This window comes from Schistocerca piceifrons, chromosome 3 (genome assembly GCF_021461385.2).
Source record: "Schistocerca piceifrons isolate TAMUIC-IGC-003096 chromosome 3, iqSchPice1.1, whole genome shotgun sequence".
Lineage (NCBI taxonomy): Eukaryota > Metazoa > Arthropoda > Insecta > Orthoptera > Acrididae > Schistocerca > Schistocerca piceifrons.
Genome location: NC_060140.1, coordinates 863,224,703 through 863,801,418, shown reverse-complemented (window position 1 = coordinate 863,801,418; position 576,716 = coordinate 863,224,703). Strand labels below are relative to the sequence as shown.

The 576,716-nt window shown below is 42.7% G+C and overlaps 2 protein-coding genes and 1 non-coding gene across 3 annotated transcripts; 2 read left to right on the top strand and 1 right to left on the bottom strand.

Moving 5' to 3' along the window:
- Positions 1-111,964: 111,964 nt before the first annotated feature.
- LOC124789467 (BMP and activin membrane-bound inhibitor homolog) lies at positions 111,965-372,924 on the top strand. Its single transcript, XM_047256835.1, has 4 exons — positions 111,965-112,141; positions 287,935-288,088; positions 343,157-343,320; positions 370,525-372,924. The coding sequence occupies exons 1-4, from the start codon at positions 112,051-112,053 to the stop codon at positions 371,013-371,015; spliced, it is 900 nt and encodes a 299-aa protein (XP_047112791.1). The 5' UTR covers positions 111,965-112,050; the 3' UTR covers positions 371,016-372,924.
- Trnai-uau lies at positions 272,497-272,571 on the bottom strand. Its single transcript has one exon. It is a non-coding gene; the product is annotated as a tRNA-Ile (tRNA).
- A 126,304-nt stretch (positions 372,925-499,228) lies between the features above and the next one.
- On the top strand, positions 499,229-554,942 carry LOC124787702 (ADP-ribosylation factor 1). Its single transcript, XM_047254535.1, has 5 exons — positions 499,229-499,376; positions 499,776-499,946; positions 504,714-504,823; positions 534,262-534,387; positions 553,292-554,942. The coding sequence occupies exons 2-5, from the start codon at positions 499,799-499,801 to the stop codon at positions 553,454-553,456; spliced, it is 549 nt and encodes a 182-aa protein (XP_047110491.1). The 5' UTR covers positions 499,229-499,376; positions 499,776-499,798; the 3' UTR covers positions 553,457-554,942.
- The last annotated feature ends 21,774 nt before the right edge of the window (positions 554,943-576,716 follow it).

Below are 576,716 nucleotides of genomic sequence, written 5' to 3'. Positions count from 1 at the left end.
ATTATATACTAGTTCCCTTTTTAATCTCTGTTTAACATTTATCTTCTGTGTCGGTTTTATTACTCGCCGACGCAGACGTTTTCAGAAATAAATAATAAAAAAAATACATAATTTTATACAATGACACAATATGATACATCTAATTCTCTAATTACTACATAATATATTGTTTTTGTTTCTCTAGACGTTACAATGCCCCCTGGCAGCAATTGACTAACGTTGGAAATGTTCGGCAATATGCTGCCACTAACGTCTGTTTGGTTATTGTCTGTTACCTTGGTTGGATCATTCACTTTACACTTCTTAGTTCTTTTACACTGTAGGTTTAATTACACTTTCTATACTGTTCTTTCACTTTGCGAGGTGACCGTCAACCTAGTCCCAGGGTCATTACATTTATTTGGCTCCCCCATTCGGGCTACGTGCGATCAGAAAACCTGGGAAAACTGCGCCGGAGCCATGGTCATCTCGTCTGGTTTGTTTTAATACCCAGTTTGATCACAAAAAGTTCAGATTCTATCCAATGTTCACATATAACAAAGGCTATTTGTGAGAGCATGTTAAACCTTTAGTCTCTTTGTTACCCATATAATATTTGTGTTTTGGATTGTAATGAAAGTCACTTGTTACACATTTTTACAGTAGTATCATGAATCGTCCTTGCATCTACTCGCGACAATTGGTTTAAAATGTCCGGCATTCGTGCGAGTATACTTCATTAACATGACGAAAACATATTATTTCTATATATCACTGAACCAATGAATACTTTGAGTCTGTATTGAATAACTCAAGGAAAAAAAAACAAATGTTTGTCACGTCATTTCGTGTCCACTAAACCCTATTCATGTTAGTGCATTAAACACATATTTGATAGTTCATTTGAATGACAACAATGCTGTACGGAGCTGGCGGCGCGAAGCAATTGTTGAGTAGCGTCGTCTGGAACGCCGCGTGCCGACGGCCGCTGGGTTCGACGACTGGCTCTCAGTAACAGCGACGTCTTGCTGACGTGGCGCCCAAGCAGTCGCGAACCGCGGCGAACCATTCGGCGATGTCGGCGAGTGGCAGTGGTTTACCGCGACCGGCTGGCTGGCGTCACGGCACTCATCTCGGCTTCTCCGCATGGCTCCCCGTTGTAGCGCATGAAACAAACATTCCACAACGGTGTACTGTCTTTAAGGACACAGATTACTAGCTGTGGAAGAAGATGCAACTTGTTAAAAGCGTTTATTGTTCAGTAAGCCGTCGCTTCACTCGTATGCACAGGATGGTTTGGCGTGATAACAGGTTTCTTGTGGCATTGTGACACTGGTATTCAAGGTTCGTCACACGCACATTGTACTACACATCTTCACTCACTCCACGGTTGGTACACTGCCAGAGCGTCTTTCAACACGTGAAAATGTTTCGTAACACACATACTAAATGTCCCCGTCGAGCGATGTTCGTTTAACTCGACTCCGAACGGATCAATAACTACTGTTTTTATACACTGTCTATTGTTCGTTGAGCACTGCACTAGGACAGTCTGTCACTCAACACTAGACTTATCGACGTATATATTGGTGCAGATACAACAGTCATTTTCTGTCCCTGCTACACACAATATTCCGTCCTTTCCTCCATTGTTTATGCACACAGTTTATTTTTTAATACCTTTTAACTGTTCTTCGCATACTCACTCTCATCTACATGGCGTCTATTTGTTTTTACCTTATCACAACACACTTTTCATATTGTTACTAAGCGTATATAGCCCTTTTGTAAAATTTTTTAATTTTCTTATCAGTGTAGCTTGTCTGGTTATCACCCATCTATCAAACAGATTTTACCATGTGCATGACAGCTTGACTTGGGCATATTGATCAATAAATACTTCATTTAGCACTAGCATTATTTTTAATGATTTTTCCTATATGACTACAGTGTAGGTTCCACATTGGTTGACTTAATTCGCGTATCGCGTAATGAATATTCAAGGGCGTATACCAAGTACACAGGCTTCAATTGAAGCATTGTTATATACAAAGCGGATTTTCCACGGAACGGGCTTGTTTTTTGATTAGCTTATGCTCCAGTGTCGTTCTCATATGACTACTGGCAGCAAACATCATATAATTGTTGTTCCTCAGTATCCATATTGCTCGGACGTTGACTACGCAACTTAACCATATTCATAAATTGCTTACTAAACCACAAAGTCTGGCAGTTTTGCCCCTTGCACACAAAATACGTTAATTTATCTACACTAACTGCACACTAAAAATTACTATCTACCATCAACTTTGTCCTGTCACAAACACTAACATCAAACTACGCACAATATGCACACCACTAGCGAAATGAGATCACTTCACTGGAGCTCGACTTCTACAAACAGGACAACTACACTGTAGTCTTACCTTTAGTTTATCTTATCTCGGGGTTCGGCTGCCCCCGGATTACGTAGTCGTTACAGCTTCTCAGTACTATCAGGATCGTCTTCTCAGACTCGTTTGCAGTAGTACGTTTTGTCATGAAAGAGTGTTTACACATTCATTAATACATAGCATTGATCATGATATACATACATACATTTATCACTAAATACATATATATATCTACACATACATAACAATCAACACTGAAAGAAAAATACATAAAATTTTATATTTGTGGCCACTGCAAATTCGGGCCCCGCGTTTTTGGGCGACAGTTTCACGTACAACTCTCTCGCGGATTGTAAAATTGTTGCTCTTTGGTTTATTTATTCTCTTTGTAACAACACATTTACGAAAAGAGTTACGTGAAATACTTTTAGCAATGCTGTGCTTTGCTTTTCTTTATCATCATTACCTTTTAGCGGAATAAAATGTATATATGGAAGTCTTATTGTTCTGTATCTGGCCTACAATTTAAGGAACGATTTTTCGTAACTGCAACTCATGCTAAGAATCAATATATCTTCCCTACTTCATAGTGATTAAAAGTTGAAATTACTTTGTTATGAACACTGATGTTACAGTTCGTGTGATCGTTCAAAAACACAAGTTCGCAGTGGATTTTATTTCTCGTTAAAATGCTATTTCATACCACGACTAGCCCAAGAACATGAGACTCTCATTAAAAAATACGTTGTCACTATAAAGTTTGCCAGATCAGAACGGAGCACAGCAAGATTCCTATCAGATTCTGAAGGTACATTAAATTATTTGCACTGTAAATTATATCCTATCAGCAGCCCGCGTCAATCTGCAACACATCATAAAATCTGCTGATCTTCACTGCCAGTCTGGGAGCTAAAAGAAATAATATTATTTTACTATTTTTTACCGCTTCCTTGCGGTATGCTCGACTATATTGTAAGTCGTTTAAATACGCCGCGGCAGCGGCTCTTCGTTCTCCACGCAGCTCAGCACCACAGATAATATTTATATAACTGAAAAATGTCTCAACAGGATGGGATAATATGCAAGCAAGCTTAACAATAAATAATACAAGTTTTCATTTAAACAACTCTATTAAAACCTTTAAATATCTCAGTGATTACAGACCTTTGTGAATTCACACGTAATGGCGTACATTGCTTAGTCTCGACAAAAGAATGCTACATTGGCGTTCTCTACGACAACAACAGGAGATCTTACTCGCACAACTTCCAAATTAAGACGACAAAGACATTCATATTCAACACGTATTATATACTAGTTCCCTTTTTAATCTCTGTTTAACATTTATCTTCTGTGTCGGTTTTATTACTCGCCGACGCAGACGTTTTCAGAAATAAATAATAAAAAAATACATAATTTTATACAATGACACAATATGATACATCTAATTCTCTAATTACTACATAATATATTGTTTTTGTTTCTCTAGACGTTACAGTAAAAAGACGAGGGCTAGTAGAAATCCTTGGGTAACAGAAGAAATATTGAATTTAATTGATGAAAGGAGAAAATATAAAAATGCAGTAAGTGAAACAGGCAAAAAGGAATACAAACGTCTCAAAAATGAGATCGACAGGAAGTGCAAAATGGCTACGCAGGGATGGCTAGAGGACAAATGTAAGGATGTAGAGGCCTATCTCACTAGGGGTAAGATAGATACCGCCTACAGGAAAATTAAAGAGACCTTTGGAGATAAGAGAACGACTTGTATGAATATCAAGAGCTCAGATGGAAACCCAGTTCTAAGCAAAGAAGGGAAAGCAGAAAGGTGGAAGGAGTATATAGAAGGTCTATACAAGAGCGATGTACTTGAGGACAATATAATGGAAATGGAAGAGCGTGTAGATGAAGATGAAATGGGAGATACGATACTGCGTGAAGGGTTTGACAGAGCACTGAAAGACCTGAGTCGAAACAAGGCCCCCGGAGTAGACAATTTTCCATTGGGACTACTGACGGCCGTGGGAGAGCCAGTCCTGACAAAACTCTACCATCTGGTGAGCAAGATGTATGAAACAGGCGAAATACCCTCAGACTTCAAGAAGAATATAATAATTACAATCCCAAAGAAAGCAGGTGTTGACAGATGTGAAAATTACCGAACTATCAGCTTAATAAGTCACAGCTGCAAAATACTAACACGAATTCTTTACAGACGAATGGAAAAACTAGTAGAAGCCAACCTCGGGGAAGATCAGTTTGGATTCCGTAGAAACACTGGAACACGTGAGGCAATACTGACCTTACGACTTATCTTAGAAGAAAGATTAAGGAAAGGCAAACCTACGTTTCTAGCATTTGTAGACTTAGAGAAAGCTTTTGACAATGTTGACTGGAATTCTCTCTTTCAAATTCTAAAGGTGGCAGGGGTAAAATACAGGGAGCGAAAGGCTATTTACAATTTGTACAGAAACCAGATGGCAGTTATAAGAGTCGAGGGACATGAAAGGGAAGCAGTGGTTGGGAAGGGAGTAAGACAGGGTTGTAGCCTCTCCCCGATGTGTTCAATCTGTATATTGAGCAAGCAGTAAAGGAAACAAAAGAAAAATTCGGAGTAGGTATTAAAATTCATGGAGAAGAAATAAAAACTTTGAGGTTCGCCGATGACATTGTAATTCTGTCAGAGACAGCAAAGGACTTGGAAGAGCAGTTGAATGGAATGGACAGTGTCTTGAAAGGAGGATATAAGATGAACATCAACAAAAGCAAAACAAGGATAATGGAATGTAGTCTAATTAAGTCGGGTGATGCTGAGGGAATTAGATTAGGAAATGAGGCACTTAAAGTAGTAAAGGAGTTTTGCTATTTGGGGAGCAAAATAACTGATGATGGTCGAAGTAGAGAGGATATAAAATGTAGGCTGGCAATGGCAAGGAAAGCGTTTCTGAAGAAGAGAAATTTGTTAACATCCAGTATTGATTTAAGTGTCAGGAAGTCATTTCTGAAAGTATTCGTATGGAGTGTAGCCATATATGGAAGTGAAACATGGACGATAAATAGTTTGGACAAGAAGAGAATAGAAGCTTTCGAAATGTGGTGCTACAGAAGAATGCTGAAGATTAGATGGGTAGATCACATAACTAATGAGGAAGTATTGAATAGGATTGGGGAGAAGAGAAGTTTGTGGCACAACTTGACCAGAAGAAGGGATCGGTTGGTAGGACATGTTCTGAGGCATCAAGGGATCGCCAATTTAGTATTGGAGGGCAGCGTGGAGGGAAAAAATCGTAGAGGGAGACCAAGAGATGAATACACTAAGCAGATTCAGAAGGATGTAGGTTGCAGTAGGTACTGGGAGATGAAAAAGCTTGCACAGGATAGAGTAGCATGGAGAGCTGCATCAAACCAGTCTCAGGACTGAAGACCACAACAACAACAACCATCTCTGTAATAATGTGCTGGGCCTACACTTTATGAAAGCTTTTATTTCAATACCAACATGGACACCCTGTAGAGAAATTCGTCTACGTCCCTGTCGGTTTCTAGCAGGTTAGCAACTGGATCGAAAATTTCCCGACACCTAGGACCAGCACGTTATCGTGAACGGAGAGTCGTCTATCAATTGGGGACGTGCAATGGAAGTATCCGTTAGGACAGTGCGGTGAAATTTGGCGTTAATGGGCCACGATAGCAGACGACCTACGTGAGTGCCTTTGCTAACACCGCGACTTCGCCTGCAGCGCCTCTCCGGGCTCCTTGGCCATTGGACAGCTGACGACTGGAAAACCGTGACCTGGTCAGATGAGTTGCATTTTCAGTCCGTAAGAGCTCATGGTGGGATTCGAGTGTTGCAGAAACCCCACGAAGCCGTGAACTCAAGTTGCCAACAAGGCAATGTGAAAGTTGGTGGTGGCTCTAGTATGTTTTTGCCCATGTTTACAAGCATCATTGACTAGAAATAGTTACGTTCGGCTACTTGTAGACCATTTGGAGTCATTCATGGACTTCATGTTCCCAAACAACAATGGAATTTCTAAGGATAACAGGTGTTTATCATTGGTTCGACGAACATTCTGGACAGTTCCAGCGAATTTTTTGGTCTACATCTACATCTACATCTACATTTATACTACGCAAGCCACCCAACGGTGTGTGGCGGAGGGCACTTTACGTGCCACTGTTATTACCTCCCTTTCCTGTTCCAGTTGCATATGGTTCGTGGGAAGAACGACTGCCGGAAAGCCTCCGTGCACGCTCGAATCTCTCTAATGTTACAATCGTGATCTCCTCGGGAGGTATAAGTAGGGGGAAGCAATATATTCGATACCTCATCCAGAAACGCACCCTCTCGAAACCTGGACAGCAAGCTACACCGTGATGCAGACCGCCTCTCTTGCAGAATGTGCCACTTGAGTTTGCTATACATCTCCGTAACGCTATCACGCTTACCAAATAACTCTGTGACAAAACGTGGCGCTCTTCTTTGGATCTTCTCTATCTCCTCTGTGAACCCGACCTGGTACAGATCCCACACTGATGAGCAATACTCAAGTATAGGTCGAACGAATGTTTTGGAAGCCACCTCCTTTGTTGATGGACTACATTTTTTAAGGACCCTCTCAATGAATCTCAACCTGGCACCCGCCTTACCAACAATTAATTTTATATGATCATTCCACTTCAAATCGTTCCGTACACATACTCCCAGATATTTTTCAGAAGTAACTGCTACCAGTGTTTGTTCCGCTATCATATAATCGTACAATAAAGGATCCTTCTTTCTATGTATTCGCAATACATTACATTTGTCTATGTTAAGGGTCAGTTTCCACTCCCCGCACCAAGTGCCTATCCGCTGCAGATCTTCCTGCATTTCGCTGCAATTTCCCTGTATATTACAGCATCATCCGCGAAAAGCCGCATGGAACTTCCGACACTACCTACTAGGTCATTTATATATATTGTGAAAAGCAATGGTCCCATAAGACTCCCCTGTGGCACGCCAGAGGTTACTTTTATCGTCTGTAGACGTCTCTCCATTGAGAACATCATTCTGATTTCTGTTTGCTAAAAACTCTTCAATCCAGCCACACAGCTGGTCTGATATTCCGTAGGCTCTTACTTTCAATGGTCATCAGTCCCCTAGAACTTAGAACTACTTAAACCTAACTAACCTAAGGACGTCACACAACACCCAGCCATCACGAGGCAGAGAAAATCCCTGACCCCGCCGGGAATCGAACCCGGGAACCCGGGCATCAGGCAACAGTGCGGAACTGTATAGAACACCTTCCGGAAGTCAAGGGAAATGGCATCTACCTGGGAGCCTGTATCTAATATTTTCTGGTCTCATGAACAAATAAAGCGAGTTGGGTCTCACACGATCGCTGTTTCCGGAATTCAGATTGCCCGACATGAATCCCATCGAACATTTATGGGACATAATTGAGAGGTCAGTTGGTGCACAAAACCATGCACCAGCAACACTTTCGCAATGACGTCTACAAAGGCAGCATGACGCAATATTTCTGCAGGGGGAGAAAAAATGGTTCAAATGGCTCTGAGCACTATGGGACTTAACATCTGTGGTCATCAGTCCCCTATAACTTAGAACTAATTAAAACTAACTAACCTAAGGACATCACACACATCCATGCCCGAGGCAGGATTCGAACCTGCGACCGTAGCAGTCGCGCGGATCCGGACTGATCGCCTAGAACCGCTAGACCACCGCGGCCGGCTCTGCAGGGGGAGTTTTAACGACTTGAACCACGTCGAGTTGCTGCAATATGCTGGGCAAAAGACGGTCCGACACAGTTTTAGGAGGCATCCAATCACTTTTATCACCTCATCATAAGTTAAGGACATGATTTCGAATGTATTCCTTTCCAAGTTTTTGTTGTTGATTGGGATAATTACATTGTAACTAAGGCCAGTATTACACTATCAAATTTCTTTTTCAAAGATTTGATCAAAGATGTGATCAAATATCCGTCAAATATATTTGACAAAGATCTTTGACATGGCGCTAAAAAGGGTATTACATTTTCATCAAATTTTTCGTCAAAGTTCAAGATTGCTGACAACAACAACTTGTTATTAACCACAGCAGTTGCTTGTACCACAACTGGATTGTGTGGACATGTTAAAGAGATGCGGGGGAAAAAAAGGAAAAGTACCTGGTGGAAGCCGTGGGTTTTACGACTAGACGATAAAAGCATTCAACAAAACTTGTTACGTGAGCTTATAGTGGAGGACGTCAAGTCGTGCATCAGTTACTTACGAATGAATGAGCATACATTTCAGTATGTGCTCAGTGAAGTGTTTATTCATATCACAAAGCACAATACTTACTTAAGAACTGCTATACCTGCAGAAGACAGGCTCACTGTAACACTCCGATTCCTTGCTACAGGAGAGAGTTAGGTTAGGTTAGGTTAGGTTTGGTTAGGTTAGGTCAGGTCAGGTCAGGTTTTCAGTTTTCTTAATCTATTTTTCTATTCAGGGTGCCTCACGTTGTAAAGTGCCTCATCAGCTACATACATCTCTATTAATTTTGTAGTTGTCGGTACAAAAAATGGCTCTGAGCACTATGGGACTTAACATCTGAGGTCATCAGTCCCGTAGAACTTGGAACTACTTAAACCGAACTAACCTAAGGACATCACACACATCCATGCCCGAGGCAGGATTCGAACCTGCGACCGTAGCGGTCGCGCGGTTCCAGACTGGAGCGCCTAGAACCGCTCGGTCACCTCGACCGGCAGATGTCGGTACATACCAACTGTATTTACCGGCAATGTTTATAAAAAACACTACAGACGGCAGAACGCTGCGCGATGCTAGCGCTCCACGCGGCAACATGTCACATTGAACTGAACAGAAGACAAGCGACTTCTTTGATCAAATCTACAGCGAGGCCCTAGATCTGATCAAATATTGGACGACATTTGACAAAGTTCCCTATTACACCATCAAGTATCTTTGACAAAGATTTTTGACAAAGAAATTTGATAGTGTAATACTGGCCTAAGGGATACATGGCTTAGGCCGATATTCCACTATCAAATTTCTTTGTCAAATGTCTTTGTCAAAGATATTTGATGGTGTAATAGGAAATTTGTCAAATTTCGTCCAATATTTGATCAAATCTAGGGCCTCGCTGTAGATTTGATCAAAGAAATCGCTTGTATTCTGTTCACTGCAATGTGACATTTTACCATCCTGTCGTCTGTAGTGTTTTTATAAACATTGCCGATAAATACAATTGATATGTGCCGACAACTACAAAATTAATAGAGATGTATGAAGCTGATGAGGCGCTTTACAACGTGAGGCAACCTCAATACAAAAATAGATTAAGAAGATTGGAGACCTGACTTGACCTGACCTGACCTAACCTAACCTAATCTAACATAACCCTCTCCTGTAACAAAGAATCGGAGTGTTACAGTGAGCTTGTCTTCCGAAGATGTAGCAGTTCTTAAGTGAATATTGTGCTTTGTGATATGAGGATACACTTCACTGAGCACATACAGAAATGTATGCTCATCCATTCTTAATTAATTGATGTATGACTTGACGTCTTCCACTGTAAGCTCACGTAACAAGTTTTGTTGAATGCTTTTATCGTGTCGTCGTAAAACCCACGGCTTCACCCAGATTAGATTAGTTTTTCGTTCCATAGATCCGTGCTGAGGAGATCCTCGTGGATGTGGAACATGTCATTTTTTTTAAGCTGATACAACAATACTAATAGTATGAATAAATACATCATTTGTTTCTATTAAAAATTTCGTCAATGGAGTAGAAGGAGTTGGCCACTAGTAAGTCTTTCAGGCTCCTTTTAAACTGATTTTTATTTGTAACTAGATTTTTTATGTTTGCTGGCAAATTATTGAAGATGAGTGTTCCTGAGTAGTGGACCCCTTTTTTAACTAATGTAAGTGCTTTTAAGTCCTTGTGCAGATCTGTTTTGTTCCTGGTATTGTATGTATGAACTAAGTTGTTTGTTGGAAAAAGAGATATATTATTTAGGACAAATTTCATTAAAGAGTAAATATACTGAGAGGCAGTAGTTAGTATACCCAGTTCTTTGAAGAGGTTTCTGCAGGAGGTCCGTGAATTTACTCCACAAATAATACGTATTACACGCTTATGGACTCTGAAAACTTTTGTTTGACTTGAAGATTTACCCCAAAATATTATACCATATGACATTATGGAATGAAAGTAGGCAAAGCATGCGAGATTTTTCATTTTTATGTTGCCTATGTCTGCTAACACTCGAATTGCAAATACGGATTTGTTAAGGCATTTCTGCAGTTCTGTGGTGTGCTTCTCCAAACTGAATTTATTATCAAGTTGTAATCCCAGGAATTTAAGACTGTCAACCTCATATGTATGGCTCCTTTTTTTTTCCCCCACTTCTTTTCCGCATGTGCACACAATGCAATTGCGGTACGTGCAACTGCTGCGGTTAATAACAAGTTGTTGTCGGCTATCTTGAACTTTGACGAAAAATTTGATGACAGTGTAATACCCCTTCTAGCGCTACGTCAAAGATCTTTGTCAAATATATTTGACGGAATATTTGATCACATCTTTGATCAAATCTTTGACAAAGAAATTTGATTGTGTAATACCGGCCTTACCTACGGAAAGCCGTAGGGCCTTGCCGATCACGTGGTGCAGGGCTTCTTGCGACGCGCAGTTTAATTGGCGGCGGCTGGCGATGCTGCGTTCCCCCTGGTGGCTGGAGCCATTAGACAGCCTGCCTGCCGCCCATTATCGCTAAGAGCGGTCAGATGGGGCCGTGTGTGCGTGGTGCCTCCCTCCACCGCGCCAGCACTCTGCCGGTGGTCCCGCGGTCCGCGCTGTGCTCACAGCGGTTCGCGCTCCTGTAATCAGGCGCCTCCCGCGCGGCGACGTAAAGTAAACACCGGCCGATGGCCGTGGGAGGCGGAGAGGCTGCTCGCCTCACGTAATAAGCCGTCCAGAGCCCGCGGTCCCCCGTCGGTACAGGTTTATTAGGCCTGCGCGCTCTGTGTTTACAACGTAATTCCCCGCTGTCATGCATAGCAGACCGCCTCTTCTCCAGACACCACCAGTTTCCACAGAGACCGGCGTCGTAGGACGGTCTCTTGGCGCCTATACTCCCACGGTCACCTCACCTCACAATCCCGAGTGCTGACTGGCGAACGTTTTCCACTGCACCACTCGATCTGAAAGCTGACCAGCGTGGGTCCCGAAAACGTCGGCCGTGCGAACTCCAACTTGCGCTTTTCTTACGTAACATCCTGGAAGCCATCAATCAAGACAGTCAAGTATAAAAAATTTTATTTGTGGGCCATCGACAACTGTTCTACAACATCAAAATTCCTGGCAGATTAAAACTGTGTGCCGGACCGAGACTCGAACTCGGGACCTTTGCCTTTCGCGGGCAAGTGCTCTACCAACTGAGCTACCCAAGCACGACTCACGCCCCGTCCTCACAGCTTCACTTCTGCCAGTACCTCGTCTCCTACCATCCAAACTTCACAGAAGCTCTCCTGCGAACCCTGAAAGAAAGGATATTGCGGAGACATGGCTTTGCCACAGCCTGGGAAGAGGACGGGGCGTGAGACGTGCTTGGGTAGATCAGTTGGTAGAGCACTTGCCTGCGAAAGGCAAAGGTCCCGAGTTCCAGTCTCGGGCCGGCACACAGTTTTAATCTGCCAGGAAATTTCATATCAGCGCACACTCTGCTGCAGAGTGAAAATCTCATTCTGTTCTACAACATGTTCAAGGTAAACAAATCCACCACAGTTGTAAAATAATTTATTGACCAAAGTCTTGCGTAATAGAAGTCGCTATACACTACCATGGTTTCGTAGTCTTAGCCCCATCACCAGGTGTGTCTGAAATCAAACGCTGATACAACGCGTCTTCGTGACCTGTGCGGCTACAGCAAACTAGGTAGATGCACCATTTCTTGGCTTCTGAAAAGCGCTTGATTCAGGAAATTAAGGAAACTACGATCGTATGGGATATCGCACGAAATCTGTTACTGGATTGAGAATTTCTTCATAGGGAGGATGCGGGATGTTGTCTTGGGTGGACAGTCATTGGCAGATGCAGAAGGAACTTCATCCGTGCCCCAGGTAAGGCTGTTGAGACACTTGCTATGTTATATATTAATGACCAAACAGACAATATTACTATAGTTCGATTAAAACTACTTAATAGTTGACACTTCAGGCGATGGAGCTGGTTTCTTCAAATCAGAGCGGTCAACGTCACTCCTGAATGGTTCACCGTTCCCAAACTCCCACAACAGTTCACATCAAATTCCTTGTCCGGCATTCCTTCTTGGTGTGTTTGGGTCCCGAGTCATGGGCCTGGCACGTTAATTCCGTACTTCATCGCACACGATAACCACACCAGAAACAACACACACACACACACACACACACACACACACACACACACACACACGTGAGCGCCCGCGCGCGTGACGATGCTAATAAAATACACATTTTGAATACACAGCTCTAAGCATACACTAATGCACACCTGCACTCAAGACGCGAATTAGCGTCACATGTACAGCTTTCACAATCACAAAGATTGGCTTAGATTAGATAAGCTTGAAATTACAATGAAATGAATACAGAGGTTGATACAAGTCAACGGGGACATTAGAAAATGTGTGCCCCGACCGGGACTCGAACCCGGTACCTCCTGCTTGCATGGCAGACGCTCTATCCACCTTTTTTTGTTGTTGTCATTTTGTTCTACTTTGTTCGTTGTATATGTTCAGGGCGGACGTGTCATGACACCCGTTCAGGTTGTTCGTTGACCGTGCACTCAGTTTTTTTATTACAGAGGGTAGCTAACCCTCTGACCGAGCACGCAGAGGATAGTGCGACTGCAGGGACTTATTCTAGCACTCCTCCCATGAGACCCACATTCGCAACTTATTGTCCCGCACTATATTCATAGTGCCCCTGCCCATTATACTCCTCACTCGCGGCTTTACTGCCGATTCACGTAAGAGTTCGGGCACTGTTTGTGCATCTGCACAGAAGATGGTCAAATGGCCGGTGAAAAAAATGGTTCAAATGGCTCTGGGCACTATGGGACTTAACATCTGTGGTCATCAGTCCCCTAGAACTTAGAACTACTTAAACCTAACTAACCTAAGGACATCACACACATCCATGCCCGAGGCAGGATTCGAACCTGCGACCGTAGCAGTCGCCCGGTTCCGGACTGAGCGCCTAGAACCGCTAGACCACCGCGGCCGGCAATGGCCGGTGGGCCTTAACTATATATACAGCGTGGTCAATTGATAGTGACCGGGCCAAATATCTCACGAAATAAGCATCAAACGAAAAAACTACAAAGAACAAAACTCGTCTAGCTTGAAGGGGGAAACCAGATGGCGCTATGGTTGGCCCACTAGATGGCGCTGCCATAGGTCAAACGGATATCAACTGCATTTTTTTTTTTAAATAGGAACCCCCATATTTAATTACATATTCGTGTAGTACATAAAGAAATATGAATGTTTTAGTTGGACCACTTTTTTCGCATTGTGATAGATGGCTCTGTAATAGTCACAAACGTATAAGTACGTGGTATCACGTAACATTCTGCCAGTGCGGACGATATTTGCTTCGTGATACATTATCCGTGTTAAAATGGACCGTTTACCAATTGCGGAAAAGGTCGATATCGTGTTGATGTATGGCTATTGTTATCAAAATGCCCAACGGGCGTGTGCTGTGTTGCTGCTCGGTATCCTGGACATCATCCAAGTCTCCGGACCGTTTGCCGGATAGTTATTTAAGGAAACAGGAAGTGTTCAGCCGCATGTGAAACGTCAACCACGACCTACAACAAATGATGATGCCCAACTAGGTGTTTTAGCTGCTGTCGCGGCTAATCCGCACATCAGTAGCAGACAAATTACGCTAGAATCGGGAATCTCAAAAACTTCGGTGTTGAGAATGCTACATCAACATCGATAGCACCCGTACCATATTTCTATGCACCAGGAATTGTATGGCGACGACTTTGAACGTCGTGTACAGTTCTGGCACTGTGCACAAGAGAAATTACAGGACGATGACAGATTTTTTTACACGCGTTCTATTTAGCAACGAAGCATCATTCACCAACAGCATTAACGTAAACCGGCATAATATGCACTATTGGGCAACGGAAAATCCACGATGGCTGCGACAAGTGGAACATCAGCGACCTTGGCGGGTTAATGTATGGTGCGGCATTATGAGAAGAAGGATAATTGGCCCCCATTTTATCGATGGCAATCTAAATGGTGCTATGTATGCTGATTTCCTACGTAATATTCTAACGATGTTACTACAAGATGTTTCACTGCATGACAGAATGGCGATGTACTTCCAACGTGAAGGATGACCGGCACATACCTCGCGTGCGGTTGAAACGGTATTGAACAGCATATTTCATGACAGCTGGATTGGTCGTCGAAGCATCATACCATGGCCCGCACGTTCACCGGATCTGACGTCCACGGATTTCTTTCTGTGGGGAAAGTTGAAGGATATTTGCTATCGTGATCCACCGACAACGCCTGACAACATGCGTCAGCGCATTGTCATTGCATGTGCGAACATTATGGAAGGCGAACTACTTACTGTTGAGAGGAATGTCGTTACACGTATTGCCAAATGACTGAGGTTGATGGACATTATTTTGCGCATTTATTGCATTAATGTGGTATTTACAGGTAATCACGCTGTAACAGCATGCGTTATCAGAAATGATAAGTTCACAAAGGCACATGTATCACATTGGAACAACTGAAATAAAATGTTCAAACGTACCTACGTTCTGTATTTTAATTTAAAAAACCTAGCTGTTTCCAACTGTTTGTTTAAAATTGTGAGCCATATGTTCGTGACTATTACAGCGCCATCTACCACAAAGCGAGAAAAGTGGTCCAACTAAAACATTCATATTTCTTTACATACTACACGAATATGTAATAAAAAATGGGGGTTCCTATTTAAAAAAAAGGCAGTTGATATCCATTTGAGCTATGGCAGCGCCATTTAGCGGGCCAACATCATAGCGCCATCTGGTTTCCCCCTTCAAGCTAGACAATTTTCGTTCCTTGTAGTTTTTTCGTTTGACGTTTATTTCGTGAGATATTTGGCTTGGTCACGATCAATGGACCACCCTGTATATATACTGCCGGCATGGTAGCTCAGCGTGTTCGGTCAGAGGGTTAGCTGCCATCTGTAATAAAAAAAAATAAAAATAAAAAATAAAATAAAATAAAAAAAATAACAACAAAATAAAAACTGGTTCAGCGGCTCAACACTGAACTTGAAGGAGTGTCATGGTACATCCGCACCGAACAAATGCAACGAACAAAATCGTAAAAAATTGAGAACAATAAAAAAATGATGGATAGAGCTTCTGCCACGTAAGCAGGAGATCCCGGGTTCGAGTCCCAGTTGGGGCACACATTTTCAACTGCCCCTGTTGACTTATATCAGCGGCTATATGCAGCTAAGGGTATTCATTTCATTGTAATTTCATGCTAACGAACTGCATGGTCACCGATGGTATCTGTTCTTTCGGACATGTCCGAAAGAACAGATACCATCTTCATATATACTCGTATTTAGATAAGCTTCACACAACAGTGCGTGAAGACGAATTTTTGAAGCTGCAATTCACCGTTGCAACTGGATCGACAGTCATATATGTAACTACATTGTTGTCACTTGGTTGTGCCATAGTGTAGAGGTTAGCGTGCAGACCTCATAGATGGAAAGTTGTAAGTTAGAATCTCGAGAAATGCACCATTTTTTTTTAATTTTTAAATCTAATCAAAAGAATTTGATTCTTATTTTTATTCAGTTAGTCGGTTAAAACGTAATCTTTTATTTCTAAATCTTTGCTGCTCCAATTTGCATCATCATATTGACTTTGCTCTTATTTAGCTTCCTATTACTCTTTTTTTGGAATCTGTTGGTGTCGAATATAATCTGCAACCAAGTGCCAACGAGGACTGTTCATTGTTTGGTAACATGGCCGCTCGTGTAGCCAGCGTGAGAATAGTTTCAGGTAACCAACGACAACGATAAATTATCGTTTGCTTTTAGCGTGAGAACTCATTTTTTTCTGTCTGGACTATAGTCTTTGAGGTTAGCTTGAATCGCTGTGAACAAAGCGATAGAGATTTTAGCTCTGCCACATATTGTTGACCGCAGTTTTCTCGGATTCACTGCACATCCTGGTACAGTGTCCTGGTGACTAGGACATGGGTTTAAATTTAGGGCTACAAAACGCGTCGTCTGCCGCACTTCAGTCATTGGTCACTGAAAAACAGCTGTCGAGAGAGCATCTCGCATTTCCGAGACACATCGCGCCGGTCACTTGCTCCGCATTACCCATTTACAGCATTAGTGAAGTGACCTGCCGTGTTTGCGTGTCACCTATAATTGAGCGGTAACCAGCAGCTCATCTGGCAACACTGTAGCTTGGCAAGTGACAGAAGGGATCTGTCAAGTAAGTTTAATCGGACTATAATAACCACTATTCTCTGATGAAGCTGTTATCTATGGGGTGGTCCGAAACAGCCTGAAAAGCTTGTAAAGCTGTTGCAGGCTAGATTGTGCTGCATAATTATTGTTAAAAAATTCGGTACGTTGTGCCGTTTCTAAATATTAGAATTGAAGTCAGCCAACCAGACCATTGTCGTGCAAATTCAAGCGGCCCACCAGGGACGATGCCATCAAACAGGTGCTCTTCTGTTGATTTCCTAACAGCTAACAACAGAGCAATTTGAAAATTGCCAAGCCAAAGACTGAGCAATCTTGTGCGCTATCATCTACGCTATGAGAACAACTTGCAATAACTGTATCTGTCAGGCCACTTGAATTTGCGCACACGACTTCCTGAGTGTCTAACTTCAACGCTAATTAACTTTGAAACGGCACAACGTTTCGAATTTCTTCTTAACAATTATTTCTCAGCACAACCTACCCCGCAACATCCTTCAAAGCTTTTCAGGAAGTTTCTGATCACACTCTATAGCGAAGTAATGCTTCAAAAAAGAAAAAAGAAAAAACAGAACTTACACAGTATTCAGTCAAGTTTTGATATGATTTGATTTCCAAGTGGCACTAACATTGCAACTACCTTTAAATATTCATTAATGTAAAATTGTGTTCTATGCGAAACAAAACAAATCAACATAGTATCCTAGAACTACGATATTGCCGCGAGCTTTGGTGGTACATACAGTGTGGCGTCACTGGCTGGTGCGCTGTGGGTCTTCAGTTCAAACACGATCATCAGCAGTTATTTATGATATAGCTTTTCTCGTTTCTGGAAGGTTTTCCAAATTTTTTATGTTTGTAATGTTTGTATATTCTAGAATATTCGGTGGTTGTGTTAATAGCAGCACTCTTATTCCAGAAGTTCAAGATGCGGAGCAGCCATTGTTTCGTGTGGACATGCTGCAGGCTTTCCCATAGCTGGAAAAACTGTTGTATTGTCGCCTTGGTGGCTTTGGTCAGCTTGTGTGACGTTTCTCTGTGGAACTGTCGTGTCAGGCGTTTGTTTCCGTGAAACTGTTGTATTTTTCGCCTTACCAGACTTTGTATTTTCCGACTGCTTACGCTACAACCGGTCTTATTGCGCAACACGAAAATACACTCGCTGGGACAATGGTGGGTTCTTTTGGTTTGCTTCATAAGGAGATTGAGCGGAACTATAAAATGTGAAATATTAGTCCACTTTATTACAATATAGATATGCAAATTTATTTATCTCCGATTAGTCCATTTCCCCAGTAATGTTCTGAGTATTTACAACTGTCTCTGAATATTGAAGTATTTCACAAGCACTACAGCGACTAAAATTCATGTTTGTCATTGACGTCTTTTTTTGAACGAAATTAGAATTCTATTAATACCGTCAGCTGCGCACGGGTGTTGATATAGATCAACGGGGACAGGTGAAAATGTGTGCCCGGACGGGGACTCGAACCCAGGATCTCCTGCTTACATGGCAGACGCTCTATCCATCTTTTCTTTTTTTTTTTTATTTTGTTCGTTGTTGATCGTTGTGTTTGGTCGTTGCGGACGTCACATTACATCCGTTCTAGTTCGTTTGCTGATCCTTCCACTCAGTTTTTTTATTACAGAGGCCAACCAGCGCTCTGACCGCACACGCTGAGCTACCGTGCCGGCTGCTTTTTTTTTTATACTACTTAAGCCTAACTAACCTAATGAAATCGCACACATCCATGCCCGAGGCAGGATTCGAACCTGCGACCGTAGCGGTCGCGCGGTTCCAGACTGTAGCGCCTAGAACCGCTCGGCCACTTCGGCCGGCATCCCTCTGAGCCACCGACGGCACAAATGATAGCACGACTGCAGGGACTATCTCGCGCACGCCTCCCGCGAGACTCACATTCTCACCTTGTAGGTCCACACACTACATTCGTATTTTCGCACCCCAACATACTCATTACTTGTGAAAGACATTCTTCCAAGTCCCGTAAGAGTTCGGGGAATATGTGTGCATCCGCACAGAAGAAGAAGGTCATGGCCAGTATCGCCAGAACTATATACCTATATGGATATGTCCGAAAGAACAGACACCATATCCATATAAGTATCCTTTTTTTGAAGTTTTCTTGAATATATTACGGAAAATCTGAAGATTTTCTACCATCATAACTCCTAAATTATACTCTATATCCGGTACTTCCATAATAGTTTCGCAGTAGTGTAGAGAGGCACACGCAGAAAATAATTACACCAAATACCTGTCTTGCGATTGTAGGTTCTTCAGTGCATGAGAAGAAATAACTTGTTTTCCATTGTAAGAGGCGAGTAAGCCTTATTTCAGCGTATTTCTGACGTCAGTCGTCATCTTATATACCAACAGTAATCAGCAAGAGCTTTGCAGAGTAAATGAATATGATTCCTACCTGTAGGGCACCACCTATGAAGCAAGACCAGCTTGCTCTGTGATCTCCCTCGTTCTAATGTAAAGAACAAAACAAGTAAACGAATTACATCAATGAGTCTCTCAGAATGCAGTGTACTGTTACCCAGTATACTTGCAATGTTGAGTTACGTTTACTTCAGTGTTTGACTCCAAGTCTGTCCGTGTGCAAAATTGTGCATTTCGCTGGTGTTTCGCGATGGGACCTAATCCTAAATATGAATGACATTACAGAACAAATATGAACTACATCTACGACAAAAAGGAATGGCCAGAAGACTTTCTTGTGAGTATAATAGCCCTAACCCCAAAGACTAATAATCCCAAAAGGGTGAAGACCACAGTACAATCAGACTAATATCGCAAGCAGCAAAAGTAGTTCTTCGAATTCTGAATAGGAGGCTTTATGGAACGCTGGAAGGAACACGTGGTGAAGAACAACATGGTTTCATAAGGAGAAATGGAACACGTGATGCCCTTGGACCTCTAAGAACCGCCAGCGAAAGATACATAGAAAAGGTCAAAGAAGTGTATGCTGTCTTCATATACCTCGAAAAGGCCTTTGATATAGTGCAGTGGAATAAGCCGTTTGATATCTTGAAAAAGAAGGGAGGAAAGTGGAAGGAGAGAGATTGATCGCAAATCTACCTGAACCAAAAAGCTCGGGTCCGAATAGATAATGGGAACTCTGAAGACACCTCTTCCAAGAGATGTTAGACAGGGCTGTTGTCTCTCACCGATCCTAATTAACATCTGCCTGGGCCGGCCGGTGTGGCCGAGCGGTTCTAGGCACTTCAGTCTGGAACCGCGCGACCGCTATGGTAGCAGGTTCGAATCCTGCCTCTGGCATGGACGTGTTTGATGTCCTTAGGTTAGTTTGGTTTAAGTAGTTCTAAGTTGTAGGGGAGCGATGACCTTAGATGTTAAGTGCCATAGTGCTCAGAGCCATTTCAACCATTTGAACATCTAGTAAGTACTGGAAAGCTGTTTGCATGGGACAAAAGGCGTCAGGATAGGTGGGCGGAAAATTGAATGTATAAGATTTGCAGATGGCATGGCGATCCTCGCAGAAAACCAAACGACGCTGACTCAAAGCTAAATCACCTGAATGAAGCCTGTGAAGCATATGGTATGGAAATTAGTAAAAATAAAATCAAAAGCATGGCCATAGGCCTAAAGAAAATATCAGTGAAAATTAAGTTGCGGTCAGAAATCATAGAACAGGTAAGACCCTCCAAGTATTTGGAAAGTTGGATTAAAGAAGACATGGATTGCCAACAAGACATCAAAGTGAGATTGGCATACGGAGAAAATAATTACACCAAATACGTCTCTTGCGATTGTAGGTTCCTTAGTGCATGAGAGGAAATAACTTGTTTTCCATTGTAAGAGGTGAGTAAGCCTTATTTCAGCGTATTTCTGACGCTGGCACTCATCTTATATCCTAACAGTAATCAGTTGTTTAAACAAGGAATTAAGGAAGCTACTGGTTAAGTACTTAATATGGAGCGTGGCCTTGTATGGAGCAGAAACGTGGACTTTGAGGAAGCAGGATGAGAATTGAAGATTGTGAAATGTGGATATGACGTAGAATGGAGAAGATCAGCTGCACTGATAAAGGCAGAAATGAAGAAGTAATGAGGAGAGTTAGAGAAGAACGGAGGATGCTGATGACAGTGAAGAACAGGAAACTAAACTGGATAGGGCACAATCTAAAAAGAGGTTGCCTTCTTCTAGAGGCAATTTAAGGTTTAGTTCCGGGAAAGAGAGGGAAGGGGAGAAGAAAGTTCCAGATGCTAGATGATGTCAGCAGGCCACAAGGAGGGTCATGAAGAATGAAGGGGAACGCAGAAGACCGAGAAACATGGAAGGCTATGCAGTCAAAACCTGCCGCAAGGCAGACAGCCAAATGATGATGATTCCAGAGAGGTTTGGGAATCCTATTCTTAATTTAAAGCGTGGTTACGTTCTGTTGAAAATGACAAGAGCCTACGGTACTTACTGCAAGTGCAAAATTAATACGAAATTAGCACACATTATAAAGCATATTAAAACACAGAAATACAATTTGTCTACTGGTTTAACTTCCCTTCTATTGTATTTAAAGCTAGATGTGACAAATGAAACAAATCCGCATATTTTTACAGCAGAGCACGGCATAATCTTTCTCACAGTTGATTTTAAAGGAAAAATTGTATTTTGCTGTTTAAAAAATATATAGTTTCTATCTATCTGAATTTCTGTTAGAGTATTGTTCGAAATTCAAAGTAAATCGGTATCCTATATTTATCCAAAAGTGTGTTGGAGAAATGTGTACAAAATTGAAGTAGATACAAAAAGTACTTTTAAGATTTTTGGTAACTATGTTTCCCCTTTACACATTACATATTTATTTACACGTTATGTATATTACAAAACTATGGAGCCTATTTTTGGTCAGAATGTTCGTTAGAGTATCACGTAAAATTTTTAGCAAATCTGTGAAGTATGTTTCGAGATTTTTGGTAAGAATATGTTCATTTTACAAATTACATATATCTTCATAAATTATTTATGTTGAAAATAAATAAGTAGTAGGGTAACAGGGGTGGGAGCACACCTTTGATATCAAACTGATACACAATTTAATTAAAATATGACAGCTGATTGATTTCTGACCTTAACATATTTCTGCTAAGTGGTTTTTTATTTAACCTCTCCCCCTCCCTACAATGAACTGCTCTGCTAAGTTGTTTATGATCCCCTGAGGCTTGATTTATGATCCCCTGTGGATAATCCAATGTTCTAAAAAACCTGCCTACCCTCCCCCTCCCCTCCCCTTCCCCTTCTCCTTCCTCCTCCACCACCTCTCTACAAAATCCGCAACCACTCTCCCCTCTCCATCACTGACACAAGCACACTTTTGATGTCAAAGTAATTGACTAATTACTTAAAACTATCATTTAATTAACTACTCCCCCTCGGAGAAATCCCCCAGCCCTCCTTTCCCACACTTCACTCCCACTGCCCTCCCCCCTCTGAATATTGGCAATACAAGGACTCAATCTGTACTGAAGAGAAAGGACCTCTTGATACGAAATTTAAGACAATGTCAGGTACAGAGCAAAGGATATACAGTTTATTTGTGAAGTTGAATTTTCATGTGTTTAATCTCTTTATTTGGCGGCTGGAGATCACATACAGCAACTGTTAAGTCCTAATTACGTAAGTACACTGCTGCAGATTGGAGAACCTTCATGTGTGTGCGTGCTCACTTTGACATGCAGGGATCAACTGAGCTAGTGCACAATGCCGCCACCAGTGGATGTCAGACACCAACCCCACCACTCACCGACCGGCCCCTCCCTCCCCACCTCTCCTAGAAAAAATTTGTGAGAAAAGACTCAGTCTGTGATGGAGAGGAATGATCTCATGATACGAAATTCAAATGAAAGTCAATAATATATTGATGCATATTTTTTATTTAATCAGTGTCTTAGGTAGAGCTCGTGTCTATACCCCTTCCTCGTTCCCTTGACGCAATAATTGTAAGCACCAAGAAAGGGAATGAAGTGTGGTATAGTAGCCGCCTTTTGGGATCTCCCCCACGTGTATCTGTCGTCCGGGCTCTGCCCCATTAGTCAAAAACCACCCAATATCCTAATTACACCACTCAATATTTAATATTACCGACCATGGACCGGATACTGGAAGCCTTTGGTCTCACGACCCCAAAAAAAGCATCACGTTGTGGCAACTGTTTGATATCGATACCTCAGAAATTCCTGTCTAAACACATTTTCTCTCTCTCTCTCTCTCTGGTGGCTACTTTGTGCCTAGTAAGTGTCTATCGTGTATCACACTAACCCCTCTTTTGTCCTGAACCAAGTAGTGGATACCTGTTAAATCACCAGCCGTGCATGTCTTAGAAATATTCCCTCACTCTATCAGATTGATCGACTAATTAGTTAAATACGAGGTGCGGCAATAAAGTAATGAGACTGATGTGAAACAAAATGTTGCTTACCGTTTTAGTCAAGTTTAGTGTTGTCTCCTTTAAATTGTTCCCTTCTGATTGCACACACTTTTTCCAGCGCTTCTGCCATTGATGGTAACATTTCTGGAACTCATCTTCTGTAATATCCTCCAAGACCCTCATCACAGATTTTTGGACATCTTGTGTTGTTTGAAAATGGTGTCCCCTGACCGCCCATTTGACTCTTGGAAATAGAAAAAAAGTCTCACGGAGCGATATCTGGCGAATAAGGTGGCTGTGGTAGTACTGATTTGTTTTGAGATTAAAAATTGGTGTACTGACAGAACAGTATGGGATGGCGCATTATCGTGATGCAGAATCCAATTATCAGCAATGTTGGCACAGACACGAAGAACTCTTTTATGAAGTGTTTCTAAAATTTTTTTGTAGTAATATTGGCTAATTGTTTGTCCAGAAGGCACCCACTCTTTATGAACAATTCCCTTGGAACCAAAAAAGCACACAACCATGCGTTTCACTTTTGACTTTGACATGCGAGCTTTTTTTGGTCTGGGTGATCCCTTTGAGCACCATTTGTTTTGTCTCCGGATCGTACTGAAAAAACCAGCTTTCATCACCAGTGATAACACGGCTCAACAATTCTGGATTGATTTCTTTTGCTCTAACAGATCGGCTGCCACATTTTTCTTTTTTCTCGGTGCTGTGGCGTGAGATTTTTGGGGACTATTTTTGCACAAATCTTTCTCATACCAAGACCTTCAGTTATTTTTAGACGAACCGTTTCTTGATTGATGTTCAGTTCTTCTGCAATCATTTTCACAGATAATCTTCGATAAGATCGTATGAGTTCACGCACCCTGGCCAAGTTGACATCTGTCCGTGAGGTTGATGGTTATCCACTGAGGTCTTCATCTTCAACATTCGTTCTGCCTTCGCTAACCATTTTATGTGAACGAAAAACTTGAGCTCTTGACGTAGTTTAACGCAAAAAGAAATGGCATACCATTGAGCAATATTATGCAGTTCCATTTCCGTGACGAGAGACACAAACACATTGTAGGGAAGCAGCCTACTCACGCTGTATAAAATTCACATCAGTCTTTCCATTGTGTGCCAGCCAGTCCGCTGTAACTAGCTCTGACGTCATAAATGTTGCGCAATACTTTAAAAATCAAGCAAATAACCTGAAACGGTTCTAGCATGTCAGGAGTAATACTAAATTAATATGTGTTGAATATCAGTTCGATAACTTTAACCATTTTCGAAATTTGGACGTTTTTCTGTAAAAATCATTGGCGCAACAGAAAAGAGGTAGAGATTTAAAAATTTATATTTAGATTCCTTTTCCATAATAATTTAATAGAAACAGAACTTTGGATCTCACAAATTAAGATTTTCGTTGAAATTCATAATTTTCTGGTTTTTGTCTTAAAATTAAGGAAGCAAGATAGATTAAGTAGGCTAATAAATAAGGCTAGGATGTTTATATTTAAGTAGAATGGAGATCCGCTATAACCATAAAGATGTGAGAAGTTTCATTTGAATAACTATAAAACTATAGCGATAGCGTATCTCCAAAGGGCAAGTTCAGAGCTCGTCTACTGCGTGTAGTATAATTAAATTAATTCTCTCGCCCAAAATATTTAACTTAGCCATGTCAAACTTTTATTATGATTATTTACCTGTGTGTTGAATGCGCATTTCAATTGAGAGCTTCATCGGCCATCAGCAAAATAAGCTATGATTTATTCAATAACTTAATGTGGTGCATTACTAGCCCAGCGGTTAGTCGGGAGAGCCGATTTGATCAGGCGTTCCCTTATCCGTCCGCACCGCGGCTTTATATGTAAGAACGCTGCGCGAGGAAGCAAGGCCCCAGTTCTCTCCAGACGCTGAATAGCACACCATCTGTGTCGGGAGTCGCGTCGCGTCGATATCATTGCTATAAACAGCCCCGGATGCCGTAATAAGTTACTCGGGATACGCGTAACCATGAAATCATTTTCGAGAGAAGTGTTAATTCTGGGATGACCTTAACTACCTATGTTCAGTTTGCGTATGTCGTATTTTCACGTGCCGCCGCGGGACAAACATTCTACCATTATTTAGCGTGGCGTTTGATGAACCTGATCATCAAATTATGGCGAGCATTCATTTAAACATTTAATTTGGACAGTTATAGTTGCATCAGCGCATTAGACTCTGAATTTCTCTGTTAGTTAGATTGTGTGGATTCTTTTTTTTTTATCTGTGACTTCCAGAATATACTGAACTATTTTTAGAAAATCGTTTTTGATTATGAATCCCAGACAATCTCCTAATTTCTCAGAGCTATAAGCTGTAGCTATAAGTGTATTTCTCAGATGAAGCGGGCACTAGGAATTCTAAGTACAGGCTTCACGTTTTGCTAATCACTTTCTGGTTGCCAATATTGTAGTTAGAGAGCCAGTGTTGAGAACGGCAAAACAACAGCATAAATAATAGGAACACTTATATAACAATTAATTCTAACCGCCGCCCCACATTCAAACATTTATACAACAGTAAATCTTCTAACAGCCGCCCCACAACATGTTAATTTATTACAGTACGACTCAGCAGTTGCATCGATGTGCCACTTGGACTAGAAGCAACTTATAGACCAAGGTCAAAGATATTGTGCCTGCAGGGTTGCCACATCTTGCAAAGAAAATCGGTCTCATTACTTTATTTTCGCACCTTGTATACCTTCTGTGTGGAACAGTTTCTCCTTGCATCCTATTGGTGTATACTAGGACTGGTATATCTGGCAGGATTTTATCCCATAGCAACTTGGTTTCCAAACCCTACTGGATTTTATTTTTTTTGCTTGTCTCCTATTGGTGGATACTGGCACAGTTACATCGTTAAGGAGAAAATCCATTATGTTGGAAGTAGCTGAGAACGTCAAATTTCAGCTCAGTTGCATGCTATGTCCTTGAACAATCCACAGATACTGTTGGACTGATGTGCGTGCTTGCAGTATCACCAGTGGTAACAATAAACTGACCAACTGGGAATTTGACATCTCAATAGCAAGTGGTGCTGTATGAAATGATGGTTGGAATTTGAAATTTCGCTGTGAATTTATACCGACACAGTTGTGGAATTCCCGACCACTATAGGTCTGCTGAGTGTCTCTTATAAAGCGCTGTGGAATTCGTAAGTTCGTTCTCTCAGCCTACTGCAGCATAGGATGGTAACAACTCCAAATACCACTACAAGACAGACTCCAGTGCAATGTATTGAGAAGCTCTAAACCACAATCCTAATAGTTGTCACTGCTAGACGCCCGAGATCGCGAAAAACACTCGTACATACGGCCCACTAACATTCCAAGTGTCCACACGCAAATGCCTAGTGCCAGCGCCAATCCTTGGATGCCAGAGAAAACTGTCGCAGTGACTGCAGATGCAGTCATCCACACGCCTGTCTGCCAGAGTGCCCCACCCTGGCCATGGGGGCATCTGTCGATGAGTGGAGTGGTAGGAATTCGGATATTATCAATACATCCAGCCCCAACACGTTGCAGTGATGGACATTGACTCGCTCAGTTTTTCAGGGAAAATGCATGGAACACAAGCAATCGCGCAGACAGCCAAAAGCATACTGAATAATAGTTCATTAATCAGCTATCCAGAGGGCTCTATGACGACCGGCCCGCGGATGTGGGCAAGAACTGTCCACCCAGAAGGTCAGAAATTTTCTTTGTAACCGACACTAGCGACAACATTAAGCTGGAAATGTCAATTAATTCTGGTCGGCAGCTACCAACATCATGCAATCTGATGGCCGACGGTCATCCTAGGAAACTAGTCACATATTTATCGTCGTCATTAAAATTAAATATTACGACTTCAGCTATAATCTGGTGACATTGGACAATGAGTGAGGCATCAGATATATCTCCTCCGGATGGCTCTGGATCTGGGACGAATCTCACGTTGAAATATCAATATCTATAGCCTGCTTATGACTGGATATAATATTTCATCTTTCATCCTCCTTATGGCTATAGATAAGTTGGAATCACCATTTTTCACGTCAGATCCATACCTCCCTTACGACTAGTCAGTCATTTTCTTTGCATGTGTCGGGACACTGATCACTGGAACTTTACACCCCAACACGTACTTTATAAGCCTGCTGTTCACAGCGAGTCTATTACACATACTCTACTAAGTATAATACTGCGCTAATAACTACCTGCTGGTGGCACAGAGCGAAAATCCGCGATGGATGGACATGATCCATCTGTTTCTCTTGCGAGTGGTACCAGCGTGTCTTAGGAGGAGACACGTAATCGCCTTACAAGCGACCACCTATTAAAAACACGATTGCAACGACTATGTTAATGTCACTCTGCATCAAAAGCAGTTTTGGTTCTACAGGCACAGACACAAATCTCGCTGATGATATCCATGTTCCCCCCTCCCCCCCCCCCCCCCCCCAGAAACAATGGACCTTGCCGTTGGTGTTGAGGCTTGCGTGCCTCAGCGATACAGATAGCTGTACCGTAGGTGCAACCACAACGGAGGGGTATCTATTGAGAGGTCAGACAAAACGTGTGGTTCCTGAAGAGGGGCAGCAGCCTTTTCAGTAGTTGCAAGGGCAACAGTCTGGATGATTGACTGATCTGGCCTTGTAACAGTAACCAAAACGGCCTTGCTGTGCTGGTACTGCGAGCGGCTGAAAGCAAGGGGAAACTACAGCCTTAATTTTTCCCGAGGGCATGCAGCTTTACTGTATGATTAAATGATGATGGCGTCCTCTTGGGTAAAATATTCCGGAGGTAAAATAGTCCCCATTCGGGTCTCCGGGCGGGGACTACTCAAGAGGACGTCGTTATCAGGAGAAAGAAAACTGGCGTTCTGCGGATCGGAGCGTGGAATGTCAGATCCCTTAATCGGGCAGGTAGGTTAGAAAATTTAAAAAGGGAAATGGATAGGTTAAAGTTAGATATAGTGGGAATTAGTGAAGTTCGGTGGCAGGAGGAACAAGACTTTTGGTCAGGTGAATACAGGGTTATGAATACAATATCAAATAGGGGTAATGCAGGAGTCGGTTTAATAACGAATAAAAAAATAGGAGTGCGGGTAAGCTACTACAAACAGCATAGTGAAAGCATTATTGTGACCAAGATAGATACGAAGCACCCGCATACCACAGTAGTACAATCTTATATGCCAACTAGCTCCGCAGATGACGAAGAGATTGACGACATGCATGATGAGATAAAATAAATTATTCAGATAGTGGAGGGAGACGAAAATTTAATAGTCATGGGCGACTGGAATTCGTCAGTGGGGAAAGGGAGAGAAGGAAACGTAGTAGGTGAATGTGGATTGGCGGTAAGAAATGAAAGAGGAAGCCGCCTGGTAGAATTTTGCACAGAGCACAACTTAATCATAGCTAACACTTGGTTCAAGAATCATAAAAAAAGGTTGTATACATGGTAGAAGCCTGAAGATACTGACAGGTTTCAGAGAGATTATCTAATGGTAAGACAGAGATTTAGGAACCAGGTTTTAAATTGTAAGAAAATTCCAGGGGCAGATGTGGACTCTGATCACAATCTATTGATTATGAACTGTAGATTAAAACTGAAGAAACTGCAAAAAGGTGTGAATTTAAGGAGATGGGACCTTGATAAACTGACTGAACCATAGGTTGTACAGAGTTTCAGGGAGAGCATAAGGGAACGATTGACAGGAATGGGGGAATGAAATACAGTAGAAGAAGAATGGGTAGCTCTGAGGGATGAAGAAGTAAAGGCAGCAGAGGATCAAGTAGGGGTAGTAGAAATCCTTGGGTAACAGAAGAAATATTGAATTTAATTGATGAAAGGAGAAAATATAAAAATGCAGTAAATGAAGCACAAACGTTTCAAAAATGGATACAAACGTCTCAAAAATGAGATCGACAGGAATTGCAAAATGGCTAAGCAGGGATTGCTAGAGGACAAATGTAAGGATGTAGAGGCTTATCTCACTAGGGGTAAGATAGATAGTGCCTACAGGAAAATTAAAGAGACCTTTGGAGAAAAGAGAACCACTTGTATGAATATCAGGAGCTCAGATGGAAATCCAGTTCTAAGCAAAGAAGGGTAAGCAGAAAGGTGGAAGGAGTATATAGAGGGTCTGTACAAGGGCAATGTACTTGTGCACAGTATTATAGAAATGGAAGAGGAGGTAGATGAAGATGAAATGGGAGATATGATACTGCGTGCTAAGTTTGACAGAGCACTGAAGGACCTAAGTCGAAACAAGGCCCCAGGAGTAGACATCATTTCATTAGAACTACTGACGGCCTTGGGAGAGCCAGTCCTGACAAAACTCTACCATCTGGTGAGCAAGATGTATGAGACAGGCGACATACCCTCTGACTTCAAGAAGAATATAATAATTCCAATCCCAAAGAAAGCAGGTGCTGACAGATGTGAAAATTACCGAACAATCAGTTTAATAAGTCACGGATGCAAAATACTAACGCGTATTCTCTACAGACTAATGGAAAAACTGGTGGAAGCTGACCTCGGGGAAGATCAGTTTGGATTCCGTAGAAATATTGGTCCACGTGAGGCAATACTGACCCTACGACTTATCTTACAATCTAAATTAAGGAAAGGCAAACCTACGTTACTAGCATTTGTAGTTTTAGAGAAAGTTTTCGACAATGTTGACTGGAATACTCTCTTTCAGATTCTGAAGGTGGCAGGGGTAAAACACAGGGAGCGAAAGGCTATATACAATTTGTACAGAAACCAGATGGCAGTTATAAGAGTCGATGGGCACGAAAGGGAAGCAGTGGTTGGAAAGGGCGTGAGACAGGGTTGTAGCCTATCCCCGATGTTATTCAATCTGTATATTGAGCAGACAGTGAAGGAAACAAAAGAAAAATTCGGAGTAGGTATTAAAATCCACGGAGAAGAAATAAAAACTTTGAGGTTCGCCGATGAAATTGTAATTCTGTCAGAGACAGCAAAGGACTTGGAAGAGCAGTTGAACGGAATGGACAGTGTCATGAAAGGAGGGTTTAAGATGAACATCAACAAAAGAAAAACGAGGATAATGGAATGTAGTCGACTTAAGTCGGGTGATGCTGAGGGAATTAGATTAGGAAATGAGACACTTAAAGCAGTAAAGGAGTTTTGCTATTTGGGGAGCCAGTCCTGACAAAACTCTACCATCTGGTGAGCAAGATGTATGAGACAGGCGAAATACCCTCTGATTTCAAGAAGAATATACAGAATGTCGATGGTCGAAGCAGAGAGGATATCAAATGTAGACTGGCAATGGCAAGGAAATTGCTTCTGAAGAAGAGAAATTTGTTAACATCGAGTATAGATTTAAGTGTCAGGAAGTCGTTTCTGAAAGTATTTGTATGGTGCGTAGCCATGTATGGAACTGAAACAAGGACGATAACTAGTTTGGACAAGAAGAGAATAGAAGCTTTCGAAATGTGGTGCTACAGAAGAGTGCTGAAGATTATATGGGTAGATCATATAACTAATGAGGTATTGAATAGGATTGGGTAGACGAGAAGTTTGTGGCACAACTTGACTAGGGGAAGGGATCGGTTGGTAGGACATGTTCTGAGGCATCAAGGGATCACCAATTTAGTATTGGAGGGCAGCGTGGAGGGTAAAAATCGTAGAGGGAGACCAAGAGATGAATACACAAAACAGATTCAGAAGGATGTAGGTTGCAATAAGTATTGGGAGATGAAGAAGCTTGCACAGGATAGAGTAGCATGGAGAGCTGTATCATACCAGTCTCAGGACTGAAGACCACAACAACAACGAGATCCATGTTAAAAACAAAACATGCTTAATAAATCAAGATATGGTATTGCTTCCGAATGAAGCGGTCTTCCACACAAATACCGCAACATTGAATGTAAATGGTTATAACGGGGTGTGGATTAACATACTGAAAGAGCCGCTGCACATCGCCAGCATCGTATACTCGTAATATAGTCACCCTTCACACTGAACGTAGGAAGTGATTCGGCTAAGGAATGTTGTATTAAGCTAGTATTTACAACTCCCTCAGAAACTGCTAGATATTTCCCACGCTAGCAAACAGTATTTGGAGCATTTTCTGTCTCGATACTATGTAGGCAATGCTAGAGTGGTCCTGCAATATATCCACAAAGTTATAGGGAAAGGATAATGATGGTTGACTGAAAATTATCACATAGAATAGATGGTGTGCTATGAGAGCAGTCACTTAAAAATGCAACATTTGACTGTGGTCTATGTAAAAATGTACTAAATGTACCTAATCCTAAGAGTAGTACACTGACTTTTCAGAACGATATCGTTACACTTTCTGGTGGAATTGGATGCTATGGAGAGGTCTTTTAATGATCCAAACTCTCCCTCATCATTTTGTACCATCCAACAGAGAAAAAACTATAAATTATAAAAAAAGTCGTTAACGTTACTCTGTAGACAACTAAGATATTACCATGTCCCTCTCTTCTGATATATCATGAAAGAAATTCAATCTGCCTGCTGACAGCGATCATACGTCGCGATCCTGTTAAATGTACAAGTATTGGTCCATTGGAGCAAGTGACAAACCAGAATAATATTTTGTCGCCTGTACTATAGGAGGACCAAATGACATAGACTATCAGTCACAAGAGTGGGTTCCTGTGTTCTTTCATAAGCAGTTTGCTGTATTGTCTTTCCTCTGTATACAGGGTGTTACAAAAAGGTACGGCCAAACTTTCAGGAAACATTCCTCACACACAAAGAAAGAAAATATGTTATGTGGACATGTGTCCGGAAACGCTTACTTTCCACGTTAGAGCTCATTTTATTACTTCTCTTCAAATCATGGAATGGAAACACACAGCAACAGAACGTACCAGCGTGACTTCAAACGCTTTGTTACAGGAAATGTTCAAACTGTCCTAGTTAGCGAGGATACATGCATCCACCCTCCGTCGCATGGAATCCCTGATGCGCTGAGGCAGCCCTGGAGAATGGCGTATTGTATCAGAGCCGTCCACAATACGAGCACGAAGAGTCTCTACATTTGGTACCGGGGTTTCGTAGACAAGAGCTTTCAAATGCCCCCATAAATGAAAGTCAAGAGGGTTGAGGTCAGGAGAGCGTGGAGGCCATGGAATTGGTCCGCCTCTACCAATCCGTCGGTCACCGAATCTGTTGTTGAGAACACTTCGACTGAAATGTGCAGGAGCTCCATTGTGCATGAACCACATGTTGTCTCGTACTCGTAAAAGCACATGTTCTAGCAGCACAGGTAGAGTATTCCGAATGAAATCATGATAACGTGCTCCATTGAGCGTAGGTGGAAGAACATGGGGCCCAATCAAGACATCACCAACAATGCCTGCCCAAACGTTCACAGAAAATCTGTGTTGATGACGTGATTGCACAATGGCGTGCGGATTCTCATCAGCCCACACATGCTGATTGTGAAAATTTACAATTTGATCACGTTGGAATGAAACCTCATCCGTAAAGAGAACATTTGCACTGAAATGAGGATTGACACATTGTTGGATGAACCATTCGCAGAAGTGTACCCGTGGAGGCCAATCAACTGCTGATAGTTCCTGCACACGCTGTACATGGTACGGAAACAACTGGTTCTCCCGTAGCACTCTCCATACAGTGACGTGGTCAACGTTACCTTGTACAGCAGCAACTTCTCTGACGCTGACATTAGGGTTATCCTCAACTGCACGAAGAATTGCCTCGTCCATTGCAGGTGTCCTCGTCGTTCTAGGTCATCCCCAGTCGCGAGTCATAGGCTGGAATGCTCCGTGATCCCTAAGACGCCGATCAATTGCTTCGAACGTCTTCCTGTCGGGACACCTTCGTTCTGGAAGTCTGTATCGATACAAACGTAAAACGCCACGGCTATTGCCTCGTGCTAATCCATACATCAAATGGTCATCTGCCAACTCCGCATTTGTAAACATTGCACTGACTGCAAAACCACGTTCGTGATGAACACTAGCCTGTTGATGCTACGTACTGATGCTACGTACTGATGTGCCTGATGCTAGTACTGTAGAGCAATGAGTCGCATGTCAATACAAGCACCGAAGTCAACATTACCTTCCTTCAATTGGGCCAACTGGCAGTGAATCGAGGAAGTACAGTACATACTGAAGAAACTCTAACATGGAAATTAAGCGTTTCCGGACACATGTCCACATAACATCTTTTCTTTATTTGTGTGTGAGGATTGTGTCCTGAAAGTTTGGCTGTACCTTTTTGTAACACCCTGTATAATCCAAACGGTGTGTGACTACAGCTTCGTACATGTCATTCATTTTGTATTTCCGTCATGACTGTGCTAATCCAAAATTAACAGATTTTGATCCATTGGTTCTCATAGAAAGCTGGACTAAGCTTGGTGTAAACTCTGCTGCTACCACAACAATACAGCATGGTTGAAGAAAAGAAGGATCCATGTTTCTGATTGACAATGAAGTGGAGGTTATTGCAACATATGGAAAACAGAAGAGTTTGTGGCATTGTGGACTCTTCCAAACAACTGTCCAAAGGAGTTGATTTCTACATTTAATGTAATCTTCCACAGTGATGGGGTAGCAGATGTCTCTGTGTTCCGTTTTTCGAAGAGTTGAGCATTGATTCCTGATATGCGAAGGTCAGAAGAACGCGAAATCCCGAAGATTGGCTAAAATTTACAGACGCGCGAAATTTGGCACGGACTTCAATGCGAGAGGCCTTTAATAGGTTCCACAACGAAACATTGTCTCGAAATTTGGTAGAAAATCCGAAGAAATTCTGGTCGTATGTAAAGTACACAAGCGGCAAGACGCAGTCAATACCTTCGCTGCGCAGTGCCGATGGTACTGTTACCGACGACTGTGCCGCTAAAGCGGAGTTATTGAACGCAGTTTTCCGAAATTCCTTCACCAGGGAAGACGAATGGAATACTCCAGAACTTGAAACACGAACAGTTGCTACCATGAGTTTCTTAGAAGTAGATACCTTAGGGGTTGCGAAGTAACTCAAATCACTTGACGGGCAAGTCTTCAGGTCCAGATTGTATACCGATTAGGTTCCTTTCAGATTACGCTGATACAATAGCTCCCTACTTAGCAATCATATACAACCGCTCCCTCACCGATAGATCAGTACCTACAGATTGGAAAATTGCGCAGGTCGCACCAGTGTTTAAGAAGGGTAGTAGGAGTAATCCCTCGAACTACAGACCTATATCATTGACGTCGGTTTGCAGTAGGGTTTTGGAGCATATACTGTATTCAAACATTATGAATCACCTCGAAGGAAACGATCTATCGATACGTAATCAGCATGGTTTCAGAAAACATCGTTCTTGTGCAACGCAGCTAGCTCTTTATTCGCACGAAGTAGTGGCAGCTATCGACAGGGGATCTCAAGTTGATTCCATATTTCTAGATTTCCGGAAAGCTTTTGACACCGTTCCTCACAAGCGACTTCTAATCAAGCTGCGGGCCTATGGGGTATCGTCTCAGTTGTGCGACTGGATTCGTGATTTTCTGTCAGGAAGGTCGCAGTTCGTAGTAATAGACGGCAAATCATCGAGTAAAACTGAAGTGATATCAGGTGTTCCCCAGGGAAGCGTCCTGGGACCTCTGCTGTTCTTGATCTATATAAATGACCTGGGTGACAATCTGAGCAGTTCTCTTAGATTGTTCGCAGATGATGCTGTAGTTTACCTTCTAGTAAGGTCATCCGAAGACCAGTATCAGTTGCAAAGCGATTTAGAAAAGATTGCTGTATGATGTGGCAGGTGGCAGTTGACGCTAAATAACGAAAAGTGTGAGGTGATCCACATGAGTTCCAAAAGAAATCCGTTGGAATTCGATTACTCGATAAATAGTACAATTCTCAATGCTATCAATTCAACTAAGTACCTGGGTGTTAAAATTACGAACAACTTCAGTTGGAAAGACCACATAGATAATATTGTGGGGAAGGCGAGCCAAAGGTTGCGTTTCATTGGCAGGACACTTAGAAGATGCAACAAGTCCACTAAAGAGACAGCTTACACTACACTTGTTCGCCCTCTGTTAGAATATTGCTGCGCGGTGTGGGATCCTTACCAGGTGGGATTGACGGAGGACATCGAAAGGGTGCAAAAAAGGGCAGCTCGTTTTGCATTATCACGTAATAGGGGAGAGAGTGTGGCAGATATGATACGCGAGTTGGGATGGAAGCCATTAAAGCAAAGACGTTTTTCGTCGAAGCGAGATCTATTTACGAAATTTCAGTCACCAACTTTCTTTTCCGAATAGGAAATAGCCATCAGCAGAGAGGATGGTGCAGAAACTAAGTTCCTTAGCTGATGCAGTTTATAAATTCGATAAGATTTTATTACGATTTGCAATCTATGTAATGTAGACAGTAAGCAGTCTCATACTGTGGGAAAATGTTGGAGATTCAAAGCTCTAGCACTCAACTCTATTTGGAAATGAGGTACCCCTTCATTGATCCTACAGACTATGACGCTAAGCAAAACTCTAGATGGCCCTCTCTATGCATCTCGTAACTGTTCCCCTGTGTTTAACCAACCCTCCCTGCAACACTGTCTCCAATTTAATTTGAAGCTGACCATAAGTAGGAGCGTACTACACCCACCACATTCGATGTCACATTAAGAACTTGTACTGACCAGTGCAAGAGAAATAGACCAGTTTTCTCATTCCAATACTATAACTGCCATATTGTGAAGACTGTTCCATACCAGTTATACTCATATCACCCATCTAAATATGCAGGATCTGTCTAGATCCATACTTGCAGAGGTGTTCAGCACTCGTATTGGTGAATAGTAGATAGAAACTGATACATTCGAGAGTGTTTTTGTTATGTAATAGACGATTAAGAGGGAGAAGAAACGTTTGAGTTATGCATGATAGAGCTCCAGATGAAAGGAGTTTGAAACATACTATGTACATCATTTGCACTATTTCTGTAGAATTCTTGTGGTGCCTGAACTCCATAAAAAAAAGGATCCTGGGAAGAGAGAAATGATCATAGAACATAAACACACACGCCGAGAATGGTGTTTGAAATTTAGCTTAACACGCAATGCTGCACGAACTCCATGAACAGAACACATTCTCTTCCACACACACACACACACACACACACACACACGCACACACACACACACACACACACACACACACAAACACACACAATGTTTGTCAAGCAATGCAGTATCTCACAAATCCTTGTCACTAACTTATACTCATTGCAGTTACGAAAGTCCAAGATGCGAGAAATTGAGTAATTGGCATACATCTTTGTTCATCTAGAGGAGGGTGTTTAAATAGGTTTTCCATCGATGAACATGATCCATCACACATGTGTTGGAAGTCCTCTGCTGACTGTGGCTTGGAGAGAATAGATGTTAACAATTGCATGTAGATAGCGCTCTAAGTCACACACAGAATACACAGTTGTATATGTGTTAGTCGCAAGTTATACCACGCAACTGATGCACCACAAGAGAACAACGGGAAAAAAACTGGTTAAATGCATGTTAACTGATCTACTTCAACATCTTGTTCTCTCTAGCACGCGTAATCTGTCTACCATTAAAGCATACCTTGTTACAATCTCTCTCAACTGATAACTCCATCTACTTTCTGTCATCCTTTAATGCAGATACATGTCAATTTAGAGGCAGATAGTTCTCTTCCTGGAAAACATCAAAGACACCAGTCAACTTGGATGTGTCCCTATTACCTCAATAGATGAAGAGCAGAATGTTGTTCAGAACCATGCAGCAACTGTTTTGTATGGTATTTGTCCTCTGACACTGCATATTTGTGATTGATGAAGAGTACCGAGAAGCACATTGTAAATTCTGTTTGTTAGGGTTTAAAACACCTCAACAGTCTTGCACACGGTCAAACGCACAATCCATTTGGCACTTGTGAACTGCACTTCTGCAAGCTGGTAATAGAACACTCTTTAGCTAAGGACACTTTATAAAAATCTATCTTCCGTCGGTTTTCGTAATTTTTTCTATTTTATGTCGCTTCTGCCCATGCAATCATGAGATTTCTTCTTGCCACGTATTCTAAAATTGCTTTTAAATGTAGTACAGTTGTCAAAACCTAGCGCAAATCCACTATTTTTCTATATGTTTGTGTGTGCCTGTATTGGTTTCACGTGGGGTCCCTGTGGCACAGCGTAGGTTTGAGATAGGATCAGGATAGAGCGCATAGGTGGATCAACCAATCATTACATCAGGGATAGGGGTGCAGGGTGAGTCCACGATTCATTATGGCTGTGGATAGGGTTCTGAGGTGGATCCAGCATGCGTTATGGTCAAGATATGGTTCGATGGTGGATCTACCATACACTATGGCTGTGGATAGGATTCGGAGGTGGATCTACCATCGAACGATATCCTGACCATAACACTTGGCGGATTCACCCTCGACCGTTATCCCTGACATAATGCATGGTGGATCCAGCTATGAGCTCTGTCCTGATCCTATCCTGAATGTACCTTGTGCCATGGGGCACCCATGTGACACCAATACAAGTGCACACACATACGCAGAAAAATACCACAGTTGCACTAGGTGCAAACTGTACTACACTTACACATTTAGAATACATGGCGAGAAGTGTTATCGTGATCGCATCTGGGAAAGTGACATAAAATCGATAGAATTACAAAAATTGACAGAAAATATGTATAAATTGAGGGAAAGTACGCTAAAGTGTGGGAAAATTGAGGGGGAATAAGAAATTATTTGCGCCTTTTCTGCTTGGTGCAGGAAAATTTTTGTACATGTGAACGAATATGGGACACCAAGAGGAATAGGAGAAAAAGTTGACATGGAAGCACTGGGAGCCAGAGAATCTCATTTTTCGTTTTTGGATGACCACTAAATGTAGAGGAATAAATTTATATATATTGAATCACAAGCCCAATTGCGACCCCAAAGTTATCGACAGCTACCTTGTCGATATTTGTAAACTGTCCTTGGCTAAAGAGCGTTGTTGTACCAGCTGGGGGAGTGTAGTACACAACTATCAAATGGACTGTGAATTTGACTCTGCCGTAGACTTTAGGCGTTTTAAACCCTAACAAACAGAATTTATAATGTGCTTCTTGGTTCTCTTGACCAATCACAATTATCAGTTTTTTCCGTTGTTCTCTTTGGGTGCATCAGTTGTGTGGTATAACTTGCATTCGACTCATATGTAACTGCGTGCGACTTAGAGTGCTCTCTAACTGCAATCATTAACAGCTAACCTCTCCATTCCACAGTCACAGAGGACTTCCAATACATGTTTGATGAATCATGTCCATCAATGGAGAAACCTATTTAAACACCCTCCTCTAGATGAACAAAGCTGTATGCGAAGTTCTTTATTTCTCTGCCACATCTTTGATGTAAATCGAGTTTCAGTTTCGTAACTGCAGTGATTGTAAGATAGGGACAGATGTTTGTGAATCACCACAACACCCAAATGTGTCAGACTTGTGTGTACTGTACAGTAATAAGGAGTGCTAAACACCTCAGCATGTACACATCTACGGGGATTGTGTATAATTTGACAGGTGACTTTAGTATGACTGGTACAGAATCGCTCTCTCATGCCGCCGCTAGATATTTCTCCAGTATATATTGTTACCTCAATAAACTTACAATAGAACGCTGCCTCGACGAAAAAAAAAGTGTATTTCCCTGGTTCCCGGCTCGTCCATGTTAACATTTTCTCGGATTTCTCTTGCTGTCGCATACTTGTTCCCATGTACAAGAATTGTTCTGTGTCATCCAGAAGACACACAAGAACTTCCTCAATATCCCCCCATTTCGGTGTATTTTCCCTCAATTTATATGCATTTTCCGTCATTTTTCGTAATTTTATCGATTTTATGTCACTTCCCGTTCATGTTCTAAAATTGCTTTTAAATGTAGTACAGCTGCCAACATCTAGCGCAAATGCACTATTTTCTGATCGGGTGGGACAGTATAGCACTGTACTCGATTGCATCCAGCCGCCTCCACCCACATATTTTGCTCTGTTTTCTATATGTCTGTGTATGTGCATGTGTCGTGGACAGCTGCCAGGACCCGCGGTAGACCCGAGTGTGGATTCGCTGAGCGTTATATCCAGAGCGACGTTGGGATGGAGATTCACAATATGCCATTGTTTGAGATGGAGAAAGAATGTTGGTGGAGGGGCAACATCTTCTGAGGGCGAATAGCATCGAAACAGCGATCACGTACATGACTGCAGTATGATGAATCAATCGAAACGGAACACAGAGTCACCAGCTATCCCATCACTGTGACAGATGAGTTTAAATATAGAGGTCATCAATTACCTTCAGACAGTAGTTTAGAAAGGCTCCACAACACCGCAAAACTCCTCCCGTTTCCTTCTGTTGTTACTGTCTTTTATATAAAACCATCCACTGTGTGTGTGTGTGTGTGTGTGTGTGTGTGTGTGTGTGTGTGCTGTGGTAGCAGCAGCAACAACATGATTTACACCATACGACGAGTAGTTTCTGTGAGAGGCAATGGATCAGAACGTGTTAATGTCAGTTTAGAACCTGACACAGACCTCGAACTCGTGGCAGTAAAAACAAAATATATAGCAATGTACAAAGCATGTTACAGCAGAAAAAAACAATGTGTCAAACAGCGACACAGGGAACCTCTCTTGCAACTGACAAAACAGTGTGTGGGATACGCTCATCCTCCTACAGTATGGGCGTTGATACTTTACACTGGTCTGTGCAAGCTACTTCTATCACTGGCCATCTGCTCCAATGGATCAGTACCTGTATATTTAATAGAATCACCACATACCCTCGATGCCAGCATGCAGACGGTATTTGTTTTCGATGTATGGGAAGAGAGAGATGTGGTAAAAATCTTGTTGAGTTCTCTATCGGATGAAGTTAGCAGAGCTTTTATAGTTCGTAATTTTTCTCTGTTGGGCTGTACAGAATGACGAGGATAGAATTTTGGGGTGATAGATGTGAGTGGACCCTGAGGGACGAGGATCTGCTTCGGACTGCAGTACCTGTATGTAGTTTTAAGACGCACCAGAATGCAGTAGCAAAATCCCCGTCCTCCTTCCAGTTCCCACACTGTCTTTTATACTGCCTTGTGTTGCAGGAGCAGACTTAGTTTGGTGCTGACGTTACACATCGTGCATAGTTGGCGGAGCTATGACAACAGTTCCCGTTTCCATCGAAGGGTCAAAACACGGTCCAGTCGCACTAACTCAGGTCACTGTTTCTACAAGAGTTGCTGAAGGTGGTACATATAGCTCTCTCCAACTTCTGCCCAGTTCCGACTTAAATTGGAATGATCACATGTGCAAAGATGCAGGGTTCAACGCAGAGCCTGGGGGGCAGTTGAAAGATGCATACGGACTATCTAAAATTTTACTGTAGCGGATAGATTCGAAGAAGGTGACTCGTTTTGACGTATGGGAGTTCCAGAAATATGATTCACCAGTGGCTGTAATCATTAAAAGACTTCTCCATAGGATCAAATGCAAGTATGTGGTTGAATGGAAAGACTTGACTCCAATTCACAGACGGCGTTTCTACCAGAAAGCATAGCAGTAGAGATTTAAAAAGCTAATGTACATTTCTTACGACCTCCATTAGCACTCCATCTATTGTTTGTGATCCTTCTCAATCAACCATTGCCTGTATTATATATAGGCTATATATATAGATATGTCGAAGAACCTCTAGCATGGCATTGAAACAGAATGCCCTACAAATACTGGAGAAATATCTAGCGGTGGCATGAGGGAGCTGCAAATACCGCCTTCATACCGCATTCCTTAGCCGAATCACTTTCAGAATTCGGTGATTTTATTGCAATGGCTGTAGAAAGCAAGCAAGCAAGCAGTTAGGGGCAGATACAGTAACGCCTTGGAGAGTGACCTCGGTCTGCTGCATCGGGCCAGTGTGTGTGCAGGGGCAGAGAGTATATACGGTCCATGGGCTTATGTTATCTGTCTTTGCGGTATATGTACAAGAGTCTGGTGATCGATAGCTATAAGCAGGATTCAGAAGTGGCGATTTTGTATGGCGCAGGATCCGACTTGTATGTGTCCTACATCGGTATGGTACATGGAGATCGATTTCATGCTGAAATATTCAAGCTTCCATCATCAGAGGCAGAGCAGTGTAATTGAGGAAGTACCCTTATGTATTTGACCATCTGTAGACCACTTTTGCAGTGTTTAACAGTCAATGCAATATGGCGACCTGTACAAAATAGTTTTGCTGTTGGAAGCCTCATCTGCAGAAAAAAATGGCGGACAGTACTCCCACACCAGCAGCAGCAGCAGTGTGGCAGGTAAATTCAATAAAGAACCAATCAGAATGCTCCATTCATTCACAAGACATCCTTTGTGCTGGGGCATAGGAGTCTATACAGACTGATTCGAATGAGATGGGGTGGGGGGGGGGGGAGGAGGCAAGGTATCTATGGAAAGTTATAAGAGTAAGGTGATGAAATCTTTGTTCAAGTCTTCAAACACAAGTTGGCGCAGACCATCCATCTATGGCGTGATGCTGTCCCTCATCTGCCATTGTCGCATTAGGACATCTCCAGACCAGTAGCTGTAGGACACCGAAAATTCCAGCCCCGCAACACACACATCTTGTGCCTATGCGTCAGCCACAATGGGTAGGTAAACACATGTGTGTGCTCTTACGCATCTAGCATGTGGGATGAGCTGTCCCGTTAGGAAGTTTGCATCCTGTCTTATTCTGGGAAGCATTACAACAGATTTCTATAGTGTGTCCAGCGGGAGAGTTGGCTGCTCAACGAATTATAACTGTATACCAGAATATAGTTGCGTCTTTGACCTGCTGGCTGCAGGTGGCAGCAGCGTGAGAGCAGTGGTTTGCACCAAGGCGTTAGTCTCTCTGGCAGTGGCTCACGTTCAGAAGGCCCTGCAAAGTGCGTGTGTGGAGTCGGTGGCATCAGCGTCAGGTTGCAGGATGCGTTTTTTATTAGCTATCTTTTGTTTAAATTACCCTATGTGATCAAAAGTATCCAGACACCTGGGTTAAAATGACTTACAAGTTCGTGGTGCCCTCCATTGGTAATGCTGGAATTCAGTATGGTGTTGTACCACCCTTGGCCTTGATGACAGCTTCCACTCACCCAGGCCTACGTTCAATCAGGTGCTGGAAGGTTTCTTGGGGAATGATAGCCCATTCTTCATGGAGTGCTGCACTCAGGAGAGGTATCGATGTCTGTCGCTGAGGTCTGGATGAAGTTGGCGTTCCAAAACATTCCAAAGATGTTTTATAGGATTCAGTTCAGGACTCTGTGTAGACCAGCCCATTACAGGGATGTTATTGTCGTCTAACCACTCTGCCAGAGGCTGTGCATTATAAACAGGTGCCCGATTATGTTGTAAACTGCAATCGCCATCCCCAAATTGCTCTTCAACAGTGGGTAGCGAGAAGGTGCTTAAAACATCAATGTAGGCCTGTGCTGTGATAGTGCCATGCAAAATAACAAGGGGTGCAAGACCCCTCAATTAAAAACACCACCACACCATAACACCACCGCCTCTGAATTTTACCGTTGGCACTACACATGCTGGCACATGATGTTCACTGGGGATTCGCAATACCCATACCCTGCCATTGGATCGAAACTACGTGTACTGTGATGCGTCACTCCACACAAAGTTTTTCCATTGTTCAATCGTCCAATGTTTATGCTCTTTATACCAAGCGAGGCATTGTTTGGGATTTACCAGCATGATGTATGGCTTATGAGCAGCTGCTCGTTCATGAAATCCACGTTTTCTCACCCCCCGCCTAACTGTCATAGTACTTGCACTGGAGCCTGATGCAGTTTGGAATTCCTGTGTGATGGTCTGGATAGATGTCTGCCTACTACACATTACAACCCTCTTCAACTGTCGGCAGTCTCTGTCAGTCAACAGACGAGGTTGACCTGTATGCTTTCGAACTGTATGTGTCCTTCACGTTTCCACTTCACGATCGCATCGGAAACAGTAGTGCTAGGGATGTTTAGGAGTGTGGACATCTCACATACAGCCGTATGTCACAAGTGACACCCAATCAGCTGACCACGTTCAAAATTCGTGTGTTCTGCGAAGTGCCCCATACTGCTCTCTCACGATGTCTAATGACTACTGAGGTTGCTGATATGGAGTACCTGGGAGTAAGTGGCAGCACAATGCACCTAATATGAAAAACGTATGTTTTGGGGACGTCCGGATACTTTTGATCACATAGTGTATATTCCATCGATTTTCCCCTCCCCTTCCCAATATGATGCTGGGAATTACAAAAACTACCTTGCACATGTGAAGGACATCGATCTAACTAATCTGCATAAATTTTTTATCTCAGTTTGATGTTAGCGATACAATAGCTATGGGGAGGGGTTGGGTGGGTGAGTTGGAGCAGAACAGCATTTTAATTGCAGCACACTAGCTTAACTTGCATAATCTTTTATGTAAATTGCGGTACAATAGTTTAAGGGGGTGGGGGTGGGTGACAAAGAAGAGTGAGGCAGAAATGGCGTTCAAAAGCGTGTGAAATTCGAAATGTGTACCAGAAAATGATGGGAGGACATAACTACTCACTTAATTTGATACCAAAGATTGTACAATAGTTTAAGGGGATGGGGGAGACATGGAAAACCACGTAACAGAACAATAGATTAAGTGCCCACAAAGGGCCAAACAATAGGTTAAGTCACCCAGAGTTCAGTGCCAAACATTAGGTTATGCAACATGTTTGCCCCATGTAATTACTTCTTACAAGACCTACATCTTTCCAAACAGCAGAGAACGATGAACAAGAGAAATCCATCCCCACAAACTGAATTTTTTATAAATAAACAATATAACCTAGAATTTCCTGATATGAGAACCTTATTCTCCACCACAGAGCCACCAATTTCCATATATTCCATACACCGCCTTGAATCCCATAAATTGTTTAAATAAACAATATTACACACATTGTCTAAATATTTTGAACAGTATTCCATACACTGCAATCGATTTCCTGGCAAATTCTTTAACTAAATAAATATACTATATTTCATACACTGCCATAAATAATTAAGTAATATTCTATACATTGTCTATATTGTTTAAACAATATTCCATAAACTGCAATCGAATTCCCTCCAAATGACCAATCAACTGAGTCTTTTCCCACCAATTTCAAGGAGGGAGGGTGGGAGGGAATGGGGTGTACCAGAAGGGGAGGGGTTAATTACTTGATCAATTTAATTATGTAGTCAATCAAATTGATAAGACTGAGAGGGGCTAGTCCAATAACTCAGACTTGAAAGTGTTCCTGTAGCAGCGATGGGGAGGGTATGGGTTGGAGATTTCCTGAGTGGATGGAGGGGGACGTGGGGGAATAATAGGATAGGTACTGTCAATCAAAAGGAAGGATCCCTTTACAGAACAATCAAAGGAGATCAATAGGTTAATGACCTGTCAATCAAAAGAAAACAACAGGTTTGCCTGTGAGTGCATCCCTGCACCTGATGTAGGCAACCTGTACTAAAAAAATGCACCAGCTCTCTCTTTGTCCCCCTACTAGTATCCTCATCCCTCCACTTTTTTGTCATAATTTCATCAGTTTTACATATTTGCCATCAATTTTCGTAATTTTATCATGTTTTCCACAGTGTCAACGAATTTTACTCAATTATTTGAGGTACAAGCCACAGCTGTTGAAGAATTGTCATATCAAGAAAATGTCTCGTCACATCATTTTCGTTCTGCTATTAGCTAATGACATTGCAGCATGGTCCTCAATTTCTGTATCACTGCCGAACTATCCCCTCCTTAAGTTGCAAGGGTCATATACATGTGGAAATATCTCAGACCCTGTTACACCATCTACATCACATGACACAAATACTGTCTCTTAGTGTAGGAAATAGCCATCCGCAGAGAGTGTGGTGTAGAAACTGAGTTCCTTAGCTGATACAGTTTATAAATTCGATAAGATTTTATTACGAATTGCCATCTCCATCTATGTGGATATAGCCACAAAGCATTGATGCATTCGTAGGATAAAGTTGGAGATCCAAAACCTTAGCACTCTACCATCTATTTCAAAACGAGCTACCCTTTCATTGAACCTATCAGCTTAGAACCCAGACCAAAACTCTAGATGGCCTCTCTCTATGCATCGTGTAACTCTTACTCCATCTTTAACCAACCCTCCCGGCGACAGTCTCCAGTTTAATTTGAAACTGACCAGAAGAGGAAGGGTACTACAACATTCGATGTCTTGTGGTGAACAAACATAACGAGCTGAGTTCCACATGTCGCAAACTTGTACTAACTGAAGCTAGTGATATAGACTACTATTCTCATTCCAGTACTCTAAGTGCCATTCTGCAAAGATGGTTCTGTACCAGTATTACCAAAGTCACCTGACAAATTATACACACTGCCCCTAGATGTGTACATGCTGAAGTGTTTAGCACTCCTTATTGCTGTATAGTACACACAAGCCAGACACATATGAGTGTTGTGGTGACTTAACTGGCGATTAAGGTGAAGAAATACCTGAATTACGCATACTGGAGCTCCAGACGGGAGTTTGAAACATTATGTGTAATTCACTTCGGCTGTCAATTCTGTAGATTTGTTGTAGTGGCTGGACTCCATATCAAGAAGATGCTGGGAAGAGATCTATGATCATAGAACATAAACACAAATGCATAGCAGCGGTGTTCGATGTGTGGAATTACAGGCCAAGCTACACTAACTCCGTGAACAGAACACAGTCTCTTCCAAACACACACCCATTTGTTAAACAAATGTATACACTGGGATTGTAGTACTGCTTAAAGTTCTGTCGCTAGCTTACAATCACTGCAATTACAAAACTGAAACTCGATTTATGTCAAAGATGTGGCAGAGACATGAAGAATTTTGGCAGACACCTTTGTTCATCTAGAGGAGGGTCTTTAAACAGGTTTTCCATTGATGGACAAGATTCATCACACATGTGCTGGAAGTCCTCTGTGACTGTGGAATGAAGAGGTTAGATCTTAACGATTGCATGTAGATAGCGTTCAAAGTCGCACACAGTTGTAGAGGAGTCGATTGCAAGTTATACCACGAAACTCATGCACCCAAAGAGAAGAACGGAAAAAACTGATTAAATGCATGATAACCGACCTGCCTCAACATCTCAATCTTTCTAGTATGAATCATCAGTCTACCATTAAATGATACCTCGTTAAAACCTCTGTCAACCGATAACTCCATTTACTTTCTATCGCCCTTTCTATCACCCTTTCTATCCATGTCAACTTAGAGGCAGATGGTTCTCTTCTAGAAAAGCATCAAAGACAGCAGTCAGTTTGGATGTATCCCTATTACCTCAAAAGATATACAGCATAATATTCACAACCATGCAGCAATTGTTCTGTAAGATATTTGTCAGCTGACAGCTCATAATTTTGATTGGTGAAGAGTACCACGAAGCACATTGTAAATTCTGTTCGTTAGGATTTAAAACACCTAAAGTCTTGCACAGGGTCAAACACACACTCCATTTGATAGTTGTGTACTGTTATAACAATGCTCTTTAGCTAAGGACACTTTATAATAGTCTATAAGATGGTTGCCGATAACTTTGGGGTCGCAACTGGGCTTGTGATCCAACACATAAATTTATTACTCTTCATTTGGTGGTCATCCACGTTAAACAGACTGTCAGCCATATTATTGTTGTCGACGAAAAATGAGATTCGCAAGTTCCCAGTGCTTCCATATCAATTTTTTCTCCTATTCCTTTTGCTGTCTCACATTCGTTACCAAGTATAAAGATTTTCCTGCACCAAGCAGAAGACGTGCAAATAATCCCGTAATTCCTTACAGGGCAAGAAGCAATGTCATGACTGCATGGGCAGAAGCGACATAAAATAGATAAAATTGCCAAAACTGACTGAAGATATGTATAAATTGAGGTCATTTACGTTGAAATTCTGGGAAATTGAGGGGAAATGAGGGAGTAGTTGCATGTATTCTGCATGGTACAAGAAAAATCTTGTACATGGGAATGAGTATGTGATAGCAGGAGGAATACGAGAAAAAGTTGACATGGAAACACTGGGAACCAGGGAAAAGTCATTTTTGTTCACAGCAGTAAGACGGTTGGAACAGAATGTTAAAAGTGGATGACCTCCAAATGTAGAGTGATAAATTTATACGAGGATTGGTGATGTATTGCTAGAGAAGGCCGAAATGCACGCGTTAAACTCACGCAGGCTGGCGTGAGGTCTGAAACAGGATACGGAATGAATGCTATAAAGAAAAGTACGTAGCTGCTGGAATACTTAACTTTAATCCATCATTTGTATACATCGCTCTTGATGATACATGCTTCATGAAATATATAACGGTTAATGGCGCCTTGCTAGGTCGTAGCAATGGCTTAGCTGAAGGCTATGCTAACTATCGTCTCGGCAAATGAGAGCGTAATTCTCAGTGAACCTTTCCTAGCAATGTCGGCTGTACAACTGGGGCGAGTGCTAGTAAGTCTCTCTAGACCTGCCGTGTGGCGGCGCTCGGTCTCCAATTATTGACAGTGGCGACACGCGGGTCCGGCGTATACTAATGGACCGCGGCCGATTTAAAGGCTACCACCTAGCAAGTGTGGTGTCTGGCGGTGACACCACAAGTGGAACTTTAATAGAGCCAACAGTTTATTTACAGCTCATACAAAATAGATACGTGTTTCAAAGTTTTACTGACCTTCAAAGTAGTCACCAGCATTGTGTATAACCTGTTGCCAGCGATGTGGAAGTCGTAGGATACTCTTAGCAGTGCCAGTTGTGTTGACAGTTCGAGTCGCACGGTCTACTGCCCAACGAATTTGAAGCAGTTCTGAAGCGAATGCCGTGAAGTGTTTTCTTCAGTTTAGAATGGAGTTGAACTCACGAGGGCTTAAGTCAGGGAGTGTAGTAGGTGGTATAGCACTTAGCAGCCCCATCAGTCACCAAATCAGTTACAGCTTGCACTGTACGTGCTTGAACATTGTCCTGCAAAATGACCGTCAGGTCCTGCAGAAAGTGTTCATCACAGAAGGTATATTGAACTAATGGATCAATCAATCTGAGAGAGTGAGGGAGTATTTATAAGGCATCCACAGCTGGTGATTTACAAGGTATCCACTACTTTTTTCAGAACAAAAGCGGGGTTATTATGACACACTGAAAGGTCTTTGTTGGATTCCTTTCATGTTGATTTCTTAAATCTGTTATCATTTACGGCATAAATTCCTCTTCTAAATTTACTGTGGCGTTTCTGACTATCTGGGAGGAGACTGAGTAGTGGAACATGTTACTTTTACACATAAACAAGAACGATCTGTCACACTACTACACTTTAAAACACAGTATATATGTAATTCATGTCACACAGTCTCATACGGAACCTACATCAGCTTTCTTTTATATACTGTATATGATAAGATACTGTCATTCCCCTTCCCTTCTGTGTGAGAGGATGAATGAGCAAATGTATTTCTAGTTGCATGCTGGATGGTAGCAGACAAGCCTGTCTGCTAGAGAACAGTAGGACCAACGTCGGAACAGGTAGCTACGCTTTCTAAAAGCAAAGAGGTTTCTATCCTTAGTATGGTCCTGTCCGTCCCTTGTCAAGTTGGTATAGGAAGCTGCCCCTCTGGCCACTTCCGTTTGTATTTGTGAGCCACCCTCAGAAAGGGACCACGTCAGTCTGTCTGCGGCGAGCGTCTGAAGTGGTAAGATCTCCGGCTAAGCGCGTGTCTGCTAAGTCCGTAGGACAATGGATTTCTTAAGTTCAGCCTAACTGAAAATTTAATCACCTTTATTTCAGGTTTAGCTCTAAAATATCTAATGTTATCTTAAATTGCAGCGCAGTGTAATTCGAGTGTGAAGTTCAGAATATATTCCGGTAGTTGCTTTGTCACTACTTTGTGAGTAAAGTGGAACCACGTGTTGATCAGTAACTCTAACTAAGATCATCAATCTTAAATGCGAATGTGCGTGAGATTATAACGTCTCGTCTTGACAATATTTTTCAATATAGCAACTTTTCTTTATGTTCAACCCACGTGGGGTGTACTTTGTGAGACCAGTACCATGTGCTCATACAATGGTTTGACCCATCAGGTTAATAGTAAGACGATAGTAACCAGTTCGAGGTTTTTCTTTTGTAAATTGCTTTTCGATCTAATTTATTTTAATTATCAAAATTATTGTGCAGTTACACTCTTTGTGTAAACCAAGTTGACCACGTGAAGCATGTGGTGTAATCATCAAAGTAGCCCTCAGCTACTCTTTTCGGGAAGATTTCACAGGGAGTTAGTATGAATTTAGTATACCAGTGTGTGGTAATTACATTACGGACAGGATTGTGCTACGAACGTAACTTCTTTGGGTGAAAATTGAATCGGTTGGTTGTGGTTAATTTCCTCTTGCATATGTTTCAACGTTCTTTGTGTGTTATTTTATGAATGCAGTGTTGTATGCAGTCTCCCAATCTTGGTTCCATATTTGATGTGTTCCGTAAGATTACAATCTCACATTTTCACAATCCTAAATAAGGCACCAGCTTAGTTATGAATCGAGTTTAATATGCTGAAATTTCAATGATCAATGTTAAAATAAATTTCCAAAATGTAAACTGATTTATTTCTTCTTATTTAAATTCTCTTTTTTTATATACATATCACCAGTTCTCGTATAACTATTAAAAAATTATAATTAATGTTAGTCTGGTTGGGAATTTGGTAAGCTAAACTGGATACCTGGTGAAACAGTTGCTCAGTAATGCAAGGTTAACTTCCCCAGACAGCTCACAGCTTTTAACCCGCTTTTATTGTCTATCAGCACCGCTTTCATACCAAATTTAAGCAACAACGTTACAACACGATAGACACTTACTTGGCAGGAAGTAGCCACTCTACAGAGAGAGAGAGAGAGAGAGAGAGAGAGAGAGAGAGAGAGAGAAAATGTGTTTAGACGAGAATTTCTCAGGTATCAATATCAAAGAGTTGCCACCATCTGGTGCTTTGTTTGGGGTCGTGAGACGAAAGGAGGCCAATATCCAGCCCATGGTCGGTAATACTAAATATTGAGATGTTTAATTAGGATATTGGGTGGTTTCTAACTAATTGGGTGCCGCCTGGACGACAGACGTAAGTGCGAGAGATCCCCATAGGCTTAGTATACTAAACTTCATTCCATTCCTTGGTGCCAACAGTTATTGCGTCAAGGGAACGAGGAGGGGGTGTAGACACGAGCTCTACCTAAGTGGCGGTGCCTCGTCTCCTGGAAACTGATTAAATAAAAAATACTCATCAATATGTTATTGACTCTGATTCGAATTTTGTGTCGTGATATCCTTCCTCTCCACCACAGACGTTTTCCCACCAATGTTTTCTAGGAGGGATGGGGAGGGAGGTGGCGATCAGTGAGTGGTGGGGGGGATAGGTGTCTGACATCCTCTGGTGACGGCATTGTGCACTATATCTGTTGATCCCTGCATGTCAAAGTGAGCATACACATATGAAAGGTTTGCAAGAAGACAGTACCAATAATCTGCAGCAGTGAACTTACATAATTAGGACTTACAGTTGCTGGATATGAGCTCAAGCCGCCAAATAAAGCGATTAAACACCTGAAAATTGAACTTTACAAATAAACTGTATACCCTCTGCTATGTGACTGACATTGACTTAAATTTCGTGTCATGAGGTTCTTCCTTTCCAGCACAGATTGAGTCCTTCTATTGCCAATTTCCAGAGGGGAGAGGGCATGGGGAGTGGAGTGTGGGAAAGGAGGGCTGAGGGATTTCCCAGAGGGGGAGGAGTTAATTATTGGGTCGCTTTAGGTAATTAATCAATTAATTTGATATCAAAAGGGTGCTTGTCTCAGTGAGGGGGAGGGGAGAGTGGTTGTGGATTTTGCAGAGGGGTGCTGGAGGAGGAAGGGGAAGGGGAGTGGGAGTGGGAGGGTAGGCAGGTTTCTTAGAAGGATGGATTATCCACAGGAGATCATAAATTAACCCTCAGGGTATCATAAATCACTTATCAGTGCAGAAGGTTGAAAAGAGCGGAAGGGGGAGAGGTTCTATGGAAAAACACTTAGCAGACAATATGTTAAGGTCAGAAATCAATCAGCTGTAATATTTTAATTAATTTGCATAATCAAAAGTGTGTTCCAATCCCTGTTACCCTACTACTTATTTATTTTCAACATAAATAATATATGAAGATTTATGTCATATATAAAATGACCACATAGTTACCAAAAAACTCGAAACATACTTCACAGATTTGCTTAAAATTTTACATGATACTCTAACGAACATTCAGACCGAAAATAGGCTCCATATTTTTGTAATACATATAATGTCTAAATAAATACGTAATATGTAAAGGGGAAATATTGTTACCAAAAATCTTAAAAGTACTTCTTGTATCTACTTCAATTTTTTACACATTTCTCCAACACACTTTTGGATAAATAAAGGATACCGATTTACTTTAAATTTCAAACTATAGTCTAACAGAAACTCAGATAGACATAAACTGTATACTTTTTAAACTGCAAAATACAGTTTTTCCTTTAAAATCGTCTTTGAGAAAGATAATGCTGTGATCTGCTGTAAAAATGAGCGGATTTGTTTCATTTGTCGCAGGTAGTTTTAACTACGATAGCAGTGGAGTTAGACCAGTAGACAAATTGTGTTTCTGTGATTTAATATGCTTTTACAATGTATGCTAATTTTTTATTAATTTTCCACTTGCAGTAAGTACAGTAGCTCTTTAGTGGCCTTTTTTAACAGAACGTAACCAGCCTTTAAATTAAGAATTGGATTACCAAATCTCTCTGTAATGTTGTTCATATTTAGGATTAGGTCCCATCGCGAAACCTCCAGTGAAATGCACCATCCTGCACACGGACTCACTTGAAATCTAACATCCGCAGCTCATGGTCGTGCGGTGGCGTTCTCGCTTCCCGCGCCCGGGTTCCCGGGTTCGATTCCTGGCGGGGTCAGGGATTTTATCTGCCTTGTGATGACTGGGTGTTGTGTGATGTCCTTAGGTTTAAATATTTCTAAGTTCTAGGGGACTGATGACCATAGATGTTTAGTCCCATAGTGCTCAGAGCCATTTTTTGAAATCAAACACTGAAGTGAACGTAACTCAACATTGCAAGCATACTGTGTAACAGTACACTGCATTCTGCGGGACTCATTGTTGTAACTTGTTTATTTGTTTTGTTCCTTAGGTTAGAACGAGGGAGTTCACAGAGCAAGCTGCTCTTGCTTCATATGTGGTGCGTTACAGTTAGGAATCATGTTCAATTACTCAGCAAAGCTCTTACTGAATAGTGTTGCTATATAAGATCTGTGCTAGCTTCAGAAATACGCTGAAATAAGGCTTACTCATCTCTTACATTGGAAAACAGGTTATTTCCTCACACGCTTTAAAGAATCCACAATCGCAAGAGAGGTATTTGGTGAAATTATTTTCTCCGTATGCCTCTCTACACTACTGCGAAAGTATTATGGAAGTACCGAACATAGAGTATAATTTGGGAGTTATGGCAGTGGAAAATCTTCAGATTTTTCGTAATATGTCCAAGCAGACCCCAAAAAAGTCGCGAATCCCAAACATGAACTTTAGTCGCTGTTGTGCTTGTCAGATACTCCACATTTCGCGACTTTTCCCTCAAACTGACAATACTGTGCGAGACAGCAATGAATATTTTGTGTTTTGTGCTCAAGTGTTTGCGTCCCATCTATCAAAGCTGAGAATATCACGTGGTTTGGAATCAGCTGAAATGAACTGATCACTTTCTAGGCTGCAGCAGGTAGCTTAAAAGTATATTTCACGTGTGACCTCTTCATGTATTGTCGCATGCGAGAGCTGCTGTTTGAACTATTTCATTTTGGCACTTGAAGAGTTGTTGTTTGAATCATTATATAACCATTATGTGCACACTTTTGGATTGTGTGTGTCAACTAAGTCAATAGATGGATTCCAGGATAATATTATATTTAGAAGAAACTAGCTGATCTCGGCCACACGTTGCCGTGGCTCAGTCTGGTTAATTGAAAAAAAAAAAGAAAAGAAAAGAGAACGCACACATTCTTAATATGTACGGGATTTGGATATAAGTCCCGAACTCCTTCTCCCCCCTGCCTCTGACCATCTTTTCCACCCTCTCTCTTTGTCCATCGCCTCTTTTACCCTCTCTCTGTCCACCATCTCTTATGTCCCCTTTCTGTCCATCTTACCCTCCCCCTATCTATCTCCTCCTGCCCCCTCTCTCATTTTCCATCTCCTTTCTTCCCTCTATGTACATTTCCTCCAATCCATCTGTGTTATCTCCTTTTCCTCCCTCCTTCACTCACCTTGAGCCTTGTTAATTGTTGTTGCAAATTCAGAATCTGTAGAAGTAGTTTTTCTAACAGAAGTATTCTAAGCGTAAACCGAAAAGCCAATAAAACTTTCGTGTTTTCTATGAAAACCGTCGGTGAGGAAGAAAACAAAGTAACACATTGTTTATGTTTAAAAATGTTTATGTTTAAAAATGTGTATGAGAAAGAAAATATATGGGGGAAACAATATGTCTAATGGTTTTACTGCCCTACTATCTTAGTTAAAACTACCTGCGACAAATGAAACAAATCTGCAGATTTTTAGAGCTCAGAATTGTCTTTCTCACAGTCGATTTTAAAGGGAAAAACTCTTCTTTTTTGTTTAAAAAATATGTTGTTTGTCTATCTGTGTTTGATATTGTTGTTTGAAATTCTATATAAGCTTTGTAGGAATGTTAGGAATGTAACCTGGAAAATGTTATTGGGGTTGAAGCTGACAATGCACAGGAATAAACAATGGTGTGTACGAGAGGCTGAAATGAGATTTAAACCTGTCACACCTGATTATGATGCGTTGTTGTTCGTTCGTTGCAGTTAGCAATCTCTCATGCAACACAAGAGACACTGCCAAGAAATATCGCCTTTTTGGTTCGAGAAATCTGCAACTGCTTTTCGCATTCTTCTAAGCGACAAGCCCTGTAGAGGCACATTTATAAATGTGAAATGAAGGGGAGGAACATTTGAAAATTCCAGCTGTGTGTGAAACGCGATGGCCATTGAGCTGGTTGTTACTAGAATATTATCACAGTGAGAAGAAATGAAAGTTCGTTTTCAGATTGTCAGATCTAAAGAAAACTGTTACACAGCAGAAATGCTGTACAGCATGTATTGCGATCCTGTGAATAAGTTAGATTTGTGTTATTTAAAACCAAAAGTACAGGAAGTGCAAAAGACAACCAAGGCTTTTGAAAATGAGAACGTTCACCTTACAAAATTACTTCAGGATTTGATAAACCTCACCTAGTCCATGAGTAGGAGAATTATAATGCCTACAGCGAAAGTAGATTTTCTGTCAAGTTATACTGATTCATATGTAGATCCTAAACCATATATGGCGTATGAATCTGAGATAATTATTTTAGAAGTTAAACTCGGTCATGAAACTGAAAATGTCGTTCATAAACGGTGCATAGATTTCAGAACGAAACTCCCTACGGTAATAAGAAATAGGCTTCTTAATAACATTCACATCGTGAAAACAATTAACATATACTCTGTAAACGAAGTCCTCAAGTCCGTTAAAGAACTCGTTACTGAAATAGCTCGTCGTAATTGAATCCGTCATTAGTCAGTGGTGGGGATATCAGTTTCAAAAATGGCGCAATGCGAATACCACAGTAGATTTTTGGGTTGAAGTAAGTGCTTATGAAGAATCCGCAGGCATGAATTCCTTTGAAAAGTTATGGTATCTCATAACTAAAGGTAAATGCAAAAGAGGAGAGGACTTTCAGACAGCCTGCTCCTGACAATGGAGCAACCGGAGCTAGTCAGTCATCTTCAAGAATGAAGGAATACGGAAGTGAGGATGATGACTTAATGTAAAGGTAAGTTTTTAGAAACACTTTATTTTAGGTTGTATCTGATTATCATAATCTATTTCGTTTAAATATAACAATAAATTTTAAGCGAAATTTGATTTTTTATTTATTTCTATTCATGTTTTAAATTTGGGGTACTTTGATTAAAACCGATGACTTTTTAAATGGCTTTTGAGAACTTTCAGTATCACTGAGTTGGCAACACTGATCACGCTCCTTTATTGCGAAGGAAGGGCAGATTTCGCAGGCGACAGTTGTAAGCAATCGAGTTGCACAAAAGATATATCTACAAATTTCGCACGAGAGCTTGTGTGAAATTTGTAAAATAGGAGACGAGGTACTGGCGGAAGTAAAGCTGTGAGGACGGGTCGTGCTTGGGTAGCTCTGTTGGTAGAGCACTTGCCCGCGAAACGCAAAGGTGTCGAGTTCGAGTTTCGGTCCGGCACACAGTTTTAAGCTGCCAGAAAGTTTCAATATATTAATAGTTTGCAGATGATGATAAAATTATTATCGAAGATTTCCGTCGAATGATAGCGTATCTTCGCTGAAGATGCGCGTGATTCCATAAGAAATCAGTAGATAAATCGGTATAGTAATTCTTAGTGAGTTGCACCCATTGGCGGGCTCCAATGTTGTTTGAATAGTTATAAAGGCTACCGTGAACTGTTATACGATATATTTTAAGTTGGAAATGCAATAAAACAATGGCAAAAGTCAGTGTGAAAGTGGAACTGAACTACTAATTCAAGCGTGGTTGGGTACAGCCTTTTTTAGAAAGCGTGTTACCACTTCAATAAATGGTATAACAGTTAATGAACTGTCCCTCTTTGAAAGCAACCTTTTTTCACTTAAAGCCGAAGAACTTTAATATTCATAAAGAAAATAGAACAGCTTTAGTTTTCGACAACAATCAGATTTCGTACGAAGTGTTTTCTTCAATTAACCATGCCTTACCCATGTCTCATCGCCGCAAACAAAACTGTTTCAATTAAGAATCAGCAACATACAGCAAGAGAGAGGTTACGTCTTCCACGAATCCTGTTTTAACACTAAATTTCTCACTCACGAGGTTCAGTCAATGACCTGTTATTCTAGGGCTGTTAGCACACCGAGACAACAGCTTTTCCAAAATCTCATACTCCTTAATTTTTCTAAAACATAACTTCCTACTAAGAGCAAAATAACCTTCTGCGTGGTAATAAAAGCGTCATTTTGAAAAGTGAAATCAAACTCTTCAGTCATGACATCCTAAGAGTCTTGGCCAGACGAAGTACAGAAACAGCCTGTCGATGAGTAGGTGATGCAAGGTATCCCTCAAAGCATACAGAGTCGTTGTATAGTTGAGGCTCCGAGAACCATAAGCGCCTAAAGCACACTGTCATCGATTTTGAAATTTTAGCATGTGTGCATGCTCGTGACATCTGTTGACCTCACGGCGAATCAGCTTTATCGATGTCACTACCACTCCATGCATGAGAACATTCACGAAAAGCGGTCTCACCGATTTCTTGGATATTGCTTTCCATATGAGCCCAAAGCATAAAGCATAATTTTGCTGATCTACGCTGCTCATTGTTTTAGTATAGCGATGAAAACATACGTAATAATAATACTTCGTAATCGGAGGTGTATCGAGAGTTTTATCTGAACCTCATGCTATAGAATACTCTTAATGAAAAAGAGGATGACGAAGACTATTTTTGGAAAAGGTCATAATTGTGTGCATGGTGCATTTAGTATCTATTCTGATTCTATTTCACGTTAATTCTAAACCTTACACCTGTCAAACGACGCTATTGTCACTAGCTCACTTATGAATATTTTGTGAATTAACGTTAATAGTCAATATAATCTTAAATATTACTATTTCGTAACATAAAGTTCGTAAATTATTTTTTCATAGGAAGTATATGATGTTGAGACTTCGTTGTAAAACAGTTCAGACCTATTAGCCTGGCGTTTTGGGTATAAATTTCATTTTCACAGAAATTTATTTTTCTCAAAACTTTGTTTCTGTTCTTTGGGTCTTTATGATTCTCAGTGCCTCAATGCATATTGTACATCAATGACATAGTGAACAGTTTTAGTTTCAAACTCAGTCTTTTTGTAGCGTTTATCCCGACTGGGTCAGACTGTAGGTCATTCGAATCATCGAAAAACCAGATAATCCGGGAATTCAAAAAAAATTAGGATGTCGTGGGCCAAATGCAACAAACGAGCACGTTATACCAATTTTCAATTAAACACAAAAATTATATATTATTTTCACATACATTTAGGCGAGAAAAGTAACACAATGATTTCTATACACTGGAATAGTACATCATTTTTTTTTTCAGCCAGATCCGTGTACAGTTTGTGGACAGCACGATCACGCAGGGGTTTCATTAGCTTTAGTCTGGCCTAAGTCGTGTCCGCCAGGCTTTGCAGATAAAACATAATTTGCTGCATTGCTGTTTCTATATGGGTCATGTCTTCAAATTGAATGCAATCTTCGTCGGATAATCCGTCATCAGTATCGCCTCCGTCTACAGATGGATAAAAGGCGATAATTTCTTACCAAAAACCAGTATTTGGAAATAAAAGTCTACAGTTTCTTTCCGGTAATTTCAACACCAAATTCGGTAACTCTTTTTCTCCAATTCTCATTTATCCAACCTATAGAGTGTCTACATTTTGCTAATGTACATTAACACCGTCTTCCTCTTTGATAAAATATGACAGTCGCAGCAAACGGGGGCAATACGGTACTGCACAACTTAATGTTAACTTGTTAACTGACATTTTGCTAGAACCGTTTATGCCAGTTGGCCGAATTTAAATTTAATCATAGTCGTCGTCGATAGTCGTTTCACATACTGAACAGTTACTGTACTTAAGAAAGAAAAAAATAGCGATCCGATCATGAGTAACAAAGGCCGCATAAACGAGATTCCACATAAATCTTCAGAAAATTATAACAAAACAGTTTCGAGCCTAGTGGCGGAAGGATCGGCGTATCCTGGAATTGGGGTTTTAACTGGGATAGTAATTTTACAGTTATTTGAGTCTGAACTTATAGGCATCGACTTGGGAATGTGATCTTTCCTGTCAGTGAAGAAACAACCAGCCTACAAGGGAGTTCCCACGACAGACGTTTCCAGATCCAACGGGTTAGTTGGTTATTTTGAAGTCAGGACCTGATGGATTGGTTTTCACTAATATGCTTAAAGTGAGCTGTCAAAAAGACTCACAATGCCTACAGCAAGTTGTGGTCTGCGTTAGCTAGCTCTCCCCCAGGAAACTTTTTCGTGACGTCGGATATTTTTCTCGCGCCATTTTTTTAAATGATAATGCGAAAAGACCTGGTTGGAGGTAGTCCTATTCCGAGATGGCGATGATCAGTGGGGATGCACACGTTTGAGACAAGAGCCAATCATTCAGTTCCTGAAGCTTAATTGGCTGAAAGGTCTGCATGTTGAAACAGTTATGGTAGTGGCTCAGAGCTAGTCAGATCTAGGGGATCACTAGAAAGGCCCCCAGGGCGTAGGAGATCCGTCACTGGCTTTAAGGGGCGAAGGCAGTTTTTAAAAGTGTCGCATTTTAATATTTTTTTGTGGGATCTAAAACTTAAAAAACCTCTCTCACACCGGCCTGATTTAGCTTCACTGTTCAGGATAGTAAAAACATGCGTATGTTAAGGGAATTTTCATTCACAAAGCAGGCTTATCACATTCACACAGTTCAATACTGTTCTATCCTGATTAAATTGAGCTTAACTTAAATTCCATAAGGCAGTGAAGCAATTTCGAAGTCTCGGTGGGACGAAAATTGTCAGTCGATCTCCTGAAAACATTTGTAATAATTATTAACTTTCGATGATCACATGGGGAAGACCGGAGATCTGCTGGTAAGACCGCGTTAGTCCATTTATTTGAAATAATAAACTGGATATCTTGAGCATACAAAACGGCAGGTTCGTCCAGTGTAAATCAGACGTTCCCCACTGATCCCGTGCAACACAGCGTAGTAAGCAGACACTGTCAATAATAATCAGTTAAATAATACGCGAACACACTTACTTTAGTTTAGTTCATGTATTAAATTTCTTCTCATACAGAATCTCATCAAGATGGCGACCAGCTCAACAATACATACATATACATATCCTCCTCCTTTCACGGCTAATCGGCAAGATCTCCTTCATTCTTTTTTAAGAGAAAACATAGATAACAGAGAAGCTATTCCATGGAGTAAATGGACGCTCCAAGAAATAATAGGGCTTGAAACTACTTTGCATTGATAATCATCGTATATTAAAGTTTAGGAATCGGTAAGATAAGAAGAGATATTTCGAGATATGTACTGAGTTATATAATTTATAAAATTTCTGAAAATATCGCGGAGAGACCGCTGCAAGAGACATTACAGCATATATCAAGTCTGGAGTTCGTGATCGTCATTGATGAATAAGATGTCCTGTTTCCTTGAAACACTTAAAAGAATTCGCGAGTCTGTTCCTGTGGGCGAATGTTGCAATGGTCGTTTACGATTTTACAGGCGAATGTTGCAGCATAGTGCGGGCGCAAGTGATTGGACGGAACCGGTTTCGTAACAAGTAGTAGAGCTATTAACTGGCTGGAGATGGTGTTTAATGAAGAAGACGGCTTGGCGACGGTTAATTAAGCAAATAAACGGCATGTATGTCCGTGGAAACTCGAAGTGTTTTGATTTTGATATAGTTCCCGGCTTATGTAACTGAGAACTGTTTCCCTTTGTGTTGTTCCGAAGATCTCAACTGAAGTTGCAAAGAACCAGTTGGATGCTAATTACCCACTGTTAGTAGCGTACATTGTGTAGCCTATTTGTAGGATCTGGATTCATTTTGAGTGCAATTAGATACTACAGTACTTTTATCGTTGCTGTTGGAGTGTGACAATTGTAACACCATCATGTAGATCAAAACGAGGTTGGCGACCCTTTTTAACGCATTTTTACGAGGATAACAGTAACAGAAAACATACGCACACAAAATCAGTTTTAAATTTTGACTAGAATAGTGTTTAACTTTGACCCAGTAATAAAAGAATGAAACTATTTTAATTTAATAGTTGAGTCACAAAATGTTAGGCCTATTTGCCATGCCGAAAATTTGGCCTCCAATGCTAACTTGGAAAGTAGGTTAATTACACAGTTATATTTACATTAGATAATACTATTAGCTGTTTGTTGTGGTAATTTTATAAGTATAGCACGTTGTGCCGGTCTGCAACTCATCGCGTCATCTTTACGATGACTATAATCCGATTAAAATTACTTGATAGTTGATGTCTCTCACTTGCCGCTAAGTTTTACCACATCGGCTGCGGGCTACCGCTCTGTTTTAGGCGAGTCCCTTCATAATCGCTGTTAATGTGTAACGCGAAGCAATGCCGGAAATGGACGCCGCGAGGTATGACGGAAATGGGAGATCCTCTGTCGACAGCTAATTTGAAGCTACCAATGATCGAACTGCGACAGACCACGCGTATAGCAGCCCTGAATTTAATCTCATGTCCTGAGCAAACCACAATGTTGTGATGTGCAGTGTATCCGAGAAAACGGGGTCGACAATCTGCAGAGATTAAAACTAACTCCTAAGAGCAAACTCAAGGCAGAAAAAATTCAGTTTCAGCGCTAAATGAAAGCTGTAACTTCTCTACCTGAAACTATCCTCACACTGGCTACACGAGCTGCGTTACCAGCCGATGATTAGTCGACTTTGACACTTGTCTGCAGATTATAGGCGACACTGGTCGACTCCAAACGAAAAAAGAATAATAAGAAGGAAAGAACAAATAAAAAAGTCGATACAGTGATGAAACTCACGCAGCAAAGAATTATAGATAAGCAAAATTCCATTTAGTCCAATTATCTGAATAAAAATAACAAAGTCATTCGATTAGACATAGAAATAAAAAAATTGTTACACTTGACGAGATTCGAAACTACGACCTTCCTCACACCAGGTTTATATGCTAAATAAGTTTGTTCATTTTGTATACCATAGGGATATTTCTTGGTGTGTACGTATATTTCAAATTCCTCCAAATGCACTACAAATATAGCACAAAATCCCAAAAGGTCCAATCATGAATATTTTGGAGGAATTTGAAATACAAATACACACCAAGGATTATCCGTACGATATACTAAACGCACAAACTGATTTCAAGCACACGCATTTTTAAAAAATTGAAACTTTATATGGGGACAACAGATAATCAAAACACCAGAGATTATAAACACATCAACAACAGTTTCATAGATACACGACCCACAGCAACATAAATGCCTCTGTGTAAACAACTAGCTCTCAAACTTGAATTTCTACAGCTGTCAGATAATAATTAAAGTATTATAATATAAGTGCAACAGCAAAGCATTGAACAAGTTTAAAGCGTTACTGAAAAAAAATTCGATCCGACAACTACAGACAGCAATAACAGTTTATTCAAAGTTAACGTGTGTCCATTTTCAACTTCAGAACGTGAATACAGCTCCAAACGTAAAAACGCTTTATAAATTATATACTACGTGAATTATAAATGAATGCTATCGTTTGCAGATGTGCTGATGAAACCAATAAAGTCGAAATAAGGTTATACACTAAAATAAAATATCAAGCAGCAAATTACCTACCAGTTCTCTGAATCTAGAGAACATTCAGAGCTGTACTTTATAGAAATGTTTCTGGACGTATAAAAGTCAAAAATCTGCTAATAATTTAATTATATTGCTGCTACTTTCGACAGTATGTCATCGTCTGGGAGACCTGCACAAAGAACATAACAGGAGTATACAATTGCACGAGAGAGAAAGGCGTAATTATATAATAAGATAAACAGTTATATCACTAAGAACTTCATTTCAAAAAAAAAAAAAAAATAAAGTGGTGTACACTACAATTAAAGTGTCAGATATCGATATTACACTACGAAAGAGTATGGCCCTGTAAACCAAGCACCGTATACTACAGAACCATGGTGCTATATGTCACTAACAGCTACTTTTCACAATGAGTCACAATATACCTTGAGTGTAACACGATCTCATAAAGTCCAGAATACAACTGAATTAAGGCTCCATTTTCAGTCTATTTATATGCTGGACAAGTGTATATCGAACTGCCAGTGTACTTCACAAGTAGTATTAAAATCTGTACATTCACGACGCACCTTTCTGTTGCCATTATTATGTACAATTTAGACTGACACGGTATCAGAATAGAAACTAGATTATTATAACATGTAATTTAATTATGAGATAAAAACAGATAAAGTGTACTATGAAAACGGTGCAATAAAATTTAAATACTTTGTAGGCTACATAAACTGCTAGCCATATTTCTTGTAAAAGACAATTCCCAAAAACTGTACAAGTTGCGACGTTGTTACGAGTAAAGACACTTATCTAGGACGTACAATCAACGATCACAAACAAATTGTTGACAGGCTATCGATTTCAGCCTATAACGACCAGTTCATGTCTGGTTAAAAGGTAATAAATCTTATATATTATCCTCATATAATTAAGTCAAATCATTATTTTATATAACAGAGTTTAGAAAATTCTGCTGTAAATATCTGAACGCATTACATTTTAGTTTTTACAAGCTAAAGAGGCTTTTGAGTTTATGACATACTGCTTTTAACAGAGTACTTTGTTTTACCCAGTAATAATCTATTATAATAATTGTGTAATAATGCAGTTTCTGGTTTGATGTACATGAAAATTGTGCATTATTCTGACAACAAAAAAACGGGTCTTGTCTCTTCTTCTTGAAGTTCCATGCTCTCATTATTTATTATGTCCAGGTCTACCAGACGATAGCACGCTGCCGAAACATCTGCAGCATAATTAAAATCTTACCAGTTTTGTGGTGATTATGCATCAAAATGTTTTTTGTAGAAGCTCTAGGGGATTAGTTGTAGAAGATTTGATGATAATTATTTATTTGAATATAAAAGAAAACACTTCATGCAAAACGGTTCATTTGATTTTAAGTTAAAATGATCAGCGTTCTACGTCAGTATAAAGTGATTTAGACAAGATAACTCTATGGTGCAAAAGCGGCAATTGAGTCGAAATAAAGAAAAGTGTGAGGTCATCCACACGAGTATAAAAAGGAATCTGCTAAGTTTGGGTTAAACGATAATCACACAAATCTAAAGGCTGTAACGTCAACTAAATACTTAGAGATTAGAATTACGAATTAGCTTAAATTGGAACGATCATATAGGTAATGTTGTGGGGAAAACAAACCAAAGACTGCGATTTACTGACTTAGAATATGGAACGGGTGTACTAAAGAGACTGCTTACACTACTCTTGTCTATCCCCTTCTGGAGTACTGCTGTGCGGTGTGAGTTCCGCATCAGATAAGATTGACGAAGGACATTAAAAAGTTTAAAGACATGATTTTGTGAATCGGAGTGGCAGTCATCGAAGAAAGGTGTTTTTCGCTGCGGCAGAACCTTCTCATTAGATTACAATCATCAACTTTCTCCTCAGAGTGTGAAAATATTTTGTTGGCGCCATCCACATAGGGAAAAATGATTATCATAATCAAATACACTACTGGCTATTAAAATTGCTATACCAAGAAGAATGCAGATGATAAACGGGTGTTCACTGGACAAATATATTATACTAGAACTGACATGTGATTACATTTTCACGCAATTTGGGTGCATACACTCTGAGAAATCAGTACCCAGGACAACCACCTTTGTCCGTAATAACGGCCTTGATACGCCTGGGCATTGAGTCAAAAAGAGCTTGGATGGCGTGTACAGGTACGGCTGCCCATGCAGCTTCAACACGATACCACAGTTCATCAAGAGTAGTGACTGGCGTATTGTGACGAGCCAGTTGTTCGGCCACCATTGTCCAGACGCTTTCAATTGGTGAGAAATCTGGAGAATGTGCTGGCCAGGGCAGCAGTCTAACATTTTCTGTATCCAGAAAGGCCCGTACAGGACCTGCAACATGCAGTCGTGCATTATCCTGCTGAAACGTAGGGTTTCGCAGGGATCGAATGAAGGGTAGAGCCACGGGTCGTAACACATTTGAAATGTAACGTCCACTGTTCAGAGTGCCGTCAATGCGAACAAGAGGTGACCGAGACGTGTAATCAATGGCATCCCATACCATCTTGCCGGATGATACGCCAGTATGGCGATGACGAATACACGCTTCCAATTTGCGTTCACCGCGATGTCGCCAAACACGGATGCGACCATCATGATGCTGTAAACAGAACCTGGATTCGTCCGAAAAAATGACGTTTTGCCATTCGTGCACCCAGATTCGTCGTTGAGTACACCATCGCAGGCGCTCCTGTCTGTGATGCAGTGTCAAGGGTAACCGCAGCCATGGTCTCCGAGCTGATAGTCCATGCTGCTGCAAACGTCGTCGAACTGTTCATGCAGATGGTTGTTGTTTTGCAAATGTCCCTATCTGTTGACTCAGGGATCGAGACGTGGCTGCACGATCCGTTACAGCCATGCGGATAAGATGCCTGTCATCTCGACTGCTAGTGATGCGTCGTTCCGTATTACCCTCCTGAACCCACCGATTCCATATTCTGCTAACAGTCATTGGATCTCGACCAACGCGAGCAGCAATGTCGCGATACTACAAACCACAATCGCGATAGGCTACAATCCGACCTTTATCAAAGTCGGAAACGTGATGGTAAGCGTTTCTCCTCCTTACACGAGGCATCACAACAACGTTTCACCAGGCAACGCTGGTCAACTGCTGTTTGTGTATGAGAAATCGGTTGGAAACTTTCCTCATGTCAGCACGTTGTAGGTGTCGTCACCGGCGCCAACGTTGCGTGAATGCTCATAAAAGCTAATCATTTGCATATCACAGCATCTTCTTCCTGTCGGTTAAATTTCGCGTCTGTAGCACGTCATCTTCGTGGTGTAGCAATTTTAATGGCCTGTAGTGTAAATCAGAGAAAGCCCCTTCTACCCGCGCGCTATTCGAGAGTGGTACGGTAGAGAAATGGCTTAAAGGTTCGATGAACTCTCTGACAGGCACTTAATTGTGAATTGTAGAGTGATCACGTAGATGTAGAGGAACCTAACTAGAATGAAGTTAGAGGAACCTAACTAGAGTGAAGTAATGCCCGCCAGTTGTCCATCCAAGTTACAGAGTACTACCACAACTTCTTCTTTTTTGTCGAAAATACAACCTAATTGGCTTGTAAAAGCAGTGCTAGCGTAGCGCAATAGTCGGAGCCATGTCCCCGGTTAATACGGGCGAGAGTGGGGTAGGATTTCCGCTACTGGCGAGTCCTTAGCGCAGGGTAATGTGTCGCGTGGCCGCCGGCTGCTGCAGGCAGCGGCTGGAATGCCGACCTGTGGCTGGCTCGCCGTTGTTTTTTGCGTCCCCGGTCCCTGTAGGGAGCGAGGCAGCCAGAGTGATTTCCCGTGTAAAGCCCGGGCAGCCCCAGGGGGCGGAGGAGAGGCCGCTGTTTGTTTTAGGCCGGCCGCCGCGGTGACTTCTTTTTGTTCGGCGCAGCCCGGCTGCCTCACGTGGCCACCAATCACGCGCGGGTCTTGAGGGGGTGAGGGGGGAGAAGCTTCGGCTGGTAATTAGGGTCCGCTGCTTCCCCTCCCGCCCCCTCGCCCCGCTTCCAGGCCACCACAGTCACGCATCGAGAACTTCGGTAACAGGACCGTATGTGTGTGTGTGTGTGTGTGTGTGTGTTCGTAAAACATCTTTATTGGAGACGGCTAAGTTACATTACAACTCGGCTTATCCCTCAGAAATTATTTACCTCCGCTCCTCGCGCACCGTCCCATTACTTATCTCGCCCATCCACACAAATTGTCCCGCGTCCGTCCGTCTCGGCCGCTGCTTATAATGCAGCAACCTCTCCCGCTTCCTCCGCCGATTCCGTGTACTCCACGAAATCGTGTCTCGTATCGTCCACTCTGGTAGTGTAGGCCTCGGAGAGGTATAAATAGGACCAAAATCCTTACCTTACTTTACACAAGGCAGCAAAGCCGAGGATAAAGACAGGCAGAATAAACCGATTAGAAACTGGAGTGAAATGGTACGTACGGGGGCTGTCAAGTAAGTATAAAAACCACTCCGTCTTCAGGCCAGAGTGGCCTACCGGGACCATCCGACCGCCGTGTCATCCCCAGTGTAGGATGCGGATAGGAGGGGTGTGGGGTCAGCACACCGCTCTGCCGGTCGTTATGATGGTATTCTTGACCGAATCCGCTACTATTCGGTCGAGTAGCTCCTCAATTGGCATCACGAGGCTGAGTGCACCCAGAAAAATGGCAACAGCGCATGGTGGCCTGAATGGTCACCCATCCAAGTGCCGACCACGCCCGACAGCGCTGAACATCAGTGATCGCACGGAACCGGTGTATCCACTGCGGCAAGGCCGTTACCAAGCAAGTATAAGCCTCCTCTTATAAAATCAATCTTTATTCAGATACAACTGTTTGACACTATTCACTTTCAAAATGGTTCAAATGGCTCTGAGCACTATGGGACTCAACATCTGTGGTCATAAGTCCCCTAGAACTTAGAACTACTTAAACCTAACTAACCTGAGGACATCACACACATCCATGCCCGAGGCAGGATTCGAACCTGCGACCGTAGCAGTCGCGCGTTTCCTGACTGAGCGCCTAGAACCGCTAGACCACCGCGGCCGGCTATTCACGTTCAAAGTTGTTTCCTTCAGCTTCTACACACCTCTCCCAATGCTACTGTTACTTCTGGAAGCATCGCTGGGAAGCCTCTTTCGGGTACGGTGCGCAGCTGCTCCGTCGAATTCTGCGTAATGTCTTCCCTGTTCTGAAATCTGGTCCCTTTCATAGTGGTTCTCAGTTTGGGGAAAAGTCAGAAATCACTCGGTGCTAGGTCAGGGGAATAGACAGGCTAAAAAACCACACCCGTGTTGTGTTTGGCCAAGAAACACTGAATTAATTGAGATCGATGAGATCCTTCACGATGGCAGCTCATGATCTTTCAGTAGTACTCCTTGTTGATATTAGTACCATCTGGGGAGTACAAGTGATGGACCACGCCATTGAATCCAGCACGACTTCCATATTGCTGCGGACTCGTCCCGCTTTTTTGCGTCTCGGTGATAATGGATGCTTCCGTTGGCTGGAACTTTGTTTCTGGATCGTACCCATAAACCCAGGACTAATCACCAGTGATGACTGTGTTAGGAAAGCTGGGATTACTGTCCACAGTGTCCAGCATGTTCTCTGCGATATCCGAACGAAATTGGTTCCGCTCTGTTGTTAACAACTTTGGCACAAATTTTGCTGAAATCTTCCTGATGTCCAAATGTTCCTTTAAAATTGAATGGAGGGATCCAATATTAATTTTAATGTCGGCTGCAAGTTCTCTGATCGTGATTCATCTTGCCTGCATCACCAGGCGCATCAAGTGATCAATAACAACCTCATTTGCGGATGTTGACGGCCTACCAGAATAGCTTCACTGTTCACTGATGAGCGGCCATCTTTGAAATTGTTGTACCACTCCATTATCTGTGTGATACCCATTGCTTCTACTTGTCGAATCAAGTGATCAATAACAACCTCATTTGCGGATGTTGACGGCCTACCAGAATAGCTTCACTCTTCACTGATGAGCGGCCATCTTTGAAATTGTTGTACCACTCCATTATCTGTGTGATACCCATTGCTTCTACTTGTCGAATCTTGCGGATTTTTACAACTTGAGGATCGCCAGCCTTAAAACAAAATTTGATGCAATTCCTATGTTCCACTTTTTCTGTGATTTTGCTCGCAACACGAAATCCTATGACTACCGTTAACTCGTGTTCACTTATCAACGTTAGCCAGCGATTGGTTGTTTCTGCAGACATGAAAAATTCAGACATGCGCACTACATGTGCCTACAAAGATAGCGATGGTAGGCAATTAAAATCTCGTAACACCATTTTGTTAAATTTTACAGGAGAAGCAATGACGGTTTCCTAACCCTGGAGAAATAAACTGAAAGTGATGAAGATGTGACAAGTGATGACGATGGAGAAACGTACTTCTTCGGTAACAGCAGAGGGATATCTTCGAAGGAGAAAACAGAAGCCGCTAATGAATGTAAGAACAAGGCAACTCAACATTGTCTTGCAGCTTCCTGGACTGCAACAGATTCTGAAAAGTCTCTGAGAAAATTTGTTGTTTTTGAGATATTGTACTCAAATACAGAAATAGTTTTTTGGAAAATGGCTCTGAGCACTATGGGACTTAACAGCTGTGGTCATCAGTCCCCTAGAACTTAGAACTACTTAAACCTAACTAACCTAAGGACATCACACACATCCATGCCCGAGGCAGGATTCGAACCTGCGACCGTAGCAGACGCACGGTTCCGGACTGCGCGCCTAGAACCGCGAGACCACCGCGGCCGACCAGTTTTTTGGAAAACGAAAAACTCCAGCCTTTTGTTGTCCGTAATTGATATGGAAAACAAGAGATCTGTGTAAACAGCGTGGTGGTCCGATATGGTTGGAGAATTGTAGGACAGTCTTCGTGAAATGCACGCAACTTGGAAGCAATTAAAATTTTATCAGGGCCTCCGAAGAATACTTGAGATTCTTGATTTCTAAAGTAAAAATTTGGCAAAATTTCTCTCTTGACAGAATTACGGGCTGGAATAATCATTCTAAGGCCGAAACGATATGTAGTCAACTCAAAGCTGATTCCAAATACAATCTGTCATAAATGAAATGTGTTTTTCCATGCAGTTATATTGTCAATGTGTAATACTAGATCCCTGATGAAAATCTGTGACTGAGTAGAGAGATAACTATGTGCTGTTATTTTAGTAATGCATAAAATAAAAATAAACTGCAAATTTTTTGTGTTTTAGTTTTCAAAGTGTTTTAAATTCTGCGTTGTTTAAAAAATCCAAATTTCCATAAAGTCTATTTCCAAGAAGTGTAATGAACGACAGGAATTCATGAAAATATACATTCAACAAAATAGTGGTTTCATATATATATATATATATATATATATATATATATATATATATATATATATATATATATCGCGTGTGACGAGGGCCTCCCGTCGGGGGGACCGCTCGCCTGGTGCCACTTGGGCGACTTGCGCGTCGATGGGCATGAAATGATGATGATTAGGACAACTCAACACCCAGTCCCTGTGCGAAGAAAATCTTCGACCCAACCGGGAAACGAACCCAGGCCCTTAGGATTGACACTCGGTTGCGCTGACCACCTAGCTACCGGGGGCGGAAGTACATAAAGATAAAAAAGGCGATCTGAGAATCCCCCCACGCCCTCTTAGTAATTATATACCTGTCAACATCCACAGTAGCTACTGGTTAAAAAATGTATAAAGTGATACAAATAATGTTGCTTGAGTGTAACTTAACAGTAGAAGCCTAACTGAAAAATTCAAGCACTTTCAGATCTCTCTTTGGTGACGGAGATACTGGTTACTAGAATTACGAGATTTTCACAGACAAATGGAGTTAGGAGGTTTTCATAGCCTACGATCGACAGAGGGAGCGCGCTCCCCGATGTCATTATTGCTTTCAACAATAGCAAGTACGGTCGGTTATTTTTTGAATTGCCCTCGTAGTTTGTTGGGTCCCGTTAGTTGTTACAGATTTTGTGATCTGTAATTTACATCATGTGACGCTATTGCGTATGGTGCTAGCACATTACTGGGCAACGAATGTGACACCTGTTTCTCAAAAAAAGTTGAATAAGACCGGTAAAGTTTTCAGCACACTGTGAGCCCATAATGAAAACCTGGAACACGTGTCGAAAGGACTGTAGATAATGTTCAGTACACAATACGGCCACACAATAACCAAACCGAAGACGAATGTAATGGGGAATATTAGAAAGGACAATAACGATTTGACTACCTCTACATCCATGCTCCTCAAGCCACCGTATGTTGTGTGGCGGAGGGTACTTTTTATACCGCTGCCACTTTCATCTTATTCTGTTCCATTGCGAATGGTTCGCGGAAAGAGCCATTGGAGGTAAGTCTTCGTGTGAGCTAGAATCTCTCTAATTCTGTCTTCATACTCTTTTTGCGAGATGTACGTGGGGGGAAGCAATATACTCGTTGACATTTTTTTGGAGCATACTCTCTCAGAACTTCAACAGTGATACAAAACGCCTCTACTCCAGCGTCTGCCAGCGGAAGCAAGGAAGATTAGAGTTCAACATCCCATTGACAATCAATCCCTGCACCAACCATCGATCCTTTGCACGACTTACTGTATTTCGTTGCAATTTATAGCGTTGCCACTTTTCTGTACACAGCATAATCCGCGAAAATCTTTATGGAACCTCCGACGTTATTCACTGTACCATATATACAAGGTGGTCTATTGATAGTGACCGGGCCAAATATCTCACGAAATAAGCATCAAACGAAATAACTACAAAGAACGAAACTCGTCCAACTTGAAGGGGAAACCAGATGGCGCTAGGGCTGGCCCGCTAGATGGCGCTTCCATAGGTCAAACGGAAATTAACTGCGTTTTTTTTAATTAGGAACCTCCATTTTTTATTACATATACGTGTAGTGCGTAAAGAAATTTGAATGTTTTAGCTGGACCACTTTTTTCGCTTTGTGATAGATGGCGCTGTAATAGCCACAAACGTTTAAGTACGTGGTATCACGTAACATTCTGCCAGTGCCGACGGTATTTGCTTCGTGATACATTACCCGTGTTAAAATGGACCGTTTACCAATTGCAGAGAAGGTCGATATCGTGTTGATGTATGGCTATTGTAATCAAAACGCCCAACGGGCGTGTGCTATGTGTGCTGCTCGGTATCCTGGACGACGTCATCCAAGCGTCCGGACCGTTTGCCGGATAGTTATTTAAGGAAACAGGAAGTGTTCAGCCACATGTGAAAAGTCAACTGCGACCTACAACAAATGATGATGCCCAAGTAGGTATTTTAGCTGCTGTCGCGGCTAGTCCGCACATCAGTAGCAGACAAATTGCGCGAGAATCGGGAATCTCAAAAACGTCGGTGTTGAGAATGCTACATCAACATCGATTGCACCCGTACCATATTTCTATGCACCAGGAATTGCATGGCGACTTTGAACGTCGTGTACAGTTCTGCCACTGGGCACAAGAGAAATTACGGGACGATGACACATTTTTTTTAGCGACGAAGCGTCATTCACCAACAGCGGTAACGTAAACCGGCATAATATGCACTATTGGGCAACGGAAAATCCACGATGGCTGCGACAGGTGGAACATCAGCGATCTTGGCGGGTTAATGTACGGTGCGGCATTATGGGAGGAAGGATAATTGGCCCCCATTTTATCGATGGCAATCTAAATGGTGCAATGTATACTAATTTCCTGCGTAATGTTCTACCGATGTTACTACAAGATGTTTCACTGCATGACAGAATGACGATGTACTTCCAACATGATGGATGTCCGGCACATAGCTCGCATGCGGTTGAAGCGGTATGGAATAGCATATTTCATGACAGGTAGATTGGTCCGCACGTTCACCGGATCTGACGTCCCCGGATTTCTTTCTGTGGGGAAGGATATTTGCTATCGTGATCCACCGACAACGCCTGACAACGTGCGTCAGCGCATTGTCAATTCATGTGCGAACATTGCGGAAGGCGAACTACTCGCTGTTGAGAGGTATGTCGTTACACGTATTGCCAAATGCATTGAGGTTGACGGACACCATTTTGAGCATTTATTGCATTAATGTGGTATTTACAGGTAATCACGCTGTAACAGCATGCGTTCTCAGAAATGATAAGTTCACAAAGGTACATGTATCACATTGGAACAACCGAAATAAAATGTTCAAACGTACCTACGTTCTGCATTTTTATTTAAAAAACCTACCTGTTACCAACTGTTCGTCTAAAATTGTGAGCCGTTTGTTTGTGACTATTACAGCGCCATCTATCACAAAGCGAAAACAGTGGTCCAACTAAAACATTCATATTTCTTTGTGTGCTACACGAATGTGTATTAAATTTTTTTAAAAAAAACGCAGTTGATATCCGTTTGACCTATGGCAGTGGCATCTAGCGGGCCAACCATAGCGCCATCTGGTTTCCCCCTTCAAGCTAGACAAGTTTCGTTCTTTGTAGTTTTTTCGTTTGCCGCTTATTTCGTGAGATATTTGGCCCGGTCACGATCAATGGACCACCCTGTATACATGTATACTGTGAAAAGTAATGGTGCTATAATATTCGCTTGGGATACGCTACAAGTTATTTTCGCATCTGAAGATTATTCTCCGTAGAGAATTACATACTGTGTTCTATTCGCAAGAATCTCTTCAGTCCCATTACGCAGTTTTTCTGATATTCCTTACACTCGTATTTCGTTCGTTAAGTGACAGTGCGATACTCTATCGAAAGAAGCAAGAATAGCTTTTAACGTCCTGTCGACATCTATGTCATTAGAGACAGAGTTGTACTGAACGCCTTCTGGAACTTAAGGAACACGCCATCGACCTGGGCGCCGGTATCTACTATTAATATCAAAATTGGTAACGACACACTAGTGGACGAAGGAATATTGGTTCTATGTAGACACGAAGACTACACATGAAAACTGTAGCAAGTAAGTAAGACTGACACAGGCGAAGGAAGATTTCTTCAGTAAATGAGCTCTCCTTGTATCGCGTATTGATATGGAACTGGAGAAGATCTTCCTGAAAGTGTACGTCTGAAGTAAAATTTTGTATTGAAGTGAAACGTGGGCCATCGTAGATTTTGAGAAGAAGAAGCTGGGCGCTTTTGAAATAGTGGTGTTACGAAATAAAGTCAAAGTACTAAATGATAGAAAAATAGATGAGGGAAGAAGTCCACTGGTGACCCTCAACATAAGAAGGGATAAGTTTTGGGATATCTGCTACGACATCCAGGAATAGCTGACCTCGCGCTGGAAGGAACAGTAGAGGGGAAGTAGTATGAGCAGATAAAGACTAGAATATTTAATGCCGGTTAAAGAGTATCTTGTGTGTAGTAGTTACATGAGGATAAAAGATTGGCATAACAGAGAATAAACTAGTGTGGAGAGCTGAATCAAATAAGTCTTCTGCCTGAAGACTACAACAACAAACCTCTGGGCTGAGCCTGTCGTGGAGGCCATATCAACGGAAATTTTTTGACATAAAGTGGTCCACCGCTAAACGCTTTCGTAAATAAAATACACTGTTGTTTCTACTAAATACGACGTAAATTAATCGTCAGAGCAAGTGTGTTTGTGATTCCCTTCTCTGTGTTGCCATAGACGACACGTAACTCTCGCCACTTGTAATGGAGTAGCAGAATGTGTAGCGGACCTAGATGCATCTTGAAGCATCAAAGCAGAACGTAGAAATCTTAAAAATCCCCATCAACCTGGCATCTTAAAGTGGTGTTCTCGTCCCAGCACAGAGGTAGCACGTAGATCGTTTGTCCGCTGCAAGGCTGTAATGGAACTACATCTATATCTACATCAACCTCAGCAAGCCACGTAACGGCGTGTGGCAGCAGTACTTCTGGTACCACTAACTGATCCCCCCTTCCCCGTTCCACTCGAGAATGGAGTGCGGGAAGAAAGATCTTCAGTAAGCCTCTGTATTGGCTCAAATTTCTCGAGTTTTCACGTCGTAGTCACTTCGTGAGTTGGATATGGAAGGAAATATGTAGCCCGCCTCTGCTGGCAAAGTGTTCTCTCGAAATTTCAAGACTAAACCTCTCCGTGAAGCACAACGCCTCTCTTGTAACATCTGCCAACGGAATTTGTTGCCCATCTCTGTAACGCTGTAGAGCCCGACTAAAGGAGTCTGTGACGAAACGCGCCACTCTTCGTTGGATTTTTTTTTCTCTCTCTCTCTATCTACTGTCAGTTCTACCTCTATCAATTCTACCTGGTAAGGATCGCATAGTGATTAACAGTACTCAAAAATCGGTCGAACAACAAGCACCGTGTAAGCCACTTTTTGTATCCCGCCAGGGAGGCGGCGCTTGGGCAAGGAACAGGAACAGGAAAAGGTACTAATCTGTCGGTACTGCAAATACGGTTTAAGCCCCTTTACTAGCGGATAACATATGCAAACATATTACATAACTTGCAAGGTGGTGGCGAGTGTCCTGGCTCGCTGCACCTGATGAAATGGGGCAGAATCTGTCGCGATGCTCGTAGAGCTCTCCAGTTGTCGTCGGTGTCTGTCGTAGTGCCAACCTAAGCAGTGGCATCGTAGCTATCGATACCACACCACTTCCTTCGTGAATGACGTTCATTTCCTTAAGATTCTTCTTATGAATCTCAATTTGATGTCTGCTTTTTTCCCCCGGTAGCTGAGTGGTCAGCGCGACAGACTGTCAATCCTAAGGGCCCGGGTTCGATTCCCGGCTGGGTCGGAGATTTTCTCCGCTCAGGGACTGGGTGTTGTGTTGTCCTAATCATCATCATTTCATCCCCATCGACGCGCAAGTCGCCGAAGTGGCGTCAAATCGAAAGACCTGCACCAGGCGAGCGGTCTACTCGACGGGAGGCCCTCGTCACACGCCACCACCACCACCACCATCTGTTTTATGTGGTCATTCCACTTACGGTAGCTCTGGATAGTTACTCCTAGATATTTTACGGCAGATACTGTTTCCAGCAGTTTGTCATCAATAGTGTAGTTGCACTTTTCCTGTGTATGCTCTACGTGTTACATTTATTCACGTTCAGGGTCAACTGCCAGCGCCTGCACCATTCGTGAGTCCGCTGCAGGTCATTCTGAAAATCGATACTGTCTTCGGGAGTTGCTACTTTCCTACAGATAACCGCCGTTCTATCCGTAAGGAAGTCTTAAATCCAGTCGTAAATTTGGTCCGATACTCGATAATCTCATACTCATACTTGTTTTCAATAAACGGCCGTCAAATATCTTCCTGAAGTCAAGGAACACAGCCGTTGTCTACAGCGCTATGGATAACATGGAAGAACAGAGCACGCTGAGTTTTGGAAGATCTCTGTTTGCGGAATCCATGTTGATTTTTATAGACAAAATTTTAGTTCCCCAAAAAGTCTTTATTATTGAGCGTATATCTCAATATCTGCCCTTTCGGCGGTCGTACGACGATTGAAAGCAGGCGTGTTGCGATCTGCCATGTTGAAGCAGTTTCGGAAGATCGAATTCGGTATTTCGGCCTTCTCTCTCTGTTACCTTACGTTTCAGTGCCTGCACAGTCACTGAGTGCATGAACAGAGCATTTTGAACCGCTTACTGATTTTACGTAAGGCTTTTACGCTTCTTAACAGTGTTTGTACTCAGATCGGTTGATAAAATTTTACTTTCAAACTAATTGAACGCTTTTGTCATTGCTCTCCTTACGCTCATTTTCGCTTCGTTCACCTTTTGTTTGTCAGCTAGGTTTTGATTTCTCTAGAATCTATGATGAAGCTCTCTTTGTTTACGTAGCAGTTTTCTAACACGGCTATTAAACAATCTCTCAAGGTCTTGCTCGAACATATTGGTCTCAGGCGTATTGAAAGATGCTTTTGAATTTTTCCCATTTGTGCTCCACATCTTCATCCTCATCACTGAATTTTATGCTGAACTCAAGCAAAAATATCTTCCTGCCTTTCTTAACATTATTTTTAAAATCCGTTGTCATCGTTGCTATCACAGCCTTATGATCACTGATATCTTTCTCTACATTAACCGAGTCGATAAGTTCAGAATTGTTTGTGTTGCCAGAAGGTCTAAGACGTTACGTTCACGAGTTGGTTCTCTAACTACACGATGGAAAAAAATTGCAACACCAAAAAATAATTAATGTAGAGTAGTGAAATTTCGGGAATACATTTGCCTACGTAACATATGTAAGTGATTAACACGGCAAGATCACAGGTTAACATAAGCGCGAGATAATGACCTCATTGCTGACGGGACGTTAAACACTAAATCTTCTCCTCCTCCGCCGCAGTCTCTCACGTGTTGTGCGGAAATACAAAACGAGCTGCTCTTCTTTGAACTTTTTCGATGTCCTCCGTCAGTCCAATCTCATGCAGATTCCACACCGCACAGCAATACTCCAAAAGAGGGCAGACAAGCGTATTGTAGGCAGTCTCTTTAGCAGATCTGCTGCATTTTGTAAGTGTTATGCCAGTAGGTCACAATCTTTTCTTTCCCCACATCGTTATCTATGTGATCGTTCCAGTTTAAGTTACTCGTAATATTAATCCCTAAGAGTCTGAGTGTACAGCCTTTAGATTTGCGTGATTTATCATGTAACTCAAATTTAGCAGATTTGCTTTAGTGCTCATATGGATGATTTCTTACTTTTCCTGATTTAGAGTCAATTGCCGGTTTTCGCACCGTACAGATATCGTATCTAAATCATTCTACAGTTCGTTAGGCTCGTCCTATCTACATCTACAAGGATACTCTGCAAACTATATTCAAGTGCCTGGCAGAGGGTTCATCGAACCACCTTTACAATTCTGTATTATTCCAATCTCGTATAGCGCGCGGAAGGAATGAACACATGTATCTTTTCGTACGAGCTCTGATTTCCTTTATTTTATCGTGGTGATCGTTCCTGCCTATGAAGGTCGGTGTCAACAAAATATTTTCGCATTCGAAGGAGAAAGTTGATGATTGAAATTTCGTGAGAAGATTCCGTCGCATCGAAAAACGCCTTTCTTTTAATGATTTCCAGCCCAAATCCTGTATCATTTCTGTGACACTCTCTCCCATATTTCGCGATAATACAAAACGTGCAGCCTTTCTTTGAACTTTTTCGATGTACTCCGTCAGTCCTATCTGGTAAGGACCCCACACTGCGCACCAGTATTCTAAGAGGACGGACAAGCGTAGTGTAGGCAGTCTCCTCAGTAGGTCTGTTACATTTTCTAAGTGTCCTGCCAATAAAACGCAGCCTTTGGTTAGCCTTCCCCACAACATTTTCTATGTGTTTCTCCCAATTTAAGTTGTTTGTAATTGTAATACCTAGGTATTTAGTTGAATTTACGGCTCTTAGATTAGACTGATTTATCGAGTAACCGAAGTTTAACGAGTTGCTTTTTGTACTCATGTGGATAACCTCACACTTTTCGTTATTTAGGGTCAACTGCCACTTTTCGCACCATTCAGATATCTTTTCTAAATCGTTTTGCAGTTTGTTTTGATCTTCTGATGACTTCATTAGTCGATAAACGACAGCGTCATCTACAAACAACCGAAGGCGGCTGCTCAGATTGTCTTCAAAATCGTTTATATAGATAATGAACAGCAAAGGGCCTATAAAACTACCTTGGGGAACGCCACAATTCACTTCTGTTTTACTCGATGACTTTCCGTCAGTTACTAGGAACTGTGAACTCTCTGACGGGAAATCACAAATCCAGTCACGTAACAGACGATATTCTATAAGCACGTAATTTCACTACGAGCCGTTTGTGTGGTACAGTGCCAAAAGCCTTCCGGAAATCCAGAAATACGGTATCTATCTGAAATCCCTTGACATTACATGATGGTAAATGACAGCACCATCTGCAGACAATCCAAGAGGGTTGCTGAGATTGTCCCCTAAATCGTTTGTGTAGATCACTTACAACATATGGCTTACAAGACTTCCTTGGGAAACGCTAGACATCACTTCTGTTTTACTCAATGACTTTTCGTCAGTTATTACGAACAGTGAGTTTTCTGATAGGAAATCGCAAATCCAATCACAGGACTGAGACGATACGCCACATGCAAACAATTTAATTAGAAGTCGCTTGTGAGGCACAGTGTCAAAAGCTTTCTGGAAATCTAAAAAAAAATTGAATCAATTTGACATCCGCTATAGATAGCACTCATTACTTCGTGAAAATAAGGACCTAGTTATGTTTCATAAGAACAATATTTTCTGAATCCGTATGGCTATTTGTCAATAAATCGTTTTTTTTCGAGGTGATTCATAACGTTCGAGCACAGTATACGTTCCAAAATCCTACTGCTAATCGATGCTAGTGATAAGGATGTCTAATTCATTGACACCACTGACGTCGCAAATGTCGATGGTTTGGGGTTAGTGGAATGTACGCTGCAGGCCGTCTGACTCGAAACTGTCGTTAAAATAACCGACTGAGTTCGTTGTGCCAGTGTTGCGCAAAATTGCTGCTCAAGTTGCTGCTGCAATGGCAGGTTAGCACTTCTCGTGACCAACTTCATGTGCAAGTCTTTCTGGAATATCGCAGAAGAAACATCTAGCTTCTCGTAGCCCTAATACACGACTTCGTTCGAACTCAATGAGGTGTTTTAACGGCGTCTTTGTCTCAAAGGTAAGCTCAAGACCGCTAAGGCGTGTATTTAAAGCAAACCTAGTTTGCATCTTCGTAGGGGCGCTACTAGTGCCACTCTTATGCGAAATTTCAATAGGCATCGTGTTTCAGATGTAAAAACACTCCTGTCAACTTTCGTGTATGTCGCACAACTCATTCTTGGTGTTGGGAATCTTTTTCCGACAGAGTATCCACTCGAAGTAATTTTCGGACAAGACATTCAAAATAATGTCATACGAACCCCTCCTTATCTATGGCACCTATTTTGATAGCACGCCTCCTCCATCCATACCTGGCATGATGAAGTCACCTTTCCCGCTCCCCCACCACCCACCCCATTACAACAGGGCAGCCAGGAAAATTATTGACGAGATTCCGCAATTTCTCTCTGAAACGGTCTACCACTACACTACAGCTCCTGACCCAGGTGGTCTGTAAGAGCGTCTGATTGCCAGTTTTTAACGACTTTTAATGCTTCTCTTCGCGCAGATTAATTCATGAACTGCAATTGTAAGTCCAGAAGTTTACTGGGATGCCATCGGGCTTTTATTCTTCATATACCATCAGACAAAACGGAAAACTGATCGTAGATTTGGTATGGTAGGGGTATGCTAACAAAAGTTCCATATTGAGATACTAACCACCCTCATTACTCACAAATAATAATTCTTCTACGTTGTTAAACACATCAGAAAATGTGATAGATGTTTCGCAAATCAAATTACACTTCCTAAGGTCAAGTCTGTTCTGTTATGCTCGCAGAGATGCAGTAGTGGACGTTCACTGAAATCCAAACGTTCTTAATGTTCAGCCCCTGTACTTGCTACTTTGTTGTTCAGCTCTTCCAGAATGACTGAAGACTGTCTAGCGTGAACCACATAGTTAGGCCTTCAATGTAAAGTGAAGACGCAAAAAGTGATTCTACTCTTTCTCGCTCAAATATTCCTCAAAAATTGACACTAAAATGGAGCTTGACTATGTGGTGATAGCTTAGTATAGAGAGGTACTCGCCTTTTATAATAAAAAAAAATCAATTTGGTTTTAGTGATAATACATGACTGAAAATGAGAGTTTTGGCATGATAGCCAGCGTGTATGCCCATCTTTTATCACTGTAGCCAATCTAATTACAAGCCTATTCTAATGATAGATTCACTCACAGTACCATCCGTTGTTCGTGCTTCACTCCACTGTCTGATGTCATCCACATTATACTGCATCTTCACGCTAGATAAGATATGAAGCGTGGGACTAAAGCTTATGGCTCCAAGAGCCAAAAATATTACAGGTAACTAATACGAAAAATTAGCATTTTAGATTAATTTTTCAACTGAAAGTCTCTAATGCAGCAGTTAAGACTTATTATTTAAACTGTTTGCAATTGTATTATACTTATTAACATCACTACGAAGTAGTACATTTAAAAAAAAAAAAGAACAAAAAGTTGAGGTTAATGTGTGTGCAAATATCATTACCTTAGTTTTAAAAAAGAGATATTGTAACGATAAGCAACTGGTAGCAGTATAATTATTATAATAATATAATTATGGTATATATTATATTAGTATTATAAGTATTATTTTGCCCACCCAAACGTGTCAAGCTTAGACTTTACAATTATGTTCAATTGTAGAGTTATTTAATATTCAATCAGTTATATCGGTGGGTAACTGATATGTCGATGTTTGCAATAATAAATCTGTTGTTATAGTCACCACTTGTTCCTGTTAAAGATAGATAACTCCTAATTTCATTAATATACCGGGTGATCAAAAAGTCAGTATAAATTTGAAAACTGAATAAATCACGGAATAATGTAGATAGAGAGGTACAAATTGACACACATGCTTGGAATGACATGGGGTTTTATTAGAACCGAAAAAATACAAAAGTTCATAAAATGTCCGACAGATGGCGCTTCAACTGATCAGAATAGCAATAATTAGCATAACAAAGTAAGACAAAGCAAAGATGATGTTCTTTACAGGAAATGCTCAATATGTCCACCATCATTCCTCAACAATAGCTGTAGTCGAGGAATTATGTTGTGAACAGCACTGTAAAGCATGTCCGGAGTTATGGTGAGGCACTGGCGTCGGATGTTGTCTTTCAGCATCCCTAGAGACGTCGGTCGATCACGATACACTTGCGACTTCAGATAGCCCCAAAGCCAATAATCGCACTGACTGAGGTCTGGGGGCCTGGGAGGCCAAGCATGACGAAAGTGGCGGGTGGGCACACGATCTTCACCGAAAGCCGCGCCCAAGAGATCTTTCACGCGTCTAGCAATATGGGGTGGAGCGCTATCCTGCATAAACATCGTACGTTCCCGCAGGTGTTTATCAGCCAGGCTGGGGATGATGCGATTCTGTAACATATCGGCGTACCTCTCACCCGTCACGGTAGCCGTTACAAAACCAGAATCACGCATTTCCTCGAAGAAAAAAGGCCCGATAACGGTAGATGTGGCAAATTCAACCCTTACCGTGACTTTCTCGTCGTGCAATGGAGTTTCCACGACAGTTCTAATGTTTTCGGTAGCCCAAATTCTGCAGTTGTGAGCGTTGACAGACCCTCGGAGCGTGAAATGAGCTTCGTCGGTCCACAACACGTTACTCAACCAATCGTCATCTTCCGCCATCTTTTGGAACGCCCACACTGCAAATACCCTCCGCTTCACTAAATCGTCGGGTAACATTTCATGATTCCGATGGATTTTGTACGGATAGCATCGGAGGGTACGCCTAAGTGCCAACCAAACAGTAGTGTATGGAATGCCGGTGCGACGTGCGACTGCACGAGCGCTGACTTCCCCGTGCATAGACGAACCCCGCTACAGTCTCCATTTCTTCCTGAACTGTCTCAGCAGCATTACGCCTTGTGCTCGGTCGGCCACTACGTGGTCTATCGTCCAAACAACCCGTGGCTTCGAACTTCGAAATCATTCTCGCCACAGCTGCATTTGTCAATGGACCTTTACCCGTTCGAATCCCCTTTCTATGGCGATAGGATCGTAACGCTAAACCAGCACATTCCCCATTCTGATATTACAGCTTCACTAAAAGCGCCTTTTCAGGTAACGTCAACATGCTGCGACTGCTGGCGAACTGATTCTCTCTCTCATTACAGCTCCTTTTATACATGATTGTCATACGCAGTCACTGACGTTTTGCTGTGCAGCGCCATCTGTCGGACATTTTGTGAACTTTTTTTTTTTTGTTCTAATAAAACCCCATGTCATTCCAAGCATGTGTGTCAATTTTTACCTCTCTATCTGCATTATTCCGTGGTTTGTTAAGTTTTCAAATTTATACTGACTTTTTGATTACCCGGTATCTATGTGCGTGGTCTGGTACCATATTTTCATGCTTGATTCCACCATCCCTATTAATTATCATTTCAGTAAGATGTTTCCGTTTGTGTGACATTTTCATTTACTTAAAATTAATTTCCATGATCATACGCAGATTTCCCTTCTCTATAGGTTAGCAGAGATTGGACTATAGCATCTGGGAGTATACTAAACAGCAGAACCAACATCCCACAATCTTCCTTGGCTAAAGAACATGTTTTTAACCTAACCTCCACAAGTTCCATTCGTAGACTAAGGATATATAAAATCGCAAGTATAGGAGTGAACAAGGTTATCGATAACCACTTACCTACAGAGTGGTCCAAAAGTCCGGAAACTCCCTCATGAAATTCAAATGGAGTGGCAAACAAGGAAACAGAGTCCCTACACACGAGGAACGGGTAGGGGGAAACTTTATGGGCTATGCCACCAACATGGCGGCCATCTTGAAAGCCGCCATCTTGGATCCACTCCAAAATTTCAATTGGGAATGTGATCATGTGATATATCAAACAGATAGAGAATTTCACCAGAAAAACAATGCCGTTGTTATTTTAAACATAGCTTTATTCATTCTCGGGTTATAGCCAGTTCCATGTGGCAGCGGTGGGACACTCGGCAGCATGTGTGTTATGTGCCGAAGAGACAATACGCCGATGTTACACAGTCCTGAGAGACCACTAACAGTGATAGGAATGGCTCGATATGTTGTCCATTATGTTGGATTGTTAATGCTATCCTCCGAACCCAGTCCTGATGAACTTTGACCAACACATCTGGCTGAATTTGACCACACGCATCAACAATGCGCTACTTTAGATGATGAAAATCCCGTATTTGCACAGAATAAACCAGTGCTTTGACATGACCCCAAAGATAAAAATCCAAAGGAGTCAAATCTGATGAACGTGGTGGCCACTCCACAACACCCCTACGACCAATCCACTTCTGAGGAAACTGCACATCCAGGTATGCTTGCAATTGTGCCAATAATATGGTGGGGCTTCATCATGCTCGAAGAATTCCGGAAATGTCCAGTCCTCCGTTAACAACGAGGGAAACGCTTCTTCATCCAATAAACTCAGATAACCGTTGGCTGTTAACGTACCATCAACAAAAAAAAGTCCAACGACTTTGGTACCCCGCACACCACACCAGTTCATCACTTTTTGTGAGTCGACCGTTTTGGAAGCATCAATCCAGTGCGGATTTGTGTCGGACCAGTATCTGTGATTCTGCTTGTTCACTTCACCATTGATAAAGAAGTTGGCTTCATCACTGAACAGCACCTGATAGCGGAAACGTGGGTTTATCTGCAGCTGCTGTGTCACCCGTTCTGCGAACTGTACCTGACGGTCTGGGTCATCCTCGTTCAGGTGTTGGAGCAGCTGCATTTTGTACGGGTGCCATTTGTGCTGCGATAAAATTCGCAGTATGGAGGTACGGCTAACCCCACGTTCTTGTGATAGGCGACGAGTACTCTGTGCGGACTCTTGCTAAATGATGCCAACACGCTCACTGTTGTTGCTTCATCGGTGGCAGATTTTGGTCTTCAGCCTTAGGTTTATCTGCGACAGAACCTGTTGCTCGGAATTTGGCCAAAAGCTTGGCAACTGCGCTGTGAGTGATGGGCTGCCTGGTTGGGTGACGACTGTTGAAAGCCTCAGCAATGACCCTGTGCTTCTTTCTCCTGATATCAAGATGATTTCAATGCGCTCTTCATGTGTTAAGGACATTTTGTAACCTGTAAATAAGGAAACAATGATTAAAACTTTAGCATGAGTAAATGATATCTAACAGTTAAACACATGTAACATGTTAGGCATGGGATAGTCACTTTGCACCGTTTCAGACTCCATTTTATGACTTCTCAGTACGTAATACTCACGCTGCCGAGCGTCCCACTGCTGCCGCAAGTAATTGGCTATAACCCGAGAATGAATAAAGCTATGTTTAAAATAACAACGGCTTTGTATTTCTGGTGAAATTCTCTATCTGTTTGATAAATCACATGACCACATTCGCATTTGAAACTTTGGAGTTGAATCCAAGATGGCCGCCATGTTCGTGGCACAGCCTATAAAGTTTCTCCCTTCCCGTTCATCGTGTGTAGGGGCTTTGTTTCCTTGTTTGCAACTCCATTTGGATTTTATCATATTGTTTCTGGACTTTTGGACCACCCTGTATTTTATAATATCCCCTGACATGCTTCTACTAAAATCTTTTACATCTTCCTCGGCTAAAGAACATGGTTTCAAGCTACCTAGTGATGGTAGTGCTTCGTAAGTTCACAGCCTATGGTGGCAGTCAGTCTCAAGTTGGGTTGCAGTGACAGCCTGCGCATCGATGCATGTTGCGATAGTGTTCCTACCTACAATAGGGTGGTGGACTCAGATTTCTTATTGCAATTCCTAAGTATGACGGGTGTTAAATCATGGAAGTATTCATCATATAGTGGAATCTATTTTCGTTACAGTTCACATTAGCATGACCTAGGTTAAGCTTTATGGAGCATATGTACAGTTTTATCTGTCGCAAACAGTACAGTGAGACGAAGCGGGGATTACGAAGCGGTGTGCTTCTCTAAGGAACCGCCAGAAAAATTTGCCTGTCAGTCAAAGATTCCTGCTTGGGACCGTAATTATCGAGAAAATTGCAGATACATCGGGGCTCTACAGTATCTATCGCTTTACTGTGCAAGGACGCAGTGTGTCAAGCTTCGATATAAGCGCCATTTTACTACAAATAAACCACTGGATTACCTTCTGAGTAGGTGTTTTGCGGTGAGGAGTAAGGGCATGTGTAGAAAGTATATGTATGTTGCGTATAGTAATATGCAAACGCTGGATGTAGTTAATGGGACTGTCTATAAGATGAAGGTAGAATTGTCGGTAGAATGTAGTGAAAGGAACGATGATTTACACAGACATTGGATGTAAATAAATGTGACATATTGCGCATACATAGGAGAAGAAACCTAGTACTGTTCTGTCACACTACTGCTGGAAACAGTAAGTACCGTAAAACACCTAAGAGTAAGTATCTGGAGCGACCTAAAGTGGAATGATCACATAAAACGAAAGCGGATGTCGGGCTGAGAGAAATCTTAAAGCTATGTAATTCATCCATGAAAGAAGTTGCTTACAAAAGTATGCTACTGATAAAATCGCATTAAATGACTGTCTGTCGCTGACCTGCGAAGCAGCCGCGTCAATGCAGTGGATAGTGTCGGAAGCTCCCTGAGGCTGGTACACCCCCGTTCGAAAAACACAGCGTGTTTCTAAAAAAAACATTATGGGTAAATTTGAAGAAACTGCATTCAACGAAAGCTGGGGTGTCATGCCACAACCATCGTATGTCTGACTTACGAATAATATAAAAGAGTTAAGGGCACATACAGAGGCATACAGACAATTAGTTTTTTACTCGATCAGTCCGTGCGTAGAACAGGAATGAGTGTCGATATTGCTGTACACGAAAACCTGCAAAGAATCGACGATTGGCACAGAGACTGGATGTAAATAAATATAATGTACTGCAGATACATAGGAGAAGAAATCCTGTACTGTACGCTTACGCTATTGGAGCAAGCCGTATCAATTATTTAAAGGAAACGTAACCCACCCACGAAAGAAGCGAAGAAGCGGTTTTTTCTTGCCAGTTTTATTTGTCGGCCTGGGACCCTTACCACGTTGAATTAATAGAAGATCCAACCGTTTTGTTGGCGTGATTCCTGTTGTAGATGCTACAAGAGAGACAGTTTATTTTCTTCCCGCTGTCATATCAATGCACATTGGTGGAGTCTAGAGAGCTTTCTGTCGAATGGAGCGATACCGTTGCATTGTGATCGGATTGAGAGAGACTCTCTGAAAATATTAGCTGCACGAAACACTTAAAATGCATAGAATACCATTTGTAACGCATAGATGAGAAACCAACCCGGGAACTCTATATGTGGATGTTCGTCCTGTGTGTGTACCAAGTAAATCCCATCCACATGACACCTAAAGGCTCTAAACTACAATGCAATTCCGTCTTTCTAAAGAAGTTTAAATAATGGGTCTGTTTCTAAAACAACTACCGCCACACAGACGTGCACAGTTCATGTGGGAGAAGACATACGCTAACCCAGCTGAGATCTACATCAAAGTCATTCCATTCTCCAGTTTTTCTGCTCTTTCTTCCATAGAATCCCATTTACTGCAGTGATGAGAAATCATTAATCTTTTCTTATGCAGATGCAATTCCTAGGTTCAGATAATATTAAGTAGAATGAAAGGTCTAGACTAATTTGGAACCACTCTATCGAACGAGTATGTAACATTCTATTTTAAAAACATTTTTCTCGTAGGAGTGGGTTACAAACCAATACTTTCTTTCAACACTGAGTGTCGCATGAAAGATGTGGTTAGCAATATTTGTTTGGGTTGTCTCCAGCTACAAAATGGCGAAAACGAAATTTCAAATAGGTTTGTTTATAAATAACTCATCTGCCACCAGTCTCGATTTTCTTTATTTTATTTTTCGCACGAAGTGTTTTGTTTATATAAAATGTTTTCAGTGTTTAAAAGTGTACAACAAGTTGTGTGTGATGTTTAGTGTGTGTGAGACTCTGCAAAAATTGACCATAATGAAACGTAAAGTCAACGAAATGAAGCAGACTCTCATAGAAATGGCATAACAAACACAAAAAATGCACTTGAAAATGGGAATCATTTCCCGAAACGCGTCGTGCGAAAAATAAAATAAAGAAAATCGTGACTGGTAGCAGATGGGTTATAAACAAACCTATTGTTTTCATAGTCAAATGGTTCAAATGGCTCTGAGCACTATGGGACGCAACTGCTGTGGTCATAAGTCCCCTAGAACGTAGAACTACTTAAACCTAACTAACCTAAGGACATCACACACATCCATGCCCGAGGCAGGATTCGAACCTGCGACCGTAGCGGTCGGGCGGTTCCAGATTGTAGCGCCTTTAACCGCACGGCCACTCCGGCCGGCTTTTCACAGTCGCAGGCTTTCAGAACCATTTATAACGGATCAAATCAGAAATTGCAAATATCTTAATATCTAATGAAATGCCAGAGAAAGTGCACCAAAACTGTTAGGAAGAACGGCCTGTATCTCTGACTACTACAGTAGTGACAGTATCGTAGGACTGAAATGGAGAGAGCCATCTGTAATAGTTGGAAAGTCGGTTACTATAGTGAAGTGCAACTTTTTGATTAGGGCAGATGGGTTGGATGTTCAGGTTTGTCACTGTGAAACACAATTTCAAAGCAAACATATTATTTCTCCTGTAGAAAAAAGAAATGGTGACAGTGAGAGGAATCCTGGAAGGCACAGGAAAGTATTTCAAGAAAATATAAAAAAATCCATGTATGTGAGGGCCTTTAGGAGATTACTAGAGTGTGTTTAAGACAACCTACATGCAGTGTACGCAGCAGTTGCTCCGTGCACACGCCTTCATTTCTACTGAGCGCTAAGTGCATAGAGAAGTGGTAACCTACTGACCGATGAATCTACTGTCTATTCGCTCTCTACCCACTGCTGCCTAGCATGGTGGAGGGGCTTTATTTCAAGCATGGCCGATGTTGGCGAGGCATGCAAGCAGCTGTTGGCTGATTCTGCGCGTCCTCCGTAGATGCGAATTGACGACCGACCTGAACACAGCACGCCGGGGTTCGGTGGCATTGGCAAGCAGTGCAGTGACTGCCGACCCTGCACCAGCTACATTTTTTTTTATTTACATTCAAGTGTGTACGAACTGCCATTCCAGTCGTATCCCACTGGTCCTGATAGCAGAATTTATTTGAACTATGGATGTTAGTGTAGTTTATCGATGTCTTGTATGTCTTTTTAAAGTACATACATACCTGCAGAAATGTACCCATGTGGAATGTTTTAAATTCCCTACCATTTTTTAGACGCACGCTGTAATATCATGGAGTCAGATTCCACTTGGGTGGCTTGGTCGTGATGTCATAATGCGCAAGTCATTTGTTGGATCGTACATTACGCTAATTAAAGAAAGAGCCTCCAAGTTTTGACATTGACATTAGTGTATCGACCATTGTTTGTAATTTTCTAATAATGCAAGGACAAGTTCCTTACAGTGAAACATCCTTCATAAATGGATTTGGCACATAGCAGGACAGTTTTGCACTGTGTTAATTGTTAAACAAGAAAACATCTATATGTAGCACGAGTGTATTTGTTTTTATAATACACTATGGTAACATTATATAATAATATATAATACATATTCTGAGAATATTTCATAGGTATGACCAGCGACTGCAAGAGTGGTTAGTTGATTACAGAAAGAACATGGGAAAATAGGTATGAACACCAAACAGCTCACCAAGGTGCACAATGAGAGCAAGTAGCTATCAGTAGAATGATGAAACTGTACAACTAGCTCCTGAGAGGAGTGACTACTTTACAAATGGAGATTCATATTCAAGATTGACATTTTATACCATATTGATGATTAACTGTTTATTTTTTTAAGCAAATGGTTGAAATGGCACCAGAACTTTACTGACAAGCCTACTCTGCGCCAGCAGTTGGGATGGGCTTGTATGAACCTGTAGACTGTAGTCGTCCTCATATTTTTTTGTTTACCTTAAATAAATGCATATGTCTCCCATTCAGATCCTATCCCAATGGTGTTGGTAGCAGCACAAGTGTGGGAGATTGCTTAAAAGTTGGATATTAGTGTACTTTTGCGATGTCTTGTATGTGTTTTTTAAAGTACAAACATGCCTGTAGAAATATTCCTATGTAATTTTTTCATTTCCTGCCATTTTTTACAAGTCCACAGTACTATTGTGGTGACAGAATCCCCTTGGACTGATGGTGATGTCATAGAGTATAAGCAATTTATTGGGTCATAAATCACACTAATTAAATTAACGGTGACATTTTTAGATAGGCATCAAAGTTTTGATAGTAACATCATAATGTGTTGACCATGGTTTGACGCACTTCATAATGCATGGACAAGTTCCTTAGAGTGAAACATCTTATATAAATAGACCTTGTATGTAGCAAGAGTTTAGTTTTCTGAACTGTTAAACATGAAACTATGAGGTATCAGTGTAATTTGTATGCAGGAAGTGTGTATCTGTTTAAATAACGTGCTATGGTAATTGTTAAACATTAAAAGTTTCGTATTTACAACAATCTATGTGTGTTTTTGGACGACGATCTTTTAAAAAGTTTTAAGTGAGTATTTGAAATAATGAGAGCAAATTTCAAGGTTTGAACAAAAATTGTAAGAAATTGCTCCAAAGCTGTAACAAATATCCCCAAAACAGTAAACAGCAGTGGAAGGTGATCACACGTTGAATTTCTTGCAAACAATGCTGTCGGGCAGAACAGTTCGCTGCTGATGCTACATGGTGATGTTGATCGACCACTATACAGTGCATGAATGCCAAGTCCATCTCATGATGGCTACCATATACAGATGAGTGGTGGGAGATAAGCCACAACCATTTTGAAGAGGTATGTGAAATGTCTTACGTGGCCATGATCTTATTTATGAGCTAAAAATTGTTGTAATTTAGCCAGTAGAATTACAGCCCATCTTTCAATTGGCCTAGAGGAATGGGGGAGGGGAAGGGAGATGTTGGCCCTTTTTTGGGTCATAAATTAGAGCCAAAAATATAAGGTGAAAATCATCTGGTCATAAATTAGACTTGCATAAACATAAGTTAAGAGCACAAGTCCATGGTCCGTTTACAAAAATATAGGATATATTGAAATATATATTGAGATAATCAGCAACCAGTTGCACAAAAGAAATTTAATTTCTTAACCGGTTTTGGACACTTAGCACCCTTCTTCAGAAGGTTATACACATCACATTATTTGCGCCTGTGAACAGCATCTTATTGTTGACACTCGCAGATAATGCGACAGGTATACCTTCTGAGGAAGGAAACCAAGTGCCCAAAATAGGTTAAGAAATTAAATTTCTTTTTTGCAGCTAGTTTCTGATTATTTCGATATACACTACTGGCCATTAAAATTGCTACACCAAGAAAAAAATGCAGATGATAAACGGGTATTCATTGGACAGATATATTATACTAGAACTGACATGTGATTACATTTTCACGCAATTTGGGTGCATAGATCCTGAGAAATCAGTACCCAAAACAACCACCTCTGGCCGTAGTAACGGCATTGATACGCCTGGGCATTGAGTCTAACAGAGCTTGGATGGCGTGTACAAGTACAACTGCCCATGCAGCCTCAACACGATACCACAGTCCCTCAAGTGCATGAGGACAACACTAACACCCAGTCATCTCGAGGGAGGTGAAAATCCCTGACCCCGCTGGGAAACGAACCCGGGACCCGTGCTCAGGAAGCGAGAACGTGACCACGAGACCACGAGCTGCTTACCTGAGTACCTGCAAGTACATCATTAAGCTAATGGGCGAATTATGAAATGAAAAGGACAGTGGAAATGAAAATGAAATGGTGGTACAACACGTTGCGGGATTTTATTGATATGGCTATCGTCAAGGTGAGTGAATGTCCAGCGAAATCAGTGTAGAAAATAGAATGAGTCTGAACTAGCGTAGAGTTGTTGTCGTTGTGGGGCTTGTGGAGACGTCAACGCATTCGCCAGCAATAAGAGCATTGAATTATTACGCATCAACTGTTGTCTACTACCCGTTCCGTAAGCTAAAAGGATGTTGGACCCGAAGAATAGTGATGAGAACAGGTTTGTACAGTTTTTCAGAGTACTTCAAAAACCGAACAATCTATGGTTTGTCAGTGGCTTTCCTGTGAAGGTACATGCACTGAAAATACTGTAAAAACTTTTTGTCGAAATACTTGTTCTTATGTTAATTTGACAAGTACTTGATTATATCTATCTTAAGAAAATAATTCTAACAAAGATTTTGTTGCTGCTAAATAAAGGGTTAAATAAAGTCAGCATGTTCCGCTGATTGAAATATGGTCGTTTAATTTCTCTATACTCATGTTAAAAAAAAAAAATACTGCACCACAGTTTACGGCTCATCCTAACCAAACACGAGGCAGTGCAATAACATGAGGCAGTGTAAAGCAAGTAGACTTTGTTAAATAGCCGATAGCGATGAAAGTTTACTGTTCTCACGATTTTCGAGTGAATCGAAGCAATCATGAACACGTGGTGTTGGAAACTTTCAAAATTGTATCTGGAGTGGAAAGTACAGCGATAAATTTTTCAAGTCCTTAATTGTTGGGTGCGTACAGCCCTCGTAAATCTGTGTTTCGTGTGCCGTTTTACGTTCGTCTTCAAAGAGTTAATTTACTGATTCCTCTATTTTTCCTAAGAGGGCCACCTTTGAGCACGGAGCTTTAGAAAGCCAGGCGCGCAGAGGAACGTATCAATTGAGACGTCCTAATGTCGACCGCGAGTGGATCGGATGATGAGAGGTTACGGAAATCGACGTTAACTAATGGCTTCATCGAGTAATTTAACGTTGCTTATTTCCGGACCGTTTCACCCGTAGTCGCCGCAGCAGTAGTTAGAGAGCCGTACTGAATCTTTCAAATCCCTGTTCGACTAGCTGTCGTAAATTATCTCATGTTCAGAGACTCCTCGAGTTGTTCTCTTGGGCTGTAACCGTTCGGATACGACAGATATTGGAGACTGAAATGCCAGCAATGAGCTGTGTATGGATTGCTAGCCGGCACCGCTCTTTCACAGATGGCCGCCGGATTTCCCGCTGTTGTGGGCAGCGCGTGGCGGCAGAAGCTGAACCGCTGTCACTGTGCGGGTGGCGGTGACGTAGTGTGGTGGGGGAGACGACAGCAACAGGTGGCCGCCGCCGATCCAGCACAGAGGCCTCGCTGCCACCTTCGCGTCTCGGAGGGCATCTGCAGTTCACGCATCTTCTACCGAGGGCTTCGTGGGAGGGGGAGGCGCTGCTGCCAATGCCAAGCTGACATCTGCGATACCACTCTCCAATCCCCACCCCCTCTCACTTCCGTTCGCGAATGGCGAGTGAGAAGAGCAATTGTCGGTAAACCCCTACATCAGCTCTAATTTATCAGATTGTATTGCTGTGGTCATTTCACGAGGTGTATATGGGAGAAAGTAATATGAGTCGACTAGTGTGACAATTATCGCACAATCAGCTTAACGGCTCTTGCATCCAAGTTGCTGACGAGAATAACATACAGAAGACTGGAAAAGAAAATTCAGTATCTGTTAGATGACGACCAATATTGCTCTAGGAAAGTTAAAAGACACCAGACAGGCAATTCTCACGTTGCTGTTGATAGTGGAAGCAAGCCTGAAGAAAAATCAACACACGGTCATAGGATCTGTCAATCTGGAAGAAGTATTCGACAGTGCAAAGTGGTGCAAGACGTTCAAAATTCTGAGAGAAATAGAGTAAGCTGTAGGAAAAGACGAGTGATATACAATATGCAGAAGAACCTAGAGGGAACAATAAAACTGGAAGATCGAGAACAGAGTGCTCACATTAAAAATGGTGTAAGAGAGGGATGTAGTTCTTCCATCCTACTGTTCAATCTATACATCGAAGAGGCAATGAAGGAAATTAATGAAAAATTCAAGAGTGGGATTAAAATTCAAGGTGAAAGGAGATCAGTGATAAGAATCGCTGATGGCATTGCCATCTTCAGTGAAAGTGAAGAAGAATTTCAGGATCTGTCGAATGGAATGGTTCAAATGGCTCTGAGCACTATGGGACTTAACATCTGAGGTCATCAATCCCCTAGACTTAGAACTACTTAAACCTAACTAACCTAAGGACATCATACACATCCATGTCCGAGGCAGGATTCGAATCTGCGACCGTAGCAGCAGCGCGGTTCCAGACTGAAGCGTCTAGAACCGCTCGGTCACGGCGGCCGGCTGCGGCGTTAAGACACTGCACACCAAACGACAAGCTTCTGCTCATGCAATGACGTTTCGTGGAAGTTACACGGATTATCCACTGCCCGGAACCCGAGATTCAGTGAGTTGACGTAACCTCTCTGGTGAAACCAGGCTCCATCAGACGTAAAGAGCAGATCCGTGTCCAAGCCATTCATTGTTATCTCTGTGAATAGCCACTCACAAAACTGGAGGCGCTGAGGAACATCTGATGGTTTTAATGCATGAACGACAGACACTCGGTAGGCACACATGTGCAGGTCCAGGTGGAGTACAGGGTGATTCAAAAAGAATACCACAACTTTAGGAATTTAAAACTCTGCAACGGCAAAAGGCAGAGCTAAGCACTATCTGTCGGCGAATTAAGGGAGCTATAAAGTTTCATTTAGTTGTACATTTGTTCGCTTGAGGCGCTGTTGACTAGGCGTCAGCGTCAGTTGATGCTAAGATGGCGACCGCTCAACAGAAAGCTTTTCGTGTTATTGAGTACGGCAGAAGTGAATCGACGACAGTTGTTCAGCGTGCATTTCGAACGAAGTATGGTGTTAAACCTCCTGATAGGTGGTGTATTAAACGTTGGTATAAACAGTTTACAGAGAATGGGTGTTTGTGCAAAGGGAAAAGTTCTGGACGGCCGAGAACGAGTGATGAAAATGTAGCACGCATCCAGCAAGCATTTGTTCGCAGCCCAGGAAAATCGACTCGCAGAGCTAGCAGAGAGCTGCAAATTCCACAATCAACTGTATGGAGAGTCCTACGAAAAAGGTTAGTTATGAAACCTTATCGTCTGAAATTGGTTCAAGCACTGTCTGCAGCTAATAAGATTAAAAGAATCGATTTCTGTGATTTTATCCTTGCTCAAATGGGGCACTGAGAATCCGCGGGAAACAACTCAGTATGAACGTGACTCGCCTAAGGTGAACGTTTTCTGTGCCATTTCAGCCAATAAAGTTTTTGGTCCCTTTTTCTTCGAAAGTGCTACTGTAACTGGACTACAGTATCTGGAGATGTTAGAGAATTGGCTGTTCCCTCAGCTCGAACAAGAAGCACAACAATTCATATTTCAGCAGGATGGAGCGCCACCACATTGGCACTTATCTGTCAGTAACTACCTGAACGTCAACTACCCGAGGCGATGGATCGGCCGCCAGGCATCCCGTGACAGAGCACTTCATCGCTGGCCTCCACGAAGCCCTGATCTTATCCCCTGCGAATTTTTCTTATGGGGGTATGTTAAGGATATGGTGTTTCGGCCACCTCTCCCAGCCACCATTGATGATTTGAAACGAGAAATAACAGCAGCTATCCAAACTGTTACGCCTGATATGCTACCGAGAGTGTGGAACGAGTTGGAGTATCGGGTTGATATTGCTCGAGTGTCTGGAGGGGGCCATATTGAACATCTCTGAACTTGTTTCTGAGTGAAAAAAAAAACTTTTTAAATACTCTTTGTAATGATGTATAACAGAAGGTTATATTATGTTTCTTTCATTAAATACACATTTTTAAAGTTGTGGTATTCTTTTTGAATCACCCTGTATTTGTCTGCATGATCGATGTGACATGTAGGTCTCTTGCGACAGGCGTCGGGTTGATTTGGCTGAAGCATTTTCTGGTGAACTACAGCCACATTTTGTGGTGTGCGGGCACGTTTTGGAATGTTTCTTTGACTTGCTCAAAACAGATCCTGTCTGACGCCATGCTCGGACGAAGCGTAACAGCAAACAACTGATCATAAAGTTTTCGCGATTTTGTTGTCTCGTAACTTTCCACAATGTATACCTGCTGCTCCACTGTGAATACCATCGTCCCCAATGCGCTGCTCCACCCACATGGACACAGTTCAGCACTACGCTCTGAACCGGTGTGACAGGTCACGTGACAGGCGTACATGTGGTGTGGTGTGAGCGTCACGGGGTGTGGTTCAAAGCATACATTCACTTTCAACCATATCCACTCGTCCGGGATACTTTTATGTGGCCAGGCTGTAACATTCCCAGAAAATGGAGAAATAAAAATAAATTGTATAATCCTCAGTATACCCCATCTTCCTCGAGAACGCTTAACTTGAGATTCAGTAAAATCGCAGGCAACTGTTGTTAGAAATGTAGGAGCAGATTGTTTTTATTAACAGAGATTTTTCTCAATACAGAGGTTTCTTTACTTATAACAATACCTGAGAAATTTTAACATGTTGACACACATTTCCCAGCATGAGATTTTCACTCTGCAGCGCTGATATAAAACTTCCTGACACATTAAAACTGTGTGCCGGACCGAGACTCGAACTCGGGACCTTTGCCTTTCGCGGGCAAGCACTTGCCAAGGGCAAAGATCCCGAGTTCGAGTCTCGGGCCGGCACACAGTTTTAATGTGCCAGGAAGTTTCAACACACATATTGAACACTGACTCTTCAAGAGTTCCTCCATGCATGCTCACTTCTCATACGCAGCTGTACATCTTGGAGCCAAGTAATAGTTACATGTCGTCCTCTTTTCCTTCTTTCTTCAGTTTTCCATCGTGTAAGATGTGGAATACCAATTTCCTGCATTCTTTCCACACAACCATACAACTGCAATTTTCTTCTATCCAACACACCACATATCTTTTCTTTCACGTCTATTGTGTTTATCACTTCATTCTTTCTTACGTTGTCTTTCCTTAAAGTTCTTAACGATCTTCTCCAAAAGTCCATCTTTGATAATTTCAGTTTATTAATACGAGGGTAAGTCAATTATTATCTGCAATTCAGGTATATTTTTGTTTATTTTGGTAGTACTGTCGATTTACGTTCATGGCGCATGCTTTGTTGATTTGTTGTTATATCTTCGCAATTTTCAAGCTGATAGTTTAGTTTCGTTATCCCTGCCGTGCTCTTAATCATGGCTACTCCGCTGTCTATTTGCACCAAAGAAGAGCAACGTTCAGTGATCCATTTTTTTGTGGTCGGAAGGCGTATCAGGGGTCGAAATTCATCGAAGACTTTCGGTACAGTACGGGAACAGCGTTTTGCCACAACGGAGTGTCAAATGGATTGAAAAATTCCGAAATGGTCGCACAAGCGTTACGCACGATGAAGGAACCGGACGACCGTTTACCGCCACAAATGAAGAAACCATCAAGCGTTTACGTCAAATGATTCTCTGAGACATACGATTAAGTAATGGCAAAGTAGCACATCGTCTGCAAATTAGTCACGGTCTACGACATCATCCACAACAGATTTGGGTTTCATAAAGTTTGTGCTACATGGATCCCAAAACAACTCACACAGTTGCATAAATAGACGCGCTTGGCCATCTGCAAAAAGCATTTGGATCGCTATGGTATCGAAGGGGACAACTTCTTATACAAGATCGTTGATGGTGACGAAACAAGGATCCGTCATTACGAGCCGGAGAGTAAACGGCAGAGTATGGAATGGAAAAATCCAAATTCGTCGCGCAAGAAAAAGTTCAAGACCCAATCGTCCGCAGGAAAACTGATGCTTACGGGTTTTTGGGACGCACAGGGTCCAGTACTGGAACGTTATGGGGAAAGGGGCACAACAATAAACAGTGTACGTTACAGTGAGATGCTTACTGCCAGGCTGAAGCCTGCAATTCGAAGCAAATCCCGAGGATTGCTGTCAAAAGGTGTTCTGTTGCACGACAGGCCGGCCAGTGTGGCCGAGCGGTTCTACGCACTTCAGTCTGGAACCGCGCGTCCACTACGGTCGCAGGTTCGAATCCTACCTCGGGCATGGATGTGTGTGATGTCCTTAGGTTGGTTAGGTTTAAGTAGTTTTACGTTCTGGGGAACTGATGACCTCAGATGTTAAGTCCCATAGTGATCAGGGCCATTTTTTGTTGCACGACAATGCCCGTCTGCATACTGCTGCCCACACTGCTGAAACGCTCCAGAAACTCAAATTTGAAGTACTGGATCATCCCCCATATAGTCCCGATCATGACCCTTTTATCACTTGTTTGGTCCATTCAAATAGGCATTAAGGAGCCGTCGATTCGCCTCGGACGAAGCAGTGAAAGAAGCGGTGCATTTCTGGCTTGCAGCTCAACCGAAAACCTTCTTTTATGAGGGCATCAGGAAGCTTGTACAACGATAGATCAAGTGCATCGAAACGCAAGGAGACTATTTCAAAAATGATGTTCTTGTAAGTTTCCTATTTGATTACAATAAAATTTTATAACTACTTTGCGGACAATTGACTTACCCTCGTACATTTCTGTTTAGTTGCAATAGATATTCTCTTGTTCTCAGGTTTGTCGGCAACATTTATAGTTCTCCATTTCCCCCCATCTTCTGCAAGGTTCTTCAGTTCCGAGCGTGTTGTCAGTTTGGGATCTTGTTTCATCTGTCTGATGCACGTCTTGGTCTTTCTAATGCATACTCCTCAGGTATTTTGCTTCTATTAATTTCACACTGAATGATCATTGTCTGTACAGGAGTCCAACCATTCAATTCCTTTGCTCATTTACAGTCCTCTTCATTGACTATTCTCTCCGTCTATGAAATCACTTGGACTGCTCTCCGACGCCATGCCTCAGAATCCTCACGTTTCTTCGATTCTGGCTTCCTTTCTGTCCATGTCTTCATCTTCTTCTTGAATGCTGTTTTAGCTTGATAAATTCCTACTGTCAAGCTAGACAATGTTTCTGGGTGCATTACATATTCCCACCTATCGGTAGTACTGTGGAACATTATCGTTTTGATAGTCGAGGCGTTATGGTGTTGGATGCATACCACTGCATGGGCATGCTGACTTCCAAATCTTTGAACAGGGTACACTCTCCGGTCACACTGTACTCTTTCCCCATGTGCGTATTTTCAGGGGTTCATTGGCCCCATCTTCATCTTTATGGATGACAGTGCTCGATCTCATCGAAAGCGTAGGTGGAGGAGTTCTCGAAACAAGAGGTCCTCGGCACGAATCCACCAGGCGGACTTGTGTCGAGGTCCGGTGAGACGGCCAGTCTGTAGATGGTTTTTTTGGCGGTTTTCCATCTGCCTCGGCGAATGTGGGCTGGTTGCCCTTATTCCGCCTCAGCTACACTACGTCGGCGATTGTTGCGCAAACAAGTTCTCCACGTACGCGTACACCACCATTACTCTATCTCGCAAACATAGGGGTTACACTCGTATGGCGTGAGACGTTCTCTGGGGGGTCCACCGGGGGACGAACCGCACATTGATCCTGGGTTCCGTGTGGAGTGGCGGAGGGGTGAAGTGGACTGCGGTAGTCGTCGTGGGGTTGTGGACCACTGCGGCTGCGGCAGGGACGGAGCCTCTCCGTCGCTTCTAGGTCCGCTGTTAAAATACAACATACAACTACTTTTGTCCTTAAGTTTTGTAAATTATTGTATGTATTTCTGAAAATATCTTGTTCATGACTTCTTTGACGTTTTGGAGACTATTTGCTGAGTCGGCTAACACTGCTGCTAAGCATTTTTTTCCCCCTTCAGCATGTGTCCTTACATTCGTTTATTGCATCCTCATTGTATACAGTGAAGAGAAATGGGGAAGGCTGCAACCTTGTCGAGCACATCTACTTACTTTTACAGATTTTGCATCACTGTCTTCTATTTTGGCAACTGCTGTCTGATTCTACGAGGGTAATCCCAAAAGTAAGGTCTCCTATTTTTTTGTAAGTACATAGACCTGTTTATTTCTATGATGGTTTCATCAGTTTACAGCTTGAATATTTAGCTATTTTTCGACATAATCACCATTTCTGTCAGATGCATTTTTGTAGACGATGTGGCAGTTTTTGTATGCCCATGTTGTACCAGCTCGCCGCCATGCTGTTCAGAAAGTTATGAACCTCTTCTTTCACCTCGTCGTCGGAGCTGAATCGCTAGGGCTACAATTAACGCTGACAGGTACTGTGAGACTGAAGACATTCAAACGGGCAATTCAGAACCGGAGAAGAGGAATGTTGAGCAAGGGCGTGCACATTCTCCATGACAACGCTCGGCAAACCATTGCTCTTCTGCAAAAGTTTCAGTGGAACATAATCACCCACCCACCCACCCTATAGTCCTGACTTGGCGCCCAGTGACTGTCACCTGTTCCCTAGGTTAAAACAACATTTGGCCGGAAAGCGATTTAGCTCCGACGACGAGGTGAAAGAAAAGATTCATAACTTTCTGAAGAGCATGGCGGCGACTGGTATGACATGAGCATACAAAAACTGCCACAGCGTCTACAAAAATGCATCGACAGAAATGGCGATTATGTCGAAAAATAGCTATACGTTCAAGCTGTAAATGATGTAAACCATTGTAGAAATAAACAGGTCTATGTACTTATAAAAAAAATAGGAGACCTTACTTTTGGGATTACCCTCGTAGTAAAGCGGCTGGATTGTTTTTTTGCCTCAGTGATCCAGCTTAATACACATTAAAATTTGCATCATTTAGGCGAATTTATACTGCCGAAAGACTTTTCTAAATCAATAAAGCCTGCAAAACAGTGGGTCATCAATTCTCAGCATTTTTTAAATACAGTATTCTAAGTTAATTTTTGCTTATCTAGTACCTTTGTCTCTCCTGAGACCAAACCGATCTTCAGCGAGGTTTTTATTGTCGAAGGCAGAATCCCGTGCTGGAGGCCTGCCGCGGTGCGCCGTTTAGACGTATCAGGACGGTTAACCGGCGGAAACCGAGCCGCTTCGCCCTGGGACTGCGACGCCTGGCCGCTACGCTGCAGAGCGCTGGCGGCTGCTGGGCAGCACAGCCCGCTGCAGTGGGTGGGTGGGTGGTGGGACCGTAATTAAGCCGTTGGCCGGGCATCGGCCGTATCTCTCCGTCCGGCTGGCGATTAACAAACAGGGGGGCGGCCTGTCCGGCGGGGCTCCTCTCCCGGTCGATTGCTCCTCCGGTAGCGCAAAAAACTCGCCGCGGAAGGCGTCCGTCTCCCAGAGACCGTTGTTGCGCAATGGACGGTTACTACGCGTCACCACTCTTCAGCCCCGGCCACCGTTTTCAGGTCGTGCAGTTTCCACATTACACACTCGCATTATCAGGACCACCACTTAGATGAAGGGACTCAGGTCGTTCATTGTAAACTAGGTCTGCATTGTGTATAAAAAATAGAAGTTCCCATAGTGTTACAGTGGACGCAGATTGCAACAATACAACAAGGGCCGGCTCCAGGCTGGGTCAAAGTCACCTGACTATGGAATGAAACTGAATGAGAGTTGTAGTAGCATCTCTGTACCTTTCACGCTCCGAGGAAGACATCGTCACAGAAACACTAAAATGTGGTACACTGAAGAGTCAAAGAAACTGGTATAGACAATGCGTATTCAAATATAGATATACGTAAAGAGGCAGAAGACGGCGCTGTGGTCGGCAACTCCTATATAAGACAACAAGTGTCTGGCGCAGTTGTTAGATCGGTTACTGTTGCTACAATGGCAGGTTATCGAGTTTTAAGTGAGTTTGAGCACGGTGTTATAGTCGGTGCACAAGGAATGGGACACGACATTTCCGAAGTAGCAATGAAGTGAGGAGTTTCCCGTACGCCCATTTCATGAGTGTACCGTGAATATCAGGAATCCGGTAAAATATCAAATCTCCTACATCGCTGCAGCCGGAAAAAGATCCTTCAAGAACGAGACCAACGACGACTGAAGAGAATCATTCAACGAGACGGAAGTGCAACTCTTCCGCAAATTACTGCAGATTTCAGTGCTGGGCCGTCAACAAGTGTCAGCGTACGAACCATTAAATGATACATCACCGTTATGGACCTGCGAAGCCGAAGGCCCACTCGTGAACCCTTGATGAGTGCACGACATAAACCTTTAGGCCTCACCTGGGCCCGTGAACGCCGACATTGCACTGTTCATGACTGGAAACATGTTGCCTTATCGCACGAGTCTCGTTTCAAATTGTATGGGTGTGGAGACAACCTCATGAATCCATGGACCCTGCATGTCAGCAACAGACTGTTCAAGCTGGTAGAGGTTCTGTAATGGTGCGGGGGCGTGTGCAGTTGGATTGATATGGGACTCTGATACGTCTACATACGACTCTGACAAGTGACACGTACGTAAGAATTGTGTCTGATCGCCTGCAGTGGTGTGGCGCGTGTGCAGTTGGAGTGATATGGGACCCCTGATACGTCTACATACGATTCTGACAGGTGACACGTATGTAAAAATCCTGTCTGATCACCTGCATCCATTCATGCCCATTATGATTTCCAACGGACTTGGGCAATTCCAGCAGGACAATGCGACACGCCACACATCCAGAATTGCTACAGAGTGGATCCAGGAGCTCCCTTCTGCGTTTAAACACGTCCTCTGGCAACCAAACTCCCCAGACATGCACTTTATTGAGCATACCTGGGATGCCTTACAACGTGCTCTTCAGAAGAGATCTCCACCCCTCGTACTTTTGCTTATTTATGGACAACCCTGCAGGATTCATGGTGTCAGTTCCCTCGGGCACTGCTTCAGATATTAGTCGAGTGCATGCCATATCGTGTTGCGGCACTTCTGCGTGTTCGCAGGAGCCCTACATGATATTAGGCAGGTGTACCAGTTTCTTTGGGCCCTCAGAGTATAATAGTACCAAAAAGTAAATGATAAAGAATATTTCTGATATAATGTGGTGTACTGGGTATCTCTCCTAAGAGTCGTCAGGTGCTTTTTTTCTAATGTTTCGGCAGATGTTCGCAATTTCGTTTCTGCGTTGTGTACGTGGTCAGCCTAACCAAACCAATTACTACTGGTCACGTCTTCCATCATGCGACGCCCAGTAAAAAAAAAAAAAAAAAAAAAAAAAAAAAAAAAGAAGTCGTCAGTTTGTTTCCCATTAAAAATCCCAAATAAGTCCCGTTCGATATTTGTTTCATCGACACGTATTAACGGGGACTGTAAAATACGAAGAGCAAATAACAATCCAGCGAACACTACGGACGGCGAACTACTCGCTGTTGAGAGGAATGTCGTTACACGTATTGCCAAATGCACTGAGGTTGTCGGACATCATTTTGAGCATTTATTGCATTAATGTGGTAATTGCAGGTAATCACGCTGTAACAGCATGCGTTCTCAGAAATGATAAGTTCACAAAGGTACATGTATCACATTGGAACAACCGAAATAAAATGTTCAAACGTACCTACGTTTTGTATTTTAATTTAAAAAACCCACCTGTTACCAACTTGGCGGTAGCAGTGAGCGCGGGCCAGGGCAGTAATCTCGCTGCTGTAATACTGGTTATTCTTCGAGGTTTATTGTCGCTGTTAATATGTGTCGATAAAACAAATATCGTACTAGGAACATCACACTACGCTAACCTGGAACCACTCTATAGAATATACACGTAAAACTCCGTTTTTAAAATGCATGCTCCCACTATTATTTACTGATCGTTTTACGAGATGGTCATTTTACATCTGGCATTTCGTGGGGAGCCAATATTTTTCTTAATTTACGGCCAATTTTGAGCTTGATGCCCTAAAACTCCAAGATGCTACTCCAGGCGGGTGTAAAATGAATGTGCGCAAGGGAAAATAATGAACGCTAAAATGAAGATTTGGCCCTGTCTGACTACTCCCTGAAGCAGATCTTAGGATCTCTTAATGATGATATCTCCTCCTTCTTGCTCTCTAACATATAAATTACAACACAAACATAAATTGGTGGTTAAGGGAGCTAGTAACTATAAAATGATAAATGCTGTTTCTGGTTATACATTTATTGTAGATTAAAACCCATTTATATTGCAACTATTTATTCATCAATGTCCAGTGGACATAAATAGATACAAATGAATTTCCTTACCAGTACGATTGATCAATTGTCCAAATCTGCCCCTTTTTTCGGCTACGCGATCTAATATAAATAACGCGAGACGACTGACATCATCTATGTACCAAACACTAGAAGACACTACCTTCAAAGATGATCTGCAGTGGTGTACAACCTCAGTGGAAATAAAATTTACGTGATCACAGCTGTTTAACTTTATAGCCCTAATAAGCCGAAGCAATTAGCAATATCACCGAATGTACTGCGTCCGGTGCATCGGAGTGGAGGTTCTCGTACGCGTCTAAGACGAAGGAAGAACTCCAGCCACAAAATATATAAAAAAAACCTCATTCAAACACTAGGATGTCACAAGACGGTCCTTTGACTAGTATAATCTAATACTGTCTCTTCCTCTCTGTGTACTACTGACAAGAAAAGCCAACTCCGAGCCACAAGGACGGAGTTCAGATAACGTCTCAACGTGAGTATAGGCAGAAGAAGTGCTCTCAATCACTGAACGCTGCATACTCAACGATGACTCCCAACCTGCTTCAAAATGGTTCAAATGGCTCTGAGCACTATGGGACTTAACATCTGTGGTCATCAGTCCCCTAGAACTTAGAACTACATAACCTAACTAACCTAAGGACATCACTCACATCCATGCCCGAGGCAGGTTTCGAACCTGCAACCGTAGCGGTCACGCGGTTCCAGACTGAAGCGCCTAGAACCGCACGGTCACACCGGCCGGCCTCACAACCTAGAGGCGAAGTCCAGAATCGTATAAGTTCACAACATTACAGTGCCTAACAGCTCTAACTATAAAATCTCGTGAGAGTAAAGACAGTAAATCCGTCTGTACCAACAAAGCTGATACTGAGCGACCGTCAAACCCGGGCGCTCAAAACGGGAGACTTCTTGTCTCCACCGCTGGCTTCCCAGGAAAGCTTGGCTCCCCTCCTTCGTAACTCAGAAGTCGAACCATATTCCTGAAACCATGGAATTTTCTCCCTCTCTACAGATTCTTCCGAACGCCGACCAACCATATTTTAGTCCTTTGTCGTCCAGCGCGGAAAGTTTGCGAGGAAATACCTGTACTCATACAATGGGACGCTTCTCAGAGTAAAAATCCTCGGAAATTGTAACCTCCACCTCACTTATCGACCTCAATGACAGTAAAAATTAAACCACGTGTACCTAATGGAAATTTGGGAAAAGCAATCGTCACCGAAGTTAATCTGTTGGTAAAGAGGGAGGAAAGGGTTACATCTAAATGAAAGGAAAAATGCAAATGAAACTGGTGGAAATTGATTTTGAAAAAGGGTAAAGTTAATAAAGAAAGTAAATGTGCGGTCGTTACGTTAACAATTAACTGGCGTTAATTAGATATTTGAGATTTGGGGAAAATTACGGTCGCCAGTCCTATGGACAACTACTAAAATAACTGAAAAAGAAAGGTTATTGCACATTTAATTAGCACTAAAAGCGTGGCAGCTGAAGGTTAAGACGTGTTGTGTGGAAACTGAATGTTTGTCAGAAGTAATAAATTTCGCTACCATACAGTTCTAAAACTTTACGTGCTTTCAGTCTTCCTTGTTGGTTGATTGAAGGTTTGAAGTCGTCGATCGAGGAGGAGGCGACAATCTCTTATGTCGGCCGTAGCTGTTGCGTCTTCTTCTCGACACGGTCACCAGGCGAAACGGGCTCTTGATGTGTGCCAACTAATGTTTCCCGTCCGCGACACCATGCCAGAATCTATCATTGCAAGTCGAGCGGAATTACATGCTGCCTGACCCCGGAAGCGCAGTAACTCGCGGGAGCGTCACTCAACACACCTGCTCCACCACCGTACTCCGGCCAGACTCCCTCTCTGCCCGCGCTCCACGCGGCAGAGTTAACACTACCAAAGATCCTAAACACTTTGGTTCTCCACACGACCTATCGATGTAATCGTTCGATAGCATAGTTTTCCCTAGGCAAGAGCCAGCGTAAAAATACAAATAGTATTTGCGAAACAAACCAATTATACATCGACAAAAATGCACACACACATATATATATATATATATATATATATATATATATATATATATATATATATATATATAGTAAAACAATTACAATATATAAAGACACAAAAATGTCATATCTTCAGGTAACAAAATAAGGAAAAAATTTATAATACAATAGATGGAAATAGGAGGATATGCATTTCCGGCGTTACAAAATAACCCAGCCTGCGATTTCCGAGGTAACGCTTCCTCGTTCCTCTTTGCTTCGTCCAAGATTTCCAGAGTTTACGAAGTATTATCCAGTTATCAAATTGTTCAAATGGCTCTGAGCACTATGGGACTTAACATCTGAGGTCATCAGTCCCCTAGAACTTAGAACAACTTAAACCTAACTAACCTAAGGACATCACACACATCCATGCCCGAGGCAGGATTTCGAACCTGCGACCATAGCAACCTCTGCTAGTAAAGGCAATCTTTCTTCACGCCGTTTTGATAATAAAGACACTCCGTCACATGCAATGAGCGTTAACAATTATTTACAACGTGTACATGACAATGTCAGCCTTCCTTAAATATTCATACATACGATATACAACCTACCAAATGATACCTAATTCCGGTTGTAAATCACGGTAAAGTATGTAGATGAGTGCTTGTAAGGTGACACTGGAGTTGAAGTCCGATGACGTCTCAGACGTGCTCGATTGGAGACAGGCCTGGTGATTGAACAGGCCAAGGCATGTCGACACTCTGCCAGCAGTACGGGGGGCGAGCATTATCCTATTGGAAAACACCCCCTGGACTGGTGTTAATTACTGGCACCACGACAGGTAGAATCACCAGACACGTCCAGTTTTGCTGTCAGGTTGCGTGGAATGATTACGAGAGTACTTCTGCTGTCATATGAAATTGCACCACAGACCACAGCTCGAGGTGTTGGTTGCTGGACCTCAACTGGCTTCCTTCTAATCAACAAATGGTTCAAATGGCTCTGAGCACTATGCGACTTAACTTCTGAGGTCATCAGTCGCCCGGTTCCAGACTGTAGCGTCTAGAACCGCACGGCCACTCCGGCCGGCTCTAATCAACACATGGCCATCACTGACACCGGGACAGAAGCAGCTTTCATCAGAAAACACAACAGACCTCTGCCTTGCCCTGCAAATGAGCTGCCGGCCGCTGTGACCGAGCGGTTATAGGCGCTTCAGTCTGCTCGTGGTCTTGCAGTAGCGATCTCGCTTCCCGCGCACGGAGTCCCGGGATCGATCCCGGCGCGGTCAGGGATTTTCCCTGCTTCGACATGACTGGGTGTTCTTGTGTCGTTATCATCATTCATCCCCATTACGGTCGGAGGAAGGCATTGGCAAACCACCTCCGCTAGGACCATGCCGCCGGCCGAAGTGGCCGTGCGGTTAAAGGCGCTGCAGTCTGGAACCGCAAGACCGCTACGGTCGCAGGTTCGAATCCTGCCTCGGGCATGGATGTTTGTGATGTCCTTAGGTTAGTTAGGTTTAACTAGTTCTAAGTTCTAGGGGACTAATGACCTCAGCAAATGGGTCCCATAGTGCTCAGAGCCATTTGAACCATTTTTTAGGACCATGCCTAGTCGGCGATGCGGGTCTCCCGCATCGTCCGCTACGCTCCTCTGAGTATGGGACCATCTCTTTATCTTATATTAATATTCCGCAGCAGTCAGCGAAGATAACGGATGTAGCATTATGGCGCTTAACTAATATTTTATCAGGGATCTCGTGTTATAATATGTGTCCTTTCAGACCAGCAGCCTATATCTTCTAAATATCGAAGTCTGATGTTTCCTTAGAAACTCTAATTTGTGATACCGCAGCTCAAACATGTAGTAAGAATAATTATGTCATTTTATGAATAAGCCTACCTTTAAATTCGCTTAAGATCGAAAATCAATTATAGCTACAACAGTCACTGAAGAGGAGGGCCATTGCTCTTTATTTTTGATGTTCGAATTGCGGTTGTTGCATCTGGACATTGTTCGTCACTGCACTATAGACCCAAGTCATATTTACGGAAATGCGTATAAACTCATTGACCTGTCCTTTAAGATATTTCGGCTCCCAGTCAACGCAATCACGGACGATGACATTGCGTGTTCGAAGAACCAGCTTCCGCAGTGCTGGCCAACTTAAGAAAAACATCGGCCGAGCAAAGGTGTTCTGCATATCGCTAGTCTAATGGAGAACTGGAACGTTTGGCAGCTATGTGACCGCAGATTTGTTTCCTGGAGTAATTCAGAATAACCGTGCTAAATTCATTCGATATTTTCTGGTCATTTTGATTAACTATTATGAATGATTCTCATTTAAGAGATGTTATAATGATAGCAAATTTATGCTGTGAATCTTGGTCAGGCAGAAGCTGCAGCTAATTTCGTCATTTACGTTGTGAATTATCTGCCTTAGCCATCACTGGGACAACCAGGGAGCAATATCTGCTGCAGCTGTTTTCTATCTTAGCGGCAAAGTGTTCGCCCTTCAGAGGGAAGATTGCATTAGTTTTTGGTTCTAATCACGCTGGTGACGAGATTTTTACCTCTTCTTTGAAAGAACTACTACCAAGCGGATCGATAATCAGTAAATAAATCTCAAAAAAACTTCCTCCTCATAAGAGAAGTTTTGTCGCTACCTGAAATCTTTATCTTGTAGATCTAAAGGTGAAGAATTTCTGTACTGCACACGTGCCAGTGCCTGCATCTTGAGCTTCTGTCAACTGTATTGACTTAATTGTGCCGCTGAATGACTTGCTAACTGCATTTCCCTATGTATCTACTCCACTGTTGCATTTCCATACTTTCCGTTAACGCTTCTCCAGCATGGCTGTGGAGTGAACAGAGACACAGACCGTGTCGAGGCTCAAATTGCGTAATATCTTGCTAATCGGTGACTATTTTGGGTACTTGTATTATAAAAAAAAGCTTTTTTCGTAATGTTACCGTGGTGAGTTATAGTTAATTTGTGTTAGTACAGTGCATACTAAACAACATTTTTATTGGTTTATTCAACACAACAGATTGATATAAAAGATAAATTAAGCAGCAACAATGTAGTCCCCCAGAGGTCAAATAACCGTCTCAGAATGCTCAGATAGATTTCGACTTCATGCCTTTAGACAGTATGTTGGTATCACTGAATCTCCTTGCATGTTAAGTTGTGTAACAGACAGCAAAGCTGTGCATTTGAGCATAACGAAAAAGCGAGAGAACTCGCGAATTGCTGGCCGGAGTGGCCGAGCGGTTCTAGACGCTACAGTCTGGAGCCGCGCGACCGCTACGGTCGCAGGTTCGAATCCTGCCTCGGGCATGGATGTGTGTGATGTCCGTAGGTTAGTTAGGTTTAAGTAGTTCTAAGTTCTCGGGGCCTGATGACCTCAGCAGTTAAGTCCCATAGTGCTCAGAGCCATTTGAACCAACTCGCGAATTCTGTCACCGACTATACAAACTAAGTATCAAATGCAGACCGGACGGAGATGCAGGCTAAAAGTGCGTGGTACAAAAATTGGCAATTAACTATTGACACAAATGTATGTAATATGGTGCGCTTAAGTAGACCGAAGTATCTAGGGTTAAAGCTGCGCAATAGTGCTGTGGTATTCCAGCCAGACATAATCGGTTCGAGCCCCGGTAACGGAAGCAATTTTCATTTTTCATCAGCAACATACACTAAAAAGAGCACGTAGTGACAGAGAACGCAAAATCGTAAACTTCGGCGGCCGACGGATGAATATCTGGCGCTGCAGCGCAATTTCACCTCGCAACTGCCAAGAATAGTAAACAGGGAACATGTCGATACGAGGTCATAAAGTCTTTACGAATTTCATTCCGTATGCTCAGTTGAACAGTAACTATGCCTCGCAGACAGGCGCGTGATTTATGCACGCAGTTGTCAGCATTTGAGAGAGGACGTGCAGTTGGGCTCAAAAAAGCGGACTGGAGTAATCGCCGAATTACTCGACATTTGATTCGAAACGAAGCCACTATTCGACGATGTTGGGAGGAATGGGTGAACCATGGCCGAACACAGCGTCAAGAACGATGCGGGCTACCTAGAGAGACAATACAACGTGAGAGCCAAGCGGCCGTCAGAAAGGCACTCAGAGGCCCGTATTCATCACTATCATCGATACGACGTGCCACTGGTGCTCCAGTGATCTCATGGACCGTTAATAGGCGGCTCTCAGAATCGGGGCTGAGCTCACGGCGCCCTTGCGACGATTACCATTGACCTTTGTTCACCAATAAGCCCGTTTGCAGTCGTATAGGGCGTACACGGCCTGGAATTTCATTGGTGGGTGTTGAATTGTCTTCAGTGCTGAGCCCCGACGAGCAGCGAAGATGTGTATGGAGACGCCACAGACAGCAGTTGGATACCAGCCCGACTGTCTCCCACCATACTGACCGACAACCAGCAGTGGTGGTCTGGGATGCCATTTCATTTCGTATCAGGAACCGTTTGGTTGTCATCCGCGGCGTCCTTACAGCAACGAGGTAAGTCCACGATATTCTATGCCCCGTATTGTTGCCCTTCACGGGAAGCCATCCTGCTCTTACACTTCAGAAAGATAATGTCAGCGCGCACATGAGGAGAGTTGCTACCTTTTGTCTTCGTGCTTGCCAAACCCTATCTTGGCAAGTAAGGTAGCCGGATCTCTCCCCCAATTGAGCACTTTTAGGCAGGGGACTCCAACCAGCTCGGGATTTTGACAATCTAACGGGCCAATTGGACAGAATATTCCACGACACCCAACAACTCTATCATTCAATGCCAGACCGAATAACTGGTTGCATAAGGGTCAGGGACGGACCAATCCGTTACTGACTTGTTCAATTTATGAAGCTGTTTCTCTTGAATAAAGCATCCAATTTTTCTGAAATTGTAATCATGATTGTATGGGCACATCACTTCTACCGATTTCGTCCCATTCGGATAACTCTTACGTGGCGCGTCGGTTTTTTTGTCTTAGAATGTATGTCTGAACAAAGGAAAGAGAGGGGGTGGCGTAAAGTTTCTTATCACCAAATTGTGCTTCAGTGTGCTAGATTTAACCCTAGAATTCGTAACCAGCATCCGTTGGAGGAAGGGCACATGATGTTCGATGATCCGTTCATGAAATGGGGACATTAAACTTGGTGACTCCACTTTGGTGTGTTCAAAAGGACGGGCGACGGGCGGGGATCCAGGATTTAGTTCAGGGGGGGGGGGGGGGGTGTTTGGGGTGGAGGATTCACAGTTGGTTACTACCTCCCCCTCCCGTTCAAATATAACTTGCCACCACCCGACCTTGTAACAAGGCAGACATACCTAAGATCAGAACAATAGTAAAATAACAGTAATACATACAAAATTTTTACACAGTCCAATCTAGCCACTGTCACGAATGACGATGATGAGGATGAAATGATGAGGACAACACAAACACCCAGTCCTCGGGCAGCGAAAATCCCCAACGCGGCCGGGAATCGAACCCGGGACTCCGTGATCCAGAGGCAGCAACGCTAGACACTAAACCACGAGAGTCGCGGAGGGGCGATACCGAATGATTAATGTTATTTCGTATTTGTGTTCTCGGCCTTTACATTTTAAGAGTTTTCCTCTCTTTGAAGTCTCATAATTACTGGCTTTTTTTTACAGTCTGTTTACTGCGTTGACTTCTGAATAGTCCCATTTACAAAGTTTAATAACTTATATTATAGTCGCAAGTTCGTATTAGCTTGATCAGGCGGAAATATTGTATCTAGATTACGTCAAAATTTCGTAAGCGCTGTTACGTCGCTCAACTCAGGGTTTAACTTGTGTATCAAGGACTCTCTCATTTTATAGTCGTTATCTAAAATCTTTAAAACACATTTCAGTACTGACATCTTCCTTTTTCCTGAGCTGTAGTCAGTGTGTAAAAGTTGTTGTGGCAGGTCGGTTTCATGTGGATCATCATCAGACTGTTAAACTGTTATATCTTGTAGCGCGATGTCGTCAGAGATTACAATAAAAAGAACAGAGCACGTGCATAAAAAGTTCTCGGTTTACTTGTCGAGTCAAATTTGAATAAAATGCCGAGCTTTCGATGACTACCTCCGTCATCTTCGTCAGGGATGACGGAGGTAGTCATCGAAAGCTCGGGATTTTATCCAAACTGGACGCGGCAAGTAAACCGAGAACTTTTTATGCAAGGACTCCGTCGCGAAAGACTTCGTAGTCAACAGAGCACGTGTTACTCATTCTGTGGAAGTTAAAACAAGATCTTTGGTTTTTGATAATGAAGTCTGAATTTCTGTGTAATAAATTACTTGGAGGAAAATGTATAAAGTAATTTCGACGCGTCACCTTATCACCTCATTCCCGATCCTACTACTTCACCTTGACTACAGTAAGCACTTCCAATTTGGTGCAGGTTGCAGCAGTTACGCAGAGATGAAAGGCTTTTGCACAGGATAGACTAGCGCATCAAACCAGTCTTTGTGCTGAAGACGACAACAACGATCAATCAGTGCCCATGAGGCTTACGTTACGTTGCAAATTTGTAAACAACACGTTCCTGGCTTGTGCGAGTCTTTTTTGCGTTTATCATGTTGACTGAATAAAAACAGACGCTATGCGGCAACAAAAACGAAATGATAGGTCTTCTAAATGAAACACGTTAGGTTGAAATTGAAATTTTATTTTGTTGGTAATTATTCATTTACAATTGTGCCTTTATTTGCTAAGTTCGTAGCATGTCAAATACTTGCACTCATCTTCAGCGGATACAAAAAAAGATTAATCATGTATAATCCCTTTACGGCATCTTCTCATACTTTTTTTATGATCCTGGATAGACGGGAATGTAAACCGTAAGTTTATTAATCCTAAGAGGCTCGTGTGTCAGAGACCGACACAAGAGAGTCTATACTTTGTTTTGTATTACCTGAAGATAGAGCGTAGCCCCCCGAAACGCGAAGTGATTGATGAAGAAACAGCGGAGTGGCGGGTTTACGGCGTTTTATTCTCCATCGGCAAAAAACAGAAGGGACTCCCAAAGGGAGCCGAGTGCTCCAGGCGGTCGCCGGGACGCCCGGTGGGTCCCGGTCTCTAGAGCGCATGCGCGGCCGAGTGCTGTGGTGGGGGGCGAAACGCCGGCCGCAGCTGGAGCACGCGGCTGCATGAGCTCAGTCTGTTGTCGGCTGTGGGCATGAGCGGTCGCGCCGTGGAGAGACGCCCCGAGTGACACGCGAGACCGTGCGACGTGTTGAGTGGCGAAGCGACGCCGCCATGGGGGGCGTGCTCGGACGACGACGGCGCCTCTCGCTGATCCTGGCCACACACTTGCCGCTGCTGCTGTGCGCCGCCGCCTCCAACAGTGGTGAGTAGTCCCATCCTTTAACACGGCGTTGTTGTTAGTTCACGAAAAACGCCTTCTCACATAACGAGGCGAATGTACTCGTTGTGGCCATGGAAATGCATGTTATGAGGCTGTGAACCTGCTAAATGGCTCACCCAATCACAGGAAACATTGTTGGCAAATGTGTTTGGAAGCAAGATTTCTGCAGTGGATAGTTATTAACATTCAACTGATACGAAATACTCTGCTAGTACCAATCACACCACTGTTCATCTTAGGTTTTATTTCAATACATGACAGCTCGTTGCGAGCATTTTCTTTTGTCTTAATTTATCAAGGCGGACACACAGCGTCTTTGTTGTTTTCTACAGACATAGACACAGCTTAATACGAACTAAAAGTATGCAAACAAGTTGATGTGATAGACCGATGTCGTCCAGTGTCGTACAATTATTGGTCGTAGGTTGTGTTCCAAAAATGAACAGCACAGAGACAGAAGTGATGACACTTTCTGCAGGACCCGACAATGATTTTTCAGGACAATGCTCGAGCACGTACAGTGCAAGCTGTTACTGATTTGTTTGACTGATGGGGCTGCTAAGTGCTATATCACTCCCCTGACTTAAGCCCTCATAAGTTCAACTCGATTTATAAACCGAAGGAAACACTTCACGGTATTCGCTTCAGAACTGCTACAAATTTGTCGGGCAACAGATCGCGCCGCTCGAACTGTCAACACAACTGGCACTGCTAAGAGTATCCTACGACTTCCACATCGCCGGCAACGAGTTATACACGAGCTGATGACTACTTTTAAGGTCAGTAAAACTCCGAAACACGTAGCTTTTTTGTACGAGCTGTAAATAAATAGTTGCCACTATTAAAGTTCCAACCCTCGTATTTCCTTTTTTGTGGATCGTAACGGCTCGTTAGTAATTCTTTGTTTGAAACTCTTCAAGATTAGAGTTTCTGATACACACAAAACTTTTAATTTCACTGGCCTGATAGTAATAAATATTGTTTTTTGGTGCATACAGGCTTCTTATTACAAAGATCCGATTCCATTACGAAGTTTGTGCACCACCATCACACAAGAAGTACTCTAAGCAAGGGAAACTCTAGCATTGATCGTGTAATTTTAAAACCTTTTCTTTTTTTTATTATTGGATATCGATTTCAATCAGAGTGATCACCTTCAGTGCAGCACATAATCGAGCACAATATATCTTCAAATATGGGTATTTATCGTGAAGAACATGTCAACTAGCGGGTAAGATTCAAACTAAATCTTAAATCTCACTTGGTAGTTGGCAGGTTTTTCACGATGGATACCCATGTTCGAGCTTATATTTTGTGCATGATTATACGATTCCACTGGAGTTAGTGTTGCACTGAGGATGATTGCTCTATGATTGAAATTGATATGTAATAATAATAATGAAACGGTTTTAGAATTATACGACCAATGCTGGAGTTTCCCTTGTTTACAATCTCATTTCAAAGATCTTATTGCAACAACGCTCGGTTTATTGTGATTTCTACGTGTTTTGCAGTTATGGGTTTACCCATCCTCTGGCATTCCTTGTTCTTATTGAACTCTGTGGTTGCTTATAGGTGCAGTATATAATAGGCCGAGATAAATATTTTTGCAGGATTCACCCACGTAGCTTTCTGTCATTGTCACCAAGATACTTCTCGGACAAGATAGTATAGACATCAGAACGGATGTCATTATAATGACATTACCTATTGAGATTTGTAATGGAGATAATGCGTTTTATAGTCCAGTATCTGCAGAGTACAATCGAGACATCATGCCCGCGAACGAACTCACTTTGATGATGTTTTCCTTGGCCTCAGGAAGACATTTAATTCAATTACGCTCTGCAACTCAGTGAAAGAAATACAAGCTCACCGAGTATCAGGCCAGATTTGTGACTAGATGTAGGACTTCCTTGCAGTTACACATCGCCCTTAACGGGACAAAATAGACGGATGTAAACGTAATTTCAGGAGTAAAATAAGAAAGCATGCTAGGACCATTCATATTCACAATAAGATCTAAATCATCTAGTGGATAACATCGAAAACTCCATGAGGCTGTTCGCAGATGATCTGGTCGTCTATAGGAAGGTAGCAATGCGAGAAGATTAGAGAATCGCATGAAGACCAGGAGAAGATTGATTATTATTGCAGGGAGTGGCTGTAACGTATTCCACTACACCGGTGGCGACAAATCACTGTAAACAGTCACTATCGTAAATTACCTGTGAGTGACCATCAGGAGCGACCGGTATTGGAATGATCACACAAAATAAATTGCAGAAATAGCAGATTCCAGGCTGAAGTTCGATGGAAGCTTCTATGGAAATGTAATTCATCCACGAAAGAAGTTACACTCCTGGAAATGGAAAAAAGAACACATTGACACCGGTGTGTCAGACCCACCACACTTGCTCCGGACACTGCGAGAGGGCTGTACAAGCAATGATCACACGCACGGCACAGCGGACACACCAGGAACCGCGGTGTTGGCCGTCGAATGGCGCTAGCTGCGCAGCATTTGTGCACCGCCGCCGTCAGTGTCAGCCAGTTTGCCGTGGCATACGGAGCTCCATCGCAGTCTTTCACACTGGTAGCATGCCGCGACAGCGTGGACGTGAACCGTATGTGCAGTTGACGGACTTTGAGCGAGGGCGTATAGTGGGCATGCGGGAGGCCGGGTGGACGTACCGCCGAATTGCTCAACACGTGGGGCGTGAGGTCTCCACAGTACATCGATGTTGTCGCCAGTGGTCGGCGGAAGGTGCACGTGCCCGTCGACCTGGGACCGGACCGCAGCGACGCACGGATGCACGCCAAGACCGTAGGATCCTACGCAGTGCCGTAGGGGACCGCACCGCCACTTCCCAGCAAATTAGGGACACTGTTGCTCCTGGGGTATCGGCGAGGACCATTCGCAACCGTCTCCATGAAGCTGGGCTACGGTCCCGCACACCGTTAGGCCGTCTTCCGCTCACGCCCCAACATCGTGCAGCCCGCCTCCAGTGGTGTCGCGACAGGTGTGAATGGAGGGACGAATGGAGACGTGTCGTCTTCAGCGATGAGAGTCGCTCCTGCCTTGGTGCCAATGATGGTCGTATGCGTGTTTGGCGCCGTGCAGGTGAGCGCCACAACCAGGACTGCATACGACCGAGGCACACAGGGCCAACACCCGGCATCATGGTGTGGGGAGCGATCTCCTACACTGGCCGTACACCACTGGTGATCGTCGAGGGGACACTGAATAGTGCACGGTACATCCAAACCGTCATCGAACCCATCGTTCTACCATTCCTAGACCGGCAAGGGAACTTGCTGTTCCAACAGGACAATGCACGTCCGCATGTATCCCGTGCCAGCCAACGTGCTCTAGAAGGTGTAAGTCAACTACCCTGGCCAGCAAGATCTCCGGATCTGTCCCCCATTGAGCATGTTTGGGACTGGATGAAGCGTCGTCTCACGCGGTCTGCACGTCCAGCACGAACGCTGGTCCAACTGAGGCGCCAGGTGGAAATGGCATGGCAAGCCGTTCCACAGGACTACATCCAGCATCTCTACGATCGTCTCCATGGGAGAATAGCAGCCTGCATTGCTGGGAAAGGTGGATATACACTGTACTAGTGCCGACATTGTGCATGCTCTGTTGCCTGTGTCTATGTGCCTGTGGTTCTGTCAGTGTGATCATGTGATGTATCTGACCCCAGGAATGTGTCAATAAAGTTTCCCCTTCCTGGGACAATGAATTCACGGTGTTCTTATTTCAATTTCCAGGAGTGTATTTACGGAACACTTGTTCGACGGTTCTCGAGTATTGCTCATCGGTCTGGGATTCTTTCTCAGTTGGTTTAATAGACGACATAAACAAAGGGCGGCGCCTTTCGCCACGGAATCATTTAGACGGGGCAAGAGCATTACAAAGTTACTCAACAAACTCCTAAGGCAGACGCTTCAAGAGACGCGTTGTGCATCACAGAGAGCTTTACTATCAGGAAATTCCGAGACAGCACGTCCCGGGAAGCCTCGGGGAACGTTTTACTTTCTCCCATATACGTCTCGGAAGATAACCATACGGAAAGGATTGGAGAAATTAGAACTCATCCAGAGATTTACCATTCTTCCCACACGCCAGTCGCGAGTGGTACAGGGAAGGGGAGAAGCGGTAGTGGACCAGAGGTACCCTCCACCACACACCATAAGGTGCCTTGCACAGTCTACAACTTGTTGAACCGCTAGAGGAAATAACAAACGCGCAGAGCGATCTGTGAACTACATTTCTGTGGAGCGCATAGAAATTTGTGTTCGCCGGAAAATCAAACAGCAGGTGGCTCGGGCTGAGCAGCTGCGAGCCACGGACCCAGTTGCGAACAGCGAGCTCGCGAATAGCTAACAACCCGTTCGGCTGACAAATGTTCTCGTACCTTTAGAGGTACAACACCAGTTTGGTGGGAATGGAGTCAGCGCCGCACAGCTGAGAAATCGTCTTGGCGTTCGCCTTAATTAACATACAACTCTTCAGGAAATATGTCTCGCTACTATGAGACTTCGTTTGTCATTTATGATATGTTGACTTCTGACAGAATACGGAATATAGGTAAAAATGGTTTTGTCGTCTCTACTTTCTTAAATGTTCTCTAAAAAAATGAAAATGCTTCATATAGTTTTTGTTGCCTGTCTGAGACCCAAGATACTGGCGCCTCGAGATCTAAATCTCGTAACAGGTTTCAGAGTATTACGGAACTGTCATTGCCGTATGAGGAAGATGAAAATTTGAAAATTAACACTAAAGTGTTGTTATATTTTAGAGTAATTAAGTACAGGGTGTTTGACTAGCACAGGTAAAAAACAAAGCTGCCAGTAGAGGATAACCAAACAAGGTAACAACAATCGTAACAAACGTAGGTCCGGAGACCAACCCCATCACGACGTATACGCAGGAGTACAATCATGACAGTGTAATAACACCGATGATTTCTAAGTGTACGTTTATTTCGAAACACCAAAAAGAGGTCTAAATTACAAAGTGATAAACTGCTCTCATATGATTTTATCATCATTTAGAGTATCTAAGTACTAGTGAACAGCGTTTTGACAAATTACCGGTCTTGGCTCGCCAATACTTTAGCGTGCCAGATCCACCGATTTGAGTCCGTTGGTCTTTTGTGTGGGGGCATTTAAACGCTGTGGTGTATTACAGCCCTGTTGATAATGTTTATGAACTCCAGGAACGCAATGTGGATGGTTGTCATTACGTTTGGAACACTCCTCGAATTTTTGAATATGGGCATCAACGAGGGAGACAAGATGTGACTTGCCGTCAGAGGAACAGGGCCATGTTGAACCCTCTTGTAATGTGTTTGTTCTCAAGTGCATATTTGCAGTTTGAATCCTCGGGGACTCTGTTATAATGTGTCAATAAAATTCTTCTGGACTGTTGATAGCACTGGCAATTGACCAGCGTTTTAGCCAGTATTGCATGTGGTGTTCCTCAGGGTTTTGTGCTGAGCTGACTTGTAAGGTGTTCATGTACTTGGTGGTAATACGTCGTATCAGGGAAGCCATTTGTTTCCGCACCCATGTTGTTAGAATTATTTCCTTATTTAATTGTCCCCTGTTCTCGCGTTTGGTTTAGAATCAAACACTCCGTATAAAGGAGAAAGAAGCAGATGAAATATCAATAACAAACCCATACACTAGTGTGAAATTGCGACTTGACATACCCCGTAAAGCAGCCATATTACCAGGAAATGTCAGCGGATATTTTCCAATCGTGTTTGGGAAATAAGTCTACTCTTCGCACAACTTGTTTCATATTAGTAACTCTTTATTTATACTTGAAGATGGTTTCGTTGATGAAGCAGGTTGAACAGATGGCAGCGTGCGCTCTCGTATTGTTGCGAAGTGTTTTTGTTTCTCCCGGCCAAACCGGTTTTCTGGCATTTAGGGCTCATTCTCTGTGGATGCATTCGCGTGTACCTCGGAGACTTCTATTGTGGAGCAGTTTTCTAAAACAATGCCCCAACAGCGACGAGTCTCGTGAATGGAATGTCGAATCTAGTATCTTCAACGAACAAGACGCCCACAGGTTTCTAATTAAAGTGGGTAACATTACCAGCCTACGCGCGGATTACTATCAAGCCACCGAAATTGGTAGTGGCAGTACTCATGCTGTTTCAAGCGTACTCCGCGGTGGTTCCTTCCGAATACGCTAAAGTACTGTGAAAGCGCTTTGCCTGTAAACGACCATTGCGTTGTCGGACCTTGCGCCACAACGAGTGCAAAGATCACCTGACAGACCAGAGATTTTTGTCGAAAGGAATAAGCTCACACCCACGGTGAGAACCTCGTTCTATATTTGACGAGATCAGGCCGTCTGCAAGGCGCACGTGTATTTCGTAGTATCTAATTGCGTGTTTCTGTCCCATATGTCTGTCTTCAGTAAACAAATAGTCCCAGCATTCGTCTGGAAGTACACAACTTAAGAGATTGAAATGGACTGATAACGTTTGCGTGAGCTGAAAATTTAAATAAAATCTTTGACATGAAATTGCGTGACATTGACAATGAATTACTCTATCGCTTGGAAGTCAGTTCTATTAAAAAAAAAAAAAAGTCAGAACATTTAACAGATTCAGAGCAATCCTCAGTAGCATACAAGTTAATAAGTTATACTTTCGAATTAGTTTTAAATGTACGAAAATAATGCCTTGGAACAATGTCATTACACGAGAAACACAAAATATTACAACCAATTTTAATAGTCACAATGAAAATCCATCGTGTATTTTAGAACTTGCGCACCAGGCCAGATTTTTTTTCTCAGATACGTAATTAATAGCTCAATTAGTGAAGGAATCTCAGGATGAATATCAGTAATCGGTTTCCAGGTAATTAAACGGTACTTCTGGCCTTTTTCATCCTGAGATTTCTTCACGCTTAATTGTATTTGAGAGATACGCAAGCTTTGCAGGATGGCATAATTTTGCTGAGACATTGGATGTGATTTACAAAAACACAGGTCCAACGTGTGGAGGCACAATATGTGTCAGTTATCTCAAAACAGTTCAGAAAATATTTTCAGAATTTTAGTAGTGCCACACAGTCGCAGGCACGGTACAATACGTTTTTCAATATGCACCAGGTTTAGGATTCTCTATATTACCAAGAATGAAGTCCTCAGATTAGAAAGATCATAAAATAGGGATGTACTTTCAGCTTAATCTGTATATCGAAGGACCAATGACGGAAATATAACAATTCAGGAGTGGGAGTAACATTCCCAGTGAAAGGATATCAGTGATAAAATATGCTGATGATATTGCTACCCTCAGTGGAAACGAGGAAGAGTTGTAGCATCTGTTCAATGGAATGACCAGTCTAATGAGAATACACTATGAATTGAGAGTAAAAGACAAGTACTGGAGCGTCTGAGATGTGGTATTATAGAAGGATGCTGGAAATTAGACAGACTGATTAGATAGGAAATTAGGAGAGGGACATGTGGAAAATGTTGACAAGAAGAAGATGGGCCAGGGTGGTAAGATATGTGTTAAGACATGAAGGAAAGATTTCCATGGTACTGAAGGGGGCTGTAAAGGGTAAAACTGTTGGGGAGGACACACACGGAGACATATTCAACAAATAATTGAGGTTGCTGGGCGCATGTGTTACTCTGAGATTAAGAGGCTGCACAGGGAAGGAATCTATAGCTGTATGCACCAGACCGTTCAGTAGACTCACGAAAACAAAGAAGGGTTTGTCAAACAAGCGAGGAGACTTACCAACAAGGTTGGTCAAATTTATCATCACTTTTAAAGCAGATGTCACGCTGTACGAAATGTTTTGAGACTAATTACCGGGTGATCAAAAAGTCAGTATAAATTTGAAAACTTAATAAACCACGGAATAATGTAGATAGAGAGGTAAAAATTGACACACATGCTTGGAATGACAAACAAAAAAAAAACAAAAAAAAACAAAGTATTGCTAGACGCGTGAAAGATCTCTTGCGCGCGTCGTTTCGTGATGATCGTGTGCTCAGCCGCCACTTTCGTCATGCTTGGCCTCCCAGGTCCCCAGACCTCAGTCCGTGGGATTATTGGCTTTGGGGTTACCTGAAGTCCTAAGTGTATCGTGATCGACCGACATTTCTAGGGATGCTGAAAGACAACTGTTGGGTTGGCAGAAGAGCCAACACCGTGTTACTAGAGGAGGCCGAAATGCACGCGTTTTAGCTCACACAGGCTGGCGTGAGGAGGGAAGAACTATACTGACGTGAGGTCTGGAACATGACAAGGAATGAGAATTCAGAAAGCGGGCGAAATAAGTTTGATACTTAACTTTAATCCATTAATGATAAACATCGCTCTTGACGGTACATGATTCACAATATTATCTGTTCAGGTTATAGTAACTGAATATGGCGCCTTGCTAGGTCGTAGCAAATGACGTAGCTGAAGGCTAAGCTAAACTCTCGTCTCGGCTGATGAGAACGGATGTAGACAGTGAACCATCGCTAGCAAAGTCGGCTGTACAACTGGGGCGAGTGCTAGTGAGTCTCTCTAGACTAGACCTGCCGTGTGGCACCGCTCGGTCTGCAATCACTGATAGTGGTGACACGCGGGTCCGACGTATACTAACGGACCGCGGCCGATTTAAAGGCTACCACCTAGCAAGTGTGGTGTCTGGCGGTGACACCACAACAACATCCGACGCCAATGCCTCACCATAACTCCGGACATGCTTTACAGTGCTGTTCACAACATTATTCCTCGACTACGGCTATTGTTGAGGAATTATGGTGGACATATTGAGCATTTCCTGTAAAGAACATCATCTTTGCTTTGTCTTACTTTGTTATGCTAATTATTGCTATTCTGATCAGATGAAGCGCCATCTGTCGGACATTTTTGAACGTTTGTATTTTTTTAGTCTAATAAAACCCCATGTCATTCCAAGCATGTGTGTCAATTTGTACCTCTCTATCTACATTATTCCGTGATTTATTCAGTTTTCAAATTTATACTGACTTTTTGATCACCCGGTATATTGAGGCTAAAGTTTTTCTGTCCGTGTTTGCTTACAAATAGAATGTTTTGAGAGCAAAATACAGTCCTGAAAATAGAAACAGAAATGGTGTTTTGCACAAGGTGGACCTTCTCCAAAAACAAAACCGTTTTGACACTGGTGGGAATGACTACCAACGCAGACAAAGCGTTTCTTGAATTGACTTTAGCACTGTGTGCAAAGAAGAAAAACAAAACAATACGCTGGGCCAGCTTGTGATTGAAATCGAGAGATATACACAACCATGAAAATCTGCTAAAGGAAATATTACATTCAGAACCTAATGATTGCATCAATTTTCTCCGAATGCACAGCCAAACTCTTAATGACTTGTTAGAATTACTTTTCACTCACACCGAAAAAGAAGGCACACTTCAGCGGAAATCTGCTATCCCTTACGTGATCCTCTGCTCAAAGGTCATTAACCACGACGTGGAAACACGTGGGACCCCAGACCTCAATCCCCTAGACTTTGTTATGGGGACACTTGAAGGAATTAGTCTACGCCGTGGCAATCAGCGATGTGCGGACATTACAGTGTCGCGTTTTCAGTGCTATCCAGCAGGAACGACGACGACCAGACGTACCTGAAAGGGTGCATCATTCCTTACGCCGTGGGGGACGGAAGGGTGCAAAAAAAAAGAAAAAAAAGGGCTCTGAGCACTATGGGACTTAACTTCTGAGGTCATCAGTCCTCTAGAACTTAGAAATACTTAAGCCTAACTAACCTAAGGACATCACACACATCCATGCCCGGGGCAGGATTCGTACCTGCGACCGTAGCGGTCGCGCGGTTCCAGACTGCAGCGCCTAGGACCGCTCGGCCACTCCGACTGGCGGAAGTGTGCACTGTCATGAATGGACACCACATTGAACTCCTCCTGCAAACACGTGTTTATCGCTGAAAGTATGCATTCCGAGACCCATCTTTAATAAACTCATTTTTCTTGTTTCGATGAGTACTACCACCTTTCAAAGTATTCTGCCTTTTTTTTAGAACATCCTGTATACATCGTCCGTGGAAGAACCGGGTATTTTCGATTTTTATTTTTCATTTCATCGCTCTCTCGCTTTTATGTTGTGCGCAAAATATTGATTTTCTTTCTAACGTCTTTCTGCATAATATACGACTGTTAGAAATGCAACACTTCCGCCATTTTGGTAATTACTAGTGCTCTTTTATTTTTATCGTTGATCACGAAACAGAGATAAATCATAACTTTTTTTTGTGAAATCTTATGGGACTTAACTGCTAAGGTCATCAGTCCCTAAGCTTACACACTACTTAACCTAAATTATTAAATTATCATAAGGACAAACACACACATCCATGCCCGAGGGAGGACTCGAACCTCTGCCAGGACCAGCCGCACAGTCCAAAATCGTAACTCTTTCTCGCTAAATATGCGCAGCGGAACATTAACACAAACAATGTCCACCTTGTCAAATCTTGCGTCAATCAGAACTTCTCTCGAACACGTCAAACGCGGTTTATGTTTGACAAACACGCAAAAAAAAAAAAAAAAAAAAAAAGACGCCTACTGCCAAATAATTTGACAAACTGGTGAACTTTGACAGACTGTGTACTCTTTTACAAGGGCGTTAGAATTTCGGGACCCCTTGTCTCTCCAATATGCGCTCGAGCTTTTAGGGCTCCTTACTTGTGTACCCTCTCCTCTACCCCAGCCAAGTGCAGTGCAACGGCCCGCTAGACGTGAGTGGGAACTGACTCATTATCCGGCGCGGAGCGGCGCCACGTCTCGCGGCAGAACAAAAGAATGGCGCCGGAAGTTGTCCGCGGCGCAGTGGCGCCTCGGATGTGCGTGGCCGGAAGTCGGACCACCTGCTGCTGGCCGGCGCCGGCCAATCGCCAGCACACATCTCTGGCGCCCGCCCCTGACCCCTCATTATGTCTGGCTAGAACAAGAATAATGAGGCAACGTGGGAAGTCTACCACCCTCTGGGTTAGTCAGGTGTGCATAGAACGACATTTTGTTTCTGTTATATTGGCTACAGATACGCTTCCTTTCTCTTAATTAATTCCAAAGACAAGGTAAAAGGCCTATAATAACCGATTCACCAATTAATGTGTTAGACACGGTTGTTGTCCGTCCTCTGTCTTCTCCATCCGGTACTTGAGGATACTGGTGTAGTTGGGGAAAGCAAAATTTCAATCAGGTATTCATATGTAACAATATAAAGCCGGTTAGCACCTTATTTTGGTGATGAGGAAAAACGTGATAGTAACAATGGATGTGTGGAAAAGAAAGTGGGAAGTTCAATGACGTTAGGAGCGTAATAGAAAACAGTGGGAGGAGTGAAAAGGACATTAGTGGAACGTGAGTTCCTGCCTGGTTTGGAGTAAGGATTTACCACTAAGAAGCAAACCAAGTGTTATAGCGAGTATATTGCACAGCAAACGCTGGTAAACAGGATACAGGCTTGCGAGATGTAATTTAAAGCCGCGCGGGATTAGCCGAGCGGTCTCAGGCACTGCAGTCATGGACTGTGCTGCTGGCCCCGGCGGAGGTTCGAGTTCTCCCTCTGGCATGGCTGTGTGTGTTTGTCCTTAGGATAATTTAGGTTAAGTAGTGTGTAAACTTAGAACTACTTAAACCTAACTGACCTAAGGACAACACACACATCCATGCCCGAGGCAGGATTCGAACCTGCGTCGTAGCGGTCGCGCGGCTCCAGACTGTAGTGCCTAGAAACGCTTGGCCACAGCGGCCGGCTAGGATCGTTTTCTCTGAAGTTTAGGTAGATATTCGAAGTTTCGTTTTTGCAATGTGTAGCTGGACTCAGCCCAAACAAATACTATTCATCACGTCTCTCATGCGACACCAGACGGAAGCATCAGTTTTTTTTTTCCATTACGAACAAAATGGTTTTTAAAGCAGAATTTTACATTGTCATTAGTCTAGTGTGATATTCGTTTTGTCGATATTTATTAACAGGGACATTAAAACGAATGTGTTGTGACTTGGCAAGACAGCCAAGCCACTATGACGGGAAGCCGAAAGGCACGCGTTAAAGCTCACGCAGGATGGCGTGAGGCCTGGAACAGGACAATATCTTGAGACTAGCAAAAAAGGTACGTAGCTTCTGGAATACTTAACTTTAATCCATAATTGGTGAACATCGGTCTGACGGTACATGCATCACAATATAAATAGCAATTGATAATGGCGCCTTGCTAGGTCGTAGCAAATGACGTAGCTGAAGGCTATGCTAACTATCGTCTCGGCAAATGAGAGCGTAATTTGTCAGTGAACCATCTCTAGCAATGTCGGCTGTACAACTGGGGCGAGTGCTAGGACGTCTCTCTAGACCTGCCGTGTGGCGGCGCTCGGTCTGCAATCACTGACAGAGGCGACACGCGGGTCCGACGTATACTAACGGACCGCAGCCGATTTAAAGGCTACCACCTAGCAAGTGTGGTGTCTGACGGTGACACCACAGAATGAATAACCAACGACTCTCGCTTCGCCGTGGTCTGCACTACTGCAACCGTAATGCAGCACCACTGCTCAATCGCTGTTGGAGAACTGGTTATTCTCCGTGTTTTACCGTCCATGTTAACACATATCTATGAAACGAATATCGCACTATACTAAGTTGGGACCGCTCTATACATCGGGCACGTAAAATGCAGCTTTAAAATTATTTTTATTGTTACAGGAAACAAATTGACGCTTTCTGTCGACACGGAGTGTCGCATGAAGGCGTGATGAACCTTATTTATTTGGGAAGATTCCACCTCAACACAGCGGAAACGAAATTGGGGTCTGCTGAAACATCAGGGAAAACGTGCTTGACAGCTCTCAGGAAGGAAACCTAGGATACTCAGCACGTCCCTGCACATTACGTGGTGCGGGATATTTGGTCCCAGTGCCAGCGATTTTCTGTCCTGTTGCGTTCGCGTGTTGAGTGAGGGAAAAGTGACAGCCTACAGACAGACAGGCGGATCACCATCGACAGTCTCGTATGCCCCCACTTCAAAAATGGTTCAAATGGCTCTGAGCACTATGGGACTTAACTTCTAACGACATCAGTCCCCTAGAACTTAGAACTACTTAAACCTAACTAACCTAAGGACATCACACACATCCATGCCCGAGGCAGCATTCGAACCTGCGACCGTAGCCGTCGTGCGGTTCCAGACTAACGCGCCTAGAACCGCTCGGCCAACTCGGCCGGCGCCCCCACTTCATGAGACACTGCGGAGAGGTTTGACATTAATCCAGGACATTGGTACAAGGTCTGTTGGTCAGGAACTTTACGCCATCACCTCTCCTACTCGTTGCCGTCCAAATAGTGGCAGTGTAAATTGCATCCGCCACCAGGATTCGAACCGGCTTAGCTCCGAGTGCTACCGCACAGGCCTGTGGTGACGGCTAGCCACACACCGTACTGTAGCTCGTGGAGTGAAGACGCAGAAGAGAGTCAGTCTCAGAACAAACCGCGTCTCGATTCCGGCTGATAATGACCAATCTAGAGTATTATGACTGTAGAGTGTAGGTATCGCGTGCGTAGATCATTTGTCGATTGGACTCACGATTATAGCCGTGTGACATGTGCGCCGCGTAACTACACGGGAACAAACGCGTGACGATAGCAGCGGGGCCGCATGTGGAGAGAACTGTTTGTTGTTCGGGGCCGTCATAAAAACAAACAGACGCGGAGAGGATCCTCTGGGGCAGCGTTCAGCTGTGGCCCGGCCGCCCGCAGGTGGCTGGCGCAGAGTGCGTGGCGTCTGATTTACAGACCAGGTCGGCCGGCGGTATGCGACCGCCTGCTAGATGCCCGGACAGATATCGCGGCCGCCGAAAACAATTCACTCGCCCGGCCCGCTACACGGCCAGCGCCCTAGCCGACGGCCACGAGCCCCGCCCACCCTTTGCGAATTTGATAGCAGTTACTTAACTCCTACGTCGTGCTGTGTTGTTAGCTCTTCCCTTCACTTACGCCACTGACCCAGTTCCTCCACTCCCCAACAGTGCAACAGGACGCAACAGTTGGGCGGGAACAAGACAGAGATATGCGATTGTGGAACATTGAAAGCGCGGTACTACCCGATCACGCTGTTACTGCACTTGGCCTTTATCGGAACTGGTGATGACGTTACAGTAAACAGGTCTAGTAGAGACTACAAAAAAAAAAAAAAACGCGCCATGCTGTCAAAGTTTTCAGGTCAGCCACCGAGCGAGGTGGCGCAGTGGTAGCACACTGGACTCGCATTCGGGAGGACGACGGTTCAATCCCGCGTCCGGCCATCCCGATTTATATTTTCCGTGATTTCCCTAAATCGCTACAGGTAAATGCCGGGATGGTTCCCTTGAAAGGCCACTGTCGACTTCCTCCCCCTTCCTTCCCGAATACCGAGTGAGGTGGCGCAGTGGTTAGACACTGGACTCGCATTCGGGAGGACGACGGTTCAATCCCGCGTCCGGCCATCCTGATTTAGGTTTTCCGTGGTTTCCCTAAATCGCTCCAGGCAAATGCCGGGATGGTTCCTTTCAAAGGGCACGGCCGACTTCCTTCCCCGTCGTTCCCTAATCCGATGGGACCGATGACCTCGCTGTCTGGTCTCCTTCCCCCAAAAACCACCAACACCTTCCCTAATCCGATAGGACCGATAATCTTGCTGTTTGGTCCCCACCTCCAAATCAATCAGTCAATCAAAATAGGATTTTCCGGTGCTCATATCTCGGGTTCTGTTGGTGATATAAAGGTAAGGTCAAGTGTTGTGGGTGTCCACCAGAGGGATCGTCTTAGTATCACTACGCTACAGTACAGGATAAAAGTATGAATATTACCCACTCCCTCCCGCTTAGACAAATGGATCAAGTCGGCTGGTTCTTTGAGTTTGATGTAGTCTACGGTGGGCTTGATGGGGCCATTAATTCATTGGCAGTTCCTCGAAAAACGCCATAAGAGTTTTCTAACTAAATTTTCACGTTACCGGCAAACCAAAACCAAGCTGAGGATCCCAAGACGGATATGCACAGCAAAGGGCTGAAATTTTTACGATATATTCGTAAGATCCAGATAGATTTTCTTGATATATTTATCCTTTTCCGTGATTCAGAGGGTCAAAGTTAACCTACTTCCACAAGCGAAATTCGGAATGAGGCGATATCTTAATAATAAACAACCACAGCAAATTGCTCAAATCTTAACGCTACGTTCTCTAGGCATTTTTGTAGAAGAACCATCTCCTCGTTTTCAAAAATGTTTATCCATTATCGAGAAACAACCCAAAAACTTGTTTTTTGCATACCAAAACCCATTCGCAGATTCCGAGACGACTGTGCGCAGCAAGTGGCTGTAATTTATACGAAGTAGCTCTAATATCCCGATCTTGAAAAAAACTTCAAAAATTTCTTCATATCTTTACCCGTTTACGAGATACAGAAGTTTGAAGTTACTCTACCTGTACACGTAAAATACGCACATAATATCCGGAGTGAGGCGAAAGAGTAATTTATAAAGTGACATAGCACAGAGAAATATGATGTAAAGTGTCCCCGTTGTCATCTAGGGACCACATGATGTAGTACAAAGCACATCCGAAATTTTATTACACGTAAAATTCGGTCTGAGGTGCAGAATTACTTTTACCTTACTTCTGTTTCACAAAAGTAAACTATCTGAAGTTTACTGACCAATACATTTCTTTTCATGTAAGTCACATGCCATGCTGCAGCAAGGAAAAGAAGGGAATCAGCGGAGAAATCCTCCTACAGGAGCACAAAAAACGTGAATATGTTCCTCTTTATTTAAAAGACTCTCACTGAAGAGTGGGATAGCAGTAGCCTCATTCTGCCTTCCTCAGCAACTTTAAAAAGTTTCCCCAAAAATTTGCCTTGCGGACAAATTCACGCTTTTTCAAGCTGAGAGAGAATAAGACCGTAGCAATGGCAAAGAGATGGAAAATAATAAATAGTGGAAGGTAGTAGACAGCAGTTGTGCTATAGGAAGAGCAAAGGAGACAACGGTAGTGTGAGAGGAAGATAGAAACACAGTGGCTGTAGAACATAGTTGACAGAGACGGAACAGTGGTGGGGTGAAGGTGACTGCCCGGGGGGGGGGGGGGGGGGGGGGGGAAGGAATGAAAAGAAAGAGAAAGTGGCAGTAGAAGAGAACCACTGAAATGTGAGATAGCAAAAGGGAGGCAGTGATAGTAAAGGGGGGATACTGCAGTAGTACGGCAGAACGAAGGGGACTGTGGCTGTGACGTAGGAGACAATGACAGAGAGACACAAAGAGATATTGGCAATGGGTTGGTTGAACGAGTGACTGAGAAAGGGCAACTGTAAGTGGATGGGTGTGAGCGACTTAGATCGATGAACTAGTGGGTATGAGCTTGTGGGAGTTTGAAGTAAGTTGCTAGTTTAAAAGAGCCCGAACATCTTCTCATGCCAGAAGTTTTGGGATGATTTTTAAAGGTGCTGAGGAAGACAGAATGAGACGGCTGGTATCCCACTTTTCAGTCAGAGTCTTTTAAAGAAACAGGAACACATTCCCAGTTTTTGTGCTCCGACAGTAGCATGTTTTCGCTGGTAGGCCTAACGTTGTGGTCGGCAAGTAGAACTTCCAAATAGTCACGCATAGAGACCTGATATTGTTTGTTTATGCTAACTCCGATCAAATAATCGAATCAGTCACAGCTATCAGATGTCTGGCTTTATCCATCTGGACAGTTTTAAGTTGGAGCAAACATCTAAACATACGTGGCAATCAGTCAATTAGAATGGAACTAACTGAGCTTTGCTCCACTTAAAACTACTTTAGTCTTTCCTTCTCTGCAGTATAATGTGTAAATCGAACAAGCAGCCGTCCGAAATGGCCGAACGGTTCTAGACGCTACAGTCTGGAACCGCGCGACCGCTACGGTCGCTGGTTCGAATCCTGCCTCAGGTATGGATGTGTGTGATGTCCTTAGCTTAGTTAGGTTTAAGTAGGTCTAAGTTCTAGGGGACTGATGATCTCAGACGTTAAGTCCCATAGTGCTCAGAGACATTTGAACCATTTTTTCGAACAAGCAATGAAATATACTGTTGTATCACCAATTAGCGTCAAACACAAATCTGGCATAAAGAGAATCCGGTACCACCGAAAGTAGTTGCTGTTATTGATGTCGCTTGCTTACGAGCAGCAATTATAAAGCCTCGGCACAGGGCCTAGAGCCGCTCGGCCACAGCGGCCGGCACCACAAGAGGTATAAACGGTCTTAGGCCTCATTTCGTTATATGATTAGCCTATTACTTAAAAGCTCTTTACGTCGAGCAGGACTCACTAAAGCTACCCACTGACGAAGACACAAAGGCGCCGAAGCATATTTGGGTGTTTATAAACAACAGTTGTTTGTATAAAAGGCGGACCTGAAATTCAGTAAATTTTTTCTACAAACACGGCTGCTGTTAAAGCTTCAACAACAAAGTTCTGGATAACGTTTATGAAGACATTAGGGGATCACTTTCATCGTACTAGAGACATCCGTCGAGGGCAAAAAAGTTGGAGGAAAAAACTGTTATTGGAACATGTGCAACAGGTAGTTTAGGAAGTTGGGTGTAAGTACAAGAGAAGTAGATGATACGGAAACTGAACAAAGGCGGGGCAGAGTTTGTCTGCAAGACGGAATTATATCGAGGTCAGGGGCACTATGGGCAGCGGAGAGAGGGAATATCACAAAGTGACAGAAGAAAAGGTTATTACGCGAGATGAAGATGAAATGGGAGATATGATACTGCGTGAAGAGTTTGACAGAGCACTGAAAGACGTAAGTCGAAACAAGGCCCCGGGAGTAGACAACATTCCATTAGAACTACTGACAGCCTTGGAAGAGCCAGTCCTGACAAAACTCTACCACCTGGTGAGCAAGATGTATGAGACAGGCGAAATACCCTCAGACTTCAAGAAGAATATAATAATTACAATCCCAAAGAAAGCAGGTGTTGACAGATGTGAAAATTACCGAACTATCAGTTTAATAAGTCACAGCTGCAAAATACTATCACGAATTCTTTGCAGACGAATGCAAAAACTGGTAGAAGCCGACCTCGGAGAAGATCAGTTTGGATTCCGTAGAAATGTTGGAACACGTGAGGCAATACTGACGCTACGACTTATCTCAGAAGAAAGATTAAGGAAAGGCAAACCTACGTTTCTAGCATTTGTAGACTTAGAGAAAACTTTTGACAATGTTGATTGGTATACTCTCTTTCAAATTCTGAAGGTGGGAGGGGTAAAATACAGGGAGCGAAAGGCTATTTACAATTTGTACAGAAAGCAGATGGCAGTTATAAGAGTCGAGGGACATGTAAGGGAAGCAGCGGTTGGTAAGGGAGTGAGACAGGGTTGTAGCCTCTCCCCGATGCTATTCAATCTGTATATTGAGCAAGCAGTAACAAAAGAACAGTTCGGAGTACGTATTAAATTCCATGGAGAAGAAATAAAAACTTTGAGGTTCGCCGATGACATTGTAAGTCTGTGAGAGACAGCAAAGGACTCGGAAGAGCAGTTGAACGGAATGGACAGTGTCTTGAAAGGAGGGAATAAGATGAAGATCAACAAAAGAAAAACAAGGATAATGGAATGTAGTCGAATGCTGAGGGAATTAGATTAGGAAATGAGACACTTAAAGTAGTAAAGGAGTTTTGCTATTTGGGGAGCAAAATAACTGATGATGGTCGAAGTAGAGAGGATATAAAATGTAGACTGGCAATGGCAAGGAAAGCATTTCTGAAGAAGAGGAATTTGTTAACATCGAGCATAGATTTAAGTGTCAGCAAGTCGTTTCTGAAAGTATTTGTATGGAGTGTAGCCATGTATGGAAATGAAACATGGACGATAAATAGTTTGGACAAGAAGAGAATAGAAGCTTTCGAAATGTGGTGCTACAGAAGAATGCTGAAGATTAGATGGGTAGATCACATAACTAATGAGGAGGTATTGAATAGAATTGGGGAGGAGAGGAGTTTGTGGCACAACTTGACTAGAAGAAGGAATTGGTTGGTAGGACATGTTCTGAGGCATCAAGGGATCACCAATTTAGTGCTGGAGGGCAGCGTGGAGGGTAAAAATTGTAGAGAGACACCAAGAGATGAATACACTTAACAGATTCAGAAGGATGTAGGTTGCAGTAGGTACTGGGAGATGAAGAAGCTTGCACAGGATAGAGTAGCATGGAGAGCTGCATCAAACCAGTCTCAGGACTGAAGACCACAACAACAACAACAACAACAACATAGGCGAGGAACAAGATCGGTATAAGAACGTGGTCCACAGATGGCGGTAAGTAAAAGGAGGATCTGCTGTATGATGTGCGCACAGTGAGACACGGTTTGCGGGCGCCCACCCAACAGCCAGTGGATGCCTGCCGGCTGTCTTCGGCGCCCCCGACCTGGCCACGGCGGGGCGGGCGCCCGCGTCTTCTGCCCTCGTCCGTCATTACCGTCCCTCGCCGACATTCCGGCGCAGCAGGCTGTGTTTAGCGCCCCCATTCCCCCATTTCATTTGCGGCGGTCGCAATTACTGCGCGATTAGCGCGGGCCCGCATCCCCTCCTAATAACAGACGCCCGCGCCGCGGCGCCTTCACAGCCCTTTGTGCGACTGCCGGAGGCGACCCGTAATGCCGACGTCTTTCTCTCTGGGCGCCCCTCCGGATGGTACTTTACGAGGACAAATGTGTCCTGCGCGGTAGAAATCGGTCGGTTTCACAACGGAACATTTCGCCGGCAAACTACGTACCCCACGGCATAACGCTGGAGACCATCCTTATCGTATTTTAAGCACATCGACATCTAAAACCCACAACCTACCTTATTGTGTGTAGCGGAGGGTCTTTGTGCTAGACTGCCACTTCCACTCATTTACGGTCGCTAATGGTAGACGACAAGTACAATTGCTGGTAACCCTCGGTGTAAGCTCGAATCTCGAAGAGGAAACACTATAATAACTGACTGTTCTACACTACTGGCCAATTTCTACACCAAGAAGAAATGCAGTTGATAAACGGGTATTCGTTGTACAAATATATTATACTAGAACTGACATGTGATTACATTTTCACGTAAATGGTTCAAATGGCTCTGAGCACTATGGGACTTACCTTCTGAGTTCATCAGTCCCCCAGAACTTAGAACTACTTAAAACTAACTAACCTAAGTACATCATACACACCCATCCCCGAGGCAGGATTCGAACCTGCGACCGTAGCGGTCGCGCGGTTCCAGACTGTAGCGTCTAGACACATTTTCACGTAATTTGGGTGCATAGATCCTGGGAAATCAGTACCCAGAACAACCACCTCTGACCGTAATAAGCGCCTTGATACGCCTGGGCATGGAGTCAAACAGAGCTTGGATGGCGTGTACAGGTACAGCTGCCCATGCAGCTTCAACACGATATCACAGTTCATGAAGAGCAGTGACTGGCTTATTGTGACGAGACAGTTGCTCGGCCACCATTGACCAGACGTTTTCAAATGGTGAGAGATCTCGAGAATGTGCTGGCCAGGGCAGCAGTCGAACATTTTCTGTATCTAGAAAGGCCCGTACAGGACCTGCAATAGGCGGTCGTGCATTATCCTACTGAAATGTAGGGTTTCGCAGGGATCGAATGACGGGTAGAGCCACGGGTCGTAACACATCTGAAATGTAACGTCCACTGTTCAGAGTGCCGTCAATGCGAACAAGAGGTGACCGAGACGTGTAACCAATGGCACCCATACCATCACGCCGGGTGATACGCCAGTTTGGCGATGACGAATACACGCTTCCAATGTGCGTTCACCGCGATGTCGCCAAATACGGATGCGACCATCATGATGCTGTAAACAGAACCTGGATTCATCCGAAAAAATGACGTTTTTCCATTCGTGCACCCAGGTTCGTCGTTGAGTACACCATCGCAGGCGCTCCTGTCTGTGATGCAGCGTCAAGGGTAACCGCAGCCATGGTCTCCGAGCTGATAGTCCATGCTGCTGGAAACGTCGTCGAACTGTTAGTACAGAAGGTTGTTGTCTTGCAATCGTCCCCATCTGTTTACTCAGGGATCGAGACGTGGCTGCACGATCCGTTACAGCCATGCGGATAAGATGCTTGTCATCTCGACTGCTAGTGATACGAGGCCGTTGGGATCCAGCACGGCGTTCCGTATTACCCTCCTGAACCCACCGATTCCATATTCTGCTAACAGTCATTGGATCTCGACCAACGCGAGCAGCAATGTGGCGACACGATAAACCACAATCGCTATACGCTACAATCCGACCTTTATCAAAGTCGGAAACGTGATGGTACGCATTTCTCCTCCTTACACGAGGCATTACAACAACGTTTCACCAGGCAACGCCGGTCAACTACTGTTTGTTTATGAGAAATCGGTCGGAAACTTTCCTCATGTCAGGACGTTGTAGGTGTCGCCACCGGCGCCAACCTTGTGTGAATGCTCTGAAAAGCTAATCATTTGCATATCATAGCGTCTTCTTCCTGTCGGTTAAATTTCCCGTCTGTAGCAAGTCATCTTCGTGGTGCAAAAAATGGCTCTGAGCACTATGGGACTCAACTTCTGTGGTCATTAGTCCCCTAGAACTTAGAACTAGTTAAACCTAACTAACCTAAGGACATGACACACATCCATGCCCGAGGCAGGATTCGAACCTGCGGCCGTAGCGGTCACGCAGTTCCAGACTGCAGCGCCTAGAACCGCACGGCCACTTTGGCCGGATTCGTGGTGCAGTAATTTTAATGGCCAGTAGTGTACGTAGGGAATTCAATAAGTAATGCAACACATTTTTTTCTGTACCAATTTCAGTTGAAATAATGCGGGATTTGTTGTGTGACATAGTGGAATATTCCCGCTTCAGCCCCTATAGTTTTATGAGTTCCGCTTGCCGCCGGGGCTATACGTAGCATTCAAAATAGCATATGTAACGGATGTGTGAGGGGCTGTCATTGAGTTTCTTTTGGCGGAAAACCTGAGCACCGCAGATATTCGTAAGCGCTTGTAGAATGTCTACGGAGAACAAAAGCTCGGTGGGTCGCTGGGTGAGGCGTCTATCACCGCAACAAGGTCGCGCAATCCTGTCCGATCTCTCACGTACGCTCAGGAAATTGAAGAAATGACTTCAGCGTGTTCGTCGGCACAGAATGCAAACGAACTTCTCTTTCTTCATGACAACGCAAGGCCTTTAAAAAAGGCTGTGCATCCAAGAGGAGTTCACAAAACTTCATTGGACTGTTCTTCCTCGCCCACCCTATAGCCCGGATCTTGCACTTTCTGACTTCCATCTGTTTTGCCCAATAAAGGATGCACCCTTCGCGAAGCAGTACGCGCATGATGGAGAGTTATTGATGCAGCAAGACGTTGGCCTCGGCGTCGACCAGCAGAGTGGTACGAGGCCCTCCCAGTAATGTGGCGCAAGGTCATAACATTAAACGGAGTTATGTTGAAAAATCGGGTTTTGCAGCCAAAGATTGGGGAATAATATGGTCTACTGGAGTGTTAAATACAACGAACCAGCTATCAGAGAAAAAATGTAGCATTACTTATTGAACATACTCCCTCCGGAGTTTAACAGTGGACCACACTGTGATGCAGAACGTATCTCTTGTAGAATCTGCCACTAGAGTTGGCTGAGAGTCTCTGTGACACCTTCTCTCTTACTAAATGAATCTGTGGTGGAAAGTGCAGCTCTTCTTTGGACCTTCATTAATTCCGGCAAGACTTGCAGACTGACGACCAGTACCCAAGCAACTGTCAAACTATGGATTTGTATGTTTGTCTTGCATATGCCTTTCTTAAGAGTAGTTTTATGTGGTCGTTCTACTTTATAATCCTCTGTTTCCGACGTGACTGCTTCCACTTACTGTTCAGTAGGCGTTTACTTACACATTAACAGCATTTCTGTCTATTTGTGCACAGTGCATTTATTTATATTCAGAGACCACTGTCAGTCCCTGCGTCAAGCATCGACCCTCTGCAGGTCTTCCTTTATTTCGCTACAATTTGCTAGCGCTGTGTACACGACAGCATTGTCAGGGAACAGCCTCGTGGACCTTCCGACGTTATGCAATGTTGACACATAACGTAAAAAATAATGGTCCTGTAACACTTCTTTGGGGTACGCCAGAAGTTAGTTTTATGTCTAAAGATTCCTCTCCGTTTACAAGAAAGTTGAATACGTCGTCATAAATGAGAATTTTTTGCCAGAGTGTAATTCGAACCCGAGTTCTGTGCTCTTCGCGAGCAGACCTCGTAATCATTAAGTTATATGAACACGCCTCCAGACCTGACTTTCTTTCATGTTCCCACCAATGATTTCCCAAACCTACTGCTACCACCTGCATTTCTTCCACACGGTATGTGTGAATAGCGTCACTTAGCGAACAGATTTCATTTCTCTCGACAAACTCGTTACGTTAAGGGGTCTGACCGGTTTTCGCTCATATCTTTTCATGATATTGCATCTTTATTAACGTCATACCTCATCGAGCTTCAACGCTTTTAATTCAGCTGCTAGTAATTCGGAACTCATATTTGGAAAGTTCAGTATCATTGTTTGAGTTCGGCTTGCCGATGTGCTACGATAGCGTAATGGTAAAGGCGACTCTTCGCGAAAACCAGAAAATCCCAGTTCGAGTCCCAGTGTGGCACAGATTTCCAATTGCCACTACATGCGCATTACTTTCCTGGCTCTACATATCGAAACGATTTGCATTGCATCACCAGAAAATTAGAAAAAATGGTGTCTTCCTCTTCAACCGCTTCTACTATCTGAACACATTCTAAAATATCTAACATATTATAAGTATAGGAATATGGAATCCACATCTTCACCTGCTTCTACCATCGGCAGTAAATATTGTGTAAAAAAAGGCAAGCTGCGTTTCACAAGCTTAGTAATCTAAACATGTGCTGATAAACAGGCAAGTATGAAACTTCCCACAAACGAAGGGGGCAACGCGCCTTGTATTTTACACTAATAGTCTGGAAACATAAAGAGATCACACAAGACCGTTACGTACTCTCCCTCATTATTGTGAAACACGAGAGCAGACGTGAAATTATGAAGACGGCTACCCCGCGATAGGAATTGGCCTTCGTTTTCAGTTCAACTGCACAGTCATTGCTGCTGGTCGGGAGCATCTGGGCTCCGTATTTGATTCTGTAACAAGACGGAGTAATTCTCAATGATGACTAAGCGAAAATGTGCATAACACTCGCTCACTTTGAGATGCATAAGAAAACATACGCGGCGACAGCAAGCAGCTGGTAACGAGCATTTGTGCTCCTGAATGAGAATGACCTGTTTTAGAGAATAGTATAGCAATTTTTAAATTATAGGAACAGCTGACAAATTTGTGTCTTTAGGACAACTGAAAGTAACAAGCGGATGCACCCTTAATGCAACAGAGAACAGGAAAAACAGCGTGGTGTTCATTTGGGAAACTGAATGCTGTACTGAGAAGAAAATTCCAGTTTGCCGTACATGAGAAGTCTAGAACCAGTGCATACAGCCAGAACTAACGAAAGAAAGTGAAACGTGGACCTAAGGTGCTGAAACAGTTCAAAAATTGGAGGGTTGCCCAATAATGAAAGGAAAGATGCATTTTGGGTCAAACAAGTATGCAAAGAAAAACGAAGACAAGACACGAGTTGGAGGACGTGATGGAAGCTGTTAAACGTAATGCCCTTTCCATCTGGGTAACTGCTGTCTGCAAGGCAGTGCGAGGAGCGGTTTATGATCACGGGACATGTAATCAGCAGTCTCCAGTCCCTGCAGCCGTTACTGCTAGTAGACGATCCCTGGGCATGCCGCTGCTTCTTTATTCAAGCAGCTCCTTCTTTTGCCTCAAGAAGCTGTGTGGACCGCGTTCCAGACTTCCTACCTCAGTAAAATCCGAGGGAGTAACGGGAATCGAAAGCGGATCCTTCCGCACCGAATACAGCGCCGCTAACCATTCGGCTGCGGAGTCGGTCGAGAATACCTGTTATGAAACTGAAGTGGAGATGGGCTGGACGTATAACGAGACGAAATGATGTGAGGTATACGGAGATTCTGTGTTGGATTCCTCGGGCGATGAAAAAGACCTCGAGTACGATCCAATGGAAGATGGACAGACGACAGAAACAAGCAGAACCAACTTGGATACCAAATGCTGGAGATTATAACGTACGGATAAATCTGGGACAGAACTTAATTCAACAGTGAATGGAAAATCGATGATTATCAAAATAAAAGAAGTCTCGAGTGAAAAATTTTGCCTCAAAACATTATCTGTTGCGAATTTTCATCTTAATTACTAGCTGATGGCGTTTTTTTGGAACCCAGAGAGAAAGAGTGAGAGAGGAGTGGACGGAATAGGGGAGGAAGAGAGAGAGAGAGAGGGGGGGGGGTCATTTGATAGAACAAGGGACAGTAAGGAAATCAAACCACAGACTAAGTAATAAAGTACTCGAATATCGGATGTAGCGATGCATCCAACACGAGTACAAAGGTCGTGTTTGGAGCAGGTGCTTAAAAAAGTTTGTGCCTGGTGTTACTAAAATTAACATGTGGATTGATAGTGACTATTCATGGCTAAACTGACAGAGTGAAATAAATGGCAAGCTTTATAATAAAAGATGTTCCAAACTGAGTATGTTCACATAACATAGCAAACAATGTGTGGAAGCTAGGCCATTAGGCCATTGACGTGTCTTATACTGCAGAAATAAGCAACTTCTCATATATACACAACCTGAACAAAAGTATCAGGACACGCCTACGTAATGCAGAACTGACAACTGAACGCCACGAGGCGCGGACTCGACTTTGTAAAAGGAGGCGGTTTTGTGGTTTTTTTTTTTTTTTTTTTTTTTTTTTTTTTTTTTTTTTTTTTGAAAATTTGTGGTAAGGACAATGGGACCAAACTGCTGAGGTCATTGGTCCCTAGACTTACACTCTAATTAATCTAAATTACGCTAAGGACCACACACACACCCATGCCCGAGGGAGGACTCGAACCTCCTACGGCGGGAGCCGCGCGAACCGTGACAAGACGCCATAAGACCGCGCAGCTACCCCGCGCGGTAGGTTTTGTGTTAGTAGAGAAGCAGTAACGGTAAAATGCGTTGTTCAGGAGAACTCAGTGACTTCGAACGTGGATTAGCCGTTGGATTTCACTTCTGTAACATATCCATCAGGAACATTACAATCCCTTCTAAAATTTCCAAGTGAATTATTGGTGATGTGACTGTGAAGTGGAAATGCGAAGGAACAGCCACAGATAAACCAAGATCAGGTAGATCTTATGTGCTGCCGGATAGAGACCGTCGAGAAATGCAGGGAGTAAGTGTAGGAAATCGCATGAAAGCAGCGAAAGAAGTCACTCGTGAGTTCGTAATGGTACCAAGAGTCCAGCTACGACAACGACTGTGACTAAAAAAGAATGGTGTACTGTGATCGAGTAGCTCCTCATAAGCAATATACAGGGTGATTCAAAAAGAATACCACAATTTTAAAAATGTGTATTTAATGAAAGAAACATAATATAGCCTTCTGTTATACATCATTACAAAGAGTGTTTAAAAAGGTTTTTTTTTTCACTCAAAAACAAGTTCAGAGATGTTCAATATGGCCCCCTCCAGACACACGAGCAATATCAACCCGATACTCCAACTCGTTCCACACTCTCTGTAGCATATCAGGCGTAACAGTTTGGATAGCTGCTGTTATTTCTCGTTTCAAATCATCAATGGTGGCTGGGAGAGGTGGCCGAAACACCATATCCTTAACATACCCCCATAAGAAAAAATCGCAGGGGGTAAGATCAGGGCTTCTTGGAAGCCAGTGATGAAGTGCTCTGTCACGGGCTGCCTGGCGGCCGATCCATCGCCTCGGGTAGTTGACGTTCAGGTAGTTACGGACAGATAAGTGCCAATGTGGTGGCGCTCCATCCTGCTGAAATATGAATTGTTGTGCTTCTTGTTCGAGCTGAGGGAACAGCCAATTCTCTAACATCTCCAGATACTGTAGTCCAGTTACAGTAGCACCTTCGAAGAAAAAGGGACCAAAAACTTTATTGGCTGAAATGGCGAACAAATGTACAACTGAATGAAACTTTATAGCTCCCTTAATTCGCCGACAGATAGTGCTTAGCTCTGCCTTTTGTCGTTGCAGAGTTTTAAATTCCTAAAGTTGTGGTATTCTTTTTGAATCACCCTGTATTTCTGTTGTCCGCTCGAGGTGGTGTGAAGTTCTTTGCCACTGGCGAGTGGATGACAGTCCGACGGAAGTATTTGGATTTGGCGAATACCGGGATAACTATGGCTTCCACCATATGTAGTGCCAACAGTGACGTATGGAGGAGGTGGTGTTACGGTATGGGGGGGGGGGGGGGTTGTCCGTGGCTAGGATGTGGTCCCCTACATTTTCTTAAGCACAGTATATTAAATGTGGACGGTTATAAACACCTATCACAGCCTAGCTACAGAAGAGGAACAGTTCGGAGACGGCAATTGTTTGTATCAGCATTATAGTTCACCCTGCCATAAAGCAGCATCTGTGACGCAGTGGTTTGTGGACAGTAACATTCCTGAAATGGCCTGGCCTGGCCTGCCGAGGGTCCCGATGTGATACCCCAACAGAACACCTTAGGGACGAGTGAGAACGTAAACTTCGCTCGCTCCCGACCTCAGTGTCCAACATCGCTACCTTCTTTGGTTTCGACTCTTGAGGAAGAACGGGCTGCCATTCCTCCAGACATTCAGTCAGTTAATTGAATGAGTCCCCAGCAGAGTTCAAGTCGTCATAAAGGCTAAGGGTGGACACGCCTCATATTAACGCCCAGTGGTAGGTGCCAGCATAGCTTTGATCAGATATTGTACGCTTCTGACGTATTCACATCGCAATTAAGATACGTCTACAGCAACCGAACCGCTGATGGGGCTGCGCTTCTAACAGTACACTGGCGGAGTAAAAAAACGCTATTCGAAGGACGGATTTTATTAGAACGTCCTGTAACAGGCGGAGTGGTTTTACACCAGCGTCTTCACTGGAGCAGCGTGTACTCTTATAACAGTAACCTGTGCAGCTACTTTCTGAAGCCGCCCTCCGTGGATCCCCTGCCTCCGACTTCACTAACGGAAGATATGATGTTGTTATGTACTGCATATGCCCTACTTTTAGTTATATATGCACGTCAGATAGAGCAGCCACAAACATCTTCACTGTAACGGCGACTACATTTCGGGTTTTCATAATAATTAAAGTTAACTTTCTGGTCGCTCGATCACCCTTCACGTGTTGCTGCGTTACCGAAGAGAAGATGGTTAATAACGTCTCCGGCTGTTACTTATTATTTACTAATACACATCACACTGGTAGCACAGAATAGTAATTTCGAAGATGGTGAACGAATTCTTACGGAGGATCTGGAGAAGATGTCAACTTTCTTTAAGACCTGGAGATTGATCCCATGCACATCAAAAACTGAAGTCTCAGGTTTCCATCTAGCGAATCGTGCTGCGAACTACAAACCAAGAGTTCTGCTCAATGGACAAACCTTGAGACACAATCCTTTCCCAAAATACCTCGGAATCACTCTAGATAGAACCCTGAGCTACAAAGAACTCATCACCAAGCTTTCTCACAATGTTGCTGCAAGGAACAACATAGTACATAAGCTCAGTGGTACCACCTGGGAACCTCTGCTGTCTGCGTTTAACTGGAATCAGTCTGCCGAGTACTGTGCACCTATCTGGTTGGAAAGTGTACATGTGAAGAAGGTAGACACAAAACTTAACGACACAATGCGCTGCATCACTGGTTCTATCAAATCAACCCCGTGCCACTGGTTACCTCTACTGAGTCACATCCCTCCAACTCACTTACGGCGGAAACAAGCTCTACTGAGGGTGGCCAAGAAAATCTCTGCATCACCCTCTCTACCACTGCACCAAGAATTCTGTCATCCGCGACAGCAACGACTGCGATCAAGAAGACCAGCAGGTGTTTCTGCAGGATAACTCATCGCGGATGGTTATGATCTAAATGAAAGCTGGAAGCATGAATGGTCAACAAAAACATTGGGAACAAGAGGCCATCACCTTGATCCCACATAGAAGCCAAAAGGTTTTGACCTACCGAGGAACCTCTGGTGCCGCCTCAACAGGTTAAGGACTGGACGTGGTTGTTGTTGCTACTTCAGGTACAAACGGGGCTGGATCAGTTCACCAACGTGTGAATGTAATCAAGAAGAGCAGACAACTGAACATTTGCTCCAACGCTGTCCACTTTATTCAATCCTGGAATCCCCGACGACTTGTTCACCCTCACACCCAGCATAATTAATTGGTTGAAAAACACGGACTTAAGGTTTAATCTTGTCTTATATCAAATGTATATTGTATAAAATAACTTGCCTTGTATCAACTGTATATTGTATAAAATCACCATACGATTAAATAAATAAATACTAATACACCAGTAATTGTGAAAATAACTTTAGTTTTTTATTAACAACATTCAGTGAATCATGGATGATTGCGTTTTGTATAGAGGGAAAAGGAGGCTTGATCCTACAATTACTCTCAACAATTACGGCAGCTAAAATGTCCGTGATTTTTATACTTCGTCACTCAAAAGATATTATAGGAAGAACTGTGTCCATTACTACACTTCGATAAAGTCATTCAAACTTAACATGCATTTATTTTCACAAAGCTAAGTGTCCAGTTCCGTTCTTGTAATCAGTTTAACGTCCCTTCTTATAGTCCACAGATCCTGTTATCAGTTATTCGGAATGTAACAGAATTTAATACTGAGCGCTACTTTTTGTCGCGCACACAGTCCCCCAGATATTCTTAGTCCGTGAAATTACGGCAAAAGTCTCTCCCGTGTAAATTAATTATAGTCAGTTTTCTTGCAGTTTAACAAGAGTGCCCTGATCTCTTCCGTAACATATTACACGGAAATGCCCGCTATATCGCGCGCCGCAGCTACGACCCCGCGGGCCGCCGCGTCAAAGCGGAAAACGCTTGCTGCTGCCGTTGCCGCACGCCGCGCTCTAGTGGGAACCGGCCTTTATTCAGTGCGCAGAAAACAAGACAAGAGAACTGACAACACCCTCGCAAGGTTCCTGAATTAGTATCTCTTATTGAAGGAAATAGTGCGCATATAGTATTAGGAACGGAAAGTTGGTTAAAACCGGAAGTGAACAGTAACGAAATCCTAGACACAGAATGGAATATATACCGCAAGGATAGGATAAACGCCAATGGTGGAGGAGTATTTATAGCAGTAAAGAATTCAATAATATCCAGTGAAGTTATTAGCGAATGCGAATGTGAAATAATCTGGGTTAAGTTAAGTATCAAAGGTGGGTCAGATATGATAGTCGGATGCTTCTATAGACCACCTGCATCAGCAACCGTAGTAGTTGAGCGCCTCAGAGAGAACCTGCAGAACGTCGTGAAGAAGTTTCGTGATCATACTATTGTAATAGGGGGAGACTTCAATCTACCAGGTATAGAATGGGATAGTCACACAATCAGAACTGGAGCCAGGGACAGAGACTCTTGTGACATTATCCTGACTGCCTTGTCCGAGAATTACTTCGAGCAGATAGTTAGAGAACCAACTCGTGAAGCTAACGTTTTAGACCTCATAGCAACAAATAGACCGGAACTTTTCGACTCCGTGAATGTAGAAGAGGGTATCAGTGATCATAAGTCAGTGGTTGCATCAATGACTACAAGTGTAATAAGAAATGCCAAGAAAGGAAGGAAAATATATTTGCTTAACAAGAGTGATAGGGCACAAATCGCAGAATATCTGAGTGACCACCATCAAACGTTCATTTCTGAGGAAGAGGATGTGGAACAAAAATGGAAAAAATTCAGAAACATCGTCCAGTACGCCTTAGATAAGTTCGTACCGACTAAGGTCCAAAGCGAGGGGAAAGATCCACCGTGGTATAACAATCATGTACGAAAGGTACTACGGAAACAAAGAAAGCTTCATCATAGGTTTAAGAGTAGTCGAATCATAGCTGATAAGGAAAAGCTGAACGAAGCGAAAAAGAGCGTAAAGAGAGCAATGAGAGAAGCATTCAACGAATTCGAACATAAAACATTGGCAAACAATCTAAACAAGAACCCTAAAAAGTTTTGGTCATATGTAAAATCGGTAAGCGGATCTAAATCCCCTATTCAGTCACTCGTTGACCACGATGGCACCGAAACAGAGGACGACCGAAGAAAGGCAGAAATACTGAATTCAGTGTTCCGAAACTGTTTCACTGCGGAAAATCGTAACACGGTCCCTGACTTCAGCCGTCGCACGGACGCCAAAATGGAAAATATTGAAATAAACGATATCGGAATTGAAAAACAACTGCTATCACTTAGTAGCGGAAAAGCATCCGGACCAGACGAGATACCCTTAAGATTCTACAGTGATTATGCTAAAGAACTTGCCCCCTTTCTATCAGCAATTTATCGTAGATCGCTGGAAGAACGTAAAGTACCTAGCGACTGGAAGAAAGCGCAGGTCGTTCCCATTTTCAAGAAGGGTCATAAATCAGATGCGAATAATTATAGGCCTATTTCGCTTACGTCAATCTGTTGTAGAATAATGGAACATGTTTTGTGTTCTCGTATTATGACGTTCTTAGATAATACAAATCTCCTTCATCATAACCAACATGGATTCCGCAAACAGAGATCATGTGAAACTCAGCTCGCCCTATTTGCCCAAGAAATTCACAGTGCCGTAGACACTGGCGAGCAGATTGATGCCGTATTCCTGGACTTCAGGAAGGCATTTGATACGGTTCCGCACTTACGTTTAGTGAAAAAAATACGAGCTTACGGAATATCGGACCAGGTTTGTGATTGGATTCAGGATTTCCTAGAAGAAAGAACACAACATGTCATTCTTAACGGTTCAAAATCTGCAGATGTAGAGGTAATTTCGGGAGTACCGCAGGGAACGTGATAGGACCTTTATTGTTTACAATATACATAAATGACTTAGTTGACAACATCGGTAGCTCCGTGAGGCTATTTGCAGATGACACGGTTGTCTACAAGAAAGTAGCAACATCAGAAGACTCGTACGTACTCCAGGAGGACCTGCAGAGGATTAATGCATGGTGCGACAGCTGGCAGCTTTCCCTAAACGTAGATAAATGTAATATAATGCGCATACATAGGGGCAGAAATCCATTCCAGTACGATTATGCCATAGGTGGTAAATCATTGGAAGCGGTAACGACCGTAAAATACTTAGGAGTTACTATCCGGAGCGATCTGAAGTGGAATGATCACATAAAACAAATAGTGGGAAAAGCAGGCGCCAGGTTGAGAGGAGTTACTATCCGGAGCGATCTGAAGTGGAATGATCACATAAAACAAATAGTGGGAAAAGCAGGCGCCAGGTTGAGATTCATAGGAAGAATTCTAAGAAAATGTGACTCATCGACGAAAGAAGTAGCTTACAAAACGCTTGTTCGTCCGATTCTTGAGTATTGCTCATCAGTATGGGACCCTTACGAGGTTGGATTAATAGAGAAGATAGACATGATCCAGCGAAAAGCAGCGCGATTCGTCATGGGGACATTTAGTCAGCGCGAGAGCGTTACGATGATGCTGAACAAGCTCCAGTGGCGGACACTTCAAGAAAGGCGTTACGCAATACGGAGAGGTTTATTATCGAAATTACGAGAGAGCACATTCCGGGAAGAGATGGGCAACATACTACTACCGCCCACATATATCTCGCGTAATGATCACAACGAAAAGATCCGAGAAATTAGAGCAAATACGGAGACTTACAAGCAGTCGTTCTTCCCACGCACAATTCGTGAATGGAACAGGGAAGGGGGGATCAGATAGTGGTACAATAAGTACCCTCCGCCACACACCGTAAGGTGGCTCGCGGAGTATAGATGTAGATGTAGATACAGCAGAATTTAGAAACAAAAGTAGCCACGTTAAACCCTCTTTGATTTCCCTGAAGCGCTGCTTTGCTGCGGCTGCTATTCTGATGAGAGACTATACATCGATAATTTTAATTAAAACTTTTCATTGCTATTAATTATTACCCATGTTATCGATCACCTCTGCCCTATATGAAAATAAGCCTGATAATATTGTCCTTAATTAAAAGAGCGGCTATATTTCTCACAGCGCTCATCAACGTAAGCACTTATACACTACTGGCCATTAAAATTGCTACACCAAGAAGAAATGCAGATGATAAACGGGTATTCATTGGACAAATATATTATACTAGAACTGACATGTGATTACATATTCACGCAATTTGGGTGCATAGATCCTGAGAAATCAGTACCCAGAACAACCACCTCTGCCCGTAATAACGGCCTTGATACGCCTGGGCATTGAGTCCAACAGAGCTAGGATGGCGTGTACAGATAGAGCTGCCCATGCAGCTACAACTCGATACCACAGTTCATCAAGAGTATTGACTGGTGTATTGTGACGAGCCAGTTCCTCAGCCACCATTGACGAGACATTTTCAGCTGCTGAGAGATCTGGAGAATGTGCTGGCCACGGCAGCAGTCGAACATTTTCTGTATCCAGAAAGACCCGTGCAGGACCTGCAACATGCGGTCGTGCATTGTCCTGCTGAAGTGTAGGGTTTCGCAGTGATCGAATGAAGGGTAGAGCCACGGGTCGTAACACATCTGAAATGTAAAGTCCACTGTTCAGAGTGCCGTCAATGCGAACAAGAGGTGACCGAGACGTGTAACCAATGGCACCCCATACCATCACACCGGGTGATACGCCAGTATGGCGATGACGAATACACGCTTCCAATGTGCGTTCACCGCGATGTCGCCAAACACGGATGCGACCATCATGATGCTGTAAACAGAATCTGGATTCATCCGAAAAAATGACGTTTTGCCATTCGTGCACCCAGGTTCGTCGTTGAGTACACCATCGCAGGCGCTCCTGTCTGTGATGCAGCGTCAAGGGTAACCGCATCCATGGTCTCCGAGCTGATAGTCAATGCTGCTGCAAACATCGTCGAACTGTTCGAGCAGATGGTTGTTGTATTGCAAACGTCCCCATTTGCTGACTCGGATCGAGACGTGCCTGCACGATCCGTCACAACCATGCGGATAAGATGCCTGTCATCTCGACTGCTAGTGATACGAGGCCGTTGGGGTCCAACACGGCGTTCCGTATTACCCTACTGAGCCCACCGATTCCATGTTTTGCTAACAGTCATTGGATCTCTACCAACGCGAGCAGCAATGTCGCGATACGATAAACCGCAATCGCGATAGGCTACAATCCGACCTTTATCAAAGTCGGAAACGTGATGGTACGCATTTCTCCTCCTTACACGAGGCATCACAATAACGTTTCACCAGTCAACGCCGGTCAACTGCTGTTTGTGTATGAGAATTCGGTTGGAAACTTCCCTCATGTCAGCACGTTGTAGGTGTCGCCACCGGCGCCAACCTTGTGTGAATGCTCTGAGAAGCCAATCATTTGCATATCACAGCATCTTCTTCCTGTCGGTTAAATTTCGCGTCTGTAGCACGTCATCTTCGTGGTGCAGCAATTTTAATGGCCAGTAGTGTAGAAGCACTGTGACTCATAGCAGAGCCGTGTTCACTATTTTCATAACCACGTATGTGCGTATGTGTGCGGCTGACAGCGGCGGCCTGCGGGAGGAGACGGCGGCCGCCCTCCTGTCGCGACAGTGACCCGTCTCCTCCTCCCTCCCCCTCCCCCACCGCCTCCTGCCGCCTTTGTTTGTTTGCCGCCGGCGCCAGAGGGGTGGGCACCCTCTCCGCCCCCCTCCGTGCGCGGCACCCCAGTCAGCCGTCTCTGTTTCACCGCTTTGCCGGCGCCACGGAGTATATATCTTTGTCTGTGTCGGCGTTTCTTCTTCAGGTACTCACAAACACGACGGCTGTAGACGCACCTTTGGCTGTATTGTACAGTTAAAAGCATCTGTACCTACTCTACGAATCGCAGAGAAGAAGAAACCTTTCACTATACTGCGTTTTAAGGTATCTTCCCATTCCAATCACCGACAGAGCGTGCGGAGAATGAATACGTATGCGTCCCTGAAGATACGAGGAGGCCTCTCCATAACAATCCCTCCGATGTGGTCGCACCTACGGTACGATAACGCTATCTGCATCGCCGAGGCACGCAAGCCGCCCCACCCGCAGCGAGGTTTATTGTTTGTGACCGATTGTCCAGCTACATTCAATGAATCTATTGTGATACTCTACGAATCGCTGTGGAGTACGCGGAAGAGAACACCATTTACTGTGCCATTTTTAAACTTTCCTCCTCTTTCATGGGGAGGAAAATGAGAAAAATGACTGCTTGCATGTGCCTGTACGAGTTATTATTGCTTGCCTTATTTTACCTGTACGAATATTAATGGATAATTTATTGTTTTATGATTTCGGGGGAGGGGGAGGGGGGTTGAGAGTACTCATAGCTTCTGCCCAGAAAGAGATTTCTGAAGGTTTTTGAGCAGAATCTCGATTCTCATCTTTCTTCGAGTGCCTACCAGTAAACATTTTTCTAAATTTCTTCTACACTCCCTCGCCAGTGAAACAAGGCAGTACTAATTCGCAAACGTTCGCTGTCCCTTCTTCGTTCGACCTGATAACGGCTCCCATACACTTCCTCAGTATTCATGTAAGAGCACTACAAGTTTGCTCTAAGCTATGTCTTGTGCAGGCAATCTACAGTTTCTCCTTATCCTCGCAACGAATCTTTACCTGCAATACGGATGTTATCAGAAATAGGTGGTATAAAAGTTACAAGGAACTAGCATACGTCACTTAATTTCATTCCGTAACATCATACGCGGTCATTATTTGCGGTAACTCGTCAAGCTAGGGTCCTGAGAGTCCAAAAACGTGCAATATGAATTAACTGTGATGTCAAGAACGCCCTGCTGAGGCCTGTTCAACGAACTACTGCTTACCAATATATTTTTCCATAATGAAGTTTGTCATAAATAGTACAGCGTGTAAAAAGTGAAAGCGCAGATGTTTTTATTTGTGACTGAGGAAAGTGTACTGAACAACATTACATCCGTATTTACTTCATTTGCAGACAAATAATTATACGAGTAGCTGTTAGGAGTCGTATGTTTTTAGGTTGGTTAGTTCTTCCAAGTACATGTTGCAAGAGTAAACCATTAATACTTATTTTTCCCTGGGCAGCAGGATAGGTGCTGAAGTGTGCACACATGGACGCTAAACGGATAGTCTATACTGACATGTGTAGTCCGCTTACTGGTGCAGTTATAACACTGCAGAAAACATGAAGTCCTAAAGTTTGTGATGTGTTCGTGGGAATACCGTTCGACACAGAGAAAAAGAACAAACACACATGTATGTACTTATTAAAAGTACCACATATAAAAATGTCTGCGCTTACACCCTGTATATCTCTTTTTGAAACCAATAGCTCAGTTCGTGGAATCAACACCAGGCATAAGAACAGCCTACATTAAGATTGAAAGCCAGATACTTTAGTCCATAAAGATGTCCATTAATCACGAACACACGTTTTTAATAACTTGCAAGCAACCACAAAAAGTGTAGCTGCTAGTGAAGTTCAGTGTAAGAGGAGCTTAAATAGACACGTCAGTTCCATTGACGAGTTTCTTAATAGAACCAAATAATGTACATATCATTAGTTAAAATAAAGCTGTCATCAGTTCTTCCAATAATGATTCACACCGAGCGAGGTGGCGCAGTGGTTAGCACACTGGACTCGCATTCGGGAGGACGACGGTTCAATCCCCGCGTCCGGCCATCCTGATTTAGGTTTTCCGTGATTTCCCTAGATCACTTCAGGCAAATGCCGGGATGGTTCCTTTGAAATGGCACGGGCGATTTCCTTCCCCATCCTTCCCTAACCCGAGCTTGTGCTCCGTCTCTAATGACCTCGTTGTCGACGGGACGTTAAACACTAATCTCCTCCTCCTAATAATGATTCACATTCTCGCGACCAGCACGGAGTGTATTCCTCCCTGGTACGGCGTGGAATACTTTTCAGTGCTGAGCTATGTATCAGAGTAACGAAATATTCATATTTCTCTGGTATTGGAGAAATATGGTTCACTGTTTTCCCAGTGAGAGTCCGGTATGATTCCCAGTCACCTTCTTTTAGATTCCATCGTTGGGCTGCGGAACTGTATAACGAGAACTGACAGTTTCACTTCGACATTCACAGGTTGGTGTTAGGTTCTAGGGAACTTTGGTAATACCTTTACTGCACGTGAAGCACATATCCTGTTGCTCTCCTTGTGATGAAAGTCAGGTCCGGTGTTGTTTGTGATCCCTATGCTCCTGATGAAAAGGTTACTGCTTCCTGCGCTAAGATTTTTTCAGGATTTCTTCTTTCGTCTTTGTGCAACCTTCTGTACTGAGATGGCACGTGCATAATCTCTTAATATCCCACCTCTTCTCGTCGGGGCAGGCTCTCCTGCTTTTTGTTCGCCTTTGCTTGGACCGGAAGGCACTCGTGCGTTCAGTCGTCGCCTTTGTGTTGAGCCTTCGCCGATGAGTCATAACACAGCATTTCTCAGGGTGGAGATGTGATCTATACATCCCTCCTCAGGTGTGGTGAACCGCCAAGAGTAGATGACGTCCGTGATCACTTCCAGAATGTATACCAGGAATGTGTATTCTGGTAGAGCCTTACATTACGTCTCCAACGAACTAATTAGCTAGAATACGTGTGCGATACGGGAAGACCAACAACGGCACATGGACAGATTCCAGACAGCGCACTTTCTAAATATGTGTGTACTTCCTAAGGTACAACAGATAGCATCCGTCTAACCTGCAGCATCGAAAAAAGCAAAGTAGATCCTACCAACCGGTGCGTGGACCGTACAGTCACGAGTCAGCAATACCAGCCACGGACGGAGAAACTGGTGTACGATATCCGTGGATTCATTTTCGTAAAGACCACGTATCGCATTCTTAAAGCGAGGAAAAATTCCGTATCAAAAACCTCCAGACATGCCACACCCTCCCCTCCCCCCCCCCCCCCCTCCCCCTCTCCAGTACATATGTGAAGCTGAGAGTTCCCTTTTCCTAATTTACACCTAACCATAGCAACTTTATTCAAAAGATTCTTCGCTTCCGTTCAGCCAAGACAAACCGTACATCCTACGACCAACCGGCGCGTGTGCGTTAATATACATCAGACTTTTCTATCTACCAACATCGGATCGCAATGGTATCACGTTGTCAATGACAAAGTGGTGACGCGAGAGAAACCCGTGCTGCATAGAGTGCGCTCTACATGACACGCTAGAATACCGTTTCGTGTGCGCTAATCAAAACGAAACGTGGTTTTTGGTCCGTAAAAGACTGGGCCATTTCATCCGCACGGTGCCTTCAACAAAACCACTAAAATGTAACACGACCGAACTGGTACTTTTATCCGCCTGAAGCGCAGAACAGCTATCTGCGGTACGTGGATCACTTTGTCTCTTACGTCCTCACGACTTCAACATCAGAAGTAACAGGCACTAGAGACTAATTGAGCAACACTGGTTATTAAAAGAAAGTCCCGACAGAAATATAAAAAATTACAACAATTTTCTAGAAGCGTGTCTTAATAGAGTAGACTGAGGTTTTCATACATGTATCTTTTAGTCTTCGAGAAGAGCCCTATCGTTTTTTGTCAGCAATAGATTTACTGCTTCTCATGAAGAATCTTTATGCTTTTTTTTTCTTTTCCCAAGAAGAGTTGCTATTCGTGTAGGAAAATATGAAAAAACTGCCAAATCAGTTGCCATAATACATGGTTTATTGAAACCAATTTGTTATAATTTTCTTTTCCTCACATACTGAAGTTTAGTACTTTTCCAAGAGGCGATTTCTTAATTTTTATTTCCTCTAAGAGTTTACATGAAGATTTTTTTTCCGTTTTTTATGAACAAGCTCGTCTTCTGCCAATATGACGTTTTAGTTTTCGGAATAGAATGGAAGACGCCTCAGGACAAACTTAGAGAGGAAAATATCAATGCGAGCTACGTGCTTGATCCGCTGAAGGCATCATTTTGTGGGGAGCTTAAGTTGGTGCTAAAGGCGTGTAGCGTCAGTGACTAATTTGGAGGTCACAGGTTCAAGTCCCGTGTGTGTAACTGAGTTCGCCTTGCATGTGAATCAGAATGACAGAAAAAAACATTGTCAGATTTTAGTTCGAAGTGTTGTTGATGCGTGGAAACAAGTCCTAGTGGAAATGACGTGTAACAGGGATTTTGAAAATATCGATAATGTGAAAGGCAACTCGCGCTTTTCTAACACGATAATCTGAAAACCATGGACCAGGAGAATCAATCAGATGCAGTGTTTCTTGTCTTCCAAAAGGTATTTGACTCGGTACCATGCATGCGCTTACTATCTAAAGTACGATCACATAAAATATCAGGCGCGATTTGTGATTGGATTGAGGATTTCTTTGTGAGGTAGGACGCAGCATGTTATCTTGGATGGAGAGTCGACCACAGATGTAGAAGTACCTTCAGATGTGCCCCAGGGAAGTGTGTTGGGACCCTTGTCGGTCGTTTCGTATATTAATGACCTGACAGACAACATTAACAGTAGCCTCTGACGGTTCACGGATGATACAGTTGAAACGTCCCCTTAGAAAAATTGTACAAGACTGTGCTTAAACTGACACACAATATTTTTGGCGCAACGCAATCTGACTTTCAGTAATCCCTACATTAACCTATACGTTTCACAAATCACTTACCTCACAAAAATCTTCGTTACTCGAACTACTGCAATACAGCGAGCGCCACTACTGCCAGCTAAATAAAAGATTCAAACTACTGAAGGCAATAACTACTGATAGGCATAGTTAGCAAATGAAAGATTTTGGTAGAGAACAAACAATGTATTTACCTCAATAGTGTTCAAAAATGATAATATATATACAGCAGTTCATGACATCCATTCTTACAAATGTACTGTTTCTGATGGACATACGTCCAGATCATCCGCTCTCAAAAATGCGCCATCTCGCTTCCCCACATCCACCACTGCTGGCGGCTCACCTCCAACTGCGCAATGCTACGCGCTGTTAACAAACCAGCTGCCCAACACTACAATGGCAGACAACAATGCAAACTAGCCACAGACTGCACACAGCACAGCCAGTGATTTTCATACAGAGCGCTACGTGGCGTTACCAATAAGAAAACCTGAACAGCCTACTTACACAGTTACCTACAATGAAGCTCTGTCTAAGGTAAAAAGCTGCACAGATATTCAGATCTTAACTAGACTTCGAAGTGGTTCGAAGATTGGCAGCTTGGTTTAAATGTTCAGAAATGTAAATCTGTGCATTTCACAACAAGAAGAACTTAGTATCCTATGACTAATGTCAACGAGGAATAGGTCAATGAATATTAATACCTTGGTGTAACAGTTTGTTGGAGATATGAACGGAATGATCTCATAGTCTAGGTAGCAGGTAAAGCAGGTGGCAAAATTCGGTTCATGGGTAAAATATTAGGGAAATGCAACCTGTCTACAGTGCATACAAAACATTCGTGCAACCCGTTCAACAATATTTCTCAAGCGTGTTTGACCCTAACAAATAGGATTAACAGGAGACATTGAAGGGATACAAAGAATGGCAGTACGAAAGGATACAAATAATGGCAGTACGAGTTTGTTCGACCCATGGGAGGGTATCACGAGGATGCTGAAAGAAAGAAATGGACTGGCAGACGCATGAAGGTAGGCGCAAACTATCCCACGAAAACCTACACAGGAAGTTTCTAGAACCAAATTCGAGTGACGAATGTAGGAACATTCTAGAGACCCCTCCATACGTATAAAAAAAATGGCTCTGAGCACTATGGGAGTTAACATCTGTGGTCATCAGTCCCCCAGAACTTAGAACTACTTAAACCTAACTAACCTAAGGACATCACACAACACCCAGTCATCACGAGGCAGAGAAAATCCCTGACCCCGCCGGGAATCGAACCCGGGCACCCGGGCGCGGGAAGCGAGAACGCTACCACACCTCCATACGTATCGCTCTCATAGTGATCACGAGGGCAGAATTATACTAATTAAAGCGCGCGCAGAGGCATTTGGGCAGCCGTCTTCCCGATCTCCATACGTGAATGGAACAGAAAAAAACCGTAATAATGAGTAAGTGCGACGTGCCTTGTGCTGTACAGTTCACAGTGGTTTCCAGAGTATAGAAGTATATGTCGTTTATATGTGCAGTTTCGCAGTGATGTGAAGATTCAAATTAATGTTGTAAGCTGAATATTCGTTTCAAAAACTTTCTCCTCGTATGACTTGTCCGTAAGATATCACATTCAACTGCTGAGCAAAGAGCAATACTGACTGCTGGTTGGCCCTGTATTGCGCTTGTGAAGAGTGCGTGAAACAAAACTTTAATCTTAGTTAAATTCTAAATTTGAAATAATGAAAATGAATCTAATTAAATCCCAAAAGAACCTAATTGTGTATGCAGAGGAAACTTTCAATGAAACTCAATACTGAAGTACGTTATGAAAGGTATGTAACATGAAGTGCAACGTCTGACTGGAAACATCCACAAAATAAAATACTGCTCAGTTCGGAAGACAATAACTGTTGAAGATTACGTTCACCGTTTAGCGTAAATTAATCTGCTTACTTAGCACACCCACCGGAAATTCTGACTACATACTATTTGCTCACAAGAATCTCAAGCAAGATTTCCCGTGAAGGAAAAGTATCTTACCTCTTGCTCGGTATGCTACTTTTTGTCTGGTCTACTGACGTTCTCGAAACCAAATTGAAGTCAGCAGCTACAGAAAAATAATCTACTTTTCTTTGCTTCTTGTCAGAAATAATCTGTGGCAGCGTATGGTTTATTTGTTCTCGAATCAGAAACATACAAATTTACAGTAGCCATACACATCAATAAATATGTACATATATATGGACAAATTGTATTTATATTACATGTGCCCAGTACTTTGCAACCTCCAAGGCGCTTGGAGTGGCTTGCAGGAGATCAATCTTCGTGCAGGATGTAGGGCACAAAAGACACTGGAGCATGTGGCTTGTGGTTTGTTCTTGTCCACAATCACAGGACGTATCTTCTGTTAAGAAACCCCATCTCTTCAGGTTGTCACTGGATCGTCCAACTCCTGGTCGTAATCTGTTTAAAGATTTCCACACCAGCCAGCTCTCGTTGTGTCCAGGTGGTAGTTCTTCAGCTTCTGGCGTCTGCAGGTGAGACGTCGACTTCTTCCATAACTCCAGCCTTGCCTTCTCTGGTGAAATGGTGAGCTTCTCGGATGTTCTCAGGAAGCTCTTTCGCGATCTCAGCCGTTGCTGTGGTGGATTATGTCCATGCAGTGGATGGGCACTGTCCTGTTCTACTTTCAGTCTCTCCTTGTTGGCAGCCACTGTTCTGCGTATCCATGGTGGCGCTATTCCAGCCAGGCAGTAGAGCTTATCAGTTGGGGTAGGTCTTAAGCAACCTGTGATCAATCTGCAGGTTTCGTTGAGAGCAATGTCTACTTGTCTGGCATGAGATGACCTGTACTAGACTGGAGAAGCATATTCAGCAGTAGAAAAGCACAGTGCCATTGCAGAACAGCGAATAGTTTGTGGATGTGATCCCCACTGTGTCCCCGCTAGTTTGCGAATTAGGTTGTTTCGAGGGAAGATTTTCATTTTGGTGTTCTTGCAGTGAGTTTTGAATGTCAGAGTTCTATCGAGAGTGACTCCCAAGTATTTAGGTGCGTGATGATGCTGGAGTTGGATACCTGACCATGCAATATGTAGCTCACGATTAGCTTCCCTGTTCCTTAAATGAAAGGCCCACACTTGTTTACTGTCGAAAAAGACTGTACAACATAAGAAGGCTCTTAACAATTACGAAATTCACTCTCTCTCTCTCTCTTTCCAAGCATTTATCCCGACTTGCGGGGTCTGCTGGTTAATCAGGTGTGGCATGTTAATTTTAAGGGGTGGCCGGATGCTCTTCATGTCGCTACCCCGTAATATCCCCCCCCCCCCCCCCCAGGAAGGAATTAGTGGACCCCAACTGTCTGCGTCTAGTGTAATCCATGGAATAGTGCCAATGTGTTTAGATGTCTGTGAGCCGTGTAACTGATGCGTGACGTGGGTACCAGCCCGGTATTCGCCTAGCGGGATGTGGAAAACCGTCTAAAAACCACATCCAGGCTAGCCGGTACACCGACCCTCGACGTTAATCCGGCGGGCGGATTCGATCCGGGACCGGCAGGCCTACCCGAGTCCAGGAAGCAGGGCTTTAGCGCTCACGGCTACCCTGGCGGGTAATTACGAAATTCACTCTTTACAAAAATTACAGACATTTAAAACAATTGCATTGTTTGTGACATAATAAAAACAGAGATCAAATTAACATTAATCATGAATGTTATTAGTTATCTAAGAGACAAATTTTTCCTTCAGTTAATAGTAATAAAAAAAAAACATTTCATTGTTGTATGGTCGTTGCTTACTTGAAATATTCCCGCCAAACTTTTTTTCTATCGTTTCACCCAAGAAAGTATCTTTACAAAAAATTCCATCTCCATAATACAACATTATAGATCATTTCTCCCACGTTCACAAACATCAGATCTCCTTCTCTAAAACTCAACTGCTCACTACGCTGTCTCTAATAAGAATGTCCTCCCTAACGCTGCACATGACCAAGCGCACCACAGCTTACATCAAACACAGAGTCGAGGACCTTATCCACTACTCGTGCAGAGCGTTCATGTATCTTTATTCTAGTACAGTGGAGGTGAAATATTTACAACGGCATATGAAAATTTTACAACGTAAGTGTGTGTATTTATGAATATCGCTGGAAGGCCCGGAGGAATTGTTACTATCTGGATCAAAAAAGCTGTGAGCAAAAGATTGCCCTGGAACAATTATGAACAGCGGTAGCAATTGAAAAAAGATTGTTGAGATTAGTGTCAAATCTGGTTTTCAGGATCGCTAGGCCCGTTAATAGGTCTCCCGAACTGTCCTTTCTAATGTAATAGGATTTCACACTTGTTTTTAGCAATACATTGGCTAGTTAGCATCTGAATGGTCTTTCTTTTAACGGGATAAAGCTACGCAAGTACACATGCACCTTGATAATAATAATAATAATAATAATAATAATAATAATAATAATAAAAGAAGCGAGCTGCTGTACTAGCTGAAGTTTTCGGTTGTCAGATGTGCCTCCGATTCGGTTTTTGTTCTCGAAAACATTCTAGACTGCCTGAAGTTCTGGTTTTTTGACCATCTGAAGCCAATAAATCCTACTGTAGGATCAATGGCCTGGGGTCTCGTTTGCCACCAGAACGGTCATCGTGTCCTGTTACCGTGGCAATATTTTACTGGCGACTGTTTTGTCCGTGACTGGTGGTTTCCTGGAATTCGAAGGCAGGCAGAAAACAGTTGAGAAGGCGCAGGGGAAAGACAAGGGAAGCTGTCCGCAGGCACGGGACCTGAAAGCTAGCAGCGCGCTGCTCTGCGGGAGGCGCGGACAAAGCAACAGCCACAGTATAGAGTCTATGATAAGGGGGGCCCGCGGGCGACCGCATCGGCGCTCGTACGGTACCCACCTGCAGGGCCGAGTTTAGGCGCGGACCAGCCTAGGGCGTCGAGGGGACAGTGTTGCATTGTGTATTTGTAATAAGATTTAAGTGAAATATTGAGAACCTCACGTATTTTATATCATGTTGTTGTTGTGGTCTTCAGTCCTGAGACTGGTTTGATGCACCTCTCCATTCTACTCTATCCTGTGCAAGCTTCTTCATCTCCCAGTACCTACTGTAACCTACATCCTTGTGTATCTGTTTAGTGTATTCATCTCTTGGTCTCCCTCTATGATTTTTACCCTCCACTCTGCCCTCCAGCACTAAATTGGTGATCCCTTGATGCCTCATAACATGTCCTACCAACCGATCCCTTCTTCTAGACAAGTTGTGCCACAAACTTCTCTTCTCCTCAATTCTATTCAATACCTCCTCATTAGTTATGTGATCTACCCATCTAATCTTGAGCATTCTTCGGTAGCACCACATTTCAAAAGCTTCTATTCTCTTCTTGTTTAAACTATTTATCGTCCACGTTTCACTTCCATACATGGATACACTCCATACAGATACTTTCAGAAAACACTTCCTGACACTTAAATCTATACTCGATGTTAGCAAATTTCTCTTCTTCAGAAACGCTTTCCTTGCCATTGCCAGTCTACATTTTATATCCTCTCTACTTCGGCTATCATCAGTTATTTTGCTCCACAAATAAGCAAAACTCATTTACTACTTTAAGCGTCTCATCGCCCGATTTAATTCGACTGCATTCTATTATCCTCGTTTTGCTTTTGTTGATGTTCATCTTATACTCTCCTTTCAAGACACTGTCCATTCCGTTCAACTGCTCTTCCAGGTCCTTTGCTGCCTCTGACAGAATTACAATGTCATGGGCGAACCTCAAAGTTTTCATTTCTTCTCCATGGACTTTAATTCCTACTCCAAACTTTTCTTTTCTTTCCAAAACTGCTTGCTCAATATACAGATTGAATAACATAGCGGATAGGATGCAACCTGTCTCACTCTCTTCCCAACCACTGCTTCCCTTTGATGCCCCTCGACTCTTATAACTGCCATGTGGTTTCTATACAAATTGTTAATAGCCTTTCGCTCCCTGTAGTTTACCCTGCCACCTTCGAATTTGAGAGTATTCCAGTCAACATTGTCAAAAGCTTTCTCTAAGTCTACAAATGCTAGAAATGTAGGTTTGCCTTTCCTTAATCTATTATCTAAGATAAGTCGTAGCGTCAGTATTGCTTCACATGTTCCAACATTTCTACTGAATCCAGACTGATCTTTCCCGATGTCGGCTTCTACCAGTTTTTCCATTCCTCTGTAAAGAATTCGTGTTAGTATTTTGCAGCCGTGGCTTATTAAACTGATAGTTCGGTAATTGTCACATCTGTCAACACCTGCTTTCTTTGGGATTGTAATTATTATATTCTTCTTGAAGTCTGAGGGTATTTCGCCTGTCTCATACATCTTGCTCACTAGATGGTAGAGTTTTGATAGGCCTGGCTCTCCCAAGGCTGTGAGTAGTTCTAATGGAATATTGTCTACTCCTGGGGCCTTGTTTCGACTTAGGTCTTTCAGTGCTCTGTCAAACTCTTTACATACACTCTATATATAGCAAGTGAAGGACAAACAGGAGTTACAACGTGGAGCTAATGTTCCAAACGATGGAACCGCATTGCGGCAGCTTTCGGTGTCTCCATAACTGACTGCTGTTAATGTAAACGAAAGAGGAGTTACACAAAAGAGGACCATAAGTCGTCCGCACACGTGGTTCTCATCGCGGAGCACGCCAGACATGCGTCGTGGTTGCCGTACGCCCTGCAACGACCTACTGAATCTCACGGAACGTGGTCCTCATGGTGGTTTGCGACCATAGCGCACTCCAGCGGCAGTTGGCGCTCCAGCCACACAATTTGTTTACAGAAATAGTTGCGTTGACTCTTGTCAGCGATCGTCGAAGAAGGGCGGAGAAAATCGCGAAGAAGATTTTGGACTCGCCGGTGATTGAACAGAGAATGGTTGGTAGACTACCACTACGTAACTTCCTGGCAGATTAGAACTGTGTGCCGGACCGAGACTCGAACTCGCGACCTTTGCCTTTCGCGGGCAAGTGCTCTACCACTACGTATGCTGCAGAACGATCTGAGGTACGTAATAGCAGGGATTATTCGTTAGCTCAGTTGAACCTCCATCACACTTCCGATTTTAAAATTAATACAGTTAAAGTATAGACCCCTCCTCACCCACATCGAACACCTCCGCTTCTCCTATACCATCCGCAAACCAGATTCCAATAACTCCACTGTCTACCGTCTGACCACCAACTCTGGTACACTGCCATGTCTTCACAAACGCATCCCTCCGTCCCTACACCTACACACCTCAACGCAACCAATTCCCTCTCCCAGTCAATGAGATCCACCCTGATATTTATGCCTCCGACCAACTTCAACCCTTCCCCACCTGTTCGGTCACTACTTTCAACCGAACCACTGGAGAGTGCTGCCCTCTCTAGAGATATTTATACCTGTGGGACAATGGTCAGCGACCAATTCCTACAAGGGCACATAACGGTACACTCGCCACGGCTAGGGTGGGAAGAGTTGTGAAACGCCTCTCTGTCGGTCAGCTGCCATTAGCTCGTGGCCACGCGCCGTTGTAAAACAGCAAATACGCATATTTTGACTTGTAAATATGAATCAAATTGTAAGCAATAAGTGATTATCTCAACTGTCGTCAGTCATTACAATCCGAATGGATTGTAATCATCATACAGTCTCTCTAAATTCATGGCTCTTCGGTACATTTACGGTTCACATTTTCGTCAGTGGACGCCAACGTTTTCGTACTGACCTAGCCCACTCCACATCAGGGCTCCTCTCTCCTTTTCCCTCTCCATCTATTCCCATCCCTTTTCTCTTGTAACCACTATCCTACATACGCACCACACTACTACTCATCCTTTTGTCTCTCCCATATGTGTATTTCCCACTATCCACCTCCACTCCTATCTATCATTTCCATAGTTACGAAAGCCAGAACCGTCTTCCAAATTCAACTCACAAAGCATCTCATTCCCGCCATGTCTTCTATAGTATGTTTTGGTTCACCAACGACGACTACGTCGTTGTCTTCGTCTGTTCATTTCGTTAAGAACAAAAACAGCACCAAATGTCATTAATTCTTTCTCTTCAGTTGACATAGCGTATCTCTTGGTGTGAATACACCAAGTAACGTATCAGTTCACCGCAGCAGACTACGCGAATAAGTAGAAATGTTGGTCGCTAGTGTAAACGGGAATGCGAACAACGAACAATGTTGCCAACATGTTGAGGGAACAAGTTGCACACAACGTTCCGAACAAAAACTTGTTCTCAGCTCAATGTAAACGCGCCTTAAGGCAGATTTTCGACACAACCCAAATTAACATACCCTTTAATTTTTAATTAAAAAGTAATTACTACTGCGGACATCCGCAGAAGTATCCTCATCGGCGTGGGATTTTACCCTCAAGGTAATTATTACTTCGGATATGCGCACCAAAGCAGACCTCTACTCGAGCGATGATTTTACTTGCTAGGGATCTCTCTTGTGTAAGGGTGTACAGTTCGGTCGCCGTCCAGTAATGGTCCCACCTCATGTCTTTTGGGAACAGCGATGCTCCGACAATAGGAAATCCAATACTGTAGCGAAGGGCCGGCCACAGCTGGAGACTGTCTGCAGGAGGCCCGCGCGGCTGGAGGGCTGTGCAGACACAAAGAACTGACCGCTGCGGCTCGCCGTGGCGCCAGCCTTGCCTTCCTCCCCTATCCCAGTACAGGCAGCGGTAGGCCAGCCCCCTGCGACGTCCTCCTCCTGCCACGCCGCTTGTTTGTTCCCCGCCACAGGCAGCTTACCTGAGCCCTGCCTGCCCCACGCGCGCGCGCCCAGACTTGAAGAGAAAGCCAAAGCCGTGTTTGTATAGCAGCGATGACACCACGATTTATACGGCGTAGCAGGCAATTGTCGCGCCCTTGGGCAACAACAGATCTCTCTCTCTCTCTCTCTCTCTCTCTCTCTCTCTGCCGGCCGGTGTGGCCGTGCGGTTCTAAGCGCGTCAGTTTGGAACCGGTGACCGCTACGGTCGCAGGTTCGAATCCTGCCTCGGCCATGGATATGTGTGACGTCCCTAGGGTAGTTAGGTTTAAGTAGTTTTAAGTTCTAGGGGACTGATGACATTAGAAGTTAAGTCCCATAGTGCTCAGAGCCATTTGAACCATAACCCTGAATTTTAACCCCACTCGCCAAGAGGGTGACTCATTATATCGGAGGTCTTCGGCTGATATTGCTAAAGATTTTTATTAAAAATTTAAATAGTGAGATATTTCGACTTGTAGTCAAAGCCACTATCCCTTTACCATGCGTGCAATAGCGTTTCTTGTTTTAAAAGCTTTTCACAACTGAAATACATTCTTCGAAATTTTGACGTGAAAGGGATACATTAGTGAAGAGAGGAGTAGTACAGAGTTGCAGCCTATCCATGTTATTCGGTCAGTACATTGGATCAATCAGCAAAGGAAACCAAAGAGGAAGTTGCTGAGTCGCGGATAGCCCCAAGAAAAAAAGTGTCACAAATAGGCTTTCGGCCAGCAAGGCCTTCGTCAAAAATAGACACACACACACACACACACACACACACACACGTACACGCAACTGACACACACACGTACACGCAACTGACACACACATGGCATGTGCTATATGGTGAGTGGCAAAATTCCTTTTCATAATACATTACATAAGAAATTCCATCTTGGATTTTCCATTGTTTAAAACCGAGGAGAAAGTTGGATTTAGGATTACAGTTCAAGGAGAAGAAATAAAAGCTTTACTTAATGGTGTGCTTCCGGGCGTATTGCCGAATTGTTGGCATTTTATATATAGTGGCTGGAGTCCAGGCAGAGCGTACACTACAGCAAAACACCTAAAGAAGACGGATGGGTCGTTCGTCGAAATATTATGCAGAAATTGCAAACAACAGCTTGGTAGAACACTCGGAAGCGCTTCATTAACGAATAACTCCGATAACAATCCCAGAGACCAAAAGCTTTAAGGTTTGCCGATTAACTGTGATTATGTCAGAGTCGGCAAAGGTCTTGAAAACGTAGTTGAGCGGAATGGATACTGCCTTGAAAAGATGTTATAAGTTGAGTATCAACAAAAGAAAAACAAAGGGCAATGGATTATAGACGAATTAAGTGATGCTGATGGAATTAGATTAGGGACAAAAATGGTTCAAATGGCTCTAAGCACTATGGGACTTAACATCTGAGATGATCAGTCCCCTAGACTTAGAAACTACTTACACCTAACTAACCTAAGAACATCACTCGCATCCATGCCCAAGGCAGCATCCGAACCTGTGACCGTAGCAAACGCGCGGTTCCGGACTGAAGCGTCTAGAACCGCTCGGCCACAGCGGCTGGCAGATTAGGAAATGTGATACTCAAAGTAATAGATGAATTTTACTCTTTCGGTAATGAAATAACCGTGGTATACGTAATGAGGGTATGAAATACAAACTAGCAGTAGTAATAAAATCTTTACAAAAAATATATGTCATCATCAAAAATAAATTTATATCTTAGGGTCTGTTTATTGGAAGGAATGGCGTGGAGTGTAGGTTTGTATGGAGGGGAAACATGTACGATGACAATTTCGTGAGGCTTAACGGCTTGGTGCAAGTCTCAATTGGACGCCACTAATCCTACTGGGGAAAAAAGGAGCCCTATAATTTAAAGCCGTCTCCGCACGACGTGTCATCCGCGGCGAATGTTCATATCACTGAGAGACAGAAGCAACGTTAAAGGCAGAGTGAAAAATTTCCAGGATCCGATCTCGTGACGTTTCGATTTTCATGCACGCGCTTTACCAACAAAACCATCAGGCCCGAATACGCGGACGATAAATAGGAACGAAAAAGAGAGACCAGAAACTTTTGCAATAATATGTTACAAGAAAGCGCTGAAGATTATACGGGTAGACCGAATAAGTAACGAAGAGGTACTGATTCGAATCAGGGACAGAAGTTTAACGGCACAACTTGTCGAAAGAATGGATAGATTAGCATGACACATCCTGAGACATTACGAAGCTGACTATCCTACAGATAAATATGGCCTCCGAAAAACAGCGCAACTTGACATTTTTCTACATTTACATTGATATCCATATTTCCCAAGCCACCAAACAGTGCGTGGCGAAGGGCACGTTGTACCACTACTGGTCATTTCCCTTCCTGTTCCGCTCTCAAACAGAGCGAGGAAGAAACGTCTATCTGTATGCCTCCAGACGAGCCTTAATTTGTCTTATCTTACGTCTGTGATGCTCACGCGAAATGTACGTTGGCGGCGGTAGGAATCTGCAGTCAGCTTCAGATGTCCGTTCTCTAAGTTTTACTCAATAGCTTTCCTCGAAAAGAATGTCGCCTTCGCTCCAGGCATCCTATCCGAGCTCCAGAGGCTACTTGGTAATACTAGGTGCGTGTAATAAGTAGTGGAACACCTTTTTTTCTGGAAGTTGGTTGGTTTTATTCAGGATTCCAATACACCATATTATTCCCCGTTCTTTTGGCTGTAAAATTCTATTTTTCAACACAATCTCCATTCAATGCGACGCCCTTACGCCACGTTACTGGAGCAGTTTGTATGCCCGTAAGGTACCACTCTTTTGGTCGACTCGGAGCCAACATTTTGCTGGATCAATAACCTTCCCACCATCCGTGTACTGCTTCCCTCGGAGTGCATTCTCTATTGGGGCAAACAGATGGAGGTCGGAAGGTGCGAGAGCCAAGCTGCAGTGTGGATGAAGTAAAACAGTCCATTGTGATTTTGTGGGCTCCTCTCGGGTGCGCAGACTTGTGTGAAACCTTACGCTGTCGTGGAGAAGGAGAAGTTCGTTACGTTTCTGTGGCAACAAACTCGCTGTAGTTGTTTTCTCAGTTTCGTGTCTTTACTGGCTGAGGACGTGACTGAACTCTTTCTTCGGAGGTGAGGTGATGTGGCGGCACTCCACGGATACCTCTTTCACTTCCGGTTGGAAGCGATGAGCCCGTGTTTCATCGTCTGCAACAACGTTTGGAAAAAAAAGAGAAAATTGACGTGTTCAGCCTCTTAATGCGCAAACAGTTCCGCACAGTCCTTCGTTGCTCTTTGTGGTCTTCTGTTAGGTGGCGAGAAACCCAGCGGTCACACGATTTTGAGTAGCCTAGCTGGTGGACGAATGTCTCAGCACTACCACCAGTGAAAGGAGAAAATATAAAAATGCAGCAAATGAAGCAGGCAAAAAGGAATACAAACGTCTCAAAAATGACATCGACAGGAAGTGCAAAATGGCTAAGCAGGGATGGCTAGAGGACAAATGTAAGGCTGTAGAGGCTTATCTCACTAGGGGTAAGATAGATACTGCCTACAGGAAAATTAAAGAGACGTTTGGAGAAAAGAGAACCACTTGTATGAATATCAAGAGCTCAGATGGAAACCCAGTTCTAAGCAGAGAAGGGAAAGCAGGAAGTTGGAAGGAGTATATAGAGTGTCTATACAAGGGCGATGTACTTGAGGACAATATTATGGAAATGGAAGAGGATGTAGGTGAAGATGAAATGGGAGTAAACAGATGTTGACAGATGTGAAAATTACCGAACTATCAGTTTAATAACTCACAGCTGCTTAGAAGAAAGATTAAGGAAAGGCAAACCTACATTTCTACCATTTGTAGACTAGAGAAAGCTTTTGACAATGTTGGCTGGAATACTCTCTTTCAAATTTTGAAGGTGACAGGGGTAAAATACAGGGAGCGAAAGGCTATTTACAATTTGTATAGGATGGCGGTTATAAGAGTCGAGGGACATGAGAGGGAAGCAGTGCTTGGGAAGGGAGTGAGACAGGGTTGTAGCCTCTCCCCGATGTTATTCAATCTGTATATTAAGCAAGCAGTAAAGGAAACAAAAGAAAAATTCGGAGTAGGTTTTAAAATCCATGGAGAAGAAATAAAAACTTTGAGGTTCGCCGATGACATTGTAATTCTGTCAGAGGCAGCAAAGGACTTGGAAGAGCAGTTGAACGGAATGGATAGTGTCTTGAAAGGAGGATATAAGATGAACATCAACAAAAGCAAAATGGGGATAATGGAATGTAGTCAAATTAAGTCGAGTGATGCTGAGGGAATTAGATTAGGAAATGAGACACTTACAGTAGTAAAGGAGTTTTGCTTATTTGGGAAGCAAAAAACTGATGATGGTCGAAGTAGAGAGGATATAAAATGTACACTGGCAATGGCAAGGAAAGCGTTTCTGAAGAAGAGAAATTAGTTAACATCAGGTATAGATTTAAGTGTCAGGAAGTCGTTTCCGAAACTATTTGTATGGAGTGCAGCTGCGTATGGAAGTGAAACGTGAACGATAAATAGTTTGGACAAGAAGAGAATAGAACCTTTCGAAATGTGGTGCTACAGAAGAATGCTGAAGATTAGATGGGTAGATCACATAACTAATGAGTATGTATTGAATAGAATTAGGGGGAAGAGGAGTTTGTGGCACAACTTGGCTAGAAGAAGGGATCGGTTGGTAGGACATCAAGGGATCACCAATTTAGTATTGGAGGACAGCGTGGAGGGTAAAAATCGTAGAGGGAGACCAAGAGATGAATACACTAAGCAGATTCAGAAGGATGTAGGTTGCAGTAGGTACTGGGAGATGAAGAAGCTTGCACAGCATAGAGTAGCATGGAGAGCTGCATCAAACCAGACTCAGGACTGAAGACCACAACAACAACAACAACAACAACAACAACAACAACCTCGAATGAGAGTGTCCGTACGTTCCAACGTTGCGGGAGTCACAGCTGTGTGCTGCCGGCCGGCATGAGGGTGATTGGACAGGTGTGGACGACCTTGTTACCATGACGACAGACGCCTCGCTCCATGACTCACCGTGCTTTTGTTCACCACCAGGTCTCAGTAGACATTCTGCTATCGCCCATCAATATCTGCGATGCTCAGGTTATCGGCCAAAAGAAACTCAGTGACAGCTCTGTGCTTGGAACGCACCTCCGTTGCAGACGCCATTTTGATGGCTACGTATGAGGACGCCACCTATCAGAACTTAACTGTAGGGTCTGAAGCGGGAATACACCACTATGTCCCACAGCAAATTTCAAATGTTTTTCATCCGAAATTGGCCGGCTTAAAAATGTGTTGCATTACTTATTGAGCCCCTCTTGTACTTGCCTGCTGATCGAACCTATCGGTAACGAACGTGCAGGCCGCCTTTGAATTGCTTCGATGTCTTCCTTTAGTTTGACCCGAAGGGAATCCCGAACACTCGAGCAGTACTCAAGAAAGGGTCGCACTAGTGTCCTAAATGTGTCCTACTTCGGCGGCGCTGTTCTTTCCGTCCCTTTACGACGAACCTGCACCTACCTGTAAACATTGTCTCAGTACATCATCAGTATGGAAGCTGAGCGAAACCTACTGTACTTCGACGTGAACCAGACTGCAATTAAAGTCACTAATCTACGTTTCGGGAGAAAGTTTTCACACGAAATGAAAGGTTGGAAATTTTGTCCTTAATTAATATATTCTGAAACTTAGGTGACCAAGTATCACTGCCAAGACCGTGCTAGTCTTAACACAGTCACTCACAATCCTTTTCACTCACGTTAGGAAGTTTATGGTGTTGCATTTCCCGAAAACGTAATAGCTACAAAAATACTGATTGTTTTTTGATTGATAATAATATTAAGTCTGTCGGTACCTAATGCAGTCACAGTTTTTAGCCACCGACCTGCTCAATACGCCACACGGAATGTATGTCAAAACTTCACAAAATTCACTTAAAAATTCCGAAATTCCTACACACCCATCGGATTAATTATGCCGTCACTTTACCACACTTTTGATGTATGAAATACTGCTAGATCCAGAAACTTATCATTTCCATCGGAACTACTACTAAACATGTCCGAACTGTTTCATGGCTAGGCTCCGACTCCTCTCTAGAATACTCTAAGTCTTCTCAACCAGGAGAGAAAGGCGCGCGAAGAATATTGCTTTACAACTGGTCAGTTTACTCAACAGCCAATAGCAAAACAACATTCTCCCGCGTCAATCCGCACTTTTCATCAATAACCAATCGCAAAATAGTAAACCTCACGACTGCACTTTTTACCGACGTAATTGTCTAATATGCTGAAGTTTTGCTTATGCAAAAGTTATTTACTATTGTTATTTATACCTGAATTAACTTTCCCTTTACCATAAACTTACTTTACGAATCTATTCTACAAAAATCCCCTTTGTCCATATCCATACTTCTTCGAAATGTTCCCACACGAAATCCTACTACACAACTCGTTAAACAGTTACCTTATATTAACCTTAAACCACACTCACGCATCATTCATACTGCTAAAACACATTTATAACATTTTACATACACAAAAAGACATAATAACACTTTATGGAAATACTAGAACAGTTTATGAAAATCATTCTGTTGGTTTAGTGCACTCTAGTGGGCACAACCGAAACTAAAATCACAGTCCCCCTATCCAATATTGTCCTCTATCGGCTGATACATAAACTACGTGCGCGTCCAGTCTCGCATCACCATCTGTCACTATCCAGCTCTGAGGCACATCACCCACTTAACCGCCTGCAATGCAGGATCGGTATATGGCGCTACGGCTCACTACTTTACAGGTAGACAACACTTTCTCACATTAGCTAACGCTGCTAGATGTGAGAGAAATAAGTGGCAGACAGAAAATCCCAGGACAAAGTGTGGTAAGGTTTTAATTCCGCCGGGAGCCGTGGTTATTACGCCCGGCGTTCGCAGCCACTGTGGTGCGTCCTCTTTCTCGGTGTCTGCGCCGGGCGCGCCATCCCGGCTTCGCCGCACAAAGGGCAGGCCTTTTATGGAAGCTGGCGCGGCGCGGCGCGCACCAGGCTGGCTAAATTGGAGTAATTAACGAGCGGCAGCCGGCCGTGTAGCGGCGGCCCAAACACACAGCGAGTGAGCTGCGCGGGATAACTGGCTCCTCTGTGTGTGTGTGTGTGTGTGTGTGCCGTCGCTGAAACAGACCACAAAGACCTGTACCCTCCGCCAACTAAAGCTGTTGTCAGCCAAGGATCCAAAAATCTGCAACCGGTCACAAATTACTGAACGATCTTTCACTCCGCTGCAGCGTGTGCTCTGTTTTGAAACTCAACTGGCCGATAAAAACTATGCGCCCGATATGTACTGCCTTGTTCTATGATCGAGTGTCTTTGGCTCGCAAGGTTCCACAGCGCCTGATGAGCAAATAAAATGGAATCAAGGAAGCAGCAATGCCAATACAGTTTATTAACGACCAAAGCAAAATTCATTGTAGTTCTTGCCGAATATCGTACGGTGAATTCTTCACACTGTGAGAACGGAAGGAATGGGAAAAACGTCGTCCAAACATTTCAAAATACCGACATTTATTTGCTCGATAAATACGTACTACTTTAAACAGTATATAGAAGGCAGTACTTTATCAATTGTATGTTAGCATTTGTATGCTACTGGCATAATGCTCAGCCCTACGTCTCAAGTTCCCCCCCCCCCCCCCAGCGGTTCACGACTGGCTCACGAGCATGTTGCCCGTAGGTGCATCCGCACTTTTAAGTGATGTACATTCAGCAGACGCTACATGCGAGACGTTATTACATTCAAACAGCATTCCAAGAAGAACCAGGCAACGTATTAAGTCATCGTATATACAGGGTCGTCCACTGATCGTGACCGGGCCAAATATCTCACGAAATAAGCGTGAAACGAAAAAACTACAAAGCTTGAAGGGGGAAATCAGATGGCGCTATGATTGGCCCGCTAGATGGCGCTGCCATAGGTCAAACGGATATCAACTGCATTATTTTAAATAGGAACCCCCATTTTTTATTACATATTCGTGTAGTACGTAAAGAAATATGAATGTTTTATTTGGACCACTTTTTTCGCTTTGTGATAGTCACAAACATATGGCTCACAATCTTAGACGAACATTTGGTAACAAGTAGGTTTTTTAAATTAAAATACAGAACTTAGGTACGTTTGAACATTTTATTTCGTTTGTTCCAATGTGATACATGTACCTTTGTGAACTTATCATTTCTGAGAACGCATGCTCTTACAGCGTGATTACCTGTAAACACCACATTAATGCAATAAATGGTCAAAATCGTGCCCGTCAACAACAATGCATTTGGCAATTCGTGTAACGACATTCCTCTCAACAGCGAGTACTTCGCCTTCCGTAATTTTCGCACATGCATTGACAAAGCGCTGACGCATGTCAGGCGTTGCCGATGGATCACGATAGCAAATATCCTTCAACTTTCCCCACAGAAAGAAATCCGGGGACGTCAGATCCGGTGAACGTGCGGGCCATGATACGGTGCTTCGACGACCAATCCACCTGTCATGAAATATGCTATTCAATACCGCTTCAACCGCACGCGATCTATGTGCCAGACATCCATCATGTTAGAAGTACATCGCCATTCTGTCATGCAGTGAAATATCTTGTAGTAACATCGGTAGAATATTACGTAGGAAATCAGCATACTTTGCACCAGTTAGATTGCCATCAATAAAATGGGGGTCAATTATCATTCTTCCCATAATGCCGCATCATACATTAACCCGCCCAGGTCGATGATGTTCCACTTGTCGCAGCCATCGTGGATTTGCCGTTGCCAATAGTGCATATTATGCCGGTTTACGTTACCGCTGTCGGTGAATGACGCTTCGTCGCTAAATAGAACAAGTGCAAAATATCTGTCATCGTCCCGTAATTTCTCTTGTGCCCAGTGGAACTGTACACGACGTTCAGAGTCTTCGCCATTCTATTCCTGGTGCATAGAAATATGGTAAGGGTACAATCGGTGTTGATGTAGCATTCTCAACACCGACGTTTTTGAGATTCCCGATTCTCGCGCAACTCGTTTTCGGTATACTAAGAATATTTTGGTCAGTTCGTCACTATTTCTCTTATTGACAATACGACAATACTCGCTCTCAGACGGTCATTATATTAACGTACTGGCAACAATAATGAAAGTATGAGGGCACTTCCGTGTGACATTACTCCCATTGCAGATGATAGGCGTGAATAGTGCTGTGTTAGCACTCTGCGAAATAACCGAAACTGCTCTAACCTGTGAATTCACAGATCACTAATATTTTTACCGTATCTACGGCCAGAAAGAAAGCAGCACTGGTGTAACGAACCGATCGGCGAAAATATAAGAAAATGCGTCCCGGGCGAAGTAAAATGTCCTGGCTCTCTCCCACAAATTTCTTCCGCGGGACGGTTTCAACCAATCGCGACTCGTATCCAGCCGCAGGTTGCACACCCATAATGTACACTACTGGCCATTAAAATTGCTACACCAAGAAGAAATGCAGATGATAAACGGTTATTCATTGGACAAATATATTATACTAGAACTGACATGTGATTACATTTTCACGCAATTTGGGTGCGTAGATCCTGAGAAATCAGTATTCAGAACAACCACCCTTGGCCGTAATAACGGCATCAATACGCCTGGGCATTAAGTCAAACAGAGCTTGGATGGCGTGTACAGGTACAACTGCCCATGTAACTTCAACACGATACCACAGTTCATCAAGAGGAGTGAATAGCGTATTGTGACGAGCCAGTTGCTCGGCCACCATTGCCCAGACGTTTTCAGTTGGTGAGAGATCTGGAGAATGTGCTGGCCAGGACAGCAGTCGAACATTTTCTGTATCCAGAAAGGCCCGTACAGGACCTGCAACATTGGGTCGTGCATTATCCTGCTGAAATATAGGGTTCCGCAGGGATCGAATGAAGGTTAGAGCCACGGGTCGTAACACATCTGGAATGTAACGTCCACTGTTCAAAGTGCCGTCAATGCGAACAAGAGGTGACCGACACGTGTAACCAATGGCACCCAATACCATCACGCCGGGTGATATGCCGGTATAGCGATGACAAATAAACGCATCCAATGTGCGTTCACCGCGATGGCGCCAAACACGGATGCGACCATCATGATGCTGTAAACAGAACCTGGATTCATCCGAAAAAAATGATGTTTTGCCATTCGTGCACCCAAGTTCGTGTCGAGTTCACCATCGCAGGCGCTCCTGTCTGTGATGCAGCGTCAAGGGTAACCGCAGCCATGGTCTGCGAGCTGATAGTCCATGACGCTGCAAACGGCGTCGAACTATTCGTGCAGATGGTTGTTGTCTTGCAAACGTCCCCATCTGTTGATTCAGGGATCGAGACGTGGCTGCACGATCCGTTACAGCCATGCGGATAAGATGCCTGTCATCTGGACTGCTAGTGATACGAGACCGTTGGGATCCAGCACGGCGTTCCGTATTACCCTCCTGAACCCACCGATTCCATATTCTGCTAACAGTCATTGGATCTCGACCGACGCGAGCAGCAATGTCGCGATGCGATAAACCGCAATCGCGATAGGCTACAATCCGACCTTTATAAAAGTCGGAAACGTGATGGTACGCATTTCTCCTCCTTACACAAGGCATCACAACAACGTTTCACCAGGCAACGCCGGTCAACTGCTGTTTGTGTATGAGAAATCGATTGGAAACTTTCCTCATGTTAGCACGTTGTAAGTGTCGCCACCGGCGCCAAACTTGTGTGAATGCTCTGAAAAGCTAATCATTTGCATATCATAGCATCATCTTCCTGTCGGTTAAATTTCGCGTCTGTAGCACGTCATCTGCGTGGTGTAGCAATTTTAATGGCCAGTAGTGCAGATGAACGCGCTAAAGCCCCCTCTCCGATCCCCGGGCACTGCGTGATGTGGACGCACAGGGCGTTCCGGTTCCCGCTGCCCGTCTGTGAGCTGTGGCGGCGTGTCCCAGTCAGCCGGCTGACGTATCCATCACGCCGAGTTGACAGGCCGCCCGCAAAACACTCCGCGCGGCCATCACTCACGCGCCCCGCGTCTGCTCGGCAATTGAATTAGTCGCACCTTCCTGCAGGCGCAAAGCACCCTCTTTCGTCTGCCTCGCGGCGACGTGCCACTGACTGCACAAGGACACAGGAAGCGGCCTCGCAGGAACTGCGGAGCGTACACACAGCATAAAGACATCTGTGTACTCCTCAGCGGGGCATACGTTACTGGGAGCGCATAAAAATACACTACTGGCTATTAAAATTGCTACACCACGAAGATGACGTGCTACAGACGCGAAATTGAACCGACAGGTAGAAGATTCTGTGATATGCAAATGATTAGCTTTTCAGAGCATTCACACAAGGTTGGCGCCGGTGGCGACACCTACAACGTGCTGACATGAGGAAAGTTTCCAACCGATTTCTCATAAACAAACAGTAGTTGACCGGCGTTGCCTGGTGAAACGTTGTTGTGATGCCTCATGTAAGGAGGAGAAATGCGTACCATCACGTTTCCGACTTTGATAAAGGACGGTTTGTACCCTATCGCAATTGCGGTTTATCGTATCACGACATTGCTCCCCGCGTTGGTCGAGATCCAATGACTGTTAGCAGAATATGGAATCGGTGGGTTCAGGAGGGTAATACGGAACGCCGCGCTGGATCCCAACGGCCTCGTATCACTAGCAGTCGAGATGACAGGCATCTTATCCGCATGGCTGTAACGGATCGTGCAGCTACGTCTCGATCCCTGAGTGAACAGATGGGGACATTTGCAAGACAACAACCATCTGCACGAACAGTTCGACGACGTTTGCAGCAGCATGGACTATCAGCTCGGAGACCATGGCTGCGGTTACCCTTGACACTGCATCACCGACAGGAGCGCCTGCGGTGGTGTACTCAACGACGAACCTGGGTGCACGAATGACATAACGCCTTTTTTCGGACGAATCAAGGTTCTGTTTACAGCATCATGATGGTCGCATGCGTGTTTCGCGACATCGCGGTGAACGCACATTGCAAGCGTGTATTCGTCATCGCCATACTGGCGTATCACCCGGCGTGATGGTATTGGGTGCCATTAGTTACACGTCTCGGTCACCTCTTGTTCGCATTGACGGCACTTTCAACAGTGGACGTTATATATCAGATGTGTTACGACCCGTGGCTCCACCCTTCATTCAATATCTGCGAAACCCTACATTTCTGCAGGATAATGCACGACCCAATGTTGCAGGTCCTGTACGGGTCTTTCTGGATACAGAAAATGTTCGACTGCTGTCCTGGCCAGCACATTCTCCAGATCTCTCACCAACTGAAAACGTCTGGGCAATGGTGGCCGAGCAACTGGCTCGTCACAATACGCCAGTCACTTCTCTTGATGAACTGTGGTATCGTGTTGAAGTTGCATGGGCAGCTGTACCTGTACACGCCATCCAAGCTCTGTTTGACTCAATGCCCAGGCGTATCTAGGCTGTTATTATGGCCAGAGGTGGTTGTTCTCGGTACTGATTTCTCAGGATCTGTTGTTGTTGTTGTTGTGGTCTTCAGTCCTGAGACTGGTTTGATGCAGCTCTCCATGCTACTCTATCCTGTGCAAGCTTTTTCATCTCCCAGTACCTACTGCAACCTACATCCTTCTGAATCTGCTTAGTGTATTCATCTCTTGGTCTCCCTCTACGATTTTTACCCTCCACGCTGCCCTCCAATACTAAATTGGTGATCCCTTGATGCCTCAGAACATGTCCTACCAACCGATCCCTTCTTCTGGTCAAGTTTTGCCACAAACTTCTCTTCTCCCCAATCCTATTCAATACTTCCTCATTAGTTATGTGATCTACCCATCTAATCTTCAGCATTCTTCTGTAGCACCACATTTCGAAAGCTTCTATTCCCTTCTTGTCCAAACTATTTATCGTCCATGTTTCACTTCCATACATGGCTACACTCCATACAAATACTTTCAGAAATGACTTCCTGACACTTAAATCTATACTCGATGTTAACAAATTTCTCTTCTTCAGAAATACTTTCCTTGCCATTGCCAGTCTGCATTTTATATCCTCTCTACTTCGACCATCATCAGTTATTTTTCTCCCCAAATACTAAAACTCCTTTACTACTTTAAGTGTCTCATTTCCTAATCTAATTCCCTCAGCATCACCCGACTTAATTAGACTACACGCCATTATCCTCATTTTGCTTTTGTTGATGTTCATCTTATATCGTCCTTTCAAGACACTGTCCATTCTATTCAACTGCTCTTCCAAGTCCTTTGCTGTCTCTGACAGAATTACAATGTCATCGGCGAACCTCAAAGTTTTTTATTTCTTCTCCATTAAATTTAATACCTACTCCGAATTTTTCTTTTGTTTCCTTTACTGCTTGCTCAATATAGAGATTGAACAACATCGGGGAGAGGCTAGAACCCTGTCTTACTCCCTTCCCAACCACTGCTTCCCTTTCATGTCCCTCGACTCTTATAACTGCCATCTGGTTTCTGTACAAATTGTAAATAGCCTTTCGCTCCCTGTATTTTACCCCTGCAACCTTTAGAATTTGAAAGAGATTATTCCAGTCAACGTTGTCAAAAGCTTTCTCTAAGTCTACAAATGCTAGAAACGTAGGTTTGCCTTTCCTTAATCTTTCTTCTAAGATAAGTCGTAAGGTCAGTATTGCCGCACGTGTTCCAGTGTTTCTACGGAATCCAAACTGATCTTCCCCGAGGTTGGCTTCTACTAGTTTTTGCATTCGTCTGTAAAGAATTCGTGTTAGTATTTTGCAGCTGTGACTTATTAAACTGATAGTTCGGAAATTTTCACATCTGTCAACACCTGCTTTCTTTGGGATTGTAATAATTATATTCTTCTTGAAGTCTGAGGGTATTTCGCCTGTTTCATACATCTTGCTCACCAGATGGTACAGTTTTGTCAGGACTGGCTCTCCCAAGGCCGTCAGTAGTTCCAATGGAATGTTGTCTACTCCGGGGGCCTTGTTTCGACTCAGGTCTTTCAGTGCTCTGTCAAACTCTTCACGCAGTATCATATCTCCCATTTCATCTTCATCTACATCCTCCTCCATTTCCATAATATTGTCCTCAAGTACATCGCCCTTGTATAGACCCTCTATATACTCCTTCCACCTTTCTGCTTTCCCTTCTTTGCTTAGAACTGGGTTTCCATCTGAGCTCTTGATATTCATACAAGTCGTTCTCTTATCTCCAAATGTCTCTTTAATTTTCCTGTAGGCAGTATCTATCTTACCCCTAGTGAGATAGGCCTCTACATCCTTACATTTGTCCTCTAGCCATCCCTGCTTAGCCATTTTGCACTTCCTGTCGATGTCATTTTTGAGACGTTTGTATTCCTTTTTGCCTGCTTCATTTACTGCATTTTCTCCTTTCATCAATTAAATTCAATATTTCTTCTGTTACCCAAGGATTTCTACTAGCCCTCGTCTTTTTACCTACTTGATCCTCTGCTGCCTTCGCTACTTCATCCCTCAAAGCTACCCATTCTTCTTCTACTGTATTTCTTTCCCCCATTTCTGTCAATTGTTCCCTTATGCTCTCCCTGAAACTCTGTACAACCTCTGGTTCTTTCAGTTTACCCAGGTCCCACCTTTTTGCAGTTTCTTCAGTTTTAAACTACAGGTCATAACCAATAGATTGTGGTCAGAGTCCACATCTGCCCCTGGAAATGTCTTACAATTTAAAACATGGTTCCTAAACCTCTGTCTTACCATTATATAATCTATCTGATACCTTTTAGTATCTCCAGGGTTCTTCCATGTATACAACCTTTTTTCATGATTCTTAAACCAAGTGTTAGCTATGATTATGTTTTGCTCTGTGCAAAATTCTACCAGGCGGCTTCCTCTTTCATTTCTTAGCCCCAATCCATATTCACCTACTATGTTTCCTTCTCTCCCTTTTCCTACACTCGAATTCCAGTCACCCATGACTATTAAATTTTCGTCTCCCTTCACAATCTGAATAATTTCTTTTATTTCATCATATATTTCTTCAATTTCTTCGTTATCTGCAGAGCTAGTTGGAATATAAACTTGTACTACTGTAGTAGGTGTGGGCTTCGTATCTATCTTGGCCACAATAATGCGTTTACTATGCTGTTTGTAGTAGCTTACCCGCATTCCTGTTTTCCTATTCATTATTAAACCTACTCCTGCATTACCCCCATTTGATTTTGTGTTTATAACCCTGTAGTCACCTGACCAGATGTCTTGATCCTCCTGCCACCGAACTTCACTAATTCCCACTATATCTAACTTCAACCTATAGATCTATGCACCCAAATTGCGTGAAAATTAGGGAAAGGCCTGGGGAAGGAAACCTGTCGTGCCCTTTCAAAATAACCATTCCGACATTTGCCTGAAGTGATTTAGGGAAATCACAGAAAATTTGAGTCAGAATGGCCGGACGCGGGTTTGAACCGCTGTCCTCCCGAATGCGACTCCAGATTTTTCAGTATCCTACAATGAACTGCAGCCAGCCTTTTGCTCTACCTGCACTGCACTCTGCGTGGTAGTTGCACTCACATCTTTATATACGGATTCTCCTAAATATTAGTATGACGTGACTGACTCTGGTTGTCACTCAAAAGATACCGCTCGTTTGCCTTTCGTAAATTTCCCTACATTGGTTAACAGATAATTTTCAGTCTTTCGTTGACACCGCTATGTTTGTCTAGGTGGAGCTGAATACTGCTGTAGCCGGCCGGAGTGGCCGAGCGGTTCTAGGCGCTTCAGTCTGGAACCACGCGACCGCTACGGTCGCAGGTTCGAATCCTGCCTCGGGCATGGATGTGTGTGATGTCCTTAGGTTAGTTAGGTTTAAGTAGTTCTAAGTTCTAGGGGACTGATGACCTCAGATGTTAAGTCCCATAGTGCTCAGAGCCATTTGAACTATTTTGTACTGCTGTATTTTTTACAGGATACTGTGTGCTAAGTGATTAATGCATACCATGGACATCAGCCACATCAGACATCACATCTAAACGTCTATAGATGACACTCTGCCCATAATAACGTGCTGAGTCCCACATGACATGTTAGATATACAGGAATGTATTTTTTTTCGTTAGCCGTCCAAAAGTGAAAAAGAAAGGAAGTTTTCCGTAAGTCTAGAAATGCGGAATTAAACTGGTTTCGTCTGCTTCAGATACTAAAGATATCGTGTGTGCAAAGTCCGAGCTGATTTTCGAGAGATATATGTTTTCGATAACACATGCTGAATTCCATGATGGAGGTAAGATTAATGAAACACTAGAGTTGTTTTATCTGTGCTGAATGTCGTTGAGTTCCTTGGCCGTTAAGGATTGTTGCTGGAGAACGCAACCAGTCGGAAATTAAAAATTTTGTTTTAATTTCATGACCGGTTTCGAGCTATCATCCTCATCTCCAGACGGCTACACATGTTTAATTACAGTAATGTGTTCTTTAGCAGCATATCGTCCGCTCCTGCTCTGCGTAAGACTATTTAGGCAGTTAGTGTCACATTATATGTTGTGCGGAGAGCAAATATATGCTAATGTGCCTACATTTGATTAGATATGAAGTAAAAGAGTTATATACACGTACATTTGTACTAGTGGACGAGTTTCGTCTCATTTTGCCCTTACGCTCTTTCAGACCGATCGCAAAGTGTTGAAATGTAAACGGCATACACTTGCTGAAGAAACTACTGTGGGACACGAACACTTTCTGACATTCATCGTGCCAGTTTCGGCCTCAGATATATGCTTTACATGTAATGTTTTTGTTTATAATGCAAAGACTACATCCTAAACAAAGATACCACACATTTGCCAACAACCACAGATCACAAGAACCTTATGTTAAGAAAGAATATGTACAGGGGTGCAACAAATTAATAACGGAATAAATGCTCTCTCTATAAGAAAAGCTTTTCCTCTCCATGGTAAGAAGTAAGAAAAATAATGAACTATTTTTCTTGCACGTGGCTAGGGCAATTTATTTTTGCGGATGTTTTATCGTCGATATCCATAACTTGCTTTTCAACCTCCATCTGCCAATCTAAAGATGCCTTGAAGTAGGCGAAACGCGCGTCACTCGTGAGTAGATAAACATAAAATTCCTCTTTGGTGGGCCTGCAGCTTGTATGAGGTCATATGGCAGCTTATTTATCTTTTACAAAATCAGCTGTAAATACTTTATTTCATGTTGTTTTTACGTAGATATAGCGACAAGCTTGTTTCGGCATATTTGCCATTTTCAAGTGTTTGTCTAGACGAAGTGACGTCCTCAAAACATCATAGAACGTAATTTTTTTTATTTACTGCGTTGTTAATATAGGTCACATATCTACCTTCCATAAAAATTTCGTGTTACTTTTTGACAATTATCGAATGACAGATCGTTAACTGTAAACGTAATGCATCAGTGGAACGATCTGCAACTAATTTCAACATCTCAACCAAGACTGTTTTCTTCCTCTCTTTCTGCGTAAGAGTTACTGGACGGTTGAAAGTAGTCCCTACCGAAAGTATCCCTTAATTTTGTGCCATACACTTTCCTAGTCGGATGTACGCTGGGAATTCACGGTAGCTGTAAGGAAGAAATTTGAAGAAAACGTAATGCACCTATTGCGAGACAACAAACCTGCAGCAAAGATACTGAAATACAGATTCTTCATCTCGATACCAGTGTCGAACGTGCCACCACAGGAAGTTACGGTAAAGATATGACCAGCAAGAACTGGTTCCCTCTAACAACTGGCTGTGTACCGAATCAACTCCTTATCGTTCCGATCTAAGATCGTCCTTAATGACTATGCGTCTCTCCCCTGGCCTGCTTTGTCTAGATGACATTCCTGTATCTCCCTCCCTCCGTGTGTGTGTGTGTGTGTGTGTGTGTGTGTGTGTGTGTGTGTGTGTGTGTTGAGTGGGAGGATGGCAGAGGGAGGTATAGACGGGATAGCTGTCTGACAGGGCAGATTGCTGGCGCGTGACTCAGCCGACCCGCTGGGACGGCCTCCACTCATAACGAGAACTGCAGTGAGGAGTCAGCGGTAACCCGCCTGCCGTTACTGGGCTTTTCTGGGACAGTGGCGCTCAAGCTTCCACCGAAATCACCCCACCCCCTTCCCATCCTTCTCGTCCTGTCCTATATTTCAAGAAAGTTAAAAGTCACAAATTTCATTAAGATAATCAGAATTTGTTTAATTTTTCTTGGGTGGGGTTTACAGTCGGATAAGACTTTTTAAAATACGTCGCAGTCGCCTTAGACCGCAGTGTTGTGGTCTTTAGCCCGCAGACTGTTTTGATGCAGTTCTCCACGCTATTCTATCTCGTGCAAGTATCTTCATCTCTGCGTAACGATGATTTCTTAACGCCTGTGGATGTGTACTGTCAAACGATCCCTTCTTTTCTTTCCTATTCAGTTCAGTAGCTGCTCATTAGTTATTCAATCTGCCCGTGTGATTTTCACCGTTCTTCTGTAACAACACATACCAAAACCTTTTATTCTCTTCTCGTCTTAACTGTTTATCGTCCACGTTTCACTTCCGTACAAGACTATTCTCCAGACAAATCCCTTCAAGCACTTAAATGTACACGAAATGTTCCGAAACTCTTTTCTTGCTGTTCCTAGTTATTTTATATCCCCTCTATCCACTCAACCTCGCCTGACTTATTTCCACCACAATTCGTTACCCTTGTTGATATTCAGCTTTAATCTCTTTTCAATGACTGTCCATTCCTTTCAGCTTCAGTTCCTACTCCTTTGCTGCCTCCGAAATAATTGCAACGTCGTCAACAAACCTCAAAGTTACTTCTTCTCTCTAAACTTTTCCCTTTCGAAATTTCTTATAGGCTTCATTCACTGACTGAGTGACATAGGGTATAGGCTACTACACTGTCTCACTACCTTCTCAACTAAATTGTTGGAATTACTTTGACATTCGCTAAAGCGCGAAATTTTCACTGCGTTTTACCTGAAAAATGGCTAATGCTGTAACTGTAATTGTGAAATTTAGGTATAAATGAATTTAAAATTCGAATGCTGTTAGTTGCTGCTTAAAGTAAACAGAATATAGACTTGTGACTTTGATTTGATGAAGGAACCACTTTGTGGCATTCACTTCAGAACTGTTCCAGGGATTCGACAGGCAGTAGACCGCTCCATTCGCACCATCAACAGAACAGGCTTCGCTACCGGTATACTACGTCTCCCACATCGCTGGCAACGGGTTCTATACAACGGAACGGTTCTAGGCGCTTCAGTCTGGAACCGGGCGACCGCTACGGTCGCAGGTTCGAATCCTGCCTCGGGCATGGATGTGTGTGATGTCCTTAGGTTAGTTAGGTTTAAGCAGTTCTAAGTTCTAGGGAATTGATGACCTCAGAAGTTAAGTCCCATAGTGCTCAGAGCCATTTGAACCATTTTCTACACATCGCGGGTGACTACTTTGAAGGACAGTAACAGGTGCAAACATGTAACTTTCTTGTATCGGTTGTGAATAAATAGTTGCCACTATTTAAGTTCCAACCCTCGTATATATTGACACGGAAACAGTGCTTCAGTGCCCTGCACACCATGTTTCATTTCTTCTCGCGTGCGATTACAGGTCCGGCGAGGGGTACACGGACAGGGACGCTACATCGGCATCGGGTCTGTCGGAAAGCGAGTCTGGATGGTCGAAGGTATTAGGGCAGCCGTTCTCGAGAAGTAGAGCATCCGGGTTCGAGGCCAGTCGCAAATGGAGGTGGTTTGGGATCAGTGGAAAGTCTGCTACCTCTGGCTCGGAGCAGTCCTTTATTTTGAAATAACCGATGTGTAACCGTTCGCTGTGCCAACTGGCCGGCCGTTGTGGCCGAGCGGTTCTAGGCGCTTCAGTCCGGACCGCGCTGCTGCTACGGTGGCAGGCTCGAATCCTGCCTCTGACATGGATGTGCGTGGTGTCCTTAGGTTAGTTAGGCTTAAGTAGTTCTAAGTCTAGGGACTGATGACCTCAGATGTTAAGTCCCATAGTGTTTAGAGCCATTTGAACCATTTGTGCCAACTGCTGCTTGAATTTCTGCTGCAGATGCAGTACGATGCGCCAGAGCCATACTCCTCTCGGCAGTGCCACGTGGCCGTCCGGACTCCAGATCTTCTTGCGACCCTATATTCTCGTGACCACCGCTGCCAGCAGTCACGTGTACGGTGGCTAGATTTCTGCTAGTTATTTCTGCAGTTTCGCAGAAGAAACATCCACTTTCTCTTAGCCCTATTACACGAGCTCGTTCAAACTCAGTGAAGTGCTGATAATGGCGTCTATGTCACCTGAAGGGCGTTCTTGACTATCAGCAACTCACCACGTCCAATCTCGAAGGTAACTGTTGTGAACATACACGCCTGGAAATGGAAAAAAGAACACATTGACACCGGTGTGTCAGACCCACCATACTTGCTCCGGACACTGCGAGAGGGCTGTACAAGCAATGATCACACGCACGGCACAGCGGACACACCAGGAACCGCGGTGTTGGCCGTCGAATGGCGCTAGCTGCGCAGCATTTGTGCACCGCCGCCGTCAGTGTCAGCCAGTTTGCCGTGGCATACGGAGCTCCATCGCAGTCTTTAACACTGGTAGCATGCCGCAACAGCGTGGACGTGAACCGTATGTGCAGTTGACGGACTTTGAGCGAGGGCGTATAGTGGGCATGCGGGAGGCCGGGTGGACGTACCGCCGAATTGCTCAACACGTGGGGCGTGAGGTCTCCACAGTACATCGATGTTGTCGCCAGTGGTCGGCGGAAGGTGCACGTGCCCGTCGACCTGGGACCGGACCGCAGCGACGCACGGATGCACGCCAAGACCGTAGGATCCTACGCAGTGCCGTAGGGGACCGCACCGCCACTTCCCAGCAAATTAGGGACACTGTTGCTCCTGGGGTATCGGCGAGGACCATTCGCAACCGTCTCCATGAAGCTGGGCTACGGTCCCGCACACCGTTAGGCCGTCTTCCGCTCACGCCCCAACATCGTGCAGCCCGCCTCCAGTGGTGTCGCGACAGGCGTGAATGGAGGGACGAATGGAGACGTGTCGTCTTCAGCGATGAGAGTCGCTTCTGCCTTGGTGCCAATGATGGTCGTATGCGTGTTTGGCGCCGTGCAGGTGAGCGCCACAATCAGGACTGCATACGACCGAGGCACACAGGGCCAACACCCGGCATCATGGTGTGGGGAGCGATCTCCTACACTGGCCGTACACCACTGGTGATCGTCGAGGGGACACTGAATAGTGCACGGTACATCCAAACCGTCATCGAACCCATCGTTCTACCATTCCTAGACCGGCAAGGGAACTTGCTGTTCCAACAGGACAATGCACGTCCGCATGTATCCCGTGCCACCCAACGTGCTCTAGATGGTGTAAGTCAACTACCCTGGCCAGCAAGATCTCCGGATCTGTCCCCCATTGAGCATGTTTGGGACTGGATGAAGCGTCGTCTCACGCGGTCTGCACGTCCAGCACGAACGCTGGTCCAACTGAGGTGCCAGGTGGAAATGGCATGGCAAGCCGTTCCACAGGACTACATCCACCATCTCTACGATCGTCTCCATGGGAGAATAGCAACCTGCATTGCTGCGAAAGGTGGATATACACTGTACTAGTGCCGACATTGTGCATGCTCTGTTGCCTGTGTCTATGTGCCTGTGGTTCTGTCAGTGTGATCATGTGATGTATCTGACCCCAGGAATGTGTCAATAAAGTTTCCCCTTCCTGGGACAATGAATTCACGGTGTTCTTATTTCAATTTCCAGGAGTGTAGTTCCGAGTAGTCAGCGCGTACACAACTTTCCCACTAGAGCGCGCCCCGCTAAGCACAACAGCGCAGGCGCAACGCTCGTCCGTCTCCGCACTACGAGATGGCGCTGTATTAGAGACAGACCAAATTCTGCTTCCGCCGATCCACGTATTAATATGTAACGCAGCCAATGAGATTGCTGCTAACGTAGAACCTTTTCTCCTCGCAGATCACACTCGCGCAGTGATACCTGAACGCGCGAGGTATTATAACGAGTGTACAGACCTCCGATTAGTCAGTCTGCATTAGTGTGTACGAGTCTGCATTTATCTGCACCTGTCTGTACCAGTCTACATTAGTCTGTACCAGTCTATAGTCAAGTTTCAGTCTGCGCCTAATAATATTACCATATTCCTGTGCATAGCCATGAAGATAAATGAATAGACACTTTGCCAAGTATCAGATATATGTGAGAATAAGATTAACGTACCAAGACCAAAGGAACTTCAGATTGTCAATTGTAAACAGCATCCAGAATCAAGTCACGCTTTTTATTATTTTAATTATTATTTTATTATTTTAATAAATGTTTGTGAAAATTAATCAAGTTCTGTTTAAAGTTGGTCACCATCAATCTGCTACTCTAAGTGTGCAAGTGGCATTTCTATCGTCTGACCTAACGGCAGAAGATAAACACGCTACGATAAGACGACGAGACATATTGCTGACACTCGCCTACTTCGTTAGAGGGACAAGTCAAATAATCTGATGGTGTGTGTACCGAAAGTCTTACAGTACGCACGCCACAGTAACTAACGCTCATGACCGTTACAACGTTTATTTAAAACAAACCCGATTGGCATCCTCATAATGGCACTACTAGCGTCACTCTTATGCGACTGGCGCGAAATTTGAATTGACAGCATCTTTCAAGTGTAGAAACACGCCTACCAACTTTCGTTTATGTTGCAAAACTCTTTCTTGGTGATGCGATTTTTTCCCTTCTGTGCAATATTTCATACTATCAGTCGTAGGAGAATTTCCTACGCACTATATTTCAGAATAAGTAAAGGCCGTAATGAAGTAACTGTCCATTTCACATGTATGGGATCTCAACCCTAACTGCTCAAGATTGCAATGGCAGTCTTCGGTATTACTGCAGTACAACGTTTTCCCAAGTGAATTTTTACAGAATCTGGTTTACTATTTCTCTTGATTTGGAATACCGACGTTAAAGCCACGAACGTTCGTTTGAAAATTGTGTATGGCAAGTTATATCCTTAATTATTTGACTAATGCTACTTGTTAATAGCTTATTGTCAAAATGTCTTCAGGTGTAACATTACTTTCCTTTCTTGGTGTTTCCATCTTTCATTCGTCATCTACATCATTCTCACATTTCGTATCAATTTTTGCGTCGTGCTAATTGTCGTATAAATCCACGGTTCGACTCTAGCCGTAACTCGAGAGGATTCCAGAACTCTGCGAGCTGCAATTGGGATCGTGCTCTGGCTTAGCCGTTTGATAACAGATAAGTGACTGAAGCTGACGTTACAACTTGTTACTAAGTTAAAAAATGGTTCAAATGGCTCTGAGCACTATGGGACTTAACATCTGAGGTCATCAGTCCCCTAGAACTTAGAACTACTTAAACCTAACTAACTTAAGGACATCATACACATCCATGCCCGAGGCAGGATTCGAACCTGCGACCGTAGCGGTCGCGCGGTTCCAGACTGAAGCGCCTACAACCGCTCGGCCACACTGGACGGCTTACTAAGTTCTGTCATGTTCCAGAAATGTAACGTAATGATTGAAAGTTGTAATTTTGATGAATGCAGATGTTATAATGTAGCCGGCTGTGGTGGTCAAGCGGTTAAAGGCGCTACAGTCTGGAACCGCGCGGCCGCTACGGTCGCAGGTTCGAATCCTGCCTAGGGCATGGATGTGTGTGATGTCCTTAGGTTAGTTAGGTTTAAGTAGTTCTACGTTCTAGGGGACTGATGACCTTAGAAGTTAAGTCCCATAGTGCTCAGAGCCATTTGAACAATTTTTTTTGTTTTAATGTAAAGCCGGACACCATGACTAACTTTCTCGGCCAGCAGTGATTGTTTAATGATTTGCTTTGTACCGATTCTATAATCTGCAAAGAACTAGCGCAACAAAACTGTGCTTTAGGTCACATGTAAGTGCCCGCATCTCGTGGTCGTGCGGTAGCGTTCTCGCTTCCCACGCCCGGGTTCCCGGGTTCGATTCCCGGCGGGGTCAGGGATTTTCTCTGCCTCGTGATGGCTGGGGTGTTGTGTGCTGTCCTTAGGTTAGTTCTAAGTTCTAGGGGACTGATGACCATAGATGTTAAGTCCCATAGTGCTCAGAGCCATTTGAACCATCACCTGTAAGTAGGCCAAAACTTCATTATTTCCAACGTCAGAATCGTTCACACGTGTGCTCATCCATTTAGATCTTCCACAACACCGTGCGGAAGTGGGATATGCAATACTTAAGATACTGGACTAGCATTTGGGAGGACGTGAGTTCAGATCCCCATCAGGTCATCCAGACTTAAGGTTTCCCTAAATTACCCAACTCAGAGGCCGCAAATTCCGGGATGGTTACTTTGAAGCGGATACATCCGATTTCCTTCTCCTCCTCCTCCTCCAATCCGAGCTTGTACCCCAACCCCAATGACCTCGTCGTCGACAGTACCTTAAAACCAAATCTCTCTTGCTTTCTTCCTTCTTCAAACCTTCAACAACAAAGTTCCTTCAGTTTAACAGTACGCGAAGTCCATTTCTCATTTTAACAACATGTGTTTTATTTCTTTGTTCCTCGTCTCCTCTGGTGTTTCTCTGTTAACCTCGTGGCTTTATCTGTATAGCCATTAGGCCGATTTTTTTGGCTTACCAGCCTGACAGATGCTTCATTTTCGACGCAGAGGTCATGCGATTACCGCTAAGTATTCTTGAATACGCCAATAAAGCACTATCTGTTATAATTTTTCTGAAGAGAAAAAAAAAAAAAGTTACCGAGAGCGGGAAATGTATCTCATGTCTTTTGCGAGCCAACCGTGCCGAGAAATAAAATGCTAATATGGCTTCATATCAAGAGACGCGAAGGTCGGAGACAATCTGCCAACATGTCACGGAAAAGTTACTCACCATCTGCGAGGAATGACGAGGAGTGAAGCTTCGATACCAGCGTATTTCATCATTTTAGATGTGTTCTCTCGTTCCTTAGTCTCTAGATTGATTATGACTATCTCCTTAGTATCTTCGTTTTTTATGCTTTCTGAGTGGTCTGTAGTAATATTTGTTTCTCTTTGTAAGATGTTCATCGGTCGAGGACCCTTACGACGTTGAATTAACGGAAGAAGTAGAGACGGTCCAAGCAAGAGCTGCTGTTACGCACGGGTTTGTTTAATTAGCGTGAGAGTATCACGGATAAGCTCTAAAAAATCCGAGAAGAAATGCTGCAAGAAATACTGAACGTTGTGTATTGAGATGGTCCTCCTCTCATATTTGGGGGAACCTATTTCCCAGTTAATCAACAATATTAAGACAACTGTACAATGGCGATAGCGCTCGAAGAATAAGCAGTACTTTACGGTAAGTCTATTTTGTTAGTAGGTAGAATATTCCGCTACCACTTTCGAACCTCAGCTGTCAGTTAACCTCAGATCTACACTACTATAAAACACTTAACGTAAAACTTAGTTACGCTAGCTTTTTGAAGTTCTGAGAGTAGTCGCTAACGTTTTGTTCCTGGTAGTAGACCTTTGTTCCCCAAAAAGATCAAATTTATAATATGGGTAAATTTCCTGACAAATGGTTGATGTCACACTTCATCCCTTCACCCAAGAAAAGCAATGCAACAAAATGCGGAAATTACAGACTAATTTGTCTAATAAGCCATGCCCTAAAGATATTTCTCAAGAACTTTCAATATAGAAACACTGAGCAGTGTGAAAGAGATAATAGGTATCGTGACAGTATGGTTTTAGACGGGGTCCAGGTACGAGGGAAGCATTGGTCGCAATTAAAGTATTGGTTCAGAAATGCTACGATCAGAGGAAGAATGTAGTGCTGTGCTTCATAGATTACGAAAAAGCTTTGACAGAGTGCAACACCATAAACTTGTACAAATTTTGGGAAGACTTGACACAGACGGAAGACATACCGCTGCATAAGAAATCTGTATTGGAATAAAACAGCTGAGGTTAAAATTGGCAGTCAAGTGACAGAAGTGCAAAGAATCTGTAGAGGAGTTAGACAAGGATGTATGCTCTTTAATCTGTACTCAGAACTTATATTCAAGGAGGCACTTGAATACCGTGAGCTAAATATTAAAGTAAATGTGGTATGGATTAACAACATAATATATGCGGATGAGACAATCTTAATTGTTGATAACACGACACCTACAAGGCCTTCTTACTGCAGTGAGAGAACACAGCAGGAGTATGGACTTTAGTACAACACAAAAAAACACAAATTTTATGATAGTAACTCGCAATTCAATCAAACATCTAAATGTAGAAATAATGCATTACGGACGTGACTATTCGAAAATTGGTCGTCCGGCATGAAAATAAGATGTAGAATAGAGAAGGCCCACAATGCATTCATGAAATTTAACAAAGTGCTTACAAGCATTAACTTCGCTCTTAAGCTCAGAATCGGGCTTATGAAGAGCTGTGTGTGGCCAGTACTTTTGTATGACGTGGCAATGTGTGGTCAGTACTTTCGTATGGCGTGGAAAGTTGGACGCTGAAAATAAACACTGTGAACGATTTGGAAGCATTTCAGATGTGATTATATCGAAGAATCCTTAACATTTTTTGGTAGAAAGGAAAGCAAATGAAGAGCTCTTGAGAACAGTAAAAAGAGTCCGAGAACTGCTAATCACGATCATACATAAGAAAAAAATCTTACTTAAATCATGTGATACGAAATGAAAGGTACCACTTTCTTCAACTGATAATCGAGGGGAAGATTGAAGGCAATGAGGGGATTGGTAGGAGGAGGATGTCATGGCTCCACAACGTCAGACAGTGGACAGGAATAAGAATTGGGGGGTAACTTGACCCATACTGGAAGAGATAGAGAAGACTGAGCAGATGTGATCGCGAACATCCGTTAGTGGATATGCAGCAGCAGCAGAAGAAGAAGAAGGGCTCAACGGACGAAGCAAGGAGGACATAAAAAGCGTATTAGCACAGGAAAAGAGGGCTTTCCTGCCCAGAATATGGTTCCTAGCATGGAGACAGCGGTCTTAATCTGAGAGTGTACGAGGGGACTCCGAAAAGTAAGCTACACTTTATTGTGGCAGGTCAAGTAACTTTTAGTGAATGCTTCACTAAACTTCAAGGTGACACAGAAAGGTGATGCAATTTTTTCAACGTAGTCACCAAGTCTCCGAGTCCGCCTCAGTAGCTGAGTGGTCAGCGCGGCCGAATGCTGCGCACAGAGCCCGGGTTCGAATCCTGGCTGTGTCGGAGATTTTCTCCGCTCAGGGGCTGGGTGTTGTGTTGTCCTCATCATCATATCATTCCCATCGACGCGCAAGTCGCCAAAGTGGCGTCAACCCAACCGGACTAGCCGACGGGAGGCCCTAGCCACACGACATTTCATTACCAAGTCTCCGTAAATAACTGTCGGAACTTCCTACAAATCGTTCAGTTCTGCAACTACAGCAATCCGCTCCTTGGCCACGGAACCATTTGGAACAGCTGTGTGAACATCCTCACTGTCGGAAAATCGACGACTCCTCCAAATCAGTTCCTCGATTACCTAGACGTTGTCGTCTGTGCTCGGTGTCGATGGTCTTCCTTCCCAATCAGCTTCACCCGCATATGTGCGGCCTTAGTCAAATCGTTGGCACCATTTCTTTATGACAGATGTGACATCACATTTGGTCCATATACCGCTAGAATTTCACGGTGAATCTGCGTAAAATTTCGACGTTTTTCCCATAAAAATCATACTCTTCTGCGTACTTAATTTGAAGTACATCTCCAGTTACGGCGCCATTTCACGCGCTACCTGAGACCCACGTGTTATACGCACCGCAGCAGAAGCGTACTTGCAGGAAACCCGGAACAAATACTCTCTTCCGACAATGTGCCACTCTTGTAGCGCAATGGTGTTGGCTTGGGACGACGTGTGTAAGTTACAGTTTGAACGGCTCTCGTACTTTTGGAACGAAGCATTGCTGACAGGAAATAATGGACTTTGGGAAAGAAGAGAGTCGAAGTGTTTGAGATATTGTGCAATGGCAGGATGTTGAAAATTATGTGGACTGGTAAGATGAGTAATAAGGATGTTTTCCGCAGCGTCGGCGAAGAAAAGAACATATGGAAAACATTGAAAAGGGGAAGGGAGGGGATGATAGGGCATGTAAAATACACCACAGGATAACCATTCATGGTAATAGAGGGAGCCGTAGATGGTAAAAATTGTAGAGAAGGCATAGACTGGAATATACCCTACAAATACCCGTAACTGAGGACTAAGTGTTACTGTGAGATGAAGATTTGTCGGTCAAGACAAAGTTCCTCCCACAAGGGCAAGGGACGTCACCCGACGGCTTTCCGACTTCAGCCGAGTGCCAGACATACTTCCGATTCTTTGTCACTAGTACTATCAAGCTATGATTATGAGAAGAGCTTTCGGTTTTTCGTGGCCTCTCAGTCCTCTCTCATTGAGTTTCCCAGCGAGATGGTTCCCAGACTACCTGTCTGCCGGCAGGAGCGCATGTTATCTGCGTGACCTAATGGCGGCCTGGACCCGTAAAAGATGGATCGCCAGCAGAAAGGAATGGCCGCGTTATCTGTGGGGCGCCGGATCCATTAGCAGGGAGGGCTATCGTGTGCTGCCGGGGAGGTCGTGGCGCTCTGCATATATCTGGAGGTCACCAGGCCCGAAAGGGGACATCTCTCCTAATTACCTGCTCCCTTCAGCGCGAGCCGCCTTCACTCTGCACTGGGGAAAAGACTGAGCACGCTTCTTTCAAGATTTGAGTCGTACCAAGGCTCCGTCGTGCGTAGCTTGAAAGCGTTGTCCACACGAAAACGATCTGCTTGCATGATCTATTCTCTACAACAAAACGCATACTAAAAGCTTTGTGGTAATCACATTTCACTTTTTAGCTTCTAGATTCGGAATTCTTTTTTTCAGAAATGTATATATTTGTTAATTAAAAAATTCAGTTGATTAAAAATATAGTTCTAGTGCAAAGGCATGTTGCTAAAATATTGAGAGGGAGATTATAGTACATTCCAGAGTGGCTGAGTCATCCATTTTTTAATTTTTTATCTGTAGCTGGGTCATCTGTTGTCGTATACACTTAACACTTTGAGTTCCAATTTTTTCTGCCCGAAACCGGCAATTTTTTAATTTATTTTTTATGTACCAGTGCCTTTCACACGAAACCAACGATGCTACTGCAAAGCAGAGACATCTAGTGATACACTGAGGTATTTCTACGAATGTATTGCACTGTAGGAGTTAAGTACAGCGTTCAAAGGAACAATCGGCGCCGGGATCGTGTTAAGTGATTTTAAGAGATTGTGACAAGTGTTTCGTTTCTTTTTTTATTAGTGATCCTACTCAGAACGTCATTGACATTGAAACTAAGTATATCTAAAATTATTGTAACGTATATTTTAATTTATTGATTTTAAGAGCACCACTGTTGCAGAACGTATTTTTGATATAAATTTATTAAATTTTAGGCCCAGTTTTGCTTGTTACTTACGACTATCATTTGTTTTATGCATTATGAGTTCATGGAAATTTTGAGATGTGGGATTGTGGTTAAGAAAATGCGGAATTCCATTCAAATACAGCTCATGAATTGATGGATGGCTGACGTTATATGTACCAGTGGTTCCAAAGTGAAACCACGCCCCTAAAATAATTGACTGCTCACTTTTTGCCAATTTCTTCCAGTATTAGTTGCATACTATGATGATACAGATCAATTTTGCGAAAAATTTTAAAGTTAATTTCTTTGTGTTATTGGAACTCATTTTTAAGGGTTGAGGATTATTTTGATCCACAGGACCAGTGCCATAAAGTAGGGTGTGGCAGTCAGGGCGCATTCCCTGGACTCCTTTTGGTAGGGGTGCATTTTTGTGACAGGTGAAAAAAAATGAGGAAGCAGAAAAACAAAAGAGGAAGACTTTGAATGACGTAGGAGGGGGAAGACGATGAAGGAATAGTAGATGAAGAAGAAAACTGATTAGGTGGAACCAAAATGGAAAGAGGACGAAGATATGTGACAGGAAATCATCAGGAGATTCGGAACGGGCAGCGATGAGCAACAGTTCTGTAACGTCTACCTCTCCCTGGTACGGGGACATCTGTCCCTTGTTTTCGGCTAACAGATTCTTAATGTGGTGCTAGTGCAACGAAAGTTTAGAATGGTATATTTTGCGTCTGTTTGCTTCGACCGGCAATGAAACAATGAAGAAATTACTATGACAAGCAGTGCGAGTATCGGAGCAGATTTGCTACTGGATACAAGACTTCCTTGCAGACAGAAGTCAACACGTTGCTCTTAACGGAACAAAATCATCAGGTGTAAAGTTAATATCTGGAGCACCCCAAGAAAGAGAGATACGACCGTTACTGTTTACATTATATGTAAATGATCTAGTAGAAAGCGTCGGATGTTCTTCAAGGCTGTTCACAGATGATACGGTCGTCTATAACAAAGTAGCAACGCTAGAGGATAGAAACGATTTGTAGAATGACCTCCAGAGAAATGATGATTGGTGCAGGATCTGTCAGTGGACCCTGAACGTAAATAAATGTAATATATTGCACACACACAGGGGAAAAAAGTTCACTACTGTACAGCAACACTATTGATGACAAACCACTGAAAAAATGTCTAGGAGTCACTATCCAGAGCGAGCTCCAGAGGAATGACCACGTAAAACAAATAGTGGGAAAACCAAATGGCGCACTCAGATTCATAGGAAGAATCTTAAGAAAATGTAACTCATCCGCGAAGGAAGTGGCTTATAAGGCGCTTGTACGACCGATTCTTGAGTACTGTTCGTCCATCTGTGATTCGTACCAGACAGGACTGATAGAAGAGATAGAGAAGATCCAACGAAGAGGGGCACGTTTCGTAACGGGATCGTTTAGTCGGCGCAAGAACGTTACGGAGAACTCCATTGGTAGACGTTACGAGAGAGGCGTTGTGCATCACGGAGGGATTCACTATTGAAATTTCGAGACAGCACTTTCCGGGAAGAGTCGGACAACATACTACTTCTCCCCACATACGTCTCGCGTAATGACCACGAGGAGAGAATGCGACAAATTAGAAACAATACAGAAGCTTACCGATAATCATTCTGTAATGTTTCCATAAGGTAAGGTTCAACAGTAGTAAAGTATTTTATAAAATGCATTTTAATCACCAGCTGTTTATTTGTCCTATTAGTCATCTACCGGTTTCGGTTACTAATCATCATCCAGTATGTAGGTCATTCCATATTCCTTTGAAGATGAACAATGTCGACATTATCCAGTGAAATTGTACAAACACCGGACAATAATTTGTCTGCGAATACTAGAGAATAATAGAGTATTCTAAGACAAATTATGTCATTGTGTAAATTTTCACTGGATAATTTCGCTACTGTTCAGCTTCAAAGGAATGTGGAATGCTTTTAACTAATCTCTTGTAGCCTACAGCCTTGTCGATGGTTAATGACTGAAACCGGTAATGACTAATGAGACCAATAAACAGCTGTTCGCGAGTGGAACAGGGTTGGAGCGCTCAGTTAGTGGTACATACGAGGCGCATTCAAGTTCTAAGGCCTCCGATTTTTTTCTGATTAACTACTCACCCGAAATCGATGATACTGGCGTTACTTCTCGACGTAATCACCCTGCAGACGTATACATTTTTCACAACGCTGACGCCATGATTCCATGGCAGCGGCGAAGGCTTCTTTAGGAGTCTGTTTTGACCACTGGAAAATCGCTGAGGCAATAGCAGCACGGCTGGTGAATGTGTGGCCACGGAGAGTGTCTTTCATTGTTGGAAAAAGCCAAAAGTCACTAGGAGCCAGGTCAGGTGAGTAGGGAGCATGAGGAATCACTTCAAAGTTGTTATCACGAAGAAACTGTTGCGTAACGTTAGCTCGATGTGCGGGTGCGTTGTCTTGGTGAAACAGCACACGCGCAGCACTTCCCGGGCGTTTTTGTTGCAGTGCAGGAAGGAATTTGTTCTTCAAAACATTTTCGTAGGATGCACCTGTTACCGTAGTGCCCTTTGGTACGCAATGGGTAAGGATTACGCCCTCGCTGTCCCAGAACATGGACAACATAATTTTTTCAGCACTGGCAGTTACCCGAAATTATTTTGGTGGCGGTGAATCTGTGTGCTTCCATTGAGCTGACTGCTGCTTTGTTTCTGGATTGAAAAATGGCATCCACGTCTCATCCATTGTCACAACCGACGAAAAGAAAGTCCCATTTATGCTGTCGTTGTGCGTCAACATTGCTTGGCAACATGCCACACGGGCAGCCATGTGGTCGTGCGTCAACATTCGTGGCACCCACCTGGATGACACTTTTCGCATTTTGAGGTCGTCATGCAGGATTGTGTGCACAGAACCCACAGAAATGCCAACTCTGGAGGCGATCTGTTCAACAGTCATTCGGCGATCCCCCAAAACAATTCTCTCCACTTTCTCGATCATGTCGTCAGACCGGCTTGTGCGAGCCCGAGGTTGTTTCGGTTTGTTGTCACACGATGTTCTGCCTTCATTAAACTGTCGCACCCACGAACGCACTTTCGACACAACCATAGCTCCATCACCACATGTCTCCTTCAACTGTCGATGAATTTCAATTGGTTTCACGCCACGCAAATTCAGAAAACGAAGTCCGGAGAAAAAAAAATCGGAGACCTTAGAACTTGAATGCACCTCGTAAGTACACTCCGGCACACGCCATTAGGTGGCTTGCGGGGTATGATGTAGATGTTAGGACTGCGTTTTGTTCCAGGTCTTTTATTTTCATCCTCGCTTAACCCTTCTTTTTCGCTCATAGAGGCCATCACGACATTACAATGAAGTAAAAGATACACGTTTTTAACATTAATAGAATTTTCCTTCTGTACTTGGCAGAGCCCGACAACAGTATTAAACAGGCCTTTGCAATTGGATCTCAATGTAGACAAGTGTAATGTGCTGCGAATACATAGAAAGAAAGATCCTTTATCATTTAGCTACAATATAGCAGGTCAGCAGGGAAGCAGTTAATTCCATAAATTATCTGTGAGTACGCATTAGGAGGGATTTAAAATGGAATGGTCATATAAAGTTGATCGTCGGTAAAGCAGGTGCCAGACTGAGATTCATTGGAAGAATCCTAAGAAAATGCAATCCGAAAACAAAGGAAGTAGGTTACAGTACACTTGTTCGCCCACTGCTTGAATACTGCTCACCAGTGTGGTATCCATACCAGATAGGGTTGATAGAAGAGATAGAGAAGATACAATGGAGAGCAGCGCCCTTCGTTACAGGATCATTTAGTAATCGTGAAAGCGTTACGGAGATGATAGATAAACTCCAGTGGAAGACTTTGCAGGAGAGACGCTCATTAGCACGGTACGGGCTTTTGTTGAAGTTTCGAGAACATACCATCACCGACGAGTCAAGCAGTTTATTGCTCCCTCCTATGAATATCTCGCGAAGAGACCATGAGGATAAAATTAGAGAGATTAAGAGCAAACACAGAGGCATACCGACAATCATTCTTTCCACGAACAATACGAGGCTGGAATAGAAGGGAGAACCGATAGAGGTACTGAAAGTACCCTCCGCCACACACCGTCAGGTGGCTTGCGGAGTATGGATGTAGATGTAGATGTAGAAACACTTTGATGATGTTTTCCAGTCTGATTTAGTTGGTCACGAGCAGTCTTTCGGCTTCTTAAGTGACCGTCAGGTGACAATTGAATGTCGGAACCTCAGACAAAACGACGTGTGGCTTACATACACAATGCTCATAAAGATACAGAGGAAACATAAAATTTTTACTTGAATGTAACCATTCCTGCATGACATAAAATTAATTCTTTCCTTTGCCAAGAGTCTGAATTTTATGCATCTTCTATATCTGTATCGGGTGGGAAATTTTCTCCGCTCTGGAACTGGGTGATGTGATGTCCTCACGTTAGTTTCGTTGTAATTCACATTCCACTACTGAGATGGCTACATGGGTAGGTCCCGAACAGAAAGCCAATAGACTGAAACTCGGACGACATTTCATCAGGGAAAAGGGAGCGATGCCCTCGTGGAAAGTACACAACACATTTGGACCGGACTACAGATATTTCGGCATCGTTTGTTTTCCAGGAGCAATTTACCTGAGCTGAACATCGGAACTGAGCTGAACATCGGAACTGCCACTTGATGATAACGCAAAGCCTCTGAGAAGCGTCGTAAATGAAAGAAGTTAAATTCACTGACAGGTGACGTTGGCTTTCTATTTATGTTTTAAACAGTCAGCCTACCAAACATATTTATAAAGTTGTACCGTTTTGATTTGACTAACCCTTCTACGACAAAAGTTTGTCTGGCTTTACGATTGTAGCGTGAATCGCGGACGATAGCGTAATTTCTGGAAATCCGTCCAGGATGAATCAGACTGACCCCTGGGCTGTAGAGCATGAGAGGGGGAGCGAACAGATAACGAGAGAACTTCGCCGGACTCTGATAACCCCAAAACAAGGGCATGCCTCGATTAGTTCTCCTAATATGGCGCCCAAGACCCTCCGTCGTAATCAATTTATAAATATGGAGCGTGTTTATGCGGGCTGTTTTAATGTTTCAGCCACTAATTGGTAAGTACACACGGCGTGTGTTTGGGGTCAAGCTGGTTCCGCAGAGAAGTTACTGCGCGAGAGTCGTCCAGCGTTTGGGAGACGTCAGAATTGAAAGCTGGCAGGGGTCAATAGAAGACTCGGGCGGGTCCCGTTCTGCTGTATTTGCTTCCAGCATCTAAATGGAGTCTACAGCGAGGCTGCCCCGCTTTTAGCCGCTGTGTTTACGGTGCGTCGCCGGAGCAGTGATGCGTTTCAGAACGCTGCTTGAGGGCTCTGAACAGTCCTGCCATCTTTTAATGCGCTCTGCAACTCAGATAAACAAAGGTGCGCTGGTTGATCACCGACGTGCTGCAGCGTTATGAAACATCAACACCTATACTCTGTGAATTACTTTGAACTGACTGGTATAGCATCCTTGTTATCGTACCATATATTACGATTTTTATCCCGTTCTGTTCACGTTTGAAGTATGGGAACAAATGACTGCTTGTACGGCTCTGTGCGAGCTGTTATTTGCCTCACTGTATACGCGCGGCCAGTACGTTGTGGGTACGTAGAGGTTAAAGAATATTTGTCGTTTCTCCTCTGATAGAAGTTTCTTGAAACTTAGCAAGCAGGTTCACGTCAGGTTTACGCTGGTGTGTACCAGTTAATGATATTTCAACATTTCTGTTAGACTCTCTCAAGTCAGACAAGCCCCTAATCATTCGTAACGTCGTTCTTTGTGAACCCTCGCCGACCTTCGTTTCTTTTATACTCTCCAGGATAACGCGCATCATCCTGTCTCTGAAGAAACATTCGGTCCAGTCGCAGTCCTCGACACGGATAGTTTTTTTAAACATTTACGCGTCAATCTATATGTTCAATCATTCGTTCTCCGATTTCGTTGTGCAAAATATTGCTTATTTTGTCAATGTATGTTTAGTGACAGCCATAGAATTATATTCTGTTTTTCACACGTATATGTATTGTCTAGGTTGTCATTATAATATGATCTGAAAATATTATTCTATATTCGAGGTAATGTGCCGGTCCAGTTAGAGATATATTTTATCTATTCAAAATGTCGTCAAGATTTTGGCGAAGAAAATCACGAGAATGCAGGTGGCTTTGGGGGAGAGGACGTTGCAGACGCGAAATATGGACAGTTTATTTGATTGTGACACACTTTGGTAACCGATCTGAGCTTGGCCTATGAGTCGTTTTGAGAATGGTTCCACTGAGGTCTATTTTGTACTGCTCGGCTAAGTGAAGACGACGTGGAGGCTGTGGGTCATTAGCTTTGTGCGCTGACTGATTATGGAAATGCAGGTTACTGCTGTGTTAAATCCCGGAGATTATTAAAAGATTGCGCTAGTGAATTTGAATACTGCGGGAGATGGAAGACTGATAAGTTGAATTTCCAATAAGAACTATGAAATATGTTAATTAGATGCTGAAGTGTATTGAACTTTGAAATCTTTTTGAGGGTAGTATTAAGGAGAGGTTGTAGGCAGTCGACTGAGATCCAAACACACAGAAGCTAACTGACTGCATCGGCCACTCGCACTTTTAACGCGGTGTCTGAGGGATAAAATACAGGGTTATTACAAATGATTGAAGCGATTTCACAGCTCTACAATAACTTTATTACTTGAGATATTTTCACAATGCTTTGCACACACATACAAAAACTCAAAAAGTTTTTTTAGGCATTCACAAATGTTCGATATATGCCCCTTTAGTGATTCGGCAGACATCAAGCCGATAATCAAGTTCCCCCCACACTCGGCGCAGCATGTCCCCATCAATGAGTACGAAAGCATCGTTGATGCGAGCTCGCAGTTCTGGCACGTTTCTTGGTAGAGGAGGTTTAAACACTGAATCTTTCACATAACCCCACAGAAGAAATCGCATGGGGTTAAGTCGGGAGAGCGTGGAGGCCATGACATGAATTGCTGGTCGTGATCTCCACCACGACCGATCCATCGGTTTTCCAATCTCCTGTTTAAGAAATGCCGAACATTATGATGGAAGTGCGGTGGAGCACCATCTTGTTGAAAGATGAAGTCGGCGCTGTCGGTCTCCGGTTGTGGCATGAGCCAATTTTCCAGCATGTCCAGATACACGTGTCCTGTAACGTTTTTTTCGCAGAAGAAAAAGGGGCCGTAAACTTTAAACCGTGAGATTGCACAAAACACGTTAACTTTTGGTGAATTGCGAATTTGCTGCACGAATGCGTGAGGATTCTCTACCGCCCAGATTCGCACATTGTGTCTGTTCACTTCACCATTAAGAAAAAATGTTGCTTCATCACTGAAAACGAGTTTCGCACTGAACGCATCCTCTTCCATGAGCTGCTGCAACCGCGCCGAAAATTCAAAGCGTTTGACTTTGTCGTCGGGTGTCAGGGCTTGTAGCAATTGTAAACGGTAAGGCTTCTGCTTTAGCCTTTTCCGTAAGATTTTCCAAACCGTCGGCTGTGGTAAGTTTAGCTCCCTGCTTGCTTTATTCGTCGACTTCCGCGGGCTACGCGTGAAACTTGCCCGCACGCGTTCAACCGTTTCTTCGCTCACTGCAGGCCGCCCCCTTGATTTCCCCTTACAGAGGCATCCAGAAGCTTTAAACTGCGCATACCATCGCCGAATGGAGTTAGCAGTTGGTGGATCTTTGTTGAACTTCGTCCTGAAGTGTCGTTGCACTGTTATGACTGACTGATGTGAGTGTATTTCAAGCACGACATACGCTTTCTCGGCTCCTGTCGTCATTTTGTCTCACTGTGCTATCGAGCGCTCTGGCTGCAGAAACCTGAAGTGCGGCTTCAGCCGAACAAAACTTTATGAGTTTTTCTACGTATCTGTAGTGTGTCGTGACCATATGTCAATGAATGGAGCTACAGTGAATTTATGAAATCGCTTCAATCATTTGTAATAGCCCTGTATATGTGAACGCTCTGATGAAATAAACTTGGAACGGACGTATACTGTTGACTGTGTTAACCTTGTGTTGTTCTAATTAGACGTCAAACTCCTATCCTAGAATCCGTTTCTGATTGCCGAGACTTTCAGCATATCGCAAAGTGTCGAACGGTGGATGCTCTCTGCAAAAATTCTTATCGTGGACTTTCAATCTACTGTTTACCGATATAAAAAATTGGTGACGTGCCATTACAAAGATCGCCAATTTTGTCTTTGGGTTGTGGCCCTCATAGGTTTTGTTGCAGCACCAGCGAGCTTACTTCAACCCCAGATATATCCTCTCTGACATATCTCTAGTCTTTGACGGAAATGATCGGTGGTAAGAAAAGACTGTGCAGCTATTGAGAATTTCATACTCCACTGCTTATGTATGGGAATGAACTTCACAAGCAATGAAGTAGACTCAGAATTGGAGCTAGTAAAAGAGAAAAAAATATCACTTTAAAAAACTCGTTTATAATTATACATTAAAATAACCCATTAACTGTAGAAGGTTACATAACGCAGTCAACATGTAGAGAGCTAAGTATTGGACTGAGAACTAGATAATTGCATTTGACAAACCATTGAAACTAAATAGCACTGCAATATCATTTAAAATTTGATAGTTATAGTTAAAAGGGAGCAGAAAACGATGTTTATCAAGTAGTTTTGAAGTGCCGGACATTAAACGACTTACAGAACTATTTGTCGAAGTCGCTGATATCACAAGCCATCATACACCCCGGCGCCACAATTACATTTTCGTTGCATCACCAATCTTCATTTATCTGTTACTGTAAAACAATTGCGTATTATATAAGTACTTATTGTGTAGCATATAGAGAGCGTGTATATGTTGTGTGTGTGTGTGTGTGTGTGAGACGGTCGCAGGTTCGAATCCTGCCTCGGGGATGGATGTCTGTGAAGTCCTTAGGTTAGTTAAGTTTAAGTAGTTCTAAGTCTAGGGGACTGATCACCTCAGATGTTAAGTCCCATAGTGCCTAGAGCCGTTTGAAGCATTTGAGTATGTATGTGTGTGTAACAGTTACGCTTATGTCTGAGAGATAGGAAGTGAATCCAGCACAAGCATTGTGGTAGAAAATATATTGGGGGACAACGGCGTTACTGACAGTCATTAACAATCGTAGATGTTCCATACAAATGTGCCTTCTTTACACGGGACTTGATACTGAATCAAAAAGTTTCGAATCACTCTGACGTCTTCTCTCCATGCTACTGAAGACTTCGCGTACGAAGAGAACGAGCCGGCCGAAGTGGCCGAGCGGTTCTAGGCGCTACAGTCTGGAACCCCGCGACCGCTACGGTCGCAGGTTCGAATCCTCCCTCCGGCATGGATATGTGTGATGTCCTTAGGTTAGTTAGGTTTAAGTAGTTCTAAGTTCTAGGGGACTGATTACCTCAGAAGTTAAGTCCCATAGTGCTCAGAGCCATTTGAACGAAGAGAACGAATTGATTTTCACATGAACGATTTTTATGGCGCCCGTGATCATTTCCCCGGAGAAGGTAATGTTGTTCCAAGTAGGCCAAAACATGTTATTTCACTAAACATTCTAGAGTTCTGCAGCAAACAGACCTGACTGGTGTAGAACGGTTGTTCCGTGCGATATTTCTTCTTCCTTTTTCGTAGATGGGTGTGACATGTACTTTTTTCGAACCACAGGAAGTGTGCTTCTGTTTAAGGGATTAACTGTAAATTACGATCAAAATGGAGCTCATTACGTAAATTGTCTGAAGAATTTGACGGAGTCTCATTCGGGCCTTGCGGTCCTATTGAGTTTGAGTTTTACTGATTTAAGCTCCGACTTCAGTGCCTCCTGACGAGGTTGTGGGAGGCAGTCGAAACGAAGTGTCGTGGGAACGTGTCTAAGGGAGCCTTTTTTAGATTTTATTAGCACAAAGATTCAGATCTACCTTCAGACTTCGTTGCAAGCCGGTTTGGGAATATCCGATCGTTGCGAACGTCGGCGAATAGCTTTTACCAGACTTGCAGCAACGTTATTTCTCACGATGACGATGTTTCCCGCAGAACGACAAACACGAGGGTTCAGTGTCCACAACCGAACCGGTTGTCCTAAATTTAGCAATCAGTCTCATCACAGTCGACGTATTTGGTACATACCATTGACCAAACTTTCCACAGAGCTTGCGAACAGTCTCTGTATCATAACAAATCTTTGTGTTCATTGGGTCAGTAATGCTATCGTGTTGAGCTTATAACCGAACTTACACATTTCTAAATATATCTGTGTTTGATTTTCGTTCATCTTCTGTTTTAAAACAACGTATATAGTGAAGTCCCATTGTTACCGTTTTGTCTCGCAACTGCCTTCGTGTAAGGATGCTTTTCCTTGTTCTCCGTTATTTTAGTTATAATAATAATGTTAAACGTCATATGTTTTTCATTAGAGGCAACTGGTCCATATTACATTACATGGTGAACACAGAGTTTGATTGTCTATTACTGTTTCTGTGTAAGACAAATCATTTGTTGCCTCATACTTCATGTTATCACGGTCCGCCGTCACCAAGCTTTTCCGCTTCCCAAAGACAACTCTGCACCTGACACTAAAAGAAATCTAAAAACAGCAAGTAATGATGACGTCTCTGGCCACGTAGGACTTATAATTCCATTTAACATTAAAATTATTAGTTACTTGTTTCCAGGATTCCGGAGTGCATGACCTCAGCAGCTGTATGGCAATTATGCAGTAAATTGCAGACAATCATCGAAGTTGCAAGATTAATTTTCTTTATTATTCGATGACTAGTTTAGAGCCTAAGCTAATTATCATATCAACCGCTGAGCCATGGCATAACATTCATTACGATAGCCACATGACAGTTCACTCCAGTTAAACACATCTCGTAAATTGAAGCAGGGTCGAACTTCATTCACCTAACACAGACAAAATTCCTATTATTCATATTTTTAATACGCTCCTGCTGTGCTCACTGTGATGTGTCTCACATCTGAAAAATTAGTCTTCGGGGGATTAAAGTTCAGTCATTTTATTTAACATTCATTCATTGAGGGATACATTGCAGCACAACACCCACCACGTCTGTTGTAAGTTTTCACTATGACAACACGCTTTTCTATCGCGAAGCGCTCTCTTACCAACTACGAAGGAAACAGAAGAAAACTGTGCAAGTTTCAGCGTTGCCAACATACTACACAACTGGCCATTAAAATTACTACACCAAGAAGAAATGCAAATGATAGACGGGCATTCATTGGACACATATATTATATTAGAACTGACATGTGATTACATTTTCACGCACTTTGGGTGCATTGATCCTGAGAAATCAGTACCCAGAACAACCACCTCTGATCGTAATAACGGCCTTGATACGCCTGAGCATTCAGTCAAACAGAGCTTGGATGGCGCGTATAGGTACAGCTGCCCATGCAGCTTCAACACGATACCACAGTTCATCAAGAGTAGTGACAGGCATATTCTGACGAGCCAGTTGCTCGGCCACCATTGACCAGACGTTTTCAGTTGCTGAGAGATCTAGAGAATGTGCTGGCCAGGCTAGCAGTCGAACATTTTCTGTATCCAGAAAGGCCCGTACAGGACCTGTAACATGGTTGGTTGGTTGGTTGGGGAAGGAGACCAGACAGCGTGGTCATCGGTCTCATCGGATTAGGGAAGGATGGGGAAGGAAGTCGGCCGTGCCCTTTCAGAGGAACCATCCCGGCATTTGCCTGGAGTGATTTAGGGAAATCACGGAAAACCTAAATCAGGATGGCCGGACGCGGGATTGAACCGTCGTCCTCCCGAATGCGAGTCCAGTGTCTAACCACTGCGCCACCTCGCTCGGTCACCTGCAACATGCGGTCTTGCTTTATCCTGCTGAAATGTAGGGTTTCGCAGGGATCGAATGAAGGGTAGAGCTACAGGTCGTAACACATCTGAAATGTAACGTCCACCGTTCAAAGTGCCGTCAATGCGAACAAGAGGTGACCGAGACGTGTAACCAATAGCACCCCACACCATCACGCCGGGTGATACGCGAGTATGGCGATGACGAATACACGCTTCCAATGTGCGCTCACCGCGATGTTGCCCGACACGGATGCGACCATCATGGTGCTGTAAACAGAACCTGGATTCATCGGAAAAAATGACGTTTTGCCATTCGTGCACCCAGGTTCGTCGTTGAGTACACCATCACAGGCGCTCCTGTCTGTGATGCAGCGTCAAGGGTATTCGCAGCCATGGTCCCCGAGCTGATAGTCTATGCTGCTGCAAACGTCGTCGAACTGTTCGTGCAGATGGTTGTTGTCTTGCAACCTTCCCCATATGTTGACTCAGGGATCAAGACGTGGGTGCACGATCCGTTACAGCCATGCGGATAAGGCGGGTAAGATGCTTGTCATCTCGACTGCTAGTGGTACAGGGTTGTTCGGATCCAGCACGGCGTTCCATATTACCCTCCTGAACCCACCGATTCCATATTCTGCTAACAGTCATTGGATCTCGACCAACGCGAGCAGCAATGTCGCGATAGGATAAACCGCAATCGCGATAGGGTACAACCCGACCTTTATCAAAGTAGGAAACGTGATGGTACGCATTTCCCCTCCTTACACGAGGCATCACAACAACGTTTCACCAGGCAACGGCGGTCAACTGCTGTTTGTGTATGAGAATTCCGTTGGAAACTTCTCTCATGCAAGCACGTTGTAGGTGTCGCCACCGGCGCCAACCTTGTGTGAATGCTCACTGCTGTTTGTGTATGAGAAATCAGTTGGATACTTTCTTCATGTCAGCACGTTGTAGGTGTCGCCACCGGCGCCAACCCTAGTGTGAATGCTCCGAAAAGCTAATCATTTGCATATCACAGCATCTTCTTCCTGTCGGTTAAATTTCGCGTCTGTAGCACGCCATCTTCGTGGCGTAGCAATTTTAATGGTCAGTAGTGTAGAATGGAAATGATACGCATTCCAAAAGTTGCGTTCTTTGTGGGACACCCTCCATAACAAGTTCGTTACTGCTTCTCTGAATCTTTACTGTTTCCTCACACCGGTTACGCCACTGTCAAACACAGCCATCTCGAGCCGCAGTGTGCACTCCGAGCACTGCGGCGCTGGTGTGGAGTGTGTGGTCCTCGCGGCGCGCCGTGCTGGGAGGTGCGTTCCGGCACGCGCTCCCATCATCAGGATGCAGACCGCGCCGCTGGCTCCGAGCCAGGCGCCACCCGCCGCACCCCGTGCCGACGCCCTCGGGGAGCCACAGGCTAAGGGGCCCTTGCAGTCTCTCGTCGCTTTGTCCTGCGCCACCAGGCTAAACCTCGCAACGTGCGCCTAACACAGGGACGAAATTATTGGGTGATATACCAACTGAAACGAACTTTTCGACCAAACTTTAACCGAAATTTAACAGCGAAACTTGGAAAATGCTGAGGAAGCAGAGGCTGTTGCATTCTCGGTTCAAAGCAGGACGTGCAGATGACAACAGGCTAAAGTTAGTAGAGATTCGTACGTCTGTAAAAAGATATATGCGTCAAGTACACAATTACCACAGTCATGCCTTAGTAAAAGAACTTGGCAAAAACCCGACAAACTACGTGCAATCCCTAAGCGGGTCTAAGACTTCTATCCAGTCACTTGTTGACCAGTCGGGTGTAAAGGGAAATCCGAAGTTTTTAATTTCGCGCTCGTTCAAACAGGAGAATCGTACAAACATATCGTCGTTTCACCGTCGTACCGTCGTATGGAGCGCATAGTAATAGGCATCACTAACGTAGGGCAACAAACGAAAGAGTTGAAAACAAGTAAGTCGCCAGTTCCGGATGGTATACCAGTTCGATTTTACAAATATTAGCCTATTCTACGGCATTGGCCCCTCAACTTAGCTTGATTTTATCGCGAATCTCTTGCCCAGTCCTACACGACTGAAAAAGAAAGGAAGAAAGAAAGCCGGCCGCTGTGGCCGAACGGTTCTAGGCACTTCAGTCTGGAACCGCGCGACCGCTACGGTCGCAGGTTCGAATCCTGCCTCGGGCATGGATGTGTGTGATGTCCTTAGGTTAGTTAGTGTAACTAAGTTCTATGGGACTGATGACCTCATAAGTTAAGTCCCATGGTGCTCAGAGCCATTTGAACCATTTGAAAGAAAGAAAACGCAGGTGACTCTTGCATCTAACATGGATAAAAGAACGGATCCGGAAAATTATAGACCAATATCCTTAAAATTGGTTTGCTGCAGGACTTTTGAACATATTGTCAGTTCCAATGTAATTTTCTTCTAAATTGCATTGATTTGGTCACGTACCGGCTTTCGGCTTCCCAGGCCATCTACAGGTGACAACTGAAAGTCACAAACAAAGACAAACACAATGTGCGACTTACTCGAGTATTATTTGTACAGAAGATACAAAAATGACGAAGTGTTTACGTAGGAAAACATTAAAATAATTACATTAACTAAAAAAGGAAAAGAAGTTTTTATGTGAAGTTAACCCTTTTTTATTTAATGTAATCATTGCAATATTTTCCTATGTAAACACTTCATCACTTGTACCTTCTGTACAAATAATATCTGTGTAAGTCGGACATCAGTTTTGTTTCTGTTTGCGACGTTCAGTTGTCACCTGAAAATGGCCTGAGAAGCCGAAAGCCGGTTCGTAACTGAATAAACATAATTTTGCAGAACGTTAGGAAGTGTTTTTCCTTTTCAATATTATTATCATGTTCTGCCAAACATCGATGGAAATTTCAGCAGTTTTCTCGCTAACAGGATCAGCAACATCTACATCTACATGCTCACTCTGCAATTCACACTTAAGTGCCTGCCAGAGAATTCATCGAACCATTTTCATATTGCTTCTCTACCATTCCACTCACGAATGGCGCTTGGGAAAAGGGAACACCTAAATCTTTCCGTTCGAGCTCTGATTTCTCTTATTTTATTACGATGATAATTTCTCCCTACGTGGGTGGGTGTCAACAAAATATTTTCGCATTCGGAAGAGAAAGTTGGTGATAGAAATTTCATAAATAGATCTTGCCGCAAAGAAAACCACCTTTCTTTCTGTGACTGCGACCCCAACTCTTGTATCATATCAGTGACACTCTCTCCCCTATTGCGCGATAACACGAAACGGGCTGCCCTTCTTTGCACTTTTTCGATGTGCTCCGTCAATCCTACCTGGTAAGGATCCCACACCGCGCAGCAATATTCCAGCAGAGGACGGACAAGTGTAATGTAGGCTGTCTCTTTAGCGGGTTTGTCGCATCTTCTAAGTGTTCTGCCAACAAAGCGCAGTCTTTGTTTCACCTTCCCCACAATATCATCAATGTGGTCTTTCTAATTTAAGTTACTCGTATTTGTAATTCCTAGGTGTTTAGTCGAATTGACAGCCCTTATATTTGTGTGATTTATCGTATACCCAAAATTTATAGGATTTCTTTTAGAACCCATGTGGATGACCTCGCACTTTTCTTTGTTTAGTGACAGTTGCCACTTCTCGCACCATACAGAAATTCTCTCTAGATCATTTTGTAATTGGAATTGAGCGTCTGATGATTTTATTAGACGTTAAATTACAGCGTCATCTGCAAACAGTTTAAGAGGGCTGCTCAGATTATCACGTAGATCATTTATGTAAATCAGGAACAGCAGAGGGCCTATGACACTACCTTGCGGAACGCCAGATATCACTTCTGCTCTACTCGTTGATGTACCGTCTATCGCTACGAACTGTGACCTCTCTGAGAGGAAATCACGAATCCAGTCACACAACTGAGACGATACTCATACAGATGAATGGGAAGACCATACACATAGTGTTCGAATACATCATTAGTAGCGTGCTGCTGGAGACAGCCACTTCGATTAAATATCTAGGCGTGATGTCGCAAAGTGATGTGAAATAGCACGAGCATGAAAAGGTTGTAGTAGGGAAGGCGAAAGGTTAGACGCTTTGATACAACGCCTACATTTTTGGGAGATATTGGGAGAATTTTAGGAAAGTGTGGTTCATCTGTAAAGGACACCGTATATTGGACACTACTACGACCCATTCTTTAGTATTGCTCGAGTGTTTGGGAGCCGCACCAATATTTGGCGACATGATGCGTTACGTGTAATTTGTTGCCAAATCGTGCGATGCTAGCCCACTTTTTATAAATGTAAACCAAGAGTTTTCCGACATAAACTTTAAACGACGACGTAATTGTAAAAAATGAGGCGTTTGGAGCATGTGCTGTATGCCGAGGAAATTATTACATCCCTTGCTTTTACGATGAATTTCACTCAAGCACGTGTAAATCACAACTGTAAAATAATAAAAGAATTTAATTGGTTTACAATGTTCTCATGTATGCCTTCCAATCCCTTTCTAGAAATTAGTTTGAGATACAAAATTTTTCTTTGTTTTCATTTTATTCCTTCTATGATACCATTAATAAATTCAATACATTGAGTATTATTTCGGTTTATTTGGGTAAGTAACGTAAAAACTGAAAATAGAAACGTTTCCGCATTGGGACTCTAACCCCCCCCCCCATCCTTGGGTTCCATTCTTCTTCCGCTATTCTTTCGTTGCTCTTCCGCTGTTCTTTCGCTGCTCATCAGCTGTATATTAGAATGACGCCAATGAAAATTTGTGCCGGACCGGGACTCGAACCGGGATTTGTCGCTTTAGGCGATTAGTTGCCTTAACCTCTTCGGCTATCCGTGCACGAATGACGTTCAGACTCAAACTTCGATACGTCGTCGTTCTTCTACCGCAACCTGCACATATCCGTGGGACCACTGAGTATACTTTTTAATAACACAGGCTCTACTATTTCACATGCTAACATAAATGGTTCATGCCTGTTCAGATTCGTGCCAAAAAGCTATTTTTTCTAAACGGTTGGCTATCTGGAGCTCTCAGTTCTGCCACTTTCATTTCTGGCCACGCCCTGCATATACCACAAATTTGTACGAAATCGGTAATGATGAATAGCCACGGTCTCCTTGTTAGACTGAAACACACTAGCGCACATGGTTTACATAAACTAAAAGCGTGCTCCAGACGGAATATTGCTATGCTTTGAGTGAATACAAGTGGCTACTGTTGGGTGAGGATAACAGAGTCAGGGCGGGAGAGTGTTTCTGGCGCCAGTCTGTGATGAGAGAGGCCTGACGGCGCCTAATTCTGGCGCCAGCGCGGCGCCCAGTGCGGGTATTTATATCCAACCCTGGTGCCGGCGAGGGCGGATCACCCCTCAGGCGTGTTCTGAGGGTGGAGGAGAACAGCTCCCTAGAAAGTACTCAATGTGGGTGTCGAACAACTCTTCCTAGCAGATGCACCTGTTCACAAAGCGGCTCACGTTTTCTGGATGTAGATAAGAGGGTCATTCAATAAATAATGCCCCACTTTTTTTTTCTCAGAACATATTTTTCGTTAAGAGTCAGAATTTGGTGACAATATACATCAACATATCTTGTCCATGTCCTATTTTTCTACGTTGTCCTCCTCATGTTCTATGGCCGTACCCCAATGTTGTAGAAGAGCATGTATTTCCTGCTGGTAAAAGCTCTTGTCCTGTAGGCGTAGCCATGTTTTCACTGCATGACTGAATCTTTAAGCGGTCCAAGGAGATGGAAGTACGAGGGTGTCAGATCTGGACTGTAGGATGGATGAGGCAGTGATGTCCAGCCTAATTTGGCGATGTGTTTCGGGGTTCTCAGACTTGTGTGTGAGGGCGCATTATTGTGTTGGTGCAAGATTTCTGCTGGATTCTTGTCCGATAGAACACGCTGGAAACTTTTCTTGAGTCTTCACGTATGCCTCTGAATTGATGGTTGACTCTCTCGGCATTACATCCACAACATCACAATCCTAGAAGACTGTCACCATGACTTCTCCGGCAGACGGGGTTGTCTTGAATTTCTCCTTTCGTGATGAGTGAGGACGATGCCAATCCATGGATTGTCCTTTTGTTTCCGGCGCAAAGTGGTGCACCCAGCTATCGTCCCCCGTAGCGATCCGTGACAGAAAGGTCTCTCCGTCGGTCTCAAAACACTCCGAAAATTCAGATGAAATGGCCTTTCTTTGAATCTTGTGGTTCGCTATGAGAATTCGTGGAACTCGTTGTGAGCACTTCTTTGAATATCCGAGAGTCACGATCATTGCAGACGCACTTACAATGCTGACCGACAACTGTTGAGCCAATTGTCGAGTTATGCGACGGTCGGCACGAATAATGGTATCCGCACGATTCGGTATGACTGGAGCAGTGGACTGTGACAGGACGTCCCGAGCGTGGCCGATCATGAAGCTCTGTTTCTGCATTTCCTGAGGCTGTTCACTTAGTTTACCCATCGCCCAACTGTAGCCCTATCAACTGCAGCATCGCCATAAACTGCACACAAACGTGTATGGATGCTGACCACGGTTTCTTTTTCTGCACACAAGAATTCAATAATAGCACGCTGCTTCTAACGTGAGCCGTATGTTGACGCCATTTTGACGCTGTACGACAGCTCTGCCATCTACCAGAACGGTTCGAAACTTCACCGGCGCACAGAAGAAACATCAAATGTGAAGCACCAAAAGGACGTTTGGCTACATATATTAATGGCTATTTTTTAAAAAATGTGGGGCATTACTTATTGAACGACCCTCGTAATTCCCAGCCACTGACACCAAACATGGCATTTCTGGCCGTTAGATTGGTCAAGGCGCCCGCCGGAGTGGCCGAGCGGTTCTAGGCGCTTCAGTCTGGAACCGCGCGACCGCTACGGTCGCAGGTTCGAATCCTGCCTCGGGCATGAATGTGTGTGATGTCCTTAGGTTAGATAGGTGTAAGTAGTTCTAAGTTTTAGGGGACTAATGACCTCAGCAGTTAAGTCTCATAGTGCTCAGAGCCATTTGAACCATTTTTGGTCAAGGCAACGAACATCTTGTTTACTTGCAATCTTAAGTGACGACTGGATTTGCCTAAGCCGAACACAGATCAGCACTAAGAGAAGGTGTGCAGTTATTGGAAGAATGTTACTTATTTATAACGTTAAGTAAGGAGCTGTCTCGGAGGTACTCTTATTTCTTTGCATACACGTATAAAAACTGCCGGTACCAGGGAACAGATCTCGTTTTTGTACATTACGCATGTCATGTAAATATATTAAGAAATACGTGTGTTCTCATTGGCCTATTTAAAAGTAAGCTGTTGTACGGAGCTACAAGATCTAGTTGCTCGATGACTCGTCGTCGCATATTTTCAATGTTAGTGACCATCGCGTATTGTTTCACAATAGGAATACTACAGTATACCCTCACAACATTGCCGTTTTTTCTTCCTTTTTGTTTAGGTGATTTGTACATTAACGTTTGGTTCTCTTTCATTAAATTTCCCTCAGCTTCTTTATTCATCAGATGTCGATTATCGTGACAGCAGGTGTGACCATCCGGCAGTGGAACTACGGTAGATGTGGAGATTCTAGAGACCGCCACGACTTCTCGTAAGAGAATCATGCAGTCCCCAAAGTCGCTTTCTTGGTGGAGGTGGGAGGGAGGAGAGGGGTGCATGTGTTTGGCTGCAGTTGCAGTGTCCTCCACCATTGCATTGGAACTCCGTCAATGTGGACGGGCTATATCGTTGGGGTTGGACATACATGTGTGTTTGAAATGAGCCAGTGTGTCTTCTATAAACTCACTAGTTGCTGGAACAAAGAAAATTTTATGCATTGATCTTCAAAACGGCAAATCACGTTACTCTTGTGATGTTGCGCACAGCAGTGCTACAGTGATGATATTGCCAAAGGATCACATATACATCCATAGACACTTTATAAGTCTGTTTTAATCCCAGAACATCTTCATACTAGCGATAACGGTGATACGTGAAGCCATTAACGATGAACGATACAGATAGCATGATTTCCTGACGACTTGCTCAGCGACCAACTGTACAAAACCTCTCAGCAAATATTGTGAGAAGAGTCGTGCACAGTTTTTTTCTCTGTGCATGCACATAGAATCTGAGGCGTAGCGCCGTATAACGATCCTGTCTTGGAGGCGGTTAACTGGGAGATGTGTCTCACAAGGGAACCTCCCCATCGCACCCCCTCAGATTTAGTTATAAGTTGGCACAGTGGATAGGCCTTAAAAATTGAACACAGATCAATCGAGAAAACAGGAAGAAGTTGTATGGAACTATGAAAAAAATCAAAATATGCAAACTGAGTAGTCCATGCGCAAGATAGGCAACATCAAGGCAAATGTGAGTTCAGGAGCTCCGTGGTCCCGTGATTAGCGTCAGCAGCTGCGGAGCGAGAGGTCCTCGGTTCAAGTCTTCCCTCGAGGGAAAAGTTTACTTTCTTTATTTTCGCGAAGTTATGGTCTGTCCGTTCGTTCACTGACGTCTCTGTTCACTGTAATAAGTTTAGTGTCTGTATTTTGCAACCGCACCGCAAAACCGTGCGATTAGTAGACGAAAGGACGTGCCTCTCCAATGAGAACCGAAAACATTTGATCGCAAGGTCATAGGTCAACCGATTCCTCCACAGGAAAACACGTCTGATATATTCTATACGACACCGGTGACAGCATATGCGTCACATGACAGGAATATGTTGTCGGCCCACCTAACTTCTACACTTGGCGAATGGGTAAAAAGATTCTTCTACCTTGCCCGATTTAGGTTTTCTTGCGGATGTGATAATCACTCCCAAAAAAGTGATGAAAACATAAGAGTTTGTCACATAAACTGCAACAAATGAATGTGACAGTTTCACAGTCGCACAGTTTTCCCTGTGCTCTGTCAAAACATATGTTTTTAACGTTTTCAAATTTTTACGTGTGTAGACCGTCAAATCCTGCCTATGTCCAAGCAAATCTGAACATGTCCTGGAATTTTGGAGAGTGAAGTTCATTAAGTGTGAGTGCCTGAACTTTGATAATTGTCTGAAAATAAAAAATTAAACTTTTCCCTCGAGGGAAGACTTGAACCAAGGACCTCTCGTTCCGCAGATGCTCACGCACGGGACCACGACGCTCCTGAGCTCATACTCTCCTTGGTGTTGCCTATCTTGCGCATGGACTACTCAGTTTGTATATTTTGCGTATTTTTTTCATAGTGCCACACAACTTCCTCCTGTTTTCTCGATTGATCTGTGTTCAGATTTTCAAGGCCTATCCACTGTGCCAACTTATAACTAAATCTGAGGGGGGTGCGATGGGGAGTTTCCCTTGTCAGAACTGGATAGTGTCAGATGGTGACGCAACACTGGATGCGCACGTAGTTTATGTATCAACCGATAGAGGACAGCACTGGATAGGGGGACTGTGATTTTAGTTTCGATTGTGCCCACTAGAGTGCACTAAAGTAATTGAATTTTTTTCATAAACTGTTCTAGTATTTTCATAAAGTGTGATATGTCTTTTTGTGTATGTAAAATGTTATAAATGTGTTTTAGCAGTATGAATGATGCGTGAGTGTGGTTTAAGGTTAATATAAGGTAACTGTTTAACGAGTTGTGTAGTAGGATTTAGTGTGGGAACATTTCGAAGAAGTATGGATATGGACAGAGGGGATTTTTGTAGAACAGATTTGCAAAGTAAGTGTACGATAAAGGGAAAGTTAATTCGGGTATAAATAACAATAGTAAATAACTTTATGCATAAACAAAATTTCAGTATATTAGATAATTAAGTCGGTAAAAAGTGCAGTCGTGAGGTTTACTATTTTGCGATTGGTTATGGATGAGAAGCGCGGACTGACGCGGGAGAGTGTTTTCCTTTTGGCTGTTAAGTAAACTGACCAATGGTAAAGCAATATTCTTCGCGCGCCTTTCTCTGCTGGTAGAGAAAGAGTATTCCAGAGAGGAGTCGAAGCCTAGCCATGAAAGAGATCGTACGTGTGCAGTAGTAGTTCCGATGGAAATGATGAGTTGCCGGCTCTAGCAGTGTTTCATACATCAAAAGCGTTGGAAAGTGACGGCATAATTATTCCGATGTGTGTGTAGAAATTTCGGAATTTCTAAGTGAATTTTGAGACGAGAAAAGACATAAATTCTGCGTGGCGTATTGAGCAGGTCGGTGGCTAAAAACTGTGACTGCATTTGGTACCGACAGACTTAATATTTGGCGAGCATTAACGATCTAAAACAATCAGTATTTTTGTAGCTATTACGTTTTCGGGAAAATGCAACACCATAAACGTGCTAACGTGAGTGACAGGGACTGTGAGTGACTGTGTTAAGACTAGCACGGGCTCGGCAGTGATACTTGTTCACCTAAGTTTCAGAATACAGGGAGTTACAAAAAGGTACGGCCAAATTTTCAGGAAACATGCCTCACACACAAATAAAGAAAAGATGTTATGTGGACATGTGTCCGGAAACGCTTAATTTCCCTGTTAGAGCTCAGTATGTACTGTACTTCCTACATTCACCGCCATGATTGCATACGGGATTCTCTACCTGTGCTGCTAGAACATGTGCCTTGACAAGTACGACACAATATGTGGTTCATGCACGATGGAGCTCCTGCACATTTCAGTCGATGTGTTCGTACGCTTCTCAACAACAGATTCGGTGACCGATGGATTGGTAGAGACCGACCAATTCCATGGCCTCCACGCTCTCCTGACCTCAACCCTCTTGACTTTCATTTATGGGGGCATTTGAAAGCTCTTGTCTACGCAACCCCGGTACCAAATGTAGAGACTCTTCGTGCTCGTATTGTGGACGGCTGTGATACAATACGCCATTCTCCAGGGGTGCATCAGCGCATCAGGGATTCCATGCGACGGAGGGTGGATGCATGTATCCTCGCTAACGGAGGACATTTTGAACATTTCCTGTAACAAAGTGTTTGAAGTCACGCTGGTACGTTCTGTTGCTGTATGTTTCCATTCCATGATTAATGTGATTTGAAGAGAAGTAATAAAATGAGCTCTAACATGGAAAGTAAGCGTTTCCCGACACATGTCCACATAACATATTTTCTTTCTTGGTATGTGAGGAATGTTTCCTGAAAGTTTGGCCGTACCTTTTTGTAACATCCTTTATAATTGAAGACAAAATTTCCAACGTTTCATTTCGTGGTTCTCCCGGAACGTAGATTAGTGACTGAAATTGCACCCTGGTTCACGTCGAAGTACAGTAGGTTTCACTCGGCTTTCCTACTGATGATCTGCTGAGACAATGTTCACAGGTAAGTGCAGGTTCGTCGTAAAGGGACGGAAAGAACCGCTCCGCTGCAAATCGACATAATGGCTCTTACCTCATAGTAACATAAAAGGCGCTCAATATCTACTTTAACGATACCATATTCAGAGGCAGAAGTTATTTATTGACGTATTGCGGCAATAACTGTAGCTGAAGATTTAGCGTTGTGGTCTGGAGGCGTATCGGCTTGCCGGTCTTCATTGCTCGTCAGGGTCGAGGTCGACGGAGGGCGGGAGCTGCGGCGGTAGCTGCACCTGGACTGGCCTCGGGCAGTAGCTCACCGCAGTGTCGTACTGGTCCACCACCCAGAGCGCGTACACGAACAGGAAGATGAAGAACATGGTCATCACCAGCACCAAGCCCACCAGGGCGCGCACTGCCATATGCAGCGTCCCGAGCAGGAGACGCAGCATGGCTGCCCGGCCGCCGCTCCCTGTAGACAACACACTCGACATAAGGTGTCCTCTCCAGAAGACATAGCTATTCTACGTTTCATATAAACCAGCATAATGTGGCCCCTCGGAGAACGTACCCTGTGTAACAAGTCGCCATTGCAGAATACCCAACATAGCATGTTCTCCCTGGAAGATAGTTCCAGTGTGACGCCTCACGTGTGATTTGTTCCCATTCATGAACGTACACTTGAAGCGTAGCGCCGTATAACGATCCTGCCTTGGAGGCAGTTAAGTGGGAGATGTGTCTCACAGCTGGATAGTGACAGATGGTGACGTGAGACTGGACGCGCACTTAGTTTATGTATCAGCCGATAGAGGACAGTACTGGATAGGGGGACTGTGATTTGAGTTTCGATTGTGCCCATTAGAGTGCACTAAAGTAATTGAATGTTTTTCATAAACTGTTCTAGTATTTTCATAAAGTGTTATATGTATTTTTGTGTATGTAAAACGTTATAAATATGTTTTAGCAGTATGAATGATGCGTGAGTGTGGTTTAAGGTTAATATGAAGATAATTGTTTAACGAATTATGTAGTAGGCTTTAGTGTGGGAACATTTGGAAGAACTATGGATATGGACAAAGGGGATTTTTGTAGAATTAATTCAGGTATAAATAACAATAGTAAATAACTTTATGCATAAGCAAAACTTCAGCATATTAGATAATTACGTCGGTAACAAGTGCAGTCGTTAGATTTACTATTTTGCGATTGGTTATTGATGAAAACCGCGGACTGACGCGGGAGAATGTTGTTTTGCTATTGGCTGTTGAGTAAACTGACCAATGGTAAAGCAGTTTTCTTCGCGCGCCTTTCTCTGCTGGTTGAGAAGACTTAGAGTATTCTAGAGAGGAGTCGAAGCCTAGCCATGAAAGAGACCGGACGTGCGCAGTAGTAGTTCCGATGGGAATGATAAGTTGCCGGATCTAGCAGTGTTTCATACATCAAAAGTGTTGGAAAGTGATGGCATAATTATTCCGATGTGTGAGTAGAAATTTCAGAATTTCTAAGTGAATTTTGAGACGAGAAAAGACATATATTCCGCGTGGCGTATTGAGCAGGTCGGTGGCTAAAAACTGTGACTGCATTTGGTACCGACAGACTTAGTATCTGGCGAGCATTAACGATCGAAAAAAATCAGTATTTTTGTAGCTATTACGTTTTCGGGAAATGCAACACCGTAAACTTGCTAACACTGTGTTAAGACTAGCACGGGCTTCACAGTGATACTTGTTCACATAAGTTTCAGAATATATTAACTGAGGACAAAATTTCCAACCCTTCATTTCATATGAAAACTTTCTCCCGAAACGTAGATTAGTGACTTTAATTGCAGCCTGGTTCACTTCGAAGTACAATAGGTTTCTCTCGGCTTTCCTACTGATGATCTGCTGAGACAATGTTAACAGGTAGGTGCAGGTTCGTCGTAAAGGGATGGAAAGAACCGCGCCGCCGCACACTGCCTGACGAAAAGAATGAAATAAAACTTCACAGGTTGAGAGTTTTGTCTTGTTATTTCAGCGATAGCAAAATCAAATAAAATTTACAGAGAACTTGACAATACGAGCCTGCTTATCGACATGATGTTGTACCCCCTCTGGCCTATGTGCATGCACTGATTTGGTCAGGGGAGTTGTCATTAAGCCATTGCATCGTCTACTGAGTCAAGCTGGCTGACAACTGTTGTAACTGGTTCATGATATCCTGGGTAATGGTACTGACACAGATTTGCACTCTGAGCTGGTTCCACACATGTTCTATCAGGGACATATCTGGGGATCTTGCTGGGCATTCGAGTTCCTCATCGTGCCGACAGCTCATAGAGACATGGGAGAATACAGGATGTGCGTGACATACCATCTACATCTACATCCATACTCCGCAAGCCACCTGACGGTGTGTGGCGGAGGGTACCTTGAATACCTCTATCGGTTCTCCCTTCTATTCCAGTCTCGTATTGTTCGTGGAAAGAAAGATTGGTTCAAATGGCTCTGAGCACTATGGGACTCAACTTCTGAGGTCATCAGTCCCCTAGAACTTAGAAATACTTAAACGTAACTAACCTAAGGACATCACACACATCCATGCCCGAGGCAGAATTCGAACCTGGGACCGCAGAAGAAAGATTGTCGGTATGCCTCTGAGTGCCCTCTAATCTCTCTGATTTTATCCTCATGGTCTCTTCGCGAGATATACCTAGGAGGGAGCTATATACTGCTTGACTCCTCGGTGAAGGTATGTTCTCGAAACTTCAACAAAAGCCCGTATCGAGCTACTGAGCGTCTCTCCTGCAGAGTCTTCCACTGGAGTTTATCATCTCCGTAACGCTTTCGCGATTACTAAATGATCATGTAACGAAGCGCGCTGCTCTCCGTTGGATCTTCTCTATCTCTTCTATCAATCTTATCTGGTACGGATCCCACACCGGTGAGCAGTATTCAAGCAGTGGGTGAACAAGTGTACTGTAACCTACTTCTTTTGTTTTCCGACTGCATTTTCTAAGGATTCTTCTAATTAATCTCAGTCTGGCGTCTGCTTTACCGACGATTAATTTTATATGGTCATTCCATTTTAAATCACTCCTAATGCCTACTCCCAGATAATTTATGGAATTAACTGCTTCCAGTTGCTGACCTGCTATATTGTAGCTAAATGATAAAGGATATTTCTTTCTATGTATTCGCAGAACATTACACTTGTCTACATTGAGATTCAATTGTCATTCCCTGCACCATGCGTCAATTCGTTGCAGATCCTCCTGCATTTCAGTATAACTTTCCATTGTTATAACCTCTCGATATACTACAGCATCATCTGCAAAAAGCCTCATTGAACTTCCGATAATATCCACAAGGTCATTCATATATATTGTGAATAGCAACGGTCCTACGAGACTCCCCTGTGGCACACCGGAAATTACTCTTCCTTCGGAAGATTTCTCTCCATTGAGAATGACATAGGGATAAAAAACAATTAAAATCGCTCAAAAGAGGAAAGGCCGCTGGACCTAATGGGATACCAGTCCCTCTCTGACCATTGAGGCGTCATAAGAGCTTCTGTGAAGTTTGGAAGGTAGGAGACGAGGTACTGGCGGAATTAAAGCTGTGGGGACGGGTCGTGAGTCGTGCTTGGGTAGCTCAGTCGGTAGAGCACTTTCCCACCAAAGGCAAAGGTCCCGAGTTCGAGTCTCGGTCCGGCACACAGTTTTAATCTGTCAGTAAGTTTCACATGAGCACACGTGCGAAAGAACGTTGGCTTATTTATTTAGGAACAAACTGTTATTTATACTTACTGTAAATGGTCAGAGCGTGACTGAATGTTTATAACATTCTTGTTACTAGTTATTGTTATAATTCATTAGTTCAGCGTGGAAAGTGGTAGAGTCAAATCATGTCTGTGGAACACAAGAACGATGTATTTTTGGTGGATATGGCCTTCAGCCAATGATAATTAGGCAGTGATGGAACACTATTGGAGTCAAGTGAAGACAAGCACTTTTTGAGTGGAGAGCTCGAGAGAACGATTCAGGGCACCTTACAATGAAATATGGAAGAAAGCAGACCTGCCTGAGGTCACGTGTAATTTTCGGCCATGTAGTTGACAGATTCTGGTTGGTGAACGACCACTAGCATACTTTAACTTTCGAAGGGACTTCAAATTTCACGAAGTCTGATTGTTGTTCAGTTCAGAACTCTAGCTTTCTCCCCTTGAATTATAGAATTCAAACTATTCAGAGTATGAGTTTGTACTCTTTATCTCTCGTTTCTTTATGTGTAAATCGTCATGCCTAAGTCTGAATTATTTTGAGCTGGCGAATATTTCGTTACTGTGATCACTAAATGGACTTTTTTTCGCACATCTCGAGTGACTGTTTTGCCGGGGATCCTGTTACCATTCTTGTTCACACATAAAACAACTTTTTTGCATTTTAATAAAGTTATATTTCTGTCTGAATTATAACTTTAATTGTAAACCACTTACGTTTATCTGAGATTACTTACTTGAATAAACGTTAATCATCATAATTCCTGGGTTGTCCACATCAATTTGAGGCGTTAGAATAAAACCCTTTCATTAATTATTCATTTATCTTTTAGTTTATATTCCTCGGTATTTAATAACTCACGATTCTAGCCAATGCAAGGACTATTTGACTGCAGGTTTACAGGTACGTGTTATTATTTGCAGCCAGTCTACCTGCTTAGCATGATAAGAGAAGTGTACGCCTCGAACCTATGACTTTATTAAGCAAACCTTTTTAAAATAGGGTGGTGCATAGTTCAGTTACCCAGGTTGGAGGTAAAGTCGCAATGCTTTCCAGTTACGGCACCAGTCCAAACACACACTTCTGTTTTGTGATGTTAACGGCAAGCTTTGCGTGGGATGATAATTCCCAAATCCGGCCACTGCGGGGTTCTGACCAATAGGGGGGACGACACAGAATGTTGAGGAGTCCGTTAGTTGTTCATGGACGGCAGACGCACACTAAATAGCGTACGATGTGCTTTGTGCACATAACAGCGATACTCCGTTGTGGTGTTCAGATGCGGTCGACCTGAACCTTGTCTATCACTATACCTGCCCTCATGTTCCCAAGCAGTCCAACATCGCGCTATTTTGACATCTGAATGCCCCTCATATCTGAATATTCCACCATTCGAAAAGCTGGCCAAATAAAAACAGACAGTGAGTCCCTTCCAAACTCTACCGTCTCACATGATTACGTGGCATCTCCAGAGGTGACTCAAGATCTAACGCTGATCACGCCTCATACACACCCTACCAGGCCTGGTAACAACACTAAACACGAAAAACACTAATGGATTCTAACCATGATATGGCTGGGACAAGTGGCATGGACGCCGTTCTCTGTTGGCGGAATTTTGGAACAGACGAAAATATTAGGGACTGCAAAAGGACAATGACAGAGCGCAGTAGAGGGTGAAAGAAGGGGTTGGATTGGAAGGCACTCGGAACGTAAGGTGGCGGAGATGTATGAAAGGGAATCTTCAGGCTATTCCTCTTAGTATTGAGCAACAATTTCATAAAACCTACCTCTCTCTGAAACAGATATGCTTGTGTTTTCTTTTCGGCTACTATGCGCAATAGCTACTTAATGGAGAGTATATTTTACGTTTGTTGTTTTGTTTTGCGATTTTGCGTTGATCAGCAATGAAAAGGTGGCCAAATAATCGTGTTAGTACTGCAAGCAGTGTGGTTTTGGGCTGTGAGTTACTACATATTTTGAACTATGAGGGCGCAATGTTGAAGTTTGCCCTGGGTACTGACTACACGTACCTATGCCAATGCCTGTTGTTTCTACCTACTTTCGACAGCTGATAACCGTGAACAGAATGGAATCATGTTTGAATTCATTTGACAGTACAAGGGCTTAAAACGGTTCTCTTGTCACTTGAACTGTGTGTTTCATGTGTAAGTTACCGAGTATGTCACGTAACAGTCGTCAACCACATTTTTCTAGTGCTTCGACAGTTATTTACAAAAATGGTTCAAATGGCTCTGAGCACTATGGGACTTAACTTCTGAGGTCATCAGTCCCCTAGAACTTAGAACTACGTAAACCTAACTAAACTAAGGACATCACACACATCCATGCCCGAGGCAGGATTCGAACCTGGGACCGTAGCGGTCGCGCGGTTCCAGACTGTAGCGCCTAGAACCGCTCGGCCACCCGGCCGAGCAGTTATTTACAGTTTTCATGTTTTACAACGTTACAGGACCAACAGAGGACATTGATAGTATACAAAGAAGGTCAACACGAATGTCATGGGTTTGTTTGACCCATTCGAGAGCGTCACGGAAATGCTGGAAGTACTAAACTGGCATACACTGGAAGAAAGAAGCAGATTGTATCGTGAAAACCTACTTATATAGTTTGAAGAACTAACTTTAAGCAATGTGTCTAGGAATATACTAAATCCCCTACGTTTCGCGCCTATATGATTCGCAAAGACGAGATTAGATTAACTGCAGTGCGCACAAAGGCATTTAAGCAATCATTCTTCCGGCGCTCGATACATGACTGGAACGGAAAGACGCCCTGATAACTGGTATACTGCATTTCACATTGATTTGCAGGATATATATTATACACTGACGGAAGATAAAATCCCAACACTAAGAAATAAATAATCTGGACAATGAGCCGGCCGGAGTGGTCGTGCGGTTCTAGGCGCTACAGTCTGGAGCCGAGCGACCGCTCAGGTCGCAGGTTCGAATCCTGCCTCGTGCATGGATGTGTGTGATGTCCTTTAGGTTAGTTAGGTTTACTTAGTTCTAAGTTTTAGGCGACTGATGACCTCAGAAGTTAAGTAGCATAGTGCTCAGAGCCATTTGAACCATTTGAAGACTATAAAATTTCGGGAATATATTTGTCTAGGTAACATATTTCAGGGATTAACGTTGCAAATTCACAGGTTAATGTAAGCGCGAGGAAAGTCATTGCGAAAGTGAATTGCAGGTACATTAATAACTACTGCATGAGCCAGAATACTTAATGCAAGCATGCAAACGTACATGCATTGTGTCGTTCTGGTACCGGATGGCAATTTTTGGGATGGAACTCCATGTCTGGTTAATACAGGGACGGATAATGCTGGTTGAGAATGACTTTGAAGAGCATGTCGGTTTTAAGCAGCGGTTTGTGGGCAAGCGTTATCGTGTTTGGGAAACACCCCCTGGTTCAAATGGTTCAGAGCACTATGGGACTTAACATGTGAGGTCATCAGTCTCCTAGACTTAGAACTACTGAAACCTAACTAACCTAAGGACATCACACACATCCGTGCCCAGGGCAGGATTCGAACTTGCGACTGTAGCAGCAGCGCGGTCGTACCATCCCACGACCTCGGCTCCCCGCAGTCATGTACAATGGTTTCATTTCTGCCTAGGCTTTCTGCAGTATCGCGGAAGCAACATCCAGTTTCTCGTGGCCCTATTACAAGCTCACGAGAATAGGGTCAATAAAATTGACATCACGTACACTACAATAAACAACTGGTCGTGCCCTACTCTTAATAGAATAAAGAATACAACTGTAAATACCTTGCACAAAGCGGCGCAACGCATACAACTGACAACCTTTGGTACGTTTCAGTGTTTCATGCCACGTCCAATGTCAACGGAAGACGTCGGTTTGTCTCTCGATACAGACAGATTGCTTCTTTATGCACTATTGCGATTTAATGATCTTATACTGGTCTAATACGATATTTTGTTTAATGATATGTGTTAACAAGGACGCGGAGAAAAGGAGTACTCCAGCAGCTGCCGAGTATCGCTGCAGCACGTTGTTTTCTATAGCAGACAGCGCAGCTCAGGCCAGCACACGAAACCAGAAGGGGCTTGTCAGGAAAGGGAGATGTGGCCGGCAAATAAAGGTTAATCGATCTTTCGGTATCTGTTGTTATCGCCTGCAGTGGAGACTGGTTGAGCGAAAGCCGCGCAGACTGTTTAATTCTAATACAAGAAGGGGGCAGCATTACTTTTAATCAGCAAATCGATTTGATGCTTTAGTTTCCACATCCCTTCAAGCTGAGTAACGATGTAGGTTCCAGCGTATCACAGTCATTCATCTTTATTGAAGAGAAATTAGTTAATCAGCATCTAGTTTACGCTAAAGTCATTAGAACTGGAACATCGGCATAGCTTGTCAAGGAAGGGCGGAAATTATATTTCGCGTAAACAGGCAATGCTGGTGTTGTCAAGTGTAAACTGAAGAAGTGCTCTGAATTTTTTCTAGAATTTAGGAGAGGAATTTAGGGGTGAAAGGCGTGCACTCAACCCAACTAGATCCAAGTGACAAAAAATAAAAAAATAAATCACTTCCATTACGAATTCTTCGACGCGAAAGTTTTTACAGCGAAGGATCTGGTTCACAGTCACTTAAAATGAAATGAATACAGGATGTTTTAAAAAGAATATGCGTATTTCGAATGCTTATATTTATTAAACTTTAAGACATACGAATATGAAACTTTACACACACATTTACAAACCTCTCAAGTTCAGATTACAGATGTCCAATATGCCCTCCATCAGCGACACGAACAATATTCCTCCCATACTCGGGCAAGCATGTCCTTCGTCACTGATGTTACGGCAGTATGGGTTCAGTTCTTCAACTCTTCCGGGTACTGTGGGGGTGATGGTACATAAACGTTGTCTTTAACGAAGCCCCACAGGAAGAAGTCAGAGGGTGCCAAATCCAGTGACCGTGGAGCCCAGCTGAGACATGCTAAGTCGCCAGCTCCTTGATGACCAATCCAACGGTTCGGTAGAGTTTCATTCAGATATTCCCGCACGTGGCGACTCCAGTAGCGGGCTGCCCCGTCTTGTTGAAAAATGAAGATGTCTTCGTGCAGCCTCGGAAACAACCAGTTTTGTAACATAGTGAGATTCTGCTGACCGTTAACCGTGTTTCCATCAAAGAAGAATGGGCCGTAAACAGATGATCGAGATATCGCACAAAACACATTGACTTCGGGCGAATCTGATACATGTTCAATAGCTGCATGTTGGTTCTGTAGGCCCCAGATTTGAACAGTGTTTTTGCTTACCTCACCACTAACATGGAAAGTCGCTTCATCACTGAACACAATGCATTGTCTGAAAGTCTTATCATTCTCAGTAGCATCAAGACACTCGTTACAAAATGCCACGCATTTGCGTTTGTCATCAGGACGCAGAGCTTGTAACAGCTGTAGCTTGTATAGTTACATAACCAACTTACGTCTCAAAACACTCCAAATTGTTGTCATAGGCAATTGTAACTCCCAACTGGCCCAATGAGTTGATTTTGAAGGACTACGTTAGAAAGCAGCTTGAATTCGTGCAAAATTTTCTTCTGGAACACGAGGGCGGCCAGGACTCTTTCCTTTACATACACTTCCTGTATCTAGAAACTGTCGATACCATCTGCAAATGTTCCACCCATTTGGAGTATCAATTTGGTACTTCAAACCCAAACATCTTTGCACTGTAATCACGGAATTGCACTTGGCAAACTGGTGAACACAAAATGATTTCTGCTGTGGAGTAGTCATTTTAAACATATGACGGTTACCAAGCAAAACAGAAGACAACTGACATCTAGCGGCTATTAATATAAACTAGACTATGTATTCGTTTCTGCAATAGCCAAGCCGAGGCGCAGCGATCGATAGTTTGGATAAAATAATACTCCGTAATACGTATATTCTTTTTAAAAACCCCTGTATGACAAAATTATGAAAAATATCCGTTAGGACTGGAATAGCCCAGTTTAGAACATAATTTATATCTACAGTAATGAAATATCATGCCAAAGTTTTAATTTTTCCGTACTATTTGGTCACGTTAAAAAACTGATTAGTCTGAAAGCAAAAATGTTGATATAGAGAACCATAATGTTTCTAGAATGAAGTTTTCACTCTGCAGCGGAGTGTGAGCTGATATGAAACTTCATGGCAGATGGTAGCTCAGTTGGTAGAGCACTTTTCCGCGAAAGACAAATGTCCCTAGTTGGAGTGTAGGTCCGGCACACAGTTTTAATCTGCCAGGAAGTATCATGAACCATAATTTCTTTGGGCGTTACGGAAAATATTTTTTTCTGCCTGGAGTACAAAAAAGTCGACTGAGCTTATTGTGTAATGACATATCATATGCAAGAACAAGAACTACCTACATCGTGAGCTACAACAAGAGAGCGAATTAGAATGTATATCACGATATTAGCAATTCGGTCAAATATCACTGTACTTGAACAAAAGTAATGGTATCTGTAAAGCATTTCCCAAATATCCTTCATCCAGCATTGTAAGTGAGGACGTACAGACAACATTTCAGAACATATGAAAGAACTGTTCTAGAAGCAGTTTCCCGTGCAGGCTACGAACTGCAGCTAAAGCGATGTTGTCTTTTACTTGGACAAATTAAATGTGGGAAACGTGTGTACCGCCTTGGTAGAGAAGCTGTTTGCGAGTAGCCAAAGTCCTGGAAGAGCAGGCTACTGACCGGTTATCCGTTCTGGTCAGTGGCGGTGGATAACCCTCAGCGGCCAAACAGGGTCGCGTTCCAACAACTTGTGTGGCCGCGGGTAAACACTCGTGCCGACTATCTACTTCTATGGCGCTCCATTTCATTGTACTGATGTCCTTTCGGTAAACGGTTGTAATTGTTTGTTCGTACACTCAACACAAAACAATGCTTTTAAATGATCCATTATGGCTAACAACTGGGAAATTTTGCGATTTAGCGAAGGGTTTTAAGTGTGCTGATGTTAGTCGGAACATCCTGTTTGAGAATTTTTTTAAAATAGAAAGAAGTTAGTAACTATAGTCCGATTAAAATTGCTTGATAGTTGACTTTTGTCACTTGCCGCTACAGTGTTGCCACGTCCGCTGCAGGCTACCGCTTGGTTATAGGCGACACACAAACACGGTGGGTCACTCACAAATGCTGTTAATGTGTAACGTGGAGCAATGTTGAAAGCGGCCGCCGCGAGGTATGACGCAAATGGGGGATGCCCTGTCGACAGTTGAGTTTAAGTGATGAATGACTGAACTGAGGCAGACGACGCGTTTTGTAGTCCTGAATTTAAGCTCATGTCCTAACCTAACCACAACCTCGTGATGTGCAATGTAACCGAGAAAACGGCATCGACAATCTGCGGCAGAACTGAAATCACGATTGGTTTGTTCGCGACTTTTATGGGTAACCTTTATGAGCAACCTCGAGACAGAAAATTCCTGTTTCAGCTTTAAAAGTCATGCAGTTTCTTAAATGCTCGTGTCAAGCCTCCAAGCCATCACAATCTACCCACATTCTGACTCATATACATCGCGCGCCTTCCCCATTCTACCCAAGGACAGCACGTTCACTGATACTATAAGTACTGTGCGTGTGTCTGACTAACAGTCATTCTTCGCCAGGACGTGGACGAGTTTGTATCTGTAGTAGATCGGTGGTCATATTATTTTGGTTGATCAATGTATGATTGAAGTTTTGTAGATGTGTAGCTAATATCTGACTGTAGATGTGTAGCTAATATCTGACATCCAGACATACTGTCTATGGCTGTACTGACTATATATAATAAATCATATAATGTTTCTTGAAGACGAGAGCAGCTGTGTGGCTCACCTCTCACTTGCTGCTGTCGGCTGGGCCCTCCATCTGACTTTCTGGTGATGACTAGGTCCTCACCTCTGGCCTCCTGGTGATGAGTAGGTCCCCAGTTCTGGCTTGCTACTGATGGCTAGGTCCTCTCCTCTGGCTCCCTGCTGGTGGCTGGGTCCTTACCTTCGGTTCCGTGGTGGTGACTAGGCCATTAGCTCTGCCTCCTTGGTAATCACTAGGTCCTCACCTCTGGCCTCCTGGTGATGAGTAGGCCCCAGTTCTGGCTTGCTGGTGATGGCTAGGTCCTCTCCTCTGGCTCCCTGCTGGTGGCTGGGTCTTTACCTCCGGTTCCGTGGTGGTGACTAGGCCATTAGCTCTGCCTCCTTGGTAATCACTAGGTCCTCACCTCTGGCCTCCTAGTGATGAGTAGGCCCCAGTTCTGGCTTTCTGGTGATGGCTAGGCCCTCTCCTCTGGCTCCCTGCTGGTGGCTGGGTCCTTACTTCCTGTTCCATGGTGGTGACTAGGTCATTAGCTCTGCATCCTTGGTAATCACTAGGTCCTCACCTCTGACTTGCTGGTGATGGCAGGCCCTCTCCCCTGGCTCCCTGGTGGTGGCTGGGTCCTTACCTCTGGTTCCATGGTGGTGACTAGGCCATTAGCTCTGCCTCCTTGGAAATCACTAGGTCCTCACCTCTGGCCTCCTGGTGATGAGTAGGTCCCCAGTTCTGGCTTGCTCGTGATGGCTAGGCCCTCTCCTCTGGCTCCCTGCTGGTGGCTGGGCCCTTACCTCCTGTTCCATGGTGGTGACTAGGTCATTAGCTCTGCCTCCTTGGTAATCACTAGGTCCTCACCTCTGACTTGCTGGTGATGGCAGGCCCTCTCCCCTGGCTCCCTGGTGGTGGCTGGGTCCTTACCTCCGGTTCCATGGTGGTGACTAGGCCATTAGCTCCGCCTCCTTGGAAATCACTAGGTCCTCACCTCTGGCCTCCTGGTGATGAGTAGGTCCCCAGTTCTGGCTTGCTCGTGATGGCTAGGCCCTCTCCTCTGGCTCCCTGCTGGTGGCTGGGCCCTTACCTCCTGTTCCATGGTGGTGACTAGGTCATTAGCTCTGCCTCCTTGGTAATCACTAGGTCCTCACCTCTGACTTGCTGGTGATGGCAGGCCCTCTCCCCTGGCTCCCTGGTGGTGGCTGGGTCCTTACCTCCGGTTCCATGGTGGTGACTAGGCCATTAGCTCCGCCTCCTTGGAAATCACTAGGTCCTCACCTCTGGCCTCCTGGTGATGAGTAGGTCCCCAGTTCTGGCTTGCTCGTGATGGCTAGGCCCTCTCCTCTGGCTCCCTGCTGGTGGCTGGGCCCTTACCTCCTGTTCCATGGTGGTGACTAGGTCATTAGCTCTGCCTCCTTGGTAATCACTAGGTCCTCACCTCTGACTTGCTGGTGATGGCTAGGCTCTCTCCTCTGGCTCCCTGCTGGTGGCTGTGTCCTTACCTCCGGTTCTGTGGTGGTGACTAGGCCATTAGCTCTGCCTCCTTGGTAATTACTAGGTCCTCACCTCTGGCCTCCTCATGATGAGTAAGTCCCCAGTTCTGGCTTGCTGGTGATGGCTAGGTCCTCTCCTCTGGCTCCCTGCTGGTGGCTGGGTCCTTACCTCCGGTTCCGTGGTGGTGACTAGGGCATTAGCTCTGCCTCCTTGGTAATCCCTAGGTCCTCACCTCTGGCCTCCTGGTGATGAGTAGGCCCCAGTTCTGGCTTGCTGGTGATGGCTAGGTCCTCTCCTCTGGCTCCCTGCTGGTGGCTGGGTCTTTACCTCCGGTTCCGTGGTGGTGACTAGGTCATTAGCTCTGCATCCTTGGTAATCACTAGGTCTTCACCTCTGACTTGCTGGTGATGGCAGGCCCTCTCCCCTGGCTCCCTGGTGGTGGCTGGGTCCTTACCTCCGGTTCCATAGTGGTGACTAGGCCATTAGCTCTGCCTCCTTGGAAATCACTAGGTCCTCACCTCTGGCCTCCTGGTGATGAGTAGGCCCCCAGTTCTGGCTTGCTGCTGATGGCTAGGTCCTCTCCGCTGGCTCCCTGCTGGGGGCTGGGCCCTTACCTCCTGTTCCATGGTGGTGACTAGGTCATTAGCTCTGCCTCCTTGGTAATCACTAGGTCCTCACCTCTGACTTGCTGGTGATGGCTAGGCTCTCTCCTCTGGCTCCCTGCTGGTGGCTGTGTCCTTACCTCCGGTTCTGTGGTGGTGACTAGGTCATTAGCTCTGCCTCCTTGGTAATCACTAGGTCCTCACCTCTGGCCTCCTCATGATGAGTAAGTCCCCAGTTCTGGCTTGCTTGTGATGGCTAGGTCCTCTCCTCTGGCTCCCTGCTGGTGGCCAGGTCCTTACCTCCAGTTCCGTGGTGGTGACTAGGGCATTAGCTCTGCCTCCTTGGTAACCACTAGGTCCTCACCTCTGACGTGCTGGTGGTGGCTAGGTCCTCGAGGCACGCCAGCGCTGGTAGGTGGCAAAGAGGAGCAGCAGGACGAACGTGCCAGCCACCACCTCCAGCAGCGTCCCCAGGACCAGCTTCACGATCCACCACACTGTGGCCAATTTGAAGGTTCCCTTAGTGTCCGACAAGGTTTCTTCTCCCATGTCAGTGCGATCCACATTCGCTGGCCTGTGGGAAAGTAGTTTGTCTCATCAGTAACATATCCAGGGTATACAAAGAAGGCGTTCGTGACTAGATGTCTAGCTGCCGGTGGTTCATTCAGTTTGTATGGTCGGGCTCCATGAAACGAAAATAGTGTTATGGACCATGATCATACCGTGGTCATATGAGCCGAAAGACTCACCTGCAACTAACTGTGATATGGCCGGGACAAGTGGCATGGACGCTGTTGCTATGTGGGCGGAATTTTGGAACAGATGGAAATATTAAGGACTGAAAAAGAAAAGAGGGAGAGCCCAGTAAAGGGCGAAAGAAGAAGGGAATGGATTGCAAAGCACTCAGAACGTAAGGTGGCTGAGACGTTGGAAAGGAATTCGTCAGGATATTCCAATTACACAGTGTTGAACAACAGTTTCATAAAGGTTACGTCTTTCTGTAACAGAGACGCTTGTGTTTCTTTTCGGTTACTACATGGAGCGCAATGGCCATTTAATGGAGAGTATATTTTACGTTTGTTGTTTTGTTTGTTGCGATATTGCGTCCGTCAGCAATGAAACGGTGGCAAAATAACCATGTTAGTGCTGCGAGCAGTGTGGCTTTGAGCTGTGTGTTATTCCATATTTTTAACTATGAGGGCGCAACGTTGAAGTTTACCCTGATTGCTCACTACACGTACCTACGCCAATGCCTGTTGTTTCTATCTGGGTTCGAAAACGGCGACGGTGACAGCCGATAAACGTGAAGAGAAAACATTTAAAAAATTTACAGCTTAATTTATGAAATTTGGTATTTCACTTCTCGGTAAGATACAAAGACATATCTGTTAGGGGATGAAAGTTGTTGTAGAAACATCTCCACAAGAACGCAAAAGGCATGATTAACAAAAACTTTGGACTCCACCTACCAGAATCGCTCTTTGGTCGGAACTACATTAGGAGAATGCCATGTTTTAAGGATTAAAGTTTTCAATAATTTAAATTGGAATGATCACATAGACAATGTTGTGGGAAAGCAAACCAAAGACTGCAATTTATTGGCAGGACACGTAGAAAGTGGAACAGGTCTACTAAAGAAACTGCTTAATCACGTTTGTCTGCCTTCTACTGGAGTATTGCTGCCCGGTGAGGGATCCACATCAGATGTGCTTGATGGAGGACGCCGAACAAATTTAGAGAAGGGCAGCTCGTTTTGTATTATCGCGAAACAGGGAGAAGAGTACCACGGACATGATAATAAATTGGGGTGGCAATCATTAAAAGAAACCCATTGCGGCAGGATCTTCTCGTGAAATTTCAACACCAACTTCCTCCTCCGATTGCGAAATTATTTTGTTGGCACCCACCTACATAGGGAGAAATCATCATAATAATAAAATAAGAGGAATCAGAGCTAACAGGGAAAGATTTCAGTGCTCGTTTCTCCTGCTCACCGTTCGTGGGTGGAACGATGGAGAAATAACTTGAAGGTGCTTCGAAGAAACCTCTGCCAGGCACTGAACTGTGAACTGCAATGTAATCGTATAAATGCAGATACATGTAGATATAGATGAAAACTAAATGCCATTTACCTTTCGTCATTTTAAAAATGGAAGTGTTCACAGAAAGTTCTTTTCCACTGTAAAGTTTATTTAGGCTCTAATGATGATGATTCGGCCGGCCGTTGTGGCCGAGCGATTCTAGGCGCTTCAGTCTGGAACCGCGCTGCTGCTACGGTCGCAGGTTCGAATGCTGCCTCGGGCATGGATGTGTGTGCTGTCCTTAGGCTAGTTAGGTTTAAGTAGTTCTAAGCCTAGGGGCTTATGACCTTAGATGTTAAGTCCCACAGTGCTTAGAGGCATTTGATGATGGTTGTGGAAAGAGGAAGGGGTAATACCTAATATCTGGTAGCACTCCAGGGTAATTATCCCAGAAAGGCTGGGAACCACTTAGACTGATTCAAGCAAGGGGTTTGTGTTTAATTTAGTACCCTTAAGTAATGATGAGTGTGTAACATAATTACTTCAATTGTTCAGTGGCATTTGGAGTGACATCTAGAGACAATTATGCGAGCTGCGAGCTGATCACCTAGAGATGAAGCAGCATGTGGCGGCAACAGCAATAAATCAACAGCCGCCGAAAATCCAGATAACGGCGACAAGAATCTAATTTGGACCTGATGGTCCACCGGTAAAGCTCGTGTCTGGAAACCGCTAAGTTGCGTTATCGAATCCCGGTCGGGGCACAAATTCAGCCTGCCTTTTAACCTATCATTCAGATCTCAATGATTCGGAGATTCGTGATATGGACACGCATTCCGGATTCCACGTTAGACTGTTAGACCTCTCTCCACGGTTGAATAAGAGGGGTACGTCAGGGATACGCAAGTCACCAAAGTGGCGTACAGTTGAAAGACTTCCATCAGGTCACTGAGCCACACTAAATTATTATTACCAGAATCTACAGGTGTCTTCTACGTCTGTCTTATTCCCCTATGTTTATAATATCTGTAAATAAACATGCCAAATTTAAACAGACGCAAAATCCCCAAGATTGGCGATCTAAGCTCGAAATTTAGCGCGGACTTCAATGCGAGATGCTTATAACAGTTTCCACAACGAACCTTTATCTCGAAACCTGGCAGAAAAGACATTCTGGTCGTGTGTGAAGTATGTTAGTGGCAAGAAACAATCAATACCTTCTCTGTGCGATAGCAATGGAGATACTATCGAAGACAGTGCTGCCAAAGCAGAGTTACTAAACACAGCCTTCCGAAATGCCTTCGCAAAAGAAGACGAAGTAAATATTACAGAATTCGAATCGAGAACAGTTACCAACACGAGTAACGTAGAAGTAAATATCCTTGGAGTAGTGAAGCAACTTAAATCACTTAATAAAAGCAAGTCTTCTGGTCCAGACTGTATACCAATTAGGTTCCTTTCGGAATATGCTGATGCATTAGCTCTGTACTTAATAATAATATACTGTACAACCGTTCGCTCGACGAAACATCCGTACCCAAAGACTGGAGAGTTGCACCGGTCGCACCAATATTCAAGAAAAGTAGTAGGAGTAATCCACTTAATTACAGGCCCATATCGTTAACGTCGATAAGCAGCAGGACTTTGGAACATATATTGTGTTCAAACATTATGAATTACCTCGAAGAAAACTGTCTATTGACACACAGTCAACATGGATTTAGAAAACATCGTTCCTGTGAAACTCAACTAGCTCTTCATTCACATGAAGTGTTGAGTGCTACTGACAAGGGATTTCAGAGCGATTCAATATTTCTGGATTTCCGGGAGGCTTTTGACACTGTACCACACAAGCGGCTTGTAGTGAAATTGTGTGCTTATGGAATATCGTCTCAGTTGTGTGATTGGATTTGGGATTTCCTGTCATAGAGGTCACAGTTCGTAGTAATTGGCGGAAAGCCATCGAGTAAAACAGAAGTGATTTCTGGCGTTCCCCGAGGTAGTGTTATAGACCCTTTGCTGTTCCTTATCTATATAAACGATTTGGGGGACAATCTGAGCAGCCGTCTTATGTTGTTTGCAGATGATGCTGTCGTTTATCGACTAATAAAGTCATCAGAAGATCAAAACAACTTGCAAAACGATTTAGAAGAAATAACGGAATGGTGCGAAAAGTGACAGTTGACCTTAAATAACGAAAAGTGTGAGGTCATCCACAGAGTGCTAAAAGAAATTCGTTAAACTTCGGTTACCCGATAAATCAGTCTAATCTAAAAGCCGTAAATTCAACTAAATACCTAGTATTACAATTACGAACAACTTAAATTGGAAGGAACAGATAGAAAATGTTGTGGGGAAGGCTAACCAAAGACTGCGTTTTTTGGCAGGACACTTAGAAAATGTAACAGATCTACTAAGGAGACTGCCTACACTACGCTTGTACGTCCTCTTTTAGAATACTGCTGCGCGGTGTGGGATCCTCACCAGATAGGACTGACAGACTACATCTAAAAAGTTCAAAGAAGGGCAACACGTTTGGTATTATCGCGAAATATGGGAGAGAGTGCCACAGAAATGATACAGGATTTGGGCTGGAAATCATTAAAAGAAAGGCGTTTTTCGTTGCAACGGAATCTTCTCACGAAGTTTCCAATCACCAACTTTCTCCTTCGAATGCGAAAATATTTTGTCGACACCGACCTACATAGGGAGGAACGATCACCACGATAAAATAAGGGATATCAGAGCTCGTACGGCAAGATATAGGTGTTCGTCCTTTCCGCGCGCTATATGAGATTGGAATAATAGAGAATTGTGAAGGGGGTTCGATGAACCCTCTGCCACACACTTAAATGTGATTTGTAGAGTATCCATGTAGATGTAGAAAGTTTTGCTACGTTTCACGTTAGTAGATAGGCTAATTCACGAGGAAGGTTGGTGTATATGACTACATATTATAAACAAGTCGTCCGACTGTTTTGCGCTACCCGAGCGAAACCCGGGCGAGTCGCTAGTAAATTATAATTAGGCATTAATTGGCTGTAAAGAGCCACTCTACATCTACATCTACATTTATACTCCGCAAGCCACCCAACGGTGTATGGCGGAGGGCACTTTACGTGCCACTGTCATTACCTCCCTTTTCTGTTCCAGTCGCGTATGGTTCGCGGGAAGAACGACTGTCTGAAAGCCTCCGTGAGCGCTCGAATCTCTCTAATTTTACATTCGTGATCTCCTCGGGAGGTATAAGTAAGGGAAGCAATATATTCGATACCTCATCCAGAAACGCACCCTCTCGAAACCTGGACAGCAAGCTACACCGCGATGCAGAGCTCCTCTCTTGCAGAGTCTGCCACTTGAGTTTGCTAAACATCTCCGTAACGCTATCACGCTTACCAAATAACCCTGTGACGAAACGCGCCGCTCTTCTTCGAATCTTTTCTATCTCCTCTGTCAACCCGACCTGGTACGGATCCCACACTGATGAGCAATACTCAAGTGTAGGTGGAACGAGTGTTTTGTAAGCCACCTCCTTTGTTGATGGACTACATTTTCTAAGGACTCTCCCAATGAATCTCAACGTGTCACCCGCCTTACCAACAATTAATTTTATATGATCATTCCACTTCAAATCGTTCCGTACGCATACTCCCAGATATTTTACAGAACTAACTGCTACCAGCGTTTGTTCCGCTATCATATTATCATACAGTAAAGGATCCTTCTTTCTATGTATTCGCAATACATTACACTTGTCTATGTTAAGGGTCAGTTGCCACTCCCTGCACCAAGTGCCTATCCGCTGCAGATCTTCCTGCATTTCGCTGCAATTTTCTAATGCTGCAACTTCTCTGTATACTACAGCATCATTCGCGAAAAGCAGCATGGAACTTCCGACACTATGTACCAGGTCATTTATATATATTGTGAAAAGCAGTGGTCCCATAACACTCCCCTGTGGCACGCCAGAGGTTACTTTAACGTCTGTAGACGTCTCTCCATTGAGAACAACATGGTGTGCTCTGTTTGCTAAAAACTCTTCAATCCAGCCACACAGCTGGTCCGATATTCCGTAGGCTCTTACTTTATCAGGCGACAGTGCGGAACTATATCGAACGGCTTCCGGAAGTCAAGGGAAATGGCTTCTACCTGGGAGCCTGTATCTAATATTTTCTGGGTCTCATGAACAAATAAAGCGAGTTGGGGATCACACGATCGTGTTTTCTGGAATCCATGTTGATTCCTACAGAGTAGATTCTGGGTTTCCAGAAATGACATGATACGCGAGCAAAAACATGTTCTAAAATTCTACAACAGATCGATGTCAGAGATATTGGCCTATAGTATTGCGCATCTGCTCGACGACCCTTCTTGAAAACTGGGACTAACTGTGCTCTTTTCCAATCATTTGGAACCTTCCGTCCCTCTAGAGACTTGCGGTACACGGCTGTTAGAAGGGGGCAAGGTCTTTCGCGTACTCTGTGTAGAATCGAATTGGTATCCCGTCAGGTCCAGTGGACTTTCCTCTGTTGAGTGATTTCAGTTTCTTTTCTATTCCTTGAACACTTATTTCGATGTCAGCCATTTTTTCGTTCGTGCGAGGATTTAGAGAAGGAACTGCAGTGCGGTCTTCCAGGCCGCTTATACTAAAATACTTAGAAATTATCCCGGAACAATCTCCGGAGTTTTATCTTTAGATTTCGGCTCCACCCTAGAAATGGCCAATTAGAACTTTTCTTTTGTATTTTTTCTTCTCTGTAAGTATGCGGACAACGCGAATACTCCATCTCCCTTGCGTGTTATCAGTGAAGTGTTTCTAGACGTCCCGGAAAACCTTTTAGCCGGTATCCCGTGCGCAAGATTGCGGCCCATTGCGGAATCGTGAGTGAGTTATCTGGGGCGATACGAGGTGACCTGCTCTCTGGGAAGACGGGGGAGGTGAGGCGGTCTACACGACACGGGGCGGCAGACAGCAAGCCAGGAGGCTTTTAAAAGCTCTGCGCCTCTCGAGGGGCCCGTATCGCAGCAGACTGCGCGCCGCGCGCCATCCACATCCACTCTGAGGGTCTTTGAGAGGCGACGGCATCCAGGGGTGGGAGGTGGCTGCAGTCCCGGAAGCTGGGCGCTGGCGCCATTACCACGGGAGACGCCCCTCTAATGGAAGGCACAAAAAATTATCGCGACTCCACAGACGCGCCAGACCTCAGGACGTCACTGTACACCAGAGCAGAGCAGACTGCTTCCAGACTGCACTTCCCCTACAGGTATGGCGTCACCACCAACTCCTCTCACACAGTTGTACCAGGGCATTTCGAAAAGTAAAAGATACAATTGCTCGCAGTCCTTATATGGAACATTTATTTAGAAAACGTCAGTTACATCTTATTAACTGGATTATTTGTTATTTTTCGACATAATCACCCCCGTTATCCAAACATTTGTTAAGTCGGTGCACAAGCTTTTGTATCCCACAGTCATAGAAGGTTGCCGCCTTTTGTTGGAACCACATGTCAACTTCATCTTTGATGTCTTCATCGTCATGGAATGATTTTCCACCAAGATGCGACTTCAGGTAACGGAAGACATGGAAGTCGGTGGGCGCAAGGTCGGGGCTGTATGGCGGATGGTCCAATACGTCCCATTTGAATTGTTTGAGTAGTGCTTCGGTTACGAGCGCTGTGTGAGCTCGAGCGTTGTCATGAAGCGAGCGGACTCAACTTGTCAGCATTCCCCTGCGTTTGTTTTGAATTTCCCTTCGAATTTCGCAGTGGGGCATCACACACACTTGTAATGGAAGTAGCATTCGTAAACGGAAGATCCATTTGTGAACCTCTTTCGAATAACAGAAGCAGATTTCAAGTACTTGTTGAGGTGTATATAGAGCTTCGTTAAATAATCCAAGACTCACATTAGAGGTGCAGTGAAACTACAAGTGACACTTCGATAATTGACACTGGCGACTACCTGGCATCTCTCCAGCATATGTACCCCGTCCCCAAAAGTACAATTTCAAAGTTCTTGTGTGGTGTATCGGATGTTATTTACAGTACCTCAAGACTCATCTGAAGCTGTAATTTTCACTGTTGCACGCCACATTATTTATATAAGTATACGGCAGTTATTAAAGTTATTCTGTACCGAATTTTGGAGCTACGCTAAAATACGCTGTAATATCGTTGGTGATTGTACATTTATGTGCATTTATTAAAGACTACTGCCAAGCTGAAATTGCACTGTCGCCAGAAAACTTCCATTTGAACCATACTGCTTTAAAATATCGAAACGTATGTATTTTTGCTCTCCTTGTGCTACTAACTCCCGGCGTATAGGTGAAGTCAGCACGGGAAGTAAGACGACAGCTTGAACTAACAACTGAAACAACAGACATGCATTTGACCAGTCGGTTATGAGCAGGCAGTGTTAAGTAGTGGACTTGGTTCAAATGGTTGAAATGGCTCTGAGCACTATGGGACTTAGCATCTGAGCTCATCAGTCCCCTAGAACTTAGAACTACTTAAACCGAACTAATCTAAGGACATCACACACATCCATGCCCGAGGCAGGATTCGAACCTGCGACCGTAGCAGTCGCATGTGAACGTTCTGTGCGTTGTAATCAAGCTGAGAGGCACTATGGAGAACTCTTGAAGCATTAAAACCTCCATCTAACGTTTCCCAGTTTTTAAAAATCCATTTTAGAAATTTTTTTGACTGACACTATGTATACGTCATTAGCACACAGCACGTGAAAGTTTATAATTGACATATACGTGGCAAGTAGTTACAAGGTTAATACGCCGGTACCTACAAGCATCATATTTTATTAGCGTGCAAATTGTAGTACGAAAAGCCCAAAAGACAGTAATTTAGGTTCAGAAAGAAGGAATCTAGCATGGCGCTAGAAAAAGTTGGCGGATAGTGCTGCACGCTAACACTACAAATGAAGCAAGGCAAGCGTTCTAGCAGTACCAAAATCTCAAACTCATTGCGGTAGCACATGTGCAGTAAGGCTGCCGGTGACAGTCTGAGGCCGATATTCGAAAATCGATGTTATGCAGAGATGGAATTTTGTCGAGTATTTAGCTCTAGGTAATCACACTTACCCCACTCCGCTCGTCAGGGAAGCGAGGTGCGCCGACGAGGCAGCGCGACCAGCCGCCTATTAAGGCGTTGCCACAGTTACCTCGCATTGTCGTCGGTTCTGGGCGTGAGCTCTGTCGCACACCCAAGTCGAAATGCCAGAGATTTTTACCGAGGTACAGGGAGACCTGCACGGGATCACAGCGTCGTACATCATATACCGGTATAAATTTACCGTTTTGCAGGCGGAAAGACTCGTGTTTGTTCGATTAGACTATTCGTGATCGATCACAAAAACAATAACTACCGTAAAATATCTAAGAATATGCGACCGAATGGATTTAAAGTGGAACGATGACCTAAAACGAGTCGTAGCAAATCAGATGTTGGACTGGGATTCACCGCAAGAGTCCTGAGGAAATATAATTCACTTACAAAATAGGCAGCTTACAAAATGCATGTTCAGTCCGTTCTTCTCTGTTTCTCGTCAATCTGCCATCATTACCAGGTAGGAATAGTAGAGGAAATATAAAAAAAAACTGAAGAAGACCGGCGAGTTGCCTCACAGGTTCTATTTGAAAGTGTTAGATTGTCTCGGAGACGCCCATCAAACTCGGCAGAGACTAAAGACAGGCGTTGTGCGTCGTGAATACACTCTCGTGATTCTGGAAATTGCGTTTTAAGAAGAGTTCGACAATATGCAACCCACATCTCTGTATCGAAATCACGACGTGAATATCAGAGCAATTCCAGGTCATGCGTTCTGTGGCTCTAGAGTTAGGTGCCAGACTGCAAGTGCAAAATTCCAGGAGACAGTTCCTAGTCGTTCTTAAGATTTTTTCTGTGTCGTATCGCATCTTTTAAATCTGGCAATGACCTGAATATGTGAAAAAAGCCTAGGTGTTGGGCAGTTTGGAGTCCACCCTGAACTGCCTTCCTCTTCGTCTCAGGCAAATTTTTCTTAGCACAAGTACGGACTGAACGCTTATCACTTCCCCCTATCCTTTGCCTCTTCCTTCATTTTCTAGTATCTTCGTCCGTTATTTGTACCATTCGGCGTTACAAGCCTTTCTTCTCCAATCCACCCCCCCCCTCTCCGCCCCTCTTCACTGCAATCTTTGCTCCGAAAACTCTTCGTTACAAGAGATTACTTCGGAATATACACTGCCTGTGACCCCTCTGGGCTGGATGCATGCACTAGTGCGGTTGGGAAGGGTACCAGAAAGCCGTTGTACTTTCTCCCAATGAAAGCTCGCTCACAACTGTTGTATCTGATCGTTGGTATCCTGAATACTGGCTGAACTGGTCGCTCGCGTGTTCTATGGGGGACAGATGAATGGATATTGCTGGCCATGGGACTACCTCAACATGACGCAGATAAGAGACACGAGCCATGTATTCACAAGCGCTGTCCCATTGAAAAATAGCACCACGATACTGGCGCACAAGAGGTGAGACATGGGGATGTAGAATGTCCGTGACGTACCGTTATATAAAGTCGTCGAAGTTCCCTACCAACCGTTGTCTGTAGTCACATATGATGGCTCACCCCCCCCCCCCCCCCCACACCTAGATGACGGAATAACACACGCTACCTCCCCGAAACACTGAAATAATGGAACAAACAACAGAAGAACAGGACCTCTCACAGGGTCGTCGTTGAACACAGTGCAACACCATTCGTCAGCAGTCTACTTACCGGTCACGGCATCGCTTCAAATGCAGCCGTTTGTGTTGTGGTGTTAACGGCAGCCTACGCATCTGACGGTAAGTCTCTAATCCGGCGTTGCTACTCTCCGAGCAGTGGTGCGGAATGACACAGAATGTTCAGAGGAGTCCATTAATTGTTCAAAAATGGTTCAAATGGCTCTAAGCACTATGAGACTTACCATCTGGGGTCATCAGTCCCCTAGACTTAGAACTACTTAAACCTAACTAACCTAAGGACATCACACACATCCATACCCAGGGCACGATTCGAACCTGCGACCAAAGCAGCAGTGCGGTTCCGTACTGACGTGCCTAGAACCGCTCGGCCACAGCGGCCGGCTTATTACATGTTCTCGGATAGCAGTTTCAGGTGAAGGGGTTACGTTGTGCTTGCTGCACAACACGGCAAACCTGCCTTGCTGTAGTCAGGCGTGATCGAACGGAATCTTGGCGACGGGTATGCCTGCCATCACGTCCACAAGGAGCTCCTCCCATAGTCCGTGACACGCTGATAACGCTGCCTCGCGTGAATACGTGGCATTTCCATGTCCTTCACAGTGATGACTCAACATATGACGCCGATTAAGGCCCTTCTATATCCTAACACGCCTCGTAACGACACTAAACACGAATAACACAAAAGCACTGGTGGGCTTCATACCTATCACAGAGAATTGGAACTCGTTCGCAAAATAAAAATAGTCTTTCTGCCCTTAGTTTCACGAATGTGCGTCCGTTTAGATCGTGACTACGTGACATTTGGAGCTTTTGACCGGCACTGGGCGCGTTTTCCGGTAGCCGAAATGTTTAAGGCGGTTTCGTGTCCCGGTCCGGCACAAATTTTCATTTGTCAAATGGTTCAAATGGCTCTAAGCACTATGGGACTTAACATCTGATATCAGTCCCCTAGAACTTAGAACTATTGAAACCTAACCAACCTAAGGACATCACACGCATCCATGCCCGAGGCGGGATTCGAACCGTAGCGGTCACGCGTTTCCAGACTGAAGCGCCTAGAACCGCTCGGCCACACCGGCCAGCCCTGAATGCTGTGAATCAAGAAACGTCGATTATGTGTGTTCTAAATTTAAATAATACTGATATCTTTACTCAACTAATTTAATGGGATAGAGAAAAAACCTACTCACAATGCGGCGGCAGAACACACACTTAAAAGAAAGTTGTAATTAGGCAAGCTTGCGGAGCCAGTCGATCCTTCTACAGGCAGGAGGGTTGAAGGGGAAGGAAGAGGCGTGAAGGAAAAGGACTGGAGAGGTCTAGGAAAAGGGATAGATTCCGGGACATTTTTACTCGTGTGTTACGGTAATGTAAGGAAATCAGATTACTTAATCATACATAATGCTACAGACTTACATAAATTAATCTGTCTGTGCAACATTTCAAAGCATAGCCCCACTGACGAACAAAGCAAAATACCTCTTCGCACTTCAGCACTCCATATGATTATGTTACAAGAGCTGATATACGAACGAGAGTTAGGCCCCTGGGGAGGGGACGAGGAGGGTCACCACGCTACCGAAACGTGTAGTGCCAATGAATATTGGAAAATAAACGTGACTGAAGCTGAAAAACAGTTATTTTATTAATTACTTAATACAGTCGCAGACCTCAATGAATTTAATGCAACGTGGACAAATTTAAATCTGCTATCATTGCTACACCTGGATCACAAAACAAAGTGAGTGACAGAAACTTGTTTACAAGACAAGCGTCTTAGTGACAAGCAATCGGAGAATAGCTTTAGTCATACCTTCCGTGCACAGTTGTAATGTCGCTCTGCTACCACTTACCAGTCAGCTGCAGACGACAATTGCGACCGATAAATATAGTAACTGCTGTGATTCGGTCTAATGCGCTTTGTTTCTCTTTGTACTATTTTTCTTTTACGTGATGTGTGGTGCCACAGTAACTGTGTAGTAGAGAAAGTGATAAGACTAGTAAGATCCTCCCAAGCGGACTCAGTACTGCACGTTAACGGGGGAACGCGTGAATTTACTCAGTACGGAACTTCTTCCGGAACCAAACCGTGCTTGCGCATAAAGGAGAAGTGCCAACTTCTCCCCACCTTCCATGATCATTTGTCAATCACTTTATTACTCTCATCCAGATCGAGTTCCATTAGTAATCTCTTTGATGACTCGTTCAGACTCATCACCTCTGTAGCTCAGTATATTCCGACTTTTTCTAAGTCGTACGATGCCTCACAAATTCACCTTCGCCACTCAATACGGGGCCCAGCGACGTGGCGTTGTGCAGACTGTCCCTTCCGTCCTTCCTCACTCGCCGGGAGAAGACGCGACTCGTGACGATGTTCATCCCCGTCGGTGTGACGTGGAACAGCACCTGTAACTCTCATAAGAACACAACTCCTCGCGTGGTTTAGAAATATTCTGTTATCTGTCCGCAACAGTCAACTCAGCTTGTGCGAACTGGTAAACTGCAATCGTTTATTTTTATTTTTATGCCCGGTTAGTTCCGTGATGAAATAAAATCTGATTCTTGATTTAATCATTACGGTCATTTTTCACATCATACATAGCGAGGAAGAAATTTTCCTGTCTACTATTCCGTTGCTATGCTATTGCTACGTCAAGTTATTAACAACGGTCCGACGTAACTCCATAGGTAACTTATGTTGGAGTAAATGTTTTCTTTTCTTTTTTTTAATACGCCGTAATACTGGTTTAAACTAATCACTTTTCACTGTCCATTATTCATGTGCTCACTTAGTCACTTAAAATGCTTAAAGAGTCAATCAACTTGCAGTAATACACATTGCATTGTCGGTTTAAAGAGTTAGGCGACACGTAAGATTTATCTCTGACTCAGATTTTATTGTTCTTTCTGTAATTAATTGTTTGTCCCTACAACACACGCACACCGATATATCATTAAAGATTAACTTCTGTTCAGTTCAGTAATCGTGGCGCTGACGACAACTTTTGACTAATCGGCGTACTTGTCTTTCTTCGTGTCTTCGTTTTATTCGGTCCTACCCAAGACTACCAATTGTTTTTCTGTTGTTGATCCATTGGTCTCAAGGTTTGTAGCTGTTTATCGGTGCGAAGGCTAAGTCCGATAAACCAATATCACTCAATTGAAGTCTAACACTCGTCTTACTATATCGTCGCGTTGGGAACGGTAAAGATTAACTGTCATCAGTCGAATGACTGAGCAATACTTCAGTCTCTACCTCACGAATTATCAAACTTCCAAAACTGAAACAATCTAATAGCGTTTGCGTCCAGACAACTATCGCAAAAGTACTCTAGAGCGACTCAAGAGCAACTAACTAACTGAACATTTCTATATCCGAGTTGCATTGTAGTAGCCGGCCGAGGTGGCTTAGCGGTTCTAGGCGCTACAGTCTGGAGCCGCGCGACCGCTACGGTCGCAGGTTAGAATTCTGCCTCGGTCATGGATGTGTGTGATGTCCTTAGGTTAGTTAGGTTTAAAGGAGGTAGGACGTTAAACGGGCAGTCTTGGTGCAGGAGAGACACCACAGGACTTTTTAATTCCTACTGTCTATACTTTTACGAATAAATTCATAAAACTTTGTCAGCATCACCAGGAAGGATTCAGGATTCACACTCATAGCAGTGGAAGTTCAAAAACATAACAAAACTAATTTTGTTTTACATGTGAAAGTTCATCGTTTTTTCACACACTATTGGCTGCGTTTGTTGCTGTAGGTACACGTATCTTCATAAGTAAGAGAAAGTCTTCGATGAATTTTGCACAGTATACAAACCATACTTACAGGTGTATGAAAGTCTAGAAATTATTTAATTCATGAAAAAATGAAGGTGCTGTTACATTTTAAACTTCATGTTTAGAAAAAACTCAAATTTTATAGTTAATTATCTCAATTTTTACCACAGTTGTCAATAGATTTGGAAAATTCTAGAGTTTCATACACCTGTAAGTATGGTTTGTATGCTGTGCAAAATTCATTGAAGAATCTCCGTTACTTATGAAGAAAAGTGTACCTATAGCAACAAATGCAGCCAATGGTAAGTGAGAAAAAGGTCAAATTTCAAATGTAAAAAAAATGTTTTCTTATATTTTTGAACTTCCACTGCCATGAGTGTAAATTCTGAATCCTTTCTGGTCATTTTGACTAAGTTTTATGAATTTATTCGTAAAAGTATAGACAGTGGAAGTTAAAATGTCCTCTGGTGCCTGTCTTGCTCCAAGTCGTCCCGTTTGACGTCCTACGCCCCCCCCCCCCCCCCTTAAGTAGTTCTAAGTTCTAGGGGACTGATGACCTCAGAAGTTAAGTCCCATGCTCAGAGCCATTTTTTGGCATTGTAGTCGCATTGAATGTCCTTTTCTATGCAGTTACAACTCTCTTCCATGGTAAATGTTATCTTCGACTGAATTACTTTCTTGGGTTTAACCTTCGTTCATATGATTTTGAATTTATTCTATAGATGTTTGATATAGAACCTGTGATAATCCTTTCCTTTTATCTCCCCTTTTTGTATGCTATTCTCAGTATTTGAATGATATAGGTGCTAATCAAAATATTACCAGTGTAGATTTTATCGTCAATAGTTGCCGTCACTGTCAAATGGCTCGCTTCCCTATTTTAAGTTTCCACAAAGTTTGTTAATTGTGGTTTTCTGTCCTTGGGGCGTTGTGCAGACGCTCCCTGCAGGTTCCCGCAGCTGCAGCAGTGGCGCCTCCACAGCGCAGCGGAGCCCGTATTGTTCGCGGAGGGTTTGGGGCAGGTCGCGCCATTAGCCGCGGCCTGGCGGCAGGCGATGCTATCTGCGTACACGGTCCGCCACTCCGAGCCGCCCTGTCGGCGCAGACGCATGTGTCTGCCCCACCCCAGACCAGACCGCATCGCCTCTCTACCTGCACCTCCCTCGTCCCACACCACCCCCACAGCCCACATTCCACGCACGAATCCAGCCCAAACCTGGAGATTGCTCACATTTTTCGACCCAGTGACCTCTACAATGCAGTTCACACGATCACTGGTAACTTTACGTGCTCAACACAACTTGTATAAAACTGTCCTTCCCGCGAGTACCGAACTCCACCACTAACAGCTGATCTGACATCTCCTCTTGGTCACTTCCCACGACACGTTGTCAGAATCTAGCAGTGTTAAGCTGAAGAGCATGTAATCTTCCACATCCTTCCTAATTCCATTTATTGTCCACGTTAGTCTTGTATGAAGATCTTAGAGGAGCGAAGACGACAATAAACTTTCTTGTTTACTTGTCTTTTCACGCAGAGTTGCCTCTAGTTCTTCTTGTCCAGGGACCTGGAATTCTCACATTTTAGGTTCACACAGTTGAATTGATCTAAACAAATTTGAAGATCGTTGTTTACTTTAATATATTTTGTCACATTTTCGTATATCATACAGTCCTTTGATTTTTCACATTAACAAAGCCGAAATTAGATTGTTCGTATAAAATAGAAAAATACGTCCGACCACAACAGAGCTTTGTTTACTACTGTCTCACTCAGCGGAAATAACAATATTCCAAAGACTCTATCAACTGAGCTACGCAAGCTCGTCCTCACAGCTTTACTTCTGCCAGTATCTCGTCTCCTACCTTCCAAATTTTACAGAAGCTCTCCTGCGAACCTTGAAGAACTAGCACTCCTGAAAGAAAGGATATTGCGGAGACATGGCTTAGTCACAGCCTGGGGGATGTTTCCAGAATGAGATTTTCACTCTGCAGCGGATTGTGCTCTGATATGAAACTTCCTGGCAGATTAAAACTGTGTGCCGGACCCAGACTCGAACTCGGGACCTTTGCCTTTCGCGGGCACGTGCTCTACCAGCTGAGCTACCCAAGCACGACTCACACCCCGTCCTCACAGCTTTACTTCTGCCAGTATCTCGTCTCCTACCTTCCACACTTTACAGAAGTTCTCCTGCAAGGTTCGAAAGAGAGCTTTTGTAAAGTTTGCCGGCACGGTAGCTCAGCGTGTTCGGTCAGAGAGCTGGTTGGCCTCTGTAGTAAAAAACCGAGTGGAAGGATCAACAAAACGAACTTGAACGGACGTCATGTGACGTCCGCAACAACCAAACACAACGATAAAAAAAGAAAAGTTGGTAGAGCACTTGCCTGCAAAAGGCAAAGGTCCCGAATTCGAGTCTCGGTCCGGCACACAGTTTTTAATCTGCCAGGAAGTTTCATATCAGCGCACACTCTGCTGCAGAGTGAAAATATCATTTTGGAAATATTCCAAAGGGTTCACAATTTTTCATGTCAAATGAATTTCTACGAGTTTCTGGTACATTATTGGTTCAAAAATGGTTCAAATGGCTCTGAGCACTATGGGACTTAACATCTGAGGTCATCAGTCCCCTAGAACTTAGAACTACTTAAACCTAACTAATCTAAGGACATCACACACATCCATGCCCGAGGCAGAATTCTAACCTGCGACCGTAGCGGTCGCGCGGCTCCAGACTGTAGCGCCTAGAACCGTTCGGCCACCGCAGCCGGCGTTACATTATTGCTTTCGATTATTATTTCATAAATTAATCCAGAAATGAACATAGTAATCAGTACAGTATTGCGTAATTAATAATAAAAAATTTAAGTGCTCCAATATTTCGTAATTTCATTTTTCTAAAAAAGAATAATTTTAACTATACGTTCAGAACTAGTACTTATCGATTATAACATTAAAAATAAAGTAATTCCTTTTCATAAATTTTAGTTTGAAATGTAACATACTCTGTATAAAATTATATGAAAGTTTTCAGAAAAGCAGCTGAGATAATGCTGACGTGTTCAAAATTCGAAAAATAATAATGGTATCGACAACTAAAGTTGAGGAAAAGTAATGCTAGAGGAGTATGCCCCGTTACAAGCAGAACTACATTTTTATTACGTGACTAAGTGAGTACTCGGCCTTGCCTGGGTATGCATGGATTTCAGTTTTCTATTAGTCCATCTCCTCTAACCCGTCACCCTGTCCATTTGCTCCTCTGTCTACGTGCTCCTCCCCCTCTTTGTCCATCTGCTCGTTCCCCCTCTGTCTATCTCCTCCTCCCCCTATCTCTGTTCCTCTCCTCCTCCCCCTCTCTCTGTCCTTCTCTTCCTCAATTTTCCCCTCCTGTCCCTTCTGTCCATATTCTCCTCCCCCTATCTGTGTCCATCTCATTCTTTCCCCCTCCCTGTCAGTCCATCTCCTCCTGCACTCTTCTCCCCCCACGTTATCACCACTCTCCCAATAAGATATTACTGGTTCATAACCCCACAGTATTTCCTTCCAGACAGTAAGTAGTGTGTGTACCAAGTTTGGATAAAATCGATCCAGGGCTTTAGGAGAAGCTTTCAACCCGTGACTTTGCTAGTTTACGCACATGTCACGTGTATTTCACATGTGTTTAATGTATTTCACACATATATGTACACATAGTTTACCTGTATTTAAGGCGTATTTCGCCCTGCCGTTTCATTTTTCACACAACCTAATGTTTGACGTCATTTCTCCTGAACTGTTTGGCGCACAGTGATATAATTTTGTAGGTACATTCAGCGGCATATGTAAGTACTGTCTGCGAAATGCATTGCGAATAGAGTTAGTAGCAAAGAGGTAATAAATTTAAACGTCATGCATGACGTTGCAGATTTACACTCATATGCGTGTTTATTACGTCACCTCTCCTGAGCGATGTGTCGTACAATGAAATAATATACAGTAGTATATGTGAATACTGTCTACGAAATCTGTCTCGAATACAGGTAGTAGTATAGCTGTAATAAGTAAAAACTTCATTCCTGATGCAGCAGGTTGACTGCGTGAACAGCGAAAATGGAGTAAACTATAATTTTTTTCCTTTCATTTTGTGGGAATTGTCAGGGAGAGAAATTTTCGCAAAGGTTTGAAATTAAGTGCAAAGTTTGTTGCAAGTCACTAAGTGCTCTCAGTCTGTGTATTCGTGCGTTGTGACCTACACTTCTTTTTCAACCCCATGCCCACCACTTTGATAGGTAGGTGGTTCTTACCGTGACAGCGATTCTCTCCAGACAGTAAGTCATATGTAGACAAAATTTGGTTGAAATCCGTACAGTGGTTTTGGAGGAGATTTGGAATATTCATGGTACTGACATATATACATTTTTATAATATATATGGATTCAAAGAAGGTAAATTACTATCTTTACATCCTGACTGAAGGACGACGACAGTGTTTAGAGACAGGAAAATATAACAACAAGCTTAAATTGTAAGTACTTTCATGCAGACTACACTTAAGGTTTTGTGCGAAACACACTTCAGTGCGTGCTCTCTGTCCATTTTATCATTTTTCGTTGTGCAATTTTGTTCTGGATGAATATACTTGACCTTCTTTGGTTTACTTGTCTATTTTTTGGTATGGAGCCAGAGTTACATATCCGAATCCAAGATCTCTTGTAGCTTTTCTCATGTTACTCACAAAAATATAAGTTTTAGTGAGACAATTCAAACACTTAAAACGAGAACGAAAACTTTCGCACGCAGTTGCCCATCTCCAAATCACAAGGGACTCGTCCGCCCAAACATATTTACGTGCCCTTTTATCTGAAGGGCAACTTGCGGAATTTGGGTCGGGCGATTAGTGGACCCTTCCTCGACCTTTCCTGAATTGCGGGCTTCGCTCCCGCCCCTATAATGACGAGACAAAGATGTGGAAAAAAATTCTCTCTAACCACTGAGAGTCGTCGAATGATCGATTTTTTAGCCGTAACTGCATACACGGACTGAACCCGAACTCCACCCACTAAATTTTGGAGGTTGTTCAGGGATGTTTTTTGAATACAAGGGACCCATCGTCTATGGTGGCGGCTACAGAGTAATTGCATGTCGTCTGATTTTTTAGCACCCTTTATCTTTGCATCTGTATTGCACACAAAAATCTGGTACAACACTGCTAATGTCGACGGCATGCGCTCTGTATATTGTTTGGAAACCAACTTGCTTCATTCATTAATGGCATTTGCTGTTGACAACAGTAAAGCGCACTTTAAATGCGAACATTTTATGTTAGGCCTTACCGTCACAGTTCCTGAAACTTAATGAAACACGTTTACTGTTACAGTTACTGTTTGTTTATATCCACTACACGTTTCAAAGGTTTAAACCTCCATCATCAGGTGGGTTAATATGTGTTAATAAGACACATGTGTGTTGTGTTAAGACTGTAGCACTGTCTTGTGGAGACACAAAATACTATTTCAGAACATGTTTTGAGAAGGTTTTTGACTAAAAACTAAGCGGTAACGTAAGTGTGAGAATAAAACAATTAAAATGTCTCGAGTGGTCACAGACTCGTTCTTCTGTCGTAATACATCACACATTTTCCAACTGAACAGTAACTTTCCTAACTCATAAAACTTAATAGATCCACCCAAATAAAACAACAGTTTGTACCTCGCATCAGCCTGCTACTGCATATAACTGTTTATATTGTGAAGAGTATATATATATCTGCAAATCTTTAACTCGCTACCAAAGTATTACATCAGTATTTACTTTGTTGTAACACGTAACAAATGTCAGTGTAACAAACCCATAGCTCCAGCATATCCAAAATTTAGTTCTCTTTCTCGTAATCCTTCCATCTTTCTCTGAATCCCAACCAAAACTGTTATTTATGTATAATTTTACCACTGTTGGCAACATAATTATTCCACTCAAGGTTGCAACATGTCACCTGATTACATAAACGAGTACGGAAGTTAAGCTACATAAGCTATGTAAACTTGACACAAAAGGACTTGTATACCACTTGAAATATTTATTCTAACGTATGTATTCATCAACTCAAACAAAGATTGTGACAATGCTTAAAAACTTACTTTGAAATAATAGTGTTGTTTTGCTTTATGTTTTTGGTACTTAGAAATAATATTTCTGTTTTCCCTAGAGAAAGGAACCTGTGAGTACTGGAGGTACTTCTGTTTTAATTATTTTTTCTCACATTTACTTTTATGTTAGTTTTTTGTCAGAAATCTCCAAAACCATCTTCAGAAATAGTGTTTTGTTCCCTCAGTTGACCTCAAAGTTGTAACACAACCCACACAGATATTAAAACGTATTAATCCACGTGATGATGGAGGTTTAAGCACTTGAAACGCGTTGTAGATATAAATAAATATCAACTGGTAACATCCGAGTGAGGCCCACGTTGCTCTCCAACGTATAGCTCGCATTCAGTACTGATCTGGTCTTTCTCGTGCTTGCTTTTTCGGCAACGTTGGTTGTAAGTTATCAGTGGTACACACCAGAAGGTACAGGTTTACTAGTCATGAATTACGAGATGTGCACATCCGTTATGTATTCAGTGAGTGCAATGCGAGAGCGACGCAAGGACGCTATGCCCAGCTGTTCACGCAACTACGGTAACTGCAACATAGTGATTTTGGAAAACTGGATCCTTCCTTAGAATGGAAGCCAGTGGTCAAGCGAGTTATGCAGAACATCCGATGCGAAAGAGAATGTGTAAGGACGCGATTGGTGAGAAACGAGACACCAGTGGTTTGCACTCTTCACGAGCTGTGAACACATGACAAACAACCGTCGTTGCATCACTTTGTTTTGTATTGTACGTAGGTTGTAGGAAATAAATGGAAAAGTTCTGTGCACAATCGACAAGGAAAGGAATATGTGAGAAACATTAACCAAAAAGAAGAGTGAGCATGATCGACGTGTGTTGAGACGTCAGAGCATAACTTCCGCGATGCAGGAGCGAGGCTTAGAGGACGAAAATTGTAAGGGAGGACAAAGACTGAGGTGTCGACAGCAAATAAATGAAATCATATGGATCCAGAGACCTTTTCGAGTCTCGAACAACTGTGATGTATTTCTGCAAACTGAAGCGACGAATGAAAAATTGTACCAATGTCAGGATTCGTACGCAGGTCTTCTGCTCACTAGGCAGATGTGATAACCACTAGGCTACCATGGCACAGTCTCTTTGTACAGGTGCGCCTACCAACCTAGCACGCTTTCCTCCTTACTTCAAATTCGCATTCACACCTCAGACCACTTGGTTTTTCCCCCTAAACTTGAAGAGTATTGCGGTGGCTCTAAAACTGTATGGGAACAGCACCTAGTTTTGGGGGAAAGAGCAAATAGACTGAGGCATGAATGGTAAATTTCATTGACGAGGGAGTGTCGTGTCCTGACATAGGTGGGAGAGGGAGAAAAGGGGTTACTGGTCAGTCCGCGCTCCCGAGCGGTGAAGGCATTTGATTGTTTTCTTCTATCTGAGCCAGCACTGGTACAGGCATTTACTAGAAATGCAGGTGGTGAGACTTGGTAGGGAACTCATTGTGGAGACTCTTGCACAAACATGGTTTTGAAAGAGTTGCTTATTCCAGACAGGACTATCTAATACACTGCAGGCTAGTTCTAGGGTTAGAAAAAGGATGAATAACACTGTTACAACAGAAACCAGTGCAGAAGTCCCGGGAGGGGATGCTAACCACAGTAGCGAACACTAGCAGCATCTTAAGGCGACAACTTAGTTGCAAAACAAAACGTAATGAATGTGACACGGTTCACTGTGGCACTCCAAGTGAGAGAGCAGACTTACGCGGGGCTGGACAGAGGCAGGAGTCGATGGACGCGGATTCGGATCCCAGATCGTCTGACTGAGAACTCCGCCAAAATGCGGAATCTAGGGGTTTTAAAGAGTGGCGTGGGGGCACTGTTTTTCCCACTTAAAGCCACCCACCCAATCCCGCAGGTCTCTTGCAGGCGCCTGCCAATCACGGTTTAGTTAGGTCCCCTCTACTGCTCCTAAGGCGGGGATGTTAATGCTGTTGCACTAAGTAAGTCCGTATTTGGTATCAACATTGTTCAGCTGAAAGCTAAACGTAACTGCTCTGCCAAATAAGGCTTGCAATATTATTGTTATACGTCATTTAGTCCCGCCCCTCGGGCTCCCCGAAGTAGGGACTGCTAGGTAAACAGTTTTTTGGCATTTTCGCTCTCTTTCTAACCCTTGTGAGCCTACTGACGTTGCTGTTCTCAGGGCTGGTATCAAGCTGGCTTTATACGCTAATAGGTGCCTGTTAGTTACAAAATTCTACGGTGGCAACCTACCACAGCGTCCAGACGACGTATGAGGTTACATGTTAATTCCTTGAAGAGTAACTAGCGCCCTGAGACCGCGTCTGGGGGCGTCTGCATTTTCGCAAGGCTCTCCCCTTACGATTTACTTCATGTAACAATATCTCTCCTAGTCTCATCTGCCCTCAGCATCGTCTCTGCTTCCGCGCCTTAGAGCGCCTATCCTCCTTTCTCACAGCTTCAAGATAACACTACAGTAGCAAGGAATAATTAATATATTACAGGAGGCGTACTAGGATAATCCGTGCAGCTGTGCAAACCCACTGTACCAGAGTGGCCTAGTAAGCAGGAAAACTGTTTCGCAATGTCGGCCTTGGTGGTACAAATTTTCATTCGTCGCTTCAGTCTCCATATGTTGTTGTTGTGGTCTTCAGTCCAGAGACTGGTTTGATGCAGTTCTCCATGCTACTCTATCCTGTGCAAGCTGCTTCATCTCCCAGTACTTACTGCAACATACATCCTTCTGAATCTGCTTTGTGTATTCATCTCTTGGTCTCCCTCTACGATTTTTACCCTCCACGCTGCCCTCCAATGCTAAATTGGTGATCTCTTGATGCCTCATAACATGTCCTACCAACCGATCCCTTCTTCTTGTCACGTTGTGCCACAATCTCCTCTTCTCCCCAATTCTATTGAATAGCTCCTCATTAGTTACGTGATCTACCCATCTAATCTCCAGCATTCTTCTGTAGCACAACGTTTCGAAAGCTTCTATTCTCTTCTTGTCCAAACTATTTATCGTCCATGTTCCACTTCCATACATGGCTACACTCCATACAAATACTTTCAGAAACGACTTCCTGACACTTAAATCTATACTCGATGTTAACAAATTTCTCTTCTTCAGAAACGCTTTCCTTGCCATTGCCAGTCTACATTTTATGTCCTCTCTACTTCGCATGTACCATAAATAATTAATTGGTGGATCTAAAGGGCGTTCAGATATTTTATTGCCTTTATTAACACCTCTTGAGGACTTTGGTTCTGATCTTGTCCCAGCTTTCTGATGTCCAGAATTATCCTCTCTATTGCTCTTTGTGCTCGTTGTAATTTACGACCAGTCGCCTTTGTCATAAGGTTACGTAAATCAACAGGGCTTGGCACTATCAGAGCTCAGATTGTATGCGTCTAAACGATGGAGACAGCTTTAGACACTTACAGAAACCGTTTTGAAACGGCCCTTGAGGAAGCTGGTGTGCAATGGAGTTGCGCCGCCACAGAGGTACCTGTGTGCTGCCGCGGCTCGGCCACCAACGAGGCGCCCCGCGTAACAAGAGCCTTCTGTTGTAGGTGAGTGGGGGGGTGGGGTGGGGGGAGCAGCAGGTACTCATTAGGGAGCAGCGCAGGCAGGGCTGACCAGGCGCAGGTGGGGCGCCCGCCAGCTGACCAGCGGCGGAAGCCGCAGCAGCTGCGGGGGCGGGCGTGGGCGCTCGCCGCAGCTTCCGGCAGCGTGCCACCGAAGTCCTACACCTCATCCAACTGATGGCGATGGTGCGTCGAGATTCTCGTTGATAACTATACCTCTATAAGGTAATCCGATAAAGGGGAAAATAGGTTGAAATTTTCAATTTTGTCTTATGGTCGCACACCTACGACGAAGTCTTAATTACCACTTCAAAAAAATCGGGCTGCGCCCAAGAATCTTGATAATGGTGAGAATCCTTTTCTTCATGTTCACAGTCCAGTGGCCACATTTTTTCCCATGATGAATGATTTAGCGGTGTCCTTAATCTACACTGCTGGCCATTAAAATTGCTACACCACGAAGATGACGTGCTACAGACGCGAAATTTAACCGACAGGAAGAAGATGCTGTGATATGCAAATGATTAGCTTGTCACAGCATTCACACAAGGCTGGCGCCGGTGGCGACACCTACGACGTGCTGACATGAGGAAAGTTTCCAACCGATTTCTCATACACAAACACCAGTTGGCCGGCGTTGCCTGCTGAAACGTTGCTGTGATGCCTCGTCTCAGGAGGAGAAATGCGTACCATCACGTTTCCGACTTTGATAAAGATCGGATTGTAGCCTATCGCGATTACGGTTTATCGTATCGCGACATTGCTGCTCGCGTTGGTCGAGATCCAATGACTGTTAGCAGCATGTGGAATCGGTGGGTTCAGGAGGGTAATACGGAACGCCGTGCTGGATAGCAACGGCCTCGTATCAGTAGCAGTCGAGATGACAGGCATCTTATCCGCATGGCTGTAACGGATCGTGCAGCACGTCTCGATGGGGACGGTTGCAAGACAAAAACCATCTGCACGAACAGTTCGACGACGTTTGCAGCAGCATGGACTATCAGCTCGGAGACCGTGGCTGCGGTTACCCTTGACGCTGCATCTCACACAGGAGCGCCTGCGATGGTGTACTCAATGAGGAACATGGGTGCACGAATGGCAAAACGTCATTTTTTCGGATGAATCCAGATTCTGTTTACAGCATCACGATGATCGCATCCGTGTTTGGCGACATCGCAGTGAACGCACAGTGGAAGCGTGTATTCGTCATCGCCATACTGGCGCATCACCCGGAGTGATGCTATTGGGTGCCATTGGTTACACGTCTCGGTCACCTCTTGTTCGCATTGACGGCACTTTGAACAGTGGACATTACATGTCAGGTGTGTTACGACCCGTGGCTCTACCCTTCATTCGATCCCTGAGAAACCCTAAATTTCAGCAGGATAATGCACGACTACATGTTGCAGGTCCTGTACGGGCCTTTCTGGATACAGAAAATGTTCGACTGCTGCCCTGGCCAGCACATTCTCCAGATCTCTCACCAATCGAAAACGTCTGGTCAATGGTGTCCGAGCAACTGGCTCGTCACAATACGCCAGTCCCTACTCTGGATGAATTGTGGTATCGTGTTGAAGCTGCATGGGCAGCTGTACCTGTACACGCCATCCAAGCTCTGTTTGACTCAATGTCCAGGCGTATCAAGGCCGTTATTACGGCCTGAGGTGGTTGTTCTGGGTACTGGTTTCTCAGGATCTATGCACCCAAATTGAGTGAAAATGTAATCACATGTCTGTTCTAGTATAATATATTTCTCCAATGAATACCCGTTTATCATCTGCATTTCTTCTTGGTGTAGCAATTTTAATGGCCAGTAGTGTATCAGATTGGTGCTTAAATTCGTAGCGTGTTTGTTTTGCGTTTTGGTATTCTGGTTGCTACGGTTCTTTGTATCGAATGTAATTTTTATTTGTAGTTCGCTTTTCCTATTTGAGTTTACATGTTATCATTCTGTGATTTGGAGGTAGGCGGACACAGCCAGAAATATGAGGTCAGGGTATGAGGATAAAGCCATTGGAAAAAGCACGGCAAGAAAATGTTTTTCTGATTTTTAAGGAGGATCGTTTTGACATTAGTGACTGTCAACGTTCAGCGTTTGATGAAGAGCGTTTAACAGTATTAATGCACAATGATCCACGTCAGTGCACTCGTGAAGGGGAAGATGTGTTGAACTGTGATCATTTGTGCGTAAGGGGAAAGGTTCAAAAGTCGGCCGTACGGATATCGCATGCTCTAACCCAAAATCACAAAAATCTGCGGGAGGCCATATTTGCGTCTCTGCTTGCTCGTCGCAAACAACACCGATCATGCCTACCCCGTCTCTTTACAAGTGACGAGAAATGGTGTCTTTATGTTAAGATAAGGTAAAGAAAGGAAATGATGAGCCCAAACAAAGCAGCAACTTCCCGGGTGCTGAATTTTCCAAGTCCTCCATCACTATGAAAAAAAAACCTCATTGTCTTGGAACAAACAGCCAGTAGAGTAGGTTAAGAATCTACGCTGATAAAACCAATTTATAACAACCATATTAAGTGCATCAAAATGTGCAGTAACACACATGGGTAAATTACTAAAATCTGCCATAGATGGAAGGGTACACAAATGGAAGCTGTGTATAGATTAATTAAGAATGTTTACAGTAAGAAGCCCATATCGAGAAGAGCAAAAATAACCCACCATTCATCACGATAGTGAGACTAGAATGTGTGTATGTACGCAAAAACCCATCTCTGAAGTTAGACAAGCTAGTATAATTCTAGAGAGAAAAATATGGAAAGTATCTTGTGTTTAATAAGAAGCACGGAATTCTGGAAATTAAAAATAATGATGAAAACGTAAAAAATGTCAGAAACAAAAAGGAAAATATGACTAATATTTGTTAAACAGTTGTGCAGAATGAACGACAACAGGCGAAGTAATCAGAGCTTCTGGTACCTCTGCGATAAGAAGTTAACAAGAATCAGATCCATGAAGCTAAAAAGAAGATGCAACAGTGTCCAATATAAAAGAATAAGAAGTAGCAGAGAGAAACCTTTTCAGGAGGAAAGTATTAGAATCAAACAGATTCCAAGGGTAGAAGACGTAAAAGAATAGCTGTGAAATGATCTAAAGAAAAATAGACGTCGCGAAGAGATTAAGCAATATTGGAGAAAGAAGAAGCAGTTGATACTGGAACTTGGTCCCTAGCTGGCCAGAACAAGAACAAATCTGTCTTTCGAAATACCCACATTGTAAAAGCAACACTTTTCCGTTGTTGCACCGGAGCAAATATGAAAGATATAGAAAGAGATGAGCGCATTATTGAAAAATAACAGAAGTTAGATTCCACGTCAAATATGCGGAAGAAATTGCCTTTCTTCCAGCAAAGCAGTTTATCAAGCCAGGCGTTAGAACGGAAAGTCTCGCGTAACGGGAAATAGGCGAAAGTCATTCTAGGATAGGATGCACAGACCTATGTCACTCTCGTCAAGGATGAGAGCAGATTCAGTCTGAGTTGTGATTCTGGTACCGTCATATGGCGTGAGATGGGAAAACGTAATGCACACAGGAACATTGCCGAACATCATCGTACTGGTGATCCAGGTGCTGTGGTGTGTGGAGGCATAATGTTGCGTGGGTGTACCGACCTCCAAATCTTTCAGCACGCCACATCCATTGGTCAATGTTATTGTGACGCTGCACTCCTTCTCCCGGTACGTCTTTTCAGGGGTGAATACTTTTTTTTTTTTATGTCAGTGCACGACCGCACCAAACAGCGCTGGTGGAGGAGCTCTTAGAAGAAAAGAATATTCGGCAAATGGACTGACCCGCCCGTTCTCTCGACTTAATTCTCATCCAGGACGTGTGGGATGCTTTGGGGGGACGTATTGTAGCACGTCCATGTGCACAACGACGTTCTGGCGGTTGTCAACCACGCTGGTGTCGAAATGGCATGCCAGCCACGAGAACTCCTTACCGACCTTGTGGCAAGCATTGGAGCACGTTGCAAAGAACCAAGGCCCGCCTCAGTGTTGTCCATGGGATCATTATGAGTCGGTGTGACTTTAGTGTAATAACTTTTTTATATATATATTTTTTTGGCTTAACTGCTAAGGTCATCAGTTCCTAAGCTTACACACTACTTAACCTAAATTATTCTAAGGACAAACACGCACACCCATGCCCGAGGGAGGACTCGAACCTCCGCCGGGACCAGCCGCGCAGTCCATGACTGCAGCGGCTGAGACCGCTCGGCTAATCCCGCGCGGCGGTGTAATAACTGCCTTGAATAAAAGTGTCATTTCCGGTCGTCTTTGGCGTAATGATTTCAGTTACCATATGTACTGTACTGTAGAAGCTCTTTTTGCGTATGGTTGAGTTTCATCGAACGATGTAACTTGGATGTGACATATCATACGAAAGTTACTTCCGTCCTTAAGTTTCACACACTATTTAAATCATGTAGTGAACAACAAGGAAAGCTGTTCGAAAATGATGGTGTTGTATATGGCAAAGTCACAAACCAAGAAAATTGCAGGGTGTGACATTTGACCAACAACCAATTACTCTTCGATTAAACCATCGACGAGTAGGGTTCAACGTCACTTCGGCGAGGAGTTCAATGGAGATGGCAAACATGTTCAGATTGTGTAAAGATGGGGAGAAGAAATCGACCGCTCCCTTCTCAAACGAATAATCCCGCCATTTGCCTTAAATGGTTTATCAAAACCACGGAAACCTAAATCTGGATGATCAGACTGAGATACTCCAGAATGCGAGTCAAGCATCGTAACAACTGGGTCACTTAATGTGGTAAAATGTGCGGGAGGAAGTGGCCGGATCGATCAAAACAAGAATGACCACATGAAACTAGTGGCAGGAAATGCAAACGTCAGGCTCATTCACTGGAAGAATTCTAAGGAAATGTAATGCATCTACGAAAGAAGTGGCTTACAAAACACACCTGCGGTCGATTGTCTGTGAATGGGATCCTTACCAGCGAGGATTACTAGAATATTCAGGGAATATCCGTCGAAGAGCCGTTCGTTTCATTAGGGTTTCGTTTAGTAGGCCGAAATAGTTAGAGAGACGCTCGACTAAACGCAGTGACAGATAGTGCTGAAGAGGTATCCTGCCTCATTGAGAAGGGGTACGTTACAAGAAGATCGAGGAAATACGGTACTTCAATTCACATATATCTCATGGAAAGATCACGATGGGAAAATCAGAGAAATCTGAACTCATACAAAGGTTTACCGGAAGTCGTTCTTATCACGATTGGAACAGGAAAGGGGCGTCATGACTGGCGCATCAGCAAAGCTCCGCCGCACACAGTTCGGTGCTTGCTTGCGGAGTGCGGTAGTAAATAGTTAGGCACTGTAGTTTAGTAAATAATACACAGTATGTATTTACGGAGTATTGGAACGGCTATTCCGTTAGACCGAAGGCTACACCCGTCGCTGTTCTAAAAGAGGGGTAGCGGAAGTCATGTTCGGTGTACCTCAAAGGCAGCGAAACCTCAATGCTAACGGGATATAAGGCGTCGTTCTTAATGGGCATGCATTAGCGTCAAGTGTGCCTCAAAGAAAGTGTGTTACTGCAACATAGTGATGACGCCACTGAGGACGGGAAGGTAACATCGTTATAAAATTGTCAAGCAGTACAGGATCCTCATCCACATCAGTATCCCGCGGATCACGATGAAGTGCATTCCAGAGGGTACTTTTTATTGGATGAAACGAAGTGTCGTGTGACGAGGGCCTCCCGTCGGTTAGACCATTCGCCTGGTGCAAATCTTTCGATTTGACGCCACTTCGGCGACTTGCGCGTCGATGGGGATGAAATGATGATGAGTAGGACAACACAACACCCAGTCCCTGAGCGGAGAAAATCTCCGACCCAGCCGGGAATCGAACCCGGGCCCTTTGGATTGACAGTCTGACCACTCAGCTACCGGGGGCGGACTTTTATTGGATGAGGTTATAAGAATCTGTGTAAGTTGACGCTCGACATAAATAAATATAATGAAATGCACCTGTTTGAGTAAACAATCTCCTCACTGGCGATCATCATTATAGTACTTTCTGCTTATTCATACCGCAAACTGAAACAGTTTTTCACTAGAAGCGCTTCGTTTTTATTGACGAATGGTTATACTTTAAACATAATCGGATACATAGTATAGGGTGTTTCAAAAAGAATGTGCGGATTTGGAAAACACATTTATTAACTGCAAGACATCGAAATGTGGAACTTGGGACACACAAGTTTAGACTACAGATGTTCAATATGTTCTCCACCAGCGACATGAGCAATATCAAATCGATACTCGATTTCCTCCCATATATTCGAGTGAGCATGTCCATCCTCGAGGATGTTAGGCAGCACGGGTCTGCTTCTTTATGTCTTCTGGGTTCTGTGGTAGTACCGATGCATAGGCCTAGACGTTGTCCTCAGTGGAACCACACGGGAAGAAGTCACAGCGTGTTAAATCCGGTGACCGTGGAGGCCAGCTGAGGAACGCTACGTCGCCGGCTGTTTGGTCCAATGGATCTGTACAGTTTCATTCATATAATCACGCATTTGGCGCCTCCGGCGAGGGGGTGTCGCACCTTGTCGAAAACTGAAGTTATCCCTGTTCAACTTGGGAAACAAGCAGTTTTGTAACATAGCTAGATACTGCGGGCCGTTAACAGTTTTACCACCAAAGAAGAATGGGCCGTAAACAGTTGAATGGGATATTGCACAAAACACGCTGACTGTGGTTGAATCTCGTACATGTTCAGTGTGTGCATGTAGCTTCTGTAGGCCCTAAATTCGAACATTGTGTTTGTTTACTTTACGCTACGAAAGTCGTTTCATCACTGAATACGATGCGTTGGGCGAAAGTGTTATCATTGTCAATAACATTCTGAAGCTTGCCAGGAAATGCCACACGTTTGCGTTTGTCGTCATGACGTACAGATTGTGAGAGCTGCAACTTGCATGGTTTCATAACCAACCGAAGTCTCAGAACGCGCTAAACTGTTGCTGTAGTCAATTGTAACTCCCGACTGGTACGATGAGTTGATTTTGTAGGACTACGTTGGAACGCGGTTTGAAATCGTGTGACATTTTCGCCGGAAACACGATGTTCGCCCATTTCCTTCCCCATTCTCCCTAATCCGAGCTTTTGCTCCGTCTCTAATGGCCTCGTCGTCGACGAGACCTTAAACACTAATCTCCTCCTGCATATGAAGCTGGTTACTGCATTCAAGTTTCGGTCTCCCTCTACAATTTTGATCCACTAAATTACCCTCCATTACCAAACTGGCTAGTCTTCGGTGTTGAAGGATGTGTCCTATCTAGCTATCCTTTCGTTTAGTCAAAGTTGCGCCATAAATTCGTTTTCCCCCTGATTCTAATCAGCACATCCTCATTATCGAACGGAACAACAGGTTTACTGTTACCAGTCACTGTTTATATACATCCATAAAGCGTTACAAAGGTTTAAACTTTCGCCATCAGGTGGATTTATAAGTGTTAATACGACTTTTGTATGTGTGGTATTACGACTTTTGTTACCCCAAAATCACAACACAATACAGACATGTCGTATTAACACATATAAATCCGCCTGATGATGAAGGTTTGAACTTCTGAAACCAATTGTGGGTGTAAATAAACAGTGATTGGTAGCAGTAAACTTGTTGTTTCACTCGATATCAAAAAAATGTTCAAATGTATGTGAAATCTTATGGGACTTAACTGCTAAGGTCATCAGTCCCTAAGATTACACACTACTTAACGTAAATTATCCTAAGGACAAACACTCACACACACACACACACACACACCCATGCCCGAGGGAGGACTCGAACCTCCGTCGGGACCAGTACTCGATATCAGTAACAGTCACGGTAAAGCCTAAGCTAAAATGTTCACATTTGGACATCCCCTTTAGTCATCCATCAATTGTTCAGCGTCTTAGTAATTGTATTTTTCACCGTCCACGTTTCATTTCAAAGTAAAGCTATAGTCCAGACAAATACCGTCAGAAAAGACTTCCGAAAAAAAATTATATCTGATGTGTACGTTTTCTTATTCAAGAAAGTCTATTTTGCTATTCCCAACATATATTTTATACTCGCTTTACCTCTGCCATCCTCAGTTATTACTGAAGCGTCTCATTTCCTGATCTAATTTTCCGACCTCGATTACCAACTTTGTAAAATTATTATTTAGTTTCATCGTTCAAATGGCTCTGAGCACTATGGGACGCAACTGCTGAGGTCATTAGTCCCCTAGAACTTAGAACTAGTTAAACCTAACTAACCTAAGGACATCACAAACATCCATGCCCGAGGCAGGATTCGAACCTGCGAGCGTAGCGGTCTTGCGGCTCCAGACTGCAGCGCCTTTAACCGCACGGCCACTTCAGCCGGCTAGTTTCATCGTATTTCTTTTCAAGACACTGTCCATTCCATTCAGTAGACTTTCCAAATCCTTTTCTTAGAGAATAACAAATTCATTATCAACCATTAAAGTTTTTATTTCTCGCATGGGACATATGAAGGGGTATATTAGCAAAGTAAACTCTTATTCGTATTTTATTCTCAGTATAAATTATTATTATAGTGGAGACAGCGCAACCCTTGTTTCTGTACAAGATACTGAACGCGATACTGTCAAGAAAACTTTGCATCTTACTTCTGCGTTAAGGAGTTAATAATGCTGGAAACTTTGCCGATTATTCCATCGCCCGGTGATAATGGCTTTCATTCCTTTTTTGACGTGTGCTCGTATGGGCGGACGGCTGGCCGCAAAAGGCAAGGATCCGGGTTCGAGTCCCCGAGAGATGGCGCTGATTAGGATCTCCGCCGCCTGGTTTATATGCGGGGATAGAGGCGGTAATTACCGCGTGGAATGCGAGGGACTGGCCAGTGCGGACGGAGAGGTGGAGAATGGCCGGCGGAGGAACACAGGCCTGCGATGGGCTGGCACGGGATGGCTCGCGATTTGCAGGCAGCGGGCAGATGCCGGACAGAGCCCCGCGCTGAATATTCATGCCGCGGCCGGCGCAGCCGCCGGCGCGCGTTGTCTTCCCCTCCCCTCCCCACCCCTTCTCCAGCAACCGGCTCCCCTCCCCCACACGCGGCCATGTATCGGGCGTTCATTAGCCGGCCAGCGCCAGGGATGGCCAAGAGACACACGCATTCCAGCAGGGCCTGGAGATGGGCGTCAATAGATCGCGAGAGTGCAGTGTGTGTGTGTGTGTGTGTGTGTGTGTGTCTGTGTTTAGTTGACAAAGTGAGAAGTGGAGCGCCCGTGCCGTCACAACGAATTAGTAGCGAAGTTATCATTACGCTGCACGCCAAACCGGTAGCAGCGAATGGTGTCCACCAGAGTCCATTGTCTTCCGCAGACTGGAAATCAAGTCACTGACGCAATTGCACTCGGACCTAGATTCCGTAAAGCAGTCTTCGAGTTACCACACGTCGACGAAGAGCTGTAAGAATTCTGTGACGTCACCACCGCGTGGAAGAGGCATTTCCATGCGTGAAACACAAGTGCTGCGATATTCCTGCAACATGCTACGAAAGGTTGAACCAATAAGAGGCAAGAACGCTGTCTGAGTCACAAGCAGAACTTGTGACACACCACATTGCTTTTGTCCTTTCCAGGAGATGCCCATATTTGATGGGTCTCACATTAGAAGTTACATCCTATAAATATATGATGTTTATAAGCATCAGCACAATGAGCGTCTCTCGAAAACGCATTGTTGTTAGTGCGATTTATTGTAACACATCTTGTGGTGTCACCGCCAGACACCACACTTGCTAGATGGTAGCCTTTAAATCGGCCGCGGTCCGTTAGTATACGTCGGACCCGCATGTCGCCACTGTCAGGATTGCAGACCGAGCGCCACCACACGGCAGGTCTAGAGAGACGTACTGGCACTCGCCCCAGTTGTACAGCCGACGTTCATAGCGATGGTTCACTGACAAATACGCTCTCATTTGCCGAGACGATAGTTAGCATAGCCTTCAGCTACATTTGCTACGACCTAGCAAGGCGCCGTATTCAATTGATAATTAATATTATGAAGCATGTACCGTAACGAGAGATGTTCTACAATTGTGGATTAAAGTTAAGTATTATATCAACTACATACTTTATTTGCAATTCTCAAGATATTGTCCTGTTCCAGACCTCACGCCAGTCAGCGTGTAATTAAACGCGTGCATTTCGGCCTCCTCTAGAAAAACAGTGTTGGCTCCTCTGCCAACACTACACATCTGTGGTTAAGGAATTTTCATATTTACTCATTTTCGTGTCGTGACTTGCGCGTCATGAAAGTACGCCGTTTCAGGACAATAGCACATTGAATATTGAACAAAAAAAAAATGGCTCTAAGCACTATGGGACTTAACATCTAAGGTTATCAGTCCCCTACTTAAATCTAACCAACCTAATGACATCATACACATCCATGCCCGAGGCAGGATTCGAACCTGCGACCGTAGTAGCCTCGTCGTACGGGACTGAAGCGTCTAGAACCGCTCGGCCAACGCAGCCGGCGAATATTCAACAAAGACGCGTCATTCTTGGTAGGATTTGTTACAATTAAGCCAGTTAAGAACACGTCAGCGATTAAAGCTTTCAGAATACTGTAGCTCAAATACTTAGCCGTGTGCTGTAGGAGTTAAGCACAGCATAGGTGGTTGGGGCGCTGAATTACGTAACATAGTGTAGCGGCTTCGTGTCTGCTGTATGTAGTTTTCTTTCTGTTTTCTTTTTCCACCTACGCGTTTTCTGAAAGGTTGTGCGACATTCTTATTCCATTAATAGAAATATTTTCTGTAATATTCGATGTTATGCAAATATAAGTGCACTGTCCCTAAAGACTGAATTTATCAGATTTTGCGAAGAATTATAATCTAATTAGCCGATAAACCCGTCATTGTTCGGGTATTCTATTTGCCAATTTTCTATTAGAAACGGAAACAAAAGCTGGACAGTGTTTGTAGTGAGGTATCGAAAACGTTTCATTTCCAAGTGTTCCTGAGACACCTATGAAATTACGAAACAGTCGTCCAAAGAAATATGCATAATGTGCAAATGATTAAGTACAGTACCCAGATTAAGAAACTCGGTCCTGGACAGCTTCTGAACGCGGCACGGGGCTGCTTCGCGTGTCTGCAACGCGACTTTGTAAAAGTATCTATGGCAACGCCTTTCCATAGCTATACGGACGGCTATGATTTTCACCTACAGCCGTTTGCGACTCGCAGTTGAAAGCAGACAAAAGCATTGCAGATGCCAGGTATTTCCATAAGCCGATATGACTATAGGTGCGTCTTAGTAGTGAAGAATAAATGAATTAAAACTTCACGCATGATGCGGCACTCTTTCACGTATCTGAGTGGTTATGACATCGTATCTCTTGACCTATGTGTCCTACATGACATACCTATGTAGGTATATTCAGCTACTTATGTGGATACTGTTAGCGAAATATGTTGGGAATAGAATTATTAGTAAAGAAATACTAAATTTAAACGCCAAGCATGAGGCAACAGTTTTTCACTCATCTGAGTGTTTATGACGTATTGTCTTGTGAACTTGAGGCCCACGAGAAACACACGCTGCGGCGCGTATGTCACGAATTTGTAATTGCGTGTTTACGTACAAATGAGAATTGCATCTTTTATTGTGAACATGCTAGCTTGTTTATTAGTCCCACAACGATCGAAAGTCCATATGCCTACTAATAATTTGTTACGGCTGTACTGGGTATAGCAAAATTTTGTCAGTTGGATGAAGCACAACACCTTGTATAAAATGAGGACTGTAGAGACTAAACGCTACAAACGAGCTGTTATACCATTTATGCAGGGCATAGATCTTAAATTATAGCCACTGCATAGTTGCGTATTTTCTTGTTGTATTAGTAATCAGTAAGACTCTATAAAGGCGTACTTCAGTAGAGTTAACACGATTAGAAACGCATTTCGTCTGCTGAGCTGAGCGAGCGAGCTAGCCCACGCCTACACTCGTGACGTACGCGCCGCGGCCTGTCTTTCTCGTACACCTCGCCTGAACTGTGTGTGGTGTCATGATATATTTTCGTAACTGCATTTTGCGACATATGTGGATAACGTCTGCGAAGTTAATTGCGGATAAAATTAATAGCACAGAAGTATTAGATTTAAATGTTATGCATAGTACGGCAGTTGCTCATGCATCTCATTGTTTATGACGTCATTGATTCTCACCCCAACAGCCGTTGTTGCGTTTGCGAACCAATTAAAACCGACAACGGCCGCTGGAGAGCGCTGAGAGCGCAAACCACGTTAACCAGCTCGTCCCGTTTGTCGAAGGCACTGTCTCTTGTGACGTCGTACGTCCCGTCTGCGACTACGTCAACGTTAGCTGCCACTTCCCGTGGGACGACGGCTATAGGGTCTCGTATAATGATAATATTAGGAGAAGAAAAAGTGTAGTCGTTAAAAATTTTCTTTTCGTCGTTCCGATTTTTGTTTTTTTAAGTTGTAGTTGTGGTGACGTACAGCGATTCTCTGAGTTTACTGATCCAAAGATATCCACAGCTCATACCGAACTAAAACTGATACTTTGATGTGTAGTCTGAGCCACCGAGCTCTAACGCGATTTAGTACTGAAGCACAAAGACAGAAACAACTGCGCCAGTACTTGTGGAGCAGCTATTGTTACGTGTTCGGTTACCAGCGAGTGACTAACGTTAAGCGTTGCGAGGAAGAGAGAGCCATAGGTGAGTGTGCGTGACTGTTGGGTTCGGCGTGAGCCCGGGGCCCTTGGGCAGCAGGCCGGCCGCATTAGCATGGGCGACTCGCGCTGGTATTGGCGCTGTCCGGGGAACGGGGAACGCGTTATGCAAATACGGCGGGCAGAAGCGCGCGCTTTCAAGTCGCCGCTGCCCGCCCCTGTGACGGCGGCTGCCCGCGGGGCAGACAACGCGACAGCAGGTAGACTGGCGAGCGGCGAATCAGGTGCGCGGCGCAGCAGTAGCCGCAGTCTAGAGGCCTCGCTGCAATGCCAACAGGCTGCTGCTGCTCCCCAGGAAAACCACGCGGTGGTACCTTCGTCTCCAGACACCCACAAGGTGGGGAGGTAACGAAATGAAACTCCACGGACTGAGAGATTACACTGGCCTATTAAAAAAGAAAAAGTGCTATTTTGTCTAAAACTGACATGGTGAGACCGTGGCTGTGTACAATTAATGTAGGTTAATTCTTACAACGAAGAAGACAGCAACCAGCCACTATTAATACTGCTATTTATTTAGGTAAATAGCGCCGTTACCGGTTTCTACATCTACATCTATACTCCGCGAGCCACCTTACGGTGTGTGGCGGAGGGTACTTATTGTACCACTATCTGATCCCCCCTTCCCTGTTCCATTCACGAATTGTGCGTGGGAAGAACGACTGCTTGTAAGTCTCCGTATTTGCTCTAATTTCTCGGATCTTTTCGTTGTGATCATTACGCGAGATATATGTGGGCGGTAGTAATATGTTGCCCATCTCTTCCCGGAATGTGCTCTCTCGTAATTTCGATAATAAACCTCTCCGTATTGCGTAACGTATTTCGAACTTGTCAGTTCATCATCAGACGGCTGTTCACATGATTTGCAAGATACACTTTACATTATCGTCCGTTTTCGATTTTTATTCTTCCACTGTGGCGAAATATTTTTGGTGTGTTGGTGCCCTACGGTAGACAACAGTGTTAGAAGCGCCCTATGTGAAAATAACTAACCTCCAAACGATGAAATATAGAGTAAATAAATATGTGAGGTTAAGTGATTATCGTACTTACATCGAAAATTCCGCGCGAATTAGTTGCGAAGCTGCTGGATTGTGTTTTTCGAAAAATACAATCCTGCAACTTCGCAACTAAATCGTGCGGAATTTTCGACGTAAGTACGATAACCACTCAACAGGTGAAGAGCATGATCATCGTTTTCTTTGATAATAAGGGAATTGTGAACAAAGAATTCGTCCCACCCAACCAAACAGTGAATTCCGCGTACTACTTTAACGTTTTGAGACGGCTCCGTGAAAACGTGCGGCGACGACGGCCCGAACTTTGGCGTCAAGGGAACTGGCTGCTGCGTCACGACAACGCGCCCTGTCACACGTCCTTGTTCACCAGGACCTTTTTGGCAAAAAAACAACATGGCGGTTGTACCCCACCCACCGTACTCGCCAGCTTTGGCACCTTGCGACTTCGCGCTATTCCCAAAACTGAAACTCAAGTAGAAAGGCCGTCGGTTCGACACTCTAGAGGGGATTTAAGAAGCATCACTAGTAGTGATAAACACCGTCAAAAAACAGGGTCTCCAGAAAACGTTTGACCAGTGACGGAAAAGCTGGGACTGGTGTGTACGTGCAGATGGGAACTATTTCGAGGGTGATGGTGACCGCTAGTCCAAAGGTAAGGTTTTCCCAACAGATGGCAGCATCAGTCCCGAAAATTTTTGATAGTACCTCGTTTGCCCTACCAAGCCTGGTAACAATATTAAACACAAACACGACTAATCCCCTCCGGCGGCGGTTTTAAGTGCTACTCCTATAATTGACCTTTCGCTACTTGAGAAAGTTCCCATGAAAAACGAGTGATCCTAAGACCATGAAATATTGTGGAAGAGAAAAAACGAATAAACCATTGAAAGAAACACATTCTGTTTTCCACAGAACAGGGTAACGTTTGTTAATCACGTATCATGTTTCTTTTTTACAAACGTTGCTCAGTGTGACGACTATCTACATCCACGACAGCCTGGAACCGGACCAGAGATAACATTTTGCTACTGTTCGAAGCACTTATCGAACGGTGGTCCATGGAATGTTCAGCTGTAGTGACACAGTTCGTGCACTGTTCGGAAGTCACACATTGCGTGCAGCATTCTCAGCCATCGCAACAGTAGCTTCTTGACCAATTTGTGGCGCAGTTGGCCGTCGGCCTGTCCCAGGCAATTCCGAAATCTCCAGTTAATTTGATCTTCCGAAACACGTTCTGACAACATCGGTGCGGATTGAGGATCTCTCCTTATTCCTTTAATGAACCACACTCGCGAAGTGCAGCAACACTATTGCTGTTTTGAGAAAGCAGCTTTACGAGTAAAATCCTGCTTACTTCGTCCACGCTCATGTTGACCGACCGTCTGCAACTACGATGCACAGCGAAGCTTCTGTTTCAATCCAGCATCGCCGTACCAGTACCGGCGCCTGACACTAACACCATTCACAACGCAAATCGTGCAGCTCACTGTCTGAACATCGTTTCTATAAAATTGAGCACCTATACGGTAAATGGTTTTCCGCCTACACTTCTCTAAGTAGTGAAAATTTAATTATAACGGCTCTGTACATACCAGCGAAAATACATTGGCATCCTGGGGGTTTCACTTTTTTGCCGGACAGTGTAGCTATCTAGCAGGGATCACAGTGGAACTTCTGGATGAAAATTAAATAAAAATGGAAAAATTAAATGTTAGCCGACACAGTACAGTTTCTGATCCATTGATAATAATCATAAAACTTGGATGAAAAAATACATCTAGGAAAGTGACCCTGTTATTACCATTAATAAAATGGGCTTGTTAATATTTTGTTTCTTGTCTTAGCTTTGGCCAACGGTTCAACGAATGATACTAACTAACTTAAGAGTAACTACTATCAGTTTAGATGTAGACCAATTTTTTGAAATTTTATGGAAATAAAAGCAACTGACAATTACTTTACTTACAAGTCTGCAGCTGGTAAACCTAAATCGTTTATTTTTTATTGCAGCTGACATTTTTAAGTGTATTGTTTATAAGTAATACATATAATTAAATTAGCTGCCCAAGCGGCAACACAGAAATTACGTTCCCAATGTGGGGCTAGCAAGTTGCCCTGCACATGAAATGGCACCCAATGCGAGACTAACAAATCACTACAATACTTAAACTGTAAGTAGGCTGTTTAGGCTTTTATATTGGTAACGCCATGTAGCACTCTATATGAAAATCACTGACTGTGCTGTGTGAAGGCTGTGGTTGGTTTGCATTGTTGGAGTAATATTCGCCATTCTAGCGTTGGGCAGTTGGCTGTTGACAGCGCGTAGCGTTGCGCAGTTGGAGGTGAGCCGCCAGCAGTGGTGGATGTGGGGAAGAGAGAAATGGCGGAGTGTTGAGAGCGGATGATCTGGACGTGCGTCCATCAGAGACAGTAAATTTGTAAGAATGGATGTCATGAACTGCTATATATATTGTGACTTTTGAACACTATTAAGGTAAATACATTGTTTGTTCTCTATCAAAATCTTTCATTTGCTAACTATGCATATCAGTAGTTAGTGCCTTCAGTAGTTTGAATCTTTTTATTTAGCTGGCAGTAGTGGCGCTCGCTGTATTGCAGTAGCTTGAGTAACGAAGATTTTTGTGAGGTAAGTGATTTGTGAAAGGTATAGGTTAGTGTTATTCAGGGCCATTCTTTTGTAGGGATTTTTGAAAGTCAGATTACGTTGCGCTAAAAATATTGTGTGTCAGTTTAAACACAGTCATGTATAATTTTTCTAAGGGGACGTTACAAAACTAAAAGCAAAAGCGAAGGACTTATCTACTTGCACCACAGATCCAATTCTGCTTTCACGTAACAATTATGTAACTACAATCGTACTAGTACCTTGACAGTCACAGTTTGCAAATTTTTCCTCAGTTGGTAGAATATGTCAAATTAATTGACTAACAGCCAGAATGATCTACTAACGTGTGACTATGCATTTAAATATCATAGCTGTTATCATCAGATTATTGTCACCTTCATTTGAACCGCATAAATAGCGCTAGTTCCATCTCAGTGATGCCATTATGATTATCGCAGGACACATTGTTTCTCAGCGCTAGAAGCGCCCACACAGAATTTGAGACTTTTATTTTTGTTGGGAGAACTGTAAACGTTCGACGGAGCAATGGAGAAGAAAATAATATGGGCAGTCAAGAACTACAGCAAACAAAACAGGATGTAATATTAGATATAGTAGTTAGACAGAGGCGAGCAGGTAACAAGACTGGAACAGGTGGAAGAAAACGCCAAACGAGACGCAAGAGAGATGGTTCTAAAGAAAACAGATGAAGCCTGAGTGTGTGCAGACGCACTTAGCCATCAAACGCAGTGCATTCTGCCGTAAAGATAACGATACATCTCAGAATAATGCAAATGCAGAGGCTGTGTAGTTCGTATCTCGAAATGCGTTATGTCGTGTCAATAGATTATTGTGGCTGTTAATGCGATTAATTTGTTTCTGTCATTGTACTTTTAGACAGTCATAGTTGGACTGCTATGGAAATGTCTCCTACTGCGATTACGTTTGCGAAAAATTGCGCTGCAAACGATAACGTGCGTTACATTAGCGTTTTCTCTTCTCAAGAGTCTTCAAAATGTCGTTAGAAGGAGTATACCATTCAATTGAGAAAAAGCCTCCCTCGGCATCTCGAAAGATAAAAGCGCTAATTCTTAGGTGCACAGCTTCGAGTGCCACCATATCTCGAAAAGATGGTGAAATATTTGTACCATCCATGTCGCCCGGTTCCACCAGTGTTCGTAGAGGACACTGGAATGTTTCCGGTACTCAGCTTTTTACCTGAGGACGATGACATCCGTAGAATATCAAGGAATTTGATTTGAAGCAACTAACAAATCGAGAAAGCTGGAGATTCTTCTACCTAAGAGTGTCACAGACATTTCTGTGCAACCATGGGGCTACTTCTACACTCATGCTCATAAATTAAGGATAATGCTGATACATGGTGAAACAACGCTCTGGTGGGCGGTTTGCGGGTTTAAATCAGCTCGGGGTATGACCATGTGGTGCATTTGACCTGCGGTCGTCGCACAGTGCCGCTGGCAGCAGACCACATACACAGAGGTGTGTTGGTGCTTTTCAGAGTACGGTGCAGCGAGTAAGTGTGCAGACGTTTTCAGACGTGCTAATGGTAACTGTGTGTTGAAAATGGCTCAAAGAACACATATTGATGACGTTATGAGGGGTAGAATACTAGGGCGACTGGAGGCTGGTCAAACAGCAGGTCATAGCACTGGCCCTCCGTGTGCCACAAAGTGTGACCTCAAAATTAGGGCAACGATTCCAGCAGACAGGAAACGTATCCAGGCGTCCACAGTGTACAACACCACAAGAAGACCTATGTCTCAGCATCAGTGCCCGCAGACGTCCACGGAGTACTGTTGGTAGCCTTGCTCGGGACCTTACCGCAGCCACTGGAACAGTTGCCTGCAGACACACAATCTACAGACGACTGAATAGACATGGTTTATTCGCCCGGAAACCTGCAAGGTGCATTCCACTGACCACTAGTCACAGGAGATCCCGTAAAGCCTGGTGTCAAGAACACAGTACATGGTCATTGGAACAGTGGTTCCAGGTTATGTTCACGGACGAGTCCAGGTATAGTCTGAGCAGTGAGTCTCGGCAGGTTTTCATCTGGCGTGAACCAGGAATCAGATACCAATCCCTTAATGTCCTTGAAAGTGACCTGTATGGAGTTATTTAAAGGAAATAGGAAGCCCCGGATCACTGGTGATGGACAAGCTTGTGATTGTTTTACAGTTTTAATTTGACTCAAAACAGACTTTATTATAATCTTCAATCCGGACATTTGCCCTCTTACTGATGCAAGATACAAATCTTCACTTTGATTGAATTACATAAACACGAATAAAAATCATATTATTTTGCGCCCACAACCAAAGTCATAGATAGTAGCACGGTGAATAATCAATCACAAACAATCATTCTTGTTTAACCATATCTCAAGAGACCTATAACACTATACACAGCCACATAATACCACAACTTCATAAAGAACAAAGAGATCTTAAAGCTTAATAAAACTGAACTGCCCACATAAAGGTCCACAGTGAAACATGCTTATACTAAAAATACAAAGTGGGCCAACCAAGGTCGCAAACCTTGCACACAGGAAAAATAACTAGTTGCACGTTCATTAAAGAAACACAGATGATTGACGTAAGTGTTAAATAAGAAGGTCTAATAATAACTCAACCAATTAAATGACTTACAGAAACGCCAATATTAACAAGATGGCCTCACTTAATTAACGGACATAATGACTCAGAATGATTCCCAAACTGCACTTAACTTTAGAGAACAGCGTTAAGGCCCATAGCAGTGTTTGGAAGCAATAGCGCTACGGCCGGCAGCTAATACGAGCGTTCACTCCACACGGCTTGTGCACAGGCTCACATAGCAGGTGGTATATATTTATATATAGTCCGACCGGCCCCACAATGAGCGGTCCTAACAAGAATCCATAACCGCGCCGACGCCAGGGAACGAGCAGTCTTAACAAATGTCCTGCAGCACAAATAGATTGCATTGAAAACAAGATCAAATCACAGCCACACTGGAATATATAATAAGCACGCCCCCCAAATTCTTAAGGAGCAATACTCTAACATTACCCGTCTCCCAGTAAAATAGCAGGAAACTTAGAGATCACTTGCAGTTGCCTTAAGGCACTTTCAACATTAAAGAAACATACCAAATGCTCCCGTGACAAATGATCACACCGTTAACTCTACGGCTGCCGGGCACGTACAGAACCGCAGCCAGTCCCAAAGTGGACAATATGTCCTAAAACAAGTTAAAATTTTCATGAAAACCACTTAAAACACACACTCCACGGCTGATCAAGACGGAATAAGGAACATCAGCCTCCTTAAAATAGCCACTGTGGAACCACGTTCAGAATCGTCTCCGGCAGCTACCCATGCCACAATAAGTTTCAACACTCTTCTTAATTTAACACAGAATAAAAGTCATACGTAACTTGGAGATTGTAAATTAAGAGCTTGAGACGACGAACCCACCACAATTTTGACCGTCAAGGCGCCCAATGATCGACACCGTACATCCGGCGCGCGCCAGAAGACAAGGGCGGCGAGCACGGCGAGGCCAATCATGCACCACGGTTAGGGACGCGGGCTTGTTTTCAACACAAGTTGGCTCGTTGAACGCCGACCGGAGACTTCCTCGTCACACGTTCACCCGGAAAACCCGCCGGGGGAGCAGTCAAAGATAGCAGGACAGCCGAATATCGATATCAGCGATGCAAGTCGAACACCCTAGCGCCAGCCGCCACTGCTCATATAGAGTAACACTTCAACATCTGAACTGCTGCCTAGGGAGAAATAATGACAAATTGCTTGCTCTTGTCACATGTACTTGAAGATACTATACTACCTCAAAACATATGGTTTGTGAAAGTCACAATTATGTCTGCAAATGACGTAAATATTAATGTAAATGTTGTTCGGTACAGCGTCCTCAGTCACCAGTAAAAATATCTGCATTTATACCGGTTACACCCTTTACATGACACTGAAGATGATATCCAAATACCAGTTTGGTAATTAAATATTTTGTCATCCAGCTCATGAGCTCATGGTGTGCTGCGAGATGACTTTTAACAACGTTTGTATGATTATGTTATTCAGATTGGCGAGAGTTGCATCGAAAACTTACTGTAAACATATTAAGTAAGAATGTAGTTGGGTAAATAGCTGGACAGCTGCAGGCCACGTAAAAATTAAAAATAATTTTAAAAAATGGTTCAAATGGCTCTGAGCACTATGGGACTTAACTTCTGAGGTCATCAGTCCCCTAGAACTTAGAACTATTTAAACCTAAGGACATCACACACACCCATGCCCGAGGCAGGATTCGAACCTGCGGTCGTAGCGGTCACGCGGTTCCAGACTGTAGCGCCGAGAACCGCTCGGTCACCCCGGCCGGCAAAAATAATTAAAAGAAAGGGCGATTACTCTATATGCAGTACGAAGAAGGTATCTGTTCTTTCGGACATGCCCGACCATGCAGCGCTGTAGAATGAAATAATTAAATGAAGACCCTACGTTGTCGACGGGCGTTGATATGCATCAAAGGGGAGAGTTGAAAAGGTGTGCCCCGACCGGGACTCGAACCCGGGACCTCCTGCGTATATGGCAGACGCTCTATCCATCTGAGCCACCAAGAGCACAGAGAATAGTGCGACTGCAGGGACTTATCCCTGGCACACTCCCCGTGAGACCCACATTCCCAACTTAATGTCCACACACTACTTCGTAGTGCCCCTGCCCATTACACTCATTACTCGCGGCAGACAATCTTACCAAATCCCGTAAGAGTTCGGGCACAAACTATATGAAGATGGTATGGGTTCTTTCGGACACTTGACCTTCTTCTTCTGTGCTGGAGGCACACTGATTGCCCGAACTCTTACAGAACTCGGTAACATTGTCTGCCGTGAGTAATGGGCAGGGGCACTACGAATGTAGTGTGTGGAAATTAAGTTGGGAATTTGGGTCTCACGGCGAGCGTGCAAGGGATAAATTCCTGCAGTCGCACTATTCTCTGTGCTCTTGGTGGCTCAGATGGATAGAGCGTCTGCCATGTAAGCAGGAGGTCCCACGTTCGAGTCCCGGTCGGGGCATACATTTTCAACTGTCCCCGTTGATGAGCATCAACGCCTGTCGATAGCGTAGGGTCTTGACTTAATTATCATTTGATTATATGCAGAGTTTATCGACTAATCGATCTCAAAGTTACTGGATACAGAGAAATCTTTAAAAGAAACCATATAGACGTCTGCCTTCACCAGCTTAGTGAACTCACAGGAGACTTGATTCTGAACCACTGGCAGGATATTGGACTGCTGTGCTCGAAATACGAGTGGCAACGTCTTTGTTGTTGTCGCGGCATCTGCCTCGCTTATACACAAGTGGCTATTAAAATTGCTACACCACGAAGATGACGTGATACAGACGCGAAATTTAACCGACAGGAAGAAGATGCTGTGATATGCAAATGATTAGCTTTTCAGAGCATTCAACCAAGGTTCGCGCCGGAGGCGACACCTACAATGTGCTGACATGAGGGAAGTTTCCAACCGATTTCTCATACACAAACAGCAGTTGACCGGCGTTGCCAGGTGAAATGTTTTTGTGATGTCTCGTGTAAGGAGGAAAAATGTGTAACATCACGTTTCCGACTTTGATAAAGGTCGGATTTTAAGCTATCGCGATTTCGGTTTATCGTATCGCGACATTGCTGCTCGCGTTGGGCGAGATCCAATGAGTGTCAGCAGAATATGGAATCGGTGGGTTCAGGAGGGTAATACGGAACGCCGTGCTGGATCCCAACGGCCTCGTATCACTAGCAGGCCAGATGACAGGCATCTTATCCGCCTGGCTGTAACGGATCGTGAAGCCTCGTCTCGATCCCTGAGTCAACAGATGGGGCCGTTTGCAAGACAACAACCATCTGCACGAACAGTTCGACGACGTTTGCAGCAGCATGGACTATCGGTTCGGATACCATGGCTGCGGTTACCCTTGACGCTGCATCACAGACAGGAGCGCCTGCGATGGTGTACTCAACGACGAACCTGGGTGCACCAACTCCAAAACGTCGTATTTCGGATGAATACAGGTTCTGTTTACAGCATCATGATGGTCGCATCCGTATTTGGCGTCATCGCCGTGAACGCACATTGGAAGCGTGTATTCGTCATCGCCATACTGGCGTATCACCCGACGTGGTGGTATAGGGTGCCATTGGTTACACGTCTCGGTTACCTCTTGCTCGCATTGACGGCACTTTGAACATTGGACGTTACATTTGAGATGTGTTACGACCCGTGGCTCTACCCTTCATTCGATCCCTGCGAAACCCTACATTTCAGCAGGATAATGCACGACCGCATGTTGCAGGTCCTGTACGGGCCTTTCTGGATACAGAAAATGTTCGACTGCTGTCCTGGCCAGCACATTCTCCAGATCTCTCACCGATTGAAAACGTCTGGTCAATGGTGGCCGAACAACTGGCTCGTCACAATACGCCAGTCACTACTCTTGGTGAACTGTGGTATCGTGTTGAAGCTGCATGGGCAGCTGTATCTGTACACGCCATCCAAGCTCTGTTTGACTCAATGCCCAGGCGTATCAAGGCCGTTATTACGGCCAGAGGTGGTTGTTCTGGCTACTGATTTCTCAGGATCTTGCACCCAAATTGAGTGAAAATGTAATCACATGTCAGTTCTAGTATAATATATTCATCCAATGAATACCCGTTTATCATCTGCATTTCTTCTTGGTGTAGCCATTTTAATGGCCAGTAGTGTAATTAACAAGCGAGCGAAAATATTTTATCCTATACTTCATTCGCATAAATTCATTTAATATGTTAAACTAAGTTTATATTGTCTATGACCAGTGTATTAATAAAATAAGGAATTCGAATTAAGGAAAATCTTAATCTATCCTCGTGGCTCTGAATTGTAAACCGAATACAGGCCCAGCGTATGTACACAGTCCATTCCGCTGGGCTGTCAGCTTGCCTGTAGAAGCGTGTGTGATGTGTTGTTTGCGCTCGTCTTATTAAACTCCTGCTGCGGGTGCCGGTGCTGGCTGTTTGCTGGCCAAATAAATTAGAAAGCAGCCAGTGAACAAGGCTGCCGCCTGGGCAGAAGGCACTACGCACGTACAGTTCCGTCCACCGCGACCTTAGGTCGGCCCGGCACGATCCGCAAACAAGTCGAGCAGCAGGCGACAGGGGTACTGCTCTGACCTTGCCCGCCTTTAAAAATTACTGCGTTGTGAGCATGCCTCCAATACTGCGCAGTCAGTCACCCTCTTCTGTTATCCTCCCACACTTAGGTGACAAGTCATAGGGTACAGACATGCACTTGTAGAGTGGTAGTGTCACGTACACAAGATATAAAAGGAGAGTGTATCGGCGGAGCCGTCATTTGTACTCAGGTGATTCATGTGAAAAGGTGTCGACGTGATTAACAGACTTTTGATTGCGCAATGGTGGCTATAGGTACATTCATGGGATACTCACTTTCAGATATCGTTAGGGAATTCATTATTCCAAGATCCACAATATCAAGAGCGTGCCGGGAGTAAAAAATTTCAGGGATTACCTCTCACCACGGATAACACAGTGGCCGTCGGTCTTGATTACGAGCGAGAATAGTGGCATTTGCGTAGAGTTGTTAGCAATAACAGACAAGCAACACTGCTTGAAATAGCAGGAGCAATCAACGTGGGACGTACAACGAACGTATCCATTAGGACAGAGCGGCGAAATTTGGCGTTAATTGGACTATGGCAGCAGACGACCGACGCTAGTGCCTTTGCTAGTAACATGCCATCGCCTGCAGCGCCTCTCCTGACATCGGGACCATATCGGTTGGATCCTAGACGACTGGAAAACCGTAGCCTGGTTATATGAGTCCCGTTTATGGGTGCTAAGAGGTGATGGTAGGGCTCGAGTTTGGCGCAAACCCCCTGAAACCATGGACTCAAGTTGTGAGAAGGCACTGCGCAAGCTGGTGGTGGCTCCATAAAGGTGTCGGCTGGAATGGAATGGGCTGGGCCCTCTGGTCCCACTGAACTGATCGTTGACTGGAATGTTTATGCTTGGTTGCTTGAAGACCATTTGCAGCCATTCATGGACTTCATGTTCCCAAAAAACGATGGAATTTTTATGGATGACAGTGCACCATGTTACCGGGCCACAATTGTCTACGACTGGTTTGAAGAACGTTCTGGACAGTTCGATGATGATGATGATGATGATGTTTGGTTTGTGGGACGCTCAATTGCTTGGTTATCAGCGGCCGTACAAATTCCCAACCTTTGCTCAATCCAATCTCGGCACTTTCTTGAACAAAGATGAAGTAATGAGGACAACACAAACAGTCATCTCGAGACAGGTGAAAATCCCTGACCTCGCCGAGAATCGAACCCGGGACCCTGAACAGTTCGAGCGAATGATTTAGCCATCCGGATCACCCGACATGAGTCCCATCGAACTTTTATGGGATATAATCGGACTACCCAGGCAGCATGGCTTATGACTTTTTCAGGGGACGTCCAACAACCTGTGGAGTCCATGCCAAGTCGATTTGCTGCACTACGCGGGGCGAAAAGGAGGTCCTACACGAGATTAGGCGGTATCCCACGACGTCCCATTACATGCTTCGAACCCCCTGGCTCTTCTTCAAGTAGATGTACACAGCTGGCCATTAAAATTGTAACACCAGGGAGCATAGCAAATAAACCAACTATTACTTAGCGTACATACTGGGTGGTTACAATTAAAGTGCAGCTACTCAAAGAGTTCCAGTGCGGGCTGTAATTATCGTATGGCAGCGAAACTTGTTAGACGTTCTAATGCATTCACGCGGAACCGATATACGCTACAAAAAAAATTAGTTCCAATTTTGACCACCAGATGCAAAACTGGCGCAGTGAATACAAGAAAGACGTATAGAAATGTTTCCGTTTGTAATGAATTAGGAGTGATACGCGGACAGAGAAGGTCAAATTAGCGAGCAATGCATGCTGATGATTTTATTACTAACACCCGCTTACACGATTTGCTCAATATGAGCACTGCAGAGATCGACGAGATACTGTACAGCACCAGATCTGCACCTGGTGCCCAAAATAGGAACTAATTTTTTTCAGCGTAAATCGGTCCACACTAACCCATCAGCATACCTGCAAAGTTTCACTGCCATACCATAATTACAGTCCACAGGGGACCTCCGTGAGTAACTTATAAAATAACCACCCGGTATAAAGTATGAAGGAGGAATACATGATTAAATTTGTAGGTCATTTGGCGACCTACACAGTACAAAATTTAGTATACAGAGCTGAAACACCTGACAGCAACAATGGCTGTAACCATGCAACTCATCGATTCGAACTGATCTCGGATAACAGAAACGAGTACGTCGTTTTATGCTGATTTTAGTCTGTACCAGGGTTCATCAAGCACAGCGCCTGGAGACAAGTGTCTCGGCATCCCATGACCAAACGTTTTCGGTGGATACGAGATCTGGAGAATGTGCTAGCTAGAGCACAAGTGAATATTCTCTGTATCAACGTTTGTTACGACGAAAACGGGCAGCAGGGGACAGGGTCTTTCAATAAATAACCCTATGTCTTTTTACAGCCTTTAATAATCACAGGAATACTTCCTCAATTTTGACGTTCCTTTTACACGTGTGCGAAGTTTTGAACAGTTTCGACAGAGCAAGTGTCAGACCCACCATACTTGCTCCGGACACTGCGAGAGGGCTGTACAAGCAATGATCACACGCACTCCTGGAAATGGAAAAAAGAACACATTGACACCGGTGTGTCAGACCCACCATACTTGCTCCGGACACTGCGAGAGGGCTGTACAAGCAATGATCACACGCACGGTACAGCGGACACACCAGGAACCGCGGTGTTGGCCGTCGAATGGCGCTAGCTGCGCAGCATTTGTACACCGCCGCCGTCAGTGTCAGCCAGTTTGCCGTGGCATACGGAGCTCCATCGCAGTCTTTAACACTGGTAGCATGCCGCGACAGCGTGGACGTGAACCGTATGTGCAGTTGACGGACTTTGAGCGAGGGCGTATAGTGGGCATGCGGGAGGCCGGGTGGACGTACCGCCGAATTGCTCAACACGTGGGGCGTGAGGTCTCCACAGTACATCGATGTTGTCGCCAGTGGTCGGCGGAAGGTGCACGTGCCCGTCGACCTGGGACCGGACCGCAGCGACGCACGGATGCACGCCAAGACCGTAGGATCCTACGCAGTGCCGTAGGGGACCGCACCGCCACTTCCCAGCAAATTAGGGACACTGTTGCTCCTGGGGTATCGGCGAGGACCATTCGCAACCGTCTCCATGAAGCTGGGCTACGGTCCCGCACACCGGTCGGCCGTCTTCCGCTCACGCCCCAACATCGTGCAGCCCGCCTCCAGTGGCGTCGCGACAGGCGTGAATGGAGGGACGAATGGAGACGTGTCGTCTTCAGCGATGAGAGTCGCTTCTGCCTTGGTGCCAATGATGGTCGTATGCGTGTTTGGCGCCGTGCAGGTGAGCGCCACAATCAGGACTGCATACGACCGAGGCACACAGGGCCAACACCCGGCATCATGGTGTGGGGAGCGATCTCCTACACTGGCCGTACACCACTGGTGATCGTCGAGGGGACACTGAATAGTGCACGGTACATCCAAACCGTCATCGAACCCATCGTTCTACCATTCCTAGACCGGCAAGGGAACTTGCTGTTCCAACAGGACAATGCACGTCCGCATGTATCCCGTGCCACCCAACGTGCTCTAGAAGGTGTAAGTCAACTACCCTGGCCAGCAAGATCTCCGGATCTGTCCCCCATTGAGCATGTTTGGGACTGGATGAAGCGTCGTCTCACGCGGTCTGCACGTCCAGCACGAACGCTGGTCCAACTGAGGCGCCAGGTGGAAATGGCATGGCAAGCCGTTCCACAGGACTACATCCAGCATCTCTACGATCGTCTCCATGGGAGAATAGCAGCCTGCATTGCTGGGAAAGGTGGATATACACTGTACTAGTGCCGACATTGTGCATGCTCTGTTGCCTGTGTCTATGTGCCTGTGGTTCTGTCAGTGTGATCATGTGATGTATCTGACCCCAGGTATGTGTCAATAAAGTTTCCCCTTCCTGGGACAATGAATTCACGGTGTTCTTATTTCAATTTCCAGGAGTGTATATATAATACTAGAACTGACTTGTGATTACATTTTCACGCGATTTGGGAGCATAGATCCTGATAAATCAGTACCCAGAACAACCACCTCTGGCCGTAATAACGGCATTGATACGCCTGGGCGTTCAGTCGAACAGAGCTGGCTCAAATGGCTCTGAGCACTATGGGACTCAACTGCTGAGGTCATAAGTCCCCTAGAACTTAGAACTACTTAAACCTAACTAACCTAAGGACAACACACACATCCATGCCCGAGCCAGGATTCGAACCTGCGACTGTAGCGGTCGCGCGGTTCCAGACTGTAGCGCCAGAACCGCTCGGCCACCAGCGGCCGGCAAACAGAGCTTGGATGGCGTGTACAGATACAGCTGCCCATGCAGCTTCAACACGATACCACAGTTCATCAAGAGTAGTGACTGGCGTATTGTGACGAGCCAGTTACTCGGCCACCATTGACTAGACCCTTTCAGTTGGTGAGAGATCTGGAGAATGTGCTGGCCACGGCAGCAGTCAAACATTTTCTGTATCCAGAAAGGCCCGTACAGGACCTGCAACATGCGGTCGTGCATTATCCTGCTGAAATATAGGGTTTCGCAGGGATCGAATGAAGGGTAGAGCCACGGGTCGTAACACATCTGAAATGTAACGTCCACTGTTCAAAGCGCCGTCAATGCGAACAAGAGGTCACCGAGACGTGTAACCAATGGCACCCCGTACCATCATGCCGGGTGATACGCCAGTATGGCGATGACGAATGCACGCCTTCAATGTGCGTTCTCCGCGATGTCGCTAAACACGGATGCGACCATCATGATGCTGTAAACAGAACCTGTATTCATCCGAAATATGACGTTTTGGAGTTGGTGCTCCCAGGTTCGTCGTTGACTACACCATCGAAGGCGCTCCTGTCTGTGATGCAGCGTCAAGGGTAACCGCAGCCATGATCTCTGAGCTGATAGTCCGTGCTGCTGCAAACGTCGTCGAACTGTTCGTGCAGATGGTTGTTGTCTTGGAAACGTCCCCATCTGTTGACTCAGGGATCGAGACGTGGCTGCACGTTCCTTTACAGTCATGCGGATAAGATGCCTGTCATCTGCCCTGCTAGTGATACGAGGCCGTTGGGATCCAGCACGGCGTTCCGTATTACCCTCCTGAACCCACCGATTCCATATTCTGCTAACAGTCATTGGATCTCGACCAACGCGATCAGCAATGTTGCGATACGATAAACCGGAATCGCGATAGGCTACAATCCGACCTTTATCAATGTCGGAAACGTGATGGTATGCATTTCCCCTCTTTACACGACGCATCACAACGTTTCACCAGGCAACGCCTTTCAACTGCTGTTTGTGTATGAGAAACCGGTTGGAAACTTTCCTCATGTCAGCACGTTGTAGGTTTTGGTTCAGATGGCTCTGAGCACTATGGGACTTAACTGCTGTGGTCATCAGTCCCCTAGAATTTAGAACCATTTAAACCTAACCAACCTAAGGACATCACACACATCCATGCCCGAGGCAGGTTTCGAACCTGCGACCGTGGTGGTCGCGCGGTTCCAGACTGTAGCGCCTAGAACCGCTCGGCCACTTCGGCCGGCCGTTGTAGGTTTTGCCACCGGCGCCAACCCTGTGTGAATGCTCTGAAAAGCTTATCATTTGCATATCACAGCATCCTCTTCCTGTCGGTTAAATTTCGCGTGTGTTTTTCGTGGTGCAGCAATTGTAATGGCCAGTAGTGTATTTCTTGTAAATATTGTTTGATGTGTTTTTATATATAAATTTTCTCTAGGAAATAAACGCCTACGTTTTCAAAACTCGTGAGCAAGACTTTTCTTACTGTCTTACAAACAAAAATTTTTCAGAAACATCTGTTTTCAATTTGTTCATTAATAAATGTTGTGATTGATAGCGTATTAATTTTGATACTAAACTCCCAACGATAGGTAGGCCTGTCTCCAAACTTCACTTTCACCGTTCGCCGGTGGTGCACCGTTACACACCTCCGTTTGACGGTTACGCCTCCCTTCGTTCCGTTCCGCTGGCGTTCATTGTAAATCGTCCTCCTGCTCTGGCTGCTGTGCCGTCGCTTTGCGAACTGCTTGTCCGTTGTCGTTGGCGTAACGAGGCTGTGGGTTCGCACACCACACCGCACCGCAGCCGGCCCAGCAGAAACGGGCAGACCCGAACGTCTGGCTGCGCACCCTACCTCCCGCTTCCCCCTCCCCCTCTTCCTCCTGCCCCTCCCCACCCACTGCTGCCATTAGGCCGGCTCGGCTGTGTTTGGAGAGGAATCTCGCGGGCCTCCAAATTACAGGCCCCGTGTGTGTGTGTGTGTGTGTGTGTGTGTGTGCGCGCGCGCGGCCGGCCTTCACGTGCCTTCTTCCGCGCGCCCGCCTCTTCTCCTGGACCCTCGGGTCTTACCACTTTGTTTCGCAACGAAAATCAATACTGGACATAGTCATTACTACAGCGATTTCAATCGGTCCATCGCGTACTCGGGGGCCGAAACCCGCCCTGGCAAAGAGTGCGTGATTTGTCACGCATGTCATGACTTGTGAATTGCTACTCCGTAATTCGGTCGGCGTGTAAAAACTAGTACATATCGCGGCTACACAGTAGCGCTTCTGTCTTTTTTTATTTTTTTTATGACGCGCGTAACATGAAACCCTCTTCATGCAGAATAACACTATCGCCCTTGTACAGACATTTATTTCTGAGGCGTGCTTTATGACTAGGGCTATAAAAGTAACGACTAAATTTTTCACGATATACATTCGGTATTATCTAGACACATAACTTACCCGTTACAAACTCTTCTTTGCTAGTTACTTTTGTTACTAAATCTCATTATGTGTGAATATTTTCTGAAGTTTACTGTGGACCTTCCTCTGAATGTAAATTGTCGACAGTAATCACAGTGTTATTTACTGTATGTCCTGGCTTTTCTCTGAACAAAGAGAAATGACACCGTGCGCTTATTTTCTGCTACGTGATGACTGCACTACATAATGAGAATATATACTGAATTGTAGTTCGCGTCGACTCATAAGACTAGTACAAGCCGTTGTAAAATAGTATGATTCAGCTCATATCACACTTTTTCAATCGAATTTAACACTTTGCAACAAACGTAGGTGCGGCGAACAAACTGATTTCGGAGACACAAAGTTACAGAACACGTCACTCAGGAATTGTTCCCGCACGGCGATTGACTTCACAGGGTTAAAGAAATGCATCTGAGAGTAAGCAACTGGAGACTTAGGAATACTAACAACTTGGCCCGGACCCGACATGAAGTGAACGCGGGGAAGAAAATGGGGCGAATGGAAAAATACATTACCGACAAAAAAATCGCAACACCAAAAAGTAATTAGTGTAGAGTAATGAAATTTAGCGAATACATCTGTCTGGCTAACATATTTAAGTGATTAAGTTGCAAGACCACAGATTACTGTAATCGCAATGTAAAGCCCTGCAAATGTGAAACTCTGGTACGTTAGTAACCAGCGTAGCGGCCAGAATATTGAATGCAAGCATGAAAACGTGCACAAGTGCGGATGTGAGTTTGTGGAATGGAGTTCGATGCCTGTTGCACTCCTACTGTTGAAACAACCCTTTAGAAAAATTTATGAATTACTGTGCTGGTAAACACCTTACGTTATTTGATTTTCAAACAGCTGAGGAAAACTGAACGTACTCAGACATTTCTCTCTTTACTTACCTCTGACAATCACTAAACTGACACACAATACTTTTATCACAACGCATTCTGACTTTCACTAATCCCTACAAAAGAGTGGCCATGACTAATCGAACTACTGCAATACAGCGAGCGCCAATACTGCCAGCTAAACAAAAGATTCCAACTACTTAAGGCACTAACTACTGATAGGCATAGTTACCAAATGAAAGATTTTGATAGAGAACAAACTGTGTATTTAACTTAATAGTGTTCAAAAGTCATAATATATATATCAGTTCATGACATCCAGTCTTACAAATTTCGTTTTTTCCGACGGAGACACGTCCAGATCGTCCGCTCTGAAAACTCTGCCATCTCTCTTCCCACATCCACCACTGCTGGCGGCTCACCTCCAACTGCGCAACGCTACTTGCTGTTCACATCCAACTGCCCAACACTACAATAGCAAATATTCCAACAATGCAAATCAGCCACAGACTGCACACAGCACAGAGTCAGTGATTTTCATACAGAGCGCTACGTGGCGTTACCAGCATAAAAACCTAAACAGCCTACTTACACTATCAATACTCTGGCCGTTATCGCTGTTTGTGGACGACGACGGATGTGTGCTCGATTGGAGACACATTTGGCAGCCTGCTGGGTTACAACAGCGGTCTGTGCGCGAGCGTTATCCTGTTGGAAATCTCCCCTGGAATGCTGTTCATAAAGGCAGCACTGTAGTCGAGTCAACAGACTGTCACACAAATTTGCAGTCAGGCTGCGTGGGATATCACGAGAGGGCTCCTGCTGTCATGCGAAATCGCACCCTAGACAATAACTCCACGTGTAGATCCAGCGTGTCTCTGCCGCAGACAGCTTGCTTGCAGACGATCATCTGGCTTCCTTCTAACCAATACAGGGCCATCACTGGCACCAAGGTAGCACCAGCTTTAATTAGAAAACACAATACACCTCGTTCAAATCCACTCAGGTGGTGTTAATGGCGTCATTGTCGCATTACAGCCATTCGTGATTAACATCAACTCACCACGTCCAATCTCAAAAGTAACTCAAGCTCGCGACTGTTACAGCGTGTATTTAAAGCAAGTACACTCCATGTACAGAGCATGTCGGCTTTTTCGGCACTGGTAAATCACATCGTCCACTAACGACCCACTGCTTGTACTGTCACCCACTGATTAGCAAGTCGCAGCCCACTCAAGGAACACACAAGCACGTTGTAAACAAACATAACAACATCGTCCCTAGCAACTAAGCAGATTGAACGGCACAAATTATTGTCGGCTTGGAAATTTATCAAAATGCGATACCTCGTAAACGACTCGCACTAGAATCCTGCAACAATCACCACCGATATCCTAATTTATCTTACTTTTAGTTCAGATGGTTCAAATGGCTCTGAGCACTATGGGACTTAACATCTGAGGTCATCAGTCCCCTCAAACTTAGAACTACTTAAACCTACCCGAGGCAGGATTCGAATCTGCGACCGTAGCGGTCGCGCGGTTCCAGACTGAAGCGCCTAGAACCGCTCGGCCACACGGGCAGGCTTACTTGTAGTCTGTTAATATCAATAGGCATTGTTCCATTTTTAAAAAAGTGTATGTTTTTTCACAAAAAATACACTGCGAAAATTGCACATCAATAGCACTTTCCATTGCCGCAAAATTTTCGGTGCAAGTTTTAGGTGATTCACCCTGAACAGCTCTGTACAAGCCCTTATTTCTCTATCTTGTCTTCGTGGTTCTTACTCGCAATGTACTTTAGTGGCAACAGAACCGTTCTGCAGTCAGTCGCAAATGTCTAAATTTTCTCAATATTACTTCTAGAAAAGAACGGTGTCTTCCCTGCAAGGATCCCCATTTGAATTCACGGAGGATTTCAGTAACATTCGCGTGATGATCGAACGTACCTGTAACAGATCTGGCAGCACTCTTCTGAATTGCTTCGATGTTTACTTTCACCAGACCCACGTAGTTTGTCATTGCGAAGAATAATGAACCAAACTCAAGAGCCAAACATCTGGTAGACCTGGCTAATATCGTGTAGATTCCACGCGAGAGCGCAAAAGTCCCGTAACACGACGTGGCATGGTCTCGACTAATGTCTGAAGTAGTGCTGGAGGGAATTGACACTGTGAAACGTGCAGGGCCGTCCATAAATCCGTAAGAATGCGAGGGGGTGAGAGAATGCGAGGGGGTGAGAATCTCTTCTGAGCAGCACGGCCGGCCGCGGTGGCCGAGCGGTTCTAGGCACTTCGGTCCGGAACCGCGCGACTGCTACGGTCGCAAGTTCGAATCCCGCCTCGTGCATGGATGTGTGTGATGTCCTTAGGTTAGTCAGATTTAAGTAGTTCTAAGTTCTAGGGAACTGATGACCTCAGATGGTAAGTCCCATAGTGCTCAGAGCCATTTGAACCATTTTTTTGAATTTGAGCAGCACGTTGCAAGGCTTCCCAGATATGTTCATGTCTGGGGATTTTGGTGGCCAGTGGAAGTGTTTAAGCTCAGAGGAGTGCTCCTGAAACCATTCTGTAGCAATTCTGGAATGTGGGGGTCGCATTGGACTGCTGGAATTGCCCAAGTCCGTCGGAACGCACAATGGACGTGAATGGATGCAGGTGATCAGACAGGATGCTTACGTACGTGTCACCTGTCACAGTCGTACCTAGAGGTATCACTGGCCCCATATCATTCCAACTGCACACGCCCCACACCATTACAGAGCCTCTACCAGCTTGAACAGTCTCCTGCTGACATTCAGGGTCGATGGATTCATGAGGTTGTCTCAATAACCGTACATGTCCATCCACTCGATACAATTTGAAACGAGACTCGTCCGACCAGTCAATATGTTTCCAATCATAAACAATGCGATGTCGGTGTGGAAGGGTGCAAATGGTTCAAATGGCTCTGAGCACTATGGGACTAAACTTCTGAGGTCATCAGTCCCCTAGAACTTAGAACTACTTAAACCTAACTAACCTAAGGACATCACACACATCCATGCCAGAGGCAGGATTCGATCCTGCGACCGTAGCGGTCGCGCTGTTCCAGACTGTAGCGCCTAGAACCGCTCGGCCACCCCGGCCGGCGGTTTTGAAGGGCTCAGGCGACGCTATGTGGTGCAGTCATCAAGGGTACACGAATGCGCCTTCGGGTCCGAAAGCCCATATGGTTCGCACGCCAACACTTGTTGATGACCCAGCACTGAAATCTGTAGCGATTTGCGGAAGGGTTCCATTTCTGTCACGCTGAGCGATTCTCTTCAGTCGTCCTTCGTCCCGTTCTTGCACGATCTTTTTTGGGCCACAGGAATGCCAGAGATTTGATTTTTTTACCGGATTCCTGATATTCTCTGTACTGTCTCGAAATACTCGCACGGGAAAATACCCACTTAATCGCTACCTCGGAGATGCTGTGTCCCATCGTCGTACGCCGACTATAACACCATGTTGAAACTCACTTAAATCTTGATAAGCTGCCAGTGCAGCAGCAGTGAACGAGCTAACAACTGTGCCAGACACTTTTTTCTTATATAGCCGTTGCCGGCTGCAGTGCCGTATTCTGCCTGTTTTCATATCTCTGAATTTGGATGCACATTCTTATACCAATTTCTTTGGCACTTCAGTGTATTTAGTCTCTTTACTAAATTACCAGCTCACACAGCTGAACTTGAGTGGGGCCATACTTGATAACAATTAATGTCTCCATGTAGAGACAGTGCTTATGTTATCCCGCAGCTGTACATTCAGTTAATGAAAGGCCACTCCAGATACTGATATGTGCTTTATTTAGTCCACGACCGTTTCTGGCCTTCACAACCAACAATTTTCTAATGTAATTGCTTAGGCTTCCGCGGCCAGAATCAGTCGACATAAAAGTCGTAATGTAAAAAAACTACTGCTGCTGGAGAAAAACCAACGTTTCGGCCACGGTTGCAGCGGCCTTCTTCTTCATATGACCCAGAAGACGTCCGCTGCAACCGTGGCCGAAACGTTGGTTTTTCTCCAGCAGCAGTAGTTTTTTACATTATGACGCGGTACTATACCCAGAAAACTTTTATGTCGACTATTTTCAAGTGAATCTCAAAATTTTACTGTTGCGAAGCAAGGTCAGAATCAAAGTAAAGTACGTATCAGGAACTGTAGAGTCTTTTCATTAACTAAATGAAAGAATATCTTTTTGCTGTTGCACAATGAAATGTAATGAAATGAGCCCCTGACGGGGCAAGTCCGGCCGCCTTGGTGCAGATCATATTACATTCGACGCCACATTGGGCGACCTGCGCTCCGGATGGGGATGAAATTATGATGAAGACAACACAACACTCAGTCCCTGAGCGGAGAAAATGCCCGACCCAGCCGGGAATCGAACCCGGGCCCATAGGACGGCAATCCGTCACGCTGACCACTTTTTTAAAAATTCTTTGTTGATCTCATTTTGTTCCATTTTGTTCGTTGTATATGATCGGGGCGGACATCTCATGACACCCGTTCAGGTTGTTCGTTGATCCGTTCACTCAGTTTTTTTTATTACAGAGGGTAGCTAAACCCTTTAATAAAACACGCTGAGCTACCGAGCCGGCGAGTACTCAGCTATCGCGGCGAACTGCGGTTGCACAATGTGTTGGTGGTCACTAGGTGCGCGTGATGATAAAGCCTTGAGCGTTCCGAAACCGATAACGATTACGAAACATTAAGTACAGCTGTGGGAAGTGGTTATCGTAGTAAAGGGAATGAGCAGTTGACTACTCTTCAGAACAAGTGTGTTTATGCTGGCGTCAGCCGGCCGAAGTGGCCGTGCGGTTCTAGGCGCTGCAGTCTGGAACCGCGAGACCGCTACGGTCGCAGGTTCGAATCCTACCTCGGGCATCGATGTGTGTGATGTCCTTAGGTTAGTTAGATTTAACTAGTTCTGAGTTCTAGGGGACTAATGACCTCAGAGGTTGAGTCCCATAGTGCTCAGAGCCATTTGAACCCATTTTGAACTCTGCTGGCGTCCCAGCAAGGTGTAAAGTGTTAGGATACACATAGTTCGCATGCTGACGAGAGCTCGTGCTTATCGCGGTGTTGTCTCCGTTTGTGTTCGCAGGAGAGGTGCGGTGCTTCTGCAACGTGCCGCCGTGCATCACGACGGGCTACATGTGCAAGTCGGCGCTGGGCGCCTGCTTCAGCGAGGCGCGGCTCGGCTCCGCCCCCGCGGGGCCCGGCGCCCGCCTCCACGGCTGCCTCGACATGCTGCACAGGTAGGCTACAGGCCGGCCACCGCCCCGCCCTGTCGCTCCACGACACTTCACGCCTTGAAGCCTTCCTGTCGCCTCTTCGGCAGCGGTTACGGTCACACCGATGTCGGTGGATTCCGCCGACGACCGACGTCGGCAGAGGACGTTCTTTCCTTTAGAATCAACACATTAGTACGTGCACGGTCACAGTGCAGCCTCTCTCATCGCCCAAACTTATTTCTGGAAACCCAGAATCTACTCTGTAGGAATAAACATCGTGTGAGTCCCAACTCGCTTTATTTGTTCATGAGACCCAGAAAACATTAGATACAGGCTCACAGGTAGATGCCATTTTCCTTGACTTCCGAGGGCGTTCGATACAGTTCCGCACTGTCGCCTGATAAACAAAGCAAGAGCCTATGGAATATCAGGCTAGCTGTGTGGCTGGATTGAGGAGTTTTTAGCAAACAGAACACAGCATGTTGTTCTCAATAGAGAGACGTCTACAGATGTTAAAGTAATCTCTGGCGTGCCACAGGGGAGTGTTATGGGACCATTGCTTTTCACAATATATACAGGGTGGTCCATTCATAGTGACCGGACCAAATATCTCACGAAATAGGCATCAAACGAAAAAACTACAAAGAACGAAACTCGTCTAGTTTGAAGGGGGAAACCAGATGGCGCTATGGTTGGCCCGCCAGATGGCGCTGCCATAGGTCAAACGGATATCAACTGCGTTTTTTAAAATAGGAACCCCCATTTTTATTACATATTCGTGTAGTACGTAAAGAAATATGAATGTTTTAGTTGGACCACTTTTTTTCGCTTTATGATACATGGCGCTGTAATAGTCACAAACGTATAACTACGTCGTATCACGTAACATTCCGCCAGTGCGCCGGTATTTGATTCGTGATACATTACCCGTGTTAAAATGGACCGTTTACCAATTGCGGAAAAGGTCGATATAGTGTTGATGTATGGCTATTGTGATCAAAATGCCCAACGGGCGTGAGCTATGTACGCTGCTCGGTATCCTGGACGATATCATCCAAGTGTCCAGACAGTTCGCCGGATAGTTATGTTATTTAAGGATACGGGAAGTGTTCAACCATATGTGAAACGTCAACCACGACCTGCAACAAATGGTGTTTTAGCTGCTGTCACGGCTAATCCGCATATCAGTAGTAGACAAATTGCGCGAGAATCGGGAATCTCAAAAACGTCGGTATTGAGAATGCTACATCAGCATCGATTGCACCCGTACCACATTTCTATGCACGAGGAATTGCATGGCGACGACTATGAACGTCGTGTACAGTTCTTCCAGTGGGCACAGGGGAAATTACGGGACGATGACAGATTTTTGGGAAACGTTCTATTAAGCGACGAAACGTCATTCACCAACAGCGGTAACGTAAACCGGCATAATATGCACTATTGGGCAACGGAAAATCCACAATGGCTGCGACAAGTGGAACATCAGTGACCTTGGCGGGTTAATGTATGGTGCGGCATTATGGGAGGAAGGATAATTGGCCCCCATTTTATCGATGGCAATCTAAATGGTGCAATGTATGCTGATTTCCTACGTAATTTTCTACTGATGTTACTACAAGATGTTTCACTGCATGACAGAATGGCGATGTACCTCCAACATGAGGGATGTCCGACACATAGCTCGCGTGCGGTTGAAGCGGTACTGAAGACCATATTTCATGACAGGTGGATTGGTCGTCGAAGCCCCATACCATAGCCCGCACGTTCACCCTATCTGAAGTCCCCGGATTTCTTTCTGTGGGGAAAGTTGAAGGATATTTGCTATCGTGATCCACCGACAACGCCTGACAACATGCGTCAGCGCATTGTCAATGGATGTGCGAACATTACGGAAGGCGAACTACTCGCTGTAGAGAGGAATGTCGTTACACGTATTTCCAAATGCATTGAGGCTGACGGACATCATTTTGAGCATTTATCGCCTTAATGCGGTATTTACATGTAATCACGCTGTAACAGCATGCGTTCTCAGAAATGATAAGATCACAAGGGTACATGTTTCACATTGGAACAACCGAAATAAAATGTTCAAACGTACCTACGTTTTGTATTTTAATTTAAAAAAACCTACCTGCTACCAACTGTTCGTCTAAAATTGTGAGCCATATGTTTGTGACTATTACAGCGCCATCTATCACAAAGCGAAAAAAGTGGTCCAACTAAAACATTCATATTTCTTTACATACTACACGAGTATGTAATAAAAAATGGGGGTTCCTATTTTAAAAAACGCAGTTGATATCCGTTTGACCTATGGCAGCGGCATCTAGCGGGCCAACCATAGCGCCATTTGGTTTCCCCCTTCAAGCTAGACAAGTTTCGTTCTTGTAGTTTTCTCGTTTGACGCTTATTTCGTGAGATATTTGGCCCGGTCACGATCAATGGACCACCCTGTATAAATGACCTAGTACATAGTGTCGGAACGTCCATGCGGCTTTTCGCGGATGATGTTGTAGTATACAGAGAAGTTGCAGCATTAGAAAATTGCAGCGAAATACAGGAAGATCTGCAGCGGATAGGCACTTGGTGCAGGGAGTGGCAACTGACACTTAACAAAGACAAATGTAATGTATTGCGAATACATAGAAAGAAGGATCCTTTATTGCATGATTATATGATAGCGGAACAAACACTGGTAGCAGTTACTTTTGTAAAATGTCTGGGAGTATGCGTACGGAACGATTTGAAGTGGAATGATCATATAAAATTAATTGTTGGTAAGGCGGGTGCCAGGTTGAGATTCATTGGGAGAGTCCTTAGAAAATGTAGTCCATCAACAAAGGAGGTGGCTTACAAAACACTCGTTCGACCTATATTTGAGTATTGCTCAGCAGTGTGGGATCCGTACCAGGTCGGGTTGACAGAGAAGGTAGAGAAGATCCAAAGAAGAGCGGAGCGTTTCGTCACAGGGTTATTTGGTAAGAGTGATAGCGTTACGGAGATGTTTAGCAAACTCAAGTGGCAGACTCTGCAAGAGAGGCGCTCTGCATCGCGGTGTAGCTTGCTGTCCAGGTTTAGGGAGGGTGCGTTTCTGCATGAGGTGTCGAATATATTGCTTCCCTCTACTTATACCTCCCGAGCTGATCACGAATGTAAAATTAGAGAGATTCGAGGGCGCACGGAGGCTTTCCGCCAGTCGTTCTTCCCGCGAACTATACGCGACTGCAACAGGAAAGGGAGTTAATGACAGTGGCACGTAAAGTGCCCTCCGCCACACACCGTTGGGTGGCTTGCGGAGTATAAATGTAGATGTATTTCGGACGTCAGTCGTTGAAATTCAAATCAGTTTGTTTTCTTCGGCCGTATCGACCCACCCGACACGAGAAATGAATTTTGAGAAACTGGTAAGTTTAGTCAAAGAAGGCGTTTGTGACATCCTGACGATGAAAATATGATAATCGGGATATAGTTTCGAATCTGTGACCTGAAATCGTAGGTTTATTTCAAACCACAAGCACGCAAAATCTTTAGCGGAAATTCTAGGTATAAGTTATAACCTCAAAAAAAATAATATTTCAGTTGAGAAGACTGGCGTATGTTAGGCTTAAAATTGCTGCAGTGGATCTTTTTATGGTTGTGTTAGGTGGACAGTATCTGTCTACAAATTATAATTACTGCTTACTCGCGTTTTGATGCCAGAAGAGTGGTGACACTGTATCTGATACTCACATTAATGATCCACTTCCGGCTCAAGTTAAACTAGAAGATATACTTTGATATTTGACTTCTGGAGATTACATCTTTCCAGTATTTAGACCTATACCACATTCTGAAAAGTACAATTTGAAAGTTTTTGTGTGATGTGTTGGATGCTATTCACGATGCGCTAAAGGCTAATTTAGAAGCTAACATTTTTACTTTCGTGGAGATATGCCACTAATTGAAGGCAGTTTGTTTGTTGACATAAGCGTTTCGCTGCATTTATTTTGGAAGCATCATCAGTGGCCTGTAATACATGTTCCTTTTATACATATAATAAACGTATTATGTGGTAGATAACATATGCTGCTATATTACATTTTGTCGTGCCTTTCTGTCTTTTTTAGGTTAAAATAAACTTTTGTCATTTTTTCTGTTTTCCATCTTTCCCCTAGTTGCTTCAAATTCGTGGAGTTAAGTACCGTCTATGCAACTAACTGAAGGCGGTTTGTTTCTTGCCATACGCGCTTCGCTTCGTTTATTTGGGAAGCATCGTCAGTGGCCTGTAATACATGTTCCCTTTTATACATACAAAAAAATGACTAACATTTTTAGACTCGCATCCCAAATATTACGAAATATGAAAACTTGTCAGTTCCTTTCTCAAATCCACTGGACATGTGCTTAAGGACCATTGAAGTTTCCACTATTAGAATCTGATTTTCTGAATATACTGCTAGAATTGGATTAATTTTCACCGTTTTTTCAATACGTTGAACTGCTGTGAAATAACAAATCTTCCTTTCATGAATTAAGTAATACTTACTCACATATAAATTTTATCTATGCATCTTGTAATAGAAACATCATTTATTGTCACAACGTAAATGAACCGTTATGCGCTCTTAATCTCAATGACAGTACGTTTATACACCGAAGTCGTACATCCTACCACTGTAGCATAATAAACCATACTTATCACAACGTGTTTTGGAGAGATCCTTAATGTGATGTATCACTGAAACTACGTATCTTCATATTACACACGTATGAAATATACGAAAAATATCAATTACGGCATGTTGGCCTCAAAGGTGGCGGTGACTTCTGACTCTAACGGGTCGTGGGAGAAGGAAAGTAAGGTCACAAAGTTGAAACTGTTTAATTTTTATGGCATAGTATTTTTCCTTTCAGCTCATATATTCGTTAAACTAATCTGGTAATTCCAGTAACCGAGGACAGAGTGTACAGTAAGTCTGCAGGCTTTCGTGGCCGTTGTCACTGAAGTTAAAATCTTCTGATTTATTAGGCCGCGTCATGTTTCTTCAAAAATGTTCGACGTTTCGACCCCTCTACTGCTAGTACACTCCTCTGCTGGGATCTTCCTCAGGCTCTTTTGGTGTCCTCTACTGCTTGAACACTCTAGCACCAAAAGATCCTGAGGAAGATCCCAGCAGAGGAGTGTACTAGCAGTAGAGGACACCAAAAGATCCTGAGGAAGATCCCAGCAGAGGGGTCGAAACGTCGAACATTTTAGAAGAACAATCTACGAATATATCTCCGGTACTCGGTGTCTGAGGGCCACAACTTTTCTGCAACCAACTGTGTCTCCGTCTTCAATACGCCGCCGTGGCAGCTACCTGCAGAGAGTGGCAGCATCAGATCTTAAACCTTAGATGCCACCTAATTTAAATTAGACCTCAATATTCATCTGTAGTAAACCTGTGATTGCCAAGCGAAGCAGTAACACTGTCCTAATTAATACAAAGTGCAGACTGAGAATCTTAAGTCGTTAATTTCACCTGTATGGAGTTATCACGAGAGACGGAAGAACACAGTGTTTAGAGTTCATGGGGCAAGCTGGTTTTCACACTGGTCAGGTCAGCAAATATAAAGGGTCTTTCCGTGATGATGGTGAAGCTTTGTAAAGTACTTGTATGAAACAGTTACTTCTGTACCTCATAACTAGAAAGTGGCTCTGGACGGTACGGCTACCAAGTAGTTCCGGGTGTCCAGTGTTTAACTGTAGGGTCATTTACTAGACTGTGGCTCGTCTATCAGCTATTAAAAGCTGGCGACGGTACTTTTCTCAGATTGGGCTTGTCACGATACATCTTCCGCAAGGCGCCACGGGAAACGCCCGTTGGATGCACGACCCTTGCTTCGGCCACCCGCAATCTGACCGCTGTCAAACGCACTCTCGTGCTGACAGTCAGTGCAAGACCTGACTCGAGATCCTAGTCACATGACACACCGAACCGTTGCCTGTTGCTATAAAACTGTTTCTGGACTTTACAAAAACCATTTCATTCAATACTACGTCGACGCCTCCCGAAGGAAATGTTTCTCCGTGGGTTATCTAATCAGATTTGCAAATGGATAAAAATTGACTGACAGGTGGGATGTCCAAATTATACAACTTACTGACACTCAAGTAATATGTTGAAGTGATGCCTGATGTGCTCCTAGTGAAAGTAACGGGACCATTTATGTCGACGATATACACCAATAATATTGCTGACAGTATTAGCTGTAATCTTAGGCTTTTCGAATATTATGCTCTTATCTGTGAAGACATTCTATCCGATAAAAATTCCAAAAAAATTAAAGTAGAATTGCAGAAAATATCAGCTTGATGGAAACGCTGGCAGGAGCAGCTACAAGTAGAGAAATGCAAAGCTGTGAGCTTCAGGAAACCTAAAAAATGCTGTATCCTTCGACTATCGGATTAATGAATCACGACTTAAGTCAGCCAGTCTGTAGAAGTGAGAAGTGAGGCGACCACACACGAGGGCTATTCGGAAAGTAAGATCCGATCGGTCGCGAAATGTAAAGCAAAGTTAAATCGAAAATGTTTTATTTGCAACAATTTGCTACATCTTCCAGTTACTTCTCGGCATAGTCGCCGATCCGACTTACACTTAAGACATTTGTCGTAGCGTTGTATCAACTTACCTTCGTCATAGAAAGTAAACACTTGTGCTCTCCGCGTGACCGCTACGGTCGCAGGTTCGAATCCTGCCTCGGGCATGGATGTGTGTGATGTCCTTAGGTTAGTTAGGTTTAAGTAGTTCTAAGTTCCATGGGACGGATGACCTCAGAAGTTAAGTCCCGTAGCGCTCAGAGCCATTTGAACCATTTTGCTCTCCGCCGCTTCTCTGTGTTGGTCTGCAGTTCGTTGTCTGTGCCAAAATGTTGTACTGGTTTTCTAGGCATCTGTAGGTGCTCAGAACCGAAAAGATTGGCGTGACGCGATCGACAGTCATACCAGAGACACTGCCCTACACATCTGTGCAGAGCTTCATCGGATTTTCACTGTCGTTTCCATTTATCGACTTATCGGATCTTATTTTCCGAACAGCCCTGGTAGCTTCTGGTTTAGATGAAGCAGATCACAATTCGTTGAGAGAGGATAGTGGATAACTTGTCTTGACTCGGAAATATTTTAGTCAGTTATCTCAGCACCTCTGGACAACCCCCGAAATGAGTCGAGGGGCGAGGCTGAACTCATGACAGGAAAAAGCCATCTTCTGGATTTTGGCCTCTAGACGGGAATAAAGGTGATCATCTGTAGACGCGGTGTTCCAGAAAGGTAATGAAGAGGGTCGCGTGCAACCAGATCCGAGTGGGAAAACTCACTTAGGTAACTTGTAAATGGTCAGCCGTGGGCAGTAGTTCAAATGGCTCTGAGCACTATAGGACTTAACATCGGAGGTCATCAGTCCCCTAGAACTCAGAACTACTTAAACATAACTAACCTAAAGACATCACACACATCCATGCCCGAGGCAGGATTCGAACCTGCGACCGTAGCGGTCCTGCATTTCCAGACTGAAGCGCCTAGAACCGCTCGGCCACCGCGGCCGGCGTGGGCAGTAGTGAAAAGTCGTAGAGTCACTGAGTAGTGAGTAATTATGGAGTTAGCAGGGTACCAATAAAGGCGCCAAAACTGAATGACAGCAGCTACTGACGGAACAATAGTACTTCATTCGCGAGAAGACGGCGATGTTCCGGGCAACGCAACAACAACTGATAGATGAGTAGCTGGAGTCTTACAGCTGCCTTATGTATGTTTCATTGAATAGTGTAGAACAGAGAGAGTCTTCTTCTCGACTAGCAGTGTAGGGGATTCCATTTAGTACCTGTCTTCTGTGAGTTACGCCAAGGGGCCAGTGATATAACAGTTAGGCTAAGAGGCCACTGAGTTAGGCAAAGTCACCATTAATGTCGTAGAAGACAAAACAACAATTGCCTTTGTGTCTGATCTAGCCAATCCAAGAGAACAAGGAGCCAGGGGACTCTTGTCTCTTGATAGTTGGAAGCCCACGTGTAGCACGACGGAATCACAGTGAAAAGAGTTTTAGGCGCTACAGTCTGGAATCGCGCGACCGCTACGGTCGCAGGTTCGAATCCTGCCTCGTGCATGGATGTGTGTGATGTCCTTAGGTTAGTTAGGTTTAAGTAGTTCTAAATTCTAGGGGACTGATGGTCTCAGAAGTTAATTCCCATAGTGCTCAGAGCCATTTGAACCATTTTTGAAAAGAGTTTCGACAGTAAAAAGTTGGTACCAGGTGTACCTAAAGTATATATGTTAGCTGGTCAGACACCTCACATAGAAATATGCCTCAAGGTAAATAAATTTATTTAATGTATTCATATCACTTTGCTACTTTGGCAGATCACCAGCCCTGTCAAAGATCTTTCTCTGTTCCCCAACAACAACCTTAAAACAACCAAAGAGGTTCTACTCCCTCTCCACTCCACTATGAAGGCTAATTAGGGGAAAAGACAGCGAAAAGTATTGTCGTCAATGTCATGATTACAATACGCAGCACACCACATGTTTATTGGTAGCATTAACCTGTGCTGGGACGCGGAAAACTGTTGTTTGTCTAGAAGAAGAAATTTGTTGTAAGGTCTTAAGGGACCAAACTGCTGAGGTCATCGGTCCCTAAGCTTACACACTATTTAATCTAACTTAAACCTAACTTACGCTAAGGACGACACACACACACACACACACACACACACACACACACACACACACACACACACCCATGACCGAGGGAGGACTCGAACCTCCAACAGGGGGGAGCCGCGCGGACGGTGAGAAGACGCCCTAGACCGAGCGGCTACCCCACGCGGCTTCTAGAAGAGAGATTGCATACAAAACACTTCTACGACACAGAACTGAATACTGTTAAAGTGTGTGTAAGCCATTATGGCAGTCTGAAAGGTGTCACCAACCGAATGAAGGCACCGCGAATGGTCGTTGGCTTGATTCATTGGCGTGTGAATGCAACAGAAATGTTGAAACATCTTAACAGTCAGGTATTAGAGAAAAGATTGGATACATTTCCCCGAGAAGCTGCTTAGAAGACCTCAAGGATCGCTGTACAGGGTAGGAGCTATTAAAATCCTTCAGCCTCGAACGTATATACACCGTAGAGATCACCTGATAAAATTAAGCAAATAACATCTCGCACAGAGGCGTACGGCCATCTTTCCTACGCTCCATCCGCGAACAGAAGAATAAGAAACTTTTATGGTACGATTAAAAGTACCGTCCGTCACACGCTTCAGTCATTTGCAGAGTAGTACATGTAGAGCGCTTTGCCTTCAGTAAAGGAGCTCTCTCTCATTTTTCACGCGTGGAGGTGTCCCATGTCTTATCCGCTGTGCCTCCTAGCTTGATATGACAGCAAGGGGAAGATGCATGGCCTTCTGGAGTCTCTTTGGCTTATTGTAAAAAACTGCAATACTATTTTCATTAGTGGAGAATGCTGAGCTGCTGGAACATAACTGCTTGTTTGGATGTTGGGTTCTAACCGCGTAATAAAACGAAATTGATTGGTGGCTCGTTAAACGAAACTGCTGGCAACTCGTCCGGCGCTAGGCTATCGTCGCGAGAGAAAGTCCGAGTTTGGAAACGCGATTACATCGCAACATTAAAATGTAAATCAAAAAGGACCTGGACTCACGGCTCCGCGCCGTGTTCTTGGGATGATGACGGTTCCATCGCAAGCGGCTGTGTGCGTGTGGCATGTGTGTAGCTGACAGTGACCTGTAAACTACTTGGATGAAGAACTCTGATCTTGCAGCGTAGAACTTATATGTGACTCTAGATTCTGTCGCGTGTCGTGTATCAGTTACACAAAAAGATTCGATCAGTCTGGGAATGATACAGAATTATTTACGCTTATCAAGTTGTATGAACTATACGCAGTTCGTCATCGACTACACTTTTCTTTCTTCACTTTTCATTCCCACCTCTCGAGGAGGGGGCTGTCTGAGAGCTGTAATGTAAAAATATAAAAACAGTAATATGCAAAAAATATACGACAGTCTGCCAATGTAATCGTATTATTAATGACTCAACAGTAGCGGTTGAAAACACTTCTCTGAAAATGACTCACAGAATGTTCTTAATAGTGCAATATCTTTTAAGTTAGCCCGACACAGATCAGTAAATAATAAACTAGTTCAGTTCTCAGGGTAGTTACGTAATCGTCGATAGTTAGTTGTCATTTCCTTCTTTTCCCAACACCACAGATACACTCCTGGAAATTGAAATAAGAACACCGTGAATTCATTGTCCCAGGAAGGGGAAACTTTATTGACACATTCCTGGGGTCAGATACATCACATGATCACACTGACAGAACCACAGGCACATAGACACAGGCAACAGAGCATGCAGAATGTCGGCACTAGTACAGTGTATATCCACCTTTCGCAGCAATGCAGGCTGCTATTCTCCCATGGAGACGATCGTAGAGATGCTGGATGTAGTCCTGTGGAACGGCTTGCCATGCCATTTCCACCTGGCGCCTCAGTTGGACCAGCGTTCGTGCTGGACGTGCAGACCGCGTGAGACGACGCTTCATCCAGTCCCAAACATGCTCAATGGGGGACAGATCCGGAGATCTTGCTGGCCAGGGTAGTTGACTTACACCTTCTAGAGCACGTTGGGTGGCACGGGATACATGCGGACGTGCATTGTCCTGTTGGAACAGCAAGTTCCCTTGCCGGTCTAGGAATGGTAGAACGATGGGTTCGATGACGGTTTGGATGTACCGTGCACTATTCAGTGTCCCCTCGACGATCACCAGTGGTGTACGGCCAGTGTAGGAGATCGCTCCCCACACCATGATGCCGGGTGTTGGCCCTGTGTGCCTCGGTCGTATGCAGTCCTGATTGTGGCGCTCACCTGCACGGCGCCAAACACGCATACGGCCATCATTGGCACCAAGGCAGAAGCGACTCTCATCGCTGAAGACGACACGTCTCCATTCCTCCCTCCATTCACGCCTGTCGCGACACCACTGGAGGCGGGCTGCACGATGTTGGGGCGTGAGCGGAAGACGGCCTAACGGTGTGCGGGACCGTAGCCCAGCTTCATGGAGACGGTGGTTATACCAATGTCCGAATGTGCATGGTGGGGTGCACGTCCCGTAATTATTCCGAAGTCCAGTGAAGTTCAGTCTCTCCAAGTGAAGTCGCAAGATTTTCCGCCGTGCAGCCAGGTAACCTCGAGTGGTGCGGCGAGTCATCCACAAGCAGCTGGAACACGGCGTACTGCACTTCCCGATGAGAACTGTCGTTTGCGGCGGCGGCCGGGTTTATATAAGGCTTGCTAGTTAATGGAGGGAAAACCAATCGCAATGTTTCCTGGCGTAGCCAATTGCTGTGTGCTGACAAACGCGCGCGCGCGAAGGCGGCCAGCGATGGTAGCCGCGAGCCGCCCGGAGAAGTGCGGCCAGCGATGTACTTCTCGGCCACGTAAGGGAGCGTGCGTGTGAAGACGGCCAGCGATGGAAGCAGCGGGCCGCCCAGAGAAGTGCAGCCAGCGATGTATTTGGCGGCCGCGTACTGGAGCGCGTTGTTCGGTGTTTGTTAGAAGTGGTGTATACCACAGTTTTAAGTACAACTTACATTATTAGCTGGTACAGCAGGATGAGCTTTACACACGAACGTCCTCTTAGGTCCGAATCCAAGCAGATAAGATACGCCAATGACAAAGGAAAGATAGTTCATGCATAGAGGCGCAAGAGTCCATGGAATAACATGTCCATTGTAGTTCTATCTCCTCTTCCTTGGCGTAACTTGTCGGGGCGTTTATTTGTTTGGATTAATTGCAGGGGTTTGGTCTGGTTTCTCCTTTTCTTTCATTATTGTGAGTAGGAGAGGGTGGGGTATTACTTTTATCTCCAAAATGGAAATTTGGAACGGATTATAGGGGACAATTCCGTTATTCATCTTCCATCAAGGGGAGAGACGAGACACATCGAATACCCCCGGCCAGAGCTGCTGGTGCTGCCACCTTACTTCACCGCATAAGAACGACCGTTATCCTTTCTAGGAGCCTGGCTTCAAGCTGTTGGTGTAGCCTCCACACCGCCTTACAGGAAAGTGAAAAGCGTTTGTAACACTATTCCTGAACCCATGTATCTGTCACTTTCTGCACGAAACTCCTTAGAGACCAGATGCGAGTAGGGGGAACCGACGATCTGAATGATTTCTGCATTTTATCGAGATTGATACTGGCGAGATATCGTCGTACGATTCCAAGACTTTCGAGAATGTCATAATTTAAAATTTGAAGTTGGATAAAAAATTAGAACAGGTACATATATTTTCACATGGTATAATTAAAAAATAACAATTTTTTTCTTTTTTTCTTTTGTTTGTGTTTTGGAATCCTTGTTCTTGCCAAATTTAATGATTCTACGTCAAGGGAAAGTACTCTATAGGGTTCAGTGAGCGAGTTTGCGTCCATCAAAATACATACATCAAAAAAAGTTTTGCATCACCCCAGTTCCCAGAACTCCTGAAGATAGACGTTGACTATGGGTATTGTATCACAGACACAGTCCCTTTAACTTCTCAGAGGTGTCACTAAACCCGCCCAAAGATGTAAACAACCTGTGAGCAGCAGCGCCTATTAGAAGAAAGGGGTCCGACAGCCGGTCAGTTCCAGTCATTCCTACAGGAAGGAGGTACACGGCGCGTGTTGTCTGTAGTTCAACCATGCCTAGACTGCCAATACCGCGGTTGGATCGCGTCCGCATTGTTGTTTTGTGCCAGGAAGGGCTCTCAAAAAGGGAAGTGTCCAGGCGTCTCGGAGTGAACCAAAGCGATGTTGTTCGGACAGGGGAGATGCAGAGAGACAGGAACTGTCGATGACATGTCTCGCTCAGGCCGCCCAAGGGCTACTACTGCAGTGGATGACCGCTACCTACGGATTATGGCTCGGAGGACCCCTGCCAGCCGCCACCATTTTGAATAATGCTTTTCGTGCAGCCACAGGACGTCCTGTTACGACTCAAACTTTGCGCAGCATGATGCGCAACTTCACTCCCGACGCCCATGGCGAGGTCCATCTTTGCAACCACGACACCATGCAGCGTGGTACAGATGGCCCCAACAACATGCCGAATGAACCGGTCAGGATTGGCATCACGTTCTCTTCACCGATGAATGTCGCATATGCCTTCAACCACATAATCGTCGGAGACGAGTTTGGAGGCAACCCGGTCAGGCTGGACGCCTTAGACACGCTGCAAGGTGGAGGTTCCCTGATGCTTTTGGGTGGCATTATGTGGGGCCAACGTACGCCGCTGGTGGTCATGGAAGGCGCCATAACGGCTCTACCATACGTGAATGCCATCCTCCGACTGGTAGTGCAACCATAGCAGCAGCATATTGGCCAGTCATTCGTCTTCATGGACGACAATTCACGCACACATCGTGCACATTTCGTGAATGACCTCCTTAAGGATAACGACATTGCCCGACTAGAGTGGCCAGTATGTTCTCCAGAGATTATCCCTATTAAAGATGCTTGGGATAGATTGAAAAGGGCTGTTTATGGACGACGTCACCCACCAACCACTCTGAGGAATCTACGCCGAATCGCCGTTGATGAGTGGGACAATCTGGACAAACAGTGCCTTGATGAACTTGTGGATAGTATGCCACGACTAATACAGGCATGCATCAATGCAAGAGGACGTGCTACTGGGTATTAGAGGTACCGGTGTGTACAGCAATCTGGACCACCACCTCTGAAGGTCTCGCTGTATGGTGGTACAACATGTAATGTGTGGTTTCATGAGCAATAAAAAGGACGGAAAAGATCTTTATGTTGATCTTTATTCCAATTTTATGTACAGGTTCCGGAAGTCTCGGAACCGAGGTGATGCAAAACTATTTTTGATGTGTGTATGTGATGTAAATAGCTGTATCCTTTGACTGCATTGACTCAGAAGCTTAACACTTTTACGCTACCAAAAGGACTATAGACCTCCACTTGATACGTCTAGGCGTTCCTGAAAAAAAAAAAAAAGGGGCTTAACAGACGGACGGCCGGCCAGACATACGGTCTGTGATAACAAGTGCCAAACATTTTTACGCTAAGGACAATACACACACACACACCCCTATGCCGGAGGGAGGACTCGGACCGCCGACGGGGTGAGCCGCGCGAACCGTACCGAGACGCCTCGGACCGAGCGGCTACCCCGCGCTGCCACAGGGAAGTACCACAAGGTCTAATTATGGTTATTAAACTAATAACACTAGATCGAGTCAAACATCAATAAAAGAGTTGATACTCTGGGCGTAATTGATATGACTACATTGTCGTATAGTAGCGAGACAAGTGCTACTTATAATCGGTTGTCTAGGAACGTGTTTGCTAGTTAATCCGATGAATGTTTACACATTTCGAGCCATGTTAACTGCAGATCTAAACAAAGTCTGTCATTTTCTCCGCATTATTCACTTTTGCAAACCACTGTGCCCGTTGTACAGCTGTCATGAAGTTGGTATGACAACTGGCAGCCGTGGCGGCCTGACACACTTAAGCCCTCAGACGTAAACAACAGCACTGGCGGAACATTACGAGTTGTTTGGAAAACAGTGCAGGCTCCCCATAATTTTCGGACTGTGTCGGTGTAATACTGTTATAAATACCATGGGTTCAAGAGTTGTCATTCGTTTCTTGTCTTCCGTGACTTAAACCTGTGTTAATCCGTAGTTTGTCGACGAGCAACTGTTAACTTCTACTCGCCATGTAATCGTTAGGTGTTGTTTTGGATTCATTACAGCGCTTTGCAAAATTTTCTAATAGTGTCTGTTTAAGAATGTTGTTAGGAAATATCGTGCTTTTGTTGTTTTCATTCACTTCATATCTTGTACTACCTACGCTCAACGAACTTCGGTCGTGTTATGCTACGTCTGCCTGACGCCCGAAAGTTAACTGCACGACTCAACGAAAGAAAAGTTGTAACTGATTATTATTTTCTTACAGTTTAAGTGTGTTGTAGTGCTGTTTAGTTTACTATAAAACTAGCGCCATATGCGACAAATGTGGATGTTGCCATAGGTTAACTGGTATGGGAGGATCATGTAAGCACTGTGAGTTGCTGTTTCTCTGGGGAGCATGAAAAGGGGAAGCTAAGAAAGTGTCAGATGAGGCTCTTCCATGGAGTTTTAGATGATGTAGTCGAGACAAGAAAATCTTGGAACACGGAAGAAAGATTTGTGCCCTCCAGGCAAAATTAGAAATGGCATATTTTGAATGAAGTTGAAGGGGGCAATAGACAATGGGAACTGGGAGAAGGTGACAAGTACACTGCTGGCCACCGTAAATGCAACACCCTGAATGAAGCACCCGAATCAAGTGAAATTTACACCATGGATTTGCAGCGATGAGATATGCAACTGATTAGAATTTCAGCGCAGACGCACATCACGCGCGCCTGTGGCGCCACCTCATAGCGCCATTTAAGGCTTGGCGATTTCGACGAGTGTACGTTCGGCACGTGTGTTTACCTTGTGGTTGTTTCACAAGGCGATCAGTTATGCCTCGTAGACAACAGCGAACATAGTTTGATCAAGTATCCGAGTTCGACAGAGGAAGGATAGTGGCTTACCGAGATTGTGCATTATCATACAGAGAAATCGCCAGTCGTGTTGGACGAAACCAAACAACTGTAATGCGGATATGTGACCGTTGGATGCAGGATGGTACGACGGACCGAAGTGGTCGATCGCATTCACCTCGGTGCACCACTGCACGTGCTGATAGGCAAATTGTGCGCATGGCAGTGACGGATCGCTCAGTGACATCCCGAACCATAGCACAGCACATTGCTTCTGTAACGCATCATCCAGTGTCTGCGCGTACCATTCGACGCCGTTTACAGCAGAGTGGTCTGTCCGCAAGACGTCCATTGCTTCGTCTACCATTGACGCAGAACCACAGACGTCTCCGTCGCCAATGGTGTGATGACAGACGGATGTGGACGGCAGAATGGAATGACGTTGTCTTTACTGACGAGGCACGCTTCTGTCTGCAGCACCACGATGGTCGGATTCGAGTGTGGAGACACCATGGAGAGAGGATGCTGGACAGCTGCATTTTGCACCGCCACACTGGTCTTGCACCGGGTATTATGGAATGGGGCGGTATTGGATATTACTCTCGCACGCCTCTAGTACGCATTGCCGGTACTTTAAATAGCCGGCGCTACATATCCGAGGTGCTCGAACCAGTTGTCCTTCCTTACCTTCAGGGCTCGGCCACAGCCATATTTCAACAGGATAATGCGCGACCACACGTGGCACGCATTGTCCAAAGGTTCTTCGTCAATAACCAGATTGAAGTGCTTCCCTGGCCGGCTCGCTCTCCGGATCTTTCGCCGATAGAAAACATGTGGTCCGTGGTTGCTCAACGAGTGACCCAGATTATATCCCCAGCTACCACACCAGATGATCTTTGGCAACGTGTGGAAGCTGCTTGGGCTGCTGTACCCCAGGAACACATCCAACGTCTCTTTGACTCAATGCCGAGACGTGTGGCAGCGGTGATCTCCAACAATGGCGGCTACTCTGGCTACTGATTCTGGCAGGAACCACATGTCACAGACGTCTGTAAACGTAATCATTTGATACTTGGTCAACATGTTATCTACAAAATAAATTTTGTTGTGCTACCTCTTGTCTTTCTTGGTGTTGCATTTACGGTGGCCAGCAGTGTAATAGGCGACAGGAGAAAACCTCAGAAATCGCATTTGTAATTCCGGTTAGCATCTGTTTGATTTGTTACCAGAAGTAGAACAGCCTGCATCTGGTGCCACAAACCTCTGGAATGCTATAAGTGTGATAAGGAACGAGGTTTTTGGAAGATCTTCGGGTGGGTGTTGAGAGAGGTAGTGCTCAAGGGCAGAGAGACCATGGGTATGTGGGATATTTGTGTAAAGGGATGTAGCATCTACGGTGACAAGAAATGTTTCAGGTGGGAGAGGAGTGGGAATGGATTTGAGGCGTTCTAGGAAGTGGTTTGTGTCTTTGATGTAGGATGGGAGTCTGCGGGTGATAGGTTGTAGGTGCTGATCTACCAGAGTTGAGATACGTTCGGTTGGGGATTTGAAGCCTGCTACAATGGGACGGCCAGGATGGTTCTCTTTGTGGATTTTGGGTAATAGGTAGAAGGTAGGGGAACGTGGCTCAGTTGGAGTGAGTAAGTCTATGGAAGCCGTTGTGAGGCCTTGTGAGGGACCTTGGATTTTCAGGATTGTTTGCAGCTCAGTCTGGATGGAGGGAATGGGATCCTGGGTAACAGCTTTGTAGGTTGAGGTGTCAGAGAGTTGACGCAGTCCTTCTGCCACATACTCCACACGGTCAAGTACGACAGTTGTGGAGCCTTTATCCGCTGGGAGGATGACAATAGAGTGGTCTATTTTCAGCTCTTTAATGGCACGGGATTCAGCTGGGGTGATGTTGAGGGTTGTCGGGATGTTCTTCAAGGACTGGGAGGCAACACTGGATGTGAGGAATTCCTGAAATGTCTGCAAGGCATGGTTTTGGGGGAGTGGAGGAGGATCCCTTTGAGAAGGCAGTCGGAACTGTTCTAGACAGGGTTCAACACTGGGTCTAGTACTTGGGGGCTGTGTTTGGGTAGTGAAGTGATATTTCCAGTTGAGGTTCCGGGTGAATGAGAGGAGATCTTTAACCAGGGCAGTGTGGTTGAATGTAGGTGTGGGGCTAAAGGTTAAGCCTTTTGATAGAACAGATGTCTCTGGAGGAGAGAGGGATCTGGATGAGAGGTTTAGGACTGAATTGGGACTGGTGATATGTGGCGTTTGACTGTGGTTATAGTTGAGATTTGGTCTGTGTGGGGTATGTGCTGGGATGGAGAGATTGAGTAGGGTGGCTAGGCTAGGTTTGTTGGCTATGAGGGGGGTTTGTTGAAGGATCTGTTGTGGTTGGTGTTTGTGAGGGATAGGGAGAGGGACCCCACTTCTTAGGTGTTGCACTAGCACTGTGGATAGTTTTTTCAGGTGGTGTGTGGCATGGAACTCACGTTTGCAGCTGGCTTCTAGGATGATGTTCCTCAGTGTGTTCTCCAAGCAAGGGTTTGAGAGGTGGAGGACTTTGAAGAGAGATAGGAGCTGTTGGGAGTGGTGGTTACATGAAGTAGTGTAGAGATTCAGGACAAGTTGGGTAAGGGCTAAGGATTGAAGGTTCTGGAAGTCCAGGAGAGACTGGTGGAAGGAGGAATTGCACCCGGAGATGGGAACTTTTAAGGTAAGCCCTTTAGGGGTAATTCCAAAGGTTAAGCAGGACTGGAGGAAAAGTATGTGGGATTGCAGTTTAGCTACGGTGAATGCATGTTTCCGGAATGAATGTAAATAATGTGGTATAGGATTAGGGTACATAGTGGGTAACTGGTGGGTAGGGAAATTAAATAACTAAAGTTGAAATAGTAATCTTAAGAAGGAGTAAAACACGGAGGGAAGGACGAGAAGGAAAGAAATTGTGTTGGTAATGTCCAATATTCTTGTCACCATAGATGCTACATCCCTTTACACAAACATCCCACATACCCATGGTCTCTCTGCCCTTGAGCACTACCTCTCCCAACGCCCACCCGAAGATCTTCCAAAAACCTCGTTCCTTATCACACTTACCAACTTCATCCTCACCCATAATTACTTCACTTTTGAAGGCCAGACCTACAAACAAATCAGGGGTACGGCCATGGGAACCAGGATGGCTCCCTCCTATGCCAACCTCTTCATGGGCTGCATGGAGGAGGCTTTCCTGAAGACCCAACAGCTGCTTCCCCTGGCCTGGTATAGGTTTATAGATGACATCTTTGTGGTCTGGACTCATGGTGAAGAAACACTCCTTAATTTCCTCCATAACCTCAACTCCTTTTCGAATCTGAATTTCACCTGGTCCTTCTCCAAAACCCAAGCCACCTTCCTGGATGTTGACCTTCATCTTGTTGAAGCTCACATCCACACCTCTGTTCATATCAAACCCACAAACAAACAACAGTACCTTCACTTTGATAGCTGCCATCCTTTCCACATCAAACGCTCCCTTCCCTACAGCCTAGGTATTCGTGGCAAACGTATCTGCTCCAGTGACGAATCTCTCAACAATTACACCAATAACCTGGCCAGTGCTTTTCTCTCCCGCAACTATCCTGCAGACCTTGTCCACAAACAGATTTCCCGAGCAATACATTCCTCCCCGTCCAACAACAATGTTCCTACCCCCAGACCACACAGAAGCATCCCCCTTGTCACCCAATATTATCCTGGCCTCGAAAACATCAACAAATCACTCCGCCAGGGATCTGACTTTCTCAAGTCAACCCCTGAAATGAGATCATCCCTTGACAAAATTCTCCCCACACCACCCAGAGTTGCCTTTCGTCGCCCCCCTAACCTCCGTAACATCCTTGTTAAACCCTACAATATTCCCAGACTACCTTCTCTACCCAGCGGTTCCTACCCCTGTAACCGGCCCCGCTGCAAAACCTGCCCCATGCATCCCCCCACAACCACCTACTCCAGCTCCGCTACTGGTAAAACATACACAATTCAAGGCAGGGCTACGTGTGAAACTACACATGTCATTTATCAACTGACATGCCTGCACTGCACAGCCTTTTACATCGGCATGACAACAACTAAACTGGCTGAGCGCATGAACGGACACAGACGAACTGTCCGCCTAGGAGATGCCCAATACCCAGTAGCGGAGCATGCCCTCCAGCATAATTCTAGGGACCTAGGAACCTGCTACACCGTATGTGCCATTTGGCTTCTCCCACCCAACACCAGTCCCTCTGAACTGCGGAGATGGGAACTTGCACTCCAACACATCCTTTCATCCCGCCATCCCCCTGGACTGAACCTACGTTAAACAACCTCACTCCCATTCACTCTTCAGTCTTCTCCTCTTTCCCTTTCCTCTTTAGCCATTCACGCATCTTTTCATCCTACATAGTTGTGTTTATCTTTATACTATATACCTCTTTAATTCTGTATGCATCCTCTTTGGTTTGAAGCTAGCACAGTACTTACAGTAGAATATCTTTGGCTTCCCTCTGACAACCATGCCTCCATCCTTGCTCCCCTCCCTGTTTACCTTTCCCTGTTGCTTCATAACCTGGGTTGTGAGTAACTGAATCCACTTTCCCTTCTTCCCTTTTTTCCCCTCTCTCCTCCCTGATGAAGGAACAAAGTTCCGAAAGCTAGGAATGTAAATTTTCAGTTCTGTTTTATGTGTATCTATCGGCTGTACTGAGCTGAGGTAAGTACTGGCCAGCCCCTCTATCTCTTTGTTAGTATTTGTACTATGAAAGTAAGCCATTTCAAGGCAACGGCACATTGAAGGTCCATAGCGAATGCCATGTTCTTGGTGCAGTTTGTTGTACTTAAATGTCTATTAATAACCTATCTACGATTGACGCTTTCAGGCGACTGTAAGATAAAAAGTATAGTCGTATGGCACTTATGATCGGTATAGCGCAATGAGTAGAGTCGCCCAGTTGTGAGGTATTGGGTGCTGTGTTTAATGATTCGCGTTTCACTGGATCCAAAAAAATTTTTACTAACCTTCGCGTTTTGTAGTAGCTTCTGATACTTTCCTATTAGTTTAACAAAATTATATTCCTTAATATTCGATGTTGCTTGCATTGCTTCCAGTAACATATTTTGCGGTTTCGTGTTTGAAGTTTTGTACTTCACATCCTCTAAAGATTCTGCTACTGAGTAGGAACAGTGAACAGATAAGGCTGAAGTTTGGATTTTACTAAAATGTGTATCGCTTTCGTGGCACTAAAAGCCACTTCTTCAGGTGAACACATAAGTAAAACATTACAGCTAAAAGGCTCGAACTTTTGTGCCTGACACTCGTTGTCCGTCAGATTAAAACACCCGTAAAAGGAGGTATGTCACAGAATAAAGCGGTGGATTCCAATATGGTGTGTGGGTCCGTTTCTCCGGTCTTTACGCAGTCGCGGACTGGGGACACAATTGCGTTTAGACCCACCCACCTCCAGCCACCTCCAGCTGTTTTATTCTGTGACATGCCGCCTTTTAGCAGTGCTTTGTTCTGACGGACCACGAGTGTTGGATGCAAGGTTTCGAGCTTTTGAGCTCAAATGTTTTAGTTATACTTTCACCTGAACATGTGGCTTTTAGTGCCATGAAACCGGTAGTGATCTAATAATAAAGGACAAAATACAGCTGAAGCGGTTTATTAATACGCAAGATGACTACTCACAACTGTGGTTGCCCTACCTACAAGGCTGTCTGCACATGATGAAATAACTATCACATTATGTGGAGAACTACTGTTAATTTGTATCGCCATATGGAGCGTTTCAAGCCGATGTCGTTATACACTGCACATGGTACTTACATTTTTTGCCTTACAACATTTCCACGGTTATTGAAGTTTTTATGTATGTATACTAGAGCCAGGACAACATACTACCATATGGAGATGGAAGGAAATGCGTGTCTTAATATAGCTAACGTAGAAATTTTACGCCCTTCCATTTCGCAAACAGTGCCGTTTGCCAGCCGACACATTTTGACAATTGAGGAGTTTGATGGACTATGGACGTAAATCCGAAAAGCGCATTTCCAGTAAAAGTGAGTTGAAGATTTGCATGTTTATATGTAATTGAAAAACAGTTATTTTTCAATGATGTAATAATTCTGTCTTAGACCACGCTTTTAACATACAGAATCATACCTTACAACTGAAGATATTTCTTCCATTTGTGATATATTATCCAAAATATGATGAATGGTTTATGCCCTTTTACCGTCAAACATGACACCTCTACAAAATATCATGAAAATTGAGTTGTAAATTGCTTTTATTATTTTACTATCCATTTAAACTGTACATTAACAAAAAAATATATGTTAATGGGCATTATAGTTTATGTTCCTGTTCAGGATCAGTAGCTCCTTCACTGTTTACTCTGTCTAGAAGTTCTTCATACCAGCCTTTTACTGTATCAGGAAGAAAGCGGAATAGGTCTTGAACGTCCTTCAACTTTGCTGCTGCTACAGTTGGTTTCTCTATTAATGACAAAAATGAAATATCTTTAGTGACTCTTGTTGATTTCTTAATGAACTTAAAGGGTATAAATACCTTCCAGTATGATTTTGAAGCACCGATTGTACCATCACTGACAAAGTACATCCTCACATATGACTGCAAGTGGAAAGGAAATTTCCGCTGTGGCTTAAATGAGAAGAAGCCCATTAAACTTTTCTTCCAATCTTTAACAAGCTCACTTCCCTCAATGACTTGAAGTGGCTCTGGTTTCTCCCTGCATTGTTTAAGGGTTATGACATACTCTTCTTTTGAATGTACAGTTTCCCTCTTCTTCAACTTTCTTTCTTCCATAAATGACAAAATTCCGGTCACACTGACTTCTTTTTGTCTGTAAAGTCATTTTCTGACTCATTACCACTCACTTCACTCATTATATCACACAAGTTAACACGCAACGCAGCTCAGAGTCGATACAATAACCTATACGCCACAAACAATGTGACAACTGCCTGTCGTCCACTGTCTTCTTAAGATGATTAAACGAGCGAGGTGGCGCAGTGGTAGCACACTGGACTCGCATTCGGGAGGACGACGGTTCAATACCGCGTCCGGCCATCCTGATTTAGATTTTCCGTGATTTCCCTAAATCGCTCCAGGCAAATGCTGGGATGGTTCCTTTGCAAGGGCACAGCCGACTTTCTTCCCCATCCTTCCCTAATCCGATGAGACCGATGACCTCGCTGTTTGGTCTCTTCCCCCCACACATAATCCAATCCAATCGTTAAGATGATTGCTTAGCCTACACCAAAAATATCGAGCTGAAATTTTGAAGGAGGATAATTCAAATACGGAGGTATCGTTGTGGCACTTTGACAGAAAAATGGCGTAAATCCAATTACGTCCATAGTTCATCACACTCCTGTATTGCGGCTAGAGCGCGCTGCTGTCGCGTATACCACGTTGAGGGACAGGCACGTATGCACAAGACGCATTTCTGAGCATTCAGCAGCACGTTGAACTCTGCACGCTCAACGCTCGAATGCACTGTCCGTATCCTAATCGTGGCAGCACGTTGAACTCGGCACGCTCAACGCTCGAATGCACTGTCCCTATCCTAATCGTGTGACGTATGAAGCCAACGTATGTTAGCGACAAAACTGTTCTGCGTATCTGAATGTTCACTCCACGGGCTTTCCTACGCTGTGGGGGCCTGGCATCTGTGGTCCTGCTGCAGATGACGGCAGGCCGGACAGACTGCCCGGCGAAATAAAGGCTCGCTTTAATTAGGCGTGGGCCATCTCGGCTTTTCACCGCGACTTTATAATCGCCTTCGCGAGTAATTAGCTGCGGAGTGCGGCCCCTAATCAGGCGGGGCATTACTTTTTAATAGAGGCGGCGCTGTCTCATTCCCGCTCCCTCCCCCCCCTCCCCCCCTCCAGTCGCGGTCGTCTTGTTGGCGGGACTCCTCCAGCCTCCATTATCCTACCTGTGGCCGCTGGCCGCTAGCCAAGCACCGGAGTCGCTCTCACGGAGTCTCTGCAGACAAGTTGTCCGTTGCATCAGAAGCGGCGAGCATCGGACCCCTGCCGAAAACACACACACACGCTCCGCCTGGAATAAAAATGTGCCCGGACAGCGAATGGCTGGAGGGGAGGCGAGTAGTGGGAGGGAGAGAGAGAGATAGGCGCTGTGGGAAAATTTCCTCCGTCCCGGATCCGGCAATTATGCGCCGCGGCCAAACACGAAAGGATTAACAACGTGACTCGACGGGGAAGCACTTAACGGCCATTAAAAATGACGTGCCGTCCGCAGGTCACACAAAGCCCACGCGTCGCTTTCTGTGCGGACTCCGGCCGTAATTGACTTCCGGAAAACCTCCGGTGCGCTTCCGCACTGCCTCATTAAAAACCAAAATACGTGCTCACGGAATTTCAGATCAGGTTACTCCACGACGGAGGCAATGTGCTCCCAGCCGCGACAGGAAGTGTACTTGCTCACGCGAGAACCTCTGCATCTACACTCCGCAACATATGCGCAGTGAATGTGACAGAGTAGTTTTTACCACTGCTACTCATTCCCTTTCTCTAGGCAAACCTGCGTTTCTAGCAGTTGTAGACTTAGAGAAAGCTTTGACAATATTGACCGGAATACTCTCTTTCAAATTCTGAAGGTGGCAGGGGTAAAATACAGGGAGCGAAAGGCTATTTACAATTTGTCCAGAAACCAGGTGCCAGTTATAAGAGTTGAGGGGTATGAAAAGGAAGAAGTGGTTGGGAAGGGAGTGAGACGGGGTTGTAGCCTCTCCCCGATGTTATTCTGTCTGTATATTGAGCAAACAGTAAAGGAAACAAAAGAAAAATTCGGAGTAGGAATTAAAATCCATGGAGAAGAAATAAAAACTTTGAGGTTCGCCGATGACGTAATTCTGTCAGAGACAGCAAAGGACCTGGAAGAGCAGTTGAACGGAATGGACAGTGTCTTGAAAGGAGGGTATAAGATGAACACCGACAAAAGCAAAACGAGGATAATGGAATGTAGTCGAATAAAATCGGGTGATGCTGAGGAAATTAGATTAATAAATGAGACACTGAAAATAGTAAATGAGTTTTGTTATTTGGGGGGTAAAATAACTGATGATGGTCGAAGTAGAGAGGATATAATACGTAGACTGGAAATTGCAAGGAAAGCGTTTCTGAAGAAGAGAAATTTGTGAACATCGAGTATAGATTTAAGGGTCAGGAAGTCGTTTCTGAAAGTATTTGTATGGAGTGTAGCCGTGTATGGATCTGAAACATGGACGATAAATAGTTTAGACAAAAAGAGAATAGAAGCTTTCGAAATGTGGTGCTGCAGACGAATGGAGAATGTTAAATGAGTAGTTCACATAACTAATGAGGAGATACTGAGTAGAATTGGGCAGAAGAGAAATTTGTGGCAAACTTGACTAGAGGAAGGGATTGGTTGGTAGGACATGTTCTGAGGCATCAAGGGATCACAAATTTAATATTGGAGGGCAGCGTGGAGGGTAAAAATCGTAGAGGGAGACCAAGAGATGAATACACTAAGCAGATTCAGAAGGATGTAGGTTGCATTAGGTACTGGGAGATGAAGAAGCTTGCGCAGGATAGAGTAGCATGGAGAGCTGCATCAGACCAGTCTCTGGACTGAAGACCACAAATACAACAACATCCACATGGGTAGTGAACAAAAGGATAATGATTGCTTATATGCCTCTATGCGACCTCTACTCCTCATTTTGTGAACGTTGGTGAGAGTATAATCTTGCTACATTCACCGAAAACGCTGCTCCTTCCTACTTCGTCAATAGTGTCCCGCGAATTGTACTTCCTCCCATTAGGGATACCCATCTGAACTTACGGAGGATGAAAGTGAAATACAGTTTCTGGTCGAAAGTATCCGGACACCTCTGCGTAATGCGGAGCTGACCACTGAGATGTCACGAGAAGTTGACCCTCGAATATAAAAGAGGACGGGGATATTGCTTTGCCAGTAGAGAGGCATTAACCGCAGAATGGGGGTCGGCCAGTACAGCTCAGTAACTTAGGACATGGACCAGACATTGCATGTCGCCTGACTAACAGATCCATCATGGTACAATTAAACTCTTCTAAAGATGCACAAGTCGACTGTTGAGGAGCAACCACAGCTGAACCACGACAAACGGACATCACCTACAGTCGGACGGGGACCGGCGAACACTGCGCAAGGTGGTTGTAAAAAAATCGCAACAAATCAGCGAAAGCAATGACTCGTGGGTTGCAAAGTGCTGCCAGCATACCAGCTAGCGCAAAAAAAGAGGTACCACGGTGGTAGAGCGACGCTTGATGTGATGTAGATGAGTGGAAATGAGTGGTCTAGAGTGACAAAATATGCTATACCCTGCGTCAATCCGATGTAAGGGTTTAGGTTTGGCAAATGCCTGGAGAACGTGTGTTTTGGGGTGTTTTTCATGTGTATGATGTGCTCCTCTTTTTGCAATTAAGACAATGCTAAATGCGGAAGGATACGAAAGCATTTTGCAGCATTGTGTTCTGCGTATAGTAGAAGAATAGTTCGGGGGCGATGATTGCTTGTATTAACATCAAAATGCAGCATGTCGTGGGGCAGTCTCTGAGGGGCAATGATTTGTGGACAAAAACATTCTTGAAATGGACTGGACTGCCGAGAATTAGCGACCTGAACTCAATGGAACAACTTTGGGATGAGTCAGAACGTAGACTCCGCTTCAGCCCCAGTGTCCATGACTATCTTCTCTGGTTTTGGCTCTTGAGGAAGAGTGGGCTGCCATCCCTTCACCGGCATTCAGACTCTTCGTCGAAAATGTCCCCAGCCGTCATAAACGTGAAGGATGTATGAACCACATATTAATGTCCACTAACAAGTATCCAGATACTTATGATGAGATAGTGCTTGTAGCAGCGTGTCCCCCAAATACGTTCGACGTCTGTTTTTAATCCGGCCTGGTGGTAAGGCTAGAACTCGAGCGATATTCAAGACTGTGCCGCCCACACTTGTTCGTGGTCACCTTAATAGATCTGCTACACTTTTCCGCAATAGACCTTACGTGCTTGTTAAATTTCAAGTCGTTTCTCAATATTACGCATACATATTTAATCGTTGTGCCTGAGTTCAGCGCGACTGCTACGGTCGCAGGTTCGAATCCTGCCTCGGGCATGGATGTGTGTGATGTCCTTAGGTTAGTTAGGTTTAAGTAGTTCTAAGTTCTAGGGGACTGATGACCATAGAAGTTAAGTCCCATAGTGTTCAGAGCCATTTGAACCATTTTTTGTGCCTGAGTCAAGCAGTATGCCATTGATGCTGCATTCGAATACTACAGTAATATTTCTCCAACTTATGTGCATTGATTACCACTGAATTCACATGCTGAACGTATCTACAGGATGTCTCACGCCTTTTGGGTCAAATTGAAACAGGTGGTAGAGGGTCCACAACCAAGAATGTTGAGAAAGGGAATAAGTGGTTGGAAATGCATATTTATTGTGTTATGGTCATATACAGGGACATCGCATAACAACGACGTAGCTCATGGTAATTGTTCAAAGCGACGACCGTCGGTCTCAATGCATGTAACGCAATGGCGCATGCAGTTCTTGGAGACTGTACCCCTTGCCCGCGAAAGGATATGGTTTCAATACGAGGGTGCACCAGCCCATTCCGATGTTAATTTCCTCGAGGACCTGAACAACACGTACCCTCGTCATTGGTTTGGAAGGGGAGGTCGTGTCCCATGGCGATCGCTGGATCTCACGCCCCTGGACTTTTCCCTCCTGGGTTACGTCAAGACGTTGGTTTACATTACCGCCGTAGAAACGGATGATGATCTGCCTGCTAGGGTCCAAGTTGCCTGTCTCCTCGTACAACAGATACCAGGGATCTTCGAGGGAGTGTGGCAGAACTTCATGCCCCGTTGCCATTAATGCACCGAGAATGGCGATCGTAACTTAGAACAATTACAACGACCTACGTTGTTGTTATTCGGTGCACGCTGTGTATGTCCATATCACAATAAATACGTATTTCCGCCCTTGGTTCCCTATCTCAATATAGTCGCTATTACCCATTTCAAAATGACCCAAAAGTCTTGAGACACCCTGTATAGCGCCAGTTATTTCCCTGCGTCTGGACAGACCGTGATTACAAAAAATAACCCTCACAGACGGGCCCTGCACAGATTGCTACGCTTATTGATGACAATTAGGAGAGAGGATGCTGACGATAAAGCTGACGGAATGAGCTTCCCCCCCCCCAGAAAACATTCGTGTGGAGCTCTGCGACTTGAACGAGCGTTCGCAGGCAATGCTATCCAGACACGACTTACAACCTACCCTCAACACATCAAATTTTCCATTTCCCCGCTACTACTACACATATGCTCTCCTGTATACCTTCCAGAATTAATACTCCTAGCACGAATGGTACGCGGAGAAATGGTCTAGCCAGAGCTCACGGTCAGTCTGCAGAATGAGTCTTCGCAGCGAGGTGTGCACTGTTGTGAAGCGTAGACTGAGTGAAGTGACGCAGTGGTAAGATGATGGACTCCACTCTAAGAGCGTGACGGCTCAAATCCCCCGTCCCCCCAAAACAGATTCAAGTTATCCGTTGTTGCTATAAATTGGGTATGGAAAATGCCAAGATAATTTCTTTGGAAAGGAAACAGCAAACTCTCTTCCCCTACTTACCGAATCCTAGCTATCCTAGCTTGTGCTAGGACACTGATGACCTCGCTGTCGACTAGCCGCTAACCCCTAATATTAATTCCTTCTTACTCGTCCACTTTCGCGCACGACGTCTTTAAAAACACGTGACAGGCTCGAGAAAATTTTGAATAATTTAGTCCCGTTTGATATCAAAGGAACTTGCACATCTTCAATGTAACTGTACAGCTTACCATCTGTTTAGAGGCACAAAAGGTGTGGGTGTTTTCAGCTCGTTACTAAATGCAAATAAGTAGGTGGCCTAGTTGGCTGGCTCTGAGCACTATGGGACTTAACAGCTATGGTCATCTGTCCCCTAGAACTTAGAACTACTGAAACCTAACTAACCTAGGGACATCACACAACACCCAGTCATCACGAGGCAGAGAAAATCCCTGACCCCGCCGGGAATCGAACCCGGACGCGGGAAGCGAGAACGCTACCGCGTGACCACGAGCAGCGGACAGGAGGCCGAGTCGATAGGAGCTGAAGGAGTCCAGGTTGCAATAATATGCGGTACGGCGCACTGTTAGAGAGAAGGATTATTATTCAAGAAACACATAGTACAATGAAATTACTTATCTTCAGTAGTTTGTAGGACTGCAGCTGCGGCTATGAACTGACAATCTCGTAACGTGGAATATCATGAACTAATACAACATATTCTCAGGGACTAAGGCTGAGAATCAATGCAAACATTAGACAACTGGCTGAGGGCCGATTATGAAAGTGCGTCTGCCTAGGTTGAAATCCAGCTAAGAAGTGAACGAGGCACACTCCAGTTCCGTGGAGCTGCACAGCCCGCTAGAGTGCGCTGTGCTCGGCAGACGACGGGCTGCCAACCTTGTGTTGGCGCGGCGTTGTAGTAGTATCTGTGGCAATGATACTGCAAAGACGTCATGTCTTATTGATAAACCGTTCGAATACCGAACTGCGCAGTTCAGACGGGACATTTGCCGCCGATCGCGACTCTTCTTTTTCGACGATAAATTGCGCATTTCTCTCCGGTAATCGTACGGTTCACAGATTAAGACGTTAACCTGTTACCATCATGTACTCTATGGCTTATGGTTCTTATTGGGGACTACCGGCGTCTTCCTGGACTTTGAAATTAGAGTCTTTTTCTGATTCCGATTACGTATTAAAAAAAAAATTAAAAGTGGTGTCGCGTATGATATTTTAATGGAAGAGCTGCAACTCCAGGAGCCTGACACGCCTCCTGATAGTGTAACAAAGAACACGAACAACTTCCGATCCGGATCGTGAAGAAAATACGAAAGCTGCTGCAGCCACCGAACGACCTGTGTCTCTCCGTTTCCTGTCACCCAGTGTCACTTTCTAGTGACGAGTGCTGTGTGGGCCGTCAGAACAGAAATCAGGTCTTCGAATGAAACTGAAAGCAGCACGTTTTCAGTTGAGGTCATTGCACAGATATTCACTTTGACGGATTACTACACAGTGAAACTGAAAGTACGTAGGAAAGTCAGATTTCGCTTGATACCTTGCGGAATGTAACAGTGGAAATTTGACTGGTGTTGTCATCAAGTATCTCCTGCCATACACCATAGTGGTTAGCCAAGTAATAGGGATGTAGATAAAGAATTTTAGCGCTCCACACAAATTTTCGTAATGAATGAGTAAAAACAATACCTTGAGCCTGGTAGGAGTGGAACATATCCTTATGAAAAATAAGCCCGGGTCAGGTTGTAGAGTAACAGAGGCTGCTTGGACGTCTTGCGCTTGCGCGCTGCGGCTTCCCCCACCCCCACTCCTTTTCCAACGAGGTGAGCGTGACTAGCCACTTCGCAGTGGCCGCCGCGCCGCCACGCTATTATGTTTGACGCCTGTCAGGTAATAACGCTTCATTACGGTAGCGGCTTAGATTTTTAACTCACTGCCTCATCACGCGCACGAATTAAAATTCTCAGTCCAAGGGCGCGTGGTACACCCGTGACACACCGCCGAACAGCAGCACCTTGCACCTTTTACCTGGAAAGTATTAAATTTGTGGCGCGCCAATGCGGTAGGCACCAGTTGTCCGCAGCAACGATGATGCAGCACACTCGTTTGGTCTGTACGTTTGCTGGAGGGACTTACTCGACACTGGCAACGGCTGGCCCTGTTCAGACGACTGCTTTCTATTTAGACTCTGTTCTCTTTGCAGTTAATCAAACGAAACTATGTGGTCCAGAGACCTTTTCAGGTATGAATCATCTATGATGTATATATGCAAATTGAAGAGGGAAATGAACATTTGTACCAGTGCTGGGGTTCGAACCCAGGTCACTACGCAGATCCGCTAACCACTACGCCACCCTGGCCCAGTGGTTTTGCACCATTGCACGGACTACGCTAGCTCGCTTCCCAGTTCAATCCAAATTCCCATTCACGCCTCAGCCCATGTGGTATAATTTCCCTTAAACTTAAACAGGTTGCAGAGGCTCTCCAAAGGATCTGGAGTTGCACCTCAGTTTTCAATGAAGCAGGCGATCCTGCCTGAAACCCAGGCGTTGGTGCTTTAATCAAAGGTAGCTATGTCGTTCCGTAGACTTCTCAAGTTTCCCTGTTTATGGTGTATACATGCAGACTGAAGCGACAAATGAAAATTTGTATCAAGCAGACTCGGTTTCGAATCCCAGCCTTGGTACAAATGTTCATTTTTCATTTCAGTCTGCATACATACATCTTTGCAATTAGCTTTTTAAAAGACGTGCCGAACTCCACCCAACAACACAAAGTCCTTGATTTAGCTAGGTCATTACGAGCCTCGCACACAGCAGTTCCGAGTCTGCCTTCATGGTTGTCGCCTGCAGGTACTAATACAAGACTCCATAGTATACAAGACACTAAAACCAAGACAGTGCAAAGAGACCATATGATGCCAGCTTATGCGTCTGGTGGTCAGTGATCAGTGGTAATGCGTGTGACCATTTTTTTTTCTTTTCATTCCACTCACTGGGGAGTGGGAAGGGGCAGAGAAATATTATTATAAAGTTTTTTAGTTAAAATAAGAACATTTAAGTACAATAAAATACGATCCCTTTGAAATCATCACAAAAAAATAGCAATAGCAATGGCGTGGTTGGTGCATTGATGTACTTGACGATGCTGTCTGCTGGAGGAACTCTACAAAGTTTGCCTACTTTCTGGTCTCAAAAAGCACAACCGAATGCGACGTGCTATCCAAAATTTTCGGGACTGGTGTTGCCATCTGTTGAAAACCTTACCTTTGGACTAATGGTCACCATCACCCTCGAAGTAGTTCCCACCCGCACGTACACACCAGTCCCAGCGCTTCTGCCACTGGTCAAACGTTTTCTGGACGTCCTGTTCTTTGAGGCTGTTTATCAAAAATGGTTCAAATGGCTCTGAGCACTATGGGACTTAACATCTCTGGTCATCAGTCCCCTAGAACTTAGAACTACTTAAACATAACTAACCTAAGGACATCACACACATCCATGCCCGAGGCAGGACTCGAACCTGCGACCGTAGCAGTCGCGCGGCTCCGGACTGAGCGCCTGAACCGCTAGACCACCGCGGCCGGCGACTGTTTATCACCGCCAGCGATGATTCTTGGATCCTCTCTAGAGTGTCGAACCGACGGCCTTTCAACTTGAGTTTCAGTTTTGGGAATAGCGCGTAGTCGCAAGGTGCCAAATCTGGCGAATACGGTGGGTGGGGTACAACCGCCATGTTGTTTTTTTGCCAAAAAGGTCTTGGCGAGCAAGGACGTGTGACAGGGCGCATTATCGTGACGCAGCAGCCAGTTCCCTTGCCGCCATAGTTCGGGCGGTCGTCGCCTCACGTTTTCACGGAGCCGTCGCAAAACGTCACAGTAGTACGCGGAATTCACTGTTTGGTTGGGTGGGACGAATTCTTTGTGCACAATTCCCTTCGTATCAAAGGAAACGATGATCATGCTCTTCACTTTGCTCTTCACCAGTCTTGGAGAGACCGGGCTCTTCCACTGGGACGCTTGTTGCTTTGTCTCTGGGTCATAACCGTAAATCCAAACACTTGCTGAATCGTTGCAAGGGTCTCCATATCACTTTTCCCGAGACTCTCACAGAATTTGATACACACGCGCTGTTCTGTTCGCGGATCCATCGTAAAATCGCCACACACCAAACACAGAGTATTACGGAAATCACTGTGGACACGCAACACGTCCTCCCAACTGAATTTTCACTCCACACACTGACTTATCAGATATGCAGCTCCCGCCACCTAGCAGTGCAAAGATCTACTACTCCTACTTTCCAGATGGCAGCACCAGTCCCGAAAATTTTGGATTCCACCTCGTACACAAGAGGACTGTGGTATTGTTATGGAAACTTCAGAAAGTACATAACGCCTCCTACGCTAAGTTGTTTCTTCAATTTCCTGAGGGCGGCACAATACACTTCAGAGTTGATAGTTCACTGTGAGGCAGGACATTAAACAGAAAACCCCTTCAGAGTCCCAGAAGGCCGACACAATGACTTTGCCGAGGCTGCGACTTTGAACTTTTGTTCGGAGGGAAGTGGTTTGGCGCCACTCCATGAAGTGCCGTTTTGTTTCCGGTTCCAAGTGATGAATCCATGTTTCGTCGCATATGACAATTTTCCACAAAAAATTGTCACGATCAGCCTCGTAACGCGCAAGCCATTCCGCACAGATGGTCCTTCATTAATCTTTATGATCTTGTTAGGCAGGGAGGAACATAGCGGGTGCGGCGGAGCGGTGTCTAAAAGTTCGCCAGCACTGAGTGAGGCAAGCCGCAAATTAATGTACACCTACCTCAGAACAGCGTTCGTTCACCATCCGTTGCTCTGCATTCGTAGGTACTATGTAGACGACGTTAAAAGCAGCGCTGAAGAAAACCATCATCCATACATAATCCGCGTAACTCAGGTAACAAAACAAACCCGTAAATCTCCAGTAATAACGGGCAAAGGTGGATGTTTCCTTCCTTCACTGAAAATGTCCGCTTTCCGATACTAATGTTTTTATTGTCTTTTAGTTATGGTGTCAACAAGCCCACACTTACGTCGATAGCACATCTACTACTAGTTCATGCAGCTTATATCACAGGCAAGACAGCCAGAAATGTACAAAGTCCAACCCGAAATATTATGAGATTAATACAGCCAATACTCTGCTACGAAATGAGTTTTCACACGCGGTCCTTTTCAGTGGATTCTTCAAAGGAAGATGCTCGCCAAATGATGTCCTGTAAATGCATACTGAACACGCCACGCAGAATTCTCCACAAAGGCCGATAGCTTCACACGCGGTTTTCTCTACAACAAACAATCCAAAATCTCCCAAACTTCACAGAACTGTCCGTAAATGCATCTGCTTGCACGGCGATATAAACCGAACGCGAAATGACAGTCCTTCTTCCTTTTACAAATAACTTTTTCGGGCACGTCTAACATGACCTTCTCGTCCGGCAGCTAGTCCACGATTCTCAGAATGCCGTTGCTTTCAGGGCATATAACTCATTCCAATGCGCGGGAAAGACTTTACTCTGATTCGCTGATCAAAACGAACAGCCAATCAGATCAATCTTTCAAGATCATATTCGCGCTTAAACCGTTATACTCCAACCAGCATTCGCAGATGCATTTACGTCATTTCATGCTGCAAATAGTAACAAAATGTTCCACCAAACCAAACCAAACGAAAACTAAGAGAAAACTATGCTTGAAATATACTTTAGAACTGGTTATCCTCTTATTACCTTTCTAGCTGCCTTATAACAAAAGCAAACACTCGTAGACATACGTCATCTGCCAGTTAGGGGGATTTACAGTTTTCATGACACCCTGGTGGCATAACACCTGCTGGTTACATAAGGTGTAATACAATACAGAATTGAAATTTGACGTATGTCCCATATACACACTCACATTCACTGTCATTTACTCTCTATTTTCATTATGAAAGAGAAATTATCGAAAGTTTATAATTGAAAATCTTTATAAAATAAATCGGCACGCTGAGAGTGCTATTACTGTTCTCAAATAACAAAAGAAGCATAAACTATTATTGTTCGTATCTGAATTTACTTTCTTAAGTACTTTTTTAATGGGTTTCTTATATCTCAGAAACTATTATAGGTGGTGGTATCAAATTTTGACACAAAGTTCGTCTGAATAACAAAAGATCATATACCAAATTTGGAATAAAACAGATAATATTTAACATAGTTATTTAGTTTGTTGACTGAGGTGAATAAGTGATTTTAGTACGCGCCACAGTGAGCATCTCACAGTCTGGTTTAGCGACAGGTGTGGCTATGACGCATACGGCAGGCCACAAGTCGGCCACTGCCAAATGCTACTATACTGCAGGCTTCCAAAACAGTTTGCCATAACATAACAAAACTTACTGCAACAATCTGCAGTCGCGTAATAGCTGCGACGCTACACGGGCACATACCTCTGAATACCACAAGCTGTGGTCGAGTATGTCGGCACCACCAGCAAAGACATCCAGTTGCGCATCAAGGTGTTTCATTCTCATCCGTCGATCACCTCGAACGAGTGTGTCCACTTCCAACATTGCATTAGTCACAGCTGTGGCCGGCATGCTGTACATCGGCCAGGTTTGCGCGAGCCTCGCCCAACGACTCATCGTGCTTTTGTCTCGGTAGACGTTCTGCAAGCGCCTATGAATATCTCCTATACTGTGGTTTTCCGCCAAAAGAAACTGTTTGGAACACACCTACGTTACAGACGCTATCTTGAAAGCTACATATAGCACCGCCACCAATGGGAACTTCATGAAACTATAGGGGCTGAAGCAAGAACATTCTACGATGTCCCACAAGATATTCCTTTTGTTTTCAATCGAAACTAGCCAAACATTACTTATTGAACGCCCCTCGTACAAACCAAACGAAGCGCTTTTAAATCTAGTTCATTCTGAAACCTTCTGTACGCATGTGCGCCTACTGTGGCTAATAATCATTTCTAATGATCTCGTTGTCGACGCAAAACGCTAATTTTACTTATTTCTTTTTTTCAGCAACATTAAATCATCTAGACAACAGGCGTAGACTGGTTAAGTTCGTCCTTGAGGTTTACAAAGCCGTGGGATTCTACGAGCTCGTTTCGCTACTATCGGCCAATTACAGTCGCTTTACGGAAAGCGGAATGGCGCTCGCGAAGAGAGCAGAGCGTAACCAGTAATCGCGGAGATTAATGGCGGCCGGTTGGCTGCGAATTGCGCCGGATCGATGCTTAAGCGCCGAGTTGACAGCCTCGTTATCTCCGCACGGGTCCACGCTCCGTGGGGCAGGGCTGCCATTATGCGGAAAAAGCCACTAATTCCGAATCGCCGGCAATTTGCGGCGGTAATGCTTTTATGCAGATAGAGGGGGAGAGGAAGCCGGCAGACGGCTCGCACTGCCCAAGGACGGGGAAACACAGCCCCCAAGGGCATGGTCTCGAGTATCTAATGCTCTGGTCTACCGGCGTGGCTAGCTCGTAATTCTCATTAGCCAGCAAAAGAAGCGCACCGGACAACAAAGAAGTCACTGCCAGGAGGCGTCACGCTAATTCACGTATGGCAACAGAGGGAATCGACAGATTTCTTTGATTACACCGTATGCAGTTGAAGCCACTCATTAATGATACCCCACGCACTGTAAGGCGTGGTAGAGGGAACGACACACCAATATTATAGATTTTTTGATAGAAGTAAGTTTCTTGAATCGGCCGTTATTCGTTTACAGCCATATATGAGAATATGAGATATGAAATATGAGAATATGAGAAATATGACGTTGCATTCCATCTGGCCTTGATGCATTCTATTGGGAAGGTATCACAAAGCTGTCGTATCCTGTTCTGGGCAAGCTGGCCCACAGCTGAATATTTCGTCCATAAGGGACGGCATTACGAGGGCTGCGACCGTTGATCAATATATATACAACAGTTTCTGCGTCAGTCACTTGTTTATTTTGTCACAACGCGTTTAGATGGTTCAGACCATCATCTTCAGGTGGAGAATTGTTTATTTATAGTATTGGTGTTGGTGAAGAGTACAGACGTCTTTCACAGATGTATACCAAGGGCAGTGTACATTATTTTGCGTGTTCTACTAATGATAAAAATTGTTGATTTAGAAAAGGCTGTTTAGAGCTTAAAAATCATGAATTTCTGACAGTGAATTGTACTTACGGGGACGGTAGAATTCTAAAAGGTCTGCCCGATGTATGTCCTCTCTACTGCACATTACATTTATGAGTTTACAGTTGAGAGAACATACATCAGCTCTTTATTCACATGAAGTGCTGAGTGCTATTGACAAGGGATTTCTGATCGATACCGTATTCCTGGATTGCCGGAAGGCATTTGACACTGTACCACACATGCGGCTCGTAGGAAAATTGCGTGCTTATGGAATATCGTCTCAGTTATGTGACTGGATTTGCGATTTCCTGTTAGAGAGGTCACAGTTCGTAGTAATTGACGGAAAGACATCGAGTAAAACAGAGGTGATTTCTGGCGTTCCCCAAGGTAGTGTTGTAGGCCCTTTTCTGTTCCTTATACGAACGATTTGGGAGACAATCTAGGCAGCCGTCTTCGGTTGTTTGCAGATGACGCTGTCGTTTATCGACTAATAAAGTCATCAGAAGATCAAAACAAATTGCAAAACGATGTAGAAAAAATATCTGAATGGTGCGAAAAGTGGCAGTTGACCGTAAATAACGAAAAGTGTGAGGTAATCCACATGAGTGAAAAAAGGAACTCGTTAAACTTCGGTTACACGATAAATTAGTCTAATCTAAAAGCCGTAAATTCAACTAAATACCTAGTTATTACAATTACGAACAACTTAAATTGGAAAGAACACATAGAAAATGTTGCGGGGAAGGCTAACCAAAGAATGTGTTTTATTGACAGGACACTTAGAAAATGTAACAGATCAACTAAGGAGACTGCCTACACTACGCTTGTCCGTCCTCTTTTAGAATACTGCTGCGTGGTGTGGGGGTTTCTTACCAGATAGGACTGACGAAATACATCGAAAAAGTTCAAAGAAGGGCAGCACGTTTTGCATTACCGCGAAATATGGGAGAGAGTGTCACAGAAATGTTACAGGATTTGGGCTGGACATAATTAAAAGAAAGGCGTTTTTCGTTGCAATGGAATCTTCTCACGAAATTTCCAATCACCAACTTTCTCCTCTGAATGCGAAAATATTTTGTTGACACCGACCTACATAGGGAGAAACGACCACCACGATAAAATAAGGGAAATCAGTGCTCGTACGGAAAGATATAGGTGTTCAGTCTTTCCGCGAGCTATACGAGATTGGAATAATAGAGAATTGTGAAGGTGGTTCGATGAACCCTCTGCCAGGCACTTAAATGTGATTTGCAGAGTATCCATGTAGATGTAGATGTAGATCAGGCAACAGTATGCAGAAGTTAAGAACTCTACCGTCGCTGTAAGTACAATTCACTGTAGAAATTCATGTTTTATAACCTCTAAAATGCCTTTTCTAAATCAACAATTTTTATCATTAGCAAAAGACACAAAAAAACTTCACCGTCCTTGGGCTGTGACTGTGAAAGACGTCTGTACTCTTCACTACACCAGTCATATAAATGAACAATTCTCCACCCGAAGGTGATGGCGTGAACCATCGAAATGCGTAGTGGCAAAATAAACAAGTGACTGACGCAGAAACTGTTTTGTGTGGCCCACAGCTGTTGTCGCTGGCACTTGATATTCTGGATACTGTCACTGCGTCGAAGTTGACGCCCCAGTTCGTCCCACACATGTTCTATCGGTGAAAGAAGCAGGGATCTTTCTGGCCACGGGAGTACCTCAGCACCACGGACACTGTTCATAGAGACACGCGTCACGTGTGAACGAGCACTGTCCTGTTAAAAAATAATGGCACCACCATACTCTCGCATGCAAGGTGGTACGTGAGGATGCAGGATGTCCGTGACTTGCCAACGGGCCGTCAGAGTCCCTTCAGTCGCTAACAGCGATGACGTGGCGTCGTACCCGATGGCTCCCAGACCATGATGCCAGGAGTAACACCGCTTTGTGTCTCAGAAATACTGAAAGAACGGGACATCTCCCTTGGACGGCACCATACGCGCCGACGATGGTCATCCGGGTACTTCAGTACCACGATTCATCACTGGACACAGTGCGAGGCTACTCACCAGCAGTCCAACCTTTCCGGTCACGGCACCACTCCAAACAAGCCATCTGTGTCGTGGAGTTAACGGTAATTCCATAGTCCGCCTGCTTTTATGCTCCGACCAATGGTGCAGGATGAGACGAAATGTTGTAGGAAGACCATTACTATGGTAGGCGTTGATGTGAGCGGGCCACGATTTCCAATGCAAAGCGTAATACTGCGATCCTCCTTTTTGGGAATCAAGCGTAGTCGATGGGAACCTTGACGACGAGAATGCCTGCTCTCAGTTCCCACAAACTCCAGCATCGGATCACTGTCACATCGGAAGACCCGACAAATCTGAATATTTTAAAATTCGACCAGCCGGCCAAATTGAGATCAACATTACGGTCTCTTTCAGACTCTGCCAGGTACGGATGACGCTGTCTCAGACTCAACACCTGACGCTGTTCACGACCCTCGTACGCTCTCCCAGGCCTGGTACAACACGAAACACGAATATCACTATAGTACTCCGGTGGCCGATCTACCTGTTACAGAACTGCAACTTCAATCATTTACATACCCGACAATAGTGTGTGTATGTGTACGAAGTTACACTGACATCCGACCGTATCTTCATGGTCAGGCAGTATAGTTACACAATGTGACGTGCTGAAGTTGTCCAACACTAGTTATGTTATCGGATACTATGTGTCTCAGTCGTGTACTGGAGTCATGACTTCCTCTCAGAGAGGTCACAGTTCGTAATGATAGACGGTAAATCATCGAGTAGAACAGAAGTGATACCTGGCGTGCCGCAAGGTAGTGTCATAGAGCCTCTGCTGTTCCTGATTTACATAAAAGATCCAGGTGATAGTCTGAGCAGCCCTCTTAGATTGTTTGCAGATGATGCTGTAGTTTATCACCTAGTAAAATCATCAGTCCATCAATTCCAATTACAAAATAGAGAGAATTTCTGTATGGTGCGAAAAGTGGCAATTGGCAATAAACAAATAAAAGTGCGAGGAAAAGTGGCAACTGGCACTAAACAAAGAAAAGTGCGAAGTCTTCCATATGAGTACTAAAAGAAATACGATAAATTTTGGGTATACGATAAATCGCACAAATATAAGGGCTGTCAATTCGACTAAATACCTGATGATGATGATGATGTCCCATACTCCGTGACGGAGCGTAGGGGAACGATGCGGGAGACCCGCACCGCCGTACTAGGCAAGGTCCTAGTGGAGGTGGTTTGCCATTGCCTTCCTCCGACCGTAATGGGGATGAATGATGATGATGAAGACGACACACGAACACCCAGTCATCTCGAGGCAGGAAAAATCCCTGACCCCGCCGGGAATCGAACCCGGGACCCCGTGCTCGGGAAGTGAGAACGCTACCGCGAGACCACGAGCAGCGGACGCCAAATACCTAGGAATTACAATTACAAGAAACTTAAATTGGGAAGACCACATAGATAATATTGTGGGGAAGGCGAAACAAAGATTGCGCTTTGTTGGCAGAACACTTAGAAGATGCGACAAACCCACTAAAGAGACAGCCTACATTACACTTGTCCGTCCTCTGTTGGAATATTGCTGCGAGGTTGACAGAGGACATCGCAAAAGTGCAAAAAAGGGCAGCTCGGTTCGTGTTATTGCGTAATAGGGGCGAGAGTGTCCTGATATGATACGCCAGTTGGGGTGGCAGTCACTGAAACAAAGGCGGTTTTCTTTCCGGCGAGAACTATTTACCAAATTTCAATCGCCAACTTTATCTTCCGAATGCGAAAATATTTTGTTGACACCAACCTACGTAGGGAGAAATGATCATCATAACAAAATAATAGAAATCAGAGTTCCTTTTTCCCACGGGCCATTCGAGAGTGGGATAGTAGACAAGTAGTATGAAAATGGTTCGATGAACCCTCCGCCAGGCACTTGAAATGGGAATAGCAGAGTAACCATGTAGAAGTACATGTGAATGTAGTCATACAGCTTACGGCTGTTGAAAGTAGTTATCCTATGTGAGTTTCCAAATTTTGTCATTTTGAAGCATAGTGCGATATTACACTACTGGCCATTAAATTTGCTACACCACGAAGGTGACGTGCTACAGATGCGAAATTTAACTGACAGGAAGAAGATCCTGCGATGTGCAAATGATTAGCTTTTCAGAGCATTCACACAAGGTTGGTGCCGGTGGCGACACCTACAACGTGCTGACATGAGGAAAATTTCCAACCGATTTCTCATACACAAACAGCAGTTGATCGGCGTTGCCTGGTGAAACGTTGATGATGTGATGCCTCGTGTAAGGAGGAGAAATGCGTACCATCACGTTTCTGCCTTTGATAAAGGTCGGATTGTAGCCTATGGCGATTGCGGTTTGTCGTATCCCGACATTGCTGCTCGTGTTGGTCGAGATCCAATGACTGTTAGCTGAATATGGAATCAGTGAGTTCAGCAGGGTAATACGGAACGCCGTGCTGGATCCAAACGGCCTCGTATCACTAGCAGTCGAGATGACAGGCATCTTATCCTCGTGGCTGTAACGGATCGTGCAGCCACGTCTCGATCCCTGAGTCAACAGATGGGAACGTTTGTAAGACAACAACCATCTGCACGAACAGTTCGACGACGTTTGCAGCAGCACGGACTATCAGGTTGGAGACCATGGCTGCGGTTACCCTTGACGCTGCATCACAGACAGGAGCACCTGCGATGGTGTACTCAACGACGAACCTGGGCGCACGAACGGCAAAACGTCATTTTTTCGAATGAATCCAGGTTGTGTTTACAGCATAATGATGGTCGCATCCGTGTTTGGCGACATCGCGGTGAACGCACATTGGAAGGCTGGCTCTGAGCACTATGGGACTTAACAGCTATGGTCATCAGTCCCCTAGAACTTAGAACTACTTAAACCTAACTAACCTAAGGACAGCACACAACACCGCACATTGGAAGCGTGTATTCGTCATCGCCATACTGGCGTATCACCCGGCGTGATGGTATGGGGTGCCATTGGTTACACCTCTCGGTCAGATCTTGTTCGCATTACGGCACTTTGAGGACGTTACATTTCAGACGTGTTACGACCCGTGGCTCTACCCTTCCTTCGATCCCTGTGAAACTCTACATTTCAGCAGGATAATACACGACCGCATGTTGCTGGTCCCGTACGGGCCTTTCTGGATACAGAAAATGTTCGACTGCTGTCCTGGCCAGCACATTCTCCAGATCTCTCACCAATTGAAAGCGTCTGGTCAACGGTGGCCGAACAACTGGCTCGTCACAATACGCCAGTCACTACTCTTGATGAACTGTGGTATCGTGTTAAAGCTGCATTGGCAGCTGTACCTGTACACGCACCCAAACTGCGTGAAAATGTAATCACATGTGAGATCTAGTATAATATATTTGTCCAATGAATACCCGTTTATCATCTGCATTTCTCCTTGGTGTAGCAATTTTAATGACCAGTAGTGTAAAACCCGCCCTACGACGTTAGATTTTGATATGCTGAAACTTAGTCTCCAGCAGTTTTAGTGCAAATACTGTGGGTATACGAGTATGACCGCGTCTCCGCACACCAAGCGAGGACGATCCATGTGGCGAGCACAAAAACAGCGTTCCACTTACTTAAAAATAAAATTTCGTCGAGAATATTCACAGGAAAAATTGCTTGCATAGCCAACCCGATGCTAAACGAAGCTATGAAAATCACGTGTGGCCGGGCAGCTCACAGATGAGACTTCCAGCGCTGTGTCCATCGACGGTAAATTCGCATGGTGTGTTGTAGGGATAGAGGAGAGAACTATGTTGAGGGTGACAATAACGAAATAATGATGTGGAAAATGTTCGCAGGCTCAGCGGAAGATTGCACTCTTGCTGCCCACTGCTGCAGCAGACCGAAGCCAGCGTCCAGCCAGTGTCCATCGGCGCGGCATTGTTTTGCGGAGACAAGCACGTGCTGCTTTCTTGGCAGCATCGCGAGCTGCACCAACCCAAGGCCGCGTAATGCACGCGCGTGCTCCTCGCATTGCGACATCGGAGGTCTCTTCCAGACCACATACTGCTCTGACCTCTTCTCTAAAACTGCGTTGCATCGTATGACTGTCAGCGACCACGACAAACATCATAGTATGAGAAATTGAGAGGCAATAAAACTTAAGTCTAGGTCAGTAAGTGGACGCGGTTTTTCCCGTAATGGACTGCGGAACACGGTGACCGTAGTGCGTATCCAACAACAGAAGATTTGCAGCAGTTCTCTTGCGGTTAAGCCGAGAGAGCTTAGTCAAAAGTAGTGGACAGCGGGTCAAATGCTTGCCCCTCCATTTAGTTTTAGGCAGCCCGCCATTTCCATAGATCACATAAGGTGAATGCCAGGACAGTTCCTTTGAAAAGGCCGCGGTCGACTTCCTTCCCCAAACAGAGTTTGTTCTCCGTCTCCAACGACTCTTTTTGTCGACGAGACGTTAAACCCTTAACAACCTATCTCCTTGTTGCGACCTCCGCTAGAAATCTCCAGTCAATTTAATTTCTTTTGAACAGACCCGGTAAGTACGGGAGCCAATCCTAACTGGTAGCGACGTTATTTTCAAAGTTCGTTTAGCATCGGGTTGGCTAAGCGAGCGATTTTTCCTCTGTATATTGTGGACGAAATTGTGTTTTTAATCAAGTGGAATACTGCTTTTGTGCTCACCACATGGATCGTACTCACTTGGTGTGTGGAGACGCGGTCTTACATACTCATATACGCTCGGTATTTGCACCAAAACTGCTGGAGACTATGTTCCAGCATGAAACTTCATGGCAGATTAAAACTGTTTCCCGGACCGAGTCTCGAACTCGGGACCTTTGCTTTTCGTGGGCAAGTGCTCTACCAACTGAGCTACCCAAGCACGACTTACCCCTCGTCCTCACAGATTTACTTCTGCCAGTACCTCTTCTCCTATCTTACAAACTTTACAGAAGCTCTCTATGTTCCAGCATATCAAAATTTAACGTCGTAGGGCGGGTGTCAACATCGCACTTTGCTTCAAAATAACAAAATGTCGAAACTCAAATAGTGATAACTACTTTCAACAACCATAAGCTGTGTGACTACATTCAACGTTTAGTATCTGATAACATAATTAGTGCTGGACAAATTCAGCACGTCACGTTGTATAACTATACTGCCTGACAGGAAAGGTGAATCACCTTGAAGACACGGTCGGATGTCAGTTTAACTTCGTACACATACACACACTATCGGCGGGTATGTAAATGATTGAAGTTTAGCTCTGTGACAGGTAGATCGGACACCAGAGTATATTAATGTTATACATGTTTAGTGTTGTTACCAGGCCTGGGAGAGCGTACGGGGGTCGTGATTCAATGGAATGAAATCCTGTTCCTTTTAATGCAGATTGACTTTGGGGAGTAGATTAGTCATATGATTACAGGTCAGCCGAATAAGGTGTGTGGTCTAACATTGGGGTGCTATGTTTCACTAGAAACCTCGTAATAGACAATGCGGTATGAGCCAGTTCGTTTCTTGTTGCACAACCAGTGATTGTTCTTCCACAATTCGGGTCGGGTTTTTTTTCTCATTTTTGTCACGAAATTGAGAAAGAATCTTAAGGCAATAATATTGATTAATGGTTTGACCTACAGCAATTCAATTAAGATATACAATGCCATGAATATTGAAAAAAGCCATCATCGTCGCTTTGAATCTCGATTTGCTCATTCGAAATTTTTCGCTCTCAGTGAAGTTGGGTTTTTCCAGTCCATGGATTGGACTTTAGTTTCTGCATCATAAGTGAAAAACCGTGATTCGTCATATGTTACCGCTATTTCCAAAAAATTTGGATCATTTTCAGTGGTATTCAAAGTGTCAGTACAAACAAGCCCCTTTTTGTTCGACCGTGAGAATTTTCAGCACCAGTTTCGCAAACACTTTCTCATGTTAAACTGGCCGTGTAAAATTTTCCTTATGCGCTCTTTGCCAGTTCCTAACAGTTTCAGGAATCGATCAATACTCTTAGAAACATTCGAACGACTCAAAACCTGTGTTCGTGATAAACAGTCTTCGCCATTCACATCTTTTAGTAAATGATACGTTCCAGTACAAGTTTTCCAAGTTTCAAACGAAACTTCTCGACAATTCGTCGTCCATTATTGTACTTTGCCGGCAAAAAAAGAAAACAACAGCTCTTACACAAACGAAGGCCACCTACACATTGATTTATCTACAGACACCACAGATGCTGTATACGACTCAGCAGGCTTCACGCTTCACATCTACTGGTCGTTCGTCTTCGGAGCATGCGTACTGACTCTGTGACAGCAACAGACCCGTTGTTTCACAGCCAAATTTCGTATATTTCGAGTAAGGGTAATGAGAACAGAGATCCCGGAGCGTACAGAGAAATATACACTCCTGGAAATGGAAAAAAGAACACATTGACACCGGTGTGTCAGACCCACCATACTTGCTCCGGGCACTGCGAGAGGGCTGTACAAGCAATGATCACACGCACGGCACAGCGGACACACCAGGAACCGCGGTGTTGGTCGTCGAATGGCGCTAGCTGCGCAGCATTTGTGCACCGCCGCCGTCAGTGTCAGCCAGTAAGCCGTGGCATACGGAGCTCCATCGCAGTCTTTAACACTGGTAGCATGCCGCGACAGCGTGGACGTGAACCGTATGTGCAGTTGACGGACTTTGAGCGAGGGCGTATAGTGGGCATGCGGGAGGCCGGGTGGACGTACCGCCGAATTGCTCAACACGTGGGGCGTGAGGTCTCCACAGTACATCGATGTTGTCGCCAGTGGTCGGCGGAAGGTGCACGTGCCCGTCGACCTGGGACCGGACCGCAGCGACGCACGGATGCACGCCAAGACCGTAGGATCCTACGCAGTGCCGTAGGGGACCGCACCGCCACTTCCCAGCAAATTAGGGACACTGTTGCTCCTGGGGTATCGGCGAGGACCATTCGCAACCGTCTCCATGAAGCTGGGCTACGGTCCCGCACACCGTTAGGCCGTCTTCCGCTCACGCCCCAACATCGTGCAGCCCGCCTCCAGTGGTGTCGCGACAGGCGTGAATGGAGGGACGAATGGAGACGTGTCGTCTTCAGCGATGAGAGTCGCTTCTGCCTTGGTGCCAATGATGGTCGTATGAGTGTTTGGCGCCGTGCAGGTGAGCGCCACAATCAGGACTGCATACGACCGAGGCACACAGGGCCAACACCCGGCATCATGGTGTGGGGAGCGATCTCCTACACTGGCCGTACACCACTGGTGATCGTCGAGGGGACACTGAATAGTGCACGGTACATCCAAACCGTCATCGAACCCATCGTTCTACCATTCCTAGACCGGCAAGGGAACTTGCTGTTCCAACAGGACAATGCACGTCCGCATGTATCCCGTGCCACCCAACGTGCTCTGGAAGGTGTAAGTCAACTACCCTGGCCAGCAAGATCTCCGGATCTGTCCCCCATTGAGCATGTTTGGGACTGGATGAAGCGTCGTCTCACGCGGTCTGCACGTCCAGCACGAACGCTGGTCCAACTGAGGCGCCAGGTGGAAATGGCATGGCAAGCCGTTCCACAGGACTACATCCAGCATCTCTACGATCGTCTCCATGGGAGAATAGCAGCCTGCATTGCTGCGAAAGGTGGATATACACTGTACTAGTGCCGACATTGTGCATGCTCTGTTGCCTGTGTCTATGTGCCTGTGGTTCTGTCAGTGTGATCATGTGATGTATCTGACCCCAGGAATGTGTCAATAAAGTTTCCCCTTCCTCGGACAATGAATTCACGGTGTTCTTTTTTCCATTTCCAGGAGTGTAGACGGTCACGTTACCCTAGCTCACTACGCGAGATAAACAGGACACGAGACCGCTGATAGTGGGGGCGGACACAAATATGGAAATACCAAAAACACAACACATTTACCATCTCTAACACAGTCTAGGAAACCAGAGGCATACAAAACAGCTTCGAGTCGTCTCATTTTGGGCCTAATGGTTGGACTATGACAGCATACCTTCAGAACTGACTTAAACTCTTACCATGATAGAGGTCTTCGTCAATGATTTACGAACAATGCTACCAGTGTTTCTTCTGCAGGATCCGTGGGAACGGAGCAGGTGGACGGCCGAATTTCAAAAACGGTGTACACTATTTGATGAGAATTGTCCGGATACCGATTAGTGAACATTAATATGATGTGTTCCCACCTTTCGGTTTTATGACGCATTGACCTCTGCTGGGGACACTTTAAATGAGCTGTCTGAATATCTGTGGAGGAATTGCAGCCCATTCTTCCTCAAGAGCCGAAACCAAGAAATTATTCATGTTGGACTCCGTGGTCTGGAGCGAAGTCGACTTTCCATCTCATCCTAAAGGTTTTCCACTGCGTTCAGGTCGGGATCTAGGCAATCCGGTCCATTTGAAGAGTGTCTTATTCACAAACAATTACGTTACAGAGGCTCCCTTAAGACTGGCTGCAATTATTATTATTATTATTATTATTATTATTATTATTCTCGTGTCAGAAACATACATTTTACACAGTTATGATTAAATTATTTCTGACCAAAACTTGGCCACGTCCAGTGCATTTTTTTGTTGCTTGTTGAAGGTCACCTTCTGTACAGGAGACTGGACACAACCGACACCGAAGCATGTGCTGAACTGTCTGTTCTTCTCCACAGTCACACCGAATATCATTTGGATCAGTGTATCCCCATTTTGCCTGGTTAACTTTGGATCTTCCAACTCCGGATCTCAGTCTATTCAGGGACTTCAGACTTGTCCATTCCATGTCATGGCCTGGAGGTAAAGCTTCAACAACTCTTTTCCAACCAGGGGGAAGGTAGGTCTTAGGCCTCCATAGTTGTAACCTAGCTTTCTCAGCAGTGGTTCTAAGTTCCTTTGACGTGCTAAGGAAACTCCTCGTTGACTTCAGTCGTTGCGGATGCGGTTCATGCCCATACAGAGGATGAGAAATTTCCTGTTCCACTGCCTTTCTTTCCTTGTTCGCAGCTATCTCTCTTCGAACAGGTGGTGGTGATATTCCTGCGAGGTGGTAAATCCATTCGACTGGATTGGGTTTTAAGCAACGTGTTATAATTCTGCAGGTTTCGTTGAGAGCTACATCCACATGTTTGGCATGAGTTGAATTGTACCAAACAGGACAGGGATACTCTGCCGCAGCATAGCATAGTGCCATTGCAGATGTTCAGATTCTTTCTGGTTGACTACCCCACTGTGATCCGGTCATTTTCCGTAGGAGATTGTTCCTGGTGGAGACTTTCGACTTGCGTTTCATGCAGTGCTTTTTGAAAGTAGAGATCTACCAAGTGTCACTCCTAGGTATTTTCGAGTCACGTAGTGTTCCAGTTCAACCCCCGACCATACTATTTTCTACTTGGAAGTGGTTTCCTCGTTTCTCTAATGAAAAGCACACACTTGGATCTTTGAAGGATTTTGGTTTAAGCTGGTTTGTGTTGTAGTATCTGGATAGATCTTCAAGGGCATTCGTGAGGTTGTTCTGCACTGATTCAAAATCTGTGCTCTGTGTGGCTAGAGCGAGATCGTCAGCACATAAGAAGCCCCTGGTGTTTGGGACTATAGGTTGGTCTTTCGTGTATATATTGAACAGAATTGGAGTTAAAACATTTCCTTGCGGGAGGCCATTCTTCTGTAGTCTCCATCGACTACGCTATTCTTGAAAGTCGACGAAGAACCTGCGATTCTGCAGAAGGGAGGCGATGAGTCTGGTTAGACCCAAATCTTTGGTCAGATTGTACACCTTGACTAGTAGTAGCTGGTGACTGACCGTATCATACGCCGCTGATAAGTCGACAAATGCCACTCCTGTCACCTTCCAAGCTTCAAAGCCATCTTCTGTAAACGGTGTGAGATTTAGCAATTGTCCAGCACAGCTTTTACCTGGACGAAATCCAAATTGCTGAGGTACAAGTGAGGGGTCAATTGCAGGTGATAGGCGATTCAAAATCCATGAACGGAGCCTCCGAGAAGACTGCAATGATCTGCGATCAGAATGATAAAAGTAGTCGGGCGTACCCTGGACAACGTCAGAATATGATTTAAAATAACCTGACGGCTGATTCTTTCACACCAGAAACACATATACTTCAGCCCTTTTCAGGACCACAGTTAACGATTATATCTATTAACGTAGAAGGCATAACATCAGCCAAAGAAGAAGTGCTACGAGGACTATGCAGTCAGCACCAGTGCCATATACTGTGCATACTGGAGAACTGGATGCAATGTCGTGTTGACACAAACAGTCATCGCCGCCGAACTGATTCGCTTGTGTCCGCAGTACACAGTGCTGTGAAATGTGATTACATGTCGCTGCATTTAAAGGTTTCTTAAGCGCAGTGAGGGGACCACACCCAAGTACGAGAAACACCACCTCCTCCGTTACTTCACTGTTGGCACTACACATGATGGCAACTAACGTTCTTCAGGCATTCACCAAACCCAAATGCTTCCATCGGATTGCTACAGGCTAATCGTGGTTCATCACTCCAAATGACCCGTTTCCAGTCATCAACTGCCCAGTGGGCGTCTATCTTTATGCAAATTCAAGCATCGCTCAGCACTCACTCGATAAAGGTGTGGCTTATGAGCAGCTGGTCGACCATTGCTCTCCATTATTTTTGATTCCCTATGCACAGTCATTGTGTTAGTTCGACTTCTGGCGGCACTTTCAAACTCAAGAATGATTCCTTCCGTTGGTTTCATGAGATTTTTCACAACAACCCTCCGCGTTTTCGACGGCCCCTTTGTGTCAGTACATGATGTCTGCCTGGTTCTGGTGTATTTGTGGTTGTTCCTTCACTTTTCGACTTCACAGTAACATCACCAACTGTCGTCTTGAGGAGCTTTAGAAGGGTCTGAAGTGTTCGTGATGGATTTGCAGGCGACACCACGTGACCAGTTCACGTTATAAGTCAGTGAGCACTCCTGACCGACCAGTCTGCTGTTACTTCTTCTCCGCCAACAACACAGTGTAACGATCTTTTAAAATGTTACTACTTAACTTGCGTTGGCCTGTGGTTCATCGATGTTGTGGATGCCGCGAATAATGAGATCATGACGAAAATTTCAAGCTTGACATCACATGATCGACAGAACTGACATAAGTGCAAAACAACTGACGAAACTGAGCTAAACCGAACTGAACTGCACTGACTCCGGAAGTAAACAGAACTTGACAGCCTCGCTGCGTCGCTTTAAATACCATTTTAACAATCGCTACTATTGTTAATTTATTACAAAATGTAACTTACAATTAAAAACAATTTCATCTAAACTAACTGCTGTTATATTTGTACAGGTTATAAAATATAATGTCAAATAACATAATATTTTTATCATCATCTTGGTTTTATGTGTGTAAATTAATTCACAATCTGACTTCAACAATTATTTTGATTTTACTTTAATTTCGTAATTACTGACTGTATGGATTTTATTGCTAACATTTGTTCGAAGTATACATACTGTGCTTCGTCAAATTACATAAATTAAATACACACGTTTTCTCTAATACCGGAATTTCGTAAATTTGGGTGGCGTAACTAACAAGAGGTAAATATCTGCGTAATTTACAAGCATCATTAATTACAATGAATTACATAAAAATGAATAATGAATGAAATTACATCACTAGATAATGATCGTTATTTTCATTTGATCGTAGTGAGGTTTTTGTGTTAGCGAATTTACATATTGCAGTTATGGTAATTAGATGCGTTAGTTATTTACGCTAACATTCCCACAGCCTCTTAATATTTGTCGATAAACATTTATTACTTCAATTTCACGATCTGATATTTAGTTTGGCATATGTACATATTTTTGTTAATGACAACAATCTATTAACAATCACGGGAATGTACGTCATTACAGAATATTCTATATGTATTTACAAAGAAGAATAGGTTTTTTGGGCAAACTGAACTGAACGATACCTGTAAAAATACACATAAAAGGCCATAGGAAGCACTAAATCGTACGATAAATACACGGATGCATATAAAAAAAAGGTGGTATCGGACAGCTCATAATGATCTTCGGGGAGGCTGTTGCATAATAGCAGTACTCCCTGCTTGCTGTTACTCTGGCGGGTCTCTCGTCACATCTTATGGTCAGCGCCGCATTACTTAGCGGTGTACAGATGCTTTCGATCAGATACACTGTATGAATGGGACAACTTTTGCGTGTAGTGTTCGGATATAGGTGTATCAACAGTGGCTATGGATATCTGAATCAGGCCTACAAGTGCGCTCATATAGCCTGATAGTGAAGGGTGACCTCACTTCATGTCACTGCATCTTTATTAAATTCATCCATGTAGATCCATTCATATCATTTCAGTGTATTTAATTCATTGTAGTCATGGAACCAGCTCTTGGAACAGAACTGCCGCAACGTTATGTCCCAGCGTAGGGCCAGTGAAGCGCATTACATAGCAGCCTATAGCCCACAGAACACCAAAATAACAGAAGTGGAAGATCCATGTAACGATACGGAAACAGAGACCGACAGTAGCGCTGCCAGTGGCCTGGCAATGAACTTCGAAATTGTAAAAATATGGCGCGATATCTGTGTTCTTGTTTTACGAAATACAAGTACTAGATGTTAGTAATTTTCATTTATACTTTATGGGTAGTCTGGTGGTAAAGTGTATTTACTTGTATACATACCAAACGCTGGAACATTTTTTATTTTTGACTTGAGCATGTCTGCTCGTAGTTTTGACTTCTGCTTGTTCGCAATGTAATTTTACGGTTGTTAAAATTTCACTCTGATGACGACATCCTTAGAGGTGGAGAAACCTAGGTCAGTATATTAAAAATGATTTGCAACCGCTTCGCTGTGTTATTTCTCTGTTGAATCGTATATACGGTGGCCGCGCGGTTAGAGGCGCCGTGTCACGAGTTGCGCGGCCCTCCAGCCGGAGGTTCCAGTCCTCCCCTGGTCATGGGTGTGTGTGTTGTCCTTAGCGGAACTTAGTTTAAGCAGTTTGTAAGTCTAGGGATGGATGACCTCAGCAGTTTGGTCCCTTGGGATATCAAACACATCTGAACATTTTTGTTCCTGCTCGAACACTCCACGGGTGTACTGCCGTTCCATAGTGTCCAACGGGCACAATATTTCGGCGATCAGACATGTCGCCATCATCAGGTGCGCTGACGAACTGAGCTCTTTTTTTTCTTTCTTTATTGAATTTCAATTCAGCAGCTTAGTATGCCGCTCTTCAGCCTACAGACTTTGCTAAAAAGATGAAGAGAATAAATAATAAAACCAGGCGATAAAATCGGAGACATAAAGAGTAGCACGGCGAAAAAAAAAATCGTGGAACTTAAAACAAGAACAGAGGGATGATGATGCTAATAAAATACATACGAAGCAGACAGATAAAACAATAGACAGACAATTAAAAAAAAAGACACGGCGACAGTCTGGTTTCTGGTCGTAAAAGACATAAAATTCACACCTAGCGACAGCATGGCTTCTGTTCGCAACACGAGAAAGACGAACAACACTGAACAGTCACTGGAACACTGCACTAAAAAGTTGGCAAATGTGACACACTGCAGCCGAGAGCAGGTGGGGGGAAACTGGACAGATGCTTGGAAAATAAAAAAAGGGGGGAAGGAGAGGAAAAGCGAAGGGGGGGGGGGGGGAGCGGGAAAGGAGCCGATGGAGGATGAGGACCCACAAGAGGGGTGGGGAGAACTGAGCTCCTGAGGGCGGGCGCCGTATTAAATCCCCTCCCCTTGCGAGGTGTTCTCTCCGCGGTCCGCGCCCGTGCGTCAGCGGCGGACGAGGCAATTACACCGACGCCACCACAGACGCCAACGCCAGCGTCTCACCGACCGCTGACGCGCGGGCGCGGACGGCGGAGAGAACACCTCGCGAGGGGAGGGGATTTAATACGTCCGCCCGCCCGGGGCGCAGAAAGCCAAGAAGACGCCGACATCCGACTACGTCCTATTCCATGACCAATCCATACCTTAGAAATTCAAGTTATACACAGATTCATGACCCTTTAATTCCATCAGTTCGTTACCACTATCATCAGACAAAAGGCAGGGATCAAATTAGATCCGATCCTTTGACCAGAGGGGTTCAATACCCATCAGACCATCTAGTCAGGAGCTCCGTTCGTCAGAGCACCTGACGATGGCGACATGTCTGATCGCCGAAATATTGTGCCCGTTGGACACTATGGAACGGCAGTATATTCGTGGACTGTTCGAGCAAGAAATACTCCGGGAGAAACTGAAGAATCACATTTTTGTTCCTTATTACCACCTTTTTGACTGTGTCGCGCTAAGTGAATTGTATGTTGCTTGTATTCTGCTTAATTTTCGCTCTCATTCGTAATACTGGGTGGGGAAAATGATTCGATATTTGCTTTTGTTTCGTCGCATGGCTTTCTGTGGATTCGTGTCTGCTTCTTACTGCTTACGAATAAGTGTGCAAACTGCTCGATTTGAATGCATTGTAAGAGTATTACTCGGATTCTACGTTATTTTTGTTGCATCCGTTTTCCGTACACTCGCAGAAATTCATTGACTGTTGCTAAAGTGTACTGTTTATAGTAACTGTTTCCGCATTTTAGCATTTGCGAGAATGTATGGTGTAGTCACCAAAACTATGAAGCAGACTCGTCTACATCCACATTCTGCAAGCCACTGTCAAATGCATGGCACTCCGTGGCAAGAAGCAACGCCATTGAAAGCAGAATTACATACTCATTCCGTGACGAGGTATAATAAAGTTGAATACCAGCACTGTCAAAAGCTGCTAACTTGCAGTTCTCCTTTAAATGTGAGAAACTACGCATCGAGCAGTCACAGACAGATTCGTAAGCAATAACAAATAGAAATAAGTCCACAGAACACGATGCAACGAAAGCAGCATCTGTTTTACATGAATCAAAAACATATGGAATCATTTACCCACCGAATTATTACGGATGCAAATCGGGATACGAACAACATATTTACAATGCAATTTGAAGTGTGCAGTAGACGCGAGAAGCCATAATCAGAAGCACAACGTGATGAAACGAACCTCTGTTACTTAGGCCGGTATTACACTATCAAATTTCTTTGTCAAAGATTTGATCAAAGATATGATCAAATATTCGTCAAATATATTTGACAAAGATCTTTGACGTGGCACTAAAAATGGGTATTACACTGTCATCATATTTTTCGTCAAAGTTCAAGATGGCTGACAACAACTTGTTGTCAACAGCAGTTGCATGTACCACAATTGTACTGTGTGGACATGCGGAAGAGAAGCGGGGGAAAAAAAAAGGAAACGTATCTGGGTGAAGCTGTGGTTTTTACGACGACACGATAAAAGCATTCAACAAAACTTGTTACGTGAGCTTATAGTGGAGGACGTCAAGTGTTACATCAATTACTTAAGAATGGATGAGCATACAATTCTGTATGTGCTCAGAGAAGGGTACCCTCATATCACAAAGCACAATACTCACTTGAGAACTGCTATATCTGCAGAAGATAGGCTCACTGTAACACTCCGATTCCTTGCTACAGGAGAGAGTTAGGTTAGGTTAGGTTAGGTCTCCAATCTTCTTAATCTATTTTCAGGGTGCCTCACGCTGTAAAGCGCCTCATCAGCCTCATACATCTCTATTAATTTTGTAGTTAACCGTACACACCAATTGTGTTTACCGGCAATAAACACTGCAGATGACAGAACGCTGCTGCGATGTTAGCGCTCCAAGTGATAACATGTCACATTGAAGTGAACAGAAGACAAGCGACTTCTTTGATTAAATCTACAGCGATGCCCTAGAAGCCGCGCAGGATTAGCCGAGCGGTCTGGGACGCTGCAGTCATGGACTGTGCGGCTGGTCCCGGCGGAGGTTCGAGTCTTCCCTCGGGCATGGGTGTGTGTGTGTTTGTCCTTAGATTAATTTAGGTTAAGTAATGTGTAAGCTTGTCCACCCCTCGTGGTCTCGCGGTAGCGTTCTCGCTTCCCGAGCACGGGGTCCCGGGTTCGATTCCCGGCGGGGTCAGGAATTATTCCTGCTTCGAGATGACTGGGTGTTGTCGTGTCGTCTTCATCATCATCATTCATTCCCATTACGGTCGGAGAAAGGCAACGGCAAACCACCTCCATTAGGACCTTGCCTAGTAAGGCGGTGCGGGTCTCCCGCATCGTTCCCCTACGCTCTGTAAAGAAGCATGGGACTTCATTTCATTTTTTCAATGTGTAAGCTTAGAGACTGATGACCTTAGCAGTTAAGTCCCATAAGATTTCACACACATTTGAACATTTTTTTGATGCCCTAGATTTGATCAAATATTTGACGACATTTGACAAAGTTCCCTATTACACCATCAAATTTCTTTGACAAAGATATTTGACAAAGAAATTTGATAGTGTGATACCGGTCTTACGAAACGAAAACAAACTTGACAGATTGCAGCGCTCCAAGTGGCTTGGCAGCGAACCAAGGTCGTGTTACGGGAAGTCTGTATATGAGTTCCACTGTCGTTGTATGACGGCTGAGTGTGTGACGTGTGCCCGCAGGGACCAGCAGGAGGCGTGCAGCGAGGACGGCGGCGCGGGCGCCGGGCTGTCGTGCTGCTCCACCGACATGTGCAACCACGTGGACGGGCTGGCGCATGCGCACGCGTTCGGCCGCCAGTACGCCGCCTGGCACCACGGCCGCCTCAACGCCTCCTCTCTGACAGGTGCGTGGCTGCCTGCCCACCTCCACAACATTCTCACCCATTTTATGTTGGGAGGAACATCGCCACATGTTAAATGAATCTCCTCACTGTGCTACCATTTTAGATCTATGTTGTTGCTATTGTTTTGGTCTTCAGGCCAAAGACTGATTTCATACAGCTCTCCACGGTGTTCTATCCTGTACAAATCTTTTCATCTCTGCATAATTGAGATGGTAAGCCCAAAAGTAAGGTCTCCTATTTTTTTATAAGTACAGAACTCTGTTTGTGTGGCAGTTGGTCACACTGTTATGAGGAGCGCCTCAGGCGCTTTGTGTAAACATACGCACGCCGCACTGAGGCACTCATCTTGGCTTGGCAGCCGTTGAGAATGGAGCTCCCGTTGGATGTTACCGTCAGTAGTAGGACAAGGTGCGTGTCAGCGTACTCTGCATTGTTGCCAAATTTATTCAAGATGGCGGCGATGACATCATCCAAGATAGTGGTATGTAGACTCGGCAACAGCACATGACGTCATCTAAGATGGCGGATTTTGGTGCGAACATAAACCAATTGGGCTACCTCCACTAACCTAACCCCAAGAAAAAATGGTGGGAAATTTGAATTTTGGCGAGAAAATAGGTCAATTTAGCAGGCTAGTGTGGCCGTGCGCTCTAGGCGCTTCAGTCCGGAGCCGCGTGACCGCTACGGTCGTTGGTTCGAATCCTGCCTCGGGCATGGATGTGTGTGATGTCCTTAGGTTAGTTAGGTTTAAGTAGTTCTAAGTTGTAGGGGACTGATGAGCACAGATGTTAACTCCCATAGTGCTCAGAGCCATTTGAACCCATAGGTCAATTGGGCTACATCCACTAACCCAACCCTCCAGAAAAAATGGTGGCAAATTTGAATTCCAACAGGATAGCGCTTGCAAAATCGTACTTGTCTTTATTATTATTCATTATTATTGATTATCATTTATTAACATTCATTATCCATTATTATTATTTATATCATGCACGTGTGTATGCAGTCCTACTGGCTTAGTTCATATCTCAGACACCAGTGAGCGCCGCTGTGACGTCATTCAAGATGGCTGATTTTGGTGGGAAGAAAGCCGATTGGGCCACATCCACTCAACTACCGTTATGACCTTAAATTCTCCTGCACATTCAGTCCTTGCTGAGCTATCGTTGTCAAACCACCGCCATGTGTTCGATCATCGAGACGAATGTGGGTGATAGAGCAGCTTTGAATAACTGCATTTCATGTAGACATTCGAGAGACATCGATAGAACACATTCTGCAGGATGGTCTTCAATGGTATATACAGAGTATACGAATATGTTTAGACCGAAGTGAATTCACATCAACTGGACGTCTTTTGCGTTTTGGAAGAGTGAATGCTTGATGGTAAATATGTATGCAGTTTGCACACGAGCATATGCTGGTTACGGGATGCATCCTGGCTCTATCCCTCTGCATTGCCGAATTCTGCTGAACAGAATTCTTGTACTTATTCCTCCGACACTCCTCCATTATCATACGCTTCCACAACTCATGTAGTGTACTGTGGCTACAGTCCTCCCTCGGATGTCTACATGAAACATGTATGGTTATCAGTCTCTTATTCACTCTACAGGACGGAATCTGTGGACTCCATCTGCCTGCGTCTAAAATAAATCTTATGTGGAAATGTGGGAACGTTTTCTAGATGTTTTCATAGCAGGTATGTGCGGCGGGACGTAGGTAACAGCCCCATATTTAACAAGTGGGATGTGAAAACCGCCTAAAAACCACATCGAGGCCTCACTGTTAATCCGTCGTGTCCCAGAAGCGACGCTTTAACGTGATCGGTTATCCGTGCACGGGTTCTTGCAAGGGCTTTGTCCTCGCTGACACAATTACAGCGTCACTGGCAAACCTCAAAGTTCCTCATTTCTTGCCTTTGAACTTTAATTATGCTTCTAAATTAATAACTGGCAACCAATGCTGTACAATCGCAGTAAAGTCATGAGATATTCCATTGACTTTTTTATTAGAACATGTTACGCGTTTCGGGATTACACCCATCTTCAGACATCACAAACTTCAACTCCTTCCTAACTAACTAGACGTACAGCGTTGACAACTCAAAGAAAGTGTCCAAGGCTGTACGCCTGGTCCTGTCTTAGCAGTGTGTTCGTCGCACCTGAAGTTGTCGGCCAGTTGCGCTGACGAAATATTGTGGAGTTTTGACTATGACATCCGACGTCTCGCCCGAGAACCATATATATTACTTCAGTGTGTTTAGACGAATCTTTGTTGGCCGACCTCTGCAACCGAGCGGTTCTAGGCGCTTCAGTCCGGAACCACGCGGCTGCTACGGTCGCAGGTTCGAATTCTGCCTCGGGCACGGTTGTGTGTGATGTCTGCCGGCCGGAGTAGCCGAGCGGTTCTAGGCGCTACAGTCTGGCCCCGAGCGACCGCTACGGTCGCAGGTTCGAATCCTGCCTCGGGCATGGATGTGTGTGATGTCCTTAGGTTAGTTAGGTTTAATTAGTTCTAAGTTCTAGGCGACTGATGACCTCAGAAGTTAAGTCGCATAGTGCTCAGAGCCATTTGAACCATTTTTGTGTGATGTCTGTAGGTTAGTTAGGTTTAAGTAGTTCCAAGTCTAGGGGACTGATGACCTCAGATGTTAAGTTCTACAGTGTTTAGAGCCATTCGAACCATTTTGAGACTTTGTTGAGGGTATCGTATGACGTGCTACCTGTAAGGAAATGTTCCCTTTGGTCGCAAAAAAGATCAGATAACAAAAATTTGTACATGGCTGCATGTTCAGAGACCATGAATAGTTACAATTAAAGAAAACAGCCCTCGGTCATTAATTTTTAACGAATTAACCGGGTTTCGGCACTGCTAGGAGTGTCTTTCTCAGAATTTACACCAAAGAATGGTCTGTAACATGGTCACAGAATTATGACTAAAAACATATGATACAAATTAAAAGTACGGAATTATCGTGAAAGACTGGCAATACTTATATGTCATTTATAAAATAATAAATATACCAAAAGGGCGTTAGTCACAAAGATATTTAAGATAAAAAAACTGTGGTGGCGAGCCACTAAGGGCTGCTCGTTACTTGCGTGGTGCAGACTGTAAACGAACTGAACAACATTTTTTTATCTTCTGGCATATTTACTATTTTATAAATGACATATAAGTACTGCCGGTCTTTCACGATAGTTCCGTACTTATAATTTGTATCATACTTTTTTAGTCATAATTCTGTGACCATGTTATAGTCATTCTTTGGTGTAAATTCTGAGGAAGACACTCCCAGCAGTGTCGAAACCCGGTTAATTCGTTAAAAATTAGTGACCGAGGACTGTTTTCTTTTAATTGGAAAGATTAGATATCTTGGTAGGAACGTGTCTCCCTTACTACACTTGACCAACAGCGAAAGATTTCAACCCGTATTTAGTTCAGAGGGCGTACACGTGGTGGCTTTTATCGACGTCAGCTTGTGAAGTGCGCTGTGACTGCGCGTAACAGATTTACGAGCCAGTATACGGCCGCTGGGCGCACGCGAGATGCGGCCAGCGAGCGATCAGAAGCCGGGGCCGATAAAAAGGTCAGGGAGCGTTGCCGGCTGCCAGCTCTGTGTTCTGCAGCCCCTGGCGGTAGGCAACCACACACACACACTGATATATGCGGGTGGCCAGCTGTCCTATAGCGCTGCGTCCGCCTTTCTCTTCGCAGGCGCAAGGAATGTCAGCAGATTTCTCCCATCGTAACATTGTGTGATTTTCATCTCAGCAGCGCTGATCTCTCATGCCTGGTAGAGCTACTGCATACCTGGTATGCCGCGAACATTCATGTACCCTACGAGTAACTGTTTATATGAAGTGCGTGGCGAAATATAGTTTTTATTGTACCGTACATTAAAGTTGGCCGTAGTTTGCGGAAATATGATGTGAAGTCTGTTTTTCGAGTTTTTTGACCACTATCTAAGATCAGGGTCCTTTCAGTTTCCGTACAGGATGATCTTCGTTTGCTCAAGGCGGATGTCTACCGTATTCCTTACAGTTACGGCATGTCAAATATTGCTGGTCGGACTATCAGGACTCTGGAGGACCAGTGTATTCAGTACTCACCACAGCCGAGAAAATCCACCACTGCAGAACATTGTCTTGGCATCGATCATCCCATGGAGTATGAGAGCATGGAGAGTCTGACATGCGCTTTCTTCTACTGGGATAGCGTTGTTAAGGAGACAGCTGAAATTAAATTAGCAAGTAACCTTATAAATGGAGACGGTGGTTTTTGTTTAAATTCTGGTGGAACCGTGCTGTCTCTCTCTTGTCAAAAAACAGAGGGACAGAGTTAATGCTACCACAACCGCTGATTATTAATTTCACTTTCACTTTCGACGTCGGTCATCTTTTGTTTGTGATGGCGCTAGTGTTTACAGTGTGGTGTGTGTGTGTGTGTGTGTGTGTGTGTGTGTGTGTCAGAGAGAGAGAGAGGGGGAGAGAGCTAGCTTTCCGGAGTTTCTCTGCAAACTGAGGTTTCAAATTCCCTTGCAAGGCTCTTACAGCAGTTATGCTTTGAAAATGGCAGGGTGTGCTCCTGTCAGATCATCAGCGGTTGTCGGGGACACCATCTGGCTGGAATCCGGTACGTTATTGGCACATATTACTCCCTTCCCCAGACGATTCGCGGACCGCGACGAGAATCTTAGAGAAATTGGACTTCATGCGGAGGCTTATCGACAGGTATCCCTACCCTTCTAAGCAAAGAAGAGAAAGCAGAAAGGTGGAAGGAGTATATAGAGGGTCTATACAAGGGTGATGTACTTGAGGACAATATTATGGATATGGAAGAGAATGCACATGAAGATGAAATGGGAGATATGATACTGCGTGAAGAATTTGACAGAGCACTGAAAGACCTAAGTCGAAACAAGGCCCCGGGAGTAGACAACATTCCATTAGAACTACTGATAGCCTTCGGAGAGCCAGGCCTAACAAAACTCTACCATCTAGTAAGCAAGATGTATGAGACAGGCGAAATACCGTCAGACTTCAAGAAGAATATAATAATCCCAGTCCCAAAGAAAGCAGGTGTTGAAAGATGTGAAAATTACCGAACAATCAGTTTAATAAGCCACGGCTGCAAAATACTAACACGAATTCTTTACAGACGAATGGAAAAACTGGTAGAAGCAGACCTCGGCGAAGATCAGTTTGGATTCCGTAGAAATGTTGGAACACGTGAAGCAATACTGACCCTACGACTTATCTTAGAAAATAGATTAAGGAAAGAAAAATCTACGTTTCTAGCACTTGTAGACTTAGAGAAAGCTTTTGACAAAGTTGACTGGAATACTCTCTTTCAAATTCTGAAGGTGGCAGGGGTAAAATACAGGGAGCGAAAGGCTATTTACAATTTGTACAGTTATAAGGGTCGAGGGACGCGAAAGGGAAGCAGTGGTTGGAAAGTGAGTGAGACAGGGTTGTAGCCTATCCCCGATGTTACTCAATCTGTATATTGAGCAAGCAGTAAAGGAAACAAAAGAAAAAATTCGGAGTAGGTATTAAAATCCATGGAGACGAGATAAAAACTTTGAGGTTCGCCGATGACATTGTAATTCTGTCAGAGACAGCAAAGGACTTGGAAGAGCAGTTGAGCGTAATGGACAGTGTCTTGAAAGGAGGATATAAGATGAACATGAACAAAAGCAAAACGCGGATAGTGAAATCTAGTCGAGTTAAGTCGGGTGATGCGGAGGGAATTAGATTAAGAAATGAAACACTTAAAGTAGTAAAGGAGTTTTGCTATTTGGGGAACAAAATAACTGATGCTGGTCGAAGTAGAGAAGATATAAAAATTAGACAGGCAATTCCAAGGAAAGTGTTTCTGATGAAGAGAAATTTGTTAACATCGAGTATAGATTTAAGTGTCAGGAAGTCGTTTCTGAAAGTGTTTGTGTGGAGTGCAGCCACGTATGGAAGTGAAACATGGACGATAAATAGTTTGGACAAGAAGAGAATAGAAGCTTTCGAAATGTGGTGCTACAGAAGAATGCTGAAGATTAGATGGGTAGTTCACATAACTAATGAGGAGGTATTGAATAGAATTGGGGAGAAGAGGAGTTTGTGGCACAACTTGACAAGAATAAGGGATCGGTTGGTAGGACATGTTCCGAGGCATCAAGGGATCACCAATTTAGTACTGGAGGGCAGCGTGGAAGGTAAAAATCGTAGAGGGAGACCAAGAGATGAACACACTAAGCAGATTCAGAAGGATGTAGGTTGCAGTGGGTACTGGGAGATGAAGCAGCTTGCACAGGATAGAGTAGCGTGGAGAGCTGCAAGAAACCAGTCTCAGGACTGAAGACCACAACAACGACATCATCCCTAACATGTACGATTCGCAGGTGAATTAGGGAAGGGCGAAAAATGATAGCGGTACCAGAAGTATCCTCTACCACAAAACTACGCTCGCTTGCGGAGTATAGATGCAGATGTAGAAGTTCTGTCATCATCGGCTGCAGACAAGACTAGTATTTTATTTTGTAGTCAACAGCCGCACTTCTCCACAGCGCCGGTGCCGCAGCATCAGTAAGTGGCGAGCGGCGCTGGTCCTGCAGCAGCCTCGCGTGCGCCACAAAGCACGCCTTGTTCCTGGCCCTCTCCCCCCGCTAGATGCTAATGAGTCCCCCTTCCGCCCCTCCCTTCCTTTCCTCTTCATCCTCTTGCCAGTTACAGCTTAGGCTTAGCGCCAGCGTACTCTCCCATTATACCGCATTCGCAACGGCTCTTTACTTTCTTTGCGCGCGTGCTTGGAGTATCTACGACTGTTGTTTTGACCCTCCGACTGAACCTTGGGTGCCACGTCTTTGCTCAACTGAGAACGGACGGTTCATTAGCTACGTTATTACGTTTGTTGTACATTAGTACCATGCGAATCAAATTACAGTTTCAATTATTGCGTAATACGCTACGAGATTAACAAATGGTGTCTCTCATCAGTCATTTACGTTAATGCGTGCAACGATCGTAAAAAAGTGAAACTGCACTTAACCCGAAAGTTGATTTGAACAATATAGGGTTTATCTAGGCATAATGGCCTATTGGAGACCCCGTTGCCATCTTCCGACCTTTAAACTCGCATGCCCAACAAGCTACTGTGAGAATCTAGAGTTTAACATTGACTCAGAAAGACGGATTAATTAACAAATCACTGCCAGAGGTAAAAGAAGCTCCAAGTTACAGAAAAAACTCTGGTACCGAGTGGGGACTCAGAAAGATGGATTAATTAACAAATCACTGCCAGAGGTTCAAAAAATGGTTCAAATGGCTCTGAGCACTATGGGACTTAACATCTATGGTCATCAGTCCCCTAGAACTTAGAACTACTCAAACCTAACTAACCTAAGGACATCACACAACACCCAGTCAACACGAGGCAGAGAAAATCCCTGACCCCGCCGGGAATCGAACCCGGGAACGCGGGCGCGGGAAGCGAGAACGCTACCACACGACCACGAGCTGCGGACACTGCCAGAGGTAAAAGAAGTTCCAAGTTACAGGAAAAACTCTGGTACCGAGTGGGGATTCACTGTAAGACCGTATCTTATCTAGTTTTACCGCAATATAACGATAAGTAAACCACGTGAATGTTGACATTGCGTAAACGTAATTGTTTCTTTGCGTACTGTCTTCGCGAGAACCTGGTTTATACCGGAAAAAGAACGGACGTACCGAATTAAATAGAGAAGTGAGAACCAAAAGAATCACAGACTCTGATTTCTCGCCCCTTTCTTTTAGCGCAGGACCCACAATCGGTTAATTACAGACTCTGATGACGGCGGTAGCTAAAACATGTCGTGATATACTGTCATCAACAAAAAATTTCATTAAGCAGACTCAACAGAATTATTTGCAAGAGTGCAGAACGATTATGGACTCATCCCAAGAATGTATTTCCTTTATTAACGATCAAGGCCCGTAATTCCTAACGGGCGAACCACATAGCACCGCGCAGGCACTTCTTTTCGTGACTCAGGAGTCAATTGCGAGTCTCCATTTGGCGCCCACAGGTGGGGCAGGTGTGTACCACACCAAAAGAGGGGTTCGTCGGAGACGCTTGTCTACATGCTTGCTTCGGAGCTAAGGCGCCGTCATGGAACTTGCTGCCATCTGCTCCTTGCATTTGTCGCAGTCAGTATTAAATGTGTTCATATCGCGCTTGACGTACTCTTCAAAGCGCAAAGCACGACTTCCAGGGGGCCTCTTGGCATGTGCTGTCTCACAAACGTCGGGAAAGACGGGAGTGGTCCGTACGATGCAAGTGTCCCAAGTCACTGCAGGGGCTCTATTCTGTACCTTTCCACCATACGCGAGCGCACCGAACGGTCTTGTTTTCGAAACAGAGCCCAAACATTATTCAGTAAGCATTTCGAAAGCGATGCCGAACGGTCCTAGAGGACCGAAACGCTGTTGTCAGTGTTCGCGCCAACCAATGAAAAGCAATCTGCCTCAGATCTGCGTATGCGCACTGCAGCGCCACAGCGGCACGAACTCGGAAGCGGCTAGCGGCCGACACAGGCATGCCACTCTTCACAGTACCGAAAAGTGTGGTTACAGTACGTAATACTGTTCAAGTTTCGCTGGCCATGGGCTTCCATGAATGCATGATAACGATAGAATATTCACTGTGTTCTGGAAACTATCGTAAATGTCACATTATCTCATTTTATTCTCATTCTCACGACGTCTTGTTTTGGATTTCACATTTCGGAATATGACTTAATAATGGAGTGTAGTACCACATTGTACAAATGCATCTATATAAATACCCGAAAAATTCGTCATTTTTTCTGTTTTCCGTCGTTCCATAGTTGCTTGAAAATTCATAGCGGTACGTTCTGTCCATGCAGCTAATTGAAGGAGGTTGTTTATTGCCATACGAGTTTCGCTTCCTTTATTCGTGATGATGCTTCACAAATAAAAGAAGCGAACCCGTATGCGAATAAACTGCCTACAATTAGTTACATGGATGGCACACATCTTCAGGAACCCGAAAAAATGTTTAAGAGAGCGTCAAAGATTAAGAAGATGTATAGAATGTGATTGTAGCTCGCTCCTAGAGATCCAAATGATGAAGTAGCCTACTTCCCTAACTGATGCATCAACGATTTGGTTCATAAAAACAGAATTTAAAAAATCGCCTTTTCGAGAGCGTGTGGCGAGTGCAGCTACAGAAGTTCGTTGTAGTTTATAACAAGCATCTGATGAATCAAAATGTTTCATATACAGTGATATAGTCTGAAAATATTGTAGCGGAAACCTTTCATCTCTGTCTACTGTTGTTAACGATTCGATCGCAGCTAAATACTTGTGACAAGCTAGGGTATAAAGACGATTGCTGCTAGTTTCATTCGCAGTAATTTACGTTATGCTCTTACATTCCTGTCTGACCACACTCTCGGAAATCGCTACGTATTCCGAAAAAAAATGTTGAATTATTTGTGACAAGAAGAAACATAAATGTCACTGTCAGTTGTTTCACGCACAGTAATTTCATGTTTCATTCCTTGAACGTACGGTAGTCACGAAATCGGAGATACTCGTTACTGAGAAGGCGCGCTCTTACGTGTAAATTACAATGGATATTTCAGAAAAATGCTTAACTTTTACGATTAACGAAGTCTCAGAAGGTGTTGAAAACGCGAAGAGGAAAAAAAATATTTTTGCATTTAACAGTATACGAACCTACGTTCTTTAACACGGTACTTCGTTGCCTTACCAACTTCGCCACTACAGCTTACGTGGTAGTAGCGTTTTTCTTACTGTAATTCCAGTCGAGAGAAACGCAGACTGACTTCGTTGCCGAATGATGCGGTTGTAAGCCGTAAATGTATGAAATGTTGGAAGGTTTCCTCTATCAGGCTTCTCAGAATTCCTTTGCAACGTTACTTAAAAGTTTTAAACGCGTTTCGATAATTAATAAGTAAACCATTTGCGAAAAAGAGTACGCGAAATCACTCGTAATTTCAACTAACACTCATGTAATATAGGTAAGCAGAGCCGATGTCTTGATATTTAATGATCTTTAAATTCTGAATTGCATAAAATAACTGGTATTTTTAGAGAACATTGACCGAAAACTTTTTTTATGTTGTAATCATTCACAGTAACAGCCTAACCTAACTGCATTTCTAACAAAGGAAAATAGTTTATTATGAATTCGTTGTGTGATGTCCTTAGGTTAGTTAGGTTTAAGTAGTTCTTGGTTCTAGGGGACTGATGACCATAGATGTTAAGTCCCATAGCGCTCAGAGCCATTATTATGAATTCACTTTCCAATTGGACGCGTCCTGTGGTGATTCTTTAGTAACACAATTGCTAAATCCGAAGTTTAAAGCACTGAATATGTTTAAAATAACATTATACATGTAAATAAGCCACAGCTAATCGAACGACAGGTCCATACCGAAATCGAGTTGTCGAAAAATCGGCGGGAAGACCGTTCCGTAACAAGTCTCAGAAGCTTACTGAATAGTAAATTCGGATAAAGAACCGAAAATGACGTCACTACCGAGGCTAACCTACTGTACCGATCGGTATGAACGATATAGAATAGGGCCCCAGGCGACGTTTCTTGAGAGTGGGGGTGACGCTCGCTAGATTCACAGCATTCAGCACCGTCTCATTTGTCACACGGTTCCTCCATGTTACACCTAGAATTTTTCATAAGCCCCACAGATGTAAGATGTATACAGCGTATGATGTCCGGGTTTCAGCACCATACAAGAGGGTGCTCATCACACATGCTTGATTGATGATCGTCCCGTAAGGTATTTCTTGTCCCATACTCTTGTGTGGAGCTTCCCGAAAGTGTACCCCGCTTTGCTAATTCTTGCGTTTATTTCGTCGTCTAGAGGGAGACCTTCTGACACTAACGAACCAAGGTAGCAGAATTTGTCCACTACATTCAACAATGAGCCATCTGATCTTACAGCAGCCGTACTTGTGTAGGCCCGTCTTGCGCCATAATCACATTCTTCTTTATATTCACAGACATGGAGAAGAGTTTGCATGGAGTGACAAATTTGTCCATAAGCCTTTAAACGACGTCTTGAATATGTGCGGCATCGCCAGCAAATAAAAGGCTACTTATAAAATAAGCCCTCACGATAGCGCTAGAATCTTAATAACGACGTGTTGTAAAGTTTCCCTTGAGCGCTGGCATGTAGATCGATGCCCAAGCTTCTTTCGCAACTTCAAGAGATAACGAGAAGAATATACCAAACAAGGTAGGCGCCTGTACACAGCCTCGACGGACTTCTCTTTGCACTAGAAATGGACCTGATGTCCTTCATCAAAATACAACACCCTCCAGAGCTTCGTGAAACGCCCTGATCATCATCAAGAGTTTTGGAAGACAACCTAACTTCACTAGTAAAGTTACAGACCCTCCCTGCTGACTGTGTCAGATGCATTATGACGGTCGATAAAATCAACGAACAATGGTGTCTTCCGCTCGCAGCATTTTTTCTCAATTTGTTGGAGTGTAAATCATATCAGTACTAGGTCGCTGGGCTTGAAAGCCACATTGAGACTCAGGGCATACATGCCCGGCTTGCTTCTTCAGTCTGCCCAGCTCCACAAGTGCACATGCTTTTCCGACGACACTCAGCAGCGAAAATCCGCAGTAGCAACTGCAATCACCGCGATTGCCTTTATCTGTGTATAAAGTGACGATATTGGAGTCGTGCATATCTTGCGGCGCAGTATCCGTAGCCCAACATTCCAGTAAAAGGTTGCAGAGCACAGGGAGGAGAGGAGTCAGTGTGATAAGTTCCGTGTGGGTGGTGTCTTTACCTGCGCACTTCGCTCGTTTTAGCCGCGCAGCAGCTCTCTAAAGCCCCTCCTTAGTAGGCAAGGCGTCCAGCTCGGGGCAAATTTACGACCGAGAAATCTCTCCTGTTGGTTCTGGGCTAATGTTGACCGGATGTGAGCAGACGTCGCATCGTCGAAACTGTCAATTACAATCTGTGATGACTTCCATCGATATCCACAAGTGAGGCAGTCTTCTTAGGGTTGGGCCCGATGGTCCTTTTGATACCCGAACACGCTCCGCCGATGTTTCCACCGCCGACGCACTGCTGTATCCTTGTGCAAAGTTTCTCCAAGTATGTGTTAACGCAGTTCCGGACTGTTCGCTGAACAATTGCCTTTGCTTTACTTAAATCTCTGAAGGCAACGTTGCAAGAGCTTGAGTGCCAGTTTATAGTTGGCTGACGTTAGAATCAAGGAGGGGGTTTAAAGTCATAAACCTAAGTTATACTCAGCCGATTAAAAGTATCAGTTTCACTGAATGAGCATGTGGATTTTTTTTATTTTTTGATTTCAATGCCAGGCTTTCTCGCGCTCGATCGTACGTCCTTATACACCACTGGCCATTAAAATTGCTACACCAAGCCGAAATGCAGGTGACAAACGGGTATTCATTGGACAAATATATTATACTAGAACTGACACGTGATTACATTTTCACGCAATTTGGGTGCATAGATTCTGAGAAATCAGTACCCACGACAACCACCTCTGGCAGTAATAACGGCCTTGATACGCCTGGGTATTGGGTCAAACAGAGCTTGGATGGCGTGTACAGGTGCAGCTGCCCATGCAGCTTCAACACGATAACACAGTTCATCAAGAGTAGTGACTGGCGTATCGTGACGAGCCAGTTGCTCGGCCACCATTGACCAGACGTTATCAATTGGTGAAAGATCTGGAGAATGTGCTGGCCAGGGCAGCAGTCGAACATTTTCTGTATCCAGAAAGGCCTGTACAGGACCTGCAACATGCGGTCGTGCATTATCCTGCTGAAATGTAGGGTTTCGCAGGGATCGAATGGAGGGTAGAGCCACGAGTCGTAACACATCTGAAATGTAACGTCCACTGTTCAAAGTGCCGTCAATTCAAACAAGAGGTGACCGAGACGTGTAACCAATGGCACCCCATACCATCACGCCGGGTGATACGCCAGTATGGCGATGACGAATACACGCTTCCAAAGTGCGTTCATCGTTATGTCGCCAAACACGGATGCGATCATCATGATGCTGTAAACAGGACCTGGATTCATCCGAAAAAATGGCGTTTTGCCATTCGTGCACCCAGGTTCGTCGTTGAGTACACCATCGCAGGCGCTCCTGTCGTGATGCAGCGTCAAGGGTAACCGCAGCCATGGTCTCCGAGCTGATAGTCCATGCTGCTGCAAACGTCGTTAAACTGTTCGTGCAGATGGTTGTTGTCTTGCAAACGTCCCCATGTGTTGACTCAGGGATCGAGACGTGGCTGCACGATCCGTTACAGCCACGCGGATAAGATGCCTGTCTCCTCGACTGCTAGTGATACGAGGCAGTTGGGATCCAGCACTGCTTTCGGTATTACCCTCCTGAACCCACCGATTCCATATTTTGCTAACAGTCATTGGATCTCGATCAACGCGAGCAGCTGTGTCGCGATACGATAAACCGCAATCGTGATAGGCTACAGTCCGACCTTCATCAGAGTCGGAAACATGATTGTACGCATTCCTCCTCCTTACACGAGGCATCACAACAACGTTTCACCAGGCAACGCCGGTCAACTGCTGTTCGTGTATGAGAGATCGGTTGGAAACTTTGCTCATGTCAGCACGTTGTAGGTGTCGCCACCGGCGCCAACCTTGTGTGAATGCTCTGAAAAGCTAATCATTTGCATATCACAGCATATTCTTCCTGTCGGTTAAATTTCGCGTCTGTAGCATGTCTTCTTCGTGGTGTAGCAGTTTGAATGGTCAGTAGTGTTTATTACTCCCAAGCGTAGAACAAGACTGGCATACAGTTTGGAATCTGTGGTATCACCGCCAGACACCACCCTTGCTAGGTGGTAGCCTTTAAATCGGCCGCGGTCCGTTAGTATACGTCGGACCCACGTGTCGCCACTATCAGCGATTGCAGACCGAGCGCCGCCACACGGCAGGTCTAGTCTAGAGAGACTCCCTAACACTCGCCCTAGTTGTACAGCCGACTTTACTAGCGATGGATCACTGCCTACATACGCTCTCATTTGCAGAGATGACAGTTTAGCATAGCCTTAAGCTATGTCATTTGCTACGACCTAGCAAGGCGCCATATTCAGTAATTAGAATGAATTCTGAACAGACAATATTGTGAATCATGTACCGTCAAGAGCACCGTTCATCATTAATGGATTAAAGTTAAGTTTCAAACTAATTACGTCCGCTTTCTGAATACTCATTTCTTGTCATGTTCCAGACCTCACGTCAGTATAGTTCTTCCCTCCTCACGCCAACCTGCGTGAGCTAAGATGCGTACATTTCGGCCTCCTCTAGTAACACGGTGTTGGCTCTTCTGCCAACACAACAGAATCTAGTTCCGTTGTTCGTCACACCAATCGCTGCAGTACGCAAACAACAGGTATTCGAATTATCAGGCTTCTGTCGAATGCTTCCGTGGGAGCTGCATTAACTGTAATTACAAGGCAGTATAAGATTTATGATCTCAATGCGGAGTAAGTAAAAAAAATAATCCTTTTAGATACACGGCGTTGTCGTGGAGCACGCCAAACAAAAGGAGAAGGAGGGGGATGGGTAACATTGAGATCAGTGCGGAGTAGAACGGGGAAGCAGAAACAAGGATGAGTCGAGCGGTAGAACTGGCTCCGCTGTCGTCAGCAGGGGTTGATCTCGTAAATCATGCCGGGGCCAGTTATAAATTGAATATTAGGGCCGTGTCGTGCGCCGCCGTCCCATTGTTCGAGGCGGGCTGCCATCAATATGGACCTGAGGACGGCGTCCGGCCCGCCTCAAAACAATAACGCAGCGCTCTGACCGCGCTGTAAATCAAAACACGCTCTGCTGCTAAGGTCCGCGCATGCGCAAGTGTGGCAAGCGTCTCATTGGCTGCGACCGCGACCGGTAGCGTTCACGTTTCCTGCGATCTCCGGTAACTCGTCCACAATCATGCCAAGTTCTGCAGTTGTTGTATATAGTTTCTAACGGACAGCGTAGTAATTACTAGCGGTACACGGCCACGCTTTACTGTGGCTCAATCTGCTTAAATGGAAAAGAAAGATAAGAAAAGCAAGCGTTTCTAATATTTACGGGTATTGGATATATGTGTCCTAATCTCCTCTGCCCTGCCTCTGGCAATTTCCCCCACCAGCTTTCTTTGTCCATCTCCCCTCCCTCTCCATCAACTCCCTCTCCTCCTCCTCTCTCTGCCCATCTTCTCCTCCCCCCTTCTCTGTCCCATGTTCTCCTCCCCTCCCCCTGTCTCTCTCTCTCTCTCTCTCTCTCTCTCTCTCTCTCTCTCCCCCTCCCTCTCCATCTCCTCCTGCCCCCCCCCCCCCGATCTCTGTCCATCTCCTCCACCCCGTTTTCTACGAGATTAGAGATTAGATTAGATTAGTTTTTCGTTCCATAGATCCGTGCTGAGGACGTCCTCGTGGATGTGGAACCTGTCAATTTTTCTTTTTTTTGTAAAGCTGAAATAACAATACTAATAGTATGAATATATACAATACATCATCTGTTTCTATTAAAAAATTCGTCAATGGAGTAGAAGGAGTTGGCCACTAGTAAGTCTTTCAGGCTCCTTTTAAACTGATCTTTATTTGTAACTAAATTTTTTATGTTTGTTGGCAAATTATTGAAGATGAATGTTCCTGAGTAGTGGACCCCTTTTTGAACTAAAGTAAGTGCTTTCAAGTCCTTGTGCAGATCATTTTTGTTCCTGGTATTGTATGTATGAACTGAGCTGTTTGTTAAAAAAAGAGATATATTATTTAGAACAAATTTCATTAAGGAGTAAATATACTGAGAGGCAGTAGTTAGTATACCCAGTTCTTTGAAGAGGTTTCTACAGGACGTCCGTGAATTTACTCCAGAAATAATACTTATTACACGCTTTTGGACTCTGAAAACTTTTGTTTGACTTGAAGAGTTAACCCAAAATATACCATATGACATTATGGAATGAAAGTAGGCAAAGTATGCAAGCTTTTTCATTTTTATGTCGCCTATGTCTGCTAACACTCGAATTGCAAATACAGATTTGTTAAGGCGTTTCTGCACTTCTGTGGTGTGCTCCTCCCAACTGAATTTATTATCAAGTTGTAATCGCAGGAATTTAAGACTGTCAACCTCTTCTATCTGCTCTTCTTAATACTTTATGCATATGCTGGGTGGAAACCTCATACAGATTCTGAATTGCATATAGTGAGTCTTTTAGAAGTTTAATGACAGTGAGTTGGCTTTAAACCATTTATTAATATCAATGAAAATATCATTAGCAGATATTTCTAGAACTACACTCGACATACTATTTATTGCAATACTTGTGTCGTCTGCAAACAAAACGAACTCTGCTTCTGGCAGTGTAACTGTTGAGGGTAATTTCTGAAAGTAAGTTTGTAACGGTAACACTGACCACCTTAAACGGCAATCGATGCTAGCGTTAAACCTCTGCGAGGAATTTTTGAGAAAGTTGTGACCGTGAGATAACCTAATGGGAACAGAACAATCAAACTGGGATTAGTTTCCGAAACACTCCAGTGTCAGGAATAGACGTTCTCCCAACATAAAAGCAAGTTGTAACATTACATATTACTGTCGGTCGCCAGCCTAATTAGGCATCCTTGTGTCAAGCAATATCATAAAGCAGAAGGCAGTGCTAAGGCTAACCTAACCTTCCTTGACATACACACACTAAACTCTTTCTTTATATTTGTTCACTCTACAACACAGCAACCTAACTTCCAGATAAATGTACTACTAACTTGGAAGTCAGACAAACAAATGGCCAATGAGATAGCAAACAGTAACATATGCCTCTCAACAACACGTACCTTAAACGAACTAGATGCAACAGTTTACAAAACCAATCACCAACACGCATGAAACTAGTAGCAATACTAAACAGGGAAGAGCATTAAATGATTATGATTTAAATTAGATGGTCTGTTAATGATCATATTCTGTAACATCATTGATTAGTACAGGGTCTCTATGCCCGTGCGTTAACCAACTTATATTAGAATAGCTAACACAGTAAATACCTCTTTCTTAAACTCGGACGGAAGCCATTAAACAGAATGCAAATCTAACTACAATGGTTCTGAAGGAGCCTTTGCATTGCTTCACTAACGTAACTAGCCTAGTACATGAGGGCCCTTAAACTTTCATGATTTTAAGAACCATGTTCATTAACAAAACTACACAAGTGTGTATGAGAAATGGTAAGTATCCTCATCAAAAATTATTGATCAAGTAAAGCACAACAAACTATAACTCTTTAAATAACAAAAGTGCTTTGATAATCAGTCTTTTAACCTACTCAAAACATAGTTTGCTGTGCAAATGAACACAAGATTAAATTTAATTCAAATACTTATTCATGGAATGAACACTTATAAACTTTGGAATACTGATCAAAGTGCATAAATGCAACAATTAATAATATTTTTCACTTCGGACCAGTTTTACTATTTTCAGGCAGCTTTTCAAGTAAGGCAAATTATTTAAGGAAATGACTGCTGATTGATTTAAAAATGCACTGGAAGTGGAGTATTTCTCAAACTATAAAACTGAACTTTAAACACTATAACGCCACACATTAGAAAAAAATCATAACTATTTTTACAGCTCCCCAATAAATCTTTCCTAGAAAAAAATCATAACTATTTTTACAGCTGCCCAATAAATATTTCCATATTAAATTACGACACTCGGAGTAAAATTCACTAGGATAGGATTCCTGTCCAGATTTGTGATCTGGGATAGTCACTGGTGTATGATAGAGTTTTTAGCAACACCACGATTATTATTAAAATTAATCACATTTCACAATTACCTGGTCCATTTACAGAGCGCCAGTTGTTAACAGTTTAGTGGAAATCGGGTGGTGCTGGTGCGTAATTTGCAGTGGCTGTCAACATGGCGGCGATGCAGTCATGGCAGTACTGTTGGCGTCGCCCAGTACAGACTCCTTACCCGTGACAAAGGACGACTTGCCACTTGCGCGCCAACCACAGCTCTTCCACTCTGCCAGGCCACTTCCGTATCTGCGGGGCTTCCCCACACCTTTTACATTCAAACCTAAGTTCCGTAACTATGTACCAAGTCAATTACAGTACATTATATAACAATCATTCCAGTAGTTATTTAAATCCACAAGCACAGATTAAACAACATCGTTCAAAAAGTTCACATAACTGAAATATGTGTACATAGTCAAAGAATTTCCGTGACAGATATAACACTCTACATAAGCAACACTACAAACTGACATATAAATATCAATACGGGCACAAAATGGTCAAAAATAGGCGTTACGAGTTCCGTTTTCATTTTTCTCCACGGCACTGCTACGATCGCAGTTCCGCTCATGCCTTTGGTCCAAGCAGAACGAAATGACACCATTGCGAGCTTGCTCTGCGTTGTGTATCGGTCGTAGTGATTGTTTATAGTGGTATAGTTGATCGAAAATCCTGCCGCGCGCGAACTGAGATCTGTGGTTTCTTTTCTGAATGCTAAGAACGTTAAACCATCGACAAATCTGCGTGGTTTACGGAGAAAATACATTGAGTGCTTCAGTTGTGAGTCAGACCATATTAGGAAGGGCGTGATCAAATACATGACGAAGAACGAAGTGGATGTCTACCTGTAGTTTCCGATAAACTGTTTACTGCAGTCGAAGAAATGATTAAGAAAAACCTTGGGTCTACGATTAAAGTTATAGCTCGTAAACTTCCACAGATTTCATGGATAGTAATTTATAAGATTATTACTAAAAAAGTGGGTTTTCATAAACATTGCGTACATTGGGTGCCTAAACTTATTAGTGAGAAACACAAGCAACAACGGATGAGCAATGCACTTGATTTTTTGACACGCTACAATGCCGATGGCGACAAATTTTTATCGTAGATAGTCACAGGGGATGAAACTTGAGTTGGTTATGACGACCCTAAAACGAAACGGCAATCGATGAAATGGAGGTACACTTCGTCCCCAGGAAAGGTTAAACCCAAGCAACTCCTGACATCCCGAAAACTCATGTGTACAATGTTTTGGGAGAGACAAGGCACTTTACTGACCAACTTTTTTACCACGAGGTGAAACAATCAATAAGGATGTTTAATGCGAGACGTTTAAGAAATTGCCCCGCGCAATAAAGAACAAGTGCAGAGGAAAGCTCTCAAAAGGTGTGGGTTTCATTCACGACAATGCCCGAACACACACTGCGAAAGTGACCAGAGCTTTGGCTGGTACTCTTTTTGACATCCTCCGTTCAGTCCCGACCTCGCTTTACATCTCTGTCGGCATCGGAAGTCGTCTATCTCTTGGTGGCAAGCGCTTCAGTAACGATGAAGAGGTAAAGAACGTGTTACCTCATGGTTGGCAATACGGGTGGCAACATTCTATGACGAAGGAATGCATAGAGTTACACCACACTATGAGAAATGCCCGGAAAGTTACGGGGTCTATGTTTAAAAGTAGTGTGTTACAGGTTTTTGTGAAATAAATTGCTTTCTTTATCTGCATTCGATTCCTTTTTTATTACCATCGGAACTTACTTTCCGAATTTCCCTTGTATGTCCACTTCCTCCGATCCCTCTGTCCGGCGGGCCGGAGTGGCCGAGCGGTTCTAGGCGCTTCAGTCCGGAACCGCCTGACCGCTACGGTTGCAGGTTCGAATCCTGCCTCTGGCATGGATGTGTGTGATGTCCTTAGGTTAGTTAGGTTTAAGTAGTTCTAAGTTCTAGGGGACTGATGGCCTCAGCAGTTAAGTCCCATAGTGCTCACAGCCATTTGAACCATTTTGAACCCTCTGTCCGTCTCCTCTTCCCCCCCCCCCCCCAACTCCCCTCTGACATTGACCCTTGTTTATTGTTATTGCAAAGTCAGATTCTGTATTAGCATTCTAATCATAAATCAATTATCCACAAATACATATTTCCTGTTTGCCAACAACGTTTCACTAAAAAGTATGAAGTCTATATGTGTCTAAATGTTTAGTATAGCAACATGAAAAACTCTGAAGTAAATCGGAAAGGTATATTTTGACATTTTTGGTAAGAATGTTTTCCCTTAATATAACATATATATTTTTATATTATCTGTATTAAAAATATACATACATTAAAGTATGTTGTCTAAAAACACGGCCGTATCTGAATTCTACGTTATGTCAAAATCACAATGCAGTCGGTCAGGAACTTTCAGAGACTAAAGATTCTGAACAAACCAACATTTACATTTTATAACGTTTCCTCTTTTGTTACATATGTATTACACATATATCAGGCAGCGTTCCTGAAAACACGTGAGTATTCGAATGCAATGTTGCTGTTAAAATTTCAAAGCAATCCGCGAAGAACTTCCAGAGATGTGAGATTTTGAAGAAACTAACATCTGTGTTTCTAAATATATAGAAACTGCGAATACTCCTAATCGCAAATATCCGAAAATTATATGTAATATAATTTACAAAAAAATCTCAAAAAGTTACATGTACATCATATGTTAAAGAAATAAGTACCTAAATCATGCCTGTATTAGAATGCAAGGTTGTATCAAAATTTCAAAGCACGCGGTCAAGAGCTTTCGGAGATTAACGATTTTGAACATACACTCCTGGAAATTGAAATAAGAACACCATGAATTCATTGTTCCAGGAAGGGGAAACTTTATTGACACATTCCTGGGGTCAGATACATCACATGATCACACTGACAGAACGACAGGCACATAGACACAGGCAACAGAGCATGCACAATGTCGGCACTAGTACAGTGTATATCCACCTTTCGCAGCAATGCAGGCTGCTATTCTCCCATGGAGACGATCGTAGAGATGCTGGATGTAGTCCTGTGGAACGGCTTGCCATGCCATTTCCACCTGGCGCCTCAGTTGGACCAGCGTTCGTGCTGGACGTGCAGACCGCGTGAGACGACGCTTCATCCAGTCCCAAACATGCTCAATGGGGGACAGATCCGGAGATCTTGCTGGCCAGGGTAGTTGACTTACACCTTCTAGAGCACGTTGGGTGGCACGGGATACATGCGGACGTGCATTGTCCTGTTGGAACAGCAAGTTCCCTTGCCGGTCTAGGAATGGTAGAACGATGGGTTCGATGACGGTTTGGATGTACCGTGCACTATTCAGTGTCCCCTCGACGATCACCAGTGGTGTACGGCCAGTGTAGGAGATCGCTCCCCACACCATGATGCCGAGTGTTGGCCCTGTGTGCCTCGGTCGTATGCAGTCCTGATTGTGGCGCTCACCTGCACGGCGCCAAACACGCATACGACCATCATTGGCACCAAGGCAGAAGCGACTCTCATCGCTGAAGACGACACGTCTCCATTCGTCCCTCCATTCAAGCCTGTCGCGACACCACTGGAGGCGGGCTGCACGATGTTGGGGCGTGAGCGGAAGACAGCCTAATGGTGTGCGGGACCGTAGCCCAGCTTCATGGAGACGGTTGCGAATGGTCCTCGCCGATACCCCAGGAGCAACAGTGTCCCTAATTTGCTGGGAAGTGGCGGTGCGGTCCCCTACGGCACTGCGTAGGATCCTACGGTCTTGGCGTGCATCCGTGCGTCGCTGCGGTCCGGTCCCAGGTCGACGGGCACGTGCACCTTCCACCGACCACTGGCGACAACATCGATGTACTGTGGAGACCTCACGCCCCATGTGTTGAGCAATTCGGCGGTACGTCCACCCGGCCTCCCGCATGCCCACTATACGCCCTCGCTCAAAGTCCGTCAACTGCAAATACGGTTCACGTCCACGCTGTCGCGGCATGCTACCAGTGTTAAAGACTGCGATGGAGCTCCGTATGCCACGGCAAACTGGCTGACACTGACGGCGGCGGTGCACAAATGCTGCGTAGCTAGCGCCATTCGACGGTCAACACCGCGGTTCCTGGTGTGTCCGCTGTGCCGTGCGTGTGATTATTGCTTGTACAGCCCTCTCGCAGTGTCCGGAGCAAGTATGGTGGGTCTGACACACCGGTGTCAATGTGTTCTTTTTTCCATTTCCAGGAGTGTATTAACATTTTTATGTATACAGATTGCACTGGCCACATTGGTAGCCGAATGGAATTTCAGAGGTGCCATGCGACATCTGCACAGAAATAATGGCGAAGAAGGAAAAAGAGGTTAGTGTCGCCTCCTTCCCTGCGGAAGGACGCAGGTTCAATTCCCGATACTTCGTCAGATTTTTTCTGAGACGGGGAGGTCTGGTATGGGGCCCACTCAGCCTTTGTGAGGCCAATGAGGAGCTGCTTGAATAACGAAGCAGCGGCGTCATCGGGATTCATCTGGTGGCAGTAATGGCTGGAGGGATTGGCAACATCCTGACCACATGCCCCACCATCATCGAGCGCCCCTCCTACTACCTTGGAGGCAGTAGGAGACTGATACCTGAGAGGTGTTTACTGTTTATTGCACTAGGCCTTTCAGATAGTGCAAAGCGCTGGTGTCACATATTCTGACAACAGTGATACTCTAGCAACGGAGACGGAACACATAACTGAATGTAGACCTACCCATAATTCCTACATCTACGGCAACACCTGAATATTATAGGCCATTCCTGAAATTCGATTTACGATGTGTTCGGTTGGTGCATAAGTTAGTAGCATTTTTGCATAAGTTTAATAAACACAAGAAACGCACATAAAAAGGACTTTAGTCTTCAATAATGTATTCTCCTTCAGTATTTACAACAGTCTGCCAACGCCGGGTTATTTTTCCTATTCCTTAACTGCAGAAATCACGTGGTTTTCAGGCAAAGAACTCAGCAATGTTCGGAGCTCATTTTTATCCGTAAAGGAAGTTTTTTGAAGGTTGTTCTATAGAGAGCGGAAAAGGTAAAAATCTGAGGACGCACTGTTTTCAAAAATCGAAGAATATTTGAAAGATAATCTCTTGCTGTATCAGCTTGCAGCATTTTTGTGTACTGTTTTCAAATATTTTATTATGCAACAGACAAGTGATTTTCCTACCTTGCATACGAAATTCTCAGAAAGTTTTTAATCTGAGCGAAGTCCTCTGATTTTTGTTCATTTAATAGTTTTTCTTGATAACTTAAATATGTACGCTTCTGTATCCACTCCTTCAGACAAATTTATTTTTTTCTCATATTTTTAGTTCTCTTCGCGATTTTTCTTCGATAATAATAATGCAACAACGATGGTGACAGCTCTGATTTTTAAGCACTGCACCGCAAACTTGCACTTGCTTGCCTCAAGACGCGACTGTAGTCGAAATAGTTCTGCAAATACGAAACAGCAGTCTCTGTGTAGTTAAGAACTGCGAGGCACTGCAGAGACTACAGCCGTGAAGAAATACAAGAAATGTATCCGCAACTATTAATATGAAACACCATCGGCTGTATATGGGCATGACTACAATGAAAATTTGTGCCAGAGCGGAACTTGAGCCCAGATTTCCCACTTTACGTAAGCGGTCACCTTAACAGCTTCGGCCATCCGAGCACGAATCACCCAGACCGAAACTTCCATACGTCATCCGTGTGTCGCAACCTGCACTCGTACATTACGTACATTTCTGTCCAGGAAGCACGTATGTATTGAGAGTCAAGGACCCGATAGTTGCGAATACATACGAAACAGCAGTGCTGGTGTTATGAAGAAGTAAAGTGCACTGTCCCTTCAGACACGCACGCATGCATGAATATGTCCTTCCCGGACGCGAATGTATGTAACACACGAGCACAGGTTGTGACGCATAGACGACGAAATATGGAAGTTTGAGTCTGGCCATGATTCGTGCACGGATAGCCGAAGCGGTTAACGCTATCTCTCATGTAAAGTGGGAAAGCTGGGTTGAGTGTGGTCCGGCACAAATTTTCACTGCCGTCACTCCAATATACAGCCGATTGCGGTGCATATTTGCAATTGCAAATACATTTCCTGTACTTCCGCAAGTATTTGCTGGAATTTCCTGAAATTAACTTGCCCAAGCGACTTCCAAAAAGTAAACTCGGACAAGTTTTTGTTCTAATGTAAACACCTTAGCAACTGCGGAACTTACTTGCTAGTGGACGCACGCCTTTAGAACTATTGGTTTCGACATTAAATGCTCGTCCTTTGTCTGAGTCGTTTTATTGTAACAATATTGGCGCTATACGATTTATGACTGGTCAGTATTTCACACAACTGTTTGGCCAGTAGAGTGTCAACGTCACTATCAGTGTCACATTGTGCTCATGCAGGAAGGCTTATCATACTCAGTATTTCTGCAGACATGTACTCGTTTCGGATGTTTAATGTAGTGCCCGTATAAATTTTTATGGTTGCTGCTAACGTCCACATATTTTCGTTTTGGGAATTAAGATCTTTCGATTCTTCTTTTAATCAATAGTTTATATACTTCTTAATTCAGTTACTGTATTACGTAATTTGTTATTTGTTTACAATCGATCTGTTATGTTAGTAAAGCCGAAAAAATCGATTTATATTGCTTAGAGTTAATGTTTCGTCTGGATGTAAAAGTTTCTGAATATGTGGCTCCAACCATTGTTATTTTCTTGTTTTAAGTGGCTTGATTTTGCAGATGTATCATGGACTTATATGGAAGAAATTTTTGTTGGATAAAAACATTGAAATTGTTGATGAGAAGCGTTTGATCAGTTTTACCCGCCAGAGTAGCCGAGAGCGCTAACGCGCTGCTTCCTGGACTCGAATCCGCCCGGCGGATTAACGACGAGGGCCGGTGTGCCGGCCAGCCTGGGTGTGGTTTTTAGGCGGTTTTCCTCATCCCGCTAGGTGAAGACCGGGCTGGTCCCCACGTTCCGTCCCAGTTTCATGCATCGCAGACATTTGAAACACGTTCGAACTATTTCACAATTTACACTAGATGCAGACAGCTGGGGTACACTGATACCCTGGGGGTAAGGGGTGGCGGCAGGAAGGGCATCTGACCACCCTTAAAACTAACCTAGCCAAATCCGTTCTAACCAAGCCGACCCTGCGATCCTGCAGGACTCTAGCGTAAGCAAAAGAAAGAAAGTGTTTGATCAGTTTTCAGATTTAAAAAAATTTATAGCCACATATGAACCAAGCCGTAAATAATGATGCAAGTACATTGAATAGTGCAGTAGTGAGGAACAGTTTAGTGATTTAATTAAAATTGTGCAGTTCTTCTTCACAGTGCCAGCCCACAACGCTTGTGCTGAGAGGTTGTTTTCCTTAATACGGGAACAGTGGACAAGGAGAGAAATAGACTGACACCTGAATCTGTAAATGGGATTGCAATGGTTAAATTTAAGTGTAGACATTTGAGTTGCAAAAGCTGTTTTTTTAATATTTGTGTCAACAAAAGGCAGTTTTAAGAAAGATTTGGTCCAGTGCAAAATATACATAAGACTCGAGCTCTAAAGTAATGTAAATACACTACTGGCCATTAAAATTGCTACACCACGAAGATGACGTGCTACAGACGCGAAATTTAACCGACAGGAAGTAAATGCTGTGATATGCAAATGATTAGCTTTTGTGAGCATTCACACAAGGTTGGCGCCAGTGGCGACACCTACAACGTGCTGACATGAGGAAAGTTTCCATCCGATTTCTCATACACAAATAGCAGTTGACCGGTGTTGCCTGGTGGAACGTTGCTGTGATGCCTCGTGTAAGGAGGAGAAATGCGTACCATCACGTTTCCGACTTTGATAAAGGTCGGATTGTAGCCTATCGCGATTGCGGTTTATCGTATTGCGACATTGCTGCTCGCGTTGGTCGAGATCCAATGACTGTTAGAACAATATGGAATCGGTGGGTTCAGGAGGGTAATACGGAACACCGTACTGGATCCCAACGGCCTGGTATCACTAGCAGTCGAGATGACAGGCACCTTATCTGCGTGGCTGTAACGGATAGTGAAGCCACGTCTCGATCCCTGAGTCAACAGATGGGGACGTTTGCAAGACAACAACCATCTGCACGAACAGTTCGACGACGTTTGCAGCGGCATGGACTATCAGCTCGGAGACTATGGCTGCGGTTACCCTTGACGCTGCATCACGACAGGAGCGCCTGCGATGGTGTTCAAAAATGGCTCTGAGCACTATGGGACTTAAGTTCTGAAGTCATCAGTCCCCTAGAACATAGAACTACTTAAACCTAACTAACCTATGGATAAACAACACATCCATGCCCAAGGCAGGATTCGAACCTGCGACCGTAGCGGTCGCGCGGTTCCCGACTGCAGCGCCTAGAACCGCTTGGCCACTTGGGCCGGCTGCGATGGTGTGCTCAACGACGAACCTGGGTGCGCGAATGGCAAAACGTCATTTTTTCGGATGAAGCCAGGTTCTGTTTACGGCATCATGACGGCCGCATCCGTGTTTGGCAACATCGCGGTGAACGCACATTGGAAGCGTGTATTCGTCATCGCCATACTGGCGTATCACCCTGCGTGATGGTATGGGGTGCCATTGGTTACACGTCTCGCTCACTTCTTGTTCGCAATGACGACACTTTGAACAGTGGATGTTACATTTCAGACGTGTTACGACCCGTGGCTCTACCCTTCATTCGATCCCTGCAAAACCCTACATTTCAGTAGGATAATGCACGACCGCATGTTGCAGGTTCTGTACGGGCCTTTCTGGATACAGAAAATGTTCGACTGCTGCCCTGGCCAGCACATTCTCCAGATCTCTCACCAATTGAAAACGTCTGGTCAATGGTGGCCGAGCAACTGGCTCGTCGCAATACGCCAGTCACTACTCTTGATGAACTGTGGTATCGGGTTAAAGCTGAATGGGCAGCTGTACCTGTACACGCCATCCAAGTTCAGTTTGGCTCAATGCCCAGGCGTATCAAGGCCGTTATTACGGCCAGAGGTGGATGTTCTGGGTGCTGATTTCTCAGGATCAATGCACCCGAATTGCGTGAAAATGTAATCACATGTCAGTTCTAGTATAATATATTCGTCCAATGCATTTCTTCTTGGTGTAGCAATTTTAATGGCCAGTAGTGTATGTGGGATGTGTGTAATAGTTTTATTTTTTGTTTGTTTCCCATTTAATAAATTTAAAAGATTGAGAGTGTCCTTTTTTTTCATTCTAAAATACACAGTGTCCTCTTTCTTGCATTCCAAATTTCGGTAAACAAACCTGCAGGTGGTGCGGCGAACGCGAGTGCGTCCGCGCGCGGCGCGGTCTCGCCCGAATCCACGGCGTACGCGAGCGGCGAGGTGTGGCTGAAGGCGGCGACCATCGCAGTGCCGGTGTGCGGCGTTGTCATCCTGGTGGCGCTGGTGGCGGCCGCGGTGCGCATCCTGCGCCGCGACGCCCGCGAGCTGGCCGCTGCGTCCGCCGCCTGCAAGGGGCCGCCGCTGGCGCGCTGCAAGGTGCCGCTGCTGCCCTCTGCCGCCGCCGCTGCGCACCACCACCATCACCACCACCACCACCACAACCACCACCAGGAGGCGGCCGAGCGCCGTCCCGACAAGAACGAGGCGAACGCGCGCCGCAACCGAGCCGCGGCGCACGCCAACCTGTTCCGGGGAGACGAGGCGAGCGGCGCGGGGCCCGCAGGGGAACCCCCGGCCAAGCTGTACCACAAGGCGGCCATCGCGTGGCGCGCCGACGGCTGCGCCTGCCCCGTCTAGCAGAGGAGGCCCTGCTGACACGAATCCCATTTCAAAACTGGACTCTTAGAATTCAACAGCCCAGTCTCCCTAGTGCGCTTACGATACTAAAAGCAGCCACTTCAACTTACGTGTTCTGATTTCGTGCTGGTGACTCTTGAATCAGAATGGTATGGTGCCATGGTATCTTGCCAGCGCATAGAGGATCCTGCATACGTTTCTGAACAAGTACGGGAACCTTCATTTACTTACTTCCGCGTACTGGCTATCGAATTAGAACATGGCCTGAGAAATTTCTAAATGACATCCTTGAGGAATCGAAAGATGTTGTAATTTCTTTTTCCTGGCCCATAGTTAGATTAGGCCTATTCCGTTCCTGATCTGTCTTGTGTCTGTAATTTAAAGCCAGAATGAGAACATCACAGACTAATTTTCCTCTCGGCTAAACTCGCTTTTCTGAGAAAGTAAATATCAACAGAGAAAACTGCCTTGGAAACACCAGAGTCCTTTCCTCCCTAGGTGTGTACTGGTGTCCCATCATCTTGTGATACCAGGGAACAGCACAGGCAACATCCCAATACCAACTGCAATTCCTCAATCACAGGGGAAGAAAACTCTTTTCTGTTTCATTTTGTGGTTCTGTTTCAGTTCTGGATTTTCTAGATGAGTGAAGTTACAGGAATTATGAGGTAATCTTGAAAATGTGGCTCAATTAACTAACTGACAACATGGCAAACAGCAAAGTTTAAAATATTTTGCATACAGCAATGCTTTGTTTTATTTTCTTGCTGTCTGCATACAAACATCAGCTGGATACCGTACACTACTATTCTTTACTGCTTGTAAATGAGATCATTTACAAATCATACAAATGCAGTTCTATGTCTTTGATGTTGTGTTTTTGACTTTCCAAGTCCTGCAAGTTCGCATTAATTCCATTCATTTTAGTAAAAAGCTATATGTTTCATTTTACATTGAATTTTTCCAAGTAATAGGACATTTTGAAATGTGGCATCAATAGAGTATGTTAATGTAACCCAGCAGATGTAATTTTCCCTCCACACTTGGGGTACTGGCTGTCTTCCCCATGGACATCTTTCGTTTCTGGGCAAATATGACAATCTTGGTCATGAAATTCTTTTAACTGTACCTGTCCCATTTCTGTCCCATTAACAAGAAGACGTATCTATGTCTGTTTTAACTGATGCTGTTTTTTACTGCTGATTGGAATCAGTGTGATAAAATCATTTGCAGTTTGTTATACCATTGGAAATTAGGATTATATATGGAACTGCAAATAACTACTATTCTAAATCAATTGTCCTTCTGACTCATCAACTGTCAATCCATCATGACCTCCTATATATAGGTAGGATACCCAGTAAGATAGCAATGAAAATTCTTTTAAATGTCATTCTCTTTTCAAAAAGCTCTTTGTAGCTTGCACAGTACAAGATATATACTTTTTTAGTCAACACTGTAATATATATGTGCAACATTTATTTAGGTACATTTATAACCGTTTTATACTGTGAATATATATCTATACACATTGTAATACTGTACATTAACAAATATTTAAAAGACTGTATAGGATAAAGAAAATGTATATAATATAGTTTATCAGTTGGACTTCACTTGAGAGTTGATTTGTGTTCGGGTAGAAATGTTCCAGGACACAAACTCTGACTTTAGTGCATCACCTTCATGATTAGTGATTTGTGAGTAAGTGGCCCTAAGTTTTGTGGTCTTTCGTTATAGCACTGACTGAACAATGTCATTAATAGTGGGGCAATAGTAACTGTATCTGGAGATCACAAATAATGCTGTGATAAATAAATATGATTTTTACATTTTAGATGTAAATATATACATTTTTGTTACTATATATGTGTAAAAAGACAATAAAAGAAGTTAAATTTTCCTTATACTTATTTTTCCTTGCCTCATATTTTACAATGTTACTGGACACATCAAATTATCAGAAAATAAAATAATCAGTACATAGTTAATAACAGTTTTCATATAAAAATTATTTACATTATAAATAAGAATATTACAAATAACTGATAGGCTACTCTAATCATATTACATACCATGTGGTGACAGCCAGTCACAAATGGTAAAATATGTGCAAAGTAAATTTCCCAAAAATAATACTTTCTCGCTGCCTCACTTTCTGATATATGTAGCTTACTGATCACATAATTGGAAACGAGCCAGCTAATATGACACAATTCCAGTTTAAAATTTAAGATGGAATATGTAACAATCCATCCCTGATCAACTCAAAAAAATTAATAAAAGTTTTTCTACAACTACTGATTCCTGATTGCAGTGCTATCAATCTCAGTGCAAGTTAATTACACAAAACATTCCTAAGGAAGATGAGAGTTGCTATAAAATTAAAGGAATAAAACACTGCTTAATTACATTTACCTGAATTGTCCCATAAAAAAGAGAAACTTATCTTGATTGTATGTGAAGATTTGGTTTTGTTGAATCTAGGTATCATTTCAGAACTGTAGTTATATTTTTATATGCTACAATGCCTGTAATATGTAAACTAGAATTGCACTTGGTATGTTCCCTGCCGTATTTGATAAATGTTCAGAGGAGAACTTCATGTAATAGTTCTGATACTGCTGGGTATGGATCAGAAATTACTGACTTGCTTGTCAGGAGTATATCTCCATCTTGATAGCTTCTTTCTTCTCTTGTGGATTCGTCTCCTGTGCAGTTTGGCCTGTGTTTGAGAGAAAAATTGTGTTTATCTATGTCCAACAAGCTACCAAATAACAGAAATCACTTTTTGAAGACATAACATCTATTCTTCAAATGGCTCTCAGCACTATGGGACCATCTATTCTTCCAACTCAGTGCTGTGTGCTATTCCATGAACTGCAGCATGTATCTGAGGCGAGTAATTGCCAAACCAGCAGGTGCCACAAATTGTCACCATATGATAATGCCACCCCTTCTAGCAGGAATGCTGCTTCCATCACATGCATCAACATGCCCAAACAATAAAAATTTTATGCACACTATGCATATACAAATTCACTAAACTTACTAATAAAAATTAACAGTATGTGTGGCAATCATCATTCATTGGTACAGTAAACATTGAGAACATATCATGTCAATGAAGCGATATGCCACACATCATATTCCTCTTGATAAGCAAATGATGTCATGCTAAACATTCAATATTTGTAACATACTAAAAATACTTTTTCTGCAACCTCTTTGTAGAATTACACATTAAATACTCATCCATTTATTTTTATCAGCTTCAGATAAATGAAACTTTTAATCCCAGACATAGCCCTAATTCATCTGTACTAAGTATTCATGCAGGTTAAGTTCATTGTAAGTTCTTTCCTTATTTGTCAAATTATGAATGCTGTCATTCCATGTTAGCTTATTCTAACTGTGTAGTTTATGCATCAAATTCATTTAACGCTTGCTATGCAAATGTCATTGAACACTTTGGTTACAATCAGTATTCATACCTTTATCAAACATGTAGGCATTTGGCATTACTTAGCACTGATTTCAGCATGCATCCATTGCATACCATTCCTATATTTTGATACATTTTTGCTTTTCTAGAATCATCTTGTTCAGATTGCAAGCTCTTCTTTATGTTTTTCTGTGTTTACAATTTAAAATTTGGGTTTTCTTGAAATCTGCTGTACACAAACCACTGTTTCTTTTCGTTAACCCAGACGTGTTTCAACACCTAAAAGTCATAACATGTGCATTTTGTTTCGTTTCGACTGCTCACCTGGAAATTAAATTTTATGAACTTTTTTGTCATTATGACTGTCCATCAACTCAAAAACTAAAACAACAGTACAAAACATATCCAGAAAACTAAACAAAACCTAAAAGAATGAAATGCAGCGATACTTTGGTCCTTATGAACAAGACAGAATACATTAACAAAACATCACAATTCATAGAAGAGAACAACATCATTCATCAGTGATTGTACCATGAATAACCAAATAAACATACAGAAACTTACACACACACACACACACACACACACACACACACACACACACACACACACACACACTTCTTCACAGCAGAGACACAACAACAGTTCTCACATAACATTCAAAATTTACACGACACTAAAGATAAGGCAAAACATGAACAATTGAGCAGCAGCAACAGAAGTGCCTGCCCAAATCATGTTTTATGGAAAATACATGTGAATTAAAGGTGAGGGTGAAATAATTGCAAGAAAAAAAACTGTGTGGAAACAGTGTGCACAATAGCAGTAGAAAGATATATTCACCATGAGATACAATATAGGATGGAAAATGTAAGTGTAGTGCTTTACTACAGATGGGATCTGGAATGTACAATAACACAACCAGTAACCCAACAATCATACACTTTATTATAACAACGGTGGTGCAACAGAGCTATATCTGCAATGGTGCCAGTGAGAATGCATGATCTGAAGAGGGCAGGTGGGGAACCATGATGGTGAGCACAACCTTCAGCAGAGAAGTGGAAAGTGAGATCCACTGCAGTATCTTAAAAATTCTCTTGAAGTGAAAGGTGATAGAGACATATGCAGTCTGGCAGTCTGAATGCTGCCCTTCAGGGGGATGGTCATTGTTGATCAATGTTGTTATGGTCTTTAGGAAGAAAATTGTGATCATCAAGGTGCAACTCAAAAGCCAGAGATGTGTCACCAGGAGGGATCGAGTCATCTAAGAGATTGTGGAGGTTGGTTAGAAAGGGTCATTGTCAAGTAAAGGTTCTTGCAGAGTCCATGCCAGCTTAAGGCGATTGACAGATGTTGTCATAAGTTTCCCATGTAGCAGTACATCATAGGTATGGTTGTCCCATTAAAGTACTCTAAGGGGGCCCGTGTTTGGGGGTTGCAAAGCTGGTCGAATTGTGTCAACATGTGACATCATAAACTTGCATTATTTTAAAGCCTTGTGGAGAAATACCTGAGGTGCAGAGCAAGAAAGAAGGGGAGTTAAGTGGAGGTTGACGATGTGGTGTTTTTCTCACAAAAACCAGTGTGTTCACGTCGGATGGCATAGTCAATCGTTGCTGGAACACAGCAGGTGAGGAGAGCTCTTCGACATACAAAATTTCAGTGACTGTAGCTCCACGATCACGTTTGGGGCTCGTACGCACTCTCAAGAGTACCCATGGAGCCCAGAGCGCACCGTGCCTCACGACAGCTGTCTTTAAGGTGTGATGCCACCAGTCAGTGATCCCATTGCTCTGAGGATGATACGCTGTAATTCTAAATCCATGAATGCCACTCATGCTGCACAACTCGAGGAAAAGGGTTGATTCCAACTGCTGGCCTTGGTCGGTCGTTATGATTATGGGACAACTGTAGCCTGAAATCCAAGTGACAATAAAGGCTTTGCCAGTGTATTCAGCCATAATGTCCTTAGCAGTATAACTTCCATCCATCAACTGAAGAAGTCAGTCACTGACAGAATGTAACGACAGCCATCAGAGATGGGCAGCAGACCCACAAGACTGGCATACACACGTTGAACGTCCTTTTGGGATTTAAGAGTGATCTAGGGGTGGCTGTGTATGGCCTGATACCTTGCTCCTTTGGCGTGGAACACATACATGAATTCAGAGCTTACAATCGTCCTTCACGTTAGGCCATAACAAAGAGCCTGTTACCAGGCATGTAGGTAGACATATACAGGCAGATGCAAGTTATGTAACTGGTCGAAGATGATGTGATATTTGAGGAGCAAGGTGGCATTTCCATTTTTGCCAGTCATCACAGAGGATCAGATGAGTCTTACATGAATAGGCCGAAGTTCATTCTGGAGGTTCATGGAGGAGTCGTGAAGAAGAGCCTGTAACTGCTGGTCTTGCCACTGCACTTCCACAAACTGGTCATAGTCAGAGTGGGATCACATGTTATTGATGGATGCCATGAAGTTTCCCATGCCTTTCATATTATGGACGTAGATGGTACAATGTAATCTAAGTGCCAATATTTTTATGAGCAGATGTCGTTGGAGGGGTTTCAGATAGTCTGTGAATGGTGAGTGATCCAAGCATATAATCAGAGAACGCCCCTTCATGTCTTGGTGGAAGTAACGCACTGCTTCATAAACTGCTAATAGCTATGCATCACATACTGACTGATGGCATCATTTTCGTGTTGCAGACGGATGTTCCTCATGTGTGAGTCCAAAGAGAGCTGCTGTAGTCTCTAAATGTGATCAGTGATGTGAAGGCAGTCCTGAAGACACCAGTAATCATCAGGCATTTTGGGATGTGGCGGAAGCTGTTGTGTAAAGTGGACAGCTCTGTTGTGCTGGGGTCCAAGGGAGTGTGGTTGATGACACTTGGAATAGATCGGGCGCTAACAGTGAGAGTCTGAGAGCTGCTGCATAGAACCAAGCAGAAGTTTTGAAGGAAGTCTGTGCCGAGTACAGGCTCACTGAAATCCAGAACAATGAATGTCCATATGAAAATGCTATCAAAACCCAGGTCCTGCATGCTAGTCTGAAATCCAAAGAATTATATAGGTATTTGTTACGTGAAGCTGGACCACTGAGCAGGAAGGCATTGGGTATGGAGAAGAAGACAGCAAAGAACTACCTTCTGAGCTGGAGGCAAAACGGAAGTCTCAGCTGCTGATATAACTGAGAATGAAGAGTCCATTGTCATGATGAGAGCAGGTGAGAGAGCACTGATGTCATTGTTCCAAGCATGTAGGTGACTTTGATATCCTGCATGGTTTGCGCTGCCTACTACGAACCATGTATCAATGCTAGGTAGTCACATGGTGGAAGATAGATACGACTGAAGTCACCAAATCATGCGAACTACCAGCAGATTTTTCACAGCTGTGGGTGTGGCATGGTTGGTAGATGGGTGGGAGTTTGTTGTAATGATGCATAGGTCGTCACTCTGGCTGGCGGTGGACACACCAGGGTCAGCAAAGGTTGAGGGAGATCAGCTTTGCTCATGGTAGGTAGGAGGTTGGTTGTGCTCCCACTGCAGATGCTGCACATGTCTGAGACCATTACTGTCTGTATTATTAATACATTGTCGATGTCAAACGATGGAAAATATTCTGTCTGCAAGATTGAGGCATGCATCTAGTGGCTCTTACTCATATGCAACAATGGCCAGTTGGGGGGGGGGGGGGCGAAGCTCAAAGATCGATAATATCCATAGCATGCCATTGGGTATGAGATGCAACTATGTTTCAGTGGATGACTGATTCCATGGTTGCAAAAGTTTTACGACTTTAAATATGGGAGTGGCAGAGGCAGCAAAAGAGTGCTGACTTGGTCTAGTATTCATTGTCCAAGGGTGGGTAGGTGTGATGTATCGATGTGTTCACCTGAGTGACTAAGCAGTATGACATCTTTTTTGCCATCACTGATGATGTCACTTGGAACACAAATGCTTTCGACTTTGGAGGACCACAGGCTTAGTTGATGGGGCCAAAAAAGTGAAAGCTTAAGATGAGTCCCCATTCCAGTAAGTCGATGTGGCAACATCCATAGAAGAAGAAAAGCTGTGCAATTTGGCACCACACTTGGCACAACTTGATACACATTAGGCAAGTTAGAAGAAAATACAGCCAGCTGCATGAGGTGTCAAGTGACCTAATTAGTGTACATTACGGATGATATATCAGCCAAAATGAATAAATGCAAATCCGACTGGTCAGATTGACATGGCTCGAAAGTGTCCCAGTTTTTGAGCAAAGCAGAGTCCATTGCAGATTCACAGAGGAGGTTGTCCATTGCACTCTATAGTCCATCACTGTTCTTCACTAGTGGAGCACTGTCATAGAAAGAGTATCACTAACCCATCTGATAACTCGCGGTGGATGGTGGATCTTATCAGTAACACTGGGGATCGTGGCATCATAACTGCTGTCTGGATGTGTGAAATGCCCAACACTGCAGACACAAAGGCAGTATTGTAGCTGTGCAATAACAGTAGCTATGCAAAGACAGTTGTTGTAGGTCACCAGTGTAGTACTCTACCATAGATGGGATGTCGAATACACAATACCAAAACCCACTTTATTCTAACAAAGATGGAACAACAGAGCTGTATCTTGACTGGTTGAAGCAACGAGCCATACTGTCCATCAGAGATCGCTTGTGTGTGATCTGAGTCGACTGACAGTAATGTTGTTTATTGCCACGTAGTTTCCACAATAATAATGGTTAGGAAGAAAAGGTGGTTGGTGCCTCTATATATGGGGCATATTAGGGCGCCAAAGAAAAAGGAATGAAGGAGTGAAGTTAGCATGGCAAGAAAGCTTCAGCTGAATCCGAAGTGTGAACATCGTGGTGTGGACAGTGAAGCAAAATTATTTCCAAATGCTGATATAAGGGCATCAGATGGAGGTACTATCAGCATATTGCAATTTGACGTAATATGGAATGCCCTAAGATGTCTGACAGTTGAAAGAAGTAATTTAAGAACTTAGTAACACACAAATATCTAATCAACATCTAATAACACATAACTATATTGAGGAAAAGAGTAGCAAAATTGGTAGATAAATTGAGACAGGGTAGCAGAATAAGCAAGGAAAATCATCCTGTATACAAAAGGTAGAGGTTCTGAACGAAGAAATTAAAAACAAAGTAGAAATAGACAATCTGATCACAAATGATGCATGTATATATGTTCAGTTAAATAACATTAATGATACATTTGAATCACTGATAGAGAAAAAAACAAGGAAATGTTGAACCTATGACTGAGACAGAATTGAACAGTAAAATGTCCACTTTAAAAGCAGGAACAATTGAAAAAATAAAAGAAATCTGAAATTGGAGAAAAATTGTTTCTAACAGTGATACTGTATTATAGAAACAGGTAGTTATTTACAAATAGAAATGTGTCATCAACATGTTTGAGACGACCATGAAAGGAAAATCAAGATAAGCCAAACTACTTTGTAGACAGAGATGACAATATAAAAATTATTGTGACTGAAGAGACATTTGACATACACAAAAGACACAATGGATGCATCCTATGGACTTCATAAATAATTCTAAAAAACATTCCCTGAGGATATGACTGAAAACTAAGAGATGAATGTTGTGGCAAGTGCTCTTGTGGGAGATGTAAAATGTCTGAGTTTAAGCACATACCAAGTGACCTTTAGTGAATGAAACAAGAATTTTTAACGAGTTTTCGTCTAAAAAGCAATCTTATTTGTGTCAGGATTTTATGACCAGTATTTATGACTATAGGGGAAGAAACACCATACAAAAATTGTGTCAAAATTGGTTCCACAAACTAGCGCATTTTAGAAGCAAGAGCTGAGAATCCGCAAATGTCTTGAAACTTTAGAAACATTCTTACAATATTCTTAGCGACATATAGGTAGAACCACAAGGATTTTGCTACATTCGTGGAACATATGGAGAATGAAGAAAAGTGACAAGCGAATCGTGACTTTTAGCCGTGTAATAACCCAAATAAGTAAGTTAGCAATGACTAATAAGTAAAGCTGCTATACTGGTGCTCTACAACAACCACATAATGTGATGGGGAGATGTTTCTTACTCTATCATGGTAATATGCAGTAACAATGCAGCCATCATGCATTGGTTGCACCACATCATCTGCTTCTCCAGATCACACCTCAAGAATTAGCGCGAGTGACGTTTATCATCGTGTAACCAGTGTAATAACTCTCAACCACTGCTCAAATACAAAACAAATATGACCATTAGTTTTGCTTCGCAAAATGATGCATGCTCCAACGCAGCCCAACAGTGGCTACCATCGAATAATCTACCATTGCGCTTGGTATGTCATAGATCAAGTGCATCAGCTCATGATTCAACACGCCTGGTCAGACTAAATATGAAAAATAACGTGTCTACTGCGCCAACTATGTCAGCTGAGTTGCAAATTCTAATAGCAAATATGACTTCCGTGTATGGATTAGCGCAACAGACCGTGCACTACCTTGATGTGATTGCTGCATTGGTAACTGTGCTTTGAGTGCTCCATGATATATTGTTGGTTATACCGTTTTGCACAGCAGCATAAGTGCAACTATGGATTGCCCATATTTCAGTTCAGAGACTCGGCACACAACCCAAGCTGCCACTGTTCTGGCCAACAATCACTACTTTGGTTCACAGCAGTAAAATGTGAGTTCACTTCGCTGGGAATTTTGGATGACAACTGTCGATTTGTGACATTGATTTACCACATAACAGAGCATGCTGATATTATCAACGATCTCATCTTTGTGGCAGCCAAACGTAATAAATATGAAGTGGCAAAACGTAATTTGCTCCAACACTTGTCATGCATCTCAGAACAATGACTGAAGCAGGCAATCTATGAACGAAAATTCTCTGCCAAGACAACCACCTCAGACATGGCACTGATTAGACACTATTTGACATGAACCTCATGCCAGATGCTGCATTATGGGGACTGTAGATTTTCAAGCTTTCAGCACAGCTACAACTCTCTATGGCTGCTCATGATGCAGAGCCACTAGAGATGAAGCTAAGCTTTGGGAACAGAATGTTCACTGTGCTACAGCGCAGACAGTGCATCAATGCTGTGCATAATAAAAGGCCAAGAAGCCTTAGATCTCACTAGAATGCTGCATACGCTCGACGACTATGACCCACGTCAAAAGCACATGCCGGAAATATCACCACCCCCTACTAGGTTGTATGATCCATGTGACACATACGCCACCACTCACCTAGCTGGTAACGATACACCATACACCACCAGTGCCTCAAGCTCACCAAATTACTGGTGTCTTGTTCAGTTTGGCGATATTACACGTAACTGCTGGCCTTCATGCAGCTACCCAAAGACTAAACAGGGGCAATGGTACGAGTATTAGCCCACACTGATGCGTGAAGCTCCTAATGCTCACAAGGCGTGGAACAATCAATCTGTGCACCACTCCCATTGTCAGATGGAAGGCTCTATATATTTGATTGGAGTACATGTAAATACTCCCTCATTGGTATGGGGCCAGACATCAGTATTGTAAAGACACAAATGCAACACTCTCTGACATGGCATCCCTACAACTCTGCAACACATGTGAGTTGTGTATCACCATGCATGGGACCACTAACTGTACCTTGGAACCATGTGTCGATCAACAGTTTCAATGGACCTTCTTTGTTAATAGTGTGAGTGAATCAGTCATAGGAATTGACTTCCGATGGCAGTTTCGATTTTCTTTGAATTTAAAAAGTGCGATGTTACTACATCATGACACTGAATGACAGAACACAGGTCTCTTCAAACTGAAACCTCCTCAGCTATTGGAAACAACTTCATGCTCCGCTGAACATCGGTATTATGATGATGCACACTCAAATGGATTAAAGGAACGTGTTACAATGATGGAGAACCTAATGGCGACACACAAGCTTTATTTGGATTACCGTAAAATGCACTCGGCACCAACAATGCAGCACTACATGAATGCTTCCTACATGATGCCTCTATATCACTCACACACACATTCGTGCAATGTGACACCTCACATCAGCACTGAGTCTGCTGCGCCCACTCTGGTAGACTACATCTCATCACCAATATGACCCACACCTACGCAGTCAACGATTCTGAGAGCACTGCCTTGAACACAGGTCAGTACAGTGGACTCTACCTTGTCGCTCTGTGAATCGAACATGCGTATGATCTCCCCACTCAGCCAGATGCAAGTGAAAGTTCAACAATGACCCATCAATAATGGTATGGTATGCCAAATTCCCACTGTCCGTGGTCAGCCAGTCTCTCTTAAAGCACGCCAGCTGGCACCAGCGCACTTACGGGCAGCACAAGCAATGGTTGGTGAAATATTACAATCAGGGATGATCCTGCTGTTCTACAGTCCATGGGCTTGCTCAATAAAGCTTGCACTGAAAAGGGATCGTTACTTGAAGTTCTGCAGTCATTGCAGAGCTCTCAGTGCTTGAACAATACACAACAGTCATTCAGCTCCAAATATTCAAGACATTGCACCCTCTCTAGCGAGTACCATTTGTGGTGTCACCGCCAGACACCACACTTGTTAGGTGGTAGCCTTTAAATCGGACGCGGTCCGTTAGTATACGTCGGACCCGCGTGTCGCCACTATCAGTGATTGCAGACCGAGCGCCGCCACACGGCAGGTCTAGAGACTTCCTAGCACTCGCCCCAGTTGTACAGCCGACTTTGCTAGCGATGGTTCACTGACAAATTACGCTCTCATTTGCCGACACGATAGTTAGCATAGCCTTCAGCTACGTCATTTGCTACGACCTAGCAAGGCGCCATATTCAGTTACTATTGGTATTGTGAATCATGTACCGTCAAGAGTGACGTTCATCATTAATGGATTAAAGTGAAGTATTCCACCAGCTACGTCCGTTTTTCTAAATTCTAATTTCCTTGTCCTGTTCCAGACCTAACGCCAGCCTGCGTGAGCTAAAACGCGTGCCTTTCGGCCTCCTCTAGTAACACGGTGTTGGCTCTCCTGGCAACCACAACAATTAGGATGAAGCACAATTTTGGAAAGCCAAAGCGATATTTGTCAGACACATACCAAATGCCACAGCGATCAAAACCCATCTCAGAATCAATAAAACTCATCAAGCAGTTATCACCTCTGCAAAATCACCGTGACCTAAGACACTTTCTAGGCATTGTAAGTTTTTGAAGGCCCCTCCTGCCACAATCGGCAGCCGTTGAAGGTTCAAATTAGCCAAAGAGTGCCTCGCAAAAGCAATCACTTTAACCTAACCAATAGCCAGTGCATAGTCACTGTCACACTGACACTAGCAAATCAGCCATCTTACATGTCTTACGAGAAGTGGTAGAAGAAGTACAGTTGCTTCGCTTCTTCTTAAAAAAACTCATGGCCTTGCCTTTGAGATAGTCTGAATTCATCTGTGACTTATATGCCATCTATGAAGCAGCCATATACACTGAAGAGCCAAAGAAACTGCTACACCTGCCTAATATCGTGTAAGGCCCATGCGAGCATATGGAAGTGCCACATCATGATGTGGCATGGATTAGACTAATGTCTGAAGCAGTGATGGAGGGAAATGACACCATGAATCCTGCAAGGCTGATCATAAATCCATAAGAGTACGAGGGGGTGGAGATCTCTTCTGAATAGCAGTTCGCAAGGCATCCCAGATACGCTCAATAATGTTCATGTCTGGGGAGTTTGGTGGCTGGTGAAAGTGTTTAAGCTTAGAAGAGTGTTCCTGGAGCCATTCAGTAGCAATTCTGGACTTGTGAGGTGTCGCATTGTCCTGCTGGAATTGCCAAAGTCCGTCGGAATGCTCAATGCACATGAGTGGATGCAGGTGATTAGATAGCATACTTACATACATGTGTCAGGGTCGTATCTAGACATATCAGGTGTCCCATATCACTCTAACTGCACAAGCCCCACACCATTAGAGAACCTCCACCAGCTTGAACAGTCACCTGCTGACATGCAGGGTCCATGGATTCATGAGGTTGTCTCCATACCTGGGCCCTAAAAACCCATATCAATGTTTCGTTGAATGGTTTGCACTTGCTGATGGCCCAGCATTGAAATCTGCAGAAATTTGCTGAAGGTTTGCACTGCTTTCACATTGAAGGATTCTCTTCAATCTTCGTTGGTACCGTTCTTGCAGGATCTTTTTCTGGCCACAGTAATATTGGACATTTGATATTTTACTGGATTCCTGATATTCATGGTACACTTGTGAAATGGTCGTATCGGAAAATCCCCACTTCATCGCTACATCAGAGACGCTGTGTCCCATCGCTCGTGCTCCAACTATAGCACCAAGCTCAAACTCACTTAAATTTTGATAACCTACCATTGTAGCAGCAGTAACCGATCTAACAACTGCGCCAGACACTTGGTGTGTTATATAGGTGTTGCTGACCGCGGCGCCGTATTCCGCCTGTTTACATATCTCTGTATTTGAATCCGCATGCCTATACCAATTTCTTTAGCGCTTCGGTGTATTTCGGAGAGGATACTGAAGGAAGACATGTTGTAACACAACAGCTCTGCGAGCTACCACATTTTTCTTTGAAATTCTACTTTTCGATGTATTTTTTCTACAGATCAAAGTTTGTAAATAAGTGTATTACTGTTTGTATGATGAAATGGAATGTTTTCGACCCGTAAAGCTAAATAAGTGTTAGTAGACACGCTGGATTAGTCAGAGCGATGTGATACTGTTATAGAGTATAGTTAACCGGCAGTTGCATTATCGCTAGGCGCGCAAGTGCGCCAGCAGTTGAGTGCAATGCTGAGGAGAACGTAGGCCACTGCTCAGAGGAACAGTCGAGTCAGGTTAGGCGACCAATACGTTTGAATATTGTAGTGTTTTATATACTTTTTAGACAATGAGTAAGAAACCTATTTGTTAGTTGTTTGATACAAGGAAAGTTTATATCTTTTATGGATATTGGAACTACAAAGTTGGGTTTATAAGCGTTTTTAGGGGAGGTTTGGTTAATTTAGTCTATATAATTGTTTTAATTTAACTGTTTAGTTTACTTATTATGATGTTTTACATGCACCAGTAGTTGCCAACAAAAGGCTGCTTAACACAAAAGCTCAGGATGGCTTTACAAAGCTAGAAAGGAATTTTGTTTTGATATATGCTTTTTTAATCGGACTCATGTAAAACACTATTTGTTACTTTTTATTTACCCAGACATGTTTCGACACCACTGTGTCATCTTCTATGGGTCTAATGTATTACTGTACTGTATAATACAAAACTTATGATCGTTTATATATTTATTATTGCCTTCAAACGTTTTTGTGCTTTTTTTGTTTGGTTCTTTCTGATTGCTCACCTGAAAACAGCATTCTAATGACAATGCATCCATACAGATCGGTTTTCTGTAAATTTTTTGTCGTTTAGACAGCATGTCGTCTACAAAGCAGTAATGAAAAAATTTATGTATTTTCAAGTACTTTTTTGTGGGTAGATGTTATACATGTTACTGTACTTATATGGGAACTCAGTGGCAATAAACAATATTGCAGACGGTCGACTCGAACTACACTTGGACAATCTCTGAGAGAAATTACACCTAATGGCTTCAATCAGTGCAGATTTAGCTTTGTTGTACCGTCTTTATTATAATACAGAGAGTATTTATTCAGATACGGGTTATGTTACTGTTAGAATACTGAGTTGGTGACCTACACCGACCAAGTTCTTGTTTATTTCAGGACGTTCACCATTATTGCACAGCTACAATGCTGCCATTATGACCTCATTTTCTGCACGTTTCACTTATCTGGACAGCAGTTCTCGTAGAATGACACCTGTTGTTATGGATAACACCTTCCATGCACCGCAAGTTATCAGAAATACTAGTGACACCCTTCACGACATTGCTCCAACGTTGAACAATGATGCTGAACAATAGATTGCGTCAGACAACTTACTCTGTGATTCCGCAATGGAGTTGGCTCTGCTCGCAAACTGGACTACATTTGAGCCACACAATCCACGTGATCGGATTCACGTTCGCTCACTTTGGCTGATGTGTCATCCCTGCCACAGGAGAATCCATTTGCTCTGGGCGCCTTGCAGCTGACTGCATCGTCTTCTGACCCATCTACTGTGCATCAAATTGTGACACATATGGAGCCAAATTGCACAGCAATTCTTGCTCTACAGATGTCACGAAAAGCAGTTTTGCTTCGAATAACATAGTCAGTGACGACGAAAAATTCGTCACGCTGCTTACTTACTTGGGTGACCACGTATGATCAGTGATGTCTTCCTCACTCCACCCTTGGATAATTAATAAGAGGTTACTAAAACAGCACTCCTTAACCACCACTTCCCTCCCAGAAACCATATCAACTACGATGAGAATTTAAAGGACAGGATTCTATCGCACCTACAGCTTCAGTTACATGCTCACAATGTTTGCACCTTTGCATATTATGGATCGGAATGCACTCCTGCAAGTTCAGATGGCCATAGTTGCCCATGAGTGACCTGCCAACTGCGCCATCCCTGCGTCTGTGCAGTCTGTGCAGAACCATTTCTGGTGGTATGTAATATAATTCGATGACTAAAGTCGAAATTTTCAGCTGCAATGCGACTACCCACACAAAGTGCATGGTTTACAGGAAGCACATCATACTTTGCAAGATATCTAAGCTGCTTAGGCTTTTGGAATGATGAAGCCAACTCTTTTCTACTTTTTCATCATAACAACAGGCTCTTCATTCTCAGATGCATCAGTGGCCAACACTTTCTTGTCAACTCTGACTTGGAAGTCAGTACCTCGCCATCCTCTTCTCCATCCTCGATGCTTGCTTCGCAAATTAAACAACTCAGTAATTTGAGTCTATGGATATCAGATCGTCATGCTGAAACTGGGTTTTGATTATGTTTCTGTATGGTTATTCATTGTTGCGAATGTTCATGGACCAATACACAAAACAGATTTCTTTCAAAATTTTCACTTGGTTCCTTAGCTATATTGCGGCATTTAGGCTCATACTGCTAGTGGTCACTCTGTCGTGGATATCATCAGCGATGCCTCCTTGGTGGCAGGGCACAATGGAGCCACCCAACAGTGTCCGCCACTTACTAGCTGTGTCGAGCCTGGAATTTGCTGGACCATTCCTTGGTGTCTTTCCAATGCGATAAAGATGACCAACTGAACCATGGCTGACTGCAAAGCTGGACACAGTTGGAGAGTTTTTATTGTGTAATGGCCACAGGAGGCGGTGGAGGCTGGGGTGGCTGGTTGCCACATCGGTAGAAGGATCAGAAGCTGTCTGTGAAGTTTAGTTTGGCAGCTGTCATTGTTGATCCATCGGTGCTGCAATAGTGAGTACCTTATCTGCTGGCAAGTGCAAAGACATGGCATCATAATCGACATTCATAGGTAAATGACATATGTGTGTGAGTTGTTGAACTATCTGACAGTTATCTCTCACTCAATTGTCATGGCAGGCGTCCATAGTCAGATCATTGTCTCCAAGTTCCATATGGATGCTCTCTGGACCAAAGACTCTCATATCAAATTTGATGACGGCTAGCTCCTCGCTGTCCAAATTAGTTATCTCCATGTCAAGAGGTAAACGACTGCATGGGTCATTGTCCACTTCTTCCAGGTCTGTGTCGCATGATGCTGTTTGTTTGCACAGAATCCACAGTGGTTTTAGGTGGCTGAATTAGACTGTTGTTTCTTTTACATTGAGTAAAATTTCGAATGTGCAAGTGTCCCAATTTAAAACCTTATACAGGCCATAGTAGGGTGTACGTAAAGCTTGCTGGATCATATCGTCTCATAGCGTTATGACAGTTAGTCTGCCTTGTGCAGGAAAATTTTCTGATTGGTATGCAAGGTAGGTGTGGTGCCCACACATGGATGACATGGCTCTTCATCCATTCGATCAGCAATGGTAAATCTGCTGGTTCAAGAGGTTAGGTCAGTAGGACGAACTCTGACAGAAGTAGAATTGTATGAGATTTCTGCTAGTGATATGTGTAGGTCCTCCTTGAATGCTGTACAAACAGCTAATAGTACCTAAGGCAAGGCTTCCATCTACGGTCCTCTGTGGCACATGTCTGCAGCTGTGAGACTTCATTGCCACAGCTCCACAAGCACGTTACTGTGAGAAGGTATGCGGTCATGCAGTTATGCATAATGCAATAGAGGTTACAGAGTCTTTGAATAGAGCAGACTTGAATTGCCTTCCCTGGTCTGTTGTTATCGTTTTGGGGCAGCCGAACTGATCTATCTAAGCATCAATGAATCCACAAGCTGTTGACTCTACTGTAGTGTCTTTAATTGGGACTTCTTTCACACAAAAGAAACTCTGTCAGTATTTGAGAGTAAGTATTTGTTTCCTCCTGATTCTCGAAGGCAGCCAACGGGGTCCAGGTGTATGTGTCGAAAAAGAGCTCATGGTATATTAAAGTGTCCTAGATCACGTTGTGAATGATGACCAACTTTGCTGCTTCATAAAAGGAAACAAGGTGCATCATAGACTGTAATATAAACCATTTTTATTTAAACTGTTTACCTTACAGCCTACTACATACAATGTTTTCTTTTATGAAGCATTTAGGGGCTGTGAATCCCTACAGAAAACATTTTAAAGAATTTTACCTCATTCGCACTCCAAGCAAGCTTGGGCCAGGCTCAATTGTCATGTTTAATGTCGGGCCAGACGAAACGTTCAGCGATGAGCCATACTGTTGGCCTAACCCCTGGGTGCGCCAGGTTGTGTAATTGTTCGAAAATTTTCTGGCACACGGAAGTGGGGACTAGCGGCCGAATTTTGTTCTGACATACATCACATCGTATTTGGACGTTAGTCTTATGGACTGTCCACAGTTCTAAGCGAGACTGATGGAATCACTGTAAGCCCATCATGGTTCTGCCAATAACAAAGACGTCAGGTGTAATTATCCTCTATCTCCTTCCTGCCCTCACAGTCCTCTCATCGATGGGTTCACTGGCTGGAGAAGCTGCGACTATTGCTAGAACAGTGAAGAACGCACAGAACTCCCGGAAGCAGGTAGAGGAAGCAAGAAGACATAAGTGTATGATGGAAGCATCAGCCATCAGGAAAGGACTATACCTAAATCCCTACAAGAAAGGACAACGTTTGTTCATAAATAAAAAAAGTCCATTAGCTATTCTACCAGGCAGACAGCTCACAAATACAGATCTGCTTAAGTTTATCAGGAAAAAATTCAGCATTACAATATTCCATGGTGTGATTATGTGGAATACATTACCGAAGACTAAGTGGATATCTGGAGAATGTGGAATTGCGAATTTAGATGTTTCTGGGGCGCCAGAAACCCACTGGGTGGGGTATGTTAAGAAAAATACAAATAATGCCTGGTATTTCGACTCATTTGAAGATTTGCAGTCGCCAGAATAGTTACAACGCTACTTCGCCGACAGAATACGAGTGTTCTACAATTTGCATCGGTACAAGGACTTTGATACCTGCTTTTGTGTGCATTTGTGCATCATGTTTCTCCTAGCGTTTACGAAGAAGCGTATGTATATGAGGAGACCCATTAAGTATCCATCCGTTAGTCGTGATTCATACGCAATGTCGTGTACTCTGACATTAAACGAACGATCACCAGTAAGTCATGCGAATTACTTCCCAACGACTGATTTAAGCAATAGAGTGTGGAGTATTGCGCTGACTAGACTGGAAATTTACAACAGCATCCAGTATATCACAGAAGCAAACAATAAACTTCCTCTGGAAATTAATGGTGGAGAAGAAATTGTCGAAACAGAACCTGGTGCATACGATATTGACGATTTAAATGAAGTTTTAAAACGGTCTGGACAAGGGACTGTGCTACATGTAAACATCAGTACACTTAAATCTGAAATAAAGACAATGAGTGCAACGATTGACTTTAACCAGAAAGGGTCAATACGACGGCTACTGGGTTTCGTAAAAGGACAGGTTTTAAAGAGGGATCCTAATAAACTCTACAGATCTGACCAGTCAGCGGATATACACCTTGTCAGTACAATCCATGTTGAGTGTAACATCGCAAACACACTCTTATCTCAATAATAGATTGATTCATACAATTTATGGATTCTTACCATCAGTGGGAACAGGGCATAAGATCGCTCAGACCCCTTCCAAAGCTATTTGCCTCCCGGTAACAGTTCAGGCTTTGGACACTCTAGAATTGCTTACTATGGACCAGGATAATCAACCTGTCGTTTTTTGCGGAGAGGAAATCATTGTATAGCTACATCTAAAGCAGAACTGGCAGTGATCTTGAACGTGCAGAGACTCAGAAGCAGTAGCGAACTTCCAACCAACTGGGACCTGTTGGAGGCAGAATCGGCAACCTTTTAACTTGCCAGACTGGAAGCGGTGGCTGCGAGGTTCAAAGTCAGGGATCGCAGTATCCCTATACTGTCAATGAAGACAGGATGGGCATAAGGTATAAAACCGAAAGTATAAAACCAAAGTGAACAATGTGCAGATCAGCATTTCACAACAGAACAAAGAGGCAATAACATATGCAAACTACGAGTGTCTTAAATCAGAGGATCTGAACCATGGAATGACATCGTTCGGTATAACTAGCCTTGTGGAATATGATGAGAGTATTATACACCAGGAATACTTCTCACGTGAACCTTATGCATCAACCACATTTAACAAGAATGATGAAATTAGGGTTGTCATTCAACACAAAGACATTTTAACCCTCCCAAGAGTGTACCTGAACTCTGAATTCTACATGTATAGTACTTTACACCTGCAATGGGATGACAATATAAACAGCCTAGCATATAAAATGCATGCAAGGTTCTGTGTTTCACACTATGAAGAAGAGGGATGACTACTCAGTCCATGGAAATTCAAGGAACTGGTGCCAATCACCATAAAAGACAGCTAAAAAAATGAGATAATTAAGCCTGGACCTAAGAAGTGTGAACAGAATTTGAATCTTTGCAAAATTTCCTGGAACATACTGCAGCATATGCTCTGGTTCTACAAGCTGTATAAATGTACAAGTGCTGCACTACATCCAGAGCATTCACAATGTTATCTCAATGGTGTGAATATCACTGCAGACACTCAGGGTTTCTATGATGACGAGTGCAGACAGTTCATATTTACAGATGTTGCATTCAGAGTTTACACAGAAGACGCCAGAATAATAGAGACATTCTCTGTAAATACTGCATCACTATGACTTTTAAGGATGTCAAGTTCAGTAAAACACAGAAGAGTGCAAAGTGGTTAACACATCTCTGCCTTGGAATTCACTGGGATGATTGTGGCATACCCTATAAAGATATGGTGACATCACTTTGATTATTTGATGACACAGATACCATCATCTACATGAAGGTGAAGAAGAAGATCTCATAGATGTGTCGAATCTTCAGATTTACTGCTATTCAAGACCAGGAATTCTGTGGGTGTCCTGCTCTCCATCGACTCAAGAAGAACACTTGTGAAAATAGTGTTGCTGTGTCTGCTTATGAAAATATAAAATTAATTCAAGTTGGATGAGAAAGAAATGAATTTTTATCTCATAATATGTGTGCGTGTACTTTTTTACTGATTTCAACATGTTCCCACTTTGATAGTATACTATGTATGTCTTTGGAAGCAGACACAGTCACATGCCTCCTGCTCCTATTAGCCAATTCATGCTGCATGATATGTGTAATACCATGCAACCATTCTATAAATTTTGTTATCTTCCATCTTAAACTTCATCTCCTTAATAGCACTGATTTTCAGAATAAGCAATGTCATTCATGTCATGTGCATGCTTCCTACACACAATGGAATGGGGGATAGGTGTTTTTTTTAAATAACAACAAGATCATATAGTAACAATTTTTTTCATTTATTCAATTCACACAGATACAATTTGATTTTTTGAGATACAGCAGTTCTTGAGGTACAATTCAGATCTTGAGGAACAGTTCAGTTCTTGAGATCAAATTTGACTCTGATATTTCAAAGTAGAGATATTTTTAACTTACACACTACAACAGTAACACTGCTTGTGAATATTTTTTACACTTTTTTCCAGCAGCTCTGGATGAGAATGCTTACAATTTTTTTTTATAAATCTACACTAAAAACTAATCATTGGTGCTTTTTATTACAATAACTAAATTCCAGTCCCAATAGCATAGGTTGAACAGTAATTCTAACAGACTGTGTACACTTAAAAATTAATCAGTCTGGGACAGTTAGTGGTAGATGAAACTTAAAAACTATTGTATTTACTTTACACACATGCACTTAGCTATATATATTTAAACTGTACATATATGCTGTGTATGAATAAATAAATACACAAACTTTTTGTTTGTTTGATGCTTTTGTTTACATTTTTTAACTTCTTTTAATTTTTTCACACATGGTCTGCATGTTCTGCACAGGTAGCTTCATCTACTTGGTGAAGAACTGCAATCCATATGAAGTAATGAGGTACCAGGGTAATGAATGTAACACGTCCTCATATGAGGCCTATAATCCTCATGGTGTTGTTCCACAGAACAAGAAGGTTATTGACCTCATAAAAGATGAGGTGAATGGATTGCCAATTGTGGAGTTTATAGCTCTGCAATCAGAAATGTTTGCTTACCACACATTGGAAGGTGCCACTCAGAGGCAGGCTAAGGGTGTGTGTTGAGAGTCCTCTCTATCCAAGACTGTTCATGGTGCCTGTACAGTGGTATTCGTGGTGCTGCACTGCAGCCACTGCATATGGTACAGCAAACAAGTATTCTATCAATAGGACATGAGAAGTACACTGTGCTGCAATTTAAAATCTGCCTTGTGTTTGCCATACCACATGCAGCGGCTGGGGTGCAGCACTGCAAACACCACTGTGCAGGCACCATGAACAGTCTTCAATAGAGAGGTCTCTCAATGCCATATGATGCATATCCTTAGCCCACCTCTGGGTGGCACCTCCTAATGTGCAATAAGCATATATTTTTGATTGCAGACATACAGACTCCACAACTGGCAACCTATTCACATTGTCTTTCATAAGGCCAATAACATTCATGTTCTGTGGAACAATATCATAAGGATAATTGGCCATGTATGAGGACATTCAAATTCATTACCATGGTATCTCATTACTTCATATGTATTGCAGTTCTTCACCTAATACATGAAGCTACCATTATCCATTTAAAGTAACTTAAGATCTACAAAATGAGTTTTTGCAAATGAAGGTAGTACATGTGTAGTTTGGATAGGTCTACTATGGACATCTCCATATAAATAGGCTTCATGAACTCTTCTGCAGTCTTCACCACCTTCACAGCAACAAAGTTCTTATTGAATATGGAGACCCACTTAAAATTTGGTCTGGCAATGCATTTTCTTACGCCATAACGACCATCCCATTCGTTTTATTCAAAGTTTCACGTCATTTTCCTTTAATTGTCCATTGTTTTCCCGAAAATTTAATTATTCATTAATTTATAAAAGTCCTTCACAAAGTCACACATTGCAGAAGCTCTCTGTCTCATATTCAAATCAATATACTTCTTCAACTAGGGGCACTGCTTGAAAGAGATAGCCTCATTGATTCTAATCAACTCCATCCCCAAACTGAGACACTGCTGGAAATTATGATAGTGAATAATGTATCTCCGCTTATCCCCCAGCGTTGTCATCAGTTTAGGGATGAAGCCTCCTCAAAGAACTAGTTGCTCTGGACACAGCAGCAAATTGCAGTGCGCATCATGGAAACTAATAGGGTATGTGAGATCTGCCTCCACCACATTCCCTACATCAGAATCAACTGCCGTACCCCTTGATTTTTTCACCTAATCCCTTGCATTTGTCTTCGGGCACCAGTGAAACTCCCCAATCAGCAGTGGTTGTTATATGGCATACCCGTATAAGTTATTTTGATCTAAGTACATGATGCAACTCGAATCAAGGGATGCATCGAACCTACCACTCATCTGTGGGTCATTCACTTTGGCATGCCTATGGACACATTGGCAAAGTCCCCATGGATCCCTCACTCAAAGAAAAGGAGCATGCAGCAACAGACAATAATTCAACGTTGCACTTCGTTTTCTTGAGCATTGCGTACCAAGACAACACAGAACCCATGTAATAAAGGGTGGGATCCAGAGGATATGAGGTCATGCATAGACTCTGGAATTTCTCGAAAACATCCAGGAGCAAGTGCATGTCTGTGTCCATGTAAAGCCATGTGTGCTCTCCTAAAGTGGAGATGTTGAATTCCCGCTAGACATTGACAGAATGGTCATACTCTGCATCCATTATGGCATTGCCTGCAAGGTTATGGAAAATGCAATTATGTTGGGTAGCCTGGTTTCGTTGATTTTTGCCATACTATCCAGATACTCGTACGGGAAAGCTCCCTTCCTAATTACAAGTTGAGACTTTTCCTCTTGGAAAATACAGCTCATGTGATAGGCATAACCTGCTGAGGTAGAGTTTCAGTGAGTTTCTGTAGTGGTTCCTGCATAAAACATAGTGTGTCTAAGAAGAAGACCATACTTCTTGGCGTCATTCGTTTACAGAATGAAATATATTTCTCAAAGTTCGCAAGGAGGACACTGATCTGATCTTTCTACATGCCGAAATCAGCCAAGTGCCCGACAAGAAAGTGAACATCATATCGCTTAAAGTATGGAAGAAAACAGGTATCTGCGTTTGTAAGTGGTACTTCAAATTGCACATATTGTGAGCTGCACCATGGAACTTCCCCATAAGATGACAGTGGTCCCTACAAGGAATTTACACTTTTCTATCTAACAGTAGTCCACAAATATGACAGTGAATCACGTTATTGTACAAATCTTCGTTCTCCTTTGCTCTGGTCATGGTAACATTGTCGATGTAAAGCTTATCAACCTCCCACTAAAGTTTTCGAACTCAGTGAGCAGCCAGACTACAGGATTATCACCAACACAAGATTTGTAACGGTTAAGACTTGAATCGTAGGATGATACATTTGGTACACTGCCACATATGGTACGTGGTTTTCTGTAAAGATGGTGTGTGAGCCTGTAGGGTTACCTTCACAGTGGGCCACAGGAGCGAGAAGGCATTCAAAGTCAGCATACTCTGCAAATGGGCATCGCTCCTGATTGTATTTCTGAACTTTATGAATTTGTCTTCCTCAGGAGACATAATGACCTGTAACGGTTCCTCGGAAGCGTAGTCTGCTAGATGCATTGCTAATAACTTGTTTGAGAAAATATAATTCATACGTCATAAGCAAATATGGTGCTTATGTTCAGGTCTACTCATCTGGGAGGTAAGAAGACAGGGAATGTCTTTGATCCAAACATAATGGTAATTGCATTTCTCCTTATTTTTCTCATCAGGGAGTAGTGGCATGATTACATGCATTTTATTTTCACAGACAAATTTTGAGAAATAGAGGGGTCTGATGACTATATGCTTGTCCTGCTCATCTGACTGGCATTACTCCATATCACAGACATTAACCGATATTCTGGTATTATGTGTCTCAGATTTAGGTATATCTGGATCTTGACAGGGAATTCGATACCGTCAAAGTTATGACATTTATAAATGTCAAGGTATCTACGGAATCGAGATGTGCACTCTGGACCGTAATTCTTTCACAAGTAGGGACTGACCATGCAAAACAAGCCTGATTCTTTTTATTTTTGACATTAGCACATACCCTCTTGTCGTTTATATCCTTAGGGAGCTTTGTATAACTGGACCCCCCATTTACTGGATCACAGGCATGTGTATGGATATCCAGGTACAGTATTAGGCTGAGTGCTTTAGCTGACTGTCTAAGTTCTATCTCGGAAGAACAGGTTCACGAAACCACTCGGCAATTGATGTGCCCCGCGTTATCACGCAATTTTCCCCCCAAAGATAATGAAGATTTGTCTCTTCAATGCCAAAGGCAACCTTGTGAGGTTGCGACAGTTTGATGTACAGCACCGCATCGCACTTAATGGTGGAATATCGTACACCATTAATGACCTTGGGGAGCTTCATTTCCACGACAAAAAGGCATGCTCTTAGAAACCCAACAGGGTTGTGGCCCTCCTGCCGGATTCTCGATCTTTGTGAACGAGATTCGCTCCTCAATGGCGTCTGCCATCATCGAGTATTCTAACTGTAGTATGGTGTCACTAACCTGATGTCCTTCACTAAAAGGACTAGCCACAGATTCATTATCATTAACATTATCAATAAAACTACGTCTAGGAGATGAAGCTGATGACTGTGTCCACTTGATGGATGATGGTGTTTGGGAGGAGGAGCCTGGGGGGGGGGGGAGGTGGGAGTATGCGTGGAGGCATTCATACCTTTCGTCGGCAGGGCGATCATTCTGAACTGGAGTAGGAGAAGGCAGCGACAGTGAGGCCCAGGGAGAGCACCCAATTTGGTGCTGTTGCTGCTGCATGCTGGAGCCTTCACCACCGCCAGCCTGAGGGATTGGAGATTGTGATTCTTCTTCCCCTAACTGAACCAGCCACGAACCCCAGAATGTATGTGATGGTGCGGCGATGGCAGAAGGTTGCCGTCGGGGGGGGGGGGGGGAGGGGGGAGGCTATGACGACTGTATACGCCTCTGTCGCTGCCATGAGCAGTGCCTTGCATGGCTGTGCACACTGCTTGAGCACGTATTTTATTCCTGACCCAGCAACCACCACTGTAGGCGGCTATACTACAGCTAGCTGTTGAGGTGGCGGTGTTGGTGACACCTATGTAACAGACGAATAACGAAAGAAATAAAGTACAATGCTCAAGATTTTTTTAAATTTATGCTGTAAGCAAATAATAACATCAATTAAGTACACCAACATTCCAGAATAATAATTATATGGTGTAATGACGACAGTTCCATTAGAATCATCTTTTACACCATTAATCCAAGGATAGAGCAGTTCAGTCAGGTTTTCTGGTAGTTCCCCCACCAATTCAGTGTCTCCCCCTCCAAAAGAACGAGGTGGCGATGCTTTCAGCATCCTCGACAGCCTCCATCTCATGTACAAAGTCCGGTATTTTATCCTCTCCTTGGATCCACCTGTCTAGCTCATTGAAGCTGCCTAAAACAATAAGATATTGAATGTAATTATTTCTTGAAAATGGTAAAAACATACACAGAAAACAATACTGAGATACAAACATAAAATCTTATTCTTTAGCTCACTGAAATACAAACAGGAAACCTTATTCTTAAGTTCACTGAAATACAAATAGAAAATCATATTTTCTACGAGTAGTTCACTGAAATTACTGATACATGAAACACAAATACTGAATTTGAAAATCATATTCTAGTACTGACAAGACTGAATCAATGGCTACTTCTTCATCTTCCCTTGATCCATAGAAATACCTAGGAAATCAAAGAATATGTCTCAGAGAACTGAATGCAACATGTTACAAAAAATAAATGTAGTAGTACTAGCAGTAGTAGCGGCTTTATTCATCCATAGATCTCTTTTTACAAGGATGCAGGACATGTCAAATTATTTACAAATTTAGATCAATTTAAAATAAGTTAATTTGTATACACATACATTCAGACAGACGTCTAGTTAGGGACAATCATTAGATTTACTCCTGGTACACAATACTTTTTTTACAAATAACTTACTAAATAATGTAATGCCACATTGTTCACTCATATCTCACTATCAGTCACTGTACATACTATACACACGTTGTTTCATAACACTTCACTCACAAAAAACCCACACACACACACTGGTAATCTCTGGGCCACTTTCTGTACCACAACTTCCCATTTGCTATCCTGAAAAACTGAGTCAGCATCCCTCCATAATGAGTCAGATGTTGCGCTCAGAAAGAGAAAGAGGTGTTAGTATTGTGTTATGCATAGCTTGGGGTAAGTATTTCTAGAAAGCAAAAAAAGGAAAAAACATAAAGTGAAGGTGTCATGTGGAATGTTGGATATTTTATAATCATTATTATTATTTACTTGCATAACTTTTTTTATCAAATCCCTACTCTGTTTTAGCTAAGTAATCCTTCAATGTATAAAATGTATTGCATAAAAGGTACTTTTTAGCTGTCTTTTTAAATAAGTGTATTTTTGCAATTTCTTTAATCTCTTTTGGTAATTTATTGTAGAGTTTTATTCCTTGGTAGAAAATGCTGTTTTGAGTTTAATGTTTATTTTTTCTTGGTAAATGTAAGTTGAGTCTATCTCTTGTTGCATGGTTATGGACAGAGCTGTTTGTGGAGAAAATACCAATACTATTTTTGATGTGTACAACTGACTGGTAAATGTATTCACATGGAGCAGTTAAAATCCCCAGTGTTCTGAACAGATCTTTTCAATGAGCTCGACTAAAGTGCACGTCATTTATGATGGCGGCCGAGTTTAGGTTCGTTCTGCGCATCTGACGTCACAAAACACAGTCAGCCAATGAACAGAGAACGACGTTGCCAGAGCTCGAGTGCAGTGCAGAGCACGGACGAGTGTCTTCAGTTTTAGAAACGTTCAGTCATAAATAAAGTAATTGAACAAAAGCAATGTCTTGATAGCAGACTTTCTTTTATAGAAAGTTTGGAAAAAGCATTCTTTATACCAATTGCTTCATATTCTATTAATTAATTAAACCAAACAAGCAATAGGCCTCCTAATAGCTATAGCAAGGAAAGGAAATGGAAATGGAAATGGAAATGAGCGTTTGGCGTCATTGGCCGGGAGGCCCCTCGCGGGGCAGGTCCGGCCGCCATATCGCAGGTCTTATTACATTCGGCGCCACATTGGGCGACCTGCACGCCGGATGGGGATGAAATGATGATGAACACAACACAACACCCAGTCCCTGAGCGGAGAAAATCTCCGACCCAGCCGGGAATCGAACCCGGGCCCAGAGGACGGCAATCCATCACGCTGACCACTCAGCTACTGGGGCAGCAAGGAAAGGTGTTTGTATCATTCTCACTAACCGCTTTTTCACTATAAAGAACAGCGGTAATTGTTTATTTCCTATTGTACTTCGACGAAACGTGAGTAATTCATAGTCATACCAACAGTGTTTGTCGGTATTTTGCGTGAAATTTTAAAGTCCTCTGGGAGCAGTATTATATGACGAGCTGTGTTAGCGTAATGGTTGCCGGCAAGGTAGCACACCGTGTTCGGTCAGAGGGTTAGCTGCCCTCTGTAATAAAAAAGAGTTAATGGATCAACGATGAACTGAAACGGGTGTCATGCGACATCCGCCCCGAGCAGATACAACGAACAAAAATGAACAAAGCGAATTTTAAAAAAATGGTTGAAGTGTAAGGCTGCTAAGCCAAAGGTTCTGAGTTTAAACCTTGTTCAGTCCTTAATATTTTCTTTATTTAAAAACAATATCGAAGTGTTTTACTTCATGAATTTTATTCGTTTGAATGTAATTTTTTGAAATTTCTAGTGGCAACTAAAATCGACCATACGGAAAGTATACGCTATGGACTTTTACCTCTGCAAACTCTTCAAAATTTCGTGCAATGGTTTACTACATCTAATGCTGCACAGTAACTGCGTTGAACATCGAAACAAAATTAAGTCATTTATGGGGGGAAGGTATCAGTCAAGACGATGTGTAAAAATCAAATTTTTGGGCCAAATAGTTTTTGTGAAATCTAATGATAATGTCAAAGCAGTCGAAACACCATGTGTCTGCACAAGCGAGCAGTTCAATGATGACAAAATCGCGCACATCGCGGAATGCGGGGAGCACGTCTCTGTAGCAGCGAAAGGGTTAACGCGGCTGTGGTGCCTTTACTTCATAAACTGTGCGCTCCCCCCGAAACGTAAGTTTGCGAACTATACTATGGCGCTGCTTCTCTTGGCGTGTACAGCTGGCAACGCAGCAATCTCCCGCATCTGGGCGGGCATGCGCGAACCGCCAAGATAAAAGAATTGAACTATAGTATTTCTGGTTATTATTCTAATGGCTCTTTTCTGGAATGTGAAAATTGTGTTCATATTTTGTGCCTTTGCTCCCCAAAAAAGAATGCCATAGCTAAGAACTGAGTGTACATATGAATAATATGTAACTAAAAGACACTGCATGTTACACACTGATTATAGGATTTGAAGGGCATAACATGCTGATGAAAATATATGTTCCTTCCCTCATCATTAGAAGCATGGCACATTACATGAAAAAAATTTTCTCTAACAGCTACCTGTTATGAAAAAACAAAAAGTAAATGCAATTATGTTCTTGCCGATCTGCCTTGATTATTATTGCTGGGTGCTGCTGCAGTGCTCTCTCTGCTTGCAATTGGCAGAATAATTCAGCCAGCATCTCAGGGATGAATGCTGCAAAGACAAGAAGCGTAAAGAAGGACTGTAATACCCATTATGGAATAAAAATTCGTCACAGACTAAAATTACAGCAGCAAACTACTCAAAAGCTTGGTAGTATATAGGTATGCCTCTACCAACTAGAACCTAAACAGTTGCTGTGAGGTACACAGGCATATTGAATCAATAAAACAATTAACTTACATGGCTCACTGTCCTGGCGAAAGCATCTGCTGCTGCTACCTCTGCTGATACTGTCATTGGAATCTATTTGCTTAACTTGTTTTCCCCGAAAAACAAAAAAATAAAAAAAATAAAAAGAAAAAAATGATGCATGAACACACAAGCAAACACACAAGTGAACTGACAATGGCAGAATTAGAGTGACTGCACCACAATGAGGATTTATATAACCTCTATCCCCTCCACCCACTATTTCATCCACGAAGCCCATAGGAGGAAGTCATTCCTCCCCATCTGCTAATGAATGTTGGTCTCAGCACACAGGACAAGTTGGTGCTGGTCCGCCATTTATGTATTTCACACACTTATGTATGTAGGTTCCGGTGCACCCTACAAATACCCACGAACTATAGCCTATACCCGAGTGTTGTACAGGATTTTCAGAACAAGTAACGATACTTTGGCAATGTGAAAACGCATGTACGCTTTGGTTTCTTCTATCTTCGAAAATAACTCATAGAAAAGGGAGAAAACTACACTTCGCATGAGAAATTTGCAGTGTATGGTCAACAACATCCCCATATCGGATTTTTTTTTAAACTGAAAAGTCTATATCAGGGATGGAACTACTGTATACATCCCAGCTGCTGGTGCTTCACTCGCATTGTGCTGGGGACGGCAGTGGGAGTCATGAGGGGGTAGGGCAGCAGCAGGAGTTCATGAATTAGCTTGGCCTCCAGTGACTATCAGTTCCTTGGCTGGCCGGCTCTTCAAGTACACAATACACTCCATAGATGGCGTAGGAGTAGACTAGAGGTGAGTGGTCGGTCTTCTTTTTCATTTTGAGACACTTTGTTCAGGTGAGATAATATTGTATGATATATTTTTCATGTTTCTATTTGCTAGGATGCGACTTGCGACTTGTAAATAGGTACAAGTGTGTTTCATTCCCAAATTATGTTGCTACGCTCCTGTATATATGGAGTGAGATGTTACAGACGCAGTGGGAGAGTTGATTGCCGTTCTAATGTTATTATTGCGCATCCTTACATTCCACCCAGCAGCAGCTATTCACTTGTAGATCAGCACGACTTCAGTGATAGCTTGTAGTCCTATCATTATTACCCACCCTTCCCATATAGGGTTATTGGCTAGAATGGCTGAAGCACCTCTCTACTGCTAGACTAGTAGCGAAAATATCCTCTCCACATCCAGCAGGTATTCACTTATAGACCGGCAGGAGGCTACTTGCATGTGCTTCAGTGATAGCTTGCTGTCCTTTTATTGCTATTAACACTGTCCATCCTACCCATATAGGGCTATTGGCTAGACTGACTGGAGCAACTCTCCAGTGCTAGACTAATAGCGAAAGATCCATTCCACACCTAGCTGTTATTGACAAAACTGGTTGGAGTCACTGTCTAGTGCTTAATCAATGGCAAGTCAGATGATTTAAATAAACAATACACAGCACTACATACAAAACAACGACTTTTGCCTGTCTTGTACAGGAGCCCAGCACAGACTAAGTCCTTTTCCCACCAATTTCCAGATGGATGAGGGGAGGGAAGTGGGGAAGAGCAAACAGCACACTCTGGCGGTGGTGTTTGGACTATGTCAGCTGGTCTCCAAACCTCAACGTGAACACACAAAATTTGATATTCCCGCCAATAAATCTTAATTTCCCGCCATTTTTAACTTCCCCTATTAAATTTCAATTTCCTGTCATTTCTAGAGGTGGGGGTGAAGGTGAAGGGAGGGAGGGGGAAGGACCCCACATGCCGGCTGGGGAAAACCCATCGTCATCATGGGGTGGGGGATGCAGCAGAATTTATGCAACCTTCATTAGCAAGGTGAGGCAGTACCAACTTTGTCCCACTACTCCCTGCTTGCAATAGTTCACAGACCTTCACTTTTGCATCCTGGAAGAGTGCCATTGCCAGCCAATGTGCTTTGTGTTGGACTGGGAGACCTGGACCAGGAGGATTTGGTGCACCATGGCATTATTCAACTTTCACTCATATCTTGTTTTGTGGGGGGATGGTACATTCGTTTTATGCAGACAGAGCCAAGGCAGAGTGTGCCATACTGACCTGTGATCAAGATAGTATGCTCGATCATTTACTGTGTAGCTGTGTGTTGTAGTGGTGGTGAGACATGGTCAGCCAGATTGGGCACGTTGGAGGTAGTGTCAGTGACATCTGTGGAATGTGTGAGCTAAAGGTTCTCGCACTGCTCGCACATGGGAAATGTTCAGACTTCATCTATGTGCCAGTACAACATTGTCAGTATGGAGTGCATTTTATGCTTTTTAGGTGTCCATGTACAGCTGGCTCTTGATCGTCGAAACACATTCCTTTAGTGTGTTACAGTACGCATCACCATTTTATTGTTGTGCAATGGAGCATGAAGTAGTTTTCAATGGCCAGGGAAGAATCAGGGCAAAGAGCCCCAGGATGTGCAACGATGTTAGCAGCACTGTGTTTTTAAATTCAGTGAAAGGCGAAAGTGCCATAAAAAGTTGATTCCTATGCCTGATTGACTCACATCAGTAACAAAATAGATCAATGACAACTGTTGATCCAAGATTAGTTCGAAGGTGTAGGTAGTAATGTGCATGGTGATATGTAAGTCATTTGCCGTGCAGAGTTGTAGGAATGTTGTGCCAGTTAGTGTTGCAATTGTTTCCTTTAGGTACCACACTGATATCTGACCTCATACCGACAAGTAAGTGTTCATGCATGCTTCAACCAAATATAATGTCTTCCACCCAATGCTGGGATGGCACAGAGAATATTTGCCTCATGAATTGTGGGCGCTGGCAGCTTGACGTTTCAGCATGGATTAAAGTTCCTACCACGGCCTGTACTTGCTGTGCAGATAGCTGTAGGGAGGCCAGCAGTTATGTGCAGCGTCGCCAAACGGGACAAGATACCAACAATCCAGTGAGCTTGAAGCGGTGGCAGTGCTCAGTGCATCGTTGCTAGTTAGGAGTGCAGTGGTGTATGTGTTGTGCAGGTTGCCGTCTTGCCAGGAGCAATGAAGTCACTGTCATGTGCTGACGACATGGGGCAGAGCAATTGAGGCATGGTGTTCGAGTACGTTGAGTGCTGCATGGCCTGTGATTGTCCACAAAACTGATTCAGTGTTATGCTGTAGCTCACTGAAAATTCTGTCTGTCAGGGATAGCTCCTTCTATAGCAGCTGTGCCTCATGAGCAATCTTGGCGAGCTGTGGCTGTGGCGGTGGGTGGACAATCCATGGAGTCCATAATGTAGCTTATGGCATGAGGTTAGCTTCAAATAGTGTCCATAGCCAGCGCCATAGATGAGATGGTGTATTGTCATCGAATTTTTCATGACAGATTGCAAACTTCAATGCTTCAATTGTTGCACTCGGGTGCTTGACAAGCATTGAAGAAAGACAGATTTTGCTGCTTCATATTTATTGGTAGTGCAAGAATGACATCACTGAATATGCCAGCATGCTCTGTTAAATAGTGAATTAATGTCATTAATCAAGAGTTATCATCCAAAATTCCAAATGAAGTAAATACACATTCTACTGTCATGAACCAAAAGTTATCCAAACACTGGCAATTTGCGTTGTGTGCCAAGTCTCTGAGCTGAAGTATGACTGAGTTGTAGTTGCACTGATGCTTTTGTACAAAACAGTGTAACCAAAAGTATCATGGAGCTATTGTGGCACAGCTGTGAATCCAGTAATCATGTTTGGGTAGCACGTGGCCTTTGCATTCTGTCATAAATGGTTGTTGTATTTCCTAATAGCATTTGCAATATGGTTGACATGGTTAGCACTGGAGTCATGTTATAGTCTGAGCTGTCCTGCTGAATCATTAACTGATGCACTTGATATTGAATATTGTACCAAGATCAATGCTAGATTGTCCAATGGTAATCGTTCTTTTCGCCTGTGGAAAATGTGTCATTTTGAGAAGCAACACCAGTGCTCATATTTAGATTGCATTTGAGCACTGGTTGACAGTTATTCCACTGATTACATTGGTGATGTACATCACTCATGCTAATCTTTGAAGCATTGTCTTGAGGAGCAGGTGATATGGTGTAGCTGGTGCTTGACAACTGCATTCTTACTGCATGTTATTACAATACAGAACGAAACATAGTTGTTATTAGGCCTAGAGACCTTATCAATAATAGATACAACACATTGTAATGAGAATACTGCTTTATTGCTCATAAACTACAAATGAGACCTCCACATGGTACAAGGTTCCAAACTGAAATAACTTGCTTTGGAGTCCACCCAGATGTTGCATTCAGCTGTATGTTTTCTCTGACCAGAGGCATTACTTGTGTTGGGGTCCCCATATATCATTCATTATCATATATTTCGTTGCCAACTTGTTAATTTCAGTTACGGTACTGCCAGAAGTCAAGATTCTACAAACATAGGAAAATTCTTGTGCTTCCTACATGCATAGCACCAAGGATATTGTCAGAGTTTTTTTTTCAAAGTTCCAAGGCAGTTTTGGGTTCTGAGCTTGCAACAAATCAGTCTAATGCACTGTATGACACCAGTTTTCAAATTTCAAATGAGGTGCACAGTAGACGAAGCTAATTTTCAAGCTATGTAAATTTCATCTTTGTTTAATGAGTTAATAACCAAACATAAAGCCACAAGATAATAATCATCCTATTAAGTATATATTAAGAGAGTCTAAAAACATAATTTTAAAGAACATTAGCATACCAAAACACATAATTTCATTTCAGTTTAATAATGTTTATCTTCAAAGAAACCATGTGTACTTATGAATTTCCAAATCTGTTCCATAATGTATTCAGAAATCTTTTACAATACACTAGCTAACATTTGATTACCTGATTGCAAAAAATGTAGGTAACTTCACTCAAAATTGTGTCACATGCATAAAGCAAGCTCTTTTGTAAAATATAAACAACTTTTTTGAGTCACAACTTCTAACACTTTTATTCTTATTATGTGTTATTTAAACCTCTTACTATCACAAGTGTAATTTACAGACAATTTAAGAACCAATGACATACTTTGTTAACATCTTTTCATTGTGTGTAATTACTAGTTATTAAATATATAAATTAATATGGTAGCATTTTTTAATATGTTCAAGACAGTGCAGTATATTAGACATAGTGGCACTTGGCACCAAAGTCATCTCAGTTGTATTTCACATTTGTCTGAGTGAGAAAGCATGGTATATTGTTTTGTTATACACAATGTATTATGCAATTGTTTTGATATTGATTGGAAAGCTTTGGAAGTACTTTGGAGAGAGGTGGTTTGGAATGGTGAACATAAGAAATACTGTTGTGACTATGTTTTCATCTCAATAACTTCTGAAAACGATCAGCTGCTAGTGTTCTCATTTGCTATTAAAATAACACAAGGACCTCAAGAATCACCTGAGAGATAACGACTGCCACAAATGCATTAAAAACGATAAGTGTTTTATTTTCTATATTGAAATGTTACTTTTCACTGTATAAATGCACAAAATGTTAGTCGCTACACTGAGGAAATGCGTGAGTTCCAACGATTTAACTTACTTTATTCGAAGAGCTGGTGAGTGTCCCATTTCAAGCTCCTACTTCTATGATACATTAGTTCTTGGAACTAATTATCACAAAATACTTTCATATGTTTTTCCCTCTTGTCATACATTCTGATCATCATAAACTCCTGCCACAGACAAGGCTGTTTCTGTCAGATTAGCATTGGTTAAAAAATTAGACTTTTAAGTCATTAGAAGTCATCTGGTCCGTACTTCAACTCAGACCCAACGTTTAATACATCCCATGAGAGGGCTTATTACAACATTAATCCTTTCGTTATTAGTCACATCTTCAGGAAAGAATTTTTGACAATCTTTATGAAGTCTATATTATGCCATCCAATCTGTCTTCTATGTGGGTCAAATTTCTCTTTACCAACAATAATTTTTATATTGGCAACTTTGTCTACAAAGTAATTTGGCTCCTCTTTGGTCATAAACATTACCTTGAATATCAAAAATGTTGATTACACACTTCTGTTTGCAAACAACTACCTTCTTGTGACTCTTCAACCATTTCTGGCGGATATGTTGTAAACAGTCATCATTAGTTTGTCACCAGATCACATTCTGCGAATTCCACAATATTTCTTCAGAGCAACTGTCAGACATCTTCAGGTGGTTCAACATTGGTGGTGACTAGTATGACCGACGGTATTCGCATGTCGACGCCCTGTTTGCCACCTAACCACCAGCGAGATGAACCACCTGAAGATGTCGGACAGTTGCTAAAAAGAAATATTGTGAAATTTGCACAACATGATACAGTGACAAACCCATGAAAACTTTTTACAACTACCTACTTATTTAAGACAGTCTCAGTATCAGACAAAACTTTTCTCAAATTTCAGATTCCTGGTCTATTATTCTTTGACTATCTCTGCTTTTAAAGTAGATCATTTTAAAGTCTACTGCATCAGTAGCGCCAAAAATATCTAGTAAGGACACCATGTAAAAGACTTTTTATTAAGATGTTATTTTCTGGTGCTAAGAGCTTATTTCAGCCCCATGGACATCGTAAAGCTATCTGCAAAGATATGGAATTGTTGGTGCAGGTATCTATATCTGTTCATAACTAATAACAATTTTGTGTATATCTGCCATGGTGTCTATTTCCATAACACTAGTTAACTATGTCACAGTCTAATTCCTTCTATTGCTAAGTATCGTGGATACAGCACAGACGAAATTGTTATTCTCTAGATATGTAATGTCTCATCAGTGGAATTTTTTGCTGAGCAATATTTGTAAGCCTTATGTAATGTTTTCCATAAGTCTGAAAGCTTGAGTCACTGTCGCTTCAGTTGACACCTAAGTCAACAATATTATGTGGTCACATAATTAGCATATTTATCTATGCAGTTGTGAGTTGCAGGTGTTGTTTTTGAATGTAAATTGTATTCCATGATTTTAGTAAAACCGTCAATATAATATTTTAATGTTTTAAGTCAGTTTGTTCATTACGCATTTTGTCTGACTATTTGCACTTATGGATGAAGATGGACTTCTAAAAAGTTCGCTGCGTGGAGTAGCCGCACAGTCTAACGCGTCTTGTCACAGCTCACGCAGCTCCTCCCGTTGGAGGTTCGAGTCCTCCCTCGAGCATGGATGTGTGTCTTGTCCTTAGCGTAAGTTAGATTAAGTAGTGGTTAAGCTTAGGGACCGATGATTTCAGCAGTTTGGTCCCGTAATATCTTGCCACAAATTTCCAAGATTTCTAAAAAGTTCATTATTGGGCCATTTGGTGTTATCCACAGAGTTTGCATCTTATTCTCGATCTGGCTTACGTTGTGGTTTTCTGTTTGTACGTAGTTGAAGACTGTGGATGGGCATGTGTCACTGTTTCTGGTATGTTTTTAGTATCTGATTTTGGGTAGAATTTTTATATATCTGTGTCGCATTTTCAGGCAGTGTAGCACAACAAATCGAGAAAAAAATGACGTCTCTTGGATGGATCTTTAATATGCTGTAGCATTGAAACTGTATATTTCCATAATAAGCACGTATAAATACGAAATCCAGCAAATACGGCTCGATAGCTTTGGAAACAGACACAACAAGATTGTACTGTACCATGTACTTTTGTTACAGAACCTGGGCACAGGACTTGTGGTCTCCTTACCCAATCAGAGCACAGAATGAGAAAACACTACACATTATGTAATCAGGAAATCATGACATCAGATTTTCAATGCACAAACGACGAAAAAATTTTGAGAATGAAACACAAATAAAGCAGATATTCCAAGACAATGTACAGCGCCAAGCAAAGTAATGCTGTAACATGCCGATTTCCCAGAAAGGCACTAGTCATTCTTGCAGCGTTTTTCAAAAGAATTACTGCTTTGCAATTCCGATGAGTGGGTAAATTTTACCCACTTCAACAAAAAGGGTGATGTAATATTTCTTTCTGGCGATGTGCTCGATAATCAGCTAGATAACCTGTAAAGTGTTTAATCTTTCTGCCAGATTGTTGACCTCTGACGTCCCACCACATTCTGTCCACGTTTTTGAGTGTGAACACAATGCTCTTTTGTATCTACAAAGTTCAGACTGTTTCACTTTAAGGTGCTGAAACGCTTCAGTGTTGTATGAACTGAAGCAGTCACTACCGATCGTCGTTCCTGGAAGAATCTTTTTTGTGATTATCCTCAACAACTTTTCCTTGGTCCGAAATTCAATGGGCTCAAGTAGCGTTTTTCTCGACTCTCGCTGAAATTCACTGACACCCAATTTCTTACAATTTCATAGCCTTTGTTGTGTTTCCTGTTCTCAAATTTTGTATCAACTCACCAAGGTGTTGCATTTCAACCTAAACTAGACCTCTGGCTACGCTACAGATCTGCCTGTCACCAAAACCAGATTTTTTTCCTGCCAATTCAAGCTGTACCCTTACGTTTCAGCCTAACAACACCCCAGGAAATCTCGAGTGTTCCGAAAATACAGCCGGAAGCAGATTAACCACACTCATGGAAATCTCGACCTAGTCGTAGAATTACTACCAAGTATTTGTAACAATAAATAATATAAAAGACAATGCTTCACTCCTGGCAATTTAACCTTAGGTCACTAAACCCTTCTAGAATTTACAATTGCAGTTGGTACTAATTCATGGTTCCTGTCAACATTTTGAGCAGTACAGTTGTCAGTTTGTTGTTGTTGTGGTCTTCAGTCCCGAGACTGGTTTGATGCAGCTCTCCATGCTACTCTAGTCAAGTTGTGCCACAAACTTCTCTTCTCCCCAATCCTATTCAATACCTCTACGCGATCTACCCCCCTAACCTTCAACGTTCTTCTGTAGCACCACATTTCGAAAGCTTCTATTCTCTTCTTGTCCAAACTATTTATCGTCCATGTTTCGCTCCCATACATGGCTACACTCCATATAAATACTTTCAGAAATGACTTCCTGACACTTAAATCTATACTCGAAGTTAACAAATTTCTCTTCTTCAGAAACGCTTTCCTTGCCATTGGCAGTCTACATTTTATATCCTCTCTACTTCGACCACCATCAGTTATTTTGCTCCCCAAATATCTAAACTCCTTTATTGCTTTAAGTGTCTCATTTCTTAATCTAATTCCCTCAGCATCACCCGACTTAATTCGACTACATTCCATTATCCTCGTTTTGCTTTTGTTGATGTTCATCTTATATCCTGCTTTCAAGAGACTGTCCATTCCGTTCAACTGCTCTTCCAAGACCTTTGCTGTCTCTGACAGAATTACAATGTCATTGGCGAACCTCAAAGTTTTTATTTCTTCTCCCTGGATTTTAATACCTACTCCAAATTTTTCTTTTGTTTCCTTTACTGCTTGCTCAATATACAGATTGAATAACATCGGGGAGAGGCTACAACCCTGTCTCACTCCCTTCCCAACCACTGCTTCCCTTTCATGCCCCTCGACTCTTATAACTGCCATCTGGTTTCTGTACAAATTGTAAATAGCCTTTCGCTCCTTGTATTTTACCTCTGCCACCTTCAGAATTTGAAAGAGAATATTCCAATCAACATTGTCGAAACTTTACTTTAAGTCTACAAATGCTAGAAATGTAGGTTTGCCTTTCCTTAATCTTTCTTCTAAGATAAGTCGTAAGGTCAGTATTGCCTCACATGCTCCAACATTTCTATAGAATCCAAACTGATCTTCCCCGAGGTCTGCTTCTACCAGTTTTTCCATTCGTCTGTAAAGAACTCGCGTTAGTATTTTGCAGCTGTGACTTATTAAATTGATAGTTCGGTAATTTTCACATCTGTCAACAGCTACTTTCTTTGGGATTGGAATTATTATATTCTTCTTGAAGTCTGAGGGTATTTCAACTGTCTCGTACATCTTGCTTACCAGATGGTAGAGTTTTGTCCGGACTGGCACTCCCAAGGCTGTCAGTAGTTCTAATGGAATGTTGTCTACTCCTGGGGCCTTGTTTCGACTCAGACCTTTCAGTGCTCTGTCAAACTCTTCACGCAGTATCGTATCTCCCATTCCATCTTCATCTACATCCTCTTCCATTTCCATAATATTGTCCTCAAGTATATCGCCCTTGTATAGACCCTCTATATACTTCTTCCACCTTTCTGCTTTCCCTTCTTTGCTTAGAATTGGGTTGCCATCTGAGCTCTTGATATTCACACAAGTGGTTCTCTTTTCTCCAAAGATCTCTTTAATTTTCCTGTAGGCAGTATCTATCTTACCCCTAGCGAGATAAGCCTCTACATCCTTACATTTGTCCTCTAGCCATGCCTGCATAGCCATTTTGCACTTCTTGTAGATCTTATTTTTGAGATGCTTGTATTCCTTTTTGTCTGCTTCATTTACTGCATTTTATATTTTCTCTTTTCATCAATTAAATTCAATATTTATTCTGTTACCCAAGGATTTCTAATAGCCCTCGTCTTTTTACCTACTTGATCCTCTGCTGCCTTCACTACTTCATCCTCAGAGCTACTCACTCTTCTTCTACTGAATTTCTTTCCGCCATTCCTGTCAATTGTTCCCTTATGCTCTCCTTGAAACTCTGTACAACCTCTAGTTTAGTCAGTTTATCCAGGTCCAATCTCCTTAAATTCCCACCTTTTTGCAATTTCTTCAGTTTTAATCTACATTTCATAACCAATAGATTGTGGTCAGATTCTACATCTCCCCCTGGAAATGTCTTACAATTTAAAACCTGGTTCCTAAATCTCTGTCTTACCATTATATAATCTATCTGATACCTTCTAGTATCTCCAGGATTCTTCCATGTATACAACCTTCTTTTATGATTCTTGAACCAAGTGTTAGCTATGATTAAGTTATGCTCTGTGCAAAATTCTACCAAACGGCTTCCTCTTTCATTTCTTACCCCCAATCCATATTCACCTACTATGTTTCCTTCTCTCCCTTTTCCTACTCTCGAACTCCACTCACCCATGCCTATTAAATTTTCGTCTCCCTTCACTACCTGAATAATTTCTTTTATCTCATCATACATTTCTTCAATTTCTTCGTCATCTGCAGAGCTAGTTGGCATATAAACTTGTACTACTGCTGTAGGCACGGGCTTCGTGTCTATCTTGGCCACAATAATACGTTCACTATGCTGTTTGTAGTAGCTTACCCGGACTCCTATTTTTTAAATTCATTATTAAACCTCCTTCTGCATTACCCCAATTTGATTTTGGATTTATAACCCTGTATTCACCTGACCAGAAGTCTGGTTCCTCCTGCCACCGAACTTCACTAAATCCCACTGTATCTAACTTTAACCTATCCATTTCCATTTTTAAATTTTCTAACCTACCTGCCCGATTAAGGGATCTGACATTCCACACCTCGATCCGTAGAACGCCAGTTTTCTTTCTCCTGATAACGACGTCCTCTTGAGTAGTCCCCACCCAGAGATCCGAATGGGGGACTATTTTACCTCTGGAATACAGTTGTCAGTATAGAGCGTAAAATAGGACTTTTGTACTTATTTTGTATCTGACATACCACTGGAGACCTTTCAAGTAAGTAGTGCATAAACTATAAACGTTGACTTTTTTGAGTAAGATATGTAGTAAAGTTTACGATGGTTTAGCAACAATGTCACAATGCCCCCCAACCCTCTCGCCCTTTAATGTTCTAAGATGTAAGTTCTGTTGTTTTTCCAAGCTGATATGGAAACCATGACATATTCAGAATAAAACAGCCTTATATTTCTCTTAAATAACAGTGGCAATGTCATTGCTTCATTCGCATAAATTTAACCTGTCATCGTCCAATACAGCATAACCACATTTAACGAAACAAAGGCAGAACCAAAATTTTATATGAAGCCATAGTTCCACTCACTTCTGTACTGTACATATCTTAATTTGTGTTTGCGCACGACGGAATAGTCACGTTTCCATTGGCTGAACGGATCACATCTGCTTTGCTTACTGTAACTGGCTAACTAGGCAATATGTCATGCGCTAGGACTGCGTAACAAAAGCAGATCGCACAGTGCAACCACAATTTCACAGTTTCCGAAGCTATCTTGTCGTGTTTGGTCGATTTCTTATTTATACTTGCTTATTCCGCAAATCTGCAGTTTCAGTGCTACAGCGCATTAAAGATCAGTCCAAGAGACGTCATTGTCTTCTCAGTTATTTGTGCTACAATGCCTAAAAGTGCAATACCGATACATAAAAATTTAACCTGATTTTGACATTTCTGTCCATTTGGCCTATGTAGAATTTTATGCAGTCATTGCAATTAATTTTGTACCCGTTCATAAATGGTTTCGTTTTTTTGGAGTGGATTTCTATTCTTAGGTTGTGTGTAATGCGGTATTGTAGTTTTCTTTAGTAATGGCTAATTCTCTCAGAAACATGCCACAGACACAAATAGGAAATGTATCAGTTTAGTTAGTACCTCTACTGTAAATTTCATTTCTCCTGGAATGTTAATATGTATTGATTTGTTTTGTTTATCAGAGGTTTCGTCGACTATTTTGATACTGACTTTTGTATTGTGCTATGTATTTGAGGTAGGGCCGTGGAAAAATATCGATTTATCGACATATTCCCAATAAAGTAGCGATATTTCTTTTCCCGATATATCGATATCGAAATGGCAATATTGAGTGCCGTTATTTTTATTTTACATGGTATTTTTTCTCGCAACTTTCGACAAATATTTAAAATTGTAGTAGGATGTAATTTCACTTCCACTGTGTGAAGGAGTCTTACAAGTTTTTGAGCTTTCATCACAATTATACGTGGCACTGGCACAAAGAAGTAGCTTGGATGCACTGCTGGGGAGAGGGGGGGAGGGTGAATATAATAACAACATTTTCCAGTGTGAAGAAATAGCACACCAGTTGCGTTAAAAAACAATTTTTAACGCAACTAGTGCACTATTTCTTCCATAGGCATTCTTCAAAAACATTTCCTGAAAATGGTGAAAAAAATCTAAATGACGAAATTAGTCTTTGCGGTGGACAGAGCAGAGTGAAAACGGTGACGCAATCGGGTTCAGTGCTACTAACAGAAACTGAAACGTTTAATTTCACCACGCAATTTTGACACAACTGCTAGGTCGCAAGCATTTTAAAAAATGAAAGAACAGAGAAGTCGACATGAAGTGTTACAGATAAATCCGATATGTAATGAAACGGTACGATAGACCCGCTCGACACCTTCTATTATGCCACTTACATGCAGTTACCATTATTAGCAAAGTGGTTATCGCCAAGTGTGTAGATACATCGTTTCCTTTCATTTCTTGCTCAAAGGGGAATAAGCAGGCTGCTAGGTTGTTGATGTACAAAATATCTAATAATAAAGCAGTACTTAAATATGTAGCTTTAAAACTGGAAGTAAGTTTATAATGTGCAACTAATATTTTTACAGACCAGTACCTCGATATTTTTCTGTCGATATATCGAGGTCCGATATCAATATATCAGATTCCTGATATTTAAAAATACTACCGTCCTAATTTGAGATCTCCAACTCATTCAGTATTGTATGAAAGTATGTATGTCTGTGTTTCAGGATGACAAGAATATGCGTTAATTGTGTTATTTGGTGTGTATTTTCTGTAGACTTCGAATTCATGTATATTGTGAATGTATATTATGTTAAGTTCAGAAAGTCGGCCGTTTTATTGTTTTCTGGTTCCATTCTGAATTTTATGGTGGGACGAAGTTCATTTAAGGTTTTGTGCATCTGCAAGATGTCTGTGTTGGTGCCATCTGTTAGTAGTGAGTTGGTGCCATCTGTTAGTAGAAAGGTGTCATCTACATAAGAGTAATAATGTACAGTTTTCTTTGCAAATGTATTTGTGGGGCTACAAATATTTGTTCCATTGTGTATCATCTATGTTACTAGCTACACTACACCCCATGGCTACTCCATACTTTCCCGTGTATAATGCATTACTGAATTCAAAATTCTGGTTTTGTACTAATTTCAGCAGCTCAGTGATCTCCTGTGTCCCTGTAATGGGTAATTTTCTATAGTGCAGCAAGTTGTTTTCATTGTATCTTGTATTTTAATATTGTTGTAAAGATTGGTGATGTCGAAGGATGCAGCTTCATGGCCACTGCCAAGCTATCTGCAAACATACAGTGTTGTTACTACATATATCTATGTCTGTTCATAACTAATAACAATTTTGTGTGTATCTCTCATAGGATTTACTTCCATAACACACCAGTAATGCTGTTGGTATCTAATGCCTTGTATTGCTGTATGTCGTAGGTGTAATACAGCCAAAATAAGCGTATAGCACCAGAAAATAATATCTTAATTAAAAATCTTTGAATACAGCAGCGTTTTGGCTTACTATATGTATCATGTCTCTGGAAGACATCTATAACACTGCAGGTCCAGAAGAACTTAAAATGTTGACATTTAGGTCCTGTCATATTATGGGGAACTTTCTGTGATATATATGCCTAAAATCGAAGATGACAAAATTAATCGGAACTGTTAAGATCAACAAAGAGTGTCTACAAAGCAAAGTGGTCCCAGCCTATTTATCAATCAAGATCACAACAGCACCAAAATTCTTGTCAATGATCAAGAACTCTGGAGCACAGTTATGGATAGAACAAAAAATCAAGGTTAAACTGACACAGAAAAAATTTTTGATCAAAATGTGTACATGGTGCACTTGTCTTAGTAATAGCACCAGTCTACTAATTTTTGACCAGCTATCAAAATTCGCTGATAAATATGTGCATTACAGCAACAAACATGTACAATTCACCCATAAAAAACTTCAACATTTATTGTGTGTACAGTACCCAACTAGACTGCAACAGACAGGTATATAATCTCTTCACTTCCATGCAAGCACCACAAAGCTAACCGACATCAACATCACATCTGATGAACAGAACTTACTTGACAGATGAATAAAATATCATTTACAACCTAAAGCAAATACAAAATCATTGAAAAAACTCATAGCTGCAACCAAAGTCAAAGGGGACACATCAAAATTAATAGTCAGACAACAAAATGAACTGTCACTACAAGCATCACATATTACAGAAAAACTTTAACCTGCAGTCACAGATACAACCGACAGCCAAAACCAGATTACTCTAGACTAAATAGCACAAAACCAAAACCTCATCACAAACCACGCAATATCAGTTAAATAACCTGAAGCAAACAGTCATAATAAATGACAATGATTGTATGGATAAGGTATATGACTTACACAGTGAACAACATCACTGAAATTAATAGGAATCCTGCAACAGATACACTGCACAAACCAGAGAAGTAGTGAAATGCTGCAATATGATTCTTACTGATTGTGAAAGATGAAAATACAGTGAACCAAAGGATACCTAAATTATATGGACAACCAAAGATACACAAATCCAAGTACGATTGGTGGTTAACCGTGTACAGGGTGGTCCATTGATCGTGACTGGGCCAAATATCTCACGAAATGAGTGGCAAACAGAAAAAACTACAAAGAATGAAACTTGTGTAGCTTCAAGGGGAAAACCAGATGGCGTTATGGTTGGCCCACTAGATGGAGCTGCCATAGGTCAAACGGATATCAACTACGTTTTTTTAAACAGGAACCCCCATTTTTTATAACATATTCATGTAGTACGTAAAGAAATATGAATGTTTTAGTTGGACCACTTTTTTCGCTTTGTGATAGATGGCGGCGCTGTAATAGTCACAATCATATGGCTCACAGACGAATAGTTGGTAACAGGTAGGTTTTTTAAATTAAAATACAGAACATAGATACGTTTGAACATTTTATTTCGGTTGTTCCAATGTGATACGTGTACCTTTGTGAAATTAACATTTCTGAGCACGCATGCTGTTACGGCGTGATTACCTGTAAATGCCACATTAATGCAATAAATGCTCAAAATTATGTCTGTCAACCTCAATGCATTTGGCAATACGAGTAACGACATTCCTCTCAAAAGAGAGTAGTTTGCCTTCCGCAACATTCGCACATGCATTGACAATGCGCTGACGCATGTTGTTAGTCATTGTTGGTGGATCACGATACAAAAAATCCTTCAAATTTCCCCACAGAAAGAAATCCGGGGACGTCAGATCCGGTGAACGTGCAGGGCATGGTATGGTGCTTCGACGACCAGTCCACCTGTCATAAAACATGCTATTCAGTACCACTTCAACCGCACGCGAGCTGTGTGCCGGACATCCATCATGTTAGAAGTACATCGCCATTCTCTCATGCAGTGTAACATCTTGTAGTAACATCGGTAGAACATTACGTAGGAAATCAGCATACACTGCACCATTTAGATTGCCATCGATAAAATGGGGGCCAGTTATCCTTCCTCCCATAATGCTGCACCATACATTAACCCGCCAAGGTCACTGATGTTTCATTGTCGCAGCCATCATGGATTTTCCGTTGCCCAATAGTGCATATTATGCCAGTTTAAGTTACCGCTGTTGGTGAATGACGCTTCGTCGCTAAATAGAATGCCTGTAAAAAATCTGTCATCGTCCTGTAATTTCTCTCGTGCGCAGTGGCAGAATTGTACACGACGTTCAAAGCTGTCGCCGTGCAATTCCTGGTGTACAGAAATATGGTACGGGTGCAATCGATGTTGATGTAGCATTCTCAACACCGATGTTTTTGAGATTCCCGATTCTCGCGCAATTTGTCTGCTACTGATGTGCGGATTAGCCATGACAGCAGCTAAAACATCTACTTGGACATCATCATTTGTTGCAGGTCGTGGTTGACATTTCACATGTGACTGAACACTTCCTGTTTCCTTATCCGGCGAACGGTCCAGACACTTGGATGATGTCGTCCAGGATACCGAGCAGCATACATAGCACACCGCTGTTGGAATTTTGATCACAATAGCCATACATCAACACGATATCGACCTTTCCCACAATTGGTAAACGGTCCATTTTAACACGGTTAAGGTATCACGAAGAAAATACCGTCCGCACTGGCGGAATGTTACGTGATACCACGTACTTATACGTTTGTGACTATTACAGCGCCATCTATCACAAATTGAAAAAAGTGGTCTAACTAAAACATTCATATTTCTTTACGTACTACACGAATATGCAATAAAAATGAGGGTTCCTATTTAAAAAAACGCAGTTGATATCCGTTTGACATATGGCAGCTCCATCTAACACGCCAACCATAGTGCCATCTGGTTTCCCCATTCAAGCTAGACGAGCTTCAATCTTTGTAAGTTTTTCGTTTGATGCTTATTTCGCGAGATATTTGGCCCAGTCACTATCAATGGACCACCCTGTAGATATCCCAACCTATCAAATAAGTAGAAAGCTGAACACCTCACTCACAAACTACTATGCATATGAAAAACAATTCATAGTAAAAATAATCAAGAACATCAGCAAATAACATAAAAGATGTAATAATTCCAAAGATTGAGAAAATTGTGTCCTTTTATCTCACCAATCTCTGCACCACTACTCAAATACAAGAAGCAGTTAGTACTATAGAAAACAACTTGCTACAAAGTATGAAATTACCCATTACAGGAACACAGGAGATCACTAAACTGCTAAAACTATTACTCAACAGAATGACTTAATTCAGTGATGCATTATATACACAAAAGGATGGTGTAGGATAGCTAGCACCATAGCCAATATGTTTTTAAGCACAATGGACCAAAAAAATTTTAGCCCCACAAACACAATTGGAAAGACATCTCTATATTGTTACTCTTATGCAGATGACACCCTGCTACTAATAGGTAGCTCAACACTGACATTCAGTAGACACACAGAACATTAAGTGAACTTCATACCAAAATGAAACTCAGAATGTAACCAGGAAACAATAAAACAATGCACTTTTGGACCTAACAATAAAAATCATTCACAACATACATCCATTCCATGTCTACAGAAAACACAGGTTAGATAACCTTATTTACGCAATTCCTGTCATCCTAAAAAACCCAACATGCACACTTTCATATGATGATTAACAGACTGACGAATCTCCCATCACAACAATCTGCAATACAAAATAAGCTGGAGATCTTCAAATACATAGCAGAACAAAATATATTCAGTATCAACATAGTTGACCAAATCAATGAGAAACACAACAAACCAATACGTATCACTATTCATAGGTACATAAAATTAAGGAGAGAGATAGCAACAAAACAGAAAATAACATACTCACCACAAATATGTATAGGAAAGATATCAAACAAAGTTAACATGTTACTAAAGAAAACTAAAGTAAGATTTGCTAGCCGCTGTGGCCGAGCTGTTCTAGGCACTTCAGTCCGAAATCGTGCTGCTGGTATGGTCGCAGGTTCGAATCCTGCCTCAGGCATGGATGTGTGTGATGTCCTTAGGTTAGTTAGGTTTAAGTAGTTCTAAGTCTCGGTGACTGATGACCTCGGATATTAAGACCCATAGTGCTTAGAGCCATTTAAAGTAAGATTTGCATATCACACTGGACATAATTTAAGAACGAAAATCCAGTACAGGAAAACGGTATCACCAGTGCACACATACTCAGGCATACACAAAATTACTTGTAATTACTGCATAAAATTCTATACAGGCCAAAGGGGCAGAAATTTCAAAATCAGATACTAAGAGCATACCAGAAACAGTGGTAAAACCCCTCCACAGTCTCAATCACATGAATACAGAAAAGCACAGTGTAAACCAGGTCGAAAATGTGATGCAAATCCTGCACTTAATACCAAAGAGCTGAATAATCAACTTCCTACAAGAAACAGAAATCCACATATATATACACAAATATCCAGACAAAATTCCTAATGAGCAAACTGACTTAAAACATTAAAATGTTCTGCCAAGTTATTAAAATTATAGAACGTGATAATGATAAAAGACATTTACAGCCAAAACATCAGTGAACAATAGCAAAGAATTTACTACTACCACACACAATTAAATAGAAGACTAATCCAACTATGTAACCATATAACATTGTTGACTTAGCTGTCAATTGAAGCTGTAAAACTTACACATAATATTAAATGGGTCTTATGAATAATGCTCAGCAACAAATAGCACTGCTGAGGTGTCACATATCTAGAGAATACCAATTTTGACAGCGTTACACCTATGGGGTGCAGCAATACAAGGTGTTAGACAATTACAGCATTAACAATGTGTTACGGAAGTAAGTACTATGACACATATACACAAAACTTATTCGTTACAAATAGAGCTATACACATGCAGTAACAGCTCTATACATTGTCAGGCAGCTTGACAATGGCCATGAAGCCAAAATAAGCTTATGTTGCCAGAAAATAACATGTAAATAAAAAGTGTTCGAATATAACATTGTTTTGGTTTACTGTATGTATACTCTCCTTACAATACATTTTATTGTTTAATTTTGTCTCAACTGTTGGTTCAACAATTCCCTACATTTTCTCTATCAATGATTAAAATCTACCATTCACTTCACTTAACTGAACATGCACATATGCATCATTTGTAGTCAGATTGTCCATTTTTACTTTGATGTTTTTAATTTCTTCATTCAGAGTCTCTGCTTTTGTGTCCACACATTTTCTGTGCTTATTTTGCTACCCTGTCTTTCAGTTTGACCACCAGTTTTGCTACTCTGTTCCTCAATTTTGTTATTTATTAATAAATGTTGACGAGATATTTAAGTTCTTGAATTACTTCCTTTGACTGTCAGACATCTTAGAGCATTCCATATTATGTCACATTACAATACGCTGATGGTACATCCATTTGACATCCTTATATAACAATTTGGAAATAATTTTGCCTCACTTTGCACTCTACGATGTTCACACTTTGGCTTCAGCTCAACTTGTCTTGCCATGCAAGCTTCATACCTTCACTCCTTTTCCTTCTGTATCTTAGCAGCTCCCATAAATATAACTTCCCACCACATTTCCTTCTTAACCACTATAATTGTGGGAATTCTTTGGCAATAAACAATATCACTGGCTGTCAACTCACAAATGATCTCTGAAAGACAGTACAGCTGATGGCTTCAACCAGACATAGTGCCATACTGCTTGTAATTCTCCCCCTCCTTCCTACTTCCAACTACTGTCCACGTTAAACGTGAAAATTTCATAGGAGCAAAGATTACAATAAATTTTCTAGTTAACTTAGCTTGTCATGTTGAGATGGCTCCAGTTGTTCTAGTCTAGGGGTCTGATTCTTGAAGCTGAAATTCACATTTTGGATCCTCATGGTTGAATTGAACTAAATAAATTTGAAGATCGTTGTTCCAGAATTTTTGTTTTTATGTACATATTTTTTCTCACATTTTATTATATCATACAGCCTTTTGATTTTTCAAAAAAAAAAGTGTGTAAAATCTTATGGGACTTAACTGCTAAGGTCATCAGTCCCTAAGCTTACACACTACTTAACCTAAATTATCCTAAGGACAAACACACAAACCCATGCCCGAGGGAGGGCTCTAACCTCCGCTGGGACCAGCCACACAGTCCATGGCTGCAGCGCCTTAGACTGCTCGGCTAATCCTGCGTGGCTTGATTTTTCACATTAACAAAGCCGACATCATATTGTTCGCACAAAAATACGTCTGTTCACATCTGAGGCATGCTTATGACTTTCACACTCTGCAGAAATAACAATATTCCAAAGGGTTTTCAGTTCTTCTTAACAAATGAATTCCTAATAGTTTTGTTACATTATTAATTTCGATTATTATTTCATAAATGAATCCAGAAATAAACATAGTAATCAGTATAGGATTGTGTAATTAATAATAGAAATTTTAAATGCGTGAATATTTTTTAATTTCAAATATTTCTAAAAAAAATCATGTTAACTGTACATTCAGTACTAGTATTTATCAATCGTAACATCAAAACTACAATATTTTTATAAAGTAATTCCTTTTCATAATTTTAGTTTGAAATACATAAAAGTTTTCAGAGCAGCAACTGATACAATACTCACCTGTCCAAAATTCGAAAAATAATGGTGGTATCAACAACTAATGTTGAGCAAAAGTAATGCTACAGGAGGATGTCCCATTACATTGTGTTGTACCAGCTTTGTGATAACAATATGTGCCCTTACACATATACAGTTTCTGTCACTGTACATTCCACATCCCCACTTTAGTAGAGCACTACACTGGTGACCAACAATGATTGTGTTCGCATTCATTTCTGAGCATATATGGTTGCTGCACAGCTACAGTACTGCCATCGTACCCCCATTGTTACGCATATTCCACACATCTGGCCAACAGTTGTGATGCTACGATACCCTCTTTTATCCATGACATCCTCCATGTACTCAAGTTATCAAAAGTGATAGTGACGTCATTCACAATAACATCCAACAGTGAACAATGCTGCTGAAAAATGTACTATGTTAGACAACCTGCTCCGTGATTTTGAGGTGGCATCCTCTTCACTTGTGAAATGGGCTACTTTGAGATACAACAATCTGACCAACAAGGCTTGCATACCATCACTTTGGCTGATGAGTCATTCATAATGTGTATGAATTCATTCGCTCTGAACCGCACACAGCCAGCAGCATTGTCCTCTGACTTACCTACTGTACAGTGAAATAATTCATCTTATCTTTGTCTACACATATCACTTTGGCAACCTACTCGATTGGGGACTCTGTGATGTTACAAAATAAAAGTGATGTTGTTATTCAATGGAAAGTTGGAAATTGAGATTTAGCTTACTGTTTTATCAATCACAATTGGCGTAAGAATCATGGATTGACCATTGTCATAAAATATTGCATTATGAGATGTGATAAGTTTTTACTTGCAGTTTCGCGTGGCTTGAGGCAGTCACAACTAGCGTGCCATGGATTAAGAAATCGCATTATCGTCTTTCTAATTACTTCATGATCGTAGATACGATCATACCCGGTTGTGAAGTTATTGTTATGACAAAACAATTTCCTAAGGGACCAGAAAGTTCTTAAGGGCGCAAAAACAACTGTAAAATGACACAAAATGGAAATTCAATATTAAAGCTGATGCAAAAAGACGATAAAACAGTTTTCTTTTTATCAATGTAACACACACATTGGACTGCTGATCTCCGTGTCTGTAATCTTATCAAAATGCATAATTAAAATGAAAATAATACTGAGGAGATGATAGGAATGAGCACTGCTAAATGATTCAGTATTCCCAGAACAAATATTTATTATAAACTAAAACATATATTGTACCTTAAGCTTAGTACTACAATGACGGTAGATTTTTATGTCCATATCATGTCCACTGAGCGCTCTTTTATATAGCCATTGTCTTCTTTGAGTCGCTCGTGCGTCATCACGGTAAGTTATAACAGTTCTTTACACTTCACTCAAACTTAAACATAACACGTTTTTATACATTTAGTAAAAATTAGATCAGACTGCCACAAATCTGCGTCTGTCTTACTTCAGAAAAACAGTACAAGTCTTCTTAGCGCTCAAGGCTTCATTTGTTCTCCAGCGAACAAAATAGTGAAGGATCGCATATCTATCCGTATTTCTGTTTATATTGCCGCCCAAAGACGACGAATTACATTATTTAGAAAATTCCACCGTCGCCATGCGACGCCTCATTATGCATTAATCATTATTTACAAACAAGTATTTGCCTTCTGGCTGAAAGTATTAACTACTCGTATTTGCTATTTTAATGAAGTCAAAAATAGCGAATATCACAACTCGTATTTAAGCTGCTACCTATTTTGGACAGATCAATGAAGCCTGTGGTTTTCCAAGCTGGAAAGCATTTTTGCTTTGAGTGCCATCATTAGTAATGACAAAATTTGTCACATACTTAGTCACTTGGGCAAACGTGTGGATAAGATCAGCAATACCACCACCACCAAAGTCTTCGGAACAGAATAGGAAAAAAGTACTTCCATCACTGAAACTTACTTTATTTTTCAATGTAGTCTCCTTGTAGATTAATGCACTTGCTTCAACAATGTTCCAGTACCTTGATCCCATCTCGAAAATCAGTTCCCTCCAGGCCTGTAAAATAGTTGTCAACTCCAGCTATCAGTTCCTTGTATGAAGTGAATCTTCATCCACCAAGAAAAATTTTCAGTTCTGGAAAGAGATGGAAGTCTGATGGAGCCATATCAGACCAATAAGGTGTGTGTGGCAACAATTCATACTTTAGTTCATGTAATATTGCCATGGCGACGGCATTGCCCTGTTGCGGCACCCATCTTGCAGATAATTTTTTCATTTCTAATTCTTCAGTCAAAATGTCGTATACCCTTTCAGATGACATCTGGCAAGCATGAGCAATTTCACACACTTCCAATCGGCGATCCTCCATGACCATATTGTGCAGTTTTGCAATTATTTTTGGAGTAGTGACACATCTTCGCTGACCACTGCGCAGATCATCTAAGTTCTCCTGACCAAAGTTAAATTCATTTGTCAATTTGGCAACAGTTGAATATGAAGGAGCAGAGTCGCCCAGTGCCCAGTGTATTCCGAAAATTGGCATGAATGTCCTTTGTTTTCATACCTTTCTTTATGAAGTACTCAGTCTCTGCTCAAATCTCTATTTTTTCCATCTTTGCAAATCACTATGCAGGAACAACTACAGAGGCACATCACCGCCACAGCTCTCTTCCAAGAGCACTGACGCGGCACGTGTTTATAGGCAACAGCCCAATGAATATCACGTGAACAACTCGTTGTGCTAGTGCTGTCCTCTTGTGGTGATTCTGAGAACTTTTCAAACCACCCTCGTACCAAGAACTATGCGGGTTTTAGCGTGATTAATGTTTACTCCCGACACCTGTCACAAGCAGCTTCTCTTTAGGCGCCACTCTCCCAAGCCCTCATCGGAAAAAAACGCTACCAGCACACATAAACTCAGATGGACTTCAAGGGGTGCCATCTGATTATTTACAAGGACCACTGACTGCTCACTTACTCTATCTGAAACTCAACTAAGGACACATGTCCGTACAATTTCAGCACTTAGACTATGTCGCACAGTACACCATTCAAGTCTGTCATATGAAAGGTGCAGAAAATGTCATGGCAGATTACCTTTCGCACATCAACGACATGTGATCTGACTTCAAGTATGATTAGTTCACAGAAGCTCAACAGGCCGACCAGCTTTGCAGCCCTGCCATAAGTCTCAAGAGTGAACTTCAGCATCTTCCAGATGTGATCCATCCAATCCTCCGTGATTTCACAAGAATAGACATGCCCCCATGATCCTCAACCATATCACCTTGTCATCCTTTACCAGTTATATAACTTGCCACACCCTGGTTTAAGCATGTGCACGTCAATCTCATGAGCCCACAACCTATGCCTGACGGCTATCGGTACATCCTGTCAGTGATCAATTGTGTCACTTGATGAGAAGCTGTACATTACCATTGGTACTCCTGGGAGGTATGTACAGACTTAATGCACAATTTCAAAGCTTTGATTGCTGAAATTTTGTATGGCAAAGTGCTCTCCTTGCTTGCTGAGTTTGCATTCCAACAACTGTCAAACTACACCTCCTGACCTGCCTGATATGATTTCACAAGTAGAACACCACATTTCCCATCTACAGCTACACTTTGCAAACCACTGAGTTGCATGGGAGAGGATACATCCCATTCTTCCCATAGAATTCAGATATGGAGCACGGGAAGAATGATTGTTTGAATGCCTCTGTGCGTGCAGTAATTATTCTAATCTTACCTCTGTGACACTCTCTCATGGATCAAACAAACCTGTGAACATTTGTATTGGCCTTCTCTGTATACATTCAATATCCACCATTAGTCCTATTTGGCATGGGTCCCACACACTTGAGCAATATTCTACAACCAGTTACATGAGTGATTTGTAAACAATCTCCTTTGTAGACACATTGCACTTCTCCAATATTCTACCAATAAACTGAAGTCTACAACCTGCTTTACCCACAACTGAGCATATGTAATCATTCCACTTCGTATCCCTACATAGTGTTAACCAAGGTATATGTAAGAGTTGGCCAATTTCAACTGTGACTCACTTGTATTATAGTCAATGGAGCCTACATTTTTTCGTTTTGTGAAGTGCACAATTTTACATTTCTGAAAATTTAAAGCAATTTTCCAATCTCTGCACCACTTTGAAATCTTATCAAGATCTGACTGAACATTTATGCAGCTTCAGCTGTCAGTACAGTACTGCATCACAGATAAATGCATACCTTCAGAATGTAAGAGGGTACAGTTACTATTGTCTCAAGGTCATTGACATACAACATGGATAGCAAGAGCCCCAACAAATCTCCGCGTACCTTCATTTCTTCCTCACTCTGTACCAAATGTATTCTTCCACAAGGCTCTAAAAAACTGCAAGTTTTTGAAGTTACATGATGACATAATTTGACCTACCTTTCAACTCCCATACTCTGATCTCCACAAGGTACTCTCTCCACAAGGTACTCTAAAGGATGACCATACCTTTGGCATACTGTAACATGGGAAACTTACAACAGTGTTTGTCAATCGCTTTAAGGTGGCATAGACTCTGTAAGAAGCTTTTGCCAGACAATGACTCCTTCCAACTGCCTTCCACTACTCCATCAGGTGACACACACCCCTGGTGATGAACCCCCACCTCCGAATTGCACCTTGATGTTCACGATTTTCTTCTTCAAGACTTAACGTCAAGTCCATAAACAACGGCCTCCTTGTTGAGGGATAGCACTCAGACCACTAGACCATGGATGGCTTTAACGCTATCACTCCAAGGAGAACTTTTAAGATACTGCCGTTCTCACCTCCCATTTCTCTGCTGATAGGGTCACCACTTTGGGGAATTTATCACATCCACCACAAAAAATAAACTGGTTGCAATACTGCACTTTATTAGCAATCCAATATGGTATTCTTCAGAGCACAAAACATGGAACAACAACATTCTCATAAGGAACTGAGGAACCTAAATTACCATACATGAAGATACATCATTTTAATCTTAATTATCTTTGACCCAGTTCCTGACACTTTTGACTCAGTTATTAACTCGGGTCCATCACATCACCCCCAGCCTCCATTTGCAGAAAGCTGCAGCTTGTCAAATAACTTACATCATACACAATTTCACCACAGTTCACTTACACAGTTGGAGTAGATTTAGCAAATCCAGGTGCCCCAGGCACTTCCTGGTGACAACACTGGACCATTCTATCTGAACGCATGTGAGCAATTGGTGGTTGACATGTAACAGAAAGGTAATGACCCACTATTCATCACCTACTCCTTATGGTGTCCCAGAAAGATTGTTATTGACTATACTAGCTGCCTCCAAATTGTCTTTGTAATAAGCAGATTTTAGGTGATCTACCAATACTGACCTGCGAGGTTAGCTGAGATTACTAATGTGCTGCTTCCTGGACTCGGGTAGGCGTGCCGACCCCGGATTGAATCCGCCCGGCAGTTTAACGACGAGAGCCAGTGTGCCAGCCAGCTTAGATGTGGTTTTTAGGCGATTTTCCACATCACACTAAGTGAATACCAGGCTGGTCCCCACGTACCACCTCAGTTACACGCCTTGCAGATATCTGAAACACATTCACACTCTTTCATGGTTTACAGTAGAGGCAGACAGTGGGGGTACACACATTCCTTCCCGGGGGGGGGGGGGGGGATATGGGATGGCGGCAGGAAGGGCATCTGGCCATCCCTTAAAATTAACCACGCCAAATCCGACTTAACCAGGCCGACAGGCATTGGCAAAAGAAAGAAGAAAGTAGACAGTCTACCAATACCATGTCTGTATTGCCAGTTCTCTCAATAATAAACACTTTGTCCCACAATGAGTAACCTTAAAAGGACTTTAATAATTAGAGGAAAGTTGATGGTTTGACTGTATCATCTCTGAGCCAAACAAACTAATGAGCACTCAAGTCCTTATGAATAAAGATGGACCATACTCCTTGCCTTACAGGGTAATTATGTGCCAGACAGTGCATATGTGGCCATAGGTTGCACAAAAATTCTGCCGTTTCTACTCTGCAAATTTGATGGGTTGAAGGCAAGAAGGAATTACTAGATATCTTTGATGGTTCACCACACACCAGCTGCATGGCTGAGCAACCCTCATCTTATTTTATAACTGGGCGTAATCCCAGTGTCTGTGCTGAAGATGAAGACCCTGCATGGCATATGTTGGGTGTATATGTTTCACCATCCCATTACTGGTGTTGTGGTAGCTCACAGTGTGGACGTATTAACATCCACATATTTGCAATAACTGCAAATAATTGGCACTCAAATTGACAACTCCAGTCTAAAATTATTACCTGTGGGATAACAAAATGTGAAAATCAATTAGAAACCAAAACACAAGCCACTGAAATTGCTGAAATATCCTGTACAGATACTGTCTTGGGCCGTCTAGTAAAATTTTTTATATGTCCATCCTTTTGACAGGAGGTCTTGGGGACAACGGCTGTTTACTATTGTGAGAAAATTAAATGCCTACATCAGTCCTTATGATTTTATTTATTCCCACATGCAAATGAGAAAATCCCCTAAAAGGCAAGGGAAAATCACCAGCAAAAACTGAGGTATGCCTATTAATCTTGCACTTTTGACATTGTATTCAGTCACCTGCCCAGGGCCAGTAGCCGCGCATTCCTGGCCACATGACGTTCTGCTATCTATCGTGCAGTTGTCCTTCTTCAGGGGTCAGATGTGCCATTTTTCTCAATGTATCACACCAGATACCATGATTTGAATCTTTCAGTGGTTGCTGTTTGATGCATAAATTCATTGAGTCAGGTCCACCTGGCAACAGACAAGGAATTCGTTCATACTCTGTTCTGCAGCTGTGACTGTCCAATCAATAATTGTAACCACTGTGCAGTTGTGGGAGAAGCAATCTGCCACCACACTGACTCGGCCCAAGACATACTGAATATCAGTGGAAAATTGCATAATGAATTCCAAGTGGTGCACTTGTAGTGGAGAATTAAGCTCTGTGTCTTGTTTGAAGATCGATGTCAGTGGCATAGGGTGGGTGAAAACAAAAAAAAAAAATCTGACCTTACAACCATGGACAAAAATGCTTCACTGTGAAATAAATACAATGCCAGAAAGAAAAAGGAATGATACGCCTGGAAAGACTATGTGAATTCTGATTTAGTGATGGCATATGCCACCTGGGGGTTGGTAGATGTTATGATAATGGTTCTAACATCATCCGCTGACAGATAGTGTAGTGGCATAGCTACCAGAGTGCCATCTGTACATATCCTTCAATAAGGAACGCTGACAGCCAGGAGGCTCAGTATGATGTGAACTGTGTGAAGCATGCAGGCCACCATGCCATGGAGATGTGCTTGTGCTTCCTGCAGCCAACTGAATGTGTTTGAAATGGCTCAATTTATAGCCTTCCCAATGGCATGATGGTCCTTTCGGATAACTGTCACACAAACTAGACACGCTGTGCCAGTTTTGCGATGATGCTGGTATCAGTGGTCACATGAACATTCTCACACCTATAGACAAGGTTCTGGATGTCCACATAGCACAAATGCCCACTAGGATCGTTGTATCATAAGGGCAGCCATGGCAGATCATACAACTACCACAACACAGATAAGAGGGCTTGTGAGCCCAGATATGACAACACATATCATTGCGAACCTGTTATGAGCAGTGGGACTACGGTTATGCAGGTTTTGGAGGAATGTCGGTAGGGTGTCTTCACCCACGATCCAGATCGCAAAGATGTCATCAGTGAATCTGAACCAGGTGAAGGGTTTAGGATTCTGGGTTTTTAGGAAGGGTTCCACTAGGTGGCCTATGAATAGGCTGGCATACGGTGGTGCCATGTGGGTGCCCATAGCCATACCATGGATTTGTTTGTAGGTAATGCCTTCATAGAAGAAGTAATTGTGAATGAGGATATAGTTGGTCATGGCGCCTAGGAAGGAGGTTGTTGGTTTGGAATCTGTCGGGTGTTGGGAAAGGTAGTGTTCAATAGCAGTAATGTCATGGGCATTAGGAATGTTAGTGTAAAGGGATCAATAGTGACGAGCAGGGCACTGTATGGCAAAAGGCCAGGAAATGTGGAGAGTCAGTGGAGGACATGTTTGGTTTCTTTTATATAGGAGGGTAGTTTCCAGATATTAGGTTGCAGGTGTTGGTCTACGAGAGGAGAGATTCTCTCAATGGGGGCACAGTAACCGGCCACAACTGGGTGTCATTGGTGGTTAAGTTTATGGACTTTAGGGAGCATGTAGAAGGTAAGAGTGAGTGCGGGAAGTAGTAGGGGGTGAATACAGAGATGGACTCCAAGGAGGGGTTCTTGGATGGGCCTAAGGTTTTGAGTAGTGACTGGAGATCCTGCTAGATTTCTGGAAAGGGGTCACTGTGGCAAGGTTTGTAGGTGGACGTATCTGACAGCTGGCAGAGTCCTTCTGCCAGGTTATCTTGCAGTTCAAAACAACAGTGGTGGAGACTTTGTCTGCAGGTAGGATTGTAAGGTCGGAATCAGTTTTTAGTTGGTGGACTTCAGTTCTTTTTGCACATGTCAGGTTAGTTTGCATGTTGAGGGATTTGGGGAATGATGGTGAGGCAAGGTTCAAGGTTAAGAAATTCTGGAAAGTTAACAGGGGGTGATTTGAGGGCAGTGGGGGTGGATCACAGTTGGATGGAGGAGTGAATTGAGTTAGGCAGGGTTCATTATTGGTCTTTTGTTGATTCTGATTGGTAAGATTGGTGGCGAGAAAGTGTTTCCATCATAGGGACTGGGAGAAGGAGAGAAGGTCTTTAACAACTCCTGCATCATTGAGTTTGGGAGTGGAGCAAAAGATGAGGCCTTTGGAAAGGACTGATATTTCTGTGGAGCTAAGGCTTCTGGAGGAAAGGCTCATGACTATGTTACGGGTCTGTTCAGGTTCTGGATTCTGTGTGGTGGTGGGAGGGAGTTTTGGAGGTCATTGTAGAGTTGGTGGACAGTGTTACTCCAAGGCAAGATTAGGAAGTGAGCAAGATAGAGAGCTTTTTAAGGTGGCACTGTGTATGTTCCTGCAAAGCAAGAGTTTCAATGTATGTTATGGGTTCCAGGACTTTGGGATTTCATAGCAGGAGAATTTTGCGGACAGAGAGAAGGTAATGCAAGGAGGTTTGAGGTTGAATCTGAACAGGTGGAGGTCATTGTGGAAGGAGGGGTGAATTGAATTGTGAATTGTGGTTTATTAGTCTCATAACGTACATAATCTAAATCATTTAATTCAGGTACAGGAGACACGTAAAATTTTTGGTAAAGTTTTACCATATACATACAACAGCTGATTTTAACAAATGGTACCATAACAATAATACAATACAAAAACACACATACAATAAAAAACTAACAATTAATTACAACAACTGATTTTAACAAATGGTATCATAATAATAATACAATTTTGTTACACATACAATAAAAGACTAACAATTAATTACCCCTTGCTCAAATTATCATGTCATCCTCTATGAATTCTTCTACTGAATAGTACTATTTCTCCCAAAGAATCTGCTGTAGCTTTATTTTGAGACTCTCTGGCTTCATATTAAATATATTTTTGCACATTAGCTTCTTATATATTGTCATCCCCATACACTGTCGAGTTCATGCATATAATTTCAAATGGTGTGTGGGTAACACAAAATTATTTTTATTCCTTGTGTTGTGTGTGTGGTTAAAATGGTTTTCCTCAAATAATTTTTGTCTGCTGTGTAAAAAGATTATAATTTCATAAATGTATATGGTGGGAAGTGTTAGGATTTGCAGGTTCCGAAATAATGAGCGACAAGATTCTATTTGTTGTGCACTACACATGTATCTTATAATTTTCTTTTGCTGTTTCAGTATTCGAGATACACTACTTGAATTTCCGCAGGAAAATGATACCATACCTAATGACAGATTCAAAATAACTATGATATTCTATTTTTTGTGTACTCATGTCAGTAGAGTTTGCTAGTATTTGCATTACAAATGCAAAGCTGCTTAGTTTATTTGATAGGAACTCAATATGTGTACTCCATTTTAAGTTGTCCACATTTAGTCCTAGGAATTTGACTGTGTTAACTTCTTCCATAGGACGATTGTGATGATGTATTTTAAGATCCACACATTTCAAATGTTTGGTTTTGAAATTTACCATATTGGTTTTTGCAATGTTCAGTTTCAAGACATTTAGCTGGAACCAGTTTTCTAGAGTACCCATTGTGCTCACAATGGAGCTCTGAATTTTTTCTGCATCATCTTCAATTAAAACAGAAGAATCGTCCGCAAACAGAACTGACGGGGAATTTATATTTATGGGCAAGTCATTTACATAGAATAGGAACAGGATTGGCCCCAAAATGTAGCCTTGAAGCACACCTTGTGATACTGTACTCCATTTAGAATACTAATTCACTGCATTTGATGTGACACTTACCCTTTGCTTTCTGTTGTGCAAGTATGATGTGAGCCATTTCAGAGCATTGTCCTTAATCCCATATTTGTTTAATTTGTGGATAAGCAAGTCTTGGTTCCCCGAGTGAAATGCTTTTGAAAGATCGCAGAAGATAACTGTGACTTTACTCCTCTGATTCAATGATTTGCATATCTTCTCAATAAAGTTATTTACTGCATCCAGTGTGTTTTTTCCTTGTTGGAATCCAAATTGGTTACTTACAACAATATCATTTTTTATGATAAACTTTTTGATCTGATTTGCAGTTACTTTCTCTATCACTTTTGACAGGATTGGGAGAATAGAAATAGGGTGATAGTTTCCCATATCTTCCCTCGACCCTTTCTCGAACAGAGGTCTCACTTCGGCATATTTTAACACATCAGGAAAGCACGCCTGTTCAAAATATTGGTTGATTATTTTAGCTAGCGGGGGTGCTATTATGCCATATACTGCTTTAATCACTTTACTTGGTGTCCCATCCCACCCAGCAGAATTTTTATTTTTTAATGACAATATAACATTTTTCACATCCTTTATTGTGATTTTTTTTTAATCTGTGAGATACTCAGCTTCTTGGTCGATTCCAAAGGGATTTACTTTACTCTGATATCCTGCTACATCAACTTCTGACTTTGCTACATTTACGAAGAATTCATTGAAACACTCTGATATTGGAGCTGGGTTTACAACAACATTATCATCTACTTTAATCTTAGTTATTTCATTACTACTGACTTTAACACCTAACTCTGATTTGACAACAGACCACACAGCCTTTGTCTTACTATTTTGTTGTAAGATAAACTTATTGTTTGCCATTTGTTTTGCTGCCTTTACAACTTCTTTGAATATGGCTTTATAATGTTTCACATACACAGCAAAATGTCTGTTTTTGTTATGTTTCAGTTCATTATGTAGTTGCCTCTTTCTGGTACTAGAAATTTTTATACCCTGAGTTATCCATTTAATCTTCCTGGTCGTTTTGTTACATTTTGTTTTAAGTGGAAAAGTTTCATTAAATATTTCAAGAAAGCTACCAAGAAATTTGTGAAGGTTAGTACTACTTGAGATAGGCCATTCAACCTCTCTTAACTTATTGCTAAATATAGTTAGGTTTTTTTCATTGAAGTTCCTTTTCATGTGGCTTTTGTTACATGAAATTTCTTTATAGAGTTTTGGTAGTTCAATGAATAATGTGGAGTGGTCAGAGATTCCTAAATCTAAGCAAAATTTATTAACATCTTCAAACACACAATTCGTTAAAATATTATCAATACAGGTCGCTGACTGTGCATTGATGCTAGTGAGTTACATGAAGTTTGCTTTGATGCCAAAGTTTTTTATTAAGTCATTGAATTTGGACACATCATTGCTGTCAGCTATGATATTAATATTGAAAATAGCAGCTATTATCATATTTTTCCTTTTTTCTTTATTGAGATTTTCAAGAAGGCACTTAAATTTGAGCAGGAAAGCTTCAATTGTAGTTTTGTCTGGTACTCTGTAAATAGAAACTGCTAAGGCATTTAGGTCCCTTAACTCGATACAACAGCTTTCAAATATACATTCTTCATTCAAATGATTAAAATCGTTTCTTAATTCATATTTCATGTCAGAATGAGTAAGTATGCAAGAACCTCCACGTGATTTCTCTCGTCTACAAAAATTGTTAGCTAATTCGAAATTTTCGATTTTATTAAGAATTTTAATATTATCACGTGTAAACCAATGTTCATTGAGACAGATAACTTTAATATTTTTAAATTCTGAAAGAATAATTTGTAAGTCGTCAAGTTTATGATTTTTGTTTGCAAAGTCGGCACTGAGACCGTTCATATTCAAGTGCATTATACGTGGACATTCATTTTTATTTATGGGTTCAGGCATAGGCCTACTCTTTCTTGGGTACTGTTTCGGTATCGCCGTTTTTATTAGCAAACACTGTTTCCCATCCCCATCATTACTCACAAGTTTCCCTTATTATTCAGAATTTTACATGTATCAGCAAACATTTTACTGAGAATTCTGGATCCTAGCCTATTTAAATGAAGACCGTCTTTACCCAAGCATTTATTGTTTAAGAACTTGTTCGGATTTATAAACACGGCTCCTATATTGTTACAGATTTCGTTTACATCACAGTTTATTCTGTCTATGTATTGATCACTGACGGATCGTCTGTGTACAATACCACTCACTACAATTCTAGATGTTTTTAGAGATTACTGGCTGATCGAATTAAGTTTTTTGTTTCACTTACAATTTCCTCTTCAGTGATATTTCTAAGAGAATTTGTACCTACGTGACTGAAGACTCCTTTATAATTCTTCCGAGAAGCCTCTGCTGGACCATTCTGCGACCTATGTATGTTGCTGAAGTGTTTGTTCAACTGGTGAGTCTTGATTCCTGGGCGAACGTCTACTTTGCATTTTGGCACTACCACATTTTTGAGCAGAGAATCGCCAATAACAAGGAAGTCTTTTTTTCGTTTTGTTTTTCGTTACTCAGGAACTTCGAATTCTTTTTCTACTTCTACATCTACATGACTAATCTGCAATTCACATTTAAGTGCTTGGCAGAGGGTTCATCGAACGACAATCATACTATCTCTCTACCATTCCACTCCCGAACAGTGCCCGGGAAAAACGAACACCTAAACCTTTCTGTTCGAACTCTGATTTCGCTTATTTTATTTTGATGATCATTCCTACCTATGTAGGTTGGGCTCAACAAAATATTTTCGCATTCGGAAGAGAAAGTTGGTGACTGAAATTTCGTAAATAGATTTCGCCGCGACGAAAAACGTCTTTGCTTTAATGACTTCCATCCCAACTCGCGTATCATATCTGCCACACTCTCTCCCCTATTACGTGATAATACAAAACGATCTGCCCTTTTTTGCACTCTTTCGATGTCCTCCGTCAATCCCACCTGGTAAGGATCCCACACCGCGCAACAATATTCTAACAGAGGACGAACGAGTGTTTCTTTAGTGGACTTGTTGCATCTTAGAAGTGTCCTGTCAATGAAACGCAACCTTTGGCTCGCCTTCCCCACAATATTATCTATGTGGTCTTTCCAACTGAAGTTGTTCGTAATTTTAACACCCAGGTACTTAGTCGAATTGACAGCCTTGAGAACTGTACAATTTATCGAGTAATCGAATTCCAACGGATTTATTTTGGAACTCATGTGGATCACCTCACACTTTTCGTTATTTAGCATCAACTGCCACCTACCACACCATACAGCAATCTTTTCTAAATCGCTTTGCAACTGATACTGGTCTTCGGATGACCTTACTAGACAGTAAATCATCTGCGAACAACCTAAGAGAACAGCTCAGATTGTCACCCAGGTCATTTATATAGATCAGGAACAGCAGAGCTCCCAGGATGCTTCCCTGGGAAACACCTGATATCACTTCAGTTTTACTCGATGATTTGCCGTCTATTACTACGAACTGCGACCTTCCTGACAGGAAATCACGAATCCAGACACACAACTGAGACGATACCCCACAGGCCCGCAGCTTGATTAGAAGTCGCTTGTGAGGAACGGTATCAAAAGCTTTCCGGAAATCTAGAAATATGGAATCAACTTGAGATCCCCTGTCGATAGCGGCCATTACTTCGTGTGAATAAAGAGCTAGCTGCGTTGCACAAGAACGGTGTTTTCTGAAACCATGCTGATTATGTATCAATAGATCGTTCCCTTCGAGGTGATTTGAGTTGATTCGCAACCCCTAAGGTATCTACTTCTAAGAAACTCATGCTTGCAGCTGTTTGTGTTTCAAATTCTGGAATATTCCATTCGTCTTCCCTGGTGAAGGAATTTCGAAAAACTGCTTTCAATAACTCCGCTTTAGCGGCACAGTCGTCGGTAACAGTACCATCGGCACTGCGCAGCGAAGGTATTGACTGCATCTTGCCGCTTGTGTACTTTACATACGACCAGAATTGAAACTGTATGTTGCACTTGTCCACTTATATTTGTTTTCGGTTTTTGAGAATTTCGCGTGGGTTTCTTCCGTAGGTGCAGCAGAATCGTCGTTTAAGCGAACAGATGTATCATTCCGCCTGTTTTTGACATTTTCATCTATCGCCTCAACTGTTTTGCAAAAACATTTTTTCCCGCGCTTCAGATCACTATTTTCTTGCTTCTACACGGATAATTCTGCGTTTAAAGTTTCGATGTCGCTACTCAGCACTTTAATAATTTCTTCCTGTGAGCTAACTGTGGAAGCTAGTTTCGTGTTTTCGTCTTGCAAACAGTCTAGGCATGACCAGTGAATATCGTCGCTAATAAATTTCAAGCAAATTTTTGCACACCTTTCATGCAGCCAAAAGTTGCACTTCACACACAGAATTCCTTTAACAACCCGTTTCTGACACTTTTTACACGATGCACCATTTAACTTTTGCCTATTTATGAGCGTTGCGTCACTGCACTTTTCAGTAGGCGCCATCTTGCACTTCAAGATGGGTAATTTGATGGGAAGGCCGTCTGGGGGGATTACATGAGCCAAGCAACAACGTAGGAATTGTATGTGAGACTGGGATCTGGCTAGGAATAAGGAAACTTTTCTGTATTGATGCAGATGGAAGGAGCAAGGATCTATGGTGGAAAAAATGCGGAAAGTTACGTAAATAACATAGAATTACATACGAAAAAAATTGCAAAAATAACCAAAATAGGATAAAATGGATGCAAAAAAGGGGGAAGTAAGATAAAATTCGAGGAAGCCGACGATAGCAAAAGGTGAAAACACTCCGAAATTGGCGAGAAGCCACAAAGATCAAAGTATATATATATATATATATATATATATCAGGTCTGAGGGTGAATAAGTGTGAAGAATGGGGTCAACAGATGTGACTGGATGATGTGGAATTAGTAGGTGCAAATTGGGATAGAACGGAGGAAGAGTAGAGGGTGGGGAGGGATTCGCAAGATGAGATACACCAACACCAGCTTCTCTGAATTTTTGGATTTACATTACGACATGTTTGATATGCCTGCCATCATTGGCGATAATGTGGTGCAACAAATAGCGAAATTCTGTGAGATCCACTGAAGTGTCGGAACATCTATTCAGTTGATGACCTCCTGGATGGCTCTTTTCAGATCAGAAGTGGTTTTAAGGTTTTTGCTGTATACCTTGTCTTTAATATAGCCCTACAAAAAGGAGTCTCATGTGTTCTGATCCAGAGAATATGGCAGTCAATTGAGGCACATGTCAGTGGCTTCTGGGTACCCCAGAGCCAGAATGCAGTCCCTAATGTGCTCCTCCAAGACATCAAACACTCTCCTGCTTCAGTGGGATCGAGCTCTGTCTTGCATGAAACACATCTTGTTGAAACCAGTGTCACTTTGGATAATGGGGATGGAATTAAATTCCAAAACCTTCACATACCATTCGGTAGTCACTGTGCTATCAAAGAATATTGCATTGATTATTCCATGACTGGACACTGCACACCATACAGTCACCCACTGAGGGTGAAGAGGCTTCTCGATAGTGAAATGCAGATTCTCAGTCCCCCAAATGGGCCAATATTGTTTATTGATGACCCCATCCAAATGAAAGTGGGTTACGTCACTAAACCAAACCATGCATGCACATACTAATTCCCATCATGCCCTGTGGCCAACTGTACAGTTTGAACATCCTAACGCAAATCGTTCAGAAGTTATGACAGTTTTATTTCATATAGTTCAGTAGTTGTCACCCTGTAGTCTTCAGTAACATATAAAAAAACTCGGCATGGTGCAAAACAAAACATAGAGGTAAACAATAAACTTACATTTCATGTCAACTCAATCATTGGGTATCTGACTAAATTCAAGAAAGAGATAAAACTAATCTTTTGGATAGCTGTTTCTATTCTTTACTAGAATTTTTTGACTATGCGTCATACTTTGTGAACTATGTTAAATATTAAGCATTATTATGTAAATTTACTAATGTAGCACTGGCATTTCACTTTTGAAAATAACACTTTATATATTAAATATAGCATTAGCCTTGTAATATGTATGTGTGACAATTATTACTACAACTATCTGAGCACTTGGACCTCACTTTTCATGTATCTGTTTACATGTGATTTAGGTAATAATCTGACATGTTCTACATCTTAACATTGCACTGACTTCAAGCATATACATCCATACTCTACAAGCCACCATATGACGCATAAAAGAGGGTATCTTGTACCACTACTAGTCATTGCCTTTCCTGTTCCACTTGCAAATGGACTGAGGGAAAAACGACCATCTGTATACTTCCATATGAGCCCTAATTTCTCATATTTGACTTCATGGTCCATATGTACTTTTCACATTGGTGACAGTAGAATTGTTCTGCAGTCAGTTGCAAATGCCAGTTCTTTAAATTTTCTCAAAACTTTTTGGTGAAATGAATGTTCTCTAGCCTCCAGGGATTCCCATTTGAGTTCAAAAAGCATCTCCCTAATACTAGCATGTTTATTGAACCTGCCAGTAACAATTCTAGGAGTACATCTCTGAAGAGCTTTAATATTATCTTTTAAGCTATCTGATGGGGATCCCAAAAGCTCGAGCAGTGCTCAAAAATGCATCACCCTAGTGTTCTCTAAGCAGCCTCCTTTATGGATGAGCTACACGTTCCTAAAATTGTGTCAATAAAGAGAAATCGAGTGTTCACCTTCCCTACTAGAAGTCCTATGTGCATATTCCACTCCATATCACTTTGCAGTGTTACGCCTTGGTACAAGGGAAGATCAAAAAGTAATACACAATAATTTTATTACCAAAAAATTTGACTGATAACCTTGCAGTTTAGTTCCTTTAATCTACAAATCAACCAACCAACCATAAAGTTTAATAAAATTTAAAGAAACAAAAAAGTCGCAAATGATCTTACATCTTTAAACCACTTTTCTACATAGTCACCAACATACTTCTCTCATCATGGTACCAGTTTTGATATGCCCTGTTGGTAGAAGTCGATTTGGTTGGAGCGGAGCCATCTGCATATTGTTGATTTCACTTCCTTAACAGTCGCAAAGCGTTTACTGGCCAGGAATTTCTTTGTGGGACCAAAAAGATGAAAATCCAAAAATGCAGGGTCCAGACTGTAATGGTGGATGCTGGAGCACCTTCTACCCAAATTGGTGATTTTCTCGCAAAAAGGAGCAGCAACATGGGGACGAGCATTGTCAGGAAGTAGTCTGACACTGTCAGCGTTAATGTTGTGATGTTTGTTGCGAAGGGCATGACACAAATTAACCAAAGTTTTAATGTATGCTGAAGCACTCGCAGTGGTTCTGTGTTCAGCAAAGTTCACCAATAACACACCATTAATAGCCCAGAACACTGTCACAAGTACTTTCCTAGCAGACTGAGTCACTATGAATTTTTTTTCGTACTGGGGAACCAGCATATTTCCCCTCCATACAGGCCTTCTTGTTTCGGGTCGTGTAATGGTATGCCAGCGACTCATCACTAGTGATGATTCCTTTCAGAAAGTCATGCCCTTCTGCAGCTTAACTCTTTAAGTGATACAAGCTTGTCATCAAGTCGCTGGCCCTTGTGGTTGTCTGTCAGGTTCTAAGGCACCCAACGAGCACTAACTTTATGAAATTTCAATGTGTCATGAACAATATCACGCACCACACCGTAGGAAATGTTGAACTGCTGTGATAAGGTTTGCAGTTGCACACGTGGAGAGACTGCTATGGTCCATAAAGTTGTCTTCCATACAGGCCAAACATGTCCTTGTGGATTTTGTTTGGTTTATGCCCTTTGGCTCAGCAAATATCGAAATACACTGCTCTTCGCAAGTTGACGACAGGAACATGCGTAGCATGTTTGTTTTGTAGTTCAGGCTTCTCTTGTTAGAGCTGCACATGAAAACAAAATAACCTCTACAATGCAAATTTCAAACTATACCATCATGAAATTTCAACATTCCAGCTGCAATACCGGAGGGAGGAAAAAATTATTTTCCGTTACTTTCTGATCCTCATATTTAATCAATGTGATTGTGTCAAGCAGCACACCACTAATACTGTAGTGCTGGTTTTTCCTACTCATTTGCATTACCTTATATTTTTCTACATTTAGAGCAAGCTGCCATTTATGAAACTAAATGGAAATTGTGTCTAAGGCATCTACAGTCAGTCAACAATGGTACCTGTGCTGTCATATACTATTAACACAACTTCAGGTAGTCAACATCAAAATGTTGGCAGTAACTCATGTGACTGCCCCACTTATCCACAGCCAGCTCAGAGAGAGACCCTCTCCAGCACACAAGGCCAGTGCCACCACAGACCCGGCTTAAGAAGCTGCCCCGCCAATGCCATCCCAGTCAGATAGCAGAATTCACTCATGCATTTGAAGCCTACTAGTTAGCCTCTCTGTTATTATCTATGATGAACTCTCTTGTGTCAAGGAACTGTTGGAATACAACTGGATTTGCTGCATTGAAGTTAAGTAAACAAGAGGAGTCAAGAACATATTACGTGTGTTCTAATTATTTTGCTCTCTGTCTCAGCACCCACCTACTTCTCGACATCCACCTCTGGACTGGCCCAATAACTGGTGACAAGACTGTTCCCACGACTGTTCCAGTTTGACTACTTCTCGCCATACAACCAACTGGTGCTACAGTTAATTTTCTTTTTTTTTTTTTTTTCAGAACTGTCATTTTCACTGAGCTTGCCTTACTGTGCTTTTGTGTTTCAGAATGTGGCTATAACTAATTGTATTTTGTACTGGTTGTTACCTATCTCGTTTCATGATAACTGAACAATTGTGGAATCTTATGCAGAGTATTGTGGTACGACCACACTATCACCACATGTTTCTTGAATGAGAATAATACGAGTAGTTCCAGCACAATTTCAGCAAGACTTATTTTCTAGTAGCTGCCGAAAAATTACACACTGCAGATCTCGTTTGTCGGGGGGGTTCTCAAAGTTTTGTCTGCAAAATTAATCATTCCAACAAGCATGGCCTAGGTTTTCTTCTTGTTTGAAATAAACACTAGCGGATCTGAAATATTTTCAGCTAAAAATTATATTTATTCGTACTTTTTGTTAGTAACTACACCATTTTCACTATGAACATTGATACTCTAAATCCATTATACTGCACTTGTCACATAAACACGTCCATCTCCCTCCAATACAGATAAAGAAGTGGCGGGCAAGCCAACATGTGCCCGGAAGTTGCAGACGTTCCTGCATTCTAGATTCTTTGGTCTACTGACCTTAATAAACTCCAAATATACATATAAATAAATACATATAAATTATATATAAAATCAAAGATGAGGTGACTTACCGAACGAAAGCGCTGGCAGGTCGATAGACACACAAACAAACACAAACATACACACAAAATTCAAGCTTTCGCAACAAACTGTTGCCTCATCAGGAAAGAGGGAAGGAGAGGGGAAGACAAAAGGAAGTGGGTTTTAAGGGAGAGGGTAAGGAGTCATTCCAATCCCGGGAGCGGAAAGACTTACCTTAGGGGGAAAAAAGGACAGGTATACACTCGCACACACGCACATATCCATCCACACATACAGACACAAGCAGACATATTTAAAGACAAAGAGTTTGGGCAGAGATGTCAGTCGAGGCAGAAGTGTAGAGGCATTACCGAACGAAAGCGCTGGCAGGTCGATAGACACACATATAAATAAATACATATAAATATACAGAATTTAACATCTCAAACAAATACATTATTTATCATAAAAGAAAATATTCATAATTAAATTAATGAAACACATTTTCTGGCAACATAATGAAATTACCTTAACTATTTACTGTGGGCATCGTACTTTTCACATGAGATAAACTTTATCTCCGACAGTTAATTATATTGCAGTTTGCACATACTGAGGCTAACATTCATTCTTGCACATGCTATCTATTGTTTCGTAATTATTTGGTTTGTGTATTAATCATGGCTAGCCCTCCACAAGAACTGTCAGGAGCACAGATTGTTCAGTTTTAGGCACAGCAGATGCAGACCCTTATGTTCATGTTGACAAGACAGCTCACTGTGCAAGCAACCATACCAATACTGCCCACAACTCCCACAGCACAGTCACAGCCAACAGTGCTTGTTTCTGTCCCAACGTTCTATGCATTTCATTCAACATATGAACATAGCCTGACGCACACTGCACAGCACATCACTTGGGACAGGCAACCTTATTTTCTAGTGATACAGGTTAATGTGGTAGCTGCACCAAGGCAACCTAAACAAACTCTTAAGCAATGGGTTGCTGTCAAGGCCTTACAAGCCATTACAGGGTCAAGTGTGAGAGTGGACGTTATAAAGTGACACCACGGCCTGGAACACCATTACTCAAAATGTGTCAGATCCTTGCATTCATGAACAGATTCTCAAGTACCCTAATCCTAGCTTGCAATGAATTTTGGAAATACTGAAGTGTCAGGATTTGTATGACAGTGCAGAAAAAATGGTTCAAATGTCTCTGAGCACTATGGGACTCAACTGCTGTGGTCATAAGTCCCCTAGAACTTAGAACTACTTAAACCTAACTAACCTAAGGACATCACACACACCCATGCCCGAGGAAGGATTCGAACCTGCGACCGTAGCGGTCGCGCGGTTCCAGACTGAAGCGCCTTTAACCGCGCGGCCACTCTGGCCGGCCAACAGTGCACAGGTTGATTTTGATTCCGCTCCTCTTTGTGCTATACAGAGTAGTGGTAAACTGGTTGTGTCCACAGCTTGTGCACCATGGTATGCAGTCTTAGCCAAGGCAGCAACGTAAACAGATTCAGTGCGTTAGGCAGCAGACTAGTGGAATTAAAATCTTGCTCCAAGTATTTTGCAGCACACAAGTACCACGCACAGCCCTATTGGGAAGCCAAGTGTGATCAATGTAGCAAGCACAGTCACTTTCAAGTTGTTTGTTTGCAAAAATGAAAGTCCAACAAGAACATCGCACAGTCTCAAAAATCTCAGTCGATGAATGTTAATGCAATTTTTTCCAACCCTAGTAGTGTTTCTAGTGTTACAAAGTACAAGTCTGGTGCAACAGTGAAAAAGTCACACACTGCTTCCATCCACTAAGTTGTTTGTCATCCTGCAGATCAATTATTACAAAGTATGCAGGCAGTTGGACACTGATGCATCAGAGGCTTTGTTGAATGCAGCACTTACGAACTTTTAGGCAAGCCTAAGCTGTATAAGATATAGGCAACTCTTTCTGGTTATGGTGGACATGACATTCCTGTTGTAGATATTTGCAGCGAACTTACCATTTTTCGTAATGTTACCAAGACTGTTTCTTCATGGTTTTGTGCTCACATGAAAGTGGAAATATTTGTGGCATGGATTCTTGTGATCTGTTTGGTTTGCACATTCAAGGCCATATTCTCTCTATGAAATCTCCTGTGCTTACGGACAAGGTACCTGAACTGTGTGATGAATTTAGTGACTTTTTCAAGATGGCCTAGGAAAGCCAATAATTCTGAGGATTCTGAGGCTCACATTACCATGAAAGACAATGCATAGTACAGGTTTGCCACACATGGCCCATTCTTTATACTATCAGTGATCAGGTGGCACAGGAACTCTTATCTTGGCATGACAATGGTGTGATTTCCCCTTTAGCAGCCAGATAGTGGACATATCTTTGGTGATGATAAAGAAATCTTCAGGCATTTTACACCTAATTTCAGATTTCAAGGTAACAGTGAATCCACAGACTGTGATTGACTCTCTTCATTTGCCACAGTTTGAGGAACTCACTGACAAACTTTGTCCATGTCACTTCTTTTCCATGATGCTTATTTGCAGCTTCACTTGGATGAAAGGTCATAAAAGGTTTTGTGATCAACACCCACAGGGATTATTTAAGTTTTTGAGGTTGCCCTTTGGCAGTGCATCTGCACCTGCAATTTTTCATTTTTATTTGTCACAACTGACTGCTACAGATCCTTCTTATTCAAACTATTTGGATGACTTAGTAATTTCAGTCATACTCCCAATGGACATTTTTCCCTTTTCAGATAATGGTTCAAGCACTCTCAAATTCTGGGTTTAAGTGTAATAAAGGTGAGTGCCCCTCCTACCACACTAAGATTGAATATTTAGGACAAGTGATCGACAGTCAGGATATCCACCCTCCGCAGTCACACTTAACTACCATATGGGGGCTTCCTAGCTCCTAGGAATGACAGTGAACTCCGAGCTGTGATTGGAAGTTGATTTATTACATTCGTCGGGTACATAGTAGCATACACCAAGCTAGACTACAAAAGAAATACAGATATCAGGAAGGAATTAAGGGTATACGGAATGAGTTTTTCGATGAAAAAATCAATTTTTGGGTAAATGCCTTTTCGGAAAATTTAGACTCTCCCTTTTAATACCATGTATAAAATATTTGGATGACGTGAATAGAACTATTTTAAATAATTTCGACACACGATGATCCGCACCTTGTATATGAGACGCGAAATATACCTGATATAGACAGCCTTGCCAGAGATATAACTGTTGGTTGGTTGTTTTGGGGAAGGAAACCAGACAGCGAAGTCATCGGTCTCATGGGATTAGGGAAGGACGGGGAAGGAAGTCGGCCGTGCCCTTTCAAAGGAACCATCCCGGCATTTTCCTGGAGCGATTTACGGAAATCACGGAAAACCTAAATCAGGATGGCTGGACGCAGGATTGAACCGTCGCCCTCCCGAATGCGAGTCCAGTGTGCTAACCACTACGCCACCTCGCTCGGTGAGATATAATTGAGCACAAGAGATGGTTCAAATGGCTCTGAGCACTATGGGACTCAACTGCTGTGGTCATAAGTCCCCTAGACTTAGAACTACTTAAACCTAACTAACCTAAGGACAGCACACAACACCCAGCCATCACGAGGCAGAGAAAATCCCTGACCCCACCGGGAATCGAACCCGGGAACCCGGGCGTGGGAAGCGAGAACGCTACCGCACGACCACGAGATGCGGGCTGAGCACAAGAGAGTTAGCTTTTCTGTTGGCTACACTGTTAGACAGTTGACACTAGATTCTGCACTATTTGTATTGTTTCCTTTGTGAGTACATCCATGTCATTGTTGTGAAAGTCGTATGTGGAGAAGTCATTGAGTTTTCTTTCCTTCAACATGCCAAGACCTAGTCTGAAGGTATTTAGAGAGTAAAGTGTACTAAAAATTCGTCTGATTTGTCTTCATCAGTATCTGATGTCCCAGATACTAACCTCAACATTGGTAGTGATACATTGAGTGATGCTGCTGCCACTACACCGGAAAGTGCTTCAAGAAGGAAACTAGCTGGAATTGAAGAAGAATACAAGAAACTAAATGCTGGGACTACAAAATATGAGGTAATTAACATCTCTTTACTATCAGACGTTTTGGAGAACAATGTGTGCTGCAAACAATGTAGAAAATGTGGTGTTTCATTGAAAACAAACTTACATGTAGGACTTGCTTGTGAATTAGAGTTGATGTGCAGTTATTGCAAACACAGTGTTACTTTCTTCAATTCCTCACATGTTAGTGCAGATACAGGTAAATTATACGATACAAACATTAGACTGGTTTATGGATTACAGTGTATAGGAAAGGGCAGGGCTGCAGGTGGCATGTTGTGTGGTGTGATGAACCTCCCTCCTCCACCTTCAAAATTTAACAAACACATAATTGCAATAGGCTCTGCTGTAGAAGATGTGGCACAGGAAAACATGAAAGATGCTGTTAAGGAAGCAGTTGTTGAAAATAATAATAGCAGAGACTTGTCCATAGCTTTTGATGGAAGCTGGCAGAAGAGAGGCCACACATCTCTGAATGGTGTAGTAACAGCTACAAGTGTGGACACTGGTAAGGTAGTTGATGTGGCAATACTTTCCAAGCATTCCAGATGCAAGAAGAGAATGAAAACTAAACATGAAGAGGAGTGCATGGCAAATTACTATGGGTCAAGTGGTGGTATGGAAGTTGCTGGTGTAAGAAGTATTTATCAACACTCAGTAAAATGGTACAACGTTAGATACATAAATTATCTTGGAGATGGTGACTCAAAGGCTTTCAAAGAAATTGAGGAACTGAGACCCTACGGCAACGATGTGAAAATTTCTGAACTGGAGTGTGTTGGCCATGTTCAGAAAAGGCTCAAGGCTAGCATGAATGGCAAGAAATTGAGCAATGGAAAAACTTTAGATGGGAAAAATAGACTGACAGATTTTACAATAGATCATATTCAGAAGTGCTATGGTCTAGCAATAAGACAGAATACAGCAGATGCAGAATTAATGAGAAGAGCAGTCTGGGCTCTGTTTTTTCATACAGCTTCAAACAATGAGAATCCCCAACATGGGCCATGTCCAAAAGGAGACGATAGTTGGTGCAAGTACAACAGAGACAAGGTAACTAAGAAACAATACAATCACCCTCATCACCTGCCACCTGCCATAATGGATGAAATAAAACCAATATTCCGAGACCTCGCAGATATTAGTCTACTAAAGAAATGTCTTCATGGCTGGACTCAAAATCCAAATGAGTGTGTGAACCATGTGATATGGAATAGACTACCTAAAACTGTGTATGTGGGTATAAACACACTTCACGTTGGCGTTTATGATGCTGTTTCATCATTCAATCAGGGCAATATAACAAAGTGCAAAGTTCTGCAGAAGTTGGGGCTCTGTGTAGGACTACGAACTGCCGCAGCTATGCTTTGTTTGGACAAGGAATGGCTCAGGTCTTCAGATGAAGCCATAAAAGTATATTCAAAGATGGCTAGACAGCATAGCAGAGCCATCAAGAGGAAGCTGTTGGACGATTCTGATGATACAAGCTATGGAGCAGGCTTGTACTGAAGTAAAAACTTTGAAGCTAATTTCCCGTAACTTTAGTTTTTTCGTGTATAAGGTACATTTTCTCAGGGCCTATTTATAGTAGAAAGATGAAATTTTCTGTAGTTGTTCCTTAAGACCTTCTAATATATCTGAATTAAAAGATATGTGGAATTATTTTGTATTAATGGATGTAAATTTTAAAATACTTGTTAAATGTATAACTTTTTTTAACATTTACAAAAAATAAAATATCTGAAACTATACATTATTTTTTCAAAATTAATAATTCAGCATAAAAGCAGAACATACCTCTGTGTTCTGTGAAAAAATCAAGAGTATCGTCCAAATAACAAATGAGAAAATGTTCCTAACTTTTAGCTCAATTTAACATTGTAAGCATAGGGCGTTCCGTGTACCCTTAAATATTTTCAATATATAACTCCGGACATGCTTTACAGTGCTGTTCACAACATTATTCCTCGATTACAGCTATTGTTGAGGAATGACGAATATCGACAAAAATGGATATTCCATCAGGGTGTATATGCGGACAAGGAAAAAAAAATCCCAGATTTTTCCCGGATAAAAATACACTTTATCCTGGGTGAAAACACACTTTTTCCGTGTTAAGCGACAGTATATTTTCCCTGCAAAACTTATCAATCCTTTGAATGGTTGTGGGTTTACACACGGGCGTTGAATTTCCCGCCACAATAGAAAACGAAACTCAGAGAAAAATAGACGTTTTGGAAATATCTTTGGTGTGCAGCAATATGTACGCTGCATATTTTCATATTACGAAAGTATACATTGGAATTCCAACAAACACGGCATGTTACTTTCCGAATCATTGAAATCGAGATTGTGATGCGCTTTTGTAAGCCAGTCGTGGCTCATGTCACGTGATCTCGCCAACCGATGACAGCGTGTATTCAGAGCATAGGATACGTGATGTCAGCCAACAGCAACGTCACTGTTAAGTAGCACGAACACACAAACAGGGAAAGTTAATAGTTTAAATTAATATACATAGTGCTGCTACAAGAAAAGCAAAGCGTTCACATATAATATTGGTCTCTAAGGTTAATAAGCCACAAGAGAAGCTAAGCTTTCGCATATAAAGTTGATCTTTTTTGCGCGTGTTACACTTTAAGATATATCACACAAATGTGCCAGTAAAATTTTTAACAATGACATAAAAGTCTGATCTTCAGGGTTCGAAATTCTTCTAAATGGCTCTTCATCAAAGAGTAGATTTTTAAATGAGAGTCAAACGCTCTGTTATTTAAGGAATTCACGGTACATTCTCGCACATAGTTCAACTTATGTAAAAGGATATTTACTTTGATAGTAACGCTTTTCAATCCACCATTCGCAATATTTACCCGCGACCTGTTAGAAATATGTTCGTTTCAGCAGTTGCCAGAGAGCGCAGATAACAGGCGACACAGCGCTTGCGCAGCTACCATGACGTAGGAAGCCCGTATGTACATACGTGTAAAACATTGAAAGATCATACATTATATCATAAAAGAAACAAGATATCAGAGGATTCTCCAAGAGCATCGGAATTTCGTGAACCATACTAAACTGTGCACATTTAAAATACATACTTAAAGTGCACATTCGTATACCCAGATTCCCAGTAAAGTAGACCTCGAGCTGATACTAAGCTTTTCAGTGTGGTTTTTCGGAAGGCAAATTTTCTTGGAGCACCATTGCTGTATTATTTCATGTTTGGTTCTTTATTATGGCATAATGCCATACGTGCTTCGAAGATGAAAACGTGCACTTGAAATGCAGCGAACAATTGAAACTCGCCAGTTCTGTGGAATTAAACATTTCGTTTCAAATACATTGACTGCCTCTGCCGAAAAGGTTAGTAAAAGTCAAATTTCTTTAGCAAACAGACAAAAATAATTTCATTGTTCTGCAAAGCGATTAATGCTTGACTGCCAGAAAGGTGGAAATAAAATAAAGTCTGAAACTAATAACATATTTTAGCCTTCCGTAATTAGGCGAATGTATTTTAATGCACTTGATAGCGCCCGGCCACAGACATCAGTTTTGTTTTCATTTGACGTGAGAGTAACGTAGGGGAAACAGCAAAATCACTAAATGTAAACACGGGTCACGTGGAGACTATCCACTATAACTCAAGACTGCTCTGCGCATCAGCCCCGGATCTACGATATTTGCTAACCGGGTCAATACTTAAAAAAACAAAAAAATCGAATTTTCAAAAATATGTTCATCTTGTAGCGCACGTTTTTTGGAAAGTCTGAAACATAAAACAAATGTTTTCGAGGAAATGTAAGACATGTTATATGGTCATAAGTGTGCCAAAGTGCAGTGCTGTGCCTCGCCTCTTCAGACAGCATTCTTCTATCGCACGTTACTTTATTTCGCTCTGTGGAATTGAAACGTGTATACTTTGTAATGGATGTCATCAAACTATATTCAGGACCGTGGAAATTGAAATGTCCTGTGGTGCTTCTCCTGCTCCCAGACAGCTGGTTAGACAGCCTGCCCCTCTTGTAAAAAAATCTCGCAATTAATAGCGAATGGGATTATTTGTAATTTGGAGGACAAGAACTCTTCAGGAAATTTGCACTCTTTATTGACTGTTAGCTAATAACTTGCTGTTTTGTGTGACATAAAATTAAATATAGGGTACATAAAACCAATAAAGACAAGAGACACGCAAGAAAGTACACATTTCTTCAATCCTTAGCTCATAGCGTTTTTTTCTCTCTAATCTTGCTACAGCTTTACATGGCGTGCTTTCCTTTCTGCGAAAGAATCTATTACCTCACCAAAGTTCGTGAAACGTTTTGCTACATGAAAAATCGAAATGTTATCTAATACTGAAAAAGCTGTTGATACAAATAATACGCAAGACCGGTGTGGTTTCTCGATCTGATTACGTCTATTTTGTCACTGCTAGATAAAACAAAATAGGCATTTCTAATATTGCAGCAAGTTTGTAACACACACCAAATAAACGAGACTGTTTTGCCACAAATGGTCATTTTTATAACACGTCAAAATATAATTCACGAAGTACCAATATCAAATGTCTATTTGGCCTACTACAAGCAAAAAGCTTTATGTTAGGAAGTAGTTTCACATTTCATTCATACGCACCAGTTTCTCAAGCATAAGATCATAAAGTAGTATTACGAAATTTTTATATAAATTTGGAATTGTCTTATTCATCCATATTTGTGTGATGTCCCCATTTCCTCTCCTTCCTCGCTCTAACGAACAGTCTTGTCATCACCAGTTCTGTAACTATTCCTGCCATTGTCAAAATTTGTTCGCCGATTAACTTCGCTAACCCGGCCAGAATCACAGGTTTAGTTATCTCGCGATTATTCTCCGGTTAGGCGTTGTTACATGTTGTACAACACGCTTTCCGCGTTACTTCCAGAATAGAACTTAATCGGCTGTTAGCCGGGGACTGTACAACTGGTCCTTACTAGTGTAGCGATCTGGCCAAAAATTTCATTTCCTTGGATACAGCGAGAAGATAATACGTAATCTTTCTCACTTGTTATTCCTGTTAGTCGTTTATTTCCATTCTGGTAGTCTGAATCTATGGATTTCGCTAGTAATGATAACAACGCTGATAATTCGCAGCCGGCCGGAGTGGCAGGGAGGTTCTAGGCGCTACAGTCTGGAACCGCGCGACTGCTACGATCGCAGGTTCGAATCCTGCTTCGGGCATGGATGTGTGTGCTGTCCTTAGGTTAGTTAGGCTTAAGTAGTTCTAAGTTCTAGGGGACTGATGACCACAGCAATTAAGTCCCATAGTGCTCAGAGCCATTTGATAATTCTCAAACACAATCAACCACATAATCAGACAGCTACTGGCATTCACCCATTCGGCTTTACTCCGCTCAGCTCGTATAGCCCCGTCCTCTTTTGTCTGCGGAAAGTTTATTTCTAGATGCGACGAGGATTCTCCTGACAGGTACATCACGTACACTATGCACTCATTCAAAAATCAACTTATGATTCATTCAGAAACCAACTTAAAATGTGTTCAAAAACGAACAGGGATGCGTTTCAAAATCATATCAATAATCGGTAGACCAACGTGCACTGGATGCTAAGCGCTTTGTGAAACAAGCTTTTTTCCTCAAGAATATGAATTTGGCGCCCCCTTTTCCCGGTAGCATCTAGCTGTAGCCAGAAGCGGGAGAATCTACTGCTCAAACGCGACTCGACTGCGCATGTGCATGAGCCCACTCGTAACTGCTAAAACGAACCTAATGTAAACAATTGTGACTTCACGCTCATCAGAGGTAATTTGTTGTCGCTTGCATGACCCGTATGTGTCGTTGTTGTGTATGGCACATTTCCTTTGCAATTTAAGTTATTTTCGTTTTTTCTCTCGTTTATGTTTTATTGTTGATGTGTTGTTCTGCAGTAGCGGGATACAGTAATATCCTTTGTTAGAGTATCGGTTTTACCAGTCAAAATTACAAAAAATTTAACGGAAAACTAAAACGCTGAAAATTTTTCGGAATTCTAAAAAATTCCCAGGTTTTCCCCGGATCGTATACACCCTGTCCATCTGTTACAAATGGACAAATCAAGATTACCACTACATTTTTGGCAATGTACTTCGCAAGGTAAAAGATGCGTTGGAAGACCTGCAAAACGATGGAAGGACCAGGTGTAGCTGCAACAGGTTGAGGGAAAGCCTAATGTCTGACAGAAGAAGAAATTATGTTCATTCAAAACGTTGCACAGATTGCAGTTCCTTTGCAGCGTCTTCAACAAAAGAGTGTTCCATTTCAGTAGACTCTACAGTGTCACATCGCTTTTCAAAAACTGAAAGATGCTTCACTGGGTGACCATTGTTTGGTACATTTTGATCCTGCTAAGTCACTTGTGCTTGCAGTTGATGCATCCTCTTATGAGACTGGCACTGTTCTCTCACACAAGAGTTAGATCACTGGACAGTCCAATTGAATTTGCATCCAAGCTCCTCAACGAAGCACACTGCAACTACTTACAGATTGAGAAGAAAGTTCTTGCTGTTGTACCGGGTGATCAAAAAGTCAGTATAAATTTGAAAAGTTAATAAACCATGGAATAATGTAGGTAGAGAGGTAAAATTGACACACATGCTTGGAATGACATGGCGTTTTTAGGGTTACCTGTAGTCGCAAGTGTATCGTGATCGACCGACATCTCTAGGGATGCTGAAAGACAACATCCGACGCCAATGCCTCACCATAACTCCGGACAGGCTTTACAGTGCTGTTCACAACATTATTCCTTGATTACATCTATTGTTGAGGAATGATGGTGGACATATTGAGCATTTCCTGTAAGAAACATCATCCTTGCTTTGTCTTACTTTGTTATGCTAATTATTGCTATTCTGATCAGATGAAGCGCCGCCATCTGTCGGACATTTTTTGAACGTTTGTATTTTTTTGGTTCTAATAAAACCCCATGTCATTCCAAGCATGTGTGTCAATTTGTACCTCTCTAACTACATTATTCCATGATTTATTCAGTTTTTAAATTTATACTGACTTTTTGATCACCCGGTATATAGGTGACCAAATTCCACCAATACTTGTAAGGCAGAAAATTCTAAATGGTGATAGGCGATGAGCCTCTCATCACATTACTCCACCCTTCAAAGCCAGTCCCTCCACACACAGCACAAAAATTGCAGTGTTGGCCTCTGCTCCTCTCAAGTTATCAGTACAAAACTGTGTGCAGGTCAATGGCTGAGGATTTGAATCCAGACACTCTCTCTTGCCTACCAGTTGGCACTGATTCTGCATTCGATGTCTCAGGGGATTCTTATTTCCACATTGATGTTCCGTACTATGAAACATATGCTGGTTTTCCCACTGGCCATCCACAGATTGCTCAGGCAACGGCTACAGACCCCAATCTCAAGATTCTGTTGCTGTACCTCTGCATCAATTGCCCACACTTAGTAAGCAGATTAGTGATCCAGTTGCATACTGTTATTTAGCTCTTTGGCTCAACTTATCTGTCCAGCAGGGTGTTATCTTATTACTCACAGACAATGATCAGTCATTTGTGGTTGTGCCAAATCTGCTTCAGAAGGAAATTCTTCGCTTCTCCATCAGGTACAATGAGACATTGTATGCACTAAGCAGCTCACCCAACACCATTACACAAAGGTTGATGTGGACACTCAAACAGAACAATTGACTTTACATTGTTCCGACATGTGCCAAACACAAGGCTACTTTGCCACAGAAATTTTTTGAGTGGTCCAAGCTCAGATCCCCTTGGTAATGTCTGCATATAGACTTCACAGGTCCCTACTGGAATTCTCATTGGCTTACTGACGTAGACACATTTAGCAAGTTTCCATTTGTGGTGACCATGCAATCCACCACAACAGCTAGTACTATCAATGATTCTGGCATCAATTTTCTGCACTGAGAACCTACCGGAAGTACTTGTTTCAGACAATGGACCCCACTTCACATTGGTAGAATTTCAGCAGTTTTATCAAGTCAATGGCATCGAGCATGTGATGACAACACTGTTCCACCCTCAATCTAACAGTGAAGCAAAACACTTCATCAGAACATTCAAGCAACAGATGAACAAGTTACATGCTTCCCATACGCAGGAGCAGGCATTAGTGCTCTTCCCAGCCATGTAACGGCAAGTCACCAGTGGAACTTTTACATCAGTACTGACTTGGGACACTGCTTAAGGTGCATTCTAAGTTTAATGTAAATGATTTGGTCATTTTCAGAGTTTTTGGCAGACACAAGCACTGGAAACGAGGAATTATCACCAAAGTCTTGGGTCACTCTTTATGTGTCTTATAGGGTCCCACCGGGCTGCAGAAGCACCATCGGAATCACCTTCACTTGTGTGGGCTGCATGATCCTGCCATGGGTTTTTCATTTGCATAATCATTGTCGAGGACAACCCCTACAGCCTAAGCTGTCTTTGACTCCGTCGGGTCCTGTGACACTGGTGCTGGATGAAGACATTGACAATTACATCCCTGTGCAAGCAAATGTGCCCAGTGAATGTATTTATTTCAAGTGGCAGAGAGTACAGCAATTAATTTCAAATCATGTTTATTGCAAATTCAGATTTCGGTCACCTTCAGTGCAGCAAATTTAAGTTAAAACATTGAATCACTTATATTCACACATGTCCCAACTGGACTATTCATGTTTTCAACTCTTTCAGTTGCTTCTCTGCACCAGGGATGCCTATTACTACATCCTCCACATGGAGTCTGTGTGATGCTCAACCAGTATATCTGTACGATCCTCCTGTGTGAAGCATTTCTTAAACATGAAATTTAAAGCTTCAGCTTTACTTTATCTCTCTTCTACTGCCACATGAGGCTGGTCAATGTTTGGATGGATAGAAACCTTTGTCTCACTCAGTGATGTTACATGGGACCAGAGTCTTCTCGTATTCTCATTAAGATCTTTCGCTGAAGTATTACAGCGGAAGTTGTTGTATGCTTTGTGCACCATTTTTTTTTTCATTTCCTTTCCTCCTCCTCCTCTCTCTCTCTCTCTCTCTCTCTCTCTCTCTCTCTCTCTCTCTCTCTCTCTCTCTCTCTCTTTTTCTTACACAAATGCATGTATTTCAACTAACTTTAGCCAGTAGACATTTCTACATTCTCACATTCTTCCTGAACTGAGAGTATTTTCTTATTAAACCGTGGAGGGGGGATAGGAGGGGTCATTTGATCCTTAATCACTTACTTGGCTCGTACTTCTTTAGGGCACAATTTACAATCAGTTTAAACTTTGCCCATATTTGTTCTGCATCCATCATAATGGAACTAAAAGATGTCCTTTCACTATCTAAGTAGGATGCTAACAACTGCTTCTCTGCTCTTTCCAGCATAAGTACTCTCTCAGCCATCTTAATGGCTTTAGTAGCTTTAGTTAACATCATCATTATGATGAAAGTGCAATAACTAATAATTGTCTCTGTACTGGCACTGTTGATAAGATCATGCCTCTACTTTTTTTTAGAAGGTATAAAATATTTCCAGTGGGTGAGGGGTGTCATACTAGCTGCTCAAGACATTTTCAGAAAATGCATTCAGAACTACTTCATAAGACTGTCTGTCCATACCAACTGCAATGAACTGATAGATGTTTCAGTCATTAGAACGAAGTTACCTCCAATAAGTATTGCATGATCAGAGTACTTCTACACTACTGAGCAAAGACTTTCTTTTAATGATTCGACAACTTTTGTGGTAGAATCGGGTGTTGGATAAAAACATCTGATGGTTAACTTGAGCTCACCAAGGCCAGTTACTCATCTCCAGAGAACTTCACACTCATACTCAATTTCAACCTTGACATGCACAATATTTTTCTCGACTGCAATGAACATTACCCCTTTGTCTTTTCAATATTTGTTCCTTGCCTTGTTAAATATTTTCAAGCTATCTAATTTGGGTTTCATCCAGTTCTAAGTTCTGAGAATAATTTCAGTGCGACAATTTTCCTGGAGGGCAGTAAATTCAAGAACTTTGTTACAACTGCTGCTATCCAAATTTTGACAGTTTAAGTGTCTGTATTCTGTTTATGATCTAATTTCACTCTCTGTATATCAAGTGATGATTGTTCATCAGAGGACTTCAAATTATCACCAAGGCTAAAATAAACCTGATATGCACTCCGAAAGTACTCTGCTATACAGTAGCTGCATCCTATGTGTAGTGCATCCCTAATCTATCAAGGCCATTCCTATAATTTTCCAGCTACAGTGCAGATTCATAAACTGCAGCCCAGACCGTTGCAGAATCAACAGAGCCTCTAGTTGAGACCCTCCACTCAGCTCCAAAGCAAAGGACCTTGATAAATTCTGTATACAATATTGCAAATCGTGAGCTCTGCTCGCATCCTGTCAGCAAAGCCAGCAGCCTTCACCACTTCCACTAGCTGCTTTTACGAACTGAGGATGGTCTCAGAACCTGAACGACGGTGCCGACATGAAAGACAACTTGTGATGATTGTACCCTGCACCCTCAATAGCTACAGGTAGTGCCTCCTCCACATCTTTGATGAGGTAATAGGAGGAATGCATTGTTCAGAAATCACAAGAGGAGGAAGTATACGGAAAAGGCCTGGAAACATGGGAAGTTTCCAAAATTATATCATAGACAGATATTAGATTGTAACATGTACCCAGGTGCAGATACAGACTATTGCAATTTAGTAATGAGGATGAGTAGAATGAAATTTAAGAGAAAGACCTGGCAAATCAGCGTGGAAAGATATGGAATACTGAAGTACCATGGAATAACATGATTTGTCTGAAATTCTCTGAGACTGTAGACACTGCAATAATGAATACCACAGTAGGGAATTCAGTTGAAATGGATTAACATTTATGAAAAGGGCAATTAGAGAACTTGTACAGATGAATATATGTACAAGGACACACTGTCAAAATATTAATAGTAAATTGTCGAAGTATTCATAACAAAGTTCCTGAATTTACTACTCCTCAGGAACTTCTGCTCAAATTATTTTTGTAACTGAGAGCTGGCTGAAACCTGAATAGAAAGCCATGAAATATTTAGGGAGTCATGCAACACATATCACAAATCAAGTTAGATGCCATAGGAGGGACAGTGTTCATTGGAGTGGACAAAAGTATTGTGTCTATCTAGGTAGAAATTGAGTCTGAATGTGAAGTTACCTGAACACATGTAACAGATTTACATAAACTCATATAATTATTGATTGTTTTTACCACCTACCTGATAACTATGACAATAGCTACTACAGTTAATAAATCCACCAAGATGCGTAGCAAACCATTTTTGCTAGAAAGAGCAGATCAGCAGTCGTTAGCACCCCACTTAGAAAACGAATGGAAATCATTTAGTTCCAGTATGATGGATGTATAGGAGTTACAGGTAAAGTTTAACCAGATTGTAAATTGTGCCCTGGAGAAACACGTGCTGGGTAAGTGAATAAGTGGATTAAGGATGGAAAAGACCAACTGTGGTTCAATAACAAAATGCAAAAATTGCTGAGGAAGCACGGACTCTCGTAAAAATCATGCACTGAGCAAGATGCCGCAGTGGTTAGCACACTGGACTCGCATTCGGGAGGAAAACGGTTCAAACCCACATCTAGCCATTCTGATTTAGGTTTTCCATGATTTTCTTTTATTATTTCAGGCAAATACTGGGGTGATTCCTTTGGAAGTGCATGCTTGACATCCCCCCCCCCCCCCCCAAGTCAACCAACCAATCAAAAATCATGCAAATAATTTATAAGCAAAAGTTGGTAGAAATTTGTGCATCTGTAAGAATATCGGTACACAGAGCATACAACTACCACTGTTGTACCTTAGGGAGAGATCTTGCCAAGAAGCCAGACATATTCCGGTCCTACGTAAAATCACTAAGTGGGGCAAAGGCTTCTATCCAGTCACTTGTTGACCAGTCTCATGTGGTGATAGAAGACAACAAAAGGAAAGCCAAAGTTTTAAATCTCATGTTTAAGTAATCATTAATGCAGGAGGACCACACAAACTGTGGTGTAATATGGGATTCTTCAGAATAACACATTATATCTTCATCCTCCTTGGCTGAAGAAAGATGTTCATGGTAAATGGAAACATAATTTACGTAGTTTAAGTGTGAAAAATCCCACTATGCGCACTTTGGTTTAACATACGTACAGATGGATGTGAAAGCTGCCAGTTCCAGACATTCAGCAAGTCACAACAGCAATTGTGCATCTCCACCTACAAAAGGTTGCAAAACAGAAATGATGTATTATATGTTATGTATAACAAGAGTTTTATAGTTTTCCCATACTACTACACATCAGGGTTGTACGACTTTATATTGAACGTTACATCCCATAAGTCAGCAGTAGCTTATAGAGATAGTGACAATACATTGATGTACTTGTTACGATCACTAGTTGATGAATGACAAACATTTTGTTACCCCATACATCCATGATTACAAAGGGTTTAACATGTAAGAAAAGGAACAGATATTTTGATGAGCCAATTATCTGGCTGCCATAGCTGACAATGCTGTTATCTTTGGAGAGAGGGAGAGCATTAGTGAAGTGTTTAATAAATGAAGAGCTACAATAAGGAAGGAGACTCAAATTCTCTCTGAAGAGAGGGGGTTGGGTTGTTTTGGGGGAGGAAACAAAACTCCGAGGTCATCGGTCTCATCGGGTTAGGGAAGGATGGGTAAGGAAGTCGACCATGCCCTTTTCAAAGGAACCATCCTCGCATTTGCCTGAAGAGATTTAGAGAAATCACGGAAAACCTAAATCACAATGACCGGATGCGGGATTGAACTGTCGTCCTGCCGAATGTGAGCCCTGTACTAACCACTGTGCCATGTCACTCGGTCTGAAGAGATAATGTTATGAATAAAAAATACAGCAAAAAGGCTACAGTTATTAATATATTAATGATTCTTAGCAAAAACAAAAAGGAATGGTGTGGCATTAAGTAGAGGTGTCTTAACATACAGTTAAAGAGACGCGTAAATATAGTTTAAAAGAAAACTTAGAATTATTCTCATTAGAACTCGATAAGAGGCTTTTAATAAATAGTGCAAATATTCATCAAAGGAAGTGAAGATTAAAGTACCTTCTCCTCCAACTGCTCTCTGGCATGATTTTTAGTGTGGGCAAAATATGATTGCTGTTAACAAAAAAGGAAAATAAATCAGGTAAGCGAGTAGTAGGAAGTAAATCCTGAGTGAATAGTAATTAACATATGGTATTTATAGAAAGGTAGTGTATAGGATTGCCTCAAGTATAGGTAAAAATTATAAGCATCTGTTTAAGAACTGACAAACCAGGTAGAGTCAGCAGGTTACTGGGAAACTTCTTTTCTGAGAAGTGTGCTGCTATTAAAGGTTTAAGATGGGGTTACCCAATTCTAGGTAGGTGTTCGAGAGTAAAGTTCATGCAGACCTATGAAAGGTATCACCTATGCCTATGTCAGGTGAATCCACAGAAGGAATAATCTGGACTGTTTCTTTAATGTAAAGGGGGAACAGAGGGACATAAGGTATTTATACAGCATTTGCCCATAGAATATAGTGTAAGTGCAGCTCTTACAGAAGTAGGAAGCTGCCAGTGAAAGTCATTCTGCTGAAGTGCTCTCCAAAACAGTTAGAAGCTAATAGACTTATCTGGGCACTGAAAATCCTTTGCATCCATGTTTCCACATATATTTGGTTTACTATTGATCTGAGATTACAGAGAGAGAGAGAGAGAGAGAGAGAGAGAGAGAGAGAGAGAGATGTAATTATAAAATGTCAGGTAAAGATGATTTTTTCTACTTCAATAGATCAATAGATTTGAAAAACTTTTGATAATGGGATCAATAAGTTCAAAGTAAAGAAACTGCAGTTGCATTGGAGTAAATATAATATAGCCTGATTAAACATTTCAACTACTGCTCATACTCTTCTCAACAGAAAAGAATTATCTGTTGGATCTTCACAAACAATGGAACAAAAATACTTACAATGTTACTATATGCTTTGTCTGTCCAAGCTGAATTAGTTGATGGAGACTGATTTTCGTTCCACCTTTATCCTCTTAGGCTCACAAAAGATGTTCATGATAAATGAAAATGTAGTTTAGGTTGTTTTAAGTGCAAAACATTCCACTGTGTGTGTGTGTGTGTGTGTGTGTGTGTGTGTGTGTGTGTGTGTGTTTGTTGGTTTAACATAATTATGTATAGATGGAGGGCGAAAGCCACCAGTTCTAGAAACTGGCAAGGCATGATGGCAGCTGCATGTCTCCACCTGCTGTGGAAGCTCGTTTATGCTATGGCATCATGGCTTTAAGTGCCTTGGAAGAAAAGGAGGCTGGTAAGAATGAAAATGACAGAACAGGTGAAGATCAGATTTGAGAACTTTCACTCCCCCCCCCCTCCCCCAACACACACACACACACACACACACACACACACACACACACACCTATACACTTTAAACCACCATGAGATGCATGGCAGAGGGTATGTCCAATTGTACCAGTTATTACGGTTTCTTTCCATTCCATTCCATTCATGTGTGGAGCATGGGAAGAATGGTTGTTTGAATGCCTCTGTACATGCAGAAATTATTCTAATCTTATTCTCATGATCCCTATGTGAGCAATATGCAAGGGTTTGTAGTATATTCCTAGAGTCATCATCATTTAAAGCTAGTTCTTGTTAAGAGATTTTCTTGGAATAGTTTATTATGTCTGCAAGAGTCTTCCAGTTCAGTTCCTTCAGTGCCTCTGAGACATTCTCATTCGATGAAACAAACCTGTGACCATTCGTCCCACGCACTTGAGTAATATTCTAGGACCAGTCACAAGAGTGATTTGCAAGCAATGTCCTTTGTAGACTGCACTTCCCCAGTATTCTACCAATAAACTTAAGTCTACCACCTGCTTTACCCACAACTGAGCCTATGTGATCATTTCATTTCATATCCCTACGAAGTGTAACACCCATGTATTTGTATGAGTAAGGCAATTTCAACAGTGACTCATTGATATTATAATCATAGGATATTATGTTTTTTCATTTTGTGAAGTGCACAATTTTACATTTCGAAACATTTAGATCAAGTTGCCAATCTCTGTACCACTTTGAAATCTTCTCAAGATCTGACTGAAAATTTATGCAGCTTCTTTCAGATAATTCTTTATTATAGATAGCTGCATCATCACCAAAAAGTCTGAGGTTACTATTAATATTGTCTGCAAGGTTATTAATATGTAACATGAACAGCAAGGATCCCAATACACTTCCCTAGGTCCACATGACATTATTTCTACAGCTGACAATGACTCTTCATTCAAGATAATACACTATGTCCTCCTTACCAAAACGCCCTCAATCCACACACAAATTTCACTTGATATCCCATATGATCATACTTTTGACAATAAGCATAGGTGTGGCACAGAGTCAAATGCGTTTTGGAAATCAAGAAATACTGATCTTCCTGACTGCCTTGATACAAAGCTTTCAGTATATCATGTGAGATAAATGCCAGTTGCATTTCATATGATCAATGTTTTCCAGTTGTGAATTACTCAGAACTATTCATTATGAAAGATCTATTCATTGCAAATTGAAATCGAGGCTGCTGTGGCCTCAGTTGGAGTAATGCTTGTACATGCCTAAGTTAGATTGGAATATCTGTCATTGTAACTATGTTCATTCTACATGACTACTTATAACACACTGACAACAGCTGCGCTGTCAGTTGAAATCTAGATATGTAATGCAATAAAAAAGATAAATGACATTAAGAATGATGCTGATCACCTTTCTGTCCTAGAAATTTGAATAGCCATAAACTTACTATCAAAACTAGTGATCACAAAGTAGATGATAAGGAACTCTTCTGCCATGGATGTAAAAAAAAAAAAAAAAAAAAAAAAAAAAAAAAAAAAAAAAAACACGAAAGACAGACATAGCAAAGAGAACATAAAAATCCAACTAGCACAGGCTAAGAGGGATTCCTGGCCATATGCAAGAGAAATCTGAAAAAGTCCTAATAGTGGTACAATGGGAAGTATCTCTACCTTTCACTTTACATAGGTTTGCAGAGTATTGATGGCTGTAGATGTAGACAAGCAACTTACCTGTAATTATAGACCAATCTCACACCTTCCCATGTTCTCAAGAAGTTTTAAGAAAGTAGCTTGTAACAGAACAATGTACCATCTTTCTGAAAATAATCTCTTAACACAAACTCAGTTTGACTTTCATCATGGCTTATATATGGTCTCATGAACTCAATTCTCACAGAACTAAGCAATAAAAAAATACCCTGTTGGCATTTTCTGTGATCTTGCCAAGGCTTCTGATTGTGTAGAGTATACAATTCTGCTAGGGAAACTAAAATGATATGGCACTAAAGGTCTTTCGCTTGCTTTTAATGGAATTATACCTTAACAGTAGAAACCAAAAGGCCACTTTAGTAAAAGATAGGAAGGGAATAAGATTACACTCAGAGTGGGGTAACATTAAATTTGGTATGCCACAAATTTGTTGTTTTGCCCACTCCTGTTCTTGGTCTGCGTAAATGATTTACTCGGGAAACTAAAGGACTCTTCAAAAACTGTAATGTTTGCTGGTGACAAATATACTGATGAAAGGTCAAAACTCACCTACATCATGCGCATGCCCAACCTCCCACAGAGATGTGGGGGGGGGGGGGGGGGGAGAGGGGGGGGGGGAGAGAGAGAGAGAGAGAGAGAGAGAGAGAGAGAGAGAGAGAGAGAGAGAGAGAGACTAATGGAGCCTGGAGCCTGTTTACAACTGATCCACAGCCCATAGTTTAACTCTTAATCTTACAAAAATTCATATTGTGCCACTCCAAACAAATAAAAATGACTGCACTTATCAAAAGTAGAGAGCAATGGGCATACATGGACAAGTCTCCACATGTGAAGTTCCTGGGTATCCAGGTGGGTAATGAACTGAGGCAGCAACAGCATGTTGGCAAGTTAAGTAAAAAGCTCAGTTCTGTCAATTTTGCACTTGGAAATCTCCCTCACTGTGTTGACACGCAGACAGGATTGCTGACATTCTTTCACTCATTTCTGTGCAATGGCATAATCTTCTGGGGTCTTTGCAGACAAGAGGGGAAAAAGAAGTTATTTTACACGGGTGCGCATATGAATATTCTGTAAAGTTGATATCCAAACATTTTGTACAGGTCTCTTCAGAATCATCAAGATTCACTCTTACATGCTAAGAGAGATACTTCCTGATGGTATCTGTGGTTAGTAACAAGAGTGTGTTTACGATGAACTCAGCAATTCACAACAACGGTATTAGAAGTAGAAATGATTTCCATACAGACTATGAATCCCTATCTAGAGTTCCAAAATTAATTTTATATTCTGACATAAGAATCTGTAACAGGTTGCTAGTGGCATCAGACAACAAATAGAAAATTTTCAAATATTTAAACATAGAATAAAAAAAAAAAACCTCATTACCAACTGCTCCTACAATTTATCAGAATACGTAACTTTAATAGCGGATAGATACTGACTTTGTCAGTAATAGACAGCAAATCATGTCTGTGTAAAATCACATAAATGTGATGAATGAAGTATTAAATAAAAACAGCAATAGCTAAGTAGTAAATGAGGAGTGTCAGACTTTTTTTCTTTTCTTTCAAGTAAATCTTTTTCTGCTAACATAAATTTATAAAGTAATCTAAAAGTAATTACAACAATTATTAGCTTGAGTAGCATGGTGTTAGTCATAATTTGTTGTTAGTCTACTTCACAGAAGCAGCCAGAAGTGGTTGCTTTCCTTGTTTATTATAACTTGGCTCTTTCCACATCCCCAAATGCTCTCCTTGATAATGGATGGATGGATGGATGGATGGATGGATGGATGGATGTATACTAAGAAAATGCAGTCAGTCTACAAAGGACACTGCTTGCAAATCAGTTGTGCATCTCAAAAAAAAGTGTGTGGGACTCATACCAAACAGGACTGACAGGAGAAATGTACACAAATAGGAGGGGCATAAATGGTCAAAAATGCATTTTTCTTGTTCAGTAACAGATGAAAATACATAAAGACACAATACTATTTTAAGAAGTTCTTAATTTTGATTTATGTTAGTGAATTTGGCCGACAGCTTACGTCATGGGCAGAGTGGTATGTAGTGCGGTCACTGCAGGGTTAATAGAAATGAGAGAGGGGAGGGGGGAATATGTTATTGTTTGCCTTCCAATGCTGACAGTTCACAAATAGCACTGATCAGCTTCTGTAGTATAAATGTCAAATGCAAGTAACATGGATTCAAGAGGTCATCTTCAAGTATGGTACATGTTTATAGCAAGTAATAAGGAATCAAATTAAGGCTATTATAATACATGCAATGAGTAAATAAAAATAACATTCAAACATTTATGATCATGTTTCACATTGCAATTACTGTTAGTATGTTATATTAATCAATAATTTATGTATGTTACCAATTAACAATAAGAGCATTGTGGGAAGGTGTGGTAAAGTGGCCAGGATGGGGAAATTGACCATTGGATGTCTTTTGATCTGAACAGCACTGCTGCTTGCCAAGAAGAGAACAGACGAGATCTAATGTACATCATCATTGTTGTTGGTGAGGCTGACAGAGCAAGCTTGTTCCATTATTTTTTTGTAAAATCTTTTTTGTTTTTGTTTGTGAGTAGTCTGTCATAATATAAGTCATTTATTATATTCTTGTTACATCACTTGGATGAAGAATAATAATTTGTGCATCATCACTGTTTCAACAACCTCTTTTGGCATACAAACATAGTTCATGGTTATTTATTTCAGTTTGATAGTTCCTCCTGTGGATCACTAATGCCGACATAGCATACAGTCTGGAAAAGTGGCCACACAACTTATTGGGAAAAGTGACACAGTTGTTCACCCAAATAAGAGTTAGTTACTTTCACATATCATGCAAAATATTGCAGATAAGACTGACTTTTACATCCTTTTATATATGCAAAGCTTCCAACCACCATTCTATCACTTCATGTCAATTTTGAATTAATAAAGTTATATTATTTAAAAGCGTCCCTGTTCTGTAATATCTTGCCTAGTACAAAAGTCTGATTCAAAATGGTGCGATGCAGTTGCTTAATATTCTTTCAGATAGTAGGGCGTGAAGTCAGATCAACAAACATGGGATCCTGTTGCGATGCCACTAGCCACAGTACCCGCTTCAGTGTAGAAAACTGTCACTATGTAAGGCTTCAGAAAAATGCACATAGATCCAACACGTCACTTTATCACTTAAAGTATTTGGTGTGATACCTAAAAATATGTAGTTTCAAAATGTTTAAGTAGTAAGCTTCTACCAGTAACCATGGTTTGGTAAAAACTGAATTTCTCTTTGAGTGGCCACTATGCCCCATCCCACCGTTTCCCTCACCTTCCGATGTGGCCCTAGTGTTGCCCTATAATGTCAATATTAGCTCTTTAGCAAAACAGTTTGACAACCACTGCTCTAGAGGGTACACACAATACATCCTGTGGAACCCCACTTACAATATTTCAAGAACCAGTACTAAGTGAAAAATCTAGACACACTCTTGACTCTCCTACATATTGCTACAGTAGGGATCAGAAGGACAAGAGCACACTAATTGCAACATGTACAGGGCTATTACAAATGATTGAAGTGATTTCATAAATTCACTGTAGCTCCATTCATTGACATATGGTCACAACACACTACAGATACGTAGAAAAACTCAAAGTTTTGTTCGGCTGAAGCCGCACTTCAGGTTTCTGCCGTCAGAGCGCTCGAGAGGGCAGTGAGACAAAATGGCGACAGGAGCCAAGAAAGCGTATGTCGTGCTTGAAATGCACTCACATCAGTCAGTCATAACAGTGCAACGACACTTCAGGATGAAGTTCAACAAAGATCCACCAACTGCTAACTCCATTCGGCGATGGTATGCACAGTTTAAAGCTTCTGGATGCCTCTGTAAGGGGAAATCAACAGGTTGGCCTGCAGTGAGCGAAGAAACGGTTGAACGCATGCGGGCAAGTTTCACGCGTAGCCCGTGGAAAATTGGCTCATGCCACAACTGGAGACCGACAGCGGCGACTTCATCTTTCAACAGGATGGTGCTCCACCGCACTTCCATCATGATGTTCGGCATTTCTTAAACAGGAGATTGGAAAACCGATGGATCGGTCGTGGTGGAGATCATGATCAGCAATTCATGTCATGGCCTCCACGCTCTCCTGACTTAACCCCATGCAATTTCTTTCTGTGGGGTTATGTGGAAGATTCAGTGTTTAAACCTCCTCTACCAAGAAACGTGCCAGAACTGCGAGCTCGCATCAATGATGCTCTTGAACTCATTGATGGGGACATGCTGCGCCGAGTGTGGGAGGAACTTGACGATCGGCTTGATGTCTGCCGAATCACTAAAGGGGCACATATCGAACATTTGTGAATGCCTAAAAAAACTTTTTGATTTTTTGTATGTGTGTGCAAAGCATTTTGAAAATATCTCAAATAATAAAGTTATTGTAGAGCTGTGAAATCGCTTCAATCATTTGTAATAACCCTGTACAGAGACATTTCGAGCAGTCATTCCTCCCAAGCTTCATATGTGATTGGAATGAGAGGCAGCCCTAACATGTGGTATCATTTTAAGTACCTTCTGCCACCCACTTCAGAGTTGTTTGCTGAATCTGTTTGTAGATGTAAATTGACTTCCTCTACTTCTACTGTTACTTCCCCTCCTCATCCTCCTCCTCCTCTTGTGCCTTTGTCCTGCATTCTTGCATGGTCAGCACAGTTATTAATGGATTTGGCGTGGTTAATGTAAGGGGTAGCCGAATGCCCTTCCTGTTGCCACACTGTTACCTCATCACAAGGATGGAATATGTGTAACCACTGTCAGTGTGTAGTGATATTCATATAAAAGTGTGCAAAAGTTTTCTAAATGTTTGAGAATTATGCAACACAGGTAGTACTTGGGTACCAGTCTGGTATTCACCTAGTGTGGTGCAGGAAACCTAAAAACCTCATCTAGACCAGCTGGCACACTGACTTGTTCATCCACTGGGTGGATTAGAGCTAGGGCTGGTGCGCCTCCTTTTCCTGGGAATGGCATTAATACTCACAGCTATCCGGAGAGCTTTAAATATAAACTGACTTGTTCCACGTTTTCAGGGAAGTATGTGACAAACCCAGCATAGGTCACGTATTCATTTTGCCTATTTTCTACTATAAACAAAAATTTCATTTTCATATATTTGTGAAAGCACCTTTCAAATTATCAAATAGTCATTCAAATAAATATCCATAATATACAGATGTATAAGTATAGTACCCAAATAAAGAAACATGATCCCGGACAGTTTCTGTATCATGGGTGCAGCTGCTTCATGTGTTTCAATGCAATTTTGTAAACATCTTTATGGCAACACCTCTTCATGGCTCGACATACTGCCATCATTTTTGCTTACAGCCATTTGTGCTTCATCGTTGAAAGCTGTCAAAACCTCTTCCAGATGTCATGGATTACCTTAAGCTGACTCAACTGTAGGAGTCTCTTAGTAGTAAAGAATAAACGTACTGAAACTTCATGCATGATGCAGCATTTTTTCATGTATCTCAGTGTTTATGATGTCATAGCTCTTGAACTAGTATGTGGATACTATCAGCCAAACGTAGTGTGAAAAGAGTAAGTAGAAAAGAAGTAATAAATTTAAATGTAATGCACAATGGTGGAATTTTTCACACACCTCAGTGTTTAAGACATCATATCTCCTGAAGTATGGATGGTACCATTATATACTAAGGGATGGACGGTGTACAGTGCACATAGACTTTGGAGAGTGCTGAGTGAGTCTCAGCAGAGGACACAATTGAAAAGGCTGTGTCGCCAGATGTACTCCATGGCATGACACAAGCGAAGAGCTCTACTGTGTCCAGACTAAGCACCTGCAACTCTCGCTTCCTGCGAAGCATACTGGTTCAAATGGTTCAAATGGCTCTGAACACTATGGGACTTAACATCTGTGGTCATCAGTCCCCTAGAACTTAGAACTACGTAAACCTAACTAACCTAAGGACATCACACACATCCATGCCCGAGGCAGGATTAGAACCTGTGACCGTAGAGCATACTGGTACAGCGGGCCCCGGACTGAGTAGGGGGCAGCCTGGCCGGTCATCCCAGAAACACAGACGCTTTCCAGAAACCACCAGGAGGCGTCCACGGCGCCGCAAGAGGTCGCTACAGCTGCGGACCTCTTTCCTTCCGCTCGACACGTGACTGCAAATACAGCGAGCCATATCCATGTGCCAAGCAGTATTTAGCCTGGCGCAGGAGCCTGGAGAGGCAGTTCACGCCGAGCGAGCCCACTGGTGTCATCGTAGCCGCCGCGCCATCGTCCACCGCTGCCAGCGTACCGGAGCCATCCCCGCAAGGCCTCTACTCGTCCTCGGACTCAGGTGATGGCAACGTGGACTCTGCGCCGCTCTTCATGAGATGCCCGGGGCTTGGTTTGGTGGAGTTGTATAGTTACTACAGACAATTTATGTTTGGAAGAATCTCTGATTTAGTTATTGGTAGGCTTGGAGGATCAGTCCTACCTCACGAATATTGTTTTGTAAATTTTGAAAAAAGACTTTAGTTTAAATAAAAACACTATAACTCACACTCTGAGATTTTCCTATCAGCGGACGGTGGATATATTAAGCTCGGCTGTCAATACTGAGCAGTGTGCCGGAAGCTGATATCGAAATACATGGGTGCCAACGATGAAGGCACACCCGACCCCGTGGTCAGTCTGAGAGCCATCAGTTTATACAAAGGTAATATTGCGAAGTTCCATGCGAAGGTAATGAAACTGAAGGTGATAGACTGAAGCTGGACTAGTGTCCTTAGGAAGCGAATGAAGGTCAAGCTTAACATGGGCCACTTCACGAAGCCTAGGTGGTGAAGGGTCCACACCCACCGGGAAAGTTGCAGGTAGTGTGAAGTTAAGCAGCTGTAGCAAGTGCCAAAAGCGGACTCCAGGAGATAACAGAGAAGAGAGACGCGGCCCATACTTATGATCAAAGGAATCATCAAAGAAGGAGGCATAGGAAGGGTGGCCACACATGGCAGACAAACGGCATGCTACCTGCTGAGGAGAAAGTCATGGAAGTAGGACAGTGGTAGTTCAGCAGCTTCAGCATAGAGATTCTCAACTGGGCTAGTGTAAAAGCCATCTGTGACCAAATGGATGCCATGCTGGTGGATAGTGTTGAGGTGGTGTACGAGGGATGGGCGTGCAGATGGCTAAACAAAGCACCCATAGTCGCGTTTCAAACGGACAAGGGACAGGTACAAACGGAGGAAGGTGGTTCGATCGGCACCCGTAGGAAGTACCATTGAGGACACGTAGGACGTTGAGGAACCATGTATAGGGGGCTGACAGTTAAGACACATGGGACGACCAAGAGAGTTTCCTATCTAGGATGAGCCCCAGGAATTTCGTAGTTCCAACGAACCGAGGGGCAACAGGCCCAAGATGTAAAGATGGTGGGAGAAACCACTTGCATCACCAGAAATTTATACAGACGGTTTTGTCAGTGGAAAAGTGAAAGCCATTGTCAATGTTCCAAGAGCAAGAATGATCAAGGCATTGCTGAAGACGCCACTCAGCAAGACAGGTCCGTGGAGAACTGCAATAGATGGCAAAATCATCAATAAAGAGGGAGCTGGCGACGCCCAGCAGGAGACATGCTATTATAGGGTTAATGGCTATAGCGAAGAGGACGACACTCAGGATGGAACATTGAGGCAAACAGTTTTCCTGGCTAAAGGTGTCCGACAAGGCAGAACCTACACGTACCTTGGAAACTCGATCTGTTAAAAATGCCTGAAGGAAACAGGGCAGGTGGCCACGGAAGCCCCACGTGTAAAGAGTACAGGGGATACCTGTTCTCCAGCAGGTGTCACAGGCCTTCTCCAAATCGAAAAGCGCTGCCACAGTCTGGGATTTCCACAGAATACCATTCATAACTTGGGTGGACAAAGTAGTGAGATGGTCAACTGCAGATCATGCTCGAAATGCTCACTGTATATTCGTCAGTAAATTGCGAGACTCGAGCCACCATACCAGCTGGGCATGAATTATACATTCCGTCGCCTTGCAAACACAGCTGGTAAGAGAGATGGGGCGGTAGCTAGAAGGAAGGTTTTTGTCCTTATCAGGCTTAGGTACGGGTATGATGGTGGCTTCATGCCAGCGCCCGGGAAGTGTGCCCTATGCCCAGATGTGGATGAACTGAGAGCATGATCTAGCTCCCTCATAGTAAAGGCAGCATTGTAGCACTCACAATTTGGAGAAGAGAAGGGTATTGCCTGAGCCTCCTCTGCTCGTTTCCGATGGAGGAAGGCAGGGTGATCATGGGAAGAGCTCGAAACTTCCGCAAAATGGTGGCCCCAGGTGTTTGAGGTAGCAAGAGGGTCCACTATAAAATCATCTGCTACTGTCAGGCCGGAAAATGGGGACTGAATCTTGTTACCAGAGAGCCATCGGACGGAGGTTGTCCCAAACGTCAGAGGAAGGGGTGAAACTATTAAAAGAACTATGGAATGAAATCCAGCTACGACTTTTGCTATCCCAAAGAACGTGATGACACTTTGCACGCACCTCTTTATAATGAATGCAGTTTTCCATTGTAGGATGATAGTTAAAAATGCGGAGACCATGTCTCCATGCGCGAATTGTGTCATGGCATGCCTCAGTCCACCAAGGAACTGGGACTCGACGTGGTAAAGAGGAAGTGCGAGGAATGGAATGTTCTGCAGCAGTAAGGATAACGTTAGTGAGATATTCCACCTGGTCATAACAACTGGGGAAATCTTGCTCTTCAAGGGTCGCCAGGGAGGAGTAAAGCTGCCAGTCAGCCTTGGTAAGCTGCCATTTGGGCGTGCATGTGGATGGGGTAGGAGTCAGCAAACGGATAGCACATGGAAAATGGTCGCTCGAGTAGGTGTCAGAAAGAGCAGACCACTCAAGACAATGGGCAAGCTGGCAGCAAAGGATAGGTCCAAATGGGAATAGGCCTGCAAGGAGTCGGAAAGGAAAGTGGGTGCTCCAGTGTTAAGGCAGAAGAGGTTAAGTTGGTTAAGAAGGTCAGCCAAGAGGGCACCACTCTGACAGTTCTTCGGAGAACCCCAAAGGGGATGGTTGGTTGGTTGGTTTGTGCGGGTTAAAGGGACCAGATGGCTATGGTCATCGGCCCCTTTTCCTAAAAAACTAAAATCAACCACAGAGAATAAAAAACGAACAACAGAAAAGACGGAAGACGACACAGGACAAGAAAGACTCAGACAGAGATCAGAAAAAAGAAATTAAAATCACACAGAGTGTGACGGTGGTTGGCCGACCAGAGAGATAAAAAAGGAAAAACCAACCACCGAGAACACATTAAAAACTCAGTTTAAAATCGTAGGCCAAAGGCCAGAATCAACACAGAAAAACAGAAACACCCAGATTAAATGATAAAGACCCCCTGCCCGAATAAAACGCAAAACTAAGTCCACCATGGCAGAGTCATCTGTTAAAAGGACAGGGAGCGTGTCAGCCAGTGCAAACTTCTGCCTGAGTACACTTAAAAGTGGACAGTCCAACAAAATGTGGACCACCGTCACAGCAGACCCGCATCGACATAGAGGCGGGTCCTCATGACGCAGTAAATAGCCTTGCGTCAGCCGGGTGTGGCCAATACGGAGCCGACAAAGGACAACGGAGTCGCTGCGAGTACCTCGCATGGAGGAACGCCACACAGTCATCGTCTCCTTTATAGCACGGAGTTTATTGGATGTCAAGAGATGGTTTACTGGTGTCCTCTTTTGCCAGGCGGTCTACATGTTCATTGCCGTGTATCCCAACATGACCTGGGGTCCACACAAAGACCACAGAGCAGCTGCAACGGGCAAGAGTATGCAGGGACTCCTGGATAGCCATCACCAGACGAAAACAAGGGAAACACTGGTTAATAGCTCGTAAACTGTTCAGGGAATCACTACAGATAACGAAGGACTCACCTGAGCAGGATCGGATATACTCTAGGGTACGAAAGATGGCGACCAGCTCAGCAGTGAAAATGCTGCAGCCAGCCGGCAATGAACGTTGTTCGTAGAGGGCCCCTAGAGTTAGGGCATAACCGACACGACCAGCAACCATCTAACCATCAGTGTAAACAATGCAAGAGCCCTGCTATGTGGCTAGGATGGAATAAAAGAGGCAGTGGAAGGCCTCCGGAGGGACTGTGTCCTTCAGGTCCTGTGCCAATTTGAGCCGAAGGCAAGGGCGAGGCACATACCACGGGGGTGTATGCAGAGGGGCCCAGAAAGGAGGTGGAAGGGGGAAAACCCCATGCCCGGAGAGAAGCTCTCTGACGTGGACCGCGATCGTACAACCCGACCGGGGCCGACGATCTGGGAGACGGCCGACCGACGGTGGAAACAGGAGACGATAATTAGGATGCCCGGGCAAGCTACAAACATGTGTAGCATAAGCGGCCAGTACACGTTGGCGCCGTAACCGCAGTGGAGGGACACCTGCCTCCAAAGGTACACTGTCCACAGGGCTGGTCCGGAAAGCACCAGTGGCAAGGCGTATCCCGCTGTGAAGGATTGGATCCAGCACCCGCAATGCTGAAGGGGATGCTGAACCATAAGCCAGGCTCTCATAATCCAGACAGGACTGGATTAACGCCTGGTAGAGCCGTAAGAGGGTAGATCGATTGGTGCCCCAGCTGGTGTGGCTCAAGCATCACAGAGCATTTAGATGCCACCAACACATCTGTTTAAGCTGCCGAATATGAGGCAGCCAAGTCGACTGGGCATCAAAAACCACACCCAAAAACCTACGTGTCTCCACCACAGCAAGAAGTTCGCTGTCAAGATAAAGCCGCGGCTCCGAGTGAACAGTGCGTCGCCAGCAGAAATGCATAATGCAGGTCTTGGTAGCCGAAAACTGGAAGCCATCTGCTACAGCCCAAGCCTGCGCCTTGCAGTTAGCGCCCTGCAGCTGACGTTCAGCAGCTGCAATGCCAATAGAGCTATAGTAAAGGCAGAAGTCATCAGCATACAAGGACGCTGAGACAGACGTGCCCACCGTCGCAGCGAGCCTGTTAATTGCTATTAAAAACAGGCAGACACTTAAAACAGATCCCTGTGGCACCCCGTTCTCCTGAACTCGGGAGGAACTATGAGAGGCCGCGACTTGCACGTGGAAGGTACGATGCGCCAGAAAATTGCGTATGAAAATCGGCAGTGGACCCCGAAGACCCCAATCACGAAGTGTAGAGAGGATGTGATGGCGCCATGTAGTATCATGCGCCTTCCGCATATCGAAAAAGACAGCGACGAGGTGCTGACGGCGGGCAAAGGCTGTACGGATGGCTGACTCCAGGCTCACCAGATTGTCGGCGGCAGAGCGGCCTTTACGGAATCCACCCTGAGACGGAGCCAGAAGGCCCCGAGACTCGAGTACCCAACTCAACTGCCGGCTCACCATCCGTTCAAGCAACTTGCAAAGAACGTTGGTGAGGCTAATGGGTGGTAGCTGTCCACCTCCAAAGGGTTCTTGCCAGGTTTCAAAACGGGGATAACAACGCTTTCCCGCCATTACGACGGAAACTCACCCTCGACCCAAATACGGTTGTAAAGGTCGAGGTGGCGTCACTGGCAGTCCACTGAAAGGTGTTTCAGCATCTGACAGTGGATGTGATCTGGCCAAGGAGCTGTATCAGGGCAAGCGGCTAGGGCACTGTGAAATTCCCACTCACTGAATGGAACATTGTAGGATTCAGGATGGTGGGTGCGAAATGAAAGGCTCCAACGTTCCATCCGCTCTTTAATGGTGCGGAAGACCAGTGGGTAAGTTGCAGAAGCGGAACTAAGAGCAAAATGCTCTGCCAAGCGGTTGGCAATTACGTCGGAGTCAGTACAAGCTGCTCCATTCAGTGAGAGCGCAGGGACACTGACAGGGGTCCGATAGCCATAGAGGAGTTGAATCTTGGCCCAGACCTGCGATGGAGTGACATGGAGGCCAATGGTGGACACATACCCCTCCCAGCACTCCTGCTTGGGTTGGCAGATAAGGCAGCGGGCCCACGCACGCAGTCGTTTGAAGGCTACGAGGTTTTCTAAAGATGGATGCCGCTTGTGACACTGGAGTGCCCGCCGGCGATCTTTAATCACCTCAGCAATCTCAGGAGACCACCAAGGCACAGTCCGCCGCCGAGGGGACCCAGAAGAACGGGGAATGGCAAATTCTGCGGCAGTAATGATGCCGGTGGTGACCGAGTGCACCACCACATCAATGGCATCATTAGAAAGAGGCTCAATAGCAGCAATGGAGGAGAACAAATCCCAGTCAGCCTTATTCATAGCCCATCTGCAAGGGCGCCCAGAAGAGTGACGTTGTGGCAGTGACAGAAGGATCGGAAAGTGGTCACTGCCACATAGGTCATCACGCACACTCCACTGGACAGACGGTAAGAGGCTAGGGCTGCAGATCGAAAGGTCAATGGCGGAGTACATGCCATGCGTCACACTGAAATGTGTGAAGGCACCATCGTTTAAAAGGGAGAGGTTGAGCTGTGCCAATACATTCTCAACGATGGCACCTCGACCTGTTGCCACTGACCCACCCCACAGAGGGTTATGGGTGTTGTAGTCACCCAGTAACAAGAAAGGTGGCGGCAATTTGGCGAACAGTGCAGCCAGGACATGCTGTGGGACATCACCATCCGGTGGAAGATACAGACTGCAGACAGTAACAGCCTGTGGTGTCCACACCCGAACAGCGACAGCCTCTAAAGGTGTTTGGAGAGGGACGGACTCGCTGTGAAGAGAGTGGAGGACATAGTTGCAGACGCCACCAGACACACTTTCATAAGCTGCCCGGCTCTTATAATAACCCCGATAGCCACGGAGGGCGGGGGTTCGCATCGCTGGAAACCAAGTTTCCTGAAGAGCAATGCAGAAGAAAGGGTGAAGGCTGATAAATTGTCGGAGCTCAGCTAGATGACGGAAGAAACCGCTGTAGTTCCACTGGAGGATGATATTGTCCAGGGCTCAGAAAGGTGTGAAGGGACTGGGAAAGCAGTTTACACCGCATGTTCACTCGCTGCCACCGATTCAGTACCAGTGCGACTGACATCCATGGCATCTGAGGGACCGGCGAGATCCAGGTCTTCAGCAAGTGCCAGAATCTCCACCTCGTCCTCAGACGCTGAGCTTGTAGGAAGCAGTGGGACGGGTGCCACCGCAATGTCAGGATTCTTGGGAACCTTTTTCTTTTTCGGCTTATCTTGCTGTGCCTTCGGTGGTTCAGGTTGGGAGGGCTTCACTGGGTCAGTCTCAGGGACGGACGCCGACCGTGAGGCCCTACGACCAGCGACCGGTGGTTGTTTGAGCCACTTGCGGGTGTCCACTTTTAAATCGGTCGGAACTAACGAAGGGAGGTCCCCAAGGGACCCTTTCCTGGCAAGAGGAGTCAAAGAAGTCTTACGCTTCTCCGGCTGGGAAGGGGGAACTGATGTCCCCAATGGTTGGGGGGGTGTTGCTCCTGAAGTAGATGGAGCAGGAGCAACAGGAAGTGAAGTGCCCCCCACCATCAAGGGGGCAGGTGTGGTTCTCTGGCTCTGAGCGCTGACGGTGTGTGGTGCAGCTATGGGAACTGTAACAGGAGCGACAGTGGCGGCATAAGTGGACATCATGCATACTGGATGTAGTCATTCAAACTTACGCTTAGCCTCAGTGTATGTCAGTCTTTCCAGGGTCTTTTATTCCATTATTTTCCGTTCCTTCTGCAGAATCTTACAGTCCGGCGAGCAAGGGGGATGGTGCTCCCCGCAGTTGACACAGATGGGAGGTGGGGCACATGGAGTATCAGGATGAGATGGTCGACCACAATCGTGACAGATGAGGGTGGAAGCACAGCGAGAAGACATATGGCCAAACTTCCAACACTTGAAGCATCGCATTGGCGGAGGGATATAGGGTTTGACATCACAACGGTAGACCATTACCTTGACCTTCTCAGGTAATGTGTCACCCTCGAAGGCCAAGATGAAGGCACCGGTGGCAACTTGATGATCCCTCAGACCCCGGTGGACGCACCTGATGAAATGTGCACCCACCGTAGGTGATTGTTCACACTTTGGGTCACACCTCCCAAACACGTGACAGAGGGACCAATTGGCAATTTGGGAAGGTTGCAGCTCAGGAAGTCACCCCTCCGTGGACCTGGCCTGTACCAAAGGGTACGTGCAAACCCTACCTGTTGTAATGTGCCTTGCAGCGGTCTCTCCGTGATATTTTCAGAAATTTTACAAATTATATAACTCAGTACATATCTCTAAATATCTCTTCTTATCTTACCAGTCCCTAAATTTTAATATACGATGATTATCAATGCAAAGTAGTTTCAAGCCCTATTATTCCTTGGAGCGTCCATTTACTCCATGGAATAGCTTCTCTGCTATCTATGTTTTCTCTTATGAAAAGAATGATTGAGATCTTGCCGATTAGTCGTTAAAGAAGGGAGATGTATATGTATGTATTGTTGAGCTAGTCGCCATCTTGATGAGATTCTGTATGAGAAGGAATTTAATACATGAACTAAATTAAAGTAAGTGTGTTCGCGTATTATTTAACTGATTATTATTGACAGTGTCTGCTTACTATGCTGTGTTGCACAGGATCAGTGGGGAACGTCTGATTTACACTGGATGAACCTGCCGTTTTGTATGCTCAAGATATCCAGTTTATTACTTCCAATAAATAGGCTAACACGGTCTTACCAGCAGATCTCCGGTCTTCCCCATGTAATCAACGAAAGTTAATAATTATTAAAAATGTTTTCAGGAGGTCGACTGACAATTTTCGTCGCACCGAGACTTTGAAATTGCTTCACTGCCTTATGGAATTTAAGTTAAGCTTAATTTAATCAGGATAGAACAGTATTGAACTGTGTGAATGTGTTAAGCCTGCTTTGTGAATGAAAATTCCCTCAATATACGCATGTTTTTTACTATCCTGATCAGTGAAGCTAAATCAGGCCGGTGTGAGAGAGGTTTTTTAAATTCCAGATCCCACAAAAAATATTAAATTTGGCTTCACTGTGACAGGACACATTTTTGAGCCTTACTTAAACATTGTGTGAATTTTATGTTGCATGTGCACGAGAGAAAAGAAGACTAGGCCTCTTCCAGAAGTCACAATTTCGCCACAACCTATGAGAACGTCATTCAGGCCAGACAATATACAATTAAATTTTTGTAGATAGAAATTTAGAATAACTATTTAAATGTCCATCGGTGGACTTTGAATATTTTTTGAATCAGACTGATCGAGTGACTGTTGGGTTGAACTTTAGATAGGAAGTGTTTATTATAAGTGAATATTATGCAAAGTTTAGGTCAGTGACATCATTAACTCAGATGCGAGTGACTTTATATATTTATTGTTCTCTGTATTAATGGTTCTTACTAGGGAATTACGCATTACCTAGTCACCTGTTACACATCAGACGCATGGGCTGGCCTTCAGGAGTGCACAGGGAGGAAGAAGAAAAAGAGGAACTTCAAACGCCGAAGTGGGAGGAACGAGAGGAGAAGGGAAACAAAGAAAGGAACAGAGAGTGAAAAACAAAGGTAAGACTGTTCTTAGGTCAGTGACAGACAATGCAGAACATTCGCAATAACATCCCAGACATGTTCCCCAAGGGACGGGAAAAAGAATAGCAAGAGGGTAGACATGCAGCACGGGAGGCAAAAAATTCCGCAAAGGCTGGGGCCCCATGGTAGCTAAGCACAAATCAGTCAAAGAGTGGCGAGCCCCCTGGAGGAAGGGGGGGGGGGGGGGGAGGGGGAGCAGAAGAGGAAGCAGTTTAGGGAAATCGTCTGAATCTGGATGGCCAGACACATATTTGAATAGTCATTCTACCAAATGCAAGTCCAGCGTACTAACCACTGTGTCAACTCACTCAGTTCCTGCTGGGAGTTGCATAGATAGAACATGGACACAGTCTACAAATTACAAAGAATGATCATTAAAACAACAGCTAATAACAGTAACCGTGCGCCCTATAATGATACGTTTATACAGCCGGGGAGTCTACTGCAGCAGGTGAGTGCAAATACGAATCTGTTACACAAATCAAGAACAACATCAGCAATTATGACATACTGCCTGTTGTTTTCTAACTTGGGATCCTCAGTGATTCTTGTTTGTTGATTTGCATGATGTTTCACCAGCACGAGAGCTGATATTTTCAAAGGTGCCTCACTGTTCGAGGGAAACGTTTGACAGTGACAGGCACTCATGATAGTTGTGGCACTCCCAAACCTAGGGCTAGTTTGAGAACATGTTTCTACACAGGTGGCATGTTGATAGACCCCCCACCCCCTCTCTGACACTAGAAGCATTGCTCTTCCCTATACGTAAGACCTTTAAAAATAAATCTAAATCTAGTGATTATGGAAGTGGGTATCTTTTCCTTTTAAAACAAGTACTACACAGACATTCTGCTGTAGTTGAAATAAATTCCCGAATCTTACTGCAGTGCTAAAAATTAAAAGAAGAAACAACTGATTCCCATTTAAGGCAATTCCTAAAAATGGAAAATCCAGAATGGAATATGACAGTATTATGAAAAGGATAGATTGCTACTCACTGCAAAAAAAGGTGAGCTTTCAGTCAAAAGGCCTTCTTCTATAGTAGACAACGTATACACACATTCATGTAAGCAGAATTCACACACACATGACCACTGTCTCTGGTGGCCAAAGACAGGGGTTGTGTGTGTGTGTGTGTGTGTGTGTGTGTGTGTGTGTGTGTGTGTGTGTGTGTGTGTGTGTGTGTGTGTGTGCGCGTTGTCTACTTTAGAAGACCTTCTGGCTTAAAGCTCACTTGTTTTAGAAGTTTCTCCGTTGTGCCTGTCTGCGACTCAACATCTCCACTATACGGTGAGTAGTAGAAATCTGTCCTATTTTAGAAGGTGCTCCCAGCTCAACCATCTTCAATTTTGATGCAATTTGTACAGTATGTACCTGAGGGTCCTACATGAACTTATGCAAAGTTTCAGGTTTGTCTGTAACTTGGTTAAGGTGCTAGAGCCACTTTTCTGAAGACCACTTTTACCGAGACCAAAAAATTGAAGAAATCTTGAAGTTTGTCATTTCACTGATCCTAATGTAAAAGAGCTAGACTCTTGCTTCTGGGTATAGTGGTACAACTTTTTGTGCTTTACACACAAATGATGGAAGCAGAGTTCACAAAGCAATGCATCTGGCACAATCTCAGTTCAAAGTGGACAACAAATCATGTTGCGAGAAATTTGTCCCATACTTTAACAAGGCACAAGTAGTCGAGAAAGTGCGCTAAACTACTGTCTGTCTGAGTTGTGACGAAGCAAGCTGGGATAATTTTACTTCCCCCCTGGTTTTGCCATCTGCCTCCTTAAAATTCATTTTCTTCGTAACTTATTACCATTAACATACGTAAATATAATCTGCATTTCCATAAAACAGAAGTGTTGGCCCTCAGTTTTAAAAGAATATACCACCAGATCTAATTTTGTGCTTAGTTTATGTATGTAATTGATATTCTAATTTATTTTGACTATTACTAGATAGTATCTTTTGTTATAGATTAGATTAGATTTACTTTCATTCCAATTGATCCGTAGTGAGGAGGTCCTCCAGGATGTGGAACATGTCAGAAAAACAACAATACATGACAAATATTTACAACTAAAACAAATAAGCTAATGTATCATTCCACATGTCCCAAGTGGAATGATTGCCATTTTTTAATACACAGTATATGAAAGTCATTTTACAAATACTAATGCACTGAATTTAAAATAAAAAAGTTTTTTATTTATTTATAAGGCAATAAACACGTAATACAACTACTATAATACTTATTTACAATGAACACATTACTGCACTGAAATGGTGCAGAATAGAGATTGTACTTACACACACACACACACACACACACACACACACACACACACACACACACAAACAAACCACATTTACAATGAACACATTACTGATATATATATAATAGGGAAACATTCCACGCAGGAAAAATATATTTAAAAACAAAGATGATGTGACTCACCATACGAAAGCGCTGGCAGGTCAATAGAAAAACAAACAAACACATACATACACACGAAATTCAAGCTTTCGCAACAAACTGTTGCCTCATCAGGAAAGAGGGAAGGAGAGGGAAAGACGAAAGGATGTGGGTTTTAAGGAAGAGGGTAAGGAGTCATTCCAATCCCGGGAGCGGAAAGACTTACCTTAGGGGGAAAAAAGGACAGGTATACACTCGCGCGCACACACACACATATCCATCTGCACATACACAGACACAAGCAGACATTTGTAAAGGCAAAGAGTTTGGGCAGAGATGTCAGTCGAGGCAGAAGTAAAGAGGCAAAGATGTTGTTGAAAGACAGGTGAGGTATGAGCAGCGGCGACTTGAAATTAGCGGAGGTTGAGGCCTGGCGGATAACGAGAAGAGAGGATATACTGAAGGGCAAGTTCCCATCTCCGGAGTTCTGACAGGTTGGTGTTAGTGGGAAGTATCCAGATAACCCGGACGGTGTAACACTGTGCCAAGATATGCTGGCCATGCACCAAGGCATGTTTAGCCACAGTGTGATCCTCATTACCAACAAACACTGTCTGCCTGTGTCCATTCATGCGAATGGACAGTTTGTTGCTGGTCATTCCCACATAGAAAGCTTCACAGTGTAGGCAGGTCAGTTGGTAAATCACGTGGGTGCTTTCACACGTGGCTCTGCTTTTGATCGTGTACACCTTCCGGGTTACAGGACTGGAGTAGGTGGTGGTGGGAGGGTGCATTGGACAGGTTTTACACCGGGGGGGCGGTTACAAGGGTAGGAGCCAGAGGGTAAGGAAGGTGGTTTGGGGATTTCAGAGGGATGAACTAAGAGGTTACGAAGGTTAGGTGGACGGCGGAAAGACACTCTTGGTGGAGTGGGGAAGATTTCATGAAGGATGGGTCTCATTTCAAGGCAGGATTTGAGGAAGTCATATCCCTGCTGGAGAGCCACATTCAGAGTCTGATCCAGTCCTGGAAAGTATCCTGTCACAAGTGGGGCACTTTTGTGGTTCTTCTGTGGGAGGTTCTGGGTTTGAGGGGATGAGGAAGTGGCTCTGGTTATTTGCTTCTGTACCAGGTCGGGAGGGTAGTTGCGGGATGTGAAAGCTGTTTTCAGGTTGTTGGTGTAATGGTTCAGGGATTCTGGACTGGAGCAGATTCGTTTGCCATAAAGACCTAGGCTGTAGGGAAGGGATCACAACCACCTAACCTTTATGCACATCGTTGTCTACCAACCCAAGTTCAGCACAGGATCAACACAGCCCAGCTTTAACCAACACTTTTTCGCCTTTTTTCGCACCAGATCTCCAGTTGCTTTCTAGTTCACCTTTATCTTTCCCCATATATATTTTTTTTTAATTTTCATTTCAACCTCATGTTACACTTTCCACCTTCTAATACCATGTCACCCTCACAACACCCCCACAACGACCCCATTAAGTTTTATTTACATTCCCTCCGCAAACATGCCTTCACCCTAGCCAGATTACGCTCGCATATTTTATTTTCTCAGGCTTGTCTGACATTTGGCATAACCCCCAAAGGCCTCACACTTAAAGTTCCCATCTCTGGCTGCAACCCTTCTTTCCATCAGTCCCTATACCAGTTCCAAACTGAACAATCCATTGCCCTCACCCACCTAATCCTTCACCTACACATCAACTCAGCCAATGAACACACCCGTCAACTCCTATCCTTAATAAAAGTCCTCAATCTTTCCTCTCCCGCAACCATGCCGGCTGTTCAAAGCATCCTCCTACAGGCCAATCACAAATTAGAACAGCATGCCACCCTCCACCTCAAAAAATTATCCAATCTCCTGGTTTCACATCTCTGGAAAGGCAACTCACTCACCCTTCACAAGCTTTCCAGAAAACCTCAACCTCCTCTCATTGCACACAAACCCAGTCTCTCCCATCTACTCAATCTCCCACTTCCAGCTCCACTCCCTCCAAAACCTCAAAATTCCAATCAACGCAATCTGGAACCACAACACCCCAATTCAGTAGTTAACCTTTCCTCCAAACCTCTCTCCCAATCCGAAACCTCTGTCCTATCCAAAGGCCTCACCTTCAGCCCCACTCCCAGATTCAACCAAACAGCCCTTGTCAAAGATTTACTGTCCTACACTCATACTCTCTGCTGGAAATGTCCTCATGAAATCCCCAAACCACCTTCCTTACCCTCTGGCTCTTACCCTTGTAACCGCCCCCCCGGTGTAAAACCTGTCCAATGCACCCTCCCACCACCACCTACTTCAGTCCTGTAACCCGGAAGGTGTACACGATCAAAGGCAGAGCCATGTGTGAAAGCACCCACGTGATTTACCAACTGACCTGCCTACACTGTGAAGCTTTCTATGTGGGAATGACCAGCAACAAACTGTCCATTCGAATGAATGGACACAGGCAGACAGTGTTTGTTGGTAATGAGGATCACCCTGTGGCTAAACATGCCTTGGTGCATGGCCAGCACATCTTGGCACAGTGTTACACCGTCCGGGTTATCTGGATACTTCCCACTAACACCAACCTGTCAGAACTCCGGAGATGGGAACTTGCCCTTCAGTATATCCTCTCTTCTCGTTATCCGCCAGGCCTCAACCTCCGCTAATTTCAAGTCGCCGCTGCTCATACCTCACCTGTCTTTCAACAACATCTTTGCCTCTTTACTTCTGCCTCGACTGACATCTCTGCCCAAACTCTTTGCCTTTACAAATGTCTGCTTGTGTCTGTGTATGTGCAGATGGATATGTGTGTGTGTGTGCGCGAGTGTATACCTGTCCTTTTTTCCCCCTAAGGTAAGTCTTTCCGCTCCCGGGATTGGAATGACTCCTTACCCTCTTCCTTAAAACCCACATCCTTTTGTCTTTCCCTCTCCTTCCCTCTTTCCTGATGAGGCAACAGTTTGTTGCGAAAGCTTGAATTTCGTGTGTATGTATGTGTTTGTTTGTTTTTCTATCGACCTGCCAGCGCTTTCGTATGGTAAGTCACATCATCTTTGTTTTTAAATATATTTTTCCCACGTGGAATGTTTCCCTATTTTTATATATATATATATATATATATATATATATATATATATATATATATATATATATATATATATATATATATATATTTTTTTTTTTTTTTTTTTTTTTTCCTCAAATCCTGCCCTGAAATGAGACCCATCCTTCATGAAATCCTCCCCACTCCACCAAGTGTCTTTCCGCCGTCCACCTAACCTTCGTAACCTCTTAGTTCATCCCTATGAAATCCCCAAACCACCTTCCCTCTATTATAACCATATATATATATATATACACAAATCAGTTGGTTTTACTGAGAAATTCATCAATGGAGTAGAAGGAGTTGGCCACCAATAAATCCTTTAGGCTTCTCTTAAACTGAGTTTCATTGGTTGTTAAGCTTTTTATGGCTGCTGGCAAGTTATTGAAAATGTGTGTTCCTGAATAATGCACACCTTTTTGTACAAGACTAAGTGACTTTAAATCCTTGTAAAGATTATTCTTATTTCTAGTATTGATTCCATGAATTGAGCTGTTGGTTTGAAAAAGTGATATATTTTTAATGACAAATTTCATTAAGGAATAAATATATTGGGAAGCAGTAGTTAGTATCCCTAGTTCCCTAAACAGGCTTCTGCAGGATGTTCTTGAGTTCACACCACATATAACTCTTACTGCACGTTTTTTTGCCTGGAAAACTTTATCTTGGCTTGATGAATTACCCCAAAAAATAATCCCATATGACATTATGGAATGAAAGTAAGCATAGTATGCCAGCTTTTTCATTTTTATATCCCCTATGTCTGACAAAATTCGCATTGCAAACAGAGATTTGTTAAGACGCTTCAGCAGTTCTGTGGTGTGCTCCTCCCAGTTGAATTTATTATCAAACTGTAATCCCAAGAATTTAACACTGTCCACTTCTTCTATCTTCTTGTCATCGTATGTTAGACACATACTCGTGGGACACCCCTTACAAGTTCTGAACTGCATGTAGTGTGTTTTTTCAAAGTTTAGTGACAAAGAATTGGCTAGGAACCAGTGATTAAGTCCACAAATATTTTATTAGCTTATCTTTCTAAGACTACGCTTTATTTGCTATTTATTGCAATGTTTGTATCATCAGCAAACAAAACGAACTTTGCATCTGGTAATGTTACTGGTGAAAGGTCATTGATATACACAAGGAAAAGTAAGGGCCCCAAAATGGAACCTTGTGGGACCCCACATGTAATTAGTTCCCATTTGGATGATGCCTGATAGCTTGATGCATGTCTCTTTCCTAATAACACCCTTTGTTTCCTGCCAGAGATATAAGATTTGAACCATTTTGCAGCATTTCCTGTTACACTATAATACTCTAATTTACTTACAAGGATATTATGATTTACACAGTCAAATGCCTTTGACAGATCACAAAATATACCAGTTGCCTGCAATTTTTTGTCTAATGAATTAAGCACGTTTTCACTGTAAGTGTAGATAGCCTTCTCAACACCAGAACCTTTTATAAATCCAAACTGTGACTTTGACATTATGTTATTTGAGATAAGATGGTTATAAAGCCGACTGTACATTACTTTTTCGAAAATTTTTGAGAATGCTGGCAACAGTGAAACTGGACGGAAATTTTATGTTATTTCTTTATCCCCCTTCTTAAACAGTGGCTTAACATCAGCATATTTCAGCCATTCAGGAAATATTCCACTGATAAATGACTGGTTACACAGATAGCTTAATATGTTACTTAGCTCAGAATCACATTCTTTAATTAACTTTGTTGATATTTCATCATACCAACTAGATGTTTTTGATTTTTAAAGATTTTATGATGGGCATTATTTCTGTTGAGGTAGTGAGGGTCAAATTCATGTTATGGAAGTTGCTTGAAATTTCTGGTCTGAGGTATTCCATAGCAGCATCTACCGAACCTGACAACCCCATCTTTTCGGTAACAGTTATAAAATGTTTATTAGAAAGTTCTGCAACACTATACACATCTGTCACCAATGTATCATTTACTCTTAATGCTATTTGTTCCTCTTCGTAGCGTGACATCAGTAACTGTTTCGTAACTTAAAATTCTATTGTTGACATATAAACAAATATAAATTCTGTACTAATTATAAACATTTGGAGGAACAACTAGTTGTATTCTTAAAGGATCGATTTGCCTCTATTCGGAAACATGTTAGCAAAGCCAGCTCTTATTTAATTACAAAGTAATTAACAGTTTTGTGAAAAGTATTGTTTGCATAACTATATTTGTTAATTTCCTCATTTAAACAAATAATTCGGCTTAACCCTTGTAACAGAAGAAACTGTTAAAAAGAATGAATTTTTCGATATATTCAGTTAATTTAATGACTTATTGCTTTAATTGTAATTTCTGTAAATTTAATTTTGAACAATGTGTAGTTTCAGTGCCTATTATTGTGAGGATATATAAGGGCCCAATTTTTGGTCATGAGGCAGTCAGTCACGGCTGAGTTTCAGATGAGAAACCTGTGTTGGTTAGAACAACAACAACAACAACAACAGCAACAACAATGTTTCAACTTAACTGCGAAATAAGTGTTACACAATTAGGCCACATGTTAAGACAATGACAGTGTCTGCTCCATATGTACCTTTTTATTCTTCAAGAAATGTTAACTATGTGATTAGGCTTTTACTGCTCGTAGATGTTCAACAGGAAACTACTGTAGCAGTATGTGGATATTCGCCTGCAACCTATTAATGAGGCTGGCCATACAACTGTGTTATTGTGAACAGTGAAAGTAAAGTACTGTAAAACGCAAATGTGCACCTGTCACCTACTTCATTTACAGTAGATACCCCCTAGCTTTTCAGCCAGTGCGTCGTCACTGAGGACAACCAATGAAGAAATAAAGCAGGCGAATGTCGTCACAGGGTGTTTAGTATATCACAAATATGGGCCTGGATTGTGTGTTTAATTACTGTGCTACCATCCTATAAATTTGCTAAAAAACATGAATGTATCAAAATATACCCGTGTTCAAAGTCATGTGTCTCAAAATGGACACCTATCACATTACATTCAATGACGCCATTCAAGAGAGCACATTTCATTCTATTAGAAAAACTTATTTTCATTTTGGTGTCTCTTTGGTTAAGGTCCAAAAATTGTGCCTTAAATTTGAAATTTTGTTTATTATGTCTGGAGTGTTAAAATATTCATTTTGCTGTGTATTTGGTGATTTCAAACCAGTTTGTGACAGGTTCATTGTTAAGTTTAACTGTAATAGAGACAGCTACATAATTTTTGTGTAGCTGAATGCTTATTAATTTTATTTCGTTTCTTTATTTAGGACTCGACAATTTGATTTTAGTGCCTGAAGTATATCAAGTTGTTGCTAGAATGGAAAAACAAGATCAATTTAATGCATGCAGTTTTGGACATACTGTTTCCACATGCTATTTAACAACATACAGTGCCTTAAAGGGACTAAAAGCTATAAAGGAACTTTACTTAGAAGAACAAGAATTACTTACTAGACAGAGTGGTTTACACTATACTGAAAATGCTCAACTATGCTTCCACCATAAAGCGTTACTCCTACAAAGATTTGATTTTTGCAAAGATCATGCTGCAACCCATTTGATAAGAAAAACCATACTGCACAAAAAAGTTTGTGCTCAATCAACATAGAAACAGCTGATCTACTAAAAGGATAACCATACCATATTAAACGAGATAAAAAAATGTGCCCTTCCTGTAGAAAAGAATCTGATACACTGAAATATTCACAAATGGAAGTTAGATCTCAGTCAGTTGAAGATGACGAGACTAATGTTGCTTACAATTTGAATACAAGCTTAACAGCTGTTGGAATATCACCATTAAAATTTCAACGAATTGGTGCAAGGGATACAAAAGGATATGCGAAGTGCAAAATACATCAAGTTGAAGGTGCAATTATTAAGAAAATTGCAGAAGTGGGAGGACTTGATCCCAGTGAACTGGAGCTACCATCCACAAGTAAGTTATGCTTGACTTTTTCAGATTACAGTCAGCTGATCCAATAATTGAAAAACAAATTACATATAACAAGTCATAATGAGAAAAATTCAAATTTTCACCATAGTTCCCAAAGCTGGTCTATCAATAAGACTATGGAAGAATTTTGGGATTCAGAAAGAATGATAAGGAAGGCTACAAAGTTAAAATCTGAACAGGGAATACTGGCACAGCCTAAAGGTAAATATGAGAAAAAGCTCTCCGAGGCTCTGAGGGCAAGAATTCAAATGGCTCTAAGCACTATCGGACTTAACATCTGAGGTCATCAGTCCCCTAGACTTAGAATTACTTAAACCTAACTAACCTAAGGACATCACACACATCCATGCCCGAGGCAGGATTCGAACCTGCAACCGTAGCGGTCGCGCAGTTCCAGACTGTAGCGCCTAGAACCTCCCTGCCACTCCGGCCGGCTCCGAATTATCAGCATGAAGGCTAGAGTCATAACATTTTTATGATGAAGTGTTTAGTCGAATTTGTCCAGGAAAAAAGGACTGGAGAAAAGGTTCAAAAACAAAAATGCTTATTACTGAGCAACTTAAGAGAAATGATTGTTGTGTACCGCAATAAAAAATGGATTGGAAATTGAATTTCTCAAATTTTATGAATTAAGGCCAAAGTAGTGTGTGACTGCGGGCACAGCTGGTTCACATTCCGTTTTTGTCTGCACAATATATCAAAATGTGAAACTGATGTTGGCACACAGCCTAATAAAAGAAGATTACAAAATATGGGATTACGGAAGTGGCCGATTCCACCCGTGTGCTTAGACCCATGAAGTCATCAATATGGCAGAAATGGCTATTCTAAGCATCTCCAATATGGCGCCTGTTATGTCACTACATACACACATCAAGAAACATGAAAATACATATAAATAAGACAGTAAACTCTCCCTTCAAAAATACAATCAAATTAATGGGACAGCTGCAGGAAATTAGTTTTAGGATGGGTACAAGCTAAAAAAAATAAAAAATAAAAAAAGTGGAGATAACCTACAATCCCAAAACACACAAAATGACAAACAAAAAAATTACATTTTGTTACACCAACAAAAATCTACAGGACTCTGACACTTCTCTTAACCTACTTAACCTATATAGGTCAACCGCAACTACTGATAACGAAAATCCACGAAACATAAAACCAAACCACAGCACCTCAAAAATCCAACATCACCACATGTACCCGTCCCTGGTCAGAGACGCTGGAACTCTGGTCAACCTCACATTCTCGCGACAAATACTACACTTCACCATCTCAGCAATCATTCCAAATAACTGGAGGGATTTAATAACAGACAACATGTCCTCTCTTATCTCCGACTGCAACATAGCACTGTTATATTTCATCGCCATATCCATACCTAACAACAGAAGTCACACAATAAATTAGAGGTCTTACAGCACCACAAACAGCAAACCAGTAACACCTAACGAAAGTGTCAAACAAATAAACAACAAAAATTGATAACACACTGAAAAACTTCCAAACTTCACGTCTCGAATTACAGACACTTCTAACGACTTAACACATCCAACACCAAGGCTCAAATGAACCAAATACAACACATTACACTCAGCACACACGCACACACCACCAGAGGGTACCATCAATCACAAGACGATGTTTACAAGCCCAACCAACTCACAAACTCCGCACCATAATGACGTCACACACCACAATGCCCTTACATCACAGGTCAAAGCAGCTGGGTGGAAATGGATGCTTCCATTGACCCCAAAATGTTACTGAGCAAATTTGTCTGTAATTTGGAAACAAAGGATTGTGTGCTTCATCGCTGTGAAGTATGTCCATGAACAGAAGTTCTAAAGGAATATTTGGAAGGCCCTTTTGCAGATATCGATCCCGAGGACACAATTCAGTTCAAACAATGGACTTACACTGACAGAGATACACTTGAAACCAGAGAAATGACCGTTGAAGAATTCACTGAACTATTAGTTACAAAACTTTTGGCCCTTTCTATTCACCACTACATTGCTAAGCATCAGAGCAAGCATTTGCAGTTCACTAAAGGAAGTCTCAAAACCAGGAGAATTGATTACATTAATGGATTTTGCTGATAATTACTCCTTTATTGTCCAAGATGCAGTTCAAGGATTCCACTGACAAAATAGTCAAGCTACAGTACATCCATTTGTCATTTACTGCAAAGATAGGGAAGAATTAAAAAGCATCAGCTACTGCATAATCAGTGATTGCCTCCAACATCACACCATTGCAGTGCATGTGTTTTTAACGTACTTGATCAAATCGCTGAAGTGCATTTTTGAAGAAATTAAGCATATTCATTATTTTAGTGACAGTTCTGCTGCACAGTACAAAAATTTTAAGAGCTTCCTAAATCTTTGCCATCATAAAAAAGATTTTGTCATTACTGCAGAATGGAATTTTTTTTGGAACACACAACGAGAAGTCATCATGTGACAGAAATGGGGACACAGTTAAGAGTTTAGCAGCAAGAGCTAGCCTCCAGTGCCCAATTGACAACCGAATCTTAACATCAACTGACCTGTTTAAATATTGCAATAATAATAATAATAATAATAATAATAATAATAATGTGCAAGGCATTGAATTTATCTATATTAAAAAAAGAAATTATTGAAGATGCAAAAACTGATCAAGAAAAACATTTTGAGGATGGATGTACAGTGTTTGGTACAAGAGACCATCACCATTTTGTGACAATTGATGAAAACCGACTTCAGATTCATAGAGTATCAAATGATACATTGTCCTTTATAGAAAATGTTAACTGATATGCTAAAGTTGCTACTAAACATGTTGCCATACTGAACTACAGCCTGGCCCGTATGTTGCTTGCGTTTATGATGGAAAATGGTGGACAGGAAATATCCATGAACTTTCATGTGAAGAAAAAGATGCCTTGATTAATTTCATGCATCCTCATGGATGCTGCTCAGTCATTTCACTGGCCAGCCAGAAGAGACATACACTGGATTCCAGAACAACAGATAATTGCAGACATAGCAGTTCCAGCTGCTTCAATGATGTGGTGGCAATACAGTTTGCTGGAAGAAATAGTTTTGGCAATCGGCAACAGATTTAAAGCATTTAACAACAGAAGAATCTGCATTATGGCTTGGGAACCACAAAGAGACCCATACAAGGCTTGGATACTCACATTCAGGCTTGGGAACCTGTTAGACTTCCACTTTCAGGCTCGAGAACCTGTAGTAAAGAAACCCACCCGTGGCTGACCTTGCATGGCTATCGGGCATGGCTCCTTGGCGACGGGGCTACCAGTCAATGAGATTGGTACAGGCATAGCCACCATGGACAAATGCAAGGATTTTTCTCAAATTAAAAAAAAATTCAATAGTTTAGTTACAGTTTTTGCACCTTACCCAAACAGACACCAAAATGGAAAAGTTTTTCTAATAGAATGAAAAGTGCTCTGTTGAATGGTGTTAATGAATGTAATGTGGTAGGTGTCCATTTTGAAACACATGACTTTGAAAATGGGTCTATTTTGATACATTCATGCTTTTCAGCAAATTTACAGGATGGCAGCACAGTAATTAAACACACAAGCCAGGCCCAAATTTGCGATAAACTAAACACCCAGACAGTAGTTTGGCAAAAGATCAGGCCCATAGCGCACTTTCTCCACTACTTATGCCTCGTTAAAGCATGGGACAAATTTCTCGCAACGTGATTTGCTGCCCACTTCGAACTGAGATTATGACAAATGCACTGCTTTCTGAACTCTACTTCCATCATTTGTGTGTAGAGCAAAAAAAGTTGCACCACTATACCCAGAAGCAGAGTTGAGCTCTTTTACATTAGGGACAGTGAAATAACAAACTTTAAGATTTATTCACAAATTTTTGGTCTTGGTAAAAGAGGTCTTCACAAAAGTGGCTCTAGCACTTCACCCAATGTTACAGATGAGCCTGAAACTTTGCGTGAGTTCATGTAGGGTCCTCAGGTACATACTACATACAAAATTCATCAAAATTGAAGATGGCTGAGCTGGGAGCCCTAGGGCACTTCATGTGGAATGACCCTCATAATATTGTCATTAAAGTAATCCTAAGGTATGTAAAAGTTGTCAGTGAAAGAACGAGACCTGCCTGTTACGTTGTTCCAGGTTCAATAAAAAATGTGCTGCCTTTTGAACAATGGGTGGAAAGGCTGAAAATAAAAAAAATGCTATTATTTTTTTGTTTAATAATGGAGGTTTTGGATTCCCTAGTTAACAAATTATTTCACTTTCCACAAAAAAGTGAGGGGGGGATGAAAATAAATAATTAAGAAAATAACGTTAGATATCGGCTTATATCAGCAGCAAAAAATGTGTGTGCCCATCATACCTTCTCTGAAAAGTACTTACAACAGATAGTTAGGAACTCCCCTCATGGTGGAAATAGACTGAATTTAATGGAAACAAACAGACCTGACCTCTTTGAGGTCTTTCCAAAATGGTATCAGTGATCATGACACAGCAGTGGTAACAATGCACACAAAAGTAAAATTAGTGTCATATCTCAATGAGGAACTTGCAGCTTTCAGCGCAGGGCAGGAGCATTTAGAGAAATCAAATGGCTCCAAATGGCTCTGAGCACTATGGGACTTAACATCTGAGGTCATCAGTCCCCTAGAACTTAGAACTACTTAAACCTAACTAACCTAAGGACATCACACACATCCATGCCCGAGGCAGGATTCGAACCTGCAACCGTAGCGGTCGCACAGTTCCAGACTGTAGCGCCTAGAACCGCTCAGCCACACCGGCCGGCTAGAGAAATCATCTCTCAAGCTTAAAAGACCAGGTGACCATCCATCGGACAGATAAGTACCCAGCTGAACAGTTCATGTGGGAGGGACCCTCCATACTGTACAGTCACTGTAAAAAAACTTCTAAAGATAAAGATCCTACTGTAAAATAGGCCTAAAACAAAGCATAGGACTAAAAATAGACAGTTGCTGAATGAAATATGTTTGGCTGTAAAGAGAGCAATGCGTGGAGACTTCAAACACTACTGTAGCAGAATATTGTCCAATGATCTTTCACAAATCCCAAAGAAATTCTGGTTGTATGTAAGGGCTGTTAGTTGCAGCAAAGTTAGTTCCCAATATCTAGCAAATGAGACAGCAACTGAAATTGAGGGTAGCAATACAAAAGCTGAAATGCTCAATTCTGTTTTCAAATGTTCCTGCACAAAGGAAAACCCAAGAGAAATGCCCCAACTTAATCCTTGTACCGTTGAAAAGATGAGTGAAATAGGTATTAGTGTCACTGGTGTTGTGAAACAGCTGAAATTGTTAAAATTGCACAAAGTTCCAGGGCCCGATGGAATTCCTAACAAATTCTTTACTGAATTTGCAGCTGAGTTAGCCCATCTTCTAACTAAAAAGAGTAGTAAAAGTGATCCACAAAATTACCATCCAGTATCCGTGACACTGATTTGTTGTAGAGTCTTAGAACATATTCTGAGCTCAAACATACTGAGGTATCTTGACATCTTCCATGCCAACCAGCATGGATTTTGGAAACAACTTTTACTTTTCTCATATGACATACTGAAAGCTTTGGATCAAGGCAGTCAAGTAGATGAAGTATTTCTTCATTTCCGAAAAGCATTTGATACAGAAGCACACCTACACTTATTACCAAAAGTTGAACCAAAAAGGCTATCAACTGAAATTTGTGATTGGATTCATTATTTTTTGGTGAGGAGGACACAGCATGTCATTTTGGATGGAGAGCAGTAGTCAGATGTAGAACTGACTTTAGTTGTGCACCAGAGAAGTAAGCTACGACCCTTGCTGCTCATGTTGTATATTAACCCAGATAGTCCTGAATTATTTGTTTTTCAAAATTGATTTATATCTGATCTACATTCATTCACAAGATTGTAAGGAAGAAAGTAAAAAAATTTTTAGTATTTATTTTTATTTAGTATTTCCAAATATGGGTGTCCTTCTAGAAGGACGTCAGGACAAAAAGGGAACATGGTTTTAAAGTATATGACATTACACAATTAACTTGTTTTGGTTTTTATACTTTCAAATAAACATAAATTTCAATTATGAGCTAAAACAGCTAATAAATACAAAAAACAAAGAAAATAACCTATACACATATTTTATGTACTAGTATGATAAGACAAAAAGCAACAAAAATGAAGTGGTTCGTCACATTTTATGCACAGTAGTAGTTTTTTTGTGGCAACTTCAACATTTCAGCTGCTTCTTTTTTATTATCTCATCCGTTGGTAATTCAGCAACATAATGTTCTCTTCCATCAAATCTAGAATCTAGTTTTGCCCTCTTACTAGGATGTCCTCTGCTGGTAGTGACTCTTGTTACTTTCAAGAACTGTGACAGTTCGACGACGAAATGTCAGATGATCTATGGGTTCTTCGTTGTGCTTGTAAAGATCCCAGGCATTTTGCTCTGCAATGTCTATAAAATGTGCAATGATTGGGAAATACCACTTTTTCCCTCTTATAGAGTATCTATACAGGGATACATTTTGGTCAGCTCAATCTATGCCTCCCATATGAGTACTGTAGGAGTGTAGGTTGAGGCACACTAACCCTTTTCTTTTGTCCCTGGAAAATCTTGCTACAGAGCGTAGTGGTTGCACTCTGTCAAAGTTGGTGGCTACAGTAACAACATTGTCATCATTCCAACGTACAATGGAAATCCCGGATGATGAGTCAGAACAAACTTCATATGATCCTCTATTTTCTTTTATAATTTTATCTACAGGTGATAGAGTACAATTCTTAACTCTGTTTCCTCTTATTGTTCCTGTTGCTTCCACGCCCCTCTCTTTTAGGTCATGTAGTAGTTCAACGCACACAGTAATGGTCGGATTTTCCCAAAACAGTCTGATTCATCTAAATTGTCATTGTTGCATGCATGCAAATTGGAAAAGATAAAGTCAAATCGATGTCTGGACATGGCATTTGTTACGAGGTCGTTGTGACTGTCTTTATCTGATTGCCAGTACATCTTTCTGCGCGACACTGTTACATATCCACTTAGCAAAAGTATTGCAATAAACACCAACATCTCATCTTCTGAACAATCACCTAGTCTATTTCTCTCGGCTGCATACTGATTTGTGTAAGTGACCATCATTTGAAGCACTTCGTTATCAAAAAACTGTTGGAAATATTCAAGTGGTGTTCGCCCTTTCTTCATTGCAACTGTGAACATCAGAGGCCATACAGGTGTTGGATTACCCATTTCAGCACTTTTCCAGTTATATTTCTTGAGGTTTAGAACTTTATTCTTCGGTAGCTTTGCTGATTTGTTTGTGGTTGATGTTATTGTTGCTGTTTTTGTACTGCTGGAGGGTCCTGGAACAACATGAGGTAAAGGATTGTTTCCTTGTTGCATTCACAGCATTACCATTGGTAGAAATGGCCAAATCACAAAGCGCAGTAGCTTTGAGCTGACTTGCTGGTAATTTATCTACACTTGGATTTTCTTCAGCACCCGAATCTTCATCTGTTACATCATCAGTTGAATTTAGAGGAGGGTGTAATGTTACATTCACACCAGTATTGGGTATTTCCTCATCTTTTGATTCTAACATGTCCAAAAGTTCCATCAGTGTATATCGTTTTCTGTGAATACAAAATGACATCATATTACCCTGATGTCCTTCTGGAAGGACGGTTGAAAACATTATTGAATTACAACTGACAAAAACTTTCAATCGTAATATGAACCCATAAATAATATAGGTTACTTCTTTAAGATATTATATGACAAGTTTAAGAATTATTGACGCAATATGAAAGAAAATATACATACCCATTGATGGCAAGGTCAGTCAGTTCGTCCATGGTAAAATCGGCCCTATTTTCAAGACACAGTTTATCACTCACTATGAACGACAGCGTCAAACTGACTGTCGCAGTGCGCAACTGACTGCCTACTTCATATAACAATGCGTCAGTCCGATGCAACAATGCGTTATTCACAAAAATAAATAATTTCAACAGTGAGTGACGTCGTCCTTCCAGAAGGACGTCAGGGTTATCTGGGTTAATGACTTTGCAGACAGTATTAATAGTAACTTCAGACTTTCTGCAGATGACACAGTTATCTGTAATGAAGTACTGTCTGAAAGAAGTTGCACAAATATTCACTCAGACCTTTATAAGATTTCAAACTGGTGCAAAGATTGGGAGCTTGCTTTAAATGTTCAGAAATGTAAAACTGTGCACCTCACAAAGCGAAAAAATATAGTATCCTATGACTATAATATGGACAAGTCACAGCTGGAATTGACCATCTGAAGTAGCTGGGTGTAACACTTTGTTGGGATATGAAATGGAATGATCACACAGATTTAATTGTGGGTAAAGCAGGTAGCAGACTTCAGTTTATGGGTAGAATACTGGTGAAGTACAACCAGTCTACAAAGGAAATTGCTTACAAATCACAAGTGTGACTGCTCAAGCATATGGTGTCCATAGCAAATAGGACTAATATAGGATACTGAATGTATACACTGAAGGGCAGCACAAATGGTCACAGGTTTGTTTGACAAATGGGATAGTGTACAGTGATGCTAAAGAAGGGAGATTCCATCATGACTCATGTTTACATTTTGAAATCAGTGTTTTATTATGTTGACTTATTATCAATCTATAAAACCATATTTTCTCTTGTAAATCATCATTATTAATTGTGTTATTTAGGCAAAGATCTTGTAGTGTTAAAATGCATATATTGAAAAAGGCATGTGACTCAGTTTTACGTGACTCGTGTTACTTGCTACATCTTGTTAGGAAAAAAACTTTTTTCCTGCAAACAGAGAAATGAAAATATGATATTATGTGCCAAATAAGAAACTTAAAATTTCACTCTTCAAACACCGCTTGAAAAATTATAAGAGCATGACATCTGGGAAAATGAATTGTAAATTCAATTAAAAGCCAGAGAAATGAAAATATCCTCCTACATTGACAACATCAAGTGGATTGATTTTCTTTATAATTTTGTCACATTTTACAGGCTATTTCCAATAGTGACCAGCACACTCCATTGCACTGATTAAGTAACAATTTCCAAAAACTGCGCGTACTTCTCCAGCATTCAATTTACTGTCATATTCTACTTTGTACCAGTCTCCAATTTTCACACTTTCTATAGTTTCCTCAGTATGGTGATCTTCAGAAGCAAAATCCTTTTGAGACAACATATGTCTGTAGTACTCCTTTCCTGTAGTGAAATCAGTGAATGCTTTTTATGTTTGGGACTGATGGTGTGGAAGAACATATCTGAGTCAAATTAAGTTTCACAATCCTTGCTTATGTTGACTCAACTGTAAAAACTATTGTTTCTGCTTCTGCTGGCTTTTTTGAGCTTCTTCCAGATGCTGCTTCTTAAATTCTTCTTATTTTCCTTCACTATGTGAATTTTCCCTTCTCTTACTCTGTTTTTCTGCTGCTGCTAAGGGCATCCATAATAAGAGCATCCTCTTCTTCGAATCTTAAAATAATACAACTGTGACTCATATTATGTGATTCACATTACACATTTAATCTTCTGTTTTTACAATACTGGATGAAATTGGGAAATTTGTAGCATTGATATTAGTTACATATTCACACTAAGAAGTAAATTACCAGACAAGATAAAGTTATCTCTAATATCTCTCTTGGTATAAAAATTTAATTACATGAAAGTGACTTACGTTTCAAGAAAGTTCACACTGTTGTATTATATTATTTGCCTCAATCTACAATTTACCTACTTCGGTTTTATACTTTTTAAGCAATACATTAGGGTATGTAACAGTAATATAAATAATGATATGCCAATTCTTACCTGCCAGTTAGTTGAAATGAAGGTCCAATAATCTCCAATAATTCACACTCTCATCACACCGAAGAACATATGGCTACAAATTATGAAGCGAAGGCAATAATGGGCCACAAACCATTGTTGCCATACAGTAAAAAGCCCAGCTTTTTCAAAAAAAATATATAAAAAGTACCAAATTTTAAACGTTTACATACCATAAGTGTGTCCCACTTTACGCGAAATATCCCAGAAACTGAACTGGCAGACTCTTGAAAACAAATGTAAACTATCCCAAGAAAGTCTAATAACAAAGTTTTGAGAACCAGATTTAAATCATAACTAAAAATATACTACAACTTCCAAGCTATCACTCACATAGGCATCATGAAGACAAGATTAAGTTAATTACTGTATGCAAAGAGTCATTCAACAATCATTCTTCCTGTGCTCCATACAAGAACAGAATTGGAAGGAACCCTAATAACTGGTACAATGGGATGTATCCTCTGCCATGCACTTCACAATGGTAGATCCCTGTAGGCATACCACATACCTCAATGTTGGGCAAAGTGAGGTAGGCCTTGGGTGAAATCCAAGGCCAATTAGATAGCGACTTTATTGAAAAGTTTACATTTTGCTTCTTTTATGGTACACTTTCACCTATGTCAGTTTTTGCTGCTAATTATGATACACCCTGGATCCAAATTTTGCACCTGAGTGCTTCTGGCACTCCTCTGAGCTCTGTGCCTAGAACAGCCACTTCTGTTTTAAACTTCCCAGTCCAAAGCTGGGCAACTCATTTTGCTTAATCTTCAGCTGAAACCATAAGTCAGCTGTGGAAGATAAAATATGAGCTGTAACAAAACGAGCAGAAATGGAAGGCTCATGCATTTTGTTTCAGTGCAGGTGATTCATTTGGTTTTGCAATACATCCATTGTGACAGGTAGAATTATTTGCAAGAGAAAGGATTTAGCCCTGAAAAAAAAGCTGCTTTCATCCAGAAAACTAAGTGCACCACAATACAGTTAAACATTTATAAAAGTTACAGCTGGGTCACAGTTAATTAGTTTAGTGAAATGCTTCAAAATCTGTTTTTCCCAATGTCTAACTTAGCACAAAATTTGTTCAGTGTTGGGGGATTCAATGTACATTTATGTGAAATAATATGTTTGTGTTAAGAAGAACAATAAACATGCGCATAGTGTTTTGCATTACAGTAGCCAGATGATTCTCATTTACTGATAATAACCATAAGTATTCGATTACAGTATCTGCTACAGAAACAAATAAAATTAAGCTTGGGTAGGGTTTTCAGGATTATTTGTTTTTGTTTTCATCTGGATAAAGATGGGAAAGGTGAACAAAAGTAAATCTGAGGCTAAGGAAGAGAACAGGAAGTGTAAATGGAATTGGAAGGGCAGTGTGAGCGGGGTCGGTCACGTAAGTTCCAAATCAGTTCTCAAAGCAGAGCCTTGAAATAGCTAAATTATGGAAAGAAATATATAATTTTGGTACGTTGATTCGATTATGTTAAATATATTGTACTTCTCGTAGGTAAAGAGTGCCATATAAACACGCTTCCGAAAGTCACCAATTCGATAACTTAAAAAAAAAAAGCACATAATTGCTCTATACAATACATTGTTTTAATCTAAATTACTTTTAGTGTGACATGAGATGATGGAACCAAGGAAGAAATTAATGCTTGAAATTTATTTTCGTATGTGTGTTCATATATGTGATCGAAAGTTATTTCACTCATGAAAACACCGGTGACATCTCAATACGGACGTAATGTCAACCCCACTCTAAAACCATTAATTTATTGAAAATTAAAAGAAAAACATAGTTTCGAGATAATGCTCAAAATAACTGTGCCACATACACAAAATAAAATCGTTATTTCATTCAAAATGCCAAGTTATCATTTAATTATTCGGAATAACGTATGAAGCGTTCTCATTAACTTATTTAAAAGCCCGCTACCAATGTCTACAGATACCAACACCGGTGAGTGAAGGTTCTAACGAAGAAAAATATTTCATTATATTAAAAACACATCACAGTTTCACCACAAATTTTCGTTAAAGAGTGTACACATTCCGTTCTCGTCGAACTCCACACCTAACCTTGTGCTGAATCTGTCTTTCCTCCAAATACAAGCCTACACTGACGTTTCAAAGATAGTGCTTCCTGACATTTTGGTCACGTGTAAGCTCTTCGACCAATTACGTCAATCGTGAGACCCCCATACGTGGCATGAAGTACGAATCCTCTTCCACGTCCGCCATTTTGACATATACTATTAGTGTGCGGCCTGGTAAATGTGCTAGCATTTCGTAAGAAAGAGTGTGTCACGGAAGCTGCGAGCGTAAGTATGTTGCAGCATTAACAACGGAAACATCACACGTGTTGTCTTGAAACTATATAAATGTGTGTAAGATGTTTTAACGTGCTATCGAGCAGTAATACATTGCAGTGGTTGCAGAGGAAGGTGACAAATAGCAACCTTTTCCGTTGGGTTGGTCGTTGTGTATGTTGGTGCATATTGTTATTCGGTACAGAAATTATCGGTTTTCATTAATAATTCGGGGGCAGCCTTGCTCGCTGTAAACGGGTTGTTGTCGTAATATATAATTTGTTAGGAGCCGGTGGTTGAGTCATACAATGCCATTTTAGAATCAATAGCCTTGCCCGTTGCTTAACCTCAAAAGTTGGGAATAGCATGCTTTCTGATGTTGGTGATTGAAAGTGTTTCATTTCTCTACAGGTGTTTGTACTAATTAAGTAAACATGGGAAATGTTTTCGCAAATCTCTTCAAAGGCCTATTTGGCAAGAAGGAAATGAGGATATTGATGGTGGGATTAGATGCTGCCGGAAAAACCACCATTTTATATAAACTGAAATTAGGAGAAATAGTAACAACTATTCCAACCATAGGTAAGTGAAACTGTGATTGTTAACTTTGTTTGGTTACTTTGTATTGTAAGTAATAAGCCAGTCGTGACATTTACAAATTCACTTGAACGTCATTGTGGTCTGATACAATTGAAAAGCTTACAACTAAGGTGTGAGTGGCTACGCCCATTTGTAGACTGTTTTGACACATTTCTTGTGACGTGTACACTACTGACACGTTGCACCCTGAAAAATAAATTCTTAGCGGTATGTAATTTGCATTGTATTTTAAGTGACTTCTCACTCGAATTTCGTAGAGGCACGGAAAAAAATTGAATAGGTATCAAAGCCGAAAGACTTCGAATATTAATGTTAACTTCAGAATTGTATTCAGCTGTGAATAAAATGTACATTTATGTTCAGTGTGGAAGTTGGGGAGAAATTCAGATATATACATCATAGTTCATAAATATAGACAGTAGTGAACCTAGTTTGTATGCATTATATTGATTAGTTGGCCTAGATTTCTGTAAGTTTAGTTTTTGCTCAAATTTTTACAGGGATGCATGCTAAAGATTAAACATCTGTGCTGTATTAGTTCAGGTGGAATTGACTGAATATTAAGGTACCAAACTTGTGTGAGTGGCTAAATGTAGAATTCAATTTTGTCATGTCCGTTATGATTATCCGGTCCGTTATGCTGTGGTCGGTTGATGAATCTTGTCTAAATTCCCAACGTTTTGTCCCTGTCTGTGGGAGACATCTTCAAGGGGGTCTGTAGCTAGGTGGGAGGTCCAATACACCCGTTTGCTCACTACTGACAATTTTGTGTTTGAGCAGTACTGTAGTTCAGTTTTGAAATGTTGACATTTACAATGTAGTGTTCTAGTTCATTACTGTAAATGCTATGCTTCAGCAAGGAGTGAAAGGTAGATTGAATATTCTGATTTGTCAGTGACATTGACTATAAAATTTGTTCATTCATTGTCTACAAATGACAAAGTTTGTGTAAGGAAATTTTTTGGCCTGTTTGTTTTAGAAAAATGTGCTCCATCAGTTATATCTTTAGGTCATAAATATGTACAGCGCAAATTGAGGATAAATAGTTCCAGCATTTCCAATTACTCAAGTTTGTTTACAGTAGAAACAGTGCACTAACATAAAATTTGCTAATGTACTATTACAAACTATTTGAAATATCTTCACATAAGTGAGCAATAACAACTAGTTCCATTCTATTGAGCTACATGCTATGATGTATGAGAAAGTTCCATATGTTAAACTGTTCATGTGGTTGTTTAAGATGATTCCATTGCAGTTGTGTACCTGGCTATGAACATCAGTGGCAGTTGTTTACGGGACAGTACCATAAGAACAACCTAGCTGACAATAAGCTTGGTTGCCTTTAATGTTCAGTTCATTGTTGGTGTATCTCACTCTGATGGCAGTTAACAGGATGAAATGTGAACAAACATGGAGACCAGAAAGGAATTGTTAAGATTGCATTTTCAGTGTGTCAAGTTTATTGTATTCAATGAAATGTCAAAAGCTAGAAAGAAATCTTTACAGTAAAACAGTGAGGATCTTATAAAAGTGCTTAGCTGCTCATTAACATCAAACATCAGCGTATCAAATATACAACAGCTTAACTGCAGCAGTCATCAGAGAAGACTGGACAGATCACACATTCCATGCATGTCACATTTTACTCCGAGTGAATGTGTGTTTCAATTGGGGGGGGGGGGGCAGTTGTTGCAGTGACAGGCTTGAAATTAGGTGTAAAGACACTGTCACAGGTAGTGTATTATTTGCCTTTTTATCAAAAAATTTTGTACTGCCAATGAGTGTCTCCATGCCCATCACCTAATGCATGAAGTCTACAGCTACACTTGGATATTTCCTACATTGTGGAAACTTGTCAATAAAATCCTGAAATTTTGTGTTTGTTGGCAATTTTGTCACGTGTAAAGTTACTTTGATTCGGTAACTGTATTCCAGACGTAATGCAGTTCTGGGTCTTAAAGTTGGTTTGCATGCAGTGATCTGTTAACATAAATCACATTTACACAGATTGTTGTATGTGCACCAAAAGTTTGTGTGAATTAGATGTGCGCAGGCCTGGAAGTTGGAGGATTGAGTAAAATTACTCAAACTTGTGGATACAAATCTCATCTGTAGAGATAAATCAGAGCATTTGGCCCAGAAAGTTGCAGAGTTGATATTTATGTTGGCTATTTGTTCAGTCTTGTTTTTCGTATTTGCAGATGGAGTTAATTCCAAAGTAGTTGTTAAGTTATTCCTTTAGAGTTCATTGCTGTATTTATTGAAGTGTGTAGGAAATAAATGTCGATAGAAAGTTAAGAGCAAGAAACACAGCAATTGAGATGGGAAGACAATTACTAATCATTCTTTAATAGTGAAAATAGGTTGACACAACAGCAAATGGGGAACTGTAATATGAAGTAGTTCGTTGCAAACTGTTAACCAAAACGCTCAGTTCTGTCTGCTCTTCACTTGTAAAACTATTATTGATTTGCATAAGGGATTGCTAGCCGTCTCTCACTTAGTACCTTGAGATTTGGCTAGTACCTCACAGCTATATGCCATATCTTGTGGAAATGTAGTTAAAATAATAATAATAAACTATTTATTCTATAGAAGGGTGCCATCAGAATAGTGTTAATGAAACGTCATGCAACAGTGCCTTCAGGGCTATAGTGATTCTTATGCTTCAGTGTCAGATTTACCCCTGGGGAATCTGTGATTCACAGCAGGAATAGATAAAAATGGAAAAATAGCGTGTAACTTGCCACAATTGATACACCGTATTGAAATCCTGACAGTGTATATAGCACACATGTTAGGTATTTCAGTCAGTGCCTATTTGAACATTGTTGTTAGAATTCCAAGAACATTCTCCTGTTGCTTAAGTGCTCAGTGTCACTGTCAGCTGCTCATGCGGTGAAGTTGCTTTCCTCATAAAAAGCATTTCCCCATGTTATATGAAGAGTTAAATGTGTCTTGGAAATATTTGTTTCTATGTCCATTCAAGTATTACTCTACTTTGGGTTTTCCCAGTAAGGCTGGTATTACACTATCATACTTTTTTTTGTCAAAGTTGATATGTCAACTATTTATGTCTAAGAAAGTTGATAATATATTAAGGAATATGATCAAATCTAGAGCCTCACCATAGATTTGATCAAAAGTTGTTCGTGTTCTGTTCCATGCATTGTGAAATGTAACTGCTTGGAGCAGTGGCATTGCTACAGCTATTTAACATCTGTGTAGTGTGTTTATAAATATGGCTTCAGAATTTAGATGATGATGATCCTTAGACTCTTTTTAATGACCTTGATTCGACTGGGATAAGGGGGTGAGCAAGGGGCGCATTATGTGCTGATGGCAGACGGAATATGCTGCAGTCACCTTCATATCCACAATCACAGCTATAGGCCTACCCATCCACTTCATCTGGAAACATCTAGGCTAGCTTTTCAGCAAGCTGGAGTAGAATTGGTGGTCACACTCCAAATTTTTTTTTTCCTTAGCTTTCATTTTACTTTGTCTGTTTTTTAACTCTGGATGCCACTAGTAAAAAACTGTAATTTGTTTGGTACTTCTTACTAATTTTGTAGTTGCAATTGTTTTCTTTAATGTGCACTGTTTTGAGTGCTGTGTTCCAAACTAGAGTTGCTTGATCCTGTATCAAGGAATTGCGGTGTTAGTCTGTCGTCTGCACATATAGTATTTATCAGGTGAGTGTTGTTTTGTGATATGAGGAGCCACTTCACTGAGCAAGTACTGAAATGTGCCCTCATCTGTTTGTAAGTAATTTATGACTTGACGTCATTCACTTGCAGCTCTCGTAACAAATTTTGCTAAATGTTTGTATTATCTCAACCTAAAACTCATGGCTTCATCCAAGTATGTTCTCCTTTTTTGTGCCGCTTGCCGTCCAAATGCACATGCAATGCAATTGTGGTACAAGCAATGGCGGTGCTTAACAAGTTGTTGTTGTTGTTCGCAATCTTGAACTTTGACGGCAACGTAATACCCCTTTGTAGCACCATGCCAAACATCTTTGTCAAAGAAACTTGCCAAATATTTGATCATATTTCTTTGTCAAAGAAATGTGATAGTGTAATACTGGCCTAACTCAAAAAGTAAATTTATATCTGAAAACTGCTGTTGCTCAAGGAACCACTGTCTTGACTCTTTGATACATTACCCACTTCATAAATTTTGATTGCGTTGTTTTAAGACAGATTGTAAATACTTACCATAAAAGTATTTCCTGAGAGTCTGAACTAAACTGAAATAATCTTTCTGTAGCACATTCATTTGCCATTGAAATTTCTTTCCTGTGCTTATAGGTGGTGGACCAGCAGTAGATTGACTGTGATACTTCCAGCAATTTATTGTATGTACAGACATTTGTGCAGGCAGATAACTGAATGTTAACTCACCATTAATAATTGTTCAGTATATGCTGTGATTTGAGTGCTTGGTGTCATGTGTCTGAAAATTTGCTTTTATGAAGCACTTCGGTTGAAGATGGTTCTTAAGGCAGTGGGGGTCAGTGGTTTCTGGCATCTGAATGAATGAAGAATCCTACATTTTAATAGTTTTCATACTGTTGCTGTGCTATTAACTTTGGATAGGAAATGACATGGCAGGGCTTTGATTTATTCAGAAGTTAACTTTTAATTTTAATAATTTTACCTTGTGATATTGTGTGTATGATGCGTGAAAGCCTTTAGTTTGTGTGAAGATGTTCCAAGTAATTGCTGTTATCTTTCTCTGTAGGATTCAACGTAGAAACTGTGGAATATAAGAACATCAGTTTTACTGTATGGGATGTTGGTGGTCAAGACAAAATAAGGCCTTTATGGCGGCACTATTTCCAGAACACACAGGTTTGTAATTGCCTTGCTTTTGAGTTGCTGCAGAAAGCTTCTATAGATAATACCATATGTCAGTGTTATAGCTGATAAAATTAGCGTAAAAGGAAAAACTAAATTGTTTGTCAGGTATTAAACTACTTGTTAGTTACTACCTTGGAATGTAGTTCCTAAAGTCAGAACTACGTGCTGCTGCCGCCAACAATGCTTTGTTTAACTTGCAGTTATCTAGTTGTGTGGTGTACATGAGTACTCAGTTAATTGGCACTGACTCACAATAAGCATTCTTGGAGTTTGCTTAAAACTTTGACAAATGCAATGTAAAGTCCACAATTACCAGTTGTCTTAGCTTTTTTCCATAGCATCCAGTTAACAGTAATGGTGTAGACTGGTGTAGGTTGCTGTATGTCATGTCACTCATTGTTGTAATAATGTTGCAGCCATATTTTATCACGACACCCCAAGCTTACTTTTAGATAAATATTTACTTGATGCTCTCATGTTAATGTACAGAGAGTACAAAGAAGTATTGCAAGCTAAAGCGGAATGGATGAAGATTCTTGTGAATCTGAAATCAGCATACTAGTCAAAGAATGTGAAACACAGAGTGAAAAGTGTGAAAAGAAATCTATCATTAAATGCACTCCTGGACGTGAGGTGTTGCCTTCAAAACTATAGGAACGAAAGAATGTAAAGTTGCTGAACTATGTTGTGAAGACAGTATGCAGTTAAATTATTAAATAAAATTTCCTTCAAAACTAAAGGAAGCTGCTGACTTATATTATGAAGACATTATGTAGTTTCATCACTAAGACACCATTAAATAAAACCGATCAAGATAAGTTTGTTAAAATTTATGAATATATCTTCACCTCGAGTGCAAGTCAGTGGAAACCCAGAATGCAAAAACTAAGAAAACAGTGATAGTGAAGCACAAAATTAGAGAAAGGAATGAACTAGAGCCCGTTTGTGCTGTCACTTTCCAAGGACTGCCTGGTGTATCTATAAAGCAAATTCCACAAAGGAGGGAGGTTACCAAAGGGGAGGAAGAGAGAGAACAGGAAAGGATCATAAGGAACTAACTATTGCCATTAAGAGTGGTATAAAGAAATAGAAATGCAGAGAGCAACCCTGGAAGGGGAAGTTGTAAGAGAAGTTATTTGCCTTCAGATCTTGGCCAGTAAAATAATCAAGAGTGTCTCTAAAGAAAGAAAAAGTTCCTTGTCAAATTTTAACGTATATTTCACATATGTTTCTGTCTTGTAATTCAGGACGCTCATATTGATGCTTGCTCCACTCTGCTGGAAATAAAATGAGAAACATGCCTGGAGGAGAAGAAAGAACTACAAACTACAGATACTTACATAGAAATTGTGTAAAGTAGTTTCATGTTCGATGTAATAAAGGAAGATGATCCAACTCTTTCGGATTTACTTTGACAGGTAGCAAAACCATTATTTCAAAACTGTCAGTGAGATTTTCAATGCTAGGTAAATATGGTTATATGGTCTGTGCATCATGGTCCATACTAAGGAGCAAGAACAAGGGGAAAGCATTGTTTTCTGCATCTGGTTTGAGATGGAATCTTAAGAGGACGCAGTAAAGTTGCTTTGATGCAACTGAACTTTCTTCTGACTTACATAAGAAACAACCAAATGGCGATAAAAATACTATACATGTGTTCTTAGATTCTTGCAACAGCCAAAGTAAAAAGTTGTAAGATTGCAGCACGCTTGGAAAAGAGCACAAAATTCAATGACATTCACCCCTTCAATTCTGTTCGTACCTGTAGCTACATGCCTCCAGACCGAGTGTTTGGTAGAAATAAGTCATGCAGAAAAAGATATCTTGTCTTCTAAAGAATATAAAGTTTTCGAAGAGTGTGGTACTCTGAGTTCTAAACATTGATTGGATTGTCAAAAATTTAGAAAAGAAGAAAGTTGTCTGCTTTGTTAAATTACTTTGAAATTCCAGACGCTGCAATGGAGTTTTACAAGAAATGTCCGTGATGAATATCGTATAGACATAAAAGAGAGAACTTGACAGTAAATGTAAATAACATGCAATACTTTTTGTAGCAGAGTTGCTCTTTTATTACTTTCATGTAGTGTTGATGATAACCATTTCAGGTTCACAGCTACATTAAAATAGTTTTTGTTGTATTATGCTACTGTATTTCTAGTATTGTTTAAATTTTAATATATTTCGTTACAATGCTTTATCAGTAAGATGTAGTAATTGTGTAAAAATTATAGTGTTCAGTAGTATTTATGGTGAAAATAGAAAAATTGTTTTATGAAAAATTGTATCTGCATTTGTCAAGTTTCGGAAAAATGCTCCTCAGTTTTCCCATCTCCCCAGGCCACCAGTCACAGTATTTCATTGTAGTTGAACATTTGTGGTGCATGATCGCTATCTATCATTGTTACGTGAATTTGCCACTACCTTGCAGGAAAAATGGTATAAGATATCTTTGGAAACTATACAGTGCCTGTATTTTAACATTCAGAGATGGTAGCTGTTTGGAATGCCATTGAGTTTCCTACTCCATATTAGGCACGGCGGTGTGTTTGATGTTCCCATATATGTGTCAACCTTGTTGTGGTGAGGGAGTTCTCTATAGCATAGCCAGGGATCTGGGTTAGGTTGGAAGTATATAGTTTTATTGTGAATTGACAAAGCTAACAGATGTTACCTTTGTTACCATCCACATTTGTTTCTTACCACTGAAAATCTTTCTCTCTCTCTCTTGATGTTGTCACACAATTAAGTCTTCAATTTGCATGAAGATGTTAATATAACCAACTTTGATTCCACCAGGAATTATATAAATAAATCCCTGCCCTAAACCCAAGTCTGATTTTATGGGAATGTTACGAGTTTTCGATTCCCACGAACAGAATGTAATAATGAGCAGGAAGCGTAACACTTACCGTGAACTTCTCGCCTAGTGCAAAGTCTGAAGCGACTGGAAAAAAAAGTGTAGGTGGTTCTTGTAAATAAGTGGCTGTACCTTGACATCAGTTTGCTGCCGAGTTCTTCAGAATATTCTCAGTTTGAATATAATAGATTTCCTTGAGAGGGAAGAGATGCCCACCAATCGGAACCGATTTAGAAAGTATCACTCATGCGGAACTCAGCTTGCCCATCATATCCTGTTAATCATGAAGGGCAACAGGCAGATTCCATATTCCCCAATTTTCGAAAAGTGTTGGAAACTAAGCCCCAGTACAGACTGGAGATGCTTTGGGAACTCTAATGGGAATTTCTGGTAGGAAGGTAACATTCATTCTGAGGAACACTGTTTAGAAAATTTAGAGAACTGTAATTTGAAACTGGCTACAGAATGATTCTACCACCACCATCGCACATTTTGTGTAAGAACCATGAAGAAATGTGAAATTAGGACTTGTAAGGAAGCATATGGACAGTCTTATCCCTCGCTGTGTATTTGCGAGTGGAACAGGAATGTGAACCATACTGTGGTTTGTGGAATGTGATGTATTATTGAAAGACAGTGTGGAATAACTTCATGAGAGGTAGTTTTAAAGCCGTCCTCAACAGACTCGTAGCTTGGGTGGTAACACCATGTAACAGAATAATTGAAGGCCATATTATGCACGTGTCTTCCATGGTTGCAAAGAGAACTACTACTATTTTGAAATGTGCTTAAGAGGCCGGTAGAGATGTAGATGTGGCAAAACACACGCTGTGATTCAAAACTACCTGAATTCTGGTTCATGAAACGGATATGAGGCAAGTGAAGTGTAACTTTCCTTCTAATGTGGTAGCATCTGGAGGCTGCCCTTGTGTCATTGTTGTACTGTCTTTTACCTCCAAATCATTATAATTACTTTAAAATCCAAATTTGCTGTCTGTTACACAAGATTTCTGTAAATAATCTTCGATACTATGTTGAGTTAGCAAATCAGATAAGGCTTTTTGTGATTTACGTGGACTACAGTGGTGGAAATATTTATTGAATCACCTCTTACAATTAACAATTTTTGTTACAGTCATTGAATAACTGAGCCAAATTTGCCTGATTTCTCTTGATTTCTATCAGAAGTGAATATACATAATAATTTTTGTCAATTTGTTTTTATAAAAATGTTTATTATAATTTTACACTTTCTTGAAAAATGAGTGTAGGTGGATATGTCAGCTATTCTGTTTGCTGTTCTAAAATATGAATACTAATGTTGGAAGACAAACATTGCATATTAATGTTGTAACATAACACTGATAGATTTTAGTGTTTGTATTGCCGCATATGAACACACTATTGCATTTAATACTTTGTTGCTCCACCAAGCACCTTAATCACCACTTGGCATTGAGAGAATTAACTTTTTAATTTACCCGTAACTCAGTTCATGAAACAACACGTGCACAGGGGTCTCCAACAGCTCCCGTTTATTCTGTGGCTTCTTTTGGTGATAGCATTTCCCATAACCTTCCAACAGTTCTCAATAGGATTGAGATCAGGGCTGTTTCCAGGCGACTCTAATACTTAAACCACATTTTGTTAAAGATATGATTTTATCTGAAATGTAGAAGTACGTGATAATTAACCGGGAAAGTAATCTGCTTTGTGTTCGGTACAAATATTAGTCATAGGACTCATTTTCAAAGCTCTGTGGCAAGGAGCGGAGTCATCCTGAAAAATGCAGTTGGAAACCTCTCCAAACTGGTCTCTAATGGTTGGCGTAAGCTTCCTTTGAAGAATGCTTATGTAGGCGTCTGTGTTGACAGTGCCATTGGTGAAGCCGACCTACTCCTTGATTGGAAATGCACCCCCAGGCCATCTGTCCTTGTGGGTGTTCGACTGTATGTGTTATGCATGATGGCAAATGATCTTCGTCTTTTTTTTTTACGTACAAACACTTTTCCATCTGAGCCATGCAGATTAAATTTGGCCTCTTCTGAAAAGATTACTTTATTCCACATCTCTGGTGTCCATGTTGCGTGTGCCTTTGCCCATTGTAGTCATCGTTGTCGCATTATCTTGATCAATAAAGGCTTCCTTCTAGGACGACGGGCTTGGAGTCCAACCTCCAGTAGTCTGTCTTACAGTTCTACTGGTTACTGAGATGTCGCACATTTCTTCCCAGTCTCGCTTTAGTTCAGCTGATGACAGGCGATGACCATTGAGTGAAAGCCTTTTCAGTATCCTGTCCTGTTTGGCAGTAGATGCCCTTTTCCGACCTCTTCCTTTCTGACAATCAACATTTCCTTTTTCCCTGTATTTTCTCAGTAACCTCGAAATTATAGACTGATTCTATCCTGTCTTAGAGGCTATCTCTGTGGTGCTGAGACCAACAGACGCTGAGACCAACAGACGAATAAGCAAGTATAGCAGCTTTCTTTTCTGGCGCTAATTCAACTGACCTGCCCATCTTCTCACTTCAAAAGTCTCAACTCAAAATGCCAGTATAAACACTGGTTTCATTGTAAAACCAAATGACAACAGTGTGTTGTTTATTGTTGGAGAACATGCATGAAGAAGTCAGATTATTAAGGCAAGAATACGTCAACAAAGTTTAGCAACAATGGGACTGGTATAACCTGAAGCAAGCTGCTGCAAAAGACAAAGATGAAGTAATTCATGGTGATGCAATAAACATTTCCACCACTGTATATTAAATGACCACTTTAACACTGTCAGTAAACAATTTATTTTATTTACTTAAAATCTCAAACTGCAAACAAAATATCAAGTCCATGAATACTGTCTATTGATCAATCTGTCATCACCAGGAACTCTGTTGGATTGCCAGGAAGAGCTCTTGCAAGATATCAGTCACTGATTTTGCCCCAATTTGATATATGCAAGGCCTGGCCCAAAATGAAAGTGACAGAAGAAGAAACATTCAGAGAAACAGTGTTTGTGGCATGGATTGGGTGGGGTATGAATCTTTTATTTTAACGTAATTTCCAGGAAGTAGTTGTTCCAATGGAAAGAGTACAGAATAATTGGAGGGTCATGGGATTGAGTCCATTTGCAGAACACTGTTGAGTTTACTTTTATTTTCATAAAAGGCTGTGGAGAATCACAGTTGCAAACAAATTTTCAGGAAGAGATTGTAAGGCATAAATGAGAATTTTGTATGTTAAATTAGTTTCATTATTTTTCAGTCATGATGTGCTGGGGTTACATTCTTTGTAAAAAAAAAAAGAGGGGGGGAAGCAGTAATTCACAGCATTTTGCACACACTATAAAAACTGCACTTGTGCAGCTACATGGATGTTTAAGACTACTATATAAAAACTATTCACTTTTAATAAAAGGTTCTCTATAATCTTGCAGTTTGGCTGCAAACCAACTGTAACGTATCATGTCACAAAATGTTGGTGAGGATAGCACATGATGTAAAGTGGAATGTATTTTGCTGCATCTTTACAGGTTGCAATTCTTCCGTTTCAGTGAGATGAGAGAAGTTTTGAAGCTTTTCGATGAAATTCTTCACCTGAAGTCAAAAATAGACATTGCAGGGTTGCACTAGTTTAGTGCGTTTACAGGAATCAATTTAATAAAATCACTTTAATATAGTGTGAATACAATCCATCATCTTCTATTGTCGTATCATTGTGGCTTTGTTTTTCCTGTAAAGAGTCGGTTAACATAAGAAATTTGTTGGGCATGAAGGGTTTTGTCTTCAGTTCCAAATTTTCTTTTCCATTTAATTCTTTTATTGAAATTATTAATAAAGACAATATATTGAGCATATTTTGGTTATTTGCAGTGTAAGTAACATGGAAATAAAAAATAAAAATAAGGTTCCACATAGGGATGCAACCCCATGACTCTTGGATTACTGTTCTGTACTGTTACGCCAGCCACTACTCGGAAACTACAACAGCAAAAATCACTCATGGCTAGCCCGATCCGTGCCAAAAACGCTTTTTTCTCAAACACTTGGCTATCTGGAGCTTCACTTCAGGGCAAGATATGCAGTACCGTAAATTTCTAGGGAATTGGTGATGGGTGGGTGTAGTCGTCTTGTCAGAAGACATTGAGTTACATGGTGAACAGTATTCTTCACAGCACCTTAGTCACAACTTGAGAGACGTTATTTTGTTCCACTGGTGCAAAGAGTTGGCATATCTTCCAGTGTTGGTTCCTACCTGATTAAGAACTGACCAGATCTATCATGGCAATTAAAAGCCAGGAGGATTGGTCCATATGCACAGTGCCTTAAGTTCCATTGTAGAATTAATCTGTCAAGTATTTCTCCAGCAGTTATCAATATTAAAGCCGTTTCTAACTAAACATTTCTGTAGTTTCTGGGGGTAGGCGATAAGAGCAAAACCTGCCTTTGCTGATGCTTGGAATGTCTCTGTAAAGAGGGAGGTTAGAATTGTTTTCTAGTTCTGTTTACTTTCATACAAAGTGCACTTCCCCACTGTACTGTAGAAGTGGAGGTTGTGTTTGGCTAAGTATGGGTTGCCGGAAAGTACGTGTGGGTCTGATCAAGTTTTTTGTCAGCACTATTCGTTGAGGATGGTGAGCAATATTCTGAGACAGGCTAAACTAGTCCCATTGAAGTACGAAATGTTGATGCAATTGATCCCCATAATGTGCCACAGTTTCGGAGGTCATTTTTTCCAGTTTTGATTTTGACAGCTGTTCAAAATAAATATTGTATGTAACTGTTCCATCACATGAGACCCCTAGATATTTTAGGTTTCTGTTGTGCCTGAAGAACCTTCTTTCAAGGTGTATAGGAACCTTTGGTTAGCCATTTTGTTTAGATGAAATATTGAGAGTTATATCTTAATGGCACTAGGGTGCTACCTCCATTTTCAGAAATATCCGCTAACAGCTGATAGATTATTGGCAAATATGGACTCCATAACTTAAAGATCTCTGTGCCTCATTGCGGAGTCCTATTATCAACATAGGCAAACTACTTTGATGTGGTTCCACGTGTATCTGGGTATATCCTTGTCATAGCTCATTTATTATCTTGATCTGTTTACTTGCATTGTTGGCCATTAGTGCTTGGAAACATCGGTTACTGAGCCTATCATTGGTGAGATGACTTGCAGAAATTTCAGAGGCAGGTGTTAGATCAATGAATGCAACTGAGGATTTCTCTCGATTATGGAAGCCAGCTTCTATGACAGTTCTTAGGGAGAGGACTTGATCATTGCAATTGAGATTAGGTCTGAATCCTGCCTGTTCTACCGTTTATTTCCGAAGATCTTGTGAAGTATTCTATTGTACACCATTCTTTCCAGGCGCTTATGTAGCATTCGAAGTAAAGCTACGAGTCAGTAACTTTCGTGCCTGTTGGTTGGTTTACCTTGTTTCGGTAAGGTTGTGACTTAACACTTGATTCATATCATGTGGTGCCCATTTTTAGATTGTAACTCAGCAAGCCATTTTTTCACATACTTGACACAATGCAAAAGGAATTACGTGTGAATGCCATCAAAGCCTGGGATTTCCCTGGTCCACGTTGTTATGGTAGTCATTACTTGCCCAATGTTGACTGGTAGAGAGTATTCAATTGTAGTTTGCAGTTTGTTTTGTGTGCCGTTAATTTCTTCTTAGCCCCAGTAGTATGTGCTCAGCCTCGAGGAGTTCTGGAAGCGGACACAATGTTGGCAGCAACAGGGTTGGAAGTAGCAGGACCATATGTGCGAGCTCGCAAGGTGCTACCACGTAGTATTCTGAGTAAAGACCAAGCTTTCCTGCTTGATGCACAGAAGTCCACGGATTTGAAAGTCTGTCCACTTTATATGTCTGTGTCAGTGTTACCCAGCAACTCCTCTGCTATTCAGTATACAGAATGAGACATAGTAATCTTGTTGCAGTTCATTTTCTGTCCTTTGAAGCAAGTGTCTATTGTTTATGCAATTGTTCTTTGGTGGAAGTCTGTGTGTATTCATGGCTGGGGTCGGCTACTTCCGTCGCCCACAGCGCTGCATCGCCCTGAATGTACGACATTACGTATTGGATCTTTTGTGCCTCATTCCACACACTAGGTAGGATATTTTTGAAACGTTTCAGAAATACTATGGGATGTACTGATTTTTGCTCAGTAGTAAATGTTTGAAACTGCCTATTTTTAATTAAGCTCTCTTCAACAAATATTTTCGGATTGTGCTTGTTTGCTCCTTGCATATAGGCTGTGTGCTCCGATCCGATGCTACAGCTCTTCGCACTACTGCCTAAAGATTCACTATTGTTGCATTGCGCAAAAGCCTGTGCATTGCCAAAAACATTAGCTGTTGGAGACATCTCTTGATGTTCAGCGTGCCTGCTGCTCAGTGCTAATCCTTTCTCTAAATCGGATATTTGCTTGTTGATATTTACTTGCTGCTGCGGAATATCGTCACTGAGTATCTGTCTGATAGTATGCATTTCATTTTGTACTTGACTGCTTATTGCGGCATTGAGTGATTCAGTCTCTCTGCCGTAGCTGTTCGAACTCTTGAATCGATCTTTTTGTCTATCTCACTATCTCTTGACTCTAACAAGGAGTTGAATTCGGTTTTGATCTTGGTAGCCTGTTCATTTAACCTCTGTCCTACCAGTTGTGTAGAATCTATTTCAAGCTTTTCTAGTCGGTTTGCCAGAACACCTATTTCATCTACAACACGGGTATTCGCCACTTGCAGGCTGCTGACCTGTGCGCTAAGCTCCTGCACGGCTTAGGTAAGTGTCTATTGTTTATGCAATTGTTCTTTGGGAGTCTGTGTGTATTCATGGCTGGATGGTTAGCCATGAGATACTTTCTTCTGTTTGTGAGCAAGTATTTTCTCCTCTGAAGCCACCACGATACAGTGCACCACAAGCTAAATAAAAATAAAAGCAACAAACATTATCTGTACATTTATACTTGACATGTAATTTTATGTTACTGTTTTGTTACTTTTGGTTGCAAGAATAATTAGTTACCAAGCTGTAGGGATATGCATCAATCACACACACACAAACACCACCAAACAATCATGTAAACAAATGCACTTTAAAATTAGAATATGTTGTCGAAACAAGTTGTGCTAAGTATGAAAAAAATAAGTAACTTGTGAAGTTTTCATTATTTAAATCAGGAATGACGCAGTTGCACACTTTCCTGACATGAAATTTAATATCTGCTTACTCCACTCCAGCTTTTGTATTACTGGAAATCCAGAGTTCAGACCTAAATATGGCCCACAAACTAGTTTGCAAGCTTTAATAAGAGGACAAACAAGTTGTGTCAAGAATACTGAAACATTTCCACACTAAAAATATTAATGATATTGCCTAGTTAATTATTTTTCCACCTCCTCATCCAATCCATTTCCACACTTGGATGCACCAACCAACATATCAATATGGATGTTTTTAGCACTGTCACACAACAAACTTCAACAAAATTCAAGCATTAATTTGACCAAAAATGTCAGGGTTCTGTGGGTGGAGAAGGATGGAAGAGAGACCTGAAGGGTGTCAAATTAATTTTGTGAACAAAGCTGTAATGTTATCAGTGCATAACTTAAAATATTTTGTGGTATGGTTGGCAGAGACAGGTTCAGCTACTTAATAAGGATTTTTCTTCCTTCATGTACAGTGGCACTTTCCCTTCCTGAGTTGTTACTGTATTTAAACCTTTAATAAGTATTAATTCAGTTGATTTAGGGATGTTTCAATCTACTTAGGACAGGTTCGCTTCTACTTTGGAATATGAATGTGTTTGGCTTCTGTGTGGCAGGTTTATAAGTAAATTTAATAGGGTGTAACTTACAATGCAGCTTGCCTGTGATGATTCCATGTTCCCTGAGGACAAGAAGTCTGTGCTGGTGAACTTCAAGACGGGACTGAGTCAAGCTGTTAAACTGTTTGGTAATTTGTAAATATATAATCACAGGTTCTGTTCACTGTAATTGCAAGAAAGTGTAGGGATAAGCATCACTCCCCTGCTGTGGTTATGTGTACTAAATTGGTGATCGCTTGATGACTCAGAACATGTCCTACCAACTAATCCCTTCTTCTTGTCAAGTTGTGCAACAACTTCTCTTCTCCTAAATTCTATTTAATACTTCCTCATTTGTTACATGATCTACCCATCTAATCTTCAGCATTCTCCTGTAGCACCACATTTCGAAAGCTTCTGTTCTCTTCGTGTCTGAACTATAATTGTCAATGTTTCACTTCCATACATGGCTACACTCCACACAAACACTTTCAGAAACGACTTCCTGACACTTAAATCTATACTCGATGTTAACAAATTTCTCTTCTTCAGAAACGCTTTCCTTACCATTGCAAGTCTACATTTCATACCCTCATTACTTAGACCATCATCAGTTAGTATGCTCCCCAAATAGCAAAACTCCTTTACTACTTCAAGTGTCTCATTTCCTAATCTAATACCCTCAGCATCACCTGATTTAATTCAGCTACATTCCATTATCCCTGTTTTTCTTTCATGGATGTTCATCTTATAGCCTCCTGTCAAAACACTGCTCTTCCAGGTCCTTAACTGTCTGACAGAATTACAGGGTCATTGGCAAACCTCAAAGCTTTTATTTCTTTTCGATGGATTTTAATTCCTACTCCAAATTATTCTTTTGTTCCTTTACTGCTTGCTCAGTATACAGATTGAACAACATCGGGGAAAGGCTACGACCCTGTCTCACTCCCTTCCCAACCACTGCTTCCCTTTGATGCCCCTCGACTCTTATAACTGCCATCTGGTTTCTGTACAAATTGTAAATAGCCTTTTGCTCCCTGTATTTTACCCCTGCCACCTTCAGAATATGAAAGAGTATTCCAGTCAGGATTGTCAAAAGCTTTCTCTAAGTCTACAAATGCTAAAAACATAGGTTTGCATTTCCTTAATCTATCTTTTAAGATACGTCATAGGTTCAGTATTGCCTCGTGTGTTCAGACATTTCTACGGAATCCAAACTGATCTTCCACGAGCTTGGCTTCTACCAGCTTTTCCATTTGTCTGTAAAGAATTCATGCTAGTATTTTGTAGCTGTGACTTATTAAACTGATAGTTCGGCAATTTTCACATCTGTCAACACCTGCTTTCTTTGGGATTGGCATTATTGTATTCCTCTTGAAGTCTGAGAGTATTTTGCCTGTTTCATACATTTTGCACGACATGGTAGAGATTTGTCAGGACTGACTCTCCCAAGGCTATCAGTAGTTCTAGTGGAATGTTGTCTACTTCCAGGGCTTGTTTCAACTTGGGTCTTTCAGTGCTCTGTCAAATTCTTCAGGTAGTTATGTATCTCCCATTTCATCTTCATGTATGTCCTCTTCCATTTCTGTAATATTGCCCTCAGCTACATTGCCCTTGTATAGACCTTCTGTATACTCCTTCCACCTTTCAGCTTTCCCTTTTTTGCTTAGAACTGTTTTTCCATTTGAGTTCTTGATATTCATACAAGAGGTTCTTTTTTCCCCAAAGATCTAATTTTATTGTAGGCAGTATCAACCTTAACCCTAGTGATACATGCCTCTACATCCTTACACTCGTCTTTAGCCACCCCTGCTTAGCCATTTTGCACTTCCTGTCAATCTCATTTTTGAGATGTTTGTATTCCTTTTTGCCTGCTTCATTTACTGCATTTTTATATTTCCTCCTTTCATCAATTAAATTCAACGTATCTTCTGTTACCCAAGGATTTCTACTAGCCCTCATCTTTTCACCTAGTTGATCCTCTGCTGCCTTCACTATTTCATCCCTCAAACCTACCCATTCCTGTTCTACTGTACTTCTTTTCCCGATTCGTGTCAGTCATTCCCTAATGCTCTCTCTGAAACTCTCTACAACCTCTGGTTCTTTCAGTTTATCGAGGTCCCATCTCTTTAAATTCCTACCTTGTTGCAGTTTCTTCAATTTTAATCGGCAATTCATAACCAATAGGTTGTGGTCAGTCCACATCTGCCCCTGGAAATGTCTTACAATTTAAAACCTGGTTCCTAAATCTCTGTCTTACCATTATATAATCTGATACCTTTTAGTATCTCCAGGCCTCTTCCGCTTATACACTGTTCCTTCACGATTCTTAAACCAAGTGGTAGCTATGATTAAGTTATGCTCTGTGCAAAATTCTACCAGGCGGCTTCCTCATTCATTGCTTATTCCTAGTCGATATTCACCTACTACTTTTCCTTCTCTTCCTTTTGCTACTATTGAATTCCAGTCCCCTATGTCTATTAAATGTTCGTCTCCCTTCAGTATCTGAATAATCTTCTATCTCATCATAAATTTCTTCAGTCTCATCATCATTATCTGTGGAGCTAGTCAGCATATAAACTTGTACTACTGTGGTGGGTGTGGGCTTTGTGTCTACCTTGGCTACAGTAATGCGTTCACTATGCTGTTCATAGTATCTTACCCGCACTCCTCTTTTTTTTTTTGTTTTTCATTATTAAACCTACTCCTGCATTACCCCTATTTGATTTTGTTTTTATAACCCTGTATTCACCTGTCCAGAAGTCTTGTTCCTCCTGCCACCGAACTTCACTAATTCCCACTATATCTAACTTTAACCTATCCATTTCCCTTTTTAAATTTTCTAACCTACTTACCCGATTAAGGGATCTGATTTTCCACGCTGCGATCCATAGAACGCCAGTTTCTCCTGACAATGACGTTGTCCTGGGTAGTCCTTGCTCAGAGATACAAATGGGGACTATTTTACCTCCGGAATATTTTACCCAAGAGGACGCCATCATCATTTAACCATACAGTGAAGCTGCAAGCCCTCTGGAAAAATTACATCTTTAGTTTCCCCTTGCTTTCAGCTGTTCACAGTACCAGCACAGCAAGGCCGTTTTGGTTAATGTTACAAGGCCAGATCAGTCAATCATCCAGACTGCTGCACCTGCAACTGCTGAAAAAGCTGTTGTCCCTCTTCAGTAACCACACGTTTGTCTGACACCTCGACAGATACCCCTCCGTTGTGGTTGCACCTACAGTATGGCTATCTCTGTTGCAGAGGCATGCAGGCCTCCCCACCAATGGCAAGGTCCATGGTTCAGAAGGGCATCCCATCCTACTTCACAATTTAATTTTTTTTTCTTTTACAATTTGAAGCAACTCTCTCCTTAAATTCCATATTAAGGTCGAAACAGTACAGTTTCTGTCATTACTCTTTCTCTTAATACTATTTTTGAGTTGTGATGGCGTGTTTCTCAAAGTGAAACATTTCAGACATATGAACATGAACATCAATTACCATATAATAAACACTCAGCACTGCCTCAGATTCAGGATAAGAGCAGCTCACAGGGTTCTGTGTTACGTGTGATGCACTTTCTCACTGTTAATGTGCTTGTAACCTTTGTTGGGCCTCTGATTACCACGGTGTTGGACATCTATGATTTTTCAACAGGCCTCTGCATTGGCCATCTCCCATGGCTTAAGTTTTCTCCCTCCAAAACACAGGTTGAGCATTTGTGTCGTCGACCCACAGTACACCCCAATCCAGAACGTAAAAGGCAAACGGTTCCTAGACGTTGTAGCACAGTCCCGTTACTTTTTTTATAAAAAGGTGACGTGGCTGCCCCATATTTGCCACTTGAAGACTATGTGCATGTGGAAGCTTAATGCTCTTCTCATCTTGGCCCACACATCTTTGGGGTGCAGACCGCACTACTTTCTCCATCTTTACAGTGCTCTGGTCTTGTCCAGACTAGATTATGGTAGTCAGGTTTATGGCTGAGCAGCTCCTTCCACTTTGTAAATACTTGATCCTGTTCACCAGTGTGGTGTGTGTCTGGCTATTGGTGCCTTTCGCACTAGTCCTGTTGATGGTCTTCTTGCAGAAGCTGAGATTCCCCTCTACTAACACAATGGAGCCAACTCCTGGTTTCTTACACAATCACCATTTGCAGATTCCCAGGCCATCCTGTTTACTTTGTCCTCTTTGCTAATGAGGGATGTCTCCCTCCTGATAACATCTCCATCTCCACTCACTGGAATGCACAGCACTAGACAAAATTCAAACCTATAACCTTCAACGAAACAAGTTGATACTCTAACCATTGTGCTAAAGTACAATGCTGGGTGACATTGTTTTGTGTTTTTTTTACTGTGATCGCCAGTCCTAACAAGCTCGTCGTATTTTTAATTTGCCTGATTTGCATATGAGGGACACCAACCTACAATTTAGACACTTGGTGAGGTTTCTGGGTCTAATTTTTTACTATAAATTATCTTGATTGCCACATCAGGGAGACCTGAAAACCAGATCTCTCAAGGCATTACACCAGGGACGGCCAAGAACGCGGAACGAGTGCATGCACACGTGCCGAGCTTTCACACGTGCGCGGATCGCTCCCTTCTGACATCGCACGTCCCCCACTACCACACCAGCTGACTGCGCGCGCATGCGCGAAACTACGAACACGCCGCATGCGACACTGCATTTGCATAAGGAGCACCGCCCTGCTAGCATGTGGCTTAGTTTCATATTACGACATTTGGTAATATTAAGCTCTGTAAAACACATCACGTTGAGCAATATTGAATCTTTGTTGGCTGTTGGTACACCTACAGAAAAGTAACAATAACGCTGGGTTTGAAGCTGCATTACACCAACAATATCATGCTTCTCACATCGTCACTCGTAAAATTCATACAACATTTCAGCTGAGATATAGAAACGGATGTAAAAGTAGTCTACAACATGCAGTACGATGTGGAATAACTACATGTGAAACAAGCAAATTTTATTATCTGGAACTACTGTACAGAATTTGCAATAACTACAATTCTCAACAAAACATATGACAAATACAACAAAACTATCACCATTAATTTAATTATTTTTGGTTCGCTATAGACATAATAAAAGTTCATATCTGGCACAAACTGACGGCACACGGACAAACGCAGAAAGTTTCTCATATTTTTGTCACTCAGATTGCCACGTAACCGTGACATATTTAGTTTCATAATTGAAAAAAACCTTTCACACATGTATGTCGATCCAAACATTGATATAACTTTTGCAGCCTCATTGTGGAGACGGGGAAACTCTTCCTGAGGAAAACCTTCGTAAAATTCCTGGACAGTTTTTACATAAAAAAATTTGTCCTTTAAACGGAAATTACACTGCAGATTGATCAATTCCATTTGCAAATGCACTGGAGCACTTTCAACTGAAACGGCAAAGGGTCTAGAAAATAGTTCAAAAACAGATGTTCTGAAAACGTTTAGAAAATTGTGCCTGTAGTTCCTCCAACACAAACGAATTTGTCAGAAGTTGCATTTTCTCTCACTTTAGAGAGCATAGGGAAATGGGCAGTATTCTTTGTTATGAGTTGTTCCTTCCACAATGCGAGTTTCTTATTAAATGCATCCACTTTTTCCATCAGATCAGAAATAAGCTGCTTTCTCACCTTGCAAAGTCTTATTGGAGCGTTCAAGTGTGTAGTCAGATCAACTAAAAAGGTGAGGTCTGCAATCCATTTTGGGTCTTCTAATTTTGGGTCTTCTAATTTTGGGTCTTCTAATTTTGGGTCTTCTAATTTTGGGTCTTCTAATTTTGGGTCTTCTAATTTTGGGTCTTCTAATTTTGGGTCTTCTAATTTTGGGTCTTCTAATTTTGGGTCTTCTAATTTTGGGTCTTCTAATTTTGGGTCTTCTAATTTTGGCTGTGCCTTTCCTTTTTCCTTCCGGAACTCAACAATAGCGAGTTTTAAATTGAAAAATCTTTAGAGGCATGCCCCTCTCGACTTAACCAACGTATTTCGCAGTGGTAAATAACATCTCCATACTATTCGTTCAGTTCCATGGGAAACTGTTGAAACTGACGGTGTACTAAGCCATGTGACTTCAAAAAATTTACTGTGGTGACTACCAACTTCATCACGTGCTCCAAATTTGCATATTTAGCACAAAGAGCTTCTTGGTGCACAAAACAATGAATTCCGTACAAATCTTCTGTCGATCGTCCTAGTTTTTTACGCAACAATGCTACAAGCCCAAGCCCCCCCCCCAGGGGATCCACAACTCTTTTGTGGATACGTGCGTAGCGAGCACGGGGCCCCGAGCTAATGTGGCCTTCCTTCCTTTCCGGGCTGCATACCTTCCCTTTCCGCATCCTTCCCCATCCCCTGTCTTCACCCCCCCCCCCCCCTCACCTCTGGCTCTTTCCTTCACTTTCTCCCCCTCTGGGAGTATGGTTTGCGCCTACGTCCGGAGACGGACGCTTGTAAATGTACCGCATTCTTCTTCTTCCTTGCTTGTATGTCTTCTTCCTCCCTTTGTCCTTCTCCTTTTCTTACCTCTTCTCTTTACCCTTTTCTCCGCTGCGGCGTTTGAGACCCCTTCTTCTTTCCTTTCCCTTTCTCTTTCTTCCTCCCTGTGCGTGTCTGAAGGCCGACCCACGCACTTCCATGCGTAGCCGGTGACGGGGTAACGCGTAATTCCCCGCCCCGGGTAGACAGGTAGGACACGTACGTACCCCCTGGTAAAGGCCAGGCCCAGGGAGGGGTGATTACCCGAGCTGATACCTTCCGAAAATGCCGATTGGTCCCTCCGTCCGTTTGTCGGGAGGTGTGACCTGAGGTGTGAACAATCACCTAAGGCGGGAGTGCCCTCAGAGAGGGCCCCCACAAGGGAGGAGCGCGCCATCGGAGACGCCGGTAATCATGGGGGATTCTTCCGCAATGGTTTCCTCACCTTCCACTAAGTCTAGTCACAAACGTAAGCATACTGAGTCTCAGCCACAGACGATTCTTCCATCGTTGCCACAGTTCCTTGTTGTTTCTCGATCTGATGAAGGTCACGACTTCTCCACGGTCAACCCTTTCATTATCCAGAAAGGAGTCGATGCAATAGCAGGTCCTGTAAAGTCTTGTTCCCGATTACGGAATGGCACCCTGTTGTTAGAAACACACAGTGCCCTCCAGTCACAAAAATTGCTGCGTACTTCTCTGCTCCACACCTTCCCTGTCCGGGTGGAACCGCACCGTACCTTGAATTCCTCGCGTGGAGTCGTTTATACACGCTCCCTCGATGGATTGTCTGACGAAGAAATTCAGCACTATCTGTCTGACCAGGGCGTAACGGCAGTTCATAGAGTAATGAAACGGGTTGACACGAACATCATTCCCACCCGCACTGTCTTCTTGACATTTGACACAGTTCAACTCCCATCGAAAATCAAAGCAGGCTATGAGATAATTTCCGTTCGCCCTTACGTCCCAAACCCTACGCGTTGCTATCGATGTCAGCGGTTCAATCACACCAGCCAGTCCTGTTCCAATCCAGCCAAATGTGTTACGTGTGGCAAGGATGCCCATGAGGGTGCTTGTCCACCTCCATCCCCTCGCTGCATCAACTGTATGGGTGACCACGCTGCTTCCTCTCGAGATTGCCCCGTTTTTAAGGATGAGAAGCTCATCCAGGAAATAAGGGTGAAGGAAAAGGTGTCGACCTTTGCTGCTCGAAAATTATTCGCCAGTCGCAAGCCCACCGTGCCTCAGACAGGAAAATACAGCACTGTCCTTGCTTCTCCTCGGCCAACAAAGGAGGCGGCCACGCAGACTTGCGACCTCACCTTTAGTACCACGGTCGTCAGATCGGCCAGCGCAAAGATCGCTCGTTCAACCTCACCACTTTCGCCTGCCCACTCTCTGGCTCACCCTTCGTCGGGTTCTGCTACATCTCGAGCCCAAAAGTCGGACGCCAAGTCTTCCAAAAAAGAGCATACTCGTGAAGAGTTTTTACGGACCGCAGCTTCACAACCATCGGTTCCTCCTTCCTCTAAACAACATTCTTCCAAGAAGGCTACAAAGAAACCCAGTTCCTCTCCTTCTCCGCCAAGGCGTGCCCCCTCTACAGCACCACCTGGCGGAAATCGCCCTCGGCCATCTTCTGTGTCGCCGAGGCGCACTGCTGGTGGCCGGTCAACCGGCCGATCGCTGGTGGCAGGGACTGCTCCTGACCAACTTATGGATCAGGATCTTCTGCCTTCGGCTGAATGCCATTCCATGCTGTCGGTTGCTAGCTCCGAGCAGTCTTTGAGTTGACAGCAACTTTGGTCACATTCCTCCATTCTCTTTTCACCCCATGTCCATTATCCACTGGAATATCCGCGGCATTCGAGCCAATCGGGATGAATTGTCGGTCCTCTTACGCTCCTACTCGCCGGTCATCTTCTGTCTTCAGGAAACAAAGCTGCGTCCCTATGACCGCTTTGTTCTCCCTCATTTTCAGTCTGTCCGATATGATCTCCCCTCTGTTGAAGGCTCTCCAGCCCATGGAGGACTCATGATTCTTCTCCGTGATACTCTCCATTATCACCCAATCCCCTTAAACACTTCCTTCCAAGCTGTCGCCGCCCGTCTTTCACTTTCCGGATACACGTTCTCTCTTTGTACTGTATACATTCCATCGTCCACACCACTGGCACGAGCTGATCTCCTTCATCTTCTTGGTCAGCTTCCACCCCCCTATTTGCTGGTTGGGGACTTCAATGCCCACCACCCGCTTTGGGGATCTCCACACCCTTGTCCACGTGGCTCCGTATTGCTAGACGTCTTCCACCAAGCGGATCTCGTTTGCCTCAACACTGGGGTCCCCACATTTTTGTCTGCCTCCACGACAACCTTATCTCATTTGGACCTTGCGGTCGGTACTGTTCCGCTAGCTCGGCGCTTCGAATGGTTCGCCCTTGATGATACACACTCGAGTGACCACTTTCCATGTGTCCTCAGACTGCAGCCTCAACTGCCATATATGCGCCCGCGACACTGGAAGTTTGCCCAAGCCGATTGGACACTTTTTTCGTCTCTCGCGACATTCGATGGCCGTCGCTTTCCCAGCGTCGACGATGAGGTCACACACATTACCGACGTTATCCTTACAGCTGCGGAACGTTCAATACCACGCACCTCCGAATTGCCCCGGCGCCCCCCAGTTCCTTGGTGGAACGAGGAATGCCGTGACGCAATACGTGAGCGGCGACGTGCTCTTCGCATTTTCCGTCACCATCCTACTTTGGCCAACTGTATCCGCTATAAGCAGCTCCGTGCGCGATGCCGTCGCGTCATCCGCGATAGCAAGAAGGCAAGCTGGAAATTCTTTATTAGCTCATTTAACACCTTCACTCCCTCCTCGGCAGTTTGGAGTCGGCTTCGACGGTTCTCAGGCGCGCCTAGTTTCTCCCCGGTTTCTGGGCTCACTGTCGCGCATGATACCTTAGTGGACCCCGTCGCAATTTCTAACTCGTTGGGTCAGCACTTTGCTGAGATTTCGAGCTCTTCAAATTACCCGCCAGCGTTTCTCCCGAAGAAACGTGCAGCGGAAGTGCGACCTCTTGCTTTCTCCTCCCAAAATCACGAAAGCTACAATACTGTTTTCTCCATGCGGGAACTCCAACATGCCCTCTCATCTTCTCGCTCCTCCGCCCCAGGACCGGATGGTATCCATGTCCAAATGTTGCTGCATTTATCCACCCATAGTCTGCGTTACCTCCTTCGCCTTTATAATCGAATTTGGACCGGCAGCACCTTTCCCAGACGGTGGCGGGAAGCTATTGTCGTTCCCGTTCCGAAACCTGGAAAGGACAAACATCTCCCCTCTAGCTATCGCCCCATTTCTCTCACGAGTAGTGTCTGTAAGGTTTTGGAGCGTATGGTGAGTTACCGTTTAGCTTGGTGGCTGGAATCCCGCAGCCTTTTAACACCAGCCCAATGCGGATTTCGGAAGCATCGTTCTGCAGTTGACCATCTTGTCGCTCTCTCCACTTATATCATGAACAATTTTCTCCGGCAACGCCAAACGGTAGCAATATTTTTTGATCTGGAGCGAGCATACGATACCTGTTGGAGGACAGGCATCCTCCGCACACTGTTCTCTTGGGGCTTTCGAGGCCGGCTGCCCCTTTTTCTTCGCGAATTTATGGCAGAGCGCACTTTTCGGGTGCGGGTGAACACTACTCTCTCCCGTACTTTCTCCCAAGAAAACGGGGTACCCCAGGGATCCGTGCTGAGTGTTGTACTGTTTGCCATCGCCATAAATCCAATTATGGATTGTCTCCCTCCTGATGTCTCGGGCTCCCTCTTTGTGGACGATTTTGCGATCTACTACAGCTCTCAACGGACCAGCCTTCTTGAACGACGTCTTCAAGGATGTCTCGATCGCCTCCACTCGTGGAGCATCGAAACTGGCTTCCGTTTTTCACCCAGTAAGACCGTTTGTGTCAATTTTTGGCGACGTACGGAGTTTCTTCCGCCCTCCTTACATCTCGGTCCTGTCAACCTTCCGTTTTCAGACGTCGCTAAATTCTTGGGTCTTATGTTTGACAGAAAACTATGCTGGTCCTCCCACGTTTCCTATCTTTCGGCTCGCTGTCTGCGATCACTTAACACCCTCCGTGTCCTGAATGGTACCTCCTGGGGAGCGGACCGAGTGGTCCTTCTCCGCCTCTATCGCGCCTTAGTGCGCTCGAAATTGGATTATGGAAGCATAGTCTACTCCTCTGCTCGGCCGTCTATTCTTCGGCGTCTCGACTCTATCCACCACCGTGGATTACGTTTAGTGTCTGGAGCTTTTTACACTAGCCCTGTGGAAAGCCTTTATGCTGAGACTGCTGAACCTCCGCTGTCCAATCGGCGAGCAGTCCTCCTGAGTCGTTATGCTAGCCGTCTGTCTTCCATGCCTGCTAATCCAGCCCACGACCTTTTTTTCGACGCCTCCTTTGATGTAGGGTATGCAGGCCGCCCCTCCTCCCTACTACCCCCGGGAGTCCGCTTCCGTCAACTGCTCCATTCTCTTTCCTTCCGCTTTCCTAAAACCTTCCTGACCACTTGGGGTACAGCACCGCCTTGGCTCCGTCCCCGGATCTGCCTGCTCCGTGACCTTTGTCAATTTCCCAAAGATGGTACCCCTACACTTGTTTATCGTCGGGCATTTGCTGCACTATGTGCAGAAATGACGGACGCCACATTTATTTACACCGACGGCTCGAAAACATCGTTAGGTGTAGGGAGTGCCTATATTGTTGGCGACACCCCAAATCGCTTTCGGCTTCCCGGCCAGTATTCGGTTTATACTGCGGAGCTTTACGCTGTTCTCCAGGCTGTCCACTACATCCGCCGCCATCAGCGGATACAGTACGTTATCTGCTCAGACTCTCTCAGCTCTCTCCTCAGTCTCCAAACTCTTTACCCTGTGCACCCTCTGGTCCACAGGATTCAGGACTGTCTGCGCTTGCTTCACCTGAGGGGCGTCTCGGTGGCGTTCCTCTGGCTCCCGGGACACGCTGGTATCTGTGGGAATGAGGCGGCCGATGTAGCGGCCAAGGCCGCAGTCTCTCTTCCTCGGCCAGCTATTCAGTCGCTTCCCTTCACCGATCTTCGGAACGATTTATGTCGCCATGTTGCTCAATTATGGCATGCCCATTGGTCGGCACTTTCCTGTAATAAATTGCGGGAAGTGAAAGCCCTTCCTTGCGCTTGGACCTCTTCCTCCCGAACGCGTCGTCGGGAGGAGGTAATTTTAGCTAGACTCCGGATAGGGCACTGTCGTTTTAGCCATCGACATCTTTTAAGCGGCGATCCTCCCCCACTCTGTCCCCACTGCTCTCAGCTGTGGACGGTAAGACACCTTTTAATTGAATGCCCCTATTTTAATCAGTTACGCTCCCGTCTACAGCTATCGCCTGATCTACCGTCGATTTTAGCAGATGACTCGCGCTCCGCCGACCGCGTTCTCCAGTTTATTAGTGACAGTGAAATGACGTCAGTCATTTGAAGCTTTTTTTGGGGACAATCACCCCCTTTCTGTAGTGGATTTTTAAGCAGTCTTCTATTTTTAGTTTCTCCAATTTTCTGACTTTGTTCCCCTTGCTGCTGGTTTTAAATTTCGGCTTCTTACTGTCTTACGTCACGGGCTGGGCGCTAATGACCATAGCAGTTTTGCGCCCTAAAACCACAAAAAAAAAAAAAAAAAAAAAAAAAAAATGCTACAAGCCCATTTTGAGCCTCTTGCATTGTGGCGCTACATCCGTGGTGACTGAAACTAACATTTTCCAATTCAGGCCAACGGCTTCAACTGCTTTTAGCAAGTCGGAACCTCTCGTTGTGTCTTTCATTGGTACTAAATCTAACAGTTCTTCCGTCACGTGCAAATTTGTGTCGACTGCATGAACATAAATCACTAGTTGTGCTGTGTCTGAAATGTCATTCGACTCGTCCAAAGCAATCGAGAATGCAATAAACTTGCAGGCACTATCAATTAACTGCTTGTAGACATCCGCTGCCATACCAGCTATGCGGCGAGCTATTGTCTGTCTGGAAAGACTAATTTCACTAAACTTCTTTACTTCCAGTGGCGTCAAGAGGTCTGTCGCCTCAACAATACACTCCTTGATGAAATCACCATCACTGAAAGGCTTATTCGCTCTTGGAATTGAGCGCTATTTTATAGCTTGCTCTTAAAGACAGGTCACTATGTTCGGTTGCGGGCTAAAAAAAGGAAACAAAAATTGAGTGAACTATAAATTAGAATTCTAACGACAAATATGTACAAATTCAAACATCAGAAAAACAAAGATTTGTAAGGGGTGCTCATGTTTGGTCCGTCTCGCTACATAACACTAAGTCTTCTTAATTCCACCAACTTGTTTGATCTATCAACCCCAACTAAATCATTAAGTTCCTTGTGTGTGTGGTGTTATAATGCCATTCTATTGCAACCTTGTTTGTGTGGTGTTATAATGCCATTCTATTGCAAATTTGCGGTGGCCGACGAGTATGCGACTACATAATAGACATTGAGAATTTTCATCCTTCTTTTCGAAAATATATTGCAATTCCCATTCAGCTCTGAAGGCTCGTGACGTTGTCACTACCCCGCATCTTTGTGAGCATGTGTTCCATTGCAACAACCACTGTGCAGTACTTATAAACTTCCTACGAATTGCTAACAAATAGTGAGGAATAAACATGGCTGCCACTACGAATCAACTAAAGCACCATATGCCGGATGAAAAGATGTCGCATCGCACAGCTAGTCTAATGTCGCGCCGTGTCAAGCAGTGCTGCGAAAGACTGAGGAAAGCCGACTAGTGGCAAGGCAGACCGAGCCCTGAATGGCACGCGTGCAGTTTGGCATGCCGTGGCCGTCCCTGCATTACACATATTAGTTCCGTAGCCAGCGTCTTATGGAGCAGGCAGTGCGCATGTGCTTCAGTTTTATTGGGCTTTTGTGGATTTGCACTGTTTGGATTGGTGAGGCTTCCTTGTTTGAAGATCAGGCACTGTCCATCATGAGAGTATTAGAGTGGTCATGTGTGCTTGCAGGACCAGTCCCATCATCTGGTGGCAGCTCCTCGTGATATGTCAGGGATGTAAGTTACTTGCAGCTCCAACTTCACTTGCATACCATACTGTTGCTCGTCTGCCTCTGGAACGCCTTTTCTCCAAACGTTCATGAGCCGTAATGCCGTTTGGGATTTGCGTGTATCGTGTGCTGGAGTCACTTCGTGTGACGCAAGCACAACCCCAAATCCAGGGTTTTAACCATCTGCTGCCTTGGTTACTGCAGAGCCCCAGAGTAATTTTAGATTTGGTGTACTACAGGAGAGATTGCACTCCTGCTTTTGTTTTCCACATGATGTTTCTGACTTTTTATCGGAGTGCAACTACTATGTAGCTGTCTTTACAGATGGGTCAAAACATGGGGACTAAGTTGGTTGCCCTGTTGCTTTCCCGGATCGTGTCCTCAAGGTCCAACTGCCTCAAGATTTTACTATGTTTAATGACGAATTATATGCGAGCTTGTGGGCTCTGGAAAAGATGACATTCTTCCATTGTTAAATTTTCTGTCTGTTCAGATTCTCTGAGTGCCCTTTACTCTCTCCAATGTTTGCTTCCAGCAGATAAAATACTCTAGAATATCCAGGATGCCCTCTTCAAACTATGACTGGGGAAAGAGGTTTCTTTCTGCTTAGCATCAGGGCACATTGTTCTTGAGGGGAACAAAATGGCAGATTTGGCAGCCAAGGAGGTACATTGTGATCCTCAGGTATTTCACTGTGCCATCCCTCTGCATGCTATAAACTTGCTGTTAAGGTCCAGTGTCGTGCATCAGTGGGAGGATCAGTGGTTGGAAGTGACAGACAAAAACTCCGTCTAGCAAAGCCCACAATGTGGCCATAGTGTAACTCCTTCCAGCCATGTCACTAGGACGACGTCTTCCTTACTCATCTTAGCAGAGGCGACTGCCTTATGACGAATGGCCTCTTTCTCTAGTGAGAGGCTTCTCCAAAGTGTGGATCTTGTGGTGTACAGGTAACTGTGTGCTACATTTTATTTGACTGTGTTTTTTATTTTCTTACCAGCAGGCCGTGGCAGATTTGATGAGGGATCTGCCCTAACTTTTAAATAATGGTCAAACTAATGTGCTTCTCGTTTTATAGTTTTGCGAACTGTCCAAAATTTTCCCAACATTTTAGGGCACTGGTTTTAATGTGTTAACAGGGTGACGGCTCACCCATAGTTTTGTAAGAGGTCAGCCCGCCACATTTGCCTGGTCCTGTCTCTCAGCTCCTTTGCCTTTTTACTTTTGTTTTAGTCTTATGTGTAGCTTCTGTTACTCTTTCTCCATTGTTTTACAGGTGTAAGGTAGAGTGATCAGTTGCTCGATTCGATCATGAGTGTTGAAAAATTTTAGAGGTTATAACTGCATTCGTTTGTTCTGATTAGTGTGAGGGTGCTGATGACCCTGCCATTGAGCACCCATAAGCTTCAGACGTCATCGTTCGAATTGCAGGCTGCAAAATCTTTGGTTTCACACAGTGTTGTGCAAAGCTTATCTAATTGGACCCAATCTCTGTGATTGATAACTGAATATGTGAGGCTGAATAAAGTCTTGTGCGAAAGTATCCAGTAGTGTTTAGATAGTGCTGTGTGTGAAATGTGTGTGTTCGTTAGCATCGTGCATGCTTGTGCTACACATCAAGAAAGAATGCCAGATGAGGAATTGGAAGTGAACTAATAAATTGCTGTGGCAGTTTGACAACAACAAATGTTTCTGATGTGACATTGAGCTCGGTGATCGGAGGAAACCAGCTCAAATGCATGAACTGTTAACTGTCACATAATTTTAATCAGACTATAGACACACCTTTTCACAGCGGTGTTATATTCAGTATTGTTAGGTTCCAGGCTGTACTTACACATCAGTACCTCTTTAATAAGTGTCTTCGTAAGTCAACAATGAATGAAAACCATGTTTTTATTGTTTTTAAATTTTTTGTCGTCTCAAAGTATACTGCTCTCAATTGGTAATATATTGCTGAATATGCATTTGTATTGTCAGGTTTAGTGGGTTTTAGATCCATATTTACATCTCCAGAATGTTCGTTTCCTTCATCCCTAATTAAATCACATTGCTTCATTAACTCAGAATGTAATTCTTCTTTTTAAATTCAGTATAGTTGTCTTTAATTAAAATATTTTTTGTCTGGCTGATGGCACTTAGCTATATGTTCGTTTAACTTATTGGTCGTGATGTTAGGGCTCAGCTGTCGCCCAATCAGGAAATTGCTATGTAGCCACAAATTATCCACTGCCATTTGTCGCTGTCTGCCAAAGCACTTGGTTGCCTTTATTCCATTCTGTCGATGTTAAAAATCTTGTGTTGAATAGTGTCATGGCCTCTACCAAAGTATAGTAAACACAAAATTTCTTTGTGATAATTGCCTGTAGCACAGTTTTTTGTTAATTTGTTGTTTACTTTGTTGCTATGAACAAAACCTTTTTTGACAATTCATGGAAAAACAGATTTGCTGTAGTAGTCTTCATTTGTGTCGCCCTTTGTAGCCTATATTAATCCGTTGCAAAGTTTAAATATTTGATTCTCTTCAGGCAATAAACATTTATCCCTTGATCTGCATCCTGCATTGGGGTGTCACAATTGCAGTGTAACTATTTCTTCCTGTATGCTGGTAATCATTTTCAGATTTCTCCACTCTCTCCTCATTACTTTGAAAGCCAGATTGCTACACCACATTTTTATAAGTAATTTCTTTACTTTTGAGTGTACAAGTGTCACAGTAATTTTTCCGAAGTTTTTACTTTGTCCTATAGCAAGTCTGTTGTTAATGTAACATTTCTTTGGAAGTCTGTGCATCTCTATGGCAGGATGGTGATCCATCAAATACTGTATTCGGAGCAGGTATTTGCTCTTGTGAAATCACTGGGATCGCAGTTACATGGAGGATGTACTTTTTGTCTCCTTGCAAAATAAAAATATAACCTATGTAACTTTCACTAAAATTATAGTTGTCATTTTATGATACTGCTTTCTTAATTTACAAGTTTTGGTTGTGAATATAATTTGTTAATAAAAATAGTGATACATGTCTTGCCTCTGGAATGGTATCACTGTAATGGGTGCATTTGACAAATTGGACCAAAAGTGTTAGGGTTATATGGGGGAGAAGAAGGGGGAGGGAAGATTCCTCAAAAGTACCAGAAATAAATTTTGGGAACCAAGGTGTTACATCGCTGCATACCGTATTTACTCGAATCTAAGCCGCACCTGAAAAATGACTCGAAATCAAGGGAAAAAAAAATTCCCGATTCTAAGCCGCACCTGAAATTTGGGACTCGAAATTCAAGGGGAGAGAAAAGTTTGACGCCTCACCTCCAAATCGAAACAAAGTTGGTCCATTGCAATATGAGAGACAATTTAGGTCGAATGAATGACGATACACCTACAGTAGTTTGGTTCGAGTTGTAAGCTTAGCAGTTAGCTTTACCAGGTAGCCACTGCTATGCGTCAGACGCTCCGTCCGTATTTATACGGGTACCCTTTCTTTTTCACGTGCTTCGTCTGGTTTGAATCAATTGCTTATTTTGCTTTGATCTGATAAGTGCCGTTCTCTTTGTTATAGGTGTTTACGTCACTCTAAGCTGAAAATGCATTACTGTACTGTGTCATGCATTGTTTGTCGCATTCTGATAGTGAGTGTCTACGGCATGTCACTGCTTGCGGCATGGCTTGCTTTTGTGTGCGCTAAAGCCGCTTACAATTAAAAAAAAAAACAAAAAGAGGGGAATCGTCTCAGTAGCGAAACAATGGCAAGAGAATGCTATTTGTTGTTACTTACACTGCTGCTTTCTTTGCTAATGATCACCAAGAACCAAATAATAGACTGCGTATGATAGAACATGTTCTGAACGAGAGTTAGGCGAAAATTTTTCTCCGTTTGAAAATGTTTGCGGCCGCTTCTTCAGTACATCAAATTCTGCACAGAAATTAGTAATCTTAGATTTAAAAATCTAGTCAGTTGCCGTGCTTCATTTCTGACTGTATCACTATTAGGCATAAGAATAATACGAATATAAACATGACGCGATACGTATATTCTTCCGCGTTTGCTGTTGTCTCACTTTAGTTTCGTAGTTTATTAGGCAAACAGGATTTAAATGATATAGCAGCAAACACGAAAGAATGCATGGCAAAATGTTTATATTCGTATTATTTTTATGGTGAAGCGAATACTGTATGTGATTCACTTTTCATCAGGTTCTTATTAGCAACCATCACTTCTCACAGGTAGGAAAAAATTCAGAACGTAGAGTTGGCCATATTGACAAACATCCCAAACAGTCTTGCCAGTCGGATTTTCGTAGTACATTGTAATTCTGCTACATTTGAAGATGAACAATACGGAATTTATATTTACTTCGTTGGACAATGTATGAGAATGCAGTGGACGAAACTCGGGGCGGAGAAAAAAAAGCTCGTCTTCCACCTTTTTTTTTTAATTTATTTACTGACGCAGAAGTTTTGGCGCCAGTATTTATCTTTGTGCCTACAAAGCATGCCTGTGTAGCGCTACATATATTAGATGGCAGGACTTCCGCTTGCTTTGCACTCAATTCTAAGCCGCAGGCTGTTTTTTGGATTACAAAAACCGGAAAAAAAGTGCGGCTTAGATTCGAGTAAATACGGTAGATTAAATTATTAGTTGTATGACACAGTCGGGTGGTAGACCACAAGGGACAGGTTCAGATACTTTTCTTCCTTCATGTGCAGTGGCACCTTTCCTTCCGGAAGTGTTCCTGTATTTAAACAATTAATTGGTATTAATTCAGTTGAAGCTGGGGATGGTGTTTCAATCTACTTTGGATAGGTTTACTATGATTTTTTAGCTTGTCTGCTTGGGAATACAAATGTTTTTGTAATGGTTGCAAACTGTTATGTAGGGGCTTGTGTATATCAGGGTTCTAAATAAACGTCATGAGATGTTACTTATGAGGCAGCTTGACTGTGATGATTCCATGTTCCCTAAGGACCAGAAGTCTGTGCTGGTGAACTTCAAGACGGGACTGAGTCAAGCTGTTAAGCTATTTATTTGTTAATATGTAAATATATAGCCACAGTTCCTGTAGACAGTAATTGCAAGAATTATTTGTTTGATTGCTCATTTAATACAGTGTGTGCAGTAATGTTTCCATTTTTCAGGGATTAATTTTTGTGGTAGATAGCAATGACAGAGAACGTATTGGAGAAGCTCGAGAAGAACTGATGAGAATGCTAGCAGAAGATGAGTTGAGGGATGCAGTTTTGCTGATATTTGCCAATAAACAGGTGAGAAATCAGGAAGTATCATTAATAAGTACACCTGTTTGCATTATAAATTCGACTGGTAATTTCTGTGTACATGGTTATATTTTGATATTGTCATTGCATTTGATACAGTCCTGAAATGTTTGGGTATTGCATATTTATTGTGAATGAAATGGAGAAATCTGAAAACCTTCAAAAGTCTAAACTCTGAGTGATAGTAGAAAAGCCAAAAAAATTGTGTGCAAATTAAGTACTGAATTGAAGTAAGAAGGAGAACACAAAAAGGGTGTATACGACCCGGGAGATCCGGGAAAAACCCGGGAATTTTTTCATCCGGGAGAAAACCGGGAAAAATTCGGGAAGTTTTTAGAATTCCGGGAAGTTTTCATTGTTTTCGTTTTCAGTAAAATTTATGTAATTTTGACTGGCAAGAACCGATACTCTAACAAATAATATTATTTTATACCACTATTTCAGAATAATACTGCAACAATAAAACATGAACGAGAGAAAAAACGAAAATGAAACTTAAATCGCAAAGGAAATGCGCCATATACAGCAACAAACCAGTGCTCATAAAAGCGTCTGCCAACAAAATGTGTCAAGGGCCTTAGGAAGACTTGCAATGTTCCGTAACAACACATTGCCTCCGATGAACGTGACGTCACAACTGTTTACATTAGATTCGTTTTAGCAGTTACGAGCAAGATCATGCGCATGCGCAGTTGAGTAGTACCTTCTCCCGCTTCTGGCTACAGAAATGTGTCTGTTGGCTGTGTAATAAGCAGTCGCAGCAAGCAGCTAGATGCTACCAGGTAAATTTTACTGGAGTGCCCAAGCTGCTAGATTCTTGCATGCGCAGCAGGCCCAGTTCGAGGAGGGGGTTGGGGGGCAAATTCATACTATTGAGGGAATGAAACTTGTTTCACAAAGCGACTAGCATCCAGCACTCGTTAGTCTATCGATTATTCATATGACTTTGAAATGCACCCCTGTCAGTTTTTGAACATTTTTGAACACATTCTAAGTTGATTTCTGAATCAATCGTAAGTTGATTTGTTCATAGTGTACATGATGTCTCTGTCAGGGGAATCCTCGTCGCATCTAGAAACAAAGTTTCCTACAGACAAAAAGGGCTATACGAGCTGAGTGGAGTAAAGCCGAACGACAACCGCTGTCTGATTGTGTGGTTGATTGGGTTTGTGAATGATGAGCATTGTTATAATTACTAGCTAAATCCATAGATTCAGACTACAGGAGTGGAAATAAACAAATAACAGGTAAGAAAGATTACGTATTACCTTCTCGGTGTATCTAAGAAAATGAAATTTTGACAGAAAATTTTTGGGCAGATCGCTATACTAATAAGGGCCAGTTGTACAGTCCCCAGCTATCAGCCGCTTTAAATTCTATTTTGGAAGAAGCGCGGAATACGCGTTGTATGAACATGTAGCAACACTTAACCGCAGAATAATCGCGGGATAACTAAACCGGTGATTCTGGCAGAGTTAGTGGAGTTAACCTGCTAATAAGCTTTGACATTGGCAGGAACAATTACAGAACTAGTGCTAACAAGTCTGTCTGTTAGAACGAGGAAGGAGAAGAAACGGGGACATCACATAAATTATGGAACAATATGACGATTCCAAGTTTGTATAAAAATTTCGTACTACTACTTTTCGATCTCATACTTGAGAAACTGGAGCATATGAATGAAGTGTGAAACCACTTCCTAACGTAAGGCTTTTTGCTTGTAGTAGGCCTAATAGGCACTTGATATTGGTACTTCGTGAATTATATTCTGTCGTTACAAAAAAGACAGTTTGTGCCAAAACAGTCTCGTTTATTTGGTGTGTATTACAATTGTTGCAGTATTAGACAGGCCTATTTCCTTTTATCTAGCAAAACGTGACAAAATAGACGTAATCAGATCGGGAAATCACACCAGTCTTGGGTCCTATTTGCATTAACAGCTTTTCAGTATTAGACAACGACATTTCGACTTTTCATGTAGCAAAATATTTCACGAACTTTGATGAGATAATAGATTCTTTCGCAGAAAGGAAAGCACGTCTTGTAAAGCTGTATCAAGATTAAAGAGAGAGAAATTCTAGGAGCTAAGGATTGAAGAAATGTGTATTGTCTTGCTTGTCTCGTGTCTTTACCGGGTTTATGTATCCTATATTTAATTTTATGTCACACAGGGCAGCAAGTTGTTAGCTGATAGGGAATAAAGAGTGCAAATTTTCTGAAGAGGGACAAGATTTCAAACCGGCAAATTGTAAGCAGGAGAGGCACCACAGAGCATTTTTATTTCCACTGTCCTGAATATGGTTTGATGGCATCCATTACAAAATATACACGTTTCAATTCTACAGAGCGAAGTACAGTGACGTACGATGGAAGAATGCTGTGTGAGGAGGCGAGGCACTGCCCTTCGGCACACTTACGACCAAATAACATGTCTTACATTACCTCGAACACACATGTTTTATGCATCACTCTTCAGAAAGATGTGCGCTACAAAATGAACATTTTTGAAAATATATATATATATGTGTGTGTGTGTGTGTGTGTGTGTGTGTGTGTGTGTGTGCGCGTGCGCGTGCGCGTGCGCGCGCGTGTATACCCGTCCTTTTTTCCCCTTTTTTTTCCGCTCCCGGGATTGGAATGATTCCTTACCCTCTCCCTTAAAACCCACATCCTTTCGTCTCTCCCTCTCCTTCTCCTTCCCTCTTTCCTGATGAGGCAACAGTTTGTTGCGAAAGCTGAATTTTGTGTGTATGTTTGTGTTTCTGTCGACCTGCCAGCACTTTCATTTGATAAGTCACATCTTTGTTTTATATATATATACACACACACCCACACACACACACACACCCACACACACACACACACACACACACACACACACACACACACACACACACTTCCTATCTCAAACACTCGAGGGAGTGGCGGGGTATTGCACCGGTTGCAAATATCGTAGATCCGGGGCTGATGCGCAGAGCAGTCTGAGTTACAGTGAGGTAGTGGGTAGTCTCCACGTGACCCGTGTTTACATTTAGTGAGTTTGCTGTTTCCACTTCGTTTACTGCTCTCGCGTCAAATGAAAACAAAACAGATTTCTGATTTCCACCTTTGTGATAGTCAAGCAAGCATTAATTGCCTTGCAGAACAATGAAGTTATTTTTGTCGGTTTGCTAAAGAAATTTTGTTTTTAATTCCACACACTGTTTGCAGCATTTAAAGTGCACGTTATCAACTTCTAGCACATATGGCATTATGCCATAATAAAGAACCAAACGTGAGATAGCACAGTACTGGTACTCCAAGAAAATTTACATCCAGAAAACCACATTGAAAAGCTTAATATCAGGGAGTGGCCTACTTAACTGGGAATATGGACATGCAAATGTGCACTTTAAACGTGGACATTTTAGTATGGGTCTCCAAATTCTGATGCTCTTGGAGTATCCTCTGGTGTTTTGTTTCTTCTATGACATAATGTACGATCTGTTAATGTTTCACACGTACGAACATACAGGCTCCCTGTGACATCGTAGCTGTGCAATCGCGGTGACGCCTGTCATCGGGCGCTCTCTGGCAACTGCGGAAACGAACCTATTTCTAACAGGTCGCGGGAAAATATTCCGAATGGTGGTTTGAAAAGCGTTACAATCAAAGTGCCATTCTGGCAGTTACAACGGAGCTGTGCGATAATGTACGATGAATTTCTTAAATCGCAGAGCGTTTGACCCTCATTTAAAAATCAACTCTTTAGTGACGAGCCATTTAGATGAATTTCGAACCCAGAAGATAAGACATTTAAGTCGTTATTAAAAATTTTACGATCACATTTGTGTGATATATCGTAAATTGTAATACGCGCATAAAAGACCAACATTGTATGTGAAAGCTTAGCTTCTTTTGCAGCATATTAATCTTACAGACCAATATTATACGTGAAAGCTTTGCGTTTCGTGCAGCAACACTATGTATATTAATTTAAACCATTAACTTTTTCTGTTTGTGCGATCGCGCTACGTAACAGTGATGTTGTTATTGGCTGACTACATCACGTGTCCCAAGCTCTAAATACCTGCTGTCATCGGCTGGCGAGATCACGTGACATGAGCTATGACTTGCTCACAGAAGCGCCTCGCAATCTCGATTTCAATGCTTCGGAAAGTAACATGCGGTGTTTGGTGGAATTCGAATTTCTACACTCGTAATACGAAAATATGAAGCGTATATGTTGCTGCACATCAAAGATCTTTCCAAAATGCCTTTTTTTCCCTGGGAAATTCTACTCCCGTGTATAAAACCGTAATCATTCAAAGGACTTATACTGTTCCAAGAGAAAATATACTGTTAGTTAACAGGGAAAAAATGTTTTCACCCGGGAGATAGTGTATTTTTAACCGGGAAATCCGGGATTCTTTTTACCTTGTCCACGTATACACCCTGACAAACAACATAAATCGACAAATTTAGCAGTGAAGGTAGTTATTGTGGCAAAATAACAAAGGAAAGCTCTTGAGGTAGCATGTTAGAGTTTGAAAAATGTCACATAATTTGCAATAAACGTGGAAAACAGGAAATAGGTTATGAGCTCCTGGGGATAGCCAAAAACTTCAGAATAGGAAATAAATTTCAACTGATAAATGGCTTACTCATTTGTGTTCTATTCCTAAAGCTAGTATTTGGAGTATGATTGTTAATAAAAGTATTCTAAAATTGGCCTGCTTGTTTTGCTGCAATAAGAATAAGAATCTTTATTAGCCGTTTAGTATTTTCTTATACAATGGGCTTCGTCAATAAGTTCAATTACAGTATAAAGATGGTTATATTCTCATAACAATGTATATATAAATCATATGAATGTTAGTGTAGTACAATAGCTTACATTTGGAATTTTATATAGGTTTAATTTCACAATAAAAAGGAAAACATTATACAGATTTATATTAAGCGGGGAGTAGTCATGATGATGACACTACGTGTTGATAACACTGTCATTATCCTAAGATATTGATACAAATATGGAGCACTTGAAATAGGTCTATGCCTATATGTTATTGTTTTTCCACATTTAGGTCCTACTGCTATACTTACATTAGCTGTTTAGTAACAAAACTATGTGTAAATTGAGGCACTCAGTCTTTATTGCACGCTTTCTGTATTTGTTTCTGTTGATGAAAAGTGTACTCATGTCATAAGAAGTGATACTTGTTTAGCATATCACAAACTTTTTAATAGGCTCTCTGTGGAGTAATCTTCATTGGAACAGTGATAATGCTACATGAAATTCAAAGAAGATAGAAACTGGTAGCTACAATTAAAAGTGGTTTTGTAGCCTGGTTTGATATATTACGGTATTGTGGGAAGATACTGCAAGGGATTAATTTTCATTTTATGATGAGTAAGCAATGGGAATTTCATTCGTGGAATAGTAGAGTTCTTAGCAGACACCATTGTATTGATGTGTTACTTCAACAAGTCTCTTATATATCTGACAAAATTCTACCACAGGCAATTCAAATGCCATTCCATAGTGCAAGGGTGCCTTCAGTCACTCCTTGTCACACACATGCCGAGACACGGGTTCTGCAGGCTACATAGCAGACAGCCCTAGTGCACATGTTCTGTTCATTCATGAGCTGTTTGGCCACCCCTGCTCTTGTGTGCTTGGTGGGTGCAGTCTGATAGTGTACACTATGGCCCAGTTGTAACATTGGCCACCCCTGCCCATCTGTGCTCATGTGTACCTGGCTGTACTCGAGCTGAAACAACCTCCTTCGTTATCAGGAAATTATGGATAGGATAGTAACTTGAACATTACTCGGAAGACGAAAAGTTTACTTTGCTGCAATATTAATGCTTGAATTTTGTTGAAGTTTGTTGTGTGACAGTGCTAAAAACATCCATATTGATATGTTGGTTGGTGCATCCAAGTGTGGAAATGGATTGGATGAGGAGGTGGAAAAATAATTAACTAGGCAATATCATTAATATTTTTAGTGTGGAAATGATGTTTCAGTATTCTTGACACAACTTGTTTGTCCTCTTATTATAGCTTGCAAACTAGTTTGTGGGCCATATTTAGGTCTGAACTCTGGATTTCCAGTAATACAAAAGCTGGAGTGGAGTAAGCAGATATTAAATTTCATGTCAGGAAAGTGTGCAACAGTGTCATTCCTGATTTAAATAATGAAAACTTCACAAGTTACTTATTTTTTTCATACTTAGCACAACTTGTTTCGACAACATATTCTAATTTTAAAGTGCATTTGTTTACATGATTGTTTGGTGGTGTTTGTGTGTGTGTGATTGATTTTCTACCTCTCTTGGTGTGTGTTTTTTAGGTTAGACTGCAATTGGAAAGTAGGACAATATGAATCTGAATATTTTTAAATGTCAATGTTACAAATGGTATTTTTGTTTACCTACTTATAGGTATTGTGCTGCCTGTTATATGGAACATCATGCACAAGCAAATCACTTACTGTTCCTTTGCAAAACATGCTACAAAGATATAACACCACCATTGTTTCACAAAGTTTGTGTGTGTGATTACAATTCTTTTTTGCTAATGAAAAAAATATTTGTGAAAATTGTTACAGTTATCATACACAAGAGAAATGTTTGAAGAAATTAACTGATTCGCTGTCTAGTTTGTCATTGAGAGTATTTTCTCATTGCTGTTTGTACTATACATGAGTTCCAAGCTCCTCCATTAAATCCATTGTATGAGATTTTGGAAAGTGGCGGAGTATCTTAAGATTTTCTTCTGCGTTTTTGAATGGGTCTGTGGGCTGGGTATGTTCTCAGTGGGAGGGAACTTATAAAATGGGAATATTGCCGAGAATATTTCTTTGGCCCGGGAAGATTCCCAAAAATTGGGAATTTCTGAAAATTTTTAGATTTTGAATATTTTAACACTTGGTTACAGTTAAAGAACCTTAAAACTACATTAACTAAGTAAATTCATACATTTTAATCAAAGATTTATAATTTCCTACATTAATTTCCTTGCAAATTCCATGCAAAACACCATTTACTGCTAGTCTAGCATTAAAAATAATGTAAAATAACGCTAGACCTAGTAAGTTTAGGGAAGTTGAAAGCCCACATTTCTCTGAATGAAACATAAACTTGCTAAATATTTCTAGATAAATGTAATTCTCAACCAGCTGTCATCTGTAGTATTTTTTAGTTTTTACAAATGAATGACTAGAGGTGTTTCACTTTCAGAATTCAGACTTCATTTCTTGCAGTAAATACAGATGGTAGAGCACTTGCCCGCGAAAGGGGAAACTGGAAAAATATCGTTTTTGTCTTGGTAAATGAAATGGTTTGTTCACATTGAGGTTTCGTGTGTCATCGCTGGCTGATTGCAGCTGAGTATGTTGCTCTGTCATTACTACTGTTTTTCCCTGTCCTACCACTCCCCTCAGCTTGCAGTCAGTGCTGCCACTTCTTGTCGCTAGCCTAGCAGCTGCCAACAAGAGACAGGGAGCATGAGGTGGTTTGTTTGGATCTAATTCTCAGAGACTGTAAACACAGCAGCCGGAGGCTGCGATCATGTGTGCATGCGTTGTGTCTGAGTGATTTTTTTTTTGTGTGTGTGCGCGTGTGCGCGCGTGTGTGTGTGCGCGCGCGCGCGCGCGCGCGCACACACACACACACACACACACACACACACACACACACACACACACGAAGTGGTAGCACTGACTGCGTGCGCGCTCTCTCTCTCTCGTTTCCTGACAAGAGATATGGCTGAAAATTTTGTTGCGAGAGTGTGATTGCGCCTGTCTGTGGGTCAGCAATAATCTGAAGGCAAGTTGCTACCTATCCTCATTATTATTGAGTTTCAGAGTGTTTGAACAAATTGTTTATTGCATGGATTGATCACTGTGGTCTCATTTCATCAGCATGCTGCCTGTGGCTCGTGAATAGCTGGCCACACGGAGTGGATTTCCGTGATGGGCCAAAACGACAAGCCGTTTCTGTGGGTATCTGTAATGGATCGGGCTTGCCGATCTAAAGCCATTTGGTTCCCACTGATGTGCAGGTCCTAGTCTCACCGATCTGTCTGCAGGCCGGGTTTGTTTGTTTGTGTGTAGCGCAATGCAGTTGATTTTCATGGTTTACCTATGGACCCAGGACTGCGGTGCTCCTCAACAGGCTGGAGGCCATAGGTGACCAATTTCAGGAATTGTGACTGTCTTACTACAAGATTGTTGTACAGTGTGGCGTTTTATAGACATTTTAGTTGTTCTAGTACATTTTTGCATTTCAAAAGTAGTTTGTGTTAGAAGGTATGGCCAGTAAGAAGAAGAAAATCGTCATTGTGGGGTTTGTATGCTATGTACTCATCTATTTCTCGAAAGAAAAATCGCACAGTGCCTGTAAAATAATACGTAAAACACAATGGGTAATAACTGACAATAATGAACATAGTAGAACCAATCTACGCCTAGAGTGTTTGACACAATTCTTCCCTGCCTTATGCACTTTTTCAAGAGGCCTACTTTTTTTCTGAAGTGATTTCTGAACTCAGTGAAGGTATTTTAATCTGGCTTGTGACTCCAAGGAAACACCTATTTTCGCTTTCCTTTATGAAACGCTCATACCATTTGGCTTGCTTTCTCCATGTAAAAACAGTTCATTACTAAAGATGTCAATGTTAGTTCTTAGAATTCTTGCTCACATCAGGAAATGCCATCTGCTTGCAAGTTTCTTAGATATTGCCTCTGCATCCACCTAGAAAATTCTGATAATTCTCTTAGTAACCATGTCGTCTGTGGTATTATTAAATATCATTTTCTTTGTCACAAATATTTGACTGTTCCTTCTGAATACATTCAAACATATGAAGTTGTGGCTATCGTGGTACCTGAGAACACAGCTGTTTCTATCTGAATACAAACCAGATTTCGCTTTTTTAGGGATGTGAGAACGTTACAATGTCTCTTGCTTCCAAATACATCGTCCATGCACCACACACTCATTGACTGCGTAGAACCAGCAGCTGACGCACCTCCTTTCGTTTCCATTATATGTTAAGATGAGTCTCGCAACATTGCCGCATGAATCACTGAAGTACACCACTAGCTCCAATCCAGACATTTACCATCTCCTGCAGAAATGAATACTATTGTTGAGTATTTGTTAAATTTTAAAGTCGATCTACAAATGGATCCAGGCAAACTGCAGTTTAAACATGGTAGAAGTTTTTTTGAAAGGTCAAAGTAAACTGTATACTTTCCCTTGGTTGGCAGCATGACATAATCTGCTGCCCTTGCACCACTCCTCTCCCTGAACTCATTCTAGTTCTAAGCCAAGCTGGTAGCACTGTTCCCCCTCCCACCGTTCTGTAGTGCTGTGCTCAAGCAGCTGTGAAACATGGACTGCAATATCTTCTAATGTGTAAGTCATGTCTGAGGGCAGCAACTAAAAGGTAAATAAAAGATCGAAATCACCATTCATTCTAATTCCAGAACTTCGCTTGTCGTGACATCTACTGATACCTGTTGGTACTATTGCCATGATTGGTCCTGTAACTGTAATTTGTTGCGACAACAGTTAACAGTTTAGTATTATTTATTTAGTTTGTTAGACATTTCAGTCTGGATTAATTTTCCTTGTTTCATCCCAGTGCTGCCTCCATGTTGTAAAGCAGATCAAAAGTCTGGGAAAGTTTTTACCTGATATTCTAATATGTGAACAGCAACAGATTTTTTTCATTTGCAACCCACTTAGTAAATCATTACCATCTCTCATAATAAAATAATGGGACAAATTTGTATTTTAAGCAGAGCAGTAGACTGTTCCAGTGGCTAAGTAATAGTTTCTCGCATATCCCTTCCACTAACAAATGTGATGTGATTGTTAGAACAACATTGATACTGAGAGTGCTTCAGCGTATTGGGAAATCTTGAGCGTGTATGAATGCGAATATTGCTTGCTCAGCTCTACCCTTCACTATTCTTTAAAATCAATGTGCTAATGACCTCAGTAGTCAAAAGCATCATCTGTAAATGTAAGGCTACTTCTACATTCTCTATTAAACAATGTGAAAATGTTAATCTCAGCAGCAATTCTTCAATCTACGATTATAAGACAAAACAGTATTTTTCAAATGACAAATTAGGCTTATTGGGGAAATACGGTAGTAAATGTTTATCTTTGGAATGTTTTCAGTAATGGAACTTTGACAACATTCAGGGAGGTTTTGAAATCTGATCTCTATTTTATTATTACAAAGCAGTTACTAGCTGCCATTCTTACTGTGTAGTTATTTCAAATTAATATTGAATGCAAAATTTTTATTGATAAGTGTCTGGAAGTGATGGAGATGGTATGGTGATGAAAAATGTCGCAGGTATAATTAATATAAAACTTCATCACAGTAAGATTTATTTTAAACTTAGACTGTGTTAACATTAGTGGTTCTCCTGAAGATGGCAGACGGATGGATCGCCAAAATATGGAATTGTGTCGAATTTAGGCTCTGGCAGTAAACACGAGGAGACTAAAGATTTGAGCGATTGTAGCCTATTCTTAATAAGTGTTACTATTGAATTCTTGATTACGACTTGATTCGGTTTATTATGCATTTAACTGTTTATTATCGTTCGTCCTGTACTTTATTGAATACCTTGAAAACTGTCTTGTGACTGTGTGTGTGGAGATGTTCTGCCTGAAAAATGTTCTGTGACCATCAGAATGGCGGTGACATTGACACATGCATGAATAAAAGGACAAATGGTTCCTCCAAGACCCTGCCTCCCTTGCCAGTGCAGGAACACTCTCGGTGCCACCTGCACACCATTGTTGAGCACTTAAAAAATGTACCTTTACATCTACATATATCCTCCACAAGCCACTGTGGAGTGCATGGTACATGGTATCTTGTACCAATAAAACCACTGTCCCTCCAGGGATTCCTCTTTGACTTCCTAAAGCATCTCTGTAATACTTGTGTGTTGTTCGAATCTAACTGTAACAACTCTAGCAGCCTGCCTCTTGATGTGCTTCAGTGTCTTCCTTCTATTTTACCTGATGTGGATCCCAAACACTTGAGCAATACTCAATATGGGTTGCACCAGTATCAAACGCAGTCTCCTCAACAGACGAACACACTTCCCTAAAATTCTCTCAATTAACAGAAATGGACTATTCGCCTTCCCTACTTACAATCCTTATATACTCGTTCTATTTCATTCCACAACATTATTCATAGATATTTGACATGACTGTGAGAAGCAGCATACTACTAATGCAGTATTCAACCATTATGGATTTGTTTTTGCCACTTACCTGCATTAACTTATTCTACATTTAGAGCTACCTGCCGATTATTATACCAACTACAAATTTTGACAATATCATTACAAGAATAGATTTCTACTTCCCGTATAGAGGAGATGAGTCAAGACAGGTGCAACAGACTGCTAAACATGGGAGATTTTCACCAAAAGTCCGCAGCTAGTGGTCTGGCGGCTAGCATTGCTGCCTCTGGATCACAGGGTTCCGGGGTTAGATTCTTGGCTGGGTTGGGAATTTTCTCTGCCTGGGGACTGGGTGTTCGTGTTGTCTTAGTCATTTTGTCATTGTTTGCCAACGTGGCAAGATTGGACTGTGTACAGGTTGGGACTTACAGAACCACAGCACAGTAGGTGGCTTTGGGAAGGCAACCCTGGACATGCTGCTGCTAACTCCTGATTATGGGCAACTGTTCAGGTTGCTCACAAAGAGGCACCTAGAAATTGAAGTGAGATTTGTCTCTCTGCAGGTTTGTTTTTAAAGTGCTCAGCAAATGTGCGTGGGTGGCACCAAAGGTGGTCTTAGAGGGACCATCTACAGATTTTTTTATGGGTGTGTAAATGTCACCCTTCCCTCCTGTTCCCCGTGGTCATGCTAAGAGTGCGTGAAACAGAAGGGTTGAAATAGCATAAACACTATTAGCTGCTGTGAATCATGTTCAAGCAGCACTGTTCCACAGTGCACAGGAAATGATCATTTTTGCCTTTGCAATGGGGGTAAATGGACACCCAAGAGGGACTGGTTTCATTGACGCCCCAAGGCCGTTTAGTGACAGTTCTTAACATCAGTATATCTGAAATGATTCCTGGGGCACCTATAAGAAAATCACCTTATTTCAATGCTGCACATTGCAATTCTGAGCTGTCGCAAAAAGACATCAAGAGGAGGGAAATGTTTGTAAGAGGAGTGTGATCATCTTCCCATTGTCTGACATGGTCTACAGTGGTGTTGGTCCAAATTGTGGTGCAGTTTGGTGCCAATGTGCCATCACTTACTCACCTCACATGAACTACTGTGCTCCGACCCTCCTTCCTTCCTTCCTTCCTTCCTTTCTTTCTTTCTTTCTTTCTTTTCCCCCTCCCCCCTTGCTGTTCAAATCTTCACTGAGTCCAAGGGTGACTTTGCACATCACCAGACTTTTGCCCATCACAGAGGAAGATCCTAGGCACCTTTGAGCCAAATTTTAAATTCACTGATCACAAAGGGAGACAGTTACAGGACTTTGAGAAAGGGATCCTTTAGTTACGTTGTGCAGGGTATTTTGGCTCCAATGTGCAGTCTCCAGCCACATTTACAGTTGTTGTATTTGACGATAGAGAGGAACTATGTTGATAACATATTTTTGCTCTGTGTGACAATATGTAATACCCATTTAGTTACTCAGCATTTGAGATGTGTCATCCAGTTCTCTATTATCCTTTGTAGTTGTGTTCTGTGTATGGCTGTTGAAAATATAGGACACATTTAACTTTCCCCAACATTTTGATACAGCAAACCATTTGAAATCAGTGTATTGAAGTTAAACTGTGATCATAACAATAAAATCAGAGGCGAGATCCCTTTAGTAATCATAACCCTATAAATCCTGGGATTGATGTATATACAGGGGGGTGTTAAGAAATATGGAAGGACTATGAGAAATGTGCACTTGAACATAAATGCAGATGTTAGGCAGGACTGCAGGTTTCGCAGTTGTATTTGACCGTGTACCTGTGTGTTGTACTCAGTATGTTGCAATTGTCAGTTGTGGTCAAAACAGTGTTCTGTATGGCTGTGAGTGCATTATGTCTGCTAAGGAATTCAAACCTGGGCAAATTGTTGGTACTTGTATGGTAGGTGCTTCCATAACCAAGGTAGCCAAAATGGTTGGTGTTTAAAGAGACACTGCATCAAAACCTTATACTGCATACAGGAAAAGCAGAAGAAAACATTATCTGGTAAGTCACAATGCCGATGAAAGTTTATGTTGAGAGATCATGACTGATTAATTTTATCACAATCCTCTTCAATGACAGTCACGATCTCTCAACATAAACTTTCATCGGCATTGCGACTTACCATTCCCCCGGACAACAGAGCAATCCAGGAAAAAACCTGTGAATTTTTTCATCTGGGAGAAAGTGGGAAAATCTGGGAATTTGTTTAGGATTCTGGGAAATTTTCATTGTTACAGTTTCCAGTTAAATTTTTGTAATTTTGACTGGTAAGAACTGATGCTGTAACTGTATTCTGATACTGCAGAGTAATACTGCAGCAATAAAAAAGAGGAAAAACAAAATAAAACAAGTTAAAAGGAAATCAAAACTCAGTGCATACACCACTGTCTCCAATAGCAAAATGTGTCAAAGGCTTTAGGATAAAGCATATGCAATACTTCAAAACAAGAAATTGCTTCAACAAGCGAGAAGTCACAACTGTTTACATTAGGTTCATTGAGCAGTTGCCAGTGGGCTCATGCACATGTGCAGTTGAATTGCATATGAGCATAGCTTTCCCAGCTTCTGGCTACTTAAAAAAAAATTTCTGGCCTGCCGAAGCTGCTAGATTTGCACATGCGTAGAGCAATCTGAATTGGAGTGGTAAGGGGGCTAGTCTCCATGTGACCTTTGTTTACCTTTAGTGACTTTGCTGTTTCCTCTTAATTTGCTTTTCATCTCATGTCAAATGAAAACTAAACTAATCTATGAAGTGAATTAAATAATTCCCATAATTATGGGAAGCTAAAATGTGTTATTGGTTTCACTTCTCTGATTTTATTTTATTTCCACGTTTTCGGAAGTTAAACATTAATCACGTTGCAGATCAATCAAGTTATTTTTGGCGGTTTGGTAAAGAAATATGGCATTCATTAATCTTTTCCACAGAGGCAGTCACATGATTTGAAATGAAGTGTTTCATTCCACACTAGTGGCTACTTTTAACTGTTCGCTGAATTTGAAGTACACAGTTTCATCTTCATGCATCAGTGGCATTATACCATAATCCAGAATCAAATGTGAGATAACAGAACTGGTACACCAAGAAAACTTGCATCCCGAAAACCACATGCATAGTAACGCCTGTTTTCTGGTGCTCTGCTGAAGGAATGAAACCTATTTGTTACAGGTCGCAGGAAAATATTTCACATGGAGGTTTGAAAAGCATTACTTTAAAAGTGAATTCCTTCTACGCAAGATGAATTGTTAGAGATGGCGATGAGTTTCTTAAATCACAGAGCATTTGACTCTCATTTGAAACTTTAAGCTTAGAGGACCAGCCACTTAGAAGAATTTTGTGCCCAAAAGACAAGACATTTATTTCATTATTTAAAATTTTACTAGTGCATTTGTGTAGCTTAGCGACACACACACACACACACACACACACACACACACACACACACACACACGAAAGGTTAGCTTTTCTTGTAGCTTATTAATCTTACAGATCAATATTATATGTTAATGCTTTGATTTCCTTGTAGCTACACTGTGTGTATTAATTGAACACTACATGTTACGCCACATCAAAGGTCTTTCCAAAATGCGTTCCCGCTCTTGTTGGGTTTTGTTTTCTAAATTGCCGCAAAGAAGTTCTGCGCCATTTATAAAACCTTAACCACTCAAAGGATTGATAAACTTCACAGTTCTGAGGGAAAGTATACTGTCACTTAATATGGAAAAAGTAGATGTTCACCTGGGAAAAGTGTAATTTTAACCAGGAAATCCAGGAATTTCTTTTCCTTGTCTGCGTATACATCCTGTAATGGAACAACAGCTGTATAAGTCGTGCCAGAACTTAATCTTGCACTCTTGAACCCTGTCATCACAAAAACTACATGAAGGGAATCCCATATGCAGGGAATTGCAGGGTGAGCTGAAAGAGAAACTGGTGCCGAAGCTATAAAATCTTTGAACTATGGCACAACAGAAGAATATTGTTCAGTTGGGTAAGTCTGTCGCACTGTTTCCAAGCTAATTTTACATTCCAAGGATCAAACGAATTTGGTGGTGATTTGGGCAGCCATACCATGGTATTTCATGGGCACCATATGAATGCTCTGCAATGTCACTTTACTGCCAAGGATTGTGACTGTTTTGGCTGATGAAGTCCATCCCATAGTACAGTGCTTGTTCCCCAATGGTGATGCAGTGTTCAATGCTGACAGGGCCCCTGTTCACACACCTTGCATTGCCCAGGACTGGTTTTATGAGCATGAGGATGAATTTGTCACATTTCTGGCCCCCAATCATCAGATCTCAGTATTGTTGACCTTTTGTAGCCTACTTTGAAGATCAGAGTGCACGATTCCTATCCACTTGACTCATCATGTGAATTGCCACTATTTTGTGGGAAGAATGGTATAAGATTTTTTGATAACTGCACAGAACCTATATTTATCCATTCCAAGGTGACTGGAAACTGAAACACCACTGGTTTTATTTTTGCCCATCCCCTTTAAATCCTGAAGACAGACCAATGCTTTTACCCTACTTTGAAGAAACTCGTCAAATTTCTTGATATGCTCGAGAAGATGCTAAACCATCAACTATTCCAATAGCAAGATAATATTCAGTTGGTTATTATGATAGGAATGACTTCCTACATCCAGATGTTTACCAAACTTACCAAACTTATTGTAATTGGTGATCACATTATCTTGGAAGATAGATGCAGTCACTTGCTGCAAACGATTTATATGGCATTAAATGAAGATCACCTAAAATGGTTTCGTAGACGCAATTATCCTTGTGTCTAACAGTAAGTTTAGTTTTCTTTCCTCTGCTTACTATCTGTTACAGCTTTGAATGAAGAGGCGTCCCCATCACCAAGTTATTTAGTTATCTAACACTATACTGGACCTCAGATGAGACATCCTAACAACTGCAGCTGCCCCCATGCCCCCACTTGAGCCACTATAATTTTTGGAGCATGCTACTGCATGTTTTCTTGCTACAGTATCTCACTGTCTTCATTGTTGTACATGTGCTTTGTTGCACAGTGGTGGCAGTATTTAGACATAATTTCTACATCTAAAACTTTATCTGAGTCAATACCAATACAGAGATGTGTAACCCCTTTTCATCCAGGTCCCGTCCACACACACACACACACACACACACACACACACACACACACACACACACAGAGAGAGAGAGAGAGAGAGAGAGAGAGAGAGAGAGGGGAGGGGGGGGTCAGTAACATTTGCAGGAGATTCACTGTCGTGAATATCTAACCCAGGATATATTTCTTTTTAGTTACCAATTCCTTCACTGCTTTCTTCATAGAAACTTTGGCAGTATCGCATACAACATCAGACTACTTCTTCATCAAACTGTGCCCAAGATAGAGACATGTTCAGAAAACCACACAATAAATTACCTCCTTCCGTGCCCGGTCCAAGGTGTTCGGAGTGTATGCTAACCTAAAATTGCTTTCATAGGTAGCAGTGTCAGTGTTTTTAAGGAGGAATTCAGAGCCACACAGATTACAAATTAATTTAAAATCACAAGTTATTCCCACTCTTCTTTCTTCAGCAACAATCATACATTCCATATTTTTACAGCTAACACATGAACTTGAAAACTTTATAGCCTGACAGAGAAGCTCTAAATCAAAAAGTCTGAATACAATGGAATCCATATCATCATCATTCACACACCTGTACAATTCTCCAATCACAAGTTTCGATGCTGAAGCTGAGAGCTTATGTTCTTAATTTCGCACTGCTTCCTCTTTTTTGCTGGTAAACAGATTTCTATGAAACCTCTGTTACCTAAACAGTTTTCCCACCACCCATTATGCATAAATTCTGACTTGCACGTGAAGGTTCGAGAGTTCAACCTTCCACCTACTTATATGTGGTAGTATTGTCAAAATGTAAATAGACCATATGCAAGAAAGATATCAGCCAAAGATGTCGAAAGAAAATAGCCTTCACACTGACAAAAATTCCGCTGAAGCAAGCAGTTTCCCAAATGTTAGAAAAGGTGGGAGCGGCTGCTAGGGCAGAATTAAGCAGTTTAACAATTTAAAGGATTTCTAAAGCTGCCATCATGATAAAATTCACAAACAACATAAATTAAACTGTGTGGATCAAGAAAATATATTGGACAAAAATCCTTTACATCTACCCCCCCCCCCCCCTTTTAAGGAATAAATGAGTAGTAGACACATCGAAACTGAGAAGTAAAATGTCTGACCCAGTTTAAGCATCTGAAACAGTACTTTCACATATTCATTGTTTAGAAAGTCTTGTATGCCGTTCTGTGGAAACAATTTTGTTTACCTAAACTGACTACTCTGCTTGGGATAATCTTAATTCAGAATTGCATTCTCACAGGGTCAGGATAAACACATCAGTTTGTATAGCAGAGTAAAGGTTTATTAAAATGTTGTGCTCAGTCATCTTAGAAACGCCTCGCAAACAATTTAAACTTGAATTTGAGTAATTTTTTTAACAATTCTATTAACTCTTTCAATACTTTTCCAAAGGTTTCAATTAATTCGTATAAAACTTGGTTTTCAGTGCCCATCTGAACCCCCCTTTGAAGTACAGTACAGGGAAAGAATAATTTTACTTTCACAGTATCTTTTTTTTAAGTCTCCTCATTTACATTTAGTTTTGCGTATGTGGTTTTATTGTATTCAGCAGAGTATATTTCTAATGTGACACCTTTATTAGAAACTTTGCAGTTACTGTACTGCAATAGTGAATGAATACGTCATATACTACTAACTTCCTTGTTTGTAACAGTATGTTACAGGTACTAGAAATAAGTTTGTGGCAATTTGATTGTGTACTCTGCAGTTAGAGGGAAGTTTTAAAGAATCGGAACCTGTAGACTGTTTTGAATGCTGACTTGGTAATTGAATCATCTCCTCCTCAAGGGTTAGAAACTACTCTGTGGCATTATTTAATAAATTTTAGGCTTGGAAGAGAAGTTGGATAAGATTTCTATGCCATAGTTGCTGTAAGTGAGGTGCTCACATAGCATTTAGAAATGTCTGTTTGAGACTTGGAGCACGGGTGTTTAAGTATTGGTAACATTGCTGAAGATATCATGTATAATGCAGACGGGGCAAGTGAAGTTATGAATTTATAAAACATTCACCATGAACTGCAGTGTCAATTATTGATGAGCCTGGATGAAGAGTACAGTATACCTTCCAGAAACTGAAAATGTACTGAAGGTGATGGTGCTGTTTTTTCTGTATTTTTCTCTTTATACATGATGTTGTCTTCAGTTAAGAGAGATTTAATTTTAGAAACAAGTGATACTCCATTTGTATGTTTCTTTGCTCTAGTCTGAAGCTGTCTTAACTGCTAGGTATATTTCTTCACTTGTTTAAAAGTGCAGCTCTCACAGAATTGAATAGCCTTAATGTTAATACGATTTTCACTTTCAGGAGAAAATTGGTACAGAGTGGTAGTTTATTTATCGTTAGGGTTAGAACATTAAAAAATGACTGAATCATTTTATAAACTTCTGTAAATAGGAGTAATATTCCTTATCTTAGGTTAATATTTACTGTTTAAATATTTTTTCACAGCCATGCAGACAAATCTCTCAGTACTACAAAGTGTTATAATTGTGTGTTCTTGCAGGATCTGCCAAATGCAATGAATGCAGCAGAAATTACGGACAAACTTGGCCTGCATTCACTGCGCAACCGAAATTGGTACATACAAGCCACTTGTGCCACAAGTGGAGATGGCCTCTATGAGGGTCTCGACTGGCTGTCCAACCAACTGAAGAATGCCAACCGCTAGGTGCCATATGAACTGTGCTTGGCGGATGATTGTGGTGAACTCAGATGCTGCTATCCTTTACTGGCAAACTTTCAGTCAATCACTTGCTCTTCTCATTTACTGTTTCCATCAAAATTCGAACAAGTCAGGGTCAAAAAGTTAACACCCTGTATTTTTTCCAATAGTGTTCCAAAGCAGTCATTTTGCTTACGTTGGGATGTGGTAAGTGATTCCTGCAAGTTTGCATGCGAGGGTTTGCCTCCAGGTTTCGTATCCTGCAGAAGTGTGTAAGTGCGTGGACTCACGGACTCACTGGTAACTGTGACCATAGACACTGTGCAGCGTGTTGTGTTTTTGTTTTTGCGGACTTGTAAAGCGGCAGTCTGTTGCCAGGGTGGGGACCAGTGAAGGGAAAGGCTGTGTCCCCATTCTTTGCGCTCCTCCTGTGTTTCGAATCACATTTTAAAAAGAGATAAGAGGTGATAGTGAAACTGTTATCCCTTTTTACATGGGAGAAGTGCACAGCATAATAGGTTTGTCGATTCAAACTTTTGTGTTTATTCTGATATGTGAGTTACAGATGTATATTAATGGAAAAAATTAGAAAGTTCAGAACTGCCAATTCATAAAGTTACTTAATCCTCTCCCCAGGCAGGTTGTTGGTGGTAGTGATGCAAGTTCTTTACAGCTTATGAAAAATGGAAAACTGAATATTGGGTGGGTGCTGCTGTCATGCTATGTGCCTACTGTTTGTGCTGAGTTTTATTCCTTTCTTATCATTCATTTATTTAAATACCAACACAGTGCATGTAAAGTCTGTAGTATTAGCCTGAAACTAACAACAAGTGTTGGTAGTTCAGGGTGCGACTGATATTTGCAGTTGTTAACAGAGCATTTTTTGCAGGAGGGAGATGGGTGTAAGTACTGAAGAACAATAATGGACAAGAAAAATGAATGTTTGTGATGTGAGAGTAAAGGTGTTGGAAGTTTTAAGACATTTCTGATCTTTCAAAGCATGTTCTGTAATTTAGTATTTAAGTTTATTAAGAATCATATGACAAATGTAGGGTATTAAGGAAATTTTTTCACATTCCGCTTTGTTTTGTATTAAAAAATTTGCAGCACTTGTCCAATCCTTGTTATACTATTATCCCTTAATTTAAAAGCCATAGTCCTTATGATTGGAAGATATTCAGCAGCACAGCCATACATCGATAAAATGGGAGACTGCATTCTCTGTCACCCCAAGGTGACATGCAGAAATTAAATCGTGTTGTTTTTTGAGAAAGAGATGCAGTCTCTGAGAGACCTGGTTATGGAAGGGTACACAGACAAAATTGCTAGATATCTATTTTTTGCAGTTAATGCCTTTAAAATTTGAACTTTCCTTGGAAATACATGAAACAAAGGGAATCTAAAATTATGTATGTATGCCTGCATACTTGTGAACAAATATTGTATTTGTGCTTAATTGCCTTCTTGTATTAAATTCATCCCTCTTAATTTATTTTTAAATGCCTTATTTCATTGTTACATTTTCTTGTCCTAACACGGCTGTTGGACTTTATTCTATAAAAAAAATCAGCCATTTCTTTCTAATGAATATCATTTATTGATGTGCATGTTGTACAGAGATTTGGAACTTCCTGTTTGACTAGTTGCAGTATGTGAAGAGTATTTTACAAGCAGAGGTGTTCGACAAAAATGTCAGTGACTGGTGGGAGCGAGTTTGTGCTTCTTAAATATGAAAACAATGTTTTATCTAAGAAGCATTATGAACAGTTGAATTGAGTTCCAGATTGTATGTAGTGCGGCAGAACTTTTTAGACGTGTAAATAGGCAGAAATAAGTAATTAAATGTGAAAATTTAGACTAACTAACACAGCAGAGGGCTAGCAACAGGATATACAGTTTGTGTTGAGAAACTCTTTTCCCCTTAATTTTAATAACTGGCTTGAAACTATCTTTTATGTAGTACATAAAAAGTAGAAAATTAGTTATATTTAAGGAAAGTAATCAAAATAAAGCTATAAATGGTCTGTTGACCAAATGATGAAAACAAATGGTCATATACATGCAGTAAGAGCTCAAATTTCAGGGACCAGATAGTATTTCATCTTCAGATGAAATAAAGGGGAGAGAATGATTCTCATAAAGATTTATGTTGGAAAATCACTAGAGATGTTGGATTAAGGAAGAGCAGTAATTTATGATATGAGGAATTGCCCTCTCATGTACTATTTACTGAGGAACCTCCAGTTTCGAAAGTTTTCAGTTTTAATAATGGGGCGATTCACAGTCCATAGGAACCATCTCTTGTCACTGGGATGAAAACCTCCAAGATGTAGTGTTGACACACACAGGCTTGATAGTCGACTTTTGTAGTATACTTTAAATGTATGACTAGCAACACTTACAAAAAAGAACGAAAATAACTTAGAAATTAAGAAGTGTAAATGTAAAACAAAATTTTATTAGATTTATAATACAAACTTTACGAAAGGTATAAAATTTCAAGTAGATAATTCTGAATCACTATCACTAGATTCCTTGTTGCTCATTTCTGAGTACAGTCAGTCATCCACTGCACCATCTAATTCATTCAATATTGAACATTTCTTAAATGCCCAATTTGGATTACTCTTCCATGCATCATCAGTTCATTGGTACACTTTTTGAGCATTTTACACATCCTGTTTTGAAAGCATGTCAATTTATATGCACAAGTCAGAACAGACGTTGAGTGGTTGCAGAGTTGCCGTCAACCTGCCTAGAACTACTGCCAAGTAAGTTTTGCTATCTACATCTACATCTATACTCCGCGAGCCACCTTACGGTGTGTGGCGGAGGGTACTTATTGTACCACTATCTGATCCCCCCTTCCCTGTTCCATTCACGAATTGTGCGTGGGAAGAACGACTGCTTGTAAGTCTCCGTATTTGCTCTAATTTCTCGGATCTTTTCGTTGTGATCATTACGCGAGATATATGTGGGCGGTAGTAATATGTTGCCCATCTCTTCCCGGAATGTGCTCTCTCGTAATTTCGATAATAAACCTCTCCGTATTGCGTAACGCCTTTCTTGAAGTGTCCGCCACTGGAGCTTGTTCAGCATCTCCGTAACGCTCTCGCGCTGACTAAATGTCCCCATGACGAATCGCGCTGCTTTTCGCTGGATCATGTCTATCTCTTCTATTAATCCAACCTGGTAAGGGTCCCATACTGATGAGCAATACTCAAGAATCGGACGAACAAGCGTTTTGTAAGCTACTTCTTTCGTCGATGAGTCACATTTTCTTAGAATTCTTCCTATGAATCTCAACCTGGCGCCTGCTTTTCCCACTATTTGTTTTATGTGATCATTCCACTTCAGATCGCTCCGGATAGTAACTCCTCTCAACCTGGCGCCTGCTTTTCCCACTATTTGTTTTATGTGATCATTCCACTTCAGATCGCTCCGGATAGTAACTCCTAAGTATTTTACGGTCGTTACCGCTTCCAATGATTTACCACCTATGGCATAATCGTACTGGAATGGATTTCTGCCCCTATGTATGCGCATTATATTACATTTATCTACGTTTAGGGAAAGCTGCCAGCTGTCGCACCATGCATTAATCCTCTGCAGGTCCTCCTGGAGTACGTACGAGTCTTCTGATGTTGCTACTTTCTTGTAGACAACCGTGTCATCTGCAAATAGCCTCACGGAGCTACCGATGTTGTCAACTATCTAACAATTTTCATTTTACTGAGGTGGTGTATGGCCTGTGTATGCACCTAACACCAATCAGACTGTGTAAACCAAGCATTACAAGAGGGCAACGACTCCGTGCAAGTCTAATCCATTCCAGCAGCATGTCCATCAAAAAGCACCCACTCTCATTTGCTCAGAAAATTACAGTTTTTTAAACATTTCAGGTTTTGGTGAAGTATTTAACTTAAAATCTATGAAAGGGAGTCCATCTGCAGTACAAGCAAGTATGGCGGACATCCAGTTTTTCTCAACCCCCCCCCCCCCGCCCCCGCCCCCACACACACACACACGATGTAAGAATACTTAAAATTTTTCGGCAGCTTCTGCGAATTGAAGTACACCTCTGAAGTGAAAAACCTCAGTGCTTTATAAAAGGACCAATCCAGTTGTGGCTAGCTGTAGAATTTTCGAATTTTTGCATGTGAGCAATCTGTTGTGCCTTGTCATTGTTGAAGTTCTTCTGATGTACGAAATGTTAGATGATGTTTCGGGATTGCAGCCAGATCACGTTGACTTATTGCCATGATATTTCAGCTGGCAATTGTCCAGCCATTTTCAGGTGAGTGCCCGTCACTGGAAACTGCAAGTTCTGGCGTCAGCTTTATAGCAAAACGTTGGCGCGAAAATGTATGCGCATTGCCGGCCATCACAGGAGCGTCCTCTATCGAAACTCGCACCCTCTGGAAGTACTGTTCAGGGGCATGTGTAAAGGTGAAAACTACATGTCCACCCTCTGTTGGAATGTGCACTTGCATCGCTAAAATCAGATGTCAAATGTTGCCAAACGTCATTATGAATAAACTGTCTTCTCTCGGAAGAAGTTAGAGATCAGCGGGTCCCAAGCCTTGTCCATTTGAAAACCCCCGTCATGATTTATAAGATTGGCATATCTTCCACAGATTCTTTAATTACTCAATCCCAAAAAGTTTTCGCTGGGGCCAAGACTTTTGTGGCTGAAAAATCCATAGAGTGTCCTGTGGTAATAAAATGCTCAGCTGTGGCCAACTTACTGGGATGTGAAAGACGAGTGTGGTGTTAATGTTCAGCATACCTTTCATGTATTGTGCATGTTGTTTGATGTAAGCCTTGCCACACTGGCAAGGAATTTTGCAGATCCCAGCCTTCCACAGACCTGTATAGTCCTTTACTGAACCTAGAAGTGCATTAATCTTTGCTGGTGGCCAGAAGATTACTTTTTCATGTTTCCTGAGGATTCTGCCTACTTTAGATGAAAGGTTGCCGATGTATGGAACAAATGCCCTGGCCTTGAATGGCTCCTTATCTTCTTGAGTTGGTGTTTCTTCCTTCTTAGCGCTGTTCTAATCTGATGTGGAGTGTAACCATTGCCTCTGAAAACTGACTCTAGATGTTCCAGCTTCTTTGTAAAGCTGTCTCCATCAGGAACAACAAGAACACTTCATAAACTACTGGTGTCCTTAGAATGTTGGTGCACAAGGCTCATGTTCCTGTTTTTTGCTATAAAGCTAATGCCGGGAACTTGCAGTTTCCAGTGACATACACTCACCTGAAGATGGCTGGACAATTGCCAGCCGAAATATTGTGGCAAGAAGTCAGTGTGATCCGGCTGCAGTCCTGAAACCTTGTCGAACATTCATGTGCCTTAATTTTTAAAACTTTTGCCATCACAGGCAGGCATTTCTTTGTGGCTGCAAAGCAGGCCTATGTAGTGCTCCTTATATTTGACAGCAAAAGTTAGTTGTGGCAGCTCCTAGGGTCATATTTCAGAACATCCATTCGCTTTGCACTCAGTGAAGTCGTATGGGGTTTTTGGATCCTGAAAACTGGAAAAAAATTGAGATTCGGGTATATATGGTAATGTGAAACTTGAGTGTGTTTGCAGAATAATGTGGCTGGGTAGATGTGCAGTTGGTGAGACGTGCATGAGGGAGAGCAGTCGTGATGGTGGTTGTGGGCATCCACTGTAGGGAAATGCCGAGTGTTGGGGGAAATGTGGTTCTGAAATGAAGCCTATTCTTGTATTTTTTGTAGACATTAGGTGGAGCCCCTGCTGCCCAAACTTGCATGTTGACAGTTCGAAAAGATCTTCTGTCACCTTTGCTTTGGTTAGTATCTCAAAAGAATTCTGCTGAAAATGCAAAAAATGCCGTGATTTATTTTTACCTAACTTGTTGATCATTTGTAACTCACCAGCGTAGCAACATGAGCGGCTGTGAAAAAAAAACTTATATTTCTCTTGTCAAGTTAAAATTTGCTTCTTTTGCCAGAACAGCGTCACTTCACTAAAGCAGAGTGAGCGGGCACAATTTGAGAGAATTCTGAAACAGTTATTCATTAAGTTTACTAACTGAGGAAAAGTATGGTCAATATTGCATGAAAAAGCACATCCTCAGTACAAAAATAGATGTGTAATGTTTTCTCTTATGTTGTTCCAAAACTCTTAGATTTTCTCGTTTCACCAACTATCAGTGACACTTAAAAATTATATTCTTCCATCAAAAAAGTCTGTAGTTCGTAGAATAACATGGTAGTAATAAAAATTGTCATAATAACCACATGGCAAGGTTATGTCAACTTCACCTCTGTTTGCCAAAATCTCATTCCAGTATCTCAAGCCATTCATGAAATGTGAAGAACATTGTGGATATTTCATTATGGCTTTATCAGTGACGTGATCACAAATGAGTCTGCTACTTCAGATCAATTTTCTTGAGATTGGTGATAGAGCTATCCACCCAAATCTAAAGAAAACTTCAATATGTTAGCTAAATTTCATATGCAGCAACATACACTGAAGAGTGAAAGAATCTGATACATCTGTCTGATATCGTGTAGGGCCCTCATGACCATGCATAAGTGCCACAACATGACTTGGGAATGACTAGACTGTTGGAAGTAGTTATGGAGGGATTTGACACCATGAATCAGTACGAGTAAGAGTGGGGTGGAGATATCTTGTGAACAGCACGGTGCAAGGCATCCCAGATACGCTCAATAATGTTCATGTCTGGGGAGTTTGGTGGCTAGCGGAAGTGTTTAAACTCAGAAGGGTGTTCCTGGAGTCACTCCGTAGCAATTCTGGACTTGTGGGATGTTGCATTGTCCTGCTGGAATTGCTCTAGTCTGTCGGAACGCACAATGGACATGAATGGATGGATGTCATCAGACAGGATGCTTCATGTCACCAGTCAATCTTATGTAGATGCATCAGGGGTCCTATATCAGTCCAACTGCATATGTCCCACACCATTACAGAGCTGCCTCCAGTTTGAATAGTCCCCTGCTGACATGCAGGATCCATGGATTCATGAGGTTGTCTCCATACCTGTACACGTCCATCCGCTCGATATGTTTTTAAATGGACTTGTCCAATCGGGCATTGTTTCCAGTCAACAGTCCAGTGTTGGTGTTGATGGGGCCCAGGCAAGGCGTAAAGCATTGTCGTGCAGTCATCATCAAGGGCAAGTGGGCTTTTGGCTCCGAAAGCCCATATTGATGATGTTTTGTTGAATTGTTCGCACGCTGACGCGTGGCTCGGCAGTGAAATCTGCAGCAATTTGCGGAAGGGTTGCACTTCTGTCACTTTGGAAAGATACTGTTCAGTCATCGTCGGTCCTCTAATTGCAGGATCCTTTTGTGGCCGCAGCAATGTCAGAGATTTGCTGTTTTACCAGATTCCTGATATTTACGTTACTCGTGAAATGGTCATATGGGAAAACTGCCACTTCATCACTACCGCAGAAATGCTGTCCCCCATCACTCGTGTGCAGACTATAACACCACATTCAAACCCAATTACATCTTAATAACCTACCATTGTAGCAGCAGTAACTGATCTAACAACTGTGTCGGATACTTGCTGTCTCATATAGGTGTTGCCGACCGCAGTGGCTTAGTTTGCCTGTTTGCATATCTCTGTATTTGAATAAGCATGCCTATGCCTGTTAGCAGCCTTCAGTTTTCATTGCAAACTTTTTCGAATTTTGTGCTGTGTCTTACTTAAATGCCAACATCACTGTGTCTGACAGTTAATGAAATAGAAGGCACGTCATTATAAAGCTGATGCCGACATATAAAGCTGTAAGTAATGCAAAAATGAATTTTTTTTAAGTAGTTTCTGTAGTTTGATAAAGATTGCAGGTCATCCACCGTGATTCTGACTTCGCAGCGCATTGATGACTGGCTGAAAGCAGGCAAACAATGTTGGCTGGCTTCCCCTTCTGAACAAACAGATGAACTTTCCCAGCACTTTCGGCAAAAATTGGTCACTGCACATTGGCCCCTCTATCCTGTGCGAACTGTGCCTGCCATCCCCATAGTTAACAAAATGTGTTTTCAGCACAGATTGATTTCGAAAACTATGGAACTTTGAAAATCAATAGTGTGTGTGTGTGTGTGTGTGTGTGTGTGTGTGTGTGTGTGTGTGTGTGTGTGTAAGGGGAGGGAATGTGGTTATACACCTGTCTCTAAAGGAGCAGGTACCATTAAATACACAACAATGGCACATGCAATTATTAAAGGTAGAAACATCAAAGATTTGTAAAATGTTCAGTAGATCTTTTCATAGCCTAAATTTTTAAAGGGAATGTTGAAAGATTCAGTACTGTGTGTGTACATTTATTACAGTCATTGGTGAGAATGTAAATTTAATGAAGGCATTAAATCTGTTAACTAATATTTCTGGTAATCTGGAGAGTATTGACCGCTCTGTACCACTGACGAAACTTGCAGCCACAAGGTAGTGTAGAATATTGTTACAAACTATCACATATTTCCAAACTAACACACTTTAAAAATGAAGAGGCTACACACACACACACGCACACACACACACACACACACACACACACAAGGAAGAGGAAGTAGGTTGGAGGGCTGGGGAGCTCACCCAGATCACAAGTTAACAGGGATGCATGCATTTTGAGAGGAGAGAAAGTATATCGAAGGAAAAGATGTCAGTAGGTCAGATGGTGCATCAGTAAGTATTATACCATTGTCAGTTATATTGAGAAGTAAAGATGGAAACACAAGGAAACAGCAATTGCTGAGAATAACAGTGTGAGTTGAGGGGAGGAGAAAATTTATGGCATAAAAGCTATTGTGTTAATCTGTTCTGTTTATCAGCTGTGCTGGTATTTGCACCGTACAAAGGTAAGTTTTTGGCTAGTCCAGATAGCAAACATAACATATTTGTGTTACATGCAGAGTTGTTAAGCTTCTGTATAGTTTAAGTATGAAAGATAAATCTTACAGCAAATGATGCGAAATTTTCAGCCAACTTAAAGGTATGTAGAATACTGAATGGTCGTTAGGAGAATTAGTCTCTCTCTGTGTCAACAACATTATGGCACAAATAATATGCTGCTGTACTTTCTCTTCGGATATGTTCTTGAGTCGTGGGTGTATCTTTTTCATTGAGTATATCGTATGTGTCGTGTACCAAGAAAAGATAGTAAAGAAACTGATCCATATTCTGAATATACTTATTTTATGATGCTAACCCCCCCTTAAGCGGGACCCCAGAAAGACATAGGTTGCACCTTACCTTGGCAACAGAGAATTAATGCAAGAACGTAATATGATGTGAGACTATGGAGTTGTGCTTAATCTAAATATCTTGGTATGACTTACCACACTTGACATTGTCAGTATTGCATGAACCCCAAAATGAGTCTGACATTTTGTATGCCTATAGCTTAGTATGTTGCACCAGTGTGGGGTGGCTATACACTTACTGAGGTGAACACAATAATAAATGAGGCAAAGTGAATTGCAGTGGGATACTTGGAGCAAACTGTGGAACAGAAAGAGTACTCACTGATTGGCATTTCACTCAATCATATATGTAGACAAATGATGTGAGGGTTGGAGTAGGAAACTGACCTCCTGCTGCTGTTGCCACTACCACCACATATGCAAAGTACAAGGATCACAGTTAGCTGGAATTTGTTTGTGGTCTAGGAAAGTGTTTTGCAAAGCAATTGCGTACTAATTGATAACTAAGAGGACCATTGGCTGGAGAGTGATAGAACTAGGAAGCCTGGATATCATTTGGAAATAGGCTGTGATTAATTTTGCCCTTCTTACCTAAAGTGGTGGACCCGGAGCAGGGGAATGTCACACTTTAGTATCCAGAAGTGGCACCACCCCCATCCAAAGGGGATGTTCTATGGGTGCAGTGGAGAGACCAGGACCTCCAGCTGAAGATGCCTTGCAGTTATTTCATTTAATAATTCATTGCCAGTCTTTCAGAAATGTGAATGAACACGCACGCACACACACAGACACAGAGAGAGAGAGAGAGAGAGAGAGAGAGAGAGAGAGAGAGAGAGAGAGAGAGAGATATCCCAGGGGGTGGCCTAATTGTGTCCAGTATTCAGTTCTCCAAGGAGATCCTTGGTACTTGATAGAGGTGGACTCTTTGTTCTGATACATTTGCCCCCTCCCCATGTTATTGCCTGAAGTGTTGCCTGCTTGCCACTACTAGATGTTGATGATTGAGAAGGAAGCCAGAAGGAATTCCTCATAATTGTCCAAATACATTTGAGAGCAAGTAATAAAACAGCATGGCATGACAACAGGAAACGTGCTACACAGTGATCAGTTAGAAACTGTCATGGAAAATAATCTCCTGCTGCAAATAAGTTGTCCCAAAATGTAAAGAATATTTGAGAGAAAAGGAAATAAAGTACTATGTAGTAAGAGTTCAGGTTGTCAAGGAAAGCATTTCATTCAGGCAGAATCTTCTAATGCAAAATGGTGGACTCTGCAGCTTTGGTTAAAATACTTCTGTTTGCAAACTGGTGTAGGATTTAGTGAAATGTTGTCATTATTTGACTGTGTTTATGCACTACAGATTTTGGGGTGTCCTGTGCCCTGCAGGCTGGGCAAATCTACCAAAGGGTAAAATACCGTGCTCATAATTGATGTTTTTTTGAAAAGTCCAGATAATGTTGTTGTCTTCCATCACATAAATTTTGGCCAGTTGTCCTGTTTCTTGAGCAAAATATTTGAAATTCATTTTTTCATTTGCCCAAAATATTACTTACATTCGTTTGATCTGTATGCTGTTAGTTACAATAAGAATTTATGGTTTCTCCTATACATCATATCATCAGTGTGTGAAACCTGCTAACAGATAAAATTTCCTCTTTGATGATTTTCTGTGCAGTTTTTGGTGCCATTTTTTTAACTGGTAGGGACTGCTATCAACTTACAGAACTTCGTTTCACCTGAAATGACTTGTTGATTGTAACCTATTCTTTGAAATTTATTGGAAACTGTATTATCTCACAGTAAAATACTCTTCAGTAGTTGATACTCTGTACTCTTTCTATAGTCTTACCATTATAACTGTTTTAGTTCTCAGATATTTCTCTTGAAATCACATTGCCTTGATTTTTGTTACTGATGCGTAAAAGTTAAAAAGTTAACATCTGTCCAGTTTATGTACTGCTAATATCGAGCCCTTTTGTGAATAGTTTATGTACAGGGTACTGCACAGAATATCAGTTTTGTTCATTCAAAATATGTAACTGTCAAGACAAACTCAAAGGAACATATAGTACCATGGATAACACTCTGTGGAGAATTGTTCTAATGCAGCCATGCTCAGTATGTCCACCATATCGATTAACCTTCACATGAACATTGATGTTAGTGAAACCCTACGGCATATATCTTTGGTGATTTCACCAAGTGTAAAGAATGTGTCTGAGCTCCATTACAGCATTAACATTTTGGAAGAATTGTTTCCTTTAGGTTCATTCAAAGAAATAAGTTACAAATGGGGTGAGGTCTGGACTATAGACAATTTGGTCCATCATTGAAACAACCTGTGAACTCTGAGTGAAATGATCCATATGTTGAAATGCTCATATAAGAAATCCAACACAGTGTTTGCAGTACATGGCCTTGCTCTGCCTTGCATGAACCACAGCGTGTTAAAGGGAAATGCAGTAGCAAGAATCTCTGATACAGAAGTTACTGTGGAGTGTGCTCAATAATGTGCAGTTTTCAGTTTCTTCAAAGAAGAGAGGTCCAGTAAGTTGTTAATGAAGCACTTAAGGATTTTCAGTAACCCAAAAGTGTACATTTTAACCACACTGTCCAAATGAAAATGAAAATGCACCCTAATCTCAAATCCAAAGGTTGAGAGAGTGTTTCTCTGCCTCTGCCCACTGGGCAAACAGTAGTCCCTGTTGCTTGTCTTCTGGAGTGAGCTTCTGAGCAGAGGTCATCTTATACATGTACATCTGGAGGCCACTTCGAAGAATCCATTGAATGGAGCATCTGGTGGATATGCCAAGTTGCACTGCGGCCATTCTGTAAGATTTGCCTGGGCTTCTAAGTAGAACATCACATACTACTTCAGTATTCTCCGGTGAACAAACTGGCTTCAGCTGAGGTCGCTTTACTTCCACTATTGATGCTTCCTGTACAAATTCATAATACAGCCTTTGAATGCTTTTCTTGCAAGGGGCCCACAACTTGTTGAACTGTTGTTGAAACCGCCTGTTGAGTCACAACAGGATTTTTCAACTACCGATCACTGCTGCATTGTTAGTCGTCCTTTGTCAGCCATGTTAGAAACAATCTAATGCTTTGGACAACAATGTAAATGTGAGGTAGATATACCTATTTCCACTACTTTTACGAGATGACTGACTTGTTGTCCGCAGCCGATCTTCACTGGCTTCTGGAATCTCTTGAAACTTCTACTCCGAAGAGTGATGCTAGGTACAGGAATATTTAAGTCTCCCTCTACTTGTGAAATAAGTAGATACTCAAAGGTTACTTTTCATTAACTAACAATATATTAAAACTTCATACAGAACAAACTTCTCCCTTCTCACATAAGCGTCTTTCTTGTAAGTCACTCGTGTCGCCTCATGTCCGAAACAAATCTAATTACATCCGCAAAAGAGTTGGCTTAATAACCATAACTCTGTCACAGGATTCATGAAATACATCTTGCCTCTAGCGAGGCTTTCTTTCACTAACAATAGCCACTGACACTATTTTCACAGTTACATAAATACTCCATGGTCCTCTCGTACGCACTCTCTAAACAGCCATGGACTGCCCGACAGGTACTTGTCGGTGCTGTTTGACCGCTGCATCTACATTTTTCGTGTAACTGAATTTAAACCTGCACACACAGACATGTGATGCACAGTAGATAGGATTCCGCTCTCACACACTCATATCTAAAATATTGTGTGTTCAAGACTGTAGAAGGCTGAGTGGTTCTAGAATGTACGCAGAAATAATCGAAAAACTACATATCCCTCCCCTCAGATCGAACACGCGATATTTTATACATAATCATTATGTAAATAATATCACACATAATAACAATTTCATATTTTTACAGTATACATTTCTTTTCTTTCAATAACAGTGAATAATCTTTTGCCTACTACTTTGCTATTCTCTCTCAACCTTTTTTAATATTAAGCCATGAGGATTTACCCGAGGTTTTAGTCAGCTCCTCACTAGTATTTAGGAATTGTGAGAACTCATTCTTTATTTCCAATCGTAAATTCCAAGTGTTCATGACATGAGTAGTAGTAGTTTTTTAGGTTGGAGCAACTCTGGGCAAAATGAAAGTGTTCTTTTGACCCTCGCAAACTTTCTTGAAACCTAATAATGCTAGTTGTGCATAGAATTCAAACTTTCCTGAATAACCCTTATAAAATTTGTGACTTCTGTCATGATACTGTCCCCTTCTCCTAGGATCAGTACCCTATAGCTTGCTTGTGGGTTGACCTTATGAGAGCACTTACTCTTTCCATCCTGGTAGGTACACTCCAATAAAGCATCCCTATTTTTTTAGGCCACAGGTTGTCCTATCTCCATGTAGGTACACCTGCCCTATATATTTAGCAAATGCCGGATACACCCCCTTATCCTTTCTGAGTAGGCCTGACGGTTCATTACCCTAGTATATAGTTCTATGTATACTATAATTAGGTATTCTCTGGTAAGATACAAAACATTTTACACTTCGTATTCACTTTTTAACACATCATTCAATCCCTAGAGTCCTCCCATACTTCTCGACTTCTATACTCTCAGTAGATAATATGTCTGCATATACCATTAAAGTCCCACTATCCTACAATTCATCAAAGTACTTATTGCACTGACTTTTCTTAAATGACTATCACCATTAATTCCACTCTGGCTTACGTTCTCTTTTGTATGTATACTCGATGTAGAATAGTCATAGTTCTTAAATACATATGCGATGTGGAATCATCATAGTTATATATGTGTCTAAATGTATTTTTGTGTGTATGCGGATATGTGTTAGTGTAGTCTGATTCTTCGGCCTTCTTATCCAATGATAAGATGTAGGTTATTAGAAACCACAGAAACAAGGAAGGACTTCAGTGATAGAAGTTTGTGAATATGGAAAGGAAAAAAAAAATAGGCAGGTCCTCAAACAAGAAGAAATACAGAAAAAAAATAGTAGCTAAGATTGAAGAAGGGAAAGATAGCCACAAAGATAGGAAATCCTTCCCAACCCCCTTCCCCAGGATCCCAACCCCTCAGGTACTTAAGTGAGACGCCGGAGGAGGTTCAGTGTTAAATTGTCTCCTACAGAACGGACATTCCCACCTTCACCCTTGAGGTCCACGAAGGAATTCTTTGCAACTCTATGAAGAGGGTTGTCTGAAAGGTGTGATGGATGTTTTGTGTTAGCCATAATTTATTTGCTCTTACAAACCATGCTTTTATCTACAATACCCACCCCTTTCAAAACCTATATAAACCCTCCCATTTACGTCACATCTCATAAGAGGTATAAAATACTCTATACAAAATAGAAAATTTATGCACTATGGTATCACAGTTGTTCAATTAGTCACGTCCTATTACATTTTCCACAAATACAATATTTTATTTATTTCGTCTAGATATCATTTTTTCTGTGATTCTCTTAAGTTGTTCTCTATTTTATGGTAATATCCGGTTTTTTAAGTAATAAGATTGTAGGATAGTTTTAGATTTTAAAGGATAAATGAAAGAGATTTTAAAGGAATTTGGTGCAGGAAAACTATTTTGGAAGAAACACCGAAAACAACTCGGGATTCAATGGTAGACACTCCGCCCATTAACTCAGAACGTTAACATCCTCGGGGGTATAGATGATTCCGCCCGGGTTCCATGGATCCGATATAAACTTTTCTTGTGCACTAGCAGAACAGTATCTCTCTTTAAATTTGTTTTGGAAGTCTCCCAAAGAAGTAAATTTCTCAATATTCACGGTTCCCCATTCTGAGGTCTCCCCTAGAAGGTACCACACAGCAAACTTTATCTTTTAGAATCTTCCCAATTCTTTGGCAAAGCTTGGTTGAACGTTTTCAAAAAATGGGTCAGATGTACATCCCCGTCTGGCTTAAATTTAGGGAATTGACTGGATAACCCTGAATTAGCTCCCCATTGCAAATTAGTAACTTTTTCACTAGTTAAACACAGTATTAGGTGACGTTACCCATTTTTCTATTTTGTCCTGGAAAAGCTTGACTTCTCTCCACAGGTCATCTATGCCTTTACTGGTATCAGTAAGTTCGGAAGAAGCCAAAGGAGACACATTCCCGGATGTTATTCTCTCAGTGACTTCCCGATCTGAAATTTCAACTTGTTTCTCCAAACTACTTACGTTTATGGTATCAGGGCTTGCTATTTTCTCTTTGAAGCTTCTTTCTACATTGTCTACTCACGTACTTATACCTGTAATTTGCGATTGGATTATTGGCATTAACTTGTCTTGCTTATCAACTCTCTTTCAGAGTACTTAATCCTTGCTTTACAGCATTAAATTTAACATTACACACATTCTCAAATGATCCTAACTTTTCATTGATCTCTTATTCTACACTATTACATGTATCCTCAATATTCAATTCTAATCTTTTTGTCAAATCCGGAAAATTATCATTCTGTTTCTGATTGAAGTAGGTAAACATTTGATTTACATGAATGGTCAAGGAATTAGTCAATTCATTCTTTAAATCTAATTTCAAATTATCTGCTTTACTATTTGTGTCAAATTCAGTCTTTAAAGCATCCATGCCTTCGCATAAATTCTCTGCGCTGAGTGTTGACTTTAGCATTTAACAAACCTAAAGCTTCACTCTGGGGATTCAATGGAGCATTGAAAGCTTCACTCTGGGCATCTAATCGAGAACTTACTGAATCTAGTTTTTCACTTAGTCGCATTTTGAGTTTTGATTAAATTTACTAACTCAGACAAGTCGGACACTTTCTTAGTAACTTTCATAGCCATAGCTGGTTCCTGACTTTCCTCGACTTGGTGTACGTCATTCATATTCTTGCAACCTTTAGATCTTCTAAGCATTTGACTAACTTTAAGTATGATAACTACACTACTAAAGTTCACTGAACAGTTTGTACCACTTTGTACTAAAACAATAAAGTTCTGGTTTACGCTCACCCGGCAGAGAATTTGCACTACATTGGTGAGGGGATGTGGAAGCAGATCACCACCAGTGAACACCATCTGGTGCCGGTGGCATCGGATGTGGTTTCTGTGTCTGCGTGCCCACGATGTGTGAGAGAGCTCTAAATTCCCTGCACCGGATATTGTTAATCGAAGTGTTCTAGGTGTATTTCTTCTTAGAAAAACACATTGGAATCTTCTTCTCTATTTCTCAATTCAATTTTTTTTCCTTTAAATACTAGAGCATTTTCCGTTATCTCGGAGTACATTTTTTTTGTTGTATTTGGTTTTGTTGCTATGGCAACATACAACAGCTGCTTTCCTCATTTTTTGGTCTTAGGATTCCTGTTTTTTCTGTCCTTTCTCATTGGTTACCACGTTCCAACACTTTGCATGACGATTTAAGTGTGAAGCAGATATACTAATTTCCACTCCTTTTACGAGATGACTTACTTACTTCTTTGCTGGCTCCTGAAATCTCTCTAAACTTCTTCTCCGAAGAGTGATGCTAGGTACAGGAATATGTAAAATTCTCCCCCTCTGCTTTTCATCAACTAACAATATATTAAAACTTCATACAGAACAAACTTCTCCCTTCTCACATAAACATTTGATTTCTTGTAAGTCAGTCTTATCGCCTCATGTCAAAAACAAATCTAATTACATCCACAAAAGATTTGGCTTAATAACTATAACTCAGTATCACAGGATTCATGAAATACGTCTTGCCTCTAGCAAGGCTGGTATAAGTCTTTTTTTTTTCACTAACAATAGCCACTGACACTATTACCACAAAGTTACATAAATACACTCTGGTCCTTTCGTATGCACTCAGTAAACATCCAAGGACTGCCCGACTTGTCGGTGCCATTCGACCGCAGTGTCTGCATTTTTCCTGCGACTTAATTTAAACCTGCACACACAGACATGTGACACGTAGTAGGTAGGATTCCACTATCTCTCACTCGTATCAAAAATGTCTGTGCTCGAGACGGTAGAAGGCTGAGTGGTTCTAGAATTTACACATAAATTCTCGAAACACTACAACAAGACTCCTAGCTACTGTGTCATGATTATGCATCATTTCATAACTCGTTTGTTTCTCAGAGCTGTACTGCTATTGCTGGTGAGAAGCTCAACTGGCTATCTAGTGTCACTCAAATTATATAAGAAACAAATGGTGATAAATTTTGTGTGCTACCTTGTATGTAGTCCAGTCGTCTGCAAATAAAAGAATAATTAAAATCCCGTTACCTACAATATTAGTGTCACAGTATTTTGTCACTCCTTTGGGCAGCAAGTGTACAAATTACTTAAAATAGTGGTGTGATTGGGCATCCCTGTTCAACTCGGATCAATGACAATTTTGTCTAGATACTAGTTGGTCTGGTCTCAACAGTTACTGATGTGTTTCTGTATAGGGCCTAGGCTTTGAATTGTTTTAATGAAATGTTTGGGAGGTCCTTTAATTTCCATTATTTCTGAGAAGTCTTCCTAACCCAATTTACTACTCACTGCATTGTCCCCAACTCATATTTATAGCACAATAATGGAAATGTGTTTGTTAATAAAATGTGCACTGGTTGTTAAAATATTTTTAATAAGTCACTACCAGTTTTGCATCAGTAGAGATGAATCTTCAGGTGACATCTTTTTAAAAATCATGGCATGACAGCGGTTGGATATCATCGGACATGGTTGTAGCAAAAAAATCATACTGTCGGAGTAGTCAGACTGTGGATCTGAAAGTGTTAATGTACTCTTGATCACACAAATGCCTTTTGTTAATGGATGAATAACAATATTGCCAGGTGGCAATTTTTTTAAGCACAGTTCTGCAGCCAGAGGAGGAATGTTGTTTCCTAAAACCATATTGTTCTGTCAGAAGGGATTATTAATTACATGTAAAATTCTTTTTGTGTGTGTTTTGTATACGAAGATAAGTCACCTTATTCCACAGTAGTTTCAGAATCTGTGTCGTCACTTTAAATATGATGATTATATGCTCTCTATTCATTACAAAGAACTATGGACAAACACTGCAGAAAGATATGTTGAACGCTACGTAGTTTGAGGAAGCACTAAAGTTAACACTTCAGGAGGGAATGGAAGAATGTTAAGTATGCACCAGTTGAATTTAATTTAGGCTGTGGGACTTAAGGAAGCCTTCCCGGAGAACACTTAGAGTACGTAGTTCCATGATAGGATTTTTAACCCTTGGATACACAATTGGCTGAACTCGCAGAACGAGATGAGAGGGTTCTATAAGACCCCGACCTCAGAATAAACAGAAAAATTATTTTTTAAAACAATGTTACCGGATTATGATGGGTTTGATGGCAGAATGAGTAAGAAAGTATTTACTGTGATTGTCAGAAATACTGAGTCATAATTTAGTTTTCTGAGATATAAACAGCAAACTTTGTTTTATTGTGCTTACACCAGAAGTTCCACTCATAAAAAATACCCACTTTGCAAATTATTACTCTGTTGTGCAATTTTTTGTGCATTTGCTGCATGTTTGATCACTTTTCAGTCTAATCTGTGTGGACACAATGAACATCATGTCTTCGTTAAGCTTCCAGTTGGTGTAAATTTCATCTGTCAGTAACTCGTATATGCCATAGTTTGTAGAAAATTCTTTTGAAGGTGGGGTTTGTTAATGCCCTTCTCCATGTGAGGCTAGGTCATTCATTGCCTTACTTCCTCTAGGGAAATTCTCCTTTTTTCGTATGTGCCTTTCTCATAGTCGGGATGTTGCTGTGAAAATATGTATTTATGTATGCTATATCCATTAGAATCCACTAGTTTCTGTGTGTTGCCCTCTTGTCAAGAAAATAATTTCCTGATTTAGTTTTGTTATGGAACAAAACTCTGGCATTGTGGTGCAGAGAACAGAGAACAGAGCACTATGGCATGTTTTCTTGACCGGCACATAACCTGCAGTTGTCTAATTCTATTCAAAGCCATATGATAAATAGAAAACTTACGTTGCTTTGGAAACTTCCATTTTTGGCGGAATGTTGTTGTTTTGCTCAAAGTTTTCATTGTCGTAAACTTTTCGTGTAATAGTTAAAGCAATGGAAAACTTGTGAAAAAAATGAAGATTGTGATACATATTGAGGCTCCTCCCAATGTATTTGTTATAGACTTCACTGTAATATAAGGAACACTGGTTTGTTTTGTTTGATCAAAAATGCATTCCTCAGATGTAATGCTCTCTTTTTTAAACGAGCAATGTGCCTACCTTCTAAATTAGTACAGTGTGTGATCTCAAAGATATAATCCCATGTATTCTTAGTGACAGTTATGCTACCTGTTACTGATTAAGGTTGAATTTTCGTTATATTGTGCACTCAAATTCTGATGCTTAGCGATGTTTTACTGCACTGAGTTTTTCTCAGAAACAATAAAGAAATTGGACCTTCTGCCGTTTGTCTTTACTTGAAATGCTAAATGACACAGATTTATCATCCTGGGTACTATCAGTATGTGAATCACTGTCACCTTCCTGATCTGAGTGTCTTCAAGCCATTCAGGAATTATTGATCCAAATTGTGATCACTTGTACTGACTTCAGATGATGATTTTTTTATTTTTTTTATTTTTTTGGCTTCTAACATATTATCTAATCTGTAAAGGATAAATGCATCTTGCATAATTATTCTGTTCGTGTAACTAGACTTTTGATTACCTAAACAGTTCTAGCATAAAGAAACACATGTATCTTCCATAATAATAGTCAGTTGTAGCTTTCAAGTGCTTCTGACTTTTAGTACTGCCAAAATAATGTGCCATTCCGACCAAAGATAAATTGTTTGAAACGTGGCTTGTTTGCTAAAGGACCTAGAAAGATCCCTGCCATGCATTTGACATGTATGGTGAAAAGTAAGAAAAATAAGTTGATTTGCACCTAGTTATTTGTATTTCCAAGGATTACATGGAAAGTAAACTGAAGTCAATAATTTTTAAGACAATTTATCAATAAAATGAAAGGTTGCCACGCCCAAAAGAACAGTGTCATGGATTGAAGGGTTAAATAAATGCTGTTATGGTCCTTGGACATAGTACTTTCCTTTTCACATTATAGAAGAAAATCTAGTTTGATTGCAGTGATTCTTACCTCTACAAACTTATAATTCCTTGTTTTGTGCTGGGAGTGGTTACGCTTGTATTTTCTTATACCCTTTCTCATGGATAAAAATGTTCAGTGTGTGTGTGTTATCCCCAATATAACTCAGTACTACTTCATTTATTAGTAAATGTACCCGTCTATTTTTAGCAGACCTCTGTAGCAAATTTAAAAACTTTCTTTTCGTTTCTTGTCTACAATGATCCTAGTTTTATTTCCACATAAGGCTATACACCAGACAAATATTTGTAAAAAAGCTTCCTTGCAGTAGCTATTCAATCCTAATTTGGAAATTAAAAAGTGGCAATGAGAGATTGAAATAATTGTGATTGAGGCTGCCACAATCAACAAATGTCAATTTCAGAAACTACAGACCTTAATATTTGACACACTGGCATGCCATTGGCATCTTGCTAACATAGGTCCGACACATCAACGGCCCAAAAGCAATAAAAATGATGCTGCTGAGGAACAAGTGTGTGCATGATGCAGATGCTGTGATGTGATAAATAATTAGTTAGGGTTGCCAGTGGTACTGATGTGGCAGTTTTTTTACATTGGTATTCAAAGCTTAAGGACGAAAGCAGCTTCGGCACAGTGTGTTGTTGCCAAGTAACAGAATTCATTGAAACTTCAATCATAAGTAGGAAGAACTGCAACAGTAAGTACAGAAGATAACTGGAAGAAATAAGGAATGAGATGAAGCGAAATGACATTTATTAAAATACAACTATTACAGTGAAGTCATTGTGATCTATGATGGTCCCATGGACACTACAAAAAGACATATTCTTAATATGGTGTGTGATCACCACAGGTGCCAGTGCATGCTTTGCAACATGACCACATACTGGCCACAAGCCTGCTAAGAAGTTCTTGTGGTCCCATATATCCAACACTGTGGTTGCCAACTGGTAAATGGTTGTTGGTGCAGGCAGATGTGCTGCAATACATCTCCCAATGCATCGTGTATGTGCTCAATGGGATTTAAGTAGGGGCATGGGCAAGCTAACCCATTCACCAAATATCCTCTCATTCAGAGAGTTCTGCTATCTGCAAAGTTCAATGTCGTTGCACATTGTCCTCGATCAAAATGTAGTCAGGGTGGAAAGCAGCCTGAGAAGTCACACATGGGTAAGGAGTAATGTTGACTAGTGAGTGGACCTTGTTCAAAGATATGGAGTTCAGCGCACCAAACAACTTATGCCTCCTCATAACATAAAACCTTGACAACCAAAACAATTACATTCGACAATATTCCTGGGTGCACTGTATGTTCCTGCATCTCATCCAGCACTGTCGAAATGATCATTTTGGTGATCGAGGTGGTGGTCTGTGCATAGTGTTGCATGGGTGTACGACCTGTACATCCTTGAACATGGTAGTGTGAAACTCTCAGCACACTTAGAAGTATTCTTCCATTGGATCTAGATACTGAAGATAGTCATCAGAAAGATATTTTGATTAAAGCCTGAATATTAAGTCATACACAACAACCATAAAGGTAAATAAGAACAGCTGCAAATAAGCTCTCTACCAAAAATACAAGCAAATATCTCAATGACAATTTAGGATTATTTAAACTGAAAAAGATTGATGTCTTAAAAGTTTGCTTATAGTGGAAGGGAAGCTGTTTAACAATGATTATCATTGTTGTTGTTGTGGTCTTCAGTCCTGAGACTGGTTTGATGCAGCTCTCCATGCTACTCTATCCTGTGCAAGCTTCTTCATCTCCCAGTACCTACTGCAACCTACATCCTTCTGAATCTGCTTAGTGTATTCATCTCTTGGTCTCCCTCTACGATTTTTACCCTCCACGCTGCCCTCCAATGCTAAATTTGTGATCCCTTGATGCCTCAAAACATGTCCCACCAACCGATCCCTTCTTCTAGTCAAGTTGTGCCACAAACTTCTCTTCTCTCCAATCCTATTCAATACCTCCTCATTAGTTACGTGATCTACCCACCTTATCTTCAGCATTCTTCTGTAGCACCACATTTCGAAAGCTTCTATTCTCTTCTTGTCCAAACTGGTTATCGTCCATGTTTCACTTCCATACATGGCTACACTCCATACAAATACTTTCAGAAATGACTTCCTGACACTTAAATCTATACTCGATGTTAACAAATTTCTCTTCTTCAGAAAAGATTTCCTTGCCATTGCCAGTTTACATTTTATATCCTCTCTACTTCGACCATCATCAGTTATTTTACTCCCTAAATAGCAAAACTCCTTTACTACTTTAAGTGTCTCATTTCCTGATCTAATCCCCTCAGCATCACCTGATTTAATTTGACTACATTCCATTATCCTCGTTTTGCTTTTGTTGATGTTCATCTTATATCCTCCTCTCAAGACACTGTCCATTCCGTTCAACTGCTCTTCCAAGTCCTTTGCTGTCTCTGACAGAATTACAATGTCATCGGCGAACCTCAACGTTTTTACTTCTTCTCCATGAATTTTAATACCTACTCCGAATTTTTCTTTTGTTTCCTTTACTGCTTGCTCAATATACAGATTGAATAACATCGGGGAGAGGCTACAACCCTGTCTCACTCCTTTCCCAACCACTGCTTCCCTTTCATGCCCCTCGACTCTTATAACTGCCATCTGGTTTCTGTACAAATTGTAAATAGCCTTTCGCTCCTTGTATTTTACCCCTGCCACCATCAGAATTTGAAAAAGAGTATTCCAGTTAACGTTGTCAAAAGCTTTCTCTAAGTCTACAAATGCTAGAAACGTAGGTTTGCCTTTCCTTAATCTTTCTTCTAAGATAAGTCGTAAGGTTAGTATTGCCTCACGAGTTCCAACATTTCTACGGAATCCAAACTGATCTTCCCCGAGGTCCGCTTCTACCAGTTTTTCCATTCGTCTGTAAAGAATTCGCGTTAGTATTTTACAGCTGTGACTTATTAAACTGATAGTTCGGTAATTTTCACATC

Coding starts and splice junctions, on each gene's coding strand:
- LOC124787702 (XM_047254535.1), top strand. CDS start 499,799: ATGGGAAATGTTTTCGCAAATCTCTTCAAAGGCCTATTTGGCAAGAAG. Junction 504,824..534,261: donor ACTATTTCCAGAACACACAG/GTTTGTAATTGC, acceptor TCCATTTTTCAG/GGATTAATTTTTGTGGTAGA. Junction 534,388..553,291: donor TGATATTTGCCAATAAACAG/GTGAGAAATCAG, acceptor GTGTTCTTGCAG/GATCTGCCAAATGCAATGAA.
- LOC124789467 (XM_047256835.1), top strand. CDS start 112,051: ATGGGGGGCGTGCTCGGACGACGACGGCGCCTCTCGCTGATCCTGGCC. Junction 288,089..343,156: donor TGCCTCGACATGCTGCACAG/GTAGGCTACAGG, acceptor GTGTGCCCGCAG/GGACCAGCAGGAGGCGTGCA. Junction 343,321..370,524: donor CAACGCCTCCTCTCTGACAG/GTGCGTGGCTGC, acceptor ACAAACCTGCAG/GTGGTGCGGCGAACGCGAGT.